The 576,716-nt window shown below is 39.3% G+C and overlaps 11 protein-coding genes, 2 long non-coding RNA genes and 1 pseudogene across 25 annotated transcripts in view; 7 read left to right on the top strand and 7 right to left on the bottom strand.

Moving 5' to 3' along the window:
- The window catches only part of LOC125227414, a gene marked incomplete at its 5' end in the record, with an annotated part of 54,502 nt that extends 6,247 nt beyond the window's left edge, over positions 1–48,255 (top strand). Inside the window, 71 exon segments of the mRNA XM_048131728.1 lie at positions 1–38; positions 138–263; positions 352–450; positions 976–1,068; positions 2,084–2,177; positions 4,342–4,487; positions 4,593–4,773; positions 4,808–5,992; positions 6,157–6,264; positions 6,426–8,840; positions 9,005–9,247; positions 9,412–9,654; positions 9,819–9,926; positions 10,091–10,323; positions 10,385–11,825; positions 11,990–12,367; positions 12,532–13,577; positions 13,639–13,861; positions 14,026–14,268; positions 14,433–14,948; positions 15,022–15,180; positions 15,319–15,530; positions 15,729–15,858; positions 15,925–16,143; positions 16,307–16,592; positions 17,441–17,575; positions 17,688–17,855; positions 18,035–18,218; positions 18,381–18,554; positions 18,648–18,794; positions 18,926–19,018; positions 24,121–24,261; positions 24,584–24,706; positions 24,987–25,127; positions 25,379–25,478; positions 26,134–26,363; positions 29,140–29,244; positions 29,490–29,597; positions 29,887–30,043; positions 30,139–30,255; positions 30,338–30,417; positions 30,575–30,798; positions 31,037–31,162; positions 31,270–31,406; positions 31,566–31,731; positions 31,895–32,053; positions 33,828–33,997; positions 34,146–34,323; positions 34,384–34,592; positions 34,741–34,918; positions 34,979–35,187; positions 35,336–35,513; positions 35,574–35,870; positions 35,931–36,108; positions 36,460–36,703; positions 36,789–36,993; positions 37,096–37,355; positions 37,496–37,631; positions 37,715–37,794; positions 37,944–38,055; positions 38,309–38,466; positions 38,689–38,881; positions 39,195–39,379; positions 39,493–39,699; positions 39,835–39,993; positions 40,077–40,262; positions 40,488–40,718; positions 43,645–43,775; positions 43,966–44,122; positions 44,208–45,756; positions 45,825–48,255. The exon segment at positions 1–38 is cut by the window's left edge and continues 124 nt beyond it. Of these exon segments, the coding sequence (XP_047987685.1) occupies positions 1–38; positions 138–263; positions 352–450; positions 976–1,068; positions 2,084–2,177; positions 4,342–4,487; positions 4,593–4,773; positions 4,808–5,992; positions 6,157–6,264; positions 6,426–8,840; positions 9,005–9,247; positions 9,412–9,654; positions 9,819–9,926; positions 10,091–10,323; positions 10,385–11,825; positions 11,990–12,367; positions 12,532–13,577; positions 13,639–13,861; positions 14,026–14,268; positions 14,433–14,948; positions 15,022–15,180; positions 15,319–15,530; positions 15,729–15,858; positions 15,925–16,143; positions 16,307–16,592; positions 17,441–17,575; positions 17,688–17,855; positions 18,035–18,218; positions 18,381–18,554; positions 18,648–18,794; positions 18,926–19,018; positions 24,121–24,261; positions 24,584–24,706; positions 24,987–25,127; positions 25,379–25,478; positions 26,134–26,363; positions 29,140–29,244; positions 29,490–29,597; positions 29,887–30,043; positions 30,139–30,255; positions 30,338–30,417; positions 30,575–30,798; positions 31,037–31,162; positions 31,270–31,406; positions 31,566–31,731; positions 31,895–32,053; positions 33,828–33,997; positions 34,146–34,323; positions 34,384–34,592; positions 34,741–34,918; positions 34,979–35,187; positions 35,336–35,513; positions 35,574–35,870; positions 35,931–36,108; positions 36,460–36,703; positions 36,789–36,993; positions 37,096–37,355; positions 37,496–37,631; positions 37,715–37,794; positions 37,944–38,055; positions 38,309–38,466; positions 38,689–38,881; positions 39,195–39,379; positions 39,493–39,699; positions 39,835–39,993; positions 40,077–40,262; positions 40,488–40,718; positions 43,645–43,775; positions 43,966–44,122; positions 44,208–45,756; positions 45,825–46,026 (19,172 nt within the window).
- Positions 48,256–48,541: 286 nt separating this feature from the next.
- LOC125227445 (ubiquitin-like-conjugating enzyme ATG3) lies at positions 48,542–53,095 on the bottom strand. The gene is made up of 7 exons (XM_048131764.1): positions 52,872–53,095; positions 52,391–52,579; positions 51,991–52,104; positions 51,539–51,691; positions 50,932–51,090; positions 50,594–50,721; positions 48,542–50,172 (listed from the first exon to the last, which is right to left on the bottom strand). The coding sequence occupies exons 1-7, from the start codon at positions 52,941–52,943 to the stop codon at positions 50,019–50,021; spliced, it is 969 nt and encodes a 322-aa protein (XP_047987721.1). The 5' UTR covers positions 52,944–53,095; the 3' UTR covers positions 48,542–50,018.
- A 2,070-nt stretch (positions 53,096–55,165) lies between these two features.
- On the top strand, positions 55,166–63,800 carry LOC125227640 (mitochondrial fission 1 protein). 6 transcript variants are annotated; one of them, XR_007177205.1, is made up of 6 exons: positions 55,168–55,348; positions 55,420–55,533; positions 57,075–57,245; positions 60,411–60,547; positions 63,364–63,443; positions 63,562–63,800. XR_007177205.1 is itself a non-coding variant. In XM_048132004.1 (5 exons), exons 1-4 carry the CDS (start codon positions 55,304–55,306, stop codon positions 63,430–63,432), a joined length of 399 nt encoding a protein of 132 aa, XP_047987961.1. In that variant the 5' UTR covers positions 55,166–55,303; the 3' UTR covers positions 63,433–63,443; positions 63,562–63,800. The 6 variants fall into 6 exon arrangements, 4 of the variants coding, with proteins under 4 accessions (XP_047987961.1, XP_047987964.1, XP_047987962.1 ...); XR_007177206.1 differs by having other exon boundaries at positions 63,554–63,800; XM_048132004.1 differs by lacking the exon at positions 60,411–60,547 and having other exon boundaries at positions 55,166–55,348.
- A 335-nt stretch (positions 63,801–64,135) lies between these two features.
- LOC125227638 (protein abrupt) lies at positions 64,136–89,401 on the bottom strand. 7 transcript variants are annotated; one of them, XM_048131996.1, is made up of 14 exons: positions 89,307–89,401; positions 87,977–88,258; positions 80,145–80,350; positions 79,487–79,602; positions 79,089–79,230; positions 75,654–75,823; positions 75,296–75,410; positions 75,030–75,189; positions 73,646–73,690; positions 70,257–70,398; positions 70,012–70,149; positions 69,016–69,209; positions 68,738–68,896; positions 64,136–68,645 (listed from the first exon to the last, which is right to left on the bottom strand). In XM_048131996.1, the coding sequence occupies exons 2-14, from the start codon at positions 87,990–87,992 to the stop codon at positions 68,284–68,286; spliced, it is 1,965 nt and encodes a 654-aa protein (XP_047987953.1). In that variant the 5' UTR covers positions 87,993–88,258; positions 89,307–89,401; the 3' UTR covers positions 64,136–68,283. The 7 variants fall into 7 exon arrangements, with proteins under 7 accessions (XP_047987953.1, XP_047987955.1, XP_047987956.1 ...); XM_048131998.1 differs by having other exon boundaries at positions 75,296–75,404; XM_048131999.1 differs by having other exon boundaries at positions 80,145–80,338.
- A 15,934-nt stretch (positions 89,402–105,335) lies between these two features.
- On the top strand, positions 105,336–115,087 carry LOC125227167. The gene is made up of 4 exons (XR_007177145.1): positions 105,336–105,896; positions 106,054–106,169; positions 112,633–113,626; positions 114,458–115,087. It is a non-coding gene; the product is annotated as an uncharacterized LOC125227167 (long non-coding RNA).
- Positions 115,088–129,076: 13,989 nt separating this feature from the next.
- LOC125226879 (voltage-dependent L-type calcium channel subunit beta-4) lies at positions 129,077–331,236 on the top strand. The gene is given in 15 exon segments (XM_048131038.1): positions 129,077–129,211; positions 135,080–135,192; positions 173,841–173,969; positions 309,814–309,930; positions 311,881–312,000; positions 318,171–318,357; positions 320,940–321,171; positions 321,675–321,798; positions 323,543–323,573; positions 323,576–323,617; positions 323,620–323,681; positions 324,548–324,715; positions 325,809–325,923; positions 327,869–327,934; positions 330,428–331,236. Coding segments are annotated over 14 exon segments (1,854 nt in total). The 5' UTR covers positions 129,077–129,211; positions 135,080–135,129; the 3' UTR covers positions 330,826–331,236.
- LOC125226882 lies at positions 261,350–264,689 on the bottom strand. The gene is made up of 7 exons (XR_007177131.1): positions 264,575–264,689; positions 264,058–264,172; positions 263,689–263,857; positions 263,037–263,180; positions 262,371–262,448; positions 262,111–262,237; positions 261,350–261,731 (listed from the first exon to the last, which is right to left on the bottom strand). It is a non-coding gene; the product is annotated as an uncharacterized LOC125226882 (long non-coding RNA).
- Positions 331,237–331,283: 47 nt separating the features above from the next.
- Positions 331,284–459,444, bottom strand: LOC125226881. Of its 2 annotated transcripts, XM_048131039.1 has the most exons (5): positions 459,261–459,444; positions 391,489–391,625; positions 335,010–335,266; positions 332,394–332,571; positions 331,284–332,107 (listed from the first exon to the last, which is right to left on the bottom strand). In XM_048131039.1, the coding sequence occupies exons 2-5, from the start codon at positions 391,621–391,623 to the stop codon at positions 331,787–331,789; spliced, it is 891 nt and encodes a 296-aa protein (XP_047986996.1). In that variant the 5' UTR covers positions 391,624–391,625; positions 459,261–459,444; the 3' UTR covers positions 331,284–331,786. The 2 variants fall into 2 exon arrangements, with proteins under 2 accessions (XP_047986996.1, XP_047986998.1); XM_048131041.1 differs by lacking the exons at positions 391,489–391,625; positions 459,261–459,444 and adding an exon at positions 336,099–336,288.
- Positions 419,038–421,220, bottom strand: LOC125226880 (annotated as a pseudogene).
- LOC125227413 lies at positions 442,106–443,245 on the top strand. Its single transcript, XM_048131727.1, has one exon. It carries the CDS (start codon positions 442,106–442,108, stop codon positions 443,243–443,245), a length of 1,140 nt encoding a protein of 379 aa, XP_047987684.1.
- Positions 459,445–518,179: 58,735 nt separating the features above from the next.
- Positions 518,180–519,191, top strand: LOC125227418 (the record flags this gene model as incomplete). The annotated part of the gene is made up of 2 exons (XM_048131732.1): positions 518,180–518,621; positions 518,805–519,191. Coding segments are annotated over exons 1-2 (672 nt in total), but the record flags the coding sequence as incomplete, so codon positions are not given.
- A 24,393-nt stretch (positions 519,192–543,584) lies between these two features.
- Positions 543,585–545,279, bottom strand: LOC125227377 (dTTP/UTP pyrophosphatase). The gene is made up of 4 exons (XM_048131682.1): positions 544,983–545,279; positions 544,667–544,908; positions 544,353–544,499; positions 543,585–544,102 (listed from the first exon to the last, which is right to left on the bottom strand). The coding sequence occupies exons 1-4, from the start codon at positions 545,070–545,072 to the stop codon at positions 543,964–543,966; spliced, it is 618 nt and encodes a 205-aa protein (XP_047987639.1). The 5' UTR covers positions 545,073–545,279; the 3' UTR covers positions 543,585–543,963.
- Positions 545,280–545,428: 149 nt separating this feature from the next.
- On the top strand, positions 545,429–553,431 carry LOC125227376 (sentrin-specific protease-like). Its single transcript, XM_048131681.1, has 7 exons — positions 545,429–545,649; positions 545,842–545,936; positions 546,005–546,249; positions 547,664–548,736; positions 549,027–549,213; positions 551,966–552,193; positions 552,767–553,431. The coding sequence occupies exons 1-7, from the start codon at positions 545,561–545,563 to the stop codon at positions 552,926–552,928; spliced, it is 2,079 nt and encodes a 692-aa protein (XP_047987638.1). The 5' UTR covers positions 545,429–545,560; the 3' UTR covers positions 552,929–553,431.
- A 4,838-nt stretch (positions 553,432–558,269) lies between these two features.
- Positions 558,270–571,801, bottom strand: LOC125227465. Its single transcript, XM_048131791.1, has 19 exons — positions 571,595–571,801; positions 570,616–570,765; positions 569,765–569,896; positions 569,216–569,351; positions 568,376–568,502; positions 567,989–568,114; positions 567,393–567,524; positions 566,777–566,911; positions 566,293–566,337; positions 565,978–566,030; positions 565,282–565,428; positions 564,921–565,054; positions 563,300–563,477; positions 561,517–561,754; positions 561,104–561,206; positions 559,950–560,089; positions 559,413–559,523; positions 559,075–559,141; positions 558,270–558,685 (listed from the first exon to the last, which is right to left on the bottom strand). Exons 1-19 carry the CDS (start codon positions 571,760–571,762, stop codon positions 558,560–558,562), a joined length of 2,448 nt encoding a protein of 815 aa, XP_047987748.1. The 5' UTR covers positions 571,763–571,801; the 3' UTR covers positions 558,270–558,559.
- Between the last annotated feature and the right edge of the window lie 4,915 nt (positions 571,802–576,716).

The following is a 576,716-nucleotide window of genomic DNA, read 5'->3' as shown; positions in this document are numbered from 1 at the left end:
CCGAGCGCCACCTGCCCAAGCTCTCCACCCTGCGCCAGGTACGAGTACCGTCTCATACAAACACATTCATGTTGCACGTGCACGTGGTCACATAACGTAAAGACGACAAAATGTTCAACTTTTGTATTATGTTTTAGGGCGTGATAGTCCTCAGCCGACAGTGGAAGAACATCTTGTACACGCCATTACTACTCGAACACAACTACAAGAGCAAAGTCATGAAGCCGCTCAACGTCACCTTCGCTCTACCGGACCTCATCGAGGTATTCTATGATCATCGATTACATACTTTAGGCTTCTGTCAAATAAGCTCCGATGAATGTTTGATGTTGTGGTCTCCCTCGTGCGCAGGACTCGGTGGAGGGTGGCAGGAGTACACGGTGGACAACGAGGTGCTGGACGAGAACTGCCTGCTGCTCAACCTCGACACCGACAAGATCGAGGTGCCCGGTGAGTTGCTACCCTTCCCACTTCTTGCATTATACTAGCCGTCTTTGAACTGCGCGGTACTACTCGTATCGTTCGGGTTGTTTATGTTTTATTTAACTAATATCACGGGGCCACTTTGCCCATTAGACAAATGTCTTAAAATTCTCCAGTTGTATTAGATTGATTAATGTAGTTTTCTTATCATGAGGTCATTAGTGACGTCGCACAGCACATGTACGTTTTGTAATGTCACAAATACCTGATTAACAGCTGTATAATTACCCCAACTAATAATTCCTTACTCATGAACATAAACGACGTAGCAGTGATAAGACAAATTTTTTTATTGATTTTTTGAGAATATATTTCACCATATAATAAAATCATAATTGTCTTTTGTTTTGTCTGCGTCTCGTATCGTAATAGAGAGCGATGTGTTTGTAAAATCCTCTACCGCTCGTCTGTTAATGTGGAGCACAGGCGGTACTAACAGGGAGACTAATGATCTGTATCGACGGTACTAATACGAGCGGTGTGTGTTGTAAGCGGGCGCGGGCGCGGGCGCGGGCGCGGGCGCGGGCGCGGGCGGCGGCGCGAGCCCGCGGCCGCACTCCTTCCCCTCGTCCACGCCGCCCTCCGGTGGGTACCGCACGCACGCGCACGACTGCACGACCACTGTGTGTGTTGTGTGCACGTCACACGCATATCGTTCGCGCTCCGTCCTCAACGAAACACAACTGGCTCTGCCGCACCAACATGGACAAGCGATAGCGAGATACGCTACGGAGCGTGACCGATTTGCGACTTGTCTACGCACCCTGGCACCACTTACCAGCTTTTACTACGTGTGGCTATTACTCTCTGTTGTTAATTTAATTAATGTACTCGATCGCTTCGGACGTGGAGAGGACCAACTTCACAAAATACTTGGACACCTTTACCAGCTGCTTACGACTAGATGATGCTTTCCGAAGGCCAATGAACAAACTACTATAATTATCTTCTTGTTCAAATAAAAAACGAATACGTTTTGTTGTCCTAAACTCTTTTTTAACTAATTCGTTTTGCTGTCGTAAACTTATTTTTTAACAAAATACGTACTAGTCAAATAGGCGAAGTTGGCGCTGCCGTAGTACTTAGTCTCTTCTGTGCGTGTATGTTTGATTGTTTTATGCATGATATAGCCATACATGTGCTTTTGTGAAATAGCAACTGTGTTTTATGTCACGTGTGTTTATGTGTGTACTCGTAGTCGTGTGTGTTCTTTTAATCACTTTCCATATCTACATCTCACTTTAGGATGTTCGTTAAAACATCAATTACTGATTGTGTAACTTTAACATTACTCAAAATTATTCTGCTAAGTTCTCAGAATAAAAAAATATTAAACTATAATGTAACTTTGCTCGCTCATATTTAATTTCAGAGTGAGTCCTTCGTTTTTAACTATATCGCACAAATGTTCATTGTCAGTGAAACCACGAATGAACGGTAAATGAGATATTGTAAGCATCCTTTTCATGGATTTGGAATTAGACGGATGTTCTAAATGACACCCCTCACCTCAATGAAGTTTAGTGCGAGTACGCCAGTAGGCGGTCAATGCTCCCTCATATCATACATATGGCATGTCACGGTGTGTGTGTGTGCGTAGCGCGCGCGGCGGGCGGGCGCGGCAGCCTGGCCTTCCCGTCGCTGCCCTTCTCCACGCGCAAGCCCGCCTTCCACGACGACGCCATCGCTAGTGAGTACACACAACTACCGCCAACACAATACACTTTAGATCGGCACCCAACAAATCTGTACTTTTTAGGGTTCCGTAGTCAACTAGGAACCCTTATAGTTTCGCCATGTCTGTCTGTCCGTCCGTCCGTCCGTCCGTCCGCGAATAATCTCAGTAACCGTTAGCACTAGAAAGCTGAAATTTGGTACCAATATGTATTTCAATCACGCCGACAAAGTGCAGAAATAAAAAATGGAAAAAAATGTTTTATTAGGGTACCCCTACATGTAAAGTGGGGGCTGATATTTTTTTCATTCCAACCCCGTGTGATATATTGTTGGATAGGTATTTAAAAATGAATAAGGGTTTACTAAAATAGTTTTTTGATAATATTAGTATTTTCGGAAATAATCGCTCCTAAAGGAAAAAAAAGTGCGTCCCCCCCCTCTAACTTTTGAACCGTATGTTTAAAAAATATGAAAAAAATCACAAAAGTAGAACTTTATAAAGACTTTCTAGGAAAATTGTTTTCAACTTGATACGTTCAGTAGTTTTTGAGAAAAATACGGAAAACTACGGAACCCTACACTGAGCGTGGCCCGACACGCTATTGGCCGGTTTTTATATTTGGAAGTTGTGGCTCCGTTGTTGGTTTGAACAGAGATGGGAATGGTGGGATTTACATGCACGTGGAAAAAAACTTTAAACTAAACCAAATTCTGAAAGACATAAAACCCTGCATCTGGCAGGCAATCATGGTCGCGCGATAAACGATAAAACAGTAGGCCGCCCCTATCGCACTTACATTATAGTGCGAAAGGGACACGGCCTGATGTTATATCATTTATCGCGCGACCATGATTGCCTGCCTAATTATAAAGTAATATGATAACATTGATAACTTATAGTGTATATGTACAGCAGCAGCACAAAACATTAACCACGAGTTACCACTTATAAATATTTGGGAATAATTAATTACTTTATTAATGACGACCGGTCTGGCTCAGTCGGTAGTGACCCTGCCTGCTGAGCCGCGGTCCCAGGTTCGGATCCCGGTAAGGGCATTTATTTGTGTGACGAGCACAGATATTTGTTCCTGAGTCATGGATGTTTTCTATGTATATAAGTATGCTATGGAAGGACATTTAAAACCTATCTCGACAGGGTTAAATCATTACAGATACGCTTTATGAAGCTATTAGTGGATAGCAAAACTAAAATGCGGTGTAAAAAAGGTGACTATGAGGAATTATTTGTGGAGTGTCGTATGCTGCCGGTTCATGAGGAGGTAGGGATGTTGCTGGCCTTAGATCACTTCAACAATGATGAATTTAAAATCTACAAAAATAATTCTATATTAACAAGAAATAGTACTAAAAACGTATTACTAATCCCGTCGTGTGGTTATAATTATTATGGAAAAAGAAGTAGGAAGTACTTAATCCCCAAATTGTATAATGAGTTGCCTAATAATATAAAGGAATGTAAGTCACTGCGTATGTTTAAAATTAAAATGAAAAACTTTCTCTTAGAAAAACTAAAGTTGAAATTACTGTAAAATGTAAATCAAAGCTGTACCTAGAATTTATCCACTTAGATAGTTATTTTCATAGATAATTTGAAGTTAAAACTTTCTGTAAGCAATACATCAAAACTGTACCTAGCGTAAACTTACTTAGATAGTTCTACCCACTTAGATTATGTAAGGGAGTCCCCTCTGCCAACAAACTGTCCTGCAGTTTGGCAGAAGATTTAATGTTGTTAAAAAAGGGTTTATTTTTAGAATAAACGATTTATTTATTTATTTATTATTTTTTTTATTTATGTATTTAACTATTTAAGTATGTATATCGTCGCTTAGCACCCATAGTACAAGCTTTGCTTAGTTTGGGGCTAAGCTAATCTGTGTAAGGTGTCCCCCAATATTTATTTATTTATTGGGGAATCTAGCAAGTCGGGTGTCGATATCATTCAGCTCATTACATTTATAGTAATTACCTACTTAATGCTGAGATTTGTGCCAGATTTAGTTTTGTTTGACTGTTTGCTAGTTGAGCTACTAACAATAAACGAAGACACACGTAACTGATCAATTGGAACATTCAGTCATTGCAATAACATTCGCGATCGATCAGGTGCGTGTGTGAGAGTCGCAGTGTTATTGTATCGTGAAGTGTACGGTTCAGATTACGGCACGCTGAAGGAGGAGTTCCCGGCGGTGGGGTCCAACCCGTCGCTGTACTCGCCGCGCGGCTCCGACGAGAACCTGCGCAGCGACCGCGCGCGCGAGGACCTCTATCAGTGGATGGCCAAACAGGAGCCCATCAAAGTGGTCAGTGGCTAGCTAAACTTAACTCATACTTGAGGTATTCGACGTTTGAAGATGTGTTATAATTTTACTGCTTCTCTTTTTCATATTGCCTCATATCTCCTGCAGGAATCCAAAACCAAGAAGCCGATGATTCCGGCGTCGAAGATGAACCCGCGCGCGATGGCGGCGGCGCTGCCCGCCTGCAGCCTGTACCCGCTGCAGGGCTCGCTCATGCTGCTGGACGCGCACCTCGTGTTCCAGCCGCTGCTGGCCGCGCTGGGCGTGTGTCCGCACCAGGTGGCGCAAGGTACGTGGGCGCTCCTCCCGCCTGCAGCCTGCAGCCTGTACCCGCTGCAGGGCTCGCTCATGCTGCTGGACGCGCACCTCGTGTTCCAGCCGCTGCTGGCCGCGCTGGGCGTGTGTCCGCACCAGGTGGCGCAAGGTACGTGGGCGCTCCCTCCCGCCTGCAGCCTGCAGCCTGTACCCGCTGCAGGGCTCGCTCATGCTGCTGGACGCGCACCTCGTGTTCCAGCCGCTGCTGGCCGCGCTGGGCGTGTGTCCGCACCAGGTGGCGCAAGGTACGTGGGCGCTCCTCCCGCCTGCAGCCTGCAGCCTGTACCCGCTGCAGGGCTCGCTCATGCTGCTGGACGCGCACCTCGTGTTCCAGCCGCTGCTGGCCGCGCTGGGCGTGTGTCCGCACCAGGTGGCGCAAGGTACGTGGGCGCTCCTCCCGCCTGCAGCCTGCAGCCTGTACCCGCTGCAGGGCTCGCTCATGCTGCTGGACGCGCACCTCGTGTTCCAGCCGCTGCTGGCCGCGCTGGGCGTGTGTCCGCACCAGGTGGCGCAAGGTACGTGGGCGCTCCCTCCCGCCTGCAGCCTGCAGCCTGTACCCGCTGCAGGGCTCGCTCATGCTGCTGGACGCGCACCTCGTGTTCCAGCCGCTGCTGGCCGCGCTGGGCGTGTCCGCACCAGGTGGCGCAAGGTACGTGGGCGCTCCCTCCCGCCTGCAGCCTGCAGCCTGTACCCGCTGCAGGGCTCGCTCATGCTGCTGGACGCGCACCTCGTGTTCCAGCCGCTGCTGGCCGCGCTGGGCGTGTGTCCGCACCAGGTGGCGCAAGGTACGTGGGCGCTCCCTCCCGCCTGCAGCCTGCAGCCTGTACCCGCTGCAGGGCTCGCTCATGCTGCTGGACGCGCACCTCGTGTTCCAGCCGCTGCTGGCCGCGCTGGGCGTGTGTCCGCACCAGGTGGCGCAAGGTACGTGGGCGCTCCCTCCCGCCTGCAGCCTGCAGCCTGTACCCGCTGCAGGGCTCGCTCATGCTGCTGGACGCGCACCTCGTGTTCCAGCCGCTGCTGGCCGCGCTGGGCGTGTGTCCGCACCAGGTGGCGCAAGGTACGTGGGCGCTCCCTCCCGCCTGCAGCCTGCAGCCTGTACCCGCTGCAGGGCTCGCTCATGCTGCTGGACGCGCACCTCGTGTTCCAGCCGCTGCTGGCCGCGCTGGGCGTGTGTCCGCACCAGGTGGCGCAAGGTACGTGGGCGCTCCCTCCCGCCTGCAGCCTGCAGCCTGTACCCGCTGCAGGGCTCGCTCATGCTGCTGGACGCGCACCTCGTGTTCCAGCCGCTGCTGGCCGCGCTGGGCGTGTGTCCGCACCAGGTGGCGCAAGGTACGTGGGCGCTCCCTCCCGCCTGCAGCCTGCAGCCTGTACCCGCTGCAGGGCTCGCTCATGCTGCTGGACGCGCACCTCGTGTTCCAGCCGCTGCTGGCCGCGCTGGGCGTGTGTCCGCACCAGGTGGCGCAAGGTACGTGGGCGCTCCCTCCCGCCTGCAGCCTGCAGCCTGTACCCGCTGCAGGGCTCGCTCATGCTGCTGGACGCGCACCTCGTGTTCCAGCCGCTGCTGGCCGCGCTGGGCGTGTGTCCGCACCAGGTGGCGCAAGGTACGTGGGCGCTCCCCGCCTGCAGCCTGCAGCCTGTACCCGCTGCAGGGCTCGCTCATGCTGCTGGACGCGCACCTCGTGTTCCAGCCGCTGCTGGCCGCGCTGGGCGTGTGTCCGCACCAGGTGGCGCAAGGTACGTGGGCGCTCCTCCCGCCTGCAGCCTGCAGCCTGTACCCGCTGCAGGGCTCGCTCATGCTGCTGGACGCGCACCTCGTGTTCCAGCCGCTGCTGGCCGCGCTGGGCGTGTGTCCGCACCAGGTGGCGCAAGGTACGTGGGCGCTCCCTCCCGCCTGCAGCCTGCAGCCTGTACCCGCTGCAGGGCTCGCTCATGCTGCTGGACGCGCACCTCGTGTTCCAGCCGCTGCTGGCCGCGCTGGGCGTGTGTCCGCACCAGGTGGCGCAAGGTACGTGGGCGCTCCCTCCCGCCTGCAGCCTGCAGCCTGTACCCGCTGCAGGGCTCGCTCATGCTGCTGGACGCGCACCTCGTGTTCCAGCCGCTGCTGGCCGCGCTGGGCGTGTGTCCGCACCAGGTGGCGCAAGGTACGTGGGCGCTCCCTCCCGCCTGCAGCCTGCAGCCTGTACCCGCTGCAGGGCTCGCTCATGCTGCTGGACGCGCACCTCGTGTTCCAGCCGCTGCTGGCCGCGCTGGGCGTGTGTCCGCACCAGGTGGCGCAAGGTACGTGGGCGCTCCTCCCGCCTGCAGCCTGCAGCCTGTACCCGCTGCAGGGCTCGCTCATGCTGCTGGACGCGCACCTCGTGTTCCAGCCGCTGCTGGCCGCGCTGGGCGTGTGTCCGCACCAGGTGGCGCAAGGTACGTGGGCGCTCCCTCCCGCCTGCAGCCTGCAGCCTGTACCCGCTGCAGGGCTCGCTCATGCTGCTGGACGCGCACCTCGTGTTCCAGCCGCTGCTGGCCGCGCTGGGCGTGTGTCCGCACCAGGTGGCGCAAGGTACGTGGGCGCTCCCTCCCGCCTGCAGCCTGCAGCCTGTACCCGCTGCAGGGCTCGCTCATGCTGCTGGACGCGCACCTCGTGTTCCAGCCGCTGCTGGCCGCGCTGGGCGTGTGTCCGCACCAGGTGGCGCAAGGTACGTGGGCGCTCCCTCCCGCCTGCAGCCTGCAGCCTGTACCCGCTGCAGGGCTCGCTCATGCTGCTGGACGCGCACCTCGTGTTCCAGCCGCTGCTGGCCGCGCTGGGCGTGTGTCCGCACCAGGTGGCGCAAGGTACGTGGGCGCTCCCTCCCGCCTGCAGCCTGCAGCCTGTACCCGCTGCAGGGCTCGCTCATGCTGCTGGACGCGCACCTCGTGTTCCAGCCGCTGCTGGCCGCGCTGGGCGTGTGTCCGCACCAGGTGGCGCAAGGTACGTGGGCGCTCCCTCCCGCCTGCAGCCTGCAGCCTGTACCCGCTGCAGGGCTCGCTCATGCTGCTGGACGCGCACCTCGTGTTCCAGCCGCTGCTGGCCGCGCTGGGCGTGTGTCCGCACCAGGTGGCGCAAGGTACGTGGGCGCTCCCTCCCGCCTGCAGCCTGCAGCCTGTACCCGCTGCAGGGCTCGCTCATGCTGCTGGACGCGCACCTCGTGTTCCAGCCGCTGCTGGCCGCGCTGGGCGTGTCCGCACCAGGTGGCGCAAGGTACGTGGGCGCTCCCTCCCGCCTGCAGCCTGCAGCCTGTACCCGCTGCAGGGCTCGCTCATGCTGCTGGACGCGCACCTCGTGTTCCAGCCGCTGCTGGCCGCGCTGGGCGTGTGTCCGCACCAGGTGGCGCAAGGTACGTGGGCGCTCCCTCCCGCCTGCAGCCTGCAGCCTGTACCCGCTGCAGGGCTCGCTCATGCTGCTGGACGCGCACCTCGTGTTCCAGCCGCTGCTGGCCGCGCTGGGCGTGTGTCCGCACCAGGTGGCGCAAGGTACGTGGGCGCTCCCTCCCGCCTGCAGCCTGCAGCCTGTACCCGCTGCAGGGCTCGCTCATGCTGCTGGACGCGCACCTCGTGTTCCAGCCGCTGCTGGCCGCGCTGGGCGTGTGTCCGCACCAGGTGGCGCAAGGTACGTGGGCGCTCCCTCCCGCCTGCAGCCTGCAGCCTGTACCCGCTGCAGGGCTCGCTCATGCTGCTGGACGCGCACCTCGTGTTCCAGCCGCTGCTGGCCGCGCTGGGCGTGTGTCCGCACCAGGTGGCGCAAGGTACGTGGGCGCTCCCTCCCGCCTGCAGCCTGCAGCCTGTACCCGCTGCAGGGCTCGCTCATGCTGCTGGACGCGCACCTCGTGTTCCAGCCGCTGCTGGCCGCGCTGGGCGTGTGTCCGCACCAGGTGGCGCAAGGTACGTGGGCGCTCCTCCCGCCTGCAGCCTGCAGCCTGTACCCGCTGCAGGGCTCGCTCATGCTGCTGGACGCGCACCTCGTGTTCCAGCCGCTGCTGGCCGCGCTGGGCGTGTGTCCGCACCAGGTGGCGCAAGGTACGTGGGCGCTCCCTCCCGCCTGCAGCCTGCAGCCTGTACCCGCTGCAGGGCTCGCTCATGCTGCTGGACGCGCACCTCGTGTTCCAGCCGCTGCTGGCCGCGCTGGGCGTGTGTCCGCACCAGGTGGCGCAAGGTACGTGGGCGCTCCCTCCCGCCTGCAGCCTGCAGCCTGTACCCGCTGCAGGGCTCGCTCATGCTGCTGGACGCGCACCTCGTGTTCCAGCCGCTGCTGGCCGCGCTGGGCGTGTGTCCGCACCAGGTGGCGCAAGGTACGTGGGCGCTCCTCCCGCCTGCAGCCTGCAGCCTGTACCCGCTGCAGGGCTCGCTCATGCTGCTGGACGCGCACCTCGTGTTCCAGCCGCTGCTGGCCGCGCTGGGCGTGTGTCCGCACCAGGTGGCGCAAGGTACGTGGGCGCTCCCTCCCGCCTGCAGCCTGCAGCCTGTACCCGCTGCAGGGCTCGCTCATGCTGCTGGACGCGCACCTCGTGTTCCAGCCGCTGCTGGCCGCGCTGGGCGTGTGTCCGCACCAGGTGGCGCAAGGTACGTGGGCGCTCCCTCCCGCCTGCAGCCTGCAGCCTGTACCCGCTGCAGGGCTCGCTCATGCTGCTGGACGCGCACCTCGTGTTCCAGCCGCTGCTGGCCGCGCTGGGCGTGTGTCCGCACCAGGTGGCGCAAGGTACGTGGGCGCTCCTCCCGCCTGCAGCCTGCAGCCTGTACCCGCTGCAGGGCTCGCTCATGCTGCTGGACGCGCACCTCGTGTTCCAGCCGCTGCTGGCCGCGCTGGGCGTGTGTCCGCACCAGGTGGCGCAAGGTACGTGGGCGCTCCCTCCCGCCTGCAGCCTGCAGCCTGTACCCGCTGCAGGGCTCGCTCATGCTGCTGGACGCGCACCTCGTGTTCCAGCCGCTGCTGGCCGCGCTGGGCGTGTGTCCGCACCAGGTGGCGCAAGGTACGTGGGCGCTCCCTCCCGCCTGCAGCCTGCAGCCTGTACCCGCTGCAGGGCTCGCTCATGCTGCTGGACGCGCACCTCGTGTTCCAGCCGCTGCTGGCCGCGCTGGGCGTGTGTCCGCACCAGGTGGCGCAAGGTACGTGGGCGCTCCCTCCCGCCTGCAGCCTGCAGCCTGTACCCGCTGCAGGGCTCGCTCATGCTGCTGGACGCGCACCTCGTGTTCCAGCCGCTGCTGGCCGCGCTGGGCGTGTGTCCGCACCAGGTGGCGCAAGGTACGTGGGCGCTCCCTCCCGCCTGCAGCCTGCAGCCTGTACCCGCTGCAGGGCTCGCTCATGCTGCTGGACGCGCACCTCGTGTTCCAGCCGCTGCTGGCCGCGCTGGGCGTGTGTCCGCACCAGGTGGCGCAAGGTACGTGGGCGCTCCTCCCGCCTGCAGCCTGCAGCCTGTACCCGCTGCAGGGCTCGCTCATGCTGCTGGACGCGCACCTCGTGTTCCAGCCGCTGCTGGCCGCGCTGGGCGTGTGTCCGCACCAGGTGGCGCAAGGTACGTGGGCGCTCCCTCCCGCCTGCAGCCTGCAGCCTGTACCCGCTGCAGGGCTCGCTCATGCTGCTGGACGCGCACCTCGTGTTCCAGCCGCTGCTGGCCGCGCTGGGCGTGTGTCCGCACCAGGTGGCGCAAGGTACGTGGGCGCTCCTCCCGCCTGCAGCCTGCAGCCTGTACCCGCTGCAGGGCTCGCTCATGCTGCTGGACGCGCACCTCGTGTTCCAGCCGCTGCTGGCCGCGCTGGGCGTGTGTCCGCACCAGGTGGCGCAAGGTACGTGGGCGCTCCTCCCGCCTGCAGCCTGCAGCCTGTACCCGCTGCAGGGCTCGCTCATGCTGCTGGACGCGCACCTCGTGTTCCAGCCGCTGCTGGCCGCGCTGGGCGTGTGTCCGCACCAGGTGGCGCAAGGTACGTGGGCGCTCCCTCCCGCCTGCAGCCTGCAGCCTGTACCCGCTGCAGGGCTCGCTCATGCTGCTGGACGCGCACCTCGTGTTCCAGCCGCTGCTGGCCGCGCTGGGCGTGTGTCCGCACCAGGTGGCGCAAGGTACGTGGGCGCTCCCTCCCGCCTGCAGCCTGCAGCCTGTACCCGCTGCAGGGCTCGCTCATGCTGCTGGACGCGCACCTCGTGTTCCAGCCGCTGCTGGCCGCGCTGGGCGTGTGTCCGCACCAGGTGGCGCAAGGTACGTGGGCGCTCCCTCCCGCCTGCAGCCTGCAGCCTGTACCCGCTGCAGGGCTCGCTCATGCTGCTGGACGCGCACCTCGTGTTCCAGCCGCTGCTGGCCGCGCTGGGCGTGTGTCCGCACCAGGTGGCGCAAGGTACGTGGGCGCTCCCTCCCGCCTGCAGCCTGCAGCCTGTACCCGCTGCAGGGCTCGCTCATGCTGCTGGACGCGCACCTCGTGTTCCAGCCGCTGCTGGCCGCGCTGGGCGTGTGTCCGCACCAGGTGGCGCAAGGTACGTGGGCGCTCCCTCCCGCCTGCAGCCTGCAGCCTGTACCCGCTGCAGGGCTCGCTCATGCTGCTGGACGCGCACCTCGTGTTCCAGCCGCTGCTGGCCGCGCTGGGCGTGTGTCCGCACCAGGTGGCGCAAGGTACGTGGGCGCTCCCTCCCGCCTGCAGCCTGCAGCCTGTACCCGCTGCAGGGCTCGCTCATGCTGCTGGACGCGCACCTCGTGTTCCAGCCGCTGCTGGCCGCGCTGGGCGTGTGTCCGCACCAGGTGGCGCAAGGTACGTGGGCGCTCCTCCCGCCTGCAGCCTGCAGCCTGTACCCGCTGCAGGGCTCGCTCATGCTGCTGGACGCGCACCTCGTGTTCCAGCCGCTGCTGGCCGCGCTGGGCGTGTGTCCGCACCAGGTGGCGCAAGGTACGTGGGCGCTCCTCCCGCCTGCAGCCTGCAGCCTGTACCCGCTGCAGGGCTCGCTCATGCTGCTGGACGCGCACCTCGTGTTCCAGCCGCTGCTGGCCGCGCTGGGCGTGTGTCCGCACCAGGTGGCGCAAGGTACGTGGGCGCTCCCTCCCGCCTGCAGCCTGCAGCCTGTACCCGCTGCAGGGCTCGCTCATGCTGCTGGACGCGCACCTCGTGTTCCAGCCGCTGCTGGCCGCGCTGGGCGTGTGTCCGCACCAGGTGGCGCAAGGTACGTGGGCGCTCCCTCCCGCCTGCAGCCTGCAGCCTGTACCCGCTGCAGGGCTCGCTCATGCTGCTGGACGCGCACCTCGTGTTCCAGCCGCTGCTGGCCGCGCTGGGCGTGTGTCCGCACCAGGTGGCGCAAGGTACGTGGGCGCTCCTCCCGCCTGCAGCCTGCAGCCTGTACCCGCTGCAGGGCTCGCTCATGCTGCTGGACGCGCACCTCGTGTTCCAGCCGCTGCTGGCCGCGCTGGGCGTGTGTCCGCACCAGGTGGCGCAAGGTACGTGGGCGCTCCTCCCGCCTGCAGCCTGCAGCCTGTACCCGCTGCAGGGCTCGCTCATGCTGCTGGACGCGCACCTCGTGTTCCAGCCGCTGCTGGCCGCGCTGGGCGTGTGTCCGCACCAGGTGGCGCAAGGTACGTGGGCGCTCCCTCCCGCCTGCAGCCTGCAGCCTGTACCCGCTGCAGGGCTCGCTCATGCTGCTGGACGCGCACCTCGTGTTCCAGCCGCTGCTGGCCGCGCTGGGCGTGTGTCCGCACCAGGTGGCGCAAGGTACGTGGGCGCTCCCTCCCGCCTGCAGCCTGCAGCCTGTACCCGCTGCAGGGCTCGCTCATGCTGCTGGACGCGCACCTCGTGTTCCAGCCGCTGCTGGCCGCGCTGGGCGTGTGTCCGCACCAGGTGGCGCAAGGTACGTGGGCGCTCCTCCCGCCTGCAGCCTGCAGCCTGTACCCGCTGCAGGGCTCGCTCATGCTGCTGGACGCGCACCTCGTGTTCCAGCCGCTGCTGGCCGCGCTGGGCGTGTGTCCGCACCAGGTGGCGCAAGGTACGTGGGCGCTCCTCCCGCCTGCAGCCTGCAGCCTGTACCCGCTGCAGGGCTCGCTCATGCTGCTGGACGCGCACCTCGTGTTCCAGCCGCTGCTGGCCGCGCTGGGCGTGTGTCCGCACCAGGTGGCGCAAGGTACGTGGGCGCTCCTCCCGCCTGCAGCCTGCAGCCTGTACCCGCTGCAGGGCTCGCTCATGCTGCTGGACGCGCACCTCGTGTTCCAGCCGCTGCTGGCCGCGCTGGGCGTGTGTCCGCACCAGGTGGCGCAAGGTACGTGGGCGCTCCCTCCCGCCTGCAGCCTGCAGCCTGTACCCGCTGCAGGGCTCGCTCATGCTGCTGGACGCGCACCTCGTGTTCCAGCCGCTGCTGGCCGCGCTGGGCGTGTGTCCGCACCAGGTGGCGCAAGGTACGTGGGCGCTCCCTCCCGCCTGCAGCCTGCAGCCTGTACCCGCTGCAGGGCTCGCTCATGCTGCTGGACGCGCACCTCGTGTTCCAGCCGCTGCTGGCCGCGCTGGGCGTGTGTCCGCACCAGGTGGCGCAAGGTACGTGGGCGCTCCCTCCCGCCTGCAGCCTGCAGCCTGTACCCGCTGCAGGGCTCGCTCATGCTGCTGGACGCGCACCTCGTGTTCCAGCCGCTGCTGGCCGCGCTGGGCGTGTGTCCGCACCAGGTGGCGCAAGGTACGTGGGCGCTCCTCCCGCCTGCAGCCTGCAGCCTGTACCCGCTGCAGGGCTCGCTCATGCTGCTGGACGCGCACCTCGTGTTCCAGCCGCTGCTGGCCGCGCTGGGCGTGTGTCCGCACCAGGTGGCGCAAGGTACGTGGGCGCTCCCTCCCGCCTGCAGCCTGCAGCCTGTACCCGCTGCAGGGCTCGCTCATGCTGCTGGACGCGCACCTCGTGTTCCAGCCGCTGCTGGCCGCGCTGGGCGTGTGTCCGCACCAGGTGGCGCAAGGTACGTGGGCGCTCCTCCTCCCGCCTGCAGCCTGCAGCCTGTACCCGCTGCAGGGCTCGCTCATGCTGCTGGACGCGCACCTCGTGTTCCAGCCGCTGCTGGCCGCGCTGGGCGTGTGTCCGCACCAGGTGGCGCAAGGTACGTGGGCGCTCCCTCCCGCCTGCAGCCTGCAGCCTGTACCCGCTGCAGGGCTCGCTCATGCTGCTGGACGCGCACCTCGTGTTCCAGCCGCTGCTGGCCGCGCTGGGCGTGTGTCCGCACCAGGTGGCGCAAGGTACGTGGGCGCTCCCTCCCGCCTGCAGCCTGCAGCCTGTACCCGCTGCAGGGCTCGCTCATGCTGCTGGACGCGCACCTCGTGTTCCAGCCGCTGCTGGCCGCGCTGGGCGTGTGTCCGCACCAGGTGGCGCAAGGTACGTGGGCGCTCCTCCCGCCTGCAGCCTGCAGCCTGTACCCGCTGCAGGGCTCGCTCATGCTGCTGGACGCGCACCTCGTGTTCCAGCCGCTGCTGGCCGCGCTGGGCGTGTGTCCGCACCAGGTGGCGCAAGGTACGTGGGCGCTCCCTCCCGCCTGCAGCCTGCAGCCTGTACCCGCTGCAGGGCTCGCTCATGCTGCTGGACGCGCACCTCGTGTTCCAGCCGCTGCTGGCCGCGCTGGGCGTGTGTCCGCACCAGGTGGCGCAAGGTACGTGGGCGCTCCCTCCCGCCTGCAGCCTGCAGCCTGTACCCGCTGCAGGGCTCGCTCATGCTGCTGGACGCGCACCTCGTGTTCCAGCCGCTGCTGGCCGCGCTGGGCGTGTGTCCGCACCAGGTGGCGCAAGGTACGTGGGCGCTCCCTCCCGCCTGCAGCCTGCAGCCTGTACCCGCTGCAGGGCTCGCTCATGCTGCTGGACGCGCACCTCGTGTTCCAGCCGCTGCTGGCCGCGCTGGGCGTGTGTCCGCACCAGGTGGCGCAAGGTACGTGGGCGCTCCCTCCCGCCTGCAGCCTGCAGCCTGTACCCGCTGCAGGGCTCGCTCATGCTGCTGGACGCGCACCTCGTGTTCCAGCCGCTGCTGGCCGCGCTGGGCGTGTGTCCGCACCAGGTGGCGCAAGGTACGTGGGCGCTCCCTCCCGCCTGCAGCCTGCAGCCTGTACCCGCTGCAGGGCTCGCTCATGCTGCTGGACGCGCACCTCGTGTTCCAGCCGCTGCTGGCCGCGCTGGGCGTGTGTCCGCACCAGGTGGCGCAAGGTTAAACTACCAACTACAATTATGACGTACAATCCACCCCCAGAAGGCAAATACTAATGTGTTCCGGTTTCAGGCGAATCAAAGAACAAGTCCGGCACAGAAGGGTCGAGCGCGTCCCCGGCGCTGGAGTCGCTGGGCTCCAAGCTGTCGCTGGGCGGCATCATCGACGTGTTCCGCATCGACATCGTCGTCAGCGACCTCAAGCCGCGCCGCCACCCGCCCAAAGGGAAAGGTCAGATTTATACCGTACCGACGGTGCATACGTCTTCTTCTCTTCATTACTCCTCGTTTGCTCTTTGAAGCGGTTTATTACTTGCCACCTTTTGGTTTCAATTTGAATTACCAACACACTTATCTTTTCATTGTACAGGCCAGCCTTCGCACATTGACATTCCCTCGGAGACACCAGCATTCCTGTGCGAAAAGGTTTCCATTGACGTGGATCTGAAGAAAGTGGCCGACATGGCGGTGGACGACCTCATACAGCGACAGAACGTGCTCTACATCTCCAGGGGGCAGCTCAAGAAACATATCAGCACGATGCTCAACTTCAACATCAGCGTTCGTTTTATATCACAGCAGGTTTGACTTATTATACTTGTGGTGTCTTGTGTCTGTTTCACATAACGTAGAGATCGGTGAAACTTTTCAAAAAGTGAGATAGCACTAAGTTTAACTAGCAAAGTATTAAATAGATAATAGGATTTTGGGTTTGGTTAGGAAGCCAATAATATATTTCTCTTTTACGTTTGTTTTAAAATGTACTATTTTGTGATTCAGGTGAACATGCCTTTGCTGCGGTTGCTGCACCAGGTCAGCAACATGTACCAGAACGTGAAGGACACGCAGACCGAGCTGCGCACGCAGACCAAGATCGGCCACCGCCAGAGCAAGCACGCCGCCGACTCGGGTACGTTCTCACCCCGAGCACGGGAGGGGCTCGTGTACCGAAGGGCAGAGTTGACACCCACCGCAGACACGTCAGTTTCAGACTTCCGCGAGAACCTGGTGAGCGTGTCGTCGCTGGACAAGGAGAGCCAGTACGCGGCGCTCGACCCCAAGTGGGAGCCGCGCACGCCCACGCCCGCGCCCCTCGCCGCCGCGCCGGGGCAGAAGGCCGCCGGCGCCAAGACCCGCCCGCAGAGCTTCGCGCAGAAGCTCAGGTCCACCGGGAAAAGCGTCAAGGGAAAACTCGGTAAGTTTCTCTCGTTCCGTCCTCCTCGGACGAGGAGTGGCAATGTTACAGGTGTTTTTTGACGAGGCAACTGAAATCACTCGAGCATACTCGAAAGTCTAAGATGCCTCGGTCGATTCCTTCGTTATGATTGATCTCTCTCGGCCTCGTTTGTGGGGAACAGGCTACAGCTCGCTGAACGAGGGCGCGCACACGCCGCACTCGGCGCGGGAGCTGGACGCCGAGGTGCGTCCGCGGCGGCCGCCCGCGCTGCCGGGCCTGGCGCCGCTGTCGGCGCTGTCCTCGCTGCCGCCGCTGGCCGCGCTGCCCCCGCTAGCCGCGCTGCCCCCGCTGCCCCCGCTGCCCCCGCTGCCGGACGACGGCTCGCTGGCGCCGCGCTGCTGGCGCACCGTCTACTCGCTGCTCAGCCTCTACGCCGACATGCCGGACGCGCACACCATTACGCACAGGTATAACTACTATAGACCGTCAACCAAATCTTGTCACTAGAAAAAGGCGGCAAATTTGAAAAATCGCGGGCTAGCAACACTAGTTTTGAAAATCGGTGGAAATTCGCGAGTCATTTGTATCTTATCTGTGGAAAATCTCCACCCTACCAAAAAGAGAAATAACTAGCACATATCCGTCCCTTTTTAATACATTATCTAATTCGTAAGGAAGGAGCGAGCCCTGTACAGTCTAGCAACTGCACATTTTTCCGTTTACGCTGCAACCTACTTAAGGCCGAGCCGTAATTTATTATTTTAAGTAAAGGTAAATTTAGTGCGTACCTAGCTCTCTTACGATAATCATCAACTAAAGGAACTGCCAATTAAGTTGCCTAGTGTAACCATTTTAAGGTGAAATAAACCAGTATAACATAACTCCATCTCTTCATCATCTCTCAACGCACTCAACCATCTCAAGCAAGTGTACGGACTAACTGGCCCGTACAAGCCCCTTGAAAAAAAAAAATCTGTGGCTGTTCGACGTACATTGCTGGTTTTTGTTCGTTTCATAGGGATACCATACTTTAGTTTGATGTACATTGCTACTGCCAAAAGTTGGTTGACAGGCTATAGTTGTCATATTTGTTTTGGCTACTCCCCCTCATGGGCCACCAAAAATTTCATACTGTCATCAAAAACGTAAATGTCAAATACGACTCGAGTTTGTTTTGAAGACAGCAAAATATCAAAATGAGTATCGTATTCGAGTTTCGCGTAGAAGAACATAAATTCTTTCGTTGTTGATTCGACATTTTTTTATTTGTAAGATAATCTCAGATCATTGTAACGTTTGTTACAATGTCATTTAGGTTCTCTGTGACGACGGAGCTGCCCGAGCAGTACCGCACCGGCCGGCCCGCGCGGCCCAGCTCGCGCGAGCAGAACACCAGCAACTCCTCCTCCAGCGGCGGCCCCATGGGCATCGTCGTCATGGGAGTCGCCAGGTAACTACTACACACACTACCGCTTTCATCGACAACAACAGTGCCATACTCTTCATAAAATCGGTGAACACTTTTGTGATTGGACTTTTGATGATATTTGTTTTTCTTTCAGGATTCATCGAACCCGACTCCTCGCTTCGCTGTCGGGCTTGAAGCTGGAAGCGGAGATCACTTCCTTGCACGCGTCGTTGCAAGCGTCCCGCGCGCGCCAGTGGTCGCTCACGGGCGTGGTGGGCCGCAGCATGATCGTGCTGCTGGAAGGCGTCGCCCCAAACCATCAGTGAGTACTGGCTCTGAACTACCACAGGGTCCATCAAACTTGCCTCTTCGCTTCGCTGTCGAGTTTGAAGTTGGAAGCGGATGGGTCATCGGCAACATCATGGGTCATGAGCCGTCTCATAAAGTGTTTTTTGGCGTGTAATGGTATCTTCGAAAGATGAGTGTCTGTTTGTGTGTCAGGACGGTGGTGCGCGTGTCGGTGGGCAAGTCGCAGGCGCTGTACTCGTGGGAGGCGGGGCGCGGCGGCGAGGGCGCGGCGGCGCTGGTGACGGTGGGCGGCGTGCGCGTGGACCTGCCGCAGCACCCCGTGGCGCTGCACGGCGTCATGACGCGCTCCAGCCGCCAGCTCTCCTCCACCTTACAGGTACGACCACCGTTTTCTTTATTTAAACCGTTAGCATATTTAAAAAAAATAAGCGGAATCTGCTGAATATTTGGTAAAATGTGATCTCCTGCGGTTCACCAAATTTTCAACAAGTTCACTAATCTCATTCTAGACATCGTTTTCATATATATCGTCTCACAGGAGCTGGGCGTGACGCGCACCGCGTCGCGCATGTCGCGAGGAGCGGAAGCGGAGGAGGAGGCGGGCGCGGGGGCGGGAGCGGGCAGCCCGGGGCCCGCGCCCGCGCCGGCGCCCCGGCCGCGCCCCGCGCCGCTGCTGCCCGCGCCGCAGGTGCAGTTCAAAGTGGGCCTGCAGGTAACCGCCGCTACACTATGCTGTCCTAATACAAGTTAAACGTCGTCTACGTTGCGACCTTAACACGCACGACACCGATCTTTGTATGTGCAGAGCCTCAGCATCACGGCGGCGCTGCTGCCGTCGCTGCAGGCGCAGTACAAGATGGAGCACGTGCAGAGCTCGGGCGTGACGGGCCGCAAGGCGCACTTCACCGTCGACCTGCCGCAGCACTCGCTCAGCTTCGTCACCAAACTGCAGGTACAAGCATCATCCCATACGCAATACGACTGATTGTTGCGGGATTCTTTAGTTCATAAATTACAGATGACTATCTGCAATAGGATTATAATCTCTAGTATTCCATCCGTATTATATTCCGGTTGTTACAGGTATCAGAGGCGAACATTCCGTCCTCAGCTATCGTGGCGCTGCCGGCCGCGCACGTGGCTGCTCGCGTATTAGAAGATGCACCAAATGGACAGGTACACTTTATTTCATTTTATTGTCTAATAGTTGTGATACTTGTTTAAAAAACCAAATGGTGTAGTTTGTAGGATGACGTTCCAATATTTAATGCAACAATAAAATTGTTTAGTATCCTTACATTATCTTACAAAAATTGAAGACTGTTTTGATTTGCAATAATAATGTGTTTTTCTCAAACATGCTATGAAATATTGTCTTTACGTTCCTTAAAATGGGCTGGGAAGTATCGCTTTTTAGGCGCAACAACTCGAGAGGACTGTAAAGGGATTTCATATTATTTTTTAGGCCTAGGTGCAGGCCTAAAAGTAACTTTTTTTTATAAAATATTGTCCTTTAGAGCATTTTTATTTTATTTCATTGTATGTTTGAGAAAAGCACTATACATGCCTCGGCGTGAAAACGGATTCCCGGCCTCGTATCCCTATCCGGCCTCGCTCGCATGCTCGCTCGGCCGTATGTACCCACTTGGCCGGAAATCCTCATTTTCCCGGCCTCTGATGTAATGTACTATTTTTTGATAGAATAGAAGTCCCTATGACATAAACATTTCATATCCAATGACATGGATTAGTAATAACAAGGACCATTTAATACTAGACTGATATAGCCCATACAAAAAAGCGTACCCCTGAAAAAAGCTTAGTTTTTGCTTTAAAACTAGATGGCGTTGTTTCGTAACCCGGGAGTGGAAAAAAACATATTTTCACCCATATTTTTACTTGTTTTTATATTATACTATGAATAACTATCAAAAAACTTTATTTTAATATCAAAATATTGGCTCAAAACACAATTTTTACAAATTATATTTTTTGGTCGGCCTCGACGTAGTTGTGATCGCTTCGCTGGCTAAGTTTGTTCGCATGTTGTCTAATTATTGCCAAATAAAATGACTAGATGACGTTGGTGGACTAGGAAAATGTCACATCCGTTTCGTTGTTCATTAATATGATATACTTAGTGATAATAAACCTATATGTTGAGCTCAAATACGTTCAACAAAACGCAATCATTGTGCCAACAGATGTGACATCCATGTCACATCACAAAAGTCATTGTATGATTTATTGAATATTCATAATATGGATATTAAATTATTTTAGAATCGCAGCAGCAATGCGAGTAGAGATACAGAATTAATAACTGTATAAATTAATAATTGTATGAGCAATGACCTCATACATAAATTTACCAGTTTAGGTGACAGAAGGCGAATCCAATTTGTAAACATTAAATGTGCTAAGTAAAAGAATCTTTCCGATTTTCAACGGGACACGGCTGAAGGGGCGAGCTGGTTTCGACTGCGCCCATGCATCTCAATTGTCCAGAAAGTTCATTCGAAGATCATTTTGCTTATAATAATCTGAGTAATCACAGTGAACGGTTTGACAGTATTTCAGCTAACATGTAGAGAGACTTGCTAGCTTCGTCGGTCAGGCTTCGTCTTGGACAGAACGCGGATAGTTCAGCGTTTCTTGTATGTCACTCCGAGCACCCTAACCATCGGCAGCGTAGGCCATGCACTGGCCGACTAGGTGTGGCACTTTGGATTACGTTTTTATAATAAATTAATGATAGATTGTATTGTTTTGGTAATATATTTTCTACTCTTATACTACTCGTTTGGTACTCGTATAAACCTAAACTGAGATAATAAATGAATAAAAAGAAATAATGAGTGAAACTCTGACATAAGTAATAATTAATGAGACTATGCGTTTTCACATTATCCGATCCGATATCGGATGTAGGACTGATACCCCATACATTACAGGCGCTATCTTGGATTTTTTCCATTTAAATCCTTCCGACATCCGATATCAGATCGGATAATGTGAAAACGGACTAAGACAATAGATACTTGGTTAGTGTTATATATGCCTATGTATATCCCACCAAAAACATTCTGTAAAAAATAGCCGTCTCGATGGAACTGCTTGTTTATCTCTAAAAAGTAATGAAATCTACATAAAAGTTCCTTACTGCGATTTCTTTATTATTATAGTTAACTAGCCTTTGCTGCGGCTTCGCTCGCGTTAAATTCGAAAATCTCTCCACAAAGTTCCATCCTCCATTCTAAGGAAGTGGGGGGATATAAAAAGAGACAAAAAGTAGCCTATGTCACTTTCCATCCCTTCAACTATCTCCACTTAAAAAATCACGTCAATACGTCGCTCCGTTTTGCCGTGAAAGATGGACAAACAAACAGACACACACACTTTCCCATTTATAATATTAGTATGGATGTTGTGTGACTTGGCCGTTGAAGTGTAGTGGTGCTGGCGACAGATTGGTGCAATGGTGTCATGGAGCACCTGGTTATAAACTTCTTTATACCCTTGTGTATAAACAAGTTTATAAGTTTCATATTCGATGGTCCGAGCTAAGGTTCGTAAAGCCATGAAGCCAAGCTGATAATTATTGACGCTAAACGCCGATCGAAACGCAGTCTGAAGTGGGTGATAGACGTACGATACGAGCAAGTATGCGTACTTATGGCTCGACGACCTTTTTCGATTGTGTGTCACCGTAAGTACGCGTAAAAACCGCCGCGCATAGTAGTCGACCATCCAACGCGTACTTGCTCGTACGCCTATCACCCACTTGACGTCGCGCCAACACTTTATGGAAAAAGCGGGTTTTCGACAACTACCAATAAGATTCAAAAATCTTCAATAATACTCAACTGTTTCGGTCGCACTCGTTCAAATATAGGGGAATATATTGGTGTGAGCGAGACGGTCAGGAGATTGATTGTCAACATGATATCTATCATAAACACCGTTCGAAATGGCCTCATTAAAATCTAAATTTTAAATATATTGAAAGTAATATTACTAATCATTGACGTCACGCTCAAAATGAAAGAGATAGAAAATTTGACAGTATGGTACTCTTTTGCATGATTGTCATAATTCAAAATAAGAACGATGGCTTGCGTTGTAAACAGGGACTGAAACATGACACGGGCCCCTAGCGTCATCTATATACTTTTCACTGTATCACTTGTAATGCCGTTGAACTACCGCGTGCGTATTTAAAAAAAAAACAACATTTTTATTCAAATGACACTCTTAGTGACATCTAGCGACATAGATTTACGGCTGCCAACGGGGTACGGTATTTAGTATGGACTCTGCTGGTCCTTTATAATCGTCCTTGGTAATAATATATTATATGCCAAATACTGGCTGATTTTTTTATATACCATGTAGGTGGCAAACAGGTATACGGTCCGCCTGATGGAAAGCGGTCACCGTAACCTATGGACGCCTGCAACTCAAGGGGTGTCACATGCGCGTTGCCGACCCATTAGAAACTTGTACACTACTTTTTTGAAGAACCCCATACTGTAGTTCATTTCATTTCATTTATTTATTCATAAACAATAATAAATTGTGTTTGAATATTACATAGGTAAGTACTTAATTAATAAAACATGCCTTTTTACAATTTCATGCAAGAAGAAAAAAAAATACACTACTATCTAAACTCACTATTTCAAACCACTTAAGTAATATCACAATTGACAATAGTTTATAAATACATATAAAGCAATACAATTAAATACATGTCAAGAGTAGCGATAATAAAAATCATAATTACCAAACATTAAATAAAACCTAAAAAGTCATCAACACTATAATATTTTTTCTCTAATAAAAATAATTTTAATTTATATTTGAATTTCTTGTGACATGTCATAGATTTTAATTCGATAGGCAACTTATTAAACAACTTAACTGATTGAATCCGGGCAGTGTGCGAGACTACCGCCAGTCGTGAGGCCGCAATTGGAGGAAAATTTTTTGTTCTAGACCTCAATCTCAATTCCATTTCAGCCTGTGACTCATAACATTCCCGATGTTTCATAAGACCCGTCAACAGAACCAAAATATAAAGAGACGGAGCTGTTAATATCTTTAACTCTTTAAAGTGCTCCTGGCATGATTCCCATTGTGGAATACGCACCATGACTCGAATGGCTTTTTTTGTGCTATGAAGGAGCGATCCATGTTATATTTGTAGCTGTTACCCCATTTCTTTATACTGTAACGAAGCTTCGACTCTATGAGAGCAAAGTATACTAATTTTAATTGTTTTGTACTAAGTTCGTTTCGAAGGCTACGCAAAGCATAACAACCCGAAGCGATTGAATCTTCAATAGACTGTAGTTCATCTTTCCAATTCAATAAATTATCTATATGGAACCTAATAGATCTGTGAACCACCTCTGTAGAACTATCATCTATTTCTTTTATTTCTACAAAATGTTTCCTATTAGATAAATAAGACTTAAATAACTTTAGGACTTGCCCCCTGATTCCGTAATATTCTAATTTTTTAATCAGAATGTTATGATCAATAGTGTCAAAGGATGCCTTCAAATCGAGAAATATACTTGCTACCTTCAGTTTTTGTTGTAACTTACTTGTTATATCCTCAACAAGAGTCTCTAAAGCTTCAGATGTTCCAACACCAACTCTGTATGCAAATTGCCTTTCATTCAGAATCTTGTTGCAGATTAGGTAGTTACAAAGTCTATCTTTTATAGCTTTCTCTAAAACTTTTGAAATTGCTGGCAACAAAGAAATTGGCCTGTAGTTGCTAGCCTCCGTTTTCAGACCCCTCTTAAATAATGGTAAAACTTGTGCTATTTTTAATTGGTCAGGAAAAATCCCTGACTCGAAGCATAGATTACAAAAATGCGATAGTGGTTTTGCTACTTAATTCAGATGTACAAGCCTTTATTACGGTAATTGGAACATTGTCATAACCAGCCGAAGACTTGTTTTCCATGCTATCTACAATTTTCTTAATTTCTGATGGTGTGGTTTTCGACAACTCAAGAGAACTATCTATTTTATTGACGTTTGACTCATCGGGAATACCTCGGCAGGGAGCTCATTCCACAGCGTGATTTTGGCTCACTCTATGTAACAGTCACCATAAGATATATGAGAACGCTCGACATGCTCAAAATTATCTGAATAAGCACTAACGCGTTGATATAGAAGCATGTTCAGATATTTGTGACACTGGCACAATAGATATGAAATGGACGGTGGAAAAAATAATCATCAAATAGTATGTGCAGGAAGCGCCGGAGGCGGCGGCTGGCGTGGTGCTGCGCGCCGGCCGCTACCTGTTCGCCACGGCCGACATCGGCCTGTTCGAGCACACGCTCTCCACCGACCTGCTCAACCACCTAGTCTTCGTGCAGAAGGTCTTCATGAAGGCGAGTACACCTCATGGCTGGCCCCAAAGCCCTGAATGCTTCAAGACATTTTCATGAGGACGAAATGCTACTCTAAAATGAAGCTTATCTGATGACGCTGTCAGAACGCAGTCAAAGTCTGAACTACAAACAAAAAATAAGCGCCAATAGCGTATATGGTATATGGCTTGATGAACGTATTTTTCATTTTCTAAGGTTACTGCGAAGGTTTACAGCTCACAGACCCACTAGTTTTCATTTCTTTGTGACAACATAGTATTTATTAGTCAAATAGCTTGTGAATGGCTGTGCGGTAGCTGTAATAATGTTTGTGAACGTGCAGGAGGTGAACGAGGTGGTGCAGAAGGTGTACGGCGGCGAGAAGCCGGTGCCGCTGTGGAACGAGGAGGAGGCCGCCACCTCCGCGCTCAACAGGATACTCTTCTCCTTGCTCATCAGGATCAAGGTGCGTCGCGTCCTATTAGGTCGCTTGAATATTCGCCTCAACCATTCGATGAACTTGAAGAGCTTTTTACACTTTGGGATTAAAATAATACTATAATTGGTGGAGGTGCTGGCATGAAATGCTTTTTGCTTACTTTTTTACCTTAGCTTTAACCTCTGACGCGTGAGTGTGACGTGTCTTCGCGGTGCACGAAGGTGACCGCGCGGTGTTATAGCGACCAAGGCGACGTACCGCATTAGTGCGTCAGTTAACTATTAAGGGGTTAAATGTTTGTTTACAGCGGATCCAGCTGACGGCGACTACCCCGAGTAACTCTGCGGTACGATTGGAGACGGGCGCTGTGGAGTTCGAGCTGTCCAACCGCGTGCAGAACGTGCAGCCCGCCGAGCCGCACTCGCTCCGGCTCTTCGCCCGCGCTCAGGTAACCTGTCTCGCAGATCTTGTCGGCGAACACGGGATAAACTACTGAGCGAGAGATCGGCCAGGTGCCATAACCGAGACGAATGGAAGAAGAGGGAGCCGGCCTTTGCCCAGCAGTGTCAACCACAGACTCAAAATGAAAGTATGAAATAATGTGACGTGTTCTACACATGTAGTTAATATTAAAATGTGGCTCTCCTGAATAACATCTACAATTCAAAACGTATTGATTGTGGAACATTAATTTACCAGGTGGACCTGAACCTGAGCCTGGGGCAGCTGATCCGCAACGCCATGTTCGAGGAGGCGGAGCCCGAGTTCCAGCAGTACGCCTTCTTCAACACCCGGATAGGTGCGTTCACACAGGTTACATGCTGGTAGAAGACACACACAAACACTTACCGCCATCAATTTTAGTTCGTTTCGTCACCAGAGATGTATTACAGTGAGTTTGATATCCACATAATGTGTTCATTGGTTCACACAGTATAGCGCATACTGAGAACGGGTGCAACAAATCTGATTGGTGGATATCAAACATGTAGCACATCTCTGGTGGAAGAGCTCTCATATTTTAAACCTGATTTGTCGACCGTATCACTTGTTGCTATTATAACACAGACGATATAAACTTGGCACTCGAAATACAACCGTCACCCAAACCAAGCTGCTTCATGAACGAGCACTAACGAGCACTGACGTACTGGCACGAATCCTGTACAAAAGGACAAAAATAAAGCCATAGTTTTTGAATTTCAGAATTTGCCGAGGCATCTCAAGACCGTCAAGGTTTAATATTTAGCTATTTATTTTCAACCTTCTTACAGAAAATACTATCATTTGATATTCGTGTAAACAATGTTCTAAGGCCATTAACTGCACGAATATTTATCTTGATAACACTGGAGGCCTGTTATCATAGCATATTTGAAAACACAGTAGTTTTATAATTAGATGATTGAATGATATTAAGTTGTAATATTTGATGCATGTGTTTGGTGTGGCAGCGATGCGCAACGCGTTCCAAGACGAGATGGTGAGCGTGGGCGCGGAGGAAGGCGAGAAGGAGGTGGTGCTGATCACGCTGGTGCGGCCGCTCGTGTACATCCAGCCCGTGGCCGTGGACCGCGCCATCCTCGTCTGGCTCAACTACAAGAACGCCTACGAGTACTGGAACGAGAAGCGCCTCAACCTCAACAAGGAGGTGCTCGCCGCCACGCAGCAGGTCTTCGAGAAGGTCAGCGAGATAATCTCACGGTACACCGACTGGTTTAGCCTGAATTAAAAATTAAACATGGATCTGTATGCCGCAGCTCACCCATACAACCATTTCAGTCGCAAAATCTTCAAATCAGTAACTAACTGTCAAATGTGACATAACGCGTGGTAACGGCGTGCAAACAATGCGACCGTATTGATACAATAACAAAATGTAGTCGTCGTGTGCACTCGTTACGGTAACAAAATGTGTACGAATTTGTGGCTGTCAATGTCACTGTCAGAATGACTTTTAACGACACTTTATTAGTCGACGTTTGCACACATAACGGTAACAACATGTGGACGAATTTGTGGCTGTCATTGTCACTGTCAGAACGGTTTCTGACAGTGACATTGACAGAATTTGTACACACATGTGTAGGTCTGATTACCGAACTGCTCCTAAACCACTGTATCCGCAAATGACAATCTGAAATACGAAGGTTTCTCAAACTGTCTTGTGAAGTTGTGGACTGGTTGCTTTGAATCATTTAAATATGAGCGAATTAAATAATAATAAACGACGACGACCATTTAAGCACTCTTCGACATTTTATAGAAATGTGGGAAAGTTAAGAAAAGTGCAGAATGATAATACAAATAGATAAGCACTTTATAGTTACTTAATGTATTAAATATATAATTTTTAATTCTTATTGATAAAAATGAAGTGTAGTGTTGCTTTACACAATAAAAGTAGGAATCAAATGAAATAGAGTATTTACTGTGATATTAATAGAATTTCTGTTGCGCAATGATAGTTTTTTTCAGTACAGATGCTGCTTTTTTTAACGCAGTAGTGCGAGCAAATCAAGCAATGATTCATTTCTTGTCTGGTCGAAACTCTTAGCTTAGATTTAGGTACTGAAAATCGTCGTACGATACACGTGCGAAAAGGACATTCACAACTCGTGTCGATTTAAAACACTCCCTTCGTTCGTGTATTAATTTATCGCTACTCGTATCGATTTTCCTCTTTTCCGCACTCGTATCTACAAGTATTTTGTTTGGGTTACAAAAAAAACACATTATTTACTCTACTACGTTTTATTTATGTCTTTTTAACATTACAAATTTGTAGACACTTATCTATACAAAAATCTTGACAAAAGAAGTACAGATCGCTGAAATTAATGTTGATAGTAATATTAATGACGACTACTTCAACAAGTGTCAATTGTGAAATGCCGCAAAATACTAGTTGCTCTATAGAAGACCAATATCTGGGCAACCGAGCTTCGCTCGGTTCTGTTTCGTATCCTTGACAGGTGTCGCCATCTAGTTCAAAAATGAATAGTACCTACATCGAGCGAAAGAATTCTCAGCCTTAACAACACAACTACTCCACACGAGATGGCGCACATTTCGCCACAAAAACTCAAATAGTGTATTTTCTATTCGTTTTAGCCTTGACCTGTGTCGCCATCTAGTGTTTGCAATAAATAGTACTTACATCGACCGAAAGAATTCTGTCTTAACAGTACAACTACTGCACACGAGATGGCGCGCGAAGAAAAACGCATGAAAACTCGAAAATTCGCGTTTTCCGGGACCTAAGGATAAGTTAGACCGATTTTTCACCCCCAAAAACCCCCACATAACAAATTTCTGCGAAATCGTTAGAGCGGTTTCCGAGATCGTCAGTGTAAATAAATATATATATAAATAAATAAATAAATAAATAAATATACAAGAATTGCTCGTTTAAAAGTATAAGATAATAATATGATCCCCGATCCTTTACAACCCAGCAGCTCGGTACGCACCTTACAATTTTTTTTTAATCTTCTTTAGTGAGGGCAACTGAGTACGACGGCATATTTAATTGTTTATAAAGTTTGAGGATACCTGGAAAAAATTAATACATGAAGCCATTTTGAAAATATAATAAATATTCACTGCTTTCGGTCACGCGTGTACGCTGCGACCATTTTGCGACCGTTTGTCGACCGTTTGGTGACCGTTTGGCGACTGTTTTTTACATGGAATATTACCGTCTTAATCCATATTTTAACAACTTTATTGGTTTTCTAGGCATTATTTTTATTATTTCAGTATAGTATATGCACCGGAGCACTAAAACTTCACCAATCAATATACATAACACGCAAACACCGAGTAGTCAATAATATTATTACTGGTTAAACTGAGGTAAATTGATGGCGCGTTGATAAATTTAGACTTATTTTATGAAATCACTCGAGCAATTTAATTGGCCATGGTAATTAGCCCACATTATATTACAAATGCAAACAATATTTATCTTTAACAAATTCTTACGCCATTATTACATTTTAATGTCAAATGATTTTATTTCTTTTTTACTTTGACGTCTCTGACAGTCGCCATTTGAAAAGAATGAAATGAACGAATGATTTTGGGAAAGTAGTCGCCAAACGGTAACAATGTGTGCACGCGTAGTGCACACTTCTGTCACTTCTGTGACCATTTGTGCCTGTTACCAATCGTCCCCATTTGGGTCGCCGCGACTAAACGTCGACCGTACTGCGACTAAGCATTGAGACCCGAAGACCTGTGTGTACACAAAATAGGAGGATTTGCGTAGGAACGGCGACCGATTATGGTTATATGGGCAATCTTATAAAACAGTTTCACATTCTGCTATTTCTGTTATACAATGAACACACTACATTTATTTGATGCCTACAACCTGACAAGGGAGTGAAAGAAGGAGAAAGTTACGGTTCAATATTTCGGTTATTTGAAAATATAATTCCGCTTATTATTCCCAGGTCCAACTAACATCTCAGATAGCATCCCCGCACGTCAGCACGCTGTTCCTGCAGCTCAACGTCGACGACATCGGGATCTGCATCCCGCTCAACCAACCCCCCGTGGTAAGTTATTGTCTGCCAGGTCTAAATAACGGTGCCGCAGTTGTTCTTGTAGCTTATCCTGGCTGGGTCGCCATGTACGGTTGGCGGAATATCAATAAACTAACTTACAGACTACTCAATACATGGAAGATACATGGCATATATATAATATCTATAGATGCACCACAATGACAGTGGACCTGCATGCTGCCTCTCCATCTCTCTCTCGATATAGATATTGTAGAGCTGTAGAGTGTGTGTTGCAGGCGACGTGGGGGCGGGGCGTGTACGAGTGCGAGTCGCGCGGCGCCGTGGTGGTGACGCTGGAGAGCACCAGCATCTCCGCCTGCTCCTCCGGCTCGCTCGTCAGCAAGGTAACCACACAACGACAAAAAAAATCTCTATTTCAAACCACCATTCGTCCAAATTTGGCTCCAACGATTTATTGCAGTAGCTGATGAATGGCCACGTTACATAGTAAATTCCGATTCCATTGTGTAGTTTTCCTCAAATAATTTTACGCTTTACTTACATCTTAACTTTTAGGATGACCGTTGGAATGGTGGATGACCATTCCAACTATTAAGAATAAAATATCTGAAAATACAACTCCATCTGACCTTATGATCTCGCTCAGTCTATTCAACAATATATTACCTTCAGGGTCGCTTCGTGGGGCTGTGCCTGCGGTTCGCGGACGACTTCGAGACGTCCCTGGACGACTGGAAGCCGGACCCCGACCAGAGCGCCATCAACGTGTGCTGTGTCTCCGAGGGCACTTATGAAGTGTGCAGCCGCACCACCGCCGCCAAACACAACGGTAAGGAAATTAACTCATTCAAGATGGAAAATGCTCAAGGAGCCAAGCATTCGAGTTCACTTAGGCTTAGTTTTAAAGTTTATCGGTTGTTGCAGAGAACGCGAAGTGGTTCCTGAACGTGTCGTGGCAGATGGAGGGCGTGGACATCCACCTGGACGTGAACGTGGGCAAGCAGCTCTCCGCGCTCGGGCACACGCTCACCATGCTCACAGGTAGCCGCCGCACAGACGTGCTGCCGTTTACGATCTTGTTATAAAAGCAGAAAAATGAACTGACTGGTCGTTTTCTTATCAGGTTTCGAAGAAGAGGATCCTCTCAAAATGGACTATGAGAGCGATTTGGACGACGAAGCAGATAATAGCAAAGATTCACAGGTAAGAACAACAAATGCGGTATAAAAGGAACGACTTAATAATTACCCGTTTTATTCTTCCCTTTACCCTGCGTGGTTCTCTCCAGAATCCTAAATAACTATTAAAAAATAACTTCAATTCAATAAAAACAAATTTCAATAATAATGTCGTCTCGCAGGAGAGCATAATCCTGCGGCGGAAGTACACGGACCACCTGCCGGCGTTCGTGTTCGACAACACGATCGACGCCAAGAAGCGCTCCAAGCTGATCGAGAAGGAGATGAACGAGCAGGCCAAGATCATCAACGACTTGCGCACCCTGGGCGCCAGCCACTCCACCATCGAGCACGAGATGAAGCGCCTGCACGACCTCGAGGCGCTCGTCTTCAAGGACTTCCGCCGGTGAGCTCACCTAGTACAGCAGGCCAAGGGCGGAGGACCCTAGGGGCAGCCGCCCCGCCACCGAGCACGAGGTAAAGGAGCTGCACGTCTTCTCAAGGACGACAGCAAGGTCTCCCGGAGAACAGCAGCCCACGCTCTGAAGACCCTGGAGAAGCCACGCCACCATCGATTATGAGATGAAGTTTCTTGACACACCCTTCTGTTAAAGAACATCCACTGACTATTTGTCTGTTCGCAGGGACATGATCCAGAAGCTGCGGCGGCAGAGCGTGCGCGCCAGCACCATCACCAAGGGCAAGCTCGGGCTCGGCTCCAACCGCTCGCGCTCCTTCGTGGCTCCAGACCCGCCCATGGACTTCCTCGAGTGAGTGTCGCCTCTACAACCTTTACAAAACCGACTATCCGAAAAATTAAGAGTCCACCATTTTGAAGTCTCCTCAAAAACAGATGTTATTCTTTGTTTTCTTCCAGGATGGATGAACCAAATCTAATAACGGGCAACGTGGGCGACTCCGGGGAGACTCTCCTGCTGGGCGACGAGGATAACCGCTTAGCCGATATCATCGAAGGGGGCAGCTGGAGCTCCATGGAAAGCGAGCCACTCACAGGTAAGCTCAAGTTTAGGAAATACCTATAGGAGACAGAGTGGAGTTGCCCAAAGCTGGTCTGGAACCAGCGTCCTCTGCTATGGGTCACAGTGGTCAAAGTAATAGGAAATGCACTTTCGGTTCCGAAGGATTGTGTTAAAAAGAGTGTTCGTTGGTCAGGTCCATCGCGCTCAGCATCGCTACGAGGTCACACGAGCAGCGGCGCGCGCTCCGTGACGTTCCAGCCGCCGCCGGTGCAGCGCCAGAGCTCGCTGCCCGCGCAGCCCGACCACTGGCCGCAGGCGGACGAGCACAGGGACCCCGTGCAGCTGCGCCGCAGGGACGGGTTAGTTCATCTACATATATGCAGGTGCTACTGTAAGATTCCGTTTGCACTTTCTGTGTGTTCAAGTTTCAGGTTTAATAATAAAATACCAGGCCGCGCATAACGAAAAGTTCCATTCCATTTGTTTTGGATTTTCCACGTTTTCATTAATATATTTTGTCAGAGTGGGGATGTCGGAGGCGGCGAGCTCGGAGGGCAAGAGCAGCAAGGCGAAGACGGCGGAGCCCAACATCGACTTCGAGCTGGACGTGAAGGTGCACATCAACAGCGGCAAGTGCGTGCTGCACACCAAGGAGCCCTCCCGCGACGACGACCTCAAGATGTGAGTACCGACATAACATCAGCTTTCTTCTCGAGATCATTTGACTGGATCTTGTGAATAATTAATTGACTGCAGCGACAGCGTAAGTCTACGTTTTAATTCGATGTGCTTGTGTATGCCCGGATGTTCACCTCAACAGGTCGCAATTCTCAACCGATTCTCATGAAAATTTTGCAACCAGATTTTATGACTAACCAAAATTTTGATGTCAATCCAGTTTCTAGAAATTTAAGGAAACGCGGAAATCGCCATAAAGGACTCGAGTGCCGATAGGGTATATGGTGCTTAAGGTGGTTCGCTTTCCATACAAAAAACATCTACCATTTATTTAGTCACCGTACACAACAACTAAATAAAAATATGCGCATACATCTACTATACATTATCCATCGTCGCGGTATTGAATGAAATACATTGTTTCATACAGAAATCATGGACAAATCCATGTGTATTTGTTATTAATTTTACGTAAATGTGCGTGCCAAATTTTGTGTACAGACACAGAGCCGTCATATTTCGCGCATTTTTAGTTGACATTGTCATCAGTGACACTTGGCTCTTGACAAGTAATTATTAAATAATAATATAATAATATAATTTCTTTCTTCAGACACAAGTCCATGATTATTGTTAGTTAAGTTCTTAAAAACTATGTTATTTTAACTAATTACAATTAATAATTCTTACCTAATTAATTTAAGTAATAAATATCCCCACTATGGGGGTTTATTAGTGCCGACATCCGGTTATTGAGATTTTAGTAAGTTTTATTTCGTCATTAAGGTTCTCTAGTATCAATATTTTCTTAATTATAACAATTATCCTGTATATATCTTACGAAAGTCGACTTATATTACTAAATGTTGGTAACAAAATAGAATCAGTTAAATTTTGCTGACGTGGCTATGTACAAAGTTGACGGGAACTGCTCAGTACCTATCGCGATAACCGAAGACAATATTAACTAAATGGTTACAAATAATAATTATCATCAAATGATCATCAATATAATCTGGTCCAGGAGTACTAGCTTTTGCCCGCGGCTTCGCTCGCGTTATAAAGAAACAAAAAGTACCCTATGTCACTCTCCATCCCTTCAACTATCTCCACTTAAAAAAACAAAACGTCAATCCGTCGCTCCGTTTGGCCGTGAAAGACGGACAAACAAACAAACACACATTATCTTTATTGAAACAACGAATTCTTCCACTTCAGATTATAGAGTAATTTGACATTATTAATAATATACTTAAATAATTATGTATGTATAGCCTAATTTCGTCGGAAACAGCGTGTTATGTAATGGCGTCGTTGGTGAACAGTCGTCTGTCACGCCGTGAAGCTGCGTTCGAATCCCATGCTTCTATCAACTTTTTGTATTTTTTTTTGGATGTAAATTTTCTATTTTTTTATTGATCGAGCAAGAAGGGCAAGCCAAAGGTATCAATTTTATCTTAGAGAACATATTGTTTTTTTTTTATTGTCATTTTGATTTTCCATCTATTAAGTTAAGATATAAAACACAACTTTTAATACCCTCGCTCAATATAACATTTTCTCGAAATTACTCGTTAGATAAAAAAGACAGAAATTCACTTGAGTTTTTAAAGCATTACGTTACTCAGTTAACTATTGCATTTTCATTTACTAAAGCGATTTGAATACCCTTGCTCAATCGAAAATAAACAATTAGAAAAAAAAAATCATTTGAATCGTAGTTTCACAAAAACAGTTACAAGTTGGCAGATCGATTTGAAGTGTTGTAATGTTGCAGCGGCGGGTCGCGCATGCGCGTGGGGCGCTCGGCGTCGGGCGGGCTGGGCTCCGCGCCCGCCTCGCCCGGCGTCTCCCGCCGCCGCCTGCCGCCCGCGCCCGACACCACCGTGTTCCGCGTGCCCGGCCTGCACCTCAAGGTACCCTCCGCTACAGCTGCAGCTGCCCTAGGTTACACCTGCACTACCCGAGTGTTACAGCTCGCCCGCCGCCCGCGCCCGACACCACCGTGTTCCGCGTGCCCGGCCTGCACCTCAAGGTACCCTCCGCTACAGCTGCAGCTGCCCTAGGTTACACCTGCACTACCCGAGTGTTACAGCTCGCCCGCCGCCCGCGCCCGACACCACCGTGTTCCGCGTGCCCGGCCTGCACCTCAAGGTACCCTCCGCTACAGCTGCAGCTGCCCTAGGTTACACCTGCACTACCCGAGTGTTACAGCTCGCCCGCCGCCCGCGCCCGACACCACCGTGTTCCGCGTGCCCGGCCTGCACCTCAAGGTACCCTCCGCTACAGCTGCAGCTGCCCTAGGTTACACCTGCACTACCCGAGTGTTACAGCTCGCCCGCCGCCCGCGCCCGACACCACCGTGTTCCGCGTGCCCGGCCTGCACCTCAAGGTACCCTCCGCTACAGCTGCAGCTGCCCTAGGTTACACCTGCACTACCCGAGTGTTACAGCTCGCCCGCCGCCCGCGCCCGACACCACCGTGTTCCGCGTGCCCGGCCTGCACCTCAAGGTACCCTCCGCTACAGCTGCAGCTGCCCTAGGTTACACCTGCACTACCCGAGTGTTACAGCTCGCCCGCCGCCCGCGCCCGACACCACCGTGTTCCGCGTGCCCGGCCTGCACCTCAAGGTACCCTCCGCTACAGCTGCAGCTGCCCTAGGTTACACCTGCACTACCCGAGTGTTACAGCTCGCCCGCCGCCCGCGCCCGACACCACCGTGTTCCGCGTGCCCGGCCTGCACCTCAAGGTACCCTCCGCTACAGCTGCAGCTGCCCTAGGTTACACCTGCACTACCCGAGTGTTACAGCTCGCCCGCCGCCCGCGCCCGACACCACCGTGTTCCGCGTGCCCGGCCTGCACCTCAAGGTACCCTCCGCTACAGCTGCAGCTGCCCTAGGTTACACCTGCACTACCCGAGTGTTACAGCTCGCCCGCCGCCCGCGCCCGACACCACCGTGTTCCGCGTGCCCGGCCTGCACCTCAAGGTACCCTCCGCTACAGCTGCAGCTGCCCTAGGTTACACCTGCACTACCCGAGTGTTACAGCTCGCCCGCCGCCCGCGCCCGACACCACCGTGTTCCGCGTGCCCGGCCTGCACCTCAAGGTACCCTCCGCTACAGCTGCAGCTGCCCTAGGTTACACCTGCACTACCCGAGTGTTACAGCTCGCCCGCCGCCCGCGCCCGACACCACCGTGTTCCGCGTGCCCGGCCTGCACCTCAAGGTACCCTCCGCTACAGCTGCAGCTGCCCTAGGTTACACCTGCACTACCCGAGTGTTACAGCTCGCCCGCCGCCCGCGCCCGACACCACCGTGTTCCGCGTGCCCGGCCTGCACCTCAAGGTACCCTCCGCTACAGCTGCAGCTGCCCTAGGTTACACCTGCACTACCCGAGTGTTACAGCTCGCCCGCCGCCCGCGCCCGACACCACCGTGTTCCGCGTGCCCGGCCTGCACCTCAAGGTACCCTCCGCTACAGCTGCAGCTGCCCTAGGTTACACCTGCACTACCCGAGTGTTACAGCTCGCCCGCCGCCCGCGCCCGACACCACCGTGTTCCGCGTGCCCGGCCTGCACCTCAAGGTACCCTCCGCTACAGCTGCAGCTGCCCTAGGTTACACCTGCACTACCCGAGTGTTACAGCTCGCCCGCCGCCCGCGCCCGACACCACCGTGTTCCGCGTGCCCGGCCTGCACCTCAAGGTACCCTCCGCTACAGCTGCAGCTGCCCTAGGTTACACCTGCACTACCCGAGTGTTACAGCTCGCCCGCCGCCCGCGCCCGACACCACCGTGTTCCGCGTGCCCGGCCTGCACCTCAAGGTACCCTCCGCTACAGCTGCAGCTGCCCTAGGTTACACCTGCACTACCCGAGTGTTACAGCTCGCCCGCCGCCCGCGCCCGACACCACCGTGTTCCGCGTGCCCGGCCTGCACCTCAAGGTACCCTCCGCTACAGCTGCAGCTGCCCTAGGTTACACCTGCACTACCCGAGTGTTACAGCTCGCCCGCCGCCCGCGCCCGACACCACCGTGTTCCGCGTGCCCGGCCTGCACCTCAAGGTACCCTCCGCTACAGCTGCAGCTGCCCTAGGTTACACCTGCACTACCCGAGTGTTACAGCTCGCCCGCCGCCCGCGCCCGACACCACCGTGTTCCGCGTGCCCGGCCTGCACCTCAAAGGTGAGAACGCCCAGACTCTTCCCGCAGACGCAACCTTACCTTACCTGACCGGTTACGGCCGTCCCCCGGCTTTACTGCCCCGCTGGACCGTTACGGTCATCCTCCGGATTAGTATTTGTTCGAGCGCCTGCCACAAAACAGTGGGCGTATATTCGCCGATGAAGAAGGAAGAAAAAGAAGAACGATTAGGTATGATTTTAATTTAGGCAAAACATCTGGTTTGTTTCCCAGGTCCACTACGAGTCGAAGACGCTCCCCGAGGACCCGGCGTCCCCGCTGGGGGGCGTCGCGCCGCCGCCGCCGAGCGCGCCCTCGACGGGGCCGCGCAAGGGCAGCAAGAAGGCGGCGCTGTTCGCCTGGATCACCGTGCAGAGCATCCCCGAGGAGACCGTCATCAGCCCGCACATCCTCGAGTTCCTGGAGCAGACGCTCGAGCCCATCCCCACCAAGGCCTCCTTCACCGCGCCCACTCCCGGTATAAGTTCTACAAATATTTTCAATGTTGAAATACTCCACCGGTCATCATCGTTATGAACATCCATTCTTCTCGTATTGTACAGAGACGGAGACGGGCGAGCGGTCGCAGTCGGCGGAGGGCGCGTCGTACGGGCAGTACGTGTACGCGTCCTTCCCCGTGGACGTGATCGTGCAGTTCCACATGCAGCCCTCCACGTTCCGCTTCTCGTGCCTGCCCGCCTCGCGCGTCGAGTGCCTGCTGCAGCTGCCCTCGCTCAGGATCGTCTTCAGCTCCAAGCGCGCCGTGGAGTGAGTGCACACTTGGCTTCCTCTACTAGACCGTTTACATCTTCAGGATCGCCTCAGAGGTACTTGTAGAGTAGAAGAGTTATAATAAGGTCATGTTTCCAGTGAGGCGGACCTGCCGGCGGTCGCGATGGGAGGGCTGAGCGTGACGGGCTGCCTGGCTGACTTCTCGGTGTACATCTTCCACCCCTACGGCGGCAAGAAGTCCAGCCTGAAGGAGCCGCAGTGGTCGCCGCTGTCCGACACCGAGCGCAAGGACTCGCTCAGCATCAACGTGGAGTTCGTCAAGTTCCACCTCTCCCGCTCCAGGAAGCTGGACTTCCAGACGGAGCAGGACCAGTCCAAGGCCACTGTCAGGTTTTCAAGTAAGTGTTTCTATACGGAGAGTTGGTTTCGTACATAGCTCATCAAAATTCTTGCAAGGATATCATCTTAGAAAATCGTTCGTATATACTTGAGAAAGGCTTTGCTCTGTTTCATATTTTTGATGTTTACTTCTGCTCAGCGATCGTGGACGTGGGGTCCGCGTGGTTCAAGTACGACATGCGGCGGCTCGGGGAGATCCTCGCCTTCCCCAAGGCGTGGTACCGCCGCACCATCGTGCGCAGGATGTTCCTCGGGGACCTCAACGTCGAGGCCAGGTGACCACGTTTTATCAACCTAAAGCATATTTCACGACGACTATGAGGTACCAATTCAATTAAAAATATGAACGTTTTTTCAGGCCGGCAAGTAACAACGTCCCGATATCTCCTGTACTACCACAAAGAGAGAAGAAGACTTTAGACATACAAAAAGCCAAAGGTACCGTGCTTACAAATGTACTCGTATCGTTCAATGTTTGCACTCTGAGTCCTAAGGTTGTAAAATGCATTTTCGGAGAACGGCGTCACATGAATTGTAATAGAATGAAGTGTTGAGGGTGTTTGTTGTAAGAGTGTGCGTTGTTGCAGACGCCGGGACGCCGGCGGGCGGCGCGGCGTGGGAGACGCTGGTGCTGTTCGCCGTCAACTTCAACAAGCTCAACGTGCACATGAACATGGGCAACGTCATGGGGAACGTCAGGTATTTACCTACGCCTGTCCTGTCTAACTTCTACTCGAAACTCTCGCGGCGATATTTTGCTTTACATGTTCTACAGTCCGACAAAAAAGAGAAGTGTCGAACCATAGGCACCTCACCTCACCGCACCTCAGCTAGTATCTCACATCTCACATCTCGCGTCTCTAGGGCGTCATATTTATCTATCCACAACGTCAAAGCTGTATTGAAATTTATGAAAAAAAATATAATAGTGAAAGTAGTGGTTTGTGTGAAGTTGGCAGAGCCGCGACTTCAACTGCACGGGGCGGCTGAGCATCGGCAGCACGGGGCACCGCAACATGCTGGTGGGCGTGGCGCTGGCCGGCTCCGCGCTCGACGCGCGCGGCGGCATCGTGGGCGGCGCCATCTCCATAGCCGACATACACACCTACGGTCAGTGCACACGTCACACGCTGGCTAGTGTTCCGCAATAGGCTGGGGCGCGGCACTAGCGACTCACAGATTGTCCTTCTGTCCACATTAGAATTAACTAATTTAAACAGTTAAAGAAGGGCTCATCGCTCATTTTCGAATCTGGCACGATGTAGTGTGTACGGTTTATTCTTTAGGTTTAGGCTTGGGTCTGCTAAATTGCCACATAATGTTGTGTTACAGTGCACATAGAGGAGGAGCCGGGCTGCAACCCGGGGCACACGTGCGGCGTGCGGCTGGCGGCGCTGGAGCTGCGGCTCGAGTACATGGGCACGTCGGTGCTGCTGGCGCGCGTGTCCGCGCTGCAGTGCCAGCTCCGCGACGAGTGGCTGTGGCGCGGCCCGCAGCCGCCCCGGCAGGCGCCGCACACGCACAGGTACGAGGACTCTGGCGGGGTCGCCATGTGAAGCGGGAGTACATGGGCACGTCGGTGCTGCTGGCGCGCGTGTCCGCGCTGCAGTGCCAGCTCCGCGACGAGTGGCTGTGGCGCGGCCCGCAGCCGCCCCGGCAGGCGCCGCACGTACACAGAGACGAGGATTCTGGCAGGGTCGTCATGTGATGCGGGAAGTACTGTACCAAGTAAACACCTTGAGTATCGCCTAAGTCATGGATTATCCTTATTTTATATTTACACTATTTAGCATTGTACAAAATATGCTCTCTATATGTGGGATGGATGTCGTTCCCAGGCCGGCGATCATCCTGACGCACGGCACGCTGTCGTGGCAGCAGCTGCAGCTGCTGATGAGCCGCAGCACCACGCCCGACCTGCTCAAGATGCAGTACAAGCTGGAGGAGTTCTTCACGCAGCAGTTCAACTCCTCGCGCCGCGTGCTGTCCGCGCTGCATCCCTACCCGGCCAGGCGGCAGCAGGGTGAGTCGCCCGGCCCATAATAACTCCCACCCTATACTCATGCCACTGAGTTGTGATTTTTTTAAGAAACTGTATTTGAATATGTATTTGAACTGGGCGTTTTTCTTGTTTAGCGGCGGCCCCCGGGGCGCCCCCCGGAGCCCGGCGGCGGCGGGGGCGGGGGCGGGGGCGGGGGCGGACGGGCAGCCCCCGCTGGAGCTGCGCCACCACCGCCACTGGCAGGACGTGCTGCGCGCCGCCGCCGGCCTGCGCGCCAAGCTGCCCGCCGACGGTAACCACTGCCAAACTCCAAACACGCCTGACCTGTCCGCTTATCAGACGTGACGTCCTTATTGAGTAGAATGAGATAAGCGGTGGAATGACAAATCATAAGTGCGACGAAAATTCCAGCTTCTTTACGTCGAGTTTCCAAACTTTTGACTAATTTATGTTTCACTATGTCGATATGTGTACAGGAACGGTCCTCGGCGGCACGATGGAGCTGCACGGCGCCAACGTCTCGCTGGCCTGTTTCCACGGCAACAGCTTCAAGGCCAAGTCCTGGGCGCTGTTCAGCCTCAAGGACCCCTGCATCAGCTTCGCGACCGAAGCCCAGCAGATTCCTAACGATGACGGTACTTTAACAGATATTTGTACTTGTCCACTTTATATATATGTTTGTGAATGAGATGAGGGACCTGTTATGTGTATGTTGCAGGCGAGCTGGAGGTGAGCGTGACGCAGTCGCTGACGGCGTCGCTGGGCGGCAGCGCGGGCGCGGGCGCGAGCGGCCACCAGTCCGTGGGCACGGTGTGCCGCATGACGCGCGCGCTGCTCTTCCCGCCGCAGTTCAAGACGCTCCGCGAGTGGTTCACCTACGCCTTCGCTAGCAGTGAGATAGACGGTATGTGCATTCTCGATTCAGGTCGTTCAGGACCGTAACCGGCGAGGGCTGAACGGCACGATACATCGTCCTTTATTATACGATATTTATCCTATCTATTCATGAATATCGACTATATCGAGTCACGCACCACCATATTTCGTGGCAGCTTCAGATATTCTGCCATGTAGTGCTGGAATATCATATCGCATATCACCTATTCTGATGATGATAATATGTTCGCAGCGATCGAGTTGTTCCCGTCGCTGGAGCTGGCCCGCGAGCGCGAGGCGGCCGCGAGCGGTGGTGGTGGCGCAGGCAACACGAACAGCGCCGAGCGCGAGCGCGAGCGCAAGCAGCCGGCGGCGGGGGCGGCGGCGGCGCAGCACCAGCGCGAGGTGATCTTCGCGCTGCCCGCGCTGCAGCTGCACCTCCGCACCAAGCACCGCCAGAGCCCCGCGCCGCCCACCGACCAGGGTGCGTATTCTGTACCGCTGTACATATACACTGGTCAAAAAGAGAAATAAAAAAACAAAGTGTGATGTAAAGCTGCATTTTTGGTATGTTATTTGGGGTCCTTGGGGGAATGTAGGACTATATTTTGCAAGCAAAAAAATGGTGTGCTAACTTCGTAATTTAAAAAAAAAAGTAAAAAAATCAGACTTTTTTTGGTATTTGCCGTTTTATTAAAAAACTATGCATTTTTGGTCAAAAGTTGCTTTGTAATGTTGAAAGCGCATTAAATTACAAACAGTTTGACATATTTTGTATCAATGTCCGTCAAATATTTTTTGAGATATGAAGCGTCAAAAAAAGAACATTTTTCCCCTTTCTATGAAAATATTCATTTTGCTAATATTTTGAGACAGATATCAGCAAAACAACTCAGGCTATTACATAAATTGTTAAATAAAAATGTAGAAAATTTCACTAGCTTTCATTTAAGCCCAAAAGTGTGCCAGTTATTTAAAAAAATAGGATTATATCGTAAGTCTAGTATAACTGGATCAGAAATAATCGGTGGATGGTAATGGCCAAATGGGATAGTTTACATATATTTACAGGTGTAGCGGAGAATGAATTATGATTATTTGGGGCTGTTCAAGTATTACTCAGACACATATTTGCGTATATCAAATCAACATTTATTTAGTTAGTTAAGTTTACGGTCAAAAAGACCTCAGGATCGACGCTTGGCGGAAAAAAATATTTACGAGTAGAAAACCCTCATTAATTGAATCAGATTGTTCCGAAATTGTTCTTGTACGGACTGGTTTTTAAAGCATATCACTGAGGGTCAATAACATCGATGCAATCTCACGAGCGTTGTCGTTTGTCGTGGACGTGCCCGAATCATAGTATTCTCCGTTTAACGAAATATCAGTACATAGACTACATAGTATGTGTTGTATTGCACGCGCAGGTCTCTCACCGCCGCGCAGGTGTAGTCGGACCATAACTCGACAGTATACACTGAGGAACAGCTGTCTTTTTGCGCTGTCACTAGTTTTGCGTTGTCACTACATTTGGCGAATCTTCTAGCCAACAGGTTTGCCCTTACTGCGGTGGCTCGCCTCTGCCTTTCTATGTCCTCCTGGTCTTTTAAACTGGACAAGATGTGACCAAGATATCTGACTTCGTGTACTCTCCGCAATTGAACTCCATCAAGCAAAAGAGGTGGTACATGTGTGGGCATATGTGCTGCCTCCATGAGCATAAATTCAGACTTGTCCGGATTGTATCTCCATGTTATTCTGGCTGGCGTATCTCTCGCATTCTGCAAGTATCTTACGCATAGCTCCCACAGATGGTGCTAGTAGGACCATATATTATCGTCTGCATATGCGATGTGATTTATCATTTGCCCATTGATGGAGCAGCCAACCTCGGTACTGGTCAAAGCCTGCGACAGCCCATCCATGTACACGCTGAAGAGAGCCGGAGACATACTGCCTCCTTGTCTCACGCCACAGTTTAGCCCGCTGGCTGTGGACAGAGTTGACTTCCATCTTACTACGTTCTTCTGCTGGGAATACCACTTCTCCAGTATCTTAATAATTGGCGTGGGCGCTTTCCGTTCCCGTAGTTTATTCCACAGCAATCGGTGGTCAAATACAACTCAAGTGGACTTTCTATCACTACAGGAGTTGTGCCATCAAGATGCAGAACCAGGACCCTCAAAAAGGAAAAAGTAAAATGTAACTAATTCTGTTTTATTTTTCTAATTTAGGCCACTAGGTGAGTGTTTTATTGTTGTATTATTGTGTCGACTTTTTGTATATGTTATACTAACAGGTAGTTTTTAAAATATCCAATAATGTATAAGTACTAACCATTATGGGCCCTTTGTTGTCTGATATAATAAATAAATTAAATTAAATTAAATTAATTTACTAAACTTCAAAATTTTACTGTATTTTATTTCTTCATTAGTAATAGTCAAATCGATGCAAAGTTAGCTTAGACAATTTTATCAGATAAACGGATATCAAAGAAAGTAAGATCGAATAGATAACACTTTCAACCTAAAACTTTTAGCGTAAACTAATACCTTAACCAATCTACCAGACTCTTGGCTTCTCTATTTATAGATTTTTTTTTTGTTTACCAAAGTAACTATTCTTCTTACTGACTTTTACTTGCACTAAAACTAAAGCAAAATAAATTTATACAATGTTGTATTGCAATATATATCATATCATGAAGTATTTTGCAGATATTTGTCCAAAAATGTTGGCAAAACGCTACATTTTATAAATGCGTCAAAAATTAACCTTTTTTGACGCTTCATATCTCGAAAACTATTTGACGGACATTAATAAAAAAGATGTCAAACTGTTTGAAATTTAATGCGCTTTCAACATTACATAGCAACTTTTGACCAAAAACGCATAGTTTTTTAATAAAAAAATAAAAACCAAAAAAAGTCCGATTTTTTTACTTTTTTTTTTAAATTACGAAGTTAGCACACTTTTTTTTTGCTTGCAAAACATAGTCTTACATTCCCCCAAGGACTCCAAATAACATACCAAAAATCCAGCTTTACATCACACTTTGTTTTTTTAGCCGATTTTCATGTAAGATTTGACCGGTGTAATACATATATGCATCATCCTTCGCCCGCCCTTATCCCAGTCGCAGCATGTCCTTCGCTTCCATACCCCTTTATCCGTCCGTCCACCTTTTCCTGTCCCGTTAGCTCCTTCGACATTCATTCGTAATTCCTTTCTCGTCGCATGACTTTCATCCCTTCGCATGATATGCTCATACCGTACTAGCCGCTACATACATATATTTATTTTAATTTATTTTTTATGTATAATAATTACTTTATAACAATCTATGAAATTTATATTTCCGGAATAAAGTGATTTTTGTGAATACATGTAATGTTTGTGGACAGACTCGAAGCCGGTGGTGGAGTGCAGCTTCATCACGGAGTTCGAGGACCACATCTTCGTGTCGGTGGACGCCGAGGCCTTCCTCTTCCTGCACGACCTCATCTCCTCCTACATCAAGGAGAAGGACCGCGTCGTCAGTATATTTTACATCAGATTTTTGTACTTTAAAAGGAAAAAAGGACTTCAGTAAAGACGTAAAATAATGTCGAATCTTTTCGATTTCACAAAAATACTTCGTGTTTTTACGAAATATACCTTTGATGAATTACCGAAATGTATTTAGTTTACTGTTGACGGGAGTAACTCGTGTGTTTCCTCGCCAGACGCCGGGCACGGGCACGCGCGCGGCGTGGGGCGAGGTGGCCGGCCCGCGTGCGCCCGCGCAGGACTACCGCGACTACCACTGTCTCACCTGGCACCTCGAGCCCACCGTGCGGTGCGTATACCTGTCTCCCTCGCACTCGCTCCGGGCACGGGCACGCGCGCGGCGTGGGGCGAGGTGGCCGGCCCGCGTGCGCCCGCGCAGGACTACCGCGACTACCACTGTCTCACCTGGCACCTCGAGCCCACCGTGCGGTGCGTATACCTGTCTCCCTCGCACTCGCTCCGGGCACGGGCACGCGCGCGGCGTGGGGCGAGGTGGCCGGCCCGCGTGCGCCCGCGCAGGACTACCGCGACTACCACTGTCTCACCTGGCACCTCGAGCCCACCGTGCGGTGCGTATACCTGTCTCCCTCGCACTCGCTCCGGGCACGGGCACGCGCGCGGCGTGGGGCGAGGTGGCCGGCCCGCGTGCGCCCGCGCAGGACTACCGCGACTACCACTGTCTCACCTGGCACCTCGAGCCCACCGTGCGGTGCGTATACCTGTCTCCCTCGCACTCGCTCCGGGCACGGGCACGCGCGCGGCGTGGGGCGAGGTGGCCGGCCCGCGTGCGCCCGCGCAGGACTACCGCGACTACCACTGTCTCACCTGGCACCTCGAGCCCACCGTGCGGTGCGTATACCTGTCTCCCTCGCACTCGCTCCGGGCACGGGCACGCGCGCGGCGTGGGGCGAGGTGGCCGGCCCGCGTGCGCCCGCGCAGGACTACCGCGACTACCACTGTCTCACCTGGCACCTCGAGCCCACCGTGCGGTGCGTATACCTGTCTCCCTCGCACTCGCTCCGGGCACGGGCACGCGCGCGGCGTGGGGCGAGGTGGCCGGCCCGCGCGCCCGCGCAGGACTACCGCGACTACCACTGTCTCACCTGGCACCTCGAGCCCACCGTGCGGTGCGTATACCTGTCTCCCTCGCACTCGCTCCGGGCACGGGCACGCGCGCGGCGTGGGGCGAGGTGGCCGGCCCGCGTGCGCCCGCGCAGGACTACCGCGACTACCACTGTCTCACCTGGCACCTCGAGCCCACCGTGCGGTGCGTATACCTGTCTCCCTCGCACTCGCTCCGGGCACGGGCACGCGCGCGGCGTGGGGCGAGGTGGCCGGCCCGCGCGCGCCCGCGCAGGACTACCGCGACTACCACTGTCTCACCTGGCACCTCGAGCCCACCGTGCGGTGCGTATACCTGTCTCCCTCGCACTCGCTCCGGGCACGGGCACGCGCGCGGCGTGGGGCGAGGTGGCCGGCCCGCGCGCGCCCGCGCAGGACTACCGCGACTACCACTGTCTCACCTGGCACCTCGAGCCCACCGTGCGGTGCGTATACCCGTCTCCCTCGCACTCGCTCCGGGCACGGGCACGCGCGCGGCGTGGGGCGAGGTGGCCGGCCCGCGCGCGCCCGCGCAGGACTACCGCGACTACCACTGTCTCACCTGGCACCTCGAGCCCACCGTGCGGTGCGTATACCTGTCTCCCTCGCACTCGCTCCGGGCACGGGCACGCGCGCGGCGTGGGGCGAGGTGGCCGGCCCGCGCGCGCCCGCGCAGGACTACCGCGACTACCACTGTCTCACCTGGCACCTCGAGCCCACCGTGCGGTGCGTATACCCGTCTCCCTCGCACTCGCTCCGGGCACGGGCACGCGCGCGGCGTGGGGCGAGGTGGCCGGCCCGCGCGCGCCCGCGCAGGACTACCGCGACTACCACTGTCTCACCTGGCACCTCGAGCCCACCGTGCGGTGCGTATACCCGTCTCCCTCGCGCTCGCTCCGGACAGACCACGAGTAACGAGCGTGCGTTGTTGCAGGCTGCTGTCGTGGGGCGGCAAGTCCATCGAGCCGTACGGCGTGGACTACATCCTGCAGAAGCTGGGGTTCTCGCACGCGCGCACCACCATCCCCAAGTGGCTGCAGCGCGGCGCGCTCGACCCGCTGGACAAGCTGCTGGCGCTCGCGCTGCTGCGCCTCGTGGCGCTCCTACCGCACAAGCCGCCTCCACCTCCACCCTAGCCCTGCCGCGACTGTCACCGCTAGTGGCCCTCCCCCTCCCCCTCCCCCGCCCCGTGCACGCGCAACTCGCCACCTAAGTGCGTTTTCACATTATCCGATCCGATATCGGATGTCGGAAGGATTTCAAAGGAAAAAATCAAAGATGGCGGCGTAAATATATGGGATATCGGTCCGTCATCCGATATCGGATCGGACAATGTGAAAACGCACTAACGACGACGTCATAATGTTCTAACCGATGGCTTCATTCAACTGCTCTAGACAAAGTGCTTGATCTCGCTTTAAAAATAAAGAGCGAATTAAGCCTACGACGCGCTCAAGGTTCGATCAAATACTTGAAACTAGGTACTTTCTTGATAGAAAATAGCATGATGCAAAATAAAAATGCAAGCAACGATCGGCATAATTTAATATATACATAACAAACCTCACGGGTTTGTATTGAAATCAGACTTGACCTTATATCTACCTACATATAAACAGACATTTCAATACGAGTATCAGTATAGCTAGAAATTAGGATAAAGAAGATCAAACTAATATGAGATCCAATTGAGATTTAGAGAATGAATATTTTTGTTTCTTTCAAGGAAGAATGTGGACATTATAGGCAGGAGTACACAATAAAAGTTTTATTATAAAACTCGATGGCATGGCGATGGCATGACAAATAATGAAAATAATCATGAGTATAAAAGGTTGCAATACCTACGTTTATATTTCTGATTGTGCAGGACTCACGGCTAGTACGAATCAATCGACAAAATATGCTTTAAATAGATAACATTCTGTGTTCACACGGTTATGAACACAACATTATAATTATACATTTAATATTATTGAATACGGCGGTGTAATCTTTCAAATATATCGATATTATCTAGAATTGATTTTAATGTTAAGTACAATTTGATCCTTGATATAATTAGTCGAAATCGTCCATGTCTAACTTAAATTTCCTTATTATTATTATTCCAAAGATATTATTATGTATAATCGTTTGAATATTTTTGTCTGTGTATTTAGTTTTTAATTTAGTGAACGGTGCAAACACTTTACTGCTTTAATCCTCAAGTTAAGATGGGTGTTGAATATGTCAGTACGGGACAACGGTGTTTACGGTGTAGGCATAGCATTATCACTCTACTGGAAACCCACCCCGTGGAGAAGTACAGACGGTTTGGCGCTACAACGCTAGCCGCGTGGTGGCTGGCTGGCTGCTGAAGCGGGTAGCAGGCGGTTCTGGAGTAGTGACGGCGCATTTTAGTTTGTTGTTAAGTAAATGAGGTTATATGGGTTATACAAAGACTGGGACAAACACTTGTAGGGGTTTCTCATACTATTGCTCTATTTCGGAAAAAAAAATAAACTACTTACTAGTAGGTATGTCACTCTTATCCCATGCGAACTTATGTGTAGTATCGTCCAGGAAGATAAATTAAAGTGTGCCGCAAAATGCAGATAATCGTTCCAACTACTGTAAAATGCTTTAATGTTCGATGAGTCGGACCGTATTATTGTTTTAACTGAAGAATTGGATTTAGTATAAAAGTGACATTAGTGTGTTCAGTGGAGTCACTGCCTCTCGGCGCGTAGGTACTCGTAGAAGGCGCCAGCAATAATAGTTAGTTGTAGATAGTGTGCACTGTGCACTGTGAGCGTCCAGCGTACGGTGCACGGCACGGGGGCTCGGCTCTGCGGGGCTCGTCGGTAACACTGGCGTCGTTGTGTCTGCAGGAGCCATGCTCGTGCCTGCCATCAGTGCTCTTCATATTGGCGAATCGAAGACGCTCATAGTCAATAATTTATAACATTCACAAAAAGTCTTTCGGTAAATCTCCCTAGAAAAAGATACAAATTCTACTTCATTGTCCGAATGACCACCCACCTCTAGTATTTTATAAGATTTATTTAAAAAAATATAAAATATTTAACCAACAAACTAAAATAATGATCAGATGATGACCAATCCCAGTGTAGTGAAAGGTGGTACAGATACAGGTGGTGTTCCAGTAGTGGTGTAATTGTCTGTACATTCGAGCATTGCTAGCCAGTGTTACCGACGACCGACGATCTGTAGGTAAATTCGCGAAAGCGGCAGCTCTGTATAAATTTGTATATTATGTTAATGTGTAAGTAGGTCGAAGTTTCTTATATGTACTGATTATATTTTTATTATGGAACTGGTAACTTTGTACATAATGTGATACGAATAAATTATTAGAAACACTACTTGTTTTACTAAACTAAAAAATCCTTAAAGGTTAGACCTTCTGTTTGAATGGACCACAACATGGATGTTACGTCTAAAATTATGCTACCACCACCTTGTTTCCTCTCGTTGGTGTCGTAGAAGTGGTCTGTGGGGAATGGGTTCAATTGTGGAGTTCTGTTTTATTTCAACTCTACCCCTTCATTATTATTGAGAGGGCCGGTGAGACTTGTGCAGATTCATGTGCTCATTTGTTACCCTTTTGAGAATACAGTTGTGGGTTTGTAGAATAAAACTAATGAATGGTAGCAAAATATTCATTTAATAAAAAATAAATTTATGTGAAAATAATGCACAATCAACATGCTCATAAATAAATGATTTGCACAACATAAAATAGTAAGTGTACCGTGGATTCAAATGTTTATGTTCGAGCTAAATAATATGATAACATTGCTTACAATTCTTACGCTATAATATCAAAACGACATCAATATGAAATAGGTCGCGTTTATAAATCTAGCCAGATACATCAGTATGGCAAGCCTGAACAATAAAACTATTTCTCATAGCTGTTGCGATCGCTAACAGATAACTCTGCGACAAGTGCATCGCACGGCCGTCTCTACCTTCTGTCGCGTGGAGATTACGCAGCGCAGGTACACGACAGACAGGCAGGCGCGAGGCGTATGGTATGGGTGTTCCCACAGTGTTGCCATTGGTGTAGTGTGTACAGTTTTTCTATTTGTACAGTCAGCATCAATAGTAGCGGATGGAACAACGCACCAAAAGTATGTGACATCCTGAATTTCTAAATGAAGATAAATTAATCTTTACAATTTTGTGGTCAGATGTAACATAGTCAAATTATTCTACCTAAGTGTAGACACTCATCTGTTTTTATTTAGCGGTTACGGAATAGTAGTTGCTTTTGAAGCGTTATTTGGTTCGCTATTTTTGATTTTGAATCTACCTAGTTATCAGTGGAGCCTGATAATCTGAAGGCAAATGCCTAGAATAACGTTCTTTATTTGAATGTCTTCGATCTGACTAAAAAATCCTAAAGTAAGTACTTTAAAACCATAATCTACTTATAGAGGTCGCAACTGCTGGTGCCGTAGCCGAATGGCATTTCTCCGACGCGAAACGAAAACGAAACGCCGCGAAAGGTAGTCTGGCTCTGTCGCGCCAATACGCAAGCATAGAGATAGATATCTACGAGCGTTTCGTTTCGTGAGCGTTTGTGCCATTCGGCTATGTGTACCCTGGAACTTAGGTAGGAATGTTTCCAACAATAGGTAATAAAATAATAACATAAAAAAATAAGATTCTGTATAAAAAGTAAGGCTTTACGTGTGCCATAGCTATAAGGTGAATTACATAATAATATCAACTATTTGTGTTAGATTTCATAACGGATTTCGATTGGTAATTTTCACAATAGTATTGTGAGAACCACATTGTAAGAACATCCAATCGTTATCGATTAGAGGAAAGTTTCTATTTAATTTTGTGGCCACAGCGACTTTTTGTACTATTATACGTAATGTCTATGTCTTTTACTCGTAGTTTATTGTATAGTGATTAGATATCTTTATTGCAATGGCATTACTTAACATGTTATCTAAATTCGTTGACTAATATCAATTAGTTTGACGTAGATGCCTTTTGCAAAATGCAGTCAATAAGGCGCGCCACCCAAGCGTGTAAGCACTCCCTTGGCACCGGTCCGTCTCGCGGCTCTGATGAGTGATGAGCCATGAGAGCGGCGTGGTGGGGTCTAGTTGATGGCGAAGTTCTGCGTGAAGTCGTACTCGACGGTGGGGATGACGGTCTGCACGAACTTGAGGAACACGATGAGGTACGAGTGCACGCCCATCTCGCCGCCGCTCTCCGTCACCGTCGAGATGATCTTCTTCATCACCTCCGCGTGCCTGTCACCATTATATCATTTAGGGCCAGTTGCATCAACCACGTTTGACAGACACATCATCGTCACGCAGCAGACGTCTATGGAACTTACCATACAATAAAATTTAACGAACGCTTTAACGGTAACAGACAGTTTGATGCAACCTTTTATCTCGGGGGATTTAGAGGGATGCTTTTTTATAGTTGAAATCAAATATCTACAAGTGCTTTAAATGATCGCATTCTGCAACCCGCTAAGCCTAAGTAGTAGTAAGTTCTTTGTTTGTAATTTCTTTACACTTTCAAGCAGAAAACCCACGTTATTGTATACGAACGTAGATTAAGCTCGTTTTAAATATAACCTATTAATTTTCAATGTTCTGACCGGCTATGATAATAAAGAGTGAGATTTGTATTGTATGATTGTGGCAGCTGTGTAGTTACCGGCAGGGGTGCACGGAGGCCATGCCGGGCCCGGCGAGGTGCGGGTGCGCCTCGATGGTGACCGTCTTCTTGGCGTGCTCGGCCGACACGTCCTCGTACATCGCCTCCACGCTGAGCAGCGCCCGGTTCTGGACAACCGGAGAACAGACATCAATCAATGAAGCTGTTGCAAACACGTACGTATCTAGACACTGAAGTAATGTTTACACAAATAATAAAACTTTGAAATAGAGCCTGCATGGTGACAAACACCCGAAAAGACTACAGATTTTTTGTTATTTGAATTCTCTAAAAACCAATGCATTTTTTAGTTTTGACATGGCGACCCTGGAGCTCACCTCGTCGTACCCGATGAGCCAGAGGCGCGGCGTCTGGTAGTACTTGTCGTAGGTGATGTGCAGGTCGTAGGTGCGCGTGCGCACGATGTCGTCGCCGTCGCCGCGCGCCGCCTTCCACTCAGACGGTTTGCTCTCCTTCCGCGGCGCGAGGTCTGTCGACTGCATATAATTTATTAGTTTCACTTACTAGTATAGCTGTTTTCACTTCTAAAAAGAAACTCAATTACAAAAGTGATTATTGAATGAGTTTTAAGCTTCCAGCGCTCTGCCAACTGAGCCACCAAGACGTCAACCAAGCCAGCGAAATTTTCCACTACTAAGGTCAATGAGACCCGTAGCGACATCTACCGTAAGAGTGTTAAACTTCTTAAACGGCAACCAGAGTTCCAAGTCATATTGGAAATTCACCAATTACGATGCGCTAACCATGCTAAATTTGCAGACGTTTCTGCTAATCAGAAGTTAAAAATGAATGAGTTTTGTTTCCACATAATCAAGACATAACAAAATAGCAAGCTACTAATTAAAGAAGACCCATTAAAAATATATATAATCTTTGAAATTCTTTTGAGGGATATGGCCATTCCACCACTGTATTGTAAGTTACCGGGTCAACTTCGTCCAGCAGCCCGGACTCCTGGAACTGCTCCATGTCCTCCGCCTCGCCGTCCTCCTCCTCATCATCATCATCATGGTCCGGGTCGCCCGCCGAGTCGTCGCTGTCGCCCGTGTCGGCCGCTTCTAGGGTCATCTCGCACACCTAACACACATTCATAATTATAGCACTAGAAGAATGTGCTTACTCGTAATACTCGTTCATTGAAGCGTGTCTAAAATTATTTGCACACAGAAAAAAATATCAAGCTTTGCCTATTTTTGATGAGACTAGAATTTTTGGTACCTGAGAAATGTTCCTGAACCTTTAACCTATATTGACTTTATAAAAACTTTGCAGTTTGCTTACAAGTTATGACCCAAATCCATCAGTTTCTGAAATGCTAAATTGCACTATCTTTTTATTGAGTTTAGATTGGCATGATCAAATACTATTTGGGCTACCTTCTCTTCAACGGTGGGCGAGCCGGCGGTGTCGTAGTGGTGCGTGTCCACCCAGCCCCCTTCGCCATCCTGGTCATCCTCTATCACCTTCTCTTTGTCTTCGCAGTACTCTATCTACAATATACCATTGGACATTACATAATCATCAGTTATGAATATATCATATGAGAACTTATTAGGAAATTAAATTCAAAATATATAAAAATTTAAACAATATACTCCATTACTCCAATTCTTTTTCTTAACACATTTTCATTCAAATCTCTGGGATTACACTTTTTGAATTGCATCAGTCTTGGTAGGTTTCAATATTTGAGTTAGCTAACAGGTATGTTTGAATGGAAGATCTCCTGGTGTTGATGAAAGTTGTATGTAGTAGCCTAAGAGCCTAAAACCTTACCTGTTTGCACCTCCTGTAGCAGGGCACGTTCCTGGTGAGCAAGAACTGCTTGTCGCTGGGCAGGTAGCTGCGCAGCTTGGACTCCTCGCCCCGGGCCCACTGCCACGTGGGGCAGTGGTGAACCAGGTGGTCGCCTGCCGCCACGAACTCCTCCGGGGTCAGCACTCCTGTCTCTTGGAACTTTGATTCCTATCACACATTTCAAGAATGTCAATATTATTCTACAGCCAATGGAGATAAAGAGTAGACGGGTACATAGAAATAGTTATGAGGATAAGGATTTAAACTTAAGTGGGCAATCAATGTTGCATTAAATATTTATAAGCGTCACATAAAGAGCGTCCAACAAAGCAAATGCGACCTTAGACGCTAGACACATGGCTGGCGCAGCGTTGTTTACATTCTAATTAATCAAGTTCATTTACATATCGATACGGTGTCGGTCACGGGAAGTCAACAGCAGGACGCGAGATAAACCCACCTTCAGCACGGGAGTGAGGTACCCCGCGACGCCCAGGGCGGTTCCCTTCACCGTGTTGATCACACTTTGCATTGTAGCCCGCTGCCTACTGGACGAGGAACAATGGGCTTTTGTGTGCCAAACAAAAGGCAATTATAAAAATTACCTTTAACCGGACAATGGAATACGAAACTGCCGTACGTAAAATCACTTTTCGTTTGACAGTTTTGACACTTAGTTAATGACAGTGCTCATCAGTTCAGAAAACTAAGTATAGCTGGAAAGTTTAGTATCACTCTTATGGCCGCTGTACACATATGGCCAACGGTTCCACCAGCCCTTTGTGAAACCCCTTGGCCAATAAAGCTAGGAACACACTACGCGGACGTCCGTCGTAAAACGACCGCGACCGCGACCTATCTGTGTGCACGGAACAAAACATCCTGAGAGCCAGATTTCGATCGGACGTCCGTGCGCTCAAGGCCACGTCCGCGTCCGTCGACCGATAGTTTGCACGGTTATGTGTATTTCCATTGTCCAGATTCCCGTCCGCGGTCGATTTACGACGGACGTCCGCGTAGTGTGTTCCTAGCTTAAGAGCCGCTGTTTACACATTGGCGAACCAATCACTTGGCATTGACTCTTCATGAAAGATGGACGTGGAATGGAAAAGTCTAGGAAATTCTACGTCATAGACGTTGTCAGAAAAATTTGATTAAAAAATAATAAAGCTAGGAACATACTACGCGGACGTCCGTCGTAAAACGACCGCGACCGCGACCGAACAGTGTGCACGGAACAAAACATCCAGCGAGCCAGATTTCGAACGGACGTCCATGCGCTCAAGGCCACGTCCACGTCCGTCGACCGATAGTTTGCACGGCTATGTGTATTTCCATTGTCCAGATTCCCGTCCGCGGTCGATTCACGACGGACGTCCGCGTAGTGTGTTCCTAGCTTAACCCCGTAGTAAAATTAAATTATTTTAAATATTAACAATTTTTTGAATATTCTGATAAGAACATTTATCTTTTTTAGGAAATACATTAAACATTTGCAAGGTTATTTTATTTCCTAAAATCTACACTATTATTGGCATAGATAAACTTATTATTTTCGTAAATATTTCACTACTGTCCTCTCTGACGGCTGACGACCAACTGAATGAAGCGCCAACGTGTAAACGCAGTTGGCCATTGGCGCCAAGATCCTTTTGGCCGCTGTACACACATGGCCAACAGTTCCACCAACCCCCTTGGCCATGTGTGTAGAGGGCTACTTGGCCGTAAGTTGGCAGTTGGCGCTTGCGCTTGCCGGCCAACCGATTCGTGTCGGTTTTTTGTCCACACATCAAAGGATCTTGGCGCCAATGGCCAACTGCGTTTACACGTTGGCGCTTCATTCAGTTGGTCGTCAGCCGTCAGAGAGGACAGTAGTGATATATTTACGAAAATAATAAGTTTATCTATGCCAATAATAGTGTAGATTTTAGGAAATAAAATAACCTTGCAAATGTTTAATGTATTTCCTAAAAAAGATAAATGTTCTTATCAGAATATTCAAAAAATTGTTAATATTGCAAATAATTTAATTTTACTACGGGGTTATTATTTTTTAATATTTTTTTTCTGACAACGTCTATGACCAAGAATTTCCTAGATTTTTTCATTCCACGTCCATCTTTCATGAAGAGCCAATGCCAAGTGATTGGTTCGCCAATGTGTAAACAGCGGCTCTTATCTTGGCCAAGGGGTTTCACAAAGGGCTGGTGGAACCGTTGGCCATGTGTGTATAGGGGCCATTTGATGTGTGGACAAAAAACCGACACCAATCGGTTGGCCGGCAAGCGCAAGCGCCAACTGCCAACTTACGACCAAGTAGCCCTCTACACGCTTGGCCAAGGGGGTTGGTGGAACCGTTGGCCATGTGTGTACAGGGGCCATTAGGGTCCCCCCACATCTAGCGTCTCGCGAGCGTAGCGTCGGGCCAACTGTATGGCAAAGCCTGACGCCGCGTCGGCGCGACGTCGACGCAACGTCGACGCGGCGTCTTTTTCCATACAGCTGGCCCGACGCTACGCTCGCGAGACGCTAGATGTGGGGGGACCCTTATAAATAGCTTTGTCAATACAATGGAATAATTACTGTAAATAGTTATATACCATATGTGAATTATTTTCAATTACTTGTATCACATTATACTTGCATTAATACTAAATCCTGTTAAATATAAATAAGCTCAAAATATTGCATGTGCTGTAGCAAAAATATATGCATTCAAACAAACTACTAAATAAAAAAACTTATCTGTCAAAAATATGTCATATACTTCGCAAATCGCAACCGACCGTCAGATTTTTCGACTGATAAACGCAAAAATAATGATATTGTTATTTTCTCCGTAGATATCCCTTAAAATCGTTTTATACTCGTAAACTACAACCCTCAGTTACAATGGAAGACGTTCTGGATGAGGTGGTTTCCTCGGAAGATCTGCAAGTAATGATTGTTTTTGTGCAACATTAGCGTGAGTCACTGTTGCATTGTGTTGAGTTGTTGTGTTTCTGCAGAAGTTCGAGAAAGTGTTCCACGAGCAGCTGCACGGCGGCCGCGTCACGCACAAGGCGCAGTTCGAGTACGCGTGGTGCCTGGTGCGGAGCCGCTACCCCACAGACATCAAGAAGGTGCGTCACCAAACTTTATACAATACTTCTCCACTAAATCGCGTCATTTGAAACCCAATAATATAGCTATGTACGACGCTATGATGGTTTTTCTCAAGGTTGATCATGAAGTTGATTAGTGAACTGAATCAAACTAGTGAAATCATCACCAATGAGTTCATCCTTAACATTGATTCTTTTTTGTTCTGTAAGTAGGGCTTGTCAGCACTTGTCTTTCATGTAACATTCTTATCTAAACTGTGGGAACTTGTGATAAGACAGCCTATTGTTTTTAATTTCAATATATTGATTGTTTCAATTAAATTGGACTTTGGATTCAACAAATATCTTTGTTCCTATTTAAATAATTACTATTACAGAATAATTACGCAGCCAAATTTTTAGAATGTGATTAAAGTTTATGTATAATCATTTTTATATTTCTGAAATAACAATCCAGTCACACTCCAATCTATGGGGTCAACTAAGAAACAAAAGTTAATTCAAAGTCTTATTTTATTTCTTTATGAACTGATGCTTACACAATTTACTGTGTTAATGATTTGTTGATTGGAACCTAAAACAGTGGTTTCAAACACAGGGCTTACACTTACAGTATATCATCTCTAATGAGGTTTCCTAGCTTGTCTAAAAGAAAATAGAATTGTTTGTGGACTATAGAAAATTCTCAAAACAAGGAACTTGCATGATAGAACTTTTCCTTTAAACTCACTTCTCCATAATATTTATTCCATGTATTCTATTGAATTGGTTATTATTTTGGCTTACCGGGGGCCGGGATAGTCAAAGCTCTTGCCAAATTAAATGGGCATAATAGTTCAGAAAAATGAGGAAATAAAAGTAAAGTAAGTATAGTAAAATTTATTTCCAAAATAAGTCATTTTGTTAGTCACACATTTAGTGGATCACACTAGGCAGAACCTGTCCCGTGACTCCACGGTTTTTACATTATTTTGAAAGACTATTATTAAGTTTATATACATTATGTTATTATTATATTATTATTCAGGAAATCTATTCATAAGGACAATTCAGTATATTTAATTCAGTAGTATATATTATAAAAATGTGAGATCTATCAGGCTATTTATCTTAAATTAAAATATATATATGATTAGAATTTACAAGATTTAGATTTAGGGTTACCATACATGTTTTACAGATAGAGCATAGAGCAACAATTCATTTTTATTATACTTATTTCTAGGGGACAAGTCATGCACTATACCTACTTACTATTATTTAATTATTACTTAATTATTACAAGTCAGTATGTGTGTGTGTGTGTGTGTGTGTGTGATAACTCCGTGAACTTGCATGTTTTCATTCTGTATGAGGATGTTGGACCAGAGACAAAGATTTCTATAGCCGTCTACTGTTCTTAAACATGTTAATGATATTAAGAAACATTCTTACAACACAATAATTTTGTTATAATATAGACCTGTCATATTCATCTCAGTTTCTTAGATTACCTATCTTTGATTCTGTCAGTACAGCAAATTATGAATTGAACAGACAGCATACCTCCAAATTTGCAGGGCATCCTACTTCTGAAGGAGTTGTTCAACTCGCACCCGGAGGGCAAGCGGGACTACCTGTTCTACCTGGCCATCGGGCACGCGCGCATCAAGGAGTACAGCAAGGCGCTGCACTTCGTCAAGGCCTTCCTGGAGATCGAGCCCGCCAACCAGCAGGTGCTGGCGTTAGAGGTTGGTTTTTACACATTTTACACCTTTTTATGACAATTTGATTAATAACTAATTAGCATAATTAGCTGTACTGTACTTGAGTGGTTTAATTGATTTATATTCAGGGAAATTAACAACCACAAAAGGTTTTTGAATATTATTTAAGCTCGTGTGTGGATGCGTCAAAAAATCGTGGGTTTCAATTCCAACCTCGGCTATGCTATGTAGAGCAAAAAAAACATACAATGGGTTAATCATTATATTAAGTTACTTCACTTTAGTAGCAAAGTGCAGTAACATGTAAGTCACCACAAATGAGAGGATGTTTCTGATGTACTGAGAGTCACAATGTACATTTACCATTGTTACACCTCATCTGTTTGACATAAGGTTCACGAATGGCTGACGTGCCTGCACGGGTACTTACCTAATTTATTCAATGTGTATGGTTATGACCTTCTCGATAAGAATGGCGAGAGACGTGTTCGCGTAGATGCACGCACGGTAAATAAGTCATTCATTACCCTCTCTACCTTCATGTATGCGTGTCTTGAATATGATTGCTGTTATTTTACTTTGGCCGTCGAAGACATCAGCTGATGAATGCTGCAGAGCAATATCATCTTTCATGCATTCCAACAAGGTTCACGAATTGACGCGCCGCGCACAATAAGAAGTGTACTGTGTATAGTATTTTGTGCTTTTCGTTACTTTTAAATTGGGCTCGTTTTCATAAAAGATAAATAGTGTCCCATTCGAGGCACCTACACACTTTTACTAAAATTTTCTAAAAAAAATAAATGAATAGGTATTAAAAACATTGATCTTTTGGCTAATGATTGACATTATGACTGTACCTGCATTAAATATAGTTATGCTCATGTGTGGTATTTGGTTTTGCAACACCAAAGCCCTAATTTTTAGCTGTACTGAAAACAGATTTTATGTAAATTTATTAGACCTATTAAGTTTAGAATAGATTGAATTAACATAATACAAACACGATATGTAACAATGGAGTGCCTAGACTGATTGTAATTTTTAGGGTTCCGTAGTCAACTAGGAACCCTTATAGTTTCGCCATGTCTGTCTGTCCGTCCGTCCGTCCGTCCGCGGATAATCTCAGTAACCGTTAGGACTAGAAAGCTGAAATTTGGTACCAAAATGTATATCAATCACGCCGACAAAGTGGTAAAATAAAAAGTGGAAAAAAATGTTTTGTTAGGGTACCCTCCCTACTAGGGTTGCCAACTTTTTTTTAGCGAAATATAGTATTTTAGAAAATTCCATCTAAAAAATATAGTACACCGAAATAAAATATAGTACGGTACACATAATCGATAACCAAGTCGTATAGATCGTTCTTTCTGTCCACTCTAAGGGGCTCCATTCGGTTTTCATCGATTTTTGACAAGTTTTGTGTTGCATTGGTTCTCTTATTTAAGTATCGTCGAAAGTTGTATGGCCGAATATCACTTCCCAACTCACGTTTCGTGGAATTTTATTCCGCCCAATGTTAATTTCCCAACTTATTGTTTAATTTGCCAAGCTCACATTTACAAACTTAACATTTGGCCTTTTTTAAAAAAGCAAACTTTCATGTTGTCGTATGTTTTACTTAGCGTAATATAATTGTAACTAGTTGTTTATTATATGTACCAAATGTTTTATTGAACACCAACAATACCTATATATGGCGTATTTCGAAAAATATGCAATATTGAGTCTTCTATCACTTTCGAAATTTATTGACAGGTATGCAATTTTTACTTACGTACCTATTAATATTCTTTTAATTTCAATAGTTACCTACTTACTTTTTTTACAAAACCCATATTTAAAAAAAAAGAATACCCATATTATAAGTTCTTATATTTTTTATGAAATTTGACATTGTTTTAAAAACATTACTTCAATGAAATCTATTAGATTTTTATAAAAATGCAAAAGCGATTTTAATTTTAAACTAATTAAGGCAAAAATTTTGACCAAAGAACCAGTTCCGGTCCTAAAATAGTTCAACTTTGATGCTAAATATCACAGAATCAATGAGCTGTGAAGTAGGTACCTACTTATGGGATGCTAATTTGTTTAAAGACGATTCTGTTAATATGATATGCTTCAGAAACTATCGTAATATTCATAATAGCAATGGATTCAAATCGAAGCTCATCGGAGTAGAGAATCCCCTTAAGAAATGTCGTTATTTAATATATCATGGAAAAAATACAAATGTTTGCAAACAACGTTGGCATTATACGTAACTGCAATTTTTGCAGGACAGAACGAAGTAATGAAATGTACAGTGAAGGTTAAATATGAATAAAAGCGAAAAAATTTTTTCATTATAAAACGCCGCTCCTGGCGGTTTGACCTTAGTGTAAATTCGCCACTGGCATGGACCCCAAAAATATAGTACTTTTGCGTACTATATATGCTTCACATAGAATATAGTACGCTGGGCCAAAATATAGTACAGTACTATATTATATAGTACGGTTGGCAACCCTACTCCCTACATATAAAATGGGGACTGATTTTTTTTTTCATTCCATCCCCAATGCGTGATATATTGTTGGATAGGTATTTAAAAATGAATAAGGGTTTACTAAAATCGTTTTTTGATAATATTAATATTTTCGGAAATAATCGCTCCTAAAGGAAAAAAAAGTGTGCCCCCCCCCTCTAACTTTTGAACCATAAGTTTAAAAAATATGAAAAAAATCACAAAAGTAGAACTGTATAAAGACTTTCTGGGAAAATTGCTTTGAACTTGATAGGTTCAGCAGTTTTTGAGAAAAATGCGGAAAACTACGGAACCCTACACTGAGCGTGGCCCGACACGCTCTTGGCCGGTTTTTTTTAGGTTCTCATTACTAAAGCAGACAATTTAAATTTTTGTTTCATTGTAGATCTCTATTTTAGATTTCACTTTAGTTTCGCGTATTGACTGTTTTATAAATCTAAAGGATATTTTTGAACGGCACAGTAACGACAAATCTATGCATTATAAATATAAACTTGTTCGCGTTATGACATCGAGTTTTTTAAAGAAATTATGAATACAAAATTGACATGCAGTCAAAATAAAGGTGGTCGCGGGAGGTAGTTTAGACACCACGGCTCTGTTGTAATGTAACCTAATGATTGTAGTTTGAAGTGGTAACGTGTCGTGTGGTGTTGCAGCGGCAGGTCAACAAGCGCATGGAGAAGGAGGGGCTGATCGGCATGGCCGTGGCGGGCGGCGCCGTCATCGCCATCGGCGGCCTCGTCGGCCTCGGCCTCGCGCTCGCCTCCTCCAAGAAATAGCACTTGGCTCTGCTGTGAGTACACACACACACACACACACACACACACACACACACACACACACACACACACACACACACACACACACACGACAACCTTAGTGTATGTTGGGAATGCAGCGGCGCGGGCCGAGCTCTAACAAGTGCCGTGAGTCGACGCCGCGCGTGCACGAGAAGGGCGGGCCCGCCCCGCTGAACCGACCGCTCCAAGCGTCCGCTCAGTCTCCGTCCTTACACTTGTAGCAGGGCCTCACCTTGCGCTCGCGTCCTATAGGAAATATGTCACACTCGTTTTGCCTCTTCTGGCGATGAAAACGTTTATGCATTGATTGGAAATCGAATGTAGTCTAACCTTCATCCCTTTCCTTGACCAGACCTTATAAGTTTGTGATTCAATATTAAGGTCAGTGTAGGGAAGACCGTCTACCCGGAAAGACCGTCTATTGACTATAACTTTTGTGTTTATATATCTACGCCTCTCACACCTCTGGAGGTACTCATATAGCAGTTTTTCATCCTTAATCCATTGGTCTTCAATACATATCCCTAGGATGAACACTAGTTAACAATAAACTTGATTCGCGTTTCGAACTCGAACATCGAGTTCAACATGGTTCCGCAAAAAATAAAATAAAATAGAAGCAGTCGGAATATTTGTATATCATATCATGTATGTAACGCAGTCATTTAATAACCGTTATTTCTGACTAGTACTATTATTCTACTCAAAACGCGCTCAATTTCTAGTTTTATGTTCTGAAATATGTAACTTAGAAATTGTGCCTAGTCAGAAAGTCCGGTATTAAAGAGAAAGGCAAGACCGGCATATGATAAACAAGGAGTTGCCAACCTTTTTTAGGCTTTATTGGAAATAAGTCGAGTGTACACAATATCAATATATAGGTACGTTTTTGGCTTATGATAGTTGTACCGTTTTTGATTTTAACTTCGAAATACAGTTTTGATAATGATTCGTATGGTGTTACTTAAATCATTCGAAAGTATTAATAATAATATATATATGACATGGTTGTGAAGAATGATAAGAGGTGAACAGAAGTAAGCCTACACTGCATTATTCATCATCATATTTAAGTTGGTAGAATTATCGTAAGCTCTACCCGTTTTTTATTATTTTTGTTTAAGTATATTTAGATTGTGCAACATGCGGCGACAAATATTTCAAAAGAGAGTAGGGTTTTAAGTTGGTCATTATTTTTATAATCAGCATTTCAACGATAGCGTGAACCTACGTAAGGTAAGCGACTCCACTACAACGCAGAGCGAAAGCGAAGCTAACTCGAAACCGCGGACCACTAAAAGTGGTAGGGTTATAAATAAACCCGTAAGGTTTTTAATCGATGAATAAGAGAACGTGACATTCGGGTCCGCTACTGTGTTTAATTTAGCATCTCCTGGATGGAGCCTGGACCCCGGGAGCAGGAAGTTTTTTCCTGTTTTCCGAAAAGTAGCATCGATAGTTTATCTCTCGAGAGGGAAGACTACGTTCAAACTCATTACACCGGTATAATCAGCTTCAAGTCGGACTCTGCAACATGATGTTCCGCACCCTAGTTAGGAAATCAGATACTTTAAGTTTTAAGTTGAACTTTACGTCAGTAACGGGACTTATATTACATACGAACGGTCAAAACAGACATTATCCGTCTTATTTATCATAGTAAGGCAATGATGTGATGTTGTTTTATAGCAAAGCATAGCGGTTACAGTACACTGCATTATTCATCATCATATTTAAGTTGGTAGAATTATCGTAAGCTCTACCCGTTTTTTATTATTTTTGTTTAAGTATATTTAGATTGTGCAACATGCGGCGACAAATATTTCAAAAGAGAGTAGGGTTTTAAGTTGGTCATTATTTTTATAATCAGCATTACCCAACAGGGACCGTATGGGTACCCTTCAAAACGGTTTTGACACTTTTGACCGACTATTTTACGGCTACCCGACCGTTAATTGACATTGCTGGCTGTCACTTTGACAAAAATTCGTCATAGGTGTCGTCAAATATGTTTTCAGGGGTGCTGATTTCTAAATTAATGACCAATTTGGAATTTGACTTTGCTGACTGTCACTTTGACACAAAATTCGCCATGGGTGTCATCAATAGGTTTTCGGGGGTGGTAGCTCAGGTAGGTGGTAACTCTGGTAGTAACTATATAGAAAAACCAAGCATTGCTAAGAAATGTTACCAAACCAATTCACATATCTTAATATCCTATTTATTACCTTTTCTTAATAAAAAAGTTTCAAAAACAGATAAGTAGTTGGATTTATATGAGCCTGTAATATCGTGACTAAATTGTATCGCAGGTGTTCGTAGGAAAAACAGTATTATGCAATATCTGGACCTGAAAAGAAAAGGTTATGAACCCCATCTACGGGACTTATGCCGGTCTTGCCTTATAAATAGAAAAATGGTTATATGTTCAAAATTTTTACTTAATTTTAATAATTATCTAGCACGTTCTGCCCCGTTATTACGTAAATTAACAATGATCATGATTTTGGAACCTAGTCTCATATGAAATTACGCGACAACAAGCACTAGACGGTCTTTCTGTAATTATCATGGGAGGACGGTCAACCCGCCGAGCCTTATAAAATGTGATTTTTATTACTTAAAAGTACATTATTTCACCAAAATATTATAAAAGCTTTGTAAAATATAATATTTGCTATCTCATAGGACCATGCGCATTACGCCAGACTACATTAATTATAGAGTTTTATCCACTCAAACTTTATTTCAAATAAACTATGCCAGTCTTGCCCGCACTGACCTTATAGTGTATGATTGTTGGTTTCAGAATGAATGTCGCGGTCGGCATTCATTACTTCCTCAGCAAGCAGAGGCGCCGCGAGTGAGGCCGCTTTAGTGACTGTACAAACACACACACACACACACACACACACACACACACACACACACACACACACACACACACACACACACACACACACACACACACACACACACACACACACACACACACACACACACACACACACACACACACACGCCGGCATACCATCAACCACATACTAGACTGACACCAATAAAATAAGGATCGCTCCAGGGATTTGTGTTTCTGTCGGACGTAGCGTAGTCTATTTATATGTATATGCGTAATTGAAATTTTAATTTTAGGTACTTTAATTGTAAGAGTATTGTTATTTATGATGATTAGAAATAGTTGTGTCGATGGATTCCATTAAATAAATATTTTTGTTTTTGATATGGTTAGTATGTTGTATAACACTTGCCTTTTCTGGTTTGTTTCGTTTACCTTGCCCATTTAAATATTAGTGAGGAAGAAAATATATTTCAAAGCGCGTCAATTTTCTAAGAGACATGCGTTGCATTACGTGCTGTTACATGAGCCGCTAGTAAACGAGTTCAGGCGGAGCAAGATTAGTAAAAGAGCAGCCACAAGAACATGAGTAGGTCATTCATTTATCCAAGGTAATTTCTATATTTATTTTATCTTAGAATTTATTCATTTTATCTTAGATCCTTTTAGAGAAAACGGTCTCGTATACGAAACGAGTCGAAACCCACGTCAAAATGAAACCACACAGTTCAAAACAATTATTTTTATTATCCATGTATATAATAATAATGAATTAAGCGGCGTACAACTAGTACACTAATGTACAATGGCGAAGGCGTGGCATCATAAATTATTCAACTCAATACTTGTAACGCGCTGCCACAATCCTGGCGGGACACGGAAGTTATTGCATTTGGGTCGCGCGCGGACTGTGCCAGCCTGGCTCGTGCGTGTGGCGTGTGGCGTGGCGTGGCGTGGCGGCTCCGCTACACGCTACACGCTACACGCCACACGCTGCACGCCACACGCCATACGCTACACGCGGCGTGCAGTGCAGCCGCCATCGGGACCACAGGCATGCCACCACCGTGGAGCAGGTTAACACTGACACTGCCACTACTACCACGTCAAACAATGACATCAAAATAATTTGAGCAGTAATTAAAGAACTCGTTTTTTGTTGAATATTTTATGGATAATTTTCCATATTCTTCTTTCTTTTCTTATTTCTTTAATTTCACAATAACAACAATAATTAGAAACAAAGCATTGTTTCAAGTGACTTCCGTTCAAAGTTGAACGCACAAGACTTTTAAGCCGTTACATCAACGAATTCTTTACTACTAATAGCGACACATTAAAAAAAACCGTTTATGTAACTTATTACTATGCAATAAGATTTATAATGGCCAGTGAACAAGGATGGTGCTTCCGCTCCACGGTCTAACGTAAATAGAAACGTAACGAGAGCTTACAGTAACCGGTGGATGACGTCAAACGACCTGCGGACTAACTATCAGACCAACTTCATTTGTGCACGCTATGAGATTCTAATGTTTGCGTTGCACAGCCAAGACATATGACAAGCATAAACCCGCGAGGTTGGTCGCAACTTGTAAAATCTTTGCTGTGCAAGATTGGAGATACATGATACCACAACTTGAATAAGAACTTGATTTTTTTTGTAACATTCGTTTTTTGTAACTAATTCTCGTGTAAACTAAAGTAAGCGTATATTATTGTGTCGTCAAAATATTGAGATATCTTGATATTTCTACCGATAGTCTTTTCAAATAAGAGTTCTTAACGTATTTAGGTAAATTTTTATTTCCATTTTAGAAAAAATGCTCACATCTTATTCGTAAAGGCTACCAATAGCTATTTATTTAGTGTAAAATGTAGTCTCGCTCGATAGACTAATGCTTCGTTTACAGCTATGGTGGTACCATGTAGCTCTGCTATTCAACTCTAGATATTTGCACTATAGAGTGTAGAGTGACCGATATAGAATTGACATCAAATTCAATCACTTTTAAAGTAACGAGCAATAAACAGCAATCAACGCGATGTGACCCTCGGACATGAATCCCAGCCCTTGTACCGGGGTAATGTCGGAGTGACGACACCCGCCGATTGGAATAATAAACAACAATACAACTAATAAATCGAGTTTTACATGAACTGTCATGCTAGTGAGGTAAGTAGGTAAATAAAGAAACTAAACGAACTTCCTAAGCTCATTAAGGTAACTAACGCGTGTACTCGGTCCGTCGAAAACCATTCTCTCCCTTTCATTAGATGCTTTCACGAGTGAAGAAGAGTGAGAGAGAACGTGTTTCGACGAGACTCTAAAGTAGACTTATAGTACTAGTTACGTTTCACTGGTTTGCTTATATATAATTATTTTACAACGCAACAGTTACTATGTCCTGATTGGGGCGAGGAAAGCATTATTTGATTTTACGAAAAATACAATTTTAATGTTTATTATATATGTTTGAACAATTTTGGTTTTTTTAACCTCCGTCTATAAGAACTCGCCATGCGGGTTCAGTTATCCTGAAAATGTTCATTTGGCAATAAAAAGGTTGATTTTGGGTTAGTGTCGCCATGGTAACTGTTGTATTGCTTTGTCATATTTTATCTGTGGCAATCGGGTGTATTGAAAAAATATATAATATCTATTCATAATCACATTCTGGTAACTGGCTATCGGCTAATATAACGTATTTGTGTCGTGTGAAAACAGTATACATTTGTTTTTATCATAAAGAAATCTAAATAAAAACATAATAATTGCAAATATTAAGTACAAGACTAAACAAAACTTATATTATATACAGTCGAGGTTATACAACTATGGCAACACTGTCAACGGTCAACAACGTATACAAACCGAAGTGATGCGTCTCACTCACACTTAAACAATAACTCAGACCTCTAACGTCATTACAACTCCCAACACGACACAAGTCAGTCGTTGTTGCACTCCATCTCCAGTGCATTCCAACTTCCATCAGGTACTGGCAGGGTTCAGAGTAACATTGGTCCGTGTTGAAAGTGAGCTAATAATCTTCCGGTCATATTTTCTCACAGTTTAAATGCAAAATAAACAGTCTAAATATAATGATTTGGCCCAATGTTACATTCCCGAGCTGAGCACTGTGGCGTGACAACAATTAATGACCCTGGCAGGAGTGGCATATTTGCGCAGTCTTTTTGTAATGACGTTCATTCGATTTAAAAAAAATCCCTAAACGCTTAATATTTTTCATATAAAAGGTTAAATGCTCCACCTATTGCTCTAAATACTTAAACAACGTGAATTCTAAGGTTTAGGGAAGTAAATATAATTTTGTGACTCGCTTACAAATATACTTATTAATATACTAAATAACTATAACATTGTACTCTAAAAAATATGTATAAGTATTGAAGGCTATTATGAGATTGTAATCACAGTAATTGTTATAAGTAACGAGCCCACATCATTACTACAAAATAAACCTTCTGCGTCTGCACGGCCGTGCGACTGGCCGGCGACTGACCGGCGACTGACCGGCGACCGGCCGGCGACCGACCGGCGACGCGCGCGGCAAGTCGGCGGCGCGCCTCTTCCGCCTCCTATATACAACACTCCGAAGGCAACATCAAGGTATACTTTATTTATTGCTTTTTGTTACTATCTGTTTATTTATTATGTACTTTACATATCACTCAAATTTATATACAATGCATTATTATGTCTTATTACGATTTGTTAAGTTTCAAATTTGAACTTTTCATTTTCAATAAATTCGCAAAACTTGATGCGACAACAACAAGGTATCCCTGGATAAAGTGTTCAGTCTCAAGGCAGTTGAAGATTTCAGCAGTGACGCACACTTTAATAGTAATAGTATGTTTTAAGCTCTGTCGTTCTGTTCGTATACAAGATATCGTAGATATAGGTTAGTCGCGAGCTCACTCGATGTCGGAGGCTAGGTGGCTACGCTACGGTGAGTGGCGTGCGCCGTGCGGCGTGCGGCGTGCGGCGAGCGGTGCGACAGCGACACTCGCAGCCGCGCCGCGCCCGCGCCCGCGCCGAACGGCGCACGCCGGCAGTCTAACGTTCTCTAGAGAGTGCGCACTACACAACGCAATGAGAATGTCGAGTATCTATGGGCAGCACTAACAATCACCTAATGACTTGCGTATATTTAACTACTATATGCTCTACGTAGTATATATAAATGCAATCTGCAAAATACATAAAACAACAGTTATTTATATCTATAAATTGTATAAAATATTAAATTAAATCTATTGAAGTGAGGTAGATGGATGGAATTTCACAATTTGTGTGGATATATTTTCTCTTTAATTTTTACACGCCGGATTGGCCCGATGCTGAGGTAGTTGGATGGAATATGATGTAAGGCCCTACGAGTGACAAGGTCCGTTACATGCACGTACAAAAACACTACCTAATACTATAGTCCGGTCGACGGCCCGCCAGCTGCCCCAGGGGTCGCCATTTATATTTTACAATATACAACAAGGCCACTCATTTAATCCAGGAGTCTAACATTTAGCACGCCTGGCTTCCAGAGCTTCTGCGGAATAGATTACATTCGGGGGTAGAAAAGGGGTGTCTTTACAAAAGATGGCCGTCGACCAGGATACTAGTAACTACTAAAACAATCTCGCGATCAAGTGGCGCCGACGGACTACGCGGGCGGGGACCTACAGTGATCTCACACAACCTAACGCTCGCCGCTTTTAACCTAATTAAAATTTACATTGAAATGGCACCAACGACATTCCACGGGTCAACAATCAAACCGATATTACGTTGCGAAACGAATCAGCTAAAACATAACACTCAAGCACCGTTTGTGATCAACAAAACGTCTTTCATGACGTCTTCCTCTCGTCGTCCTCGTAGCCGGCCTCGTCGGGCGCCTCGTCCTCGTCGCGGCGCTCGTCCTCGGCGAACTCCTTGCCGTAGTACTCCTTGTCGTCGGCGTCGGCGTCGGCGTCGGCGTGGGTGGCGCGCGCGCGCTCCTTGCCGAGGTCGAGCGGCTCGTCGGCGTCGCGCGTGATGTCCGGCTTGCCCAGCTCCGTGTACTTGCGCTGCATCTGCTTGAGGAAGCTCTGGTGCGCCAGCGTGGCGGGCGGCGGCGGCAGCGAGCCCATCTGCGGCGACGGCTCGTCGTACGTCTTGCGGTCCATGTGCATCGCGTTCAGGTTCGCGAGGTGATTTATATTTGGCATTCCTGCAATCATGACATAAGTTAACAATGTAAGATTGCGGGAATTTCACCATGACTGAGCCACACTAGCTGATGGGTCGTTTGTAGGTACTCACCGATATACTGTAGATAGGTGTCGATGAGCGTGGAGCCCGCCGTGTAGGGGTAGTCGTCCCGGCGCGGCGCCGGCGCGTGCGCGCTCTCCGCCGCGCGCGCCGCTAGCGCTCGCACCGCGGGCACCTTCGTAATCGTCGTGTTGGCTAGGCTGTTTATATCTGTGGATAAACAGACTCATGTTAAAGCCACAGTATTTGCGAGACTAATTACTTTAGGACTTGGATTACGTATGTAAAAAATTGCAGAAGAAGAAGACTGACGATAATTGTAAACTTACTTGGTGGTGAGACGGGCAGGTCGCCGTAGCGCGACTGGCTGAGGTCGTCGTGGTCGTTGTCGCCGCACAGCGAGCTGGTCTCGGAGGCGGCGGACTTGGCGTCCAGCTTGATGTCGCAGCGGCGCGGGCCCGTCGGCGACGCGCGCGCGCGCAGCTGCTCAGGGGACACTTTCACGCCAGCTTTCGCAAGGAGTCTGGAAATAAACGAATTTGTTGAGAATGCTGAGCTATTTTAAAAGAAAACTGGTTTTCGCCAGATTTCTCTCTCGCGCTCTCTTTAGCCTGATTCTACCCTTTGGGTATAGGCCTCCTTCAACATGCACCACTCATCACGGTTCCGTGCGATCTGGAGCCACCTTTCGCCAGATAAATAAATAAATAAATAAATAAATATTATAGGACATTCTTACACAAATTGACTGAGGCCCACGGTAAGCTCAAGAAGGCTTGTGTTGTGGGTACTCAGACAACGACATACATAATATATAAATACTTATATACATAGAAAACATCCATGACTCAGGAACAAATATCTGTGCTCATCACACAAATAAATGCCCTTACCGGGATTCGAACCCGGGACCGCGGCGTAGCAGGCAGGTTCACTACCGACATATAAATATATATAGATATTTAAGTAAAATAATGGCTGAGTTGAATGGTAGTTGAAACACTTGAAACGTGGCCTGAATAATGTATGATTTTGATTGACGTTCAAGATATGTTCAAATATTATTATAGTTTTATATTTTTTCACATGTTAATTCAGATCTACAACTCTAGTACTAACAGCAACACTCTTAGCTAATCATCGCTAGACGTTACGCCCTTGTAATAAGGATTACAAATGTACAGCTAACAGTGTTGCCAATGGTACGAAATACCTAAAACTACATTTGAAAATAAGTATTAATTTGGTTGTCGAGAAAGGATGGTAAGGGCCAACAGTTATTTGTTGTGTGGTTTTTAAAAATGGCACGTTTGGTAGGTACTCACTGGCTGGCAAGTTCGGGGTCGAACCTGGTGGGCATCTGCAGCACGGGCAGGTCCTTGGTGGAGATGCCGCGGTGCTGGCGCGACATGTGCGAGTGCAGCGAGTTGCGCGACTTGGCCACCGTGCCGCACAGCACGCAGCTACACACAGACACACACATGGTTATTGCTTATATCATAGAGGAAGGTTTTATTTGAGTCATGTTGGTCGTTGGAGTTGATAGATAGTGTGTGTGAGTGGCACTGACCGGTATCCGGGGCAGACGGTGTGCTTGTCCTCGAGGTGCGTGCGCAGCGTGTGTGCGGAGCGGTAGATCTTGCCGCACTTGGGGCACGGCCGCGGGTCCGTCGCGCGCACGCGCAGCAGGTCTTGCGTCCGCCGCGAACCGCCTGCAAAACATACTTCATTACTACTATACTGCTAAGGTTCAGAGTTAAATATAATACATATGTCGGCGCAGCTCTTACCTTTTTGACTTTTAAGTGTGAGTGGCAGTTAGTAGTGAAATACCGCTATTCTACTTCGTAGTTTTATTGTATGTATAATTATATAAGCAGACACTTTTTTCGGGTAAAAATTAAATTATTACGTATATATCGTATCACTAATACAATCGCAACTAGAATCGTTTACTCACATTGAACATTTGGTTATTGGGTTGACTAATTTACAATGTTGTACGCTTAAAAATAGTTATATATAATCATAGAGATATAGACGTTGCCTCTCAGGCGTCAGGAACAATTTCAACTACTCGCTAAGTTACCAATATTCATTTTCGAGATCTATCCGACGAGGGTTCCTATCGCATATATTTTGAAGGCAACCATTATTGTATTACTAATATTTTTATATACATATTGAGATTCAGACTGGACTTTATGCTAGGCCGTCTATGTGAAATGAACGCGAATACAAAAGTGTTCTGGAAGACTACGAGACTATTTCGACGTCTGGCTTACAGCTACGTACCTATGGGTAGGTATTCATGGATTACAAGCTACGAAAGGAACGACAAATCTATCGTACTCGCCCAGTCTAAGCACTTTCTCTGCTAAAACGTTATTAAAAGAATAAATTCTATAAAACTTACGCGTATCCCTTTTTCATTCATCGATAAGAAAATATATGCGAATGGAAAGTGGTTATCTATACTAAATAAATCCTCCGTACGCTCTACATTGACTAGATATGTTTTGATTGTGCTCGCCACGTACTTCAACGTTTAAAAATAAATCCTATGCTGGTAGAACGTATCTTAGGTACCTATTGCGCTAAAAGGCATTTGATTATTAATTCTATTTCGTATTGTCTTAACTATGGTCGAAAATATACATAAGTACGCACGCAACCCGCGAGACAAAATTTTAATTTTTCATCGTGTGGCCGACGCGATGGTTCGCCCAAAACGAGTACCTGATTCTATAAAGTAGGTGAGTAGTTACACGCGGTGACCTCATCGGCCATTATCGCTTTGTTGGGTCACCAATTAGCATCTTAGTTAAGAGGCGATTATTCCTTAATACAACTTCACTAATTGAGATCTTTGCGAGTGCGTAGGCGGCACGTTGGCATTTTTGGTATCTTTCGGTTGAACAACCACTGCGTCGGTTAAAATTAGTTAGTCTATTATGATGAACACATTCTTATAAACTGCTTTCTATGAAAATATAAACGCAAATGTTGTTCAACTTGAAAAAACGTTCGATTGAATTGCTTTCCGCAGTAATATCAATAAAATGCAGTTGGAGTCTTCTGGAAATAGAATCAAACGAGGTTTAAGCAAGTTGAGCAACATGAACATGTCTCTTCTTTACAGTAATTTATGACGACACCGGAACGAAAGGATCACTGTGTGAAGGACACGGAACGTCGGCAGGAGAAGTGTCGAAGCAACAATGGAAGAGTACAGGCGTCAGGAAGTCCAGGGAACGATCGTCACTCCTAGCACTCGGTTATCTATCAATGGCACCAAACATCACATTTCTTATTTACGCGCTTATTATACCTTAGGTAAACAATATCAGTCTAATCTACTACAAAAATAATTTTCAGTCGATATATCCTAGTCTCCGCGCGGGGAGAGAAATGCTTCGAGATCGATCCGGGAATAAGTCGCACTTGGTTCGTTCACAGCCGGTAGTCGCTAGGCCCAGCCGCAGCTCCAGCGCAGCGTCTTCATGCGCTCCCACTGCGGGCGGTGCTTGAGGCGCATGTGGTTGCGCACACTGTTGGGGTGCGCGAACAGGCGCGCGCAGCTCGCCACCGGGCAGTAGGGCGAGTCGCGCGGATAGTGCGCCGCCAGGTGCGCGCGCGCCGCCGCCGGCGAGCCCAGCCTGTGCGCGCACAGCGGGCACCCCCCCTCCGCCGGGTTTGCCACGGCCGCGGCATCTGCAATGCCAACAGTTAGTCAGACGTGGCAAAACCGGCGGTGCGGTACACACTACTAGTGGCGGCTAGTCGTCGGCGACGAGCGCGCTCCAGCCCGGCCGGCCGGGCGGCTGCGGGCGTCACCACCAGGCGAGCGGCGGGCGCGGCGCGTACGGCAGCACGGGCGCCGGCGGCGCGGGCGCGGGCGCGGGCGCGGACGCGGACAGCGGCTCCGCGCCGATACGCCGCCTCTAAGAGTTTTGCCGCTGGCGGATCCCGTGCGCTTGCAGCTGGTGGTTGATGAGGTAGTGCTTCGTTTTGCACTTCTTGCCGCAGTGTTGGCACGGGAACCACTGGTCGCGGTCCGTCTGCGAGTGCACATTGAGCATATGCTGGCGCAGATTGGAGGTGGAGGAGTACACGCGGCCGCACAGCGGACACTGCGGCCGGTAGCCCAGCGCCCCGCCCGCCAGGGCCGCCCCTGTAACACAGAGGCGGCGGTTAGAGACATCACCACACGTGACATTAAGCGCTACTGTATGTGTATCGGCCGAGGTCGGCGGACGGAGCGAGGGGCGGGTACGCGGGTGGCGCGGGCGTGAGCGCGGGCCCGGTAGCGTCACGGCGGCGCTGCTTGATGCCGTGGATGGAGTTCATGTGTATCTGCATGTACTGGCGCGTCTTGAAGGCGCGCCCGCAGGCGGGACAGCGGTGCGGCGTGGCGGGCGCGGCGTGCACGTTGAGCAGGTGCTGCTTGAGGTTGGAGTTGTTGGAGTAGCGCTTGCCGCAGGCGGGGCAGGTGGGCTTGTGCGGCTCACCCGTGCCCGTGCCGTTGTGCGGGAACTGCTCCCCGGCCTCGCCGCCGCCCGGCCAGGTCGCTCCTGGGGCAGACGGAGTTCGCGTTCATATTCGTCTCGAGCCCTAACACCGGACTAACCGACAGCTTCCATTGTTGCGACGACTTCCCTAACCGTTTGGGGATAAGTAACTCTGACCGTTTGAGAGATTTTCGAATGCCTGACGCTCGTTAATTGAATGTTAGTGTTAGGTATATACTGTACAAGTCGACATGCGATGAGGTACATGCATGACTCAATAATGCGTACTTAATGACGCGATCGATAATTGTCAAATTGTCATTAATTTTGAATGTTCTGGTCAGGTCTGATTGTTTTGTTACCGCGACTCGGAGTCTAGTCATTATTGAGTCACGCAGGGAGACAAGATAGTTAAATAGAAGTAGAATGCGATAGGTACATTACTCACCGAAGTTATCTGGTATCCCTGATGGTCCGGGAAGTCCAGGGAATCCTGAAAATGAGATTTTTTTCATGATTTGTCAATTAATAGTACAGTACATCAGAGGCCGGGAAAATGAGGATTTTCGGCCAAGTGGGTATATACGGCCGAGCGAGCGTGCGAGCGAGGCCGGATAGGGATACGAGGCCGGGAATCCGTTTTCACGCCGAGGCATGTATAGTGCTTTTCTCAAACATACAATGAAATAAAAAAAATGCTCTAAAAGGACAATATTTTATAAAAAAAAGTTACTTTGCAGGCCTAGGCCTGAAAAATAATATGAAATCCCTTTACAGTCCTCTCGAGTTGTTGCGCCCAAAAAGCGATACTTCCCAGCCCATTTTCAGGAACGTAAAGACAATATTTCATTGCATGTTTGAGAAAACTCAATGTGACGTGTGCTCACATGGTTCCAAATAATTTACTTAATGGACTTATTACTGAAGATTGTATAAGATTTAGCGAACTATTCAGAAACGCTTGTTTACTTGAAGGACCCAACTTATGATTGAGCCATGAGCTATTAAAGAACATTAGTTTTGACATATACCTAGAACTCTTTCTAGTTGTGATGAGGAAGGTTATGCTCTAGTTTGTTGTTTTTTGTCTTCCAATTTTTTTACGTCTTGCTGCATACCTTGCAGGTTCAGAAGTCTAGGGAGGCTGTCAGTTGTGTTCCGTTGGTGTCGGCCACGGATGGCAAAGTCTAGCGGCTCCTGAGTCCTGCTGGAGTCTCTTGCATAGCTTGCATATTCAGAAGCCTCGGGGAGCTGCGAGGTAATGCTCCGTCGGTGTCGGATACAGGTGCCCAAGTTTAGGAGCTTCTGCTGGAGTCTTCGTCCATATCTTGCAGGTTCAGCAGTCCCGGGAAGCTGTGGGGCAGGGCTCCGTTGATATCGGCAACATGAGCCCAAGTCTAGGGGCTCCTGCTGAAGTCTCGTCCATACCTTGCAGGTTCAGCAGTCCCGGGAAGCTGTGGCGCAGGGCTTCGGTGGAGTCGACCACGTGAGCCCAAGTCTAGGGGCTCCTGCTGAAGGCTCGTCCATACCTTGCAGGTTCAGCAGTCCTGGGAAGCTGTGGGGTAGGGCTCCGTTGGGGTCGGCAACGTGAGCCCAAGTCTAGGGGCTCCTGCTGAAGTCTCGTCCATACCTTGCAGGTTCAGCAGTCCCGGGAAGCTGTGGCGCAGGGCTCCGTTGGTGTCGACCACGTGAGCCCAAGTCTAGGGGCTCCTGCTGAAGTCTCGTCCATACCTTGCAGGTTCAGCAGTCCTGGGAAGCTGTGGGGCAGGGCTCTGTTCGTGTCGGCCACGGGTGGCCAAGTCTACGGGCTCCTGCTGGAGTCTCGTCCGTACCTTGCAGGTTCAGCAGGCCCGGGAAGCTGTGAGGCAATGCTCCGTTGGTGTTGGCCACGTGCGCGGGATCGTCGTAGTCCAGGGGCTCCTGCTTGGCGCGGGGCTCGCCCTCCGTATCGCTGGCTCCGGCGTCTGACGATGAATCTTCGCCGTCTCCAGACTGTAAAAAGTCGTCATTAAATATGTGTAGGAGTAAAACTTTTGTGTAAGATACTCGCAGTTGTAGCTTGAATAAAGTTGAAGTGGTAGTTGAGTGGTGAGCTCACCAAGTTGTTGGACATGGCGGAGAGGTGCGCGCTCTGGTCCAGGCCCTGGCCGAACAGCAGCTCGTGCCCGTTGCGCTCCGGGCTGCCCTGCGCCAGCAGCTGCTCCGTCCTACACCCGGAACGGTTACGGGATCATTAGTATGAATGTTACAAACACTGTTAAACGAAATAGTGCAAGGAATGATTTTAAGGCGAGTTTGAGCTTAGGTTTTGAAATTTGACAGATAATCAAAGGTAAAAATTAAATGTAAAAATAAATAATTATGATTAAGGATCTGACTTTTGATTGTAGTTAGTGCAACTGGCCCTGAGTCTACGAGTAATTATCTAAAAACAAACAAAATCCGACTATCCTCACCTAGTCTTCATCTGCGCCTGGTAGAGGTCGGAGGAGCGCGCGCGCTTGGGCGGCGGCGTGCCGGCCGCGCCCTCCTCCGGCCTGCGCGCGCGCCGGCCCTCGCGCACCTCGCGCTCCCGCCCCTCCCGAGACCCACCCGACCCCGTCTCCGTCCATGACGACGCTGATTGCTGGAAAAAATGCTCATTTGAGAGGATGGAAATAATTTGCGAAACTATCTATTAGACACGTAAATACATTTTATCAAAAGGATGGTTTTATTGGTTAGACGCGGCACTTTCAGCAGTTTCTAGCAGTATAACAGGAACTGATGTGCTTAGTAGACCGCTGGTACACCTGTCAATACTCCAGTAAGGAAATCAATGGCGATGCTTTTTGGTCGAGCGTGGGCACTGGCGACGGGACGTCGATCAGGCCCCGCACCTGCAGCAGCTGTTCGTAGCAACTCCTGCACTGTGTGGACTGGTGGTACAGCTGACATATGTTTAGAGTTTGCATTATCCGACGGGTTTTTAATATTCGAATAATTCGGATAATACAGTTTTTATTATTCGAATATTCGAATAATCGGATAATTTCGGATAATTTATTAAATGGAACAAAATTAATGTTCCAGGTGCGTATAAGCGTGGAATTGATAACGGCTGAGATAGATGAGTGCCATAATGCGAAATTTACCTACATGTTTTATTTATTTTTTGCGTAAATCAGCAAACTGTAGAAATTAAAACACACCTAGCTCTCTATCTTTAGTTCTATGACTAGAATCTTGCAATCAGATAGTGAGCTGTTGATATAAGACAATTAGTAGTAGTGATTAGTCAGGTGTTAGGTATAAGGAGAAGTTTTCTGACAACACCTTTACCTTGGAAATGGATGGTAGAGAGGATGGCTTGTGTAGAGTGGAACGTGAAACAACATCATTGGATATGATGATGGTTATAGGGCTATACAGCATTGTCATATTATCCGATCCGATATCGGATGTAGGAAGGATGTCAAAGGCAGAAATCAAAGATGGCGCCTTGAATGATTTCGAGAATGTATAGGAGTCGGTCCTTCACTCAATATCGGATCGGATACTTATCTTATCTTAAATCTGCGGGGGCCCTTCCGGATACACTTCGACCCATCGGGATCTTTTGTGCAATTACCCCCTTCGATCCTAAGATCTGAAGGCAGCTATTCAGGAGCTTCTCGACCATCTTCACGTATCGGATGATGAGGCTCATGGGTAGCTCTCTGAAGTCCTTTGGTACTAGGAAGCCTGCTCCAAAGTTCTTCATTCTTTGTCTGGCGAGGGCGTGTCATTCACACATTAGATGTCTGACGGTCTCTTCCTTTTCGCCACACATACGACAATCAGTGTTGTCAGCGTGTCGCATCTTGGCCATAATTCCTTTGATCCCGTAATGGCCTGTGAACACCCCCGTTATAATTTGGAGTTGTCTTTTGCCTAGCTTTCCTAGCTTTTTGCTCCATCCAGAGTCTACCCTCCGCATAAAGAGCTTTGAATGCTTCAGACCTACCAGGGCATCCCACTCTTTTTGGTGATTAGCCTTTGTTTGGTCTTTCATAGCCGTTTTAATGGTTCCTCGTGAAAGGCCCACAAAAGGTTCCGGACCTATGAAGTCTTCAGATCCGGCCTTGGCAAGTTCATCAGCATTTTCATTGGCCAATGAAGCCTTCGTGCCCCGGTATCCATACCAGTTGCACCTTGTTTCACCTTCCAAGCTTGTTAAGAGCTTGGATGCCGTTTAATACCAGTCTAGAGTCAACTCTGGGCGATGTGAAGGCTTTGAGTGCCGCCTGACTGTCGCCGAGTATATAGATATTCTTCCCTTGGGTTTGTCTAACTATATTCTCATGTACACAGGCAATTATTGCATATGTCTCGGCTTGGAAGACAGTGGCATAATTGCCCATGCTGATACTACCACTGTAGTCATTTGCATAAATGCCTACGCCCGTACCAGATGCCATCTTGGACCGGATCGGATACTTAATATAAAAAGTTGAAAACTCTCTTCGTAGGCTCTAACCAAAAGCGTCCTGGTGAGGGTCTTAGAACAGGAATGAGCGAAGATATAGGTACTCGTGCAAAACAGAATAACCAGAAAAGGGAAGACCGAAGACACTTCCTATCCAGGTGTGGATCATTTTAGACCTTAGTTGCACAGTGGCTGGTACCAAAGTACCAATGGAAGGGGAGAGGTGATAAATAAGTAAGTAAGTAAATTCTTTATTGTACCACCAACATAAAATATACAAGACATCAAATTTAAAAGAATGAAGAAGGAGGAGGGACAAAGGCGAACTTATTTAAATATTCAAATCCAAAACGCCTCAAATTGATCGGCAGCGATTTGATGGCTTTTAGTTTCCAAGCTGATCAGTAGATCGACTAAGATTTCAAAGTATAAGTAGTAATTAGACCGATTTTTATGTATGCATGTAACTAAGGACTTAAAAGGAAAATACCTTATATTTCTTAGTGAAGTGGAGGGAATTCTGGCACTAAATTGCTATGGAACTGATAACAGCTAAATTCGGAGTGAGGCGCTAAATTTCAATTTAAAAAAAAACAAGGGACCAGGAAATCTAGGTATAAATCTCCCTTATTAAGTACGGTTTTACAGATAACTTCACGTTAGCTATTAGCAGTAATGAAAGTAGGTTGGGGTAACGTTTTCATATAAAAAAATAATAATTGAACGTTTTTCTACTTTTCTAAATCATCCAATTAATCGAATATTCGATAAGAACTGAGGCATTCTGCTTACTTCTTGTCCACGAATACTTTCTTTGTTTTGTAAATAAAATAAACCTTTGCCTAGAAAGGCTAGAATGAAATAATATTAGTTTGATTTTGAAGATAAATTTATAGGTGTTAACTGTTAGCAATAACATTATCCGTATTAAGAATTGATCGAAATTGGTTTCAGTGACGTCAATCTATTAAATATATTACTTATAAATAAAAAATAATGTTTATAGAAATTATCCGTTTATCCGGATAATTTCACTTGGATTATTCGAATATTTTCGGATAAAAATATTGGCGGATATTCGAATAATTCGGATATTCGAATATCCGGATTGCAAACCCTATGTTCTAGCAAAGTACGGTACTCACTGGCGAGGTTTTCATGTCAAGGCTGGACACTGGCGCGGTCGGTGGGATGTCGGTGAGGCCTCGCACCTGCAGCAGCTATTCGTAGCAACTCCTGCACTGTGTGGACTGGTGGTACAGCTGAATATGTTCTAGCAAGGTACGGTATTCACTGGCGGGGCTTTCTGGTCAAGGCTGGACACTGGCGCGGTCGGTGGGATGTCGGCGAGGCCCTGCACTTGCAGCAGCTGCTCGCAGCAACTTATGCACTATGTGGACCGCTGATACAGCTGAAAAATATTCTAGTAAGGCACGGTACTCACTGGTGAGGCTTTCTGGTCAAGTGTGGGCACTGGTGCAGTCGGCGGGACGTCGGTGAGGCCGCGCACCTGCAGCAGCTGCGCCGCGCGCAGGAACTCCTTCAGCTGCTCCTGCCCTATGTGCACCTCGCCTTGGTACATAAACCTGGGGAATATTGCACTGGTAAAATAATAGTCTCGTGAGGATATCCCATAATTCAGAGCACTGTTTTGGACGAGCGAATGCTCCTGTTTAAATGACATATTTGAAATTTATTAGAAATTGTCCGAGTACTTGTTAGTCAGAGGGAGGCTGATTTCGCCGTGTTTGTGATTTGAGTGGCTTGAGAGACTACTTTTAAGATTGAGTTTTTATTGGTGATTTAACTGGATCCTTTTGAACTCTCAGTTTTAGTACATACCTGAGTAAGCTCTCCATGTCCTTGTCGTGGACGTCCCTGAGGATGACGATGGGGTGTTGGCACGGGTTCGCCTTCAACAGTTTCCTGAAGTATGGACTGCACGCTGATAATACGACCTGGACAAAAAAATGATGTTCACAGAGAAGTTCAATGATGTTGAAGAGCAAACAAAAAGCGTATATGTAATTTTTATGAATTTTTAGGTATGTTGGGTTGAGAGGTCTAATTTTATTAATAGCCTAAAATATCGCGGCAGCTCTCTGAAGCTACCTAACTATATGCTGCAGAAAAACAGAAGAATGTCTCGGTACGATCAGGGGCCCATTTCTCGAAACTGAAAGTTACAAGTTACAAGCGGAAGTCTCTTTCTAACTTGTCATATTAGACATTGACAACCACTTGTAAATTGTAACTTGTAGCTTCGAGAAATGGGCCCCTGCTATGATACTTTCGTAGAGAGATTGACACGTCGGTTTCATGTTAACCTTATTACAACTCCATTAATTCTACTACATTGGTTTCTTTACGTCGTTTCAAAAAGTCCCAAAAAAGCATCTGTACGTTGTGACAGGTTACTCATATAAAGCTACAAGGAAATTTCGTCCTAATGGTAGGCAAAAACGTGGAACCTATGACTAGACGTGGAGCCATTATGTACCTTATGTGCAGTGAATGTGGCGCCGGCACAGGCGAGCGTGACGTCGACGAAGTCCTCCTCGTCGCGCAGGCGGCGGAACGACGATACGATGGACGAGTGGAAGTCGTTCCAGCGCAGCGAGTACTGCTGCTCGCCGCCCGCGCCCGCGCCCGCGCCCGCTCCCGCGCACGCGCCCGCGCCGGCTGCGGACCCGCCTGGCGAGAACACTGCGCAACTTATTAGCATGAACTATTTTGTATGTATAAGTGCGTTTTCACATTATCCGATCCGATATCGGATGTCGGACCGATATCCCATACATTACTGGCGCCATCTTGGATTTTTTCCATTGAAATCTTTCCGACATCGATATCGGATCGGATAATGTGAAAACGGCCTAAGAGCACAAACACATGTGTAATAATATATTTTTCTACTTCCGAACTGTTATTCGTCATTTACAAGGTCGTGCATAGATTTTTAAAACCTTACATAAAAGTCTATTCCCCAAAGCCAGCGTCCCGTCCGCCGCCGTATTTCCGCGCATGCGCGCAGTATCGAAAAAACTGAAAACGCATTGTTTGGCTCTGTAACCATGGCAACGGATTATTATAACAATACTGCGCGCGTGCGCGGGAAGGCTTTGGGCAGCTGAGCTGACAGTACAAACCTTTGCGTCAAAATAAAGGAAACAGTGTGAATTTCACGAAAGTTATTCAAGAAAACTATTAAATTAAAACCGAAATAAATTACACATATGAAAGAAAAAGTGACCAAGTCCTCTGGTGCCTGAGGCTGGAAAAGTGACCAGAGGACTTGGTCACTTTTTCTTTTATATGTGTAATTTATTTCGGTTTTAATTTATGTACATAGTAGTGTGACTACTTTAAGACAGCACAAGTTGAAATATTTTCAATAGATTATAATTTAACTTGTGTTCATTAGAAAACTATTAAAAACTAAGTGTAAGTGCATTGTCGTAGAAAAATTATTGTATGCAACGGTGTTTAACTGAGTCAAAAAATACTCGTGGCGTCTTAATAACAATTTTCGGCTTCGCCTCAAATTGTTACCCACGCCACTCGTCTTTTTTGACCTCCTTTAAACGCCTGTTGCATAAAATACTATTAAAGTCACGGACCACGCGCTTCTACTTGGAACTTACCCTGCCCTCGCAAGCAATCCAAAGGCAATAAATAGGGAATGAGTACGGGCTCATTTATACGGTGCAACACTGCGCATGGGTATTATAATATAAAGGAACCAGAATTCTGGTGAACATTGCAGATAAGTGGGCTAGTCACAAGACCGTATAAGCTAACTTTGCACACACTCCAACACCGACGAAAACGGTAAATTTAACGTTAAAAGTTATGACCCCTACAACGTAATGCCTGTATATTTCTTATTTAGCTTATATTAAAACTAACTGCAAGTACATTTATACTAATAAATTATTTTTACTCATAAATATAAGCAGAAGAGATAATTTTATTCCAAGGCTTCAATGCATCGCTAAATTTAATTAAAACATGTAATTAGCATTTCAATCCTTAAATAGTTATGTATGATACATATATTTAAATTAAAAGAAAAAAATTGAAAAATTCACACCTCCGGCAGGACTCGAATCTACGACCTCTAGCCTTCCGGAGGTGTGATTTTTTCCATTTTTTCTTTAATTTAAATATATGTAATATCGCTCGCAGACGTTTCTGCATGATAAAAAACAAATTTAGTTATGATACAGTTTAGTAAAATCGTAAATGAATATCAATTAGAATTTAATATTTAAAATAATCGTGATGAGCCTCATTCGTGGAAAATACCAACGAATTCAAGATGATGACATATTAACAGTAAAACTCTAATAAATATTAATTAAACTACAAATATACACTGCAACAGCCCAAAATGAGCAATCGCTCATTATTGTAATGAAGTGGTAATGTCAAGGCGCCGACGTGGCACTGGCTCGCGCCAGTTACGGCCGCCATCTTCAGTGAATTATTGCAAATGGCCGTCTGCGTCAGGTGACGTGGGGCCCACACGCGGCACACCGACACTGACCATAACTAAATCTTACTGCAGAGATCTAGGACTACACATACACATGATCAATTAAACCTGTTACAATTAGTCACTCCAGTTAGTACTCGCGTATCACGAAAATCCCCAGTAATCGAGTCGAGTCGTAAACAAGACGTGAAACAGGAAAACTTGAGCTTTTATTATAAAGAAAATTATGTCACCTCGATTTTGAACAGATAATTTTGGTATGCCAAGCATTGAATTATTTCGTCAATTTCTTTAATTTAATGACACTCTGTAAGACAGAATAATATTGTAATTATTCATTTAAAAAGTTCCGAGAATTAAAGTACCTACTAAAATATTTATTCCAAAACCATGCCCGCAAAAAATATTAAAAATGTTCAACTCCATTTTCACTTAATTATGCTTTGATTTTTTTTTATCTGATAGGAGGCAAACGAGCAGACAGGTCGCAGGTTAGCGTTTATAATTAATCAACGGTTTTATATCAATACATATTTCCAATATCTACGCAAATATCTACATGGTGTATCCCATGTATCATCAATTGATCATAATAACTAACTAATCGGCCGGAATATAAGCAAACACGATTGTATGGAAACAGATATAAATAGTGGCAGAACAAAACGACTGGCCACTCGCACAGAGTCCCAAATTTCCATTGGGGCGTGTTTGCACACTGAATCGGTTAGTTGGAGTGATTCCGTGCTACAATCACCGCGGGTCCTTTGATCCCCGGCCCCGCGGCCGAGGCTGACCCGCACTGGAGGACCTAAGCGGATTGCTCACTGCACAGATAAAATCAGATATAGAGGACCCTACTTATTCTAAATTTGCTATTTATAAGTTATTATTGTCCGGTAGGTATTGTCGGTGGTACTGCTATTTCACATTTTTAAATTAGTATCGTATGTAGCATACTGTTATAGGTAGGTATGCATTGGAAATATGTATCGCAATAGGAAGTAGAGCATTCTAGGAACAATATTTTTACAAGATTCACTTACATGAAGAATAGGCCGGGTATGCTAATTTTAACAACATCAAAATTGCGATCTCGACACGGTACTGATTTGATATAATATAATGTATTAGCAGCTGTCAAAAATGATATTTTTTCAACCAAAAACTTTTGAGGATTTTTTAAGTAGGCACTTCAAATAATAAAAATTCAACATCGAAGTGCATTTCCAAAAGTATTATACGGCAGTAATTTCCGGATTGATATTGTATTCGAAATGCCAAAATAATAAAATACAAAGCACAGCAAGTTCAGATTTTTTTTAGTGAAATTATTTGTCCCATTTTATTACCTCATGGTTTACTAACATATTTTAAAAGATAACCGGCCCCATTCGAACATTGAGATATGACAAAAATTACCTCTATACACGATATGGATTGGATTTAGTGCTATGTTTGGACATATTAAAGTTCGAATCGGGCCGAATGTAAGTTCTACCAAACTTGATGTAAAATCGTAGCCCGATAAAACCGTTTTATTTACCCGCTAATCAAGCGGCGACAGTAACGAAGTGGCAAGTGCTCAGTTGTCGGCGACACGGGATTGTCGCGATGAGTAATTAGCGGGTGTGTGGGGTTGGAGGGGGAGGGGGTGATTGTGGAGGGGGGGGGGGGGGCACGTCCGAGGGTGAAGAGCCAGTCAGCTAGATGCGCGGACGATTTATACGTTCATCAGTTTGCCAAATTGACACGATCGATTTGATTATTTCCTATCCTAAGTAATAATTGTTGGGTTGCGTTACTTAGCTATAAATCTGTAGGTACTATCTCTACTTAAATAAATAATGAACTAGGTAATTGTTATTGTAACAACGGTGTTCCACCAATTTTTAAAACCGTCAGTGTCTGCAAGTAACATATTTTTCAGTACAGATGGTGTTTTTTTTACGCACTAGTTCGAGAAGTGGTTCATTATATGCCAGGTTGAAACTTCGGATTGCCATCTGTACTGAAAAATTCGTAACTCGTGTCGATTTAAAACACTCCCTTCGGTCGTGTTTTAATTTATCGCCACTCGTTTCGAACTTCCTTTTTTACGCACTTGAATCGTAATGTACTATATCCGTGCGCTTCCTCGCTGCGGACAGAATGGATCGTATTGTCTCATCATTTATCGGCTGCCGATCGCAGGAGCCTTCTTAAACTGTCCTATTTATGTTATGTCCTATTTAATATATTTATTTGTATTATGTACAGTCACCGGCATAAATAAGTGATGATTTCTGTACCTTGTCGCTTTAACGTCGTGTATGAAATGTCATACGAAATTGTCAAACGATTAAAAGCGACAAGGTACAGAAATCATCACTTATCTATGCTGGTGACTGTACCTACCTACTTACGGTTCTCTTATTTATCGCCAAAAATTGTATAACCGAATATCATTTCCCAACTCACGTTTCGCCGAATTTCATTCCGCATTATGCTGGCAACATAGTCCTTGAACAGAAAAGTGCTACTTTGCTCCTTCTTAACAGGGAGGAAAAGTACCCTTTCCGAATGGGTGATGTTAAAAGTTATTTGTAACTTGCCTAATGTTTCGTTGCGAATCGTTATTCGTCCAAAAGTTGTTTGACCAAGTGAAACATTTGACAAATGAGTAGTCTGCCTAACGTTTAGATGGATCATAATAATCTGCTTTTCAATAATTCTGCCAAATGAAAAGTTGCCATACAAAAAGTTGCTAAACGTTAGTTGTCAAAGGATAGGGATCCTACCAGTACGTTAACAAAAATAATTTATTTAAAAAAAACTAAAATTTGGTATAGGGTCGTGGGTGGTCAAGGCCCGGGTCTAAGGGCGTAGTTGTCAAAATGAAACTTCGGCCAAACGTTGTTTGGCAAATGCAATTCGGCCAAACATATTTCTGCGAAAAGGCAGAACACCACCTACTTACCTATATCGTGAAACTTGTTTCCATAACTTTGTTTTTTCCGGAGTCGACAGAACCCATCTATGCCGGGCGCCTATATCTGGGCTATTTCGTGCATCTGAAGCAAGCTGACGAACATCTCATGCCAGAGTGTTGGTGACATTTTTGAAGGTGATTACCGTCAAATTGTCAAATAATAGTGGTAAGTAACATTATTATCGTCAAAACATTAACTATACAAGAGAAATACGATCTGTCAGACTTACGACCGTTGCCATACACCTAGACGAGCACACACGACCTGAATAGATGCCCAGTGTCCCTACATCCCGCAGGTAACTGACCCAGCCGACCGACATGGCGGTGAAATTGAAATTCGCTCGCCGTTTTATTTTGGCGCGTATTCATTACAATGTTGCTCGCTCGACGCATTTGGTTTTCAAATTGTGAATGGATTTCTTTGTGTGGTGGAAACATATGCGCAACTATTACTAGATATGATAACTTTGCTGTGGGGACATAGGATTGCAAGAACATTGGGAATCAGCAGTAGGATAGTTTCAGTAATTTTTCGTAAATGTACTTTCAGTCAATTTCAGCGATAATAAAGACTCTCTTATTTTGTTTAAAACAGGCCAATTATAATATTTGTTTTAAAATAGCGTTCGTAGTAATTAATTGTACAATTAACTACGCCTTGACAGTTAATAGTTGTATTGTACCTCAATTAAGTAGGTATGTCTAAATATCCCTACCGATATATGAAAAACTATGAATTTTGTTATTATATTTCTTACAGCACGATCAAATCCTTTTGTATAATATTAGAATAATTATGTAGGTACACATACTCGTATTTAAAAACGTATTAAGTATTTACTTTTTCTGTTTTTCTTCGATATAATTATAAACATATAATATTAAAATAAACGTATTGTTTCTAAAACATTTCAGAGTAATAATGTGAAACTTACTCTTTAATTTTAACCGCTGTTTTTACAAAAACGATCCTTGCTCAATGATGCATAAATTAAATATCGATTAGCATACCACAGAAAAATTAATGAAAATGTCCTTATTATTTAGTTCCGGGTAGGTACACCTACACCTGTCTATGAAAACAACATCTTAATAAAGTAGGTAATCACCTCTCCACGCATACCTACTCAAGTACTCATTTTACCATTATTAAGTTGACTACACTTAATAATAAATGCCAGTTTCTAAGTAAAAAGGAATAAGTACATAACTAAATACAAAATCGCCGGCCCTCAAGTTTTGTTGACGCCACGGAAAATAAAAACAAATTTCCCGCAAAAGTGAAAATGCTCCCGAAAAACAAAATCACACCGTATAAAAGCGGAATAAAAGACAAAAACGTCATTAAACGAGAGCCGTGGCGATCTCGGGGGAGGGTGATCCTGCGCCCCCCCCCCCTCCATTGTGGGGGTGAATATCAACGAACTCATGTCGCGCCCGCCGCCGCGCCGCGTATGACGAACGTATACATTCTGTTAGTAAACAATTGCGGGGTTGTTCGCTTCGGCCGTCATTTGAATAAGCAACGTTTTTGCGCGTGTGTCGGGGACTCGGGGGCCGGGGCTGCATTAATATTGCATTTGTCTGCGAGATTGAGGGCCTCGTCGCTTCCGCTTCCGACTGTACTGAAAGCGGTACAGTTGGCGGCGGAATGCAAGACGATTCTAATTTAAAGTCAATAAGACATGTTTTCCTTGTAGGTAACTGTTTTCTGCCGACCGTATTGAAAATGTAGAATCTAATTTAGTCTAATTACAGTTTCAGTATTATAATTTATGTTACAATAGTTTCTTGTATTATAACTAGTTCAAATACATAAAAAATATATTTTATTCAATGTGTTTTCATTTCCATGTTTAAGAGATCATTGTCACCTTCCTGACGTAAGTGCTACATAATAAAAGCAATTTTTGAAATAATTCATAAATGCAAATAGTTAGCGAGTGTAACGACATTTGTTGTGTTAGGTAAATATGCGGGGCTGTTCTGGAAGAGTGTCGTAACAAGTTGGTAATATGGACTTCCTGGTAAGTTTAATTTCCTCGGTAAAGCTTGCGCGTGCTCGCTGCTCGGCCTTCGCCGGAAGCTCTCTCCCGGCGCTACGAGGTGCTCGTAGCACTTCCGGTGTCTGCACTATGGAGGATACATACCTAGTCGTAGCTATGTATTGTATACTATTCTATGTAGCGATGGGATTTCGTTTTGCAACCAATTAACATTAAGTACATGAAAGATATTGAAAATATGTTCATGTTTTTAGTTGTCGTTGACGTGATGTCTTGTTGTTAATAATAATATAAGTCAGTAGGTAATGATATTTAAAAATATTTTAAGCGGGTTACTCACGTATTAAGTCGATATAGCGTTCGACATGTTTCGGCTCAATTTCGAGAACCTTTCTCAAGAGTAGCGACACCCCGCCTTTACATGTCGAGAGCGCGACGCATACTGATATTTTTAAATATGAGCAAATATAAATACCAACTTTAAAAGACGTGTTCTGATTCGAAGAGTACTTTGAGGTAAGTGAGTCCAATAAGTAAGGGTTTAAAAATTGATATTTGTTGTGAAGAAACAGTGGTCCGTGACTATAAACGTAGATATTTTTTCACTTAAATAATTGAACTTGTGCATAAAAAATATGTTAGTCTTTTAATTATCAGGTATACCTATATTGCCTATTGCATTTTCAACAGTTAAAACTGTTTAATGACATTATAGTTAGATTACTGACATTGCGTAATAATTGACGGGTTAACGTGCATGTATCTGACAAGTGGCTTTGCAGTTGTGGTGCAGTCAGCATGCAGTGGGCCTGCACCTCGGCTCGCGGTGCGGTGTGTAGGGGGCAGTCACTCACCAGTGTCGCTGGCCATGGCCGGCAGCTCGGAGGGCGGCACGGCGGCGGCGGCGTCGGCGCGGGCTCGCGCGCTAAACTCCACTCCCGCGCATTCCGCGCGCGCCAGCAACGCCGCCACTTTCACACCTTCCGTATCCCTCTCAATCAAACAATTTCACCACTTCGGCTCTATGAGGTTTCTCCGAACGCTTCTGTAGGTACTCCGTGTGTATCGCAATTTCCAAATTCGATTTTAAAGCTTGAGTTTTCTTAAATAGCGATCCTGTTTGGTTTTGTTTGATGCTGAAAAAGTTTGAACGTTTAGCACTAGCGAAATAACTTTCATTTTCGATGATTTAGAAATGAATCATTTATAAATGAATAGTATTTATTTATAATCAGTATGCATCGAGAAGGAAAGCTGCGGGTGTCCGGGTGCAGGGGTGGTTGTCCGGCGTGTTCCGAGCGCGGGCGATGTCTGCTCGCGTGGGTGTCTGGGTGCAGGGGTGGTTGTCCGGCGTGTTCCGAGCGCGGGCGATGTCTGCTCGCGTGTCTGAGTTACGTCGCGAGCGCGGGCGATGTCTGCTCGCGTGTCTGAGTTACGTCGCGAGCGCGGGCGATGTTTGCTCGCGTGTCTGAGCTACGTCGCGAGCGCGGGCGATGTCTGCTCGCGTGTCTGAGCTACGTCGCGGAGGGTAATATTTTCATTCAGAACAAACTCTACTATGTTTTTGATTTTTTGTATGACTTTAAAATAACAGATGGATAATTTTTATCAGTATTTTTTGCCATAAAAATACATAGTTTTCTTTTTACATAAAGAAAAAAAGTATTATTTCTTAAATAAAAACTATTTTAAAATTTCAAATATAAATTGCGTATTAAGATGTTTTTAAAACTGCCTTAATTGACAAAACAAATAACATGTAACCAATTGTCCGATATTAAGTTAAATCATTTTTAATACGCAAAACTATAACACAATTAAATCCAATACGAAAAGCGATTAATAAGTAATTATATCCACAATTACGCGTAGAGAATAACTCACGGCAACTGCATCCGTGACGTAAGGCGATTAACACTGTTGTGGGGACCGCGGGGACGGTCGTGAATCAAGTCCGGTGCAGCGATCGATACGTGCAGTACAATAGGGGAGGCGCGGGCAGATAGAAATCAATACGATGTCCATCATCGCATGCACCCTCTCCCCGGCCGCGCGCCCCGCGCCCGCGCGCCGCCCCTGCGCCTTGCACCCGGAAAATGCATTTCCACGCACCCCTGCACCACTCTCACATCTAACCGAATTTCCAAAATAAAGTGATGCGTTCTAATAAAAAAGCACAATTACGTTGTTTTTTGTAATGTCCGGTATCGAATGCACTCTGTCTGTGCGTGCGTGTGACGCGCGCGTGCGGCGGTGTCGGCGTGCCACGGGCGACTGTCGCCCCGCCAGGCGGGCCGAGAATAAACAGCGTGGGGCGCGCGGGGAGCGGCGCGGGCGGCGGGCCGGGGCGTGCAGCCTGCACCGCCCACCGCCCGCCCACGGCCGCCGGACCGAGCCGGACCGTGCCGGACCAAGCCGGACCCGCCGGACCGCCGGTCACGCTAGGACGACGCACTCCTTACGAACATTACACTTTAAAATTTCACCCATGTTTAATTTATCAATCCTATTTTTGAACTTTGAGTAAATAATGCGCGATATTTTTTCTTTCCCTATTTGAATTATAAGCGAAATCGATTTCAATATTGGCGAAGTGTCTATCGGCCGTCGACGATTCGATATTAGACTGTCCATTGGACGCGGGGCGTTACACCTAAACGAAAATGAAAATAAATAAACATATATCACCTAAAATGAAGTTACAGAAACATATACGTAGCTTTAGCTTGTAAAATATTAATATTTATTTATAAATTAAGCCATTTAAATGTAAATAGGGAATGCAAATATTCGACTATTGGAAATATTCAAATTTTTTGGAAATATTTGGAAAATGTTACTAAGAGTAATTGGAATTTGTTTTCTGCACACATTTGTTTTCATAAACAGCAGGGAAATAATCAACGTAAAGTAACGTAACACAACATAAAGTGTTAAACCTGGCGTCCACTACGCTCGCCGAGTCCAATCTCATTAATTCGCCTTCTGCATTATTACAGTGACGGAATTATTATGTTTTTCTCTCGTGATATATTTTTAAATCGACCTTGTTTACACGGGGCACAAAATTCACCGAAAGGTAAATTTTTTCTGCAATTGACCCTGATCATAATTGTCGTATTTAAGTTCGCGTACAGTACAAAGCACAGCAGTGATTTTCTGTGACAACACACTGACAGGCTAGTGACACAATATCTAAGTATGCAATTGATACGAAAACGAAACGTGGTGACTTACACCCGCGCTGTGGGAGTACGACGGACGTAGCCGATGTTTAACGAAGTCTGGCTCGGAAACGGAGCACCGCGTAACATCGCATCGCGACATATAGCTTGCATTGGATATTAATATTTGACATTTTAACACATATAAAGCTAACAATATGGGTCAAATTGTCAAAACTGAGGTTCAAAAGTTTCAAGCCTGTGGCGAGAGATGGCAGTCTATGCACTTTGATGCACATTTTACTTTGCCAGTAACTCTCTATAATACTCGATCCTCTTTGATATTATTATTTACAATTTGACGACAGCCGCCCGATGTCCAACATTTGATATTAAATCTCTTCATCCAAGTGTCAGAACAAGCTGCCTGCTGCCGCCGGACACCACACTAGAACCAGAACGTCTTGAGTACCAATAAATCTCATACAAACCTACTGCCTTTCAACCCGGGTAGGTACAGGTAGCTGTCAGTCTCAGGGATTTCATTAACTATGCGATTTTTCATCTAACGGATTAATTTATTCTACGCTTTACATTTTTATTGGCTGATAAGGGAATAACATTGATCTTAATATGGAACTAAAATATCGTTTTGAGTTTTATAGTATGTTACACGATTTTTGAGTGATATTAATTGTCATATGCATTACGCGTATAATTATTGTCATTTATGCATTTGAGTAAGTATTTTATGCATAAGGTACAGCGGGGCAAATTTTGACGGGGGCAATTGTAAGTAATCCATTTTTCCATTATTACACTATAATGTTGAGATCTACATGTATCCACTGAACACACCTACCATGTACATATACGCCTACCATGTATAACCAAAAGTTAATATCGATTTATTCGATTAGAGGAAAAAGGGCGATCGCTACTCCACTCATAGTAAGTACGCATTTTATTCTCTGGGTATTGATATCATGGAAATAATTGAAACATCATTTGGTGTAGGTTGTAGAGGTTAACAATAATATAATATAATAACAAACCATAAATATTGTGCCAAAATAGTTTCAATACTTAATGTTAATTCAGCGAGGAAAAACAAGACTACTAAAATGGCGATGATACGCGCATCCTTCACTTTCCACCTTCACACTTTTCTAGCAATTTTGTAGTTTGGTGCAGCTTCGAAATGAGTTAACTTTAGTGCAACCCATGAATAGCATACTTAACTCACGGAGAAGAATGTGTGGGTTCTCTCCGCCTGCGTGTGGCGTCCACCGCGGCCCTCGCAACACCTTCATAAAGGAGCCCGTAAACTGATAAACCTCCCGCGAAACGTGCTCCGATCTAACGTGTCAAGGTCTTCACATGGCGATGGGGAAACCTTCTACAATCAAATATTTAAAAGAAAAAAATATTACTATGTACATAAAATATCACTATGTATGTAGTGAATAGTGTCACAATTTATTGGGTTGGTAAGAAAGTAATGAGCGATCGATTGAATTCCACATAAAATTTTTGAGAGAGTTCTAGAATCTTCTATGGTCGAAAGTATATAAAGGGCGAGTCGCACAGTTTCTCGTCAGTTATTCACTAGCTGTCGCCGAGCTAATATAAGGAAGAAAATGGACGCATTAAAAGTGCATGTAAGGCATTGCTTACTATATGAATTTCAGTCTGGCCATTCAGCCGCCGAAGCAGTGCGTAATATATGTCAGCGTGTTGCTCCTGAAGTTGTGTCTGAGGCCACGGCGAAATGATGGTTCCAGCGGTTTCGTAGTGGCGACTTTTCATTATCAGATCAACCTAAGTCTGGTCGACGTCGGTCTGGAAGATTGATGTAGACAAATTAAAAACCTTAATTGAAGGAGAACCGAGGCTAACGAGTCGTACTCTTGCTACCGAGTTAGGCTGCTCTCATGTCACCATAGAAACACATTTACACGAGTTGGGAAAAAACTACAAATACAGTGTTTGGATACCGCACGAACTTGATAGAGATCAACTAAACCGCCGTGCCGATATCTGCATACAACTTCTGTCTTTTCGCCGCACATTCAACTGGTTGGACCATCTTATCACTGGAGATGAAAAATGGGTCTTATATATAAATCACACACGCAAACGTCAGTGGCTAGCTCCAAACGAAAAAGGAATAGAGGCACCAAAAACAGAGCCTCACCCGAAAAAAGTTATGCTGTCCGTTTGGTGGGATATTCATGGTATTATTCACTGGGAACTCCTACCAAGTGGAATGACTGTTACCGCATCAGTATACTGTAATCAGTTTGAAAATTTAAACCAAAAAATCTGTCAGAATCGTCCACAGCATGCTAAAGTTTTTTTCTTACACGACAATGCTCGCCCACACATTGCAAAAGTGACTCGGCTAAAGCTATTGGAGCTAGGTTGGAAAGTGATACCTCATCCACCGTACTCTCCAGACTTGGCACCTACGGATTACGCATTGTTCAGATCGCTAAGCAATGCCTTGAATGAAAAAAAGTTCGATGATCAAGCCCATCTACGACAGTACATAGCTGAGTTTTTTGAATCTAAACCTAAGAACTTCTTCGCCGATGCTATTCATTCTTTACCAGAACGATGGAGACAAGTAGTACTAGATAACGAAGGCCATTATATTTTTTATAAATGATTAAAATAATAAATTAAATAAAAATTACAATATTGGTTATGATTCGCTCATTACTTTCTTACCAACCCAATAATTACCAAAGTTTGTCCAAAGAATGTCTAAGAAATAGCGCTAGAATAGTTATTTGTTATACAAGGGGGCAAAGTTGTATTTTAACGCCGAGTGTGGAATTGAAAAACGAACAAGTGAAAGGATTCTATAGTTGAACCACGAGCGAAGCGAGTGGTTCGAGAATAGAATCCTGAACTTGCGAGTTTTTTAACACACGAGAAGTAAAACACATTTGCACCCGAGTGTAACACAATACTTTTCCCCTCACTACAGCGAGGAAAATACAACGCAAAAAATGCGTTTATCACTGCTACCAGTAGTTCCACAGGTGGTAAATCATCCCTATTACTAGATTCACCTACATTTATCAATTTTATAGCAGTTAATTTGACGTTATTCAAGGTCAAATTACTTTACCCACTAGTGGATAAAATGCGTTTTTACCCGCTGGTATTAAAGGACAAAACACGTGTTTCCGAGCTAGTGAGGGGAAAAATATGTAAACTACTTGCAAAATACCGCGAACACTGTTTTCACAGATAGCTCATAGTCGGATTGTTTACATAGGTTTTTTTTACTAATTTTGTTTTGATGATTTATGAAAATGTTATGACTTATCGTTATATTTTTTACACCTATGTAACAATGAAAACAACAGAGGATATATAAGATTTTATGAACTGTCTAAATACTATTATCAGATAAACCTTCTTAGGAAACCCTCCACAGCAGTCACCCCCGCCCGACAAATAAAAGCCAAGACATCGCAAAACAAAGGCCGGCAATCCGTCAGCCGGCCCGGAAGCGCGGATTAGGAATCAATAGTGCCGTAATGATAGTTGTACAGTAATCGTGCGCTGTGCGCGGCGCGCATTACCCTGCAATCGTTACTCGCCTCGCCGGCCCGGAATGACTTATGTCCCGGCTGCCTTTGATGCTTTACCGCTTTTTGGATTAGACGCAGTAGTTAGAAGCTGCGATTGGTTGTAATGTAATGATGCTATAAGGTTAGGTGGCACGGGGAATTAAACTTAGTAGGTGTTGTGTACAATAATGTTAAAGAAAATATAACTAGCGGAGGTTGGTATTGTTTTTTTTTTAATAATATTATCATCGGAAAGTAACTGCAATCGTTATGTAAAACACAAAAATTTATGTCACTTATGTTTACAACTTTAATGCTTTTCAGTTTTAAGAGTTGCCATTCATTACATGAAATGTTATGATGACAAGAAGTGGAAAGTTTTTCATGCTCGAGAAATAAACTTTGAGTTTCGTTGATATTTGAGAAATGAATCATCCTACTTATTTATTTAAAACAAAATAGTTTTGAATTTGTTACTCTCGTATGTAATTCCATAACCACGTGTAAAACAAACAAGAGAAAGTATTTCAATTTATTTTCATTAGTAGCACTAACAAGAATGAGTAAAGTCTTCAAAAAAAAAGCGCAATAATTATTATTTAAAACGAATTCGCTTTTGGTTTTTTTCTCTCATACGCCTACTGAGTGAAAAGTACTAACGTGCGAAGCCCGATTCAGATATAAAAAAATGTTACACTTTTAATCTAGTTTTGATACGACCTGGAACATCGTTGACGCTGATGGATACATATGAAATAAACAAGACTCGGCTAAGATGCCTAATTACTAAGACGACCGTTAAACTCGTATCTTAACCAGTTCAAAGACACATCCAATTGTTAAGTTAGAATCGAGTTGGCGCACATTTCCCACAGCATCGCCTATCGGAATATATCCTTCAACAATGTGGCTCATTTCCCTCAATTAAAGCTATCACATGGTCATAAAATTCCTCGTGCTCTAGGCTCCCTAATCCTCGCATTACGCCGCTGGCCCCGCGTTAGCGCTACGGCGCAATAATCTGGGGTCGCGAATAGCTCGCCCAGCACCGCACCGCACCGCACCGCACCGCACCGCACCGCACCGTACCGCCGCCGTCCGTCAACTCTGCCGCTGGTGACAAATATCAGTTGCCACTTTATTACGAATATTAATATTAGCGGAATGTGGGATTCGGTTTTGCGATTCAATTTTGACATTGCTATTTCATACTAATTAAGAGATTAGACAGTATTAACCTGCAATAATATGTTCCTCAACGAAGGTGACCAATATATCTGACACGATCTTACATGTAAAGCTATATCTTATTATTGTGAGTTTTGAAAGGTGGCATACCTATTAAATAGAAAACGAGGAAATTTAATTAAAATAAATTGTTTGCTATACACATTTCTTATGATCACACACAATTATTTTATAGGTTGATTTTGAATCACGCCTGTATCCCATAAAGGGGTAGGCAGAGCACATGAACTACTCAAGTTTCAGTGCCACTCTTGGCAAAAAGGGATTGAAAGAAAACGAAATTGTGACATTGCAGTGACAGGTTGCCAGCCTCTCGCCTACGCCACAATTTAACCCATATCCCACAGTCGACTTCTACGACACCCACGGGAAGAAAGGGGGTGGTGAAATTCTTAACCCGTCACCACACGGAACACGGGATATTAAGAAAACTATAAATTTTGTCACGGTAAAAAAAAAGAAATGGATGTGATTTTGATTTACTACATTTAAAATGAACATAATTATATTCGCACCACCCGCATGGTGTATATACATTACATTACATTATATACATTACATTCAATTCAATATTAATGACGTCCATTTCCAACACGTTTATATGTAAGTCAAAGATATATCCCTCTATTTCCGGCTGCGGTATAAATAGTTTTGTAGGAAATAGAACTTCACTTAGTTCACGCCCCCCCTGTACGTGACGAGGGTGGAGGGGGGCGAGGGGGGGAGTAATGAAGCTGGCTTGTTCTCCCTGACTTAGGAGGTGTGTTGGAAAAATACGATAGTGTACACTTGTACCGATCGGGGGGAAATCGGAGATCATCGGCAGGTTCGGTGGAAGGTTTTTCATTTTGTGCTGTAAAGTGTAGATTTGTTTTGCGCTTTTGGTTTTTCATGTCTGCGCTTGTAGTTAACACAATTAGAATCGACTTTAGGGGGAAGATTTTAGGGTTCCACTTGTGGCGTTTTTGATTCTGAAAATTTAGACACTGAGAGATCGGTATCGTATCTCTGTGATATCTTGTAAGCAGTGTTCCAATTGGGTAGCTATAGCTAAGTAGCTAAGTTTTCCAGACAATTATTAGTCTAAAAGTCCTCAAGTATGGTTTCAAAATAACTGCAATTGATGTGATTAAGAGGTAAGAAGTAGGTAGGTATCTTAATTTCGAATCTAGTTACCAAAATATTTTGATTAATAAAAAAACGGTCAACAGATAAAAGCAACTAGAATATTGGCAATAGGTATTTAACTATTTGAACTTGTAGTACTTGGTTTACTTGTATGGGTTTAGGGTAGTTATTTAGTTAATTTGTGCGTGAATCAGCGGCCGGCCGCGGCTGTGAGTCACTCGGTACCATTCGGCACCACGCCACCGTGCTCGCTCCCGACGCGATCACAGGGGTGAACCTTCACGTACTCTTGGTTTACTATTTCATTAGGACAAATCCTATTGAAATGGTTGCAGTAAAAAACGTTGTGATTTGCAAGACATAGGCAGCAAAATCTTTTCCTTAAACGTTAATTTCTGATGATTATTCGTATCATACCTCACTCACAACACAAACCTACGGGCACTACAGTACGGGACATGTAATATTTAAAGTACGTCGTACTATATGTTTCTTCCACTAATATTGACGAAATAAATACGTTAAATTACACGCAAACTTAACTACTTCTCAGAGGCCAATTTTACTTTAAGAATTTAGTATGAGTTCGAATTGGTTTTGATAGTACTTTGACGATCTTTCTGAGAGGTTACATTTCACGTACAGTCAACCAATTGGAACCCTAGGCCACTGTAGAACTATGTCATAGTGACGTTATAAATCAGATTGTAAGAAATCTTTTACTGCTTGTCATTTTGACATGGTTGTAGAGTGGCCTAGGGTTCCAAGTGGTTGACTGTACGATTTACATTTTATTACGCGCGCATCAATCAGCGTACAGATGTAATGCGAAAGGTTTTACTTCGAATTTTCACCGAAACTCACGAACGTGTCATGCTGTTCCAGTCAGTTTCAGTACAAACAGTATTAACTTTAATGACAAATACGAATGTTCCCGAGAAAATACGAAAAAAACATTATGCATTACATCAGAATCGTAGAAGGTCGTATCAAAACCGTAGCAACTGGTTTAGTCTTAATCTAGCTCCGGACTATTCTTTTACTTTTATCATGGTTTTGCCTTATAAATAATTTGTGAATGCGTAGAAAAGTGGTGGTAATCGTGAACTCGGAGTGATAGCGTTAATAAAGCCATTGCTTCACGGCTGTTTGTCTTCGGCGCGTAAACACGACTATTTGTATCAATAGTCGTAAATAAGCCTTCAAAATTATATCTCCTGCCCTGCCTCCTGACTTCAGTCAAAAGGACGTCAGCGCCTTAGTTATAATAAGGCAGATAAGATATTCTTTATTATTGCGATTGTGGTCAGAAAAATAATGTTTATTGCGTAGATATTAACTGCGCGGTAGAATAATAGGGTTGAAGCGCAATTTTCTGGTCAATAAAGTATTAATTTACTATGTTTAACCCCTCGAATGCCTTGCCCCGTACCCGTCACAGACAATTTGGACTTTAATTAACAAATCAAAGGTAAATTCAGTAGCAATTTTTTAACATCGGCGTTCGAGGGGTTAATAAAATAATTTCAAGTTTATGTCCTCAATACCTACCTATTTAGCGAGATCAAAGTTAGCTCAAGATTGGTAAAATTTTCAGCCATGAGCAGAAGGGTTAGCACATGATTGGCGCGAGAGTGTGTCGCCGCGAGATAGACTACCCATCCTTGTGTTATTAATACAATTAGATGAAGACGTGTGATCTCTCTTGCGGCGACATAATCTCGCGGCAATCACATGCTCTCGTTTCCAGAAAACTAGTCCGTTAATGAAATGGGCATATTGTAAAGGTCCCGGCCAATTTCGCCGATACGTTATCGGCAGCACCGTGCATAGATCACGGTACGGGAGGGCTGGGCGGCTGTGACGTCACCGCACCAACTAACTAACCTTTACTGAGATGGATTCGCTATTTCTAAACTATACGAATTAAGAGTTACTTATTAAAATAACCTAGAATTTGCAGTGTCCACGTCTTTTTTTGGAGACGCATAAACGGATCGTCTGACGGTAACTTGTTACCGTCGTCCATGGACACAAGACCAAAGGGGGAGTCTGTGCCTTGCCGGTGCTTAAGATGAATGGACGCTCTTTTCTTGGAAGCTTTTTTAAAGGTCATAATTATAAATAAATATTATAGGATATTCTTACACAGATCGACTGAGTCTCACGATTAGCTCAAGAAGGCTTGTGTTGCGGGTAGGTACTCAGGCAACGATATAATAAATATAATATACAAATACTTGAAAACATCCATGACTCAGTAACAAATATCTGTGCTTATCACACAAATATATGCCCTTACCGGGATTCGAACCCAGGACCGCGACTTAGCAGGCAGGGTCACTACAAGAGATGCACGGAATATTCGGTTACTATTAGGTATCCGGCCTATTCGGTCCTTATTTTAATATTCGGCCGGATACCGGATAGTCACGTACTATCCGGCCTGATACCGGATGTGCAATTTTTTATTGAATGATTTTGGGGTAATCAAATTAAATGTAAAAAAAAACAGTTACGGCTATAATACTTATAATCATAGGCCTTTATTATTAAAAAAATAACATTTACTTAAACAAAAACGGACTCCGCCCGAAGTTCACTACGAAACAAGTCAAAACCTTCACGACGCGCCCGCTCCCTGCTTAAATTGTAGGTATTGTAGGTAAAATTCTGCTGCCGAATATTCGGCGGCCGGATACCGAATATTCGGCCGATGGTTGGGCCGAATATTCGGTATCCGGTATCTGGCCAAATAACTATTCGTTGCATCTCTAGTCACTACTGACTACGCCAGACCGGTCATATCGGTCTAACGCTGCTAGAATTTCTTTACTAAAAGGTGAAAATGTTGGTAAGTAGTTAATTTTAGGCGCACTTTAGTTTTAATTGTTCAATGAAGTCCATTTAAAAATAAGTACCCTAAAAATAGTATGTATAAGGAGCCCATACCCAAGTAAAATAATACTGAAATGTTATGCTCAGAATAAGGTATATTATAACAAACAGCTACACCAATCGGTAGATTGGCTGTTTCTGCTAATAAGCAATCCGGCCTCACACCTGGCCTGATTTATACAACATCAGATATGCCCCGAACTTACTAAACTAGAAACTAAAGCCAACGAAACTTATACGTTCTTTTTCCTCAGTATTGTAAAGCTCATATGTATATTTTCAGGGCTGGTCTGGTTGTGATGTTAGTCTAATTCCATTAAATTTGGGTTGATGTTTCTAGTATAGTGTAGAGTTAGTTTGCGATTGTTCAGTTCAATAAAATGAAAACTTTATTTTATCATTGAGTTTGAGTACAATATCTTTGGGGTTAGGCTTCCACGCGCACGATAATAAGAAGTTTACTAGATTACCGACCAAATTGAAAACTTTATAGTGATTTCGATAGGACTATACTTGGTGGGACCTAAATTGTATAAGAATTAGACTCTGGCAAACTTCTGTTTGTTTTTCTCCAATAGCTAAATATTGTCATCCAAGCTATATACGGCCTTATAATAAATATTGATATTACAATATCGCTATTACCCATTTCCTTCCCTTTAAGCACAACCCCACGTCGCGGGGTACTCGCGTGACGGGCGCAACTATCAACAACTCGCGTACTTTCGTTGAACCTTACCCCTATGTGTTAAAGTTAAGAAAACGTAACAGAAGAAAACTAGCGATGGAAGTAACAGCAACATTTTCTGCTCACCTTTAGGTGGACCTTTTTCCTTAAAAATAAGATACAGGATCAGGCAGTGTCCAATGCGAGCGCTACATGCCCTCAAGTTCCGCGGAAATTACCCGAATTGCCCGCGTGTACGGCGAAACGTAAGCCACGCGTGGGGCGTGGGTAACGGTGAACGTAGTTAGATATTGGGATGCCCCGCTCCTCCATAACTAACAGTCCTAATAATCTAATTTTTCAAAGAAATTTTACATAGGTATATCTATTTTTTTTTTTATTATTAATAATAATAAGCTAATAAATAAGCTAATTAATTTACTTTATATAAACTAAATGCTTATAATACTTTTAATTATTATTTATTGTATTAACCAATATATTTTAGCTGCTATATTAATACTAGTACTAACACGGGTGTGTGTGTGTGTGTGTGTGTGTGTGTGTGTGTGTGTGTGTGTGTGTGTGTTTGTGAGTGCGTGTATAATCAATAATTTACGCGGTATAGAAGTGATTCGGTGTCATCATAGCTAAGTTGTTTCAGCCATTTATTAAGTTCTATCTTACACTTATATAGTAGTAATGGATGGATATTTATAATTTTATTTATATTGTTGTATATGTATGACGATTGCGCTTTATATTGCCTCTTGGCGAACATTGACATATAGCTTGTTAAGGGAGCAACATTATTTTTACGTCGACGGGTCTCATTTATAGGCTTATAATAAAGTGTTTTATGAAGCCTGAGTGTTGTACTCAAAATATACAGTTTCCTGATGGTTAATAAGTCACTTATTTCATACAGTTCTTTTGTAGGAAACCTGTATGGTTTTGAGTACATCACCTTAAGAAGGCAGCGTTGCCCTCTCTCCACTTCTAAGAATTTGGTCTTGGCGGCACCGCCCCAGGCAGTAATACAATAGCTCATGACTGGTTGTGCTAAGGTAATATAAAGTTGATTCAATAATTCTTTACTAGTAATATATCTAAAAATGTTGAAAATCCAATTTAGTTTCCTTATCCTAGCGTTTACATTTTCAAGTTGCATATGCCATGAGAGGCGTTGATCAAGTAGCACTCCAAGATATTTAGTTGATTTAACTTTTTCCAGTTCAGTACAATTACAAAGAGAAAGATCATCTGGACTACACATGTGTAGTTTAAGTTTTAAATTGTCATTAGGTTGTGAGCTATCATATTTACTAAAGCATATATAATTAGTTTTACTGGCATTTAGCGTTAGAAGATTATTTCTAAGCCATATAGCTACTCTGTTTAAGCCAGATTCTGCGCTTCTGAACACTGACTCCCAGGACTCACCGTCGAACACAATAGCTGTATCATCAGCATAGGATCCGATGTGCCCACGTTGCAGTTTAAGATTCGTCAAATCATTGATATAAATAAGGAACAACGTGGGCCCCAGTACACTTCCTTGAGGGACTCCGTAAGTTATATCCACTCTGTCACTTATATAGTCTCCAATTTTTACTCTTTGAGTACGTCCCTGTAAGTAGTCACTCAGTAATTGGAGAGGTAAACCCCTAATACCAATGCGTTCCAGTTTTTGTATAAGAGTGGAGAGAGAGACCGTATCAAACGCCTTTTTAGGGTTCCGTAGCCAAAATGGCAAAAACGGAACCCTTATAGTTTCGTCATGTCCGTCTGTCCGTCTGTCCGTCTGTCCGTCTGTCCGTCTGTCACAGCCGATTTACTCGGAAACTATAAGTACTACAGTGATGAAATTTGATGGGAATATGTGTTGTATGAACCGCTACAAAATTATGACACTAAATAGTAAAAAAAAAGAATTGGGGGTGGGGCCCCCATACATGTAACTGAGGGATGAAAATTTTTTTTTTCGATGTACATACCCGTGTGGGGTATCAATGGAAAGGTCTTTTAAAATGATATAAAGTTTTCTAAAAACATTTTTCTTAAAGTGAACGGTTTTTGAGATATCAGCTCTCAAAGTCGTAAAAAGTATGTCCCCCCCCCCTCTATTTTTATAACTACGGGGTATAAAATTCTAAAAAAAATAGAGGTGATGCATGCTAATTAACTCTTTCAACGATTTTTGGTTTGATCAAAGTATCTCTTATAGTTTTTGAGATAGGTTGATTTAACTGTAATTTTTTTGCTGCTACGGAACCCTTTGTGCGCGAGCCCGACTCGCACTTGGCCGGTTTTTTTTAAATCTAAGAATAACGCTAGGCATTTCTTGCCTTTATCAACCTTATCAGTGACTAAAGATGTAAGTGATAATATGGCATCTTCTGTTGATCTGGACTGCCTAAAACCAAATTGGTTATCTGAGAGAATATTGAATTTATTTAAATACGACATAAGGCGGTTATTTATTGCTTTTTCCATAACTTTAGAGACAGCAGTCAAGACGGAGATAGGCCGATAATTGCTTACGTCATCTCTCTCTCCACTCTTATGTACCGGAGTCACAATAGATTGTTTTAATGGGGCAGGGAATACCCCTTTTGCAAAACAGAGGTTTACTAGGTGACTAATTACAGGGGCCACAATAATGCAGGCGTGCTTCAGAAATTTGGTTGGTATGGTATCCCACCCAGGTGCGCTATCAGATTTGAGGCCCATTATGATGCTGTGTATTTCCTGGGGATACTGATCCTGAACACTGGTTCAGGAGAACAAATGATGTGGTGGTAAAATTAGGCAAGTTGTTTGCAACTTGATCATGTACATAGATATTATCTGAGTTAATTAAGACTTCTTCTGCTAGAGTTTTTCCAATGCCAGCAAAATAATTATTAACGTGGTTAACTGATGAAGTCGGTGATGTATTAATGTTTAGTAGTTCAGTATTTGTAGTCTTATCAGATTTGTAATTAGTTATTCTTTTTATAGTTTGCCAGAGTTTTTTTGAATTTTTAGATGCGTTAGCCAGCTGTTCTTTTTCATATTTTCGTCTTACTTTTTTTATTAAGTCATTGCAAAAATTACGGTAGCGTTTATAGGTTATTTTAAGTACGTCATTATGTGGTTCCCGTCGTGATTTGAGTTGTAGGCTGTTGCGATTTCTAATGCAACGCAACATGCCCAGGGTCATCCAGGGCTTTATAATTCGTTGGCTACTGGGTATGGGTCTAGTACTTTTACTCTCGTCAATAGATTGTTTTATCTTATTTATTAGTTGATTAGTGACAAGGTATGGATCATTGGATAAGAGAAGAATATCTATGTTTTTATCTTTAAGTTTTTTTAATGCATTATCATAATTAACGGTTATTGTTGTTCGAGGAGTTTGTTCGTGATATTTATTACAAGTTAACGTTAGGTGAAGAGTTAAGTGGTCTGTGACAGATGTGTTAAGAATAGTGGCATATGCGGTGATTTTTTGTAATTATATTTTTAACATTAAGTGGTCCAGACAGCTAGCTTGTCTAGTGGGTATGGTGTGCCCAGGCAGAATTCCATGGGATGACAACATGTTTAGGTATTTAGATCTGTTAGCTATCTCATAACTTGATTCATGTTGTCTGGGAATGAGGTTAATATTTATGTCGCCTGTGATGATAATGTTTTTAAATGTGGTCAATTTCTCAAGGTGAGTATTCAATGAGTTGATAAAGTCTATTGCGTTACAATTTGAAGGACTGCGATATATACCTAATATAACAATATCTTTAAGTTTTACCTGAATGCAAGTAGCCTGTTCCATTTTTATTTCTATTGTTTGAGCATTAAGTTGAGTTTTCACATAAGCCACTACTCCATCACATTGGTTAGAATTATGAATTGTTGATATAGAAGAGTAGGACTCGATTTGGGGAGTTGGTTTAGATTTATTTAAGTGACACTCGGAGAGAATAATAATATCAATCGTATGATTAAGTTCAGATAAGTTTAACATGAGGTCATCAAGGTTACTATAAATACTCCTAATATTTTGTGAGCAAATTGTTAAGTTGGAAATTGTATTTGGTACGTGTGCATCTAAGTCCTGGATATCACATTGCATTGAAATCGCAACTTCCACTTCGTCAATTTCATTTAAAATATTTGTGTTACAAATCATGATTTAATAGAATTAGAGATATAGGTCACCATAATAAGTGTAACGAGTCGTACTACATGACTTTTATAGCTTGAATTAGTTGGTTGAGAGAACAGCATGGCTTTATAGAGGAGTATATATGTATATGTTATTTTTATGTGTGTATATATGTATATGTGTATATATGTATATGTCATTTTTAGGTACTTAAGATGTGTGTGAGTGTTTTGTATATAAGTGTTGGTGTGTGATATTATATGTGAGTCGGAACGGATAGTTATTAATGTATAGCAGTGAAAGATAACAATACTTAATCTACTTCTTATAACTATAACACAGCAAAAGAAAAACAGTATTTTTCCTGTAATTAAATAATCAAGTGGTAGTCATTTTTGTTTAGATAAATGGGTGATTTGAGCCTCACTTGTTACATGTACGATGTTCGAGTTGTCGTCCTTTTTAAGGTAAATGTTGCCATACGCCGTCCAGCAGTACTTGTACTGTTGTTGCCGCTTGAGCTCGCGGGCCAAGAAGTACAGCCGGGCCGCCTTAGGCGTCAGCTGCTCTGCCACGAACACTGGGGTCTCCTCCGAGTTGCGCAGGCCAAGGTGTTTGGCACGAAGTTTGTCTTTATTTTTGGCGTTGAATAATTTGCAGGCTTTCAGGACATCGTTTTTCAAAATAGTAGACGAGGTTTCCACTATTATGGCGGTTGCTTGAGGGCCTCCTGGTTTCGCGCGCACCCTGAAGACATCTTTTATGTCTGATTTAGTTAAAGGGCAGTCTATTGTTTGAGATAAATGTATGACAATATTGGTGAGTTCATGTTTGGTCTCGTTGCCCAGTTTTGGTACGTTTTTTATCTCAAAGCTCGTCCGCCGGCTGTGCTTTAATATCTCCTCGACTTTATTCTCCAATAATGCTATTTGCTTTTTATCCTCAGCAGATTGTTTTTCGAGGCACTCAACCTTTTTTTTTGTGATTTCACTCTCCGCGGTTAAAAACTCAATTTTATTTTCGATATTTTTATTTGATTCTTTAATTTCCGAAAGTATTTGTGTATTTTTCTGTATTTCTAGAGTTTGTGGCTGTATTAAACCCGTCATTAGAGCCATCATCTCTTTTTTAAACTGCTCCAGGTCGCCTAAAAAGTCTTCATTATGTTTACGTTTAAAGCGCGTAGTGACATAGTTCAACGGATCATTGCTGTTGTCATGCATTCCTGGTCTCAAATCGGACTCCGATTGTGACTTGTTCAACGCTCCAGAGTCAGACATTGTACTAGGCGATAATAAGCTTGCAGAGGTTTCCGTCTGTTTCTCCATTACTATTGTACCGCGTTATCTTATGTGGTCGGAACCAGGGGCAGGAAACTTAGAAGAGGCCCCTTTTTGCATAGAAAGTGGCTACATCGTGTAAGTTTTGGTACCAAAATTTCTTAAGTTGGTACTTTCAACTATAGCTACTAGATGGCGGGGTCACTAAAATACGTTTCTAAAAGTTTCTATATGAAATATTCCATTTCAAGCACAGAACATTTAATGTTATTTTGTAACAAAGATTTTTATTGAAAAATTATTTTTTTACTGAGAAGTTAAATATCAGTATTTTAGAATTATCATTATTAACATTTATTACTTATTACAAACAATGTCCGAATATGCCCACCGTAAAACGAAACGTTTGGAAAAATGGCGTTACAAAAGTCATATTTTTTTTAGGTTAATTTACTTGGTTTATTATTTTATTATTTATTTATTAGTTTATTATTTTTGATGTCTTTTTTATCACTTTATTAAATAAAAATTAAATGTTCCATTTTTTTTTTTTCAATTCAAATTCGAAATTGTGATTTTGTTAATTTCTTGTTAAAAATGAGTGAACCCGGCAGAAATAAACGGTATTGCATTTTCAGCTGTGCGGATTTGGGTAAGTAAAGTAGTTTTTGATACATTTTCCATTTGCGTGGTAATTATTTCTTCATATTTATTGCGTTGTGGTGCATACACTTGGCCTATGCGTTTTGGATATTTATAATTTTTCTTATAAGATTAAACAAGACGGTTTACCACCACATATGTTGCAGGTGCACCCATGCACGGTATTCCTCATCCGGAAAGAAAAGTCGAGTTATTTGCTATTTGGCTGTCAATTGCTGGATAGAAACTGAAGGAGACTGACCCTTGGAAGATATATAAAAAGGTTTGTGACCATCACTTTACATTACACCAGAGCAAAAAGTAGCATGCCCGGTGGCATGTGTGAATTTTGAAGGTGGGTAAATAATTATACACCATATTTTTATTGAATTCCGTTAACTTCGGCATATAGTTAGGTCCACAGAACTTAATTTAGATAGAAGAAACAAATTCATATATTTGTATAGGGGCCGAGCGTGTCAAATTTTGTACTGAAGTTGATTCTTGCCTGTAATTTTGAATATGTCTCAGGCTCTTGATTGTTCATAATTTTTGTGTTGTTGCAATTGAATATCACGTAACAAGGCATTTTTTATGTTTTGGTTGACTTCAACTTACAAAAATTGACGCCCGAAAGCTGCAAGCTGCGAGTAAAGACGGACAACTCAGTGGATTTCACTGAGTTCATTTGACACGCTAAGTAGATACGTTTGCTTGATCTATGGTTTATATCTGTGGTTAGGTCCATTATAGGAAACAGAATAGCATGGTTAGTTTTTTTTATTTCGTAACTTTTTTTTGAAAAATCCCATACACCTGCAATAGATGTTACATCAATTGCGGTTAAGAAACGGGCTCTGTGTGTTTGATATGCGATTTAGTACGAGTTCTTAACCAGTCCCGTCTGGCAGAAAGCATGAAATTTATGTAGCTTATAGGGCATGTATGTAGCTTATAGGGTTATAAGAAAAAATAGAAGTAGAAACACGCCGAGCTGTCAATGTTTCCCCTCTTTCCCCCCACTTTTGTATCCCTGTTTTCAGTTTTTTTATATTTCCATGAAAACCGTAAAAGCTACAATAATAACGTCTAAAAGAAGTATATTCTCTATAAAATTCCCTACAATATTGTCTTTGTTAGCTAGAACTTATAATTTTCAAACTATGCTCATTTTCCCTTTGCCATATTTGTGTTTGGTGACCAGTAGGATAAGTAAGGCCAGCGACTTTGCACTTTTGCCTGTGGCGACGCTGCTTGGCAAAATTGTTCCTTGGGTCAAACTGATCCGATTTACCCCAATAGTCATGAAATCGCACGTGACTACTCCCCACAAAGAGCGCGATCGCGCGCGCACACGTACCTTGTATCGCCGCTCAAATAAAATCAAAATATACGAAATTAGTTGTGCCCTAAGTGATATTTGCATTAAAGTGGAATCTAGATACGTGAAGTATGTGACCTGCTAAATATTATTCGTGAACTATCTTTGAAAAGTGCAATTTTGGTGAAATAACTAAGATGAAATAAAATCCAATTAAACGCCATAGCGCACAGCTGACCGGCCGTTATCGCGGCCGTTAGTTGTCCTTGTCGCGCATACTCAAACTAAAGTGCAGCGGTCCTGCTTACACACGGCGAAATAAAAAAGCATACCCTCAAGATGGAAAAATGTGCACTATGTTCTGAAATAATCGAACAAAGTGAAATACTAAAATGCACAGTTTGCAAAAAATGTTACCATTACAGATGCCTGCTTATAACTACGGCGAAATATATGGCTCAAAATTATGAAATCAAACGCTCATGGCGCTGCTCAGAGTGTTCTAACATAACATATAGGAAAAATAACAACAGTACACCACCAGGTCAAAAACTATCAGCATCATTAAGCGAACTGGACATGTCCGTGGACCACCTACTAGACGAAAACGACCTGCAAGGTGATACTCTTTATGTAAGCCCTAACAAAACCCTAAGGGAAACTAGTTTACGCGTCAACGCAACCCCAAGCACCTACGGGCCAAACCCTATTTCTTTACAAGCAAAACCTGTCACGCTGGAGAGCATTTCGAACCTTTTGGACATGAAATTCGAGGCTAACAACAATTATATGCTTACAGACCTAAAAAAGACAATTAAATCTGAAGTTATTAACGCAATTAATGAACTAAGGGCGGAAGTTGAAGTAAAATTAACGGATATGAACCAGGAACATGAACGACTAAAAAACCTAATTAATCAAGCAAACACAAGGATTCAGTCACTTGAATCTGAAAAACGAAATTTAAAATCTGAATTAAGTGACTTAGAAAATCGTCTGCTTACGAAATTGTCCACCAACAACGAGCCCGTCGATAGTAACGCCAAAAAAATTATTATTTACGGATTAACCGAATACCACTATGAAACGTCACATGACCTATATGAGCGAATTACGAATATTTTCTATGACAGATTAGAAGTGAACGTAAACAGCTATATCGAAGACATAAAACGATTAGGTAAACAGGGGCGTCGGCGTCCAGTACTCGTCGAATTTATCAGCAAGAGGGTAACGACCTATATACTTCAAAATAAACAATATTTCAAGAACACTGGAATTGCAATCTCGACTGTTTTGGACAAGAAAGCGCTACTGGAAAGAAAAACATTGAGAAAAGGCTTGATACAAGCGCGAGCCAGCGGCAGACATGCCATTATAAGAAATGAAAAACTGATAATCGACGGTCAAGAATATACCGTGGACTCTATGGCAAATCACTACCTATTCAATGATAGTTATAAAATAAAAGCAAGCAACTCTAATCACGAGCAGCAAAGTACAAATTTATCTATTGAACTTACGCAACATAAAACCCTGAATGGATCACAGACCGCCCAACAGAACAACAATAATATAGATCTGCAAAATGGTCCTTTTTTTCGTAAGTAATTCGGAAGAAATTAATCTATTATTCCAAAACATGCAAAGTTTGAAAAATAAATCTCATCTTCTTGAAGAATTCGTGCATGATAACGACTTTCTAGCTATATGCCTAACGGAGACGTGGATTTCTGAAGCGCAAAAAAATCTAATCCACATAAACGGATACGAAGTTGCTGCAGCATACCACCGACGAGAGCGCCCAGGTGGCGGGGTGGCGATACTCGTAAGGGATAATATTAACTACATCGATAGACAGGACATAGCGGACTTATCAATTGAAGGTAACATAGAATGCTGTGCGATAGAAATACCTCAATATAGCCTCATGATCGTTAACATATATAGGCCAGATAGAAATATGACTACTTTTTTCGACACGTTGAATACAATGTTATGTAAAATTAAATGTAAAGAAACAAAAATGCGTATAGTTATAGGAGGAGATTTTAACATAAATATGCTCAAAAATAATACTGTTTCTCAAGATTTACTAACTGAAATGTCCTCCTATAATTATAAATTACTTGTTAAGCAGCCAACTAGGATAAATAACAATTCTGAATCATGTATTGACTTAATATTTTCAAACTGCTCTGATTGTACAATAAAGGTAGAAGAAAACGGTTTATCTGACCACCGAAGTGTGTTATACTCATATAATTACCGGTGTACAGTGCGCAAAGCGGTTGAAAAATTTACTTACAAAAGAATATTTTGCGACACAAATATACAATTGTTTAAAGAAGCGCTGAAGAAAGTAAATTGGTATGAGTTAATGTCAATAAATTTTGATACTAATGTGAATTATAATATATTTCATGATAAGCTACAAGAAATTCTCCACAATGTCATTCCAATAAAATATATAAAGGTAAAATCGAAATTTAATAAAAAAACGTGGCTAACCGCCGGCATAAAAACTGCATGTAGAAATAAAAGACTTTTAAGAACACTTAATAATCAAATAAAAGATAAAACACTTAGTAATTACTGCAAAAAATACGGGAAAATTCTAAAAAATGCATTAAAATGTCAAAAAAACAGGTCTACATTAACCAAATGAATAAAGCGCCGAACAAAACTAAAGCCATGTGGGACATAATAAAAGATACTACCAAAAGACAAAACTCAAACTTGCGTTTCGAAAATCTAAAAATAAATATCAACGGATCTATAATAAATTCGCCCAACCTTATAGCTGATGCGTTCAATGAGTACTTTGCGAGCGTAGGTATATCACCTGCTCTCGGCAACAATGCCAACATACCGACGGAACCGGGCCGGCCGGTACCTACGCCCGTTATCAATTCAATGTACCTGCGCCCGGTCACAGAGCGTGAAGTTATAAAAACTATAAACAGTCTTCAAAATAAACGAAGTTTTGGTTACGACAATATACCTACCTGCTTATTAAAAGTTTGCGCAACTGAACTGGTAGGCCCTCTAACTTTATTAATTAACAAATCATTTAGTGAGGGGATATTTCCCGACAAACTCAAGGTATCAAAAATAAAACCTATATACAAAAAAAGTGGGCAAAAGGATGACATAAGCCAATACAGACCAATATCTCTCTTACCTACAATTTCAAAAATCTTTGAGAAAATAATGTCAAATAGATTATATTCTTTTTTAGATAAATATCAAATACTAGATGAGAACCAGCACGGTTTTAGACAAAACCACTCCACAACCCTTGCTGTCTATAGTTACATACAAAGCGTACTTAACATTATAAACAACAAAAAATACGCCGTAGGCCTATTATTGGATTTAACAAAAGCGTATGAAAAAGTTTCACATAAAATACTTTTAGATAAATTGTACCAGTGTGGGGTACGGGGTATAGCCCATAAATGGTTCTCCTCATACCTAAATAACCGCAAACAATTCGTGGAGATAGAACACACAAATACCGACACAGGCGAGATCCTTTCCGTACCATCTAATATCCGTGATATAAAGACATCAATTCCTCAAGGAAGCGTTTTAGGATGTGTACTATTTTTATTATACGTGAACGACCTACCAAGGGCCCTTAATACTACATGTGTCATGTTCGCGGACGATATCTCAATACTTCTAGAATGCTCTTCTAGCCTTGAATGTAATAACCAACTAGAAAAGTCTATAAACGCGATTTCAGAATGGCTCACAGATCATAGCCTAGATATTAACTTAAAGAAAACAAAAGTTATACAATTTAAACCGCGGCAAAAGCAAGATCTAGAAATTAATCTTTTTAAAGACTGCAAGAAAATAGAAGAAGTTAGCACATTTACCTTGTTAGGACTGACGATCGACTCTAACGTCGACTGGAAAGTTCACATCCAAAACACAAAGTCGAAGCTATCAAGTTTTATCTATGCGTTAAGTATACTAAAAGTAAATACTGACTACGAGGCTGCCCTCACAGCATACTTTGCTTACGCCTATGCATGGTTAAGATACGGGGTGATCCTATGGGGCCACAGTACCGATGCCCACAGCCTATTCTTAATGCAAAAAAAGTGCTTGCGTATTCTTGCTAACGCCCGCCCCCGACAAAGCTGTAAACCCTTATTTATTCAAAAAAAACTGCTTACATTGTCATCTATATACATTTTGGAGGTAGCAATATTCGTTCGAAACCATACACACCTTTTTAGACAAATAAAGGACGCACCAAACCGTACCATGAAAACGCGGCATGAGAACCGACTAGCAATACCACAGTCGCGCTTGCAAATGCATAGAAACAGCCCTCATTCCCGTTTTATAGATATTTTTAACAAAATTCCCGGAAAAATTAAACTAGAAACAAATCCAACCGCCTTTAAAAATAATCTTAAGAAGCTGCTAATTGATAAGTGCTACTACACTGTGAACGAATTTCTTAACGACGCTAATCTATGATGTTACCTAAACTTATTGTACCTGCCTATACTTAAATAATTTATATTAATAATGCTGATTAAAACTTAAGTTTGACATAAATTTTACTACGACTGAATATTTAACTGTTAGAATAATATGTTGTGCAGGCAAAATTTATTTGTGCGAGTAGATAGTGTTAGTTATAAGTTATAAGTATGTACTAAATTGCTTTACCCTACCCGGGTCCATGTAACATAGTCATAAGTCCTAGACGTAATGCATGTACATGACTGCAATAAACGAATATGAATATGAAGAGAAGGGGAAGTGGCCGGTTTCCTCGATGAAATCTATGCAATACTTCTTCTTGCTCCTAGCGACTAGGGCAAATCGTATATCATTTCCGTGTTAATCGTTTCTGCAAAAATCGTTGCTCCTTTTCATACAAAAAATAACGATTTTATAACAAAATAATGTTTTTAGGGTTCCGTAGTCAACTAGGAACCCTTATAGTTTCGCCGTGTCTGTCTGTCCGTCCGTCCGTCCGTCCGTCCGTCCGTCCGCGGATAATCTCAGTAACCGTTAGCACTAGAAAGCTGAAATTTGGTACCAATATGTATATCAATCACCAGAACCCCAAAGGCGGCGGTTTTTTTTTTCTTAAAAATTATTACATTATCCGATCCGATATTGAATGTCGGACCGATATCCTATACATTAATTACAGGCGCCATATTGGGTTTTTTCTACTGAAATCCATCCGACATCCGATATCGGGTCGGATACTGTGATAACGGCCTTAGGGTCATTACGCACCAGATCGGTCGTCATATATTATGGGTTCGTAGCAAAAATGTACAAAACGGAACCCATATAGTTTCATCATGTCTGCCTGTCCATATGTCATTGAATTATTAATTTTGATAATAAGTAATTTTTTCCTAATTCTTATTTATAACTGCAGGTTCATCACAGTTCCTGCACAAGGAAAGTAAATCTGCACAAAAGGACATCAGAAGTTTAAAGAACAAGTTGAGGAAGTCAGTGAAACAGGCAGGACATAAAAAAGCAAGACTCGCCACGGTTTCTAACCTGTTACATAGATCTGACGATATGGCAAGATTTACAAAAAATATGAGCCGATCATGCCGCATTTTTACGGGCATGCAATAACGCCAAGCATCAAAAAAACCAAAAGGAAGAAGATATAACATGGAAGAAAAAGTATTGGCGCTATCCATTTTCAAGAAAAGCCCTAAATGCTATAATTTATTGTATAAATATTTTAAATTATCATCAGCAAAATCATTGAAAAACTTGTGCGACATAAAAATATTGCCAGGTATTAACAATTGCATTTTTGAAAAATTAAAAGAAACTGTTGATGAGCTCATTGAAGAAGACCGATTGTGCACTTTAATGTTCGATGAAATGTCACTGACACCTCATGTTCAATATAACCCTGGAACAGATGAACTGAAAGGTTTTGTAAGCCACGATGATAAATTAAAAATCGCCAACCATGCCATGGTTTTCATGGTAAAAGGTATAAAAAAGAATTTCAAACAACCTCTGGCATACTATTTCACACAAAGTCTGAAAACGATTGAATTAAAGTAAAGGCGATTATAAAAGAAGGCTATACACAAAACTGGCCTTAAAGTGATATGCACGGTGTGTGATCAAGGGGCAACGAACGTGAGCGCTATAAACAGTCTCGTTAAAGACACTAGAGAAATGTATATAAAGGCAGGAAAACAATGGCGGGAGGAATGTTTCGAAGTCGAAGGAGCCAAAATTATTCCACTTTACGATGTCCCCCATCTTATCAAAGGATTACGAAATAATCTGTTAAACAAAGATATACAGTATAAAGATTCAAGCCAAAATGATAAAATTATAAAATGAGAGTTCTTCGAACAGCTTTATGAAGCCGATAAAACACGCGGAGAGCTTAGGTAAGTCAGCATTCATAATTACCAGGGTTCGAAAATATTCGATATTTATAATAAATATCAAAGTATCGGATATTTATGATATAGTATATCGGATATATATCAGCATTGATATATCCATTTTGTATGGAAGGCATATTATTTTGTTGCACTATTTATGAATATAACTTCAAGTTCAAATAAGGAAAAATCTTCAAAAAACATAACATTCAGTAGAAAAACAGAATCAAACACAAAAAAAAAATATCTTTAACAATGTAAAAATTTTTTTAAACCATTTTTGTATTGCAAAATTTATAAAAAAATTGTGTGTTTTTATTGAATTCCGTTAACTTCGGCATATATTTAGGTCCATTATAGGAAACAGAATGGCAAAGTTAGATTTGTTAAATTCGTATTTTTTCTAAAAAAACCATACACCTGCGATATATGTTAACTTCGATTGCTGTTGAGAAACGGGCTTTACAATTAACTCACACTAAGTAAGTGTCAAAACTATGTCATGTCAATCGCGTATCAAACACACAGAGCCCGTTTCTTAACAGCAATTGATGTAAAATCTATCGCAGGTGTATGGGATTTTTAGAAATTAGCGCGACCTGTATTGTATGTCGGTTTTTCAGGGATAATTATTTATATTGTTAATGCAATTCAACAGTTGTTATTTAATTCGAAACAAAATATTTTACACTAGGTTTTTTACATTTTCCTGAGAGGGTTCCTTTTCTATGACCTCACTTACCTCACTAGTAGTGTACATATCAGAGTGTTCTTGCTGAAATGTAATATTATTTTAGCACTAATGTATTAATTTTGTTCCTTGTCTATTTTCAGGAGCCTTCACAAACTAAGCCTTCAAAAAGATGAGAGTGAAGATGGCTGCCCAGATTTTTAGTCATAGCGTGGCTACAACAACAGACCATTTCGTTGCCAGAGGACTCTTGCCCGAGGAATGTCGACAGTTAATAAATCCTGTTCTCTTGATTGATAAGCTATTCGTTAGCTTGAATGCTGGTACATTTCATGTGCCAAATGGCAAATTATATAGAGGAGCTGTGCGCAAAACATCAGAGCACCATGAACTGTGGCGAAAGGCAATAACTTTTTTTAAAATGCTAAATTTTTATCAAAAAAGAAGATAGGAAACAAAATTAGACTCGTCGAAACAAATATTCCTAGTACAAAAAATTTAATTAAAACTATCGAGGGAATGCAAGCCATCTGGAAAATTCTTAGCCAAAAATATTCTCTAGATAGCATGTTAACAAGAAATTTTAATCAGGACCCGGTTGAAAACTTTTTTGGAAATATTAGAAGCTTGGGAGTACGAAACAATTCGCCAACATGCACTACTTTTGAAGGTTCATTTAAATCTCTGCTCTTAACCCTTAATTTGGCAGAGACTCTGGTGACATAAATTTTCCGATTTTACTTAATATATTGAATTACAGGTGTTTTTAAAGCGTCCGAAAAATATTTAAAAAAATCTAGATTTATTAGTTTTGGAAAAAAAATATGTCCGCCACAGCGGACTCTGCCAAATATTGGGATAAATTAATATGTCCGCTGAGGCGGACACTGCCAAACATACGGTCATTTAAAATAAACAAGTATTTCTTAACATATATTTATTTTAAAAATTAACAAATATAATAATTTTGTATGAAAATCAAACTGACACATATTTATAGTCAAATATCATAATTTTAACTTTTTTCCGACTTTTTGGCCAGATTACACAGGCCGTGATTACGACAGACTGATGTGACAGTGATGTCCCAGCAAAATGTCGTCGAAGATGTAAACAACACAAAACTACCCGAAATTAATTATATCAATGTTCGGGGCAGACAAAGAAATTATAAATTTTGATCTACCCGGTTTTCATTAATGTTTATTGCCCCTCGCGCGACATGTAACATTCACAATATCCGCGCACTACGTATACCTAAAAGTGCCAAAATTTTAACTGCTTGGTCCAGCACCACACGCTGTTGGATTAAATAAAAAATCTAAGCATAAAAGCAGGCCACCAAAACAAGAAAATCAAAATAATAAACAAAACAATATAATAATTTGTTACAATACGTGTCACCGTAACATTGGCATAGTCCGCCACGGCGGACAAATCGTATTTACATTAGTATATATTTGGCACTGTCCGGTGCGGCGGACAACTTGTTTAGATGATGATTATGAGTATTAGATATTGAGAAATAAATTGAAAACATAACCACTTGCAACTATTATGTAATATATTTTATTATTTATACAACAGAAATACCCTGTTCTTACAAAAACCAAAAGAAAAACGCATAAATATTTTGCTAAAAACAGTTGACTTCTGATGCGGTGCCATCTTGACGAGTAACTGTCAAACGAGTGTAGACAGTGGTCAAATAGTATTTTTATACAAAGCATGTATCATAAAAGAGTCTCTTTCCATATGTTAAATTAAATAAAATTCTACCTAAAAAGCGAAATATTTTTTATTATCACCTGTCCGTCCCACCGGACTTTGCCAAATTAAGGGTTAAATAACTTTAGTTCCCAACAGGCAATCAACGCGAATTGCGAAGAAGATTTCAATTCATACTTGCAAACTTTAGATTTTTTTTAGACGAAAATAAAAAAAAGAAAGTTTAAAAAAACAGAACGATATGCAAATAAACGAAAAACTTATGGAATCATTAACATCAGAGTCGACAAACAATGCCAATTCGTCTACGCAGGCGCAATATGTTTGTGGCTGGGTCCTAACTAAATGTTTAAAAAAAAAACACAATGTTCTCTATGTCGAAACTCTTTGCTCGCAAACAAAAATGGAAAAGGTACTCTCATGCAGGCTAGAGAATATACCAACAAGACAAATTTTGTCAAAGCTTTGCTATCCATCGGATGCATTATACAATAGTTTTAGAGAAATACAGGACATAACAGTCACATACAGTGCTGGACAAAATGCATCATACACCGACATATAAAATAAACTTTCTATCATAATTTTTTTACCCTTAAGCCCCATTTAGATGGTACGAGTTTCTCGCCCGTTTTGGTCGAGAAACTCGTATGACATTATCGTATGCGATAATCGCCTGGCGATTATCGTACGAAAACGTTTACATTGGTGCGAGAAATAAAAACTCGCATACGAGTATCGTATGCGATACTCGCCAGGCGATTATCGCCAGGCGAAATAGTTTAGACGGAGAGTTGAATTTTCGGGAAATATTTCCATAACATTTCTCGACTCGTCTAAACCGGTTCTCGTATGACATTTCTTCTCGAACGTGCGATTATCGCACGAATCGGAGCGAACCGATTTTCATGCGAGTTTTGCCTGTCAACTTGCGTGCTTAGTTGCTAATTAATTAATTATAAACACATATATTACATGCTTTTTTATAATGTTGGATATAATTTACTTTGGATTTATTTGAATTTAAGAGGAATAGTACCCAATAATATTAAAAACACTATAAAATATTTATGACGGTCTAAATAATAATTATATAATAGGGAAAATAATGAATTCGACCGTAGCGTTACCTAGTTAATAAAATCTTGGTTGCGATACTTGCTATTAGGTTTAGGATATTATTGAACATAAAATATAGATAAGATTTATTTTAAATGATAGCATTCACTATATAATATTGATAATGATAACCCTAATTTATTTTTGGCTTTAGCTGTTACTGAGAGTTAGCTGTAAATATAAAAATACCATGGTTTCTGTTTCTAGATAAAGAGAATTAATTTCGACTGTAGCGCATAAACTCGTATACGATTCTCGCATACGTGTTTTGTTTACACGGAGACATACAAACATCAAAGGTGAGGCGATTATCGCCTCCTCCCGAGCGATATCGTACGCATAGTTTACATGATACGATATTTTTCTCGTACTTCGATAATCGTACGTTCGAGGCGAGAAACTCGTACCATCTAAATGGGGCTTTAAACTTAACATCACAGTTGTGTTGGAAAACTTTTAGCTAATTTCATGGCGTACAACATACAGACAATATCATATCAATGATTGTACAATTATTGTTTAACATGGGTATAAATATTAGTACTTTTGGCTCTGAACAAATTTGATCATACAATAAAATAGTAATAGTAATTAAAATACGAATGAAATGCAATGTACAAGTGTGTATGGCTTTCATCTGCTTTAGATATTGCTGCTTGTCTCATAGGAACATTTTCAGTTACAAACTGAAGGTATTTATCCAACCCAAGCTTTTTCCTGTGTGCCTACTAAAGTAGGCAAAGTGGGTATAATTCAGAATAAATAACATTGGATATTTTCTTTGTTTTTCCAAAAACTTCCTTAAATTTTGGCTAGGATTGATAACATGACACTATGTTAGCCATTGAAGCTTCTTAATCCTATGAATCACAACGAACGCATGAAATAGACATTCTAGTATTTTCTTTCAGTCATCTTTATTAAACACATCATATATATTCAGACGGGCGATGGCTGAAAAATAATACCAGTATGTATATCTCATGCGTTTGTTATGATTAATAGGAATGAATAGCTTGAATGGCTAACATAATCTCATGTAATCAATCCATGCCAAAATTTAAGGAAGTTTTTGGAAAAATAAAGAAAATATCAAATGTCATTCTGAATTATACCCACTTTGCCTACTTTAGTAGGCACACAGGAAAAAGCTTGGGTTAGATAAATACCTTCAGTTTCTAACAGAAAATGTTCCTCCGAGACAATCAGCGATATCTAAAGCAGATGAAAGCCATACACACTACTACATTGCATTTCATTCGTATTTTAATTACTGTATGATCAAATTTGTCCAGAGCCTAAAGTACTGATATTTATATTAATTATACTCATGTAAAAAATTAATTGTACGATCATTGATATGTTATTATCTGTATATTATACGCCATGAAATTAGCTAAAAGTTTTCCAATACAACTGTGATATTAAGTTTAAGGGTAAAGAAATTACAATAGAAAGTTTATTTTATATTATCAGTGTATGATGCATTTTGTCCAGCACTTACTGTATTTAAAAACAATTTTGAGTAAAAATAATATAAAAGAAAATATAATGAATTTAACAGATTCTTTTGTCGCCTTTCCTTCGAATTGTGGAGAGCATCATGATTCATTTAAACATTTTTTCACTAAAACTACTAATAATGTATTAATACATAGTTGGTGTCGCTCTGTAAATAGAATTTTGTCGAGGAAGCAAACATATACAGAGAACGACGATCCTATTTAAAAAAGTGCTCAAATTTATTACAATATTCATAAAAATAAGAAATAATTATTTATATTAATATTAATACTTAAAATTGCAAACGGGACTCGCGAGTAAATATGTTTTTAAACTAATTTCCGTTGTTTGAAGGACGGCTTTGTCCCCGTGGCCTCGGAAAAGACAAGTCAAGAAGTCTTCTCCCAGACTACATGAACAACGCCGTTCTTCAAACGTCGTCGATTGGTTTAATCATCAATCATTCTATTTATCAATGATAACATTGAAATAATTGTGAAGGCTCGTTAAGTTTTAATGAAAATAAGTATATTTAAATTTCTGTACCTCAAAAACTATGTTTTTAACAATATTTGGTTATGCAAAATGTCATTTACTTTTGTCCTCCTAAGGCCTTATTTTGTTACTCAATAAAAGTTCAAAATTAATTTTGAATTTGTACAAAAATTTGTACACATAACACGAGGACTGAGATGACTATAAAAAGAAGTTAATGTGCTTGCATTATTTGCCATTTTTATTTCGGTTTTGGCGTAGAGCTCCTCTTGTAAAGACTGTACACGATAAAATCCGGCCATGCATAATATGGAATATTTTTTCACCGAATCCACATTTTGAAGTAATGTTTGTACTTTTATTAACCAGTATATCTTAAACTATGTAATAATAGTAGCTTTTCGTCGTGATGCATGAGTATGTGTGAGTTTCGCCGAATATAGTGCAAAGTACATTTCAATTTTTTTGTCCAGCGTTTTTTGACAATCTTCACAGGCTTCCTATCCCACTTTTCACAATTGTAGTTATATTTTTAAAAGCTGTTTTACACGCATTAGAATGTCATCATACCAAAAAAATAGTTATTGTAACTCATTTCGACATTTAGGAGTCAGGAAGACTTTCTACTCCAAGCACTGAAAGTTGTTTTTATATGGGAAAGCCAAAAAGTGTCAAAAAGTCGAACTCAGCAAAGTTAGAAAACCTCAGAACTTACTTAATCTTATTACAATCAGAAAAATGTTTACTATTGTGGAATCAGTAGGTATGTCATCAGTTATATTTTGGCTAATATTATTGAACATTAAAAAATCTTTGAAAGTTTTGTAAAGACTGCCAGAAGACAGTGGACAAAAAATACTGGTACCATGAGATATACACTGCTAAAATTCATAGACCAACTAACGTTATGGTATGTTTATATCTTTAATTTACATACATACATACATACAATCACGCCTGTATGTATCCCATAAAGGGGTAGGCAGAGCACATGAAACTACTAAAGCTTCAGTGCCACTCTTGGCAAATAAGGGGTTGAAAGAAAACGAAACTGCGACATTGCAGTGACAGGTTGCCAGCCTCTCGCCTACGCCACAATTTAACCCGTATCCCATAGTCGCCTTCTACGACACCCACGGGAAGAAAGGGGGTGGTGAAATTCTTAACCCGTCACCACACAGGCAATTAATTTGTAGGTTGATATCCACAAATTATATGGAAACGGTCCTGCTTGAAAATTCACTTTCTATTAAAAGATTTGCCATATTATGTTTGGCCAGATTTTATCGTGTACAGTCTTTATTATAGACGTTAAAATTTGGTGAGACTGCTGCGACAGGTTTCGGGCCAATTTCCTCTTGTATTAGTGATTTATTTACTATTAGCACACTTATTGTTAATTATTTTACCCTGTCATGTAATACAATAATAATTTAAATCCTGACCAGAAATGACTATGACCGACGCTGTTATTGTGATGCATGCGGTGACAATTCAGCATAATACCTATGAAGAAAATAGTTTTTATGAAATTCCGCAACAAGGTGCCTAGTCATGTATTTCTGGTCAGGCTTGCTTGTGTAAACATTATAATATGTGATCAAACAATAAATTGAACATCAATCGGCACATATTGATTTTTTTTTACTTTTTCATGACTGCCCCTTGACTGTGTAGTCACCTATAATGAGATGTTTTGTTTTTACATTTTATTGTCTGCAACAATATTATACGAAATAAAAACGCGATGATATTATTGTAGTCAATAAAATAAAAAATAAATACATCTCATTGTTGGTGACTACGAGAGCCCGGAATGTAATAATTATAGGTAAACATGTGTGCGTGCACACATACATAAGATTTAGTATAGCAAAAACACGCTTGGGGCGCTTGCATCAACGTGCGTCCACGTTTGGTCGAGAGATGGCTCTCTTTTTATAATACTATTATTATACTCTTTGGTCGGAACTAGTCTTATCGCGCGCCGGTAAGAGTGGTCAGCCGGGCCAATAGGGATCGTGCGCGGGCGCTGATTGGACGGCGCTTACGCGCAGCCAAAGTAACAATACAAAAACGTTGTAACTCACGGTCCGGGGTACCAGGCGCGCAGAGAACGCAGGCGGTGTATATTTGACTTATCTTCTAAGCTCCTTTATATTTATGCACTCCTATTTTTGTAGCGGATTTATAACTTCTTAATTTGATTTATTTATTTTAAATACCAAACGACACGGATTATATTAGATGCGTGCGCCAACGGGGGCGGTCCGAGGGGAAGAGGAAGAAGGGTTAGATACGTACGTAGTTCACGTACATCGATCACGGACGCGCTTTCAGTGTGGTCTACGTGGTGGGTCTGAAATGTCTGAATGAACTGACAAACGTTAACCGTTGAGTCTCCTCACTATTTTTCAGTTTGTGACAAACATAGCTGATTTTTAACAGCCTAATTTAGTATCACACTGCTGGACAATGGCTTCCCCTCGTTTCTTTTACTCAACACTGTCATTTGTAATGAGGTACATATAAACAACAACAAGCGGTGAGGAGGGCAATGGGGGGTCGAGACCAATCTTAATGGCGACAAATCACAGGACCAGCACGGGAAGCATGGTCGTGCGATAGACGATAAAATATCAGGCCGTCCCTATCGCACTTACAAATAGTGCGATAGGGACGGCCTGCTATTTTATCGTCTATCGCGCGACCATGCTTCCCGTGCAGGAGTAAAACCAAGTGGTTAGGACTCTCAACAAAGAGGGACTGATGAATAAGGAGGGGATCAAATTTGACTTGAATACTACGGTAGCTGCCAAGAGTGCCAAGTAAACATACACAAACAGCGGCAGGAACTATTAAAATAATAATTTGATGTCTTTCCCATCACGGAACAATGGTGTTCCGGACCTTTGGGAGGCGTGCGCGGGGCCGAAGCCAACGCGTAGAGGCCCTTTTGACACTTTCATGAAATGTAAGGGGTACACCGAGCGGGTGTTGCCCTTACCCGTATCATGGGACACACGCAGAGGCAACACCCGCCAGGGTGTAAGGACTATTTGAGAGTTAATGGAACCTAAAATGAACTGGGCTATTGGATGAAAGTTATGGATTAAATACTGGGCTATGAGATAAAAAACCGGACGTCTGCCTAATAAAACGGTATCCAATTTTATTTCTGGCAGATGGTGACTCGCACAGAACTTAATTTAGATAGAAGAAACAAATTCATATATTTGTATAGGGGCCGAGCGTGTCAAATTTTGTACTGAAGTTGATTCTTGCCTGTAATTTTAAATATGTCTCAGGCTCTTGATTGTTCATAATTTTTGTGTTGTTGCAATTGAATATCACGTAACGAGGCATTTTTTATGTTTTGGTTGACTTCAACTTACAAAAACTGACGCCCGAAAGCTGCAAGCTGCGAGTAAAGACGGACAACTCAGTGGATTTCACTGAGTTCATTTGACACGCTAAGTAGATACGTTTGCTTGATCTATGGTATATATGACATCTGTGGTGACTCGTCCCCACAAGATGGGCCCCTACAAAAAGCGACATCCAAGATGGCTCAAGGGCAACACCGGTGTGAGAACTCAAGGGTGTCGAGAGGTGTGTACCTACACCGCTTTCTGCCCAGTGGCCGTGACGCCACTGTACCAATTCTCGTCTTACACAAATTTGCACTTCCACCCCTGGGGCATGTATCCCTAACGAGTCCACTCTGGACGGCCAGCCAAGGCAAGCTAGAGGTAGAGAGTCCTGTTCCACCCACCCGCCTTACGGGTACAGAACTCCCCAGGAGCACTCCGGTACGTGGGGTCGCTGTTCCCCAACAGCTCGCCACAAGCTGCCCTGCGTTGACTGATTGCACTGGTAAAACCAGTGGGCGATGGGGTCGTCACATCTCTACGCCATAATATTTTTTATTATTAACTAAATTGTGTTTTTACAAATTTTCGATGATTACCAAAATGAAACAAAACGCCTAAACAGTCAAATCGTCAAAGTGACAGACAGGGGTAACCAACCAAATTATATATTTTGGAGTCGCACAATTACGCCAGCACGCCACCACCGCGTACAGTGTGCTCGTAAGGTCGTAAATGCCGTGTACTTGTACGGAAATAAGACCTTTTGTGGGAGGAAATATGCCGTGATTGCGCTATGGTAATTGCCGACCTATTGCAATTATTATACGTAATCGAGAAACGAAATTAATTTCACGTTTTCAGGGTACCGTTGGACATGTTACGAATATGTACCTGTTTAGTTGGTAGATGTTGGAATTGAATAATATTAAATTTTTACTTGATTTACGCGAAAGCTTACATTGCAGAAGTAAATCATCTTTGTTTTGAGTGTCTGCATTTTGTGCCTTCTTAGGCAATATAGGCACGATGTTTTTTAGTTCGCGGAGCGAGGTGAGGTTTTAGAGTCCAATAGGTTATAGTGCAGTTTTATACGTACTTAGTAAGGCTTTGTTTCATTTGTTAGATGACAATTTTAGTAGACTTTAACATAAATTCAATAAATTTTCTAGGATTGTAGACCATGACAATTACGTTTTAATAAGTAGGTAGGAGGATGATCCGTACTAGAGGTTAGTCTTGCAAGCATTTTAAATAAAAAGACATCCATAGTTCTACCCTTCTCTAAAAGTGGGGGACGTCTCGAACCTCGCGCCGGACATAAATTCACACCCTCTGTGTTGTACTCTCCCTGTTACAACACTCGATCAAGGCCTTCCAAACTAGGTCGGCCATATTTATGCAATTGCCATTTGTATTTATATACACCAATCGTTAGTATTAGAAGAAGTAGAAAGATTATTGACAGTTGCAAAACGATTTTAAGTGACAATTTAGTACTTCTGTAAAAAATGTTCCAAGAAGTTATAAGAAGGGGCTTAAAACAGTGGCACAGAGACAACGAAAATAAGTTTTAACTTTACTCTAGCGACAGTAGCTACTGTACTGTAAATTATGATGATCATTAATTTGGTAGGTATTTGAATATCCGAATACTTAAAATAGCTCTTGTTAATACAGGGTTGTCTTTGAAAAGTCGGACAAAATTAGTGATTGCAAAAAAAGATAAAAAATATGAAGAATCGGTCGCGGAGGGAGTGCCGGAGATGGTATAACAATAAGTCGGGCGTAATCTCGAGGCGAAACTAGGCCGCCAGCGCCATCGCCGTCGCCGGGGGCATTACGTCAAAAACAATGCAGTAATCGCTGCTATTTCTATCACATGTTATTAATATACTTGAGTATTTAATTTTTGAACCAAAGGTTTTGCCCTGATACGTTTTAAGTAAGGATAGTTCATAATAATCGCACTTAAAACCAGAAGTAATAATATTTCTATGACATTCTGACCATCTAATACGTACCTAATTTAAATATACACACCAGAAAAGTAAATACGCAATTGGTTTCGATTACGAGCGAACATTATGCCATTTATAATCTAGAGCTCCTTAGCTAGAACATAAAAGCTTGGAGTGGTTCCAAATAGCGTGAGTAGCGTGACGGTGACAAACACTAAAGTAACCTAACGTTAAAGTGAAATGTATAAAAGAAATAACTATTCCACGAAAAACATTCAAAACAAATTACTTTTTAGCAAACGCAACGGTACTTTGGAAACAATTCTCATAAAAGCGACCAACACAACATTCCGCATAAATCTATCAGCGAAGTTCACTCGCAACCTCAAAGCGGACGAGCCACTACCGATCAAACGTCGCAATAAAGCACGTACAATTACAGAGGTGTCGGTGGGATGAGCTGATTAGTAATGGTCAGGTGGGCCCCCCTCCCTGCCCCCCACAACTAACCCCCTGCAATAAACAGGGAGACGATCGCCTGAACTTAAGTATTGATTCGCGCGAAACGTGATTTGTACGCACTCATCTGGAGGTTAGCTTGCGGCTTGCTAACTTGAAACGGACTCTTTACGTATCGCTAGCGGATCTAACCATTGCTGGTTTTGGTGGAGTACTGCTCAAATCACTCTCCATTTTTGGGGCAGTGTATGTAGGAGCTTGCGTGGTGTGCTTGTTTGGTGTGTTCCCGAGCTCGCCGCGGTAGGGAGCGGTGTTTACGCGTAAACCCGCGGTCAATAGGCCCGAGCCGCACCTACCGTTGTCTTCAGTAATGCCCTCCCGTCACGGCATCTAGCGAGTTATTGCAAGGGTCTTGCTGTCCTTCTCTTAAAAACGTCCTAACTGACCGCCTTCAAGAAGCGTTTGGTGACGTTTTGTGGAGGGTTGCGATGATGTTTTATTTGCTAAGTGGTCGTAGTTTCTGGGCGGAGCTAGAAAGCCTAATTGACGTCGTGATATTATTTTAATGGGCGTTATTGGAGTTTGCGTTTAATTTGGATGATCCGCTTGTTGTTATGGGGAGAATTTGAAATTGTAATCAGGGACGTCATTGTTCGTTTTAGCGAACTGTTTTTAATATCCATTAAGACAAATAAAGCTTTGTTCATTAACAGAAGAAAATATTGAACATAGAATATCCCAAACATTCCGCGTGAAAAATATGTTACAATTAGAAAATATCCTTCATATTCAACGATATATTCTTCAACGATACGATATATTCTACAACGATAGTGAACAATACTCATGACCGGCCTATACAGATTAGCCATGACACTAACTATAACGTCGGCGAGCAGATTTCACACAGTTTCGTTTAAGTCCGTCCGTTTGTATTTAATTTTTAGGTATAAACATACAGTATAACCGACCCCACTTAATGTGGGATAAGGGTAGGAAGAAGAAGTAGAAGCATACAGTATAAATGCCGCAGAGCAGTTTTATTGACATTGAATTTAATTCACAAGACCCCTGTTCAGAATATCTCATAGAAATGTTGTATTCACGTAATACTATAAATAATTTCCAAACTGCCACAGTCTGATTAAATTCATCGATCGATGAAAGCGAATAAGATACGATCATACTGCTAATGAAACTCGAGTGTGGGAACACTAGCTGCAGCACCGATATCGGCAATTATAGTTGTATCAAAACAGCCGGAGCTACAGGTCTTATAGCTATTCATTAGCTACTGCGCGCGCGCACCGGATACATAGCTCAACTTTATGAATGATTGGATTGATATGTGAAAAACAATATTTATACCGTACAGTATCTTAACTGTCTGTGCCATGGGTTGCAAGAGTTTATTTTTAGAGTTGTATCTGTTCCCTTAGTTCAGACTTCACATATTTTATTCATATGCTTGCATTGACTTTTCTTAATTTTAGAACATTTTTCTTTTGTGTTCCATGTTTTGATTCAGGAATCTGATTTAAAAACTGATTTATACATTATTTAATACATGATATGTAGTATTATATTACTTTAATAAGAACGTCTTGAGTTTGATTTCCACAATAATGGTGTGAATACATCTACTTTAGGATCTACCCTGATATAATTTACGGGGCCCAAATAATACCACTCGGGCCCCAAGTCAACCTCTCCTGCTCGTGGTATACCTTGCTGAATAACGAACGAGGCTCTGACGACCCACCAACCCGCACTGGACCAGCGTGGTGGGCTTACGGTCCAATCCAAACCCCCTCATGCCTAAGCGTTTTATAACAAAATTAAAATACTGTAAATATTTAAACTGTGGCACATAAACGAATGGAAATCACAGGAGCTGTTTCATGACATGTTTCGTTAGATGATGATTGTCTCTCGTCTCGCCGCCAAACATGTTTATGTAGTTGGGTTTATCACGATTACTCTTTGTGGGGCGGCCGGGCGTCGACTCACCTCTTATTAATTAGATATCAAAACTGCTTCCGAGCGTAAAGAAATACCACCCAGCTATATCCCAGTATTTCGGCTAGGGTCCACAATTTGAAGAAGTATAAGTGCCAATATGGTCTAAACTAAATAGTTTACTCTAAGCCTCTGGTATATATTTGGGAGCTTTTGGATTAAGTGTAGTTGGGTGATTTTTAAGTTGTAAATAATATGAAATGATGTTTTTGGAATATCTGACGGTACTACCTCAGATTAATAGTTCTTGTGAAAATGAGTACACTGATACGTTTTGCTGATAGTTATATGTCGTTATTGGTACAGAGTTTTCATGAAGCTTTGCAGGAGATATGTGTATTTGTATACTTTAAGATGTTCCGAATTATTTATCGTTTCTTTTGCTTTTTGGTTCCCGATATAAGGCACTTAAGGACTTGAGTAAACCAGCTGCTGTAGGCTTCAACTACTTATAAGTTTAACAGCATTTACAAAAACACACTGAACTTAGCAGTAGTTATACGTACTGCAGCTACGCCCGCGCTCGCGCCCGCGCCGGCCCCCGCTCTCGAAGGAAACGCTTCGTAAAACAAAACACTAAGTACCGCGTTAATATTTATGCGTGAAGAGCCCTATTCTATCAAATCGCTTTCTTACTCTATGAATCTCCTATTTCACTCACATAAAACACCCAAAAATAAACCTTATATTTTTTAAAACAGCGTTTGATTTTGAGTAGTGGCGTTGGACGATGTTTCGAAAGTAAGTAGTTGAAATGGCCAAATGGGGGGGTCCAACGTAGTGGAAAGGGCAGCGTTGGGAGGGGTAGAAAGAGGGGGGAAGGGCCGCGAATGAAAAATTGCGCAATTAGCCCCTCAGACAGTGAAAAACAAGTGCACTCGATCTGGCCGCCGATCGCCGATACATCCCTTTGTGTCCGAGACAGTGCGTTGACTAGTTGGTTTTGTTGCCCGTCATTTTAACCGACTACGGAATAGCTACGTAGGTTATGAAGATGTATTTTGTCGTATGTTCTAAGTACAATATAAAGTCAAAACTGGGACGAATTTTTGATTAAGATTTAAAAGAATTTCTTAAAACTTATTAACTTTTTCTAGACACCATGACATTTTAATAAACTCAGTATAAAACTACTTTTTAATGTAGGTATTAGAAGTAGATTAAACATGTATTGAAATGGATTAAATAATTTCAAATAGGTCCGATGAAATTGAAATTGAATGAAATTGGTATTGCAGTGATTGTCTGATTGATGCTGAGTACGGAGCATATTCTAGAAGATGGATGATCAAACAGTCGATATTAGCTTAGAATTTCCTAAATATAAAGCTATGCTTCCTAAAAGTATTGTTAGATCCTACTTTATAAATGTTTACAGATTAGTGATAGATATGGCAATGTAAAAATTCCTCATATTAGCGACAGGAAAAGTTTGTCGTATTAAATTACAACATGGATAATGCACAACAGCGCCATCTGAACTACGTCACTTCGTCACCTATAAATTAAACTGAAAACTACCTCTCATGTTTGCAACGTGACACTGCGCTCGTGATGCTAATATGTATAACCAACCCTGAAAATATTGCCCAACACAAATTGACTCATTGAATAAATAAATCAAAAATAATGACGGTAAAAATCGCAAAAAGTTTCAAAAACAGTTTGACACTGACAGAAACAGTGAGTTTTAAAAGTTCAGTTACGAATGCGACAGTTACACCTGCGATACGCTACCTGTATAACATACATGTATAACCGTACGCCGCCACATGTGGGCCACCACGTGGAGCCACAACGAGGCCGCATGCCGCAGGCTCCTCGAGGAACTCCAATCAATCTTTAATTTCGCCGCAATAAATCAATAAAATCGCCATTAATTTGCACCGCACTCTTGGACGGAGGCTGCTAAATAATGGACAGCCATCAGCTCTCATTAGCGGGCGAGGGCGCCACCGGCGACCGGCGGCCGGGCGCCGACCGCGCCCGATCAATACCCGAACCTACCCCACGAGCCGCGCCGAAGCGCGGCGGCGGCGCCCGAGCGCGGCCGAGCGCGCCCGAGCGCCGCCGCACATGACACATGTCAGCGCGCGACGGCCCTGCACCAGCCGAGCCGAGCTGAAGCCGTGGAAATCCGTGGAAAAGTGCATCGGTGGTGTGATGAGACGATCAGTGCGGTGATATTTGCTATTGCTATTGTACGTGACAACTGTTTTTAACGTGGATATTTGTGTGTAGTGTAAGTATTCTAGAGGGTTGTTTAGAATAGAGTATATTTAGTTTTTGAATGAATTTCGCATGTTTTCTTGCACGTAAGGGCACAGTTGGGTACCCTGGCACCTCCATTTGAAACGTGAAAGTCATTTTCTTTCTTTTATTTACTTCGTTAGCCTGAAACATCGATAACTTTCAGTGTTTAGCATCTGTCAGATTTGTTACATAGACTATACTCGTATGTCTGCATTTTTATTTCAAATTACTGCATGTAACACCTTAGTCATTCGAGTTTCTACTGGTTTACGAGGTAATACCCGTGGTAATTGTATAAAATGTAGAAAATGTTTTAATAGAATTACAGGGAGGTTCCTCGCGCAGGCGCGCTGCGCCGGCGGGCTGCGCTGCGTCATGTGTTTTCTTACATTTAATGGGTCGTGTGGCAGATTAACAGGTGTTAATTAACTACCCACTCAAATAGGAATTAGCTTAAAGTATAATAGTAGCTTGTGTTCGTGCTAGATTTATGTTATGTAAATTATAAAAACTTTTAGAAGTTTGGAATGCTTATGAATCTTTTTTTATAAGTATTTATTTAAACAAAACTGGTGTTGTACCAAAGTAAATCGGTTCAAGATTAAAATATAGGCCCTTAAACCTTCAGTACATGTAGATACTAATTATTATAGTCTGTCCGACGGTTTAAGAGCTAAAAGCCATAAAACTTGTTACAATGGCATACAATGGTTAACAATAGATGAATAATTAGCTTATCTTTATGGCTTTTGGCTCTTACACCGCCGGACCACAGTATAAACCAGTAATAACTCTTCTTACAAACTTCACGCCGCGCGGTGTGTCCCCCTCCCTCCCCTCGCATGCAGCGAAAACATGCGAAACTGGTAATTATTGGGCTGGACAGTCGGGGCCGCGTTTGCGCGCTGTTTTGATGTGTGTGAAAATGACGTCAGTGCCGAGGTCATTTCGTTACTGTAGTGTTTATGGATGTATTAACAGTTCTAAAATCCGGATATAACATTCTTCACAATTCCTAGACTTCCAGAAAAGTAAGTGGTTTTTATACTTATATTTTTGCAGCGTTAGGTAAAAGTGAGATATAGTGATGCATTAAAATCAATAAGGATTTACCTGTAACGACATTAATTACTTTGCAACCAAATACTTGTTTTTTATTTAGGTAGATGATGCGATCTATCTTATCTCGAAAGTTTGGTACCTACTTAAATATTGTGGAACCATCTATTCAGACATTTAATGTAAATACTATTTCGTCAGTATTTAAGAAAAAACACGTATCTACTTGAATGGTACGTAGTAGAAAGTGCGTTTTTGTTTTAAATAATATCTAAGTATAACATATAAATTACCACATACGTGATGTGAAAAGCCGTCCCCGTGACTATCTCATTTTGCTCGGGATCGTTACACAATCTAATATTGCGCTTATGAGACTAATATATGAATAATATTTTTTTGTGTATTCAATATTGACTGGTGTGGTATTGTTATACTAATACTTACAGTTACCTAATAGTACCTATTAGATAACAACAACTTACTTTTTACGAAGTTGATTGATTAACTTTATAGTAATTTTGTTCAACCCTGCGTGACCTTGCGCAGTAGAGACCGCCCGCATCTACCTGCCGGAGATTAACTACTGAATATTCCTTATACTGTGGCCGGACGAACTATACTTGTTACTATGTGGTTAAATAAGATGCATATTTACCAGCTTGAGAACATTAAGAACCAAACTAAGTGAAGTGCTACAAAATAGTTCATATAAGATAAAAGTTACACAGAAAAGAGCTTTGGAAGTGTGAAAAGCCATTTGAATGGCAAACTGCAGCGATTTTCGCTAGAGCGGCGTGACCTTGACCAAGTTTCCCGCCGGCTGCGCGCGGCGCTGCAGTCGCACCGCCCGCCGGCACAACCCGACCCGCTCTCGACAGACTCGACCCTAATCCCATACGCGTAAGGCTTAAACACCATCGTCGACAGCTCAGCCTACTCTGGCGGGGGTGCGAGATGGCCTATCAATGTGACAGTTTCGAGGTCACCCGTGTGAGGGGGACGGCATGATGGAAATCGAACTATCAAGTTTGAAAATGGAAGGAAATTTGAAATTTGAGTTCGTGAATTAGAGAAGGACGGTGATAGATGACATCTCTCGGCGGGTTGAATGCACTTTCGTAGACATGAGACCAATATCACATCTGAGGGTTTTGCGATTGGAAAAACTTAAATTATCGTTCGATGTCTGCTAGAATGCTATTCAAAAATAATAAATACCGACTATATTTTTTTATAGTTAAGAACCTTGGCTTACCTCGTATAGTCCTGCAGTATGCACTCTCACCTTATGCACGGATAACATTTTTAATAAAAGTTTGATAAACGTTCACGGGACAAGGAGTGCAGCCAAAAGCAACAGAAATATGAATAAACTACGCGGGTTAATATATGCCTACCCGTATATTAGATAGCTACAAAAATGTAAATTCATTATTAATTTAAAATGTAAACAATAACACGGTTGACAAATTGTTTTGACAAAGATGTTTATGTAAATTAAAAAGGATGGTCACATTAAATCCTTATCAACACCAGAACCAAAGACCTATATAACTTCGTATACTTATACTTGATCCTCTTTGACCAGAACCTATCAGACCTTTTTTTTTTATTAGACCTATTAGACCTCTAGTATAGATTAAGGATTTTGAAGGATATGCTCTTTGACGTTCACGTCACAGGTCGGAATTTGTTCGCTATCCTCAAGTTATCCTGGAAATTGAGGCGAGAGGAATAACATTTTTACGAGATGTCAGTTCAAGATGTGCGAAGAAAGAGAGTTCAATGATAAAGTGGAACTGCCACACTTTGGTTACGCGCTCAACATTTTACAAGACACTGGATTATTTGAACATTGGATTGATTGTTGGAATGATAAGTCCTTCTCTTCTATACGTGAGTTCCTCCCAGATTTTAATAGCGTAAACCTTGCAATAGCGATGTACTCGTAAATCCCCTTCGCAATTGTATAAAATTTAAGGGCTCTGCGGGAAGAAACGTAGGTAAGACATATTCATTTATATACAAACTATTTTAGAGAACAGTTGTGCATGGTACTTTATAAGTAGAATTGGTGTACAGGTAATAAATGTAATAATTGAGCATGTAGTTACTTCTGCATATAATTATTATGCATGTAATAGTAAACTATTTATAACAACAAGGGCACTAAAATGCAAGACCATAAGTTAAATTGAATAAAAATAAAGCAGTTCATTTAATACACGAAGGCTAGCCTGTGGCATGGTTCTATTGCTTTCGTCGAAATATATTGCTGGTTAGATTAGCTAATATATTTTGCGCATTTCTTATGTGACAAGTAAACAATTCAACCTCATTAGTACAACTTAGCCTCAAAATGAAGACATTACAGTAATCCAGCACTCTAAGTTATCTAAAATTGAACTTTCACACTACATAGAAGGCTAGCATTAGCGGATACTTCCAACAAATACTTGTGACATATGATAAGATGAGCACACTACAGGCGACGAATTTACACTCTTACGTATCATCACAACACCAGCGTACCCTGACCTCCGATCGTGGTCAATGTGTGCGATCCTATAGACCAAGGAACGCCAGAAATATGACTTTGTAGTGTGAAGAACACACGAGGCCATAGGTTACTAGCGGTGCGTTTTGACCATTCGAAAGTTGTCTTTCCGCTCTGCGATATTATCAAAAATAATAGACTTAATACAAATGAACTCTATTGCATTCAAATAAGGCCTATTTGTATTTATGTAAAGTAAGTCTTAGTGTCACCGGTCTCTGATTACCGGGTCAACTGTCTCCGAATAAAAATGAAGCTATCTGTTGGATAAATCACGCATATAAGTATATTTTAACGAACCTATTTAGACTTTAGTGGCTTGAGTTAATACTCAATTTCGCAGTCCATCTAAAATCATACGACTCTGCGAAAGTTGCTAATTTAATTTTCACGAGCGTCTTCATTCTCTTATCCTATTAGGAATAAAACTAGGAATTTAAACTTTGGGCAGCTTTAGCTAAAGTTACTTTTCAATTAAACATTGATATGTTATACGACAATGCGTTAAGTAGGAAAGTGCTGTCCGCACCGGGGCCCTCGCGGACATAACAGCGTCATTTGTATGTGTTTGATTATTTCCCGATTGTTTAGCGCTTTGTCGACGATTTGTATGTAAATCGAGGTGTCTGTGGACATGTGGTTGGTTTTATAGAAATTAATGATCCTGGGTCACAGGTGGAGGTACTTAGTACGGTACCTAGATAAAAATAGAAACATTCAAACTTATAAGTTTTTTGATATTGAAAAATGATTCTGTTGTACTTTAATTCTGTCTGTTTTCATAACACGTAATCTCTCACACTTTTTAACTTGAAAATTAAACAAAATTACAGTTTTATTACAACACATCAAGGCCTATGGACCTATTTAAAAATATGTAATAAGTTTCTTAAAAAAGTTGTGTAAAAATTAGGTCCAATTAATTAAACAATTTAATTGAGGTACTTAATACCTACATTCTTGACGAATAATTAAACATGTATGTAAATACTTACATATCGTCACTACTTTGAAAAAATCTCGTATCTCACGCTGCTCCTCAAGTTAAAACGCAGTAAGTCTATACGCATTCAATACCTTACTTACTACAATTTTCTTTTCATTGACAGACGAAGATACAAGTTTTTTTAAAAGTAGTGACGATATTTAATATTGTTATTAATGAAGTTTAACAGGTCACCCAATTATCTAAAATGGACCAATAATCGATAGCTGGTCCTAGCTACAGTTATTTTCAGGGGTCTAAAGTTGAGGCAGAGCGGTCTCATCATATTTAGGTCATATTTATTTAGGTTAAATTATGTTTCATGTATATTAAGTTTCATATTATAGTAAGAAACCATTAACTTTTAAGTTTGTGGTTTAAAAGAGGATACTTTATTATCATAAACACAAAATTAAATTTTAGTTACATACTCACTGTACAGTCAAGTGCAAAAATACGTATCGAAATAATCGTCTCATAAATATGGTACTACGCTCTTATTACACCGGACTAAGATACTATAGGACATATTTTTGAGTAAGATGTGTACACCCATATTTTTACACTTGACTGTACATATAATTCATTGACCAGAAGCCTAAAACATTCATGTGCTGAAATGAAGTTTTTGTCTATTTCCTACCACCACCCAAGAACAGTTTCCAAAATGTTATGACCATCATCAGAATCCAACATTATCAGGCTACAGTACGAGTAGGTTAGGGATCAGCAACCTTTTCTGTGCTAGATATCAGATATTTGAAGTTATTAAAAACATAATTAATTTTTGTGCTTTCAGGGCCCACCTAAGAAGAAAATAGTTCTTGACCTAACCTAACCTAACATTCCACCAGGGCGGAGATGGAAGGAGACATAGTTCATTCAACAGAGCGGAGAAGACGATTGATGCTTCACGCACTCTCCTTCTATCTTTGCCTTAGTGGAAACGCAGAAGTACGTATCAGACTCTTGGGGTCTATATCTTATCTAGAAATTAATATCGATTGGGAAGTGGCTGTAAGATCCTTTTTAAATGAGTGGGTCCACATAGAGCGAGGCTAATGTAGACGTGCCTCGGTCGCCCTGCCGAAGGATGCTCATCACGCGTTGCCTCAGCTGAGACGCGTCTACGTTGGTCTTTTGGCCTGTGAGGTTAATAAAATATTTTCTTGTTAACTTGATTACCCTGTCCACAGCCCGTGAGTCGTTTTGCAATGAATGCAGTAATGAGTGTAGTTGTGGTCTGCCCACAGCGCGGCGCCCGGGCCGCGGCGGGCATGCGGGGCGGCGCCGGCGCTGCGGCATGAGCGTGGCGCGCCCGGCCGAGCCCCGCGACCCGCGCCACCACCGCTCTAACCGGCACCAGGTACGCACCACACCAGGGGCTCCATACCACGAGGCCCTGTACAGTGTACAAGTACTAAGTGGATGTTCGAGCATGCCGGGAGCCCTCGGTCGTTCTAACCATGCAGTATCGCGACAGGCATGCGACGGCCCATTGCCCGCGGCGCGGCGTCTGTATGCTACGAGTATGTTAGAAAATGTTCTTGAGTGACCATTTCCATTCGCGGCGGAATCACATCGGTCTACAACGACCGAGGCTCTAGGGTGCTCGTGTCGCTGGTTGTTTAACACGCAGGCCATACTTTAAGAGCCTTGTTTCCATAAACGATGCATATCCTGAACGACTTCGGCTTTCTTACGCAATACATCACAGCCGTATGCTCTTCTGAATGAATTGTTTGTTTACGCTGGCAATATGCAATAACTTGATAAAGAGGAAAACTCTATCTATTATATTTGAAGTCATCGCGCCCGAATTCGTCATTCACAGAAGAAAACATAAGTTTATATGTCTCGTTTGCTAATTTATAGAAAACTTTTCATTAAGAGTATAACTAAATAATATTTATTAAATTTATCTACATTTACAGTGCCCTTATTGGGTTTCATGCCTCAAATACAATTTATATTTTTGTGTAAACGTATGAAATTTAAGTATTCAAATAGAAACAAACACGCGCCAAACAAAAAAATTGTGTACAAAATACCTATATGAGTAATTGTGCTATGAATTTGAATTGCAGACACTCAAATAAAACTACAAAAAATTAAGATAAAATAAGCCGTAGAATATTGGAATAAGGCACACAAGATCAGAAATACTGGGTGTTATTCCACACACATAATATATGCGAGACGATTCCTCACCAGCGACCACTTTATAATGTGTCATGGTGAATAGCTACTTATGATGACAATAGTCGAACAATAAAACGTCAGTCAAAAGTAAAAAGATGCAGGTATGGAAAGCCACGTAACATTAAAACTTTAACTGGAATTTTACAGACGTACAGTCAGCTGCCGAGAAAAGGAGACCTCCTGCCATACAAATTTGTATGCAAGGGGATCTACTTTTCTTTGCAGCTGACTGTACCAAAGACGTAGGTCTTACAACGATCTCAATGACATACCTATATTTTGAGAAGAAGACATAAAAACATAAGGAGTCGAAGTTTAAATGGTTTATTGGAGTCCGCGACGTGCCTGTGCTCGGTGCTCGCTGGACAATTTTGACAAAAACCAAGAGTTGTCCGACAGTACAGAATAATTGGCTTGCGCACGCGCCGCCCAGCGAGTTGAGTCCAAATTGCGGGCGACACGCGATCGCAATCACTGCTTAATGTATTGTTCTGCAAATCAAGCGGATTTGAGCTACAATAGTTTTTATTGCAACTGCAAATGTTGCATAAAAACGTTCGTTGTTATTTTGTCAAGGCGAAATTGTCTGTGGCAGATTTGTGCCCCCACCAACAGGGCTGTGTAGTTAATGTTGTAGTTGGGTCTTCGGAGCACGACTTGTATAAAATATTGAAACACTGTACGAAGTAGATTTTTCCAATATAAGTAATATAAAAGTATTTTTTACAGACAACTGAATAAATAATTGCGAATAATTCAAAAAATAAAATACCTACCATTCAATCTTGCTTATTTTTGAATCTACCGTAGGTAGCGTAGGTAAAGTAAAACTTCTCCTTAACAATTAATGAATGATGAAGTAGAAACTTTACGAATTTCGCGATCTGCCACCCACGCGCACCGCGGACGCGTTAACGGCGTCGATAACTTTTACTGACCGAAGTGGACGCGGCGGTGCACGGCGGTCGGGTTAACTGTCATAGTCGTAGAAGCACAGCTTGACGTGCTTATTAATTTATTGACATTTTTCGTGAACAAACAAGTGTCTCAAAAACTTGTGATCTGAAAGTACAGGTTGTTCGTACTAGCTTTTGAGTCTTCGAGGAATAATGATGAAATTAAACTACGTCCTTCTGCGGACCTTATAAATTATAAAATATAACATTTCGTTATAAAATAAAGTTCAACGTTCAAAAAAGGAAAAGACAATCGATAGATAGAATTATTTAACGTTTTTTTAATTCAACGAAATCGTATTGTATAATTTATTTATTTATTTATTAGTAAAAACATGTTTACATGACATACAGTAAAAGCAATGCGTCACGAAACTTAGATAGACGAAACAAAAAAGAGAGAAAATAAAGAGAACAATTATAATAGAGAGAACAATAAAAATTTAATTAAACAACTGATTTGGGCGATGACGTCACAGCGTGGCTCCGTTACGTCATAATCATAATAAACTAACGCACACATCACACACCTAGATTAAGGTAAATAAATAGTAGCTGCATTAAGAAGGATAAGTGTCGAGAAAGTGAGGATGAACTTTGTTTCTTTGGCGGGAGCGGGAGGTGCGGTGATAAAAAGCCCGACGGTGGCACCAGGTTATCGGATTTAATAAAATAGAACAATAATTTATAAATTATATAATTTATTTCTGTTCCCATGTACACTTATAACATGGAAATGCCAAAAAGAGCTTAGCCTTAAGCGAGAATCACCTTTCCGGGTTAAAACTATTAAAATTCCAATACGCAAATTTGCAATTACCCAACAACACAAAAACAAACAACTTCAAAACGTATTAAACACCTTACAGATCAATATATCTTATTACATTTCAATACACAGTAGAATAGTCGATATACGGCTATGCCCAAACGTGTGTTCTTAGAAATAACCACAATTAATTGGTTTTAGGTACGAGTTAGTCATGATCCAAATGATCTTGGAGGTCAATGGTTTACCTTGATTCACAATTACTTCATACCATCGGCACGGAGTAAGAATGTAACAGGTAACTTGAAAATGAGGCTGTTAATGAACAAAAACAGGGTATTTTAGTCGATACGAGTACATAACATATCGTCTCTACTTTGAAAAATGCTTGTATGTTCCTCTGTCAAGAAAGAAAAAAATGTAGTAAGTATAGGTATGGAATACATACAGACTTACTACGTTTTAATTTTGAGGAGCAGTATGAGACACGGGAATTTTTCAAAGTAGTGATAACCTAATACTTCATAATTATGATAAAACTAGCTTTTACCCGCGGCTTCGCCCGCGTAATAAAAGTATTCTTATTGAAACGTTTACAAAAAATAAGATTTTCATTTGGATCCGTAGGTTTCTTTGTAGGTACATCTGTCCGCGATTGTTTCGATTAAGGTAAAGCGGGGCAATTCTCGACTGGAGGGCCATTGTAACTGATCTATTTGCTGTACGGTCAGCCAAGAACCTTACACTGTTTTTTGGCTGACTGTACCTTAAAATTATTACTATTGTTTTAAAAGAAATTCTTGCAATGATTGTAGAATTGTTACACAGCGACCACAGCATAGGTAGTAGGTACGAATATGTATGTATTTTACCTATATAAATATTTATACTGGGGAAACTTCATACAACCCACATAGTCAGTATCTCGACGCTATGGTCGGTAGGGTAAAAAGTACTTCCTTGCGTTATCGCTTACAATTTTTTCCATTTTGCTTATACTTATTGCAAACGTAAACATATAAAAGGAAAGCAAACAACCATCTTCTTACAGCACATTGAATATAATAGTTATCACGGATGCAGGATACTCGCCGATGCCTACTTACTAATAATCCCTTCCCACTGAGCCACCTGCATTTTATACTGCCTAGATTGCCGACCGATTATTCCGACCCCAATCCCTATTCTTATCCCCGTCCCTATCTCTATCCTTGTCCTCGTCCCCGTCCCCGTCCCGTCCCTATCCCCGTCCCCGTCCCCGTCCCCGTCCCCGTCCCCGTCCCCGTCCCCGTCCCCGTCCCCGTCCCCGTCCCCGTCCCTATCCCTATCCCTATCCCTATCCCTATCCCTATCCCTATCCCTATCCCTATCCCTATCCCTATCCCTATCCCTATCCCTATCCCTATCCCTATCCCTATCCCTATCCCTATCCCTATCCCTATCCCTATCCCTATCCCTATCCCTATCCCTATCCCTATCCCTATCCCTATCCCTATCCCTATCCCTATCCCTATCCCTATCCCTATCCCTATCCTATCCCTATCCCGTCCCCGTCCCCGTCCCCGTCCCTATCCCTGTCCCCGTCCCTGTCCCCGTCCTTGCCCCTGTCAAATTATCATGCTAGGAGGTGAACTTTGAAAAATCCTTTCTTAGTGCTCCTCTTATGGCTATTTTGGATATTTTAACCCTAATAACACTACAACAGGGGAGAAAATTACTTTTCCACCTCATTAGATTTTAAAATCGTTCTATTTATCGTGATCAGCCACCCGATAAACCTTAAAAACGATACCCATATTGTGTTTTTGACTTTACCCCCTTTGCACCCCTTTAGAGGTCAAATTTTCAAAAAACCTGAAACATGTATTTAGTCATATGTCTTTAGGAATCCTCCTATGAAGTTTCGTATAAAATAGTAAAACTAATCTTGTTTCCCCATACAAACTTTGAACCCCTATTTGAGCCCCTTAGGATGCGATTTTTGAAAAATCCTTTCTTAGTGCTCCTCTACACTATATAAGGAACCTACGTACCAAATTTGACATCTCTAGGACCAGCGGTTTCGGCTGTGCGTTGATATGTCAGTCAGTCAGTCAATATCTTCTTTTACATATATTTTTGATATTTAAACCCCGTTGCACCACAACAGGGGAGAAGGTATTTCACTTCCGCCTCGTTAGATTTTAAAAACGTTGTATTTATCGTGATCAGCGACCCGATAAACCATAAAAACGATACCCATATTGATTTTTTGACTTTATCACCCCCTTTTCACTCTTATAGGGGTTAAATTTTCAAAAAACCTGAAACACGTATTCAGTCATATATCTTAAGGAATCTTCCTGTGAAGTTTCGAATAAAATAGTCAAACTAATCTTGTTTCCCCATACAAACTTTGAACCCCCATTTGACCCCCTTAGGAGGTGAATTTTGGAAAATCCTTTCTTAGTGCTCCTCTACACTACATAAGGAACCTACGTGCCAAATTTGAAATCTCTAGGACCAGCGGTTTCGGCTGTGCGTTGATATGTCAGTCAGTCAGCTTCTTCTTTTATATATTTAGACAACATGAGGTACCTAATTGGTACCAAGTATTTATAATGTTTACCTAATGTTACTCTTCGATGGCCGCAAAAATAGGTAGTTAACATATTTTGTTCACACAGACATTCATAATCTAGCAGAGAACACTGGGAAGATATTTTTGTAGCTGTTATTTCAAGTAACTAAATATTTAATTAGGAGATAATTAATAATTATGTTATCTTAATTCCAAGAATTATTTATTATTTCCATGCTTTGATGTACAGACATGTATGGACTTAGTTTTCTTACGTACTTGAAAGACCCATACGTCGCAATGAAAGAAATACACAGACAGACCAACCAGACTCTTAAGAGAAATTACGAGTTGGAGTTTCCTGCTGTATTTTGTACCTATTTTCATACACAATAATATATGAGTAATATTTAATATCTCCTTACGGGGAGGGGCGGCGGGAGGGCGTGGCTGCGTGGGCGCTGCTCTGACCCACTGATACCGTTCCTCCTCTCCTCCACAACGACTCAACTGTCCTCACACCCAGTACACACATACGCCCTTTTATAATAATGCTGATATTCCCATCGGTTATTGAAAGAAGTAACCATGTTTACATTTACAAGGACCATACGACCTTTTGGGTGGAAGTGTTCACTCATTGCGCATACGCCGATCCATTCATTGAGATGAGTGAATGGGTTGTGAGTGGTGAATGGCGTTTGGTGAATATTAATGTGTGTTGTGTATATGGGCTTTATTTAAATCAGGCCTTATGTGTTAGGGATGCCAATGAACTCTGGTGTTCTAAACTTGATTTGTATAAAAATAGATATTATTCCATCTAAAATTATGCTCAAAATATCTAATATTGTTTATATATTCATATACTTATTTGTTTTTCCACAAAAAAGCAATTTACTTCAAGTTGGACCAAAATAACTTGCATAATATCATTCTCAAAGACAAAGAATTCAAGTTTGTGCATGAAAAAATAGTTCTACTTTTAATACCCTATTGTCAATAAACAAGTAACACTTATTGTGTAGTTATCCGAAGCACTTACCGATCCGATCGCAATTAAAAGTGTTTCGATACCAGTGCTTATTTATCCGGTCTGGTCCGGCGGCGGGCGGCGGGCGCGGGCCGGCGGCCGGCGGCCGGCAGCGGCAGATAACGATCCTATAAAACCCTCGCTTATCTCTAGGGATGTACCGACTATTGATTTGGCCGACTGGGCCGACTACCGACTAGTCGGCGCTTGGGTGGCCGATTAGTCGGCTAGTCGGCCAGAACATAATTTTCGAATAATTTATCAACATTTTTGAATAACATTGGTCGTTTGTTGGAGTTTTTCATTATTTTTTAAAGGTTCAAAGGTCAATGAGAATATTGATATACGATTTCCATTTTTAACAAACGGTTTGGCTTAAGTGGGTAGGAATCCTGCCTCTGAAACCGATTGTCCTTGGTAGGACATTTCTTTCTGTGATTACCGCAGTTGTTCTTTTGACTGATAACATAACAAATAGGTTCATAATACAACAATATCAGCTGTTAATTTATGTTTGTACTGTTTTTCTATCACTTATAATGTGCCGACTAATCGGCCTATTTTGCCGACTAATCGCCGACTACAAATGTGGCCGGATAGTCGGCTTTCCCGACTAGTCGGCGACTAGTCGGTACATCCCTACTTATCTCCCGTCGCCTTCTTACGTAACAATAGCTATACGGCCCGCAAGGTCGACTACAGGGTGGATTTTATTCTATCAGAGATGAAGCTCTAGCAACTGATTAAATTCATTGACATCTTTAAAGAAACATTTACGGGCGTTCGAGGCGTTCCTGTTTAATCGATAAAATAGATTTTCCATTGGCTTTTATGTTTTGGCAAACGTTAATTGCTTGTCAGTCTAGGAATGCTAAAATCATTCTACTACTACATGCAGAATTACACTCACATCATATACAGAACAAAATTAATAAACGAAAAATCAAATTTTATACAATCAAATAATTTGAATCCGCTGTGAAGATAACTGTACATAAAGCTTACATTACTATATGGAATAGTTGTAACCCCAAAGAGGATTCCCACTGTAACTTTTATTTTCCATCCATTGTCACCCTGTAGATGAAAGACAGACCTTTTGTATTCTTTCCCTCACAGTTACACGGGAGCCGACAACAATCCTATTTCATCAACATACTTTCCCCGTCCCTCTCCCTCTTTTATTCCACGCCCGAGCGCGAGTGAGATAGTGCAGAGGTATGTGTTTAGATTGCGCGGGCGCACGGCATCCGCGCGGATTATTCCGCCGTTCTCGGAAAGGTAAAGGCTATGTAATAAATTTGGCGGATTCATTATGCGGTACTCCCTCTACATTCCGGCCAGTTAGTCTGATAAAAAGTCAGCTATTGTTCTCGTTAGGGAGTCACAGTTTTATTTTGTGCCGGACTGGACTTAGAACATTATCCTGTAAATGTTTTTCCAGAAATGTGGCCGCTTAGGCGATTTTCGAAGGTTGAGCTAACTGTCCTTATGCAAATTTACCGGCTAGGGATATTTTTTACATAAATATGTTTATTTGTCCTTTACTTTTGTTTTGCTAGGAGCTCGCTCGTAGTCGTTTTCTCTTATTACGTATTTGCCCTTATAGGTTTAATCGGAAGTACATGAGTTACCGTTTCAATGAAGTCTTGTATTTTAGACATTTTGTTTTAATTTCAATACACAAAAAAAATTGTAAGTCCTATATACACATAACAAACCACATTATTGTCTAATTATTTGTTTCTTAAGGTGTCGTTAATTAATCGTACAATTTTTTCACTAAAACGCAGTCAACTTCTAAACGTATCATATATATTATATATTATAAGGTTGTCTGGTAGAGATCGCTCTTTAGCGATAAGACCGCCTGTTGTCTGCCTCTATTTATAATCATTTGTTTTGTCTCCGCTGTATCTTTTTTCTGTATCTCTTGCTGAGGTGTGCCAATAAAGAGTATTCTATCTATCTATCTATCTATTATGTATTATGTCCAAACATATTTCTCGAAACAATCCAACGCGGAAACAAGACAGGGTGACACTCGCCCAAAGAAACTAAACACAATGTAGAGAACACTCAGCAGTCCTGACCTCACTCCAAACCTGACCTTAAATAGTTGGGCTCAGCGTCCAACGACGCTCTACAAAGCTAGCCAAATATTCTCCCATAGCCATTATTCCGAACATTTTTCTAAGTCAATTAAATCCGAAAATGGCGGTCGAACCGCGGATTGTTTTTAGCGGCTTGAAATGTTTTACTGTTATTAGTAATGCTATGCGACTAGCTTTGTTCGTTTTTTGATTTACTGCAATTTTGGCGAGGAATGCTCGCTTGCTCGCCCGCTTTCCTGGGAATAGAACGGCATAGTTTAATAAGGATCGCTTAAATATTTTAATGACAAAGATTTACTTACGACACTGTTGATTATAATTGAATATTATCATATCGTCTAAATGAAGGTACATTCAATCAATCAATCAATCAAAAATATTTATTTGTATAAATAAGGGTACATAATAGATGGGCAATACATTTTCATTTCAATCCTTATTTTACCACAGTTTGGCGTTCAAATATTTAATTCTTATAACTAACTTAGCTTTTATACATTATATGTACAAGCATGCGCTCTTAGGTGTAATTTAAATGGCACAAATTAATTAAATGTCTAGCACTAATAACTAAAAATTATCAAAATAAATTAAATATAATATAAATGATTTTGCAATTATATTCAAATTAATTAATTTAATAAATACACTATAAATACTATAATCAATGGCCAATTCGCTACTTATAAAGCACACTTTTCTAAAAACTCATTAACAGAATAATAGGTACATTCCATTAAATGTCTATACAATTTTCTTTTAAATAAATTAAATAATTCAATTGTTTTTATCAGGATGGTAATTGATAAGATTTCGGACGATATATTTAACAGTCAATAATTAGGCTCCAAATCTCAAAAAATCTGAGTAAAATATAAGTTAAAGTTTAAAAAAAAAAAAACATAGCCTTGTATTTCAATCTATACCGCTTTTTGAATATGCAGCTAGACGCACAACGGCAGGAGTTGTTCCATATTATTAATTAATTAAGCATCATTAAGAGGCGATCTGTTTATAAATCAGTGACTCACCAATTCTGGTTGGAGTCTAATCAGATCAGGTTTTAAATTTACAATGACGCATTTGAATATTTTGTACAACTCTAACAACCGATGAAGTAGGTTTTTATCAAGAAATATATTTTTATGTTCATCATCAGATACTACTAGCGGGCTGGCTAAGATGTAAATAATTATGCAAGGAATAGTACTCACTTAAACTTTCCTAGCATCTGTCATCTGTTTTGATACTATGTTTTCTTTACAATATGAAATTAAAAAAAACATTTGCGATTTACGATTGTCTTCTTGGCTAAGCCCCTAGTCCTAAGCAATACGAAATCAGTAATTTTCGGCTAATTCACCACACAAAGCACTGAACGGGTCCATTGTCACAATCTAGCGCGCGGTAAAGAGTGTTCGCCTTTTACGTCCCGCCATAAAGGTGCCCACACACGCGCGGCTAATGAGCCCGCGAGGTTTACGGGCCATAAATAATGTTAGTTACGTGTAATGTCCAAATGCGTACGCGCACTACATCATGTATGTACCTACACGCGTGATGCAGGGCGACGCTCGAACACGGTCAGTCGATTATTGATGAATGGAATAAATAGTATAGATATTTACTAGGGTGCCACTAAAAACGTTTGTAATTTTTTTTGCAATTTTCTGTTGCATTTTAGGGGTATTGGTATTGCATGTAGAGTGCGACATCCTATATTCTGTTATTTCATATATGTTTAAAATAATTAGGTTTAATCACACTTACGATGTAAATCTAAACATTCACGACAAAATTTTGAGCACATGATCTGGGTGAACTAATGAGTAGTATGAGTTTCAGTAAAATTATGGTCATGTGTCATGTAGGCCTTGAATATAAACATGCTATATACGTAGAGTCCACTTAATATTTGGGCTATTTGAATTCGGCACGAGTCGTGTTGTCGGCGAGGAGGTTTGAAGTTAGTTTTGATAAGACACGTTACAAGTTAAAGGTCCATTTTATTGGTGTACCTACTTAATTAAACTAACAATGATACTGACCTGAAATATGTTACAGAATTTATTACAAAAAAAAACGAACATAGTTCACGTTGTATAACACTTGCAATGAAAATGGCTAATAATACTAATATGGTAAGGTTTTTTATCCATAGCCCAGTATTTAGTCCATCACTTTCATCAAAATAGCCCAGTTCATTTTAGATTCCATTAACTCTCAAATAGTCCTTACACCCTGGCGGGTGTTGCCGCTGCGTGTGTCCCATGATACGGGCAAGGGCAACATCCGCTCGGTGTACCCCTTACATTTCATTAAAGTGTCAAAAGGGCCTCTACGCGTTGGTTTCGGCTCCGCGCACGCCTCCCAAAGGTCCGGAACACCATTGTTCCGTGATGGGAAAGACATTATGGTAATACTAATATATAAGTAATAATTTGCAGACATACATTCTTGATTAAATGTAAACATTAGTCAGGTACTTTTTTCCCACAATCGTGGGTGAGACATGTTTTATGACATTTGGAAAGTTCCAAGAACATTGTCGTTTAGTAATTATCATAAGCCGTTGCTGGCGCAACAGTTGACATTGCATATGACGATATTTTATGTCTTTTGGTTTCATTATTTATAATTATTTGTTTGTATTTTTACCCTATAAACATACGTAAGTAGCTTAACGTTACAAAACGTGAGTAAGCCGCATGTACGTTACCTGCGGTTCAGTGTATTATAAATATGTGATTAGACCCGATGTGTAGTGTATATTCTGTGGAACAACGCCCACGACAAATGTCATACTCTGATTCTTTTCCGATTTCTAACTCTGGCATTTCTGCAGCTCGACTCGAATTTTTTGTCGAACCCCGCTATAGCCTCACAGCAGTTTCCAAACTAGTCTTTAATGAGTGCTGACGACTAATTGTCGCGATAAGACGCGCGAACTACGAGTCTACTGGCACCGGCGGTGGCAGCGGACACTGACCCGCCGTTAACTTTATGACAGATTGCTGCCCACATATCTAGGAATCTAAGTGTCCATGTAACTCCGAGTTCAGAATACAGCTTGTCTGACTATACATTAGTGATGGGTCGTTATCGGTAATATTACTAAAACGAGTATTTTACCAGTAATGTTACTAGTAATATTACCACTTAGCGGTAATTTAGAGAAATATAGACATAAAAATAGATAAAAAATATTTCTTTTGTGTTTATTACTACAAAGGAGACATGTTGAACTGTATTATAACAAAAAATAATACCTACCTAACGTCATTTAGTAAACTACCAATATTACTAGTAATATTCCCAATACTACCGAGTATTTTACTCGTACCAATCTTACTGGTAATATTTCTATAGTAGTATGATATGAAAGTTACAATGAATCATAATTTTAAGGAATAATATGGCGAAAATATAACAAAAAATTGTTAAATCGGTTTTAATTTGTTGTATTAGGGTTCCGTACCTCAAAATGGAAAAACAGAACCCTTATAGGATCACCGTCCGTCTGTCACAGACACAGCCAATTTTCTCCGAAACTACGGATTCGAATAACTTGAAATTTGATAGACGTATGTAACTTTATGACCCAAAGACGGACATGTAACTTAAATTAATACATTTCTATCATAGGGGTCACTTTAGGTAATGTAAAAATTAAAAATTAAAGATTTTTAAATGAAAGTTTGTTTTAAGAGCGTTATAACATTTCGGCGTCGGGCGAAATTAGGTATTTTACCCGCCGCGCGAGCCCAATATGCCGACCCTTTCTAGCACGTCTTATCACTCGCTCGCACTACAATAATGGACAAAACAATCTTGATCCTTTCTATGGAATTTTGATAACAACCACAATCTACTATCTCGATATAAACTTTTGGTTTCTAATAAACATTATTTTGTACGAAAATACGAGAATATAGCGCGAAATAATATCAATTATGTTAAAATTTATTTAAAAAATTAAAGTAATAATTATAAAAGTAGATCCCATCCCAAATATTTGCTTTTGTTATATGATAAGTATTAGAGTAAAGTATATATTAATATGATGATAAAATAAGACAAATACAATTCTAATTACTTCAAGGTGGTGCTCAGGGTCTGATGATGGAGCCAGATGGTGGTCACCAATATGACTATACAACTTCGTGGTTTACATGTCATTCTAGCATTTTCACTTTCACATTTCAAGTGCATATACCACGAGTATAGGTTTTCGGGTGTGCTGATTTAAAAATTAATGACCGATTTGGAATCTGACATTGCTGACTGTCACTTTGACACAAAAGTCATCATGGGTGTCGTAAAATAGGTTTTAGGGGGTGCTGATTCCAAAATTAATGACCAATGTGGAATCTGACATTGCTGACTGTCACTTTGACACAAAAGTCGTCATGGGTGTCGTCAAATAGGTTTGCGGGGGTGCTGATTCCAAAATTAATGAACAATGTGGAATCTGACATTGCTGACTGTCACTTTGACACAAAAGTCGTCATGGGTGTCGTAAAATTGGTTTTAGGGGGTGCTGATTCCAAAATTAATGACCAATGTGGAATCTGACATTGATGACTGTCACTTTGACACAAAAGTCGTCATGGGTGTCGTCAAATAGGTTTGCGGGGGTGCTGATTCCAAAATTAATGAACAATGTGGAATCTGACATTGCTGACTGTCACTTTGACACAAAAGTCGTCATGGGTGTCGTCAAATAGGTTTGCGGGGGTGCTGATTCCAAAATTAATGAACAATGTGGAATCTGACATTGCTGACTGTCACTTTGACACAAAAGTCGTCATGGGTGTCGTAAAATAGGTTTTAGGGGTGCTGATTCCAAAATTAATGAACAATGTGGAATCTGACATTGCTGACTGTCACTTTGACACAAAAGTCGTCATGGGTGTCGTAAAATTGGTTTTAGGGGGTGCTGATTCCAAAATTAATGACCAATGTGGAATCTGACATTGCTGACTGTCACTTTGACACAAAAGTCGTCATGGGTGTCGTCAAATAGGTTTGCGGGGGTGCTGATTCCAAAATTAATGAACAATGTGGAATCTGACATTGCTGACTGTCACTTTGACACAAAAGTCGTCATGGGTGTCGTAAAATTGGTTTTAGGGGTGCTGATTCCAAAAATAATGTCCAATGTGGAATCTAACATTGCTGACTGCCACTTTGACACAAAAGTCATCATGGGTGTCGTAAAATAGGTTTTAGGGGGTGCTGATTCCAAAAATAATGACCAATGTGGAATCTGACATTGCTGACTGTCACTTTGACACAAAAGTCGTCATGGGTGTCGTCAAATAGGTTTGCGGGGGTGCTGATTCCAAAATTAATGAACAATGTGGAATCTGACATTGCTGACTGTCACTTTGACACAAAAGTCGTCATGGGTGTCGTAAAATTGGTTTTAGGGGGTGCTGATTCCAAAAATAATGTCCAATGTGGAATCTAACATTGCTGACTGTCACTTTGACACAAAAGTCATCATGGGTGTCGTCAAATAGGTTTCCGGAGGTGCTGATTTGAAAATTAATGACCGATTTGAAATCTTGACATTGCTGACTGTCACTTTGACACAAAAGTCGTCATGGGTGTCGTCAAAAAGGTTTCCGGGGGTGCTGATTCCAAAATTAACGACTATTTTGGAATCTGACAGTGCTAATTGTCATTTTGACACAAAAGGAATCATGGGTGTAGTCAAATAGTTTTTAGGGGGTACTGATTCCAAAATTAATGAAATGATTTAAAAAGTTATGACCGATTTGGAACCTGACATTGCACAGTACCCCTGGAAACCTATTTGACGACACGCATAACGACTTTTATGTCAAAGTGACAGTCAGCAATGTCAGATTCCAAATTGATCATTAATATTGAGATCAGTACCCATGAAAACCTATTTGAAGACACCCATGATCACTTTTGTGTCAAAGTTACAGTCAACAGTGTCAGATTCCAAATTGGTCATTAGTTTTCAAACACCTCCGGATACCTATTTGACGACACCCATGACGACTTTTGTGTCAAAGTGACAGTCAGCAATGTCAGATTCCAAATTGGTCACTAATTTTGGAATCAGCACCCCTAAAACCTATTTTACGACACCCATGACGACTTTTGTGTCAAAGTGACAGTCAGAAATGTCAGATTGAACATTGGTCATTAATTTTGGAATCAGCACCCCCTAAAACCTATTTTACGACACCCATGACGACTTTTGTGTCAAAGTGACAGTCAGCAATGTCAGATTCCACATTGGTCATTAATTTTGGAATCAGCACCCCCTAAAACCTATTTTACGACACCCATGACGACTTTTGTGTCAAAGTGACAGTCAGCAATGTCAGATTCCAAATTGGTCATTAATTTTGGAATCAGCACCCCTAAAACCTATTTTACGACACCCATGACGACTTTTGTGTCAGAGTGACAGTCAGCAATGTCAGATTGAACATTGGTCATTAATTTTGGAATCAGCACCCCCTAAAACCTATTTTACGACACCCATGACGACTTTTGTGTCAAAGTGACAGTCAGCACTGTCAGATTCCAAATTGCTCATTCATTTTGTAATCAGCACCCCCTAAAACCTATTTTACGACACCCATGACGACTTTTGTGTCAAAGTGACAGTCAGCACTGTCAGATTCCAAATTGGTCATTCATTTTGTAATCAGCACCCCCTAAAACCTATTTTACGACACCCATGACGACTTTTGTGTCAGAGTGACAGTCAGCAATGTCAGATTGAACATTGGTCATTAATTTTGGAATCAGCACCCCTAAAACCTATTTTACGACACCCATGACGACTTTTGTGTCAAAGTGACAGTCAGCAATGTCAGATTCCACATTGGTCATTAATTTTGGAATCAGCACCCCTAAAACCTATTTTACGACACCCATGATGACTTTTGTGTCAAAGTGACAGTCGGCAATCTGAGGTACTACATATTCGTAATCTGAAAGTAATCAAGTCAATAATTTCAGTTATTTTGAATCGACTATGATTCCGAGTTATTGGTAATAGTAATGATTGTATAGATGATTAGTGATTCCTTTACATGTAATGGTAATTTACCGTTTCACTTGATTACATTACAAGTAATCTGACACCCAGTAGTGTCAGATTACAAAGTAAAATCAAGTAATCGTGTAATCCGGAATCGATTACGATTTCCCCATCTCTGGGTTTAGTTATATGGTTCATTGGTACTGGTGACCACCATCTGGCTCCATCATCAGACCCTGAGTACCACCTCTTGTCAAAGGTCTTGTTGAGACGAACCCAACGAGCCTAAACACGAAGTCGTTTACTTACATGGTTCACTGGTACTGGTGACCACCTTCTGGCTCCATCATCAGATCCCGAGTACCATCTTGATGTGTCTTATCATCTTGACCGTATTGTAATTTTCACATTTTTATCATCACAACGTTGTAATACTTTAACATTCAAACATAACAAAGTATTACAAAAGCAAATATTTACGGATCTAGGATCAAATTCGTTGGTCGCTGTTTACACACACACAATGCGAGGATAGCCCGTGTAGAAACAAGGCGTCCGACCCACACAACAATAAATATTCTCGACGTTTGCGATGAAAACTCGGAGACCAAAGCGACATACGTCTTACCTGCTCGAGCTCCGGCGCGGCACTGAAATCGCAGGCGTCCGTCGCCGGTAAAATAGCGACAGGAAGGCTAGTTTTCAAAAAATTGGCAAAAAATCATGATAAAATATTATAACGACAAATGGATAACAGCAGTTTAAGCACATTGTGCAGATTATTTATATACTAAAATAACTTCGATAACATGTAGATTTTCGGAGAAATGATCACTTGTTTCGATGTATTTTCAAGACAAAATTGAGTTCGTTTTACTTTCAATTTCTCAATTTCAAAGGATTAAATGATAAATATTGTTTAATGGGCCTTAAGTACAAGATATTTGGAACTTAAATTTACCTCATTTATGAGAGTGATCTTATCAAATTGTACATAATAAGAGCTCCGAATTCTGTGCTTCACGCGGTTTTTCCTAAACGAGCATCAGAAAAACAATCATTACTAATTGAAAAAGCTTTTTTTTTTCATATGTTTTTTATTTAACCGACAGTTAATAAGATGTTCTAACTGAAACAAGTACTTTCACTGTCTTTTAGTATGAGTAAAGTGTACAATTTTGTCGATAAATATTGTGCATTTTACAATATATCGCCTTTTTTTGTCATAGCGCTCTTAACATATCACATCAAAGAGCTTCTTATACTAGAATTATAGGCATCTTAAAATTGTTTTTTTTAATTAATTAAGAAATGAGGCTACTCTTTTTTTTTATATAAATGGGCTTACTCTTGACCACAGACTAGCCAAAGGCAAAGACGTGTGATGCTATTTCAGCCAGTCTCAGTATAAGACGTACTGACAATGTCTGAACTAGCATGGCAAATACGAACGTTTCCGTAAAAATACGAAGTAAAAGCCTTTCGGCTTTCGCACTACATATGTAGCAACGTGTCTGTCTGTATAAACATTTTCATTTATAATTTTTCCCAGCTACACCACTACACCACTACACCACTACACCACTGATCACCTGTAGTACCAGGGACGCAGAACCGGAAGGCGAAATAATAGAATTTTTCCTGCAAATATCCATATTTCCTATCACCTGTAGTACCAGGACCATAGAACCGAAAGGTGGTAAGGCAGGGTTACACAGCCGTCGTAGGCACACGGATTAGTTTATGTACTTATTGTAAATATAGAAAATTAATAGGGTAGTATTTTATTTTTGTTTAAATCTCATCTAACAAATTTTCGTTAAACTGTAAATAGTAGAAAACATACATACATACAATCACGCCTGTATCCCATGAAGGGGTAGGCAGAGCACATGAAACTACTAAAGCTTTAGGGCCACTCTTGGCAAATAAGGGGTTAAAAGAAAACGAAATTGGAAATAGTAGAAAAATAGTCCGATAATGGAGTTTCACTTCTTACTGATCCTCAGAGTAAAAAAGAGAGAAAAAAATCGGCCGTCCTACTCGGACTTTGCTGGTTTTGTTTCACATTACCTATTCAGTACACACACATAGTTAACACAAAGTTATTAGGTATCTAATGCAGACTTGCAATTGTATTACAACAGATAGGTACCGTAAACTGGGGTTACATTGATCAGTTTCAAAGTTTAAACTTCTCTAACATCAATTTTTTTTAGTCTTTTGCTGCTAAAAATCTAGAAATGCTAATAAAATAATGTACCTACGGAGAAAAAAAACTTACAGAAGTATTTTATCTCAAGGAAACATAAAATTCGGTTCGCAGGTACAAAAGTTACAACATAACCATCTTCGAAAAATCAACTTTGTATAAGATTGTCTCAATACTTATCACAAAAATATATTAAATTATCAGCCTCAATAAGTATCTACCTTGACATAATACACAATAATCAACTTTGTGTAAGTATGGTCAACGTTACCCCATGCAGGGTGATCAAAGACACCCCACAAATTAAATAATTAGTAATAGAATGCCTAGTTTGAATTTTAACACGAAACTCAATACAATGACTCATATCATACCTAAAATATTTCTAGCAAGCTAATATTCACTGTGAACCTTTTACTTTAATACCCACTAAGTTACTTTAGAAGTTATTTGAACATGATAAATAGCGATAAACTATACTTATATTTTGACACGTGATTTGCACTGCCCACGACCACACTTTTTCGCTGCGTTAGAGCAACTAATGGAAGTATCTATCGATAGTGCCAACGCCGTTAAAAAAATGGACAGATGCGTTGGGACATGTAGAATTTTGCGTTAAAAAACGAAGTTTTTATCAATGTAACCCCAAAGTATCAAAGTAACCCCAGTTTACGGTAATTAGCTGATTACATTTATATCGTTGACTACATTTTTTGTCAAAATAAATAAATTTGGGTAGGTTCCACTCTAACCAAAGCTGTCAATTTCCTACTATTTAGCCTGATGTGTGTAAAGTTATAAGTTTAATATAGTTTTTATATTTTATGGAACAGGGACAAAATATTCAAATATTAGATATAACTGCCACATGATATCACAAAATTATACGAAGTATATTTGTGTCGCTTAACTTCAAAACTGGGTAAATCCATTCTGCCATAAGGTTGATTATCTTTCAGATCATATTATATTTTTTATATTTTCAACCTTAAAGCAGAATGGATTTACCCAGGTTTGAAGTTAAGCGACACATTTACAGTTGGTGACAATGTAGGAAAGGAATGTTTCCAGTAAGACTGGTAAATTACTCGGTATTTTTGGGAATATTACTAGTAAGATTGGTAATTTACTCCCCGAGGCACTCTACGGGTTTTTTAAAGTTTTATGATGGCGACTTAGTAATACATAATTAAAAAAATAACCATCGCGTCTCATAAAAATCGCAAATTTTGTATATTACCCGGTTTTGGTAATATTACCGGTAAGATTGGTATTTTACTGGTAATATTCCCAAATGGAAAAATACTGGTAACGAGTATTTTACCGACGACCCATCACTACTATACATACATACATACATAAGAACAGACATATATATATATATATATATATATATATATATATATATATATATATATATATATATATATATATATATATATATATATATATATATATATATATATTGATCCTAATCTGGATTTGATGAACATAATATAATGTTATTATCGGGACACTTGTATAATTCTTAAAAATAATTACTTATGATAGAGTTACTTTCAAAACACTGAATATAAATTATACGAGAGGAAGTTTTATATATATACTTTTTTTAATACATGTTAAATCAACACATACATTTTCACAATTCACAATTGATAATTCTAGTATGATAGTTTGATAATAACAAAGGTGATTTTACGGTCATAATTATGTATTGATAATTTAACAATTGATAAACCGATATCAGATGCCTTAGTATTAATATTTTAATAGCATTTAGGTACTTTTTGAATACTTCCCTTTATTTTGATTGAGAACCCTAATTTATGAACATAAAATAAATAGTAAGTAAGAAACAGAAACATCACATTTGTTGGAAGTAAAGCGAATCCAGATTGAAGCCCTCAGATCCGACGGCCAGCAAACTGAAATTAAATCCCGTCCAAAATAAATACAAGACTGTATCCTTTCGTCCTTACACTTTACTTGAATAAATAACGCTTGATTCGGCGCCCGCACTCGAAATAACATCGCCTGTCTCTCCGCCACCACTACACAACAAAGATTAAAAGATTTCTATACATTTTACTCATACATTGCTACCTTACTTAAGAACAATCCACTCGGCTACAGAGCTTAGCACGCAGTGGGTGTAAAACCAAACGATAACGACGCAGATCGATTTCAAAGCGTCAAAGTAATTTAATTTTGCTTATACAATTTTTGTTCGTTTTGCACTAATGAATAATGTAAGCTTGCAATTCGGTCCCTCTCTACAATAGTAAGCCGGAGCGGGACGGCGCGTGTCATTAGTGCAAGTGGTTTATTATTTTTACTGAGTTATTTCGGTCCGACGGGCGCATCCCTTCGCTAATAATTACAGCACGATACATTTAACTTGAACCTTTGATGTTAATTAAACTTGAGACCGATGCGACGGCCCTTAGTGAGTGCTGCTTATAAAATAGAATTATGTTCCAAGTTCAAATAAACTACGCGGGTATACTTAGAGATGTAAATAACATTTTGATTTTTTTTACCGTTACGCGCATAGATTTCAACGCCATCTATTATTTAAAACATGAACTTACAAAAATCAACGTCTACCGTACTTACATGCATTATTGAAAGTATTTTGTTCAACAAAAAATAAGATATGTGCTACGACGTAGCCTTCGTAGCAGGGCGTAGCGCTGGCGAAATGCTTTCACCGTACGCTTACGCACCGCGTCCCGCTACGCAACGGGACCGTGCGTGAGCCGGTTTCGGATTTGAGCCGACGACGCACTTTGTTTGGGTTTTTTATGAGGTGCGTGTGCGTGGAGAGAAGATTTTTTATAGTAGCAACGGAGGTGGTTTCGCGTTTTAGCGCGAAACACGTTTAAAATAGATACAGCGATGAAAACTATGAAAATTAATAGCAGAAAAATATTTTAACTGATTTAAAATTCGGATCTACGTCATTACTCAAATTAGGTAAAGATATAATGTCAGACATGTGTTATATTTAACCGTACCTACGGGTTCACTATCACTGGCGTCTGATTTGAATAAAATATCTTTGGGCAAAGTGAAAAACATTACATGTGACCCTAAATCGCAGGGTAAATAAAACACGATCACCCTCGATCGGAAATGCAAGAGGTATGTCGGTAATAACGAGGATAGACGCGGTCCGCCATCTTTTATTCAAATTGCGATGCGTCGGTCGCTCGCACCACCACCAAATATACTAACACGGCCAGGGTGCTCACATATACTCGTATGTACTCACATGCACTCTAGTTCGGCCGAAATGGGGGTTAGTTTGTGTTGAGGTATTTGTGAATACTTCGGTTGTTTCGGTATATCCGATGAGGACAAGTGTTTGTTACAGACAAGTTGAGGTGAAGGTCTTCAAGTGGTCCTCTACAAGGACTGTAAGGAGGGTCCGCTTTTGTACTTTGTGTCATCCATTTTTAACGTGTTTTTTACGGAAGGGATGTATAAAAGTGAAACGTAAATGAAAACTAAGCTTACTAAGCTTTTTTTCCTTGTTTCTATAAACGAGCATTGAATTATTATATCATTTTGAATACGTATGCAAAACAAGACTAAAAATAGCACTTACCTATGTCATACATTTATTTGTCAGTTGAAATACCTTCTACATCTCTAATTAATTGTAGTAGAGTTATACTTTAGTTAGAACTTAGCATTAGTATAGTATCAATTGTAATTGCAATTCAATTTTAAATATTGTCTAAATATGTACATGTGACGTGTAAAAGTGCCCCTGTGGCCTATTTGCTGAATAAATTATTTTTTAATTTTTAATATTTTTTATTTTAGTAGTAGTAGTAGTAAACACTTTATTGCACAGAACAAATTACAAGTATAGTGAATAATTATAATGGTTATGTACAAAGGCGAGCTTATCCCTTTAATTATTTATATCGATTTTCTGCTTCAATAAGTGACGTAAGTAGCTACTAAATTTCCGTCATAGCATGTCAAACACATTTCGCATGCAAGTTTAATCTTCAGCCATTACTCGTTATTAATACTGCACTTAAATAGTGCGCGCGCGGCGGATGCATTAGTGCAGCGGTATCGCTCCGCTAACGTACTGTAGTATGACGCCGAGCGGGTGTTGTATAGGTAGTTGCAGTAAGGGATAGGTGGGAGGGCGTCTGTTCGAAACTAATACTAAATTTTACAACCAACTTATCTTACGCTTAGCTGTAAAGCTATAGACTTATATAATTATTTAACTACGACGATAATAGATAGAGCTTTAGGTATTAACGAGAAGAAATCCCTTTTATAGTAATAATATCCGTCTGACTGTTCCTCTTCTGCTTCTTCTACCGCTGCACTTGGCTGAAATTGGTGTGGAGACTGTGGAAGTCGTTTGTATCTCAGAAGCAAAGATGGCAGAAGCTGGTATTTAATACATTGCTACATATGAAAAAAAAAAAACATGGAATAAATAAAGAATGACTATAACATAAAAAAGTGAAAATTCAATTACCTATGTATATATTTTACATAAGTATAGCTTCTAACGACTATGTTGTGTATCGTGTCAGAATAACATTTTGAACAAACAATCGAAACAACAAATTATGTCATAAATCCAACATTTGGCGCAAGGTGCCGCTGCCCCATTTATTACATACATCAAACACTATTCTACCCCCTCACATAAATTGCCATCAAATTCAAATACACCGGTCAAATCTTACATGAAAATCGGCTAAAAAAACAAAGTGTGATGTAAAGCTGGATTTTTGGTACGTTATTTGAAGTCCTTGGGGGAATGTAAGACTATATTTTGCAAGCAAAAAAAAAGTGTGCTAACTTCGTAATTTAAAAAAAAAAGTAAAAAAATCGGACTTTTTTTGGTTTTTATTTTTTTATTAAAAAACTATGCGTTTTTGGTCAAAAGTTGTTTTGTAATGTTGAAAGCGCATTAAATTTTAAACAGTTCGACATCTTTTTTATCAATGTCCGTCAAATAGTTTTCGAGATATGAAGCGTCAAAGAAGGTTAATTTTTGACGCATTTATAAAATGTAGCGTTTTGCCAATATTTTTGGACAAATATCTGCAAAATACTTCATGATATGTTATAACATTGCAATATAACATTGTATAAAATTTATTTTGCTTTAGTTTTAGTGCAAATAAAGGTCAGTAAGACGAATGGTTACTTTGGTAAACAAAAAAAAATTATAAATAGAGAAGCCTGGTAGATTGGTTAAGGTATAAAATAGTTTACGCTAAAAGTTTTAGGTTGAAAGTAATGAAAGTGCTATCTATTCGATCTTACTTTCTTTGATATCCGTTTATCTGAAAAAATTGTCTAAGCTAACTTTGCATCGATTTGACTATTACTAATGAAGAAATAAAATACAGTAAAATTTTGAAGTTTAGGAAATTAGAAAAATAAAACAGAATTAGTTACATTTTACTTTTTCCTTTTTGAGGGTCCTGGTTCTGCATCTTGATGGCACAACTCCTGTAGTGATAGAAAGTCCACTTGAGTTGCATTTGACCACCAATTGCTGTGGAATAAACTACGGGAACGGAAAGCGCCCACGCCAATTATTAAGATACTGGAGAAGTGGTATTCCCAGCAGAAGAACGTAGTAAGATGGAAGTCAACTCTGTCCACAGCCAGCGGGCTAAACTGTGGCGTGAGACAAGGAGGCAGTATGTCTCCGGCTCTCTTCAGCGTGTACATGGATGGGCTTTCGCAGGCTTTGACCAGTACCGAGGTTGGCTGCTCCATAAATGGGCAAATGATAAATCACATCGTATATGCAGACGATATGGTCCTACTAGCACCATCTGTGGGAGCTATGCGTAATAAGATACTTGCAGAATGCGAGAGATACGCCAGCCAGCATAACATGAGATACAATCCGGACAAGTCTGAATTTATGCTCATGGAGGCAGCACATATGCCCACACATATGTACCACCTCTTTTGCTTGATGGAGTTCAATTGCGGAGAGTACACGAAGTCAAATATCTTGGTCACATCTTGTCCAGTTTAAAAGACCAGGAGGACATAGAAAGGCAGAGGCGAGCCACCGCAGTAAGGGCAAACATGTTGGCTACAAGATTCGCCAAATGTAGTGAACTAGTGACAGCGTAAAAAGACAGCTGTTCCTCAGTTTTTGTACAAGCGTGTATACTGTCGAGTTATGGTCCGACTACACCTGCGCGGCGGTGAAAGACCTGCGCGTGCAATACAACACATACTACGTACTGATATTTCGTGAAATGGAGAATACTATCTCCAGACATGGAGAATACTCCATTGGTTTCAAAGAGCAGCAAACTAAAATAATCCTCTACAATACACTGGTACGCAGCCATCTCGAATCTGCCTCAATTGTTTGGAATCCATTCTATCATGTGCATTCGCAACGCATAGAGAGTATACAGAGAGCTTTTACCAGGTATCTGGCTTATGGTACTCCAGGATTCTCGCATAGAAACACCTACGACTGTCGCCTCGCCAAATATAACATGGTCAGCCTACGCGATCGGCGACGAATGCTGGATTTCTGTTTTTTGCACAAGGTCGTAAACGGACAAGTAAATTGCAGTAACTTGCTCGAGAGACTCTGTCTAACTGCACCATATAATTATCCTCGGCAACCCATAACGAAAGTTTTCTCGCTACCAGCAACTAGGACTAATCTTGGACTGCAGTCGCCCATGGTACGAATTTGCGCTGCATACAATGCCTTTGTAAGGGACGGGACTTGCATCGACATTTTCCACGACACTTTATCCGAATTTAAAAATAAAATAATAAGGGGGATGATAAAAGGGTAAATAAATGATTAATAAAAATAAAAATAAAAAACAACAAAAATTGTAAAAACAAGTTAATAATTATAGTTGAACTTAATTCGTGTAGTTATGTTATATATTTTTAAACTAAGTAATTTAAATTTAGTTCTTGTGTAATTCTAGGTTAGATAATAGTATTAGTTGGAGCTCGCTGCATTATATGAGAGAATGTTATGTACTCCGTAATTGTCATATATATCAGTACTTAATGCCTGTTTGAATGCTTGTTAATGTAATCTACAATATATATGATGTGGACGTACTTTTATAATAAAAAAAAAAAAAAAAAAATACTATGATTCGGGCACGTCCACGACAACGCTCGTGAGATTGCATCGATGTTATTGACCCTCAGTGATATGCTTTAAAAACCAGTCCGTACAAGAACAATTTCGGAACAATCTGATTCAATTAATGAGGGTTTTCTACTCGTAAATATTTTTTTCCGCCAAGGAGGTCTTTTTGACCGTAAACTTACTAAATAAATGTTGATTTGATATACGCAAATATGTGTCTGAGTAATACTTGAACAGCCCCCAAATAATAATAATTCATTCTCCGCTACACCTCCTGTAAATATATGTAAACTATCCCATTTGGCCATTACCATCCACCGATTATTTCTGATCCAGTTATACTAGACTTACGATATAATCCTATTTTTTTAAATAACTGGCACACTTTTGGTCTTACATGAAAGCTAGTGAAATTTTCTACATTTTTATTTTACAATTTATGTAATAGCCTGAGCTGTTTTGCTGATATCTGTCTCAAAATATTAGCAAAACGAATATTTTCATAGAAAGGGGAAAAATGCTCTTTTTTGACGCTTCATATCTCAAAAAATATTTGACGGACAGTGATAAAAAAGATGTCAATCTGTTTGGAATTTAATGCGCTTTCAACATTACAAAGCAACTTTTGACCAAAAATGCATAGTTTTTTAATAGAACGGCAAATACCAAAAAAAGTCAGATTTTTTTACTTTTTTTTTTAAATTACGAAGTTAGCACACCATTTTTTTGCTTGCAAAATATAGTCCTACATTCCTCCAAGGACCCCAAATAACATACCAAAAATGCAGCTTTACATCACACTTTGTTTTTTTATTTCTCTTTTTGACCAGTGTAAAATGCAAACACTCCATATTAAGATATTATGTTGCATCAAAAAATTCTAAAACAGCAGATGCCGCACTCAACTGATTTAAGTCACTGCGAAACGGGTAAGTACTCCTGTACATACGGGCGGCGCAAGACAAAAGACTAGATATTACTGACGCTTCATACCTGACCAACTTAGCAGATCCATCATAAGTTTGACCACAAGACATAATATTATCAATAATGGGCCATTTATTGCCTATGCGAGAAAAGTAGGAGAGAAATATGCATGTACATAGTTTCACAGTCGAGATTGTTAGCGTTTTACTGAGCCATACATTTTTAGAAAAATCTAGTGCCTAGTTAACTAAAGGCATTGAATTGTAGGTATGGTATATTTTAAATTTCGCTAAGTGCTAACACCGTCGTAGCTGCAAAATCCTTAATACGAATTTGTCTTAGATTTTATTCTGCTTCAGTAAATTCAAGTAATCTTAGTATTTCCCCTTGGAATGGTTGCCCTGAACTGGTACGCAAGTTAGCCGCGTGAACACAGGGCCAGATGCGCCTGCGACGCGGACCGTGCCCTTGCGGCGTCCGCGTGGCCTTGGCCGCACGGCGCATGTGCGGACGCCATCTTGCCGGGATGCGCCCAAATTGCGCCCGCGCCGAATCTTGTTGTCCAGGTCAGTTATTTGCAATATTGCAGAATTTTTGAGGGCATATGTTAGGTCCGTTATTTTGAAATAATGGTAATTTGGATGGATGAAGCCTACTGTGCTAAAGTAGGGTAGAAATTGGTATGAAAATTGGATGGATACTTGACTAAAACAATGGCTCAACGCAGTAGATTACGTAGAGAGAAAGATTCTTTCTTTGTTGAGAGCTTTCGTATGATTGTATGATTTGTAGATACTCTACGGCATTTTTCAGTCAGGGATTTTGTTCCCGTGTGATGACGGGCTAAGAATTTCACCTCCCCATCCTTTCCTCCCGTGGGTGTTCTAGCAGCTAACTCTGGGATTTGGGTTCAGTTCACAGTCACAATTATCTACGGTTATTTCAGCCCGTTAATTGCTAAGAATTTTGAGCAGTTTTAAATGCTCTCTCAGTATAAGTATTATCTGTTTTGGGAATACAGGCGTAAATCTATGCATGTATTTGTCATAAAATGTAGGCACTATTTAATTATAAATGTGAGTGCCGTCCTGCTTAACCCTTTCCCTGGGGCACGCGCCCGTCCCTTGAGCCGGGTCACCTCTGCGGCGATAATTGTTGCGGCAGGTGGACGCGGATTGTTTGCCGCGCCTGCCGCATGCCGCGCCGGTGCAACGTGCCATTTAGCTCCTAATCCAAATGAATATTATACTTACATAAATGGAAAAGTGTGTGTGCCTGTTCGTTTGTCCGTCTTTCACGGCAAAACGGAGCGACGGGTTCACTTATACTTTTTGTTTATTTCTAACCCCCTACTTCCCTTAAATGGAGGGTAGACTAAAGACCGTCCGGCTATTTTTGGCGCAGCAGGTGCAGCGCACGCGCAGATTTGCACTCGGCGCAGCCGGCGCCGTGTCATAACACCTGACGCAGAGAAACAATGCTCCAGTTTCTTACAAATAAAGGAAAAGAGTTATTTATTACTATAAAGAGGTCAGGTCTGACCCCTGATAGCTGAAATAAATTGGTGCTGCATGTCAACTGAATTTTCAAATTTCAATTTTGGATAGGTTACCACATAACGTAAGGATATGCGTAGCTGATGATACTAAATTCGGAAATCTTTATTGTCTGACTGGGTATATTTTAACTACTATCCTGTGCATCCTTAAAACACTTTAAAGGTAAAGTAATGCCAAATCTTACTGCCAATTTTTGGCAAAGTTACAATAAACAAAATATACGATCAGAAAAATCACTCAAACTTCTAAAACCATATCAAATCACCTGTTATTTCAATTTGATCGGTCCGCCGGCGCCGCCAAAGATGCAAAAAAAACACCCGAATAAGTTAATCTCGAAGCTCTAATGAAACGTCACGCGGGCCTGACAACCCTGAAACCAACTTCATTATACACTTCACGCGCACCGTATGTGACTTGTGTGAAGGGCTGTTTTTGAACGGCAGATGTGGGGTAAGTTGGGGAAACATAATACAGAGTGGAAAGATGGCGCGATAAGAGTACCTGCAAGTACCTGTAGGGTTGGCTCTTTAGATTAATTATACGAGTTTATTTTATTAGAAAATGTTTTTTTGTTTTGTTCTTGAAAGACAAAAGACGGTTTCTCTGACAAAAGGCCGGGTTATCTTTAACTATGTATTATTAAGAAATGGTACATGGATAAGGGCCTTGAATAATAACATTATAATATAGAAATGTTAAATAAATATGTATACAATTTGGCTTTATGTCATGTAATAAGTAGAAGCGTGGCAGTCGCAGCCCTGCGCCGGCGCAAATAAATCGAGTGCATTAACATTCCTCCGTCACCCGCCATACTGCTCATGCACCCACTCATATCGGTGGTTCGATCTTCAGTAAGCCTCATATCAGACATTTTAATGTGTGTATTGTTGATAAGTTAAATTTGCCACAACTAAGAATAGAGACGCAAAATTATTATTTTATTTGGACTGTTTTTTTTTTACCTTTTCAAGTCTTACAATATTTACTACTTTCCTTAATACAGACCAGAACCTGTAGTAATGCCTGTTAAACTCACTTGGCACTCAGTTTGCCAGTTAACTTACTTAGACACTTTTTTCTAAAGTGTACATTACGTTATATTAGTCGAATAAATAGAATATTATTCTATTTCATAAGCGGTCTAGTAAAAACTTCCCAACTTTTCTTTTATTTGCCAAAACGATTTACACATATAAATAGTTAAAAGATCGAATCCTAAGGAAACATTTCACCACCTCACTAAAACCTGGCGCGATTTCTCACGTACCCTCGCAACACATAAATTATCGATATGCTACACCGTGACACCCGCACAAAAGATAAAACCTTTAGTAAAGTTGCAAGACTCATAGGCCCTTTTTACGAAGGATGGCAAAGGACGAAAGGTAAAATCCACCTGACGCGGCACGCACACATGTGTGCCACAAATAATAAGACACACGCCGAACAAGTGTTAGAATGTTGTGCGCTCGCATGTAATACGTGATGCAGGTATACGGGGTAGCGTGTGAGATGTAGTTTATACATTTTAGTTGGAGTTGACTTAAATTGCATAATAAGAACGTTTCAAACTTAGTTATATTAAAAAATAAAATATTGCCCGGTGTATAATTAGGATTACGACCAAATCTTATTTATCCTGAACCAAGGTACCTATGAATTAACAATTTTTGACCAGCGCATATTGGTCTCGGAAGGTTAAATCTCATCAAATAGGTAACATTTATAAGACTCGAAATAATTTAAAGACATAATATTTGCACCAATTGCCGTGCATGCGTGCGTGTGATTGTTGCAATAACACAGCAATCCGTAATGAAAATATGTTTCACATATTACATACCTATGTACCTACTCGTAAATCCTTTCCGCTTATAAATAAGCGTGTCTAATATAAATACAACACTTAAGTCAACCTGTAGTTCACAGATTAAAGTTAGTTCCCGAATTATTCCATGCACACACACAGAGAGAGTTACATGTGTGCGTCGCCACCCCCGCGCGGCACCGTACAAAAAATAATATCATATCTCCTTACCGAATCTGCCCCGTACGGAGGAGCGGGTAATCCGTGGAGCTGGCAATATGTTACACGTACAAGTGGACAAATAAGACGCTACAGGAGCGAAAATGCTAAAATAGAAACTAGCCCCCCTTTCGATTTGGGAATTTTAGTTAAATAAACTAGTGTTATTAACTAGATTTATCGAAAAAAAGTTGTCCATTCAGTTAAAAGATATTGCGAAGAAATCTTTAGAATCGAGGTTCCGCTCTCGACTGTTTCCTCCTTCAAAACTTAATCAATCGTAATTAAATTTAAGAATCTGAATAACAATGAAATAATCTGTGTCGGACCGTTTAGTTTTTTTGGCTAATTGATACCACATGCACCTTTTTTTGCGCCATAATCAATAAGGCCATTTTTCGAATTTTGTTATTATTTTTATTATTTATTTATTCTATATTAAAAATCTTACATTTGTTCATACTCCAGAGTGCCATGAAACCCTATCAGGTTTGTGTTTTATGATGGGCTCTAGCGTCTTTAAAAATAAGAATATCAAAAAAATCAAAACGGTCCGACACGGATAAAAATAGTAATAATCTGTGTTGAAAAAATCATTGCTCTATCTTCAAAAATCAGGGAGGAAATAGTCGAGAGCGTTTGTATGGAGAATTGACCTACCTACCTGTATCATCTTAAAATGTATGTACTCTTTAATTATTAATAATGTAAATGCGATAGTCACTTTGGCTGTTCATGCTTCAAACCTGGTTAGGTGGAATAAGGTTATAGGATCTATATCTTTATCAATCATCATCATTCCAAGTAGACGAAGTCACGGCCAGAAAACTAGATTTAGTATCTAGTTCATGCTTAGGCGCGGGCACAGGGAACTAGACGCCCGATAACTAAAGGTCAGTAACACGATTCCTATATCATTCTTATGTTAACAACAACAGTACATTTGTGTTTAGGTTTTGTATGACAAGGATTATGCATTTGAGTTTAGGTTTGGTACGACAAAGATTATGCACAGATTTTGATAGCAACTTTAATTTTATTTTTATCAACCATTTTATTAAATGTCATTAATTAAAGTTGCACAAGGTTCAATTCAATTAAATGCCGCATCCAAATCGTCTTGTCTCGTGCAACAATGGATGCACTTTCGTTTTTATGCAGCCCCGGCCGGTCCTCAAATCGACGTCGCGTTTTTTCTACAAACGTTTATTTCATTTATCTCCGGAGTCATGATCGTTGCATTGTGTCGGGCGTAAATAATTATAAAAAACTCACGAGCGATACTGGCCGAAAAACCTTTTTTTACTTTCAAATAAAGAACGTTTCTATGTTTGCGTAGGCGAAGTTGCATGAGAACGATTTCGTTTTTCGTTAATTTTTATAGTCGTAAAATGCCTTGTCGTTTAGATTTATATCTAAAAGCGTCATATTTTAATAAGTTTATTATATTGGACATTACCGGTTATTTCAACTATTTATTGGCATTATTAAGCGCTGCTTCATAATTAGGCAGGTAACGTATCTTATTAAAATACAATAATTAGTGAGACGAGATTATGATAATTGACTATCGATGTTATTTTACTCAGAGGGGTCTACTTATTGGTGTTTGATAAGTTAACTGTTTGATAGTAATCCATGATATTGCGTTATTGTATAGATACACCAAAATCAATAAAAGCTAAGTCACCCGAGCATTTTTACTTTGATTTTTTTGCTAAGTAAATAATAAATAAATAAATAAATATTATAGGACATTCTTACACAGATTGACTGAGGCCCACGGTAAGCTCAAGAAGGCTTGTGTTGTGGGTACTCAGACAACGATATAATATAATATATAAATACTTATATACATAGAAAACATCCATGACTCAGTACTCTAAGTACTCTGAAGGATAGCAAATCACTTCAAGTTATTCAAATAGTCCTATTTCATTGGTCATCCAAACACTCTACGAAATTTCTTTGGATTAGATTACTTTAACACCTTTTCTAGTATTACAGGGAGAGTACCTTAATATCATCACCAATCAAACTGTAAGTACTCTTTAAAAGACGCCTTGCTTTAATTAGTTCTCTTTTATGACCTAAGAACATTATCGGTCCAGCGAAACGCGATCTATTTTACGACACGCGTTCTCGAAACCATTGTAACCGGCTTAACTGTACGCCACTGCACCATTCTAAAATGGCACATGTCCTGTTGATTTTACATTATATCTGATCTTTTAGAATGCGAGGGTAGGTAGTGAGAAGTTGCTCGAAGAGACCATAAACGTCAAGAGAATTAAGTGCAGCCATACTGGCCGTAGACGCGGGCGCCTACGACCGGTATGGTTCGATCGGGTCGCTCACACATGTTAATGGCCACCGGACTTTAGAGCGGCATGTGAAATCGGCATTTCCTGATCAGTTACCTACATGGGCATTTTTATTCATTTATGAATTACTTAGCTCTTTCTTCTTCTTTGTACAATCGACAACACTGTTAGCTGTACATTTGTAATCCGTATTACAAGAGCATAAAGTCTACCGATGGTTAGTTAAGGGTGTTGCTGTTACTGTGTAGTGTGTGTGTACTGGATATGTCTTGGTGTTATCCTGACTTCCTGCCCCGGCTCATGGGACCCACACGCCAATTCATCTCAAGTTGATGATCCTTATTCAAAATATTTTACTTTGTTGTTTCTTTTCTAGCAAAGGCAAAAATTATAGTACTTAAATAAAATTGATCTAAATGTTACGTTAATTAATCCAATCGGACATTTTAAATTAAAATGACATTTGAAAATGTCTCTTGTTTTTCGGCACTTGCAGTGTTTTAAGTAAATTAACTACTTAACTGTTTGTCAACTCACTGATACTGAAATATTATGCAATATTTTTTAAGACCGTTTAAATAGCTCTTAATGTATCTCGATATATTTGTAGCTGTCCTTTTCCTTAATTTACGATCACTTGACCGCTCTTTATGTTCTAAGATTAATCTATTTTGAGAAAAAGATTTGGTTACGAAATTATATTAGTTTGTCTAGTCGTTAGATTGTTGATCCAGTCATTATTTTTACTGTACTGAATGTACAATTTGAGGAATGTTTCCAAAGAGTTCTAAAGTCAAGACATTTCATTTATCAGAATCAGCTATACAATATAATTTCCTTATCGTAATCTCTTGGTGCTCAGAAGAAAGGCAACTTCACCAACAAGAAGAATATAAGAATAATTCTCGTCAAAAAAACATTGTAGTCCATTGTTTTTCGATCTTAAAAATAACTTAATTTGCTTAATAATTACAAAAATACCATAATAAGTGTAATCATTGCAGTTGTAATCATTTAATGATTACAACTGAAATTTTTTTTGCAAAATAAATATTTTAATTCATCATCCTCCTTGCGTTATCCCGGCATTTGCCACGGCTCATGGGATCCTGGGGTCCGCTTTGACAACTAATCCCAATATTTGGCATAGGCACTAGTTTTTACGAAAGCGACTGCCATTTGACCTTCCAAGTCTTCCAACCCGAAGGGTAAACTAGACCTTATTGGAATTAGTCCGGTTTCCTCACGATGTTTTCCTTCACCGAAAAGCGATTGGCAAATATCAAATGACATTTCGCACATAAATTCCGAAAAACTCATTGGTGCGAGCCGGGGTTCGGTTCAAACCCGCGACCTCCGGAACGAAAGTCGCACGTACTTACCGCTAGGCTACTAACGCTTAAAATAAATTTTTTAATTGTTCGTTAAATATTTTGTAGTCTATGGTCACAAAGGTCAAAAAACATCTAATTGTAATACCGCCTCATCTCAGCAACGACAACCAGTTTCCGACACGAAACATTATTCGTCTTTACGCAATTAGGTAAAACCCCACCACTACACCAGTACCACCACAAGTGACCACGCACGTACACCGAACCAACTTAAAACCAAACGAATACGACAATAATATCAACCTTATTAATAATCACTTAGAAGTTACATAAAGCGCACTTGATAGTTTGGTATAAGTATGCGCGCATACATTAGCAGGATTACCACAAGTAGAGATGTACTCAGCGATGTCGCGACCATAAATAACCGATATTCAAATGGCCCGATACCGATTCGGTACCGCAATTAACACGCGAACCGGTTCCACTAGTGAAGGGATCTGTCGATAAACTTCCCGAGTTATATAATCTTTTTAGTGCTCAGGTATGCATGTAACGTCATACTACTAAAGTAATATATGTACACATGATCTTGTGTCTATGTATGTTAGGTCTAAATAATCGAATGTAGTAGACTGACAGAATTAAAGAACATGATTCAAATCTCATTAAAATTCCAGTATTTATTCAAATTGTTTGGTTATTTACCTAAATATACAATCTAAAAATTAGATAAGTAGGCCTAATTTAGACATTTTACACGGGTCAATAGCTTGTTGGAATTCCAATAAATTTGCAATGCTTGCGAATTTTATTACAAGAATTTGTATACTTAAACAGTTTTAGTAAGTTTTGCGTGACTATCAGAACAAAGAATCTGAATATTTATTATAATCAAGTTGCAAACTTGACTTCATTAAAACACAGCGTCTTTATAAGTTAATAAACTTTAAAGATAAATGGTGAATTGCTTTTAATTATCTTAGATGAATTATAAATTTTGTACAAACTCTAAACTTTGTTGAACCATGACTATTAATAGATCATTTAATTTACTGACTTTGCAAATGAAAGGAATAAATTTCAAATATTTAGGTAAAATGTGCTTTTGTACACATAGTACGCTATCAGATTAAATAAAGTAATTATCGTTCTTAAAGGAAACAAAATAAAATTTACACGTATTGTGTATACAAATATTACACATATTTACACAATATTATACATAATGTATTCGATATATGTAGTTTCCAAAGTATCGATACATCTAGTTCTCAGCTCATTTCCATCCCTATTAGCGAGCCACGAAAATGGTAATATTCGCTCTGTCCAATAAGTGTAATGAATCTTGCGTATGGAACGATAATCGCGGCCGACGTGGGCATGGCCCGTTCTTTATCGTTTGGACACAGTCACATTTGATAATTTAATACCTACTATTACCATTAAAATGTTCGTAAAACTAAGTAACGTAGAGAGTTACGTTCTAATATTTAAATTAAATCTACACACGTGTAAGCTATATGTACTTATTTATATCTATAGAGTGGTAAATGTATATTGTCTATGAGAGGTTTTGGGTAAATTGTTTTAGCCGCGGTCCTATAGGTTCGAATCCCGGTAAGGGCATTTATTTGTGTGATGAGCACAGATATTTGTTCCTGAGTCATGGTTGTTTTCTATGTATATAAGTATGTATTTATCTATTTAAGTATGTATATCGTCGCTTTGCACCCATAGTACAAGCTTTGTTTAGCTTGGGGCTGAGTTGATCTGTGTAAGGTGTCCTCAATATTTATTTATTTTATTTATTTATAAAAGATCTTGTCAGTTGTATGTTTTATCGAAATATAATTAACGAATTGTTTTCGTGCACATTTCGTCAAATAAATTCTATATGGTTATTATTCGTAGTTGACTGTACTTATGTGCATTATGAATAGAAGTTTGAGTGTAGCGATGATGAGTCGCTTCCGCCGCAGCGCAGTTTCTCCTTAATATATTCGTCGTCTAGCCGTCATGTATACTTACTTATTTAAATCATATCTGGTTTCGCCAAATGCAAGGATTCTGCGAAACGCTGGGTACGGACTGTATACTTTACCGCTAATGCCAACTATGTTGTTTTTAGTGAGATATATTAACATAATAATTATAAACTGAAATAGATAGCGTAGTTTACGGGACGTAGTTGATCGTAATCATTTGAAGATGGTTTATCACGCACTGGTTGAATCGAAGCTCCGCTATAGTATACAATTTTGGGGCAATAGATTTGACTATAATATACATAAAGCCTTTGTAATACAAAAGCGAGTGATAAGAACCATAGTGCGAATTTCGCAACCACAATCAAGTAAGGAACACTTTATAAACATGAGAATACTGACCGCCCCGTGTTTGTACATCCTTTTGCTCCTTACAGGTCAGTCTTTAAAAATCTAGGCGAATACGAGACTTCTGAAGAAAGAGAAATACGGCTAAATACCCGAAGGAAATATCTACGTTGTAAGTTGCAGCCAAACTTAAAAGTAGTGAGCCATTGCGCAGACTACCAGGGGGTACAGCTCTACAACAAACTTCCTAGTGAGTGGAGGAACATTACTAGCCTAAATATTGTTAAAGATAGTTTAAAAGCCCTGTTGTTGAGAGAGTGCTTTTACTCAATTGAAGAATTTATTAATGATTTCAACGAAAATTGACTGACATAAATAATTTTAGTAATACCTAATAATAATATTCTAATTGTGATTTTTTGGCATTTGGCTTTTACTATATGTTGTAAAATGTATGTATGTTAGATTAATATTTAGATGTAGTACATTCAGACACAATTGTTATTGTTCATGAATAAACAAATAAATAATAATAATAATATCATACACGAAAAAAAAAACGAAAAGGCCCACTGGTGACCGAGCCGGGAATCGAACTCGGGTCTTCAGCTTACGCGGCTAACGTCTTTATCATTAGACCACCCGCCCGCCGTAGTACCCGACGACATTTATCTAGTGTATGATATCTCTGATAAGGCTAGGCGCCTTCAAAAAATATTTAGGTAATAAATTAATTTGATTTGTTCCCTTGTTGTAACATAATAATTGTTGTACAGAATAAAAATGCCTGTTTGGCAAACATATTATTAATTAAAATCTATTTTAATAATATAATTATAGTGTCATAGACTAATAGGCATTACGAAAACTTAAACAAAGGTGTTTGAGCACGCCAGTCCACAGGCGCACTACGAGATAGGTTGAGGAATATCTTCAGTGAAATTGATTTGGGGTGGCATATATGTATATTAAGTTACATTTTCTATGTAGGTTATTCTCTTTTGAGATTATTATCTAAAAATCTAACGAAGCATCTCTTTGCCTATAATATAAAGTTTAATGGATTTATTTAGCATTTACGACTGTGCTCCTAATTCAAAGTTGGTTTACTGGTTTAGATCCATTCGGCCGTAGCTGCACATGTCGAAAACCATGTCGACCATATAGTTCCACATTACGGAATTTATAACAGTTTTTGAAGTGAACCGATGAATGTCGCGTGGGCGAGCTCTATGACCATAAATATGTGTTCCTGTCACTTTTGCGCGACCTGCCGACAACAATATGTGAAAATGTTACACGTGGCTAAAATTTGAACAGAGGATTATGGGCGTTTGAGATTAACGATTCCCTTAACGGATTAATTATGTAAAAAAAGACATAAATACTGTGCTATGTCCGCTAAATAACAACGCGACAGTGATTTAAAAATTGTACAAAGCATGACTCACTTTGCTATGATCTCTTAAAGGAGACCGCTTTGCTATAAATCTCAAGATTTGATACAATATCTTAGAAGCGTTATCTATAGATAGCTTATAAATATGTTAAGCCAAGCTAAAATAAAATAATCTAAAAATAAATATTTAAAGTTCTAAGAAATACGATGTTTTAGTAACTTTATAATTTAAAGGCAATTCAAAATATAATTATTGATTGTTCACTCTATTTCTCCAATTTTTATTATTTCTGATATTCACGCCATTTACAGATTCGCCAAAATGTTGTATATCTACTCGTATTTTTCATGACAAATAGTCTACCTACATATGTCTATTTCAGGTATGTAATTTGTGTACATTTTCAGCATTCAAAATCTTTTGGATTTGAATAATGGAAGATAAATGCCACGATGTGCAAGTGTTTGTTTTATATGTATCGAAGAAGTAAATGTTATCCTGTCTCTTGAATATTTTTCTCACTTATCTGTTTTTGGCTTAACGTTTACTTTCTTCACAATATTTCTTACCTGTGGTAGCAAAGCGTACACATATTTTAATTTGTGTGCATAACGATCATCATACAAAGCATGTATGTAAAGTACTTTTTACTACCACAAGTAACTATGCAAACGCTAAAGAATGTTTAGAATATGACTAGTTACTAATAGACATAGTTGCTTTTATAGACGCCACATGATCACACATCTCGAAGCTTACCGTAGGCACTACACACGGGGTGGAGATATAACACTACTTTATATGATGGCACTACTTTTGCAATCATTAAGGAAGCACTGCACCGAATATAATAATTTATTGAATGAAAGTATGAAAACCGCCACATTTTGCAAGGATTTTGCATTGTGCTTTTCATGATTTCAATCACCCCATACAAGCATACAGTGCTCACACTGACTTTAAGTACTTTTGTCCATCATATGCCGTACTGTTGTTGGATATACTAAAGTTACGTGGAAATATAGAATGCGGTTTAAGCCAACATACTTGCTAATTAAAGAAGCAACAACATTTTAAAACTTATAAACGCTTTCTAGCTTCCATGTAACCTAATGCTAATATTTTTGTTAACGTTTAGAACGTTAGAGTTTACGACAGAAATATTAGCTATTTCTTCAGTAATATGAAGTGTACATACGATAGACACTAAGTAGCAACCACCTTTAGATCTGCATTCTTGACATAGTTCTTCCGTCCTTCATTTACTCGTCCTGTCCTCATCTTGTGTCTCACCTCTGACGCCACCATCAAAGCCCTTGTAGTTTTTCCACAGGATACGCCGGGAACCTTCGTTGTAGTCTTGTAAAAGTTCCTATTTTTTAAAGTCGAGAAAACCCAAAAACGAATATTATTTTATGGTTGGTTAAATCATATTATATTTATGTGTACCCCACCAGTACCCCAGATATGCTTATGCAATTATTAATTATCATGAATGTTGACAAACCTCAACCCGTAGCCTCAATCCGAGATTGCTTGAAAATGACCCGATTCTTTAAAGTTTAGAACCACCACCTAACAAACCAACCCCTGAACAAAGTATGTATACTTTATATCTCAATCAGGTATATATCTCAAACTAAGTATGTATACTCTATATCTCAAACAACTTCGAAAGTCCAGAAACCAAGGTTTTATAGTCGTGTGCAAGATTTAAAATTGAAGAAGAATTTAATAACATAACAGAACAATTATCAAATTAGTTTTAGTTAGGGATCAATAGTAAAATAAATAATAATTATTTTCAAGACAGGATGGCAAATTAGTCCGATATTCTACGTAACTCAAGCTTAGTACTGAGCTAAGACTGACAAAAGAGATAAAAAGTAGCAACAGGGTACAAGCAGTCATAGCAGTATAGCTACCAAAGTTGAAGCTTATAATATAAGCAATGAGCAGGAGAAGGCAACGTCGAGCTGAGTAGGTTAGGGGTGTTGTTTAGGGCGTAAGCAGCGTGGATGTGTGATCATGGCGGCTCGGCGCTGACGCGGGGCGGTGCGTGGTCCGCAGGGCGCGGGCCTGGCCGGCGGGCGCGCGCGCGCCTCGGGCTCCAGCACCTCGGGCTCGCTGGCCCGCAGCGGCGCGCACTCCGACCCCGACCTCAACTGCCGCCTGCAGCCCGCGTTCCACCAAGGCTGGGTGAGCGAACTTACCTCCATGCTTCATGCGACGCCTGCGCCTGTCCAACCCTGTCAAACAAAACCTTGTTGAATTTATATAAGTACAATACATGAGTAACCTTTTTGAAATTAAATTATGTCCTGAATGTTATTTGCTTGCTTAATGAAACTGTATAAGTACCTATTTAATATTCACTAGGCCATCTACTTAGTAAAAAAGTATATTCCCAGTATACATGTATGTATCTACGTATATATCCCAATCGAAGTATTATTTACCATTATTATGAAGAAAGTAAGTCTCAAATAAAATATACTAAGAGGCAAACTAGTAGGTATTGCACTCTATTATCCTGAATACTTAGTATCTCGTATTAGCAATCATATTTTAGTGAGAAATAGGAACTTTTACTTATGTGTCTATAAATAATATTTAATACTCTTACAGCATTACTTTAGTAATTTTAGTATTGAGATGAAATGGTACTAGTATATTATATATTAAGATAAGATCTAGATTTTCCAATTGAAATGCATAACATAAGTATTGTATCTATGGAAAGATATGTAAAACCCTTTTGCCTCAACACTATTGTATTTTCGCTTATACACTGCACTAAGTAGATGTAGTGTCTTGCATGTCTGTTATGTATTAATGTAAATAAGTGTTAATATATCTTGTAACTAATAACATTTTACGTAGGGTATTGTATAAATGTATGTAACAAGCATGTGCGCGGTAAAATGCATGATATATTTGGTCACCATACCTGATTCATATGGATTTGTATTACACATTCTCCCGTTTGTAAAGAATTCGTTCATGTTTACTGTGTTGTGATGCTGAAAGTGTTAATAATATGCCTTTTCTCAACAATAAAGATATATGTAGTACAGCGCTGCGGGGCAAATCTCAACTGGGGAGCAAATATATCGTAACTGGCCCTTTTTTCCCATGTTTTACAATGTTTGCATTATTGAATAGAGTGTCCACCGGTTATACAGAGTGGGGCCTGTAACAAAGGCGAAGAATTGAACTGTAGGCTATTCTCCTTATACTGATCAACATTTGTTCAGTGACTTTTAAAAATTATGAAGTCTTAAAATTTTTAATTTTTCATACAAAATAAATATTAGCTTCAATGTACGCCATTATTGTTGTCATTGACGTTGTCTGTCACACTTTAGACTTAACAGAATTCGCAATACATTACCTCTTAGAAAAAACTTTCAAGGGTGATAAAAATCAAAATACAAGTTATTTTTAAAAGTCGCCGAACAAATGTTGATCAGTATGAGGAGAATAGCCTAGAGTTCAATTCTTCGCCTTTGTTACAGGCCCCACTCTGTATATGGTAGGTGTGTTCAGTGGATAAAAGTAGAACTCAACATCATAGTGTAATAATGGAAAAAATGGATCAGTTACAATTGCCCCCTCGTTGAGATTTGCCCCGCAGTACCATACAGGTAAAGTAGCACCATAAAAAAAGCTGTCAAAAATATTCTACATATATGAATCATCTAGTTCATTTACAAAATAATTCGTCATCTTGGCTTGAGAGGACAAGTTGTAGCATCAACATAAACCAAACTCGCAGACAAAGAAAATTTCACCGCAAGAACCACGAGTGACACCAAAAAAGTAGGCAGCTAGCGGAACCACACCACGCCGTGACACCGCACCCACTTACATATAGTTTAAATAAATAAACCATCATAAACTAGATTGTATGAGACATACCGCGATGATGCACGCCGCTTACCAAATCCTAACTATTTTTATTACCGATAGTTACCAAATAGAATTACAACAACCATTCAAATATATTCTTTATCTAAAACGGAATACTGTAGTGTTTGGGCTGCGCACGCGCCTGTCCGCTCGGGTTATTTATTGCGCATTGCGCAGATAGCCGTTCCCAGACGTTATTCTAATATAATTCGTAAATGCCGAATGGTTTTAATAGAAATCACTAACATTGTTTATGTTGAAGTACCATCTTCTAGTGGTTCTCAAACTTTTTTATTTATTGTGCTTTATGTATTAGTACTAAATACATTTCGTTTTACATTTAATGAACAATAACCTGTGAAATATACTGTTCAGTGATAAACTATTCTTAATGGTAAGAGAGAAGATGGTGCCAAATGAAAAATTGTTAAACAGAAAAACATTTCTAGAATGTTATTTTGAATTTATTTTCACGTTTCATCATCATCAATTTGATATTTAAAGCTAAAGTTATAAAAATTGGCACTAATTTAACATTAACATTTAATTGACTTTTTCTGCCTATTTAGTTTTATTTGCCATGTGAGTAAATTTGTAAATTAGTAAAAAAATTTAGCATTCAGATAAGTCAGTAGGTATATAATTTTGTTAAAAAAATAGTCAGTGACCGTGGTTCGTAGCGCTATGTCGTGCTACGCGGCGCTACGAGCGCTTGCTACGCGCTACGGCGGCGAGCAGTTTGAGAGGCGCGGCGCGGGCGCCGACCGCCGTGTTTTATGGCGCATTATGCCATAATAATATTTTTTACTTAGCACATTTGTTTATACCTGCGACCCGCGCCCGCGCACCCACAGCGAACGTATCGGCAGTACTTTAACTTCGGGCGAGTGTGGGCGGCAAGACATTATAGTATGATACGTACCAAGTGTTATCTGTAGGTAACTAAATCGTCATTAATTACATTAAATCAGAGTTAAAGCCGAAGTCGACAATGACGTTATCTGAAAATCTCTTATTTGTTAGTTGAAATGTGTTATAACTTTTCTACTTGAGCCGGAAAGCGGTCTTTTAAACGCATCTATTTCGAAATGGCTTAATCCATCCGTGCTTACTTGGTTTTCAGTTCAGACTGATACATTTCTATACGTCTCTTTGTCTTAAATCGTAAGTATTGCGATTGTAATTGTCAGGAGAGAATTGATAGAATGTCGAATCTATGATAAAATATTAATTTTAAAAATAACATAGTCAAGGTACTGCATTAACTTACCTCCGCGAACTGTGCATATGTGTCGCTTTCAAAATAAAAATGTCGTACGCCATTGCCGCGGAATCTAATAGCCAAACGATTTTTATATTCTTTCGCGGTAAGAGATTGTGTTTCCGACCGTTAGTTTTTTCTGCTCTTTGTCGAGAACTGACTTGAATCCAAGATGGCGGCGGTATACGGTGACGCCCAATTAGCGAGATCTTTTGTTACCATGATTTATGTCTATGAGTTTTCGTTGGTAATTGCAATTTGTTTTTTTTTCGAGTTAATTTGGAATTTTCGCTTGTAATTATAAATGTCGTAAATCTTTGGTTTATGGTCGACTAGGAAGCGGATAATGTTTATGTTTTATAAACAAATTATAATAAAACGTAAGTTTGTAACTTATACAATAATATGATTCTGACTGTAGGCGATCGTAAGTACTTACAAAAACACGTTTCTATTTGCAGTTTATAATTTAAGTTCAAATAAAATGTATCTTAAGGATTTAAGGTTTTTTAAAAATTATAAGTCCGTAAATGTATCAAGTGATTATTTCATCGTAAAACTTAGTAATTAAAATACGAGAACACAAAATGCTAAAACACTTTTTAAATGACTGATAAATTATTTGCCCACTGAACTTTATGACTGTGTTAGTAATGTATCTCGCGCTGTGATTGGTTGACCTGGCTCACGGACAAGGAGTAGGTACTTGAGGACACATAAATTACCGGAGACCATTTTAATTGGACCACACACGGCACGGTAAATAATTTCCCTACGTCGGCACTTACATTCGGTAGATTTTTGGAATACACCGCTCTGTGGTTGTTACTCTGTGGCATTCGATAAGTTATTCACATTCAAATTTGAAATACTTGAGTTATTTTTATCCTCCGTCTTATATGTATAGTTTTTCCGAACTAATGTTGTAATTAATGCCCTATTCTGAACACTAAACATAAACCTATGGTTGATTCCTATTACTAGAGGATGAAGTAACAAAAAGGCAAAAAATAAAGCTAAAGCTCAGAAAGCTGAGAATAAAAAATATAGTTGTATGTGCCTTTGACGCGTTATCTGATTCAATATCCAATTTATAATTTATTATTTTAATATTGTGGAGAGACGATCTTTTTAACACGAATCCGAAAAAATTACAAGTAAAATTAAATGTACATTTTCAATGAGAAATAAATTAATCTAATCAATATTTTCCGCGTATACATATAGCCTTGTTATTCTTCCTATAAGTATGTTTAGTTGTTATATTTTATCTCCCTTGTCTATCAAAAACTAAAACTTTTACTAACCGTCACATTTTACGGCTCATCGTGACAAACATCCATCCCTTCTTTAAACGCGCAAACTTTTTAACATCAACTATAAAAACTTACACTAACCAGACATTAGTATTTTGTTTTCCGTATTAATACGGTATTTATGGCCGCTTTAGTGCCCGGTTTATTGTGGGTTTAACGAGTTCCAATTTTTATGAACAATGTTTTATTCGAGTACGGCAGGTTAATTAGGTGGACCATTAAACTATGAGGAACATTTTTGATATTCCACTAATAAACAGAGCTGGTTCCGTATAGAGGTACATTTTAAATACGACGAGGGTCATTCGCACTGCAGGCGAAATGTTGATTAAAGTTGTTTTATTACATTATGCAGCCCCGTATTCCACATTATCATTGTTGTCACATTTTGAGGCTTCATCTATCACTTATTTAGGTACTTTACGGCAAACAAAGTATTACCAACTTAAAAACGTTTATAGTAATCTTTTCGTACGTATATTATAACTGGAATGTGTAATACATACATACATACATACTATCACGCCTGTATCCCATGAAGGGGTAAGCAGAGCACATGAAACTACTCAAGTTTCAGTGCCACTCTTGGCAAAAAGGGGTTGAAAGAAAACGAAAATGTGACATTGCAGTGACAGGTTGCCAGCCTCTCGCCTACGTCACTATTTAACCCATATCCCTCAGTCGCCTTCTACGACACCCACGGGAAGAAAGGGAGTGGTGAAATTCTTAACCCGTCACCACACGGAATGTGTAATATTGATTCTTATTGAAAATCAACTTCTTATTTCATACATTTGATAGTTTTGGACACAAATTTTACTTATTAAACAGAACACAGACACAGGTGTAACGCCTAATACGATAGATACTTTTCTAGAGTCTTAAACTAACCTAACCACAAAATTCAAATTTTGAAAAAACCCCCGACCGCGACATAGAGGACCGATTTTCATGAAACATGGCTAAGAACACTCCCGACTAACTCAGCTTTCAAACAAAAAGAAACTAAATCTAAATCGGTTCATCCCTTCGGAGCTACGATGCCACAGACAGGCAGACAGACAGACACACAAACAGACAAACAGACAGACTGACACGTCAAACTTATAACACCCCGTCATTTTTACGTCGGGGGTTAGCAAAGTATACCCAAAATATAATAAATGTATGCAACCCAAATACCTCGGCCTATCCCTAAAACAACATAAAATGAAACACTTACCCGGTGGCTCTCTCACGGTAAACAGTTTCATCCCACCTATTATCAGATGCCACGTATGCGGCGTGTCGTAAACTCTTTATTGGTACTAACCGCGATACGATCTGTTTATCGGGCCCTGATTAGTCGATACTGGAATATATGCTTCTATTAATGTTGGATTATAATTACAATCGGGACTCTTAAGGGCCGTGATTTAAGTTAGATCTTCATCTACTATATCTCCATAGGTACCCAAATACATACGTCCTTTAATAGTATTTTATGCAACAGGCGTTTAAAGGAGGTCAAAAAAGACGAGTGGCGTGGGTAACAATTTGAGGCGAAGCCGAAAATTGTTATTGAGACGCCACGAGTATTTTTTTGACTCAGTTAAACACCGTTGCATACAATACTTTTTCTACGACCATGCACTTAGTTTTTAATAGTTTTCTTGAATAACTTTCGTGAAATTCACACTGCTTCCTGTATTTTGACGCAAAGGTTTGCACTGTCAGCTCGGCTGCCCAGCCTTTCCGCGCACTCGCGCAGTGTCGTTATAAGGCGTTGCCATGGTTACAGAGCCAAACAATGCGTTTTCAATTTTTTCGATACTGCGCGCATGCGCGGAAAGCCGGCGGACGCTGGCTTTGGGGAATAGACCTTTATGTAGGGTTTTATAGATCTATGCACGGCCCTGTAAATGACGAATAACAGTTCGGGAGTAGAAAAAATTATATACGAATCAATAATTTACTTACTAAAAATATCACAAATTTAAGAAAATGGGATATATTAATAGTATTTTTTGCTCAGAGGAAAATATGCATATAACATGATTCGAATTAATCAACGTGGTATTTATTTTGTGCAATCATTGGCTAATTGGGTTCTATATTTACAGAAAACTTGATAAAAAAGGAGAAACGTTAATATGTATTCTTATTTTAATCTGAAAATATTCACAATTACGTTTTGAGTTATTGTATGACTCCGTAGATAAGTACTTGACATTCATTTTACTATAAGTGAAATCTACAAAATAGGTTGATAAAATAAATGACACGTTAAATAATGCCTCGATTAAGTTCTATGGCATCAAAACTCATTAAAACAAATGAGGACCGGATTGTACCATGATTGTATGTGATACATGACTTGAAAACCTGGTCGAATGTGCATCCGACATGAAAACCATATTTAAATCATATTAGTCACGTCATTCGCGCGGGTGTTTTGCCCTCACAAGCACTATTAATGTCTGAGAAAAAACCAACTTGCGAATATGATTCAAATATTTCAAATATCCTTTTGATAGATGGATTCTCCTGTTCGCTGTACGTCAACGTCATAAATAAGTGATGATTTCTGTACCTTGTCGCTTTAACGTCGTGTATGAAATGTCATACGAAATTGTCAAACGTTTAAAAGCGACAAGGTACAGAAATCATCACTTATTTATGCCGGTGACTATACTACAAATTCGAGTGCCCTCTTTCGCTCACATAAATTAGTTTTAGGATTAAATTTAATTAAACGTCACTAAGTAATTTTTCGCCGGCTAGTAAATAGGTATTAATTATTCATGAACAAACAGCAACATAGTTGAGTGTTGGTGAACCTTATGGCCTTACCACAAGGTTCACGGACAGTCAGTTGACTGGGTCCACTATGGAACATAGTGGTCTGAATAAAATTGTGTGGATGCTGGCGTTACCGATTGGGTATCGCTATTGCTATCATCTTCTGTAATATATGTGATACTTATTTAATAGTTCATCATTTTATAGAGACACCTTATTTTATTTAAGAATATGATTAACATATTTTTTTATAAATAATAATTTTTAGTCTTTAGATAGCAATTTTGTTAGGTATCACAATGTGCTTTAAAAAACCTTTCGTTCAAATTTTGAAAACATGTGTAATTCGTAATTAGACAAGTTTATGGTGTAGGCGCATTACATATTATATTTTAAATTTGTTGATCATTAAAAAAATTGTACTTGTACTCCAGTAACATATATTATTTCGTTGTATAAATAATTGTAAAAATAATCAGCATATCCAAAGGTATGTGTAACAAACTCATAGCATTCAATAGTAAAGCTAAAGCAATCCTCGACACCGAACTACGCCGACAGTACGACCCCCAATACATATTCAATTTGGCGATACCGTCGTACAAATAGACAAGAATTTGTCGTAATATGGCTACAAGTTCCACCTCACTATAAAACGACACAACCAGGTATAAGGGCAATAGGCACTTAGGACCTTCTATATTCTAAGAGCAGCGAGTGTCTTATGGGAAACTTTCTTCGGTAGAATGCGGGTTTAAGAGGCGATATAGTGAACTTGTTGATCAGAAATTAGAGTTTATTTTATAGTTGTCCAATTAGAGGCAGTGAACAAGTTTCTAGTAGTGCCGTTTTAGAATGTGAAATACTTATTAAAAATGGTTTAAGTGGTGTTTTGAATATGTATGAATCTATGCATTAAGCTTTTCTCACAAAAAATTCGAAAACACAAGTAGGTTTCAATACTTTCAATATTGTGTACAATTTGAAATCCAAAATGCCTGGCACAAAAGTCGTCAATGGCGGTCGTTGTATAGGTTTTCATGGGTTTGGTTTCAAAATTACTTTTTTAAAAATACAATTTTAAATAAAAAATGGTGGACATATACTTTGTCATAAAATACAATGCCTATATAAAAAAATGATAATCTCTCAAATGACGATTTTTGTGACAAAGAGCATGTCCACCGTTTTGGATTTCAATTTGGTCATCAATTTTCGTATCAGCACCCCTGAAAACATATTACAAATTACAACAACCACGCCCATGATGACATTTATGACGAAGTGTATATCGGCCGTTATGAATTTCAAATTAGCATGCAATTTCGAAATTGGGTGAATCAACTTTTTCTTGTTTGTTATTGCCATGGTTACGGTCCCCTTGGTCACCCTGGTTTTATGCAAAATAATGCTATTTAAACTATGCAAACATGCAGTTTTCTGGTGCCACCAACCCCTTTATTTAATTTGCTACTACACTACATGCAGGGTTTCAGGTTTGCATAGTTTAAGTACCATAATTTTGCATAAAACCAGGGTGACCCAGGGGACCGTAACCATGGCAATAACAAACAAGAAAAAGTTGATTCACCTAATTAACAATATTGTGGAGATGTTTAGAGAAGGTAATTAAGAAAATCCTTCTAATATTCCAAGTGTTTTTAATATTCTTGTTTGTTAAGATGTTTTTAATATGTATTATATTTATCCGCTAGTGTTTCGTTGCAAATATTACAGTACAACTTGTATATATTACAGTACAACTTGTATATATTACAGTACAACTTGTATATTTTTGCTAAAAAAATGTTCTATATCAAAATATTTGCATAAAGAAGAACATAATTTTTCACACGTTTAAAATTCAAAACAGAGCAGTTTTTTGCATAAATATGTATGAAACGTGACATTATGGCGGCCATTAGGAGATTTTATACGATTTTAATGAATCAATAAACAAAGCGATTAATCCACATCTATCACAGTCACACACTTTTACCCACCGAGATATATGCTGGTATCGCTCGGGTTTGGTGGGCGATTCTAAAGGAAGTTCTTAACTTAATTACTTAGTTAGACCTTTTGAGTTATTCTCAAACTTAATGTCCTTTTTCGGAAACTTATTTGCGTAAGTGAAATGAAATAAAAATGTGTGGGATAGGTACACGTATTGCGCGTCAATCACCAACATTGTCGGGAAAGTAATATCAAAATTCGTTAAGAAAAATGATAAATGTTAAGTTTGAATCGGTCACGGGTTAATTTTGGCTAAATTATGGAAAAGGGCAGGGCTCTTCTGTTACTCATCATTGTTATAGTTATTCATCTTCAAGTCACCTTATCCCACCACTGGTGGAGAAATGCGAGTGATAGGGTCGAGTGGAGGAAGAAGGTTGGTTACTTGAATCGCCTACGCTGGAGAAATTAATGGGAATATATGGCCGTGTAGATTTACGAGCGCGATCCGGTTGGAAGTGGTTCAAACCGGCTATGACCGCTACAATTACAACCAATATCGCCCTGGGTTTACCTGGACTTGCTTAACGCGCGTTGTTATTTATTGTTAAAGCAATCGTTTTAGGGGCCCGTAGCGTCGGTCCAGCCAAAACTATTAACGATCAATTTCTGTATACCTATAAAAGTCTGTTAATATAAAAACTAGATTTCTTTTACATCTACTCGTACTTGTCTGTGATATTTGGTACTGCCGGTACGACACGCTTGACAAACAACAGCAAACAGTGAACATCAAACAACAAACACAGATGTGTTGATAGGTGTTTGACTGTTTGGTGTTTGCCAGTGATCGGCATCAGTTTCAGTTTTTGAACACGTCTCAGGGGTGCTCGTCAAACTCACACGTTCGCCTAGCGGTGCATGGGGACACAGTGTGATCACGGAAAACTGACGAAGGCGGGTGGATGTCAAAGTTTGTCCCGCCTTCGTCAGTTTTTCGTGATCATAATGCATGCAACTGCGTCGAAATATCGGGAGCTCGACAAGAATCAAAAAGGTAATCACGGTCTATATCCCGGTCAATATAAGTCTAAGGAAAATGTGACCGTGAATCATTCAAAACTCTCACTATATTAATTTCAAAATTCCAAAACTCATTTACTTATAGACCTTATTCGTAAAAATATACAATATAACAAAAGATATTACCTTTAGCTGCAGATGAATAAACACAAAGATAACAAGCTCACACTTTACGTAAGACCTCACATGACAAGACTAATTGCGCGCCCCGGCACCACCTTCATTAATAGAACCTCCGACTTTCACATTTATTGTCTTGGATAACCACTAAATAAAATTTAGAAAACCTCATTACTTATGCTACACAATTTTCCACCTTACGACAAGTGACACAACAACGGAACTTGCAAACTCGTATCTGATTATTCTTATCATCAATGACTAGTCTTTACCTGATCGGGATAAAGTTTAAAGTTATTTTTTTTTTTTTTTGATAGGATGTTGTGAAGGTTATAATGTCATATGTTACGTTAGTTTATAAGACGCTGATATGTTTAACGCGGGCCATAAATAAATCTCTCACGTGATTTATGGATGGGAGATGAATGCGCGCCGGCGCAGCTCCGCGGTCCGCGCACTTTGGGAAATGGACACCGTTGCGTGGAAATTGGTACCATAGCGACATCTGATATGCAAGGTCATTTTCATACGCATCGGAGCAATCAATTTGAAGTTGAAAAGAAGTTATCGAAGGCCTCGGTATAGACTCGCGAGGTTCACAATAATAAAACTACCTGTATTTAAAATTGAAAACATACGATAAGTACTTAAACGCTTTTGAAAAGGTTTTCGCGTCAGCGATTTGGGCGCAAAGTTTATCGACTGCTCGATGTGAAATGTACAAGTTTCATGTAAGAAAGGTCGCAACAAAGGCAATATCGCCTGCACTATGCACACTGCACACGGGCGCAAGTTGCGAACAAAACCAATTTAAATTTGCACAAGGAAGCGTTTAATATGCACTAAAAGTTTTGTCATTCCCAACTTTATCGGAGCTTACTTTCGTTCAATGGAATAATTAGTGAATTGGCGAATCAAATGTAATAGGTGCATAACTCTTAACAGGAGAATGTTAGTACTCTTATTTAATCTATCTAGAGTCTTATACAGGACTACACAATCCTCCAACGCCCCCGTTTGTATGTACCTTACTATTTACCTATGCAACATATTCAAATAATTCATTAATAAAATTTATTCAACAAACATATCCTTCCTCTTCGAGTTCTATTAAAGAAAAACCGCGCGGCTCTCGGTCGCTTAAAAACAAATGTATAACAAATATTGAAAAATGGCAACGTATTTTAGTAGTAGACGCCGCTATTAGTGCACTTTCGAATTTCATCGCGGACGTTACCGGGTAGGTAATGCGCTTGTTTATAATATGGTAATTCCTCCTACCGGTCGCAGCATGGACCCGTTCCAGCGGAAACACTTGGCCATTACGAGCGAATTAGCGAGTAGCGTCGTCGCAAGCACTGGAATGCATACGGAGAGAACTAGCGGGAGGAATCGCCGAGAACCCAAAAACTCGGCGATTCCTCTTGGGTGTACGTTCTTTACTTACATTTATGATATTAGAAGTTAAAGAGATTTTTTCCTCTTCGCGATATTTCACTTTGCTACTCATAGAGTGATCTCGCAATTAATACATATAATCGAACATTTTAAGAGGTAGTACATATAACCTTTTGTCAAAATGATGAATTAATATTATAATTATATTATATTTATTTAAGGTTTTTAAGTATGAAAATCGATACGTCACATGAAAATATTTTTATACAGGTTTAAATGTCTGTTTTCGTCCAACTCCCACTTTTACCAGTACCGTATTTTCTTCACATGATATATTCCGTATACGCGTCGTTTGTTGCCGAGATCTCCGCGCGTATGTCCCCGCAGTAACCGTGCTTTATTGGCGACGATTTGGTTTAATTTATTCGGATTGCATATAAAATGATTTTAATGAAGGCTCGCGACGGATTTATTCAATTTGCTTCTATTTTTCGTGTATTTTTCTAAACGTTCTCGTTCGCGGTAACGGTACCGGCGCGGGCGCGGGTCACCCGTGACATACCGAATATGTTTCATGTTTGCTCGAAGATTTCTTGCTCATGCTGACGACATTTCATTTGATTTTAATTTGCATACTTTTAATATTTTTTTAGTATTTTTCCATTAAATGATCACACGGGAAAGAGAAATAATTTTAAAGTGGAATAGTCAATTTGTTTAGGCATAAATTAACATATTATTATTTATTTTCTTTACAATTCACCCGTTTCTGAATTTATGTATGCTGACCCTTTGTAGCATAACATATATTTTCTACAATTCAAGTAAATATTTAATTATGTATGTATGCCAGGAGAATAAGAGTACCTAAATGAAGTAAATATCCAAACACAAACCATCTGATCATTATTCGGTGTTGTTTTGTTAATAATATTGACGGAGTAAGTGTGAGCGTTGGCCATGCCGATGCCGCCTGTTGCAGAAACAACAGTGCAGCGAGTTCATTAGATGCAGTGTTTTTGTTCGGCAGATGTGCGACATTGCGAGTACAGATGTGCCAAATGTTCCTCAAGTGCCGCTTTTAGAGACCCCCGGGAACATGGTTCTTGTAAAATATAGGTAGCTGTTTGTTACTGTATGTATACTTACTGCAATCATTGATATTTTTATATACACGGTGTTTCCGGTATCACTCAAAAGCTCAGACACCCCAACTGATTTTTATTTTTTTAAACGTATCTAGAATGTTCATTTTTTAATCTGATGATTATTATTTTTTTAAATTGAGTTTTAAATTTTCTGTGCAGCTCTACTCGGCTTTTAACTCTACACTCAATAAAATAATTGCTAGCTACCATCATAAACCTTCAAACTGGTTAATTGTGTACGTTACTGCAACGACATAAGGTTTACCAATAGACAGCTATGTCAATGTAAAGCACTTTAACCTGTGTCACAGTAAACTTCAAATTGGACAGGTGACTCAGTAAGCAAATTTAAACCTAAAATTCAAAATGACAAGGTTGTAATTAGGTACGAGTTCAATTTGTTATGACTTATGATTAACTTTAAAATTAATCTGACGCACAACGTCTATCTCGTAGCGGAAAAAATAATCGTCCAAGTAACCAGCCAGTATTAATACCCTTAAATACTGAAAAAGGTATACAACCTCTACCAATATCATATGCACAATGTTGTATTACAAATTTGTAGAATGGGCACATAAACAATAACTAATAATACAAATTAAAACAAAAAATATTACCCCCATCAAGATATAGCTCAATCGATTCTACTCTCGATTCTGAACAAACAGTTTTCAGGTTTTTAGTGTTAAGTGAAACACGGTGTATATTATAGTATAAGTACGAGCACGGGCACATAGTTATATCTACTTGGTACTGTTAATACTCATACTCACGGCCTATAATTTTATGAATTCCTTATTCCTTTAAAATACCTCTAAATATTTCTCATCATATCAATTTACCGGGGCGTTATCTATATTTGACGTCGTTTTGCTTCCTAATACCGATTAACTTCATCATGCATTGTGTGGAAGGATAACTACAATAATTTATTGATTTAAATATTCTAGATAGTTATATTATAAAGTGATTGCATAGATGTTGAATGTGTATCGCGCATTAGTCACGTCAAGCAGGTTTTACCAACAATCAAGTATATTTACCTCAATATTTGTGGCGAGAGCTCCGCGGTGACTCACCCCTGCAATGTGTAATGTATCTCAGTACCGGGAAATCAGAGATACACTTAATTTTTGCACCTCTTAACTAAAAGGAAATCTCAAGTATTTAATTCTGAACTTATAAGTTAAAATGTAAACTCAAATTAATATTGTTACGAGTAACAGCACCACTATTTTTCAGTAATGTGAATATCACTCGCACATGCATTTCGTTTTTAGATTTTGATATGATTTGTACAGTCAGCTTGAGAGATAGATGGCTCCTTACAAAAAAGTCTACTTTCTTTGCAAGTAGGTACAGGAATATTGAACCCTGCACATCTTCTAACTTGCTCCATACTTTTTGCCTCAACCTCGGCCGTAAGAAGCTTTTTGCCGAGTTTTCGGAAGTGCAAGGAGCGTGCCATCTGCCGGCTCGGGTTACGTCCTCCTTGCCCCTTGCCCCCGGCCCCTCGCCGCCCTGCCCCTTGCCCCCTGACCCGAGAGTATCGGTGACGATGCCTGTTTGCCACTCACGGAGTTGGGGCACTTATTGGTTCGCGTGGCGGCGACGTAAGCTGCAGATAAGCGGCTTTTGTTTCTTCAGTAGTGTTTAGTTTACGTATGTGTCATTTTTATAATGAAATTCACAGTTATAAAACTTTATTTAACGTCAAAATCTGCATGTGTTTTGCTGAATATGTTTGGATCAAAATAGGCATTTCCATTAGTAATTGACGAATGTACCGTAAATTTGAATATTATACAACTATTTAAACATTCCTTCGCAACGTTTATAAAAATAAAAATACTGACTTGCGTAGGTACTACTTAGCAAGTTAAATAAACATTTTATAGTTTTATTATCCTATTCATGTGCGATTTATCTTTACTTTCAATATTTTCAATGACTAGTCGAATATCTAGGTGTCAAAACAACGCGTTAACTGCTTACAAAAGGCTTTACAAAAACAATCAGTACTTGTAGACTGTATTTTTAATAGGACAGAGTATTTTTTTATATAAACGTATTCCTCAGTTGAGACCTTATTTATTTTTTCTTGATAGTAATAGCGGTCGCCAATTATGTTGAGTTTGAATGTACTGCATTGAGAAGAATGTGTTAACTATACGATTTATTTGGGAGTCGTAAATTTTATTTCTTTTATTAGTCACCAAACAATCTACTTGGTGAAACTTGCTCGACAACATCGCTGTTCGTCAAATGAACCTGTACTTATAAGTTTAAATATTATGGTGATATTTTTATTTCCTCAAGTTGATAATTAAGTACGATATTAAGTTTTACTGTCCCTGTCAACTGGTTAGTCTAGGTATGGCAATTCATACAAAAACATTTTGTGTAGTTTTTAACCCATTTCAGTAGGTATCCTATATTCTGATATTGCTTTAAGACTATCATATCATCAGACCTGAGAACATTAGTATACATATAGCAAGGTACTAGACTACTTAATAAATATATAAGATCGAATAATGTCTATCCTCAATCTTTTTCTCACGCTGAACTACGTCATACCGTGACGTATAAGTAAAGTAATGTCCGTGCACCTCGAAGCTCAAAAGTACGCAAGTGACACAATAGCATATCATGATCGTGATTCCAGCGTGTGAATCACGCAGGTATTAAACGGCCGATTTATAATTACGCCATGCGTCGTCACAATCACAATGCCTCGACGGTATAAAATCGCCACTTTACCTGCTCCCAGATTATTTAATGTTGACCTTCATTAATCATATTTTTTGCGGCCGAGTCAGGTACTGCGAGTAATGCTTTTAACCTTTTTTTTTCATTAAAAAAACGTTTTTGTCTATGGCATATTATTAGATATGAAGCAGGCGAAATCCTTTTAGATAAAAACATGGTGTATTGTTTGAGATGGCGTTGCGTTTGTAACAACGTATGAGTGAGGTTTGGGATGGGATATGTGACGTTTTGAACGTGTCGGGCGAGTCGTGTGCACAATATCACGTTACGATCTCGGGACGGCGACGGCCGCGTCAAGTATTATGTTGCTAGATTAATTTCTACTTTAGGATAGTAAATAGTTTTTATGACACCGTTTTGTGGTCGTATTTATGGTGGTCCGGTATGCAGTTTATAGAATGATTATGGTCACCCCAGTGTTTTTTTTACCTGCCAGATCATAGCTGAAAACTTGTGGCAGAAATTACATTTCAATGGAGACTTTGTCACAATTATTGTTTTTAGATTATGTTCAAAATATCTAGTCTGAGTCGTTGTCTGAGTACCCACAACACAAGCCTTCTTGAGCTTACCGTGGGCCTCAGTCAATCTGAGTAAGAATGTCCTATAATATTTATTTATTATTTATTTATTATTATTTATTTAGTGTTATGTTAGTAGTAGTAGTAATGTTATGGAGAGGTCCATTAAAAATAAAACAGTAAATGCCTAAAGTACCCGGGACACTAAAAGAGGTAGTAGCAACTTGAGAACTCTTCTAGGATTCGTGGTGAATCTGGGCGGTGAGTAACACTGCCTAGTTTTTTTACGCAGACTAGACACAATGGTCTGCTGAGATGAAATATGTAGGTAAGATGCTAAGATAAAGAGGAAGAATAAAATACGTGTCTCGTCTCAATAAGCCAAAGGCCAGATGTTTTGGTCTCTGCGCTCAAATTACGGAGCGCTCGCCGGCCGCTCGCTCGCCGGTACTGACGCAGATATCGAATTGATTTTATGTAAATGGCTTACTCGGTGATTTACCCAGAGACATCAACAATCCTACACCTGCCGCTGCCTAATATAAAATGTTGTGTATCGACTCGTATTTAAATAACAATAAGGTTTAGATTAAATTCGTGATTTATGCTACATGTGTCGCGAAATGTATGTGTATGTTTGTGTAAAAGTTCAAGTGTGTATGTGCGTATTAGCATAGCTTTCTAGGTGTTTGCGTAACGACAACATGTGACAGTTTGATTGTAATTTATAACTATCATTTCTTTAATTTCAAATATACGGCGGCTTTACGGAGTTTACGTAGAAAGTGTCATAAATTAATACTTGCGTTAAGTATTTCGTGAGGTTGTATCGAGAACCGTTAACTTTGGCACCTATCCGAGAGGCTTATTTTCTAATAATTAGGCTCTAACTGTGCCAAGACGTTATTTCTATAATTTTATCCGGTAATATTCATGAATTGCAAACTAATATTAGCATGCACACCGGGTAACCAGGAAATACTTGAAGTTAGGTGCACGCTTTAGTTATCGCATTAATTGTTTTTTGTTTATCATAATATCATTTGTTTATTTTTGCGCCAATTTCGAATAATCGCGGAGGTGGGTCGCGCTCGCGGTTATGTGAATGCATTTAACGCTTTCGATGTTCCGGAAACTGGTGTGACTTTTTTGTGCAGTTCAAATGTTTTACATATTTACATATCTTACTTAGGTAAGTATTTTATGATGGTTCATAAAGACAGTGTCTTCGTCAATAGGAAGAAACTAAATTAATATTTAATATTAAACGTGCAATATGTTTCGTGACAAGTAAATAAGCCAAAATGAAACGTCAATCCAATCAATGTTTGGGTGAACTTCCGGATTGACACTAGTCAACACCAATCATGCCATAATATGATCCCGGAGAGGACATGTATTAAATAGACGCCTTGCTGCTTTAAATTGCAGGAGAAACAGTTGCGTTTCTATTCTATGTAGCACCTGTTTCAAAAGACAGTTAAACCTGGTTGGCCAGTTAAGCATCTAAAATTGAAACAATACGTTAATTTTCGACCTCAAGTTCTTATAAATTTCACACATCATCATCCTCCTTGCGTTGTCCCGGCATTTGCGACGGCTCATGGGAGCCTGGGGTCCGCTTTACAACTAATCCCAAAATTTGGCGTAGGCACTAGTTTTACGAAAGCGTCTGCCATCTGACCTTCCAACCCGAAGGGTAAATAGGCCTTATTGTAATTAGTCCGGTTTCCTCACGATGTTTTCCTTCACCGAAAAGCGACTGGCAAATATCAAATGACATTTCGCACATAAGTTTCGAAAAACTCATTGGTACGAGCCGGGGTTCGAACCCGCGACCTCCGGATTGAAAGTCGCACGCTCTTACCGCCTATAAATTTCACACATACCATACAATAAAAACTTTTTTTGGAAACAAGATGTTTTGATCCCCCCACAAAAATATCAAAAGATTTTTTTTAATATGACACTTTGGGAACACATCAGCCTCTTGGTAAATCAGGAAACGGGTTACTTATGAAATTATCATTTTCAGTCGCGTATAGGCTAGTGTCCAAAGCATGCACCTTGCACGCAATGCTGTGTCGAAGGGCGGGGGCGCCGTGTCGCGAGTCGCGATAAATCACGAACTATTGTGCGAGTGTCGCCCGACGTGAGAATACGCTCCTCGCCGAGATCGCATGCACGTGTACACATACCCTTCGACATGTGGACTTACAATTTTTTGCGCGACTTTTCAGTCGCAGAATGTCGAATGCTGCGGGCGTTATGAATAGACATATGGCCTTTTTTCCTCCGCTTAATTTACAGTCATAGTTCTAAACTGGACTAAAGCGTAGGAGTTTTGAATGAAGTTACAATCTTTTGGTTTCGGGTTGTTAAGTCGACCTGTTGTTGCGCTGTACGGGTCATTAGGTGCAAGAATCATAAACGATTTTGTAGAATACGATTTTTTGTATGTCGAAAATATTGAAGGTCTTATCGAGTATGAGAAATCGCTATTTATACTAAACGTATTCGGAGATACATCTCACATGTGATATTGAATACTATTTGACCAATGAAGGTTTTTTTTGAAATGTTTTTTCGCCAAGCGTCGCTACTTAGGCTTTCTGACAGCAAACTTCAACAATTTCGCGGCAGTTTATTTTAACTAAAATTTTACCCGTACCTAATACTGAATAATATGATTAAATGCTTAAGTGCTGCAGTCTGCATAATGTACGAGTAGGTACTTCATTAATTTACTACTTACCTTCAGAAAACAGGAGGACAGATAGAAGAATAATAAACAAAAACACGACAAAATTGCAACGCAAACTGCAATAACAAGTAGCGTTACAAGCGGGTCAACACAACGCTAACAAGAGCTAAAATAAAAATGGAGACGCAGAAACGCCCTCGTGCTCAAGTGCGCCACTGAGCGCGCGACCCAGTTCCGTACAAAGCACCGAGGAGCTTACTTAGCTGCGAGTGACCCTATTTGCTTGCTGACGGTGGAAGATGCATGGTTGCATGCAGGCTTCGGGAAGTCTACATTGTTGGTTACAGTGATTACAGGTGTACGATTTCTCAACTGACCAGCTCACAAAACCTGCTTTGATTTTGCAAAATTACAATAAACAATAAACTATGAATTTTGAAACTGCATGTGGACTGGGATTATATATCCCAGTTACCTAAGTTCCTACCTAGTACGTAATGTACCTACCTGCATTATTTAATCAAGATTCATATTTATGCAACAGAATTTTAAAATGTTACATTTTTACACTAATAAAATATCTTTATACCATTTAAATATGTTCTCATGTAGATTTAAACAACACAAATGTTACCTTCTTAACATAAGAGTATGATAATAAAAACAATATTAGAAATTCAAACCTTATCTGGGTATACAAAAGTATCATTTGCTTGCTATTTCTTTGCGTTGAGATATCGTAAGAATATTTTTTTCCGTCACCGTACAATAATATTACGTGTCTTATTATAACATGGAAATCGCTATCGCTATTGCATCATGTAGAGATACAATCGCCATCAGTTCTATCGAAGTTTCGAATGAAACAATAATATATGACAGTTTTATATTAAGAGTGTTTCATTTAATTTGAAAGTAAAGAGTATTTCAGTTATCCAACTTGACTTAAATGCATAATAATTCACTAAAAATGTTATTTTGAAGTATTGTTACATACTTACGTAACTTGTAATAGGCTATGTCACTCTAAACGTCATATTTTCATAGAAATTTGACTTTAATTACGATAACGCTACATGCGGCTCTGATAGCGATTGGCATAACGTAATAGGTCCCTCTGCGAGTATAATAGCAAGTAATACAAGGGATATAATTAGAGTAAATAAATCCCGACTATCGAGTCCTAAACAAACAGCATTACGTTCCTGTCACGTTACCCGTACACGTACAGGTAAGGTTCGGGCGATGTTTTCATGCACAAGTTGGAGAGTGCGTGTTCTTGGAAATATTCGGATGTGTGATGACATACATTGATGTTTTTTTTGTGAATTTAGATGCATACAATATTTATATGCAATACTAAAAATATAGTCGCTACTCGCCATGAAAGATCAACAGGCAACAGGCAGCATACCGTATGGATCGGATCCATCCGCGTCCATTTTTCACAACAACGTCACTTTTGTCATTAAAAGATTGAGTAGAATAGGTACGCAGCTTATTTAAACTGTTTTCAAGGACCTATTTCCAATATTATTTACCACTGTATGGGTACTGAATGACTACAACTTAACAGGGTAAAAGTAATAATATCTAATTACAACTACAATAAAAGAATGAGACTTCACATATGTCAGTCAAAGTAAGGTTTTTAATTAAAGAAGTGTATATAATACTTATGCCACGATTTAAATTTAGATCAATGCATTCTGTAATAACAAATGGAACAAGTTTCTACGTAAGCATGTAATAATGACATTGCTATTTGCTGGATCCAATGAACCGTTGAACTCGCGAAATGGTTTAGACTCCCAAATGTGTCGGTACGGCGGTTAACGCACTCGGATTTAAAAGTACAAACTGGCAGCGGCCACCAAGATAAGCATTTCAAATGAAAATGTGTGAATTTCAATGGCAACATTCGCGAGGTGAATGTATGAATGTGTAGCTAGCAACACGGGGCACCGAATGTCATTCAACTGCGAATAACATGGATTGAAAACGAAAGAAATTTAAAAGTTGGTCAAAATGGTCGTAAGAGGCAAAAAACGTTTATTTACTCACATATATTATCAAAAGATATGATAGATGATCAAAACCTTTGTAACACGATTGTGTTTTTCAGAAATTTAACTAAAGTGGTACATTTTTAATTACAACATTTACAACTAGTGTAGTAATAGGTATGAACATACACTAGATATGACTTTATAATACAGCTTTCTAAATTAGAAAGATTGCAATTTTCAAGTTGTTAGAAGGATGACACACAGACAACACCCGCCGGCCGAGAGGAAGAGCATCGCTAAATCTAAACTTACAGTCACAAACAGAAGTGTGTCGCTTAACTTCAAACCTGGGTAAACCCATTCTGCTTTAAGGTTGAATATATAAAAATATAATATGATCTGAAAGATAATCAACCTTATAGCAGAATAGATTTTACCCAGTTTTGAAGTTAAGCGACACAAGTTGAAATAACTGACTAGTCAATTAATCAATCGATAGTAACAACATAATTTAATAGAATTAGAATTACAGTACAATACGTGACTCATAGAAAATCAAGATTTAATTGACTAGGATTCTTTATTCTTTATTCTTTATTTATAAATTCCTTAAAATGAACACTAACAGACAGGCTATACATGTTAATAGGAGGGTAGTTTAGGGTATAGTAGGGAGGGTAATTAACAAGCTTCGATCAATCGAATAATCAAAAGACAACATGAAAGCGTTACTTTCATGTTTTCTTTTCATCATGTGCGTAGTGAATTTGCTAGCTATCTAAACAATACTCTGACAATACTTATATTGTCAGAATCGCATTGCATTTTACAGCCCGTTTCTCTCCATTGCATCGGCAGCAGTAGTGAGACTAGTGAGCTTAACTATGTATCAATAGCAGATTAATCCGCACAAATGAATGTGCATGGATGTTGCATGAGCGGCTGCAGAGGCTGCAGTGCAGTGCACATTAGTCGCTTCACGAGCTCACACTCGGCTGGCGGCTAAAGCGTTTACACTGCGAGTACAAAACAGACACAATTATAGTATTGGCAGTTTTATAACTTCTATGTTCAAATAAACAAACATAGCTCTCAGTCAACCGTCTTTAGATATACTTAATTACTCTTGTCAAAAAATGTTATTTACGTAGTAACTGATAAAGGGAAAACAATGTTTACCTAAGTTACCTATATGGAATAGGGTATTCTCCTAAACATACCAAAAGCAATAAAATTGACTTCGCAAAACAAAATAAACACAAAGATGGTGTCTACAGAAATGTAATTTGTGTAATTTACGGTGTTATCAGCTCAAAATAATTAGAATTTTTTGTGATATAAGATAGGTATTTTGTACTTTTTGAAATTTTGAACACATTATAAAAAGTCTCGTAAATAAATCCGAGATATATCAGAAAAAAGCTACATACTCCGCACCAACATGCAATATCTTGTCGTTATGGTACTGTGTTCACCGCGTATACTGTGCGTCCGCGACTTCTCGTTCAGTAAAAAAGTCCGGATTATGCCAACCGGCGTAATAGCATTATAGTTATTGTATTGCTTCACGTGACAACTCAATTGAGACCACATCGTCTGTAACATAGTATTTTATACAAACGTATTGCGTTGTAATGTAAGTACAAAGAGTGCAGTAGAGAGTACAGGTCGGAAATCCATACTACGAGTAATATTATAAATAGGTGAACGTGAAAAACGGACAAACAGACACACCGTTTGTCCGTCTTTTACGGCAAAACGGAGCGACGAATTGATGTGATTTTTAAGTGGAGATAGTTGAAAGGATGGAGAGTGACATAGGCTACTTTTTGTCTCGTTCTAACGCGAGCGAAGCCGCGGGGAAAAGCTAGTAGTAGCGCGCGGGCAAAAGCATAGTCAGGAAGTTTTTATATAACAAAGAAGGCAAACCAGCGGAGGATTCTCTCTTTTTTACGTGCACACTGTGCAATACAGTAGCAACATCAGAGGGGTTTAAAGTGCGTGGTCGTAATGCGTTAAGTAATTAAATATTTAGAATGTTAAAGCGATCCTTACGCCAGTTAGCTCGTTTACTATAAGTAGATTAAGTAGTTAGGTGTACCAACTGCGATATGAAATGGCTATTTATGTAACATGTTATAAATTTCAGTAGCACTTTTCGAAATAAACTAACTCACTGTTTAGTAGATATTTTAATACAATTCCAAAGTTAGATATACACCGTGTTTTTTTTGTTTTCCGCTAAATTCGACACGTAGCTATGTTCATTATCAGGAACCAACCTGCATATCATAACATATAATCACGCCTGTATCCCATGAAGGGGTAGGCAGAGCATATGAAACTACTCAAGTTTCAATGCCACTCTTGGCAAATAAGGGGTTGACAGAAAACAAAACTGTGACATTGCAGTGACAGGTTTCCAGCCTCTCGCCTACGCCACAATTTACCCCATATCACTTTTAGTTAAATTCGCAAAAAAATATTTTTCATCATTTTCATACATAATAAATGAACTTATTAATGTGAGAGACCCTTAAGAATAACATTCAAGTTAGTGTCAAGTGATTGACGACACATATCAAAACAAATATCATTAGGAATTGGTGAAGGCTGTCACACACGTGTTCAGTCATTATCTTTATTTTTTTAATAACTCGATAACCGTAAGAGTTAAGACGCTAGTTTCGTAGAGAAATTAATTGTATTTGATCTAAAGAACCTTCCCTTAAAGTTAACGGAATTCAATAAAAACAGGGTGTATAGGTAACTAACCGTGTATATCGCCATGGATGTCGACATGCAAGGGTCCACCATTTCCACTCGATTGGTTTCTACTCTTCAGTCTCAAGACTACCCCAAGTAACATTTTAGTGCTATAATTTTGGTTTTCGACGCCAAAAGCTACTATAGATGTCGTATAAAGGTTTTCGGCGTGACCGCTTGTCGTATAAAAGCCTCCAGTAACACCTTTTAGCTCTATAAGCTTATACCGCTAAAAGGTGTTATTAGGAAGTGATGTAAACGTTTATATCACCATTTTATAGAGCCGCTATAGGCCTGGTCTATAACAGGATCAAATATGACTACTATAGATCTATATTATTGTATAATAGTGTTAGGAATCACTGCTATGCAATCAATTTGCGCTATTAAGGTTCCCGACAAGCCGCTATAGTTGTTGCGTTATACAGCTAAAAGGTGTTATTAGGAAGTGATGTAAACGTTTATATCACCATTTTATAGAGCCGCTATAGGCCTGGTCTATAACAGGATCAAATATGACTACTATAGAACAATATTATTATATAATGGTGTTAGAAATCACTGTTATGCAATCAATTTGCGCTATTAAGGTTCCCGACAAACCGCTATAGTTGTTGCGTTATACAGCTAAAAGGTGTTATTAGGAAGTGAAGTAAACGTTTATATCACCATTTTATAGAGCCACTATAGGCCTGGTGTATAACAGGATCAAATATGACTACTATAGAACAATATTATTATATAATGGTGTTAGAAATCACTGTTATGCAATCAATTTACGCTTTTAAGGTTCCCGACAAGCCGCTATAGTTGTTGTGTTATACAGCTAAAAGGTGTTATTAGGAAGTGATGTAAACGTTTATATCACCAATTTATAGAGCCGCTATAGGCCTGGTCTATAACAGGATCAAATAACCTACTAAAGAACAATATTATTGTATAATAGTGTTAGGAATCACTGTTATGCTATCAATTTGCGCTATTAAGGTTCCCAGCAAGCCGCTTATAGTATTTTTAGTAGTCGTATTTTAACAGAAATTAAAACCTAAGTATACCACTATTTTGGGATATAGTGGCTTTGGAAAACACTGCTACAGTATTTAACACTGTAGTAGAGATATGAATACCATTATAGAGCTATTTTGCTGTATAATGAAGTTCTCAGGATACGTTTATATAGCTTTGAAAAGCGTTAATAGTCGTTTTCTAATGCCTTTTATATCTCATCGCCGTATACGTCACACTGACTCTTTTATATCACAGAACTCTGGAATAATGGTTTCGGTATCTCTTTTAAAACACAATAGCGTTATAGCTGAGTTTACTATATGTTTTATAAAAAAAAAATTGTTTAGAAGATCTTTCTATAGTAAAACATTGAAAACAAGTATTGTTTTCTATATAAAGAACTTATAAGTTAAACTGGATCATAGTTAAAGTCTCATGCAACCCTAATTGAATCCACAATGGCGGGCTTATGGCAGTGAATGCGTATGATAAGTGACATAGTCGAACTATAAAAGCGTATGTTTTACTTCTTGGATCCATAGTAAAAACTATGGTGCCAATAATTTTATTGTATTAAATTACATTTATTTATTTTATTCAAAACAGGTATAAATCGAGGGCGCACTTAAAATACTCCATTAAACTAATATTCTTTTAACGGTAAAATTTCCATCGCATACCTTTTTGCAGTAATGATGGAATTATACGAAATCCAAATTATTTTGATTGACACTAAACTTCACAAGTTCACATGCCACTTCTAATAAAGTTCCTCGCTTAGAACAGTTTTTGTTAAATATTACACACATTAAATTATTTTAGAAATTTCATTCAATCGCATTAAAAGGGACGGCAACTGCTATTACAGAACAAAAAACCTGTATAACGGAATCTCAAATGCTACTATAGCATAAATTGATACTATAATAGCGTTACTGTGTCCTCTATGTCAACAAATTAGCACAATAGTCATCATCGCATCACCATTATAGACCTTAGACGTCACGGATGATACTGCTATAGCCCTATTATATCACTAAATGGCTGCAAAATTGCGCCAAATCGGCTCTACAGTACTAATATAGACTATTTATAGGACCATTTAATGTGATTTAATTTGGTGCTCTCGACCACTATAGGACCAGAAATTGTTACTTGGGACACGATCATCAAGGCATAAAATAAATGTCGGCCACATCCAACCATCGGCGAATCCTTCACCCTTGGCTACACTCGTGCAGTGGCGGCACAATTATAGCGTGCAGCTGCACACAGGACCAGGCTAGACTACACCAAAGACCTAGACGTCTTTCATGTGCAAGCTCGTGTACGAATCGATGGATAAACACATGAACGGGCTTTGATCGTGGTGCAACAAATGGCATTGTTTTGTTCTTGTCGGTGGAGCGAGACTCTTTTGTTTTGTGTGGACTGGACTGCATAGTTTCAAGATGTAGCTGCTTCTGAAAAAAAAATATCGATGTTGTCTTCGGTTACCGCGATAGTTACTCATGAAATAAAACTATGGAAACGGATTAAATCTGTAAAGTGTTAGGAGTAAACGCTGTAAAGTGTTCGAAACGTCGGGATGAATTGTAAATTCATTATACGGGATTTAATCCGTTTCCATAGTTTAATTTCAAAAATATCGATGGTTTATAATGATGAATAACGTCGTTCCGATCATCAACAATTTGATTCGGTAGTGTTCTTATTTTGACACGACCTATTTAGAAGATGACTTATTCAGTCATGCTAATTGATACATGCGAAAAGAAGGTATGATCCTTTATGAGATCATTGTCGTATCAAAACCGCTTTAGGCTAGTAACAGATTTGTGCTTTAGAATCAAAGTTCAGGAGACACGAAATTTGATAGTTAGTGTGATTATTGCGTACTTGCTTCGATTGGAAAGTTACTCGGTCGTAATATGTAACTAAATAGGACAAACTATTCAGCTTCATTTGTATTGTGCGATACTTATAAATGCTTGTTTACAAATGTTTGGTAAAGCTAGTTACCTACAAATATTCCTGCTCGGTTGTTGTACATCATGAAAGGAGATACAAATAATGTGTCATAGTAAAAGCTTAAAGCGTAATGACTCACTTTACTGAAGTGCGTAATATTTTATAAACTGCGCGTTAATTCCCACGTTTTGATATACTTTCACGCAATCCAATTTGCAGCCGCAGCGTCATTATTTTACCAGGAAATTTACTACGTTTTATCCGCAAAAAAAGGTCTTAATATTCCCACAAGTTTTATAAAAGTGCATTTTATAATTAACGTGTCTGGGTTTGAATTTGCACTTCGGTAAAAGGAATATACGGCGTTTGGGCATGGAAGGGTGGAAGAGGAAAATTCAGCGCATATAAAGACCGTGAATGAACCGACCAGTTTGAAATTGCAGAATGCAGCGCCGACCTACTGCCCGACTGACGCGCGGACTAAAAGAAATGGCCCATTTCGCCCGCGGCGCGGAAAAGGGCTCAACCACCAGGAAAGTTTGTAGAACCTTACTACAGTTTCAATGCGAACGATGCACCATTATGTCACTCAAAAGAAGGCTAAAACTAAAAGGATGCGTTTAAAAAGGGGCTTTTGGTTGCGTAGCTTTTCAGAAAGCCGTCATATCGCGATGTTCTTGTATTTACCTAATGTTTCAATCGTATTTAAAGAACTTCATTAGATTTTATAGCATAATGACTACAAACTCGTTTGAGTACAGAACAAAAATAAATAAAAACTTTAGAGCCCCAAATAACTCGAAATTAATACTGGCCGTTTACCCTTTTCAATCACTAGTGCCCCTAATCGCGCTCAGTATCCTTAGAGCGTATGTAAATGTACGGATCCTTCCGAGAAGCCGCCATCTTGCTGCCTAATTATTTTTAATTGCCGCAAGCCGCGGCCGCGCCGCGTATGGCCTTCGTCAATAACTCTCAATTTTTTTCGCGTCTAGTCGTGTGTATTACTCTATAAATGAATCATGACTGCACGCGATTAAAACAAGTAAGTTTTTTACCTGAGTTTTTCTAAGAATGCGCCGTAAATCAGCGCCGGCGCCCTGTTATTTGGATTCGCATACGTTTGTGTAAGGGCGGTAATTGCAGCCGCGGCCGAGCGCCGCTGCGGGTGGTGCCGATTACGGTCATGGACATTACTTTTTAATTAGAAAAAGTTGATATTTGTGATGGTTTCAAGGGCAAAAAGTTTGCAAGTAATCTGATGTTTGTAGTATATCCCTAATTAACACTTTAACAGTAACTTAACGTTACTGTCTGCAACATACATGTGACACACGTATGTGAATAAAATAGCATGTAAGCAATAATTTACTATATAAAGTATGTTTAGTTTTACTTGCCTCTCTCTTCTGTATTGATTATTGACAATACAACACACATCATCCACAATGACCAGTTTTACTTAACCTCCATTCAACCCTCCAACTTCATCATATCTCATGGCGACCCATACCAGTAGAACCAAGGAAACGGATTTCACCACGGAGCGCAATAATGAAGACAGAAAACCAATTCAAGCTTGAAGATTCAAGATTACCCTAACGAAGATATCACCATTATGAAGATCGGCACTGAAGATACAAGATTACTTTTATGAAGATCAGCATTGAAGAAATCATTTTTAAGAAGAAAGAAGCCTCTCAGCAAACTAAAGAAGAAAAGAAGAAAGAAAATATGTTCTATATATAAATAAGCCTACGAAGAAAGAAGAGCGTTGTCCAGGGTTTCCCGGCTCGCGAATCAAGAGGTGTCCAGGGTTATCCCGGCCCATCATCAAGAGGTGTCCAGGGTTATCCCGGCCCAGCTCGAGGGAGTCCAGGGTTATCCCGGCCCGCATCATCTTCAGAGCATCGGTCACGTGCACATGGAAGACTCACGTTGCCAGCCAGCGTCACGCGACAGCCCGACCGCCCGCCCGTGCCAGCGCGGAATGCAGCGTCAACAATTCAACATGACCTACTAAGCGAAGTACGTTCCCGCTATCTATGTAAGTTAGTTATATTATTTTGTCATGTTATTTAGCAATTTATAGGGATCCTTTTTGCAGCATTTTTTTTTTTATATATATTGATTAATTGAGGTGACAAATTTATTATGTTATTAGAATTACAGTCTTTACGCGATAAACTAAATAAGTTGAAAGAGGATATTTCTAAGTTAGGTCCAGAGAGGCGACGGAAAGAAATAGGTAGAAGGAAATTAGAGGAATCAAATGAATTATATAACCATTTTGCGGATATTGTGTCTCAGTTAAAGAAAAGGCAGGATGAATTTAGTTCTTCAGAAATAGAATTAGGTAATAGACTTATAGGCGAAGTCAAAGACACTTACGAGAGGATTAAGTTATCGTTACTATTCTTTGATACGGATTCCCAAACAGACGGAAAAATGGCTAAACCTAGTTTTGATGTTAAAACGGCCATCGCCTTGTTGCCCGTCATGACAGGGCAAGAGGATACAACTAAACAGTTAATAGATGGTATTCTTATGTACAGTACGATTATTAATACCGAATCTCAGCGGACATTGATAGAATTTGTTTTAAAAACAAGACTTTCGTCTAGCGCTAAGCTCAGGTTAAAGACGTCATACGTTAGCGTAGAATCTCTCGTTTCGGATATGCGTACATTTTTGCTTCCTAAAAAATCGTCCGAATCAATCAGGCTCAGCTGTACAGAGCAAGACAAGGTAGGAGAACAATAGAAGCTTTCGGAGCTGAAATTGAGGATCTTTTTGTCAATTTGACTATTTCTCAGGCCGACGGTAACGACAGTAGGTACGACGTACTGCGGCCACTGAACGAAAAGTCAGCTATTAAGCGCTTTGCAGATGGTCTTTCAGACCCAAAATTAAGCACAATAATATCTTCTAGGCAATTTACATCTTTGCCTGAAGCTATTAGGACAGCCATTGATGAGTATAGCTCGTCACCACGCGACGATCGGATCCTACATTACGGACGCGGACGTTCTCGTAATAATTATCATAACAACGGGAACCGGAATAATTATTATAATCGTTACGATAGGAGTAAAAGTTATAATACAGACAGAAATACATTTAGAACACGGTATTATTCTAATAATAGCCGTAATGCAAGTATTTCGCAACACTTCCCGACAAATAGAGCTACGCGGCCACAGCCTTTTGCTGACCGCGCATCCAGCGTTCGCCGACCTGCGCGCGCGACCCCGCCGCGGCCCGCGCCCGCGCATTCACGTGCACAACACATACGATCGGCAAATGAAAACGTAAAGCCAAATAAGCAGTTTTTTCGTGACTAACATGAATAGTGCGATATTTAACTATAACAAAAATAATTATAGTACGGTAAATTGTATTGTAGGTAATGGACATAAATTAAAACTTTTGGCCGACAGTGGAGCAGGCCTATGTGCTATTAGGTATGAATATTTGGAAAACAAACCCGATCTCCTTAAACGAGTACAAGGAGATAGCATTACTATTACTGGAGTTTGTGGAGATTTAATTTCAGACGGATACATTTATTTAGATTTAGACTTTAACGGTTTTATTTGCAAAGGAAAGTTTCATGTTTTTAAGAATTTGCAATGCTCAGCTGAAGCTATTTTAGGTGAAAAATTTTTCTTACGTTACAATGCAGACATAAGTTATAAACATAATGCATTATTTTTAGAGGACAAAGGTCAAACTGTCTCAATACCTATGAACGTGTATTCTAAAAGTAGTTTTATTCAAAACATACCACCTCGCTGCGAAATTATGACTCACATCGCGTCACAGCTGACCGATGATTGTGTAGTACTATCGGAAGAAATGCAAGAAGGCGTTTTTGTAGCAGGTGTCATTTCAAGACCAGAGAAAGGTAAAATACCAGTACGAATATTAAATACGACAGATAAGCCAGTCAGTTTAGATTTATCAAGTTTGAATGTACACAGATTATGTCATTTTGATATTTGCAATTTTGATTCAAGGAAAATTAGTGTTGATAGAGTAAAAACATTATTAGATCTTTTAAATTTAGAGACTTATTTAAATAAAGAGGAACAATTAAGCATAGAACAAATTTGCGCAAAATACGCAGATGTTTTTCATCTGCCCGGCGACAAGCTAACTACAACTAACTTGCTACAGCACAAAATTAAGTTAAAAGATAATGCAAGCAGTATACGTAAAGCCATACAGAATACCACATGCTTTACGTAATGAACTTCAAACTCAGATTAAAAATATGCTAGATAACGATATAATAGAGGAGACCACCTCTGAGTGGTCCAGCCCAGTTTTGCTAGTTCCAAAAAAATGTGATAAGTTAGGAGAAAAGAAGTGGAGGTTAGTTGTTGATTATAGGCAGCTTAACAATAAGATACAGGATGATAAGTTCCCACTACCCAATATAACAGAAATTTTAGATTCCCTTGCAGGTAGTATATATTTTTCAAAACTTGATCTTTCTCAAGGTTATTACCAACTAGCTTTAGACAAAGAATCCAGAAAGTATACAGCGTTTACGACCGATAAGATGTATCAAATGAAGCGATGTCCCATGGGACTGCGAACAAGCCCTAGTGTTTTCTCTAGACTTATGACTATAGCCATGTCCGGATTAAATTACAAACAATGTTTCATATATTTAGACGATTGCATTGTCATAGGAAACTCCATGACGTCACACAACCATAATCTTATTCGAGTGTTAGAACGATTGAGAAGCACAAATCTTAAGCTAAATCCATTAAAGTGTGAATTTTTGCGAAAAGACATTAAGTATTTAGGCCATAAAATTACTTCAAATGGAGTAGAACCCGATCCAGCAAAAGTAGAAGCATTAAATAAATATCCAAGACCAACGAATACAGATGAGGTAAAAAGATTCGTAGCATTTGCCAATTATTACAGACGGTTTATTCAAAATTTCGCGAATATCGCTTATCCATTAAATCAACTTTCTAAGAAAAATGCAGTTTTCAATTGGACCCCAGAGTGTGAAACAGCCTTTATAAAATTGAAAGAAATACTTACAGGTCCACAAGTTCTAGATTACCCTGATTTTTCTGAAAGTAATGTGTTTACCTTACATACAGATGCTTCAAAGATAGGCTTAGGAGCAGTTTTGTCTAATTCCAATGGCAAAGTAGTCGCGTATGCAAGTCGAAACCTTAAGCCAGCTGAAACGCGATACCCAATAATAGATTTGGAATTGCTAGCTATAGTTTGGGCGACAAGACATTTTAGACCATATCTCTATGGGAAAAAGTTTAAAATTGTCACAGACCATAAACCTTTAATTTATCTTTTCGGAATGACTGATCCTTCGAGCAGATTAACCAAATATAGATTATATTTGGAGGAATTTAATTTTGACATTGAATACATTCCGGGACGAAACAATGCAGCTGCAGACGCATTGAGTCGTTTACCGATGAATAGCGATGATTTAAAAAATATTAGGACAAACGTTGTATCAGTCATAACGAGAGCTCAATCACGGAAGTTACGCGCGCAGCAAGAACAACAACAAACGTGTGATCAAGGTAGCTTAGTGACAGATGATCCCGCACACGATTTATTTATTTATTATTTATTTATTTATTTATTTGAAAACATATTTCAATGACATTACAGATTTAAATCCAATGCGTCATGAAATTAAATAATAAAAAAAAAACATTACAAAGAATAAAAGTATTATAACTAAACAATTTATTTGGGCGATGACGAAACAGCGTGGCTCCGTTGCGTCGTTTGCCCCGGTGTAGGATTCGGCAAGTTGCCCCGGAACCGCCGAAAAAGCACACCTTTCGGCCAGAAGTCTGCGCTCGCGATGGTGTCCTGCAGCGGCCGCGGCACGCGCACCACGAACGAACTGAAGTGCACGTAATGACGCGACTGTAGCTGGTGTACCCTCAGCGTGTAGCCAGTCTTCCGGCGAACGTACTCCACCACATCGTCAGCCACGGCGGAGTAATGAAGACGGGACACGTAGAGCGCCTTACTCGGTGTTGCAACCCGTAGACCAGAATTAACCGGCTCTGCGGTGCCACACAGAGTCTTACGAGGTGCCCTGCGCGCCTTCTTCTTCCGTTCCACCAGTGTGAATCCCTCCTTATCGACTTTAGCGCGGGAGGAATTCTCTTCCACTGGTTCTTCACACCCCTTATTAGGTGCATTGACCCGGCTGGCTGCGACAAGCTGACCGGCTGCGACGCCAGCATAATCACGCTGACGTGGTTTCGAGGTCACGGGGGCAGTCGCGCGCGCAGGGGGCGCGCGCGGAGCGGCGGCACGTGCTGGACTTTTCAGCGTGTCAGCATCGCGCATACTGACCGACTTAACACTAGTGTCAGTCCGAATATCATTATTAATAATATTTGAAACCGCCGACCGAATTGGAGCATTACGCAAAGTAGAGACTTCATTACGTAATTCGGCTATTGTGATTAGGCTGGCTTCAAACTTAACTTTAACTTCGGCTAGACTTGATTTAAGGGCCACGATTTCCTTAACCAAGCAGCGAATATCAACAAGATCCGGATCACATGACGGCAGGATGGTATCCGTCGCTACAAACTCCGGAATCCGGTCTTCATACTCCTTCAGGATCTTCTTAATGTCTTGAAGGGTCTTCTCCCCGGTTTCATCACCTCTCCGGTGAGGTACATATGTGCCGACGATCCCCAGGGACTGGCACAGCACTTGCTTCGCTTGGCAGATGTCCTCGATAGTAAAACTCGACGCACGAGAACTCATCTGCATAGCAGCAGCCGCATCCATCTTTCCTTCCAGCAACAGCTTGTTCTTCAGTTGTAGAAAGGCGAGGAATTCATTCACGATGGGTTGACTCGATTTTGAGTGATCCATCGCGTCAAATCGTCAGCGCGGCTGTAGCCGCGCTAATTCGCAATTTATTTTAATTACTCATCAACGCGTCTACGTCGCTGCGCGCATTGAACACGACTGACACGATAGACTTGATCAACCTAGAGTGGTGGAAATCATCAAAGCACCAAAAAATTATATTGAATTAATACTAAACTCTAACTATAAGACATGTCGAAATGGAATAATGAGTAGTAAAGGAAATTTTTGGTACGTACCAAGCAAATCGTGCATGTATCTAACATCCCGATCGTTATCTACCGTAGGCGTGTTAGCGAGGGAATTAGAACAATTTTGCAAGGAGCAAAACATAAGTGAAGTTATAATTATAAAGAATTATCGAAATGCACATAAAGTAAATGAATTTTTAGCTAGCTATAAATGTGATATTCCTAGGATCTTAGTAACAAGAGGTGTTACAAAAGTATACGATAAAGACGAAATACGAGTTATTTTAAACGATTTTCATCTATTACCCACCAGTGGACACGCGGGGGTTAATAGAATGCTTAATAATATAAAGCAACACTACTTCTGGCCAAGAATGAGCCACGATGTATACGAGTACGTTAAGAAATGTGCACATTGTCAATACAACAAGCACACTAATAAGTACATTAAGGAACCAATGGTGATCACTTCGACACCAAGCTCATCTTTTGAAAGAATTTCTTTAGATATACTTGGACCTTTAGAAATAGATAATTATAACTATAAGTACGTATTAACAATTCAGTGTGAACTGACTAAGTTCGTAGAAGCATACCCGTTAGAAAGAAAAGACACTGAATCTGTAAGTAAAGCTTTTGTAAATAATTTCGTTTTAAGATATGGCATTCCAAGCGACATTATAACGGATCAAGGTACCGAATTTATGTCTAGTGTATTTAGCGATATTTGTAAATTATTAGGTGTTAATAAGCTACACTCCACTGCTTATCACCACGAAACCATAGGAGCGCTTGAAAACACACACAAAAATCTAGGTGCATATCTTAGGATTCAATGTAGTAACAACCGCACCGATTGGAGCACTTGGTTAAGTTATTGGTGTTTCTCATATAACACCACCGTGCATACCGAGACACAATATACGCCATTCGAATTAGTTTTCGGCAAAAACTGCCGTTTGCCCAATAATTTAATTTCTTCTGTCGACCCTCTCTATAATTATGATAGTTATCCTAAAGAATTTAAGTATAGGTTACAAAGAGCTCAATCAGAAGCTAGAAATAATTTAATGTCTAGTAAATTTAGTAGAAAATTAATGTATGATAAGAAAATGAATTATGTTAAATATAAACCAGGAGACTTAGTACTTTTGAAAAATCAAGTAGGCAATAAATTAGATTCTATTTATAATGGACCTTATGAGGTTATAGAAGATATGTCACCTAATGTTAAGATTTCAAAAAATGATCAGATATATATAACTCATAAGAATAACACTAAGATGTATTTGATATAAAAATAAGTTTATGTTATTTGAAAATAAATAAGTTAAAAAAAAAATGTAAATTCATACACGTATGTCACATTTTTTTTTCTTCCTTTGTGGGGGTGAAGAGTAACTTTACGGGGAGATGTAGTATATCCCTAATTAACACTTTAACAGTAACTTAACGTTACTGTCTGCAACATACATGTGACGCACGTATGTGAATAAAATAGCATGTAAGCAATAATTTACTATATAAAGTATGTTTAGTTTTACTTGTCTCTCTCTTCTGTATTGATTATTGACAATACAACACACATCATCCACAATGACCAGTTTTACTTAACCTCCATTCAACCCTCCAACTTCATCATATCTCAGCGGCGAGGAGAATGGAAGAGGAAGACGTGTTGTACTGACCCCACATAACATGGGATAAGGGTAGGAGGAAGAAGGAGGAGATTTTACTACTATAGCGGGAGATTTGATCATGAATATCAAAAAAATGATTTTACTAACTAAAATACTAACCATGAACTCGCGGAATCAATCTGATATCAGGATGTCACCCTTGAATATTTTATATTGTAACTTCGTATTATATCCCATACACATTGATTACAGATTCACATGTGTAAGAAACTAAATTAGAAACGGAAACTTATTTCTTCTTAACTGAGAAGGATAAAAGTTTGTCTCATGACTCTCATGAGCTTAGTGTCTTCGTGAAAGAACGCAATGTTGTCCAAACGGTTATTAAAGTTCGGTACTTATGTGTCCTTAAGCCGCGGCGGTCAAAAAATTGTTCAGACATTTTAATTGCCCATTACGACTGGCCATATGTCCCGTCTGTACGAAATCTATCAAGGGACCACTAAAAGATCGTATACCTTTGAAATAAGGTATATCTATGATTGGAGTGTATTCTATGGTACGGCGGCGGCAAAGCTTCCGTTTTTCTTTTTTGCATCGCCTTTTTTTGCGCACAATGCTCACGCTGCGAGCACTTTCCTTTTGGTCAATTTGACAGGATTTACTGAGCATTTGTTGTGTTATAAGTTAACGTTTGAATAGCATTGTATGGAGGTGGTGATTTGAAAGATATTGATGCAAAGCTTTTAAGCGCAAATCCCTCTAGAGGTCAGTGTCGCAAGTAACAAAGCATTTTGACGTAAATCAGTTTGCTATGTAGATACATATTTAATTTAGACTTACAATTTTGTCTAAGTACCCTACCCAATTTATTGAAGGTACTAAGTTACTCTCTAATGCTCAAGCTGTATTAAATTTACTTTTACGTACAATAAAAAATCCAAGTAAGGTAATTTAATGTATCGAATAACGCTGTAACTCCATTCCATTAGAGGATTTATCAGTAGGTGTGTGTTTGCGCAAGTGGCGCGCGCACGCACACACACGCACGCGCACGCACACGCGCGCGCGCGCAGGTACCGCCGCTAATTGCCTTCGTATGCAGGTACCCGCGGGAGACGTATGACTTTGGGAGCGTGGCGGGATGACGCGGTTTTCAATTAGAGATATTTTTGGGAATGAAGTTAAATCATTTTTAAAATTTCTTTTTTTAAATGCAGAATCAATTTAAAAGTGGATTAAGTTCCACAATTACTTATACAATATCTGGGCGACCGAGCTTCGCTCGGTTCTATTTGAATATATCACGTCTTTAGATAAAAAAAAAACTCTTATAAACACAAAAACAAAAAAAAAGACAAAAAACAAAAACTTAATTTCTGGCCGGGATTCGAAACCCTGACACCTACGATCTATCTGCGTACATTAGACCGACCTCGTACGACTGAGCTAAGCGGAATCGATGCAATGCGGATATTTTTTAATTTCTACAATCTTATTAACGCGTTATATCTAGATTATAGATATATGTAGGTATAATATCATAATAAGCTATCCAAAACTTTCCACAATAACATCACCATACCGGCCTCCAACACCACACCAAAACGATTGTTTCTATAATCGAACAAGTTCCAAATGCAACTAGACAGAGACAACACTCATCCTGTCCAAACTGAAAAAGTTGGAACTGTCTGTGGTCATCAAACAGATTTAAGACCTTGTTTCATTGGCGTTCGCGCGGACCAGCATTGTCGAGTACCTGCCAGTCGGTAATTTTTAATTGACACCAAAAAAACACGACCCGACCGAATTTATATATGGAATTTATCTTATTACACTGCATGTGTGTGTGTGTGTGTGGGGATTTAATGCGGCATTATTTTTTAACGCGACGTATTATAATGGTTGTAAATGCTTTAGGGTTATCTCGGGTGCTGGGCTATTGTTGTTTTTGTATCGGCTTTAAGTACCTTAGGTATTTTTTGTTCAAATAAATGTATTTTTGGACATCTTGGCTGTAAGAATCTGATCAATTGACTTTTGATCTTACTCTAATCTCTTCTTCAAACCTTCTCAATTTACACGCCATAATATCTACGAATTAACTAGGTAGCTTAACTTCAAAGATAAAAGCTTCGGCTGAATTTAAAACAATACAATATTACTGTAAATATGATACGTGAATATTTATTTACACACACATTGCATTTTAACGGTCGATATAATTTTAAACGATTATTTTCACAGGCGCAGGTAGACGCCGAACAATGCGCGTTCCAAATCCAAACGCAAAAAGCCGGTAATGAGCGCACTGTCCGCCATAATGGCGGCCATTGTCTATGCGGCCAGCATTGCTCCCGGCTTAAAAAAAAACTTAACTTACAATGCTTTTTGTTACAATTTTAGGTTAGAATCGTTTTGAGGGATGCGTTTTTATGACTTTAGGAGTTTGGGTTGAGATTTCCGATGCTGGAGGTAAGTACTTGCTGTACTTGTCTACATAGTTTGATTTATTCTGGCCAGATTTTAAATAATACTTAAATATTTTGATAAAAGAAAGGTCTAGGAAACGAAGAGCACCGTGTCAATATTTGACCTGTATCTCTAGCCTAACCCATAGACCACATACATATACTAAGCTGATTTATAAAAGCAAGTTTAATAGGCAGTAAAGAAAGCGTACGAAGAATCTAGGATAAAACAATAAAACACAAACTGGTCTAATTGACTGGAAACTAGTCTGCTTACGTAAAAGTGCCGGTAAACTCAATATTGCACGGCGCGGCCGGTCACCGCTCAGTATGCTAATCCGGCCGATCAAGATACTTTTTAAATTAAATCCAAATTAATGAGGCACCGGAAGCGAGCACAGATTTATATGAAAACATAAAACGTTTCGCATTTAACAACCAATTATTTTGTTCTTAGAATTTTCTAATTATGTAAAGAAGCGACATGGCTAATGTTGTAACTGTACTTTTCTTTTTAATAGTGCGTGGCCGTTGACATTAGTTCATGCCGCAGTTTAGATACTTATTTAAATTTGTTTTTCTAATGTGAGATTAAATCAAGTTTCAAGAGCATCGCATAGTGTCAGGTGTCGTAAGAAGCATATGGTTCATCAACGTAACTGCCATGTTATAACAGCTCCAGGGTCTGTGTGTTGTACACACTGTATACTTCCTTACATACATCACATCACCCTATAACTATTTCCTTCGTTTTCTTGCTATAAGTTGTTAAGCTGCTGAATACCTACGTGATTGTTATAAAGGCATCGCATGTTATTAATAGCAATACGTTGTGTTGTGTATTAATATAGATCTATAAACCCTCTTTTCGTTTGCGAACCTTGAAGCAATTCCTACTGAAACAGTTGCTACATCTTAGAACTATAATAAGCATAATCTGCATTTAGCGTTGTATCTTTCACGATAACTTTGCTGGCACTTACACTATTACTTAAATAAAACTATTTTTTATTTCCTCAATGATTCCACCTACTATTGTTAGTACCTACTCCTTGTGAACGTTATTGTCTTACTGTTATTTCTCTAGTGTTCGTCACATCCCTGAATAGAAGATGTGTAAACTTGAGTCATTTCCGTGTTAAGCTTCTCTGTGTCACACAACGTACTCACTTTACTCACTTAACGGTTAAAGTTACTTATAACACATGACTTATTCACATTTTAGTAGAATCTTCACAATTATCGTTATGTTAGAGCGTGCGTTGCTCAATGTGGCCGCGCACGGAAATACCGGCGGGACGTGAATCAGTACCTAATGTAATTGGAAACATTAAACATTGAATATTTTACTCGCTTATCTCAAACGGATAATCGACATGGCGTCATCTAAGCATACTTAGAGCCATTTTTTACAATTGACCTACCATATGGAAGACAGTGTAAGTATCTTATACATTTCGTCATTACTTGTACACTTAAGAAAATCTTATAGGCATCTTACACTGCTACTCAAGAAGACACAGTCTTATACAATAGGTAAGTAGTTGATAAAAAAAGTTGGATTGACTAAAAAAGATACAGAATGGTTTCTGTTGTAACGATACTTATACAGAATAGATGTATTTTATAAAAGTTTGAATTATTTACAATCTATTTATGCGTGATAAAAGTACATTTGCAACACCAAAGTATTTGCATATAAATTGATATCCATATATTATAAATAAAGATTCGTACATCTCATAAAAAAGACAGGTATGGTACGTAATAAACGTTTGAAAAACCAGTAATGTTGTATTTTAATAATGAGCTAAGCGTTCACAATGAATCTTACTGTAAAACGTTAAGGTGAATACGCTAGAGATGTTTGTCGTGTATATTTCCATGCGACGCGCCGGCAATTGTAGATATTATTGCGTTTTTATGTAAATAGCGACCATTAGCGCAGAGTTCAAGTAGTTATGGATATGTGCGGCTGCGCCCGCGCAAATCTGTCGCTTCTTCTAGTGCTGCGCCACCGTTGTCCCACCCAGGTGGTCGATGTTTGTAGACATCGAAGTGACTAGTTCTTGTTTCAACTGTTAGTGATAATTTTATTTCATTATTTGTTTCGATTCCTTGCTCATACAACGTATTAGATATCTCGTACCTGCCTTTTTATTAAATATCTAAAACTTTCCTTTTTATGAATTTTACATATATGTAAGTCACTTTGTTTAACCATAAACAATGTCATACTTAAAATTGCCAATAGGATTAAATCACGTCTAACTAAGTTTTAGTCTAACTCACACTGAAATAAATTTGCATTGTGAATTTAACAAGTTCGACTTGTTGCGGTTTATCCGTTTGAATCAGCCAAACGTATGTTTAAAACAATATGTGTCAGGTTGTTTTTATAAAATCGACTTGTTGATTCAAATATATTGCCGATTCAAATGACAAGTAGCTTGTTGTTTGAACCAAAGAGCACGTAATAGGCGCTATTTTAACCAAAAAACTTGTTAAACGAACATGAAAACTGGTTGTATTTTCTCTCAGTGCAGTATGTGTGAAAATTATGAAGTTTAGACAATTATAAGTCTAACCAGTCAGCATAGACATTGTTTCATATTTAAATTCAAGAAAAGAAATATGAATGACACTGTGAGCGTATGGAGACTATCGAGTGGTACGACCGCATGCCTAGCACATCCCTAACTTCTACATTTCTACATTTTTATCTGTTAACGGTACAGTGAAGATCTCGTTTGAAATTGTCGAAACAAGGTAAGATCGGTTTATGTTGACATTATTTTTGTTCAAGTAAATAAATTGCCTAATTATCGTAATGGATTTCTGTCTCCAAAAATGTTCGATCAAAGATTACCATTCTCATAAGGTTTACTATCCAATCATTAAACATAAGTCACGATTTAATTAAATAACGTCAATTAATTTGTTTTCTTGGTGATGCTCATTTTGCTACTTGAATAAAGTTTTGATTACAAATGCTTATCTTTTATCTGATTAGATTGAACAGATTACTAAATAGGCTGACCGCTCACCTGTCAACACCTGAAAAAGAAAACCGCATTCTAATTTTAAAATTCAAAAGCGTTCTAAATCGTGTGTCATACATAATCGCCATGCGTTCGAAATCCGAATCCGACCCGACTTGTTATTGTTATTTACGGGTATCAGGGCTGGCCGAATTGCCCAGACCCTTCGCACTTGCCAAGAAAAAAAAAATAAGCCGCTTTACTTGTGCGTCTCATTTGATTCTTACTGCATTCGGATAGAGCCACCTTTTACAAGATAAAGGTGGTTTTTAAAGTTGTTTAATGCTGGGTATGGAATGCAACGGATTGCGCGTCTCGCGTAGGTACTAGTTTTTTGTCGGGGTGCAAGCGAGACAGAGTAAATAGGGGTCGTTCGCGAAGTGCATTAATGGGGATTATATTTATTCTTAGGGATTGTTTGTGACGTTTTATTTCTTGAGACGGCTTTGATTTTTGACTCTTAGCAGGTAGAGGCGGGGTGTGGAATTATTATTGAACCATTGTAGCGGAAATCATATTTTATTTTTTATTTTTTTGGTATGATTGCGTTGAGAATTTATATTGGGCATTATAACTATAAGGTATGGTTTGATGTGCTATGAATTTGTTTTTACGTTGCTTTAGCTGCAATATCCATTGAGTTGCCTGTACCTTAGTTATAAAATTTTTTTGCGAACTTAAATTAGGTACTTACTTACTTAAATTTAGAATCTTTGGATCCATTTGAAAATTAGGAAACTACGCAATAAAATGTATTCTTGGATCAAATAAAACCAAAGTTGTAAATATTCAGATGTTACAGTTTATACAAAGCAAAACTGTATTACATTTACACTCTTTAAACCTTTTCTATAACAAATACAAAAATGTAGTAGAAACCACAACAATAGCAAGTTTTACAGCCAGCCCCGCAAAACAATGGGGACCTCTAAACTTAAAATGCACGTAACAAATGTAGCGCAATGGGTCACATTGGCGACCGGGCGGCCTTGGTTCCCGGCCGCCGCCGCCGCCGGCTCCGAAACGGCCTATAACAACCTAACTGTTCAATAAATTGCTACCTTTTTCATTGTAATTTAATCACTTTGAAATAAAGAGTTAGAAGGATTAAATTCTTTTACAACTTATAACCTTATTCATCTAAAATCATAAACTTAAGTTTCAGAATCACAATGGCGAATAAATGACATGAAAACACCCTTCACACTTCTGACTTTTGTCTTTTAAGAATGTTTGCGGCCAGTTATAACACCAATCCCATATTTTTAGGGTACCGCTAATAAAAATAAACGTCTAGCTTAGATAAGTGCGTCGGTATGAGGATTTCGGTATCATTTAATGAGTGTTATTTACGGGTTGTCTATTGTTTGCCCGACAGTCATTTAACATAATATTCATTTGCCCGAATCTAACTTGCCTGAATTTCATTTGCCCGAATGATTTGTTTACCATAAAAATCATATGACATACTCGTTGTTTATCCGAATATTACCTTCCATAATCATACAATGCCATACTATTTGTTAGCCATATTATTAAGTGCAATAATATGGTTTCATAGAATATTCAAACGCCATAAGCAATTATTGCCATATTAATTGTTGCCCATATTATTACCTAACCTAACCTACTTTCTGATAGCAGTTTCATTTTCCAGGGGTCACAGTTCTAACCTAACCTACTTTTCCAGCAGTTTCATTCTCCAGGGGTCACAGTTCTAACCTAACCTAACCTACTTTCTGATAGCAGTTTCATTTTCCAGGGGTCGCAGTTCTAACCTAACCTACTGTCTGATAGTATTTTCATTTTCCGGGGGGTCACAGTTCTAACCTAACCTAACCTACTTTTCAAGCAGTTTCCTTTTCCAGAGGTTCACAGTTCTAACCGAACCTAACCTACTTTCTGATAGCAGTTTCATTTTCCAGGGGTCACAGTTCTAACTTAACCTAACCTACTTTCTGATAGCAGTTTCATTCTCTAGTCCTTCTAGTACCTATTATAGTAGTTTTCGATTCTGCCAAAGCACATTATGGAAATTGACTTTTCTGGACGCTAATTTGTATGACAAATGATGGTATGGAATGTGGTAATTACGGATTTCGATGATTCTGACAAATGACATTATGGAAACTGACTTTATGGGAAACAAAGTTTCTGGCACTAGATTAATATAGTAAACAATGATTATGGCATAAGATGTTATGAGAAACAATATTATGATTGTTGAATAGGATGGCAAATAAAATTATGGCAAATGAAATTCTGACAAATGGGGGTATCCCGTTATTTACGTGATTTTAATGGCTACAGCTCGGCGGGTAATTTGGGCTAGTACCTGTTTTATCGAGATTACTTCAATTTATGACTGATTCTGACCGGAGGCTGTTGATTTGATTGAATTCGCCATCGATTGGTGTGGTTTAATTTTGAATATTAATTTTATATAAAATATTAGTGCCTGCTTATTGTCCCCTTTTGTATCAAGTATGGCTTTGGGTACGCGACTCACCGGCTATATTTTTATTTACTTATTGAACAGTTTCATAAAAACAACCGTCCAATTTTTCTGTGTTTGGGTATGGGTAGGCAACATTGTATCGTATACCTACAATAGTTTCTACTATCTGTGACCTAATAAAATGTGTATAATGTATATTTGTAGTATAGCATATAAATATGTTGCCACGCCCTAATAGGGTCCATGAGCACGTATACCTACTTTGTAACATCTTGTAACACCATGGATGCAATAAATAAATATGAATATGAATATGAACATTTTTAACACTAAGTCATTACAGAAAATAGAAACCGGCCTTAAAGGTAACCGATTCGTTATAACCGAAATTGCCTACAGTCATCAATAAACCTATAATATGTATACGTTCAATGCCGACTCATATTACCTGGCCTCGGTTCAAACGATTTTCAAATTCAAAACGACTCTTCTCAGTAACCCACTGCCACTAAAACAATAATTCAGCCCACATATTATTATCCCGAGCGGTAACTCCCAAATATTCGGCGGCCGTAAGCTTTATACCACGTTTTTTACCGCTATTATACTTGTAACTCGAAAGGGGTACTTTGATACTCGAAATAGTATACTTACGTCTTTCTGGTTCTGTGTCGGGGCAGCACTAACACTGCGTAAAGTTTTAGAAGGCTGTAAACGTTTAATAGGGTAACTTTTACGATTAACTGCCACTCGCAGGGGGGGGGGGGTAAGGGAAGGGTGCACGAATGTTTTGTAGGCTTTTAAACACCGCCGGGTAATTTTAGCGTGCGTCGTACGTTTTATGATCGGAACTATACTATAGTGTATATATACTATAGCTGATACGTGTTATGTATATATATGTAAGTACAATATACGGTGTTATGTAAGGAACGTGCATTGCTTACACACCAAAAATAAGTCCTAAATGACCGTATCCAACATGTTTCCAATATCATTAAGATAAAATGAAAAATCGAAGATGAAAGAAAACATGTTCATGTTATGGTAGAAATTGATTTAAAATTATTATGGAAACTATCTGCATCTTTAGGCAACATGAGTATTACTCTATATTTAGCTCAGACGTATTTTATGATGACTAAAGTGGAGCAACTTATTACTTTTAGAAAGATCGCATCTGACTTTCTAAGCTAAGGAACTCAGCGAAAATACAATACAAATTGATCAGAATTGAATCAGTTGTCGGTAAAAAATGATTTATCCGTGGCATGCGCGTACGCACCTGCCGTTCGTTGGTGCAGTTTCGGCTCCGCACGGTTAAATGAAGATCGACAATCGACCAGTTGGTTTTAGAATTCTGAAGCCATTGTTTTATGGCAAAGCCTTCATATTTCTAATGTTTCTAGACCTGCGATATCATTTATATTTTCCTCCATCAATGACCTACATATAAGCTTCTCTTAAACTTCAATATTCATATAACATTACGAAACGTTTTTAACAGTAATGTCCAATCTGTTCGGCGTAATCTAGTGAACAATAGCTTTGAGTGAGCTTGCCCTACTCGATGATTGTAGTTTTTTAAAGCGAGTGTGTCATTTAAGACATTTTTTATTTTGTTTATAATCCAGTTAGATTGAGTAGTTAGTGTTGCAATGTGATAGTGTGAACCACCTAATAACTCGTCCCAGTATGTTACTATTGGTGGGAACCTGTAATTGGCTTTTTGTAACCTAGTTAAGTTAACCTTGCTGTATTAATAGCTGTTGGTTCTCCCAATAGTAATAAATAAATTAATTAATTAAATACAACTGCCAGTACCTGGGTAAACAATATATTATATTTATAATGTTTTATACTATGTAGTGAAGATTCAAGAGGTAAACATTTTACTTTGTAATGTACCAAGTACTCGCCTTTAATTGAGCAGTATTCTAGGTATTTATATTACAAGGAGCAAAATAGTCACAAGTCAATACATGTAAATATTTACTATAAACCCGATTGTAATTTAACAATTTGTTCGGATTTTTATTGTGTTTTGACACAACTTTGCATATCGCTCGAAAATGTTGACCAAGCGAAATAAAAAAAAAACCGCGAGGCATGACCACCAAAACACAATTGAAACATTAATCAAAACCATGGAAAATTGTTGAATTAATCAGGCTCCAGTGCCATGAAAAGAACATGATAAACTATAAACATTAGGATATAGGCCATCCAAGTATCAAATAAACATTACATATAAAGTATAATGTCATTATCTGTTGTATTGTCATTGCAAAGCCTTCAGTTGCAGCTCGTGGCGTCATGAATCGCTCTCAACTCTTTCAGCGTGATTGAAAGGCGGAGGCAGAACTGGGTCGTTTCCGGCCGCGCCCGCCGCCGCCGCCGCCGTGCGGGGCCGGTTTGTTTTGCAGTGCCACTGTGACGCGTAATAAGTTTACTGTAACCGATAGATGCTATTTGAAAAGATACGGGATGTGCCATACATTTACCTGCTGTTTATGCTCACCTGGGACACTCGCATCACGCCTGTAACGCAAAAGAAAGGAAGGTTGACAGAACGCATGAAATAGTTCAAATTTCAGTGTCATTTGATTAGCAATTACGGGGTTAGAAGAAAACTAAAATTCTGATTCGAAATGTTAATTACGCATCTGTTTGTTCTTGCTCCTTATGTTAGCTTCATACATCATAACCATCATTGTCTCATCGTGAGTAGCGATGTCTCTGAGTTGTGAAACATTTACATCAAAAAGAAACTGGAACTTTGTGAAAATTTTCTTTTTTGCTTTTGACTTTTTGTGACTCACTCCTAACTCTTCCTAACTCTTATAGATATTTAGTAGAATAACCGAACCACAAAATTAACATTTTCAAATAAACCCCGACATAGTGGACCGATTCTCATGAAACATGGCTAAGAACACTCCCGACTAATTCAGCTTTCAAACAAAAAAAAACTAAATCTAAATCGGTTTATCCGTTCGGGAGCTACGATGCCACAGATAGGCACACACACAGATGGACAGACGGACAAACAGACACGTCAAACTTATAAAACCCCGTCGTTTATGCGTCGGGGGTTAAAAATCAAGTGAGAAAGCGGTCGTGTTGACGATATCGGCTTAATCAGTGATCTCTTCTTGACCACAAGTCGGCGGCGAAAAGACAAAATGAAGACTATGTCCTACTAGTAGGTAAAAAAGGCTGGAATTATCCTCTCGCGCTTCTTGTCTTCCCGAGAAATGCTCAAGACTCGTGAGTCACGGGCATTTCCGCCGAAACTGCTCGAATTATGCCCGACCACCTCACTTGCCGTTTTATTTTCATTCGATTTCGCATTAATCTTTAATCGTAGAGGCAGGTATGGCAAACTAGAATGTCCCTTTAATAAATCAGAAAAAAAAACAGTCATAAATGTATGCGAGAATGCTCCCTCTTCGAGCTTAAATCGCTAAACCGATTTCCATCAAACCTAAATAAGTAGTATGATATGGGGATATTTTGAGTCCGAGGGAAGTATATAGGAAAGTTTTATCATGGAATATGTCATACCTACTCCTCAAACTCAATCTTATACAAATAAGTTAGTTCAATACAATTGTAAAAATCAAATTATAAGAAAGAAAGTTGAATCTGTACTCTAATATCATCACGTTCTTTCACAACATACCTACTAAGATTATTTGTTTTGTTGAGGTACGAATCGTTAAGCAAATTGCAGCATTTACTCATCCAGCGTATCGATGTTGTCAGTACCGCGGCCAATAATTAGGTTTTTGCCGTCCTAATTCGGTATGATTCGTGTTAGGTCGGCGCAGCACCTGTCGCTTCGAGCCCCGCTGTCAGACTCGCGAATTTTGACAGCACGAGGGATGGGGTGCTATTGAAACTGTTGATATCGATAAATAGGACTTGCTCCATACATATATGTACGTACAGTCAGTTGCAGAGAAAGTTAGACCCCCTTGCATACAAATTTGTATACAGGGGGTCTACTTTTCTCTGCAGCTGACTGTACATAATTATATAGAATATATTCTAAGTACTTACATGCTAAAATTGGTAATTGAAGTGTATACCTACAACTATACTATATGAAACGCTATATGCAGATTGTGTTGCATTATGGCACCGTTTAATGTTGACAGCAAATTCTTTTCCACTTAAGTACTCAAATGTCGACTAACATTTACCTACAAACATCTTTAAAATTTATCACTTGTCACATTAAGGAGCACTTTATTCGCAAATTGTGGTATAAATATCGAAAATATAAAATAGTTATTATGCTATTAGACGACATGCGTAATCACCTGTTAATTTACTTTCCTATTTAAAAGTGTCGAGAATTGAAAACGTGAGAATGGCAATAAGCAGACGTTCAAATGCCATTATCATACATTTGTAATACGCATTAACATGATTTTTTTTATCGCCACTTCAATGATTTCGTAACAGATTTCAATTTTATGTAATCAGAGTTAATGTCATTCAGTTATTGCTAGTTTTATGACTTATTAATACAACGCTCATCACTAATTAACAGTTACGATGTATTTCAAGGTTTCATTTATTGTAACTATGTGCTCATTGGGTTCATTTATTGTATGTTGTAAACCATTAACAAATGCGTAATTGTTTCCTAATTTCCATTTTACATTTTCCTCTAAATATTTTTGTCGTTCTATAGTTATATGTACTGGACAAAATAAAAAAGTGACAATATCCGTCTATTTAGATTAGTTGACTTTATTCAAATTTTTTGTAGTAAAAATTAAGAGTTTCAATAGACAGTCGCAATTATGAGCAGAGAGTTCCTTATCTGATCCACTTTATTAAAGATCTAACTGACTTGACGACTGGTCTGGCGCAGTCAGTAGTGACCCTACCTGCTACGCTGCGGTCCCGGGTTCGAATCCCGGTAAGGGCATATTTGTTCCAGAGTCATGGATGTTTTCTATGTATATAAGTATTTATATATTATATGTATCGTTGTCTGTGTACCCCCAACACGAGCCTTCTTGAGCTTACCGTGGGCCTCAGTCAATCTGTGTAAGAATATCCTATAATATTTATTTATTTATGTTTAACTCGCAATTACATTTAATCGATAATACTAAAATAAACACAGCTTACCCCTCCCTCCGACTGGTCATTTCAGTAATGGCGTGTCGGGCAGCATGCGAGCGCGATGGCCGGCGCGGGGGCGGGGGGTGCGCGCGCGCAAGGGCAGTCTCGTGCCCTTCGCGCGGTCACCTTGCGCAGGTACAGGCTCTATTGTCCGCAACCTGACACCCGCCAACCCACCAAAACCTTCACCCTCCTGCATCCGTTATACACTGTATAATATTCGCAATAAGGTCTCATATTCATCAGCTGCAGTCTTTCGATTTACGATACGTTATTCTAACGAGTTCCAATTTCGAGTTTGAATTTTTAAAACCAATTGCATTTTATAGGTGAGCGTGACAGGATAATTTAAGAAAGGAAGAGTGGTTTTTTGCTCGTCTCGAGAGCATGCGAAAGTTTTTGCTAGCATTGAGATTTTTTGCAGCGCTTTGTTTAGAGTAATTATTTTGATACGTTTAGAGTACTGTAATAAACACTTTGGTTTTAATACCTGTTTCTGGTATAATTACGTCAATAGGGTCGTTAGTCAAATTACGTTTTTGTTTATCGATATAATTGAGCGGTTAGTATTTTTCTGAGGAATTGTTCGAGACTTAATAAATATGGATGCAAGATCGTGGGATAGCGCCATTTTCCTGTCGGATCCTTTCGCTTTTCTTCGGCGAAACGGCGTTTTGCTAGAGTTTGTGTCGTGAGTCATAAAGCTGAGTAATGGCGGGACGTTTTACCACCGTGTCGCTTTAACTACATGGATGTGCTCTTATGAGAAAGTGACCATCGAAGTAATGTGTAATGGAGTAACAACCATATCGTTACAAAAAAAACCCGATGACTGATACTTACAAAGACTTTTGTTGTTTGGAGGTTAGAGTTCGTTAGAACAAAAATACATGTAGGTACCTATTTACATTATATTACCTCTGAACTATAAGAAGCACTTACAGTCATTCGATTCCATGTGTCATCTACATTAATAATTTATCATCATATCTTAACTATGTAGTTATGTGTAACTGTAGTGGAAATATGAAATAAAACTATGGAAACGGATTAAATCGCATATAATGAATTTACAATTCATCCCGACGTTTCGAACACTTTACAGTATTCGTGGTCAACGGGTGACGGAGGAATTGACATTGTAATTTAACCGTAGACAACATTATGTAGTGGAAGTCATTTGTAATGCTTTTTAGTTTACGCGTACTGGCTGTTACATGCATTCTTTACCAAAATCTGCATCGCTTTGGGTAGGTATAATACCTATTCGCATCTGGCTGTGGAGACCGCAGTAGATTGAATTGGAGGTAGTGAGCTTGATGCACAAAAGCACATTGCACTAACTAGCCAATTTCAAAATAAATACCTATCAATAAGACATTCAATATGTTTTAAACTTATAAATATTTACTCATTAAATATACCTAAATGTCCCTTGCGTGTTAAAATTAAATAAATTAATATTATTGTCTTCGGTTACCGCGATAGTTACTCATGAAATAAAACTATGGAAACGGATTAAATCGCGTATAATGAATTTAAAAATACTGAGGAAAAATTAAAATGTGCAAAAGCTACCCACTTACAAGAAATATTAACGAACCATGACCACAAATAATCTAGATTTCTAAGGCAGGTTCACACACTATTAATATAGCTAGTTATACAATATTCAAAAAATTTTTACCATTACTCTGTTAAAAAATAATTAACCAAAATAAATCTAAATTATTTGTGGTCATGGTTCGTTAATATTTCTTGTAAGTGGGTAGCTTTTGCACATTTTAATTTTTCCTCAGTCACCCGTTGACCACGAACGCTGTAAAGAGTTCGAAACGTCGGGATGTATTTTTAAATTCATTATACGCGATTTAATCCGTTTCCATAGTTTTATTTCATAAATTAATATTATCTACGATATAATGACACGCTCTTTTGTTTTTTATTTTGTATTCTTAGTTTTCAATTCATCGATAAAGAAATCCATTTGCTTATTTTCCGTTATTTTAGTGATACTTACTTACATACTACACGTACTCAATAGTATAATATACGGCATTCAATTATTGTAACGAGCATTATTTTCTTTCCGGTTACGATTTGTACATATCTTTTGAATTAAGATATACAGAGTCAGTATAAGTACAGACGATATAGAGGTAATTGTTGTAGAAAAGAGACAGTTAAAGCAGGAGAGTCGTTTGTTTGACAGGAATCCTCGCCCACACTGGCGCTTATATCGTCGAAGGTAAGTGGCATAGTGTCGCGTGTCGCCGGCGCAGATTCAGATGAAATACTCATACACTAAATATTTTTGTAAATCCTCTTTTGACTGTACAGGACAATTGTATATTTGAGATGAATAAAACTGAACTAAACTAAAAATACAAAATATTGATTATAAAGATTCTGAATTCAATAGCTTCATAGACAGCGTTTTAGTTTTTCTGTTCTCGATTTAGCGGAATACAAAATATGTAATAAATTAATGTATTACAAATTCGAAAATGCTGACTTGCTAGGGTACCCGGGAAAATTAATGTATATTATACACGTTTTAATGGACAAAGATGAATAAAAATTGTTTTATCAGTTCTAGTTGTAGATGTGGAAGTTTAGATTAAAAAGAATAAGAGTATTTGCTCTAACTCTGTGGTCACCATCGCTTCTTTCCTGTGAAACAAAAATCCTGCGCAATGGTTTCTTTTTGACATTTGCACGAAATATCAATAACTATAGTTGTAAGCATTTTATTTATTTATAAGTATGTTGTATGAATATGACCTATTTAAACTATTGAAATATTTTTGTCCGATGTCTCTCTTAATGATTGACCTTATTTGTTGTCATAAATTGTCATGTGAATAAAATGTCTTCAAAATGGTTGTCTATTGTTTGCCCGACAGTCATTTAACATAATATTCATTTGCCCGAATCTAACTTGCCTGAATTTCATTTGCCCGAATGATTTGTTTACCATAAAAATCATATGACATACTCGTTGTTTATCCGAATATTACCTTCCATAATCATACAATGCCATACTATTTGTTAGCTATATTATTAAGTGCAATAATATGGTTTCATAGAATATTCAAACGCCATAAGCAATTATTGCCATATTAATACCTAACCTAACCTACTTTCTGATAGCAGTTTCATTTTCCAGGGGTCACAGTTCTAACCTAACCTAACCTACTTTTCCAGCAGTTTCATTCTCCAGGGGGTCACAGTTCTAACCTAACCTAACCTACTTTCTGATAGCAGTTTCATTTTCCAGGGGGTCGTAGTTCTAACCTAACCTAACCTACTGTCTGATAGTATTTTCATTTTCCGGGGGGTCACAGTTCTAACCTAACCTAACCTACTTTTCAAGCAGTTTCCTTTTCCAGAGGTTCACAGTTCTAACCTAACCTAACCTACTTTCTGATAGCAGTTTCATTTTCCAGGGGTCACAGTTCTAACCTAACCTAACCTACTTTCTGATAGCAGTTTCATTTTCCAGGGGTCACAGTTCTAACCTAACCTAACCTACTTTCTGATAGCAGTTTCATTCTCTAGTCCTTCTAGTACCTATTATAGTAGTTTTCGATTCTGCCAAAGCACATTATGGAAATTGACTTTTCTGGACGCTAATTTGTATGACAAATGATGGTATGGAATGTGGTAATTACGGATTTCGATGATTCTGACAAATGACATTATGGAAACTGACTTTATGGGAAACAAAGTTTCTGGCACTAGATTAATATAGTAAACAATGATTATGGCATAAGATGTTATGAGAAACAATATTATGATTGTTGAATAGGATGGCAAATAAAATTATGGCAAATGAAATTCTGGCAAATGGGGGTATCCCCTTCAAAATAATTGCAATTGTAAAATTTCCGACAAAAACACATCGGAAAAAAGTTTCTTATGTAGATGGAATATTGAGCTTAAAGCTAATGCTTTGAAGCATTTAGTATTAGGCATAGTTCATTTAAATCCTTAATGCTAAGCAAAGCGTCGTTTTAAGAAATTCGTTGCAATTCCCAAGACGTATTAGAAGAGTAATTTAGACTTCACTTGAAATGTACTGAGGGATACACAGAGGGACATTTTGTCCCCCAGTGTGTCCCTAGCTTTAGTTGTAGAAGTATTTTCCCATTCTATTTGCCTATAAGTGTGCGTATTATTTATGTTAGAATGTGAATTGTTTATGCATGCGCCTGCCATTCATTTGCGCTATATCGGGAGCGATAGAAGTTAGGACGGGCGTGACACGTCCAAATGACACGTTACACGAACTATTTCCAGCCCCGCGCCACTTACTCGCGCGGCCATCCCTTCATTTGGAAATGTTTATCAAGTAGGAATAGAACGCAGACTTCGGATCTTAGTGGTTTGTGCACATCTCACGTGTGGTGTGCTTGTAAGTTCGGTATAGTATACCTAGGTGACAAATGCGAGCGAAAGAGAATCCATTCACTGGCGCACAGTTTTCAGGAGCTGAAAATTACGGTGTCTTAGGAGGTAGATACTTAGTTCGTTTTAAACCTTTAACGTTACTTTAGAAAGAAAATTGGGGTGTTCGGTGCAGCTTGATGAAGTTGTCTCCACTTTGGTCGATCCAGCCAGCCTTTTAGTGCGTGAAAACGCAATCCGATTTCGGGTGTAGGACCGATACCCCATACATTACAGACGCCATCTTGGATTTTTTCCATTAAAATCCTTCCGACATCCGATATCGGATCGGATAATGTGAAAACGGACTTAGTGTCCTGGTACGACACGGCCCTTACATGTTCCTTTACTTGACTAACGTTACTTTGTGTGGTAACATTTATAACCTAGGTAATAAATATTATATTTACATTTGACAAAGTTAGGTGCATCATTTGTTTATTATGTATCTATCAGTTATCATGCTTTAAGAGATAGTAATCAAACTAGTTTCCGAACTTTACCGTTATTTGTCTACACATACGTCCTCATATGCCTTTATTGGCCACTTTACATACATTATGTATCGTCTAATTTAACTTAATGGTCGAGAATGCCAATGTAATTAAACTTTGCCTCGGATTGATATGAATTTAGATTAATGCTAGGATTTGCACGCAATCCCACGATGAATACGCGATTATGTATGCATTTTTATGATTGCCTAATAAAGGCCACTCCCACTCTGATACAATTTTGATTATTATTAAGTATCTGTTTAACATAATGAAATCTGTGATGAATTGGAAAATACCAAAACACTTACTGTTGAAGTAGCCAGCTTGTCAAAATCTATCGAAAAACGTTATTTATATTTCCTGTCAACCGTTACAGACATTTATATTGATTTCTAATGGCTACTGCTTCTGACACTCACTGAAGATTATTATATCTCTGTAACCCCAAGAGTAGTCGTACTCTTAAGCGATTTCTTTCTAAAATAAAAGTTTTAGAGAAAATGCGCTTTCCATAATTAAATTTGTAATTTACATGTTTTAACCATAACATAGCATTACAATCACTTATCTAAATATGTATACCAGTAATCTAATTTGTAGAATGGTGATGTCATCGGTAATCTTTATTAGAATAGGTAAAACCAAATTATAATATCAAAAAAGTAACATAAAGTTAGCCAATTGTCTTGACCGGCTCTTGGTAGAAGAGAGATGGCCAGGGGATGTCACATTCCAAAAGTGTGTGTTTCCAAGATGTGTAGGTATCTTCTATTTCAAGTTACGGTAAAAAATAATGTACAGAGACAAACATCGTTAGAGTTCCGCGGTTCTTGGTCGGTGGGAACCTTAAAGACGCAGACATTTGATATTGTATATTGCATGTTAGATCCTAAGAAATACAAAACTAATTAGCACGTAAGGTTTAACTGTAAGTGTTAATTTGATGCAATAAATTGAAATTCAAATTGAATTGAAACATTTTTTTTATCGGTGTCTGTATCGTTTCAATTTGCAATAGGTAGTTAAACTTAGGCTTTTATTTCTTAGCTTATACATGTAATATTTACTAACACGTGTTATTGTTTTCTTGTTGGATCCTTTGTAATGAAAATAATGAAATGAAAAATATTTATTTCTAAACAAAAACATTTTCATTGCAATCGACCGTTACTTAATTCGCAGCCGTGCCATCACGACAGCCAATAAAATATCAGTTTTTTAGTAGGATCTTTTATAATTATAACAAAAAAGGAAACCGAACACTTAAATAACCAACTTGGAAATTAATTCGGTTAGTATTTCTCTTGAAGTTAAAGCTTAGTTACGATGGTTTTCCTAATCGGTCGAGACGTATATCCTTTTATCGTACATTATTTGCTCGTTTAAACCTGAAAAAAAAAGTCTCAGCGCCATTTTCTTCTGAAGACAATCTAAACCTCTACCTGCGGAACCACCTCCCCAAAAGCGGTTGCCCATCCACCTGACCGTGGCAGACGTCTCCGGTCCGATAATTTATTGTAATTAAACTGGTTGTTGCGGTGTCGCGGCGCGTGGGCGGTGCCCGGTGCCTTATGGGTACTTACATCATTAGCCAGCTCATTAAGCAATTGCTTCATTCCTTAATTCATGCGGAATTTGGTAAAAATAGAGGATTTTACTCAAAACTAACGTCGTTTAAACTAATGGCTCGTTTTAGTTCAGTTTGAATAACGCAATTAACGCATAGTAAGCAATTATTTTATCAGGAAGATTTTGGATTAAAAGAAATAGGCACTTATTAAAAAATATATGTTTAGGAAAATCCTGTATCATATACATAATTATGTGTTATTGATTATTGAATAAATATTCTTGTACCTCCTTATAGCAATTTACCAACATTAAGTACTTAGGAAAGCTATGGAAAACTTAGCAATGTAGGTAGGAGGTACAGATGTAGTGCGAAAAGGGTTTCCTTTGGAAACGTTCGTATTTGTCACGCTAGTTCAGTCAATGTCAGTACATCTTGTACTGAGACTGACTGAAATAGCATGACACGTTCGTACGTTTCCGTAACTATACGAAGGCAATTCTTTTGGCACTACATCTGTATCAAAACTATCAATTACTAAATATATTATTTAAATAACAGTTCTTCTAAAGTTCATTTTAGGTTTGTGTTTGTACCCACAATATTAGCACAACAATCTTCTAAGAAATGTGCTAAACTATCTGAGTAGTTATTCAGGCCAGTCGGTAAGAGCCTTGAGCTGCAACTAGAAATACACAATGTAATAAAACATATCATATAAATTAAGAACTTTAATTAATGACATTTTAGCAGTCGCATGAACACGTGAATCATTAACATTTAAATAATGTACTATAAATAAGAGTTTAGGCCACACACAGACACACGCACACACGCACACACACGGAACAAGAACAATAAAAAGAAGAGCACGAAGCCGGTGCCTCGATGACTCGTGCACTTACAATGTTAATAAGAAACTTCTGTTCTATTCGTATAATTTGATTATTTTTAACACTTATTTGTTTACCATTTGTTACCATAACGAAATAATGAGTATAAACTATAGCTACTTATTCGTTGTCGAATCGTAAAATCGAGAAACTTCAAAATAGAAGTTACTTGTTAATTTGACGTTTTTCGATTTACATAACGATTAACGACATAATGTGTAATTGAAGATGCTTAAGTAATTAAATTATTTTTATCTTCACGTGGAGCGTGACCCGCGATGAAGGTTTAGCCTGTAGGTACAGCTTTTGGCCGGGAATTTAATAAAATACCAAACGAATTACTCACTCGATGAGTAACCAACTTGAGATTAACATGTGCTTGTGCAAGTACGCCGCAAGTTACAACCAGCATATTTAATATAAACGACTTAAGTTACTAGAAAGATGTTGCTTATAAGATATTTTTGAAATTTTATAAAATCTGCGGTTCAACTTTATACTTACTTACTCGTATTCTTTGTAAAATAATGTCTCATACAAGTTTTGAAGACGGCCAATTCAGTGAAATCAGTGATGTTTTTTGTACAACATACACAGAAAATAATGTATAATATAATGTAATTAAATTTTCGTTAAATTGTAAATCAGTTTGTTGGCGATGCGCTCCATCTCTATAATAGCAATATTACTAGGCACCCCAAGATTACAACACAGCTGCTGGCAATAATAAGACCCATTTCAACGTCACTTAGGGACTGTCGTTTGGTACTAGGTACATTTCAAGTAGACACATGTTATGTATAGAAACACGTAGGTAATGAAAAATTGTATAGTAGCTATAATTTAGTCTGAGCACTTTCAGCAGTAGTTATTGGAGTAGTAGTGTTTATATATAAAGCGCGTGCGCGTGCGAGTTGTTTTCGTGCGCGCGCGCCGGATACACCGCGAGCCACTCCGGCGCATGCCTCTGCCTGCGCCCTGCTAACTTCTAGAAATGGCTTATTTCACCTCGAATCAAATTTAAAGTGGTACATAACAGTTTTAGGTGAGATTGAACTTGTGGAATGGACTACCGACCTAGTTATGCAAAGTTAACGACTGTTTCCACCATATGGTGATACATCGTTTACCGACGTTTCTGCTTGTAAACAAATAATTTGACTTAGACAATTTGCTGGAGCTCTCAGTCATTTTATATGTTATAAAATAAGCTTGGTGCGTTGTGATACTTACGTTTGAGATATATAAACAGACATGGTAATTTCACTAGCGATTACAGTGCAGTATTATACTTTTTCCGAATCTTAAGTTCAATTTTTTTTTACTTCAGTAACTGTCTTATTGGATTGAGCGTGGTTGCAAAAAGAATTCGTGTGATCTAGCAACCATGGAAGTTAAATTAATAAAGAAGTAAGTCATAATAAGAGTTAAAATAAGAATGATGACTTACTTCGTTAACGGAAAAACCAGAGTAAATATTTTATGAACTTAATTTTGCCGCTTCTGTCCTTTTCCTAACTCTTCGCAGGAGTCACACATCCAGTAAGTGTACTCACGAAGTGTCTCTGCAATAGAAATAGCCATAGACAAGAGGGGGAGCGGGGGGTACGCTTCCGCCGCGACGCACGTGGCATCCACATCGCGGTTTTTTTTCTAAAACCACTTGTTTCCAAAATGTCGTAACTTTCATACATTTGTAGAGTTTCTTGAGATGTTTTGGATGTGTAGTGGTGATCGTGTGTGAGTGAATTTTGGATGCGACACGTGTTTATGGGGATGTCGAGGAAGTGTAGGGATTGGAGCGTTTTATTGCGGAGAAAGATGATTTGATTAGATAACAGGTTGTGAAAAGGTGTTGTTGATGATTTCTACTTCCTCGTTCTTAGTTTTTGTGAGGTTTCGTTATTAAGAAAATATGTAGGTAAGGTTTGTTAACTGTACCTATCATAACATTTTCGCGGTATCAAATATATCAGTATCCACTTTACCCAGACAAATAGATAATTATGTTTTACCATGGCTGTGCACAAAATAGGTGCCTAGGAAAAAATAGCTATTTTCACCATGCTAACCTTGCACAAAATATACCTACATACTTGTCTTAGCGGTTACCTATCAAAAAGTCGAAAATTGTAATGTCGATTATTAGTAGCCCGAAAACGCTTCCCATTTTATTAATTGGCCTAAGTTTTGTTTGCCCGAAAGTACTTTTCCCCTATTATTATTTTCCCGATTCTTATTTTGCTGTAATTTTGTTTCGCTTATGATTCAAATCAACACTTATTAAAATTCCTAAGAATCATTTGACAACTACTTTTTGTCGCGTAAAGTTTTTATTCCGAAATATTATTTAACCGCTATATCAAAAGTTCGAAATTCGAATTAACACTTATTAAAATTCCTAAGTATCATTTGACAGCAATTTTGTATGGCGTATAGTTTTATAATTCGAAATATTATTAAGCCGCTTTATCAAAAGTTCAATAAATCCTTAATTTTTTAACAAAAGTTTGTTCCCGACGAACGAAAAGTTTGTTCTTACTTGACCTATGAGTCCTTGCCATAAGAGTTTATGGCAAAGGTTTGTTTCTGTAGGGTCGCAGTTCTAACCTAACCTAACCCACTTTCTTACAAATGTTTGTTTCTGTGAGGGTCGCAGTTCTAACCTAAACTAACCCACTTTTCTAGCACAAGTTTGTTTCTGTAAGGTCGCAGTTCTAATCTAACCTAACCCACTTTTCTTGCAAATGTTTGTTTCCGTGAGGATCGCAGTTCTAACCAAACCTAACCCACTTTTCTAGCACAAGTTTGTTCCTATATGGTCGCAGTTCTAACCTAACCTAACCCACTTTTGTAGCACAAGTTTGTGTCCGAATGGTCGCAGTTCTAACCTAACCTAACCCACTTTTCTTGCTAATGTTTGTTTTTGTGTGGGTCGCAGTTCTAACCTTACCTAACCCACTCTTATAGTAAGGGTTTGTTTCTGTATGGTTGCAGTTCTAACCTTTTTTTTTTTTTTGCGTTGGAAAAATACTTTATGTATACCCACACACCTGGGGGAGGTTGTGCGGGTTATGTGGGACTCGGCAAGAGGCGCCGCTACCCACTAAAAAACCAACGGTATGCCTGCGCGCCGCCAATGGAGCGTGGCCACGGGAACTCTTGAGTACGCAACCGTGACCACGCCGGCGCCGCCCGCCCCTACCACTTGCAGCGGGCCCTTCTCTGTGAGGGCTAGAGAGGAACCTCTACCCCTGCCTCCTCAAACGGCGGCTACACGCGCGCCTCCTCTGTGCGGCCTTTGTAATGGACAGTGACGCCCCCGCGCCACTGCCCAGACTTCACTAGGTGGGGGGGAGGAGGTGGGCATAAGCTCTTCTCCGGGCCCCTGTGCGCTTACGGCGGATAGGGTGCGAAGCTGGGTCTGCCTCCCTTTCCCTTTCCGCCGCCTCCTTCTGCGACATTACATCCTCGCAGAAGAAGAGGACCGCTTTCCACGACCTCTCGTTGGCGACCATAGCCTTAACCACGGCCGGCAGGGAGAGGTCGTCTCCCACCACTGCCACGAGGTCCCGGCGCTGCCCCGCCCAGGCAGGGCATTCCTCCAGAGTATGCTGCGCTGTGTCCTCGTCGCATCTGCACTGATGGCACTCGGCTGTCACCTCCCGTCTTGCGAACCGGTGTAGGTAGCTACCGAAGCAGCCATGACCCGTAAGCACCTGCACCAGCCGGAAGGTTAATGAGCCCCATTCTCTCTCCAGCCAGTCTTGTAAGACCGGCCGGATTGCCTCGACAGTCCTGTGTCCTTCCTCTCGTTCAGCCAGTTGTTCCTCCCATTGGAGGACTATGGACTGCTGGACGAGGAGCTTCTGTGCCTCTACTTCTCTGGGCGCAGGATGGTACTCCTGGAGCCGGAGGTCCCTACGCCACTCATACAGAGACGCTTGGGCCTCCGCCTTCAGGTTCCAAGGAGGCGTTCCCGCTAGTAAGCACGCCGCATCGTATGAGGTGGTGCGATACCCGCGTACGACGCTGATCGCCATCGCCCTCTGAGCCCTCTTCAGCAGGGCGACATTTCGGGCCGCCAGGTTCTCCGCCCAGATCGGTGCCCCGTACAAGGCCATCGATCGCACCACCCCCATATAAAGACGGCGGCTCGCAACCTCCGGCCCACCAATGTTGGGCATCAGTCGCTTCAGTGCGGCCGATGCTGCCATGAGTCGGGGGGACCCACTTTTCTTAGCAAGTTTGTTTCCGTGGGGGTTGCATTTCTAACCTAACCTATTTGTTTTGTAATGTTTCTATAAAATTATATTAGGGAAAATGACATTTTGATGTCGCGTAGCATCGGATTTATGAAAAGGTGGTTAACGAAACGGTTGTCAAATGATAAGATTGGCAACCGTTCTTCTGGTTATTGAGTTTCTATAAAATGATATTAGGGAAAATGACATTTCGATGTCACGTAGCATCGGATTTATGAAAAGGTGGTTAACAAATTGGTTGTCACATGATAAAGTTGGCAACCGTTCTTCTGGTTATAGAGTTTCGGGAAAACGATAATGTGGCATAGCAAACTAGCGACATTTTAAAAATATGGTAAACAATGTATTTGGATTATAAAAATTCTGTCAACCGTTTTCGGACAAGTGATAATCGGACAAAGGATTTTCGAAACATCGATAGGTTACCGTCTTAGCGCTTGGCATGAAAACTTAGCTTAACTCGACTTTACAAGATTAATTTTATATCCTAAGACAATCTGTCGTTCTAAAATCACTATTTGTTTAGGCAAAAACATACTAAGAATGGCTACCTAATGATTCTCCGATAATTTTTTAGCCGATTATTGATTCGCCGACAACGATTCGCCGAATGCCATTTAGCCGAATAATCAAACTATCGCTGTCACTTTTGGTCGAATAACGTTACGTAGAATCTTGATTCGCATACAGTTCAGTTCGCTTCTGTGCAAATTATCCGAACTATTATTGGACATTTTACATTTAGCAAAGTAATATTTTCGTTTAGGCCACGTTTAGTCGAATAACGTTTCATTTTTATACATTGTTAAAATATTTTCGAATGATTGACTTATCGCTGTTGTAAAAAAATTACGCACTTATAGACGATTTTTTTTCTTACATACATACAGGCCCATAAAGGGGTAGGTAGAGCACATGAACTACTAAGTTTCAGTGCCACTCTTGGCAAAAAAGGGTTAAAAGAAATCCAGATTGTGACATTGCAGTGACAGTGCCACAATTTAACCCATACCCCACAGTCCTACGACACCCACGGGAAAAAAGTTGGGGGGGGGGGGTCTTGAACAATGTATAATGTGAAATTCTTTTCGTTGCGGTAATAATTTACATGCACTGGCAACATTATGTTCTTTAAAAAAATTGGTGAGTTGAAAACGACAATACATAATTTACTAAAATTAATCCTTAGAATCATTAGAACATGATGATTAATATAAATAAATAAATTAAATAAATGTGAATTACTCTTACAAACGATCTAACAACTAGATTTTTGAATCCGCAGAACACTTTTTACCCAAGTTCCAGGCTCCAGCCAACTCACCAAAAAAAAATACCAAATGATCACTCGACCTATTGTGTTTCGACCAATTTTGTGTCGGCCAATTTTTACAATTACTAAATGATTGTTCGTCGAAAAGTAAATCGGCGTATCAAATTTCTGCCTACTGACTCCGTTTACGAACGAATATTATGCGAAATGAGAATCTTCCAATCGTTATTCGGCCAAAACATACGTCGGCGAATCGTTGTCGGCGTACCGAAAATCGGCGTATTTTATTTCGGAATATCAATCGGGCACCACTAAGAATATATAAAAACTCATTAAATAAACATTGGTTATTTTTTCTCACGTGAGTTTTATACAGAGTATGTGCGTGATAGTTTGAAATCGGAACGCCATACATTCCCGGGCTGTAATCTTTATAAATTGTGCGCATTGCTCGAGCATTCACTAGTATGTGGAAAGCGACAACCGAAATAATACGGAGCGCGTGGGTGGATGCACTCGTGCGCGCCGGGGTGTGCGAGCGTAAGGATGCGGCATATATGTCACCAAATATATGTTTTTTGTGTCTCGAAATCACAAAAACAAAAAAAATTAAATTAAAAAAAGAACGGAAACTTCTGAAAAATAATACAAACAACGAAAAGAAACATTAATTTTGAAATGGGTTGTCGAATTTTATATAAGTTCAGAAACATTTCAAGTAGAATATGTATTTTATGTACATATTTTGGTAAACTTAAGTACGTCCTGATACTGCATGCATGCCTTCTTAAGTTAAAAGAGTTGTCAATATAGTGTTGTATTTTTGTTTCAGGTAAGTTGAGTTCCTTATATGTTACGCAATCATGGAACTTGAGAAGAAACAGCGTTGGAACACAGCGAATCGTATTTGTGTGGCTTTTCTTGCCAAATCGAGAATGAGCATAAAAGGTATTTATTGCACGTGTTTTTGATCCTATATTAATGAGATATATACCTATGATAGCAAATTGCAATGAAACTGGTTGAGCAGCTAGAACCTAGGTAGGTATTTATAAATTTAGTCATTCAGTATTTTGTGTGTTTTTCTTTAAAATGTGCTAAGTTCTCACATCATTCTTAGCAGTGTTGGCATGCCGCATCCAATAACTCGTGGCCCTACATCTTCGCACGTCCCGTGTCTCGGTAAACTTTTATCTTCTCTAAGATTATTCACGCCCGTTGAACGATATATTTACTTTTTACTTGTCTCGTGGAACCGAAATGTCGCATGTCCTTATATTTTAAATGGATCTACGACATTTTGGTAAGAGATTGATGTTTTTGTCTACGCTAATAAACGGCCCTAGTGTGTTTTATTATATTTAATATAATAGCCATGCTGGATTATTACAAGCGCGTATTTGATTTTTCGTGGTTGTTTGGACCAATATTAATACCTAGTTGTTTAGTATTTATACGCCGATGGGATGGAAACTTCAGGGCTTTTTGTTATACAAATGATGTACATACTAATAAGGCCTTTATAAATCCTGCTTTTACGGACACATACGGAAAGATTTGTTTTTTTTTTTAAGTAACTATACACTAGGTAAGGTTCAAATCTGAACGAAAAATAAAAACACACCGGGTTTTCTTTAAACATATGAACCACATTCTTTGTCATTAAGAAAGTATGCTGACAAAAATGTCGGTGGCAGGGTGCATTGGGATAATTTCGAAAGTCACATAAGTGCGTTTCACACTATCCGATCCGATATCGGATGTCGGAAGGATTTCAAAGGCAAAAATCAAAGATAGCGGCTTAAATGTACGGGATATCGGTCCAACATCAGATATCCGATCGGATAATGTTAAAAGGTACTAAAAATCGCCATTATTTCCATGACATCAAGATTCCCCTTTCGAAATTACTCGAGCATACCATTTATATGCAGAACACAATAGAATAGAATAGAATATTTCTCATTTAACATCAGTTTGGACAAATGTATTTAACAGAGATAAATACAACACAATCTAGATGTTAAATTGGGAGCCCACTCAGCATATTGCCACGACATGCCGAAGCGCTGCAGTAGTATGTGTTCATTTACACGTTTCCGGAAAAACTGTGCCAATATGCCATTTTTTCCAGAAAAACGTTAGTAATGAGAGTGAAATGTGACGCCGTGTGCAATGCTTCTTGGCAGATACCTCTTATTTGAATTACCGCCCGAATGCCTCGAGTAAGTGCTCTCGAATTAGAAAAGTAGTAATTTCAGTGTTAGTAGTTAGTAGTCTGCAAATGATGTCATTCCAGTCGTTATTGCGCCATTTATTAGGCACAAGCGTATCATGGAAAGTATTCCAAATTATTTTCAGTGCATTTCAAACTGCAGGATGGAGGGCTGTATATAGTTTGTCACCATGTCTGTCACGTTCTAACAAGTAGGAATGTACCTAAGTGCGAAAGTGACACATTATATTACCATTGACAAAAACACGACCATGATACGGCCACTGCAGGACAGAAAATTTTTCATCGCGTTTGCAACTTGCAAGCCTTCTGGTGTTGTAGGTGTCCGACTGTCCATGATGGTCACACTTATTACACTGGCATCGAGCAGGCAATTTAAGTATTATATCTGCTAAAACACTCTCGTATAAAGTAAGCCAACCTTGGGAGCTTTTTATAAAAATACTGTAAGAATCCCTTCGTTTTCTGTTTCAATTAGTGTAACAGCGCAGAGTATGTGTTAATCCAGTGGCTACGTGCCGAACCGCGAGTTGGCCAGCTTACTCGCCACATTCGCTTCTGTCACCTAAATGTTCTCTGAAAAATACTTCATTTTACTGGTAAGTTTACAAGTCCGACTGTACGAGTTTTCTAGTGTACTAAGAAATAAATTCGGGATCTGTTTCAGATAATTAATTTATGACATGATTAGCAGAGAACATAGTTTTAAAGCCTAGTTCTTGTTGATTTATAGGTATACCTACTTGGAAAAGGAATATACAAAATATGGATATTATGACATTTAATACTTAAAGTAGAAATCGTTTTAGGAAAGGTTTTTTTTTGGTTGTATCAGAGTACACCGAACGTTCTGTTGTCACCATCATCGATCTGTCATAACCACCATTTACGGAACTTCACCTAATGACATCTATTATACAAATATACTACATATTGCCTCATTATAATTCGTATTAACGGGCCCTTAAGACGTGAAAGTAATAAAGAGAAAAGATGCATAAATCTAACGTTTCAAAGTGCTATGTTAATAAGATCTCAATTTTTGTATCTAATGCCAATATGGCCGCTTTCCGACATACTAAAACATACCCGCACCTATAAGTTTTTTAGTAAGTTATGAGTAAATTTCATATTAATGGTAATTGAGAATGTTGGTGCCTTTTCCTTGAGAATGTAACATGTTTATTACGATCTTAAAAAGTTGAATAACATTTTTCTAAATTGTAAGAAGTGTGTGATGGAGAATGATAGCAGTGTAAAGCAATCTCGCGACTCCCTGGAGGTTGCTTGTAATTAGACAACTGATTTACTGCTTCTATATTTATTGAGGCGTTTTTATTAACAGTATTACTTAAAATAAGTTGACAATATGTGTCGTAACTGATTGAAATTCGTATTGTACACAGGTTTAAATATTTTTTTTGAAGCTGGTTACTCACGCACGTGCCTAGAGGTATTCTTAACTCGAATAAAAGCTGCAGACAGAACCGCAACGGAATCGTGAAAAGCAGGCCCAGAAGCGACACTTCGATTTCTTTAACACTTTCGCTACCAAGAACCCGACTGTCGGGCACACCGCTCGTAGAAGCGTAGCCGATTACATGGGTTTCCCCGTATGTAGCGAAAATGTCGTAGCGCCGCGTAGAGCCCGGTTTCGAAAGTGTTAATCGCGCATAAAAGCGGGCATCAACGAAACGTAGGGATAACATTTAATCTAAATCCGTGTGCGTATGACACTCGCGATTAAACGTACGTGTGAATAACACACTTAAAATAACAAGTGAGCATAGATCAAAGATGGCGGTAGGTATGTCCGGCGCCGGCGCGACAAACCAATTTTACGAAAAGTATTAATAGTGCGTGCGCAATGCGGATTACATTACTGGGAATTATTTTGAAGATGACTATTTGTACGCAGACGTAGGTAATTTTTCTGTCTGCCCGAAGTTCTTAAATGCGCGCCGCCTCCGGTGGCAATAAGTATATGACTAATATTAAATTCATTACTGAACAAAAATAACTAAAGGTCCTCTACAGATCTACCTATACATATAAATACCTATACAGTAACTAAAAATTTGATATAAGGTTAATAAAATTACCCACTGATTACAGCTTGAAACCTACATAGTTTTGGTTTAATTCGCGATTCAGGATACTTATTTATGCACTATAAATTGAAATAGATATCATACACGATATCTATTTCAATTTATAATTATTGAATAAAATAATTTGATTTGTTCCCTAGTTGTACTTATGCACTGTTGACTTTTTTTAATTATAGGCAGAGGACAAGGAGCTTGATATTTGTATTATGGTATTATGTGCAAATTTTCCTAAAATGACACCTTAACAACTATCAATAAAACCTCGTTGTTTTTCATAAACACGCGAATTAGGCAAGCTGCCAAGGTTTCGCCTTCATGACTGTTTTCTCAAAGCAGTTCATTTGGCTTTATCATAATGTACATACTTACTAATAACAGTAGGTAGTTATTTCGTGAGTTTTGTGTTCTATAATGTTCCGTGCCAACGATAATATTAAGGACTGTAAAAGATTGTAACCCTGAATCTCCGTTACGGATTTTTGACATTTGCTTGTATTTTTTTATTTGAAACGATCTTGTTAGTGTTTCGTGACAGCTACATTATAACTAGTTATGCATCATACGCTCATTTGCTTCATTTTACAAACGTCTGTTTGTATTGAATTTAAAATTTATCTCAATCTGAAGGATTCGTGAACCAACGGTCAATAGGCAACGTGATGTCACACCTCGGATACTGGCGATCAAATAAAAAATTGGGATTTTTCTATCAACGACAACTCTCGTTCGATCTCAGAACCCACTTGTCAACAGTGGCGTCCGTATTTCCTGCTGTGCCAAATAAAAATCAAAATGCAAATATAATTTATTGCTTCTATTCCTTACCAATTATCACCGATTTTACAACATGTTTTTTTGCAATATTCAGTCTATCTATGACAAGTAATCAATCGTATTGTAAAACGGTGATTGCAGCCTCGATCCATGCGAATAAGGAGTAATTAAAAAGTGAACGGTACTATAAAATACCTACTCTACTCATACATAAATGGATATTATGGAATATACCCAGACACAGCGTACCTATGGGTTGAGAGCTAGATGGTATTTATTATATGTAGATGCGAGAGACGCAGAGAGGATACCTTTTTTATTTCTTGGAATCTCCTGTATATCTCCTTGTAGCTGTCTTTCTCTTCTGTCATTAAGCAATATAATGGGAAAGTGATTAAAATATTATATAGTTTGCAAGCCCACAATCTCACGCCAGATTTCTAATCAGGCCAAGTAAAAAATGCCTACAAAATATGGACAGCAAACAGTTCAAATGTAACCGTAGAATACTCTCAGGAGAATGTAATTAATTACCCAATATTTAATTTACTAGTAGAAGCATATATGTTAATTTGCGTAACCGTCCTTTCGCATGAAACTCGCATCTATTTTCAATTGTATCATTTGATTTTGAATACACGTGTACACGAATTTACCACGTCTACGTCTTCGTGCAGTATTCTGTCGTTCTGTCGATTCGCCGCGGCCGTCACCGCCTCCGCCAACAATCGCAATATTCGCAATCCGCCAAATAAAAACCAATCACACTCGTATTAAAACACTAATTGATAGCACATACACTATAATTTCCTATCTGCCGATTCTAAAGTTTATCACATCCAAACTTAGTCGCGATCGCAACAAGATCTCGTAGGTATCTATCTCATCATAAAAATTTTGACAAAAATATACCCAATATCTTTGTCATTTAAGATCTGTAGACCCTAATATTTTAAGAGCGAAGTTGCATTGCCTAGAAACATAAACTATAATTTAAGTACGTACCTACACGCTTGTATATCACACTGGGGCGGTAATCGTACAGCTGATCCAACGTTTTGGCTATAGTTTTCATGCAGTTTAATGTCGCGAATCTGACTATCGAATTGTAACTGCGCGAATAAATAATTCGATTTCTATAATCATGAATGCTGCAACGAGTATTAGCTTTAGTTTTATGATCCCCGAACGATGACCTTTTTTAACCTGTGACTTGCTAGTACCGAAACGTCGTATCTTCATACAAATCTCAGTAACTTGTGTAATTTTGTTCTTACTGAGGTCGTGTGGGTGGATTATTATTTTAATTGTTTCCTATAACGTTGTACGTTGATTGAATCTTCGTTATCGCGTATGTAATACGAGTTTATAATTATGGAACGTCTAGTTTTTTGGTCGGTCAGGTTTTTTAGGTTAATCTTTAAAGTTATTAATAGTGTGTATCATTGCTTAATTATTATTCTGTTTTAGATATCTGAGAGTTTACATGTTGGTAGGTACATGCATCCATGTAACTTCATCAGAAAATATTCAACGCTCAAAGATATTAGGTACTGCTCATAGTTTTCATGATAATAGTATTCATAACGACAGCAGCTGAAACGTATTACAAATATTGACAGTGTTCATAAATTATCATAGTTACTATTCGCAAAACTGTAGGATAAATTGGGATGAAAATATATACATACGAGTATTAGGTACCTACATAAAAAGGCGTGAAACACTTACGTTTCGAATGTCCACGCGTATTCCGTCCCGCTGCATTCCCATACCACATCCCATCGCTATTTCCATCTTCAATAGCACGCACACACATACACATACGCGGTATTTTTATTACACACCCGTTTTATTTCAATTTGACAAAATGGAAGGGCCATCGCCGCGTAACATGACACTACTCAGCTTAAATATAACTTTTACGTACACTGCTGGCTACACCACTAAGGGATGGTTCCAAAGTTGAAGTAAAGAAGCAATGGTCCGAAAAGTCGGTGAAAATGAGTGTCCCTTTAATGAGAGTTCATTGACTTTTCGAGTGCATTTTCGGAGCGACGAAGTGAGCTTCCGTATTCGTTAGGTTTTAGTTTTATGCGTGGCTTTCGTTTTATGTACGGGTTTAGGGAGATGTGTCGGAGATTACGGTCATTATACAAGTGTTAGAGCGGCTTAAGGTCTGGGCTATTAAAAATATTAAAGTATATTATTAATTGTTTGTAAATTTATAGTTTTTTTGGGACTTTATGTAATTAATCCGTATATTGATTATATATCGCTGAAAACGATAGACTTTAAAACGAAAACTATCAAAGATACCAAAGTTTTCGAATAAGAGCATTATGTAGGTAATTATCGATTTCTTATTTATTTATTTAGCCTTTCAATAGTACGTATGGTTTTAATCCTCCAGCTTGAAGTCCACAAACAATGGGAATTGGCTGATTTGGCTGTTTTCAAGCAAATACCTCATGTTAAGAGTGAGTACTTAAATCCTTCTGAGAGTGCTGAATAGTTTTTTTATGAACAGCCTTATCTGCCTTTCCGTAGATTTGATATTGGTATATACTTACAAAGTACAAATTGATGACATTTATTACGCCTATCTTACATTTTGATGCAAAAAACCCGTGTACTGCACTGAATAATTCATGCCCTTATCGGGTCACATAATAATTCTTTCAACCCTCTTATTGTTCGGTGCGATACGATGTCGTGTACAGATAGGAAATACATAAAATATTAGATTATCTACTGTTGCATCACACCTATAATTCAAATTTATACGTAATACGAGGAAATCAAAATTGTATATCTTTTTTTTTACTTTTATCGAGTAAGCTGTAGAAAAACTGTACTTATTATTTAAAAAATGCTGTATTGTTTTTCAGTGGCCATATGAATTCTTCACTAGGCACTGATAACCTTTACTTTTCTCATATCTAATTAACCCTTCATGCAACTCATCGCCAATTTAGCGACATCGATCTATGAGATCGTTGGCTGAAACCACTATTGGGACATCAATGATCCTCTAACTAAACATCTTCATTGGCGTGAGAGGGTTTTACTCGTATATGTACCATCTTACATTTTATGTACGAATAAACGCATTATCAAACATTTTCCATCATCAAAACTAACCACATAGCTATAACGCACCTGAGCGCAGCAGTAATATTCAATAACAAAATAAACAATATACGCAGTTACGCACCCCCCTCATAAACGAGCGTTTTCAGCACTTCCACGCCGTGTACTTTACCGTCGGCACTCGCGTTCGGAGCGAGTGGCCGCCGAGCCATTTTATCGTGATCCATGACGTTACACAAAACAAATATGCTCCAAAGTTAGCTCAACATAGTCTTTGATATACTTACGATCATATTATACTATAGTAAGTACTATGCTTGTCTTCTACCAGGACTCTTGAAATTGGTTTTAATACGGCGGTTTCAGACTGTTCTTGATAATTGGCGCGCATTTCACGTATGTCTTTCACTTTATTTTGCTTGCAATAATGAGTGATTTTACGATCTTATTAAAACAATATCAGGATCATAACAAATCGTTGAACCGAATCAGGTTGCAGCACATCCGTTATAAAAGCCACCACACTCCTCGCATAAAAGGCAATTGGAATGGCATCCGACAACCGTAAAACCCTAGGTGTTCGCCATCGATGTAATCGCCGACGCATAAATCCAACACCTGTCTTTCCGCCCGACACGTAAACATAGCACGCATCCATTGAACGGTGAATTACGATCCCTCAAACTTTCACAAACCCAAAACCGGCAGTGGAACTGGCGTGCTGCGTGGAAACAGTTGAAAACCGCAAACGTTCACGCTTCTGATACCGGATAAGGGGAGTTTGAAGCTAAATGTCTTACTTTAGGTTAAAAAACACGCCGTTTAGGTTGTTTTGTACGAGCAGGATAGTTGTGTGAATAATTGCGAGCCATCACTGGCAAGTTCTGGACGGGAATCGATAGGGCACTTGCGCCGGAACATTTGGGGTAGTTTTGCGTGCGTGCTGCCAGTATTGCAGTGGAGCTAGTAATGTAATCGCTGTTTTACTGCCTCTAATGTATGTTCTGAGTATGTGAATTAGTTTGGGAGTGGTTTTACATAGACGACTTAACAATTTGAAATTGTTTTTGTATTTTATTGCGAAAGACTTGGAGATGTTACATATTAACTAGGATATCGATATCAACATCAAGCCTACATAATGTACATATAAGAATTTATTGGTCAGGTTAAAGATACATCCGTAGGCTTTCAGGTTTCTAACGCATGTTTTTATCTAAGTAACTGCAAAATTCTCTTATACGAATTGCGGTTCGATATTGATAGACGTGCGTTTCCACCCTTTTCGCGTTACGATGACCCTTGCTATTACAGCGCGCATCGAAACTAACGCTAAAAACATACTACAGAATGTAAATCATACTTTTCACGGGAAGTAAGCCAATAGATATTTAAAAGGCGATTTGAGGACACTAATATTTTCATTTACAACCCCAAGAAAGCACTAAAATCATAGCTTGTCAAGTAACTCGCTTTTCCCTTATGCATTCTTACGAAACTCCAGATTGGGAAGAGGGAAATTCTAGTAGACTATCATATCCATTAATGATATTGTTATAATATAACTCCGAAAAGTACCTAACTACTGAAAATACAACATGTCATGTAACCCTCTCTTTCCCTGGGCATTAAGTCGCACCACAGATTGGGAAGTGGGTAATCGCGTCAAGACACTCGCTATTAGGGCGCGGGGACGTCGGCGCCTCGCGTGCGCCCTTAATTGCTTGCTAGTGCCATGTTTTACGCATTATATGGCTTAAGAAGGCACTTTGAGCAAGCAAGTTGACTTGCCCTGTAACTGAACTGTCTACTTACCCCAGTTGCTGGACGTAAACGTCTTGGGTGCGCCCTTAGTTGCTTGCTAGTGTCATGTTTTACGCATTATGTGGCTTAAGAAGGCACTTTGAACGAGCGATATGACTTGCATACTAACTAGACTGTCTACTTACCCCAGTTGCTGGACGTAAACATCTTGGGTGCAGCTTGCTGATACCATGTGTTGCGCATTCAATATTGTGGCAATGTATTTTGGTTTGTATTACCTATACGAATTTACTCATCTGTTAACATGACTTGCAGTAACCGTGCATGTATGACGTTAACATCACTGTATTCCTACCCTAAGCCATCTGAAAACCTAGAGCTGTAATGTCCCCGTTTCAATGGCGCAATGGCATGGCGTCTACCCTGTGCTACGTACATACTGTTTGAAATTCCTTATGTGTTATGTGCGAACTGCGAAGTGTTCCAGTAACAGTATGCCAGTAACTATCCAGTCTAAAGACAGCAGGCAACTGCGTGAGCCGCGGGGCAAGTTTGGCACGCAGGATTGTGTGAAGCAGACACTGCGACTGCCCGATTGAATGATAGGGCAATTAACTTCCCGGCGTACTAGTTTCGTGGCTCGCGGGGGTGCGTGGGGGCTGGAAATTTTGAAAATAACGCGGCTCAACTGTTTAGGGTAGTTTGCAGGTAATTTCTCGCGTTTCAACCTTTTTGGGGTGATATGTTGATGTTGTTTCTTTTTTCAGTACTTACCTAGCGTCTGATTGTAGATGTAGGTAGGTAGGTACTTTACCTTCACAGTCCTTTTCATTATCACATTTGATACTCGTACATATAAATCGTCAGGATCACTTTGATTCTTTTCCATAATAAATGTGACATTCTTTTTTCGTGTGCAATAAAAACCAAATCCTCCAAACTTAGGGGACTTGTTCAAATTATAGATGTAATTGTGTTACCATTTTACATTATAAATACATTAAAATATTAAAGAAATGTTTATACACACCAACATATCTAATGTATGTACATATTGTGAATAGCGACAACAACTGTCACATCATCATAATAGTGCGAGGGTGCGGTAACGTGTTGTGGCCGTATCTTTGACAGTTAGTGGCTGAAGAATGCCACTCATTTTACTGCTGAATGGCATATTATTATCATGTTTATTGTTCTCTGTTTCACAGTTATGGTATTACAGAGTAAAATACTTAGAAAAAAACTACTTAGTTGCGAACACTAACGCTGGCGCTTCTCATTAGGTACTAGTGTAGATAGAATTCATAAACACTGTTTTATTTTTTGTATTTAAGATGTCTTTCTTCCTGCTATTAATTGGTGCATTTAACTACCATCACCACCAGACTAAGTAATAAATACAGCAGACTTCTAAGACACGGCGCTAAAATATTCAAAAATCTTCCCATGTCGTCTGAAATAAGACTCAATCACACTCAAATATTACAAACAAATCTGACACGATCCTATCATCTGATCAATGAATTCACCATAAACATTACATCTTACTCGTCGCAGTTCTGGCAGAGGTCCAACTGGAGTTTTCGCGTGTTTGTAAAAACAACAACTAGCCTAGGAACCATCCGGTCTTGCTACTACTGGGAAAATAACTTAATTCTATAACAGTACTTTTTATGTCACCAAAAATTAAGTTTGGTAATTTGAAATAGTTTTTTTAGTTAAGCCACCAAAATTTGTGACAAAAAACGTATAATAGAATAAAAAAAAATTATTTTAATTCACTAAAAATCAGGCGAAAATGGTATCAGGACTTTTGTTTTAAATTCGATTACTTTAATTTATGACCTTTATAACACATTAAGAAACCACCTATTTTTGTGAATGATACTTCGTAGTAGCAAAAAGCGGACTAATTAAATCAGTTATGACACAAGCAATAAAAGGACAAGTGAAGTTATGGTTGTTTTGTATATACATTATGTGTTGAAACACTATGAAAACTGAAACCACCCCAAAAACAAGACGGATGTTCAATATTTTACTAGCTCGGAATAACATTCACGGCAAAAATTACATAAGCAAAAAAATTGGAACAGACTTTTCGTTAGGATCATAATAAAGAAGAATAAAAATTAATCCACCTTTAAATGCTCGCCAAGAAGCGCTAAAACCACATACGTACGTACTGAAATAAGTATTTTCATATTCTTCTTGCCTACAAACTCTCTACCATTGACGATGTAATTTCCTGCATTATTTCAAAAGTGACTCATGTGTTCAACCGCATTTTCATTACATCATGGTATAATAATATATTTCGTCGCCACTACTATCGCTTAAATAGCTCAGGTTGAACTAGCGTAACGTAAAATGACGGACGGTCCTGATGTCGTGGGTTCGATCCCCGGCAGTCGAAATGAACTTTTTTTGGTTTTTATTTTTATTTTATTTTTCTTTTACCGCCTTTTTACCCCCTTTATTTAAAATATTTCTTTTTTTTTTGTTGTATATAACATTTTATTTAATGCTGTGAGTAATTTAGGTACAGTCAAGATATTTAATTCCCTAGCCATTTTAAAATGTTATTAGACACATGTAATGCAATAAGGTCGAAAACTGTATTTCAGTATTAGTATTGATTGAAGGTAACCTAAGGTTCAACATCGTTCCTCCCCGCAACCGCAATACTCTGTCTTAGCTAACCATCGCTAGACGTTATGCCCTTGTAATAAGGATTACAAATGTACAGTGACAGTTGTCCGGTATGACTCATAGATTTATATATTATTAAGCTAGATTGAGTTGTTAGGCCAAAAAGTGTGTCCACATGAGAGGGTAAAGTTGGGGCTGGTGTCCCTCTCGCACTTAATTATTGCCACTGTCAAAATTATTTGAATGACGTCATCACTGTCATTATTTGGGGATACCAGTCAATATTCAAAGTTACTACCAAATCTACTAATACCGAAATTAAAGGTTTTTTTAATTGCGCAAATCTTTGGTTTTATGGCTTCATAATAATGACTTACCAATTCGCTACAAGGTATTAATATCCTTGCCTCGATATAATACAAAAATAATTTAAGTAGTTTATTAACTTAGTTATCATACAGGTAAAAACACTACTACTATAGTAATCTCTTTAACACTGGTCACACGTGCGAGAGGGACACCAGCCCCAACTTTGACCCTCTCATGTGGATACACTTTTACTATCCTAATAAGAACGTTTTTCTGCACCGGTGATAAAGTTCAATTTATTATGGCAAAAAAAGTGTGAGCTCAGTCCCTATTGAAAGTCCATGGTATGACTCAATGAAAAATTGGCTAAATAGTAATCGGAAAACAAGCAAAAAGGGTAGAATATATTTCTATAAGTTATTTCGTTGGATTACATTACAAAATGAATGTATAATACTCGTTGTAATTGTATAGATTTAAATAAATAATTTTATTAGTTCAAATTAATGACCGTCAAGGAACAAAAACTAATTGAGTCGCTATTAGACCGTTTTCACATTATCCGATCCGATAACGGATGTCGGAAGGATATCAATAGATGAATCCAAGATTCCGCCTGTAATGTATGGGATATCGGTCCGACATCCGATATCGGTTCGGATAATGCGAAAACGCACTTAGGTCTACATTTTACACTTTTGAAAACCAAAATTAATTAGAGTCAGTTGTATTGTATGGTCGGTATGTAGTGTAAATAAAAAGTCGAAAAGTAGTAGGTTCTTTCTATACTTTTTGCTATGTATTTTATATTTCAATAGGCAGGCTTCTGTACCCATATTACAGTACTTTCAATATGTGCTATCCTATAATTAAATTCGGACACTCGCGTAGACACTTCTAATATTATTTGAATGGCATTACCAACATTAAATCTCCTTTTGAAAATAAATTTTAAAGAATATCCCACTATCAGATCAGAGCCACTGGTATTTAATTTAAAACAAATGCCTATAATAAATAAATCTGATTAACCTTTGGGTTGTCTGCTGTCGAATTTAATTATTTTCATAGAAAATATTTTAATTTGTATCCTTCCAGCTCGAGATTCTTGGAAGCCCTGTAAATTTTTCTTTGTGACAACTAGATATGACATGTCAGGAAATTTACACATACATACATTACATACATTTATTGTAATAAACGTAGTACAAGTGACCAAGATAAAGATGATACAGTAGGGTATTTTTAAAGTTTATGTAATGAAGAAGTAAAATTGCGGCCTTTTTTAGGTATTTCTATACTTATTATCTATTGGTAGCGGCTCCATTCGTTCAATATTCGTTCGCAATTCATTTTGACATTTAAGTCATTTGAGCATATTATGACAAAAGGTATTTTGATAAAGAGTTTTTAGTGTGTCACAGTTCTATTTGCAATTTTGATACTTAGGTCTCTATACACTAAGTTGGTTATGGCATGAACGATTTTTTTCCTAAGCAGATAAGAAGTTAACGTTATTAGCATCAACAAGAATGGTATAAATGCTATTTAGACCCAGATTTTTAAAACATTTTTGTTATGAATTGTGCGTCCTTGTATTTAATGTCATTGCAGTAGCTTGTACTTATCAACTTATAATATAAATAAAACATAAAAAAAATGAATTAAAAAAGCTGTAATATCCGCACCTACGTATGCGACGACTGAGATTTGAACCCGTGACCTGTGGCTTGTAAGTCTAACGATAATCGCCGGGGCTATACCTGGTCGTGACATATGGGTCGAAATTAGACTTTGCATAGCTTTCGCGTGTTTGTAACAAGCGTTGCTTCAACGATTCTGAAGAATGGAAGAATACATTTCACAAGATGACGGAGATCTGTCAAATGGTAGAAGAGAAAAACGTGAGATAGATGTATGTACTGACAAGTATATACTCTTTTCGACGACTGTCAAATCGCATGCCTAAAATAAATATGTAATTTTTTAAATTACTTTGGAATTTATTATCGGTGGGAAACGTCTGTTTTTAATCTACCTAAAATATTACTTATGTAGAAATAGGCATGTAATGAGGAGGAACACTCAAAAGGATACGACAGATGGCGCCACCCTATTAGTCCGTGAGACGTGAGAGCGAGAAGCTGATAATTATGTTTTTTTCTCTCTCTCTCACATATGAATGACAGTGACATGCCTAGACTCTTGCATAGGCGCCGCCTGGCGGGGTAAAATGTCAGTGTGCCTCCTCATTTACGTTAATGTGTAATAGAGGAACAGAATAAAAAGCATGCGACACGGCTCATCACCTACTCTCGGCCCAGTTCCACTGGCGTGGTGGTTTACCATATGAATTCCTAAATGTAAGACACTAAGGTCCAAACCAAACCACGCAAAAAATGTAAATATATTATTAAATTAAAGTATTAAATAAAGGTCAAACTTATTGGGTGGATTATCATGCTGTTAATATTGTTAAATAGGGACAGTAAAAGTCAACCTCGTACTATTATCTGTTCCTAATTTGCCCGGTCAAATATTTAGATTTTTTTATTTCCATATAAATATATTGGTGGTTTTTATATGCTAAATATCTGAAATATTATGTGCTATTCATTTCTGCTTAAAAATATCTGTTGTTATATTTGCTCTAGAGCACGTTAGAAACAATTCAAAAATTCTATATCATTAAAAAAAGACTTATTTCCCGTCATATATTTAGGTGGCTTCGGGTTGTAAACCTTAAAACTGATTTTTTTTTACATGTGTCCACCATTAAATTACTGTGAGGTATTTTGCCGAAAGAAAACGCTTATTTTTTGGGCGTAGTTTTTTTTAATATCTTTCATTCCAAACTATTGGTGGATTCGAAAATATAGGTTTTTTAAATTGCGATTAAACGCTGTATATGAAAAAAAACTACTGTTGTAGAATTATTTTCAAAAATATCGCACCGTTCTTAGGCTAAACACGCTTTAACTGACTTTATGTAGACTTCCAGTCGTTGGGATAAGGTTTGAGATTGGTCAGGTCGCTGTTGGTACTGAGGTTCGTGAGTGTGTCGCTTGCGCAATGGCAACTATTCCGAGCTAATATAAAAGTTACATTAAAATAGACCGACTACAATAAACTGTAATAGTGCCGCGTGGCAATCGTAGGATTTTTCCAGACATACGTAGGTGAGAGAGACGTACGGGATTCGTCCAATAGCGTTGTCATCTACGTCGTTCTCTCCTGCGTTGAATACAATTCATTACAACCAATCCTAATGGTATCCCACAGTTATATTAGCCAAAATTTGCTTGACCGTGTATATCTATTTTCTAGGCTTCGCCTGCGCGCCTTAGTTTAGAGGACCTAAGGATTAGCAAAATATCAGCCTGTCAATTATTTGCCACTTTACTTTTTCGATTATTGTTATATGTGTTTTATGCCAATTCTTTTTTGCATTTACGATTTTCCATTATTTATTCATTTTTACCATTAGATAGGTACCTAAAAATTTAATCATCAAGGGAAATGAGGAAAAAAGTTGATTGCCTTTGATAGTATTAAACGATAATTATTAGTTAACTGATAAAAATGCGAAAGTCGTCTTTTTTTAAACCTAATATTTTGGAGCCCAACGTGGGGCCAAAACGAGACGTATCTAAAGCCAACGTACAATGCAAGTAAGTAATCTTTTATTTTCGGCTTGCAGCTTTATACTTTAGTATCCAAAAATTAACACACATAATTATGTGTGTTAACCTAGGGAAGAGCGGGGCCCCCCAACACAGGCAACTCCTTGCTTACCGGGCGGCTCCATCCCCTAAATTATGACCATGTGTTTAAAGAAATAAAGCATTTTTGTATTTTTTGTATTTGTATTTGTATGTGTATCGATGTTCATCATTCTCTTGCCCTTATCCCAGTCACTTGGGACGATAGTTAATATTTAGGTAGAATATAAAAAATGGACTGCATATCGATTAGTAGAATTTTCACTTAACTTAAAAATTAAAATGGTTAAAATGGATTCAGACGCCAAAGTTATAGTGATTGGTGAGGAGCTGTGATTGAACTCTTTGAACTTAAATAAGCAGCTTTGTGAGTGTCGCAAGGGCGAATGAACCGTCTATTTCAGACGCTCTTTATATCAGAACAGATTTTGTCTCAGACGCGTATGGTATATAAAATTATTATGTACTTACTATCGTTGATGGACATGTTTTCAACAAAAAATATCGTCTGTTTTATTAAAAAAAATGGTTTATACAATGTGTATACACAAGGAAACTCTTTCGAATAATTCTGAGTACTAGAACATAGGCTCTGTTACTATTTTCATAATGGTGATTCTTAAAAATATGGAATTGCTTATTTGCTTGTTACTTAATCACAGATAGGTACCTGTTAAAACCGGTATACAATGATATTTTTGTTTAAAAATGTACTTGTAGTTGTAATAAACTACTACTAGTACTATGTATGTTACTTTTTACAAGTTGCTTTAGATACTTTGAAATAATTTTCATACCAGTAGCGCCATCTATGATAAATTTGACGAACGATTTGTCTTTCATGGTTCTACTTTCAGCGCTGTCTAGCGGTATTCATTAAAAGCATTTCGCTACGGAGTTGGATCATGCAGCAGACAGTTCAGTGGGCGTCGTTACAACTTAGTACAATCTATATCTAACAGATGGCGTCGGTGGTGTCATGCAAACTGGCGCGTTACTGCGTTGTTAACTTGTTACACTTGTTACCTTGCGGATTTTTGATGCGGAAGTTTTTACTTTCATTGCAGCAAGTACGATTTTAGAAAAAAAAAAACAGAAACTAGTTAGGTACATAACTTTTTGTTAAAATAACACACCTCGTACGTCGTTCCGTACCAAGTGTATACTAACAGCTGTGACTATTTTTTTGGTTGATGTAGAACTTTGATTTATTTAAAGCTTTTGTGGCCTGTCACAGGGATTAACAAACTTAGTAAATTCATGGTTTTAATTTCATCTCGACACGCGTTCCTTAGATAATGGGTCTTGATAGACAAACGGGCGGACTGTGTGAATGTCGGACGGAATATTCCTCTTCTTGATATACGACACTCTAAAAACGTTAATCACCGTCAGTGACAAGTTTAAAGTATGATCGTTCATGGGAATCAACTCTTTATTTTACTTCACAAATAATTAAAAATTAATACCTATCGCTTTAAGTTGGTAACTTGAAGACCATAACCAAATTTTCGCAAAACTGAGAGATTAACCCTTATTTTATCAAGTAACGGTCATTTGGTACTGTAAGAGAGTCGGCCTATCAGTGGAGAGCATCCAAACATTTAAACAACGCTTTGAATCAATATTTTTTTATATTTTAGGAGCTAAGTACAACCGTTCACTCTCAATCGCTGCTTCTATATGAATGCCCCATTGAAGTGTCTGTTTTCCTTGACGTTCTTATACTGTTCCAATTTTAAATCAGGGACTGCCAGTCAGCGACCATGACTGCTGTAAAAGGTTTCATTCTGAATGCGAAACCTCTTACATATCCCTCCCCCTTATGTTAGAAGCAGCCATTGTTCACAATACTACACCCTATCCTATCCTATTCTACCCTAACTACCGGTTGGCCCTACCTAAGCCAGGCCCCCCTACACACAAAAAAAAAATCTAACACCCAATAGTGACAGCCTCATTCAAGGTAGCCAACATCTAACGCTCTTTGCGTGGTTGCCTAGTCCACGGTTGAGACCGCCATAATTTGGATAGTTGGACTATAGCCAAGGTCCTCGCAAATTAGTCAGATATGGACTATGGTTAGGAAAACCAATGGCAAAAACCTAACCCCTGCCCATCGACTAAACCCTTTTATTTTGAACTTTCTGACAGCTAATTGTCTGTGGCCATGACTAGATGACATTGACATGACAGCTGTTAGCAAATTCACCTAACTTCAAGTAAAAAAACAAGGCAAAACGTTTATTTCACATGAAAAAACATAATAAATTTTGAAGATGCCGATTCTTGTTGGCGGTGGCGTTGAAGTGGGGGCTTCTCATGGCCGCCAATCTTCCCGCCGCGCCGGTTGCGAAGTGAAGTGGAGCCCGAACGGCTCATGAAGATTGCTACAGCTGTAGTGTGCTGCACGTTGGTGATGACGACGAAGTGGGGTTGCATATGACCGCCAGCCATCCCGCCACACCGTGAGCAGCTGGATCATCTGGTCATCTAGTCGGCCTTGTCTTGATACATGTAAAAGAAATGTGTATGAACGTTGTTCTTTGTAGTCAGGAAATTATATGGGTGTTGTGACATTACTCTATAACTTTAAACGATTGTATCTATTTATTAAATATTTACAGTTTGGGGTGTGTTTTATTCCACAGTTTACATATTTTCATATAACTTAACCTTATTGGTAGCTATAGGAAAACATTATGGAATAAATAAGCCTATCAAATAGTTTTTATTCTAATATAAACATTGCATAAATAATATGTATAGTATTCTACATGTTATATATTGCGCCAAAATAATTAGTTCTATGTGGTTATTTACAAATAATTATCCTTTTTAACATTAGGGATAGGCAAATGACATTTTCTGTCACAAGTCGTTTTTCCTTTGAAATAATGTACATTTTAGTTCACTAATCACAATTATTCCCTAAGTTCTACAATATAATGTATAATTAAAAGATTGAAACTAAATTTACATTGCCTATCTAATGTAACCTACATATCTAGGAAGATTTACTGCATATGTGTATGATTAAGTATATAGGTATGATGGAGCTGATGTTCACGCAATTTGCGTCGACGCCCATGGTCACCGAAGAGGAGTCGTAGAGTTTCTTGAACAACACAATCTTGAGCGCCCGTTGCTCTGTTGAATGTCTCGCATTCCATTTTTACGTCAATTCTGCACAGCTATATTTTAACTACGGAATGGGTGATAATGAGTATTAAATAATAAGAAGTATATCACCCGGGATAGCTCTTCGTATTGGCGACGATGGTCACTTTGTTTTCCTTCTTCTTAAAGCGCGTTTGGCTTATCGCTTGGCATGCGCTTCCTCGCGCTATAAGGTCGGGGTTCGTTGTCTGAAAACTCTGAAACCGAAACTAGGGGAAACTTTCAGACGTTAGCGCCTCCACCATGTAAGAGAGTCGGCCTATCAGTGGAGAGCATCCAAACATTTAAACAACGCTTTGAATCAATATTTTTTTATATTTTAGGAGCTAAGTACAACCGTTCACTCTCAATCGCTGCTTCTATATGAATGCCCCATTGAAGTGTCTGTTTTCCTTGACGTTCTTATACTGTTCCAATTTTAAATCAGGGACTGCCAGTCAGCGACCATGACTGCTGTAAAAGGTTTCATTCTGAATGCGAAACCTCTTACAGTACACTGTTTTCTAAAAACCGATTCCAGGACAACTTGCTTTAAATTATGCCATTTTCAGACATCATTTTTGATGAAAATTAGAACATGCTCTTTGGCTAGAAACAAATACCTGCTATCGTGAGAACCAAAGTAACCAACGCATCTCCTTCAGCAAGAAATTCACAAATGCCACCGGCTTGCTGCATGCAATCCCCCAACAATCTCGCTGCATTCACCCTGTGTCTTACTCCTACGAGTTCAAGTCGAAATTCGATTGACTACTCATTCCACATAACTTTGCCCTACTGCAAATGTTTTGCATCTGCTTTAGCTCTTCACATGTGAGCTTATCGTACATATTCGCGTGATTGAATGTTTACTGCTCGTGTGTGCAGCGATTAGTGTCGCCAACAGTTCCGGATAGTGTGACATTGATCTGTCGTTTCGTCGTTCACAAAGTTTACATCCGCTCCGTCAAAAACCAGTATAAGCTCGTCCTTAAACTTACTGGAAATGTTGGGGTCAGAACATACTGGAATAATAGTTGATGTTTTATTAATAGTCGTGGTCTGGATAGTGTCCTATTAGCTAGGCGTATGGACATATGTATTAGCGAGATTTAGATGTTTTTGAGGAATTCAGTGTCAAGAGTCAAGTCCACGGGCAATGTGGAAGTCTGTGCCTATTTTAATTTTGTGACGTAATAGGTAATAATCGTACCTCATTTTTTTAGCGTCACCTATTAAATACTATCATAGCTACACTGATGATGCCTACAATTTTTTTTTTTTTCAAAATGTGTATTGACGTGTTATCATGATATTAAAATAAAAAAACATGTAATTTGTTCTTACAAAAAATAAAAACACGCAAGAATATTTCGGGAAAATATGATTTTGACCACTTCCAGGCTGCGAAATAGCGCCGTCTAGTTTTAAGCCTAAAATGCCCATTTCAGGGGTACGCTTTTTTGTCTCCCGTATTATATGGTCCTTCGTAATACCTAATAGACCTGAGTAAGTACCTACCCTACCTACTTCTTCAAAGTTATCTACTTAGTTTTCCTATCTTTAAAGTCTTTAAACATCTTTCTATATGAAATTAGTGTATTTCGAAACTTCATACCATATCATCCCATAGAACTAATACAATAATCATTTTGTACGATTATGATATCAGACTATTGAAATTCGCGTCTGAAAAAATATTAGGTAGGTACCTACTTATTGACTGATCCCTGGTTACCTATTTAAAGGTGTTCGGTATGTAAACTACATGCAAATGAACGCTTTATGCTCAATTGAACAGATGCACATTGGAATCCATAGGTGAAGAAGTAAAGAAATCCGACCATATTCCCGTTTCTTAGACAGTGTTCGCCTCTTTAAACCAAGTAAAGTATAGACGAGACTTCGTAAAACCGTTCCTGATCGTCGTTAATACATATCTTGGTTACACTTTAATAAACACTCATGTGCTTGAGAATTGGGAATACGCCAAAGGTCATTCCAATGGCCAGATTTTGCGGAATACCAGACATAACCAGTATAAGAACGAACCTTGATTACGCACACTTGCCACGGCCCTCAAGGCCGCAAATAAATTGGTTTTTGGACAGTAGCACGGGAATGTCAGGAAGCAATACGAGTGTCAAAACTCTAAGATCATCCTATCTATATCTTTATCTTATAATGCAGGAGTGATAGAGACGAAGATAGTCGAGAGTCGAATGTTTGTGGGTAGTAGTCCCCCCGATGGTACGGGAAGCCGCGACGGGTGCGCGTGAGTCAGTATTTTTAGCGCGCAGCTCCGCGCCGTCGCCCCAAAACACTAATATAATGCATAATTAGTGATCTAAAGTGTAACATGTGCTTATGACAATGGACAGAATAAGGCGGCAGCGCCTTTACAAGCTGGGGAGGAGGAGGGTGAGTGTACTTTTATGTCAATTCTTCATTAAGTTTGAGAGTTTTGGCTAAAACACCGTCTCGTGACAGATTTCGTCAGTTGACAGCCAAAACTCAATCGCAAGATTGTCACTTATTTTAGCAACTTTAAAGGTATTCAGTAATAGGTGTGTAGAATATAGATGCAGTAGTGGTACCTGAGTATTGTTTTTACTACCTATTTCATATTAACGTTTGAATATGATAAAGGTTATTGAACTCTCATGTTGGTCCTATTTTGTAAGTGATTGGAACCATCGGGGACTAGGTATCTGTCAAATTTTAAGCTAGAGATCTATTTGTGGGATAGGTTTTCTTTGATCAGATGTTCGTGTTGACATTGACATTTGTCCTGCGCGGGTATTTTGTGACATCACAGACATCAAAGATCTTGTTATGATTTAAGCTTTACAATTTTACAATGAAACTATTTAGCGAAAAACGGCTTGCTGTGTAAAGGTTGTTTTGTATAGATATTGTACCTATCCTGTTTACATTAATCCAACATGTTTTGTTTTTAAAATACTTACGTATGTATGATGTGTTATTCTTATTGCCTAAATTTGAACGAAAGTAGGGCAGATTAACAGATTTACGTCGTAGTTGTCAAATAAATGTGTATACTTGATATTAATGCTATGAGATACTATTTTTAACAATGTTAACCCTTAGAGTCGCAACATTTTTTTTTAATGTAAAGCAGTTTTTAAATGTTTTTTTAGATTTATTATAGTGACAAAGTAAGTGTAAAAAATACAAAAAAAAATCTATAACTTGTAAATACCTAAATAATCTACGTATAGAATAATATACGTTGTCAACAACTCAACAAAAAACGATCCTGGGTATATGTATACTATTCTAAGCAATACTATACTTCCTATGCAATGCGATGGTAAGTAACAAAGCAGTTTCTTGTCTTCACGTAGCACAAATGCACATCACATTTCGTGCATTTTCTACTTGCCTGACCGTTCATAACGGATTTTTTCAGGCGGTCATTTTGTTTTTTTATATTAGCCAGTTTATAAGTGACGTCGTCTCAGAAGCCATGCGTTATTGATACACGTAACTATATCAATAATTTGAGAAAAAATATTTAAGGTTGTACTTAAATATTTTTTCTCAAATTATTGATAACGCATGGAAATTAATTTCGGTACTATACAATGCTATCAGCTTAGCTGTGAGATCCACCCCTCCCGTGGCGATTGTAATGAATGACGAACAGTTTGTCCTTTAGTACCGTTTCGTGACTAAAACTTGGTAACCGGGAAACGAGGAAAAAATCCCACTTCGTAACTGGCTTCAAATTAGGACTTTCCCGTTACCGATTTGTAACCACGTTTGGTAACCAGCTTCGAAACGGGAAAAAGCATCCCGTGTTGAAACTGGTTACAAAATGAGACTAAATCATTACCGATTCTTATAGCCATGGTTGGTAACCAGCTTCCAAACGGGAAAAAAATGGTTACAAAATGAGACTTTATTACCGTCATGAATACCTACATGATTTATTCAAATAATGCTGACATTGAGTAATTTTTTAGGGTTTCTTAGTCAACTAGGTTGACTATAGGAACCCTTATAGTTCGCTCTGTTCGTCTGTCCGTATCTACACCGTCTTAGCTTTTATTTGGTAGAAATTCCGATCAGTACCTAACTCGGGCCCAATACGTAACCAGCTACAAATAGGGAATTCTATATTCCCGTTCTGTAGCCAGTTAGAAAACTTAGTAACCAAACGGTACCACGCTGGCCCAGTTCGTAACCGGCTACAAACCGGGAATCTTGATTTCCATTTTGTAGCCTACGCGAATAGGCAAATTCCCATAAAATGATGGGCTCTTTGTATTGAGGACATTAATATGCAGTTTTGCCTAGATTTGCAATTAAACATAGGTATTAATAAGTCTAATAACACTATAAACAGTTTTAAAGTTATTTAGAGTGGTAGTCGCAACGTATAGTATGCCATACGGAACAAATCAGACTTCATTCACAGGAGTGTTGGCAACGTATAGTCACATCTCGGACACTGGCGATCAAATATATGAAAGAGGCGCGTTCCTAGCACACAGTCTAAGCTCGTGTACACTCTAAAAAAAATTTGTTTGCTCCTATCAATATTTTGATCGTCGTAGTCAAGCATCTTGATTCCATACGAGCCTGATAAGATCTTAGACAAATGGAATAAGGTAATTTTGATTGCTCTTACTTTTGCAACGTAACTGAGACAATTAAGATCTTGTTCAATAATTACATGAAAAATAATTAGGCGAACTAAATTACCTTAGTAAGTTCAACTAAGCACTTGATAATTATTATCATGATACGTAACTGTATCAACTAACGCAAACCAGTTAGTTCAACTATGACGTTGCTCAATATTAACATGGAGAATGATTGTATTAATTATTTGACCTAAATAAATTCAACTAAGAACATGATTACATCTACTTACGAACCTTGTGAGTCTGAACTAAGATATTGGTCAATTTGAATATTAATTGTTTAATCAATTCAACTAAGACATCTGTCAATATTAACATGAAGCATTACTGTATTAACTATTTAATCCGAATAAGTTCAACTAAGAACATGATTACATCTACTTACGCACCTTGTGAGACTGAACTAAGATATTTTTCTATTTGAACATGAATTGTTTAATCGATTCAACCAAGATGTAGGTCAATATTAACATGAGGCATTACTGTAGTAACCATTAAAACCAAATAAGTTCAATTAAGGACATGATTACATCGATATACACACTTTGTGAGAGTGAACTATGATATTGTTCAATTTGAATCTTTGTTTTGTTATACATTTCAACTGAGAAGCTTGTTCAGTACTATCATTCATGTTCAATTGTACTATGACTTACTTTGTCTCATTTACTAAGACAACAACCCCTTATTGATAATTGTCATAAAACACCACGGGACTGAATTAGACAAATTATGTTTTATACCTATTTACAAATACATACGTTAACTTGACAGATAACATAAAACGATTCATATCTAATTCAGGCTGGTGATGCGTTTATGAATAACGCCATAAATAAAACAAAAGTTATAAAAAAATGACATTTATTCATAATATACTTGGCACCTACTACTACTACCTACTTAGAATAAATAGTTTTTTTCTTGCGGCGGTTATCACATCACAGCTAACCTAACAACTTACAAGTTCAATGGAGGAAGAAATCGAAATTTTAAAAACATGGGAGTTGGAGAACTTAAGACGCTACAGGAGCGAAAATGCTAAAATGGAAAGGAGCCCCCCTTTCAATTTGGGAATTCAAATTTAATATACAAGTGTTATTAACTAGATTTATCGAAAAAAAAATGTCCATTAAGAACTCAGTTAAAAAATATTGCGAAAAAAATCTTTAAAATCGAGGTTCCGCTCTCGACTGTTTCCCCCTTCAAAATTAAGTCAATCGTAACTAAATTTGAGAATCTGAATAACAATGAAATAATCAGTGTCGGACCGTTCAGTTTTTGTGGCTAATTGTTACCAATTTTGAATACCACACCTTTTTTACGCCATAATCAATAACACCGTTTTTGAAAATTTTCGATGGGCTCTAGCGTCTTTAAAAATAAGAATCTCAAAAAATCAAAACGGTCCGACACAGATAAAAATTATTATAATCTGTCTTGAAAAAATCATTGCTGTATCTTGAAAAACCAGGGAGGAAATAGTCGAGAGCGTTTGTATGGAGAATAGATCACTCCTGTATCGTCTTAATACCAGAGTTCACCAGTAAGTACAATGTATTATATTTTCATTGTATTATATATTTTGTAGCACGTATCTACTGCGTTTATAATGGACTGTCTTTCATAGATTATCGATCTGCTGACAACAACTAGAAATGATTCGATTTTTTCAAGAGACTCACCCACAACAATTATGTATGGCTGGCATGACAATCCTATTTTTTGAAGTGTGGCTATGCGAAGTTCGATGGTCTGGCTAATTTCTACACTAGAGCGGATATGCTTTATGAAACCTTCCCTTACTTCCATTTTACTGGGCTTCCAATTTTGACTTGCACCGCAACCTCGCTTCTTCTTTTGGCGGACTGCCGCAGTGTTCAGCAAAAATGGAATGGTGAGAAATCCGGCTATATTCGTTGTTTCCTCATAGGGCGCTATAAAAATGGGACTAGTTAGTAAAATATTATTACAAACGATATAATATAAGGAAAGATCAATGCGGGTAAGTGAACAGTGGGGCAACTGAAACGAGCCACGAAGGTTAAACAAACTTTGCCACCGAGTGAAATACAAAATTTTACACTACACCGACACAAACAAAATATTAACTGTAAAACATCTAACTAAATCAAATCTATCAAGCTTGAGACATCCAGTTAAAATTTGTATGAAATTTCTTTGCACTCTTGTGGACAAAATGCAGTTTTGCTATCTGTTTTTGAAGACTAAAGAGAGCCTTTGCCAGTCGGTGTGGTGAAACTAACTATTTTAACATAGACAACATCTGCTTTATCAATTTTATCATATACTTACAATTGGTAAGTGCAGTAAGTTCGACTTTTTGTATTTCAGCTGTTCCTGAAGATTTATTTTCATTGATGGAAAATTTATAAACAAATTGTCCTAGTAAATTTCATGTGCTTTTGAAGTCGTTAAGCCGCTGGAATGATAAAACAAACAATTAAAAACAAAAAGTAAAAAGAAACGAATGCAGTATTCAGTTATACATATAATAATTATTTTAAAGTTACATAGTAAAAAGTGACTTAGCTAGTTAATGTTATTATATTTACCAAAGAATATCCTTGTGGTTTTTTGAGAGCAGAATATTTTCAAAATAGTGATGCAGAGTCCAATGACTTTTCCACAATCTGAAAAATATTTAGAAACTTTACTTTTCATTTGCCTCTTTAATTAATATAATTATAATACAATTAATTACAGTCATAACCTATACACTCACAGTATAATGTATCATAATAATAAATAAATTAATTAATGTAATAGGACATTCTTACACAGATTGACTGGGTCCCACAGTAAGCTCAAGAAGGCTTGTGATGTGGGTACTCAGACAACGATATAATTAATAAACAAATAATTATATAAATAAAAAACATCCATGACTCAGGATTCTCAGGAACATACCTGTGCTCATCACACAAATAAATGTCCTTACCGGGATTCGAACCCAGAACTGCGGCTTAGTAGGGACGGTCACTTAGTCACTACTCGCTAGGCCAGCCCGGTATCTTGCCTAACAATGCAGTTATATTAAAAATATTATTGTGATAAGATGAGTATGTTACTTCAAAAATGGTTGGAATAAAATCTCTCTCTGGTATGTTGGTCTGCCTATGCAGTATTCATTTATTGAATTGTAATTCTTATAATGTTTTTTATAATAAAATACAGAACCTCCTCCTTCTAGGTAAAGAAGTCTGTTAGAAACTGCTTACCCTGGAATTATAACTGGGCTCTGCTTTCTTCTCAGCAATTGCAGATGGCACATTTTCCTTTTCCGAGGACAAGTTTTCCTTTTCTGAAGTTTCTATAACTATTAGGTCTGTGCTTATGTTAAACTCAGAAAAATCCATCAGGGTCTGGAAATGAATGATACAATTAATATCACATACCATACTACAAAATTATGAACAGCGTGGAAAAATATTTGGCCCTAGAGGAACCGTATTACATCTTTTTTTAACTCAAAGTTAATATTTTTCAATATTGCTACAATATCTATAATTGGGGGCCATTATGCTAGCAGACAAGATTTAAAATTGAAACAACTCTTAAGGGCAAAAGGTAATTATTTCTCTGTTAATTAATCTATTACAAAGGACTCCACTGAGCCTTGCCTTATATTATGAAATTACTCTCTAATTTACTAAGTTTACAGAGCCGAGGGCTAGCTACACTTGAACATGAGACTAAGGTTTTAAATTATTTAAGGGAACAAACGTGGATCAGCGAACTCTTGAGTTAAAACTACGGGTAGAAACGGTGTACGGCGGATATTAAAATAAAAGGTATAGTAACACGGAGGGTGCCAGAACCATAATTATGCCGGTTCGATGATGTAGATAAGAGTGATTGGAAAGGTCTAACCTCAAACGTGCTACGTCAGCCGCCTCAGACCACCACGACTGCCACGTCAGCCGCCTCAGAGATGGTGTCGTGTGGATGACGGCAGCGTCAGCTTGCCGCCTGTAGGTTACCGGAACACAGCGGGGAATGCTGGCGACCGGCGAGAGGATTAGGCGACGCGGCGTGAACCCTGAAATGTGTATACCAGTCTTTAAGTAAAATTCCAAAGACGGCGTCCGTGAGACTTGGATCGCCCGTAGGACAGGGGAATTGCCCCGGAATTCGAATTCCGAACGTCAACGCGTTCTGTGAAACGACCTACTGCTAATTTGGAATTACACATAACCTAAGTGACAATTTGACAAGGTTTTTAAAGAATGTACAATTTACCGTTGGTGGACAAAAGGCGAGCGGAGAGCAGTTTTGCACTTATTTCAACACCCGGGCACGCTGGGCGTCGCCTATTACCATCGGAACATGGTTTTATTAGCGTCCGATTCCGGGGCTGGAAAATATGCAACGCTTTGTTAGAAACTATCCAACTATAAGAAAATATACAACAGAATCACTATCAAAACTCACTCAAACGGGCGATTGCGCCCGATTTTGACTCGGGCTAAAGATCCCCTCGCAATTCTCTCCCTGGCAAAAATAATTCCGGTCTCTCTCATTTTGACGGAACTATAGTTACCATACCAAGTCTAAATCGGCTCGCGCCGCGAACAGCACATACCGGACGTTCAACGAAAATTGAGCCAACTTAAATGTGTATTTTATAGACAAGAAATTTAAATGTGTATTATTACGAGATTGCATCCATTATCGGCCGGGGCCGCAGCCCAGCAAGCTATTGGCCTCGTGTCATTAGCAACTTGACTAAATAATGAAAAAAATACATTGTACTTACTGGTGAATTTTCGTATTAAGTTCTCCAACTCCCATGTTTTTAAAGATTCGATCACTTACTCCATTGAACTTGTAAGTTGTTAGATCTGTGATGTGATAGATAACCGCAAAAAGATTACCTAACACAAGACGCGTTGACAAATCACTTCGGCGTCAGTGTTGCCAACTCCGATTTTGAAAAACGCTAGGCTAATGTATAGAAGATGTCTAAAATACGTTAACATTTTTTTTTAAATGAGTCTACCTCGAATTAAAGGCATAAAGGTACTTAAAATAAATGATTAAAAATAATTCATAAATGATTAAAAATAATTCAGTACCTATCTAAAATTGAAATGCCGTCAAATGATACCTAATGTGCAGTAAAATTCACCTTTGTTATTTGGTTACGAGTCTGTTGTTTTTTAGCAATATATTTGATGGAATTTTTATTTTAACTAATAGATAGTAATCAATAGTAAAGTAATCAATAGTAAATTACGATACAAGTGCGAAAAATGGGAAATTTGAAACGAGTTGTGATTAAAACACGAACGAAGAGAGTTTTTTAAATCGACAGGAGTAGTGAATTACCTATAATACTTATTCTATTCGTACATGTATCGTACAACGTTTTACAATACATACCATAATTATGTAATAGTACATTACGATACAAGTGCGAAAAGGTGGAAGTTCGAAACGAGTGGCAATAAATTAAAACACAACAGAAGGGAGTGTTCTAAATCAACACGAGTTACGAATTTCCTTTTCGCACGTGTATGGTACGACGTTTTTCAGTACAGATGGTCCTCCGAAGTTTCGACCTGACAAGAAATGAATCACTTTTCACACTAGTGCGTAAAAAACGCAACATCTGTACTGAAAACTATATTATAAGTCAATAAATAGTACATTACATCAGAGGCCGGGAAAATGAGGATTTCCGGCCAAGTGGGTATATACGGCCGAGCGAGCGTGCGAGCGAGGCCGGATAGGGATACGAGGCCGGGAATCCGTTTTCACGCCGAGGCATGTATAGTGCTTTTCTCAAACATACAATGAAATAAAAAAAAATGCTCTAAAGGACAATATTTTATAAAAAAAAGTTACTTTGCAGGCCTAGGCCTAAAAAATAATATGAAATCCCTTTACAGTCCTCTCGAGTTGTTGCGCCCAAAAAGCGATACTTCCCAGCCCATTTTAAGAAACGTAAAGACAATATTTCATTGCATGTTTGAGAAAAATATATATTAGCCCCAGTGTCAATATATTGTAAGTAATATTATATGTTGCCCGTGTGGTGACGGGTTAAGAATTTCACAACCCCCTTTCTTCCCGTGGGTGTCGTAGAAGGCGACTGTGGGATACCTATGGGTTAAATTGTGGCGTAGGCGAGAGGCTGGCAACCTGTCACTGCATGTCACAGTTTCGTTTTCTTGCAACCCCTTATTTGCCAAGAGTGGCACTGAAACGAGTAGATTCATGTGCTACCCCTTCATGGGATACAGGCGTGATTGTATGTATGTATGTATGTATATTATAAGTCATAATTTATTGATTATTTCTCCTCATTTCCTCGCAAATTAGGACAAATTAAATAAATATACTAAAGCAATCTAAGCCTTGGAATGCTTGAATTTTCTGCCTTAACATGTACCTATATAATTATATGCTTAAAATCCTTGCACTTTAAGATGAAGCCTCACGCGCCACGCCGAGTCACGTGATCACGCGTATATATATAGCGTAACCGAAATTGCTCTAGTGTGGCTTCACCCTTTAGGGCTTCTAGATAGAACTTGCTACAGGCTCTGCGCTGCTTTATCCGGCACTGCGTCTGAGCTGAGCCAATTATAGCATTTTTTCTGGGAAGGGGTGGATCCGTTCCTGACTTGGATACTCATGAAGAATACAAAACTGAACCCATATCGAGTCCGGCTATGCTAACGCTGCAGCGTTTTTGATAACAGTGTGCAAGCGTTATTGCGATTATTAAATAACTTTAACGATTCTGACAACACTTTCATAGTGGGCTATCAAATATGAAAAGCATGGTTAGCTTAATAGGATCAGCATGGCAATCCGTAAATAACTCACCCTTCCATTTATTTTGAAAATTGTTATATTACATCGACGTCCGCCACACACGAAAATTCATAATAAAATTGAATACCATATGGCGATGACAAATATGGTTGCTTTCAAGTTGATGCCTTAGACCAAATATGTAAAAATATGTGCCCAATGCTAAATAAAAATTTTCGATGAAAGAGCCGTGAAAATATCCCAGATCTGGTATATTTTATTCCGAGTTGGCAACACTCGCACGCGCTGCGGGAGGGGCGCGGGCGGAAGGCGGATGTACAAACGCTTACCCCTACTATTCACTTGATTGATCAGATTACCAATTATTTAATTTGTTTATTATGATAATAGATTTAACAATTCATTCTTAGTAGAACTCAATTCATTTCGTAATTGATACAACAATTTGATCATAATGGGATTGAGAAATGTATCTTCGTTGTTTCAAAATTTTATATGTCTAGAACTATTGACATACTTATCTGTCTTAAAGAATTAGTTGAGGATTGAAGCAACCTAGATTTAGTTTATGTCAAATACCAAGTCTTATTTGAATCAACAAAGACAAAATAATCAAATTAAGCATGAAAATGCTTAAAACCATTAACATACTTATTTGTTTTAATGAATTAGTTCAGGATTGAATGTACCTACACGTTTAGTTGTTTCAAATACCTAATCTTATTTGAACCAACAGACAAAATAATCAAATCAACTATGAAAATGTTTAAAACCATTAACATACTTATCTGTTTTAATGAATTCGATCAGGATTGAATCTACCTATGTTTAGTTGTTTCAAATACCTAATCTTATTTGAATCAACAAAGATAAAATAATCAAATTTACTATAAAAATGTTCAGAACTATTAACATACTTATCTGTTTTAATGAACTAGTTCAGGATTGAATCAACCTATGTTACATAGTTTTGCCTAACAAGTTAATAATTGATTCAAGGTGTTCATTGGTTAGGAATAACAAAACACCTAAGTTATTAGTTCAATCATACATTCCTTTATTGTTTTAGTAATCAGCTTTATTTGAATTGTATAAGATCGTAATTGTAGTGATTAACTTAACGTCAACTAAGAGAAAACTGCTCTTAGTTGGCCTTCATTTTTTAGAGTGTAGGTGAACGCGTACCATGCTTGTGTGAGTGAGATATGACAGGTCGACTGTTCGCGTTTTTGACAGGCGGTAACTGTGAGGTAACCGAGAGGGGGTGGGCGGCACTTTCAGCGGGGAGCGGGAGTGGCCATACTGTACGATAGTACTCTTTATTATACTGTGGTATAGTATACTAAACCGTGTTGGAAATATGACAATAAAACGTAACTACAATATATCCGACACAAAAATATTGCATTGAAAGATAGGTTATTATCATTCCCATAAAGGGCACTGCTTTCTTTGGTTGAATTCTAAGAAATTTTATTAAATTATGTTAATTTACCTTATGACTCCGCAAAGATTTTCTCATGGTCGCACAATTCGTCCAATTTTGTTATTATCGAGCACTAATACACGTCAAGGTATTTTAATGCAAATTCTATCCACCTTTATAAATTGTACTACAAAAGTCATTCCTCTTTAAACATTGGCGCAGTACCCTATTTATTTTTTTATTTGTTTTGTATAGCATGATATACAAAGTGACTCTAAGGGTTAATTACTGCTTTTAAAGTGTGTTTAATCTTTTATCAAATGCTGAAAATACAAGATACAATAAATTAATTTCCCTCTATGTAAGTATACACACAGTTGTTCCTAGCCTACTTTGTATGTTGTATGTTCCTATGTGGGTGTTTAATTTTGATATAAAAACTTTTTGATCATTTTTTCTGAGTACCGGGGTGTAGAAAGAAGCCATGAAAATGTATTTATATACATCGCTATGTCTATTTAAAGGTTATTAAAAATTATTTACCGTTACTTATTTTTCATTCAATTATATATCTGTCAGTAATCGGATATCGGTCAGTAAAATTGCTGTACTTACTTTGTAAATTGATGTTCTCAAAATCGTAAAGGCACTCAGAATCCTAGATATCACATACATATTAAAAGATCCGGCAGTTTTCGACCTTGCCCGTGCGTGTGATCATGTTCAAATGGATAATGATACTACTCCACGTCTAAATAACTCAATTGAAAGCCGCCTAAAGATACTATGCCAACACCTACTCATAACAAGGCAATAATAAATTTGATAAAAATGGGAATAAATTGTCAGTAAAGTATCCATAGATTTTTTAAAATTCGTTTGAAAAAATATGGATAACTTAAACAGGTAACAAAAATTAAGAACACACACATAGGTACACAACCAAGCCTTGGCGAATTCTCCGGAATTTTTAATTTTGAAGTCTGTCAAAAATATCGAAATATAAAGTGTGCTGACCCAAAAAACACCCCAAACACGTTTCCGTGACTGCGTCGTGTTGTACTTACGTTGTAGCTACACTTGCACGTTGATGTCAAAGATAATATGTTTAGGGGCTGTGTTTTCCACGTTACGCTTTTCTAAATACGGAGCATTTCATCGCTATTGACTGTACTGGTCGCTTTGACACTTTAAATCATTTACATATATGTACATACATTGGAAAACTAACTATCGCTGTCAATAAACAGACGCGTTGAAATTAATAATACATTATTTTTAATTTCCCGCCAGCATTTGATTAGTCGAATTGTCGTCACCATGGCTTGCGTCATTATCATAAGCCTAGGAGGTTGTCTCCACGTGTAACACGAAACCGGAAGCAGATCAGCCAGTAACCAGGAGTTGTAGCATTCTGAGGCGTTGGCGAGGCCGCTCTGTGGTCTATATCACCACAGCGACATTGACAATTCTGTGCCTATTTCTGGGTTGATAAGAACATTGTTACTCAGCGCCAATATATCCTTGTTGAACAGGCAATGAACGCCGAAGTGGCAGTCGGGCGACAATTTTATTGTAACTGTTGTGAAATAGGCCACTGGTGGATCATGAGCCGAAGTATCGATGTAGCGGTGACAGTAATGTAGCATCGCTACGAAGATCGCTCACGTTGGTGGTTGAAAATTAAATTAAGTGAAAGTCGTGCTTCAGATGCCCAAAAAAACTACCAAGATGATCGGCAAAATCGCATCAAAACCAGTTCAAAACCTTACCAAATTGTCAAATTTTAGGTATTAAGAAAATCGTAAACAAATAATTTGTACATTTTCTGTTAGTTACAAAATTTGCCGGTTAATCAAACAAAAACAAAAACTGCGCTGATCTGTCCCTGAGCGACCTGTGTTTAATCTTCTTGTTTAGTCGTGTAATGTTTTAATGTAGGTATCCTCAACAGACTTAAGAAGAACTTTGTGTAGGTACATTTATTTAAATATGTAAAGATACGGACTATAGAAACAAGTTTTGAATGAAGATCCATGAATCGCTGGACAGTGTTCATGAATCGCTTGCATCGCCAGCGCGCGGAACAGCGCCCGTACCCGGAGTGACGCGGCAGCGGCACGCAACGTCACGCAACGTCGCCTGAAACAGCACAAATTCCGTAGAAACCATTAAAAATTCCCGCCTACACCATGTTTGGGAATTAGTGGTGGCGTGATGTGTTTGACCATTGTATGTTTAAGTTTGTGTAAACTTACCTTTGATCAGAAATAAAATAACTTCGATATAAATATTATTTAAGAAAATCGTCCCTCCGTCGAAACCTCAAAAAATAATATTCTTGTTTAGATGGCGCCACACCTTTAGTTGATAGTCCTTTAGATGACAATATTGATTATAATAATAATCTAACAATGATGACACACAATATTGACTACTAAAATCCAAAACTTAGTAAGCAGTAGTTATCTTACATTTTAAGACCAATTGAGTTGATGCTGTACTCATAAAAAGATAGATAATATATGTTATTCTTATCATATGTAAAAATGACACTAATCATGCATGTAATAGAGTGGCATCATAAATGTCAGACGGGCGTTTATCGACCAATCGCCCGCGATGTCGGCCGCACTCATTGCCAAGCTATTTACATCTTATTCTCTTATTTGTTTATTATTTATGTTACATTAGAACACTTTAAGTGATGTAATAATACATACAAACTCCCTTCAAAGTATATAAGTGATATATCTAATATGCGACAAAAAGCAATAAAATATCAAAACTGAGTCAACGATGAGATAAATATAAAATAGGGAAGGGCGAATTTTATAGGCGTATGAGTTTTTGATATGAGTTTTTACTAGGGATGTACCGACTAGTCGGGAAAGCCGACTATCCGGCCACTTTTGTAGTCGGCGATTAATCGGCAAGAAAGGCCGATTAGTTGGCACTTCATAAGTGATAGAAAAACAGTACAAAAATAATAATGCTGTGGTTGAATTATGTACCTATTTGTTATGCCTTTCTTAGTCAAAACAGTCAGTCAACAAATATCAGTCATCACAGAAATAAATGTCCTACTGAAGACTATTAATTTCATAGGCAGGATAACTAATTTACTACCTAACCGATTGTTACAAATGGAAAATGTATATAAATATTGTCATAGACCTTTGAACCTGTAAAAAATCATGAAAAGCGCGATCGAAGGACCAAAAATGACATTCAAAATGTGAATATAAGTAGTCGAAAAAACTGTTTTGGCCGACTAGCCGACTAGTCGGCCAACTAATCAGCCACCCCAGCGCCGACTAGTCGGTAGTCGGCCTAGTCAACCGAATCAATAGTCGATACATTCCTAGTTTTTACTCAATATACTTAGTATAAACATAAAATAAGTTGTGGTTAGGTTCTGTAACCTCATCTGTATCGATCCTTGGATCCATTTGGCTGAAATTACCTCAATGTATTAGGATTTCATGCATCCATGGATTTTGCGTATATTTATCGTTCATCTCGTTTCAAAGAAAGTGACTTTGTCAAGGTTAAGTCGCGTAATTTCTCGGAAAATTGCTAGCACGAGTAAGTGATTTACACGTTAAGGAACACGTGGAATCGCCCTGTTCCGAGAAAGGCTTGCCTGTAGCACGAATCGATTCTTACTCGGTTTTAGTAATATCCGATATTTTAATTTTGCTTCGTTTACTACATTACAGTATACAATCAATTAGGGGGTGTTGCCTTGCATCAAATGAGGAGGTACCTAGGTCTTATTTATTGTTATATATCGTTAGAGATTGAATAATAATGTCAAATCTAAGTTTTCCACCACGAAAGCCCATGGGGTTATACCTAAATTTCTTAAAATTCATAAAATTTTAGGACTATTAACTTTTGTTAAATTTTACGACCAAGAACTTTTTAAACTGCAAAAGTCGCTATGAATAATTAGATGTAGCATACATAATTGTTATAATTAATATAGTAATTTCTTGTCTTGGTAGAGGCTAAATATAGACCCAGAGCCCAGGCCCGCCAGACCTTCCTCAAATTCTCAAGGATGAAACTTTGGGACAATGTAGAGTTCATATCGGCGGTTAATGTGTGCATATTTTCTAGTTCGGCCCATCGGCCAATTTTTTGCTATCAAGTGATGAAGGTGAAAAAAAAAGGTGCTTACTTTCCTTAAATTCTCAAGGCTGATTTTTATATATGTGTTAGAGCACGTTGTTAGAAATTGGTTATCATCAATGCCAGACCGTTTCCGCCGGCCATAACTTTTACCAGACGCGACAAAGTTGGCAAAAAACGACTCTAACTTACCTCATTTTCTCAAGCCTGATTTTGATATATGATACGCAGGGACCTGTAACTAGACCGTTTGTAAGCAGCCAGACCAATCGGATGGACCCAACCATCCGCCAGACCGACTTAAAGTTTCGATATGAGCATTAGTAGAATTGAAATATTCCGGGTCTATAAAAGCTAAAAACTTGAATTTTCTACATTAAGCTACGTGTATATTGTATACTTGACGTAATAAGCGACTTTCAAAAATTTTACTTCTAAGGAAATAAAAAAATGAAAGTTTATATGTGGTGCAAGATTAATTTTAAGCTATGAATTTTATTTACACTGCGTAAGTACATGTGTATTTTATTATAAATATAACTTTTACCAGACGCGACAAAGTTGGCAAAAAACGACTCTAACTTACCTCATTTTCTCAAGCCTGATTTTGGTATATGATACGCAGGGACCTGTAACCAGACCGTTTGTAAGCAGCCAGACCAATCGGATGGACCCAACCATCCGCCAGACCGACTTAAAGTTTCGATATGAGCATTAGTAGAATTGAAATATTCTGGGTCTATAAAAGCTAAAAATTTGAATTTTCTACATTAAGCTACGTGTATATTGTATACTTGACGTAATAAGCGACTTTCAAAAATTTTACTTCTAAGGAAATAAAAAAATGAAAGTTTATAATATGTGGTGCAAGATTAATTTTAAGCTATGAATTTTATTTACACTGCGTAAGTACAAGTGTATTTTATTATAAATATAACTTTTACCAGACGCGACAAAGTTGGCAAAAAACGACTCTAACTTACCTCATTTTCTCAAGCCTGATTTTGATATATGATACGCAGGGACCTATAACTAGACTGTTTGTAAGCAGCCAGACCAATCGGATGGACCCAACCATCCGCCAGACCGACTTAAAGTTTCGATATGAGCATTAGTAGAATTGAAATATTCCGGGTCTATAAAAGCTAAAAACTTGAATTTTCTACATTAAGCTACGTGTATATTGTATACTTGACGTAATAAGCGACTTTCAAAAATTTTACTTCTAAGGAAATAAAAAAATGAAAGTTTATATGTGGTGCAAGATTAATTTCAAGCTATGAATTTTATTTACACTGCGTAAGTACATGTGTATTTTATTATTTCACCTTCATCACTTGATAGCAAAAAATTGGCCGATGGGCCGAACTAGAAAATATGCACACATTAAACGCCGATGTGAACTCTACATTGTCCCAAAGTTTCATCCTTGAGAATTTGAGGAAGGTCTGGCGGGCCTGGGCTCTTGATCTAATAGTAAAGTTACTAAGATTTCTGTGGCACTGCTGGGAGGGTAGTTTTAGGGTTCTCAGTTCAAGAGTAGTAGTGTGGGTGTGGGTATTTTATATTTTATTTTATTCGCAATTTTATTTAAAATAGGTCACGGACTTTAATTGTTGATCCACTTCTAGCTCATTTTATACTGGAAATTCATAGTTAACCATTTACCTATGTTTAACTATGAATTTCCAGCTATGACGTGTCCAGTGTAACATGAACAAGAAGTGGATAAACAGGTGTACCCTTGTTTCGCCGACAAACTTTTCATCGAATATCATTTCATCGACAACAAATCATCGAAAGTTTAGTTCAAGTAAAATTGTTTCGAGTAATTTTGTTTCAACTACTATTTATTTGAAATTTTCTTAGTTATTATAAATACTAGAGATGGGCCGAATATGGACTTTGCCGAATACGAATATTCGGCCGAACATTCGGTTCAGCTCTTACCGAACCGAACATTCAGCCGAATATTCGGTTACGCCATATTTAGAAAGCGGATGTTAGGAAAAAACTATTAAATGATTGATAATGGTTACATATGTTACTAGAACTACATATGTTATTACGATTTAGTGAATTTAACTAAAAGTTAGTTAAAACAACTCTAAACTCTTCTCAACTCTTAAACTACGGTTTTCCCAACTTTGTATTTGTATTTTGACGCATAGGCAATTATCTCTTTCTAGTACTTCCTTAGAAAGCTACTAAAATAGGAGCTTATTATCCAAAGGAATACGTAAGATCTTCATTATTTTTTTACTTTGTTTATTCGGTAAATATTCGGCAAAGCAACCGAATTATTCGGCCGAATACGAACATTGAAAAACTTGCCGAATATGCCGAATACCGAATATTTACCGAATATTCGGCCCATCTCTAATAAATTCTATTGAACTAATATTTCTTCATAGCTGATTCGTTTCAAAGTTCTTCAAATAGCAGAACTACAAAACATCGCAATTCATTTATTTGACGTATTATTACAAAACTTTCTCATTTGTCGTACTACTATATTTATTTTTTATTTTCTTGCTTTTAGTTTATATTGAGTTAGGTATTTACATTTTTTTTTTTATTATATTTGCACTGCCCTTAACTCTTTTCTATCCACTATCTCGCTGTCTGAAGGTTGTCTGGTAGAGATCGCTCTTTAGCGATAAGACCGCCTGTTGTTACCTACTATTTAATTTCTTTATTTGTTTGTTTAGCTGTTGTCGTTGTAGTAGTGCAATAAAGTATTTTATTATTCCTCTTTATTTCTTTCAAATCTTATTATTATTATTATTTGTATGTCTTTCCCATCACGGAACAATGGTGTTCCGGACCTTTGGGAGGCGTGCGCGGGGCCGAAGCCAACGCGTAGAGGCCCTTTCGACACTTTAATGAAATGTAAGGGGTACACCGAGCGGATGTTGCCCTTGCCCGTATCATGGGACACACGCAGTCGCAGAGGCAGCACCCGCCAGGGTGTAAGGACTATTTGAGAGTTAATGGAATCTAAAATGAACTGGGCTATTTTGATGAAAGTGATGGACTAAATACTGGGCTATGGATAAAAAACCGGACGCCTGCCTAATAAAACGGTATCCAATTTTATTTCCGGCAGACGGTGACTCGTCCCCACAAGATGGGCCCCCACAAAAAGCGACATCCAAGATGGCTCAAGGGCAACACCGGTGTGAAAACTCAAGGGTGTCGAGAGGTGTACACCGCTTTCTGCCCAGTGGCTGTTAAGCCACTGTACCAACTCGCGTCTTATGCAAATTTTCACTTCCACCCCTGGGGCATGTAGCCCTAACGACTCCACTCTGGACGGCCAGCCAAGGCAAGCCAGAGGTAGAGAGTACTGTCCCACCCACCCGCCTTACGGGTAACAGAACTCCCCAGGAGCACTCGGGTACGTGGGGTCGCTGTTCCCCAACAGCTCGCCACAAGCTGCCCTGCGTTGACTGATTGCACTGGTAAAACCAGTGGGCGATGGGGTCGTCACATCCCTACGCCAATTTATTATTATTATTATTACTACACATTTATAGATGTTTCTATTCTAGGAAACTTCAAATTGTCGATTTTATCGTGGCACATCACATAAGTCCATAATTAAACTATGACCATTGGCCCTCTAGCGACCTACCATACAAAAAATTTGCCAATCAAATTTGAATCAATGGTACTATAAAACAGGGTTGAATTTATTTTTTTTGAAAATCGAACGAATAAAAAAAAAGCAACTCAATTATATTCAACGTAGATTCAAATTCCATCGTAGGTATTTTGTCCTAGTATTAGGACATTGAACCCCAGGAGGTTAAATCCTATATTAGAGTAGGTTTAGGTTAGAAGTGTGATCACACAGAAACAAACGGCTTACCAAGTAGGTTTAGGTTAGGTTAGAACTGCGACCTTCACAACAACGAATGGCTTTAAATTAGGTTTAGGTTAGGTTAGAACTGTGACCACACAAAAAAACAAATAGTTTACAGAGTAGGTTTAGGTTAGGTTCGACCTGTGATTTACACAGAAGCAAACGTATTGCAGAGTAGGTTTAGGTTAGAACTGTGACCACACACAAAAACGAACCTTTTTTATTTAAAGTAGGTTTAGGTTAGGTTAGAACTGTGGCCAATCAAACAGTTACAAATTGTAAAATTTTAGAAAAAATCATAATTGAAATAATATTATGCGTAATGAATTGTATTTAATGTAAAACAAAATGAAATGAAAAAACACGAAACGAAATACCACGATATAAAGTATACTCGGAATAACTTATCTACGAAATAAAAGTCTACGGTTTGATTTTACTTGTATCGATTGTTCTACGATATAAACTGTCGATGAAATGAAATTATTTGAAACGTTGTCTTTGAAATAATATTCGAACAAGTGTCTGTCGGCGATTCAAGGGTAAACCGGATAAACAATTAAAGTCCTTAACTGTACTTTGGAATAAACGGAGCAATTTTGAAACTCACAAATATCACTAAACTATTAACACGTATGCTTATGCTTACGCTTACCGCGACATCTTGCTTGCTTAATAAATGTAGTAAATATGCCTTGTTGTCATATTCACCCCATTTTCCTAGTTATCCCAGAATGAGTATCATAAGAACGATTTTCCATCATTGGTGTGTTGCCACAGATGCTGTTAGCTGTTGACGTTAAATTATGGTCGCGTTCACACTTAAAAATGTTTGTCATTGTATTGTTCCCTTTATTTTAATGTATAATTTATAAACTCTGGAAATATTGTCTTATTTTAAATTGTGTACTTTTTTGCAACTTTTTATCCTGTTTGTGATGTGTGTGTGCTTTCCGTGTTTTCACTCGCAATGGCCCCGACGGAAGATCAGCGTTGGCCCTCCCAGGCTAACACCATGCTGAGTCGGGACCATTTCGTGGCAATTATTATGTATGTACCTATATTTTTGTGTTGTGTAAATAATTTCTGTTTTCACTTGTCACGAATAAATGATTTCTATTCTATTCTATTCTATAACACCCTAATGAGCCCGCGAACCGCTGAAAAACAAACTTTGATACTGAAGCATCTGAACAGCTCTCAAGATGTTTTGGACCTTGGTTCGAGTGCATAGAGTGCACACTTGAGATGATGTTCTGAAGGTCTTGCCAGTCAGTATATTTTGTGGCGGGGTGCTACTGGTAGCGTGGGTTACAAGGTTTTCTCTGGACTTGGGTACTTTTGGCCTATAGTCAATAGTCAATAATAGTTTATTGCAAGAACAGTGAAATTACACAAGATGATAACATTGAAAAGCAGTTCTTATGTTCTACCAAGCAAGGCATGCAATAATTAACAATTATTTGCAAAGGCTTCAAGAAGAATATTTAGGTTCCTAATAAAAAAAGAAAATTGATTCCTGTATTAAACCGTTATCAAAGACGTCCATTTGACATTTGGAGTTCATTAAACATACCTACCTAACTAAAATATCATATATTCTATGGTGTGCTAAGTTTTGGCTTTGGCAATGCCTACCAAATATCATTATCACTTACACGATATTTTATCTTCAATAATTACGATAAGAAATCCGCTATCTCTCCCACCCCGCCAGCACTTGATTGCGGCCGCTGCCCACGAGACAAGTTGCCATCCTTCTCACACCCTATTAAGGTTGTGAGACACCCACATAACAACCACGTTTATCTATATAATAATGATCGTGCCCACTAGTGCCCACACTATGAGCTTATCGAGTTTCTTGGCGTAAGATGTTACCCCCAGTTTATATCACATTATGATTCTAACAATCTCTTTGGCTTTCATTGTTGTAACTTGAATAAGACTGACGTAAATGGTCATCATCGTCTACATACAAATACATACATTAATTCACACCTGCATTTCCAAAAGAGGGTAGTCAGTGCACATGAAACTGGTCAATTTTCAGTGCCGATGTAAATGCCTCACCACCAATACATCTTTTCAACTAGAACCTTCTTCTTTTGAACCTTTAAGTAGTAAGAGTCTGGTAGGCAATCTCTGTTTTTCCACTGAATAAATAGTAGTAGTATTTCAAGGCAAAAATGTTTTAAGCGTATTAGTTTAGGTACCTATGTATACGATGTTTGTGTTTTGTAATCTATGTTTAAGCCAATATTTCTTTTTTCTACTCCCGAACTGTTATTCGTCATTTACAGGGTCGTGCATAGATCTTTAAAACCCTACATAAAAGTCTATTCCCCAAAGCCAGCGTCCGCCGGCTTTCCGCGCCTGCGCGCAGTATCGAAAAAACTGAAAACGCATTGTTTGGCTCTGTAACTATGGCAACGCATTGTTATAACGATACTGCGCGCGTGCGCGGGAAGGCTTTGGACAGCTTACCTGACAGTGCAAACCTTTGCGTCAAAATACAGAAACAGTGTGAATGTCACGAAAGTTATTCAAGAAAAGTATTAAAAACTAAGTGCATGGTCGTAGAAAAAGTCTTGTATGCAACGGTGTTTAACTGAGTCAAAAAATACTCGCGGTGTCTTAATAACAATTTATGGCTTCGCCTCAAATTGTTACCCACGCCACTCGTCTTTTTTGACCTTCTTTAAAACGCCTGTTGCATAAAATACTATTAAAACCGCTTTGAAAACATGCCTAATTTAAAACCAACCATTTTTCGCGCAAAACTATCCCTGTAATATTACTCTCCACTACAGGATCTCAAAAATTACCCCATCCAAAACGACATAACTCCATTTCACATCCCCTTCCAAAGTACACCTTAACGTCAAACCGTTTATGGTTGATTTTCGGTTCTACTTTGTGAGGTAACAAAACAGGGTTAATAATGCAGTTGTTGTGGATCGTAGTGCGTTGTGTTAAGGGTGGTTTTGGTTTGGCGGCGGGGTCGCCGTGACCGTAGTGAGGTCACGCGGGTATTTGTGTCGTCGACACTAGCCGGGCGTTGTTGCGATCGCTTGCATAGTGGGGGTGAGGGAAAGGGAAAGAAAGTTTGTTAAATCATTTTGGATTCTGGATCCTTGATTAAATAAAAAAACGATATTTTTTTGTATCACAATATTCACAATGACAAATACCTCTTGAAAAGTAGACCAGTGGTCTATTTCACAACAGTGACAATTTGTCGCCCGCCAGTGACACTTGGCCGTCCATTGCCTGTTCAACAAGGAAATATTGACGCACAGTAATAATGTTACATATCAATGTATCAACCCAGAAATAGGCAGCGAATTGTCAGTGTCAAGTGACAACGTCACTGATCACTGCCTTTATTTACTAGTACCATCAGTGATAAATAACATGCTACATTAAATTATTTATTTCCCAGTTTAAAAAAAAATCTTCATTTTATTTTATAACATACAAAAACATTCGCTAGCGCGTTGAAAATACTCGCTCATCGCTTCTCGCTAATCGCCAACCTCGCTGACAATTTAGACCGATCGTGTCTAAGTCACCCTGACTCTCCAAGCCTCAACAACATTCGGCCTGGCGCTTTCACCCGGAGCCGTCTGCCGCATGTAGGTCAGCATCGATCCGGCTCCGCGCATGCGCACCGCACACACCACCACACAACGTAAACACAACCCTAACACCACACACACAAACTCCCAATCACAACGGCGGCGACAAGAGCGCTCCCGCACACCGCATGGCCATTACAAATTTACAACGGCGACTGTTATGAGTTTTATTGTTTACGTGTTACAGTTGCTTTTCTATCGGCACAGGTTTAATTTTAAATATGTCTACTGTTGCGGATCTCCGTGCAGTCGGGTTATGTCTTATTTTATGATTATAAAGTTGTTTTTTCCTTAGATGGTGGTGTTACAGGTTGTGCAGAGTTTGGGAGAATTTATTATTAAAAAAACAGTGTTCGGAGTGCGGGTAGGAGTCGGGTGGTCGGCTCAGTCGGGTGGTCGGCTCAGTCGGGTGGTCGGCTCAGTCGGGTGGTCGGCTCAGTCGGGTGGTCGGCTCAGTCGGGTGGTCGGCTCAGTCGGGTGGTCGGGGCTGGATGCGCCGGAGGATGTTTCCTTCTATGAGCATGTGTACGATATTGGGAATGTTAGCGTAGAATGAGTGCTTTAGTTTTGGACGGGAGATGTTTTATGTTAACATTTTTGGATGGGTAACTTAAAAATTGCTGTTAAAATGTTGGACGGATTCTTGCAATAATACTTTGCACAATAATTAAGTGCACAAAAATACAATATTATGATTAGCTTTAGATCTTCTTCGAAATTTAGAGTTTTCACGCTATTTTTGGGATAATACTAACTAACTATACTAGGGGAAATCCCTTAGACATTACATTTTACTCTGTATTTTTTTTTTATACAGAATGAACGAAAAACCTAGCCTCAAAATTTTATAGAAATTAAAAGTCATAAATTTTAAAACTACACACCCTCTCCACTCTCTCCACGGCATGAGTAAAAAAAGTATGTTTAATGTACTTTGCATCTATAGGATTACTGTGAAAAGTCCATTGGTTACGGTGATGTTCAGTGTGCTCTTTTGTTTAAAAAATGCTAAATTTTTAAAATTCAGTTTATACTCTTTTAATTATTCTTTAACGAATGGGTCTGACAACACTAGAATATTTGAAGACACTTTCGCTACCAAGAACCCGACTGTCGGGTACACCGCTCGTAGAAGCGTAGCCGATTACATGGGTTTCCCCGTATGTAGCGAAAATGTCGTAGCGCCGCGTAGAGCCCGGTTTCGAAAGTGTTAAACAGATCGCAAAACCTCCTGAATTAGTAACCCCTGGGCAGCGTAGCGACGCCTCGTGCGTACTCGTAGCTTGCAGCTACGAGGGCATTGCCACTGCGGCGTTGCTACGCGCCGTCGCTACGCGCTACGCCACGCTGGTACTGTATACCAGTTCATCGATTGTCAACTTTGTTGTAAGGGAATGAGGTGTATTGATGGTAAATGTAGGTGTTGTACATCTTACTATTAATTGATTTTAAGTAGGGATCATAGGCAAGGGCTCTTTGTAAAGAACAATTTTTGAATGAATAATTATTGAATTGTATCCACACCACTCACAACCAGGAGCTTTTCCATTTTCATTAAAAAAAACATGATAATGACGTCCGTTCATAATAAAAAACATACACTTTATATAAAGAAATAAATAATATTACAGGACATTCTTACACAGGTTGACTGAGTCGAACGGTAAGCTCAAGAAGGCTTGTGTTGTAGGTAGTGCTCATCACACAAATAAATGCTCTTACCGGGATTCGAACCCGGTACCGCGGCGTAGCAGGCAGGGTCACTACGCGCTAGGCCAGACCGGCCGTCAACATTATATGAAGTTACATTTTTGTGCTCAAATCAAAGTTACTTTGTATTTAAGTATGAGTATGCGGCCCGTTGTACTTTGATAAACAATAAGTGGTTCTTCAGAAAAGGAAAGTACGGGGCCTATTTCTTAAAGCTAAAAGTCACAAGTTACAAGCGGGAGTCCCTTTTCAACTTGTCATATTCGACAGCGACTACCACTTGTAATTTGTAACTTGTAACTTCGAGAAATGGGCCCCAGCAGATATTTGAAGGGTAGGAAACGCCCATCAAACGTTAACAGTTTCAGAGTCTGTTCTGTATGTTTGCATTATAAAAAGTCCTGTTATCGCCATCTCTGCGAGATTTGTCTCCCGCCGGCCTTGAGAGGCTGACTCACCAGACTACAGCCGGCCCTGACGTAAGGCATTAAGAGCACGCGAAACGTAGAGGCGCTTACGACGCTAGTGGCGGCGCGTCACGGTGGCGCCGCAAACGCCTATAAAGAAGCCTTAATGGGCATTTCTACATGATGCTCGTATGATGAAAATGAAGAAATTAATAGCAAATATGTGTCAAAGTGTATTTATGAATTCTTAATCACTTTCTTAAAGCACATAAATAATAATATTAATACATAAATTGTTGTGTAAGTGGTTTTGTATTTTACTTTTATAATCCATACTAATATTAAAAATGGGAAACTGTGTGTGTATGTTTGTTTGTTCGTCTTTCACGGCAAAACGGAGCGACGAATTGACCTAATATTTAAGTGGAGGTAGTTGAATTGATGGAAAGTGACATAGGCTACTTTTTGTCTCTTTCTACCCCCCCCCCCCCCCACTTCCCTAGAATTTAACGCGAGCGAAGTCGCGGGCAAAACAGCTAGTCATTTATAAAACCTGCTGCAATGAAGTTTCAATTTGCAGTAGCCATTTTTAATCAATACAATAGTTTAAAAACCATGTTTCAAAAGGTCGTTATCACTGTTGCGGTAAATATCGAATGTGGGGCAGCCCACCAATATTTTGGCAAATGGAAACACAATAGGATCCACCCCCGTGCGGCCACGGACCCCGAGCCGTCAATGTAAATGTCAGGAGTCAGGTCTCATTCACTGCGCTGCAGGTACTTTATTAAAGTTCAGTAAACTTACATTGACTTACAAATTTACTTGACGCCCGGTCTGGCCTAGCGCGTAGTGACCCTGCCTGTTACGCCGCGTTCCCGGGTTCGAATCACAGCCATGAGCACAGATATAACACCGTTTACGAGCCAGTGTGATGAAAAAACTTTATCGCATCGGTGCGTCCCTATCACACTTACAAATAGTGCGAAACGCTTGCCTGTCTGAACGTAATTTGCAATTCTACATATAACCGTTACAAAAACATATACTTACCTATATTGAACGCGTTAGCTTGCACTGCATTACAGTTTACTGGTATCAATAAGAATAATATTTTTGACGCGTATTTCCAAATTTGCTTAAAAAAACAAAATATATCGACAACCTAATCATGCATCTACCTACTCCTATACTTCATCTAGATGCATATCCATACAATTTAACTGTTTTATTAAATAGATCTAAATTATATTTTCAGGGATATAAAAATAGACCTTATTTTAAGAGCTAGCTATAAAAGATTCTTCAACATTAGGCTAGTTTTCTACTAGTCAAATCAGCTTCTTTTTACGAACTGTCAAAACGATTTGCTAATATGAAATTACTATGAAATACTGAAGAGTGACGTCACGGTCAATTCATTTACTTTATATCTTTCTTTTTGACTTATTAAATAGAAATTATGTCTGAAAATAACCACTGTCCATATTTAAATATAAATAAATATTATAGGACATTCTTACACAGATTGACTGAGGCCCACGGTAAGCTCAAGAAGGCTTGTGCTGTGGGTACTCAGACAACGATATATATAATATATAAATACTTATATACATAGAAAACATCCATGACTCAGGAACAAATATCTGTGCTCATCACACTAATAAATGCCCTTACCGGGATTCGGGATTATTTTTTTTCTAATAATGTGGTGTGTAATTTTAAGTATAAGAAACTATTAGCCTAACGGACTCAACAGGCAGATTACCTTATCCCACCCTTAACAGCCGACTATAAGCAACCCTTATTATTTAACAATAAGGTCAACGTTCAACCATTTAGCATATCCAACGATGTCTAATCAGGCTGCCCCAGTTCCGAGCTATAACCGAAGGCAGCCTTAATGCGGACAGCTATTTCGGAAGGTCTGACCCGCCATCGCCACCCGCCCGTCTGCAGGTTCTATTTCTGTGCCCATTTTAAATGTCCATAATAAATGATGCTCGTGATCTAGTTAGGTTGCAGTATTTTGGGTGTGTAATTATGTTGGAAACAAAAATAGCAAATAGGTCTCAGCGATTAAGGATGGTGACGTCCGATGGGGTAATAATATAAAAGTAGGGACCAGATCCAGAAGCTCGCCCACGCTACATTTTCATGCCGGTGATACATCAAGTGTCGGCGCTGCGGTGCTTATTGGGAAATGTAAGTGCGGAGGGTTAAATTAAACTGAAATGGGAGACAAACAATGTGACAATTTTAAGATCTGCAGCGAATCCTCATAGATACATAACGTTACTCTGTACCTGTGTGACAATTATGTCGATATTGGCGTACGCGAATTATGGACGAAATGCAATAAAAGAAAGTGACATGAGTGTTATGATCATTCAACTTCATATTTCTAATATCGCCTGTACATAGAAGTAGTATTTCCTCCACCATCTTGACCCACAGCCTAGCCAATAAACCTTTGCCACAGGGCTAAGTCCCGTTCACCCTTATCGTCGCGCGCCTAAATCGGCCGCCGCCCGATATCCGAGGCCGGAATCGGGTCACAAGTGCATTGATATTATTGACGCTGCCCTACCTATCTAGAGGCTGACCTACACATGAGTCTAGGGTATGTACCTGGATATAGCTCTTAGTTGAAATGCTTGTCATCGCGTTTCCAAATCGGCCGCCGCCCGATATCCGAGGCCGGAATCGGGTCACAAGTGCATTGATATTATTGGCGCTGCCCTACTATCTACAGGCTGACCTAGACACATGAATCTAGGCTACCTGGAAATAAGTCTTGGTTTAAATGCTCGCTACAGGGTTAAGTCCCGTTCACCCTTATCGTCGCGTCTCCAAATCGGCCGCCGCCCGATATCCGCCGACCGAATCGGGTCACAAATGCATTGGTATTATTGGCGCTAATCTACAGGCTGACCTCTAACAGGCCTTTGCATCTATAACAGATGATTCAAGCAGCATCCTTGCGACACTTGCCTAGACACCTCTAGACACACGAGTCTAGGCTGACTGGAAACAAGTCTTGGTTTAAATGCTCGTCACAGGGCTAAGTCTTCTCCACCCCCTTATCGTCGCGTGCCCAAATTGGCTGCCACCCGATATCCGGGTCACAAGTCGAATGATTTTATTGGCGCTGCCCAAGCGTCTATGTAAGTCACTACAACTCACCCAAGTTATAATTATTTAATTTCACCTTCCGGGAAGAAAGTTACAGATAAATTTCACATTATCATCATTCGTTTCACCATGAAGACTTTTTCTGTCAAACATGGAAATAAGAGGATATTCTGTGAGGAAATAAGACCACCTATATCTTCTCTGTTTTGTGCTGTCAAAGCACCCATATTATTCAATTGTCTTCAATATTACGACAATCGCCGCCCTCAAACATGCCGCGCCTATACCCATATATCCGGGCAATGATGCGCCTCAATAACTGTAGGTAGGTACAGTGGAATTAAATTTATCTGGCCTTCCAACGTACTCACAAATATCTGTACACGCTTTTATCCTACAGGCGCTCAGATGTTTTTAGGCACCACGACCGCTCCGATATCTCTGATGTATTTACGATATAAATCAAGTGAGCGCGCAAGGATACGCTTCAATGAACCTGATTTGTTTGACCTATTTTCTTCGACACGGAAGGAAGGATGGATCGGAGTTCATTTTTGTCATTGTCTATAGGCAGAGTGAAAGAAATTCTCTAATTGATGTTTATTAATGTGTAAAAAAATACGATGTAGGTAAAACAAAATCAGTAAAGTGATAAAAAATGGTCCGTAGTAGCCGTACAACTATTTCTATGGTTATTTCTATGGTTGTTTCTGATCTCCGTCATCTGATTTCTTTCCATCTTTCTTCAGACCTAGTGCGTAAATGAGCATAATAAATAGTTCTACGGTTTCTAAGGACCTTATTTTCACCGGTTAGGATCGAATTTGGATTGAAAGTAATGCGAAACCGCTTTAAAAGTTACATGTAATTAAGAAAATTAAGTGTTCCTGAAGGTGAGAGGAAGTAGATTAGCATGGTATGGGTTTTAATGCGGAGGAATGAAAGCAATGTTATAAAACGAGTGGTAAATATAAAGGTGGATAGCGACAATGGTAGTGGAAGGCCTAAGAAAAGATGGATGGAATGTGTGAACAATGATATGAGAGAGAAAGGTATTAGTATGGAAATGACGGCTGATAGAGAGGAATGGAGGAAGATGATCTGCTGCGCCGACCCCAAATAATGGGAAAAGGGCAAGGGAATGATTATGAATTGTTCCATCAAATGTAAAAGTAATTTAACCTGCGTGTGTAGGGTAATTTAACCGGCATTGATAAATAATACCTACTAAGAAATGGTTACTCAAAATTATGAAATAAAATAAAACAATACTGACTCTGAAACCGGTGCGGTTAACAAAGTTTAACTTGGATAAGGTTGTCGTTTGTAATATTTCTACATACTTGCCAATTGATATCACATCCAATGACGTAATTTTCGCCCACAAAACTGAAGCATACTTAAGGATAATGGAGTAGCAAAGGCTTTTAGGCTGACGTCACACCGGGGCCTCCAGGTTTCGTGTTTCGACCGGGGACGTCGCCGCCGCTTTAAGGAGCCCCGAACGTGTGGGCTTTATGTTTATAGATATAGACGCGGGTTTTCCGCGGTACTTGCGACCTGATTTTTTGGAGTAACGTGAGCTTTTTAAGTCGGAAAATGTTTCTGAAGTACAGATTTTTCTAAAGTATACTTATTTTTACGATTTCTACATAATATTACCGTCGTCTAATGGTAACCAAAACTTCACAGCCATTTCGAACCATACTGTGTTGCCCTCGCTCATAGAATAATTGGCAGAAGGTGCATTCGTCATCCCGAATTCCACTTTCTATTTTTCAAAAGTGCCCAAAAAGTGTATATCCTTTGTTACAGAAACTTTTACGTATCGGACTGAATAAAACTTGGCTGTCGATTCAATATTATGAAATTTTAGCAAAAAATCATCAAATTTGATAGAAGAATTAATTTCTTAACATAAAACTTTTGTACTCCAATGGAGTATCTTTTATCCGTACGTTCATATCAAGCTAGCAAGTAATGAGGCTACGCGCATCTTTTGGAATAAGTGCATATTTTAAATAAAACAGCAGTTTAGTATATTTTTTCAAAAATATGCGTACATTGTTAATGCCATTTTGCGTAGGTACAGGAACCGCTATCTAAGGTGACCTAGTTGTCACTCCAGTAATCGTTTAATCTTGGCGTACGGTTGATGAACCGTGTGCGCGCGCACCCATTCATCGGCGGCGGCGGGGTGGCGGCGGCGGCGGCGGCGCTCGGCTGTTCGCCCGCGGCCCCGTGCGCCGCCGCGCGTGTCGCGACCACGGCCGACCCCGACGCCATCCCGCTGGTGGTCCGCAGCGGCCACCAACCGCCATGTCGGATGATCTATAACCAAGGCCACGGATACAACAAGTTGTTCACGCAGGTGCGTGCGCATCCATACTGATGCCTTTGTTGTGTTGTGATCTTTAAAGTGTATTCATTACATAGTTGTTTACGTAGTACTTATCAATACGATATTGATAATCGCGTGTAAAGCTGAAGGGTGGCGCCCTTGGACGGAGAAGCCTAAGTGGAGGCGTGTGCAGGTTGACATGCGTCGTTTTGTAAAGGGAGTGGAGCATATGCTTGGTTGTGATGCGGATTCCCATGCAATTTACATTACTACAGAAGGTTACACGAGTAACTGGTGATTGTTTAGGGGCGGAGACATGCGTGTACAATTATACATCTTTATTTTTGTATTGAACAGACATAAACCTTACTGGTGTGGTCTTGTGAAAGCTTACTAGTAGACTTTCGATCCTTATTTTGCGTCTTGAGATTTACATATGTAGAAGCACCCACCCGTATATTTATTTATATTAAACACCAGTGACGACTACGCTTAAATTTTTTCTAGCAATTCGTGTAGGTTTCGGCATTTCTTATTGACTATATGGATTTTATGTTAAGGTACTCTAAAGAACTCTATATAGGTATTATGTTTTATGTAGTATAATGACAAGGTTTTAGGTAGTTTCCCTTTTCCCAGTATCAGAGACATAGTTATTCCGTTGAAATAAGAAGCCACGCCTTAGCGTTAAACACACGGACGCTTATAGTAATAAACAAGCGAACTCGCATGTAGCGTACATACAACTATTTGCATGGTTTTATTGGCCAATCACAATGAGTGTTTGTCCGAATCTATTACAATTACATCATGCTGCTAGTATGAAGCTCGAGTGCGCGGAAACAAGTGCACACATTCTTATTAGTTCCTACCTACTTAGGTACTCTTTCCTAAGAAACTAGCTTCAGCTATGTTTTTTTCCTGACATAATTAATAATATCTACACAAGAATAATAAATTATATACACCCTGTTTTTATTGAATTCCGTTAACTTTAAGGGAAGGTTCTTTAGATCAAATACAATTAATTTATCTAAGAAACTAGCGTCTTAACTCTTACGGTTATCGAGTTATTAAAAAAATAAAGATAATTACTGAACACGTGTGTGACAGCCTTTACCAATTCCTAATGTTATTTGTTTTGACATGTGCCGTCATATACTTGACACTAACTTCAATGTTATTTTTAAGGGTCTCTCACACTAATAAATTCATTTATTATGTATGAAAATGATGAAATTTTTTTTTGTGAATTTAACTAAAAGTGATATACAGGATGGTTCCAGATAATGAACCTAGCTACTCGTACGTGTCGAATTTAACGGAAAACAAAAAACACGTTGTATTACGCGGCGAAAACAGAACTTTCAGCAAACGCTTTTTCAACTTTCAGATTTCCAAATCCACAGTACATATATTTACTCATACATACATACAATCACGCCTGTTTCCCAGGGGGGTATGCAGAGATCACGGATTTCCATATTTACTCAATGAGCATAAAAACGGACAGCTTTATGAGGTGTTTCTTACAAAAAATAAATAAAAACTGAAAATATTTTATGAATGTTAACAACAAAGCTTAAATAAGGAATATCCCTTTTGCGAAAAATGACGTGAGCATCATTGACGTGGAATGTCAGTTAGCACTTATACAACCAAAACCCTGGGTAGGTACAAGGTATACTTAATCTTGGTCTTGGTGGTCGAATAATTATTATTGCACTACTAGTGACATGAAGTACCTACTTGGTTTTGTATCATAAGATTGGACACTGTTACAAGGCGTTCGACTGCGTGAGTCACGAAATACTCGTCAGGATACTTTATTTTTATGGAGTTAGAGGGAAAGCGCTGGATCTGTTAAAATCTTATTTGTATGGGAGAATCCAAAGAGTAGATGTCAATGGAGAACGGTCTTCTGGGTCACTAGTTACAATGGGAGTACCCCAGGGTTCTATATTGGGACCCTTCCTGTTCCTCATTTATATAAATGACTTACCTCACTTAGTTAAGGATCACCATGACATAATACTGTTTGCTGACGATACCTCTCTCATCTTTAAAGTCAAACGTCACGTAGATGCCAATGATCATGTAAACAGCGCTTTATCTAATATAGTGAAATGGTTCAACGTCAATAACCTATTGTTAAATGAAAGGAAAACTAAATATGTAAGGTTCGTGACTACTAATGTCAAAACTACACCAACAACTGTCACCATCAATGATGAGGAACTGGAGTTAACCAGCAGTACAGTATTCCTAGGCCTAACTTTGGATGCCAAGCTGCAATGGGGTTTGCACATAAATATTCTTGCAAACAAACTCAGTTCTGCAGCGTTTGCAGTATCTAAAATTCGCCACCTAACAGATGAAAAGACAGCAAGATTGGTATACTTTGCCTACTTTCACAGTATCATGTCATATGGCATCTTGCTCTGGGGTAGCGCTGCTGACGTCAATACTGTTTTTGTACTCCAGAAACGCGCCATACGTTCTATTTATAAAATGAGTGCTAGAGCTTCGCTAAGAAATAAATTCAAGGAAATTAATATACTGACTGTGTACTCTCAATACATTTATGAAAATATTATTTACCTCCATAAACATAAAGATAACTTCAAAAGAAATTGCGACATTCATAACATCAATACCAGAAACAAGGACAAACTAGCAATGCCAACCACACGGTTACAAAAAATCAGGAACTCTTTCGTGGCTAACTGCGTACGGTTCTATAATAAACTGCCTAGTACTATAACTGAACTTCCATTACATAGACTGAAGAAATACGTAAAGTATAGATTAATGTGTAAGGCTTACTATAGCACTAAGGATTATATTAATGACAAAACCGCCTGGGACTGAGTTGACTTGCGCACTCTAAATACTAGCTAATACCGTTTATATAATATTTAATTGCCATATTATACTGTTGTATTGTATTATTTACTAATATAATTTCGTATAACTGTAATATAATTATTATTGTAATACTTATCTGTAATTCTTAAGCTGTAATTGTTAATATTTTGTATGACATGTCAAAAGTGCTTATTTAATTAAGCCTACTTGAATAAATATTTGAAATTGAAATTGAAAAAATTACCTAAATATATTTGATATATGTATGAACTCATAAGACTAGAGGCATTTTCTTAGATACCCACCAATATCATAAGCTGATGGTACGCATTGCATGGTTCCGTCTCACGCATAAACGACGAACAAGCAGCACACATGTTCGTTATACGACAGCATAAACGTGCGTTTATTAACAACCTTGACTTGCAAAATTAATGTTTATTCGTCCAATGTTTTTTAATGTCTTTGCTTCCTAAACCTAGGTATAGAAAAGCTTTGTCTGTTCCTAATGAATCAAGAATTCATCATAACTACATAAGGCATTCGGCCTTTTAAATACCTACTTTGGAAACTTGTTTGAGTTCCCGTTTCGGGCAATATGCCTATTATGAGTCCTTTTAGAGTTGCTGGGCATGCAAATTATAATATAAACTATATATTTTTATTTAGTTCAATTTTTGTCATAGATTGATTAGTAAAAGCTTGATAGAGCCTAAATCCATGTAATCTCAATGAAAATGGTCCACCTTTGCTCCGAAGATACCTTACTACCTACTTAATAATTCCTTGTTATCAAATACAAAACTTAGCTGTTGAAAGCAACATTTCATGAAGTATAAATTATTTATGGCTATTTACTGGAGGATTTCCACACCCTATTGGTTTTTCAGAAACAAGAAACATGCTTCTGTTCTTGCCTAGAAGGAAAACAAAAGGTCATATAAAGAGGAAACTATACATCTACATAGTTTAATATATCATGCAATAGTGTTGTCCATTTAAATATATAGCTAAATTCTATGGCATCATAACATTTTTCCACACGACTGTCAATAAGCTTGATCATCTCCGAATCGTCTCTTGGAAAACTCCGAGCTCCGTCAGATCGAGTTTAATAAAACAATAATAACACGAGGATAAATGAAGGCAAGGTCGCAAATCATGCGCAGGAATTTACGACTTACATTCCGATTATGTTTACTGTTCATCTGGCGGTTCGAAATAGTCTTGTTCGGTATTTAGCGAGGCGTCGCATAGTACCACCAGGAAATTACTAACATGCACTAGGTTACTAACAAATGCAGTAGGTAAACAATTTATTACATATTTCCCAATTCTCATTGAATGAAAGGACCTGATTAACGTTTGCTATATCATGACTTGGCAGTAATAACATCTACCATTATCATGTCATGACCTACATCCCTACTGATATCAATATGGATAGAGTAGCAAGTGATACGTACATACGTACATATAAATAGAGGTATTTGTATGTATTAGGTTATTTAAATAAGTCCATTCTGACCATGGTAGTTTTTGCAATTTCTGGAGATTTTGTCAGGATTGTCATCCCTTGTGGCTTTTACCAATATCATTCTGACTTCTGCTGAAATCTTTCTCATTCTTTAATTTGAATCAGTCATTACAAATTTAGCATTGAAACACCTCACTGGTAAAATTACAACTTTTCATGATGACTCATCCATTCGCATAGCTGATTCACGCGAGCATATTGCAGTGAACTATTTCACTCCGACCGGTGTGAAATAGGGCAGTAAAACCCACTGCGGCTTCCGTACGCACGATGCAGGCCAAGCTTTTACTGTGTACTTGCTCCTTTCCTAAACCTTGTAACAAGAGAATAAGAACTACTAGTACTCAGACGTGCGTTGCTGTTAGTACATTGTACTCGTAGCAATCATGAGTTATGCCTTTCTAACTACAAACTTGAACGGTAGGAATAACGTCTAAAATGGTTGTAGCTTGTCGTTGCATTCGATGTTGTTTTGTTTTTAGACGCGTTTTGATCGCAACGCAATGCAATTTGTTGGTGTGGAATTTTCATGGCTAGGGTTATTACGAGCAACTTGCGCGGTGGCTCATTTCCGAGTGGAGGGGAATCTATTTAGAAAGATAAATATATAAATCTGGCATCTTCTGGGCGAGCTCACTCCATCGTAGGCCACGTCTTTGCCTTTGGCTAGTCTGTGGTCAAGAGTAAGCCCATTTATAATTAAAAAAAAATATATATAAATATAAATGTTATAGGACATTCTCACACAGATTGACTGAGGCTCACTGTAAGCTCAAGACGGCTTGTGTTGTGGGTACTCAGACAACGATATATATAATATATAAATACTTATATACATAGAAAACATCCATGACTCAGGAACAAATATCTGTGCTCATCACACAAAGAAATGCCCTTACCGGGATTCGAACCCGGGACCGCGGCATAGCAGGCAGGGTCACTACCGACTGCGCCAGACCGGTCGTCAAATACACTCTTCATACACTGATGTTCACGACGAGTTAGGAACTTACCCCCGAGATAAACTTCAGGGTCTACGAGGGTCTACATTGTCTAAGAAGGTATTAAGGTACTATTATTTTTTAACCCTCGTTGTTCTGTACTTGCCTGTTCATGAGCCCAAAAAAATGCAAAAAGGTGATCAAAAACGGTCAGTTTTTGTTCCGTATCCGGTTGAAATTTTAACTGTACTTTTTTCTTATTTCCACATCATCATATCAGTCCTTTATCGCCCACAGCTCAGCATAGATCTCTCTTGCAGTACGCCACTTGTCTCGGCTATTTCCTCGTGACCAGGTTTACCAAGAGACACAATAATCTTCATCAGTAAGGGTATATTATGTATTAGTGTGTCTTATTGTCTGCGCGTGCGCTCTTGTTTACGTCTCAATGAACTTGGATCGACGGAACTATGCGGCCAAGTGCGAGCACTGTTTAGTTTAGATTTCCGTTTTTAAAAGTGATAGCACCAGGAATAACTTTTACAGTGACTGGGAGAAGAAACTGACGTTGACGTCAAATGTGTGTGTGTTTTGCTTCCCAGTTAATCACTTTGGGTATTTTTTTATTTCTCTGTCGATTGTCATCTTATCAGTGTTATCACTTATCTCGTCTCTTACAGAATCCACTTTTCCCTCTGTTTGCTTTTCCCCTAACTAAGTACTTACCTGGTTCCTTGGTTACTATTTTTTCTTGGTTTGGTTTCAACGTCCATAATTTAAAATTATTATACTTTGTGCGCATGTCCGTGATAAGTTTAATCTAGAGCCTTAATGGTGAAATATGGTTTAGGAATGAGAGCAATGGGGTTGTACCTTACTGAATTAGGCATACATAACATAACTGTTATAGACTGCTTTTACGCCTTATGTCCTGTTAATCGTTGTATCCATGATTACTGATGTGCCGACAGAAAGTTTCTAAAATTCTAACTTTCCATACTTTGTATGGACAATTGTATGGACCGAAACTTTCCATTTCATAAATTTATATTCCCATAATTTTTCGTGAAAGTTTCGTGAATTTTTCAAGAAATTTGAGACTTTTTTTTAAAGTTTCCGCAACTTGCACATCACTATCCAGGCGTGATCAATTTTTACAAGAAATTATTGTAAATTTTATTTATCAACGACATTGAAAGTTAAACAATAATATGTTCAATACCTTTTATTATATATCATTCTTATGTAGATTACATTTTTGATTGAAGATAATTCAATAAACTTGTACATATACATCTAACATTTTTGGCTTAACGATACAGAACTAAAAAGAAAACCTAAAACAAATTTGAAATGTTGACCTATTAGTGCATGGCTTCTTTAGCAAATAGGCCGCAAATAGGTCACAAAGTCAGGGTGTAAATTAATGAAGGCTCTTTTTTGCGTCACCCCGATGACGTCAATTATGCAGTCCTCTTGCACTGTCAATAACGTTTGCCATAATGCGTTTGGTAACTTTCCAGAAGTCATTATTGTGCAGATATGTAGAGTTCTGTAGAAAAAATAACTACATTTGGTAGGTATCTGAATGGTTATTTATTGGTATTTTAGGTTTTCTTGAAACTTACTGCACTTCTCAAAACTCTCTATTTTTTTGTTACTGATTCAACAATCTACTTTGCACTTTTACAGATTCATTTTTAGAATTCTAAAAAACCCAATAAAAAACCAATGCTTCTGGGGGTGGTTACAATTTACAATTTAACATTCTTATTTGGGATAATAAGTAATATAAATATGTATGTGTATAATAAATAAATTATTTATTAAGAAGAAACAAAATGTAATTGCGAGACAATATTTAACAAATATCCTAAATTTCAGAAAACATGTGGGTGTGGGTAATAAAAATATATCAAAAGGGAAAAAATAACATAAATATTCTGTAATAAAAACGAAGTACGAAAACAGCCCTACGAAAAAATTTGTAAAATCGGTGTCAATATCGATAATGTCACACAAACGAAAATCTTCGAACAAATCCTATAAACATTGAAATGCTACGCGTCTGATAGCCCTAATTACGTAGCATTTTAGGCAAACGTTTTCAAAACCTTAACGATCTATATATAGAATCGAAGCCAAAGGTTTTCCAAGCCGCGTAAAAACATCCGCAAAGCGGCAAAAACTTGCATTCACAACAAAATACAACGGAATAGCCGCACAAATGTCACCGAAAAATAGCGCTGGGCCGTTTTGGGCGTAAAATATTCAGGGGGTGGGGGGCGGTGACGTCAGCCTTCGACCCGCCGTCGGCCCGCCGCGCTGCCGCCGCGCTGAGCCTCCAGTCCAACCTGCGAGCTCGGGCCTGACTGCCCGGATATACAGACTAATTCGAAAAGTTGATTTGGATCATTCGTAGATACACGTTTGTTTTTTATTTATTTTTTATTTCGTGTTGAGCTGTAGCTGAGGTAAGCGCGGTGGTTTGAGTTTAGTTTCATTTGTGTAGTTACATAGTTTTTATTTTTTTGGGATTTTTCGATACACTTTTGTATGTTAAATGTATTTTATCCTTAAGTTGTTACGTAGTTTTTATATGGCACAGTGTTTAATTTAATGATCTATAATTACTATTTCGTAGGTAACGTTCTGTTTGATTAGTAATTCTAGTTTTTTTTTTCTAATTAGCTTTCTCCTGCATTACTTTTCACATTAAGGTGATTCTCCTTTGAGGTCATACCCGAATATAGTTTTAACGGTATTCTAAAACTAAACCTTTTTTACTAAATATTTGCCATTAATAATTAAAATTGGAAGTACTTATAACAATTCTGTAATATCAAGTCTGAAATCGTTTAAATTTGTTTTCAACGCCTGAATACCTAACTTTGTCCTTGACTTTTCGCAACTTCAATATATTAGAGAGTGGTAATGGTGTTACATACATGTCTAGGTGCATAACTATCTACACATCTTACAGTCCTATATTAACAACGGCAACTGCAAACTTGTATAAATATGTCTAAAAAAATTAGTGGATAATTTTTTTCTACATTGTGTGTTTTTAGCTAGAAGAAACTACTCTGTTTGTTTGATATACGATCCATTATGTAAAGGTTTATGATACTTCTTACAGTTAAAAAGAAACAGCGTTTAATGATAGACCCAGGCGTACGTAACCAATGTAACTATGGCAACTAACAAGAAAATGTTCATACACCCTTTACTAATTTATAAACCACACAGTTACTTCCCACTGTCTGTTTCTACACAAACTTATCGGCATGTTCGTCTGACTGTCTGTCCGTTGCATGCAGCCCGCCCCCGCACCCGCATCCAATGACCAACTACAAAATATTGGTAAGCACCTCACGCTTTTCGCGAGTACTGCTGTAGGCTACACAAAACACACTCATGTAGGGACACCAACACCCATCTTACCTTTGAAAGGCCTCTAAAGGTCTCCTATTCCGTTTCACATTGAATTCCTACCCTGACAAATCAAAATTGCAAGTCTCGGCAAGTTTTGGTCTATCCAGGCCCAAGTCATTAGGCTAACTTAATGATAAACAATCAGTCAGAATTTTGAATTTAGAATGCCAGCTTTCTTACTGTTTTAATCTGCGTGTGATTCATTCATTCTACTCTTTCTTACTTGTGATCAACTACATATATATATGCAAATTTGTAAAAAAATTAAATAAATAAATGCTTAAGTTTTAAATGTTTTTGTCGCATTATACTCATTTTAAATTTCGCTATTATGTTTTCACTCTATTAGTTGCACGTCTCAGTTTGCTATGTATGAAATTTTGACTAAGTTCTGAAATAATACTTTGAAGTGGAAAGTAACCTTCTATCTCGGCTTTTATTACCATCCTAACTATTTACGACACCAACGGCTCCAGAATGACTTTTATTTGGATTTGGGTTCCAAGGGATGGCTCCAGAGATTTTTCCCGTAGGTATTGGTGCCATACATTGGTGTCATATAAGGCTTTGCGGTGGTTAACCTTATTTCAAAGGATTATTTTGTGATTTGGTTGGTTATTGCTACTGGGACTCAAAGTTCTAGTAGAAGATGTATTTTATTTAGGAATAATGAGTGCCCACACATCCAATCGTTTTGCTCGCTACGACACATTTTCCAAACTACACTATAAATAAGTCAATAAAATATAAACAATATCATCATGGAGAGAAAATAAATTAGAAACATAGTTAAATCACCATTCATTTCAACCATATAAACTTAAGCTACAATCTTGTATGATTTCCACTTAGAGTCTGATCAGAAATATTTGACTGTTGTCGAGAGAGAGAACGCTGTCATTCTCATGTATGCGTGACAATATAAAGTAGATAAATAGTTGTTAAATAAAAATTCCGCAACGTGCCGCGTACTTTTATTGAATTCCATTAACTTAAAGGGAAGATTCTTTACATCAAATACAATTAATTTCTATAAGAAACTAGTGTCTTAACTCTTGCGGTTATCGAGTTATTAAAAAAATAAAGATAATTTCTGAGCACGTGTGTGACATCTTCGTCTTTACCAAAGAGGATCGAGTATAATAGAGAGTTACTGTCAAAGTAAAATATGTAATCACAGTGCATAGACTGGCATCTCTCGACACAAGCTTAAAGCTTTTGAACCTCAGTTTTGACAATTTGGTCGATATTGTTAGCTTGATATGTGTTAAAATGTCAAATATTAATATTAGCGCCATCTAGCCGAGCGTTCCCCAAAGGTGTAACGCCATCTAGGCCACCGTAACTTTTTCTCTAGGGCTTTGAGGTACGTTTTTTTCTTAGACATCCGTCTATACGGAGTTACATATGTCTTTGGTCTTTACCGATTCCTAATGTTATTTGAATGTTATTCTTAAGGGTCTCTCATACTAATAAATTCATTTATTATGTATGAATATGATGAATTTTTTTTGCGAATTTAACTAAAAGTGATATACAGGATGGTTCCTGATAATGAACCTAACGACGTGTCGAATTTAACGGAAAACAAAAAAAAACATGTATATTGTATGTATATTAAGTAGGTCGAAACATCTATATTTCTAGGTATTTATTAGAATTAAAAGTTTCATAATTAGAGAGCTTATTCATTCACGTTTCACTTGTTAGTGCTGCGCCGTAGATCGTAGCCAGTGGCGTTGTGTGAGAACTGACTTTGGACTATTCTCAAATATGTTTTAAACACCCGACGCTAAAACGACGGGGTGTTATAAGTTTGACTTGTCTGTCTTTGTGTGTGTCTGTCTGTGACATCGTAGCTCCCAAACGGACGAACTTATTTAGATTTCGTTTTGTTTTGTTTAAAAGCTGAATTAGTTGGGAGTTTTCTAAGCCACGATTGATAGAAATCGTTCCACTGTCTTTCGGTATTCAATTTTTTTATTTTTAATAATTAATGCATGTTAAGCTCGGCAGGTGTATCGAATGAAGCCTTCAAACTCTAAGTAAATCTAGTGCACATCCGTGGGAGTAACAGCGTTACTTGAAAATTGAATTAGTCCCAGACTAATATAATAAGCTAGTTTAGATCCCTGAATCTAGACTTAGATTCAGTTCATAAAGCGCCAGCACGTCCGCGCGTGGGCGGTCTGCGCTTGAAATTGTCTTCAGCTTACTTATGAACAAAGGCCACAGAGGGTCTCCTTTTTAAAATGATGCTTTTATACACTTTAGTACAGTAATTTATGGAGTAAGAGCCCAGAGCCGCTAGACCTTCCTCATTTTCTCAAAGATTTTCTCAAACTTCGGGATAATGTGGAGTTCGTATCGAAGTTTAATGTCTGTATATTATTTACCTAGTTCGGCCCATCGGCCATTTTCTTGCTACGAGGTTTTTTGGAAGACGCTAAGTTTCCTTAAAATTTAATCGTGCTAAATGATCCTACCGACTGCGCCATGTAATATATAATATTTAATATCATTTGATTTTGTAATATATGATATTTGATATGATATGATATTTGCTATAATAAAAACTTCAGTTATATTCAGATTCAGATTCAGATGATTTATTTGCCATTACAAGTATAAATACATGCAAATATAGTAACAAACCATTAAGTACTTACATGCTAGGATTACTTATTCTATTCTGATGTACAAGATCATGAAGTTGTCCATTAAAATAATGAAATTATTACATATAATATCATGTTACAAGTTACAACTAAATAATTACAAAAAAAAGTCAATAAAGATTCATTAAGAGCATTAGCAAAATATTCATTAATTGAGTAGTACGGCCTATTAGTAAAATAATCCTTTAATTTTCTATTAAATATTCTGAAATTTGTGCAATCTTTGATGTCATTACTTAGTTTATTAAAAATTTTGATTGTCATGTTATTCAAGTAGACATCTTTATTTTATAAGTGCCATAGATAAAACAATACCACAGATATTCTTAATCTATTACAACAACTTAACAATGGGAGCTTTCACATATTAGGGACTTCATAAACAGTAATTATGATTGCACAGACAACCACGATATTTATAATCAACCCAATAGTAAAATACAGGAGCAAACTACCAGACGGAATATATGTGAACGAGGACTACCCAAAAGAGGTTATGGAAATTAGGAAACAGCTACTCCCACAAATGAGAGCAGAAAGGGAAAAAGGAAACATTGCATATATAAAGAATAACAAATTAGTGGTGAAACCTCCAGAACCCTCCAGAACCCGCAGCAGACAAGAACCGTGAGAGAAAAAAGAGAAATTTTTCACAATCACCGAACACCCCAAGCCATAAAAAAGTCAACTTAGACATGGAACAGACTCAGTCACTGGATAAAAACACCAAAGGCACAATCAAACCCAGTATACTCACTTATATTGAGCGGAGTAAAGCAGGTTCACCAATAGAGGCTCCAAAAAACTAATAACAAATAAATGCACCCGGAACCACAACAACGACAAGGCATGGAATTTGAAAAAGAATGAAACAACACTTAATACCCCAAGCCGGTTGGTCACCGTGGGGTATCATGACCACAACCCTCCAAAGCGAAAAGAATCTTGGCCCTGTTCTCCTAAAGAGAAGAAAGACTCTTTGACAGAAATACCGGGAAATAAAATATATATATGCACCTACAACGTCAGAACTATATCATCCTATGAGCGGCTAATTGAACTAAATGAGGCACTGAAAAACGTAAAATACGACATAATTGGATTAACTGAAACTAGACGCATGGGAAATAACATCGAAGAATATGAAAACTTTATACTTTGTTACACAGGAAGTACGCCTGGGAAGTATGGAGTTGGTTTCCTAATAAATAAAAGGCTTAAAAAGAGTATCGAGAGCTTTTCGGGTATTAACGAAAGAGTCGCTTTATTAAACTTAAACATACAGGGAAATTTACTCTCAGTTATTGTGACATATGCCCCTACTGAAGCTTCAAGCGACGAGGAAATTGAACACTTTTACAGCAATATACACAAAGCCATCGGTATGGCACACCAGAACTACATTATTGCAGGGGATTTTAATGCAAAAATAGGCCAGCCCCTAGATAATGAAGGCTTAATAATGAAGAAAAATGGCTACGGCTCACGAAACCAACGAGGTCAAAGACTAATCAACTTTGCCCTCGAAAATAAACTCACCATATTAAACACATGCTTTAAGAAAAAAGACAATAGAAGATGGACCTGGCGAGCACCAGGAGGTAAATATAAAAACGAAATCGACTATATTCTTTCAAACCAGCCGGACAGGTGCCAAAACATCGAAGTTCTGTCCGTCAACTTCCCATCTGATCATAGACCGGTCAGAGCCACAATGAGTCTGAAAATACAAAAGAAAAGTAGGATTACTTTCAGAAACTATCAAAACGCCAGATTAAAAGACATGCAAGAAAAAGAAAAATACATTGAACTATTAACACCATGTATACAAGACATCAGCGAGCAAGAAAGCTTCGAACCACAAACTTACTACGACAAAATAATTAATGCTATAACTTCCAGCCTGAAACACAGTCAGGAAAATAAAAACAAAAAAACACACAAAATCTTAACAGATAATACATTAGCACTCTTGAATCGAAGGCAGGAACTACAACACAAACCAAATAAATCAAGATCGGACAAAAATGAGCTATCAGCGCTTTACAAGCTAACTAGCAAGTACATCAAAAAAGACTATGCTAACTATAGATCAAAAACAATAGAGAAACACCTACGAGAAGCAGGCAGCTCAAAGAAGGCCTTTAAGGATCTACGGAATAACAAGACATGGATAGATGGACTTCAAAGCTCAAGTGGAGAAACCCATAATAAACGTAAAGAAATCGTGAAAATAGCAACTGACTTCTACAAAGAACTTTACAAAGCCCAGACAAAGGATTACATTCCGGCCTTTAACAACTCAAACAACATAGCCGAAACAATGGACAATATGCAAGATAGTATACCATCACCTTTCAGCGAACATGAAATCGAGCTAGCCATCAAGCGCCTAAAGAACGATAAAAGCCCTGGAACGGACAACATAACGAATGAAGCCCTAAAAACAGCTCACTCCCTATTGACCCCACCATTAACAAACCTATTCAATAGTATTCTGGCAACTGGTAACACTCCATCTCAGTGGTCAAAATCAGATATAATCTTGATATATAAAAAAGGAGACCCCAATAACATTGCAAACTACAGACCAATAAGTTTACTTCCGTGCATATATAAGCTGTTTGCCTCCATACTAAACCAAAGGATCGGTAACACCTTAGAAGTCAGACAACCCATAGAGCAGGCGGGCTTCCGGAAAGGTTTCTCAACAGTAGACCATATTCACACACTGGAACTTATTATAGAAAAATACAACGAGAGACAAAGAAACCTTTACATCGCCTTTATTGACTATAAAAAGGCTTTTGACACTGTGTCCCATACAAGCATTTGGAAATCCTTAGAAGAACAACAGGTGGAAGGAACATACATAAAAATTTTAAAAAATATATATCACAATAATATGGGCCGAATAAAGCTAGAAGAAATTGGACCTGCTTTTTCCATCCAACGGGGAGTAAGACAGGGCGACCCGCTGTCTCCCAAGCTCTTCATTGCAATTTTAGAGTCTATAATACAAAAATTAAATTGGGGAAGAAAAGGACTTTATATAGATGGAAATTACCTCAGCCATCTGCGTTTCGCAGACGATTTAGTTCTTCTATCAGAAACCAGTTTGGAACTGCAACATATGATTAATTCGCTTAATGCAATCAGCAAACAAACGGGACTGGAAATGAACTTCACTAAAACAATGGTTATGACAAACAGTGAAAAAGAAGACATCATGGTGGACAATGAATCACTCACCTACACGGAACACTACATTTATCTTGGCAAACAGATAGGCTTTGCAAGAGACTTCAATGACTTGGAAATAGATAGAAGAATACAAAACACCTGGAAGAAATACTGGAGCCTAAAGGAAATATTTAAGAGCACTTTGCCAATAAATGTTAAAACAAGAGTCTTCACGTCGTGCCTACTGCCTTGTTTAACATACGCTTGCCAAACATGGAAAATGACCACAAATGTAAAGAGGAAACTAACATCTTGTCAAAGGGGTATAGAACGTAGCATGCTAAACATAAGAAAAATCCAAAAAATACGTCATACAAAAATACGGGAAATCACAAAAGCGATGGATGTAATACCCTATGCGCGAAAGCTGAAATGGAAGTGGGCGGGACACGTGGCACGCCTACAAGATAACAGATGGACTAGAAAAGTATCTTCCTGGAGGGGTCCTATAGGAAAACGTCGCAGGGCACGACCTCACACAAGGTGGGTAGACGACATCATCAAAATCGCTGGCCCTTCGTGGATGCAAGTGGCCCAAGACAGAGAGAGATGGAACCGTTTGGAGGAGGCCTATACCCAAACTGGGGTTCTTGCAACAGAACCGAACCATTAAAGAAGTATCACTTGATGTATTTATTTACTTTTGCAAGAAATAAAAGGCTTTTTTATTTTATTTTTTATTAATATAATAAGCTAGTTTAGATCCCTGAATCTAGACTTAGATTCAGTTCATAAAGCGCCAGCACGTCCGCGCGTGGGCGGTCTGCGCTTGAAATTGTCTTCAGCTTACTTATGAACAAAGGCCACAGAGGGTCTCCTTTTTAAAATGATGCTTTTATACACTTTAGTACAGTAATTTATGGAGTAAGAGCCCAGAGCCGCTAGACCTTCCTCATTTTCTCAAAGATTTTCTCAAACTTCGGGATAATGTGGAGTTCGTATCGAAGTTTAATGTCTGTATATTATTTACCTAGTTCGGCCCATCGGCCATTTTCTTGCTACGAGGTTTTTTGGAAGACGCTAAGTTTCCTTAAAATTTAATCGTGCTAAATGATCCTACCGACTGCGCCATGTAATATATAATATTTAATATCATTTGATTTTGTAATATATGATATTTGATATGATATGATATTTGCTATAATAAAAACTTCAGTTATATTCAGATTCAGATTCAGATGATTTATTTGCCATTACAAGTATAAATACATGCAAATATAGTAACAAACCATTAAGTACTTACATGCTAGGATTACTTATTCTATTCTGATGTACAAGATCATGAAGTTGTCCATTAAAATAATGAAATTATTACATATAATATCATGTTACAAGTTACAACTAAATAATTACAAAAAAAAGTCAATAAAGATTCATTAAGAGCATTAGCAAAATATTCATTAATTGAGTAGTACGGCCTATTAGTAAAATAATCCTTTAATTTTCTATTAAATATTCTGAAATTTGTGCAATCTTTGATGTCATTACTTAGTTTATTAAAAATTTTGATTGTCATGTTATTCAAGTAGACATCTTTATTTTATAAGTGCCATAGATAAAACAATACCACAGATATTCTTAATCTATTACAACAACTTAACAATGGGAGCTTTCACATATTAGGGACTTCATAAACAGTAATTATGATTGCACAGACAACCACGATATTTATAATCAACCCAATAGTAAAATACAGGAGCAAACTACCAGACGGAATATATGTGAACGAGGACTACCCAAAAGAGGTTATGGAAATTAGGAAACAGCTACTCCCACAAATGAGAGCAGAAAGGGAAAAAGGAAACATTGCATATATAAAGAATAACAAATTAGTGGTGAAACCTCCAGAACCCTCCAGAACCCGCAGCAGACAAGAACCGTGAGAGAAAAAAGAGAAATTTTTCACAATCACCGAACACCCCAAGCCATAAAAAAGTCAACTTAGACATGGAACAGACTCAGTCACTGGATAAAAACACCAAAGGCACAATCAAACCCAGTATACTCACTTATATTGAGCGGAGTAAAGCAGGTTCACCAATAGAGGCTCCAAAAAACTAATAACAAATAAATGCACCCGGAACCACAACAACGACAAGGCATGGAATTTGAAAAAGAATGAAACAACACTTAATACCCCAAGCCGGTTGGTCACCGTGGGGTATCATGACCACAACCCTCCAAAGCGAAAAGAATCTTGGCCCTGTTCTCCTAAAGAGAAGAAAGACTCTTTGACAGAAATACCGGGAAATAAAATATATATATGCACCTACAACGTCAGAACTATATCATCCTATGAGCGGCTAATTGAACTAAATGAGGCACTGAAAAACGTAAAATACGACATAATTGGATTAACTGAAACTAGACGCATGGGAAATAACATCGAAGAATATGAAAACTTTATACTTTGTTACACAGGAAGTACGCCTGGGAAGTATGGAGTTGGTTTCCTAATAAATAAAAGGCTTAAAAAGAGTATCGAGAGCTTTTCGGGTATTAACGAAAGAGTCGCTTTATTAAACTTAAACATACAGGGAAATTTACTCTCAGTTATTGTGACATATGCCCCTACTGAAGCTTCAAGCGACGAGGAAATTGAACACTTTTACAGCAATATACACAAAGCCATCGGTATGGCACACCAGAACTACATTATTGCAGGGGATTTTAATGCAAAAATAGGCCAGCCCCTAGATAATGAAGGCTTAATAATGAAGAAAAATGGCTACGGCTCACGAAACCAACGAGGTCAAAGACTAATCAACTTTGCCCTCGAAAATAAACTCACCATATTAAACACATGCTTTAAGAAAAAAGACAATAGAAGATGGACCTGGCGAGCACCAGGAGGTAAATATAAAAACGAAATCGACTATATTCTTTCAAACCAGCCGGACAGGTGCCAAAACATCGAAGTTCTGTCCGTCAACTTCCCATCTGATCATAGACCGGTCAGAGCCACAATGAGTCTGAAAATACAAAAGAAAAGTAGGATTACTTTCAGAAACTATCAAAACGCCAGATTAAAAGACATGCAAGAAAAAGAAAAATACATTGAACTATTAACACCATGTATACAAGACATCAGCGAGCAAGAAAGCTTCGAACCACAAACTTACTACGACAAAATAATTAATGCTATAACTTCCAGCCTGAAACACAGTCAGGAAAATAAAAACAAAAAAACACACAAAATCTTAACAGATAATACATTAGCACTCTTGAATCGAAGGCAGGAACTACAACACAAACCAAATAAATCAAGATCGGACAAAAATGAGCTATCAGCGCTTTACAAGCTAACTAGCAAGTACATCAAAAAAGACTATGCTAACTATAGATCAAAAACAATAGAGAAACACCTACGAGAAGCAGGCAGCTCAAAGAAGGCCTTTAAGGATCTACGGAATAACAAGACATGGATAGATGGACTTCAAAGCTCAAGTGGAGAAACCCATAATAAACGTAAAGAAATCGTGAAAATAGCAACTGACTTCTACAAAGAACTTTACAAAGCCCAGACAAAGGATTACATTCCGGCCTTTAACAACTCAAACAACATAGCCGAAACAATGGACAATATGCAAGATAGTATACCATCACCTTTCAGCGAACATGAAATCGAGCTAGCCATCAAGCGCCTAAAGAACGATAAAAGCCCTGGAACGGACAACATAACGAATGAAGCCCTAAAAACAGCTCACTCCCTATTGACCCCACCATTAACAAACCTATTCAATAGTATTCTGGCAACTGGTAACACTCCATCTCAGTGGTCAAAATCAGATATAATCTTGATATATAAAAAAGGAGACCCCAATAACATTGCAAACTACAGACCAATAAGTTTACTTCCGTGCATATATAAGCTGTTTGCCTCCATACTAAACCAAAGGATCGGTAACACCTTAGAAGTCAGACAACCCATAGAGCAGGCGGGCTTCCGGAAAGGTTTCTCAACAGTAGACCATATTCACACACTGGAACTTATTATAGAAAAATACAACGAGAGACAAAGAAACCTTTACATCGCCTTTATTGACTATAAAAAGGCTTTTGACACTGTGTCCCATACAAGCATTTGGAAATCCTTAGAAGAACAACAGGTGGAAGGAACATACATAAAAATTTTAAAAAATATATATCACAATAATATGGGCCGAATAAAGCTAGAAGAAATTGGACCTGCTTTTTCCATCCAACGGGGAGTAAGACAGGGCGACCCGCTGTCTCCCAAGCTCTTCATTGCAATTTTAGAGTCTATAATACAAAAATTAAATTGGGGAAGAAAAGGACTTTATATAGATGGAAATTACCTCAGCCATCTGCGTTTCGCAGACGATTTAGTTCTTCTATCAGAAACCAGTTTGGAACTGCAACATATGATTAATTCGCTTAATGCAATCAGCAAACAAACGGGACTGGAAATGAACTTCACTAAAACAATGGTTATGACAAACAGTGAAAAAGAAGACATCATGGTGGACAATGAATCACTCACCTACACGGAACACTACATTTATCTTGGCAAACAGATAGGCTTTGCAAGAGACTTCAATGACTTGGAAATAGATAGAAGAATACAAAACACCTGGAAGAAATACTGGAGCCTAAAGGAAATATTTAAGAGCACTTTGCCAATAAATGTTAAAACAAGAGTCTTCACGTCGTGCCTACTGCCTTGTTTAACATACGCTTGCCAAACATGGAAAATGACCACAAATGTAAAGAGGAAACTAACATCTTGTCAAAGGGGTATAGAACGTAGCATGCTAAACATAAGAAAAATCCAAAAAATACGTCATACAAAAATACGGGAAATCACAAAAGCGATGGATGTAATACCCTATGCGCGAAAGCTGAAATGGAAGTGGGCGGGACACGTGGCACGCCTACAAGATAACAGATGGACTAGAAAAGTATCTTCCTGGAGGGGTCCTATAGGAAAACGTCGCAGGGCACGACCTCACACAAGGTGGGTAGACGACATCATCAAAATCGCTGGCCCTTCGTGGATGCAAGTGGCCCAAGACAGAGAGAGATGGAACCGTTTGGAGGAGGCCTATACCCAAACTGGGGTTCTTGCAACAGAACCGAACCATTAAAGAAGTATCACTTGATGTATTTATTTACTTTTGCAAGAAATAAAAGGCTTTTTTATTTTATTTTTTATTAATATAATAAGCTAGTTTAGATCCCTGAATCTAGACTTAGATTCAGTTCATAAAGCGCCAGCACGTCCGCGCGTGGGCGGTCTGCGCTTGAAATTGTCTTCAGCTTACTTATGAACAAAGGCCACAGAGGGTCTCCTTTTTAAAATGATGCTTTTATACACTTTAGTACAGTACTTTATGGAGTAAGAGCCCAGAGCCGCTAGACCTTCCTCATTTTCTCAAAGATTTTCTCAAACTTCGGGATAATGTGGAGTTCGTATCGAAGTTTAATGTCTGTATATTATTTACCTAGTTCGGCCCATCGGCCATTTTCTTGCTACGAGGTTTTTTGGAAGACGCTAAGTTTCCTTAAAATTTAATCGTGCTAAATGATCCTACCGACTGCGCCATGTAATATATAATATTTAATATCATTTGATTTTGTAATATATGATATTTGATATGATATGATATTTGCTATAATAAAAACTTCAGTTATATTCAGATTCAGATTCAGATGATTTATTTGCCATTACAAGTATAAATACATGCAAATATAGTAACAAACCATTAAGTACTTACATGCTAGGATTACTTATTCTATTCTGATGTACAAGATCATGAAGTTGTCCATTAAAATAATGAAATTATTACATATAATATCATGTTACAAGTTACAACTAAATAATTACAAAAAAGTCAATAAAGATTCATTAAGAGCATTAGCAAAATATTCATTAATTGAGTAGTACGGCCTATTAGTAAAATAATCCTTTAATTTTCTATTAAATATTCTGAAATTTGTGCAATCTTTGATGTCATTACTTAGTTTATTAAAAATTTTGATTGTCATGTTATTCAAGTAGACATCTTTATTTTATAAGTGCCATAGATAAAACAATACCACAGATATTCTTAATCTATTACAACAACTTAACAATGGGAGCTTTCACATATTAGGGACTTCATAAACAGTAATTATGATTGCACAGACAACCACGATATTTATAATCAACCCAATAGTATCTTATCACGGGACTTAATCGCGTGACACTTACGTTTATATTTTTGGCTCTTCGGACGTGACATTACGTCCGTGGTGACAAGCAGACTTCAACCAACAGTATTTTGTTAGTAAACCCTTTTTTTAACAAATAAATATTATAGGACATTCTTACACAGATTAACTGAGTCCCACGGTAAGCTCAAGAAGGGTTGTGTTGTGGGTACTCAGACAACGATATACATAACAAATACTTATATATACAGAAAACATCCATGACTCAGGAACTAATATCTGTGCTCAAATAAATGCCCTTACCGAGATTAGAACCCGCGCCCGCGGCTTAGCAGGCAGGGTCACTACGCGCGAGGCCAGACCGGTCGTTCAAACACAACACTTGTACTGCAGCTGCATTGCTGCAGCGAGCGGCGCTGCACTGAATTATTAAATACGTCTCCTTAGCTTAGCGTCCACTCATTTCTAACAAATCTCGCCTCTGTGTGCTGTGGAATATAGTTTATAATTACATTAACTTGGGTTTGGGTTATGACTGTGCAATTTTAACGAGTTTAAGCTGTACTTACGAGTAAAGTGCTTTGTTGGTTCAGGTTAGGAATAAATTGCAGCCAAGTGACGAATGCTTTTGTGTTTGTGTAATTTGTTAATGAGCCTATGGTCCACATAACGTGGGATAAGGGTAGGAGGAAGAGAAGAGTCTATGATCCAAGTACTTACATAAACGATTTCAAACCTACTTTTAAATGTTGCTTCGCTTATTCTACATGAGACCTATTCGTCTTTAATTACTAATTAGAGCGTTTTCACACTATCCAAAGATGTAAACGCTCTTCTCAGTTGTCATTTTATCTTAAGTATGTTGACATGATCTTGATCGTCGCTATATTGCGCTGATTTTTGCATTTGAAATGAAGTGAAAATCGAGCGTCAGATGCGCCAATTACTAAGTTATTCGTCAAGGCTCTATGAAAAATATTCAAAACTATGGTTATTAGTTATAAAGGCACTGGCCCCGTAGCCGAATAGCATTTCTCCGAAAACGAAAACGAAACGCCGCGAAAGATAGTCTGGCTATGTCGCGCCAATATGCAAGAACGATAGAGATAGACATATACTAGCGTTTCATTTCGTGAGCGTTTGTGCCATTCGTCTACGCACCCTGGTCCCACCAAAAGTGAGTCAGAGAATTGATTTTTTTTATACCACGTCGGTGGCAAACAGGTATACGGCCCGCCTGATGGAAAGCGGTCACCGTAACCTATGGACGCCTGCAACTCAAGGGGTGTCACGTGCGCGTTGCCGACCCATTAGAAACTTGTACACTCCTTTTTTGAAGAACCCCATACTGTAGTTCATCGGGCATACCTCGACAGGGAGCTCATTCCACAGCCGGAGCGTTCGTGGGAGGAAATTCCTCTGAAACCGCACGGTGCGCGACCATTTAGGTTGTAAGGTGTTATAAATCGCTTATTCTCTCTTTTATTTACACGACTGTCTTTTGTTTCTTACTATTGTACTCGCTTTTAGTGGGACCACTGCCTAACTTGCCTAAGTAACTAAAGTTTTGTTACTTGAACTTGACACGCTACCGAGTACCCCAAAGACTTAACCCCCTACATGGGATAACTATTTTAATAATTTTCTAAATACAATTTTTCTCAATTCCAGGGCTCAGCGGATTCAAACTATTCGCAACCTTCCTCGGAGCTGTCGCTGGACGAAGACAAGGAGGCTCTGCGCCGAGAGAAGGAAGCGCAGGCTCTCTCCCAGCTCGACAAGGCTCGGGTACGTCCTAAATACTACTAAAGTCTGTTCGAAATGAGAAAAGTCGTGGAATATATTGGATCTCATACATTTCACGACTCTTCTCTTTTCGAACAAACTCTACTACTACTCCTTCCTTGTCGTACCGGGCAAAGGAGTCATCCATCAACAATTATTGTCCGGATGATAGAATGCTCTGATGTGGCTCGCAAACCCAAACCTGGCAGGCAAGTATAGTCGCACGATAAATGATAAAACATCTGGCCGTCCCTATCGCACTTATAAATAGTCCATATCGCACTTACGATAGGGACGGCCAGATGTTTTATCATTTATCGTGCGACCATGCTTGCCTGCCTGGACGGTCTTGAAGATGCGGTCACACGTCGCACAGTGGAGCTGTCCAGACGAGTTGCTGATGTACGTGTAGGAAGGCTTAGGTCGCATCTTTCGAATATTTATAAATACTTGGATATTTTTCACGTCATGCTTTCAGTTTGGCTTGGTGAAAAGCGCGACGAAAACACAAATTCATGTACAGCCACCTAGGGGTTGTCGCATTGAATACTCCAATATCTATCTGGATAGTAAAGCTCCTTCTTATAATGACGACCACGGCGACAGCTTGACAAACTAACTTAAAAAGGTAAAGTCTGACAGCCGAGATATATGCCAGAAGCGTTGTAAATACCGTGTAGTCTGCTAATGGGTAGATTTTTTTGGAATTGGTTTTTGGCATACAGATCTTCGAGTTCGTTGTCTCAAATAACCGTATTTCAGCCGCCTGTCAGTCCGAACTTTTTTTCTCTTTTTGCAATCGCATAAAGTTAAACCTAGTTTACCGCATCTCAAATATAGCAAGCTTAATCTTTATCAGGACCGTCATAGATCCACCACTGCAATCAACTTTTGTGCGAAAAACGAGGAGTACCCAAACAGCAGATCTCACTCCATTAGGGTCAAATTGGCCGCCCACAAACACGCCGCTGGACCGGTATTGATTCAAGTAATTGGCTCCAAGCCAACACCATTCTCCGCCTGAAACAGCCTATAACGATACCATTGAAATAGTCAAATTACTTCGGAAACCTTATTGTCAGGAGATAAAGTCTATCTGTGGTGTGTTCAGCCTGTTAATACTTAGGTAATTCATTGTGGCCCACTGGGCTTTTAAAGCATTGCTGGACAGAGCGATAAAAAAAACGAATGGCCTTTGTTCATAGTTTGGCTCTTTTTGGACTATTGATTAGTGTTGTGTGCCAACAGTGTCTGTTGATATAAACTATGAAGGTTTGTAAATAAATGGGATCCGGCGTTTCTGGGTAATAAATTTACTAACTTGGCTAGACTTATTCTGTCTAGACAGACATCTCTTGATACGCTTTAATAAATCGCTTTAGTCCACCTTCTGGTATTAATTATACTTTACGGAAAATAACATCAGAAATTCTTAAATTTAACTTGTTATGTTTTGAAGTGAATTAAATGGTATCTTGTAGATAATGTGACAATATATATTTATTCTTTGTTAAAGCATTCTTAGAAAATAAATACGTTGGTTCCAGAAGAAGCTATACCACAAACCGTTCTCATAGTAATAGTAACAAAATCACCCGTCTATTCCTCACTATAATGTTTATCAAATTTTCATTGCGTTTTACATGTGACATTACGTCACCAGCAATTTTTACTTAAACCATCGTAGGCCACGTCTTTGCCTTTGGCTAGTCTGTGGCCAAGAGTAACCCCATTAATAAAAAAAAAAAGTAGATCTTACGGAATGAGTTCGGCGCTGCGTCCAACGGGGCAGGTAGCGGGGCGTCCAGCGAGGCGGGCGAGCGTGCGTCCACCCTATGCAGCGTTGACTCAGCACACTTGTATGAGATTCTATTATTTGACATGCACGCCACACGCCGCCCCGCTGTACGCCCAATATGAACGTTACACTTATGATAATCTGTCTGATTCCAGTCGAAGCCGGTCGCGTTCGCCGTGCGCACCAACGTGTCTTACGATGCCGCGGTGGACGACGACTCCCCCGTCCACGGCAGCGCCATCTCCTTCGAGGTGCGGGACTTTCTGCACATCAAGGTACGTACACCCATCTTATCTTATCTTACTTAAATCGTCGGGGTTCCTTACGGATACACTTCGACTTATCGGGATCTTGTGTGCAATTACCCCCTATGATCCTTCAGCTATTCAAGAGCTTCTCGGCCATCTCCATGTGTCTGTACATCTCGTTCTAACTTCAAGGATTTAGAAAAGCCAGCAGAGCTACATAAATTACGTTATTTTGCTTGCGAATGGGCAACAGGCAACAGGAGATTCAAATTATGACTGCATCTTGCATGACAATTGTTATCTAGCCGCTCCACCGTTCGGGAAGTGAGAATTATTTTCAAAGTAAAATCATAAATAATCATCCGTTTAATGCAAAAGCAATGAAACATTAAAAGTGGAAAAGAAAGAGAAGCTCGTGGATGATATCATAAAGTTTTCAATTAGTTCGACTATACATTTTGTTTTATATCACTCGTACAAGTCAAATTCAATAATAGATTCGCCAAAATAAAGACTCAAAAAATGTTTAAACGAGAGACCAATTTACAGACCTCTATACGATTAAAGATTTCATATAATGTAGTGCAAGTAGAAAATGATTTTCCCCTCACTAGCTCGGAAACACGTGTTTTGTCCTTTAATACCAGCGGGTAAAAACGTATTTTATCCACTAGTGGATAAAGTAATTTGACCTGAAATATAGTAAAATTTTCTGCTTTAAAACTGATAAAAGTGGATGTATTTTGTGATGAAGATGATTTACCACCTGTGGAATTACTGGAAGCAGTGATAAACGCGTTTTTTTGCGTTGTAATTTTTGCCTGTGTGGTGACGGGTTAAGAATTTCACCACCCCTTTCTTCCCGTGGGTGTCGTAGAAGGCGACTATGGGATATGGGTTAAATTGTGGTGTAGGCGAGAGGCTGGCAACCTGTCACTGCAATGCCACAGTTTCGTTTTCTTTTAACCCCTTATTTGCCAAGAGTGGCTCTGAAGCTTTAGTAGTTTCATGTGCTCTGCCTACCCCTTTATGGGATACAGGCGTGATTGTATGTATGTATGTATGTAATTTCTATAGTGAGGGGAAAAGTTTTGTGTTACACACGGGTGCAAATGTATTTTACTTCTCGTGTGTTGAAAAACTCGCCAAGATCAGGATTCTATTCTCGAACCACTCGCTTCGATCGTGGTTCAACTATACAATCCTTTCACTTGCTCGTTTTTCAATTCCACACTCGGCGTTAAACTTCAACTCTGCCCCCTTGTATAACAAATAACTATTGATTGCACATAACATATCATGCCTTTGTCTATCGTTCCTGAAAGCTTGTTAGACGATCGATTGACCCGCGTCCATTGTTATGGCAGAGGGCCGTGGCCGGTGATAATAGCAGACCACGAAATGCTGGGCAATTAGGGGACGTTTCACTTCACTTGTATTTCCCGTGTTCATATTGTGGTTACCTTTACAGAATACTTGTAATGAAATGAAATGAAATGAAATAAATGAAATGAAATGAAATATTTATTTTCCAAGTAGGCATATTACAATGCGCTTATGAACGTCAAATAAAACTACGCCGGCTCTAACCCTACGCCTCAGCCTCGAGAAGATTTCAGTCCCCCCTCAGTTGGAGGAGGGTATCCACTATGGGACCGGCAAGAAACTCGGCGGGCCACTTCTTTTCAAAACATTACATCTTATATTTAACATGCATTAAAAAAAAAACAAGATACAATTTAATAAGCAAAAGTATTCATAAAAAAAAATATTAACACAAGAAACTATACAAAGTACAAAGCTATTATGATTATTAATAAGAGATGTTAGAGATGTATAGAGTCTCTAAGTGTCAAAGTACATCTAAAAAAATTATACATGAAGAAAAAAACCGAATAACTAAAATAACTTTAGAGTTGTACAAGACTCTTGCTGTCTTAAGCAAAGGAAAAAAAAAATATATGTATACTTAATCTACTTTTTTCCTTGGAGATGTATATGGTCTCCAAGAGTCAGAAAGAAAAATAAACAAACAAGGACCGAACAGAGTGCCTCAACGTAATCTCATTCAAAATTAATGTTACATAGAATAGCATAGCCCCTATTAGCTGAAACAGACCGGTCTTCACAAACAGCACCCGTTCACGAATATGGCGCGCATGCCATCGCCTCCCTCAACCTTTATTCGGGAAGGTGGCGACCCGATCAACGACGTCACCGTAAGCAAAGACTTTTTAGCGAGCATGACATGTTCAAGCTGTCCGGGCTGTATTAAATATTCCAATAATAAGTGAATACGGTATACCTAGATGTAAGACACAACATTCCGTGCTTGTATGTTACATAGTTTAAATTGACTTAATTGAAAACAAGATCTTGGGAGATGTAAAAGGTCCCCACAGTCAATTATAATTAATGGGATATAATAAAAAATAAAAATTTGGAGGTGTAAAGGTTCTCCAAGTGTCAAAAAAACTAGAAATAGAAAAAAAAATGCGTATGAAATACAAATTTCACGTCAAGAGACTGTTAAGCTAGCAATCTCCAACTAATTCTACAGAATACATAACTAGTATGTACTCAACAAGTCAATATATATATATACCAAATTATAATTATACAATAATAAGGATCAATAATTTAAACAGCCAGTAGCAACAGCGCCTTAAGCATGACACAATGTCTCCCCGGGACACTGCTAGCAAAACTATGACAGATTTTGAGCCTGGATAGTCGGCCATGGTGTAGTATCTCCCAGGTAATCATCAATTTTGTAGTACCCCTTTTTGAGAAGTGCACTTTTTATGTACTTCTTGAATGAAGTAAAGGGCAGATCCCATGCCTCTAAGGGTACCTTATTATAAAATGTTACACAGTTTCCCAGGAACGATTTCTTCACTTTCTGTAGACGAAACTTGGAAACCGCTAGCTTATGTTTGTTCCGTGTATTATAACTATGAATATCTGACAGTTTCTTAAAGGACTCTATATTCTTATGAGTATACATTATCACATCTAGTATGTATTGTGAAGCTACTGTAAGGATGTCTATCTCCTTAAAGCGTTCCTTCAGTGAGTCACGTGACGCCATGTTGTAGATAGATCGTATTGCCCGTTTCTGGAGAACGAAGATGGTTTGAATATCTGCTGCTTTTCCCCAGGCCAATATGCCGTAAGACATAACACTATGAAAGTAACTGAAATAAACTAGGCGAGCTGTCTCCACATCAGTTAATTGCCTAATTCTCCTTACGGCATACGCGGCAGAGCTCAACCTTTTTGCTAGGGCAGATATATGAGGACCCCATTGCAGATTGCAATCTAAAGTAAGACCAAGAAAGAGCGTATTCTCGACAAGGTCCAGGTTTTCGCCATTCAGCGTGATGGTAGTATCTGTCTTCCTTACATTGGGTAAAGAGAATTTAACACATTTCGTCTTCTTGGCATTAAGGAGCAAGTTATTTGCTGTAAACCATTCTAGTACCTCCTTCAAAGTTTCATTCACATGGCTATAGTCACTCAGTTGCCTATCAACTTTGAAGATTAGTGAAGTATCATCAGCAAATAAGACTATCTCACATTTGTTCTTTACAAGACATGGCAAATCATTTATATACACAAGGAAAAGAAAAGGTCCCAGAATAGAACCCTGTGGTACTCCAAGCTTTACAGTTGTACCGTTAGATTCAGTACCATTTACAACCACTTTCTGGGTTCTTTCGTTTAAGTAAGATTCAACAAGCTGTAAAGCTTTAGAGGATAGACCGTAGTGCTTCAGCTTGTGTAGTAGTGTGTCGTGCTCCACACAATCGAAAGCTTTGGAGAGATCGCAGAAAATACCGATAGCATCTAACGAGAGTTCCCAGGCATCGTATATGTGCTTGATTAGCACAGAGGCAGCATCTGTCGTCGAACGACCTCGTGTAAAACCAAATTGCTGATGCTGAAGTAATCCATTCGTGTTAAAATGTCGAAGCAACTGGTTCAATATAATTTTCTCAAACACTTTGCTGAGAACGGGAAGTATGGAAATTGGTCTAAAATTTCCAAGGTCATCCTTGCTGCCTGATTTAAACAGAGGAATAACCTTACTATACTTCATCAGATTGGGAAACACACATTCCCTAACACAAGCGTTAAACACATCGGCTAGATAAGGTGCCACGACGTCAATAATTGAATACACGACTTTCACAGATATCCCCCAAATGTCCTCACTGTTTTTAACTTTTAAGGACTTGAAAGTTTTAATAATCTCTTCGGGGTCAGTAAATTGGAAATATAATTCCATGCTGCATTTCTTAACATTGTAATTGTCCAAGTAGAGACCTGCCTTAACTACAGAGGAGTTTAAATTCCGTGTAGTATCAGTGGCTATGTTGGTGAAAAAGTGTTGAAAGGCGCCAGCAACATCGTCGTCTGCAGACAATACTTGGTCTTGAACTTTTAGTGTGTAATGGCCATCACGGGGTTTCGTCTTCCCGGTTTCAGCGTTTATCATATTCCAGGTAGCTTTTATTTTATTGTCTGCCGACCTGACCTTCTTGCTCACTCACTTTTGAATACCTCCTTACATATTCAGTAAAATTTTCATCATGGTTAAAATTCCTCATTTCATACAGGTCATACAATCTCTTCCTGCTTCTGTGGATACCGACGGTGGCCCAGTCACTAAACTTTGACTTCAATTGGCCTTGCTGTACAGTCTTCGTCTTAAAAATATTCTTGTGGACGTCGTGGATGACACTCGACAGTTCCCCGTATAATGTATCAGGATCTTGCTTGCTTATACCTGTCAAAGTAGGTACCTGCGATATAATAGATTCTCTAAACTTATCCATTCGGCTAGCAGTGATAGGCCTATACGTAATCGCTTGCTGTTGTTTTACAATGTTGACTTGGAAATAAGCTTTCTGACCACAGTGATCAGAGCTGAAACAACTAAAGACATCTTTCTTTTCAACTTCACAATTACAGAATATATTATCCAAACAAGTCGCCGTACTGGCTGTAATTCTTGTGGGCTCGTGGAAAAGCGGAAACAAGTCAAAAGACTGAAAAAGATTTAAGAATCTAACTGTGTGTCCATGCGTGGGATCTAGTATATTAACATTAAAGTCCCCACAAATTATTATCTTCTTACTGCTAACAAACACTCGTCTCAACGCATCTTCCATCACAGACTCAAAAACGCTAAAATCCGCCGAAGGTGGTCTGTAGACGCACATTATAATGTGATCCTCCAATTCTATACATGATATTTCTATAGTTCGCTCAGTAGAAAGTTTAACTATGTCATTTCTTTCTTTACATTTAAATTTATTTTTTACTATAATCAATGATCCCCCATGAATGGCGGACTTTCTACTGAACGAGCTAATTATGTCATAATTACAGATATTAAATACTAATAATTCATATTCTTTGAGCCAGTGCTCCGTAACGCACATGACATCAATATCTTGTGATTCTAAGAAAAGAACCACCTCTAACTCTTTGCTGGAGAAGCCCTGTAGGTTTTGGTGAACTAACCTAAGCTCACGGGGCCTCTCCGCTGTCTCAGCCGTCAGTTTAAATGCTGTGGGCGGCCCGCGGGGGAGGCTGCGCACGCGCCGGCGCTCGCCGCGCGGCCGGCACCGTTGCCACTGGCCGAAATGTCAAAAAACCCCGGTTCTACGTTGTAAGCTAGTAATTTTGCTGTCGTCACTTTACAATTCCGTGGTACATTCAAATAATTATCTCTTAGTCTAAAACGGTAATTATTTTATGTTACACAGGGCTGAAAATGACGATAATTTGTCCTTTGTTTTAAATGACATTTCTTAAGACCAACTCAACAACTTAAGATCAACTGAACCTTAACCAAATTTAATAGTTTCGGCCTTGATAAAGAAGATTTGATTTAATCTTACTACCTACGTTGTCTTACATCCATGAAACAGCCGTTCTGAAAATCTTTAATCTGTGCCATGGTCCTGCATATACATATAATCCATTTTTGATTATTAATTTTTCGGTTTCAAATGATAAACATTTGTTATTTCCGTAGCGTAGCGCATACGATATCTAATAATTATCACTATCGTTTGTGAATTCGCCTACGGCACAAAGAAGCATGACTGCGTTTTGCGTTTGTCGTCAACGATCGCCATTCGGCTTTAGATATTTTCTAACATTTCACTTTTTTCTTATTCCAGGAGAAGTACGATAACAACTGGTGGATCGGGCGTCTCGTGAAAGAGGGCTGCGACATCGGCTTCATCCCGTCGCCGGTGAAGCTGGAGACGGTGCGCGCCGGGCTGCCGCGCGGCCGCTACCCGCGCCCCGCCTCGGCCGCCAACCTCGCGCCCGACGCCAGCAGAGGTAGCACCCCTCCCACGCCCGGTACGTTCACTGGTGCTGGATGGTCTGGGCTGCCGGCTCCCCGGAATGTTTGCTCAAGTTTTACCTAAGCCCCGTTTGGATGAAGCAAGAATTTGCATGCGATTTTCGTTCCGTTTCGGTTTTAGTCCATGAACCATGCGAATTCTTGAGATGTCTAAATGGGGCTTAAAATTTTTCGAAATCGGGTTGAATTTTTCCTCCAAAGATCAGTTCGATCTTTTCGTTTTGAAGCTACTGCGCTAAATATTTTAAAAACATGACAAATCTTATTTCCTGTTATTGTATCTAAAATAATTTGTCAAGAAGACATGTCAGAAATTTTAAACTAGGGGCATGAAATTGAGGATTGAAAGAGACTTGAGCAAATTACTGATAGTTGTGTTACTATCGATGGGGTTCCGGCAGGAGGTTCGACCGTCCACGGACCGCTTTTATCATGCGCCGGACAAAATGAGACTACGATCTAGTCCTGTGTAGCTAATGTTGCAAGCAAGCATGCACTAATTTAAATTGAACATGGTGAATTTGCTTCCAAACAATCCAGACTAGTAATTGTTTAAAGGTACAAATGATCAAATGGACATTCGAATAGCACTTCCACACACAGTGATGCGAAGTAAGCTTAAGTGGCATATACCTATAATATATTATGTTTTACTGGGTCCTCTCATTTAAGTCATTTATTTTAAGATATGAATTGAGAAGCAAATTAACTGTATGATCTGAATAATCTTGTATATAATATAGTTACAAAAGCTCACTTTTGTCTGGTGCGTTACGTACAACGCAGTTGTTTGTATCTTCTTAACTGATCGTCTGGCTCTTTCTAATATCTATTCTAATGATGATTATTAATATATTTCCTTTAACAAAACTAGCAGTAACCTTACTAATAGAAAAGCTAGGCGATCGTGTATGTGTAGTCGTGATTCGGTGTAATTGGCTGTCATGTGAATATTGACTAAAGAAAATTCTTTAACCTAAATTGCAAGTGGCATTCCTTCTTCTAAAATGTTGGGTTCTGTTACATCTTCTTCTGTATTCTTTAGATTTATATTTGTATTGTATTATTAACTTTTCTGATATAGATTATCCCTGTACCTATTAGTTCTCTATCTAGACATCCAATGTCACTTGTGGTTCAGTAGCGAATCAAAATTCTCCTCTATGTATAGACCTGTAATTATATAAATATTAATAATTATGTATGGAATGTATAACTGCTTTGTACTACCATTTCATCTCACAACCCATAACGACTCGGGTGGGAATTGAGAGGATTTCCTGAGTGTGCCACTTTACACGACACCCATAGTGACTCGACGGAAGGCAATTAACCAACCCTTAATAATTTACCCTGATTTGTAAATAATACGGTATCTAAGCAACCTAAACTGCATGATTCTGCTATAGAAACAAATATTGTTAGTGATAAAACGTTTTTTGACAACGCGTTTGTCCCTAAAGTGGGTAAGAGTTAACATTAGAAATACCCTGTTACAATCTATGTAAAGTAATTAATATAAAAATCTTACGATTTACATATTTTTTTTTCTGAAATGTAAACAATCCTTGGTGCTTTTCATTTTTTGCCAAAGTGGTAAAATGATTTAGTATTAATTATATTTTCTTTTTTTTTTTGGTTCATGATGAGTTTTGTTGGGTTTGTCTTTTCGCTCGCGTCGGGTGTCTTGTGAGGCGGCGAGCGCAGCACTCACTCTTACCATGTTTTCAGATGCCACTTCCTTCGACCGAGGTAAGCTCACTCCACCCATTACCTGAACACCAGGAAATGTTGCCAATTCTCCACCAGCCCTCTTGATTTCGCCTTCTTATTTATTATCTTTATTTGTATTCATGTTTTCTTTATTAATTATGTTTATATTATTAATAATTATTTTATCTTGCGTGCCATCCTCATTCCATTTTCCTGTGTATCTACTGATATAAATATGATAATATTTTACCCTTACTTTCTTACAGTATGTTGGACTTCGAATAATTATATGTTGATGATTTTTTTTCAGTATCTTTGTTATAATCATTACCATTATTTTCTAAGTAGATGTTTGTTCTAAGTAGGTAGGTGTTATGTTTATGTATGTACTTACATATAATGATGATTTATTTTAAAATAGTATCTAACTAAGATTGTATTAAAAACAAGTAAGCCTTTCTCTTTCTTAAGTCTGTAACAAATCATAATGTACTCGTATTGTTTATTATATGAAACAGAACGTGTATAGAAATGGAAAATATCCTTCCATATCTTACAAACTTTAAGCATAGGTATATTTTTATGACTATTTACAATTCGCACGTGCCTATCAACGGCAGCAGAATCTTTTTACATGACCAACTCTTTAGAAAGTGGTATATTGTGAACTTTTAGATAGTTTTCAAATCAACTTACCCGAAAATTTAAATTGTAGCTGCAACACTATAAATACAAAATGTTGTTCATACCAGATTACAGACAAACAGAAACTATCAAGCCACTGGTTTATGAACACTGCCTCTAGCATTTATAATATAGACAAGGGTCAGCACACACACACACGCTAACAAGCAGGCGTCCACAGGCGAGGACTCGGACTCGGCGGGCCGCGGGCGCGGCGGCGGCGCCGGCGCGCTCCCCGCCAACAAGGAGAAGCGGAAACCCTTCTTCAAGAAGCAGGAGGCGTGCACGCCGTACGACGTGGTGCCCTCCATGCGGCCCGTCGTGCTCGTCGGGCCCTCGCTCAAGGGCTACGAGGTCACGGACATGATGCAGAAAGCGCTCTTTGACTTCTTGAAGAGGAGGTTCGAGGGCAGGTGAGCTCGATGATGATTTTAATGATGAGCTAGATCTGGCACTGGCACTTTTTGAAATATCCGTCGAAGACGTAGCTACTGTGTATTAAACGGATTATTCTTTGTACAATTTCTAAAGGTGAATTTAGTTAAATTTAACCCCAGAAACTTTCAACCTTCAAAAGGCATTGCTCCATGCTCGAATGGGAGTTGAAATTCTTACATATGATGCGTCCAATCTATTAAACTTTTCCCAAAATATTCCTGAAATTGAACATGATTCCTATTTTACTTTCAGGTTGTTGTGTGGTTTTAGATGTGATTTTGAAAATGATTAGACTGTTCTAATAGTTCTGTTAGCCATAGATAGTTTTAGTAGAATTAAAAATTTAGATACTTCAAAACCAGCTTTTAGATTTAAACATAGTGTTTCGCTAGCTCCTTCCGTAGTGAAACCTAGCCGATTGGTAAAGTAGACAAAACTAGTCAAATCGGCCAAAACGTAAGCGAAATTAACGTTGCAGGATAATAATAACTCGAGTGATGGCCGACATATCCCTAGCGAAGCGGTCGCTCCTCAACAACCCGTCGAAACGCGCGATCATGGAGCGCTCCAACTCGCGCTCCTCGTGCCTTGCCGAAGTCCAGGTAATCATTGTCTTGATGTTCCAGGATCATCATCACGCGGGTGTCAGCGGACATTTCGCTGGCAAAACGCTCCTTATTGAATAACCCGCCAAAGAAACCGATCATGGACAGGTCAAATTCGAGATCGAATTGTTTAGCCGAGGTTCAGGTGCGCCTGATTGTGCTATGTACTCATCGTAGACGCTAGTATGATGCGAGCGACCTGTACTCTGCGGTGGATGCCTTTTTACCCGTGCTTACACACTTATATTACGCACTTCCGCGAAACACATTTCACGATCCCTACAATCAAAAATCTGCAGGCGAACTCGTTCTTTTACCCATCAATACATCAAACAAACGCTATTCATGGGTAAAATAGATAAAAAGGAGATAAAACAGATCAAATCTTGCTCAAAACAATTAACAGAAAACCATTAAGTAACCGATTGGAACTTTAAAAAGCGCGAGTAAAGAGGCCACCTAAAAGTACAGACGCGGTAATGCTTGGGTTGAAAATGCATTGACTCACAACACATTCCTAACAATACTGCCTGATTGTTTACTTTCCGCATGTCACTCGTTCATCGCGGTAACCACACTGATGCGAATCCGCACATCACATTGATGTGTGAGAGGGACATCGTTGTGCACGCATATAGCGGTATCCCCCTCGCTCTCCAGAGCGGCATGCGGATCTGTATCCAATGGAAATACCACATATGTCGTAGATAGGGTTCATGGTCCAAATGATCATTTCGCTAACACATTTAACAGGATCTTTTAAATGCTTTTCATTTAAATAATAACTAAACACAGCATCATTATAAAATAATTCATAAAAAACGTAAATGAAGTTTATTTAAATAACACACTCTCGTCATCAAGCTTGCAGTTGCCGAGAAAATTTTGTTTTGCAGCAGTTGAAACTTTTACATTTGCTACTTTGATCACTAACATTTAAACTAACCACTAACTTCAATATTTACAATCCTAAGTTGAGGTTTAATTTAACAACTTCATTCTGAAAGTCCAAAGGGAGTAGAATTGGCATGGAGAATAGGAATACTTGATCAAATAAAAAAAATATATATATATCCATGGGTTCAAATGTAAAATAATATCATAAATGACTGTTATATCCTATCACGATTGTTATTTATTTATCGTATGGCTTACAAGTTGTTCTCTACTTAAATTTTTAAAAAACTAGACAAGATATTCAACGGCATTTATCGAAAGTGTCTTAAGATCAGCCCTTTTCCGCTAAACTTGATTGTGGGGCACTCGAAGACTATATGGTGCACCGTCTGATCTGGTCCGATTGTGAGACCACATAAGGCATCCCTGACTAAGTATAACCACCCTGTTCCATTGAAATGTCTCCTTGTAAAGGTGGTGAAATGGTGCCCTTGGCCAGAATATGTAGCAGTACTACGTGCACCTCAGTGGACTGTTCTGTTCCCCAAAGAATAATGATATGAATGTTCTATTCTCCTTTAGTATTTTTTTCCTCTTAGCACAAAGGGCCTGCGAAGTCAGACTGCAAATTACCTATCAGCTGCCTAGGTGATAAAAATACAACCACTCAGAAATGGGATTTAAATAGAGTTCCGAGCGAATGTCTCCCCGGCCCAAGATTCCACTTTAAAATAAGAATTTCGAGCGAATGCTTTACCCGGCCCAAGATTCCATTGTCCAACCCAAGACAAGACTATAGGCATGACCTTGGTCCGTGTAGAGCTGCTAACTGCTGGTGTTCCAGGCGGAGATCGAGAGGATATTCGACCTGGCCCGGGGCTGCAGCTGGTGGTGCTGGACTGCGACACCATCAACCACCCTCGCAGCTCGCCAAGACCTCACTCGCGCCCACCATAGTGTACCTGAAGATCTCTAGCCCTAAGGTAATTAATAGTTGCTGTTGTTAGATTAAACGACTAAACGTTGTAGCGTTCTAGCATTGCTGCCTCGGAGATTGCTGCTTTATGTTTACCAATAGGTACAACCGAAGAAAAAAATGAGAGGAAATTCAGTCATGAGTCAACGGGGTCGAGGGTGGCTCTGATTGTCAGGAATGTCAGGTGATGTTGAATGTTGCGCTACGCTGCATGATACTCGTAGTGTTAAATAGGGCCAAATCCCAAGTAACCAACATTATACTTAGTATCATAAGACCCGATATCGATATGGACTTTTAATAAAAAGAACCATTAAAACATTCAAGGATTATACTGACGAAACTAACTTGCCTTCAACGATGCAGGATTTTAATTTCCATACATTCGCACCGTAATTAATGAATCCCAAAATTACATGCTCAAAAAAAAATCCTTCGATAGCTTCAAGTGGACATTATTTTCATAGTACTACAACCACAGAACTAGATTTAGAAGAAACAAGTTCGTCTATTTGTATAGCGCCCGAGCGTGTCAGATTTTGTATTGAAGTTGTTCAAGTAACAACCTGTGATTTTAAATATGTCTCAGGCCCTAGAGTGTTCATAATTTTTGTGTTGTTGCAATTAAACATCACGTAACGAGGCATTTTTCATGTTTTAGTTGACTTAAACAACAGAAATTGACGCCCGAAAGCGGCAAGCTGCGATTAAAGACGGACAACTCAGTGGATTTTACTGAGTTCATTTGACACGCTAAATTGATACGTTTGCTTGATCTGTGGTATATATGACATCAGTGGCTACAGCCGTAACAAAGCCGCTACAATATTTATCTAATAACCATATTAAAACCTAGTCTCAACCTACTTCCAGGTGTTACAACGGTTAATCAAGTCCCGAGGGAAAGGCCAAAGCAAGAGTCTCTCCGTGCAAATGGTGGCCGCGGAGAAGCTGTCGCAGTGCCCTCCGGACATGTTCGACGTCATTCTAGACGAGAACCAGCTGGAGGACGCGTGCGAACACATAGCGGACTATTTAGAGGTAACACCTAACACTACAATGAAGGGAAATCTGTGAGGGATAGAGCAAGTGAATAACTTTTTTACTGGCGTCCAAATATGTTTGACGTTATTCTGGTTGAAGAGGGTGGAGAACGCGTGTGAAAAGTGAACATACAGCGGATTATTTGGAGCTAAAATCCTATTCCAATTTAACGATGACGGAAGCATCGACCGTGACGTGAAAAATAGAATAAATGCGGGATGGATGAAATGGCGACAGGTCTCAGGGACAACATGCGATCGACGGATGCCCCTTAAACTTAAGGGGAAAATCTACAAGACGATTGTGAGGCCTGTTGTATTGTATGGATCTGAATGCTGGGCGACAAAGGTGGAGGATGAAAGGAGAGTGCACGTAGCGGAAATGAGAATGTTGAGATGGATGTGTGGAGTGACCAGAATGGATCGGATCAGGAATGAGTATATTAGGGGAAGTTTGAAAGTTGCGCCTATAACGGAAAAGATGAGGAGTGGCAGGTTGGCGTGGTTCGGTCATGTAATGAGGAGGGATGAATGTCATATAGGCAAAAGAATGTTGGAGATGAAGGTTGATGGATGGAGAGGGAGGGGTAAACCCAAACAACGCTGGATGGATTGTGTGAAAGAGGATATGAGGAAGAAAGATGTGAGTGTTGAGATGACGAAAGATAGAGGAGAATGGAAGAGGAAGACGTGTTGTACCGACCCCACATAACGTGGGATAAGGGTAGGAGGAAGAAGAAGTTTATGTCAGACGTGTGTGATTGTAACGCTCCAGAGCGTTGATATGTGGTTGATATTTTCTGTGTGCGTAGCCGAATGCACAAACGCTCACGAAACGCTCAAGATAATATCTCTTTCGTAGCTATGTTAGTACTCTATCGCTCTTGCGTATTTACGCGACAGAGCCAGACTATCTTTCGTGGCGTTTCGCGTCTCAGAAATTCCATTCGGATAAGGGGTCTGCTCTTCTTGTTTTCATTTTACACGATATACCTAATCACATATTTTTAATTTTACGGATTTTGATAAGTTTGTACTAGGTAATTCAAGTGATTGCTCTCTATTAACACCTATGACATATAATTTTCCAGGCGTACTGGCGCGCGACGCACCCCACGGAGTCCCCGCAGTCGGGAGTGCCGCGGCCGCTGCCGCACGCCATCCACCCCTCGCACCCCTCGCACACCTCCTCTCACGCGCAACCTGGTGAGTGCCACACCCTGGCCAGCACTGGCGGGGGGCCACAAACATTAAGGCCCGACATTAACTTCAGACCTAGAGGGATAAACTACCAACAAAATCCAAGACACAATTGCGAAAAATTTCGATTGCTTATTTCTTATTAGAGTATGTGCGGAGAGAGAATCACGAGTCTAAAAGCTTTTGAAACTGACACCATGATGCTGCTTTAACCTTCGCATTTCTGCGACGCGAAACGAAAACGAAACGTCGCGAAAGGTAGTCTGGCTCTGTCGCGCCAATATGCAAGAGCGATAGAGATAGATATCTATTACGAGCGTTTCGTTTCGTGAGCGTTTGTGCCATTCGGCTACGGGGCCAGATGTGAATTGATCTATGCATTTTTCGCGATGAAATAGTAATTGATATATTTTTAGTAATTGATTTGTCTTGTATCTTGTTGTTTCTTGACATAACCAGGTATCCCTCCTTCGACTTGCAGTCGACTTGGTTTTAGACACAGTATTTGTTCTAATATTGATGTTGTTCGTCGAGCTTTAATAATTCTCATGCACTTATTACTTAAGCATTACATTTATTAGAAGACAAACGTGCTGACAAAGATGCAAAACCTGAATATTATATGTCTAACTTTACTGCATCGGTCTAAACTACTTCATAGTTGAATTTGTCGGTGACAGTATTTTGAATCGATACTTTACTGGTTAATAAAGTGATCGGTATACATATTATGAGTAGGTACACGTAAATTACTAATGATATTTACTTTCTGTCAATATGCACAGGTTAATATGTAAATAGTACAACATGATCAACCTGCTTAATAACTAAGGTCATTTTATACTATTCCTCAACATTCGATTTTACTTCTTTTTTTATTCCATGTTGGAAATACTAATGTATAAATTTCATTTTTTTTACAAAAACTAACACTAACCATGCATATTTTCTACCTCACGGTTTTAGCCTTAGAGCATTCAGACGAAAGTCGCCTTTGAGAGCTGTTCTATCAAAAAATTCGGCCGATGGGCATTATACTATACAGCGTCTGTATTCATTACGGGCAAATATTTTAATAACGATTAGTATCGGACCTAAGGAGCCTAACTACATGTTTTTTTTTTTAATAAATGTTTTTTTTTTTCATACATAATAATTCAGCACGCAATGTATTATGTCCACATCAATTAGGGTTAAATTGTGGCGTAGGCGAGAGGCTGGCAACCTGTCACTGCAATGTCACAGTTTCGTTTTCTTTCAACCCCTTATTTGCCAAGAGTGGCACTGAAGCTTTAGTAGTTTCATGTGTTCTGCCTACCCCTTTATGGGATACAGGCGTGATTGTATGTATGTATCAATTAGCGTACCTAGCTAAACGCCATTATGACATAACATTTATGTCATGTTAAATTAAGTTGGACGGCGCACATAGCTGCTTGGTCAGATTGAAAAAAATAATTACTCTTAATTAATAACACTTTTAAACAAAATGGTTATCCTATACCAAAGACATATGTAACTCCGTATAGACGAATAAAGTCTAAGAAAAAAACGTACCTCAAAGGCCTAGAAAAAAGGTACGGTGGTCCAGATGGTGCTATTTGACATATGGGTATTTGACATTTTAACACATATCAAGCTAACAATATGGGCCAAATTGTCAAAACTGACGTTCAAAAGTTTTAAGCTTGTGTCGAGAGATGGCAATCTATGCACTGTGATTACACATTTTACTTTGACAGTAACTCTCTATAAAACTCGATACTCTTTGCCTATACAATTCGTATAATGAGATACTACTTATAACTTGATACATTATTCGCCCGTATGGAATCCACACGCTGTATAATGTATGGAATGGTCTGACATGTATGGCTTCATGCTAACGTTTCTTAACCTCTAACAACGTGTGCGTGTGTGTGTGTGTGTGTAACCGTGTGTTCCTCTGTTGATCCCCCCGCGCACCCCGGCGGACACCGCGAGCGGGCCGACTCCTACAGCTATGACCGGGACCGAGGTAACTACTAGCCGCACGTAGCTCTTAGTAGATCTGTTGGCTTGGAGACTAACTGGTAGAAGTAACAATGTAGGTCATTTGACAAGTTGTCAGTACTTAGCCTCTGAAAGTACCGTAAAACCTCGTCTCTGCACCTAAAAGACCTAACGTTGCCTGACTTTGATAAATGCTGAAATTATTTCCTAGTTTATAGTAGGCAAAAACTACTAGTTTAATTTCGTTAATTTTGTTTACCCTCCACTAAAATTAAGCTGTAATTTCAGCTTTTACAAAGCCAGGCAAAATTAGGTACACTAAAAGGTGACAAGATAGGGTTTTACGGCAAGTAATGTAGCACCGCACTTTATTAGACCCAATTATCAACATGATGTATTCAACAATACATTATTTGGTGGGTACTGCGCATTCTAAATATACTTAATTATAGCGCACGATTCAATGTTAGGTGCATGAGGTACCTTGTAGTTAGATATGTAGTTTAACTCTATTTATCAAGTATAAATATGATTATCAATAGCTCCACCTTAAAATTATATATAACTATATATAAGATATCATTGAGACAATGCACTAGGCGAATGTACGACGATTTTTGAACTATCTCGACTGTCTGAAATAGTATGCCTTTGTATGATTTGCATCAAAATTTAAATTTTCAAATGTTGAAAATATTCGTGCATAGGTTCGCCTTGTGATATTGCTCATGATATTCATAAAGGCGTCGGATGTCACTGTATTTGTCCTCAGGCCTCATGTAATTGGATTGATTTATTAAAATCGTCTTATAACATGGATGGAAATATTATAACAATTAACTGATCGACTAAGCCAGGTTGATATTTCCAAATACGGTGATACCCTAATGGTTGTATCTATCAATTATTACGTGATACTATGTCTAAATTAAACTGAATATATTACGGCAGTAGAATGTACATCTTGGAAGCGATGTTGTACCCCTAAGTGTTCTAATTTGTATGCGTCCTATTTCCGTGTCAATTATAGCTAATCCCACAGCCCTAGCACCGCCCCTCACCCACTGACCTGTTCATTTCAGTACAAGCGTCAGGCCAGGCGCACTAACGAGCTGAAGACATTATTCCAGTATATTATATAGCAGCAGCCACACAGGTTCCGAACTCTTTCTAGCGGCATAACCCGCTTCACTAGCATTGAGGGTGCCGCTTACTAACTGTGCTTAGGTTTTATCTAATAGATGTATGGTCAGCTTCACGCAAAGGTGTTTGTGCCCCACCATGGTAAGGAAGGTAAGGCCGCACTTACGACATGGTCGAGGGTGATCTTTGATGCAGCTTACTGTACCTCGACTTGTATTCAGAGATCGATATCGATAGACAATCACAACATGAACATGGTTTCCGCAATAAATTACGTACAAAGATCAGTCAGGTGATTCACTTTGTGTGATCTTACAAATATCCAAGTTTAACAATCCTTTGTTATACCCACCCCTAAAACATACTGATTTGTTTGATGTTATGGCATTCTGTGCCTTTGATATACATACTAAACTGCTAGCCTTTCTTGCTATTTTTCCTGGTTGCAACGTAGGTTACTTCCAAATTAGCGTCCTCTCTTACGACTTTCTAGAACCGCTATGAAAACTTATACATATCACATCCAATAAGCCACCATCATAACGCATCACCTGAGTGATCTTACGAAACCATTGAGTATACTTACTGCGTGAAATTCAATTAGAGTTGATGTCGATCTCTGCAGTTTATTGTCGTGATCTATTAGCGACACCAGATGGACCGACGTATAACACTGGTCATCGTTAGGGCTTGCTTGACGCTTGCTTGTCCACAGCCGCGCCGACGCCGCCGCCGTGCGCGGAGTACGTGCTGCCGTGCCCCGGCAAGGTGCGCACCTCGGGCGCCATCGTGCAGATGTCCCTCAGTCTAGTGTCGTAGCGCCGTAAGTGCGCGTGCCCCGTGCCCCGTGCCCCCGCGTGACAAGCCCGTGTGTTTGCAGTGTGCTGAATTTCATTGTGGGCTGAGACGTTTTCTTATCTTATTGTTTGGAATTTGTCACTTGAATCTACATCCTAAGCAAATTCCTTTTGACACCTATATAATAAATATTCACCCGTGCGATCAAGTTTATGGAATGTTGACATCGTGGTAACGAGTGAAATTAAAATGTCCTACAAAAACAACTTTTTTCATTATCTTTACTCATTTGGCATGGATAAGCCAAGATTGTCACGTATTATGTGTTCATTTCTAAGGGAGAGGTTGAAGCATGCGTCCTGTTAAAAAAGTTTTTCCCGTTTGGATTGGAGAACTGTATGCCACGAAGAAAGTTCCTTTATGTGTTTAATACATATGTATCTATTCACGTTGCCTTGTTTGATGACATAGTAGCCAAAGACTTTCAGGTGATGAAAAATAAGAAAACGTCTCCGCTGGCGGGCTCCTCGCATCAACATCGGCTCCCGTCACTCCTTAATGCCAGCTCTTTTTCCAGGTGGAAGGTCTCGACAGCCGCGGCCGGAGCGGCTCGAGGAGGAGTACTACCCGCGAGACCCCCGCGACCCGCGGGACGTGCGGGACCTGCGGGACCCGAGGGACATGCGGGACCTGAGGGACCCGAGAGACGCTCGGGACCCCAGAGACCCGCGCGAGCGGTACGCGCGCTACGGGCGCGGGGAGGGCAGGGAGGCCCGCGACCCGCGGGACTACGAGGGCTACGCCGCGGAGGGCTACGGGCGGGAGGCGTACGGGCACGACTACACGCGCGACGCGTACGCGCGCGAGGAGTACGAGCGCGGCTACGGGCGGGAGTACGCGCGCGAGGAGCGCGGACGGCGGGAGCGGGAGGGCGAGGAGTACGGGCCGTCGCGGCGCGCGCTGAACGCCGTGTAGCGCGCGCGCGGCGGCCCGGCCGCGCCGCCGCCGCCGCCGCTGGAGTGTCCGTCGCCGCTGTCGCCGCCGCTGTCGCCGGAGTGAGTGGTGCTTGTGAACGGTTGTTTTGCAGACCCGCCGCCCGCCGCCGGTCCGCGGCCGGGTCTAGTTTCCGCGTTGTTCTGATTCGCTGAGCTTTAGGCACGCTTGCGCGGAGGCCGAGGACTGTGCGCGCGGCAGTAGGCCGGTGACGCTGTCGCACTCGAAGTACGGAGCTCGCGTGGAATGTATAAATTTTACATAAAACATAATTTTAGTACCGATTAGATATTATCCATTTCCCATTTTTTGAACATACATACTCTGTAATTATATTGCATCGTCTGTACTTCATTGTTGCAATCATTTGTAAATAAAATACTTTATATCGAACGGACGTTTTCTTTGATTCGGGGATTCGGGGTAAAATAAAAGCAAAATTTTATGAAAAACTTGCGTTTTATTACAGGCGTTGAAATTCGACAGGCGGCAGCCGTTCTCATAAATAAATTAAACATTACAATACATAACAGGAAAATAACTCTAATTTCATATATTCTCGCTTGCCTCTTTGGTGTCTACTAGCTAATAATTATATTAGTTAATATTTACAAGATAATTTACACTAAGCCCGATTCAAATATTGTCCGAATTTTGGTAACGATAGAAGATATATTCGCTTTACCGAGGTGAAATACTACAAGACTAGAAAATAAATTGTTACACACTATTTTTACATAATCCAATACATTTAAGTGAAGACGGGAAAGATACGTATTTCACCTCACCGATTAACAGTTTCTATTGCATTGTCAACACAGTTTAGTATTCCATTAATCAAAGCCATACGTCTTTGGTTTCACTCCTAGAAACGTCCTGAGGTAAATTTATTTACACTTCACACGAAAAGTCTTATGTACACTCGCACAGTTCACTCGGGGAGTCATATGTAGAGATAGTCGTTTTTCGTTTCTTTACAGTAGCTGATGCTAGGGAACTTGTAGACGGGGCTGTACCTCCTGTTGTCGCTGTCTGACTCTAAGGAGAGCGCGGAGAGGGCGCGTGAGGGCTCGTCGTCGGGCTGCTCGGGCGGGGCGAGGGGGACGGGGAGGGGGAGGGCCAGCGCGCGCGGCGGGAGCGGCGGCGCGCGCGGGTTGCGCCGCACGCGGAAGTGGCAGTCGCTGTCCGCGGGCCACGCTCGCTGCACCAGCAGGGGTAGGTCGTCGGGGTGTAGTTTGCGCTCATACTCTTGTGAGGGACATACCTGGAAATTCAAAAATAAACATGCTTTAATGGTGTCTCAAAATTATTAGTAGCTTCTAGTTTTGAAACGCCTGCAGATATTTAATAGCAATGAGTATTTTATTAGCAAGCGCGCAGCATTTAGCTTTAGGCATTTATTTCAAATGATATGTCAAGAGATACATAATCTGCGCTATTTTGGAATTGCAACGTGAAAAATAATAAAAACCATCATCCGCTCGCTGGTCGCGGCGCAGGCACTTGTACAGCGAGGAGAACATCTCAAACATGTTGGTTCATGAACGCACCTCATACAGAGAGAACCGCTCCACGCCCTCGGCGGAGTTGTAGCACTGGAGGAGGATGGTGAGCAGCTCGTCGGCCGTCGTGCGCTCGCTGGTCAGCAGGCACTTGTACTGCGAGGACGACATCAGCGCCGAGTCGTAGATCTTCACCAGCCCGCCGGGACGCATCTCCAGAGAGAACCTGGAATTAGAGAAAGAAGGTTATAGAAATTGTTTTGCTGAAAAAAGTCGAAAAAATATCTAAAATGCATCCTGTTTTATGAAAAATGCGCAAAGAACGAACTGATTGCACTCTAGTCTGGCTTTGATGCCTTCAAGAATGCTACTCTAGCATTTGATATAAAAGATAAAGATCTGTACGAACTTTAATATTAAGATACAAAATTATTAATGCAAATAAATACACATGTACATGCCATTAAAAGCAGGACAATAAAACACAGTGTCTACTTTGTCTACCTACTTAAGTACAACAACATCCATTTACTAAATCATGTTGTCATTGTTTGAAGACTCATTTCGTAATTAGACAAATTATCCTCCCTTCTCCTAAAATACATTAAAAGTAAGACCCTCTTCTTACAAATTACCGACATACCATTAAAGTTAAACTTATTAGTTTTTTGTTATCTTAATAGCACACTTCAACAAAAGGGTGGCCCATTTTAATTATCTCATTAAAATGAAGTACTTTCTAATCCAAAGTGTAAGAAACCAACCCCTCTAGATCTATTACTGGATCAAAAACTCCTTTTTATCGCCACAGAGCAATAATTAGAAGTATTATGTTTACAGAACGTATGCCAACCTAAATACATTACAATAAGTCAAGCAATTATAACCACTGCTGCTTTAGAATACGAATTCTAATCACTGTTTAAGTTTGGTCTGTAATTTGAAATGTCAACACAACACGGTCCATATGGTCCGAGTAAAGAACTTAAACTTTCTTTCTACTAAACCAAGCAGAAATATCTTTTATACCAATGGAGTAAAAGCTATCGTTTGAAGAGTTGACAGGGGTTCTTTATTTTTAGTGAGCAGGAATAGCAGCGGAAGACAAAAGTCTTTTTTAAGAGGCTAGCCGGTGGTCCGGAGAAAATCCGGGGTTATTTATATGGCAGTGTTTGGAATAGCTAAAGTGGGAATCATTAACTTTCGCCCGTCAGTTTTTCTGCGGGAAAAATAGCGTCCTGACTTGTTTTTCTAGTGCCTAAAGCATAGTATACTATACTATACTCTACCTATAGTGCCATGATCAATTTATCCATCTTTAATAAAAAAAAAAAAAAAAAAAAAAAAAATCTTTATTTCAGACCAAAATCCATACATAGAATAAAATCATTAATAGATGTTGTTCTTGTTGTTTGTTCACCTTTGATAGACGTTGGACATATTTTGAATACTACAATACAATGAATACAATACAAATACTCTTTATTGTACACCTTGATAAAATACAACAATACAAAGCAAGGAAGCACTACATTATGTCATTAACGATTATGCCCTATTTTAGTGCACTGACTACAGTGGACACTGATGAAAAAGTACAGAAAAAATGCTCATGAAAAATTAATATTGATATTGGTGCAAAGTGCAAATGAATATAAATATTGTTCCCTGGTGCGCAGGGTGCGCAGGGTTGACTGTCCCTATTTGGCGCACTGCGAGGGATTTCAGGGATTACACGAAGTGGTTATGGTTACACGAAAATAAAAATATTCATTCATTCATTCATTCAAATTTCCGGAAATTCTGTATAACATCCTACCTTGATTAATTCATTAATCATGTATGTTTTTGTAATCCGTGCGCTACAACATTTCCTGAATGTAAACAAATGTCGTAAACGTCCCCATACATTTAACCGAATCTCGAAGAGATTGGTGTGGAAATGTGGGAGGTGGGACAGCATACAATGGTGCTGATTTTAGAAAACATCTCATATTTACTAAACCATAAACATAGGAATAGTGGCAAATGGAGACATGGCTTCGGAAGTCACCAATCAAATTGCAATCTATTTCTGCCTTCAGATAATTAGCTTTTAATATGTTGTACGCTTAAGTGATTACTTGAGTAGGTACTCGAAAATACCTAACAGGAAAAATACCTAAATACCTAACAGGAAAAATACCCTAATGTACCTACATTAGGTACGATAAAAATAATTTCTTAAATCAATTAACAATGCGGAAAATATATGCTTGAATGGGAAAATGTGAAATGATAATGTAGTATCTTCGGGAAACCCAGCACAATGTTGACATTCAATAATGTTATCAACACTCATTATTCATTAACCTTGTGAACTGATCACTAATGAGAACTTAACATGCAAATACAACATCAAGCACGAATACATAACTTTCACACCTCATTTCTTAGAACACGTTAGATATAAAATCTGAATAAACAAACCATACCTAAGTTTGGTAACGCGGATGATGTACCTAAATGTTAAAGATTGACATCATTTTGGAACTCTTGTCTTTAGATATGTAGTAGTGCCTAGTCATCATGGAATCTGCTCACAAAGTTTTGTGCGCTCACAAAAAGTGAAAAATCATTTTTTGCACGATTTTGATTGCAATTAAAAATAGATGGTGTACTCACTTAGAATATCCTTTCGGGTGGCAAGCCTGCAGCGCGGCCGGCCGGGCGTCATCATCCAGCACCAACGTTGTCCTCAGACCCGCAGCGCGCACCCTCACTTCCATGCTCAGGTAGAACAGGCGAGGGTCTCTGTGCCGCATGCGGAACTTGCCCAGGAGCGTGGCGACCACCTCCTGGGCGCGCGTGCCCCACGTCACGGAGAGGGTCTTGTATTCGATGTCCGGCCGGAGGCGGCGGGCGTACACTTTGATTGTGGTCTGTGGACAATGGAGAGGATATGGTTAGAGCGGTACCGGTAAAACGAGATCGACTTATGCGGTTCAATGGTTTTGTTTTCTGTAGGGGTTCAGACTTTACAATCCAAAGAAAAATCAAGCATTTATCTCGGGATAAAAAGAACATTAAATAAGTAGTGGTAGCGGAAAGTTTTAGTGTAAACGGATGTCAAGTTAATTTGGCGGATATTAGCTTTTACAGTAGTAGATGGAGTTTCATGAAAATTATTGGAGACTGTTTTAACATGTAACAGCAACGGGTATGAGTATACAGTCAACACTCAATAAATTTTACTAATATTTGTACGTGGGATTTACATAAGTTATAATCGCATATTTCATCTTCAATTTTCGGAGCTTTTTAATCGTTCTGCTTTTTAATTGTTCTTGAAACAATCTGCCAACCATAAAGAAAGTCTTTTAATACACAAGTAATTCGCGAAGAGCACAGGAAGGTGATAGTGGTTGGTCGACGCGGTAGAATGCCAGGATTGCGGCGCGGCAGGTTGGAGCGCCCGCGCAGATCCGGCGTCTAAATCGCAAGTTCTCACGCTCGACCAAATTGCCCAATCAAATTCCCTTTTGATAACACTAATGGATATTGAATTTTTTTTTGTTGGTAGTACCTAAGTATACACAATTAGTTTTTTCAGTCAGTAATACTTTAGTACTAATGAAAAGGGATTTCGCACCAGTTACAAATTCACTAAAATTTTGCCTTGAAATTTTTAACAATTTCACCAAGTACACCCAAATGACCCAAAATTCACAACGACAAATCCAAGATATTGAGAACATCACCAAATCCACTCACATGAATATTATGCGGATGGAACGCGAGGCGCAGGCGCGGCGCCGGCACCGGCTTGTACTCCTTGTACTCGATCATCGCTGTCACTCGCTCCGCGGCGCGCGCGCAACTGAGCCCTGCGCCCGAGCCCGTGGTCCTTCGAGCCGGATATGCAGCCCTTCAACCCCTCACTCACCAAAGAGCTTAAGTGCTGAACATCTCGCTAGTATTTACGACTTTTAGGACACGGAGCGTGGATTTAATTAATATTAAAAGGTTGTAAGCGCGGCGCTTTTCATAGTATCATAAGTCCATTTTGATATAACAAGTAGTTTCTAACTATTTACAACCAAAGGACGTTAGTACAGTATTTTGACGGTAGAGATGCGTCGATTAGTATTGAACAGGTAAGCTGATATGACCACCTGTCACAGGAAAGCTTTCCTGGGGGTGGGAGTGGTGGCAGATGGTTGTCGAATGGTTCAGATGGTTAATGATGGAAGATGGAAGTCAGGTGGCTGTGGGAAACGGAACTGAGATTTATAAGTTTTTGGATTCTAGACACTTTAAGTGGAACCATTTTTTGTATTTAGATATACGCTATAATTTAATTAAATATGTACCTAATAAAAAATACCTTCACTTAAAAAGCTTCCAGTTCATTTTGTTCAACCAACGTCATTTAATTGTCGTTGTTTTTTTGTTAAATATAAAAAAAAATATGTTAGCCTTAAAACATTTTTCGTTGAGAATTCTTAAATTTCAATTTCGAAACGATAAACGTTGATTCGGAGACACATTTTATTTAGATTAAGTAAATACCAAAAAATTGTTTTATTAAATTTCTTCCTAACTATACCTTGTACTTTTAGCTGTTGAAAAAAGTGTAAACAAACCGGGGCCGTCAAATTTGACAGATCCAGGGGTTGTGAACCTTTTAAGCTCAGATTGAAGAACAAAATTGTAGGTGGTTACTTACTTGGTACTTTTTATTCATGGTGAGCCAATTTTAATGATTATAAACGCATAAATGGTAAGTAAGGTGAGGTGAGTAACAATGCGATTCCTTGTATTTTTAGGTATGTAAAAAACTGTGAAAAAACCGTCAAATAGTTGTTTATCAGGTAACGTTTGGTTCCTGTTAAAATTTTCGTATTTAAAAATAATTGAGCTCACTACTATAGTCCGTTCCAAAACATATTATACCTACTTTCGCTTAATTTTACCAAATACACATGTACAATTAGACAAGACGAGTGTAAGTACAAGTTTATAATGGGTCGGCAAACGCACATTGCTAATGTGAAACCAGAAAACTGGAGAAGATGCGAAGAACATGTCATCAAGGAAGAGAAGAAAATGAAAGAGTTAGACAACAAGATTGACGATTTGGCCGACAGAATAATAATAAATGTGACAGAATCATCTTCGTCTTCATCCTCATCGTCGTCATCGTCCTCACCAGAATAAAATAACGTATATATAGTATTGCGTTTTACTTAAAAATAATAAATGTTTTCAACATTAAACACATAGAATAGAACGACATATTTAATTTTTCATATTTTTTTATTATTTATGCACAGATAATCTTAATTTTCTTTCTATTGCTTTTTTATATTTCTCTGTCTTTCATCAAAATTTAGTGTGGTACCTATAAATATTACTGAATCAACTAAACTACCATCTAGTATAAAAAAATATATAAATATAACAATCATCATCTCATACGGAGAAACGGAAGCTCGAAAACACAAATATCAAATTTGGAATAGATGATGATGATGATGATTGATAACAATGGAAAATGTCAGATATAAAAGAAAGCATTTTGTTTGCAAAGTTGAATTATCCAAAATGTATCGTATTCCAATCATTAGTAAGGTTTAAATTAGTTTGTTAACACTCGTAGTAATTTGCATAATGGGTAAGTATGTTCTTTGTACCTATTATGCAAATGATTACAATTTAAGCATCTATCTTGTACAACTGAATATGTATATATGTAGTTAATAAAATTAAGCACTTATATTCTTTAAGGAAACTATAGGTCTATTGTAAATGCAATAACAACTTATATGTACCTCATACTGTATGTGACCGTTTGTTTTTTTCTCAATAAAATAAACTAAAATTAAAATTAAAAATCGCGTAAGGGTTAGTACCTTTATATTTTAGTAGTGTTAATACACCCAGATTAAAATGCAACCATGAGTTTTAAACCTCTGCAAAATTGGGTACTTTTTGGTTGATGATTCCCTGAAGAAAATAATAATATTACTTAAATGTAATGACGATATGCTTGTATTCATGAAGGTGTATTATGTTTCGTCAAATTAATCGAAATTACATGTTAGTGGAATGAAATGGAAAATAGTAGTGAGTAGTGAACTCAATTTATTTTTAAATAGAGAAAAAAAATCAGGAACCAAATGTTACCTAATAAACAACCCTCAAATTTGACAGCTCCGGTTTGTTTACACTTTTTTCAAGAGCCAAAAGTACAAGGTATAGCTACATGTAAGCGTCCTCCCGCTGGGCAAATTGGACAACACAACACTCGTATCAAACTTTTTTCAATAAAAGTTAGGCAATAAACAGCGATTTACACTTCCTGATTTTGCAATAAATAATTCGATTTGTAACACGTTTCTCGTGTATAGTAAAATGTCGTATGTAATTATGCAACTTATAGAAAGATACGACATTTTCTTATCGATTGCAGGAATCGATGGACACTCGATACAATACACAGGAAGCGGGCCGTTCGCACAATCACATATCGACAGGTATAGAATAAACCCAATAAGACACTAAGACTATTATTACAATTTCAATTTTATAGCTTCATGATTTAAGGTCGTTATTTGAGCTAAATATTTTGTAAAAACTCGGCAAACTCGAATCATTTCATGTAACGCGATCGAAGCTTCCTATTCTACCATTTCATTTGAAAGCTACAAAGTGCAGTTGCCCACGAAACTAACCTTTATTGGATGTCTTTAAGGTTGTTTTTTAAAGATAAATGTCAGTGTTAAAGGGGTGCTTATGTCCTTTTGTACAAGTGCAGTGTTGGGGTAGTTTTGTATATCGATTGATGTATTAGTAATTAGTAAGGTTTAAATTAGTTTGTTAACACTCGTAGTAATTTGCATAATGGGTAAGTATGTTCTTTGTACCTATTATGCAAATGATTACAATTTAAGCATCTATCTTGTACAACTGAATATGTATATATGTAGTTAATAAAATTAAGCACTTATATTCTTTAAGGAAACTATAGGTCTATTGTAAATGCAATAACAACTTATATGTACCTCATACTGTATGTGACCGTTTGTTTTTTTCTCAATAAAATAAACTAAAATTAAAATTAAAAATCGCGTAAGGGTTAGTACCTTTATATTTTAGTAGTGTTAATACACCCAGATTAAAATGCAACCATGAGTTTTAAACCTCTGCAAAATTGGGTACTTTTTGGTTGATGATTCCCTGAAGAAAATAATAATATTACTTAAATGTAATGACGATATGCTTGTATTCATGAAGGTGTATTATGTTTCGTCAAATTAATCGAAATTACATGTTAGTGGAATGAAATGGAAAATAGTAGTGAGTAGTGAACTCAATTTATTTTTAAATAGAGAAAAAAAATCAGGAACCAAATGTTACCTAATAAACAACCCTCAAATTTGACAGCTCCGGTTTGTTTACACTTTTTTCAAGAGCCAAAAGTACAAGGTATAGCTACATGTAAGCGTCCTCCCGCTGGGCAAATTGGACAACACAACACTCGTATCAAACTTTTTTCAATAAAAGTTAGGCAATAAACAGCGATTTACACTTCCTGATTTTGCAATAAATAATTCGATTTGTAACACGTTTCTCGTGTATAGTAAAATGTCGTATGTAATTATGCAACTTATAGAAAGATACGACATTTTCTTATCGATTGCAGGAATCGATGGACACTCGATACAATACACAGGAAGCGGGCCGTTCGCACAATCACATATCGACAGGTATAGAATAAACCCAATAAGACACTAAGACTATTATTACAATTTCAATTTTATAGCTTCATGATTTAAGGTCGTTATTTGAGCTAAATATTTTGTAAAAACTCGGCAAACTCGAATCATTTCATGTAACGCGATCGAAGCTTCCTATTCTACCATTTCATTTGAAAGCTACAAAGTGCAGTTGCCCACGAAACTAACCTTTATTGGATGTCTTTAAGGTTGTTTTTTAAAGATAAATGTCAGTGTTAAAGGGGTGCTTATGTCCTTTTGTACAAGTGCAGTGTTGGGGTAGTTTTGTATATCGATTGATGTATTACAGGATGCGAGTCGATTATTCGGACACGGTTATTGAGCGAGAGGAAGTTCAATGAAATATCGTGCTTTTTATTAGGTTGGCTTTTATAATGTCTATTCGAATAGGTGATTTTTATTCATGGATAATTGGCCTACCCACTTTGTGTGAAATCGATTAAATGGCCTCCTTTATTTATGGGCCGGGAGAAGTGTTACAGATGTTAGCCTTTGTGTACAAGTCCGACTGAGAAAAATTATATACATATACTTAGTAAGAAGTTTCGTTTCGACAGTGAAAATTATCGTATGGATTTTCAAGCTTTGGCAGTAAGCGTACCTACCGTAAATAATTGATTGATTGATTGATTGTAAGTAACGTAATGTAATGAACTAATGAAATACGAAGTCTCCTATCGTTTTTAATTATGATTTTGACTCAAAGGTTTAAAAAACGTTTCAACGTAAATAAACTCCAATTAAAATTGTAACCTTCCGGTCAAAGGCCTCCCCTCACAACTCTTTCATCCCTTTTACGTGAATGAAGTGCTTCCTGTTCTGTCAAAACAGTGTCCCCCTCATGAGTAGCGACAATTTAAACACGCGTGTTTAACATATTTGAATGCGCGCTGCGCGCTGGTAAAGAAGATCGTGGATTCCTGACTAGTGTCAGTGAGTTATCGAGGTAAACAATTGCGTTACCAAAGCACATGGTAAACTAAGCTCAACATGAAAATTTTTGGATTATGGAAGACTAATGGCACCCACTACATCTCTCCAACCAAAATAATAACAAGACAGAATCCCCCACAGAAGTGTGATTTCTTCATGACTGCGTGGTCTTATCTGAGAAAATGGAAAAATACTTAGGTACATAAGAAATTGGAATAGGGAGGCAAAAGACCGGAGCAAATGGAAAATCACTGTAGGTATAGGAGACCAAGATCCACAAAGGTTTGTAGCGCCACAAAGCGGCGTCAAGTGCCTTTAAGACTGATGAAGATCTTGAAGCCTTTCAATACAATGTTGAAATGAAGATGGTCCAGGTACTACAGGATGGAGTAGGTATAATACGGACTGAATCATGATTGCTACCTCGGTTGTCAAAAAGTAAATATAAAGTTTTAAAGTCAACGTTGCTCACAAACATATTAACTGCATTAACATGTTTCAATGTAACGTCATGTTTAAAATGCACTTATCCATAACCGCGCACTCGTATCGTATCATAAAGCCCGCATACATGATTGCAGATTGTATCGCACCGACGTAATGTGGTCGGAAGCGAAAATGTCGGCGACAAATCACCGTGACCGACTACAAGCGCTGTTGCCGTCGCTTCACGAGTTTGCGCTGCAGAGAACCAAATGCAACAAACAAAAACATTATTAATTGAAAAAAGCAGGGATCTAAATAGGAAGCAAATATCAACTGTATGAGCTTCCAAGTTTAATTTGATTTCAGTGACAGGCCTATTTATCTAAATTATATTTACCGAATTCTCCATTTCCATTGAGTGCTTTATTGAAGCGTGCAAAAAAATCGTATTTTGTTCAAAATGTGCTCAAGGTGGTATTTTCTTCTCCTTTTTATATGATCCCTTAAACTTCGAAACCACACAGGAAAATTGAATCCTAGCCTAAATCTAGATTAAACCGATAATTTTCAGTTGATCTCGCGCATTCCAAAAGTTACTCAACATTTCTTTCATATTCTTTAAATTTGATAAAGTCTCGCCACGCTTGAGCTCTTTTAGTCAATGAAACACTGCAAGAAACAGCATCCATCTTCCATAATGACGTGATTTTTTTCCCGCCTTTTCTAACGCGCACCAAAATAACTGTGCGGTCGATTCGCTCGCTGGTCAAGGAATCCGGCTCCGAGGTATCTTGGCGTCCGGTTCCACTTTTTACATTTCCTTCGAGTCAAGTTCACGAAAGTCTTGTACTTTCTTCCAGTTAATTCAATCTTTGATCATCCAGTTTAAAAAGAGCGTATGTGCATAGACTTTGTTAGTGAGATAGGATGTTTGTAGATTGAGTAGTAGTGCGGAAGGCGACATGGGTTTTTGCGAGAGTTTATTAGTGCTTTCCTGCTTTAAGCAGATTAAGGAGAACAATAAAGATTGTCCCGTGTGGTGACGGGTTAAGAATTTCACCATCCCCTTTCTTCCCGTGGGTGTTCGTCGGTTTCTTCACCTGTCACTGCAATGTCACAATTTGGATTTCTTTCAACCCCTTTTTGCTAAGCGTGGCACTGAAACTTAGTACTTCATGTGCTCTGCCTACCCCTTTATGGGATACTACATGCGTGATTATATGTATGTATGTAATAACGTTTGTTATTATCTAAATCACAATGTTGTTGGTGCTGGTAGTCTGGTACATACCACTGGTACCAGTTCAATGATAAAGTTGTCTATGCGTATTTTTATACAATAATACTTATAAGTAGGCTTCAGAAAATACGAAATTTAAGATAGATTACAATATTGGTAAACATGTATTGTACCTTTTGTTTGTGTTATTATTATAATTACTTGTTTCATAAAAGCAGATAAATTTAATAAATGGGTAAATTAACTCGATGTCAGTTTTGTGACGACAATTGAGCATAAAATCTGTATAAAAATTTACTTTTTTCACATTCTGAATGTAGAATATCGGTTAAAGTTTATGTAATTAACATAAAAACAATATTTTTATTGAAATGTCATGCTTATCGTCACAAAACTGACAGTGAGTTAATTTTTGTTAACAACTTACGCTAATTTGGGTGTACCAAATTCTGAAAATGCCCATTTACCTATTTGGCAAAAACTTTAGGCCAGTTCAAATTATGTAGTTTTAATTTAATTTCACTTTTTTGCTAAAACATCTTTTGTCAAACTAAAAAACCTCTACCCATTTGAGATTAGGTTTTTTTTTAATTCGGTGCTTGGTGAGGGTCAATCGGCCCTCGCTAGGAGTACGGGCGGCCGATCGCCAAGATAGGTACGAAGTGTGTACGTCAACATCTCCAGTGGTAAACCAAAAACCATTAGTGAAATCACTCCAGCACTGCCTAGATGAGCCATTCATCAGTAGCTTAATTTGATAAGTATAGAATGTCATGTGGGCTAACTTTCATAGCATTACTTAATAGAGGAAGCTGAGGAAGGATTATCTTCGGGTCATAGGGCGCGACGAATCGACCACTGTGTCACCAGCCCTACCATCTTACTCTGCGTCTGTTTTAACCTCTATCCCCTTCATATTAAGGTCGTTCTTACTTTAACCTGAGGACTCTAGAATGAATATTACAAACAAGTTTTACTTTGCCGGTTTTTTAGTTCTTAATATGAAGGCGGCAAGGTTTCTTTAACATAAAAGAAGTGGTAGTAAAAGGGTTGTGTCACTTGTGTCAGATGACAATTTAGTTAGCGTGTAATTTAGTTTTAATTTTAAAATTGTGCGGCTGTCATGAGGTGACGAATGGACGGCTCCGAATCTAATGGGACAGTTTTGGAGAGATGGCCCTTCAATTGTACGGTTGCTTTATTTATTTGTCAACGCCAAATAATAATATTATCAAAGATATAAGGCAGTAAAAAAGGGTAAATTTTAGATTCAGATCACTAACTATTGTCAACTACCTACCTCGTAACCAATCGTCGATTACAGAGATTACATTACAGGTTAGTCTGATAGAACGTTATTCCGATTGATCACGACCCCAAAAGAGTCTTTATCATTTATGGAAATAACTCTGTAACTTATCTTTTATTGATATTTGCTGACTAACTATATAAATATTTATGCGTAAAATATATTATCTAGGTATTTTATATAGACTCTGACACAGGACGTGAACCAGTTAAATTGAGCGAATGAGGTGCGACGGCAGGAAATTAGGAAATGGGAAGCACGAGCCATTAATTAACTGAAAAGGACTTAAGTTCCCTTAACCTTTAAGGCGCTTGCGCCCTTTTAAACTAGGAAGTTAGTTGTCGCCTTATAATAGGCCAAGAGTCGTAATTTGGATTTCCGCCGCACACCGATTAAAGGCGTTAAGATGATTTGTAACGCTTTTTCAAAGAAAACTACAGATTTTATATTTATTTTGGGGCAGGTAAAGTCGGAAGTTTAATTTTATGTCATTATTTATATAAATGATTGCTTTGCTTGTTTTTGTGCGATTAGTCAGAGTTTACGTAAATTGGTCTAAATGAGTGAAATTAAAGAGGATGCAATTTAGTCGTTTTAATGCTATTTCAGTTTTAATTTTCAAGGATGCACTCAGAATTTATGTTCAATGTTGTGAGAATGCAGTAATAAAACATATTAATGTAGGTATTTTATTCGAAAACGCGTTCAACATCAATAGGTAGGTAAGTAAAGGAAGTAATCGATTTAATAGTTAGTAATGCTATTCAATTGTATTTTTGAATGCTGGATTTACCGTAAAAATCTAAGCTACCTACATGCCTACACCATAAAATGTAATGTTCAACAGTGGATATCTCCCACCCCACCCAATCTAAATATATGTTTTTATCTTTGTCGTACGATTATCAACCAACGCCTCTAAAAAACCAACCAAAACGATCAAGGTTACTAAATTTGCATCAAGTAGTACAACCAACTACCAAATTTACAGCTACCATAAAAGGCATAATTTTCAGGCCGGAAAGCTGCGCATGATTCGCAGTTACCAAAATTGCGCAACAAACAGAGCGGCTCGCTCATTCTCCTTATTACCAGCTCCGTAATGACACTAATGACAGACGCCGTCGCACGCGACGGTGGAACCAATGGAACCCTGTTAAAACAAAAGTCGATCCCACCGAAGAAGTCACTTATTTCAAAAAGAGACCACAAGACACAGAACTCTTGGTTCAAAGTGGAATAAACGAGTAGGTTCACTTAGGTAATTCTATCTTTGTTTGTGGTTATTTGACCAGTCAGGGAGCTGTTGACCCTGGGTTTATTTGACCAGTCCGGAAGTCTTGTGTCAACATGCACGAATATTGGGGTATTACAAGCATTACTCGATGTTACTGTTAAGTAAACAGATATTCGTGTGTTGCAATACTGTGATAACCAGAGTAGGTATAGTGGCTTTAAGAAAAACTTATTACGTTCGATGAATAAGTCGAGAAAAACTACGACATGCACTCCGCACTAGCTGACTTGTGCTGTAGGTTTAGGCTATACAACTAAGTCCGCTGTATTCTAAGTCACTTTCTTGTTTGAGTTATAAATATCGTTTTAAGCAAAAAAACTGCAACTGTCAGGATTTCAGCCTTTGGTCACATACTTTAAATCGTTCTTCTTTCAATGTCTAATTATATTGTAATAAAATAAATGAAATGTATGGTATAAGGGGCTATTACTAACTATTTAATAGCTTCATAAATAGTTTAGTTCAAAAAAACTTTACAATACATATTATCACCACTAAATAGATAAGAAGACAGTTGTGCTTATAAATAGCTTTTCGAAGAAATTAAGAGCTTACTGAAAAGTCACTCAAGTTCAATCTACGTAAAAAGCCACCCCATACTCTTTTTTACAGTCAAACAAACAAACAGAAGACACCTCACTGTTGTTCCAGTTGTGCAAGGAGTCCGAAATAGACGCAGATGCTAGTTACGACTTCAAGTGGCAACCGATTTAGATACGGCTCAAGTGGAGCGGACAAGTAGAAGATTGTTGCGCGAGGGGCTACCCTGAACGACTCCGTAAAATGTTTGTCTTCATTGCAAGAACAAGAGAAACTGATATTTTATTCGAATTAGATATTCACAGCAACCACCACCGCGGTAAAAAGTGACAACATGCAGGTATCTAATTTCAATGACCACTTTCTCTAAGGTTGTAAAGTAGTTAACTAAAAGCTGCATACTGAAGCAAAAATCTGATAATTCTAAATAATAGTTATTTTTACGTGTACAAAAATCTAAAATCTCTTCCAGGTATCCTCAATAGTAGTTAAAACAATGTAATAAATAAGACAGGTTTTGTAATACGTCTAGCTTATTCAACACCTGTATAACTAACCCGGCTCTGACACCGTTTCAGCAACACAAATTGCCAAACAAAACACAAGCCGGCTGGTAGATCACCTGTGACTGTGACCATCCATATCATTACACTACGAGTACATAGTCATTACCCTAAACGCAGGAACCATGTGCCCCGCTAAACAAGTAAAAACCAAAACCGGATCCAGACACTGCTGAAGTTTTTTACAAGGCCAGCTGACGCCGACTTGGTAATCATTTTCTTAAAGACACAGAAAGGATTAAACATAAACTTATAAAACGTCCTAACACCCATAAATGTGTTGTTATAAATACGTCGTTTGGAATTTAAAGAGCGAAAGACCACGAGTAAAGGGTTAAATATGGGGTTTCAGAAACATCGTAAGTGATATAAAGATTGTTCGGGAGATACGATGTTTGGAAAGTAGTGGAGTTTTGAGCGAAAGAACAAGAACTCCTGCGCACGTGCGGAGCCAGGTGCAGGAAGCGGAATCACGGCGCGACATCTGTTGGGAGTTTTTTGTAACTCGAGCATATTCGCTTTTTATAGCCATTGTTTTCCGTTTATAGGCTGTGTATATTATACTCGTATGTTTGAATGGGACAGATAAGAGAAATTGTAAGGGAACAGGTATGTTGTTTTGTATTTTTCCTAATTTAATGTATAAGCACGTGCGCTTCTATTCATTTTCATATTATTATGTTCTTCAAACAGGTGTGCAGGCATTAATTTCAAACTAGGTATATGGATATGGACTTTCTTTAAATACAATTTTTGTTCATTTTGTATTACAAGAAAATGTATTATTCTTGAGGATCCCAAAACACTATTTATTATCAAAATGTCCAGCTGGTTACGTTCTCTTCGTGTAGTTACATTTTCTAAGCTCAGTCCCCTTGTTAACGTAAAACACAATAACTTAATTAGAAAACAATAGAAGCCTATAATTATTTGAATATAAACTCCCTTAAGTATTTCTTAATTCCTGGACCTAAAGTGACACAAGCTCTTGAAATTCCAAATGAACTATTCTGGTCTTAAATTCAAGTTTACAGGTTCGTATTGTATCATTTCTGCCACTGGTTAATATATTTTAACGGTTAATAATCCTTTAATATCACGGAACTGGGGATAATTTATCGACATTTATTACGATTTATAGAATGCGCTGGCGCAACTCCTTGGTAACAATAATATTATCTGAGTAATGAGGTTATGTAAATGTACTGATATGGAAACGTGCCAGTTGTCGGTAGCTTTATGATTTGGGGCTCTCTTGGTTTTGCAACTTGATTGCTAATATGCATTTAAACTCTATTTATGGTTGTGGTGGTACTATAATATTTATCTAAGCAATTCTCTGCAGCTATCCTGCAAGCTCATCAAGGTTTTAATTTATCCACTTTAAAAATATTTATAAATAAAAGTAAGGTACTGTCATGCTTACTCCCAAAATACTCAATATTGACGGGTGACAGGGTTTCATAGTAATATTTTTTTAAGTTGAAGAGCACCACTTATTTTTACTTTTAACGGGCTATTAAAAGACGTATGAGTATCCATCAGACAACTTTTTTTGCTAAGAAAAAGATATTCCTAGCCGGCGTTTCTATCACTAGAAATTGTTTAATTAGTTGTTGGCATGACTTCTCTTTCCTATCTTTCCAAAGCCGGTAAAATTTAAAGTAATTTTACACACGTGTTCACACTTGATTCAATAATCCTTTTATGACTCGATTGTTCGAATAATCGATTATTGGCCGAAGCGTGAGTAAATATCGATTACACGCCATTGGACTAAGATAACGGGGCTTTACATACAAACATAGTTTCTAATGAATTCGATGCAGTGCATTATGCTGGTCATCAAGTAAATTGCTATATAGTGTTCAATATATGACCAAGGGTCTTAAAAACAGATAGTAGCACGAATCGTTATTAACGTATCTCTTCTTCAGTTCTAAATAGCCCTACATCAACGAATGGAGGAACAGAATCTTTCAATAGTCCAGCATCACGTAAAATCTACCGCGATCTTTGGATTTCTTGTTAGAAATGTCTGTGTCAACATTGGGGTGCTAAGCAGCGCATCACGCTCTTGCAAGAATTCCAAACTACCACGGCAATTTAGTTCGGTAGACCAAAGAACGAGTGGTAAAATATTTTACTCACCAAAATTTGGCAATAAGCTTGAACTAAGCTTAATGATAACAATGGTCATTTGTCAACACCCCTATCACAAATTCTGAAAATTTATCTGAATACATATTAGAAAACTACACTACCCGCCTAAAATTATAGTCCTTCGGTACAGCTATAGAGAATTTTAAATGGATGTGACGTTCAAAATCATAATGAAATTAGAAGTTCTAAAAGGTAATTGTGAATATCAGAAGCTCGACAAAAATCTAAATGGTAATCACGGTCTATATCCCGGTAAATATAAGTCTAACTGTGATTTCTAATAGTATACTGACTGTCAAGGATTCCTAATAAGTTACATTGTTAAAGGACGTGTTGACTGTTGCACGTTCGCCGCACTCGTTGACGAGTCCCCAATTATGAGCAGCTGCTCAATATTGAGCATAATTTTCATAATTAATTCTGGAACCAAGACGAAGCGAGGGACGCTAATAGCGACAAAGTGGCGGGTAATGGCGTATATGGTCATTTGTTACGGGCAAGGTGTTTGAAAATTGTTTCTATTACAAATAAACGTCATCTGTATCATCCTGTTGTATTATTTATATGAAAAATGTATCCATACAATGTTTCAAAACTAAATTTAAATTGTTTTATATCCTTTTATTGATCACTTGAAATTAAAAGCAAACAATTTAAAGGCGTACCCCAAGGTAGTATCTTAGGGTCTTTAGTTTACTTACCAGCTCAACTTTGAAATCTTGTTTTACAACTTTCCAACACCCAATTATCCCAATTAAGCTAAAAAATGTTTAGGTCAATGTTGGCAACTAACCGTAAAATGATCGTTGCGGGTTTAAATCGATTTAGGTAAACAATGGCAAATTAAATACTTTCTTAATAGCGTGTGCCGTGTCGAGGCCGGGTATTGTTCTTGTTTGGGATTGGCGCCGCTTTCGCTGCTTTTACAGCATTATTTTAAATACATACAGGTTTCCTAGACAACTCAATGAGTCTACCTGAGAATGCTTGAGAAAAGTATAAGAATACGTGCTTGATTAAAAAGCTATTTAATTTACAATATGTTTTGCAAGATATTGCCTGGAGTAGCCAAATCGTTTTCGTAATATCAGGAAACGATATTATATTATGCTCATGAAAGTTATTTTCTTCTGACTAAGTTGGCGGGCTAGGGCTACTAGAGGTTTTTGTTATACTCGTAAGTTGCTGTCGCAATAGATATCATTTCATTACTCTTGTGTGTACTCGTAAGATAGCGAATTCCCTGAACTCCCGCGCAGACCGGACAGTCCGCGCGTCGGCCCTAGCGTCGCGTCGTTTCGGCCGCGTATGTATGTATGTATGTATGTATGTATGTATAAGCTTTATTGTACATAAAGGAAACAAAAGAGACACAGTTACAGAGTCAGTAATATACAATGTAGGCGGACTTATCCCTTAATGGGATCTCTTCCAGTCAACCTTTGAGGAAATGCGTTTGATGTATCAGCTAAAATTAGCTCTGATAACATGTTGTTCGGTAAGTCTAAGCCACGAGCGAACAGCGTTTTTATCACATGATAATATGATTTTTGATCGTAGCAGAGGCGGCTCACTCCGCGATTCTGTCGCCGCGCTACAAATACATGCTGGCGGCCGCGAATTCGAAGCCTAATCAGGGGTGTCGCGCGTTGCCACGGAACTCACGTTCGTCGTGAGTTTTTTTTAAGGTTCATATGCGTGTGGAATGGCTAATATACTTAGTTAAATATAAATCATGAATAAAATAGGCACCATAGGACATTCTTACACAGATCTACTATTGATCAAGTCCCACGGAAAAGTTCAATAAGGCTTGTGATGTTGGAACTTAAACAAAAATACTGTATATATACCTACATAGAAAGTACACAAGACATAAATATAATAGTATAATATTTTATCACATTGTATTGTTTTAATCCATAGGCAACCCTATCGCCCGACGCCGAGCACGTGCGGCTGATTTCTTTGTAAAAAAATTGTAGGCATTTAAAAGGGCGGCATTTCGTGAACATCAAAGCAGTGGGCCTTCTGTACTTGTACTATTATGTATTCTGTGATCGTAGTGTGTTTCTCTCGAACCAATGATTATAAGCGAGATGGCGGCAAGTCATTTTAAAATGAGACTAAATAAATGCAACATTCATTAAATGTTACTAACTGAATTCTTCATCTATTCTGTTCAACAGTTTTTGATGATAAAAGAAAAAGTGATCTTCATATCTAAAAAAATAACCTATCCATATTATTTTGCTGAAATTCACACTGAAAACGGTCCTATTTATTAATTCCAAAACTTTATAAACATAAAGCTCTTGTATTGTGCCAAACGAAAAAAAACAGCATTTGTAAACTTAAACAATTACTCCATCTTGAAACTTTTCTTTCCTTACCGAAACTACAAGTTAACCGTACCATAAAATGTATATAACCCGTATCAAAATGTGCATAAAAAATAATAAGTCACACGCCGCTACCTCTCATGACTTGCACCACCAAGACACCGGATGTACAGCGTCCTATCCACGACCTTAACAAGCGTAACCGCATTCTACACAATCGTCTATTGATGCCTTAAAATGTAAAAAATGGATAGTGGTCCATTGTGCCGTTTTCATAAACTGTTTCCTACGATAAAGGCAGATATTAACATAACAAATCTATTGTCAAGTGGGCAGCGGCGTTTGGTTCTCAAAACTGTTTTGAGAAAAATCTAATGCTACCCCGCTCTATATGTCATAAATATGTCTTTTAGTCTAGTCTAGATTAAGTCAGGTCGTCTCAGAAAACTATAGCCTGTCAACCAAATTTTGGCAGTAGCAATGTATATCAAACTAAAGTATGGTATCCCTGAAACGAACAAAAACCAGCAATGTACGTCGAACAGCCACAGATATTTTTTTTTTCAAGGGTCTCGCTCCTTCCTTACGAATTAGATAATGTATTAAAAAGGGACGGATATGTGCTAGTTATTTCTCTTTTTGGTAGGTTGGAGATTTCCACAGATAAGATACAAATGACACGCGAATTTCCACCGATTTTCAAAACTAGTGTTGCTAGCCCGCGATTTTTCAAATTTGCCGCCTTTTTCTAGTGACAAGATTTGGTTGACGGTCTATAGTGCCAGAATTGTTGCGACGTTATGCTAAGGGTGGATTTTTCTTTAATGTCCATTTTTTTTATGTCTGCATCTTATTGTGTAGATATACATATACGTACAATCAAGAAGAGTAGAAACAGAAATTTAAAAGTGGCAACTTTGTAGTGTCGTCTGTTTTCATACATAACTACATATATTGATTTGAAAGAGCTATTTTTTGCCAGACTATATGTTATGGCGAGATTCTCTTTCAATCGATGCAAACTGATATTATTAATATGAATCTTCAGATAAAGATCGTGCAAAAAATCACTTTCATAATCATCGGCAAAACGGCAGTCAAGGCGGTGTAACGTGACACCAAATAAATATACAATACAATACTGATTAAGGACCCACAAGGGCGCGTTGTCATGGCAACCCGAGCCGCTCATTATGACCTGAAGCCTCCTTGTTGTGTGAGATAAGTGTTAAGTGAGTTGTAAACCGGGTTTTAAGTTTGTTTTTTAGAGATCCACTAAAGATGAAAATAACCATAAGAGAAAAATTTCAGCGCCAATTATGGTTCGTGTTCATATTTCAATCAAGTAAGCCAAACAAAAAGGAGGTATGGAAGGAATTGTATACTTAAATAATACATTCGTTTCCGCAAACCAGAAAAATAGGACCTTTAAACCGTCCATCCCCTCTTTTGATAATGTTTATTTCTTAAATACCCAAACAAGCGAACAAAGTTACGAAGGGGAGTAAAAGTTATTTTTAAGAGCTGTAAAATGATTTTGATCGTTAAGTTCTATAAGGACAACTTCACAGACTGAAACTTTAGATTATCTCTCTCCCGAAACATGCAAAATATGCTGCGACGGCATTTTTTACGGTTAATTTCCAACAGCAGCCGCTTGGGTAACTGTTCTAATTTTAACTTCCATCGTTTTAATTTGCTGCACATTTTTTGCCAAATATAATTTAAAAGCAAAAGGCAGTAATTCCGTGTAATTTTTATTGGAATACATGTTTTACGTGTATAGAAATAAGCAGGACAGTCGCGTGTGAAACACAAAAAGCTTGGCTACTTAGGTTGAAAGATGCAGAAGTTATGGTGACAGCTAAAATTGTCTTTACAATTTATCGTAATAAGCAAAAGTTGTTAATATTATGAAGTTAAATTACACGTCAACTAACATAATTGATCTAATGAGTCTCTACATGTGAGTTACTGCTTATATTTAAAAAAAAAATACAAAAATTAACTTACTATTTAAAGGATAGAAAAAAAAATTGTTGATATATCTATAGATAGTGAACTTTTATTATTAATTTATTATATAAGGACAGTCCACTAAAAAAATACAAATGTACCTTGAAAAAAGTCATAAAATTATTAAATTATGTACTCCTACAATGAAATAAGATCTTCTTCATATTTAGGGGCATTAAATTAACTGAATTTGTTTAAAGCCCATTTATTCTTGTTCCAAAAGTAGGCCAACCCCGAGTGTTACCGTACAAAGGCGCGCCCACGCAGGGAACACAACACCCGCTTAACTTATTTAATACTGACATTAATAAGTCCTGACGTTAAGTATTGTGAGATCTTTACTGCTTAGTATGGGCTTAACGAGTATTTAGGTCCATTCAAGTTTGTTTTAAACCAATAACTTTACAAATAGATATCAAGCATTACCTAAAGTACCTACTGCATTCGTAGCTAGTAAGATAAGTAATACCAAAGAGGATCGAGTACGGAATTACACATGTCTTTGCTAATACTTATACTGCAAAGAGGTTTTTGTCTTGTACATTGATGAATATAATTTTCTGGAGCTACAGTGACCTGATACCTATTAAAATGTGGGCTTATTTTAATGATTTTCGCATCATAGATGTTCCGAATGATTAATTTTAAATGCCTCGACGTGTGCAATCAACATAAAGACTTTAAAACCTGTATCTACCGCATCGTCCTACGCTACGCCTACTATTGCACAATCGCAACACTTTAGCAAGGATCTCAGGTTGATCCAAGCCACGCTTTTATACATCATTTCAAAATTTATAGTTGAAAAAAACTACAGGTAAAAACACGCTTTTGAGAACGCAAAAAATTTATAGTTTAAAAAAACTAGAAAAACACGCTTTTATAAACGCACGTAAAAGCCAAAAATAAATTATGGATCGTTCAAGTTGTCTCTATTTCTGAGATGAAGAGTAAACTATGTGCTTTTAATTATAATATTTGATTGTAAAAGCGTGGGGCGCTGCAGTCGTGCTGTAAGTCCAGTTAGCGCGCCAATCTGTGTAAACTGCTTCTCGTAACCACAACATAGCTTAACTTGATTTCTCAGCAAGTTATACAAAAGTTTTTCCTGTTACAGCGCCCCACGCTTTTACAATCAAATATTATAATTAAAAGCACATAGTTTACTCTTCATCTCAGAAATAGAGACAACTTGAACGATCCATAATTTATTTTTGGCTTTTACGTGCGTTTATAAAAGCGTGTTTTTCTAGTTTTTTTAAACTATAAATTTATTTTATACTTTTTAGTCGTTAATAATGAAATATCTTTAAAATTTAAACACAAATTTATTTCAAGTAGGCGAATTTCGCAAGCCATTTGTGGCTTAACACGTATTGCTACTTAATAACAATTAATACCAACTGATGTATAGGTACTAAGTTTATCGCAATAAAGTCGTTCATTGATTCATTGAATTCTTACTTTTATTTCAATTTATATTTTATTCAGCCCACATTCTCTCCATCTCCGCCAGTGTGTCTGTATTGCATAGTGTTTTACCTGTCAGCTTAGAACAATCTAGGTCTTCTATCTGAAGAGCACTAAGTGATTTTACTCTACTCAGGGCCACATGCGCCTGTCCAACCGCAAAAGTACGGGACCCTAAGTACACCACTGCGTAGTGCCTTGCATCTTGTGCACGGTAGATGCCCAACTTGAAATCACTAGGAGCCAGTGCCGGCCTGTGCAATTGATTAGGGTTGTGTGGGTTGGTTGAGCGAATTTGAGTTTCGGCAGGTTTGGGAAGAAATTCTAGCATGTAGGGAAAAAACCGCGAGCGTAGCGAGCGCGAAATTTTTTTTATAGTGGTGCGCTAATTTGACGATGAATACAATAGAGAACTTAAGGATTTCATCTTACAGAGTGGGAAAGAGACAAAGGGTTGAATTTTCTCAGTCACACATCTGTCTTTTATGCGGGCCCCCTTTATTTGCTCTTAAGGGTCAAAAGAAAACCCTAACCCAAATTTAAATACTACTACGTTGATCTTTCTTTTATGCGCGGGGCTTTGCCCCCGAGCCCCTTTATTTGCTCTTCAGGGTCACAAGAAAACCATAACCCAACTTATTTTAAATATTACGATGATCTTTCTTTTATGCGGGGGGCTTTGCCCCCCGAGCCCCTCTTACTTTTGCTCTGGGTCACAAGAAAACCCTAACCCAACATATTTTAAATACTACGTTGATCTTTCTTTCATGCGGGGGGCTTCGCCCCCCGAGCCCCCCTTACTTTTGCTGTGGGTCACAAGAAAACCCTAACCCAACTTATTATAAATATTACGTTGATCTCTCTTTTATGCGGGGGCTTCGCCCCCGAGCCCCCCCTTACTTTTGCTCTGGGTCACAAGAAAACCCTAACCCAACTTATTTTAAATACTACGTTGATCTTTCTTTCATGCGGGGGCTTCGCCCCCGGGCCCCCCTTTGCTTGCTCTTAAAGGTCACAAGAAAACGCTAACCCAACATATTTTAAATACTACGTTGATCTTTCTTTTATGCGGGGGGGCTTTGCCCCCCGAATCCCCCTTTTCGTTACTCTTTAAGGTCACAAGAAAACCCTAACCCAACTTATTTTAAATACTACGTTGATCTTTCTTTTATGCGGGGGGCTTCACCCCCCGAGCCCCCCTTTGTTTGCTCTTAAAGGTTACAAGAAAACGCTAACCCAACTTATTTTAAATACTACGTTAATCTTTCTTTTATGCGGGGGCTTCGCCCCCGAGCCCCTTCTCGTTACTCTTAAGGGTAAGAAAACCCTAACCCAACTTATTTTAAATACAACGTTTATCTTTCTATTATGCGGGGGCTTCGCCCCCGAGCCCCCTTTGTTTGCTCTTAAAGGTCACAAGAAAACGCTAACCCAACTTATCTTAAATACTACGTTGATCTTTCTTTCATGCGGGGGCTTCGCCCCGAGCCCCCCTTTGTTTGCTCTTAAAGGTCACAAGAAAACGCTAACCCAACTTATTTTAAATACTACGTTGATCTTTATTTTATGCGGGAGGGCTTCGCCCCCGAGCCCCCTTTTCGTTACTCTTAAGGGTCACAAGAAAACCCTAACCCAACTTATTTTAAATACTACGTTGATCTTTCTTTTATGCGGGGGGCTTCGCCCCCGAGCCCCCCTTTTCTTTACTCTTAAGGGTCACAAGAAAACCCTAAACCGCGAGCCACCCCTTTGTTTGCTCTTAAAGGTCACAAGAAAACGCTAACCCAACTTATTTTAACAGAAACATTGCCCTAGAAACATGAAGAAGGATTTGTTAATGTTACTAGGGCAATGTTTAAAGGAATTTATTTATTTTATTATTTTAAATACAACGTTGATTTTTCTTTTATGCGGGGGGCTTCGCCCCCCGAGCCCCCCTTTGTTTGCTCTTAAAGGTCACAAGAAAACGCTAACCCAACTTATTTTAAATACAACGTTGATCTTTCTTTTATGCGGGGGGCTTCGCCCCCGAGCCCCCCTTTGTTTGCTCTTAAAGGTCACAAGAAAACGCTAACCCAACTTATTCTAAATACTACGTTGATCTTTCTTTCATGCGGGGGCTTCGCCCCCGAGCCCCCTTTTCTTGACTCTTAAGGATCACAAGAAAACCTTAACCCAACTTATTTTAAATACAACGTTGATCTTTCTTTTATGCGGGGGCTTCGCCCCCGAGCCCCCTTTGTATGCTCTGAAAGGTCACAAGAAAACGCTAACCCAACTTATTTTAAATACTACGTTGATCTTTCTTTCATGCTTCCCCGCTCGAGCCCCCCCCCCCCCCCCCCTTTTTCTGTTCTTATCTTCCGGCACCATCATCAGGCCTTGAAACCTAATCGTAGTCATAGTTCATTACAAGACTTTTCTAAGAAGACCTTGAAAAAACAGTTCATTACAAGACTTTTCTAAGAAGCCCAAAAACAGCTATGATACGATGTTCCATCATGTAGTTCCAGCTCATATCTTCCGGCTCCATCATCAGACCTTGAAACCTAATCGTAGTCAAAGTTCATTACAAGACTTTCCTAAGAAGCCCAAAAACAGCTATGATACGATGTTCCATCATGTAGTTCCAGTTCATATCTTCCGGCTCCATCATCAGACCTTGAAACCTAATCGTAGTCAAAGTTCATTACAAGACTTTCCTAAGAAGCCCAAAAACAGCTATGATACGATGTTCCATCATGTAGTTCCAGTTCATATCTTCCGGCTCCATCATCAGACCTTGAAACCTAATCGTAGTCAAAGTTCATTACAAGACTTTTCTAAGAAACCCAAAAACAGCTATGATACGATGTTCCATCATGTAGTTCCAGTTCATATCTTCCGACTCCATCATCAGATCAGCTCAACAGTACCATATTATTGTATTGTCATCGGAACTACATATAGCTGCCAATTTTCATTACGCTACGACTCCTGGAAGATGGTTAAATTAGCTTCCTTAGATTCCATTACATACATAGTTACATACACGACGACCTAATAAAAGCGTGTTAAAAACGATCTGTATGTATATCAATAAACAATTAAATTAATATTAAAGCGATATTCACATTTGAGTGGCTCAGAGCGTCTACCGTACAACACGAATATAGAAATAGGGGTGTTAATTAATATAATAAATAAATCATTTCTAAACTGAAATAGATACCATACACTAAAGAATAAATTTATAGTTTAAAAAAACTAGAAAAACACGCTTTTATAAACGCACGTAAAAGCCAAAAATAAATTATGGATCGTTCAAGTTGTCTCTATTTCTGAGATGAAGAGTAAACTATGTGCTTTTAATTATAATATTTGATTGTAAAAGCGTGGGGCGCTGCAGTCGTGCTGTAAGTCCAGTTAGCGCGCCAATCTGTGTAAACTGCTTCTCGTAACCACAACATAGCTTAACTTGATTTCTCAGCAAGTTATACAAAAAGTTTTTCCTGTTACAGCGCCCCACGCTTTTACAATCAAATATTATAATTAAAAGCACATAGTTTACTCTTCATCTCAGAAATAGAGACAACTTGAACGATCCATAATTTATTTTTGGCTTTTACGTGCGTTTATAAAAGCGTGTTTTTCTAGTTTTTTTAAACTATAAATTTATTTTATACTTTTTAGTCGTTAATAATGAAATATCTTTAAAATTTAAACACAAATTTATTTCAAGTAGGCGAATTTCGCAAGCCATTTGTGGCTTAACACGTATTGCTACTTAATAACAATTAATACCAACTGATGTATAGGTACTAAGTTTATCGCAATAAAGTCGTTCATTGATTCATTGAATTCTTACTTTTATTTCAATTTATATTTTATTCAGCCCACATTCTCTCCATCTCCGCCAGTGTGTCTGTATTGCATAGTGTTTTACCTGTCAGCTTAGAACAATCTAGGTCTTCTATCTGAAGAGCACTAAGTGATTTTACTCTACTCAGGGCCACATGCGCCTGTCCAACCGCAAAAGTACGGGACCCTAAGTACACCACTGCGTAGTGCCTTGCATCTTGTGCACGGTAGATGCCCAACTTGAAATCACTAGGAGCCAGTGCCGGCCTGTGCAATTGATTAGGGTTGTGTGGGTTGGTTGAGCGAATTTGAGTTTCGGCAGGTTTGGGAAGAAATTCTAGCATGTAGGGAAAAAACCGCGAGCGTAGCGAGCGCGAAATTTTTTTTATAGTGGTGCGCTAATTTGACGATGAATACAATAGAGAACTTAAGGATTTCATCTTACAGAGTGGGAAAGAGACAAAGGGTTGAATTTTCTCAGTCACACATCTGTCTTTTATGCGGGCCCCCTTTATTTGCTCTTAAGGGTCAAAAGAAAACCCTAACCCAAATTTAAATACTACTACGTTGATCTTTCTTTTATGCGCGGGGCTTTGCCCCCGAGCCCCCTTTATTTGCTCTTCAGGGTCACAAGAAAACCATAACCCAACTTATTTTAAATATTACGATGATCTTTCTTTTATGCGGGGGGCTTTGCCCCCCGAGCCCCTCTTACTTTTGCTCTGGGTCACAAGAAAACCCTAACCCAACATATTTTAAATACTACGTTGATCTTTCTTTCATGCGGGGGGCTTCGCCCCCCGAGCCCCCCTTACTTTTGCTGTGGGTCACAAGAAAACCCTAACCCAACTTATTATAAATATTACGTTGATCTCTCTTTTATGCGGGGGGCTTCGCCCCCCGAGCCCCCCTTACTTTTGCTCTGGGTCACAAGAAAACCCTAACCCAACTTATTTTAAATACTACGTTGATCTTTCTTTCATGCGGGGGGCTTCGCCCCCCGAGCCCCCCTTTGCTTGCTCTTAAAGGTCACAAGAAAACGCTAACCCAACTTATTTTAAATACTACGTTGATCTTTCTTTTATGCGGGGGGGCTTTGCCCCCCGAATCCCCCTTTTCGTTACTCTTTAAGGTCACAAGAAAACCCTAACCCAACTTATTTTAAATACTACGTTGATCTTTCTTTTATGCGGGGGGCTTCACCCCCCGAGCCCCCCTTTGTTTGCTCTTAAAGGTTACAAGAAAACGCTAACCCAACTTATTTTAAATACTACGTTAATCTTTCTTTTATGCGGGGGCTTCGCCCCCCGAGCCCCCCTTCTCGTTACTCTTAAGGGTAAGAAAACCCTAACCCAACTTATTTTAAATACAACGTTTATCTTTCTATTATGCGGGGGCTTCGCCCCCCGAGCCCCCCTTTGTTTGCTCTTAAAGGTCACAAGAAAACGCTAACCCAACTTATCTTAAATACTACGTTGATCTTTCTTTCATGCGGGGGGCTTCGCCCCCGAGCCCCCTTTTGTTTGCTCTTAAAGGTCACAAGAAAACGCTAACCCAACTTATTTTAAATACTACGTTGATCTTTATTTTATGCGGGAGGGCTTCGCCCCCCGAGCCCCCCTTTTCGTTACTCTTAAGGGTCACAAGAAAACCCTAACCCAACTTATTTTAAATACTACGTTGATCTTTCTTTTATGCGGGGGGCTTCGCCCCCGAGCCCCCCTTTTCTTTACTCTTAAGGGTCACAAGAAAACCCTAAACCGCGAGCCACCCCTTTGTTTGCTCTTAAAGGTCACAAGAAAACGCTAACCCAACTTATTTTAACAGAAACATTGCCCTAGAAACATGAAGAAGGATTTGTTAATGTTACTAGGGCAATGTTTAAAGGAATTTATTTATTTTATTATTTTAAATACAACGTTGATTTTTCTTTTATGCGGGGGGCTTCGCCCCCCGAGCCCCCCTTTGTTTGCTCTTAAAGGTCACAAGAAAACGCTAACCCAACTTATTTTAAATACAACGTTGATCTTTCTTTTATGCGGGGGCTTCGCCCCCGAGCCCCCTTTGTTTGCTCTTAAAGGTCACAAGAAAACGCTAACCCAACTTATTCTAAATACTACGTTGATCTTTCTTTCATGCGGGGGGCTTTGCCCCCCGAGCCCCCCTTTTCTTGACTCTTAAGGATCACAAGAAAACCTTAACCCAACTTATTTTAAATACAACGTTGATCTTTCTTTTATGCGGGGGGCTTCGCCCCCCGAGCCCCCCTTTGTATGCTCTGAAAGGTCACAAGAAAACGCTAACCCAACTTATTTTAAATACTACGTTGATCTTTCTTTCATGCTTCCCCGCTCGAGCCCCCCCCCCTTTTTCTGTTCTTATCTTCCGGCACCATCATCAGGCCTTGAAACCTAATCGTAGTCATAGTTCATTACAAGACTTTTCTAAGAAGCCCAAAAACAGCTATGATACGATGTTCCATCATGTAGTTCCAGCTCATATCTTCCGGCTCCATCATCAGACCTTGAAACCTAATCGTAGTCAAAGTTCATTACAAGACTTTCCTAAGAAGCCCAAAAACAGCTATGATACGATGTTCCATCATGTAGTTCCAGTTCATATCTTCCGGCTCCATCATCAGACCTTGAAACCTAATCGTAGTCAAAGTTCATTACAAGACTTTCCTAAGAAGCCCAAAAACAGCTATGATACGATGTTCCATCATGTAGTTCCAGTTCATATCTTCCGGCTCCATCATCAGACCTTGAAACCTAATCGTAGTCAAAGTTCATTACAAGACTTTTCTAAGAAACCCAAAAACAGCTATGATACGATGTTCCATCATGTAGTTCCAGTTCATATCTTCCGACTCCATCATCAGATCAGCTCAACAGTACCATATTATTGTATTGTCATCGGAACTACATATAGCTGCCAATTTTCATTACGCTACGACTCCTGGAAGATGGTTAAATTAGCTTCCTTAGATTCCATTACATACATAGTTACATACACGACGACCTAATAAAAGCGTGTTAAAAAGCGATCAAGCCCACTGGTGGCGAAGCCGCGAATCGAACCCGGGTCTCCAGCTAACGCGGCTGACGTGATAAACCATTTCTAATTTAAAAATCATTAAATCATTTCTAATTTGCTTACTAAACCGAGCCTTTAAAATCAATGATTTTTTTCATAAGGTGTTCTATGTATTCCATGCTATGCAAAAATTTAATATGCGTTTCAGCTCCTTTACGCATTATCATTTTCTACCCTCGTTAGCGTTGTCACGCCCCATAATATTTTGAGATAGGTATAATTCGGAAGGGCTCCATCATCTGAGTAGGTTCGTCCCGACAAACCTCTGCTCTCCACGGCTGATCGCGCGCGCTACAGTCAAGTCACCTCTATAGTTACATATCGCAACTTATGACTATGGAAGAAGGTTCAAAATGGAACACAGGTGTATAGATATTTATGTAGCTGACGGTACACGTGCCCAGGACGCGCTCGGCCGACCGCCAGGAATGGCGGGATGTGCCATTGGACCGTGATCTCGTTAAGATGGAGGCAGCGCCCGATTGGCAACCTTAGAGGGCCTCTTTGTAAACTTTTACGGGAAAACGAGATGGAATCATGATGATGTTGCCACACTGTACTTTGCCAACACCAAGCAGAACTAGCTTGATCCGACTGTATTTGAAATTTACTTTGGTTTATTCTTTACATGTTGGTTTTTGAGTGAAAGTGCCACTACGAATGTCAAATTTTCATCGACTTCATGAACTTTACTGTGCAATTTTTAAGGTTAGGTTTGCTTGAAGCTGTGCATTGAGAAAATTTTATTAAACGTTTACTAAATACACCTACAAAAACAAAGTTTCGTTTTCAATGTCACCCAAAATGCACTACGCTCTGTGACCTTTTATGACAAATGTGTTAATGTGTTCCTAATCACTTGTTGACAACTCTACAAAAGTATTTTCCTTGGACTTGGACCACACACTAACTGTATGTGGGAGTATTACCTTAGCATTCGGTGCAGAGTTGCCGAGCTTTTTAGTGCTGGCAGACTAACTAGACCTTCGGAAACTGCGTGGGACCAGCTTTAGTAAATCAACGATTATTCTTCTCAAGGGTGTTATGGTATTTAAGTATTTAGTGACTTATTTTATTTCCGTGTTCACTTTTTTGGAAATAAATATTTATCTGCAAGTTTTTCTGTTTAGGAAGTTAATTTTTTTATTAAGAAATCAAATGTTTATATAGAAATTTCATTGCATTGTTCTACTGACGACAGTGATGACCGAACAATTTCATCCTAATAACATAAAAATATTACGCAATTTTTCCAATTTCCAGATAGACAGATTGTCACTTATTGTTTAGCCTGTTTGTTTCCCAAAGGTTTAAAAAAATAAATAAATATGGAAACATATATCTGACATTTATTATATACATAGGTCATTCCGTTAGATTGTTTTGTGCTCTACCACACTACATAGTAAACATATACAGTTTTAAACGTGTAATGATCTCCCTTTCACAGCTTTAGCGCCTAAATAAGGCAGCACGGGAAGCATGGTCGCGCGGTAGACGATAAAATATCAGGCCGTCCCTATCGCACTATAAGTAAGTGCGATAGGGACGGCCAGATGTTTTATCATTTATCGCGCGACCATGCTTCCCGTGCTGGACGCACGTATTAAGCAACAAAATATGGTAAGACGTAACTGTTCGTAAAGACTTATACGAGGGAGATAAATTAAGTCTAGTTAGATAGATCTTAAGATTTATCTCTCTGGTTAATAACCAGTGACTCTGCAAGCTGCTGCACACATCACATAACATCACATAATTGAGACCTCAAAACTTCATTATGATTAAACCTGGACACGCATTCTCATGACAATAAGAATTTGTTTAATAAATGTCAATTGTAGAGAATAGCAACTAGAGGCGACCAATCATACTAAATAATTTTAAGATTTTTGGCCATTTTCAGCTTAGACATAGCTAACAAAAGCCTTTTTTCAGACATCAGATTACGCAGACAAGTTGAAGAACATTATAAATGACTATTTAATTAGTATCTAACTCTATGATATGTATCTACTATACATCTTCCGGATCTTCCCCATTGTACACCTTCATAAGATAAATATCTTGACTGCAGCAGACAAAACACGGAAGAATAAATGATGAGGTTACATTACTTACAAAGAATTAATGTAATATTTATCAACATCTGCCACTAAAACGATCTAAGTCGAAGAAAAACTGCACACCATTCGAGATCCAGTTGTCAATAACAAAGTAGTATAATAGATTGTAGCACCAGACGGACATGTACTTTTCTCGCTCTGAGATGCACTAAAGTTCTAGCAAACAAAGATAAGCCGCGATGCTGACGCGGAGGCGCCTGCGCAAATCCACCTAGGTCTACTCTGTCATATTCTAAAGAAGTTGTGAGAACTAGCAAAACCGTTGCTATAGTAACCATGGGATTAGTCACACTAACATACAAAGGTGTATTAGGCGTTAGTGATTCAGTAAATGGGTGCACACTATAAAGAGAACAGCATACCTACATACTTAAATTTGCGAAATACTTAGGCTCTTAACGATTACTTTTTAAATATAGTTTACTTGAATTGTTTATTGAATAAGCATTTCAAAAGAACATAAAGAATAATTGACTGTGGGATCCACGAGGCTATACACATCACTTGTTGCAATTTTACACATAGTCACAGTTCGCTGTAATATTTAGGTACATCTACCCTCTACGTAATGTGAATTTAGAATGAACAAAGCTAATGTGAATGCTGCACGGGAAGCATGGTCGCGCGATAGACGATAAAATATCAGGCCGTCCCTATCGCACTTACAAATAGTGCGATAGGGACGGCCTGCTATTTTATCACTTATCGCGCGACTATTACTTTACTGGAATTAGAATGTCGAAACAGTTCCTCATTCAGTCAGAAGTAGAAGTAGTTGCAGTTCAGCTATGTTTTGTTTAACCAAAGTTCAAACAGTTGTTTTGTGCACTTATGTTGTGTACAAGTAGGTATGACGTAAATATGTGTATCTAACGCAGTTTGCGTCATTCGCTGCAGAACCATTTCGGAAACGATGTAAATCCGTTAATGTATAATCGGATTTATTGTTCCCTATAACAGAATAAATAGCTTGGTTTTCCTATTATTGTAGTTTTAATGACGTTATAATAAATAAATATATTGTTTTAATTGTAGCTCATTATTAAACAATATCGCAATGTTGAGTTACAAATAATAGATTCTTAGTTTTTCGTGCATAATCATGATAGGTCAATTTTTTCTCGAATTCTTTATTTAAATTATGTACATAGTAAGTTTTTGCGTAATGTTAATTCATATATCGTTGTTTTTATATGCAAAAACATTTCGAAATATACGCTACATAGATTTATTATGTTCTTATAAGATTTTAGAAACAGATATGCAATATTTAACATACCAAAATCTGTACTTATGACATTCCCTTGAACCAAAATAACTGAAATCAAGTCAACCATTAAAAACAAGATCTTGAAGATGATCATTGATCACTTTCCCAATACCATATTAAAAGGTATTACAAGTTTCAAGGGAAGCACTTACCCATTGACATACTTCTAGGCTCATTATAATCAACATACCACCTTTAGTACAGTCGACTTCACAAATATTTATACATTTCTTCACCTTAACTCGTTGCAATAAAGTGAAAAAATGTCCACATATTTATGAATTAGACTGTAATACACTTCAAGCGCTCAAAAATAGATGTTAATGCTTTGGAATAAGTATCATCAAAGAAGTATATAATTTGTGTTCCAATTAAGTGTCGCTTTCGTTTGTTAGAAATAAGATGAGCGTAAGAACTGGTGACCTTGTAGTAAACTAGTTATTAATGACGGTGATGAGTGAAAACTTAAAGTTTAATGTTCGGATGTTTTACCTTTATTAACCTGAGCGGGTTTTATAGGCGATTCGCGGCAACTGGTTGTAAATAAGTATTTGTATTGGACATCGGTATAAGTTTTGATGTAGCTGGTAAATTCTATACTTGTCTTACATTGTGAATAAGATGTCGACTAATTTAGCATCAGCCATAAAAAAAATTTTTAGCAACTAAAGCATTTGGCGCCGCCATAAAAAAAATTTAATAGGTGGCCGAAAAACGTCAAACTGCACGTTCTTCGGATTATCCGGCTCGAAGGACCATTGGTGACTTTCAATTCGTTCCCATTCCATTCATTCCGGTCATTCATCTAACGAGAGCCTTTAATCACGGCGAACTAAGTGACATCTTAGTCACCGGCGCCAACCAGATTAAGCAAAAAAAGTAATAAATCTTAAATGCGGTAATGATTCCTAAGAATCTGGCTTTTTACGTGACACCTGTGCTGTGTACCTCAATGTCGTATCAAAACCACTCATTATCCATACTAATATTACAAACGGGAAAGTGTGTGTCTGTTAGTTCGAAGCGACCAATTGACGAGATTTTTAAAGTGGAAATATTTGAAGCGATAGAGAGTGACATAGGCTACTTTTTGTCTCTTTCTAAACCTCCTTTTCCCTTAAATGGGGGGTAGAAGTTTGTATGGAGCATTCCGCAATTTTAGAATTTAGCGCGAGCGAAGCTGCGGGCAAAAGGTAATATATTTTTTAATTAAAATAATGTCATGGTTGATACTTCGTTTTAAAATTAGATGACAATGTTAAAATACCTAGTGCTTATTGAATAATGTTGCAGTTCTTAGAATCAATAGGTCGCGTTAAGGTCAACGTTACCGGTGGGTGCAAACGATCATAATTGTTGAATAACTCGACGCCACACGCTGTCATCATTGCGATGGAGTTAAAATACCAAAACAATGATTAAAGAAATAAAAGCATTAACTATTTTGACCTTAACCATAGATATTAAAATATAAAATATTAATCATTAGTAGTTATAAAGCGCATTCAATTGCACAATCAAAATAACATCGAGGACAATTCAAACTAGAAAATTCTTCCTCGAACTTCGAAACTTGATTTAAAATATTAGTATGCAAACAACACTTTCCTAGAATATGGTCCAGTATGTAGCTTGGTAAAATGTCAACTTCCTCGTACGATATGGACATTACGAGCACTCAAATCGCAAGGTTGGGTTTACCGATACCCGGATCTGTGTTTACCACCAATGAATTATTAATTAAGCCAATGGTACAAGGAATTTAACATTGTTTATTGCGGCTAATTACTCTTGCGTTTAAATAATAGCTGTGTTGAGGATTAAGTTGTAGCTGGCTACCGACTAAATATGTCCGGAAACTATACTTACAAGATACCTTCTGACTGATGTAGGTACATATAACTAAAAACACCTATCAGCTTTTCTGTTGATGAACTTACCTGTAACAAACAATAAAAACATTAGACACAATAACTTTAATATTTAAACGGAACATACAGAATCATCATCCTCCTTGCGTTATCCCGGCATTTGCCACGGCTCATGGGAGCCTGGGGTCCGCTTTATCAACTTATCCAAAGAGTCACGAACATACAGAAAACGAAACGGTTTTACTTGAAATGTAAATCCAGTTCTGAAGTAAGCATTTTAAACACACAGAATCCCCCAATTTAAAGATTTCAATATAGGTAAATAAGTAGTATAATTCGTCAATGAACCTCGCTCGTAGCTCGTAGGTATGTAATTATTATACTGATCGGTGCAAGCGAAATGTATTGCAAGATAATGACAAAAACAGAGTCAAAGTTTGAAAAGCCCAAGTCCCTCAGACAAATCTCAAGTAGCCAAAGTCCAGCAATGGTAGTAAGCACGCTGCAGAATGACTCATGCGCACGTCAATTAGATCATTGCTCGTTTGACGTCACGAGCACTTACTCAAGCAAGGAGGGCTCATTAAGGGCATGCATTCAACGTTTAGTCATATGAACAATCAAGATAAATATCTTCTTTGTCTTATGTTTAGGCTTTTTAAGTAAGTAAGTACCTAAATGTAGCTTGAATTGCTACTTATTTCTGAATATCAGTCACACTTATTTATTTAATTACATTCTTACAAAAGATGCAGTAATAACTTAGGATGTGTTAGTGTAAATCAGGTTTATTTAATCTTCCACCACAAAAATAGTAATACACTTTATTGCAACAAATCTTTTTATACATTCTTATTTTACCTATGTTTCTATACATAGGTACTACTAACACAAACTGTTAATAGCCATACATCTGTAGTTAGAAGTTAATAGCTATGACTAGTCTAGAACCAGGACTTATCTCATAGCCCACTTAACACGTTTCGTTTCGAGCATGTGCAGTGATTGTATGATGAGTCACGGAACGCATAATACTGCATAACACTGCGGTTAACACACAAATGCTTATTGTTGCCACTGATTAAACACTTACCCTTGTTTAGTAGCAAACCATGAAATGTACCTAATACTCAGATTTAATGAACTAGGTACCTAAGGTAAACAACGGTAATGCGACATTTGATATTTAGGTACCTATGTACATACTATAAACTATAGTTATCTAAGGCAGACACATTATTTTTATGTACCCATTATTTATTATAAACATATTGTAACAGTTGTTTATTTAATCACCATAAATGTATGTATACTTATTTCGGCAATTGTGAGTGTTCAAGATTATTATATTTCAAATGAATATCCAAAGTAATTTCCTTTTAACACATTATATACATACGTGCCTACAAAGGCACACATAATATAGAATCCTACACCGACTCAGACGACGCAACGGAGCCACCACAGATGTCATATATACCATAGATCAAGCAAACGTATCTACTTAGCGTGTCAAATGAACTCAGTGAAATCCACTGAGTTGTCCGTCTTTACTCGCAGCTTGCAGCTTTCGGGCGTCAATTTTTGTAAATTGAAGTCAACCAAAACATAAAAAAATGCCTCGTTACGTGATATTCAATTGCAACAACACAAAAATTATGAACAATCAAGAGCCTGAGACATATTTAAAATTACAGGCAAGAATCAACTTCAGTACAAAATTTGACACGCTCGGCCCCTATACAAATATATGAATTTGTTTCTTCTATCTAAATTAAGTTCTGTGGGAGCCACGCTCTTACGTCGTCGCCCAAATCTAATGTTTAATTTGTATTCTTTTTTGTAATATTTATCGTTTATGTCTTGTTTTGTATTTTGTAGTTTCACAGTGCCTTAGTGTAAACTGTAATGCTGTGTTACTTTTTGATTAAATAAAATAAATAAATAAATATATGCATAGGTACCTATGAGCCTGCTATTAGCATGTTACTTTTTAAGTATTGATAAATCGATCCAATTTAAAATGTAGTCTTGCTCTGAATGGTAACTAACTAAACTAGGATACACAAGCTTACACAAGATACAGAACAGGGTCAAATAAATTTCGCTCAACTGCATATAAGTATAGAATTCAAATGTTTTGTGTTCTAAATGGCAGATTTACACCTTCAGACTGAGGCTGTGTTGTATGAAGCAGAAGAAATTGTTCTTGAAACTTATTCAACAACATTACAAAGAGGCTAGGATCACAGATAAATAGAGGTTACCTAATAAACTTCTCGCTTGTCACGGTTTTCATATTCGGGCTACTTTTTTAACTTATCGATGTCTTTGACAGCATTTGTAGTAGGTACTCGAGACAAAAGCCAGGAATGTTCGTTCGTAGTAAAACGACAGCCACTACTAAATTAGCATCAGCAATGCGGACTCCGGCCTAGCGCAAGGTCACCGCTGCGAAATACAAACTTTGTTCTGCAATTGAGAAACACAACGCTGTCAAAAAGTGGCTCTTATTAGTTGTAGAGATAAATCGGAGATGCACATACAATAGTGAAGTAATTGTTGTAATTTGTGTACCTACTTACGTTATAAGTATAGTAGAGAAAGCACTTTCTAGGGTGAGATTACGATACCACTAGCATTATTTTTGGAGTAGTTAATGGTATTTCTTATAAAACCTCTTTATTTACATGAACATATCTACATAATTATATAAGAAACTAAGACTAAACTTAAAAGCTAGCTAATGTCTAAAATAGGCCCTTGAAGCATTGTGCCAAGGATACTGGCGACATTTCCTCGCTGATTAGTATGCAATAATACTAAAATTTACTCGTAATAAATAACACGGCTATTTTGGTCTACATTGTTAGGTATGTCTAATTGAAATACCGCTTAGTATTGAATACAGTATATAGTAGTAAACCGGACTCGACTGTTTGACGTAGTTGATTTATTGTCGATCCGCTTGATACAATAATTTAGTCACGACAAATACGGTACGTTCAAGGCACTCATTAATTAACATTAATAACTCATAGAAAAATCTAATCGCAAAAGTTTAATCATAACGAAAAATACATGCTTCAAACAAAACATTTTCTTTTTCGTAGATATAACAAAATTTTTCATAGGTCACGGAATTCTGTTTAGCTGCATTGGTACTTATATATGCAAGTCAGACTGGTTTTTATTATCATCAGCATCACGGAACAGCCTTTCAAAACATTCACACATTCCAAAAGCCTACGATTCATTTGACCTTAAGGATTTCCCGACCTTTCCAAGTGTCAAGATTTAGCAACTGAGAGCACGCGTCAATGTTACTACTGAGTGATGCAAGCAACCAAAATATTAGGCATCGATCAAATTGTATAGGAAGACAACAAGAACAATAAACATAGCGTAAGGTGCTCACCAAGAGCCTGTGCTTTCTGATCTAATCTTAGTAGAGCTTTTATTATGTTTTTATTAAGTTCCTTCCGGAAGTTACATATGGCTCCTCCCATCTCTTTCTTCTTTACTGCCTTTGATGGGCAACTGAAAGAAACGTAAAAGGGGTCAATATCACTTCATGTACTTAACCAAATTATTATTTATACTTGTATTTTTCTTTACTATTGTCCTCACGAGACTAGATCCTAGAGATTGGGCAAGTTGCGCACGCGTCACTAGTGCAGTGCCACCGGCGCGGGCGCTGCGGCGGCGGCGGCGTGGCGCAAGCGAACCTAAACGTTTCCTAGAACGGCGAGGTCGTGCGCTGCATACATTACCAGAGGAATTCGCACTGGTTACTAAATGGAAATGGAGCCTATAGAAAGATGTGTAACACCTCCGAAGTCCTCCGAAGTATGTGCACCTCGGAACTTCCTGCCTCGCACAGCTAAACTGTGGAATGAATTGTCGCCAGTGGTATTTCCGGACCGATACGACCTTCAAATCTTCAAGAAAAGAGCGTACATGCACCATCAAGGCCGGCAAGGCACCTCCAACACTTCTGGTGTTTCGGGTGTCCATGGGTGGCAGTGATCGTTAACCATCAGGCGACCTGTCTGCTCGTTTGCCTCCTATCCCATAAAAAAAATGCTACCACCACTACCAGGAAGGTCCACCTCTGGTACCCACGCTGTGGTATCAAGAAAGCATTCTCGATCATTTCTACACATTAGCAAAAAAGGTATGGAATTTAACACAGAATAAAACAATTTCGTTACATTATACCATGTCAAACGTAAATTCTAGGTTATGTAGATGTTTACGGTTATTAACATCCTTAACTTAACTAGGTAACTAAAGTAACCTTGAACTTTCTGCACAAATCTGACCTTTAAAGGCTTTTAATACTGAAATTCCGACATTCATGAATAGAACATTTTTTTATTTCTTAATACAAAACGAATAAAAACAAAGGATAAATTATTTAGATCCGATCATACACCTATTATACAAATAGATTTAAAAACTGTCATAAAAATACCACAATTTATTCTGTAATACAATGGAGTAGGAAGTGGTAGTGGTAGGAGTAAGAAGGTAGGTAAGTGGACCTTAACCATTCCAAAAGGACTCTAACACCCATTTACATTTATTCCCTGTTGAATGTCACGGGGATTCCCCAACACAAAGCAAGTCAAACAAGCATAACTTGAAAACGGAACTGTATTAATACGCGATTACCCCCCACACCGGGTGACAAGCCCCTGCGTCACGCGCCGCCGCGGCAAGTGCATATCCGGCCGGCGCTTCCGGACAATTGAGAGCCCTTCGCCATCCGGGCTGGGGAAGGGATCAGATCAAATCATCGATAGTTTCACGATAGTTGACCTATTTACACGTTCCACTGTTAAGAGTGCTAATCTCATCACTATTATTCAAATTTATTGCATCCATTATAGACGCATTACAAAACACAAGTAAATTATAATTTAAATCAAATCAATGACATATATGTTCTTTGTTTAACGATTATTTTTATATGAAACTGTATATTATAGAATCGATATTATTATGAACAATAATTACAACAATAATATGCAATGATAATTAGGTTAGATTGAGATAATAATATATATGTAATGAACGATTCATAAGAGCTTGTAATTAGGCCTACATGAATAAAGATATTTTTGAGTTCGAGTTTTGAGTTTTAAATGAAAGTTGCGTCAAGATATGAAATCGAAATGTTTTACCTGTATCATGAATTTGCATAGGTACGATTTTTGTTGTTCTACATTTTAATTAGCAATTAACGGTATCTATTGAAAATAACGATAGTACCTATATACGAGTAAACACCTGGTGCACTTTCCACAATATATTGTTTAAAAACCGAGTTTACAATACGAATTTCCATTGCGCCGTACGAAACATAAACTACGTGTAATTCAACACATGAATGGCATTGACTTTCATACAAACAATATTTAAGTGCCCTTTTGAAAATCCATTGTTCCCTCACCGTTTATTTACAAACAGGCGGGATGTTTTATTCAACACGAGTTATTTGCCATTGTCACCGTGTTATCGATAATCGGTTATATCTACGGAGTACTACAATAGCTAAGTGTAACAAAGGTTATCGCCCTATCTGCTTCTGTCAAACCCATACGATAAGTATTTAAGTACGTTTCTTTTATTTTTTATTTTAATGTCATTGACAATTAGGTGTTCGGCATAGAGGGTTGTTAGCATTTATGTCAAGGTGGAGACAACAATTTGAAGTTCTACACAAGATATTTTAACTTTGTAAGTTAGGGCTTATGTTATAGAATTGTTATTACAATATTTAAACAAATGAAGCTATAAAATAGATTAATTTGAGGCTTATACTGTGTGAACGATATAAATCAAACGTTTAAACGAAATGATAAAACTAGGCTTCAATATCTGATGTTTATCGATATGTTGTACATCTCTATCTCTAATAGACACTATGTGGAACTAACGCGCCGCGAGTGCAGAGGTTATCGGTCTACAAATTGTGCCCTCGACATTATTGTACGTTGGAAACTTTGATTTCATTCATCGTAAGTAATAACAATTCGGAATTTGAAGACGTCATTTCAAAATCCTTACTTATTATCCACGCTTAAACCATTCAACCAATTTTAGTGGTTCTGTGTGAATTTTGTGATAAAAATAAAAACCCCGACATAGTGGACCGATTTCCATCAAACATGGCTAAGAACACGCCCGATTAATTTAATTCAGCTCTCAAACAATAAAAAAACTAAATTAAGTAAATCGGTTCATCAGTTCGAATGTTACGATGCCACTGACAGACACATACAGACAGACAGACACGTCAAACTTATAACACCCCGTTGTTTTTACGTCGGGGCACAGAATACAAATATTAGTACAAGTCGGGAGTTAAAAAGATACAGGCTGATTATTATATACAAAATAGATAAGAGTTTAAAAAGGTTTAAGTATACACTATGGACGAAGTCGCAGGTGTAAAATATTGAGCAACGCACGTACAGAGAATTACAAGAAGAGTTAAATAACAACAATCATCTTACAGATATCGAATTGAAGAGCACGATTAAAGGACAGGGGATCAATTTTAGAATTTCGAACGCACGCGCTCGCCGTTCGAAAGTCTGTGGAAAACGACGTAATGCTATTTTTGAAAAATGACTGTAATTTTGGTAATTTTAAAACTAGTGAAAATGACCACTCGTTTTCGATTCTGTTAGTAGAATTTAAATCGCTAGTAGTGGAGATATTATTGAACGAATTTCACGAAATCGAATGGCCGAGATTCAAAAATCGGGCTCCAGGGGACCGATTTTTGAGTCTCACGCGTTCGAATTCAGAAAATTGACACTGAAAATAATAGGCAATTCACCGTTTTCAACCGGTATTTTAGTGACAGTGAGATTCAAAAATCGGCCCCCCGGCGGTTACAATTGTCACAATCATTTTTTCCTTGACGACGGACATGACTAATCATCGGTGCATTAGGTACTAGAAAGGTCAACGCACTGAAAAATTATACTTTTTCCGTCGTATTCACTAACTTTAAAGTGGTTTATAATGTTCATATTGTATACATAAAGCGTATTTTAAACTAATCAACTTAACACATATATTATGTATTTACGACTACGTACATAATTAGCGATTTTAGAGATTTTTATTTTTCAATTGCAATACGTTTTTAGATTTTTAGTGGTCAACACGGACCCCAGGGTACCTACGTAGCCGAATGGCACAAACGCTCACGAAACGCTCACAAAACGAAACGCTCATAGATATCTATCTCTATCGCTCTTGCGTATTGGCGCGACAGAGCCAGACTACCTTTCGCGGAGTTTCGTTTTCGTTTCGCGTCGCAGAAATGCCATTCGGCTACGGGGCCAGGCTCCTCTGAGCCGTGGCTAAAGCTGAGATAACGGAAGGAGGATGACGACGCTTGTATATTTTTTTTACTACTTAAATTTCCGAATAATTTTATTGAGGTTGCAATGGAATATATAAGAAATAAATTTTAATGAATTGAATGATACACAGCAGCCTGGTCATCAAAATAATTGATTCAATAGCTACAATTTCCTATTTCACAGAAAAAAATACTTTAGTTATCAAGAAAGATAACAATTTTCCTACTAATCTTCTTTTATGTTTGTGCATTTATCGACTGACCCAAATTCGGCTCCTATTGACTGCACCGCGCTGAATGCAGTTATTTTTCTCCTGATAGACTATCTGTTCTAAGAACATGTTGCAACTGGGTTACCACTGTTACCAGTGTTACCATTGTAACTATTGTGCGGTTCTTTTGATCTGGGAGCCGTTAACATGTATTAAGTATGTTTCTACTTTATATTCAGCGATAACAGGAGCCCGATTTTAAGGTTACGATTTTGAACCGGTTTGGATACGATCTTGACCATCGTCTTGATTGATGCGCATTCTATTTGATTCACGAATTTAACTTTATTATGCATGCACCAATCACAGAGAGATCTTTAAGGCAAAATCAAGATCAAAACCGTTACCAGTTCTTAAATCTAAGTCGGGTTCTGGTACGGGAATCGGTAACGTGTCTAATGTTTATAGTCAATGATAACAGATATATTGCGCTTTACTATTGAGCTATTGCATAAATAATGCGTAATTTGTAGTCATTATTACCAAACTTTCTGAGAATGTTTATCAAATGTGTTAGTATTTTTTAATTAATGAAAATGTTTACAATTTTATAGCACGGTACATATGTAAACCTGTAGCCGAATGAATTCTATGAATCCCAGAATGGAGTTCTGTGCTCTTACAACAGTTTGTCTTTAGAAGAAGTGATTGTTTCTCCCGAGATTGCGTGAAATTTCTATACGTCATTGAATTGACTTTTTTGCGCAATATCCAAAAAAATCTAAGAAAAGACAACGATAATAGTATGATGAGTCGACGAGGTCACCTTTAGATCGGATGCTAATATTTTTTTCTTGTACTTCCGTCTGTTTCTCATGTAAACAGGTGGTTTATAATGATTTATGAACTAATTCACACAATGTTACGCAGGTATGACACACACAACCCACGCAGAAAATTATTTTCTTATGGATATGAGCTTCTTTATGCATGAAGTAAGGCAGGTTAGATTTCTCATAAAACGTATAGATTTTACAACTGACCAAAGTTCTTGGCACAATCATAGGAACGTGATCAGTTAGTCACCGTAACACGTGTATTTCTATTAGAGATGAGCCGAATATTCGGTATTCGGCATATTCGGCAAGTTTCTCAATATTCGTATTCGGCCGAATAGTTCGGTTATATTGCCGAATATTTACCGAATACACAAGTAAACAAATAGCGTAAGTTGTTTCGTAATTCATCGGATAATGACATCCTATTTCAGCATTCTTAGGTCCCTTTGGTAGTTAAAAAGAGTAAAAAATGCGTGAAAATATAAATATAATAATTTTGTGAAAAAGTAAAAATAGCGTAGCATGTAAACGTAACGTAGTAACAAAATCCATTTTTTTTTGCACTAAATTATAGGAATATTAAGAGCCTTAATAAGATAAATGTACCCATTACCAATTATTGAAAAGTTTTTAACTTAGAGTTTTAAAATATGGCGCAACCGAATATTCGACCGAATGTTCGGTTCTGTAACAGCTGAACCGAATGTTCGGCCGAATATTCGTATTCGGCAAAGTCCGTATTCGGCCCATCTCTAATTTCTATACAATCTAGCGGTTTGTAGATTTCTTGTAATATTTGTAATTATTAGCAATCATAAAATACCTATACTTACTTACAATTTTGCATTATAAACAGCTTACTGTTTATTCTGAGAAAAGCAGATTTAGCGAGCAATTTTATTATAATGAGTTGTAGTCATCTAATTAATTATGTACTTACCACCTGTTTATAATAGGCATAGGAGGTGAATCGACACTTTTGTACTGCCTTCGAAAAAAAGCTCTTATTGCTAACACTCGAATAGTTGCCAAATGAGATAACAGACTGTTTATAATTTTAGTCAACAAGTGTGACTAGGACAAATGACGTCAAAGTACATGTGGCCCGCGAATCGATTGACTCCAGGATCCTTACGGCCCTCGCCACACTAACACATTCTGAATTCTGATGTGTCATGCACGCAGCATTACGTGATGTCATGTCACTTGTCTGCGCACGCGCACTATTAGAAACAAAACGGAATAATTACATGTAAACTATTACAAACGACATCAGATATGTATATCGGAACGACATCAGATATGTATTTCCACAAATATAATACTTTAAGTTCTCGCGCTTTGTATACATATTTAAAGTCACATACAGCTCGAACGCGATTAATTAACATTAAGCCCCATTTAGATGGTACGAGTTTCTCGCCCGTCTTGGTCGAGAAACTCGTATGACATTATCGTATGCGATAATCGCCTGGCGAGTATCGTACGAAAACGTTTACATTAGTGCGAGAAATAAAAACTCGCATACGAGTATCGTATGCGAGACTCGCCAGGCGATTATCGCCAGGCGAAATAGTTTAGACGGAGAGTAGAATTTTCGGGAGATATTTCCATAACATTTCTCGACTCGTCTAAACCGGTTCTCGTATGACATTTTTTCTCGAACGTGCGATTATCGCACGAATCGGAGCGAACCGATTTTCATACGAGTTTTGCCTGTCAACTTGCGTGCCTAGTTGCTAATTAATTAATTATAAACACATATATTATATGCTTTTTTATAATATTGGGTATAATTTACCTTGGATTTATTTGAATTTAAGATGAATAGTACCCAATAATATTAAAAACACTATAAATTATTTATGAAGGTCTCAATAATATACAATAGGGAAAATAATGATTTCGACCGTAGCGTTACCTAGCTAATAAAATCTTGGTTGCGATACTTGCGATTAGGTTTAGGATATTATTAAACATAGAATATAAATAACATTTTTTTTAAATTATAGTAGGCTTTTTGCCCCATAGATATATGGGGTAAAATGTCAGTAGGTAAACATTAACTGTATAATATTAATAAGCCGAATTTATTTTTGGTTTTAGCAGTTACTGAGAGGTAGCTATAAATATAAAAACACCATGTTTTACATGATTTCTACTGAATTCATTTCGACTGAGTAGCGTATAAACTCGTATACGATTCTCGCATATGTGTTTTGTTTACACGGAGACATACAAATATCAAAGGCGAGGCGATTATCGCCCCCTCTCGTGGGATATCGTACGCATAGTTTACATGATACGATATTTTTTCTCGTACTTCGATAATCGTACGTTTGAGGCGAAAAACTCGTACCATCTAAATGGGGCTTTATTTTACTTTTTTTCCCAACGTTTCGGCCAGGTTGCACTGGCCGTGGTCGCGGAAGACTGACGTTCCAGCAAAGTGTCACCGGAGATGTAAACACCACAAAACTACCCGATATTAATTTATATAAATGTTCGGGGTAGACAAATAAATATAATCTACCCGCTTTTAGTTAATACCTGACCACAAATATCTGAGTAAAACCCCAAAATAAAAGTTGATCGCTCTGAAACATATGGGACGACGATAATACTAGTGCGAACAAGGTCTGACGACTCTAACATTCAGTTGACTCAATTGCAAAAATTAATATTTTTTAAGTAGTGTACTTCTGTCAAGGATCTCAAGTTCACCTAAGTCGATGCTCGGTAGTAGGTACAACATTTTGATTGATGTTATGTTTAGAATTGCATGCACTTATGGACCTCAATATCACTAGCATGGCATGAGTGCATATAAATTGGATGCCACCGTAATAATATTCAATTTTGCGCGCAAAGATTTCATGTCATATAACGGTTTAATGGATATAATTCAAATAATTGACCAGACCAAGGCTAATAACTTTAAACTATCACTAAAAAACAAAGCGAGAATGAATGAAAATCGCTTTGACATTTGAAACGTTCAGTAGAAAGTGCTTTCCAAGTGGATTATAATAAAGTTGTATAACGGCTAACATTATATAAAGACAAATATCGGATTGCCCAGATCATTACATTTCGTTATCTTCGGTCGGAGTTCCCACAGGTAATAAATACAAGCAGTACTCCATCTTACAGTATTCAAAACTTTCACAAGAAAATTTATGGAGCATATTTTAAATTGTTCACAGCCCTATGCCGTGGGCTAATGCCCATAGCATGGTCATGTATACCCTTTTTATTTAGTTAATATCAAAAAGTTCATTGTTGAAACTGATAAAATAGATTTAAAACTTACTGTTTTTTTAGTAGGTAGGTAACCAGCAGCGGCTGATCTATACAAGCCGATTCCCACCGACTCGGCTTGCCTAAAATTGATTACTAGTAAAAGTACCTAATGTAAAAGTAGGTTTCTTTTTGCACAGTGTTGCCTAGCAAAAATTTTCACCAGCCACCACTGGTAGGTACTGATTTATTTATAAGCGATCGTTCGAAAAACCTTGATATTTATTATGGGATAGGAGGCAAACGAGCAGACAGGTCGCCTGATGGTAAGCGATCACAGCCGCCCATGGACACCCGAAACATACAACACTTAACCATAACCTTGTAATTTGTGTGTTTGTGAGTTGTTTACAAATTTCGTGGTATCTAACCTCGGTTGTGCTGCACAGACATAAATCGATTCGGAAAAAAGCTCTTTAGCATCTTTATGCAGAAATCCGTACTAAACAACAGTGGCGGCTGGTGAAAATTTCTGCTAGGCAACACTAAAAGAAACCTACCTAAACATTAGGTACTTTATTGCAGCTATATACTTATATTATTAATATATATATTTTAAACTTTATTATAGTAATAAATTTTATTATAGTAATAAATTTTAGGCAAGCCGGTGGGAATCGGCTTGTATGGTCCAGCCGCTGCTGCTAAACAGAGAAATTGAGAGTCAGACGAGAGGTTAATCTACTGCGTAGGTATGCGTTAACTGCGGCATGCGCACGGGCATCCTCTGATGACACCGTGCGTGAGTGAGTGGCTCATTTGATACGCTAGCTCTTGTTGCTCGTTGCACGTACTTACTACGTATTTACGTACATGTCCGTACGGCGTGGGTGGCGTGGTGCCGTTACAATTGTTTGTATGAGGGTAATTTGTAAGCTCCCGCTCGTCATGGAGAATATGAACGCAATTTCCATAATTAGCAGAGCGATTGAAACTGATAGAATTCCTCAGTCTTTTAAAGCTTGGCAAGATTTAAGAGAATGCCTCTTTTTTTACTTATTTTGGCAGATTAAGGTACAGAGTAAGTACCATTTTGGTTATTTTAACATAACAAATCTTCAGATAGATTCTACAATGAGAGTCAATATTATAATACATATCTAGGAAGGTATCACAAATAATTTCCCCTAGGCAACAGATCAGGAACCATACGACTTCCTCCATCGTTCTATTATCCATATGCAGATTAGCGCCATGTCGCCTTAATGTTGACAACAGAGAAAGGTCACCGCACAATGGCCGCTTGACACCGGAAGCAGTAATGGCTTAATTGCACGACCAATGGGCGCAGGACTCACTTCCGGTCGACTTTCTATGTGACATCGGGGAAAAGTTGACAACTCTAGGGCATAGATGTATGCTCTAAGTGATTATAGCTAAAACTTTGCCTACCAGTGAGTAATTACTGAAAAATTCGAGGTTAGCCACAGAAATGTGTAACAAAACTTAGAGTATATGTAACTACTCCAGATCGTAACAATATTTATGGGCATACTATTTCTTGAATAGGTAGTGATTGAATAAGTATTAAATCATTTAGTTTTATGAAATTAACTTATTGACTAAGTGGAGAACCATTTGGGACGCCGTGGTGGACGGTCGTGTCCGGAGCAAGTCTCATAAACGCGTAAAAACCCATCGAAACAATAGACACCCATCGCGCCAGATCCCAAGTGCAGCAACCGCTGCACGTGCATCTAAATACCGCCGACGCACCCCGACCCGACCAAAGCTCCCGCGACGCGTTGTACCTAACTTCAGACTTTTGTGACAGTAGTGTTAAAATGTATAGAGCTTATAGTTTTCGCGTTACGAGTGTGCCGTGTGTTTTCTTATTTACTCAATTTATAGAGACAGTGCGAGACCAAAAACACCCAGTAGCATCCAAATAGACAATCTGCAGTACGAGTTACGAGCTTCTTCCCGCACCACAAGCGTGTGCAGTGTGTTTACATACTTACAGTGACAGTTGCTCAATTTTTAGTGACAGTGTTAGATTAAATACCTATACTTAGGAGTACTTAGTAGCGAATCAAGCCAAGTGCCGGTGGCTCTCGTCGTCGCGCCGCCCATACCCAACCATACTACAACCTAACTACACCTTCATTGCGACCAAATTGGTGAGCTCGTTCCATCTCTGTTAAGTCTTACTTAGCGCTAACACCGGTGCTCCTAGGTTTAGGTGCCTATTTAACTAGATTTAGCTTGACCGAGTTGTTAAGCCTCAACGAAAGGGATATCAGCTGATTACAATTATACGCCCAGTTTTAGCTAATTATACACATTGTGCCTAATTTATATAACGCGACTATTTATTGACTATTTAATAAGCACAACACAATATATTATGCTTGTATTCCACATAGTTCAATCTAATGGTAATTATTTATTTGTTTCTAGGCGAGGTAACAAAATGTAAATCGGATACAAATATCATGTAACTGTACTAAACTTATGTCCTTAATACTAAATTTACATTTTAAGAATAACCAAGCAAAACATTCAATAATGTATACCTATCATTTGTACACGCTATCATTTTAAGTAACTTATTATTATTACCTACCTAACTTTGATTTCAAATCTATAATCTAGCATCGACTTAAGATAAGATTATTTGTCACTAGCCTGAAAGAGCCAGTCACGGCTAATCTTATAGTCCTATTGAATCTAATCTTAAGTAACGCCTTATTTGATCAGTTTTAAATTAATGAATCGAGAACAAAAGTTAACATAGTCAATGTTAACGCAGAATCGTTGAGCGATAGCCGTGACGTTACCATGATTATACCTGAGTATTTTAGTAACTAGGTAGGTAAGACAGGTCACATAGTCCAGGTACCTCAATTAAACTGTATTAGCTAAAATTTCCACTACGCAATTTCCATGGCCCGGGTATTAGAAGCGGGCCGCATAGTTCATATTAGTTAATTAAGTTATGTGTCTAGAACTAGCGCTACGGTTCTGCACTAGACAGGAAAGTTGATTTAAAATGGCCTGTTGGTCTCAATAAAACCGATAGCGATGTCTATTTGACCAGGTTGTCAGCATTAAAATTACCATTGCTTTTGCGCTGTATAACACTTTATATCATATCTTTGGTACCGTTTTAACTAAGAACTGTAACGAAATATCTTAGTTTGGAAAACATACCTATAATATTGTGGATACTAATTTCACTTTACTTAGCTTTACATAAATAGCACCTTAGGTACTTACTCAACCCCCAATGATACATAGCTAGCTGGAAATACCAAACAAGTATCTGAGACTCAAAAAAGGAAAAAAAAACACGGGCTGTTTTCTTGAACTATCTGGGCAACTTTTACAACATAACACATTGCACTTCCAAACCATAAACCAAGCCAATAACTGCCCATTAAAGAAAAGGATAAATTACTTTCTTAAAAAAAACCAAGACAATTTCCTTGTAAAGACGCACACATCTGGCCTCCAGTCACCGCTATTCTGCCAAACACGGTCAAAAAGGATATAAATTATGCAATACTCTATTGATATAGGGTTGTTTAACGGCCGGCCGCCCGACCATAGGATAGTATAACTGCAAACCCCATTAAACCTTTTCATCCAAATGTCTTTCCAAATTCCTGACGCAAATTTATAACTAAGACAATAGGCCCCATTTGGCATTCGAACCCACGCTACCCACTAGAGAAAAATATAACAATCGCTTTTATTACCAGACCAGGCTAAACCGGCCAACTATATTAAACTATATTTTTATTCTCTCAGTTTTAGGTACCTACATGAATACATACGGGCGCGATCTAGTGTTGTGGTACTTGTGGTAGTCAAAATAGTAGGTACTAACAGAAGTATAGTACTTATTAAGTGATTTCGAGTGTAGATGAAGTGACTATTACTAACATAATTTGTCGTTGTTATTATCTGTGTTATCCTTAAGTGAACTTGTGTATCTAATGCTATATGTGTTGTGGTGAATGGATGCACCGTGAAAGTATAGGCCTAAAATTGTGAGGGTCTTTTATGAGCTTGAAGAATTAGATGTCACAAGAAGATACCAAAGAAATACATAAACCCTTATTTGCCTAAATGGTAATACATAGTTGCATCAGCGCTTTAAAACGTTATTCATTCTTAATTATCCCATCAGCGGACGTGTTATCAAACATATCGCCGTAGACGTCTACAACCAGCAACACTATTACATTACTCTGCACTTACCCACAACAGGACAACGTTACTGGAGCCCTTATTACTTCGCCAAGTCTGCTCATATTATGGACACTCAAACTGTTTGTACTAAACCTCACGTGTTTGTGTCGTCTGTCAAGAAATAAGAAATACATCGAGTTCACAAAGAATGACATGAAATGAAACTATCAACGAGAATAAGCAACAGAAAAAATAACTCATTATCTGAACAGTGCTCAACTCAACCCTCTTCGTAGTTATTACATAGGTAACTACTCTGTCTCTTCTCATCATCAAGAATGGCTTAAGGCTGCGCAGCCGGTTGAACAAAACTGAGAACTATGCTACAATGTCTTCAGAATGCTGGCCTCAGTTTTATCTTACAGTGAAAGCAGTTACAGTGTGAAATATTTACGAAATTTAACAATTACTTACATTTTGATTTTTAGTGTCATTTGTTTAGTTAACGTATAGTAAAGTGTTGTGGGTGATCCTAACAGTGGCAATGTAGCAATCAACCAATATTTACACACTTCACGCGTAGAGACTACTTATGGAAGAATTAAGACAAAGAAGAATAATATACATGGGATCCGTGGAGTTATAGAAAACTACCGATATACTCCACTATCGCTGAAATAACACAACTACAACGTGCAACGACATCAAGCTGGCTCTGAAACCGTAAAAGAAGACGGGAGAAGCCCCTCCGGAAGCTAGCCAGCTTCCGTCTGATACATCCGAGACGAAGAAATGACAAGTGAGACAAAGGGGAAGGTGTATTTTAAATGCAGTCACATATCCTCACACCTAATATTTATTACACACCAAGTATAGTATTTATCTACCCAACGCTGACTTTACGATGCCTTGTATTCGGGTCGGCTCCAAATTTCCCGTCTCTCCTACTATCCTGACTGCAAACCCTACACTCCCAACCCTATCTACTGGGTGCTCTGGTGTCTTGGACAGGCTGCGGGGGCCTACGGCGGGGCAGCAGGGGTTGCTGCGCAATGAGCCGGTTTGCAAACGTACTCTGTCTGATTCTGCGTTCGAGTCTTAGTCGGTGAGATGTGACGCAGACATATCCAACGACTCGCTGCCTCTTAGGCTCAATCATCAGAGTCACGTGAGCCTACAGCGCTATTGCGTATCAAAATCTCCTCCCCCTGTAGTCTCCCCTTCCTAGTCCTTGCAGCAGGATCTGCTGGCTGGAGTTACCCCCTGAATCTGAATCTGAATCTGAATGAAATTAACTTATTGACTAAGTTCATGACATGTACGAAGAAGTAGACATGAAATAAATAGGCAGTTGTTGATTTTGCAAAAATCTCAGCAAGGATTTATTCCGGATTTCCGTTGGGACATCCTAAAAACACATGCACTCAAAAAAGTACTTACTCACAAAAACGCTCTAAATTTGTATATTCCACAGATGCATTTCGCGTGAACAATGGGCGAAGTAGAAAAACAAACCGAACAATGCGTGCGCGCAGGATGCACATGTAGCCGTGTGAACCGGCGCGCGCGGCACTCACATCTCTCGTCGCTAGTGTTGGGACGGGGAAAGGTACCGGGAATATTAGAAATATTCGGGGGAATACCTGAACTCGCTACAGAATAATAAACCGAACAATACGTCCACTATGATGATGAGACTTGGGACGAGGAATATTACCGGGAATATTGGGGATAGTTTAGCGCAGCGGTTCTCAAACTTCTTTTCCCATGGAACCCTTTTGGAAAGCAAAATATCTGACGGAACCCTTAAATAAATAAAAAAAATAGTTTACAGCAATCTTTATTTTTAATAAGTCTTAATCATAATAGTAAAATCTAATCACTAGATTCTAATGTGAGGTATTACATGGAACTGTTTTTATTTTTACAATTGGTGAATCTTTGGTTTTATGGAATAGAGTTGAAGTCGCATATCAGTCAACCAAAGTTCACACGGAGCCCCCAGAGATGTTTTGCGGAGCCCTAGGGCTCCGCGGAGCACACTTTGAATGGCTGGTTTAGCGAAAGGATCTATGCTCAAGATATTACCGCTCATAAGAACGAAAAACGTTCATAGAAAACAGACAGAGGACTAACCTAACTTGAGCTCCAGGCTGAGGCCTGATCGACTAGTTGGATAGAAGTATAACTGATTTGGTGCCTAAACCAAATCAAGACAGGCGTCGGTATAGTAAATATGGGGATGTGAGTCAGCGGAATACCAATATGGCAAGCCAAACCAGAGGTTTTACCGCACCACTAAAAAATCTTGAAGAACTTATGAAACCTTTATTTTCATGACAATTATCGTTTTTTTTTGTTGTCTGGAAGAGATCGCTTCTTGAACGATAAGACCGCCTATTGTTACCTCTGTTTATTTGGGTTATGTTTCTTGTGCATTACTTGTAAACTATGTGAGGTGTGCAATAAAGAGTATTGTATTGTACCTACATCCGGAAACTATGCACTGAGAAAACTCTAAACCTATTCCAGAATATTCCCTGGAACCAAATAAAAACGTCACATCACTAGACATTACGAAGTACCTAGCCAAACTAAACCTTGCTCAACAGTCTTAAATATCATATCGGCATTTTCTCGTCTCCAAGATTTTAATGCTACTAAGTGTTACTAAAATGGCATTTAGAGCATCTCTTGGAATGTAAGACGTGCGTTTATGTGAACCAAATGAGGCGAACTTTGATGATTTGTATGGTTAACGCAAGTGGCACTTTTGTGAGCTTGTTAACCTTTTTAAAAATCAATATAAAAAAGTGACATAAACATATTATGAGAGTAGCAAAGTGTTGTACCTATATTTTAATTTTGAAAGTAATGAAGGATTGTAATTATTGTATTTACATTAATATTGTTCAATCTACGAGTACATTCTCCTAATTAATAATGCATCTTCATACATATCAATCAAAATCCGTAATTATTAGGCCGGTATGCAATGCAAACACCTACATATAATATACTATAATTTTATTAGATATTTAATTTAATTAATTCACAATAATAATGAGAAAGTCTCAGCACAATTGTTATTTCACATTCATCTACAACATATTTCGCGGAAAACATATCTGGAGCCCACATTAACACGCAAAAACATGAAATTTAACACTTCATTCCAAGACCACTGTACACTAAGTCTCAGAAGAACCAAGATAAGAGAGCTCCATAGCAATTAAAAGTTATTAGAGATTAAAAGCAGGTTTTAGAATGGTTTTCTCGCTAGTTGGGATCGCTTGCGTTTGCGCAGCGACTAGAACGGCCGTCCGGGATAATTCACATGATTGTCGATACCGCAGCGATCGCGTGGTGTGCTAATCATCTAAGAAACCATGGGAAACTCGAATCGGGGGCGTGGGCGCCATTGTCAGGTGTAAAAAGCGACATCTAACGCCGGGAAAATGAACTCGCGTGTCATGGAGCGAATATTTTATCTGGAGTGATATTTATTAAAATTATATGGTATCTTGCACGCTTCATTAACATTATATGGGAATATTTCATTGATAATACGGATAGATGTTGTGATCCGGAAGTGTAGAAAGAGCCATAATATAGATTATTGTCTATATCAGGCAAATAATACCCGCGTTGTGAACCTGACTGTCAATTCTAACAAGTTAGTGTGTGAAAATATGTGTATAACTTATAATATAAAGTAATTATCACAAGCGATTTTAATGATTATATTTAGCTCGACATTCTATCCATTTTTTAAAGATTTCATATGATTAAAAAATATTTTTCTAGGTACATCACGGTCAAATTCATGAACTTGCCCGTTTCGTACCTTATCACAGTAAGAATCAATATGAAAGCCGTCCGACCCCGTAGCCGAATGGCATTTCTCCGACGCCAAACGAAAACGAAACGTAGTCCGACTCTGTCGCGCCAATACGCAAGAGCGATAGGGATAGATATCTACTAGCGTTTCGTTTCGTGAGCGTTTGTGCCATTCGGCTACGCACCCAGGGTGGCTAGCCGAATGGCACAAACGCTCACGAGCCAGGCCCCGTAGCCGAATGGCATTTCTCCGACGCCAAACGAAAGTGATACGCCGCTGGCTCTGTCGCGCCAATACGCAAGCGCGATAGAGATAGATATCTACTAGCGCTTCGTTTCGTGAGCGTTTCGTGAGCGATTGTGCCATTCGGCTAGCCACCCTGGTCTCGTAATATAAGTAAAAAGGGGTACAGAAATGAAAACCTTGACCGTAGTGATTGAGTACTTACTGCTTAGGTACCTGGATAGTGTGTCATGTTTTGGATGCAGTCATGCAATAGTGCATGCCGCACGATTACGCCATGAGGATGTACGATTAATTATAGTCACTATTACCTAGCGATTTGTGGTTTTCCGTGTCATATGGATAATGGGTATGTAATTGGTTATTTTTCAGGAAATTATCGATAATAATTATAAGATTACAGGTGACAGGTTACGGAATTTATACAATAGGTTTCATTCTACTTTTAAGGAAGTAAATCATTTATGTACAACAATAATTTTATCACAGTCACAGTTTCGTTTTCTTTCAACCCCTTATATGCCAAGAGTGGCACTGAAGCTTTAGTAGTTTCATGTGTTCTGCCTACCCCTTTCTGGGATACAGGCGTGATTGTATGTATGTATGTATGTATGTAATAATTTTATTCTAGAAAATAAAATGTTTTGAGCATGGCAAAGGCGTCCAAACCCAAAATTATTTTCTAGTTGGTTACAGCATCGTAAGCTAAGGGCCACTTGCACTAACGAAAATAGAGGGTTAACCCGAGGGTTAACCCACGTGTCCAAAATTAAACATACGAATTTGGTACAAATGCGTCATCTCAATTCTCATGGTAATATCGCCGGGCAACTTGGCATATTTAAATATAAACCATATTTAGAATATTACGAGTAACTAAATCAGTCCTTTAAATAATTTGTGAGTAAGAAAGCTCTAAATTATTAAATTAAGCAACAGTGCTGACAGTGGTTAGCACAGATTGGCCATGTGTTTGTGTGGGTTGTATATTTCTTGAAGATGTAGACAAAAAGGTCAGACGCCTGAAGCGGTGCCATGTGCGCGTTGTGCGCTTACTATGACTTCAATTTAATATTATAATAATGTAATAGGTATACAAACTGAGATATGATCATCTAAGCACAAACAAATTTTGATTGTAAGTAAACCACTTTAGTCAAGTCAAAAAAATTGTTTCGTGGGCTTACCTAAGTATTCAAAAGTGTGGACAGTAAAGACAAACTAAAACCAACATGTAAAGTAAACTAGCACACAGCTCCCATTGTGGTTATATTCGAAAAACAAATGGCCGAGTACACTTGCTCGGACCATCTGTCCAAATCCACCGTTTTGTAATGCTCCCACGCCTGCACGTGTGCTCAACAATTCACTTTTCTACACATCATGCTCTGTAACATACAACTTTTCTAGTGCAGCGGTTTGGAGCTACTTTTCTTAATACCACGACAAGCATACAGCCCGCCTTTTGGTAAACAGTCACCGTGTAGCCTTCGACATCCGAAGTTGCCAACCTTCTAAAAGCGCTTTTGAAGAACCCCGTTCAAAACTTTAGGAAACCTCGGCAGGGAGTCACAGCCGCACTTTAAATAACCTAACCACAAAATTAAAATTTTGAAAAAACCCCCGACCGCGGCATAGTAGACCGATTTACATGAAATATGGCTAAGAACACTTCCGATTAACTCAGTTTTCGGACAAAAAAAACTAAATCTAAATCGGTTCATCCGTGCGGGAGCTACGATGCCACAGACAGACACACACACAGACAGACAGACAAACTGACAGACAGGCAGGCAGACAGACAGACAGACAGACACGTCAAACTTATAACACCCCTTCGTTTTTGCGTCGGGGGTTAAAAAAGAGCGATAGGAACTGTGTATAAAATCATTGGTTCTTAGGCCGTTTTCACATTATCCGATCCGATATCGGATGTCGGAAGGATTTCAATAGAAAAAATCCAAGATGGCGCCTGTAATGTATGGGATATCGGTCCGACATCCGATATCGGATCGGATAATGTGAAAACGCACTTAGGACGTTGTTTATCTGAACAGATCGTTGAAAACCATACCGAGCTGAACAATCGAGAAATCTTCCCTATCTCACTTGGTCATCACTCATTGCAAACAATAAAGCATCTAATGAACAAACATTTCATTATAAACTTAATGAATACTGTATAAAGGTTGAAATTGCAATTTAATTGTTTACATACTTATATCCTTTAAAATTGAGATAAATGTAAAATGTCAGTGTCGCTTAGTTAATTAGTACGCTTTAGTTTAATTTAATGGTGCAATGTCAAAACTTGTACTTATGAAAGAAAAAAATCGATGTTTTATGAATAGGTACCTGTTATGAAGCAATAGTTACTAGTCATATAGCACTACATGAATCCTATTAATAAAATAAATTTGGGGCTATAACATACATAATGAATATTCATATCTGACAATATCTGTGGGCCATACCTTCGGCGAAATGTCTTTCTTTATGTGTTTGTTTTGGTTTTTTATTTTTCTACATTAGCCGTAGGTGCTCTGACCATGTAGAGATTGTATAATTATGTATAAAGTAAATACTAAATTTGATATTATAGCCACAGCCATCTGATGATGAGATCAAGATAACGGATAAACTCAGCGGAAGTTCCTATTATGTCAATACAGATGAAGACAAAAGACAGTCGCAGCAGACTAAACGAATAGTCCATTATCCATTATTAGCAAATTTAGATAAGTGGCCACGAAAGTGGTGATGACATTGCCAAGATGTCTATGTACCGGAATTAGGAATTTTAACTACCTGTTCACCGGTGGTTTTAAGTAAGGTTGAAATCTAGGAGTATTTTACTTCAATTGAATTATAAAATCATGGACTTAATCATAACCTAATCATATTTCGTCAAGCCATAGAGCATTTATGTGACTGAGTACTTGAGTAGACTAATAATGCAACCATAGGAACCACATACTTTACCCATATGTAAGTCCCATAACTCACGAAATTGTATTTCTCTTCTGCGTTGTTCACTCGAAAATTTCCAAACACAATTGAAAATTGAAGATACCCAGATATAAAATTAGAGGGCGGGCGACAGACACACAATCGTTTCAACACAGACCGCGAGGTATTTCTCCATAACTCCCCAATTGTTCTCATTCTTTGTGAATTATTGCCCACACAATGGAATATAACTATTGTGGAGTTCCATGCAAATTCACATAACTCTTCCCAGGATTTCTTAATATGTGTTTATATTAATATAGAAAACTAATTAGTGATTAACCGCACGCGAGGCGAGTTAATGTTGCCTTGACTTGATTGAAAAACATAAGTAAGTACTTATGAATTATGAAATACTGCAATACCTAAGGTTAAGGTAAAAGAATATTAAACATCATCAATAAGATGCCAAGTCAAATGAGATTCTAAAGAACTAATTCATTCGGTATTAATAATAAAGAGAAATATAGAGTTATCAGATATCGAGGCCAAAAGGGAGGAAACTAATATTTACTCCGAAAATGTTCAATTAAACAAACGCCGATAACGCACTATCAAAAATATTGGCCTTTAAAGTCAACAATGCTTCCTGCGACAAAGTTTACTCGTGGTCAAGGCCTCGTGACTCTCGTGAGGCAAGCAGGGGATAGACTAGGCGACAAATGTCCCACGAGGCGATATGTGTCGTCAGCGACTTCAGGCCCCGTCGCCTATCTCTCTCGCTCTTGCATATTGGCGCAACATGACAGAGCCAGACTGCATTTCTGTGGCGTTCGGCGTCGCAGAAATTCCATTCGGCTACGGGGCCAGTTAGGTTAGAGCAACGTCGCTGGACGTCGCATGATATAATTTCATTTAGTATTGACGTCACTTGATATGTCACTGTCACTTTCCTAGGCGCGTCATGGTGTCACCAGACATGTCGAACGAAATCGCAGCATTTCATCCGACGTTGCTTGTGAATGACGTATCGTAGAACAGTTGTCGCCTAGTCTATATCTGACTTTACATGCTCATTAGTTACATGGAAAGAAAGTAGCAACGACAAAGTCTCATACATACGTAAACAATTACAGCATCATTTGAGCAATCGTAATGCTAACTGTTAAAGGAAATGAGGGTTTTTCTTTTTACATAATTTGCTGGAGTCAAAGGTCTTATTCCAAGTAACGTTTAGCTTTCTAATGCTGATGGAAGATAGAACATGTCGTAGTCAATTACTTGGCGTTTTTGTTCAATCTGCAATTGCGTCATGATATAAGAGCTCTGATAGAGATGTCATAAAGACTAATGAAAGTATTACGCATAAGTGCGTTTTCATAAAGTAAACTGATCATAAAGTGACTAGACAATACCGTACATTAGTTACACTTTCCTTGCATGTTTTTGCTCATACATTGATTTAATCGAACTTATCAACATAGTATGCTGTGCAAGTATTTAACCTCTCGTGTGCGGATGCCTGAAATAACCTCGGCTATGCCATGTCATTTTACGCACGTATCGAAGATTTAAATGATCCCTTAAATATTTTTAGTTTCTCATATTTGGTATCTTTATTATTATTTTGGTCAAAAGCAGACAAATATGATATGTGCCTGTCTTCAACTACCCTATTTTCCCTGGTTCTTACTAAGCCTAGTGAAGAGTTGGTTGATCCGCAATCGTTTCCATCTAAGCAGCCAGTGTGCGCCAGCCAGATTTTTCTTTCTTCCATACCACAAGGCGGCCTAGCCGAAGTAAAAATCTTTGACGTTACGTGGCGATTGAAGAGAAATCTGGTCCGGAGTCCCACTACAGAGGTGCGATAGGAAGAGACAGCTACGATACGATCATGAAGCGTTGGTTAAGGTGGGGAAGAAACTGAAAAAAGGGAAGTAATAGTAACTCACCGTCCTCTGCGACAGATCTCCGACGGAGTCGTGCCGGTGGTCGAGCGAGCCGAGACTGCAGCACGAGGCCGAGGAGGCCAGGCTCACCGAGTCCGCGCGCGCGCGGTGCGGGGACACCGCCACGTGCTTCAGCATGTCTGCAAACAAACATGGCCGTTTTAGCGATCAGAGAAAAACGGTTTATTGCTAAACTTAGCACGCATAGATCATATCAGCCACAAAGATACGTTATCTGATTCGTATTATCATGCCGACAAACCTATCGACGCGAAACGGCTCTGAGCTGACCAAAAATAGCCACCAAATCAAATCAAATCAAGGGTGAACGGGCATCTTCTGGGCGAGCTCACTCCATCGTAGGATTCGTAGGCCACGTCTTTGCCTTTGGCTAGTCTCTGGTCAAGAGTAAGCCCATTTATCATAAAAAAAAGCTTGTTAATACGAAGAGTTTAAGACGCTTCCGCGTCGTCGTCGCTGAACGCATCCGTACGCATTTTAATACTAACGAGCCAATTTTTTAGGGGAAAACCGATTCTGCGTCTTTATGTTTGGGGAGACTGTTAGATTTGTCAAATTTGCGCATCATCATAAATCACACAATCTGTAACGAGTATACGTTTAATTCATAAGAACAGTCTTCTCTATGTTCCCTCAAAAAGATAGTATTTAGCCTAGAGTGTTGACTAGATCGAGTACCTACTCTTCATAATCATGTTTTATTGGTACTATAGAATGCGCTTTCCCAGAAACTAGACTTTGCAGAACATGAGGAAAGCGTGCCAGAATTAAAAGCACTTAGTAACAACTTAACAGGATATAGCGGCGATGCCGTGGGCTTCACGCATATCGTATCACTACTACAGCTAATTCACTTATGGAAAACTTTGTTGGTTTCTAAAGTTATTTAGAGCATGTGACTGACATTTGAATAGACTTCCGCTTATTGCATGCCTGATGCTGCAGAGCAGAGTATGTATGTAATATCTACAAATTGCAGTCGAAATGCAGTCCATGTATCGATTCGAAGTTTAAAATACATCGAAAGCTACATAGCTCTAGATACGATGAGACTCAGACACTGAGGAGTTTATAATGTATACGTAAGTGTCAAAAAAGACATTTTTTATCCTGACGAAGCGTATGTGTATCTAGAATTAATATTTGACATGCATGGGTATTTTAAAGTTTACATTTATGTGGTAGGGTATACGGTAAAGTGAACTATCTTACGGCTACAGAGCCTGCGGTGGCGACCACCTTGAACTACTCTCGCCGGTCACCCACATCATTACATTACGCGATCGAAAGCGATCACCACATACAACCGAAATGACGTAAGCGCCTATGTTTACATGCACTTTACTCCTTTTTGGGTTGGAAGGAGTTGTTGCGATAATCGACCTATTGTAACTGCACTTATTTGGCACAGATTAGCGGATTTGTGGTTTTAGGTTCGTTTCAAAATTGCAAGTAAGTATAGGAAAGATATTGGCAATTTTTAGGTAGAGGTAAGACTGCTTTATTTTTAAACTTTGTTATGTTTAGGTACTTTTGATGTCACTACATGACGTCACTGTAAATAAGCTCTTGAGGTCTACTTACAGAGAAAAAAATATTTCGAATCCTTTCGATGTTTCTTAAATTTATGACAAAATAACGTAAGTACACAGGTGTCGCCTTGTTTCGACAATTGCGGTAAATGACTAGACCTAACGACTGTCGTTACTTACCCAGAAATATAGACAATACGCCAAATTGGCTGTCTGCAGTGACAATTGACAAATTGCTGTAGAATGAGGACGCTAAAGTAATCTTTAGATCTAACGAATTACAGTTATTCGAGATTCTTTTAAAATGTAGGGGAAAATCATATATTTGAATGAAACTAATATATTTTCCAGACTTCCCAATTTGTGCCAATTGACTTTTAGTAACAGCTACAACGTGGGTGTGCTCTGTTTATCTGTAATATTTTATAACAATTTTTAAATTCTCCGAACATCACCTTGGCTCTATTTTAATTGTCATAAAAATGACGATGACTGTAATAAAGCATTTTACTGCCCTGCCCCGAATGTTGATGATATGATCCGTTCTGGTTTTGGCGAGAATTCGCACATGTTTGGGATCGGGTGACCTTGCATCCGGCGCCGGCACACACACGGTTTAAATATCGTCGACAGTATTTTAACTTTTAAGTTGGATTGTCACTGAATGAAAATAATACGCGCATAATGTATCGAAAAAAAAATGATTCGATAAACTAAACTCTTTCCAGTCTTGAGGTATTTGAGGAAATAGTCACTTTTTGAGTACCTATTTATTAGGCATATAGCATTTATTTCTGATGATTAGAAATCGCGATACCAAGTAAATATTTTACTCTTAATTCTAACGGAACTGTGACGTGGCAAGTCGGTAATTTCGATTAGCGTTGATTAGGTATCATAGGTACCTGATATTCCGAACAAAGAACATAAAAAACAATTTTTCGATAATAGGATTACCTAGTCATTCAGGATTACGCTGCCTGGTTTAATAAAATGACAGAGCCCGACTAAAGTCCAAGTACTGGCACAGTGTATGATCATGATTCTGACTTGAACTAAAGGAAATAGGTAGTTGCTTGGGACAATACTATACAATCATTACTTCTTTGTTCCATTCATTCTGCAAGGTATTTAGACTATGGAAGTAGTTCAACGAATGTCTGTCTGCTTCGCTTAGGTATATCAGGACAATAGAAGTATGTATGCCAGTTGTTACAAGGTAAGCAGTGATTAATTAGAATTTTATGTAATAATAACTACCTGACTAGAATTGTATAAATATATGTGTTTATGCCCTGTAATATGTGTCACATACTTGTTTCATTTATTTATATTATATGTATGAGTAATCTTGCATGGAAATACAACAAAGAGTTATATTTATATGTACGTAAGTACTTATTGTTGGTTTATAGTTATTATTTTGTATTCATTATTGGCTCGTTTTAAAAATCTTTTTTTTTTTTTTCATTTTACTCTTAAAATTTCAAAATGTTGATTCGACCGAACTTTCTTTATCTGCCACTCTATCGCTCAAACGCAAAAGCTAAAGAGGCAGATAACGATATCAAAATGCCTTTTTCGCGGTAAACCCTCAGAACTTAACAAGACAAGTGTTACCATGTGACACTTGTTACAATCCACTTCGCGCATACTCCACCACATAGTAGCATAAGGGATGGACACCCTCCATCCCTTCTAAGAACAGAGTACCTGCTCCCCGCGGAGCGCTATTCATCTATAATTAATGCCAAACATCTTGACGCTTACAGCCTTTTTGTATCCTCACGTATACAGAAACTTACTTAAAAGACCGTACGTAGTTAGAATAAGGTTTAAGAAAGGGCAGTCGAGTGTGTGACGGTATGTCACGCTTCTATCTATTGTGAGATTTGGTTCGCTGATAATGAGTTTAGGGCTGAATAGTAGTATGGTCAGAAAGTCGTCGGTGGCACTGTCATTTTGCACGTAACTTTTATAAGTCATATATTTTAACCCCGTAACATGTCATATGTTTCAAATTTACAGATTTAGTTGCGAATCACGTAGGAATAGGAATACGTGATATTAAATAAAAGAACACCTTACCTAGTAATTTAATTTAATAGTTTGATATTTCAGACTACCGACAGGTGTCAGTTTCTTTCATACTCGGTTATACTTTAGGTTATAGTATCTATACTGGAACGCTCATTTTGAAATTAGAACACTATGGTTTGTCTATAAATGCCCTAAACTTTATGTCTTCTTACCTTAGCAATAGAACACAAACAGTAGTTGTTAACACAACTCGCTCTAGCGGGACTGTTGTCCAATTAGGAGTGCCACAAGGCTCAATTTTAGGTCCATTCCTGTTTTTGGTTTATATAAATGATTTGCCATGTATAGTAAAAAACTTTTGTGAAATAGTACTTTTTGCTGATGATACATCACTGCTTTTTAATGTTGACCGAAAATCTACGGATTACAATGTAATTAATAGCACGTTAGCTGATGTACTGCAGTGGTTTACTGTCAACAATTTACTTCTTAATTCTAAGAAAACCAGATGTATTCGATTCTCTCTGCCGAATGTTAAACCAATCGATACAAAAATACTTTTGAATGATGAATGCTTAGAGATGGTAGATACAACACTGTTCCTTGGCTTAACATTGGACAAAAATCTACAATGGAGTCCTCATATAAGGAAACTAGCAAGCAAATTAAGTTCAGCCGCATACGCCGTTAGGAGAATCAGGCAACTGACTAATGTTGAGACAGCTCGCCTAGTGTATCATAGTTATTTTCACAGTGTAATGTCATACGGTATTCTGGTTTGGGGCAAAGCAGTTGACATACAGACTATCTTTGTATTACAAAAGAGAGCCATTCGTTCTATTTACAACTTAGGAACACGTGAATCAGTAAGAGAACTCTTCAAAGAAATTAATATCTTAACTGTAGCTTCCCAATACATTTATGATAGTATAATTTATGTTGTTAAGAATTTAGACTGTTTCACTAAGAATTCTGATATCCATAATTATAACACTAGAAACAAAAATAAGCTTGCCATAAAGAAGTTTCGTGTCCGTAAAGTACAGAAGTCATTTGTTGGGCAATGCATTCATTTTTATAATAAGTTACCTGACACTGCTTTGAGATTACCCCTCCCAGCTCTTAAGAACTACTTAAAAAAATCATTGATGTTAAAGGCTTATTACAGAGTCGAGGACTATTTGACAGACAAACATGCATGGCCCGAACCAGAAACTACAAAAAACGAATAGCAATTAAAATAATTGTATTATGTATAGAGGACACAGTTCAGATAAGAAAGCACATCAAATATTTTATATTTTATGTTGTGTAGGTAAATTACATATTTAATGATATTGAGATTCATATTATCTTTTTCTTCTGTGACAATTTGATATGTTTTCTCTGAAGAAGAACGACGTATTATTAAGCAATAATATAATTTATTGAAATTAATTTCCATAGAGTACCTAGTCTGTTCATATTCTTTGATGAATACTTTTGCATGTTAAATTGTATCTTGTTATTTAATGCATGTTAGTTATAAGATGTAATGTTTTGAAAAGAAGTTGCCCGCCGAGTTTCTTGCCGGTCCCATAGTGGATACCCCCCTCCCAACTGAGGGGGGACTGAAATCTTCTCGAGGCTGAGGCGTAGGGTTAGAGCCGGCGTAGCTTTATTTGACGTTCATATGCGCATTGTAATATGCCTACTTGAAAAATAAATATTTCATTTTCATTTTTCATTCATTAAATATTTCATTTAATTTTCATTTTCATATACAAACAGCAATTATTCTTAAAACATTGATAGAGTTCATCACATTGCAAAAAATCTAAGATTATTCAGGTAACAACTGCGGTGGTACAGTCAGATCAATAGCCGATGAAACAATGCACTACAAATATCTACCACCTTCGAACTCTTCTTTCTTTATTCTATCTTTATCTATCAATGTATTTTGATCCGCTACGTATGATGCTGACTGTCCACCATGAGGGCGTGTCTAACCGCCCGCGCATCCGCAACATCTGCGCAAGCGCCCTTTACCGACTCGTTATATTAACTGTTGCCAAAGGGCATTCCTAATACATGTACCATTGTAAACTTTATCACAGGGAAAGAAAGATTATTGTGACTTGAGGCGGGTACTAAAGTTACGTTTAAGTACGATGTAAGTGACGGGACTGTTTGAACTTGAAAGTGGACTTCTTAGTTTGAAGTTCAGGCGATCGTTAAACGCAAATTACTACTGTAAATAATGTGATTTCTTCACTTTCTTCTTCAAAAGGATTAGCTTTAAGGACAATAAGTATGTTTTGATCTGATAGTTTAACAACAATTCATCCTCATACCCCTTTAGTAGTGCCGCATGTATCATTCGGTTACCCTTATCCCATTTATTCGGGGTCTTGTCTTGTGTCTTTCTCTTCCATACCTTTCATTCCATATCGCCCGTCATCTCATCATCCACTTGCTTTCATTTCATATCATCTCTCAGTCCATCCATCTTTTCTTTGGTTTTCCTCTCCAGTTTATTGCCTCCACATTCATACTTAAACACTTACAATAAATGATAAAATTAGTTATCATAAATTCTCTTCGTATTAGCATACCACAGTCGACATGATTTCATTTAACCGTTGCCCAAACGGCAAATTACAGAGTAATTGAATACGAATTAAACATATCGTAATCAATCACAACACGAGCGGAACTGTCAAACGAAGTAGCACAACAATATAGGCATGTACTTACAGCCGCCAAGTCGGAGCTGCCAAAGCTCTGACAAACATTGGAACAATTAAAAAACTGACGACTATAGAGGCGTGTTACGATGTTTATGAGAGCTTTGGCAGTTAAAATATATTTCACGGCTACTGTTGGTACTCGTGGTTTATAATGTCTTATATATACACAAGCATATGCACGCAAGTTTATAACGTAAAGAGTACACACACAGCCACACGTCTTTACCGTCATAATCGAATATATTGTGACAGCCGAAGCTTGAAATTCGTAAACAGTTTTGTTGTGGGTGTAAACTCATCTAACTCATGTAGTCTAAAATCACCATTTTTATCTTGCGTGTTAGCATGGATCCGCTTTTCAGCAATTTCTTTGGTTACTGGATTTTTTTGAATGCAGTAACAAGCTTTATGGACCAAATCGAACCACACATCGGATTGAGCAGAGGTGCAGACAAAACATACCAACATACACATTACACTTGGCTTTTTAAGACGACCCTGAGCGCCGACCAAGGCCTTCAAAATATGGCAATACAGCTTTATTATAGATCGCGGACCTCCTCAGGCGAAAATGTTGTAACAGAGTATATTTAGCAGGAACATCTGATTGCACAGATACCCACTTCCGTTCACAAATGATTTAATTGTAGACCCATGCACGCATGCATCACTAGTTTGGTTAGGTGAAGGTTACAGTTATGTAAGATTTGTGTATGATTATTGTGTAAATAAAATTATTGTTTGCAGGATTTTACACATTCTTTTGTTATACTTAACGACTTTAAGTCACGCTGAAAAGTGCCTACAAGTGTTGAAGCTTCAGGTATTATTCATTTCTTATTAGAAACTACAAACATATGATAACAAAGTTTTATAGTCATATCTTGTGGAGTGAAAGTAAATAAAAGCAAGATTTTTATATAAATAACTGCTAGATTACATGACAAAAACCATTTTTTTATTTCCTACTTCAACAAGCATGTTGATATCTCCGCCACCCGCTTGTTTTGCAAAAGTACCCTCCCTGTCTTCCGATATGAGTCCTAATAGTATGTATAATTCATTCTTTCACACTTTTCTGCAACATTATAATGCAATATTTACTTCAAAATCGGTCGTAGTTAGTGGTGCATCAGTTTTTAGTGAGTGGGCTACTGCAGAGTTACATCAACGAAGACGTGCATTGTATGCCTTGTATGAAGAACGGCGGTTTAATACGAGTGATGAATTTAAAGAACATGTTAAGCAATATTCGAAGAAGTTCAAGATAGATTGTCATATCGCTAAGCGAAATTATCTTAGTAATAAAATAAAAAATAGCTCTGACATTATTAAAGCAACGTGGAAAGTAATTAATGTGGAAACTGGTCGCTCGAAACACGCAGTAAAAGATATTAAACTGAATATTGATAACAAAATTATAGATTCCAATTTTGAAGTAGCAACAGAGTTCGAAAAATTTTTCACCGAGATACCAGCATTCACAACTAAGGATTTAAATTCATCACCCTTATCTGCCGTCACATTATTAGAGGAAAACGTTCCTGAGTGTTGTAGAGACCTTTATTTTGAACATGTTTGTACCTCAGATATAGTAAAGGCATTTAAATCAATTAATGTCAAAAAAACTAGTGACCTCTGGGGGTCTCCGTCCATGCCGTAAAATCCTTAGTTGAGGTTGCAGCGCCTGACTTAGCAGTTATATTCAACAACAGTGTTGACTGCGGCGAGTTTCCTGATCTAATGAAACATAGCAAAATAACTCCTTTATTTAAATCCGGCAGCCACTCTGACCCCACTAACTTTAGACCAATATCTGTGCTGCCAACTTTCAGTAAAATATTTGAAAAATTAGTTCTTTCTCAATTAGTACGACATTTTAACGTTAATAATTTAATGCATAATAAGCAATTTGGCTTCACACGGGGTCGCTCGACAACCGATGCTGGTGTTGAGCTAATTAAGCATATTTTCGATGCCTGGGAGGAGTCACAAGATGCTTTAGGTATCTTTTGTGATTTATCTAAGGCCTTCGACTGTGTTTGTCATGAAACATTGATCAGGAAACTACATTATTATGGAGTCAGAGGATCAGCACTAGATTTACTCAAGTCCTACTTAAATGGTAGAATACAAAGGGTAGATGTCAATGGACAGAGATCAACTGGGTCATTGGTCTCTATGGGTGTACCACAGGGATCAATATTGGGGCCTTTCCTGTTCCTTATCTACATAAATGACTTGCCATTCCTTGTAAAGACCCACCATGATATAGTATTGTTTGCAGACGACACCTCACTTATTTTCAAACTCAAACGACAGCAACAAGCTCACAGTGATGTAAACAATGCTATCTCTAAAGTAGTGAACTGGTTCAATGCTAATAATTTATTATTAAATGAAAAAAAGACTAAATGTATTAAGTTTGTCACTAATAGTAACGTAAGGAATGAGCAAACAAGTGTCGTTGTGAAGGATGAGGAATTAGAACTGGTAGATAGTACAGTTTTTCTTGGTATAACTTTAGATTCTAAACTTCAGTGGGGTCCCCATATTGTTAACCTCTCGAATAGACTTAGTTCTGCAGCTTTTGCAGTGAGCAAGATCCGTCAGTTAACAGACGTGAAAACAGCTCGATTAGTTTATTTTAGTTACTTTCACAGCATTATGTCATATGGTATTTTACTTTGGGGCAGTGCTTCAGAGATAAATACCATATTTATTCTGCAGAAGAGGGCTATTCGAGCAATATATAAAATGAACCATAGAGACTCACTTAGAGATAAATTTAAGGACATTAATATAATGACAGTGCATTGTCAATATATTTATGAGAATATTATGTATGTACATAAAACATTTGTAATTTTAAGAAAAACTGTGATGTACATAATATAAATACTAGAAATAAACATAAACTCGCGGTGCCCTTCACACGGCTCTGTAAAATTAAAAAATCATTCATGGGTAATTGTGTTCGATTTTATAATAAACTTCCGAATCATATTACTGACTTGTCAATTAATAAATTTAAGAATCATGTAAAGCGTGTACTCATTTCCAAAGCTTATTATACAACACAAGACTACATGAATGATAAAACAACGTGGGATTAATTGTTATTCGAAATGGTTTCTTATTTTTACGTCTATTATTATTCTCTTTATTTATTTTCTTTCTTAGGCTAGGCTGTTTATAATATGAATATAAAAGTAAAATACAAAAACACATACAAAACAATATAAAACACATATAAACACATTATAAAAAACCTAACCTAGGGTGCCGCCAGCAGCAGGGCAGGGCCCAAGCTGCCGGTGGTTAGGGCTGCAGAGAGAGGAACCGTCGAACTATCCGTGCTGTGTCCAAGATCACCGCCTTCTGCATCTGGCCCTTGATCCAGCCACCTAGCGAGAGTCTCTTAAGATGTTGGTCGAGACTCTTCGCTATGAGACCGTTCGCTGAAACGACTATCGGAACAATGATCGTTGATTCAACATCCCACATGGCGGTTATCTCGTGAGCCAAGTCTAGGTACTTACTGGACTTGTCCTTCTCGGCTTTCACGAGATTCTCATCATGGGGGATGGTGATGTCAACGAGCACTGCCCGGCGTTGCAGTCGATCTATTATCACAATGTCAGGTTTATTGGCTACAATAGTCCTGTCAGTGATAATAGATCGATCCCAATAGAGCGTGGCACGACCATTTTCGAGAACTGGCGCAGGTAAGTACTTGTAGTACGGTACTTCGCGTTCCACAAGGCCGTATTGAAGAGCAAGTTGCTGGTGAATAATCCTGGCTACGAGATTATGTCTGTGCAAGTACTCGCCGTTAGCAAGATGAGAACAACCGGAAATAATATGCCTGAGTGACTCTCCGGGACGGCGGCATGCCCGACAAATGTCGACCGTACCGTCCTTCAGGATATATTTCCGGTAGTTGTTCGTCATCATAACTTCGTCCGCAATTGCACAGGCAAAACCCTCGGTTTCTCCGAAGAGGTCCCCGAATCGTAACCAGTTCACCGATGCGAGCAGATCTACATCGGGTCCCGTGAGGGCCTTGTAGAACCGCCCGTGTAGCTGCTTGCTCTCCCATACCGCCTTGCGGTCCGCAGTACTTAGTACCACAGGTTTGCGCCAGTTCTGTTTCGCCAAGGAGAGCGGCGTGAGGTTTCCGTCCACTGCCACCACATCACGATGCATCCCGCACTCGTTGTTAAGGAAGTAATTCCTGAGATTGTACACCTCACGGTTGTGGAGATCTTTGGCGTTTAGGAAGCCTCGACCTCCGCACTTCCGTGGGATGTACAATCTCATAACAGACGAGCGCGGGTGTAACATACGGTGTGTGGTAAGCAGTGAGCGGACCCTCCGATCCAGGGCGTCCAGCTCAGTCTGGGTCCACCGTAGTATGCCAAAGGAGTATATGAGTAGAGGCATTACCCAGGCGTTAAAGGCGCGCACTTTGTTGCCTCCTGACAAAAGACTGTTAAGGACTTTTGTCAGCCGACTGAAAAAGCGCTCCTTCACCGACCGTCTAATGCCAACATCCTCAATACCCAACGACTGTGACATACCAAGGTACTTATAGGTTTCTGATTCAGAGATAGATCTGAACGACATCGTCTCAGAAAGTTGTAAATTTTCTGAATTTACAACCTCCCCCCGCTGCACATGCATGACCGCACACTTATCGACACCAAACTCCATTCTGATGGCGGTACTGAAAACTTCTGTGGTTTTCAATAGCACCATCAGGTCTTGGGTGTTCGGTGCAAATAGTTTGAGATCGTCCATGTACAGAAGGTGAGAGATGACTTCACCCTCTCTCCGAAGCCGGCAACCTAGCCCAGAATCCTTCAGCAGCGTGCTGAGGGGATTCAGAGCTAGGCAGAACCATAATGGACTCAAACTGTCACCCTGGAATATTCCTCGCTCAATCCTTATGAAGTCCTGCGGGCCAGGGGGGCCATCCCTGCCTCCTGGTTGACGAAGGACTGTGGTCCACTGCCTCATACATGCAGCCAGGAAGGATATTAAAGCTGCATCAAGTTTATACAGCTCCAATACCCTTCTCAGCCATGAATGAGGCACCGAATCATAGGCCTTCTTATAGTCAATCCAAGCGGCCGAAATGGCCCCCTTGTTCCGCCGAACTTGTTGGCAGATGGTCATGTCTATGAGGAGGAGCTCTTTAGTACCACGGGACCCAACCCTACATCCATTTTGAGCGGGAGCCAGAATGTTGTTAGCGACAATATGCGCGTTAATTTTTGCTCTCAAAATGGATGTAAGGAGCTTGTAAAGTGTAGGCAAGCACGTGATGGGTCTGTAGTTTTTTGCTTCCGTGGTACTACCGGACTTATAGAGCAGGAAAGTAACACCAGTTGTTAGGGAAGGTGGGAGAGAACCAAGATCGAGGGCTTGTTGAAATTGCGTTGCCAAATGCGAGTGCGAGCATCGAAACCATTTTAGCCAGAAGTTGTGCAATCCGTCCGGTCCAGGACTTTTCCAGTTCTGGGCCGTACGGGTAGCACAACTTACGTCGTCGGGGCTGATGGTGATAGCCCCCATAGGCTCGATGCTCTCGCACTCGCGTTCGACAACGGTCATCCACTCACCCTCCGTGTGTTCGACGGGCACCGACCAGATGCTACGCCAGAAATCAGACATGGCAGTAGCATCCGGCAGCCGCACGTCAGACACACGAGGGTCGGTTTCCTCCCACCTTCGGTATACTTTCCTTTGGTCGCTTTGAAAAAGACGATTCTGCTGGAATCGGTCCACACGCTTTCTGTAGCGGCGAATACGGCTTGCCCATGCATAGACTTTCTGCTTCAGGAAGTCGATGCGCTCTGTGACATTGGCCAAATAGTCGCGGGGCCTGATGTCCGTCCCCGCGAACGCCTGGTTCACAAAGCGCATTACTCGGGGGCGATTATTACCCCCTCTGAAGCAGATCAGCTTTGCAATGAGAGTCCTAAACGAGTTGATACGACGCTCGATCCGTACTTGCCATGCAGGGACACCTTCGGCGGTCCTAGTTGCACGGTCAGCGTCCGGAAACTTGACTCGAGCAACACGGCACGCCGCGATGGCCCCGCAGTACATGATCGAGTGTGTATCATCTAGATCTTTACTAGTCCGCATATATGGATCTAGTAAAGCATTTAAGGCTCCTATTAGCGCTAGATTGCGTCTATTCATGGGCAGACGTGGTAATCGTGGCCTAGGATTGCTTGTGGAGCGATACTGCGTAATCGCCTCTTCCAAAGACCTCCTCAGTTGCTCATTGGCAGGCTCACTCTCGCTCTGACTCGCGAAGTCCCCGCCGTCGTTACCGGAATCAACCCGCGGCGCCTCCGGTGCCAGGTCGGGTTCGGGCACCGGGTCCGGCGACATGGCGGGCAAATCCCGCCCCGAGGCAGGGTCCGCGCGAGTAGCGAGAGCCTCCTGGCGGAGCCGATCAAGTGTGGCGTCATCCAACCGCTTTGACCGCTGAATGACGCGCACCTGATCCGATAGCCGCTGCCCCGATACGGTGGTGGATGGCTCGAGTGCCTGAAACAGAGGCAGCATTCTCGAACGGTACGCGGATAGCCGGGTTCCCCCCTCTGTGGCCCCGTAATAGGCGCGCATGACATTCTCGTTTATTTCTCGAGTCCATGTCATGCGACGCACTACACCACCGGCAGCGGGAGCCGTGGGCGGGGCAGGATGTCCCGCAGGCCCCAAGCGTGCCGGCAGCGGTGGCCGCCCTCGTCGCGCAGGTGGTGGCGGCGGCGGCGGCGGCGGTCCGCTCTCGTCGCTGGACCCGTCGGTGTCGGGCGCCGTGGCGAACTCGTCGCCCGACGACGATGCGGACGGGGAGCTGGACGAGGCGGGCGGGGATGGTGGGCGTGCGTTTCTTTGTGCCGCTTTGGTGCGTGACCTCGTTAACATTTTCACAAATTTCACAATGCACTTATCGCCGTTTGACAGTTCATGCTGATATCCGTGTATTTAGATAGTATAGTAATTCCTTGGATGTTCTTCATTGTAGATGATTTTAATGTAGCGTAAGAAATACACAAAAACTGAACCACAAAAACCAAGAACGGCGATAAAAATACTATAAAAATAAATAAAATTGTGAAAATTTATCCAAAGACACGTCCGTCAGTGTCAGCGGTTTTTATTATTATTGTTATTATTATTTGTATGTCTTACCATATCTCGGGACCATGGGGTCCCGGACTTTTGGGAGGCATGTGTGGGGCCGAAGCCAACAGCACAGAGGCCCTTTTAGACACTTTAATCTAAAGGCAAGGGATACACCTGGCGGATACCATCCCCGAGCGCACAATATGATACATCCGGAGATGGTCCCCGCCAGGTGTAAAGACTATTTCAGTGCAGCACTTTTGTGTTGCGATGGGAACTAAGGTCATAGGCTATTGTTGTGCAAGTTGGATGGACTGGATAATGGTCTATGGGGGAGACTATCGGACACCTGCCATGACAACTAGTCTCAAGATTGTAAAAGACAGGCGGTGACTCGCCAACTCATTGAGTGGGCCCTGCAAAACGGCCGCACGCATGGTGCGACAACAGAGCAACACTTGAAGAGTGGCTGAAAGGTTGTCGAGAGGTGAGACTGCGGTAGCCAGATCCCGGTGATCCGTTCAGCAGGCCGCCGGCGTTATGACATTTTACACTTCCAACCTGGAGCATAGGTCCCGCTCTTGCGAATCCACTCTGGCCGGCCGGTTAAGGCAAGCGCAGAGGCGAGGGCTAGATGGAAGTGCCCTCTGGAATAGGGGTCCGCGGTGTCGCCACTCACCGTCAGCTCGCCACAAGCTGCCCCCGCGGGCTTATTATTATTATTATTATTGTTGATGAAATTAATATTGTATTTTTTTGGACATTGGATTTTTCCTAGAAATATTCTAGACATGTATTTTTATATATACATATACCTAATTATATATTTTTTGTTTAACGATTATTTTTATATGAAATTGTATATTATAGACTCAATATTATTATGAACAATAATTTACAACAATAAATTGCTCTGATAATTAGGTTAGATTAAGATCATAATATATATGTAATGAACTATTCATAAGAGCTTGTAACTAGGCCTACATGAATAAAGATATTTTGAATTGAATTGAAATTGAAAAAGACCAGCTGTCAAAATGTCAACTTGCCAATTTTACAACTCGCTAAATACGCGTGTGACTTCTATATTAGGTCCCCTCCTAAAAGTGTTCCCACGTAATATCTCGTAAGGCTTGTCACGAATTTACATACGACACGCATAATGTCCACGGCTCTAAATTATAACTTCCTACTCATATTAATTAGGTAATATTATCATTCTATCAAAGGAATTTTAATAGAAATAGATCCATAATTAGAATAATAAGGAATATTTAAAATCACGCTAATCAACACAAAGAAAAGTGAAAGAATCACGAATGTTGTGCAAATATAGTTGTTCAATCTTTTTATGGGGCTCCGTCCAAATTAAGAATACTCGTACATAAACCATTTTGGTTTTACGACAGTGTCATTGGTTCATATTAGGATGGCAATAAAAACAACAATCGAAAGTGCTCATGCATATATTACATATGTAAAACCAACATTATAGGTACATATATGCGTTCTTGAGGCCTACCACAAACATAAAAATGCATAAATGTTGTCTGCCTCTCCGTTCGCCTTGATAAGAATGGCAAATAATAATGAAATGCCACGAAAATCTGTGTGTAAATAAAAAAGTACTCACAAATCTCTTCTTCCTAAGTTGAAGTTTTTAAAAATCAGATTTAATTTATAATTTACGTAGTTAATAGTTGTCGACAGAACGGCACGGAACTAAAAAAACAAAATTGTCAGAAGATGCAAGTATAATCTTCTGTGAAATGTAGGTAAGTTGGTACTAATTTAAATAGAAATGTAACTTAAATTGCAAATCTTTTTATTATATAATAATGAAAAGATAGCTCTCTTAATTTACTTTTCTTTCAACTATTAAGTACCAATAGTTTTCTCTCATTGAAACCGAGAGTGCGTGAGATTCCGTAAGTGTATCGATCGATCGACATACCGACACATTACGTGCATTTTATTGATCCGGCGCGATCCGGCCCGGCACGATCGTTAGCCCCCGGATATGAAGATTCCCATGCCGGTAAAGATAAACAAACTTTTAACTTTGATCAACATAAAGATACTTTAATTGAAAGAGATAACTGACGCTGACAATGATTTTATGACTTTGAATTTCCTTCATGTATGCTTCAAACCTATCTAAATACCTTCGTGTCCTATGTAGGTGATCGTGCGAGGATACATTATTTTTAGAGGACTATTGATTACGACTATTTTCTGAGTAATACAAGAAATTCAGTTCATCTAAGAATGCAAAATCATAACAGTCGTGAAATACTAATAACAATAAGGTTTAGTCAGATCAGACCAGAGTGCAGAGGTATGCCTTTCTTGCATCTAAATGGTAAACATTTTAGTGCTAATGTTTAGAGTAACCTTCAAAACAGTGCTAAAAATACACACTGTTTCCTTCCATTTCTCATTATTTACTGCATCTATTCACAAAACACGATTATTAAAAGCAAAACACAAGTTGGAAACACAAATCAAACGCCAATCGCAAACACGACAAATAGACGCGTGCGGCGGCAAAACACTAGTGCATTACTGAACATTTATGTCCAATACGTCCAATCTCCATACCAGGCTCATATTAGTACGCCTAGTTGGTTTTCGTGATGTTTTGACCACTGGAATGCAAGCTAAATGTAATAACAAACAGACTGCGCGTTAACTCTTTCATTGTGACTGACTTCATTCAAATTCCAACCATATTCAAAAGCTATAACATGAGAAATCGCAAAGCATGATCAATTTTGTCAAGTTTATTCGGCTGCTGTAAAAAAGAGCCTTACTGACAAGAAGTTAAATGTAAAATTGGAATGGTAAATAGAAATGCAAACTCATAGCACGCGTCCGTCAGAGTCGCACGCGCATGCGGGCGAATGCTCCGTCGATCTCGTAATGGATAGCGCGAGGGAACTAACTAAATGAAGATGCATTACGGAAAGAATGCAAATCGAAGACAGGACGATTGATGACCAAGTTTTGTTGAAATGAAAGCTGAAAATGTGATGACTTGGGTGTAATGTAAGTAGTCTTTAATACAGAACTAACATGCTAGACTATTAGAGAAGTTAATTGCTAATGATTATTTTGTATTTGTAAGCGACATGTACAAAATAATTATGTCAAGGCAAGTTACAAAAATAGCTGCAAACTCATAAAATGTTTCCAAACATTCACGAAATGTCGTCCTCAGTAATTAAAATATTTAAAAACCTGTAACGAAACGGTATTCGTCGTTCCCAGCTCAAAACCCTAGAATCCAGTTGAGCAACGTTTAAAAACATTTGAAACCCGAACGCCACATCCGTGTATTTATGGTCTGCATTTGCGCCGTCAGGTTGGCAGTGACGCGATATCTAAATTCGTGCTAATTAATCGGCTGAAGGAAGTAATAAACGATCGTGTGATGTGAACTTTATGTTACACAACATCCAAATACGTGCAGCAACGGTTAATTTTTATGAGCTGGTTACAGGTTTTATGCACTTGAATTTCTTCACGTGAACGAGTTTGTAAACAAGACATATCGACCAGTTCAGATCGGTGAACAAAAATAGTGATAAATTATTTTTAATTTATTAAATTTTTCACGTAAACATTGCACAATACAATTTTGATTAAAATTTGAGTTAGTAGGTAAAATAGTTTAATATGTAAATGACAATTAGAGAACATTTATAATATTTTTTACTCAAGATATGTTAACGGATACTTCGTGAACATCCATGGCAGGTACTATACTCTTCACACCTGTGACCAACACAATAGAACATAAAGCTAGATAAGCAACAGGCGTCAAACCTGACACCTCTAATCTCTGTCGCTACAAACGTGACGTTACGGCTAAACTTCTCTTACACTCATTATAAAGGACGTTATTTTATCGTAACACTTAGATAAAGGCTCTAACAACATTACAGTTTACTAAGCCGATTTAGTTTACAGATAGGAAACTGACCTAGTGACAAAAAGCCCTTTGGAAAGGCTTACAAGATAATTAAGTTTATCGGTAAGTAGGCAGTCAATCTGTCGTTTTACTGTTATTGCTCTTTTAGTTGTATTGGGATCGACTTATCTAATTTAGTTGATAAAAAAGTCGTTAAAACCGAGGTTAATTTCTTCTGCCTCTAAATTAGACAAGTTTTGTCTAGACATAGCGGTTAATCTAGTAATGTGTCTAATCTTAGTATGTTATTTTAAACAGGTACGTTTACTAATATTGAATCTTTTAGATCTGAGGTATGTCTAAATTCTAAAACTTCAACACTTTTTAAAAGTTAAACACTGGCAAAAAACCTAGCATCTATTTTTACACCTCCACGTGTCTATGGAGAGCGCATATCCTTGAGTGTCGCCAGGCGGATAGCACGCGGGATGATTTGTATGCGGCCGGCGTCCGACGCATCCGCGCTGGAAAGTGTGAAGCCGATATCCGGACTCCCGAACACTGGCTGACGACAATTTGAAATAAAAGTTCGAATTTGGCATTTTGTTTTTGTGTTTTTCATTCTAATCGTGCTACGCAGCACTGGCTACAAGCTGTTGCGAAAATATACAGTTAAGTCTAAGAAGAGGCCAACTGTGTGAAAAATAAAATTGTGGAAATAATATAAAACATGTGACTTTGTAAATATAGTAATAACTAATAACAAATCTTGTTACTAAAAAAAGGCGCAAAATTCAAATTATCTATGGTATCTTTAACATTTTTATATTTCGATGGTTCCACTCTTCGTAAATGTCATTTTATTTAACAAATTGAGTAGACTCTTCAGACTAATTTCATTTTATTTTACTTATTCATTTGATATTCAATTAATCGGCAGAAATACAATCGTATTTGCAAATTGTTAACGCAACTTAAAGTGGATAGATTATAGAAACACGAAATTGATAAATTTAACAATAGGCAAGTTAGCCACGCATTATTTCAGTGCTGGCTTGAAATATTTGCATTACTTTACATTACAAATTATTGACTCATGCCGTAACTGAGGATTTATTTTGGCAACAATGTTTTTCGTACCCTACCAGAACAAAATAGTGAAAATATAATTATAAAAATATAGTTAAGTACATTACATTTTAAAAAATCAGATTATTACTCTAAATTAAAATTAAGAAAGCTGTGTTTGAAATGATCTTCATAACATTTTACATATAATTTTTATCTATACATATGTTAATAAAGCGTAGGATGTTATTAGATTACCCTTACAAGAGCCATTAATCGAATTTGGTAATTATATGATAGATCGATTGTTTAATACTCTTGTCTGAAATATTCCTCATGGAAGTGATCTTTTCTTATTTTCAGTCATTGATCTCATTATCAGACCAACATAGCAACATTAGCAATCTAATATTTCTTGCCTAGTCTACACAATACATGCAACAGCTTGACTGACAATATAAATCAGCAGTCAGTATAAATTAACTCAATAATTACACAATTAACTTAAAATTAAACCTTCCCCTTAAATACTACAACTAACACAATATAAGTAAATATAGAAAACCTCCCTCAGATCCCCAGGACTGACAAATTGACAATGTATGTATGTTGTATAAAAACCCATCATTTTGTTTAGAGAGCTTTCAAAATGTAAACAGACACGGATGGGCGTGACGCTATCGCTTGTCCTTATCTGTACTAGGAAGGCAAGAGACTAACCAGCTCTACCTGACCTAGCCAACGACACAATCGCTTACGGTTCGTAAGCAACCTCTCCCTATCGCTCTCTGCCAGCCTAGACGAAATGGAAATCGTTGAGGCTAGACATCGCCTGAAACACAGGGTATCCTAGTTCGGGCAAATATAAACCATCATTATTTTAAGTATTTGTTGGATGTAATGTAAATATGCTGTACAAAACTTATTGTTCCAAACTCTTTGCAGAATTGAAATATGTAGTATAGATTTTTCCTGTCAATTTGGCATATATGTTTTTTGTTTAGTTATAAATTGTCATTGATTGTGTTTGGTTTTGTAATCTCATAATATTTATTAAATATACATTTAAAAGGTAAACAGCAGTTATCATTCGTAATTAGTTCCATACAGTCCATCTCCGTCTTTTTCATTGGTCCTTCGTTCCAGGCGGGAGCGCGAGCGCGAGGAGGCGCTCGCCGCGCGGGAGCGCGAACGAGAACTTCAACTTGCTGAGCTGCAACGGCAGGTCGAAGAGTGTGAGCTGCAAGCTGAACTCCAAGCTATTGATGCCGAGGCAGGGAGTAGCTGCGCAGGTCGTAGCCATTCAGATCAGGTGAGCGTGAATAGAACAAAAAAATGGGTTGAAAACCATCCATTCAATGACAATTGTGGTGATAGGGACATGGACATTCCGTTCAATGACAATTGTGGTGATAGGGACATCCCTGCAGTAGGATGCGAACCTCTCTCAGGTCCATCTCCCGGCCATACGGTACCACCACCGATGGCCACTCGGGTACCTGCATTCCCTATGAACCTCCTTAATCGTCAATCGGAACCGGCAGTAGGATGCGAACCTCTTTTAGGTCCATCTCCCGGCCATACGGTACCATCACCGATGGCCACTCGGGTATCTGCATTCCCTATTAACCCCCTTCATCGTCAATCAGAACCGGTAAATGCCACCAAAGCGTCCGAGGCGGCCGGCTATATGCCCCCGCTCTTCCCCACGGAGCTTGGCCAACCTGTTCTCCTGCAAGCGGTAGCCGACACCGCGGCCGCAGCGAAGGCTCTCGCTTCAGCTTCCAGTGTAAAGAAACTGGAATTACCTCAATTTTTTGGTAACACGCTGCAATGGTTACAATTCAAACGTATATATAACGTAACTAAAAATAACTTTTCTCCTCTAGACAACATAAATCGGCTCCACAATGCGCTCCGCGGCCCCGCCCGGGACGCCGTCGCGGCGCTGCTGATGTCCACGGAGGACCCGGAGGAGGTGATGCGCGCTCTCGAGGACAACTTCGCCCGCCCCGAGCTCATCGTCTACAAAGAGGTCAATTCTTTAAAAACCTTCCTCGCCTGGGAAACGACTTGAAAGAACTAGGAGTACTGTCGAATAAGGTACGCAATTCTATTTCTACAATCAAGTTATTAAACCATTTAGAGTACTTGTACTCTCCTGAGCTATATCACGCCGTTTTAGGGAAACTAAACCCTACAATGAAAATTCGGTGGACAGACTTTGCCACGCTTGATGCCACAGGGCGTCCTAAGCTCGAAATATTGTCTGATTTTTTAAAACGCGAGTTCGATCAACATATTCGTTTCGGCTTGTCACCAGAGTTTATTGCTACACAACCGCAATATGTCGCTGAAAAAACACATAAGCGCGAAATCATTCACAATATTTTTACGCAATCAAAGTCGTCATCGAAAGTCAAACATATTAAAAAAGAAATATGCGCATTTTGTGATAATGATCACGATATAAAAGATTGTTCAAAATTCAATTCTTTATCTGTTGATGAACGATGGCAGTGGTTACGTGAAGCCAAAGTTTGCTATAGGTGTTTAAAGGCTAGTCCACACCAGTGGAATACGTGTCGGGTGAGGCCGTGCGGCGTTGACGGCTGCCCACTTCGTCACAACGCGCTTCTTCATAAACAATTGTCAGCGGCTCCACTAGTCAACGTTATTCACGCCCAGGAAACCAACAATAACCCCACGTCATCTCACCAACCTACCGACGAAAAGGTAATAGTGTCTACTACCTCTACCGGCACACAAAAGTCAAATGCAAAAGTAGCTCCCTGTTCCCGAGCTCACTTAAAGATCTTACCTGTCACTGTCACGGGGCCTGCCGGGTCCTGTAACGTCTACGCGTTCCTTGATGACGGTAGTACTGCTAGTCTCATAGATTCCAGCATTGCCACGCGTATAGGAGCGACTGGGCCAAAACAGACCATAACGGTAAACGGTGTGTGCCAACTCCAATGTGAGGCTACTATATCATACGTAGATTTTCAAATTAAAGGTAGGTACACAAATGAGACCTTTTCAGTGAGAAATGCTCGATGCGTGGATTCTTTAGGTTTGCGGACGCAGTCACTCAAACGTGAAGCGCTTGAATCCTTTTCACATTTGACTGACTTAGTCGACGTTCTAACATACGAAAGCGCTACACCGACTGTTTTAATAGGCGCCGAACATTGGTACTTATCAATCGCTCGTGCTGTTTGTGTCGGCGGTATTAACGAGCCAGCCGCCTGTTTAACAGCACTAGGATGGACTTTGTACGGCGTTGTCTCTAGTAAGACCAAGTTAGTTGAATTTATTAATTACACACACACAGAAATAAATAATGATGAAAACTTGGAGTCTCTAATCAAAGAACAATACAAACTAGACTCTATAGGAATCACAAAAACGGAAACATTGCATAGCAAACTAGACCAGCGCGCAGTCGACATTTTGGAAGCAACTGCCATACGACTGCCCACTGGTCGATTTGAAGTAGGCATGCCTTGGCGTGACGGTATACAGCGTGTTCCTGATAGTTACCCACAGGCGATGTCACGTTTTTTAAGTTTGGAGCGGCGCATGTGCAAAGAGCTCGATTTTGCTAAGTCATATAATACATTTATTAACAATATGATAACAAAAGGTTACGCCGAGGAATGTACACCAGAGACCTACTACGCGCAGTACAATAACAAATCTGACAACATTCGCCTCTACCTTCCTCATTTCGGTGTTTACCACCCTCAAAAACAAAAGGTTCGTGTAGTCCATGACGCAGCAGCCAAGAATGAAGGAGTCAGCCTGAACTCCTTATTGCTATCAGGTCCTGATCTTCTTCAACCTCTGCTGAAAGTCCTGTTTCGCTTTAGGGAATGTCGTGTGGGAATAACCGCAGATATTAAAGAGATGTTTCCCCAAGTGCGAGTAAGAGAGCAAGATAGGGACGCTCTTCGATTTCTGTGGAGACCCGATAAAACGATCGCTATTAAGGAGTACAGAATGACGTCTGTCATCTTCGGCGCCTGCTGTAGCCCCTTTATCGCGCAATTTATAAAAAACAAAAACGCTCTTGAACATGCCGATTTATACCCGCTAGCTGTGGACGCCATTTTGTTCAACCACTACATGGATGACTATATTGACTCTCAAGATGGCGTCGACGAAGCGGCTCAGTTAGCGGCAGACATTGTTACCGTGCACAATGCTGCTTGTTTCGAGATGCGAGGATGGATTTCTAACGCGCCAGAGGCCCTAAAACTTGTCCCCGAGGACCTTAGAGCCACTCAGCCGTTAGAAATCGATCTTGGGGAATCCGCCAACAGCATCCGAGCCCTAGGCATAGCATGGAACCCTACTTTAGACATGTTAGGTTTTCGCACAGGTTTACTTGAAACCGTTCCTAGTTCACTAACAAAACGAAAAGTTCTGTCACATGTCATGCGCCTGTACGACCCATTGGGTCTTTTAGGTCCTATAGTTATAAAGGGACGAATTTTGTTCCAACAGACTTGGAGATCTAACATTGATTGGGACACCGAACTCCCACAGACCGAATCATCTAAGTGGTTTGAATGGTTCCAAGAACTTTTAAAAGTTTCTTCGTTGAAGATCCCGCGTTGGTATTCAAAAATAAAAGGCTCGGAACCTTCATATCGAGAACTGCATGTTTTTGCGGATGCGAGTGAGCTTGCCTACGCCTGTGTCGCATATTGGCGCTTAGTGTACCCTGACGGCAGCATCGAGCTCATTCTCATCGCAAGTAAAACGAGGGTCTCCCCACTTAAACCTATATCTATCCCGCGATTGGAGTTACAAGCCGCTTTGATAGCTTCTCGATTAGCACTCGTTATCAAGGACAGCCATCGTAAAAAACCTACACGTACATATTTTTGGACCGATTCGATGACTGTCCTCCAATGGTTGCGTAGTGATGCACGAGCGTTTAAGCCTTTTGTTGCCCACCGCCTAGGTGAAATATTAGAAAATTCTGCTGTCAAAGACTGGCACTGGGTACCGACAGACTTAAATGTGGCTGATGACGCAACTAGACTTCGTCCAATTGATCTAACCCTTTCACATCGGTGGTTTTTTGGCCCATCATTTCTTTTAAAGTCCCCCGAGGACTGGCCCACAGAGCCACTTAATGTCACATCAAACCTCGAAGAACTTAAATGCCAACCAATTGAGTCGGTGGCGGTAACTTCAGTTAATGGCGTTTTGCCAAATCCGGTCACAGCAAATCTAGAATATTTTAATGACTGGCTCCGGTTATTACGTGCCACAGCCCGGGTACATCAAGCTGTGGCAATTTTCGGCAACATTTTGGCCTCAATTAGAAATTCTAAAGTAAAAAATGGAGCGGTTCCTTCTCGCTCGCGTTGTTCATCAACGTCCACCACTCACACACCTTTGAACGCAGACCTAATAAAAGCCGCTGAAAGGCATATTTTGCAACGGATTCAACTGGATAGCTTTTCCGAAGAGTTCCACTGTATTATCAACTCAAAACCGATTCCTTCAAATAGCCGTCTCACCAAACTATCACCCTCTCTGGGAGAAGATAATTTAATTCACTTGGCTGGAAGGATAAAAGCGGTAGAAGATATTGACCCAGAAACACGATCTCCTATATTACTAGATGGTCGTCACCCGATCGCACGGTTGTTAGTACAATTATATCACAGACGAGCAGGGCACGCCAACAATGAATACGTCATTAATGACATAAGACAAAGATTCTGGCTTCTGAGGCTTCGAGATACAGTCAGATCAGTCGCTCATAAATGCTTGTTTTGCAAGATTCGCAAATCGAAGCCTATGAACCCCGCCACTGGAGACCTGCCACCTCAAAGGCTCGCACACCACCAGAGGGCATTCACCTTTACCGGCTTAGATTATTTCGGCCCTGTCAATGTCACAGTGGGTCGCCGCCATGAAAAACGTTATGTAGCCCTTTATACATGTCTCACAACACGGGCATTACACCTGGAATTGGTACACAGCCTTTCATCTGACTCTGCCATAATGAGCTTGAGGCGTTTTATTGCCCGAAGAGGTATCCCTAATACAATTTACTCAGACAACGGGACCGCCTTCGTTGGAGCAGACCGCATCCTACGCCAATTCTACTCAGATGGTATGAAAGAAGAAGCAGCGACTAGAGGAATCAGGTGGAGTTTTATCCCCGCAGCTGCACCTTCGTTTGGAGGATGCTGGGAGCGTTTGGTAAGAACAGTAAAAGTGGCGCTGAAAGCAACGCTTAACGAAAGGTTCCCTAAAGAGGAGACATTGATGACGTTACTAATGGAAGCCGAAGCGATTGCAAATTCTCGCCCACTAACACATGTGTCTACAGACCCAGAGGATCCTACGGCCCTTACGCCTTTCCACTTCCTGATTGGAAGCCCTTCTAATCAAACACTGCCATCTGCCTTAGAAGACCGTGACCTTTTCGGACGCTTGGAGTGGAAAAAGGCAATCAGGTTATCAGACCACTTTTGGAAGCGCTGGGTGCGTCCCAGGTAGCAAACTGACGTCAGCGACGCACAGGCGACGTCACTTATAGGTCATAATAAGGTCGGTCATTTATTCGTCGAGAGAGGACGTTTTAATGACGTCTATTTGGGGTCAATATCAGGACGTACCTTTTAGTCACAAAATTGACGTTTCAATGACGTCTATTTACGGTCACTATTAGGACGTACCTTTTTGGTCACAAATACGACGTTTTACTGACGTCTGTTTGGGGTCATTATCAGGACGTACCTTTTTGGTCACAAAAACGACGTTCTACTGACGTCTAATTAAGGTCACTATTAGGACGTTCCATTTTAGTCACAAAGTTGACGTCCTACTGACGTCTAATTGGGGTCACTATCAGTACGTACCTTTTTGGTCACAAATACGACGTTTTACTGACGTCTCATTGGGGTCACTATCAGGACGTACCTTTTTGGTCACTAATACGACGTTCTACTGACGTCTAATTGGGGTCACTATCAGGACGTACCTTTTTGGTCACAAATATGACGTTTTACTGACGTCTCTTTGGGGTCACTATCAGGACGTGCCTTTTTGGTCACAAATACGACGTTCTACTGACGTGTAATTGGGGTAACTATCAGGACGTACCTTTTTGGTCACAAATACGACGTTCTACTGACGTCTAATTGGGGTCACTATCAGGACGTACCTTTTTGGTCACAAATACGACGTTCTACTGACGTCTAATTGGGGTCACTATCAGGACGTACCTTTTTGGTCACAAATACGACGTTTTACTGACGTCTCTTTGGGGTCACTATTAGGACGTACCTTTTTTGGTCCCAAATACGACGTTTTACTGACGTCTCTTTGGGGTCACTATTAGGACGTACCTTTTTGGTCACAAATACGACGTTTTACTGACGTCTATATGGGGTAACTATCAGGACGTAACTTTTTGGTCACAAATACGACGTTCTACTGACGTCTAATTGGGGTCACTATCAGGACGTACCTTTTTGGTCACAAATACTACGTTTTACTGACGTCTCATTGGGGTCACTATCAGGACGTACCTTTTTGGTCACTAATACGACGTTCTACTGACGTCTCATTGGGGTCACTATCAGGACGTACCTTTTTGGTCACAAATATGACGTTTTACTGACGTCTCTTTGAGGTCACTATCAGGACGTGCCTTTTTGGTCACAAATACGACGTTCTACTGACGTGTAATTGGGGTCACTATCAGGACGTACCTTTTTGGTCACAAATACGACGTTTCACTGACGTCTCTTTGGGGTCACTCTCAGGGCGTACCTTTTTGGTCACAAATATGACGTTTTACTAACGTCTTTGAGGTCACTATCAGGACGTGCCTTTTTGGTCACAAATACGACGTTTCACTGACGTCTATTTGCGGTCACTATCAGGACGTACCATTTTAGTCACAAAGTTGACGTTTCACTAACGTCTAATTGGGGTCACTATCAGGACGTACCTGTTTGGTTAGAAACATGGCGTTTCGCTAACGTCTATTTTGGGTCACTACCAGGACGTACCTTTTTGGTCACAAAAACGACGTTTTACTGTCGTCTTTTTGGGGTCACTATCAGGATGTACCGTTTTAGTCACAGAACCGAGAGAAAAGAGAAGAGAGATTTGGGGCGGCGGTTAAAAATGGACGTTTCACTGACGTCTATTTGGGGTTGCAAATCGACACTATTAACGGTTGCAAACCAGCAATTGAGTGGATAAGCATCCTTTAATATTTTAGGGTGTTAGTACTAGTGTAAGTCAAACATAGTATTATTAGTCCAAGGATATAAAAATTTCATCCCTTAGAAAACCGAGCGTAGCGAGGTCTGTTACAAAAAACAAAATATTTTTTTTTTATTGGATCATCTGATTTTGACAAAAAGTATGTCAGTTGAAAGAGATTCATTGATGTAACGCATCGATCTAAACTACCGGAAGTTTAAATCGATGATGTAACGTAAAAAAATAGAAGAAAAAATCTCACAAAAAAAGAAAAAAATTAAAAAAAATATATAAACAAAATAAGCCAAATTTGGCAACTTGTATCTTAAAAACTACTGATCCGATTTCGATTCGGTTTTTTGTTTATAATCATGAATTTATTTGTCTTTAATATTAAAAACTTACTTCTCGACATTGTACATTATTTCTACCGTTATTTGCAGTTATTCAGTGTGATACGAAAATATAAAATAAAACTATGGAAACGCATTAAATCGCGTATAATGAATTTAGAATACATCCCGACGTTTCGAACTCTTTACAGCGTTCGTGGTCAACGGGTGACTGAAGAAAAATTACAATGTGCAAAAGATCAAATATTACAATGTGCAAAAGAAGAAATATTAACGAACCATGACCACAAATAATATAGATTTCTAAGGCAGGTTCACACACTATTAATATTTTAGTTATACAATAATCAAAAAATTACTATTACTATGTTAAAAAATAATTAACCAATTAATCTACACAAAATTGACAAAGAACAAACTGCAAATGTCCAACACCATACAACACAAACGCCTCACAGCCTTCGTCGTTGTTCCATTATCAGATGTACTACTGGATCCCAAGCCGGTGGTAAAGTAAAGCCATCTTCTCTATTAAAGTTTGGATATTTCTGGGTATATATCGCTTCTCCTTAGCAAGAACCAGAGGCTTGTCAAACTTTATAGCATGATTTACTTTATCCATGACATGTTCAGAGACTGCAGACCTTTGCCGACGGTGCTTGACATCCGCTATGTATTCCTTCACCCGTGTGGAAATACTTCGTTTCGTTTGTCCCACATATGACAGGCCGCACTCACAGTCTAGCCTGTACACTCCCGCATTTTATAGAGGAGTTTGACATTTCACAGGCCTCAGGAATTGGGACATCTTCTTCATAGGCTTGAAATAAATTTTAATAGAAGCCCGTTTCAATCTTGAAACGGGCTTCTATTAAAATTTATCACACACATCACACATGTTCACATCTGTGGCTGATCCTATCCATGACCCCTCTAACAAAAGGCAGAATAGCAGGCCGGCGCTCGTCTGCAGGGATCTTCAAGCGGGCCTTCTGCTTGACACGCTGTATCTTGAGCTCGTTCGCCAACAGCGCCTGCCTGGCATGTCGAAGCTCCGCGGCCAAATGCTGGTCGTCACATATCCTTTGGGCTCTCTGAAACAAAGATTTGCCCACAGTAGCTAGTTGACTGGGATGGTGGTGGGATTTGCCATTTAAGTACCTAACAGTATGAGTAGGTTTTCTATACACAGTGCGACCTAAGCTATTATCAGGATTCCTCAAAATGAGAACATCCAAGAAGGGAAGAGAACAGTCTTTTTCCAACTCCATAGTAAATTGTATTTTACTATGGATAGAATTTAAATGGTCTTAAAAAGTTGAAACATTACTTTTAGGAAGTATAATAAAAGTGTCATCTACGTATCTTTTAAATATCTTCGGCTGGACGGCAGCCAATGAGAGCGCTCTCTCCTTGAAATCCTCCATGAAGATGTCGGCGACTACTGGAGACACCGGAGACCCCATTGCCACGCCGTCCACTTGAAGGTAGAATTCACCGTTCCATAGCAAGTAGCCCGATGTGAGGCAATGTTCCAACAACTTGGCGTAGTTCTCAGACATGTTCTGCTCTCTCAACCTCTTCTTGACAATTTCAATGCAGTCTTTTACCGGTAGATTCGTAAATAGCGACTGAACATCAAAACTGACCATAATTTCATCTTCAGTTAATGTGAGATCTCTAATTTCACTGATGAAATGGTAAGAATCCTTTGTATGAGTGCTGGTGCCACCTCGCAATGGTGAAAGGACTCCCGCTAGGTGCTGAGCTAATTTATACGTGGGAGCATCGATCTGAATCACTATTGGACGTAGCGGAGCATTCGGATTGTGTATTTTTGGCAACCCATACAACTTCGGAGGCACCGGGCAATCAGGAACTAAACTTGCAACATTCAGATTGAGGCTGTCCGAGTACTCACTAATTAGATCCTTATTGTCCCGGATCTGTAAGTTCACATTTTTGACACATTTGTTTTAAATATGTCGCGATGTGGCTAAGATGTATCGTTTATCTCACGGAAGTATAACTAAGTTTATCTGATAAATTGACAACGGATCGATTTGACACTGACAGCTACGTTCCGTTTACGCTCTGAGGCAATCCGTCATCGCTGCGTTTCGTTCTCGATTTTAACTTGTCAAACTTGGTAACTTGTCTCTGCTTGCATTGTTCGAATCACAGGTGCAGATTTGAGGAGTTATTCCGTTCTAATCATCATCAGATTAAGTTCCAGTGCACCAAATGTCACTGTTCTGAAAGTAAACGCATTTGAGGAGTTCCGTTGTTGCAAATCAGCAATTGAGTGAATGCATCCTTTATTTTAGGGTGCTAGTACTATAGTGTAAGTCAAACATAGTATTATTCTCTCTGTCTAAATTTGAAATGAGACACACCTTTGACAAACTATAATAGTTATCCTATACTAATAATTCACTACCATAGTGAATGCTAATGGCAAATGCTATACTAAAACTCTATAAAAATAGATGGTCAAGCAAAAATCTTGTCGCGAAGGGATAATTATTATCCTCTGGCACAGACAGACATCAGCTGAGCCACTTACCTTTTCAATGTTCTTTTATAATGTACCTGTGTTCAAACATTTGAATAAACGTCTTTATTATTATTTGTTTCTCCGTTTTATAGTCAGGGGCCAAACGACCTCTTTTCCAAAAAGTCGTCGACATCTCTTCTTAATACCTAAAACAGGTATATATTATATGGATGTGTTCCTCGTGCTCTCCAGATTACGAATTGACCTGTTTTAGTTTAAGGAGGGGGGGACGGGTCGAGAAAAAGGGGAGAGAAAGATCGCCATCTTAGATCGATCGCCGACCATCATAGATAATATATGTATTCACATCTCGATTCCTATGGCACCAATCTGTTCGTGCGAGGTGTCATTTGAAAGCATATTAAATCTCCTTTAATTGTTTTTAAATCACCATACTCATAAAAGTAACGGTTTACGAAATATTTGAAAATAGGTGTTTGTCGTGTTTTTTTATCGAGCTGAATTGCACAAGTACTGGTAAAAAATGCTTCTAACTCAATATAGAATAACTTTACGGCAATTGATGTTATAATAAAATTTACGTGACTATTAATTCGCTTTCTATAAATATAAGTTTTATTGGTATATAATAATATATAAATAAATAATAATAAATAAATAAATATTATAGGACATTCTTACACAGATTGACTGAGGCCCACGGTAAGCTCAAGAAGGCTTGTGTTGTGGGTACTCAGACAACGATATATATAATATATAAATACTTATATACATAGAAAACATCCATGACTCAGGAACAAATATCTGTGCTCATCACACAAATAAATGCCCTTACCGGGATTCGAACCCGGGACCGCGGCGCAGCAGGCAGGGTCACTACCGACTGCGCCAGACCGTATATAACCATGTAATTACGAATTTGGTTTAGCAGGAGTCACTCCGCCCGGTCTCATGAATGGGCGCTGACCGTAGTAAAGTATTCAATATTTTTGAGGTCCTATTTTACGGATCCGTATGTGAGAGGTATCATTTGAAAGCAAATTTAACCTACTATAATTGTTTTTACACAACTATAGTCATAAAGGTAGCTGTTTACAAAATATTTGAAAATATGTGTTTTTTATCGAGCATGAATCGCAGAAGTACTGGTAAAAATGCTTCTAAGTCAATAAACAACAAAGTTACCACAATTGATGTTATTATAAAATATACGCGACTATTCATGCGCTTTCTATAAATATAAGTTTTATTGGTGTATGTAATTATATGACCAAGTAATTAAGAATTTGGTTTAGCAGGGGTCACTGCACCCTGTCACGATAATGGGTGCTGACTGACCGTCGCCAAATTTGCTACATTTCTCAGATCCTATTTTATTGATCAATTTGTGAGAGGTATCATTTGAAAGCATATTATGCGTACTATCACTATTTCTTAATATTGAGTTGGCACAAAAGTAATGACACACTCTACAAAACTCTATACATTTCCTTTCTTAAGTTAATTGTTTTCGATGATATTCTAGTATGTTGTAGAACATTCTAGATACTTCTAATGTGAGGGTACATAAAGCCGCCCTCGTGATTGGTTTAGTTAGATTGAAATAAAATGGACGAGCGACAAGTTCGAACACTTTACTTATACGAGTACTTGTTAGGCCACAGTGCGCGGGCTGCGGCTGACAATATCAACACTGCATTGGGCGCTGGAAGTACAAGCCATGCCACGGTGTCCAGATGGTCTGACCGTTTTGATTCAGGAGACAGGAGCCTTGAAAGTCAGTCACGCTCAGGGCTACCACCTGCATTCAATGATGACGATTTACGCCGCGAACTACAGTCGAATCCTGATGCTACTACTCGTGAATTAGCGGAAGCACTTAACTGCAGTCACCACGCTGTGGAATACCATCTGCATGAGCTTGGGTATCGAAAAGTTTTGGCTCGATGGGTACCGCACATCCTTACCGACGCCAGTCGTGCAGTCCGTGTCGCCATCTGTCAATCACCTTTGCTGCGACCCCGACGTAAAGAGTTTTTGACTGATCTGGTTACGCCGTTGCGGGAGATGAATCATGGATTTATTATGAGAACGATACACGTCGTGCTGTTTGGCTGCCTCGAGAAGAAACGCCACCAACTCAACTGAAGCTGAGTCAAAAGAACCGCTTAAAAGTTTTGCTTTGTTGTTTCTGGAACTCGCTAGGCATGCTGTTTCATGAATAGTTCATGAAACAGCATAATGCAAACAACACAAAGAAACTGTAAACGCTAACAAATATTCAACACAGCTCACCGAACTATCTTCTGCTATCAAGAAAAAACGACGAAGACGAGCCACTGTAATTTTACTACATGATAACGCTCGACCTCATGTCGCATCTACCGTTCGCCAACAGCTGCAGAACTTGGGCTGGGAGACGATACCCCACCCACCTTATTCTCCAGACCTCGCACCATCAGACTTTCATTTGTTTAGAGCCCTGAAACGACATTTGCGGGGTAAACAATTCAATTATTTCCATGATGTACAGGTGGAGTTGAACAACTTTTTCGAGGCACAGCCATCAGAGTTCTGGGCGAAAGGCATCCAAACTTTGCCGGATCGTTGGCAAGAAGTCACAGATGCTAATGGTGATTACATCATCGACTACGCTTTTTGTATTGTAATAATAATAAAAAATATACAACGTAAACCAAGTGTCTCATTACTTTTGTGCCAACCCAATACTTCATATCGAAACTGTAGAAGTTTGCTAAATATTTGATTAGTAATATGTGTATTTTACTGTGCATGAATATCATTGGCACTGATAAGACATGCTTCTAGCTCAATAAATTATACATACATACAATCACGCCTGTATCCCATGAAGGGGTAGGCAGAGCACATGAAACTACTCAAGTTTCAGTGCCACTCTTGGCAAATAAGGGGTTGAAAGAAAACGAAACTGTGACATTGCAGTGACAGGTTGCCAGCCTCTCGCCTACGCCACAATTTAACCCATATCCGACAGTCGAAATATAATATATAGTTGTATAAATTATAATTTTCCAATATTGATATAATAACAAAATAAACGGAAAAATGTATGATTTACACAGAAAATAAGTTCAGTTTGTATTGTATAAACAATTAATTTTAATTTTATTTTATACTGCGCACCATCATATAAATGGATGTCCACCGTTGCCGTCGTTGTCTTTTTCATCATTTTTCAGATTTTATGTCACTGATTATTTATTCACAATAAATATAATTTATCACATATCGATTTATCTTACGATTTATATTTATCGACATTTACTTATATACTTAATTGATCAGTAAAATAGAATCTGAAAAAAAAATTATGAAAAAATAAGGCAACGGCGGTGAACATCCATTTATAATATAACGATTGACCGTGCGCAGTGGGTATGGTGGACAAATTAACATTAATTGTTTATGTAATGCTAACAAAACTCATTATTTGCAAAGGCCATACATTTTGCGGTTTATTTCGTTATTATATCAATTGCGGAAAAATAAATTTTAGTGGGCTAGAAGCATGTTTTAATCGTATCAGTGCAAGTGCAAAATGCTATTCATGCACAGTAAAAATACACATAGTTATTGTCAAATATTTTGTAATCTTCTACAATTACGACTAAAATTATTAATGAGAACCTCCTCCTTTTTTGAAGTCGGTTAAAAAGTAATGATACTACGCATAATATTCTTTCAAATGATACCTCTTACAAATTGATGGTAAAATAGGATCTGAGAAATATATAAAATAAGGCGACGGTCAGCACCTATTTACATCACTGCGGTGCAGTGACACCTGCTAAACCAAATTCGTAATTACTTGGTTGTATAATATCATACACATGAAATTGCCTGTAAAACTTATAATGACATTATTTGCGGTAAAGTTATTGTTTATTGGTCATGCAGCAAGATACAATCTTAAAAAATATGAAAAAGACAACGAAGATGGTCCATGCATACATGGATTCATGTATGATGGTGCGCTGTGAGTATGTTGGATAAATTAACATTCATTGTTTATGCAATATACTGACAAAACTTATTTTTTGAAAAGGTCATAACATTTCGCCGTTCATTTTGTTATTATATCAATTGCGGAAAAATATAATAAATTGAGTTAGAAGCATATTCTACTCACATCGGTTCCAATGCATATTTTCAAATATTTTGTTAGCTTCTACAGTTGATTATTGAGAACTAATGACAGTACGCATAATATGCTTTCAAAAGATACCTCTCACAAATTGATCGTTAAATAATACAGGATCTAAAAAATATAGTAAATTTGGCGACGGCCATCAGCATCCATGCGTGGCCGGGCGCAGTGGCCCCTACTTAACCAAATTTGTAATTATGTACTTGGTGATATAATATGATACACCAATAAAATTTATATTTTTAGGAAGCGCATAAAATTTCGCGTAAATCTTATACTAACATCAATTCCGGAAAAGTTGTTGTTTATTGATTTAGAAGCATTTTTTACCAGTAATTTCATGCTCTATAACACACATATTTTCAAATATTTTGTAAACGGCTACCTTTATGACTATAGTTATTTACAAATAATTATAGTAGGTTTAATTTGTTTTCAAATGATACCTGTTACAAATGGATACGTAAATTAATCAAACCTCAAAAATATTGAATACTTTACTACGACTATGCGACCGGGGGAGTGAATCGTGTTAAACCAAATTCGTAACTACATTACTATATATTATCATATACCAATAACATATTTTTAGAAAGCGCATGAATAGTCGCGTAAATTTTATAATAACATCAATCGCGGTAAAGTTATTGTTTATTGAGTTAGACGCATTTTTACCAGTAAAACGCATAAAAGAACACATATTTTCAAATATTTCGTAAACGGTTACTTTTATGAGTATAATTATTTGAAAACAATTAAAGTAGGTTTAATAAGCTTTCAAATGACACCTCTCACGAACAGATTGGTGCCATAGGACTCGAGATGTGAATAAATATCTATGATGGTCGGCCGCCATCTTTCTCCCCATTTTTCTCGACCCGTCCCTCCTCCTTAAACTAAAACAGGTCAATTCGTAATCTGGAGAGAACGAGGAACACATCCATACCTGTTTTAGGTATTTAGAAGAGATGTCGACGACTTTTTGGAAAAGAGGTCGTTTGGCCCCTGACTATATTCTATCAATGGATGCAACACGATGCGACTTAAAAAATAACGAATTTCGTTTCTTGATATCAATTTGTTGTAAATCATTAATAAAGTTAAAAAAAAAAACATTTTCGTCTTTTTAGGTAACTTGGAAGTTGATATATAAAGTAAATCATTACAGGTTTTTTATTTTAATCAATAACATCGAAATAAACTTAAAAAAGTTTTTTTTTAAAGAAGCTAAGAAAACGGAACGCATTTCTGTCAGTTTGATTGATGTAACGAAGTGACGCCGTTTTCCCTCCTTTTCGGTTTGTCGTACCTGTTGTGTCGTACGCGTCCGTGATTGTGCTCTATGTGATTAATAATAATACCTTTTCGTGACACAATTTACTGAAAAAGACGGCGGAACCGTATCATTACTATGATTAGTGAACAACCAGTGGTTTACGACAAGGCGGTGCGAAGAGTCCTGACCACCCGTTAAGGGAACCAAAGCATTTGATAAGGTTTTAGCTGATGCCCAGACACCAGACGAAAAGTGGAAACTTTACAACGTCCAATTGATTAGAGAGAAATTCTTCAAGGGGTTTTAATCGCATAATCGTAAGTATTTACATTCCATCTTCGAATTAAATTTGTTATGATACGTTCAGTGCTAATTCTTTTGTACATTATTTTCAGACGATTTTACATACATACATACTATCACGCCTGTATTCCATGAAGGGGTAAGCAGAGCACATGAAACTTCTCAAGTTTCAGTGCCACTCATGGCAAATAAGGGGCTGAAAGAAAACGAAACTGTGACACGATTTTATTTTCATAAAATGACTGAGGACCCCTTCCATTGATATGAATGCACGGAACCACAAGCCGGCTTCTTTTCTGCGTTGGGTATGTTTCACATTTGTACGCGCAAGATTTTAACCCTTGCCAAGGGTTGTTAAAAGCCTCAGGGTCATTGTTTTTTGTTAAATCCTATTTCAGGGTCCTCAGATTTGGAGGTTACGTTCTGATGCTTTCCGAGCTTGGACTAGTGGACAGGAGGCTGTAGCGACCGGTATGGAAGAGCTCCCATTCCCGTAGCTGCAGCTTCCACCTCCCCTAAATTCGGTTACTCATGGTAAGGCAAGATAATATAGATGAGTTCATTACTGTTTTCTTTAGGTGTATCGGAAGTTGTTGTGAACTGCTTTATGCGGTATGTCTATGGGGGTGTAACTGTTTGTAGACTCACCATACACGGGCAGCTTGTAGCAGATGAACTGCTTCAAGTGGTCCATCTATGGCGGGCTTGAAACTTAATACATACTGAGGGAAGGCAAAAATTACAATAAAATACAAAACACAGTCATAACAAACTCTGTGTCTTTATATACATACATACAACATACGCCATACCACATCACGCCTGTATCCCATAAAGGGGTAGGCAGAGCACATGAACTACTCAAGTTTCAGTGCCACTCTTGGCAAAAAGAGGTTGAAAGAAAACTAAAATTGTGACATTGCAGTGACAGGTTGCCAGCTTCTCGCCTACGCCACAATTTTAACCCATATCCCACAGTCGGCTTCATATGTACAACATATAAAGACACAGAGTTTGTTATGACAGTGTTGACAAGTAGTTGCAGCACCTGTACAGTCAACTATTAATTTAGTAGGCAACTACTTTGATTACACTATAAATTTTACAATTACAAACTAAATTAATTAAAATATGTTTTAGTGAGAACTTTTAAGGGGGTAGACCTATACCCACTCGAATGTTATGTTTTATGTACATTTATTCCTGTTTGTTTCTCCTATAAAGAAAATAAATAAATAAATAAATTAATTACTTTTAGTAGACATGCTGGCATCAAAGAATCCTGCAAAGATTCAAAGTGACCTACTAATTAAATTGGTTGACTGTACAATTTCAGGTTATTCCTACTAATGCAAGTCCATCCTATATGTTTACTTAATAACCTTGTTTACTGGGGGATGCATTATGTTGTGTTAATTTATTATTTTTTCATGTTGTGTGGGTTGGGTATAGCAAAAGGGGCCCGCTTTTAGGACTTAGAAAATTTTTAACAAAAATTTTTTTGAGTGTTTGTATTTTAAAAACATGAAAGATTATATTAAAATAAGCATCTTTTATAGAATGAAGTTGTTTGAAAAACCTACTTATTTAGGAGTTAGAGTGGTGCGAACTTGCGAATTTTCCCATAGTATTACTAAGGCGCCAGAGACTTAGAAAATTTACGATGAATTTTTTTACCACTCTATGTTATATTGATAAATCATATAGAACACGTTTAAATAAGGATGTTTTGTTACATAAACCGTTTCTCTTCCATTAATATTTACTGAGATATTAGGGTTCTAAGATAAGTAATTTTAAATTTCAAAAATTATAATTATGTTATGTTTTGTGCAGATAGTCGTCAATCTCAGCCAAACATTGCCCAAGAAACCGCTTCAATAGCAGAAAGTAAGTAAATTATAATTAATAATTAATAGATAAACACATATTACTCTTACCTGATAAAGTTAAGATTTGGGTATGGCTTCATAAAATGCATAACATTTAAAAAGGTAATCAGGCAAGGTAACCTTTGACATAAATAATAAAATAGATTCTTCAGGCACGCAAAATACCTGATTAACGGCTTACAAGTGAATAGTCATTTTAGTTGAACCATGTAATTATACTAATTATAAATTATAATGTATTACATACTAAGGCCAACTTTATAGAGTTTAAATAAATTGCTAACTTGGGGGTTTAGCCTGTCCCAGCCTTTGCTACTACATATGCCGCAGCACTATAAATGTTGTGTGGTATATTACGGTACTTGGAATATGTTCTTTGTCTGATGTTGCTTCGAAACTAATATTATATCCACTTAAGCTCCAATTAACTCCCTTGCGTGCATTGTGTTATCAATAGTATTAATACTTGTACTGAAACTTGAGTATAGTTTCATGTGCTCTGCCTACCCCTTCATGGGATACAGGCGTGATTGTATGTATGTATGTATGTTAATACTTGTAGTAAATATAATTCATATTAAATTAAATGTTTTTTGCCAACAGGGACCCTCTCATTACTGACTGTAGCAGATGAGCTTCCCATCTTGACAAACAGTGACAACAGACTGCAAGGTAAGATATCCATGTTTATATATTTTAACCCATGCGGCGCTTTAACTTTCATCATCATGTATGTATCATCATCATCATCAGCCTATCGCAGTCCACTGCTGGACATAGGCCTCCCCAATTTCACGCCACCGTTTCCGATCTTCGGCTGCTCGCATCCAGCTGCTGCTACGTAGGGTTTGTAAAAACCGGTTAACTTAAAAAACCGGTTAATAACCGAGACTTTTCTTTCAAAACCGGTTAACCGGTTATTAACCGGTTTTGAGGATTTTTAGTAAATGGCCGTACTACGCAATAATTACCATTACCTTTAAGAATTCTGATGTTGATGATATCGTAGCAGGTATTACTTGCACGATGAAGATCATTTTTATCCAGTTTTTGGAAATTTTGTAAAATGAGGAAATTGCAAAAAAAGGCTTGTGTGGTTTGAATGTGACGTCAGTTTTGCGTTTTCTAGGCATGTGGCGAAGGTCTACAGCTCCCAGAGCCCCTAGTAATACAAGCAATTGATGTAAGAAAACCAAGATCTCCATTTTACCTTTCTTTTAAAAAATATAGTTTGAAATATACGGTAGAATCCGGTTACAACGACGCTCAAGGAACAGCTGATATTACGTCGTACTAACCGGATGTCGGATGTCGTACAAAACGAATTTCATTTCTTTTAATTAAAAATAATATCTACATCTCTATTACTAAATCATTTCAATCAATAGGTTTATTTACAGGGTATTATTATCATATTATTAATACCTTATTTTATTGTGACTAGTTTAGTTAGAAAAAGTCATTTTTAGTATGCATGCTTGCTCATCATTTGTAAGTAAAGCTAGTTCATACGCAATCGAAAAATACAAATTGGGTTCTATTTAGCTTATAAGATTAGACCCGAGGCGAACAAATTGTTAAAATTTTAAAAGCAATACTCAAAAGTTACATGGCCACAATGAAATCTTGCTACTTGTTGTAGGCAAGACAGGGGGCCGTGCTCGGGTGGAAGTAGCTTTGTTTCCTCAATTTACTAGTAAAACATGAGTAAAACTAAAAACGTTGTCGCTCGTCGTTGCAACCGGACTTGACGGACGGATTCTGTGTAAAATGTGTCGTAAAAAGCGGCTGGTCGTTAAAATCGGAGTCGTAATAAACGGATGTACTTTCATACTATAACATACGAAAACCAAATAAATACCTGTGCTTATGTCGTTGTAAGAGGTTGGACGTTAGGTCTATGCGAGTCGTCGTAATAAACTAACCGGACTCTACTGTATTGTATAAAATGTATAAATGAGTAGACTCGGGACTAATTTTCAAATAAAATCATTACAGATAATAATGTTGTCAATGAAAAGTAATTAATAAATCTTTATTAATACAAAACATTAAATAATTACGTATTTTTGAGCCTTTTTATAGCTAATTTTCCAAATTTTGAGAAATAAATACAGTTTCGGTTATTAACCGGTTAGAGGCTATAAAAACCGGTTTTTAACAGAGGCCAAAAAGTCTCGGTTAACCGGTTTTTCGGTTAACCGGTTTGCACACCCTAGCTGCTAGCCATCCTGCGCAAATCGTCGCTCCACCTTGCCTGAGGCCGTCCTACACTACGCTTGGCGAGACGCGGTCTCCACTCAAGAACTCGATTACCCCAACGGTTGTCGGTTCTACGGCTAATATGGCCAGCCCACTGCTACTTCAGCTTGCTAATACGGTGGGCTATGTCGATCACTTTGGTTCTCTGCCGGATAACCTCATTTCTGATTGGATCTCGCAGAGAGACGCCGAGCATAGCCCTTTCCATAGCCCGCTGAGCGACTTTGAACTTGTGGACCAGCCGTACCGTCAGTGTCCACGTTTCGGCCCCATGTATGTATATGTGGTGTTCATTACTGTATTCCCTGCTAGGCTGCTACAGTTTAAACAGCAAGGATGATTTTTGATTGGATTCATCTTTATTTATTAAAAAGTAGGTACTAAAAAATTTCCGCTTTTATTGTTTTAGTAACAAGCTTTTATATTAGGTCGACCTGTATGTAAATTCCTTCTACTTCCAAGGATCATAGCGTCATGAAAATGACTTTTTTAGAATTGTCTCGATGAGTATTAGTTGTCTGTCGTAAGAAAAGTGCAGTCAGCGATAAAAGCTTGTACCAAAAATATTTTTTTTGCCAAAAACTTATTATATTTGTATGTTGTCAGATTTGGCAGAAGACGGCGACGGACGGTTAACTCCCTTTGCACGCCAAGTTAGTCCCCGGTGCCGATATGAACAACCGTCGAATCTCGGCAGCGACGAGCCAGCAACGCCATCGAGAATTCAGGGATTATTAACAGGTATTAGGTAATATACTATATATTATGACTATGATGTATGTAGTACTTTTTAGGGTTCCGTAGTAAACTATTATTTCGCCATTTATTATTAGTACTTCTCATCTGATTATTGGAAATGTTAGTACTTACCTACTCTCTCCATATTTTTGTTAGAAATCTAATTCTAAAGTAATCAGTCACTAAGGCACTGGTCCCACCGCCGACGATGAGCGAGAAGCGAGTGTTTAGTTCCGATAGTTTTGTCTCGCGACTGTAAATGTTCGAGAGCGACGGGCGAATACTTTAACCACTCGCCACACACAAATGTTATCATAAAATACATCATTATCGTCGTCTGTGCACGTAAGTCTGTCGCAAAATGTGCGCTCAGATACACTTGTTGGTCTCTCAGCGTGAATTCCAAACGCCAACAATAAACATATCTGTCTCTTTAACCGACAAGAGATCTATATCTTTTGTTCGTTTCTTGAACGAGAAAATTCAGAAAATAATCGATTGCTAATCAATCCCTCGCTCTTGGTGGGACTAGTTCCTAATGCCGGCCATATACACACCGCCGGGACAGTATGAGACCGGGTTAACCTTCTCTAACTGTAAGTTATTAACAGTGATCGGACAACTCATCGCAAAAGTAAATATAGTATGGAACATGATACAATTTTTTAAAGAGCCCATCAATGTGCACACTAGCGCCACAGCTAAATAATCGTGATTATTTAAATTTATCGAAAAATAAAAAAGGGGGCCGCTACGTACTGTAAGTATTGTGTATTTAAGTACCTTTTGAATACATCAAACTAGTTTTTCATGTCGCTGGTTTCGTCGATCTATGAATTCAAACTTTGGACGCATATATTCTGTCAAACAAGTCTGTCAGTAAATAAGAACTAAGAAAACTCCTCCTCCTCTAGCACCCTAAAGAAAAGGATGCATATAGTTTTGTTTGTTCTTATTTACTGACAGACTTGGTTGACAGAGTATAGATTGACGAATCGAGCGACATAAAAAACTAGTCTGATGTATTCAAAAGGTACTAAAAAATACACAATACAGTACTTAGTGGCCCCTTTTTAGGGTTCCGTAGTCAACTCGGAACCCTTATAGATTCTTCATGTCTGTCTGTCTGTCCAAATCTGTTGAAATGGATAGGGGTTTTCTAAAACCATTTTTGGATTAAGTAAATATTTTCAGAAATAATCTCTTCTAAAAATAGAAAATGGAAATTGATATTTATATCAGATGGTTGTCTATTGTTTGCCCGACAGTCATTTAACATAATATTCATATGCCCGAATTTAACTTGCCTGAATTTCATTTGCCCGAATGATTTGTTTACCATAAAAATTGTATGACATACTGGTTGTTTATCCGAACATTACCTTCCATAATCATACAATGCCATACTATTTGTTAGCCATATTATTAAGTGCAATAATATGGTTTAATATAATATTCAAACGCCATAAGCAATTATTGCCATATTAATTATTGCCCATATTATTACCTAACCTACTTTCTGATAGCAGTTTCATTTTCCAGGGGGTCACAGTTCTAACCTAACCTAACCTACTTTTCAAGCAGTTTCATTTTCCAGGGGTCACAGTTCTAACCTAACCTAACCTACTTTCTGATAGCAGTTTTATTTTTCAGGTGGTCACAGTTCTAACCTAACCTAACCTACTCTCTGATAGCAGATTCATTCTTATCCCATTCTTTTTAGTACTTCTAGTAGTGTCGTCTCTGTGATAATTACGCATTTCGATGATTCTGCCAAATCACATTATGGAAATTGACTTTTCGGGTCGCTAATTTGGATGACAAATGATGGTATGGAATGTGGTAATTACTGATTTCGATGATTCTGACAAATGACATTATGGAAACTGACTTCATGGGAAACAAAGTTTCTGGCACTTGATTAATATAGTAAACAATGATTATGGCATAAGATGTTATGAGAAACAATATTATGATTGTTGAATAGGGTGGCAAATAAAATTATGGCAAATGAAATTCTGGCAAATGGGGGTATCCCATATCGGATGCAGGAAAATTTCAATTAAGTATAATAAGCTCATTATAGTTGACTTTAGTTAACTGTAATAATTTCAAAAATAGAACTTCGTACAATTTCTATACTAATTTGCGATACCTGGAGTTCTATTTTTGAAATTATTACAGTTAACTAAAGTCAACTATAATGAGCTTATTATAATTGAGTCGGAACTGCCATAGAGTATCCAACACTGAAAAGTTAGCACTTATAGTTTAGTCTGTGGTGTCCTAATTGACAGATTACAGTCGACAAGTAGAAAAATGATTTTTAATAGTTTTGCGCTGAGTTGTCCGATTACTGCTTATTAACAACTATAGCATTTGACCTCAACTTCGTTTGTAGATGTGTAAAAGATATTTTTTAAATATTTTTATATTATTTTATATTTGGGGACTTCATACTATTGTTACTAGGCGACGATTTAATTACCTACCTATAGATATAATACACTGATAGTACTGATACACGGTGTCCTTATCCATTAAACAAAGCCGAATCGTACATTACGTTACGGTATTTACCTAGAACCAGTACAGTCGTACAAAGTACTTACAATTGGTGCAGTGGTTACGAATAAATTATCAAATTTCGATTTCTTAGTTTGTAGCAGGCCCATATACATATATGTAGTTAAAAGCAAGTGAGGAAATACTTCCTCATTAAATAGTATGGAACATCTCACATTCGATTTAATTATCTTTTTGTGCTTGACACTAATAACATTTTCACATGAAAAATATCTTATGGCAGTTATGGCACAAACGTGCGTGATGGTAGGTGCCAACACCGACACATACATACAAACACATTACGTTGATCTGACGTAACGTGTTACTAATATTGTTTAATACAGTATGATTATTGTTATTGTGTCGGTTATTGGAAAAATCTTTTGTTACAAAATTGTTTTTCTTTTTTATCTTTTGTTCTAATTAAAAATTATGGCGTTAGAGCACTTCTGACAAGTAACCCTATGTGGATTTAAGATTTAAGGCTTTGTCCAATGGCTAAGGACACTGTATACATAGAAACATCTATTACTCAGGAACAAATATCTGTGATAAACGCACAAATATATGCCCTTACCGGGGTTCGAACCAGAATCTCCTGCTATGTAAGCAGTTGCACTACCAACTAGGCGTAGGCGAGGAGGCCGTCAAATGGTAACAGATAGACTGAGTTCCTTTCGCATTTATAATATTAGAATGAATGACTGAAATGGCGTGCCCATCTCGCGTTGTCTCGGCGAGTGTGTTCAGTCGGCATAACATGTATTTTTACAGCGTCCAATGTACACGCTCTTAAGTCTTGTTCCGATATATTTGACCACTTTGCACTTACACTGTTTTTATTTCATATTTATTTTTTAGGATACCAAACAAAAGTGCTGTCATTGTTGACATGTAACGAAACTCAAAATGATCAAATAATAAGTCTGTTAAAATATACAAGCACATCGAAAGGTAGCCTACAACCGGAATTAAAATTCCCAATTCAAAATGCCGATGAATTAACTACAACTGAATTATTAATAGAGAAAAAAGAAAATTATGATAATTTGGTAAGTTACAATACCTACAATAACTCTTTATTGAACACCATATAATAAGATTTACAGAAAAAGGATAAATGGAGAATATTTGCACCAATAGGCGGCCTTGTAGCTTCAAAGCGATCTCATTCAGGCAGCTTATATTAATAGGAAGAAGGAAGGAACAGCTTGAAGCAGGTGGTGCAATTTATACTTATTTAGTAGTAATAAAAATACATAAACTTGCATACAATACCTACAGATACAACATTTGTAAAGCTGAGTTTAGGCCAGCAAGTTATTTCTGCAAGTTTTGTATTTCACATATTTCTAATCTTCACTCAATTAGTCTGACCAACAATAATTTATTTGCTATTTTTCAATTATACATTATTTTGTTTGTTGCAGGTTTCATACATGAGAACTGTTGGAGGCAGGGATATTGTGAGCAAAGGGTCTCGGCTAATGAAATTTTGTTTCACTGACCAGCTGGCTCAACAGTACAACTTTTATGGAACCTCCTGCGAACTGCGCCTGCGAGATTGTATCGTGGGTAAGTTGGCTGTTTCATAAATTTTGGTCGATCAGCTGTCGACATTCTTTTAGGATTTTGGGGTTGGTCCCATAGAAAAAGTTGTTCAAAATGACCTACCTATGGTTAGTTGTTGAAAAAGCAACCTGTATGCTGGAGAATCTGGAGATGAGTCTCTGGCCATACTTTTAGAAAGGAGTCGAGCTCGTCTCGCCAACGTCGGCGGGGTCTGCCGGATCCTCGATTTTAATTATTAGGTTGCCCTTCAGTAGTAATGTTATAACATTAACAAATGTATTATATCTTTATAGAAGGAGTTGTCACCACTACATCTGGGTCTACAGCCAAAGACGAAGAAGATTCCATTAAAATTTGATGAAGAAAATGACTAAACAACAATAAACATGGCAGAGAAAATAAAATATTCGAGAAAAGCGATAGTTGGCCAACGTCAATTATTGAGGAGAGCCAAAGAAGCAGAGTTAAATGTAATTTCAAATTTACTAAAGAGTACTACAACTGTAAGTGCGTCCTCCTTCTTAGTTAATTTGCCATGTACTTCATATAATAATTCTCAATCTGAAATTGTATTCCAAGGTTCTAGAAATAATTCCGGTTTATTGATAGAACATGACATTTCTCACGATAATCATATCATTAATAGTGATAATGAGCATTCACTATCTGATTCAGATTCTGCGAAGTCTATAAAAGAAGATGATTTCAAAACAGAGTTGGGGGCCACTCAATATCAAATACCACAATGTTTTAAATAGTCTTCTTAAAATTGTATCTTCTTTATGCCCTGGATTACCAAAAGATAGTAGAACACTATTGACAACCCCTTTACAACTAGAAATTACTAAGTTAGATACTGGAGAATTAGTACATTTAGGTCTTCTTTCCCAAATTCAAAAGCAAATAAAACTATTTGACCATAATAATAGTAATGTCGGTAATAGAGAAATTAATGTTTCTTTTAACATTGATGGACTTGACTAATAAAGCTTGTTTAGTAAAGCTTAATTTAGTTATTGTAAAATTTATAGTGTAATCAAAGTAGTTGCCTACTAAATTAATAGTTGACTGTACAGGTGCTGCAACTACTTGTCAACACTGTCATAACAAACTCTGTGTCTTTATAATTCAATTCAATTCAAAATATCTTTATTAATGTAGGCCTAATTAAAAGTTCTTATGAATAGTTCATTACGTATATATTATGATCTTTGTTGTAATTATTGTTCATAATAATATTGAGTCTATAATATACAATTTCATATAAAAATAATCGTTAGATAAAAAATATATAATTAGGTATATGTATATATAAAAATACATGTCTAGAATATTTCTAGGAAAAATCAAACTCTAGGAAAATGTTTGAAAAGTTGTAAATTTGAAGTCAATTATGAAATATTGATACCTGACGTACATGCACGACTGAGGGTCCACCTTTAACCGAATGTAACTTTTGAGTGCCTACTTTTACAAATTATTGGTGCAATTCCCGTTAAGTTTGTACTTGTACATTTGGATCACGTCTCCGATTTGGATAAAAATTGGTAGGCTGATAGAGTCCATGATGCTGAGCAAGATCCACTAGGTATCCCAAATTGTCCTAGGTTGATTGTATGAAACTTTCATTTTTTGTTACCGAAAATGTATAGAAATCTGGTAACAAAACCGGCCAAGAGCGTGTCGGGCCACGCTCAGTGTAGGGTTCCGTAGTTTTCCGTATTTTTCTCAAAAACTACTGAACCTATAAAGTTCAAAATAATTTTCCTAGAAAGTCCTTATAAAGTTCTACTTTTGTGATTTTTTTCATATTTTTTAAACATATGGTTCAAAAGTTAGAGGGGGGGGACGCACTTTTTTTCCTTTAGGAGCGATTATTTCCGAAAATATTAATATTATCAAAAAACGATCTTAGTAAACCCTTATTCATTTTTAAATACCTATCCAACAATATATCACACGTTGGGGTTAGAATGAAAAAAATATCAGCCCCCACTTTACATGTAGGGGAGTACCCTAATAAAACATTTTTTTCCATTTTTTATTTTTGCACTTTGTTGGCGTGATTGATATACATATTGGTACCAAATTTCAGCTTTCTAGTGCTTACGGTTACTGAGATTATCCGCGGACGGACGGACGGACGGACGGACGGACGGACGGACGGACGGACGGACGGACAGACAGACATGGCGAAACTATAAGGGTTCCTAGTTGACTACGGAACCCTAAAAAAGGAAGGTTTCATAGAAACTACATAGGACATTTTAGGAAACCTAGTGGATCTTGCTCAGCATCATGGACTCTATCAGCCTACCAATTTTTATTCAAATCGGAGACGTGATCCAAATGTACAAACTATTCAGGAATGCACATTGGTTGAATTTAAAATCGTTTGAGAACTTTTACTGAAGATTGACACATTCAAAAGCTCGAAATTCCAACGTGGACCCTCAATGGGAACGCACATTGGGTGGGGCGGGGTGGGAGTCGCAACTGTTTTATAAAATGTGTAAACTTGTTTGTGCCTCGTTTGTATCTGTTGAGCTGAATGTTTCAAAGAAACTTAAAGATTTTAAACATGTAATAAAAAGAAATTTAAAAAGTCATTGGTTTTATTTAGTATCCAAAACAAATGACATTTTTCCTCTTAACATAACTTACTTAACCTTTTGAGCGCCAAAGACGGTTGTGACTTACATCGGAAAATCGTGCTGTGGACGCCAACGATGGCTAAGGACGTCAGCTTTGTTAATGTAATAGACACCTACGGGGATTCCGCAAAGTTCAATTGCGCTCAACAAAAAATGCGATAGCGTGACATCAGGGCAACGGCATATTTCTTCATCGTCTGGTGTTCAAAAGGTTAAAAAGCGGCCGCCCTAATATTTTCGGCCCAGTAACGTCCCTATGAATTCAGTATATGACGTCACTCCGACGTCAGTGGCTGCCCTAATCTGTACGATCCAGTAACGTCCCCATGAACTTAGTATATGACGTCACTCCAACGTCAGTGGCTGCCCTAATATGTACGGCCTAGTAACGTCCCTATGAAGTCAGTATATGACGTCACTCCAACGTCTTGGCTGCCTTAATATGTACGTCCGTGTAACGTCCTCATGAACTTAGTATATGACGTCTCTCCAACGTCAGTGGCTGCCCTAATATGTACGGCCTAGTAACGTCCCTATGAAGTCAGTATATGACGTCACTCCAACGTCTTGGCTGCCTTAATATGTACGTCCGTGTAACGTCCTCATGAACTTAGTATATGACGTCTCTCCAACGTCAGTGGCTGCCCTAATATGTACGGCCCAGTAACGTCCCTATGAAGTCAGTATATGACGTCACTCCAACGTCTTGGCTGCCTTAATATGTACGTACATACGGGACGTCCCAGTAACGTCCCTATTAATTCAGTATATGACGTCACTCCAACGTCAGTGACTGCCCTAATATGTACGGCCCAGTGACGTCCCCATGAACTCTGTATATGACGTCTCTCTTAGGTCTGTAAACTGACGTCTTGAGGCTGTGACAAATTGACGTCATCTGCTGGGACCCCCCGACGTCAAGAAATGACGTCTCTTACGTCGAGCAGTACCGTAAACGGACGTCATAAAGACGTATAAATGCTACCTGGGGTGAGGTATTGCCAACAATGCAAACGCGAGTAAACGTAAAGGGAGATCGTGGGCAAGAACTACAAATAGGAGATGTGGTGATAATAGTGGACGAATCACTACCTCGCGGAACATGGCCAAAAGGAAGGATAACGAATATGTTTCCCGGAAAAGATGGCGTAAACAGGGTGGTGGACGTTGCAACCGCTGGGGGTACGTTACGCCGTCCCCTCAAAAAGTTGATTAGAATAACCTAAGACTAAGACTGACATTAGTAAGTAGGTTATTTAAGATTTAGGTTAGTTGGTGCATAGCTGCACGAGGGGCAGGATGTTCCAAACTCTTTGCAGAATTGAAATATGTAGTATAGATTTTTCCTGTCAATTTGGCATATATGTTTTTTGTTTAGTTATAAATTGTCATTGATTGTGTTTGGTTTTGTAATCTCATAATATTTATTAAATATACATTTAAAAGGTAAACAGCAGTTATCATTCGTAATTAGTTCCATACAGTCCATCTCCGTCTTTTTCACTTATGTTTATGTTTGTTTATGTTTATCGAATCGAAGTCTGGCTCTGTCGCGCCAATACGCAAGAGCGATAGAGATAGCTTAGCTACGATAACGATATTATCGTATCTGTCTGTTCATGTGGCGGCGTAAGCGACAGAGTCAGGCTGCGCTTCGGTGGCCACGCAGCGGCACCGATTGTCACTTTGCCTAGGCTGGCTGCTCTGTTATAGATATCTCACTTTTGTTTACAATATACTATTATGCTTCGTATCGGTTTCTATGGCGAGTGTTCAATTTCAACCTAATTGATTTTAGTAGTGAGATTGTTTAGAATCTAAAGATGATACGTTACTTCCTATACACATTTGTGTGAACATTTTCATGTCATTTCTCCTTGTACAAGTAAGATTGTCATTTGAGTATGGTCATAATAGACCCAGAGCCCAGGCCCGCCAGACCTTCCTCAAATTCTCAAGGATGAAACTTTGGGACAATGTAGAGTTCATATCGGCGGTTAATGTGTGCATATTTTCTAGTTCGGCCCATCGGCCAATTTTTTGCTATCAAGTGATGAAGGTGAAAAAAAAAAGTGCTTACTTTCCTTAAATTCTCAAGGCTGATTTTTATAATTATAAAGTTAGCAACAGAAAGATATTGCGAAGTTTCTGCGATTGATCTAGTTGACTTTAATATTACAATAATCTGCATATATAGGACTAACTTAGTAAGCGTAGGTGACTTTCTTGATTGTTTTGGCCGGCTACTCGATAAAGTGACTGACTTAAACGTAAGCTGCATGATTGTGGGTGATATTAATATAAATTGTTTAGGTGATAAGAACGCGGATCAGAAAGGATGGTTAGATATGTTGGCTACCCATGGCATGGTGAATGAAGTTGACTTTCCTACTCGTGTTACTAAAACTACGTCAACTTGTCTAGACCACCTATATTCTAATTTAGGTACGGGGTCCGTGAGTGTTTCTCCAGTCGTCACAAACTTGAGTGACCACTTTGCCGTCCTAGCCAAGGTGCGAGTGAGAAACAAAAGCGAATCGCAAAGTAACCCTACCTTCGCTAGGAGCTTCTCATTGAATAATCAAGCTAATTTTACCGCGGCCATCGACAGTGTTGATTGGGACAATATACTTCAAAAAAACTCAAATGCAACCAGTCTGTCAAATTCTATAATAAACATAATAATTAATAAATACGATATCTGTTTTCCGCTTAAAAAAGTCAATTTACGTAAGACGCAGGATTGTTCTTGGATTACTGAGGACGTCAAAATGTACAAATCGCTGTTATTTGACATCTTAAAATTAAGTGATAGATATTCAAATGATAATATGATTATGGAATTAATACTTGACATGAAAATTCATTACGATAGGTTAATACTGCGTGCAAAATCGACTTACTATAATAATTTTATTGCTATGAATAAAAACAAATCCAAGGCCTTGTGGAATGTAGTAAACAAAGAACGGGGTAAGTATAATAGCTCGACACTTGACGTTACCGACGTGATATTGAATAAGGATGGAACAAAATTTTCGACAAAGAAAGACGCGGTGAATGCCCTTAACATAGGGTTCCTAGGTGCTGCAGCAGCGTGCGGCGCGCCCCGCGCTGACGTCGCGCGCGCCCTGGGCAAGCTCCGCGCTGCGCGCCCGGCCGCGGACCGTTCTCTGTTACTAACTGCGTTTACCTATGACGAGGTGCTTCAAATAATAACGTCACGGATTCCGCCTAAACCATCCAAGGATGTGTATGGCGTCAACATGTTGCTATTGAGAATGGCCCCAGGATCTCTTGCGGTGTGCTTGATGAAGCTATTTAACATGTGCATTTACGAAGGTCAGTATCCCTCTCCGCTTAAAATCAGCAAGGTCGCGCCACTTTTTAAAGGTAAAGGGAAAAGGGCGGACATGGACTCCTATAGACCCGTCTCAATAATCCCAGCAATAGCGAAGGTTCTGGAGAGGGGTCTCAGCAGTCGCCTCTCGACCTTTTTAGCCGTTACAGGTGCCCTGTCAGATAAGCAGTTCGCATATAGAGAGGGCCAGTCAACGACATCTTTGACTCGTGAGCTGTTAAAACGTGTCATGGACGCGAAGGAGAGAAAGCAGCAGGTCGCGGTCTTGTGCTGCGACCTCTCGAAGGCTTTTGATGTCGCAGATCATGGCGTGATTACTGAGAAACTGCGCTATTATGGGATAAATGGCTCGCCGCTATCACTGTTCGAGAGTATGCTGCGCGACAGAAGTCAGATAGTCGTAGGTGATGGAGGCAGAGTGAAGTCGGACCCTCTTGAAGCTTCGATGGGCGTAGCACAGGGCTCGTCGGTCTCCAACCTGCTGTTTTCTCTCCTCTTGAATGATCTGCCTGAGTCCATAGATACGGCCGAGGTGCTGATGTATGCTGACGACGTCGCCGCAATTGTCACGGCGCCGACAGTTGAAAGCATCGAGCAAAAACTGAACCAGACTACAGCACAGCTGGCTGAGTGGTTTGATGTGAACGGGCTATCTTTGAACCTTAAGAAAACTCATTACCTTGTCTTCAATCTTGCTGGTCGTACCACAAGACCGCTCACTGTCAAGGTAGGTAATGAGGTACTTGAACAGACCACCAGTACAAACTTTTTAGGGTTCGAGATGGACACATGCCTGGCTTGGAATCAGCACGTGGATAAGCTGTGTGGAAAACTGGGGAGCGCGTGCTATGCACTGGGCCGCGTCGCGAGGACGGTGTCTGCAGAGGCAACGCGCACCTGCTACTTCGCCACGGTGCACTCACTGCTGCAGTATGGGGCCGAGTTCTGGGGTCGTTGTGCGGACTGGGAGCGGGCGTTCCGCCTACAGAAGCGCGCAGTGAGAATAATTGCTGGAGTGCCCCATGATACCCACGCGAAGCCGCTTTTTATCAAGCTAGGTATATTGACACTGCCAGCAGTAGTCATTCTGCGCGTGGCTTTATACATGAGAGCAAACCTGGCGTCATTCAAAACATTTGGAATGTTAAACTCATATGAAACGAGAAACGCTGATAAGATTATAGGTGTAGGCCGAAAGTTGACCAAGTCGTCTAAACTCACTCATGTCATGGGTCCCACCGTCTACAATAAGTTGCCTAAAAATATTATCGATGCTCCAAGCTTGAGCAGTTTTAAATTCCGCCTAAAGCAATGGCTTATTGAGCAATCATTTTATAGCTATAACGAGTTTATAGCGTATAAGGCATAACACATGTAAAAATACCTCTAACATTGTAATTTGGAATGAACGACTTAAAGCAATTGTTGTAATAATTATTCATATATTATATTGTAGTTAATTACTACGAATTATTTATTGTTGACGTGTAAATTGGTTTTATAAATAAAATATTATGATTATGATTATGATTATATATGTGTTAGAGCACGTTGTTAGAAATTGGTTATCATCAATGCCAGACCGTTTCCGCCGGCCATAACTTTTACCAGACGCGACAAAGTTGGCAAAAAACGACTCTAACTTACCTCATTTTCTCAAGCCTGATTTTGATATAAGATACGCAGGGACCTGTAACTAGACCGTTTGTAAGCAGCCAGACCAATCGGATGGACCCAACCATCCGCCAGACCGACTTAAAGTTTCGATATGAGCATTAGTAGATTGAAATATTCCGGGTCTATAAAAGCTAAAAACTTGAATTTTCTACATTAAGCTACGTGTATATTGTATACTTGACTTAATAAGCGTGTATATTGTATACTTGACGTAATAAATATGAATATACAAGTTTACAAGTATTATTATTATGGTACAGATAACAGTGTGAACAAACGACAGTCGATTTAAGTGATATTGCTCTACAAAATCTGTATAAATCTACACGGCCATATAAAAAGGACTAGCCATAATTTTGCACAGTGAGTTTGATGTCAATAATGAACAACTTTTATAATGAGACCAATAAACTTTTATTATGTACTTACGCAGTGTAAATAAAATTCATAGTTAAAATTAATCTTGCACCACATATAAACTTTCATTTTTTTATTTCCTTAGAAGTAAAATTTTTGAAAGTCGCTTATTACGTCAAGTATACAATATACACGTAGCTTAATGTAGAAAATTCAAGTTTTTAGCTTTTATAGACCCGGAATATTTCAATTCTACTAATGCTCATATCGAAACTTTAAGTCGGTCTGGCGGATGGTTGGGTCCATCCGATTGGTCTGGCTGCTTACAAACGGTCTAGTTATAGGTCCCTGCGTATCATATATCAAAATCAGGCTTGAGAAAATGAGGTAAGTTAGAGTCGTTTTTTGCCAACTTTGTCGCGTCTGGTAAAAGTTATGGCCGGCGGAAACGGTCTGGCATTGATGATAACCAATTTCTAACAACGTGCTCTAACACATATATAAAAATCAGCCTTGAGAATTTAAGGAAAGTAAGCACTTTTTTTTTTCACCTTCATCACTTGATAGCAAAAAATTGGCCGATGGGCCGAACTAGAAAATATGCACACATTAAACGCCGATGTGAACTCTACATTGTCCCAAAGTTTCATCCTTGAGAATTTGAGGAAGGTCTGGCGGGCCTGGGATCTTGATCTATAAATTAAATATAACAAGATCATACCATCTTCTTCTTTCTTCTTCTTTCTCCTGGCTATATTCCCATATCACTTGGGGTCAGCCCTCCTCGTACGTCAAGACAAGACCGACCGATTATTTGTAGATTGGCATTAAGTGTCAATTCCGAGCCGTAAATCTATGTCAAAAGTGACACTTAACGCCATCTACAAGTATAATCGAAAGCTACAAGACATTTTTTTGTGGCGCCATCTATGTGTGGTGGAGTGTAAGCGCGGTCTTAGGCGGTCGCATTTTAATGTATGGGATGGTATGATCTTGTTATACATATTTAATTTGGACGTATTTATGCAGAAGGGGACCAACCCACACATCTGTCAAAATTGAGTTATGTATGCAGAAGATGTTAAAAATGCATCTTACACCCCCTACACAAAGATCAAAGCCATAAAATCATTTTTACGTATAAAATAATTTCGTTAACAAAGTTACCAACCCACATTTTCACTGTTACATTATATTTAAAAAGATCCAAGCTGTTTAGTACCTTACTCAATATTCTTTGTATTTATTTCAAAAAGATCCAAAGCACATGGTTCGTCTATATAGTATTGTTTTATTTATTTCATAAGAGACCAAGCGGGTTGGTTCCTTTTTAAAAAATAAAATCTGCACCGTCGAAAAGATCCAAGTCGCATGGTTCCTTATTAATTTTTATTTTTTAATATTAAGTAATTAACTAAGTTCATTGGTTCTTGTTTGCATAATTAAAATTAGCTCAGTTTATGTGTTCATAAAGATCCACATTACATGGTTCTTTATTAAATGAATTATATTTTGATAGTTAAGGGAACTATGTGCCTTGAATCTTTTTTGTTTATAAACTTTGTATACTTTTATTTATCACATCGTATAATATATATTTTTTTATTATGATTTGTTATGAATAGTATATATGTTAATAGTATATATGTAGTAGTTATGAATAATATATATTTTTTTATTATGATTTGTTATGAATAGAGTATGAAATGATAAAAAAAAACATAAGTGTCTGAACAAATCGGCGTAAAGCGTAAAGAACTGTTGCATATATTTACAACTAGCAACACTGTGCTTCATGTCAAAAATAAATGGACGTATTTATTTGGAAGGGAACCAACCTACACAACTATAGTTTTGAGATAAAGCACTTTTTGTTCATAAGTTGTATACAAAAAATATTAACGGCTTATTTTTTTAAGTTAGATTGTCAAGTGCTGTAGTATGGCATTGTTTTACTTAAACAAGCCTTGTAAATGGAGTTTTAAGTATAGTTTTCTCTTAAAAAGGCAATGGTTCCATTTAGCAAAATTGGTTAAGTGAAGGTTGGTCCTTTATTGATTTATAGGTAATCTAAAAGGGTATACAAAAATAATGCACAATAATGGCAAATTTACTTTATTCGTAAACAAAAACAATCTCTAAACTTATATTATATCGCTTTCGTAAACTATTTTCTTAGAATTATTTGGAGCCGGAGTCAACGGAGAGTACGGAGGAGGCTCTACACTTTTGTCAAATCCAGTTTCGGTGAGTAACTTAGAAGCATTTGAAGCAGGAGTCAACACAGAGTATCAAGGGAGCTCTATACATTCTTTAGATTGAACAGGAGTTAAGTTTTTTTGTTAAAACTTATTTTCAAGTAACTTCCAATTAATTTTGTGCGATCTGTAAGTGTATTAAGAACATTTTGAGCATTTCCGATATACTTCATTTCAGATTTTCTCGACAACCGATTCAGATATCTGCAGGTACGTATTATATTTTTTTCTGTAGCTTATAATTTGCATGCCAGTGTTTTTAATTTTATTTCACTGCAGCAAAACCCTTCCGACTGAAGAATTAAATGTTTTCATTTACGTTTACGCTAATAATGATTATAATAACCATTCCTCTCTGCAACATTATTTGTAGGACTAACGTTTCGTAATAATATTAACATTTATTTATTAACGTCCTTAAATGAATAAAAAGCGATCTCTATTCTATGTAAGCATGTATATGTAAGTATGCAAATGCTGGGAAAAACGCTAAGAAGATGATGATGAGCTTGGGATGGGGTTACGGTGGAATTAACACTTTCGAAACCGGGCTCTACGCGGCGCTACGACATTTTCGCTACATACGGGGAAACCCATGTAATCGGCTACGCTTCTACGAGCGGTGTACCCGACAGTCGGGTTCTTGGTAGCGAAAGTGTTAATATGTGTTAGGTTTAATGTAAGGCTTATTTTTCTTCTAGATGGCCTGGGTTTGCGAAAAAACGTTAATTCTGAAAATGTGGCTTCTCAGTTGCATAAAAAAACCTTGAAAACTGAAACAACTAATGGTGCTGTGAGCCTATTAACTCCTGTCCAATTTAAAGAATGTGTACAGCTCCCTTCATACTCTGTGTTGACTCCTGCTTCAAATACTTCTAAGTTACTCACCGAAACTGGATTTGACAAAAGTGTAGAGCCTCCTCCGTACTCTCCATTGACTCCGGCTCCAAATAATTCTAAGAAAATAGTTTACGAAAGCGATATAATATAAGTTTAGAGATTGTTTTTGTTTACAAATAAAGTAAATCTGCCCTTATTGTGCATTATGTTTGTATAACCTTTTAGATTACCTATAAATCAATAAGGGACCAACCCTCACTTAACTAATTTTGCTAAAAGGAACCATTGCCTTTTTAAGAGAAAACTATACTTAAAACTCCATTTTCAAGGCTTGTTTAAGTAAAACAATATAAACAATGCCATACTCTAGCACTTGACAATCCAACTTTAAAAAAAAAGCCATTAATATTTTTTGTATGCAACTTATGAACAAAAAGTGCTTTATCTCAAAACTATAGTTGTGTGGGTTGGTCCCATTCTGCATAAATACGTCCATTTATGTTATGGTGCAGTAGGTAAGCGAAAGCGCGTTGAAGTCTTTAGTATTTCGCAAATCATTGGGTACGTGATATCTAAGTATAATAATTATTCCTTTTATATTGGTATTTTTTTATGATGCAGGTATTGAAAAGATTTTTCTGCAACAATTTTGATGTTTGCAAGAGATATAATTTATATTTTTCAACATTAACGTAACGTTGCTGTAACACTGGCACTAACCATCTTATCGGCAACAAATCGAATACCTCAAATTCGAATAGAGCAGAGAAGCAGCATATAATCTATTAGATATTCCGTTTGCGTGCGAATCTTCGATCTGGCTGATTGTCAGCGCCTGACCTTCTGTATAAACCAATATGCCCTGTAACGATATGCTATGAGGTATTAAAATTGCTTGGCTAACTGTTTGCAGATAGGTTAGAATGTAAATGTTTGAAGGAACTGTCAAACGTCCAAGTAGGGCGCGATAAAATATTAATAAGGCGATTGTTCGGTTCTTAGGAATTATGATAAACTTTACTCTACCGAGGATAAGGACAATTGCCTACATAGAATAACGTTTTAATACACGAGATAGAGCGCAACGTTCGATAATTTACTCCGTAAAAAATATTTGAACTCTACACAATAGCTTCAGCTTATTTTGACAAATCAATTGACATACTAGTTTTACCTATACTTACCTTTTCTACGCTACATATTAATTATCAAAAACAAATATTGTCACTGGAATCAGTCCTCACTTCCATTTTATGAGTTAATTTTGATTTTTTGAATTATTCAATAAAATGATAACCTTTGTTAATATCTGTGAATACCTGTTATTTAAACTATACTGAAATATTCACATAGTTACTGTTCTATTACGTTGCGACAAAACACTAAAAACTCCCGTTAATTTAATACACATGAGAAAGACGAACAATACAAGCAAAACCGTCTAGAGTGGGAAGCGAATCCCACACTCATCCAAAAAAGGTCTTAGTATACTATAAAACATACAAGCATATACGTCCTTTTCAAATTACATTTACTCTATAGAAAGAGTCCCACGGCTCAAATGAGTCGATACATTGTGTGGATGTCACAAATACACATAAAAGATGGTATGAAATCGAGGCGTTTTATGATATGGGAAGGAATAATGGCAGCAGAAATACTAGACCGTGTGCAAGGAAGACAGCACGTTCGTAATACTGTTTATGTTCGTAAAGAATCGAAGGCATGTGACATCGATAAAAGTGGTACGATCAGATATGCAAAATGCGGATAATAATATGAGAAAAAAATAGCGATATACTCAGAATTTCCTTAAAGTCAGAAAAATGTAAATTATTTTCCTTCCCTGAGTGACCAAGGGTACATGGTTTATTTTTAAACAATTTAAAATTAATTGTTGAAATTTTGTTATTGTGAAATCACACATGTTTTTATCGAAATAAGGATGTCAAAGAGGAAAACTTTTGTTATTATTTTCCGGCTATCACTTTATAATTATGGAAATTGGAATAAAATTAATTGCCTAACAAATTAAAAAATACTCAATTCGTTTTGTGTAGTAGGTAATGCTATTACTTAAGCGACATAATAGCATGATTATAGCAGGTTCTTATTTATATGGTGTTTAATAACATAGACGTATTATAAGAATGTTAACAAACAGTGAGTCAGATTATTATGCTTATTTATCTATAAAATAATCGTTCATTATCGCATACTTTTCTACTAGTTTTTATGGAGCACCGAGTGTCAGAGCCCATACAAATGGCTGCTTCACACCATAACACTGCTGGCGCAGTAGCAATATCGATTTATCGATAAGTTTCCTTCCTGATACTCAGTCATCACTTCGGCGTGTAAGCGAGATAGCGCTATGTACAGATATAGCTATATCCCGCTCGCACGCCGGAGCGGCGTGCGGATAACGTGAGAAGGTAATAAAACATGAGCTTATGAATTTTTATCGACCCTTGAGCCGACGTCGGAGGTAAAAGTTGTTCCTGAAGGACAGCTTTTATAACAAAGTATGTGACCATTTCCTATTTTGTAAATATATATCTATGATCTGTTTTCATCTTGAACCGCACTATATCACACAACTATCGGGTACTTAGGAACGTTTATGAACAAAAACTGTATGATAAGTGTTTAGTCCTACTCTAACTAGATAACTTTGACTGCATCGTATAGGTATAAAGACAAAAAAATCTGAAGCTGCCTGTGCTCTAAATGTTGAAGAACCTTTCAACTTTACTGACCTTCGTCTTTTGACACCCATGAGAACAAAACCGCATGAAATAACTCAACAATGCCATATTACACTAAATTTTACTTAATACTGTTATGACTGTAGCAACACTGCTCGACTCTCATAAAAGCCTTTTAAAATTTTATTTTCAACCATATTCTCTCTTCGTAAATTCCAAAATTAGACTATAAATTCTCCATAGTTGTTTTGCCACGAGCACAATTTTTGACGCTTTGTGGCGAACGATACGCAACAGACTCTGTCGCACCAATATATGTAACGATAGAGAGATATAAGTACGATGTGACATCGATCATAACGACTGTACTCTTGCTTATATAGGCCCAGTGACAATTAGCGTTGAAAACGTGCGCTTACGCTTAGAAAGTTAATCGCTCAAATTTCGGGACCAAGTCTGGTAATTGCAGTGGTTTGGCCGTATTGTTCTATTCGGTAAGGTGCCATGGATTACGTCGACGCACGCCACGCAGCTTTTCTAAATGGAAATATGGTTTTCAACAGTTTGTGAATCACTCACAGCCGTTATTATTATTTCGTTTTGAAGGTTGCCGGTCGTCCTTCCATAAATGACCCAAGTATTTGATGTTCAGGTCCAATTAAAAGTAAACATTAGAATGAGCCTAATATTTCTCTTTTTCTTGATAATAGCCGTGTTTTTTTCTACTAATTGTCTTCATCTTTAACTCAAAATACTCAAATGAAAAGCTTAAGCAATTAAGATCTTTGTCACTGCGGCGCCGACGAGCCAGATCCAAAGATCGCCAATCGCTTGTTAAATCAATCAACTAACTATCAGTTAATTGACTAATTACCCCAATTGTCTCTCAATTACTCCGTCCTTGTCTATCGTCTCGGTTCCAACAAACAGTTAGTGCAAAAAGTTCGGTGCGACGAAATTGATGACATTATTTTGAATCATCCTCGTTCGTTCTTTGATGTTATTTTTCATGAGTTCTTGTGTAAAATAAAAGCTTTTTTTATAGCTGGACTAATTGCTAGTCTTCCATTTCTGCGAAAATAAACAGCGGCTTGTGAAAAAATAGGCTAATAAACCTGAAACTTTGAAAATATGTCGTACCTAAAATAAAATAATATGCTTCTGCAAGTAGGCCTCAAGGGGCTCTTTTACAAGTCAATACAAGTAGATTCATCATTTACATTACATAAAACCAGTTTATGCTACTTGTCTCTTCCTACATATAATAAGAATTACCCTACCGTACATTATTTCATTGCTCAGTCACCTAAATTTTATTAATTCTTCTAATACCTAGTTATAATTTCTATCTAACTTTTAAAATTTGGTAATAATTTTGTATTGTTATGTTTGATCTGGAAACATTGCCAAGTTTTTTAATTACATGCTTGTAAAACTTGCGCTAGATCAACACAATATCAATCAAAGGTAATTAATAGACACAGTTGTACGAGTAGAATGCTCCGAGGAACGGTTTCGTAAGAAAGTAACAAATACTTGATAAGACGATAAAGCCCACGCCCCACGCCACGCTCGACAGTTTGGAAAGAGAGACAGTCGGTGAGATAAGAACGACATTATTAAATATGGAGATAAAGTGATACATATTCTATACGACACTTGGTTTAATTAATTATTGAGAAAACAAAATAGACAAAAGAAATATGAAAGCTCTTTTTAAGTGTTACTTTTTGAAAGGTACTTAGTAGGTTTAAGGATTGAGGAAATAAAATGTTAAACATAATACTTATTGAAGTAAAGCGTCATGAGATGTAATCACGTCTTACCACTTAATTAAATACAAGAATGGTCGCAACTTCCTTAATGTTATTACTTAGTAAATATTTACATTTACTTATGGGAATTAAGTGGATAAGCCACCTATTAAGCTTAGGCATATATTCGTCAAAAACGATTGGAATTGTTACTTATCTAATTACTTCCCATGAATAAAATATAAAGATTAATACGTGGATAATTTAAAAAATTACATCATCGCTCTGAAATCTGAATAAATAAGAAGAAATGTGTTATTATGCAATACGACACCATCAAGCATACTGTAACTGAAATATCGTGTCCGACTCTCTAACTTTCATATCACTTCAGTTCTACGTATACATATAACGTTATCAGTCGTTATCACCACGTAGTAATTTATGTCGTACAGCCAGTACAGGCTATTCAGGTTCAACAAATAATCGTATCAATGTTTCCTTGCATAACATTTGTTTAATAAATGTTACACAGATAACTGTCTTTAACAGTAGAATTAATAGAAAGAGCGAGTACTTTGCTAAAGTTGTTAAATAGGTAAATAAGCTGAAACATTTCAACCAGTTGAATGCCATTCGATCAGACATCTCACTATTCATCTTAGTCAACATTTTCCAATGTTGTGCAGAGAGTAAGGGTCCCCCCACATCTAGCGTCTTGCGAGCGTCGCGTCGGGCCAACTGTATGGAAAAAGACGTCGCGTCGACGCGACGTCAACGCGGCGTCAGGCTTTGCCCATACAGTAGGCCCGACGCGACGCTCGCGAGACGCTAGATGTGGGGGGACCCTTACTCTCTGCAAAACATTGGAAAATGTTGACTAAGATAAATAGTGAGATGTCTGATCGAATGGCATTCAACTGGTTGAAATGTTTTTCAGTATACAGCAGCAAGAATATTAGTAGCCAAAACGTACATCCATCAAACAATAATAGTACTCTCGTCAAATTCTTAAGACCTCCGACTTCTACCATATTTCATTGGTCCTTCCTACGCCAAAACTTCCCTATTTTAAATATACCAAGTATACTTCTATGGTAGTACGAGAAAGGTCTTTATAAAGTGGTTGAGATGGTATCAGGGCACCGGACCGTGGCGCCGTGCTCATTTGTTTCAATTGTCGACAGCTGCGTACTCCAAGACACAGCCTAACCCTTTCTGAACCCTATTGTATAAAGACAGGGTACACTATTGATCTGATAGATGATCTTCAATGACACGTACAGACAGACCCTCCGGATTTGTCCAGTGTCCGGCGTCAGTAAAGGATGGACTTTAATTTGAAATGTAAGTGGTAATGACATTGTTATTTGGAGAAGCTTCGAGATACCTATCTCTTAATAAAAAGAATGGCAAATCCCACAGATACTTTGAATTCTTTAGCCACAACTGAAATATTTTTATACGTTTTTGAATTAAATTTGGACAAACGTTATTAAGCTATTAATAAATTAAACCGTAAATAGATTTTAAATATTCTCAAATTTGATAGCCCCGTAAAATTGGGTAAAATCTTTTCGATGTATATTTTCCGACATCATAAACTTACTTACTTACTTACTTACTTCACTGGCTCAGCGACCCAAAAAGGATCTTGGCCTCCGACACAAGAGATCGCCACTCTGCCCTATCCTGCGCCACTTCACGCCAGTTGGGTACACCAAGTGCGGACAGGTCTTTCAGGGCTTCCTCGCACCAGCGATATCATAAAATTAGATTCCGACATCATAAAAGCATCCAAAAATACAAGCTACGCTCAATATGCTCCCATCCCGGTTCTTTGTAACTGCATAAAATTAATCTAAAACCCAACAGTCTAACACACCGTTTTGTAAACATCGGAGATTTAAGCCCGCCATTAAACGATGACAAGTAACTAATTAAAACAAATGTACCGGCGAGACCGAATGACGATGATTAATGTCTATGTGTGTGGCATCCAAGACTGTCTCCAAACACACCAAAATTGACAAATAGATTATATGCATTCATTCACCCAAACATGCTAAACATTTTAAAAATAAAGAACAAAATGTAGGTGTTAATTTTGGAACCGTTATCGTATATCCCGTATCAACAGTCCAGAGGGTTTAACCCATTTGCTATGTTTGCAAGCCAAACCCGTTATCTGCTTTGGGCAAACTGTAGTTAAATTCTTATCATCCAGCCTTGACTGCCAGCATCCGTTAGTCCAAAAAACTAACCTTATCAAGGACATCAAAAAGAGATTTCTACGAAATTGCTCAAAACAATCAACAATACAACGAAAGAATTTCTCAAGGTTTCTTCAACCTCTGCACACTCGTTCATACCGGTTTGCAACCTCGCATTTCATTTTAATTAGAATAAATTCTCATAGCAATTAATTGTTGAATTAGTGCTTTCTGATCCAAACAATACGGTATTACTTAGCAAATTCGGATCCTTTACCGTTAAAACAATGAGGGTGAATTTTGTTTACTTTCACAAATTGCGATCATGAAAGCTAGTCTCTAGTTTATTTATCTTTAATTTCACCACTTTCTTGCAACTTAGTCTTAAGATAGTTCATTAGTGATAAACAACTGAATATTGAAGACGTTCGTGACAATTCGCTTGAACGCGTCTCAAGAATCGTGCAGGAAAAAAACAATTGAAAAACGTGTTAATGCTCTCACGGTCTTGAGATTAGACGATTGGAAAGTTCGTTTTTCCTTTTTTCCGAATCAGGGGGCATCGTCCAGGAATGGAATGCCTAAGAGAGGATCTGCTCCGAATAAAGCCACCGGGTGTAACAAAAAATGTCGCGAGTCATTGTGTACTTAATATACGGCGTTACTTCTTCAATTACCGCTTTACGCCGAGGAATGCGTCTCCAATATTAACAATGATAAACAGTTTTCATCGAAAATATGCCGTCCGATCTATGTAATTTCACAGTGTTTAGATAAGAATTCCGGTGTTCAATTGTTCAGGCAGGTTTATTTATGGCATCGACAACTGTTACAATGCTCACGAAACGGGAGCTATATGCATGTACAGCGTAAACAGTTTCACAAAACAACGCATACCAAACATTTCAATAACTCGTTTTACTGAGACAGTAATAAATAACATGAAACAAGTTTTAAAAATAAAACGTCAAATTTAGAACAGTAACTAACTCAAGGAGATGTCAATCATTGTCGTGAAACACTTTAAAACAGGTGCTGTTAATTATTTAGAAAACATCTATTTTCCAGCTCTGAAACATCTTATTCTCGTAGTTTGTTTAATTCAATGCTTTCCTTTCCACAGTTTCTGCCGATGCAATATGGTATAAATGATTGGTCCATACGTCTGTGGACACACGCAGTTTCGCATTCCTCCGGCGCTCACGCTAGATCGCGTGAGGCGTGAACGTGGTGTTTAGCGCAGGATTACCAACAAACTTTCGCTTGTCAATCCGAGTTTAGGAATGGAATGGTACCACAATCTCCTAAAAGTTCTCTCTTCTTGCCCACAATTTAACTCGAACACGATCCATCGTAGCCATCACCGTCGATGTTCCAACTAAGCAGGAATCTTTTCCTAATCGTGTTTGGAGATCGTGGACATCTCTCATTCGATCGATTATAAAAGGTCAAGGTTCGACATTCAGCCACAGATCATGAGCATGGAACTAATGAATTAAAGTAATGACGACCATAAGTAGGTTTTGTCAAAAAGACACGACATTTGTGACTCATCGGTCAATAGCTATTGACCGTCATCGGCGCACTCAAGTTCTCGGAAAATCTTAAGTGACCGGACGACACTGATTGGTAAAAAAATTTGCATAACCTTTAAAGGAATTTCAATTTCGCAGATTTTGATCTGTTCACCAAATTTTGGCGAGAGAAACCATGCATCTTTGTAAACAGGGATGACATCGTATGTCTTAAGATTGTCGACCTCGTCGTGCATGCTTGGAAAAGAGATCTATTAAATTCACCAGCCGCTGACAATGTTCTGAATGTCGCAAGAACCACCCACAGGCGTGGGAGCCGCGATCATTGTGCACTGTTCACACGAGCAAGTCTGCGTCTCTGCTGAATATCGAGCATTGTCCATCCTTGCGCAACCAGAGATTATCGAGAACTGAACCACTTTAATCATAAATTTGGACATATTAATTGCATGTAATTGTGCGAAACAGAACCAAATCATTATATTTCCCAGCAGTTCTCGAAAAGTTTGTACAAAAATTAAGGAAAAAGTTAAATTTGTTTTTATTATTTCTTTTTGTTACCAAGATTTATTTCATGAATTGAGATTTTAGTAAGTTTTGGTCATTAAGGTTCTCTAGTATTTACATTTCCTTTATTATAATTATAACAATTATCCTGTATATATCTTACGAAAGTCGACTTATATCACTAAATGATGGTAACAAAATAGAATCAATTAAAATTTGCTGACGTGGCTATGTACAAATTATTCGGGAACTGCTCTTCCAGTATCCATGAGAACTTAAACGCTACAAGAAACCTTTAAGGTGACATTACCATTAGGAGTAGGTACTTATCCAAAGTCCTTCCTTATTCGCTCAAAATAAAGATGTTTATTATTATGACTTATGAAGTACGATTGCGTCACTTATAAAATAATAGATTGTAAAAAGAAAGCCCGTTATGAAAATAGACGACAGACGACTCTTATCGTGTTCTTCAAAATTAGTCGTAATCTGTGACCGGGTGTGAGAAATAATAAATTGAGTCATTATCACGTTAGCGTCAACGCTTGATTACAAACAGTTAAGTAATTTAAATATTTGAGGTTGCAGCACGCAGCAGAAATGCAAGAATCCGAAGCTGGGCAAACAATCTCGGAGACTTCGTCGAAATCCTATGCAAGCGGCCAAGTCCTAAACAAACACGCATTACGGCCTAGCCACGACAATGGTCTAAGGCGTCTTGCGGCAGCGGCAAGCGTTAAGTCACAAAAACAAAAACGCAGCGCGCGCGAGGCATGCCACGACCTTGCCGCTGTTCGAAATCGCGCGCGGGTTTTTACGGGCCTACCCGCGGGAGCGGCGCGCGGGGCGGCGCGCGACTCAAACAACTGTAGCGCCCCGCGCGGGCACCGCCACGACATTACAGCGGCGCGACCGGCCTAGGCGGCTAGATGGGGCTAGCGATTCTGCGCGAAACAAAATATTTTGTTTTTATTATGAGCGTCTTGAACCCAAAACCTTTATTTAATGAAAATTGAATTGTACTTTCGCGTATGTAGTATGTAATAATGTTTTAAAACATATTTTTGTATAGTATTTATTCGTATTTACTGTTAATTTTTTTCTAAGTGTTTATTTATATTAAGTATCATTTAACTAGCCATAAAATAAATTCCATGTACTTAGTCATCACACATATTCTCTTGTACAAGACGTAATTGACTAATTAAAGCATTCTATGCACGTTAGAGTCATATTCGACAGTAAAAAACATGTTTTTAAATATGAAAACGTTCTGGCCGCTCCTAGGCCCTGCCGCCGCTTCTAAAAGTACGTGGCATGGCTAGCGCCCGCGCGCGTTTCCCGCGCAGCCCAGCCGCCCCGCTCGCCGCCTTAGACCATTGTCGTGGCTAGGCCGTTAGCCTCTGATCCAAATTTGAGCGACCACTGTTGTGATAACACTGAAACCGAGACTCACTAACTAATATTTGAAGACGCAAGATATCATAAACCGTAAAAAAACGTGATCTTAACTCATTTTTATTAACTATTACCTGATGTGTGTTCATAGCTCTAATGTGCATCGTAAAGTTTTTGCGCTAGAGTAATTGTTTAGAAAATGGATCAACGAACTGATTACTGTCATTGTTTGAACAAGATGCGATTTTTACTGATGTTACAAAGATGGCAATTATAAACGCTCACTCTCTGAGTAATTTACATTTAATAGACGCTGTTATAATTACATGAACACCATTGAAACATCAGGTACAACTAACAGTATTTGCGTGTTTATAAATCGATAATAGGATTTGGATAATTTCGAATTACTGAATGATCCATCGTCCTGTTAAATAATCACCGGCGAGAGGCGTAATAACTCAATCGTGTCAAATTAGCTGCATGGAGAATTCCCGCAGCAGTCGGAGGTATGCACCTACATAATCCAATCAAGTGGGTGGAGCAACGACCTCGGTAATTAACTCCATGAGCTGAGTGCAATCAGTTGGTATATCTTATTATGTTTGTAAAAGTGTTAATGAAGAGAAGATGCTAAAAGACAATATACGGTAGTTAAATTTGTTTTAAGTGTAGATACATAAAACAATGCTGCTTATTGTGGTTAGAAGTTAGAACTAATCGATATAATATAATTATTACAATAAAGATTCTATCGAAAATTTCTTTGGCAGTTCATAATTATTAATTTTCCAGCAAAATCGTTATTAAACTTTTGTGTTCGTGCACTCACTTGGAAGATACAAATCTCAGTGAATGGTTAATAGAATGGGTGGGCGATCTTTGACAATAAGATGTGGCATCGCCTTTTGTAGTTTTTGCAGTGTTTATATCAAGTGAAGGCTTACCGGATTTATACTCACTATGTTTCATTTTAGAAGCACCGCAAAGCCTTTGTGGTGTTTTTCTTCGTTACCGCTATGGAATTTAATGTTGGAAGTGTTAATATTTTTAAAATAAAAAATGGCATCGCTGGAGTGGTTTTTAATAAAGAAACGTAACAGTATAACATAGAGGAAGAAGCAGTTTTCTTTATGAATCACAGAAAAAGGTGTTTCGTATTTTGTTCGCGGCGGGAGCTTTTTACAAATTTTACGGTGACTCATTATCCGCGACCTCCTTAACTGTTGAATCGCTGTTCATCTAAATATTAGTAAAACTGTACTATTTGACAATATAATTAATTCATATCGTCACTACTTTTAAAAAATCTCGTAGCTCACGCTGCTCCTCAAAGTTAAAACGCAGAAGTCTCTATACATATGCATTCCATACATACTTACTACAATTTTCTTTTCACTGACAGATGAAGGTACAAGTTTTTTTTAAAGTAGTGACGATATACTTAATAACAACGGTGATCTTAAGTTCAAATTTTTAAAACAATTATTAATATCATCATTAAGTACTACAACTACTCAGAACTATTTTTATTGTTACATTAGCGACTTCTTAATCATTTGTTTATATCTTACAACAAGGCAAGATCTTTATCGAATACAGAAACAGGATAGATGAATAATAACTCGCAATTTGCAGCAAGAATAATAATTATAACGACCGCCAAGAATCTAGACGTTCGTAATCATTATTTATTTTCCCGTCCCAAGATGGTCGAGATCTAATTGTCTCGACTTCTTGAGCGTCAACAACTGGGCGAGACGACGTTTTTGCAATTTCAGCGATGGCAAAGACGTCAGTTCCCAGGCAGTACGAGTATGACCTATTTATAGTAAGGACTTGTACTAAACCAAAGTTGTTTAATAAGATGTCATTGAATCCACTTGAGGAAAGAGTTTACAATTTTAAAGACCCCATAAAAAAATACGCAAGGCTTTAAAGATCTCATAAAAATAAAGATGAACCATATCGACTACAGTGATATGGAACGTGAATTAAATAACGGTAAAGGACTATAAAGATGCGTGTGGTCTGTCAATCAAAAAGTTTCGAAAACAATAGACGATAAAAACAATGCACCATAAAAAGATGAAGTCTTAAATTTAAACAAACCAAGTAAGAGCAAAGAAGTTTTTACCTTACTGAAAATCCAGAAAGTACACAATTATCCAAAGCCCTACAGGGCAGTCACAGAACACATCACAGAATCCTAGCACTTCACTGGTCGATCGTTCGGTGCGCGCGAGTTTGCGGCGCGGCGCGACAGTCGCGAGACGGGCAGCGCGCGTGAAGGTTCGGCGCGGAGTGGCGGGAAACTTGCGCGAGTTGCGCGCACGCAGGACGCGTTTGTTTTGGTTCGCCGGGTCATGGATACAAACAAACATTTGAGATCAGTATCAGTATCATTTTGATTAGAAAAGTTAAACATTTTCGTCAAGTAATTGTATTTCTTGCGGGTTCTTAAGAGCAAATCCAGATTTATCTGGAAATGTCATACTTTCAATATTTCCACATAGCTTACTCTGCCTCATCTACATAGTATACAAAAATTACTTATTTTATGAACTTCTATAAAAAGGAAATTATTATAATAACCTATAGTTTTTGGAAATGCCTCTGTTTTAGTAGATACATTAGTTTACACATTACACGATTTACGTTAATTAGGTACCAATTTTGCTAGTTTCATTACCAATTTTAATTACGTACTCCTATTGTTTATTTATAAGAATTGGGGCAAACAGTAGTCCCTCAATTAAAAATCGTTAAATCGGTCAGACGTCAATCTGCCATTAATTATAGACTCATCATTATCAGACATCTTTAATTGATTACCAGTTAATCCGTCGACGACAGGTTCTCTATCTATCGACTTAATTATGAGCCGAATTCTCATTCGCAACGCAAGTAGTAGTGCGGTTGAATAAAACCATCGTAACATGACACTTATTAAACTTTTAAGATTGTTTGAACACCTTCACCAAAAGGAACTGTTTCGCGAAAATGAATTTAAAATTACATCCCACGTTGTTTTTGATCCTAAATAGCTGGTTTAAGCTATCGTGTTCTCTAGCACTTGCTCTTGTTAACCAACTTTAGGATTGATATTGACACTCGTTAAGAGTTATTTATTTCTTCATCACTCTACTCTGTACTATCCCTATGCCCGTGATTATAATGACTGGAAATTTTACTACCCATCATTTTGAGATTATTAAAATGTTGGGAAGTAGTTTTGAATGTAGAAGCGTCCTCCACAATTTACCCGTGCTTGGCGGTCTCCTTGTGATTAACACTAACACCATCGCGTTCGTGGAATTCGTCGATTATCGAGTGGGTAAGATTAAGACATTTGTATTTCGGATTTCGGGTCTCAAGGCTGTAATAACGGTGCAGGTTACGTCAAGATGTGGGCAGCGCTAAATAAACATTTCCTTCTGAATATTCAACGTTCATGTGGGATTATTAGTGCCTTTTAACCTTTTCACACCCACTTGATACACAAATGTAACAAGTTTCTTGCATTTACCTGCCCATTTTCTAGTTTGATAATTTTACATTAGAATATCCACATCAATAGTAAAATGGTTGAACATTTCTAAAATAATTTCTTCCTTAGTCAAATAAATTGTGACCAGTAGGAAAACAAAAAACACGCAGCATGTTCTACTTAGTTTTCCTAATAGTCAAAATATCAATCTCGATCCAAAACCTCTTTAAGTATTATCCCTTATTCAAACGTTAATAATGATGACACTTGACCATTTACAGGATGACGGGCAATATTGAGCAGTAGCTCAGCTAACACAAAATAACATAAAACAGCCTGAAGAGTGAAGACTTTTATCATTGATCCGCTGTAAGAAAACTTTTTAGCCTAATGGCAAAATAACGCCCTACACCCACTTCAACGAACATGGTTCCATTTTAATCGCTAAGTAGCATGCTGTAACAAAACCCGCAGTTCTTGCGCTAAAGTAGCTTCCGACTCTTCACTTTCCTCGGCCACGGAGCATGACTCCAACCTTGCAAAAAGCACGTGCTACAGCCATTTCCTTTTCCTCGCCGAAGGTGTAAATTATTGCAACCGGCTCACGTGCCCGATAACACGCCATGCTTGTTTATATAACTGCGGTCAAACAAAGTCAAGTTTACTTTATTCACGGGAAACAAATCTTTCTCAATGAACATTTGTTTCGTCATAAATATGTGTATGATTATTAACTAAAATGAAAATGTTACCTGAAAGAGAATTCCTTAAAGTTTTAATACACTAATTGAATTTTGGACTAAGTTATTTACCCTCATTACACCATCATTTACAAATAGAAGTTGTGCGTTTGTAAAACATTTTGTTATTTGGTTAAATGTAATAAGATTTAACAGTAAAAACGAAAGTATCAACGTAACACTTGGTTTAAACAAGTTATCGTAAGGTTTCAACAGTTTCAGTGTCTTCTTCGATGAAATGCCTGTGGCTTACCGCAGGGTTCTCCCCTGGGACCACCGCTATACATGTTACGTTTAAAATTATTTTATTTTCCAGTCACCGAGCAAACCACTTTCCCACTACAATATTGGGTATCAATATTTATTCAAGGTGTTATTTAACTTACAATGTTTAGTACCAACTAATACATGTTGACATAAGCTTTTTCAAAAAGTTACCATTCTGCGATGAAATTAACGAATTCAAACAAATAATGAAATATTTAGTTGACATTGATTTGGTATCAATAATATAAACCTATCTTTAAGATTGAAGATTTGCCTAGAAGATTTAAGTAGAAGCTTTTTAACATAAGAAATTTATAATATAATAATAGTATTTTATGCAACTGGTGGTTAAAAGAGGTCAAAAAAGGTGAGTGGCGTGGGTAACAATTTGAGGCGAAGCCGAAAATTGTTAATAAAGACGCCACGAGCATTTTTTGACTCAGTTAAACACCGTTGCATACAATACTTTTTCTACGACCAAGCACTTATTTTGAAAGAAAATTATAAATCAACAAATACCTACTTTCAGTCATCTTAGTTATCTAGTGGACCGCCTACCATTTTGAATATGCAGTTTGAGTGCAAACATGAAAATAAAACTGTCTATGGTATGGTTCTTTGAAGCCTGGCCACTAAGACGAATCGAGCCATTTGAATGCGATTCGACGCGTCACCAATGAACGCAGCAGAAAACGAAGGAGTCTCGACTCTGCGAATTGGTTTGTTAAGTTGGTAGCAATGTATTTACTGAACTGTAACAGCTATATCGTGCTACTTCTACTAAATGTTTTCAGGGTATAGACTAGATAGACTTGTCCTGACATCTTTTATGTAGGGTTTTTAAGTTCTATGCACGACCTTGTAACTCACGAATAACAGTACGGGAGTAGAAAAAAAGAATTAAACGTTCGCGGTAATTTTGTTAACAAAATTACCGCGAACGTTTAATTCTTTTTTAATTTGATAAAAATAATATTTGTGGTCCTTGGCAAGGCCAACGGCCTTAGTCAGCCAATGCACTAAAATTGAGCTTCTTGAAGGAATCCAGCCGTGACCGCATAATCAGCACACGTGTGTTCAAGGCGCGGTCATATGCCACTGGCTCCGTACAAAAGCGCCGCGGTCCGACGCGTGCGCAATTAACTTTGTTTCGTCTTAAACGAGTCGGAACTATGTGCCTACGGCGAAAATATAAGTATCGTTATCTGCTAATCTGCTTCATCACTCTTGTCGAGCCGATGAATAGGAGTCAATACAAGAAAACACAGAAATGGAACGCGATAGGTTCTCAAGATTTTTGACGATTTTTTGATTAAAAATCGTTAGGTAACTACCTAACTACATATTTTATGGATGTCAGCAATAATTTTATTAAATCATGCAACTTACAGTAAGTTTTCCAATGTATACTTTTTTCAGCATATGTTTCTTGTCTATTAACCCCTTATTTTCAGCATCTTTGTCTTGCGGTCATAAATGATATCACTACCTGTATGTAATCGATATATCTATTACACATCTTGTAGCGACTAATCTGAAAAGTTTGGAATGTACTTTAATTGGTCCTTCGAACCGGATTAATGTTGACATGAATGTAAATGTCAATGATTAATCTTTTGGCAAAACCGGATCGCCATATACAGAAATATGTGCACCTAGTAAGCCTTTTGATAGCCTTCATATTTTTTCCTTTTTTGACCTAAATACCGAGTAGGAACTAAATAGGTTAACATGATTTCAGCATAAAAGCGTTCAAATAGATAATAGTTTTATTCGCGCGGGGAAGATCCATCTACACACATTGTACTGAACGCCACTGTACGGACGTCACGGACTTTATTAATTGTTGATACACTTCCAGCCCATTTTATAGTGGACACGTCATAATTATTGACAAAATGATTGTGGCCTCTAAATGGCTTAACAAAGTCCGTAAGAGCACCTCAAAAATAAGATCGGAATTAAAGTTTTGATTTCTGAATGCCGGTCTAGGTCTCCGGCCAACGGCTCATTGTTTTCAATCAGGCCGGTATCGGCCCCAGCCCTGCGCCGGCGCCGGCGCCGGAGCGTGTAATGCATCCCGGAAGAACGCTGTCCATTGTTACCGGCACAGCGATGAGATAACATTGATTTCATTACAGAATATGTATACATTAATACACGGTGCATAGTCGGCAATAGTAGCGATACATGGTCCAAATTACTTCTAACGGGTTACTGAAGTCTGATTGCCTGAGATGTCTCGAACCATTTTGTTTACCACATCACACCTCGTTTACGCCGCGCAGGGTCGCTAGAGAGATGCTGTTATTGAGGAACCTCAAAAAGTAAAAAAGAAACTACTTATTTATTAAGTAGCAAGATTATAAAAATGATAGCGGCAGATAATTTTGAATGCAAAAAGATGACTTCTGTAACCTGGTTGTAAATATTTAGAGATCGAATTTCGACACTTTGATGTATAAGCTATACTATGAATTTTCTGAGATGCACTTTTCGGTTTTGCCCTAATCTGTTCAACAAAGGCCTTTGTTTCTATTATTCGCCGCGGTTAGCTCCCGTTTCCACAGCACGTGCTAAAGTCTCAGTGTAGTTAAAAAGCAACTATCATGATAGCAATAAGGTTCAAATCCATAAAAAGCCCTTTCGGAGATAACACATTTTGTCATCTTCAAAAAAAGTTACCTGCACACTGCAAACTGTTTAATAAATTTGAACCTTATTGCTATCATGATAGTTGCTTTTTAACTACACTGAGACTTTAGCACGTGCTGTGGAAACGGGAGCTAACCGCGGCGAATAATAGAAACAAAGGCCTTTGTTTAACAGATTAGGGCGAAACCGAAAAGTTCATCTCGGAAAATTCATACTATACTAATGTTGCAGTCTTGACCAACACATATTTAAGCATATCTAGAGCTAATCATATTCCCATAAAATACATAAACTGACAAATACTAATGTGTTAAAAATAAAATTACGAGCAATGGTAGTTATTTATAGCGAGGAAGGATGCGATTCCGCTTTTTGTTGATAATGATGAACATAATGATTATGTTGTTTCTATTACGTATTGTTGCTGTTTTATTATACAGTCAAGTCAGATTGTTTACAACGTGACGTAAAATACAAAAACACGCAGCTACCAAAAGTATTTATTTATTGATTATATATAGCAACAAGTAATTTAACAACAAATTTGGTAACTCTAATTTAAATTCTACGTTACGATATAAATATTTTTCATTTTCATTTTCTCTGATGAATTCAAGTCAAACACTTTGGTAAAGTAGAACAGTAAAGAGGTAAACTAACTCCATAGTTCGTCTGATATCAGATGACGTGAAGTTAAGAGTGACAATGAGGAAAGTGCGGATCTGCAAGACTGCCAGCGGCCTGGTTCGCACGTGACTCGTTATTTTACTTTAATTGCTATTGCGATAAGCCACCGCACCCGCACCGCACTGGTAGCGCAATACTGATTTCAGTCAGCCTAAATTATATCAGGTTTTGATGAAGTAGTAAGAAAGCCGATGAGAAGCTACTGGCGAAGTTAATTTTTTAATTTTGATACCTGCGGGCCGATTTTTGAGTCTCACGCATTCGAATTCAGAAAATTGTCACTGAAAATAATAAGAAAGTCACCGTTTTCAACCGGTATTTTAGTGACAAAATTCCGTATGCGAGATTCAAAAATCGCCCTCCTGATGATAATGACAGATTCAGCCAAGAGACCTGTTTGAGATTTTAGACATTATTTGTAGGTTATAATGACTTTTTGTAAACCATTATCTTTAAATTGTTTAGCTACTTATTTTACCCAGATTAGTTACATATGTAATGTGAGTCTCATCTTTACTCAAGCACTACAAAAACATTATTTGCAACAGCGTCTTCCTTATTTACACAAACGCCCATAAATTTAGTGTTATTACAATTAATGGCAAAATGGCATGTTTGTGTAGCGTGTGATTACAGTAGGTACGAGTACAACTACACCTTACACAATAACCACTACAACGAAGTGACATAACGCGCCTGCCACCGCCTAGCACCGATCTAGGTACTCTGTCTGTACCGAGTAACTCTCAAATCTAGGTATAACCTAGTTACAATCCTACGGAGCTCTCAGAATAATATAACTGCACAACTATTCGACCTACCCTTTTAAAACACAATACTAGGAAACACACCCAAACATGATTCGATTTGATTTGGCACAGTTCTTACATCCTTTCGATATGATAGCTTGGTACTTGGATGATGTAGGTACTAAATATTTCAACTGACAGTAGCACTAGGTTCCTACTGGAAGTAATGGTGCTGTATTAAGATGTTTAATTAAATATACTACTTACGAAATTTGTTTTTAATCATGCAGAAACGTCTGCAAGCGATATGTACGGATGGCATTAGAGAAACAACAGCTTCGATGAATATATGATTTATTCAGACTGATATTAGGCAAGGTACACGATTATATAGGCAGTGCTTACGTACTACTGACATAGGTAAATACATACTACATCACACGCCCCACCAAAAAAGGAAAAAAAAGAAAATTATTATTTTTCTTTTTTTTTTTTTTTCTCAACATTACATAAATAAAGAAACAAAAAAAAGAAAGGTAGGTACTTAAACATAATTTGCTAAGGTGAGTACAACTTTGTACGGTTTTTATGAACCGACACCTCTTTATCCTTAACTATGATTACAACGTTAGGGTCAATTTGTCTTACAACTAGGAAAGGCCCTTTATACAGCGGGTCTAACTTATTACTAAGCGCTTCATTTTTAATCAAAATCATATCGCCGGATTTATAAGTTACAGGGTTAGCCTTGTGGTCGTACTGCGCTTTTCTTAACGTTTTCCCTTGAATTAAATTACATTTTGCGTCATATTGGGATTTTTGTAATCGGTATTTTAATTCAAAGGAATAGTCGTTGAAGTTATACATAGGATCTAATGAATCACAAAGATTACTCGGTATATTGCATCGTCGGCCAAAGACAAGTTCATATGGAGTGTATCGGGTTTCTGAATGAACAGTCGTATTGTAAGCAAAACACCAGTAGGGTAGCCATGAACTCCAATTGTTAGTTTCATTATTAGTTTGAATGCGTAAGTAAGAAATTAAATGTTTGTGATTATTTTCTAAGGAACCTATGGTTTGATGATGGTAAGACGTTGACTTTAAATGACTTATGTTTAAAAGTTTGCATACTTCCTGCATTGTGGATGACAAAAATTCAGTACCCCGGTCAGTTATTATTTCTCGAGGAATACCATATCTCAAAATGAAACTGTTAACAAAAGCGGTTGCCACTGAGACTGTGTCCTTAGATGTAAGCGGATACGCCTCGACGTATTTGGTCAAGTCGCATTGAAGCGTTAATATATAAGTGTAATTATTGCTATCCTTAACTAAGGGGCCCACTAAATCTAAAAATAACCTATCAAAGGCAAAGTTACCTGTAGTCGTTATGACCATTGGTTCCTTTGTATTTCTAAAGTATTTTTGACGTTGGCATTTGTCACATCTTTTGACAAATTCTGCAACGTCTTTTTCTAATCCTGGCCAAAAATAACGTTGCCGAATATTATTTAGCATACGTCTGATTCCAGCATGTCCGCTAGTAGGGAGCATGTGGTAGTCATTTAATATCACGCGCTGTGTATCGTGGTTGTCAATCCGGGTAGTGCTCTTCAATATGCGCAAGAAGGGTCCGGACCACTGCGTCATATCGTTAATGGTTTGAGCTAGTTCTTTAATTAAAGTTATGTTCTCAATATTCCTAAAAATGTATAAACAGTCGACTGATATTTTATTACAAAATTCGCTCAGTTCCCTCGCAAAGGCAACTCGTGCGCGATGCGATCGGGTTACCGGCCTAACATAAATAATAGACTTTGCTTTGTTATATGCGTAATCGGCATGTATTTCGTGACACTTGCTACTTAAAACTTCCCACTCGTTTTCATTTAAAAATCGTAGCTCCGTATAACTTCTCGGGGTTTAAGTACTTCTACGACTCTAGGGTGATCAATCCTATCATCGGAAGCCCTATCAACATGAGTATTATTTTGCTGCTCCATTTGTTTTCTTCGCGCGCGAGTTAATACCGATATGTAATTTTCGCTCATCTTTTTCAAGTCGTCACTTGTTAAAGTTATACGCGACAATGCGTCTGCAGAAACATTGTCGGTCCCTTTTACATATCGTACCACAAAGTTATATTCCTCAAGGAGCAGCCTGAATTTAATTAATCTGGTAGTGGGATTAGTCATATTAAATAAATACACTAGCGGTTTGTGGTCAGTTTCTACTATGAAGTGCCGCCCATAGAGATAAGGTCGAAAATACTTAATGGACCACGTAATCGCGAGAAGCTCTTTTTCCACGGTTGGATAATTAATTTCTGATTTATTTAAGCTACGGCTTGCGTACGCTACGGGGTGTCCGTTTCCGTTGCAAAGTAGAGAACCTATTGCTATTCCGGACGCGTCAGTTTTTAAAATAAATTTGTTCTCTTCTCGAAAATCCGGGTATTGAAGTACGGGTGGCGTGGCTAATGACTGCTTAAGGGATAAAAATGCTTGTTTGCAATCGTCGTCCCATTTGAATGTCACGTTTTTACGTGTTAAATTATTTAAAGGTATACATGTAGCGGCAAAATTTGGAATAAATTTTCTATAATAATTAGCAAAGGCGACGAATCTTTTTACATCCTCTGTGTTTTGTGGCTCCGGATACCCCTGTTAAACTTTAACTTTATCCGGGTCCGGTTTAATACCATCCGCCGACACTACGTGTCCTAGATAAAGAAGTTCTTTCTTCAAAAATTCACACTTGTTCGGATTTAATTTTAAATTGAATTTACGTAAGCGACTGAAAATAGCCATCAGGGGCCTTACCATGATCTCTTAACGCGATTCAGTTTAGGACCTAAACTGAACTGCGTCGCTATTTCCTACCATGACATTGTTATTGCGATCAAATTTCGACCGAGCGAGCGATAAGCGTCCCAGCCGTTTCATTCACTCATCTCAAGTGTATTTCGTACCATGACATGCCACTTGAGCCTAAACTGAATCGCAGGAATGTCAAATTTAGCGATTCATAAAAAGTTACTCACTTACCGCATTATTCTGAATCGCTTTGTTGTAACACTAGCGATACTAAATAGTTTTGTGTTTTTTATAAGGAGTAGGAGATGGAAAATATAAATAAAGCTAGTTTCATCACCTGATTAATTTATTATTTTGGTTTTTCGATCCTTACCGATTCGATAATAAAATATAAAGTTTTATGATTTTGTTTAGTAATATTTACGGACCAACTATTCCAACTAACTGCACGTTTTTACATTTTTAGAGTGCCCTATGATCTCGCAACTTTCGCAAAAACGCAAATCAAAAGGAGCGAGAAAAAGTCTGATCCTTTTTTAGTCGATATGCAAGGAGTCATGTTAACACTTGCGAAAAACTATGCCTAGAACTAGGATGGCTAAGGAACCAACTAGGTCTAGCAAAACTTAGCGATATACTTTAAATTTAGACACGAGTGAGCTACCTACAAATGGTCACTACTTTTAAAAAATCTCGTATCTCGTAAAACGCAGTAAGTCTATATGCATTTCATACATACTTACTACAATTTTCTTTTCATTGACAGATGAAGATACAAGTTTTTTTTTAAAGTAGTGACGAAATAATAATGACTTACTCGTACGTAATTGTTAAAATATTATCCAAATACTACAAGTTCTATAGCCGAGCACAGCACTTCAAATACATAAACAAAAACTTTATTATTAATTACCTACTAGTCAAGGGCGCGACGTTCTAAACATACGCTTTAACGAACTGTCAATATATTGTTTTTCATTTATATATATTTTTGCTCAAAATAAGAAATCTTACAAAAAACATTGCAATTATTATGATTTTTACATTTAACTGTAAAATTCATAATAATTGCAATTATAAGGACAAAATTGAATTAAAAATTAGTAGGTAAGTTAACTACAAATCGTTCCTGGTTTTCGAACGATCAAGCGTCACAAGGGGAAAACGAGATAGATTTATACGATTACTATAGCGTTGTCCTTTTCTTGTCAAAACGATTCAGTTGCGGACCAGAGACAATTTCGGTCTTTCATTCACTTGTACGCGGTTCAGTTTCGACTCTGAACATTGGAGCTCATGGTAGCAAATTGAGACGCTCAGTTTAGGCACCTAAACTGAACTGCTCTGCGTTTGAATCGTTTTTAAAAAGATCGTAGTAAGGCTGCAGATTTTTGTTGTGCATATCCAAATTTCTTCCAAAGCAAACAAGGTCGTCCATGTATATTAAGAGGTGGACTGCCGTTTTGAGATCGAATTTTTCCATGGCGGTTGACTTTACAATATGACTGCTCGTACAAAATTGGTATATTTTGTTATATAGATGTTCGATATTATTACGTAATTCGTCAATATATACTACTGTATCGCTGGTAACTTCTCCTTTTAAGATTTTATTATCTATCACTTTTGAATACTCCAAAAACGTATCATATAACTCTTTTGCTGTTATCAACTTTTCATTTAATTTCTTTTCTGTTCTTTTTTCAAGACTTAACTTAGAAATATTTTGCTTAAGTTTGCTTAATTCATTGTATAAATCTGTAAGCTCTTGAAACATCGCCTTAAAGGCATTTACTTGACGAACATATATGATACGTTTTAGATAAATTTATATTAAAATTAATCTATGTTATAGGTAATTAATTCTACTAACTCACATTTGAACCACATAACACTTCACTTTCGTCGCATTGCGTCACCGTGCCGTCAAAAGTCCGAGGAAGGCGTCGTAAAAAAAAAACTGTTACACCGCATCTGCTGCTCCGGTCCTCTTCCCGAGTCCAAAGGATCGCCTGAAGGCCACTTGACCGTTAATTTCCCTACGGATCATCTTCTTATGGCATCTCAAATATATCTTGTATAGCCCGTACACGAAGATCAGAGCAATAATGACAAGTACGGTCATCAGGACTATGTTGGTGTTGCTGACGTGGTATGCCAAATCCTTCACCGAGGCATTTGCTTCATTGTTTCCTCCTGAAGCCGTCTGCGCGATGATTACCTCTTGTGGTTTAGATGTGCCGGACCCCATTTTAACAGTAGGTAACGTCGTACTGCATTATTGATGTGACATTAGCTTATAACGAATACACTGCCACTTCGCCCAAATGGGGTATAGTCCCACAGACATTGTTCAGTCTTTAACAAAACACTGCTTGTTCTGCCACTTTAGTCCACAAATTGTTTAATTTTTATTTAATTTAGTTCCTTCATTTTTAATTAATTACAACCTTGCACTCGCGAACACGAGGCCGCTGCCTTAAAAGGCAGGGTCGCCATGTACGGATGGCATTAGAGAAACAACAGCTTCGATGAATATATGATTTATTCAGACTGATATTAGGCAAGGTACACGATTATATAGGCAGTGCTTACGTACTACTGACATAGGTAAATACATACTACATCACAGATATTACATATTTTTAAATTAAAGGAAAAATGGAAAAATTCACACCTCCGGCAGGACTCGAACCTGCGACCTTTGGCCTTGCCGGAGCCATCGCGCTCCCAACTGCGCAAGCAACCGGCAAGGCCAAAGGTCACAGGTTCGAGTCCTGCCGGAGGTGTGAATTTTTCCATTTTTCCTTTAATTTAAAAATATACTACTTACGATTTTGTCAGTTGTCCAAAGATAATAAATATAGTACCATCTATAACCATTTCTTAACACGAAATTTCAGGACAATAGGATCTAATTCACTGTTTACGTATTTGTCACTACACTATCCCAATTCCCTACCATTTTACTTTGTACATAGAGCCGGCCTAGCTAAATGACAATCGTTGACGCTAGACGCCGATCGGAACGCAGTCTGGCTCTGTCGCACCAATACGGAAGAGCGATAGAGATAGCTAGCTACGATACGATAACTATATCTTCGTAAACATTTGGGTGCGTAATACCCTGAAACCAACAGCACTGAAGACACATGCGCCCGCGCAGGAAGCGCCGGAAGCCATCTTGAAACCTGAACGCGTCGGAAATCAGAATCGAACGTAATGAAATATGAAGTGAAACGTAATAAGCTGGAATGGCGGGTGACGGTTCTATTCGAAATGGGCGCGGATGGAAGTTGACGTTACGTGAAATTAAGTTATTAATGAATGAGTTATGTTTTAATTTGTTTTGCTTTGCATGATGAATCAAGTTAAGACAGATAATTATTAGTTTAAATATGTAATCCAGATGTGCTGCTCTTATCTCAGAGAAAACGAACATTTTTAAGTATTTAGCTAAGCATTACATATAGCCTGCTACGACCCAATTCTGGGCAAAAGCCTGCTTCCTCTTTAACCATCAGATCAGTCTTTGGCCCTTCTTTTAAAAAGAAGTTCAACTCATCTTGCTATCGCCGAAGTGACCGTTTTGAACTGGGCTACTCAATGTTTTGTATTCGTATACACGACAGTAGCTATACAGATACAATTACACATAATCATGAACCATGGTAGGTATATGGGATGGAACCAACTCGATGTTGTGGATGAGCTATTACTCTCGGCCTTGCGCGTGCGCGGTGACTCACGAGCGACTCGGTCCGCTGCGCACGGGCATACGACATTGTTTTGTCGCCTAATGCTGTAATGCTTACTAAATAAATATTCTGGCACTAATCTTCAAATGTATTTTTATCAAATCAAAAATAACTACCTAAATATTCAGTAGTCCGTGCAAAATTAGAAACTATGACTAAAGACTGGTCACACGAACTTACTTATATTTTAATCTACCATTTGAAAATGGACCTAAGGAAACACAGTCAGTTTTTTTGATATCTCAATCAGAAAAACTCAGTAACATTCCGTATTAGAAATATTTAATCACAGACAAAACAAATTATAAATGTTTTCCGCAGTCACCATACATCACATTCTGAATCATGTTTCTCACACCCTTTACGACCTCGCTAACACTTATAAACCTTATCGATAACAAACTGCCAAACGAATTCATGAATCATGGTGGAAAATATCACAAAGGTATTAAATCTAGCCATGTGACGTGACTCAAGCTACGTAAACAAAGAAATACGTATGGATTTAGTCATTAAACAACATAAGAAAATTTAACAGAACAAGAAAAAAGTTCGTAGGAGAAATCTCAGCCAAAAACCACTACACCCTCTCGTAGTAACACAAGTTACTGCCGGTAATAAGGTGTTATGAACGACCACGCTGATGTTTGAGCCATCTATAGGCTACGGTGACTACATACATTTACCATGCATCTACTGTCCGTATGCTTGATTGCCTCAGATGTAGTAACAAAAAGGTATATTCTGCTATAAATAATTTTGGTTCTAAACCGATTTTCCTAAGACACATGAGCTATGTTGACTGGTCCACATGAGAGATCTCAAAGTTCGGGTCAAAACCATTTGTAGACCATATCAAAATTATTACTCATGAAACGGCCCCAGATTGTACAAAAAAAGTCTATTAATTAAAAGAAAATAATGGTTTTAATTTATTATTACTGAACACAATCAAATGTATACAGAACCACTTATACTAATTAATGTACAGGAAAATCGGCGGGTCTTAGATGCAACGAAATTGCAATTGCAAAAACGAAGTCACGATAAAAATATTTTCTTTCCCAGAAATGAGTCAGCATCATCACATTAAACGTCATTAAGCTATATTATAAGTATAATTGCAGAACGTTGTAACAGTTCAGGAAGCCAGGGAAGACAGGATCCAGTAGCAATTGAGGTTATAATATATCTCGGGATGTGGTAGTTTGTTCTGCGCCTGCGACGCAGGAATGTCGGCGCGACGCGGATATCTTCACTTAAGTGTTTAGACTGACGTGTCTGTGAAGATGTGTCATGTACAACTAATACATGTAGTTGCGATTCAAATTGAACCAGATTTGGAAATGGTTTTGATAAATATGGACTTGACGATCGTCTTACGTGTATCTCTGAAACTATTTTAATTTATATTGCATCTTCGAGTACCAATCAGCGGAAGCAATTAACATCTTATCAAAATAAAATCAGAAAATGAAACGAATTCCTTAAAAGTAAAAAACCCTTTATGGTTTTTACGTATATGCACTGATATTACGTTATTATCTAGTAAACAGCGTAAACATACGCCCATTGTCAGGAACTAATATCCAATACACACTGCACGCAACACTACCAACTTATAATTGTATTAGCTATTTTAGCTACTTAAGTAGATACTTACATTGGGTAGGTATACCCACTCGTTTTAACTCCCGACTAATTTGTTCACCCATTTTCTACATGTTAACATTATTTTTGACAATTCCTACCTAATACAGCGCATTACCACCACACAGCACATCCATTACCTGCTTTTATCGACTAAATTTAACTAATTCACGTTCAAAGACTGCCGTAAAGTCATGCTACTCATGCTAATACTCTAAAATAGCTTTAAATTTCGGTTTTAGGAGTGTATTGACTTTAACTCCTTTTTAGGGTTCCGTAGTCAACTAGGAACCCTTATAGTTTCGCCATGTCTGTCTGTCCGTCCGTCCGTCCGTCCGTCCGTCCGTCCGTCCGTCCGTCCGTCCGTCCGTCCGTCCGCGGATAATCTCAGTAACCGTTAGCACTAGAAAGCTGAAATTTGGTACCAATATGTATTTCAATCACGCCGACAAAGTGCAAAAATAAAAAATGAAAAAAAATATTTTATTAGGGTACCCCCCCTACATGTAAAGTGGGGGCTGATATTTTTTTTTATTCCAACCCCAACGTGTGATATATTGTTGGATAGGTATTTAGAAATGAATAAGAGTTTTCTAAGATGGTTTTTTGATAATATTAGTATTTTCGGAAATAATCGCTCCTAAAGGAAAAAAAACTGCGTCCCCCCCCCTCTAACTTTTGAACCGTAAGTTTAAAAAATATGAAAAAAATCACAAAAGTAGAACTTTATAAAGACTTTCTAGGAAAATTGTTTTGAACTTGATAGGTTCAGTAGTTTTTGAGAAAAATACGGAAAACTACGGAACCCTACACTGAGCGTGGCCCGACACGCTCTTGGCCGGTTTTTTTCTTTTAAGAAGACGTATGTACGATAATTAGTATGTGAAATAAATTCGTTTTTCCCGGCTTCCTTGGATCTCAAGCGCCCTTCTCTCTAAGATCTTAATCGGTGACAAGTAAGTACAAGAATCCTAGCGATCAATTCATGACAACTAGCAGTAGTTACTCTCCGGCAGCGGCGACGCGAAAGGTACTACATACCTACTGCGTTCGAAAGCACGTGGTTGAACAAAATTACAATAATTGTTACTTTACATCGTCCAAAGTAAGATGTTGTTATTTAATGCTATTAACTATAAGTATTAGTATAATAATACCACATTATATTAGTCAGTAAACACAAAAAATATCATTATGCATATGATTCTTATCCACGTTTATCCAAATCTGCATCTGCATGCATCTGCACGACGCGCTCGTGTGCACCCCGCGCGTTGCACGTTTGTTAGAAGAATTATTACTGTTATACTGTGACTAATCCCACTTAAATACTTTCAGCATAGGTACTCCGGAATATTCCAAAGCAGCTCCAAATCATGTAATAGTGTAGCAGCGGCTCGTGCCGGAATCGGGAGTCAATCAGCAGGTTATAATTACACGGAACGTCCGGGGTCCGCGCGGGCGCAGTCATTACCAACTCGGGCATTATTGCGGCGAACCATACTTAGCGGACTACTACTCTATTACACTGTAGGAGTTTGAGCCAGTTTGAATTGAACTTACATTGACATCAGAATGATTTTTGAGTGTAAGTATTACACGTAGATACGGACAAAACGAAAGAAATAAATACCGTATTTCAATTCGTAAAGTTATCATAATCTTATAATTAAAAAAATAAGATCATAGCAAGTAATCATAGATTATGTAATCGATATTGTACATGAAATAAATCATGTAATAACATTTTCAATATCCTGGGAGGAAAATGGGAACCACGTGTGTATTGAGGAGCGGCCGTATGCTATTCTTTCGATATACTAATATCAATGTCAATCTCAACTGACCATATCTATATACCTTATTATCTTGACCATAAGGTTTGTGAATAGTCAATTCACATTACGATGATAGGTTAATAAACTCGAGCTATTAAAAAAGTAAATATGTATGTCTATAATTTGAGTAGCGTAGCGGTACATTCAGTGTCCCGTATATTTTTTTTTTTTTTTTTTTTTTTTTTTTTTTTTTTTTTTTTTTTTTTTTTTTTTTTTTTTTTTTTTTTTTTGAACGGACAGATGGATTGTAATTACTGTGTGATGATTATTTTGTGATTCCGGGGTGAATTCGTGCTGCATTTTAAGCAGCCGGTGCTTGTGCAACCGAGCCAAACGAGCAAGTTCTTGGCGCGGCGAAATAGGCTGCTACTAGCCGGGCGAAGTGACGTCATCGTGCCCTGCTACAGCGTACGTGCGGGATCGACTACGCGGCGCTACGTGCTACGCGGCTACGACAACTGGTTGACTGTTACGCGCACCTACATCTACTACGACATAGCGATGGCAACACACTGCAGTGGATGTGGTGAGGAAATTCGATCGCTCGATTACATGGAATGCGCTACGTGTTCGTCGTTGTACGACCTTGCGTGCCTACAGATACCCAAGGACACTTTTTCAAATTTCTCCCAGAAAACGAAAGACGAATGGGTATGCCCGACATGCAAGAGCTCGATTCCCAGGGGCGATAATACAAACACGCCGATCCGTAGCGCTGGAATTGCGCTAAACAATACCTACACAACGAGTGATCACGACAGCAATAATATCACACTTTTCCGAGGACCCCGCAAAGTCTCAGCCAAAGGGAGCAGCGCTACTAGTCATCCTGTACCGGCAGACTTAACGGTGGACTCACACTTGACTGTGATGTTGTCAGAAATTTGGGAACTGAGAAGAGAAGTAGGTGAAATGAGGATCCTACGACAAGAGTTGCAGGAACTAAAAGAATACATTTCATCGCATTCCTCGTCGTTAAATCACAAACTGGATGAGAGTAGAAGGGTGATTGATGCTCAGGTCCTGGAAATCAGCGAGTTAAAGAACATCATCTCGTCGTCAAAGCTGCTCGCGGTTGTACAGCCTGTGAAACCTGTGTCAGAAACCAGTAACAAATCGAAAAAGCAGAAGAAGAAAACAAAGACTTTGACCGAAAATCCGGTTACCTACTCGGGTGTGTTGTCGAGTACTGTGGAAGATAATGAGCAGGGGGGGTCTACAGAGCCTCTATCCTTAGGAGACATTGAACAGGAGAATCCAACCATTGAGAATTCGGAATCCCTGTCTGCAGGACCCTCGGGCCGACTGACCGATTCTTCCACAGTTCATGTCCAGGATGGAGATCCTTCCTACCAAAAACAGGATAATCAGGGTTGGTCAAAAGTTGAATACAACAGAAAATCCAGAAGACACTCGTCTGTACGTGGTACTGCCGGCCCAGACATAACATCCCTCAAAGCAGTGGAAGAGCGCAGGTACTTGCACCTGTGGAATATGCTGTCTGGCCCAGACGAAATACGGGACTACTTGAAAGTTCTCTGTACAGATGACATATGCACGGTGGAAGAATTAAAGCCGAGAGGAGATTACAAGTCTTTCAAGATTGGAGTTCCGGTGAAACATTTTGATAAGTGTTTGTCAGCTGACGTGTGGCCACATAATGCAAGAATAAAAGAATGGTCATTTCGTCGACCCTCGGAGCGCAGAATGCAGTAAGCAGGAATACAGGGAAGCGCGACTTCATCACTCAATAAATAATCCTACTGTTCATATTATATATCAGAATGTGAGAGGACTAAATACCAAACTGAATCACTTCCGGCATAATATCATTACAACTAATGCTGACATCGTGGCAGTGTCTGAAACTTTTTAACGGATTCCGTTGATGATCCAGAAATAGTTGGTGCTGGCTGGAGTTTGCTCCGGCGCGACCGTGCCACCGGTGCTCGAGGCGGAGGAGTTCTACTAGCTTGCCGTCCGGGCATTAAAGCAACAAGACGCCAGGACCTAGAAACTCCTACTGGTGAAGACCTATGGGCAACGCTGAAGATCGGTGACTGTCGCATCCATGTCTGTGTTGTTTATATACATCCAAGAGCTACAGAAGAAGTATATATGGCTTGGTTTCTCAAAGTCGAATCTGTGATCGATTCATTTAATGACTGTGGTCCTGTCATAATATTAGGAGATCTTAATCTTAATCCTTTGTACATGTCTCAGAATATATTAAATTATTATTGTTATTTTCTAGCTGTATGTGGCCTGTCAGAGAAGAATGAAATCGAGAATGCGTTTGGAGGTAAGCTTGATGTGGTGCTCATGACAGAACGAATTCAATTTTACGGTATTAGGGAAATAACAGGGGTGGGCTTGTACCGAAGCGTGATGCTTACCACCCACCACTGGATATTGTCCTTTGTTCTGACAGTAATCATGATAGATCTGTCTTAAACTCGGTTGACCCAAGCAATGTCGATCCTCAGCTGGACTGGAATTTTGCTAAGGGTGACTACAGTTTACTTTATGAACTCCTATCGCAAGTATCTTGGCAAACAGTACTAACCTCACACGATATAAACGAAGCTGTCGACATTTTTTATAGTATTGTTTATGATGTATTTAGCAAAGTGTTTTTAAGGAAAAAGAGGTCTAAAGTTCGTTCTAGATGTTACCCTGTCTGGTTTAGTAAAGACATTATTGACGACATAACTCGCAAGGCCAGAATACACAAAAAATGGAAATGCACTAATGATGCGGCTATATATGATGAGTTTTCTAAATTACGTTCCGACATAAAGCAAAGAATAGATAAAGCTTATGACCACTACGTTAGCGGATTAGAAGCTAATCTGTGTCGTGATCCTCGTGCTTTCTGGAGGCATATAGGTAGCCTTAAGTCCAAAGGCGGCTTTGAGCCATGTGTTAAATTTGGGGATCAGGAATTCAGTGGTAAAGAGGCAGCTGATGCGTTCGCGGAATTTTTCTCTAGCGTATTTTTGCCCAATACTCCATCGCTTGATCATAACACTGTGATGCTAAATGATAGCTTCAGATCAGCAAACTATGTTCATGTTAATCTTATAACACCTCACGATGTTGAAGTTGCATTAAAAAACTTAAAGCACAAAGCTCAGTTGGACCGGATAATATTCCGCCGTATATTCTGAAGGGATGTAAAAATATATTTTTGCAACCAGTATTGTATATTTTCAATCTGTCTATTGCAACCGGTGTGTATCCCGAACGGTGGAAGCTCTCTCGAGTAACTCCGATCCCTAAAACTGGTGACACATCGAATGTAGAAAACTACCGGCCTATAGCCATTCTTTCTTCGTTAGCGAAGCTTTTTGAATCCGTCTTGAAGGCATTAATTTCTCCTCAGCTAAAACCTTTCCTGTGTGACGCACAACACGGCTTCAGGTCGAAAAGATCAGTAGACACCAACCTGTTGACGGCTACCAATATAATTTCAGAGCACTTGGATAAAGGTACACAGGTTGATGTCCTCTATTTGGACTTCAGGAAAGCTTTTGATCAAGTTGATAACGATGTTTTACTTAGAAAGTTGTGTGGCATCGGTTTTTCTCCGCGGTTGTTAAAATTGTTCGCCAGTTACATGCGCGGCAGGCAACAATTCGTAAAGCATGGTTGCTTTATTTCATCCACTTACTCTACTCAATCTGGAGTTAGTCAGGGATCTATTCTTGGCCCTCTTCTATTTGGCATCATGATTAATGATCTCGAGTCGGTCTTGAAGGAAAATACTAAGTGCCTGTTATATGCAGACGACTTGAAGCTCATGCGTGGTGTCAAACAAATGGCAGATTGTGAAGCGATGCAGAGAGACATCAATGCAGTTTTGCAGTGGAGCTGTGCTAATAGACTGCATTTCAACGTCTCCAAATGTTGCGTTATGTCATACACTCGCTCGCCAAAACCTTTAACTGCACAGTATGTACTCGGATCTGAATTAATTGCTCGCGTAACAACTATCAAGGATCTGGGTGTAACATTCGACGCCTCTCTTACTTTTCACGACCACATTAAAGGATTAGCTGCCAATAGTTATAAGCGACTTGGTTTCGTCATCAGGAATGCGCGTGAATTTAATGATCCCAGAGCCATCAAACTGCTCTATATGGCTCTTGTGAGAAGTAAGCTGGAGGCGGCAAGTATTGTTTGGAACCCGTCCGAATGCACATACGCCCTTCTCATAGAAAAAGTGCAAAAAACTTTTCTCAGATTTTTGTATAAGAAGTTGCACATTTACTTTCCATTTTTATATCCGACCCAGTTTTTGTTAGGATCATTAGGTTTTAATTCCCTTGCAGTTAGGCGCAATTACAATGTCTTAGTTACAGCGTGTGGAATTTTACGCGGCGATACAGACTGTCCCGAACTCATAGAAAGAATTGTCAAACTTAGTGTTCCATTTGTGCCCAAAAATCTATTAAGACCGCGAAAGCACAACCTTTTAGCAGCCCCAATTACACGAACTGTAGCGCATAGAAATTCACCAGCTGTGCGGGCTCTAAATCAGTTGAACTCGTTTCTGTCATGGGCTCCAGAATGTGATGTGTTTGCAAGCAGATGGATGATTGTGTATCAAATGTGTCTGCGGTATTGTGAGGTGATGGACGAAAGGTGATCGTATTTTATATATGTTTGTTTCTTTTGTTAATCACCTAATAATATCTAAACTGAATTGTACAGTGCTTTGGTTTCGACTGTAATGCTGTAAATTATGTTTACAATAAATAAATAAATAAATAAATAAATATTTGATTGAGCACTTCTGCGATACGGCTCGTGGCTCGGGTGGCCTGAATTTTGATTAGTTTCAAGGAAAAAGCTGCCGAATTTTAGGTCAGTACTCAGCGTGGACACTAAATAATCATTATACTAATATTTTTGACACAGTACTTAACTTTTGCCAGTAGGTAGTATCTTATATCACAATAAGGGCTTGCGGGCGTAGCACACTAGTTGGATAAAGTTTATCGCATCGGTGCGTCCCTATCGCACTTACAAAGTGCGAAAAGGACGGCCTGACGTTATATCGTTTATAATGCGACCGTGCTTGTCTGCCTGGTAATGTTCGAATTGTTGTTATCGCCGTTGCACTACGACAGCAAAACGCTTTACCTATTATCTTTCTGTATTATTACAATAGAGATAATTGTGTTTCGATCACTATGAATCTCAAGCGATTGCCTCGCTGCGACGGCTTGTTGGCTACACAGCCAGCTAGGTATTGAGGTAGCAAGACACCGACACTCGGGGGCGATAGTGTGGGGTGACTACGACGTGCAAATATAGGTAGCCCCAACCATTTTCACAGCCTCGCCAGTGCAGATGTTGTTTGAAACTCAAACTTTGATGAAATTATGACGTTTACTTAACCCTTGCAGAGGCGGGGCTACTAAAAATTAAAATCATTGCAGACTTGTCGTGGCCGGACTCTACAACGCGCGCCGAAATAGTAGTAATACAAATTCGCATTCGAATCACTAAAACAGTAGATAATAACTTATACCTAAACAAGCACCAGTAAAAACAGCGTTCTTTAGCTTTAAAATCGCTTACATAATTAGCGAGCAGAAACAGCAAATTACCCCCGATTAGATAACAAACAAAGCTCCTAGTGGAGTAAAAGTAAGGTACCCTGGACATAATTCAATAACTCGTCCTTTTTGATATTTTATTGGGTATTATTATTAAGCATCAAATAGTAATTATGTACATAGATAAAAAAAAAGACGATCGTATTCATATCTTATAAAAATCATGAGATAAAGTACATTATCCCACTTTTCGCTAACAGCAAAATAGTTAACCGAAAACTTTGTTAGATTAACTTTGTGGTGCACTCAGATGCGATCAGTTATTAGCGATATTACACAGAAAATAAATCTGATTGTGTACTTTTTTTTACCGTTTTCATTTAATGTGAATATCTAGGTAGGTAAAAATGGTGACCATGATATATATATCAATTTGCATTGTATTAAGTATATATAGACATTTAACACCGATCTTAAACATATATTTTTAACGCTTAAATAAACATGAATTTCTCAGTAGGTATAAATTGTAACTGAGATTTTTTTGCTTAAGACCAGGTTTTTGTGTACTATAATCATGATTTTATCAAAATTAATACTGTGAAGGTCGCGCTTAAGAAACTGTAAATGTCAGTAATTTAAAAGGGTGCAAAGTTGTCGTAGAGCGGCTGTCGCGGGGCGGGGGAGCGCGCGGGGCGCGGGCCTGGGAGAGCGCGCCGCGCACCGGCCGCGTCACCGCGGCGGATCGGTTAATAGGTTAGGGACGTAAGGTACCGGCCACACCAGAGCGTCGCGTGTCTCGGGGCGCGCAACGGACGTCCGCGCCACGCCACCTGAGTGTAATTCAAAAATCGTCTCCTCAGTACATTTTGTATAGGAAGGACGTAAGACGCGCCCCAGGCGGCGTGGCGGCGGCGTGGCGCGCGCCGCGCCGCCTGGGACTTGGTGCCAATAGGACCATCTCGGGGTTATACCCGTTCGATTAAAAAAAATAATTTGAAAATCGGTCCACGATTCTCGGAGATATCGAGTAACAAAAAAACCGGCCAAGAGCGTGTCGGTCCACGCTCAGTGTAGGGTTCCGTAGTTTATCGTATTTTTCTCAAAACAATTTTCCTAGAAAGTCTTTATAAAGTTCTACTTTTTTGATCTTTTTTCATATTTTTTTAAACATAAGGTTCAAAATATAGAGGGGGGGGGGACGCACTTTTTTTCCTTTAGGAGCGATTATTTCCGAAAATATTAATATGATCAAAAACCGGCCAAGAGCGTGTCGGGCCACGCTCAGTGTAGGGTTCCGTAGTTTTCAGTATTTTTCTCAAAAACTACTGAACCTATCAAGTTCAAAACAATTTTCCTAGAAAGTCTTTATAAAGTTCTACTTTTGTGATTTTTTTCATATTTTTTAAACATATGGTTCAAAAGTTAGAGGGGGGGGACGCACTTTTTTTTTTCTTTAGGAGCGATTATTTCCGAAAATATTAATATTATCAAAAAACGATCTTAGTAAACCCTTATTCATTTTTAAATACCTATCCAACAATATATCACATGTTGGGGTTAGAATGAAAAAAAATATCAGCCCCCACTTTACATGTAGGGGGGGTACCCTAATAAAACATTTTTTCCATTTTTTATTTTTGCACTTTGTGGGCGTGATTGATATACATATTGGTACTAAATTTCAGCTTTCTAGTGCTAACGGTTACTGAGATTATCCGCGGACGGACGGACGGACGGACGGACGGACGGACGGACAGACAGACATGGCGAAACTATAAGGGTTCCTAGTTGACTACGGAACCCTAAAAACGATCTTAGTAAAAGTAAACCCTTATTCATTTTTAAATACCTATCCAACAATATATCATACGTTGGGGTTGGAATGAAAAAAAAAATCAGCCCCCACTTTACATGTAGGGGGGGGTACCCTAATAAAACATTTTTTTCCATTTTTTATTTTTGCACTTTGTTGGCGTGATTGATACATTGGTACCAAATTTCAGCTTTCTAGTGCTTACGGTTACTGAGATTATCCGCGGACGGACGGACAGACAGACAGACAGGGGGAAACTATAAGGATTCCTAGTTGACTACGGAACCCTAAAAAACATTCAGTCGAATTGAGAACCTCCTACTTTTTTTGAAGTCGGTTAAAAAAACAACCTTTATTGCCGGCCGGCAAACGGCTAACCGATTGAAACAGAAACATAAATGAAAAGAGAGGGCGAACGGCGACACCTGTGTGTCGGCGATTTCAAAGGTAAGCGCACGTGCACCCGATCTCGCTACCTACGCCCAGGTGCGGGCGCGGCTTTCGACCTTCGCGCCGTGCAATATAATTTAATGTCGGCTGCTCGTGTGCGGTCTGTTTGTTTTATAGAGTGGCGGCATTTTCAACATCAAAGGGTGAGCCTATTTTGTGCAAAATTCTGTTATATCAATAACTTCTCACGTCACTAGATTATCGACTTTGAATGTCGAGTATATTTATAGTATCATCACTTTATTTCAGTGTACGAATTTCGTATGTGTTAAAAATCATTGTTCTAGCTTCATAAACCAGGGAGGAAATAATGGAGAGCGTTTATATGTCTTGTTTTGCCTTAATTCAATATCATCACATATTTTTGTTGCTGATAAAATAATACATCCTATATATCAAGGCCTTGTAGCTCGGCGAAAGAATCGTGATCGCGGAGTGCGCCGGCACTGATTATAATTATTTTGTCCAGTTATTATAATAACCTATACAAAAAGTACCGATAGAATAGGTATTCTAATCTATATCTGCATAGAACTATTTAAAACAAACCACAAAAGTTCATAGTTGATCGTTATTGGTACAGTCAGCAACTCAGCTGTGAATACAGATAAAGTGCCAAATATATGTATACACACACCTTAATGTACCAAGTACCAACACTTGTACAGGAAATAAAATACTCTATACATATTTTTGGCACTTTGTCTTGCCAGCTGTGTTGTTGACTGTACACGATCTAAAAAGGAGCCGAACGGTTATTATAATTACGCGGTGACTTGCGTAGTCGGCGGCCGCGCGATACATAGTGCTGTCTCTGTTCAGGCCCCGTAGCCGAATGCCATTTCTCCGACGCGAAACGAAAACGAAACGCAGTCTGGCTCTGTCGCGCCAATACGCAAGAGCGATAGAGATAGATATCTACTAGCGTTTCGTTTCGTGAGCGTTTGTGCCATTCGGCTACGCACCCTGTTCTCACTACCACGAATTTGAAGAACAATATTGCTGTCTCTCTCAATCTTTAGGCGTCATTCATATATTACGTCATACTAAATGTGACAATCCATGTTAAAGGATTAAAAAAGCGTGACATTGGGGGGTCCAAATAGTAGTCCATAAACCACGTCTTTGACCAATGTGAGTGATATCTCTGTCACTCTTTACGTCTTTACTAACAGAAATTTAAATAACAATAGTGCTATCTCTGTCACTCTTTACTAACAGAAATTTAAATAACAAAAATGCTATCTCTGTCACTCTTTACTACCAGGAACTTAAATTATTATAGTGCTATCTCTATTCTCTGTCACTCTTTACTATCAGGAACTTAAATTGTTATAGTGCTATCTCTGTCACTCTTTACTACCAGGACCTTAAATTATTATAGTGCTATCTCTGTCACTCTTTACTGTGTGCGGGAAGTGCACATACCACGAGTTTGACTAACATGAGTGCTATCTCTATCACTCTTTACTACCAGGAACTTTAATTATGATAGTGCTATCTCTGTCACTCTTTACTACCAGGAACATAAATTTTATTATTACAGTGCTATCTCTGTCACTCTTTACTACCAGGAACTTAAATGATTATAGTGCTATCTCTGTCACTCTTTACTGTGTGCGGGAAGTGCACATACCACGAGTTTGACTAACCTGAGTGCTATCTCTGTCACTCTTTACTACCAGGAACTTAAATGATTATAGTGCTATCTCTGTCACTCTTTACTTCTAGGAACTTAAATATTTTTTTCGGTTTCGGTTTTGGTCTTGGTTTCGGTGTCGGTTTTGGTGTAGGTTTCGGTGTCGGTTTCGGTTTCGATTTCGGTTTTCGTTTCCATTCCCGTTTCGGTTTCCGTTTTCGTTTTCAGTTTTGTTTTTGTTTAAACTAACAGAACTAAAACTAAAACCAAAACCAAAACCAAACCAGAAACGGGAAACCGAACACGGGAAACCGGATATCGGATACCGTATATCGGATGCTGGTTACCGGTTACTGTCTACCGTTTACCGGATACCGGTTACCGTCTACCGGTTACCGGTCACCGTTTACCGGATACCGGTTAACGGTCATTGGTTACTGGTTACCGGTTACCGGTCACCGAATACCGGAGACCCGTCACCGGTTACCGGTTACCGGATACCGGTTACCGAATACCGGTTACCGGATACCGGTTACCGGATACCGGTTACCGGATACCGGTTACCGGATACCGGATACCGGTTACCGGATACCGGTTACCGGTTACCGGATACCGGTTACCGGATACCGGTTACCGGATACCGGTTACCGGATACAGGATACAGGATACATGATACCGGATACCGGTTACCGGTTACCGGTTACCGGTTACCGGTTACCGGGTACCAGATACCAGAAACCAGGTTTTGATTTCTGGTTTCTCATGTTACAACGTGTATAGATTAGTCGATACCAAGTCGGACACTTCCGATTAGGCGATTTCGGCTCGCATTGTTACGCAGCATTCGAGTGTTGAGTTTCTCACACATGAGGCCCCCTAATAAAATTTGTACCACTCATATTATTGATTTGACTCTCGCAACACAAACACCTCATGCCCACACAAATACACACAAAATAAAATCATTCACAAACTTCAAATCATTCAAAAACTCAACAGTCACACGCGCTCCTCGCGGTCCTCTAAGAACTCCCTCGCGAGAGTCGACACTTCAAAATGAAGCGACATCGCATCGGCTCATCATCCACAAATCCGAAAAGATCCACCGATAAATTTGTACCGGAAAGACCTCACCGCGACAATGTCATATTACCCAAATTACTTCAAAAATCCTCTGAAAGTGAAACAGTTCATTAGGTTTACCGTAAGAGTGAGTGAGACAGACACGCACTGTGCTTCAAATTTGCCTCGCCAAAATACGTTACACACGACTCGAAAGAATACAGTCTTAAGCGCCGCAAGCTTTCATACATATTACGTTGTTGTGATCCAAGCATCTCGTCAAGCTCGATAGGTACTATTATTGAGCGAACGACTTGACCAGTTTAACGTGACCTATCGGACTAATTGATTTGTATGACTTTTGTCACTTGTAATAAGGGAGCTCTCTTATACTGGACGGTGAAATATTTGTTATCGAAGCGTTTAGAAAACGCGGCGCCCTTGATATCGCCGAGCGAAACACGTGTTGACGACTCGCCGCCCGTTCCCGCTACTACTATACTAGCTATACCTACTCTGTGCACGACCTTATTCTGCAGGTAATAACGTTCATATTAAAGCGCAAGTAAGAAAAATATCAATTAAGTAATGAATCTTACATATTTGTTGTTTAATTGATTTCGTATAGTACTAAGAATATATTAACGGCAAAATTTACCATCTTTCAATTTAGTTAGGTATTTTTCCTTTCCTAAAATTATCAATATTTAAGATTTTGAACAAGCGCCAAAAGTATTGGTATAAGTTTTAATAATTTATCAACACACGTAATATTATATTCATAATAAATTGCAGGATTACGGTTAACAATATTTTCTAGTGAAATACGCCTGAAAATGTGTAACTTACTAAACCTTCTTTATAAATGATAGTTCTGTATGAATTATTTATAAAAATTAGATGTTTTTATATGAAATGCAGGTGTCACAACATAATACAAGCACTTTTTCCGGATTACATTTAATACTTTAGTTATAAAATCAAAAAATATTCAAAGTTCGTTTTTATTTTTTTTTAATTGAATCAGAACCCTAATTTGATTAATAATTTGTATTTTAACTATCACTAATGATACTTTATACGACAGAAAAAGAAAATTACGGTTATCGAATTATGTCCAGGTCAAGCTATTTTTCCTGGTCTATCCAGGCGAGCCTTGAACCTGCGCGAGCGCCGAATCGTGCGCGCGGCGTGACGTCGTCAGCGCACGCGCCGCCCGTGACGGGCGCGGGCGCGGCGCTAGTCTTCTGGAACGAGGTACGAGGAGAAAAACTTCTCGAACTTTATGCCTTCGTCATCGTTATCCGTTTGTATGTCTACCGCTGGAAATAGGCCTCTCTCATTTTGGGACGATTTTTAAGTCTCCTCAAATCTCGAAATTACGAATGTCATCGATCCACCTACATAAGTACCTACCTACAAGTTTACATGGCACAAACTCTTCTGCATGTTGAAGGACAAAAATCTGTGATTTCTGTGTAGTACAGTCAAAATCCTGAAGTTAATATGTTTTCTTATCACTAAAAGAATGCACAGAAAAGGAAGATTAGAGACAAATTCAGATGTCAATAAAAGTGGTTTCATGCACCTAACCCAACAATATGTAGGTATAAACTAAATGGACCGTATACAGTAAAGCCTGACTAGTAATATATGACTATTGTTAGAGGGCGCTATTTTTCTGCCTATGCGGTGACAGTTCAGTTTTGTATGAAAAAAATAGTTCTCATGAAATTCCGCAACATGGCGCGTAGTTATATATTTTTGGTCAGGGGTCAGGGGGCCGATTTTTGAGTCTCACTGTCACTAAAATACCGGTTGAAAACGGTGACTTGCCTATTATTTTCAGTGACAATTTACTGAATTCGAACGCGTGAGACTCAAAAATCGGCCCGCAGGTCAGGCTTTAATGTAATTTCCTACAGTATATTTATTTAATTTGACAAGTTTTTGTAACACTGGCGCTTTTGTAACCTTGTTAGCAAAATATACCTAAAGCTTACAACATCTTGCGCGTAGTACCCAATAGATTACTCGTTATCTTTCAGGAAAAACACAAAATGGTAATTTACGATTTAATACATCAAGTTAGCATTGTCCGTCATCTTGCTCACGATGCTATCAATACTGCAGCAATCAACTTCGCCGTTCGTTCCAACTTTAATCCATTTGATTTTGAACCCAGCTACTTGAATAAAAAGTTGATTTTTGTGCCTTCTAGTTTGCAAAATATGGGCACATCATGTTAATGCGTAGACGCAGATTTGATGCGTCTTGTATAATGAATGGGAATCCTATTGTGTGTAAACAGTTCCTTATTGCGTTTTTTAGTTTTGAGTGGTTTTGCCTGGCTTCAGGTAGGTGTTGCTGAGATAATGATTTAATGATACCGTCAGATAATGATAATGATTTTATAAGGTTCCGTAAGTAGTTAATGAAATGGCATGTGCCAAAAATTAAGGCGAAGTAGGTTAATTGTTAGATGCAGGAACGTTAGGTAGGTAGTCAGCCAAAAAAGTGGTTGACCACTTTTTGACCTTTATATGTTTGAAATAAAGTCGAAAAGAGGTTTACCACTTTCTTGGCTGACTGTACCTGCCTCGGATCAATTTGGTCTACTTAAATTACATTGTTTTGTTTGTTTTTTTTTTCAAATTAGTTTTATTTGCTTATCAATTACCTTTATCTTATTTAGATACGTATCATTTACTGATCTAACATAACCTGCGTCAACTAACAAAAAAGGCAATATAATAAAAAAACACACCGTTTGACGCAAAACTCACCAATTAAAACAAGACCCATGACGTCAATCATTGCATCATTGTTACAGTCTTTTGTTTTACAACCAAATCTCCCGCTGACATTATCCGGTCTTTAACTGACTGTATATTGTATAGGTACATACCTATTTATCAGTTTTTTTAAGTAGACCAAAAAGTCTTATCTGCTTGGATTTCACCAGGGAATTATGACTTTTCCAATGGTATTTTTAAAGAGCTTTCCAACGCCTACAGAGTCGACGTGGTGAAGACATGCATCAAACATTACCTGCTCTTCATTGCGTTCTTTTATGCATTGATGTAGCAAAGCGTCGATGGAATGCCCATTAAGGGCTACACCCACACACCAAAATTAATCAATAAGGAAAAAGCTGTATACGATCACGTTGTCGAATAAAATTTGACTTTTTGTAAGTATTACAGTCTAAGTGTGACGGCGCCATCGCCTACGAGAAATTAACAATTGCATAAGCGCATCGGTTTTTGCTTCAATTAATTATTTTTCTTTCATTACCTTTTAGCCTACACCAATTGGATAACTGTTCTTTCTCTTTATCTTTTTGCGTCATTTTTATTTAAGTATCTGTCTTGTGAAAGTGAAAAAGATTTAGTATTTTATTTTTAGTTACTTACTAATAATAGTCATGTACTTGTATGATTTTAGGGTTAACATCAAAATATAATTATGGATTCAAATCACCCCATCTGTTCTATAAAAATAAACTGGAATGCGACGGATGGATGGATGGAACGATTAAAATGTACCTAGCTCCAAAAGTCGGGAGAACAACTGTTTTGAGATTGTTTCTAAAACATATACCTAACATTCAATTTACGTTCCGGAAATATATGATTTCAAATAGTTCCTTCCTTCTGCAATAGTTACATTTCCTTCCATACCAAAACAATACGCCCTTCTATTTCAATTCGTTAAAGGATGCAATCCCAAGTAGAACAAAACATCCTGCGATACTAATATAGAGCCGGGTACCTAGCCACAGTCACAATCACTTACACTTCGTAAGCACGTAGCCAGCTCTCCCTATCGCTCTTCTGGCTACGTAGCCAAATGCACAAACGCTTACGATCCTCATCCTCCTTGCATTATCCCGGCATTCGCCACGGCTCATGGGAGTCTGGGATCCGGGTTGACAAATAATCCCAAGATTTGGCGTAGACACTAGTTTTACGGAAGCGAATGCCATCTGACCTTCCAACCCGAAGGGTTACTGGGCCTTATTGGGATTAGTCTTATTTTCCTAATGTTTTCCTTCACCAAATAACGACTGGCAAATATCAAATGACGGATAAGTTTCGCAGATATGTATGTACTTAGTTCCGAAAACTCATAGCACACACGCTTACGATAATTTGGTTATTGTAGATAACTATCGCTGTTTCGATCGCCACACAGCAACTCGTCAACGTTTGCCACTGCGGCTAGGCGATCTGTTTCTGAAATCCTTTAGCAATGCAAAGTCGGGTTCTTGCGTCAACTGATGTTTATTCCACCGGCCGGCAACTGGCAAAAACAAGCCTTCATAAACATGGAGAATGCGCTGAAGTGGCTATCAGAACACGTCAAGCTGTCACGAATGTGATTTACTAGCTTTTCCCGCATGTTTCTGCGTATTATCAAGAACGATTTAATACTGGACTAACAAAGCCCATACAAAAAAGCGTACCCCTGAAATATATGGGCCTTTAATGCTTAAACTAGATGGCTAGATGGCTTCTAATCAAGAGTGAACAGGCATCTTCTGGGCGAGCTCACTCCATCGTAGGCCACGTCTTTGCCTTTGGCTAGTCTGTGGCCAAGAGTAAGCCCATTTGTAAAAAAAATAGCGCTGTTCGCAATCTGGAAGTGACCAAAATCATATTTTATATTGTCCCAAAATATTTTTGCGTATTTTTATTTTTTATAAGAACAAATTACATATTTCTTTATTTTAAAATCATGATATCCCGTCAATACACATTTTGAAAAAAAAAATTGTGTAAACGGGGACGATTCTTAGTATGAAGTATGTAAATCCTATATAAGTAACCATTGGTATTATGATCCGTTTCGTGATTAAACCTAATTTCAGGTAAGACGTAATCTCCTCAGGATTAAAAATATCTCCATGCTGAATTTCATTAAATATGTTTAGATGGAAAGTATGAATTTGACGGTTACCTATCAAAAAGTCGAAAATTGTAATGTCGAATATTAGTAGCCCGAAAACGCTTCCCATTTTATTAATTGCCCTAAGTTTTGTTTGCCCGAAAGTACTTTTCCCCTATTATTATTTTCCCCATTCTTATTTCGCTGTAATTTTGTTTCGCTTATGATTCGAATCAACACTTATTAAAATGCCTAAGAATCATTTGACAACTACTTTTTGTCGCGTAAAGTTTCTAATCCGAAATATTATTTAGCCGCTATATCAAAAGTTCGAAATTCGAATTAACACTTATTAAAATTCCTAAGTATCCTTTGACAGCTATTTCGTATGGCGTATAGTTTTATAATTCGAAATATTATCAAGCCGCTATATCAAAAGTTCAGTAAATCCTTAATTTTCTAACAAAAGTTTGTTGCCGGTCGCAGTTCTTATTTGACTTAAGAATCCTTGCCATAAGGGTTTATGGCAAAGGTTTGTTTCTGTATGATCGCAGTTCTAACCTAACCTAACCCACTTTTCTAGCACAAGTTTGTTTCTGTATGGTCGCAGTTCTAACCTAACCTAACCCACTTTTCTAGCACAAGTTTGTTTCTGTATGGTCGCAGTTCTAACCTAACCTAACCCACTTTTCTAGCACAAGTTTGTTTCTGTATGGTCGCAGTTCTAACCTAACCTAACCCACTTTTATAGCAAATGTTTGTTTCCGTGACGTAACCTAACCAATTTTTTTTGTATTTTTTTTAGAATGATATTAGGAAAAATGACATTTCGATGTCGCGTTAGCATCGGATTTATGAAAAGGTGGTTAACGAAACGGTTGTCAAATGATAAGATTGGCAACCGTTCTTCTGGTTATTGAGTTTCTATAAAATGATATTAGGGAAAATGACATTTCGATGTTACGTAGCATGGGATTTATGAAAAGGTGGTTAACATATCGGTTGTCAAATGACAAAGTTGGCAACCGTTCTTCTGGATATTGAATTTCGGGAAAACGATAATGTGGGATAGCAAACTAGCGGCATAATAAAAGTATGGTAAACAATGTATTTGGATTATAAAAATTCTGTCAACCGTTTTCTGACAAGTGATAATCGGACAAAGGATTTTCGAAACATCGATAGGTTACCGAATTTGACATCAAAAACAGGAGTAGTATCTATGTTACGGGTTACGTTAGTAACTTAGTACCAAAAAGTTGAAAAACAAAAATAAGTGATTCTTTTAATCGTAGGTAACTATAATAATAATATGATGGTGAACAATACATTCACTGAGTGTATGCTTTAGTGCTGAATGACACCTAATTTACTTGATTTTTTCGTATGTTAAAAGCTTAGTAAATACATCAATAAATAAGTTCAGTTTGTATACAATTTGAAACCAAGTGAAACCCCAATACCGTTCAGGTATAATTGCGATGTTTACACGAGGTGTGGAGTGAGAATCGCCAAAAACTGTTCTATACCAACTTCAAAGCGAACTAAACCGGGACAACCTCTGTAAACTGCCCTAGATTGTAATAATACTCGAATTTATGCTACGTTTTGCACCTGGGATTCTTCGACCTGAAAACTAAACAAATACATAAGTAAATTAAAAGCTGTCGCGTAAATCTAATCATAGATATTTAGTATGTTAATCTTTGGGAGATAAATATACAACTTCCAAGAATAGGATATACAATTATCCAGAAATACAGTGAAGTGCACTCACTCCCAACTTTGTCATCCACTCTAAATATTTGATGTTTTATATATAGGTACCTATATAAGTGTTAAATAAAAACTATACCAACCCCTCAACCCCTTCATTGCCAAGAGTGGCACTTGAGTAGTTTCATGTTCTCTGGCTGCCCCTTTACGGGATCTAGGCGTGATGTACGCGCATACGTGTGTATACGTATTAAAACGATTGTATACATATTAAAACGATTTCTACAATCTTCAATAACGAAAATCCTTCTTCAATCCAGAGGCGAGACAAATTGTTGAAAAAAGAAATTATAAGGTCACATTAAAATCCCGCAGGATGTTTCAAGAAGCACATAAGTTGTAATTAGCGATGGCACTGCTACTAGAACACTTTGAAATGTCGTCATACAAACATGACACGGTCTGCGGAGCGGAACTAGGGTTTGCAATCCGGATATTCGAATATCCGAATTATTCGAATATCCGCCAATATTTTTATCCGAAAATATTCGAATAATCCAAGTGAAATTATCCGGATAAACGGATAATTTCTATAAATGTTATTTTTTATTTATAAGTAATATATTTAATAGATAGACGTCACTGAAACCAATTTCGATCAATTCTTAATACGGATAATGTTTATTGCTAACAAGTTAATACCTATTTATCTTCAAAATCAAACTAATATTTACAAAACAAAGAAAGCATGCGTGGACAAGAAGTAAGCAGAATGCCTCACCCCACGCACTCCGTTATTATCGAATATTCTATTAATTGGATGATTTAAAAACAGAAAAAGGTTCAATTATTATTTTTTAATATGAAAACGTTACCCCAACCTACTATTACTGCTAATAGATAAAGTGAAGTTATCTGTAAAACCGAACTTAATAAGGGAGATTTATACCTAGATTTCCTGGTCCCTTGTTTTTTTGAAATTGAAAAGCGCCTCATTCCGAATTTAGCTGCTATCAGTTCCATAGCAATTTACGCCAGAATTCCCTCCACTTCACTAAGAAATATAAGGTATTTTTCTTTTAAGTCCTTAGTTACACGCATACACAAAAATCGGTCTAATTACTACTTATACTTTGAAATCTTAGTCGATCTACTGATTACCTTGGAAAGTAAAACCCATCAAATCGCTGCCGAGCAATTTGCGGCGTTTTGGATTTGAATATTTAAATAAGTTCGCCTTTGTACCTCCTTTCTTCATTCTTTTAAATTTGATGTCTTGTATATTTTATGTTGGTGGTACAATCAAAAATTTACTTACTTACTTATTTATCACCTCTCCCCTTCCATTGGTACTTTGGTACCAGCCACTCTGAAACTAAGGTCTAAAATGATCCACACCTGGATAGGAAGTGTCTAATTGGTCTTCTCTTTTTTTGGTTATTCTGTTTTGAACGAGTACCTATATCTTTGCTCATTCCTGTTCGAAGACCCTAACCAGGACGTTTTTCTTTAGAGCCTACGAAAAGAGTTTTCAACTTTTTATACTAAATATCTGATCCGGTCCAAGATGGCATCTGGCACGGGCGTAGGCATTTAATGCAAATGACTAGTGACTACAGTGGTAGTATCAGCATGGGCAATTATGCCACTGTCTTCCAAGGCGAGAGCCCGAGAAATGCGCAATAATTACCTGTGTACATAAGAATATAGTTAGACAAACCCAAGGAAAGAATATCTATATACTCAGCGACAGTCAGACGGCACTCAAAGCCTTCACATCGCCCAGAGTTTACTCTAGACTGATATTAAAATAAAATAAATAAAATAAAATGCGTTTATTTCAGACTAACATGTGTCCATAGTTTGTTAGTAACAATAACAAGAACATCTTAAATAACTATATTAGTACCTAATCCTAAATGAAGTGAGGACCAATGCCTGATTAGGCCACTGTCCCACCTCTCAGCCACTACGCTCAGGAGGCTGTGGCGGCTGTCGCGGACTCTGCGGAGCACTGCGGCGCAGCGCTTGCGCAGCGTCGCGTGAAAACCATCTACGTGCGCGTCCGCGAACATGCCGGATGCGCTGCAGTGCCGCGGCAGCCGCAACAGCACCCTGAACGCATCATTATATTGAACCCGCAATGTATTTAGCGAGCGTTGCGTAAAATTTGTCCACAAGCTGCAGGTATACAGCGATGTACAGTACGCACGGAACAGGGTAATCTTAACTTGAGCTGTGCACCGACTGAACCTGCGAGCTATCATATTGGCTCTAACAGCAAGAGCCCTTCGCTCCCTCTCGATATCAGAGTCATCACGCAAATCATCGGTAACCAAGTGCCCAAGGTATTTAAATGAATTTACTCTCCTCAGCTGCTCACCGTTCAAGAGAATCGGCGGGACATGAGACGGGCACTTGGTTCCCGCCTTGAAAACCATATACTCACTTTTCGATACATTATATTTTAAGCTATGTCTTAAAGCATATGACTCACACTTTTCGATAAGGGTTCGAAGTCCTCCAACCGATGGGCTCAACAACACCATATCATCTGCATAGCTTATGTTGTTAAATGCTACCCTGTTAACATGGCATCCGACATGCATGCTGCTGAGCTCATCGATGAGATCGTTAACATACAGATTAAATAATTTTGGTGAGCTCAATCCGCCTTGCCTGACTCCACAATTTAATCCATACTCATCTGACAAAACATTTCCCCATCGGACACTATTTCTCTGGCTGGCGTACCAGTATCTAAATATGCGTGTTAATTCTTTAGGAAAACTGGTCTCTCCCAGCTTCTGCCATAGCAAATCGTAATTTACCAGGTCAAAGGCCTTGGAAAGGTCTAGAAAACACGCATAAATAGGTGTCCTACGCCGGGTATAGTACTCAACAGTGTTCTTAAGACAAATGATCGCACTTTCCGTCGACAGGCCGGCTCGGAAGCCGAACTGTGCGTCATGTAGCTGCAAGCACTTGTCCAATTGCATGTTAAGTAAACTATCAAGTACTCTGGCTACGATTGTTGCCAGAGAAATAGGTCTGTAATTCGTCACATCAGATATATCGCCAGTTTTGTTTTTAACAATAGGTACCACTATAGTTTTTGTCATATGATTGGGTAAATAAGAGTGACCGATACATAGGTTAAAAAACATTGCTAGGATTCTAGGCAAGTGAGGGCCAGCAAACTGCAGGTGCTCAACGCTCAGGCAATCATGACCGGGAGACTTTCCCCTTTTCATATCCTTCAGTGCCTTAGTTATATCTCTTGCACTATAACGAATCTGCAAGTCACTCCCTACCTCATCGTCAGGCACCACCAGTTGAACTGACCCTGCAGGTACAGACTTGTCATTAAAATGACTTTTAAAATGGTCCTTAAACGTGTCAGCGATACCCTTGGCGTCAGAGACGCCATTGACACTAACAGAAAGCCCAGTCTTCACTTCCACTTTCTTTGTAAGTTTCCAGAAGTTACGAAAGTCACACTTTTTATGATGGGCCGCCAGCATATCCATCTTGATCTGGTCTTGGTGGTTTTGTACCCAACGCAGCCTAGATTTAAATATCTTTCGACTAATTCGCATTGAATTAAAAACATGACCCGTATTTGGCTTACCGCACATATTAAACGGCATCCAAGCTCTTAATAAGCTTGGAAGGCAAAACAAGGTGCAACAGATATGGGTACCGGGGCACGAAGGCTTCATTGGCAATGAAAATGCTGATGAACTTGCCAAGGCCAGATCTAAAGACAACTGCTTAGGTCCGGAACCTTTTGTGGGCCTTTTACAAGGAACCATTAAAACGGCTATGAAAGACCAAACAAAGGCTAATCACCAAAAAGAGTGGGATGCCCTGGTAGGTCTGAAGCATTCAAAGCTCTTTATGCGGAGGGCAGACTCTGGATGGAGCAAAAAGCTAGGAAAGCCAGGCAAAAGACAACTCCAAATTATAACAGGGGTGTTCACAGGCCATTACGGGATCAAAGGATTTTTGGCCAAGATGGGACACGCTGACTACACTGATTGTCGCATGTGCAGCGAAGAGAAAGAGACCGTCAGACATCTAATGTGTGAATGTCACGCCATCGCCAGACAAAGAATTAAGAACTCTGGAGCATGCTACCTAGTACCAAAGGACATCAGAAAGCTACCCATGAGCCCCATCATCCGTTACGTGGAGATGGTCGAGAAGCTTCTGAATAGCTGAAGGATCTTAGGATCGAAGGGGGTAATTGCACAAAAGATCCCGATGGGTTGATGTGTATCCGGAAGCGGCCCCCGCAGATTTAAGATGAGTATCCGATCCGATCGAGCGAAGGACCGACTCCTATAAATTCTCGAAATCATTCGAGGCGCCATCTTTGATTTTTGCCTTTGACCTCTTTCCTACATCCGATATCGGATCGGATAATATGACAACGCTGTATAGCCCTATAACCATCATCATATCCAATGATGTTGTCTCACGTTCCACTCTACACAAGCCATCCTCTCTACCATCCATTTCCAAGGTAAAGGTGTTGTCAGAAAAACTTCTTATACCTATAACACCTAACTAATCACTACTACTGTCTTATATCAACAGCTCACTATCTGATTGCAAGATTCTAGTCATAGAGAGCTAGGTGTGTTTTAATTTCTACAGTTTGCTGATTTACACTAAAAATAAATAAAATATGTAGGTAAATTTCGCATTATGGCGCTCATCTATCTCAGCCGTTATTAATTCCACGCTTATACACACCTGGAACATTAATTTTGTTCCATTTAATAAATTATCCGAAATTATCCGAATTATTCGAATATTCGAATAATAAAAATTGTATTATCCGAATTATTCGAATATTAAAAACCCGTCGGATAATGCAAACTCTAAGCGGAACATTGCTTTACCAATAAACATGTACTTAGCCTCTAGCTAGTGAGTATGAATATGAGTATTGCAGAAATGGCATTCACTTGTAAATAATTAGTAAGTAGAATCAGGCGTCACATTGCGGAAATCCTTGTGCCGTAAAACGAAGGCAATGTAATAATTTTGTTATATTAATAGTTTGCACGTTTTAAAGGGAGCTGTGGAAATCACGAGGGCCTTTGCCCAGCAGTGGGACACATAACCGGGCTATTAAAAAAAAACAGTTTCAAAAAATATTTGAAACCGCATCGTTGGCAAACAAGTATACGGCCCGCCTGGTGGAAAGCGGTCACCGTAACCTAATATGGACGCGTGCAACTCAAGGGGTGTCACATGCGCTTGAGGACCCATTAGAAACTTGTACACATCTTTCTTGAAGATTGAATATATATTATAGTGTACAATTTGAAAGTTTTTTTTAAATTAGAGCCGTTCAGTCAAGTCTTAAAGTAACATTTTAAGGGTTAAACAACTCATTTCTAAGTTGATGTATTAGTTATTAGGCATTGTTCAAAACCTTCCACTCTGCCGCTTTGTAAAGCTGTTTCCATAAGTGACGTGACTCTTTTATTTATTACCCAATGCTTTTTGTAAGTCAACCTCGGGGTTTTCTGACCATTTTAAGGGTTGAACGACCTACTCATAATCCGCCACGGCGCATATACAAGTCGCCAACCTTGACACGCGCGCGGGTGGCATGCATGAACGCCGGCGAAGTGTTATGTGAATGACAATTTTGGATAATTTGCCTGCTTGCTTATTGTAGCCACGTGGCACTGACGATCTGTGCACAAACTTTTAATAATGATGTAATAATAGGATGATCTGACTTATAAATATCGCCTGAAGTGTTATGTGCCTACTTATTAGTCAGATGCAGATAAAGATGACCCGGGTGAGATCCCTGAAAGCCAATTTCAATGCAAGGAGGCCACCGCTCTGCATCTGACTGTACATCTATAACAGATTGTGACGTGTCAAAGGACAGTGCTAAGATGTTGCACCTCCCGATTCACGTTAGCTAGACAATATTAGGTTTTATTGTATATCGTCTCCGTAAGTCCGTTTTCACATTATCCGATTCGATATCGGATGTCGGAAGGATTTCTATGGAAAAAAACCAAGATGGCGCCTGTAATGTATGGGATATCAGTAATCAGTCCTACATCCAATATCGGATCGGATAATGTGCAAACGCACTAAGACCCATTAAATTTTTCCGATTATAAATTTGGAATTTTCTAATACTTAAACCCTTTCAAAAAGTTCAAAACTCGATTTATTTGTACAACAGAACTTACGAGATTCTCTGTAGACAGTTTATTATTGTTCATTTCGATCACATTACATTAAATACATAATGTAGTAAAGTTATACTGATCACTTCTGCCCAAAAATGATTTGCAGTAATGCAGCGTGCAACTGCAACAATCATATCCCGCGTAAATCAGTGGCCAGACGACTTTTACAGCGATCGCCCTTTACGAATACGAGATTTATCACTAATGAAATATGAGATAAGCCGCGTTTTGGGTGTTCCAAGGTTTTTGCTGGCATATTTTATACCAGCTTTTTATGACTCAACAATTTAAGCGCAACACCTTTAAAGACAATGTTTATTTTATTAATGGTCTCAACTCTCAAGATTCTTGAGGCGATCAAGTTTGAATGTTTATTGATGCTTCAATCGTGCCTAAATAATGGTAGGAAAACAGGAACTAAACTACAAAAAAACTTTTACTCCAATATTACGGTGGGTAGCTGTACCAGAATATTTGTAGTTATTATTAGTGACCGGCCGAATCTTGTGTTTCCATGTAGAAATGACGATGAAGGTGTGGGCCCAAAACTGCCGATCTCATCCGGAAAATTGTATTCTGGTAGTTTTTCTCCAACGTTTCGGAAAATTTAGATACAAAAACCGTTAGCCCGATTTGAAGAATGGACTTGGAAAGCGCAAGTTGTGCTAAACCGTTTGGGTCGAATAGAGGAAAGAATTCGCACTGCAGCTGCAAGCTACAATGCAACCCACCAAACTATTTAACCAAACATGCAGGATCAAAAATAATCTACGTTCGCAATATCCAGAAATTCCAGTACAAAACTCTAAAACCGCACTAAACTTTTATGCGTGTGTCGTATAAACTTTTATATCCTAGAAAATATACGACAAAAAAGTCGTAAATTCAAAATTAAAGTTGTATTTTTATTAGAATTAAAGTTAACAATATATAACTGCAGTTTTGCGAAGATAAGATTCTAAAATAGTAGGGATTAGTCTTACTTAACTACTACGCAGAAAGTTGTGTAGGTATAAACGAAGCTACTAAGAAAGGATGGAAACAATAGGTAACCTAGAGAATGCAACCGGCAAATCAATATGAAATACGGATAACTAGCAAATATTTTACCAACTGACCGGTAATTTCTCTAAACGATTACCGATTGCATTACCTAAGCCTGACGCATCGCACGGCGCGTTTGAAATCGGAACCGCTTTCCTAATAGCGCCTGAAATAGCTGCGCGCGCGCCGCTAAACGCCACCTGGCCGCGGTGACCATGCTGACGGATGATGAACATCTTATATTTTTTAAACGGAAATGGAAAGTGTAGAAGCTTCTAATGGGTTGGCAACGCGCATGTGACACTGTGATCGATGGGGCAGGCAAGTATTGCTGTGGAGACCAAGACTGGGAAGCCGAGGTGACGGGAAACCACGAGCCAGATGGTCGGACGATATCAAAAAGACGGCAGGGCCGACCTGGCACAGAACCGCCGCATATTGAACGGAATGGAAATCCATGAAAGAGGCATATGTTCAGCAGTGGACGCAAATATGCTGAGAAGAAGAAAAAGATGTGACACTCCTTGAGTTGCAGGCGTTCATAGGTGACGGTGACCGCTTTCCATCAGGCGGACCGTATGCTTGTTTGCCACCGACGTAGTATAAAATTCACACCTCCGGCTGGACTCGAACCTGCGACCTACTGATTTGTCGTAGCTTTGTAGTATCGCTCGAATTAAGTAGTTGTAAGATTGCTGCGCCCTTGCAGGGTCATATTACTCCCACATGTTATATGTTTGTAATATGTTTGCAATAAATGTATTGTTTGTTTGTTTGTTTGTTCGAAGACGCTTTAGCACGATAAAAAATAAGAGTAGAATATCATGTTGAAATGACACTCATTAATAAAGAATTTGTACTATTGTTTAAGTGAACATACGAAAACAAGCGCTCTTTAAATAACCTATCTAACCATGCACAAAATTAAAATTTTGAAAAACCCCCGACCGCGACATAGTGGACCAATTTTCATGAAACATGGCTAAGAACACTCCCGACTAACTCAGCTTTCAAACAAAAAAAAACTAAATCGAAATCGGTTCATCCGTTCGGGAGCTATACGATGCACTTATAACACCCCGTCGTTTTTGCGTCGGAGGTTAATAAATAAGTAGTAGGTAATTATGAATAAATACCTACTAGTCCTGCGGCGCTGGCTATATTTTGGGCCCTAAGTTAAAAAAATATTAAAGTCGATTTTGTTTTCGTTTATAAATACATTGATAACATATAAATTTAACATTTCGTTTTGGGTCACATTCCTAGGGTGCTTTTTTAGTAATTTGGTAATTTGTGGTTATAATTTTTAATTTGACCTAATGTGGTAAAAAAAATATTCGAGAGAAAAAATGTAACTGTATTGCATTTAGAATGATATTTTTAGCGTGTATACGTAGTTTGGGTCAATTTACTCGAGTGCTATATGACAATTTGTCATACCTAGCGAAACAGACACAAAAAAATATTCATGTTAAAAAAAATAAGAAACGTCGCATTGCCTCCTTTAAATATATAAATAAACTGAAATTGTGTTTTCCTACTCCAGTGCTTGATAAAATTTGCGATAATTTAGCAAAAATAGGTTTTTACCATTCCAAAAAAATATTAAAGTTACTAGAGTTCTTATCTTATTAACTAAAAAGACAAGATAAATAAGATACGTGAATTTGGGTAAGTTTAATAGAATGCTTCGAAAAATAATACGGTATTAATATTTGCGTTCGATCAAGTCAAGCGAGCGCAGTGACGCGGGTAGTGTAGGTATTATGATACCGACCGCGCGGCCGTGGCGCGGCAGCGGGGAAGGGCAATGACCTCTCTCGACATTCGACAAACCGCACGTTGTGTACAAAACGCCAAAATTTATTTCAACTGTGCGCATCACGCTATTTAATGCTAAGCCTGAAAGGGTTGTATTTGATAAGACTACTAGAGTAACAATTTTAACTTAATATACCTATTTTCCACATGCGTCAGTAAATAATTTAATTTATAAATAATAAATTTAGTATACATCGTGGAATCTACTACTACTACTGCCAAATAAAATAATGCGATTTATCATCTAAGTACTTTAGACTTATATTTAAGCGTGTCACTCACTATGCAGGTAGCTGAGCGCTTATCTTTCAATATGAATCCACATACATAAAATATATATAATTCAATGAGCTAACACACGCGCCGCCGATTATTCATATTTTATTTTGAAGTACATGTGGGGATCGACGTTGGTACGAGATCATATTATATCGTAAAATGGTGAGGAATTTATATGTAGAAAATACAGGATTATAAAGCAAAATACAGGATGTACTTTTTATAACCGGCAATATTTAACGTGGTGAAGTCATATAACTGATATCGAATACAAAACACTAAACGCCCAATGGACTTGCCTCGCGTGACGTCACGTAGTGTTTTTAGGGTTCCGTAGTCAACTAGGAACCCTTATAGTTTCGCCATGTCTGTCTGTCCGTCCGTCCGTCCGTCCGTCCGTCCGTCCGCGGATAATCTCAGTAACCGTAAGCACTAGAAAGCTGAAATTTGGTACCAATATGTATATCAATCACGCCAACAAAGTGCAAAAATAAAAAATGGAAAAAAATGTTTTGTTAGGGTACCCCCCCCCCCCCTACATGTAAAGTGGGGGCTGATATTTTTTTTCATTCCAACCCCAACGTGTGATATATTGTTGGATAGGTATTTAAAAATGAATAAGGGTTTACTAAGATCGTTTTTTGATAATATTAATATTTTCGGAAATAATCGCTCCTAAAGGAAAAAAAGTGCGTCCCCCCCCTCTAACTTTTGAACCATATGTTTAAAAAATATGAAAAAAAATTTTTATAAAGACTTTCTAGGAAAATTGTTTTGAACTTGATAGGTTCAGTAGTTTTTGAGAAAAATACGAAAAACTACGGAACCCTACACTGAGCGTGGCCCGACACGCTCTTGGCCGGTTTTTTAGATAAAAATTAAACGAAATCTTTCCTCAAATTACTATTAAGCCAATCTTATCCTATCCCACCTGTCGTTTAAACAAAGATGAAATAAAATAACTTAATTCTTTGCATGTTAATTTAGTTAAATATAACTTATATATTTTCTTTAAGAATATCATATACTTTTAAATGAGCAATTCTTGTATATTCATCTATTTATCAATTCTATATTCTATTCTATTTTTCTATATAATATAAAGCTGCAACCCGACTGACATTTTTCCAAAAATAGCCAGGAGATTTTGCAGGTGGCAGTATTTGGTGTGGCTGTGGTAGTATAGAGGTTGATCTTGCGACCCCGGAAAAATCCGACCGTCGGTCTACCGGTTCCGGGTAAAAAAATGTTAAACGGTCTGGCCAAACGGCAGGAGATAGCCGGGGGGTGCTCGACCAAAATGTCATAGAGGACCCTGGGCAGTGTTTGACGCCGCCATTTTTTTTTTTCAAAATGGCCGACTTTTTTTTGAAGATTTTTCAAGTTTGTCGTAGAGTGCTCAAATTTTTGTTGTAGAATCTCCAAGAGGCCTTGATTGGAATGAAATAAAAGAAATTGAAAAATACTACAAATGTGAGAAAACTGGCCACTTTTGTTTTGTATGGCAACTTTTAAACGGTAAGAGATAGCCGGGGCTGCTCGACCAAATGTCATACAGGGTTTTAAGTAGAAAAAAGTTACATTAAAAAAATCAATATGGCTGACTTTTTTTTTTTTTAATTTCAAAATGGTCCTAGCGCGCTGAGATTTGTCACACGGGTGGACGGCCACCCGAAGATTAGCTTAGCTGAAATTTGTTATGTAGGGGTTCTCGGGGTTGGAAAATCGATCTAGCGTAGCCTTAGGTCCCGGAAAACGGCGAATTATGGAGTTTTAATGAGTTTTTCTTTCGCGTTAGTAAACGTTAAATATGGTCGTTAATTTCGCCCCGCGCACATCGGCTGCGCTTAGCTCAGTCGTACGAGGTCGGTCTAATGTTCGCAGACAGATTGCAGGTGTCAGGGTTTCGAATCCCGGCCAGAAATTAAGTTTTAATTTTTTGTTTTGTTTTTTTTTGTTCTTGTATTTATAAGTTTTTTTTTCTAAAGACGTGATATAATAAAATAGAACCGAGCGAAGCTCGGTCGTCCAGATGTTTTAGGATATTATTTATTGATTGGCTGCAAGAAATGCCTAGGAGTATTGGCCGAACGGTAATTAACAAAAATTACACAGTCAAAAGGTTAATTGTCATTAACCATTAAAAATTAATGAACGCCAATTGTCATTAAAGTTAATGTATTTCGAAAAATAACAAACAAATTATCATCGTAATTAAAGAAATCGTCACGGTGAGTTCGTGGGTGAGCAGGATCCAAGATAGAGCTGACACTGAGCTGACACTGGCTCGGCTGTACCTAGTAGAACTCAGGTTTGGTACAATATAGAGATTATATAAAGACACGCTGTTTTGGTACGACTCATCATGATAAGCGCTTGGGAAAGTAGTACCTAAGCTTTAGCTCATGCTGAACCCTGAGTCCTGTTAGCGTAGCCAGCGTTTTTGGGTATCTCTTTATGATATCACTGCATGATTTGTTTTGTTGATTTTTACGCTGGGTGACGTTTGCTCTTAACGCGGTTGTACAAAATGGCCGAGGCGATGCCAGTCACGGACGTCTGAAAACTGTCACGACTTCGAAACTAGTCTCCAAAGTACTATATAAAAAGTTTTCACAACACAACAGTTAAAGCTTTTGAAATGGTTGATACTGTAGGTATCTCGAAAATAATAGATACATCATTTCCTTATTGAGGAATTATACTATGAAATAATAAAATCATCCCCTATCAAAAATAAACACGCCAGTGTTAAAGCCTGTTAAAGGTATGGCAAAAACCATCGTTTTGAACTATGATTTTAATATATATCCATAATTTTAAACAGGCCTATCACAGCTCTCGTTAAATATTACTTAGATACGAGAGACTAATACGATTGGTCGGCCGAAGGCAAGACAACTCATTGTGATTCGCTGAGACGCTGCTGCAAAAGAATACAAATAGATAAACCTTTTCATTAAACTTAACTATCTTATAATTTAATCTGGGGGCACGGCAGTACCCCCGCCAAGTCGAGAACGAAGCCAACACTGCCGTACCATCCTTTACTGAAACCATTTCGCCGCATTTTCAGGCCCCTATTTGAGAACCTCTGGATAAGACCGGAACGCAGAAATTTTCGTCGTCTAGTAAGCTATAATAACATACTTAAAACTCAAAATTGCAAGTCTGTACGTCGCAACACGGATGGATAGCCGCCCCAAGATTAGTATACAAAAAGAAAATTTCTAAAAATTCAAAATGGCTGCCTTTGAACGCCAATTGAAATTTGCATGGAGGTTTTTTTTAATCGCCATAGCTCCGTAACGGTAGGAAAAAGGTTAAAGTGCTTGAACTAATGTTGTACAGTTATCTTAGGTCCATCGAATGGCATTTACAAAATTTCAAAATGGCCGACTTTGAATTATTTTTTTTATCTTCGGTCCGAGCGCGGTAAAATTTGGCACGTGGTAAAAACGGGGGCCAAAAATAGGAATGAGATTTTTTTTTTTTGGAAAAGTCAAAAACGGCGGCGAGAGGGGACAAAGTCAAATTTCCCAAAATCAAAGTCGGTCATTTTGAAATTGTGTAGTTCAAGCTTTTTTGACCTTTTTCCTACCGTTACGGAGATATGGTTATTAAAAAAAATCTTCCATACAAATTTCAATTTGCCCACAAAGGCCGCCATTTGAAATTTTTCAATAATATTCTTTTTGAATACTAATCCGTCGGCCGTCCACTCGTGTGCCAAATCTCAGCGCGCTAGGACCATTTTGAAATTTAAAAAAAAAGTCGGCCATTTTGAATTTTTTTAATACAACTTTTTTCTACTCCGAGATCTGTATGACATTTGGTCGAGCACCCCCGGCTATCTCTTACGATTTAAAAGTTGCCATACAAAACAAAAGTAGCCAGTTTTCTCACATTTGTCGCATTTTTCAATTTTTTTTTTATTTCATTCTAATCAAGGCTGCTTGGAGATTCTACGACCAAAATTAGAGTGCTCTACGACAAATTTGAAAAATCGTCTAAAAAAGACGGTCATTTTGAAAAAACAAATGGCAGCGTCAAAAACAACCCAGGGTCCTCTATGACATTTGGTCGAATACCCCTTGGCTATTTCCCGCCGTTTGGTCAGGCCGTCCAACATTTTTTTACCTGGAACAGGTAGACCGACGGTCGGATTTTTACAGGGTTGCAGGACAAACCTCTATACGGCCACACCAAACACTGCCACCGGCGGAACCTCCTTTTGGCTGTTTTTTGAAAAATGTCAGTCGTGTTGCAGCTTTATATTACACTAGCTTTTGCACGCGGCGTCGCTCGCGTTAGAAAGAGACAAAAAGTAGCCTATGTCACTCTCCATCCTTTCAACTATCTCCACTTTAAAAAATCACGTCAATTCGTCGCTCCGTTTTTCCGTGAAAGACGGAGAAACAAACAGACATACTTTCGCATTTATAATATTAGTATGGATAGATAAATGTAAGTAAAAAAAATACATACGTATTTTGATTACCATTTTTCTAAGGTAGGGTTAAATTCGAAACCAATTGAGGTAATGTCGAAAATCTGTAAAAAGGATACTAATGCCATATAATGAGAATAATTACAATAATGGCTACCGCAGTCTCACCACCTGTGTTTGCACACACGCGCGCGCACAGAGACACACGCGGCGGGGGACTTTGTTTTATAAGGTGTACAGATATATTATGCCGCCGTGCGCTTCGTGTCCATTATAAATGAAAATTAAGGAAAATATAGGAAATAATATTCAAGTTACAATTTATTGTTTTTGGGTTTTGTATCCATTTGCATCCATAAATATTTCCCGTCATAAAAATTACACCCTGTATTGTGGAACTAAAAACTGAAATCAATAGTTACAATAATATAATCACGGTGTATGAATAGGAGCGCCGGATCGAATTAGGTACTTCAATATCGGGACAAATGGTTCTGGAGTTTCGAGGATTTCGTAGGGAAATGTAAAATAATAGTGCATTAGGGTAATTCCGAAAGTCGTCTAATTACGAAAGTCACATAAAAATCACCATTATTTCCATCATATCAAGATTCCCTCTTCGGAATTACCAGAGCATTTTTGTCATTCGGAATTACCCTAATGCACCATAATAAAAATTTACGATAGTTTAGCTAGTTTACTTCGTTTATTTTAGATAGTAGACCTTTACGTGTTTTCGACATTTATAATTGGTCTGTTTTCGTTACTAATGTAATAAAGTTCTTAAGGTTACCTACTATGTATAAGTTTTAATTGGGAAGACTTACAAAAAAATCGGGAGAATCCCGCCAAAGCCCGACCCTCTGGCAATCTTAAATTATGTATGACTGCGCACGAGAAGTAGGTACCTACGCCTCGTGTCACAGCGCGGCGTCGCGCCAGCGGCATGCGCCAACCTGATTGGCTATCGGTTGCGCGCCACACAGCGCAAAAATTTAAAATTGCGTTGCGTTTTATTCTGCCAAATATTGAAAACCCATGGATGAAAGTGACCCAAATTAAAAATGATGACTTGATATCATTTTATAATAATATAGACGTCAACTTATTAACATGAAATTTTTTTTCAGGCTTTGACAGGGTTTTTATTAAAAAAAAATTTTTTTTATATATAAGCAATGGATAAAATGTGACACACTTTAAGAAAATATATATATAATAATGTCCTGAATGGTATAAGACTTCACTTACCAACTCTAATATTTTGTTAGGTGTTTTAGGGCCAATATTAGACATTTTTAAAATATCATTAAACCCATGGATGAAAATGACCCAAAATGCATATGTACATCGGCAACCACGTTGTTTTTATATAGATACAAATAATTTCTTCTCGAATATTTCTTTGACTGAACACTGCTTAAAAATAGAAATACCTAAATTTCGAGCTAAGCAGGTACCTAGGACGACCCAAAATATTATTTTTATATTTGATCAATAGTCTAAAAACTATATGCAAAAAAGAAGCAACGTGAATATTATCGAAACCTCAAAAGCTATCGCTACCCGACTATACGTTTTCTAAAATATACGGACACCATTCCCAGGTTCCAAAAATATCTTTTAAATAATTCGTCAATCATAGTCACCCCCTATCGGAAGTATAGGAAACCAATAACCATAATACGTCTCCCTTCTAGAACAGTCACGTTTCACAAATACGTCTTCATTTAGCGCCCTTGTGCACAAACCGATTTATTTCTACCACTTTCTACCCTACATATCCACACAGTCACACATAAAAAGGTTCCTTGTCTTGTACAAAATAAAGTTGATTCTTTATTGAGAGGTGATTTTAGATGATTAAAGAGACCATATAGGTATTTTTCAGGGGTTTTCTTAAATTTGCTATTTAACTTTAGACCTTGCCTAAAAATAAATAAAGATGTTCTTCTATATGTAAATAAAATAGCTATAGGGTGCTATTTACGCCTGAGTTCAGGTGACACCCTATAATTAACGGTAATTGACATTTACTGCTGTATTTATCATAGAAATATTGGAAATTTAAAGCCGTTAGTCGAAAAGGGTATGTGGAACTAACTAGCTTCGAATTGACTTCGTTTAAATTTAGAGTACATACCTATAATTCCACTGGATGATGACTACGATGGTAACTTAATTCATTGTGTGCAATTGTGTATACGTCCTATCTTATAATTAAAATTTCTTTTGTGTATGGATAGGTATATCATGAGGGAAACTGTTAAACCCTTTGATTGAACATCCCCTGACAATATTTTACGATGCAGGAGTTGAAACATTTCCCTAAGACCATTGAGCTCATCTCGTGTAGGATCTGAGTATTCTCAATCTTGAAACCTGGATAAAGAAGCTTGCGCTTATACATAATGTATAATACCTTCAGATTCTTTAAGATCCTATACCAAGCAGTGGGATATGGAGTACTCAATCGATACTTAAAATTATACGTACGTGATGCTACGCGCGGCAATCCTTCACCGATCATCGACAAAAATATCATTAACTACCTTAACCCTTACTCCAAACAACATAAAGTATTCCAATGGTCACTGGTCCACATTGTAGCAAGTATCAAATACTTTCACACGCCGGGACGATAGCTGTAATTAATTATAATGTATGGACATTAGGCGTGCGCCGACATTTGTTCCGACGAGGAACAAATACTTCCTAAATGGGACGTTGTGGGAGTTTAAATAGGCGAATTAAAACCTAATAAGTGTAGTGAGGATGTAACGGGTCATTTCAATCAATCATTACGTTTCCTGTGTTTCCTGGGTGTTCCTGTGAAGGAAATGAACCCATAGAATCCCAAAATGTATGTATGTTGCTACTTAAAAGACTTAAAAGTACTGTAAAATAGGAAATGCTATACTACATTTTTTCTAAAACCATTTACCTAATGTAAATGAGAACAGATACCAGTGTTACCTGATAAAGCTCCTTTAAAATGCAACCAAACATAATTACGTCTTAATAAAAAGGTTTGCCATTTCTCAGTCACCGTTCCACCAAAACAGTTTTTAATCAAAATTAAAATAATATTTAACAGTCAACAATTTTTACAATAAATATCACAATCATCCAAAGAACCCATACTAATGATGAGCAGCCGGGGTCAGTCACCGACTTCGATTGAAACAGACACTGCCACTTAATATCTTCGAAAGCACTGAAACTTGAAACCGCAATCAATGGACAGTTCGCACTCAGGCTTCCTCAGTGATACTAATACTCTAAACCATAGGTGAATCTTATGTCTTTTAATTAAGGTTCAGGGACAGTTAGTTGCGGGTGAGGGCGATGATGCCAAGCTTAAACTGCAATGGGTATCAATAACCACACAAAAGGAACAACGTAGCAAGAGTCACTCGAGTCCTTTAGACGCTACGTGTACTCTGTGCGCGATGATAGTAGGTGTGATAGTAGTAAGTGTAGAAACCCTGAAACCATTAATAAAACGTTATCTCGTTGCAACAATGTACTATCAGCTGCAAAAGTGGATGGCGAATTTATCAATGAATTCATTCATAACTTCTCCATGCACTTTTGAAGTTTATAGTACCTTGCATCTGTGAGTGCACAAACGGTCAATTCTCCTAACAGTTCGTAAGCCCATTAAGTAACTCTATTTCAAAGGCTTAATAGTCTTAAGTGCGAGTTCATAAATACGCATACATTTCTTCACCTTATTCTGTAGAAACAGGGTAAAAATTGTATAGATATTTATAAGCTGTACCTTCTGAATGCGAAGCGAGAGCTTCAGGAGAAGCGAACCTGAGGCGGCACCTGTTCGTAAACAATGCGTGGGAGCGGCTGACCGCAGCCCGGGTGGCTCGGGTTACGATGCATTCTCCGTACGGCAGTGGTCAAGTGGTTGGCAGAATTAACGTGATAGTAAGTGCTGTAGTGACAAACAATACATTTGTTTAAACAAAAGCCAATCGTTTCTCTAGACTGTAGTACGTACATAGACTGTAGTAGTGGCGACTGCGCCGTCATTTTATCTAGTATGAAAATCGATCACACGACAGCACGTTGTGTTAGTAGGTTAGTCTTATGCCATTCTTGACATCGACCGCAGGTTCGAATCTTGCTCTGAGCCACAAATACCCCCGTCTGTATTTCTTAGTACTTACATATTTTTGAAACTATTCTATTTGGTAGCTTCGCTAAATAGTCCCACGTATTAACTACAAATATGTTAGATGACTCTTTGGAATGGAAAATTGAATGAATGAGAAATCGGTTAATTATAACTAAGCTTGATTTGCTATTGCCCCCAGTTGCCAAGGTATTCTTCTAGCAAAGTATTTAGATCACAGTCTGTTACATAACGGATAGGAATGGCAGGCAGGTGCAGTAAGGAGTAGGTATGTAATTATTATATTATAAACGTCGATGACCACACCGGTGGTTTCGACGTGACGTCCGGTGGTTTCGACGCCTAGAACGTTGCGCGGGAGTTTCTATACAATAAAAGTTCATACACTAAAGGAATGGGAATCATCTTTACCAACATTAAATTATGTATTGGTAGTTTTGGCCAAAACAAACATTTAATTATTCATCGAAGTTTTCAAATTATGGAAACATGGCATATAGTGTATAATGAATAAACGATTACCTATATAATACATTTACATTTTTTCATACTTTTCGAAATATAGGGGTAATTCTATAAGATCCTTTGTGAATTATTTTAATTGCTAAATACCTTGCGAAATGTTTCCATTCATGATGTCAAATTGATGTGATATTAAAGTTTTCATTCATTTATCTCGCCATTCACACGAATGTATTTTCAGAATGTTTACGAGCAAATGTAGTCTCAAGCTCAAATGTGATAACTACCTTCTGACACCTATGATAATCTTCAAATGACATACAAATGGGTGTGAATTCAAATTGTCCCCCAATTACACGGACATCAATCCACAGGAACCCCGTGAGACCGCCACGGGCAACCGCAGCACACAACCATCTCACTCACACTATAGGTATAATATACAAGAGTAACAAGGACGGAATTTATTTATCGTATGGCATTTTATATCTACATGTCACTGCATAACACATTTAAAAATTAAACCTAGAAGTCTTAAAATAGTCCACGGCTTTCCCATTTAAAGTTTTGAGCTCTTCAAAGCTGCCATTGAATTTGGTGTTAGGGCATTCCAGCACCATATGGCGGATTGTCTGCTTTGGTATGCCACATTCGCATGCTGCCGACTCGCACCATCCCCATTTGTTCCTATGGTATGCGGAGTTGCCTACGTCAGTTCTAAAACGGTTCAGCAGGCACCAGACACGTCGTTGGGTAGTGAAGCCTGGTGGTTTTGTGCGGGGGCTTAGTTCGAAAAAGTCTCTCGGCACCTGATTGGAATGCCACTCGTTAAGCCAGGCATTATTTATCTTCCACAGGGGATCCATGGTATTGAGGCTGGCTAGTGGTGGATTGCGAGACTTTAGCCTGCGGTCAGTCTTAGCAAGCACATCTCCGTGAATGGGTAGGGTCGGGTCTCTCCGTATCTTATCAAGCTCTCGATAGAGACAGTGTTCCCGGCGAAGATGGGGTGGGGCGATGTTGCTGAGAGCAGGTAGCCAGTAGGTAGGTGTAGGGCGTATACAGCCTGTGATGAGGCGCATGGTTTGGTTAAGTTGCGTGTCCACAGCTGAAACATGGTTGCTGTTGATCCACACAGGCGAGCAGTACTCTGCCGAAGCGTAGACCAGCGCTAGAGCAGTTGTTCGGAGGCAAGCAGCATTGGCTCCCCAGGTTGTTCCGGTCAGTTTCTGAACTATATTGTTACGAGTCCTCAGTTTTCCCGCAGTTTTGTTGAGGTGGGTCTTGTAGGTGAGGCTCCGGTCAAGAGTGACACCAAGGTATTTGGGATTTGGGTTATGTTTCAGTGTCTTTCCCATAAACTCCACATTGAGCTCGGTATTTGCTAGCTTGTTGTTCAGGTGAAAGCAGCATACCTCGGTTTTATTTGCATTAGGGCATAGTCGCCATCGGGAGAAGTAATCGTTCATAGTTCGTAAATCTCGTTCTAACGTTACTTCAGTTATCTTAATGTCCCGGTTTTGTGCTCCTAAGGCAATGTCGTCAGCATATGCAAATTTCCGAGAGTCGGTTGCAGGGAGGTCATGGGTGTACACATTAAATAGAAGTGGAGCAAGTACCGACCCTTGTGGGAGACCATTATTTAAGGTTTTGGTGCTACTGACACTATTGCCGAGGTGGACTTGAAAGACTCTGTTCGTGAGTGAGTTTTCCACAAGTTTGTAGATTTTTAAGCACGGAACCAGTTTGATGAGCTTATATAGAAGTCCTTGTCGCCAAACAGTGTCATACGCAGCCGACAGATCGATGAACGCTACCGATGTTTTCTGGTTCTCTTCGTAGCCTTTTTCTATGAATGATGTGAGTGCCAAGACCTGATCACAGCAGTTACGATTCGACCGGAAGCCAGCTTGCTCTTTTGGTATAGCCCTGTCGATTGTGTCAGCTATGCGGTTGTAGATAATCCTTTCCAGTAGCTTGTAGATGACACTTAGCAGAGCTATAGGCCTATAGCTGTCCGCACTGTCTCCCGACTTTCCCGGTTTGAGTATCGCTATAATTTTAGCTCGTTTCAGGGTTCTTGGTATTTTGCCAGTGTTGATGATATGGCTGTAGAAATTGGCAAGCCAGTTTTGGGTTTTGCTCCCGCAGTATTTGAGGAATTCCGGAAATATGTCGTCAGCACCACAGGCTTTGTTTGTGTTAACTTGTTTAATACCGGCGATGACCTCGCTTACTGTGACCGGCCCGCTGAACGTCTTGTTTGGTGCTACCTTTGCCTTCAGATCCTTAAGCTCTTTGCGGATTTTCTTCGTGTGTAGTTTGTGACTTGGTGCTTTGGATAGGTTGACAATCCTCGTAGCTATCGCATTAGCGCTAGCCTTCGGCAGGCTGGGTTGGTTGGTATACCCTGTAGTTAGCCTTCTCAGAACGTGCCAAGCTTTTCTACTGGAGTGCGTGAAGTTCATCCGTTCGACTGTATCCTCCCATTTCTGGAGTCGGGCTTCATTTAGGGATTTAATGAGATTGTGTCCGCAGGTCCGGTCTCCGGTTTCATTATACTCCTGCCATGCAGATTCACACTCGTTGTTCCAGCCCGGTATGTAGTTTTTTCTGAAGCCACGGGGGATACATTTCTTGGCTGTTGCTAAGATGAGCCTCTGGAAACGCTCGCAGTTTTCCGGCAGAGGAGGGATCCAGCGGATACTGTCATCAAGCCTATTAGCAAAAGCTTTCCAATCTGCCTTTTTAAAGTTCCATCGGGGGACTGGGTACGATTCGATGACTGGAATTTTCAGTCCTACCTCGATGAGCACTGGCCTGTGTTGGCTATTTGGGAAGTTTCCAAGCACAGTACGCTTTACGGGCAGAGGCTCGCCTTCCTCGTCCATGGAGCTAAATACCAGATCGGGGTTATATTCTTTACCCCAGCGAGCTGACTTGAACGTGCCTTTGCTCTTTAAGTCAAGTATTAGCAAGGCGTTTATGGAATCAGCCCACTGGCAGAGTTTTTCACCATTGTTATCAGATGTTGTGTAGCCCCAGGAAGTATGGTGGCTGTTGTAGTCGCCTGCGTAGAGTGTTGGGTGTCCGAGGTCAGGAAGGACCGGGTCAGGCCAGGGGCTATTCGGAGGTTTGTACACGTTGCACACTTTCGTTTCGCCGAGTTGTATGACTGTGGTCTCTATGTTATCAGGGTTGCTTGAAGAGCTTATTAGTTGAGACGTTGACAATAGTGGCGATCTGACATAAGTGGCAGTTCCATATTTTCCGTGGTAAGTAGCCCCAACTATATGGTATCCCGGAATTGTCCCGCGTCGTGAGAGCTGTGTAGGGTCCGCCGCGTGGGTTTCTTGCAAAAGGATTATGTCTACTTTGTTGTCGTTGACTATTCTAATTAAGCATTCTGATTTAGCTTGGCTTATGCCTTCTATATTAAATGAACAGACATGGACAGAAGGCCCGATGTCTTTAGTCTGGAGGACCTGGTGAGGGCCCATTTGAGATTGCTTTCTGAGCATATTATTCGCAGTGACGATCAGCCGTGAGATTCAGAGAGAACAAGTACAGCTGCCAAGTTTTATTGCACTTTTAGCACCACCCAGGGGTCACGTGTAGGGTAGCGGTGGGTAACTTCCTACGGACGTGGTGCAATATCGACCCCCGGTAGCGGTGGGTAACTTCCTACGGACGATTAAAATAATCTTCCAGGAAATCTCAGAATTTTTAGGGCGTCCAGGCACTAATATTTACATGGCATTGGCAACCCTATTCTGTAATTCATCCACCTCTTTGGTCGTTTTACATTGGCCTTCCAGGGATCTTTTGTGTTTGCCATAACATTGGCTATTTGTCATTTGTTGCAGACGAAATACAATCAGTCGTCGTTTCATCTTTTAATCATTAGCAGTAGAAATCATGACCATCATGACAGTATTAGAAACTTGATGCGATGGCTTCAGTTGCGCCTTCTGACTGTGAGCTGAATAATGGGGGCAGTTTGACACGATATCAATGCCAATATCAGTGTCAGGTTATATGTAACCAGTGTCATCTCCGGAATTGGAGTACATTTATCATCCATCTAGTAAATCTAGTAATATGATATAATATATGCATGCGGATAAATGACGGTCTGAAGATTGGACTCCAGCGGATTTTTTTATATATCTTCTTATCTGTTATTTGGTTTTACTTAAACTACTTATTATTCATTTACTGTTAAAATGATTTCAAATAGATCAGCGGCAAAGCAAGCCGTGCCAATGGTTATTGGCGTTTTTCTATGGAGATATTTACTTAGTACTACAATACATATAAACTACACTAGCCATTTTCTATGGAGATATTTACTTAGTACTACAATACATATAAAAGTCCATTTAGGGCCACACACAAACGAAGGGTTAACCCTCCATTTTATATGGAATTTGACAGATGACAGCCCACTAACCCTGAGAAAAGTGATTGGTGCAAGTACACAGCTGGGTTTCATTTTACGTGTGGGGAAACCTTTTAAAAATCCATTAACCTATAAAATTTTGTACAACGGTTTCGTCCGAAGTCACCTAGAGTTTGCATGTTCTGTCTGGAAACCATCTCACGCCATTCATATTAATAGACTCGAAAGGGTTCAAAAGAAATTTATTAGGTCACTTGCATTTCGGACTGGGCACGATTATACTAATTATACGGATGTATGTACACATTTCAAAATGCAAACGCTAAGTGACCGTCGTGATGCAGTGGACTCGGTTTTGCTTTACAAAACCGTTCATTCAGTGCTAGACGCCCCTACTTTGCTTCACTAAATAGGTATCAGGGTTCCGCGCAGACGAGAGCGCCAATGTCGCAAAAAAGAACTTTTCTCAATTCCCCGCAGTCGGACTTGTTATGCTCGTAATAGTTTATTAAGCGTGCATGTAAATTGTTTAACACTAACGATAGGCTAAAGAGCATGGATATATTTAACTGTACAACAATTTCACTGAAGCAAGCATTTAGATAATGTACATATATTATATTATTATTGTTGTATTTTATCAAGGTGTGCAATAAAGAGTATTGTATTGTATTGTATTATATTATACACCTGTATATATTATTTGAATAGTTCAAAGCATGCTTTTCTTAATGTTGTATAGGCGCCCACATTTTTACATCTTTATTTTTTTTTCTTTTCGTTTTTCTTTACATATCAATATAGTATTGATACTCTGTTGGACAAAATTACTTAATGCATTTGATTGAGTACAAAATAATAATAATACTTAATAAAAAAAAACACACTGTTATCTTTAAAAAACAATTTCTTTTGTATATAAAGTATTAGCTTCGTAATTCTTATGTGCAATTAAGGAAACTATAGGTCTGGTTTTTTGTTGCTTATTTTCTGTTATTTCTTGTATATGACTGTTTGTTTCTAAATAAAGAGAAAAAAAAAAGTAGGCCTTAGAGTGTTTACGGGCTGGGTGACTAATTGACTATGGCATTTTTTACAGAAGTTAAAGAAAGTTTTTAGACATTTCTGAATTCATTTTTTGTAAAAAGCACCTAGTCCATAAATTGGAAACATGTCTATTGACACCTTAGTAGATTCCACGTCACATGAAGTCAAACACATAGTTGTTAGTAACGGGAGCGACAAATAAAGAAAACACAGGTGTAGTAAAGAGACACCGGTGGGAATCGAACCGGCGACCGCGCGGCACCCGGCCGTGACGGACGTGAGAATGAGAACCACGACCTTAATCATACTCTTAACACCCAAATACCCTGGCAAATAGATCACAACAAATCCGCACTAGGGGTTAACTTTTAATTTGACAATGCTCGCCCTGACAAATATGACCATTATACCTTATTTTGGTACTTTTTGGGGGTCAAGCTGCACTGCGTCACCATGTCTGTAGGACAAAGCCACTATTACCCCACACGGGACCCCTCTGCCAGAGTCCATCAAAATTATGATGATTTGGCTAATGTTAAAACTGTGCTGACACTGACAGAACATGTTTGTTAGTTAATAAAGTGACGGGGGCTGATGGTCCCGATGATTTAGTTATTTCCCTTTTTGAGAGCTTATTTATCCTGACTTAAGCATGAAACTTTCGAACTTCAATCTTAATTTTACTTATGTATAGAAGTACTTATTATGTGTATATTGTTCATAACAAACACTATGATGCTTGTTGTATTTTTTCTGTCAACTCTACATTACAACGTTTACATCGTTATCTCCAGTTCACAATGTCTTGAACTAACCATTCTTGTTGACCATAATACGGAAGCTAGTAAATTTATAGTTTTTCCACAAAAACACCGTTTTAACTAAATGTATTTAATTAATCTCCCGTAGCCAACGGCCCGTAAAAATCCCAATTAAATTTTATATCAACAAAATTTAAAATAATTGTGTTTCGTTAATTTTCTCAGTAAACAATGGTCCGGATCTCTTCTCTTCGTTTACAAAAGGTTATAAAGACTTGTAGGAAGATTTAGAGTTGAGTCTTTTTGGAAAAGAATAGTTTTGAAGCTGGGTAACGAGGCAAGGTCGCGGCACAATGGTGTGACTGCCTGCTGACCCTTAATGTCGTTAACATTCGCGCTAGCTAATCAAGTGGATTTGGTTAATGCTTGTGGGAAGGACGTTGCTACTGGGTTACTGTTTTAGATGGAACAGCTTTTTGTAATATAGCCCACTGCTGCTACTTCGAATAGGTAGGTTGCCGAAGTTCAGAGATTTAATAAATCCCCAGATCTTAAAAGCATACATGCAATAAAAGTGAATCTCTTTACAATTTCAAGCTTTCCAACTTGCTACGTCCAATAGTGAGTCAGATCGATGCTCCTACGTATAAATTGGCTCAGCACCTAGCGGGAGTCCTTTCACCATTGCGAGGTGGCACCAGCTCTCATACAAAGGATTCTTACCATTTCATCAGTGAAATTAGAGATCTCACATTAACTGATGATGAAATCATGGTCAGTTTTGATGTTCAGTCGCTATTTACGAATCTACCGGTGAAAGACTGCATTGAAATTGTCAAGAAGAGGTTGAGAGAGCAGAACATGTCTGAGAACTACGCCAAGTTGTTGGAACATTGCCTCACATCGGGCTACTTGCTATGGAATGGTGAATTCTACCTTCAAGTGGACGGCGTGGCAATGGGGTCTCCGGTGTCTCCAGTAGTCGCCGACATCTTCATGGAGGACTTTGAGGAGAGAGCGCTCTCATTGGCTGCCGTCCAGCCGAAGATATTTAAAAGATACGTAGATGACACTTTTACTATACTTCCTAAAAGTAATGTTTCAACTTTCTTAGACCATTTAAATTCTATCCATAGTAAAATACAATTTACTATGGAATTGGAGAAAGACTGTTCCCTTCCCTTCTTGGATGTTCTCATTTTGAGGAATCCTGATAATAGCTTAGGTCGCACTGTGTATAGAAAACCTACTCATACTGATAGGTACTTAAATGGCAAATCCCACCACCATCCCAGTCAACTAGCTACTGTAGGCAAATCTTTGTTTCAGAGAGCCCAAAGAATATGTGACGACCAACATTTGACCGCGGAGCTTCGACATGCCAGGCAGGCGCTGTTGGCGAACGAGCTCAAGATACCGCGTGTCAAGCAGAAGGCCCGTTTGAAGATCCCTACAGTCGAGCGCCGGCCTGCAATTCTCCCTTTTGTTAGAGGGGTCACAGATAGGATCAGCCACATCTTGAAACGGGCTTCTATTAAAACTTATTTCAAGCCTATGAAGAAGATGTCCCAATTCCTGAGGCCTGTGAAATGTCAAACTCCTCTACAAAGCGCGGGAGTGTACAGGCTAGACTGTGAGTGCGGCCTGTCATATGTGGGATAGACGAAACGAAGCATTTCCACACGGGTGAAGGAACACATAGCGGATGTCAAGCACCGTCGGCAAAGGTCTGCAGTCTCTGAACATGTCATGGATAAAGTCAATCATGCTATAAAGTTTGACAAGCCTCTGGTTCTCGCTAAGGAGAAGCGATATATACCCAGAATGTTGCGAGAGGCCATTGAGATCAAGAAATATCCAAACTTTAATAGAGAGGATGGCTTTACTTTACCACCGGCTTGGGATCCAGTAGTACATCTGATAATGGAACAAGCACGACGAAGGCTGTGAGGCATTTGTGTTGTATGGTGTTGGACATTTGCAGTTTGTTTCTTTGTCAATTTTGTGTAGATTAATTGGTTAATTATTTTTTAATAGAGTAATGGTAAATTTTTTGAATATTGTATAACTAGCTTTATTAATAGTGTGTGAACCTGCCTTAGAAATCTATATTATTTGTGGTCATGGTTCGTTAATATTTCTTGTAAGTGGGTAGCTTTTGCACATTTTAATTTTTCCTCAGTCACCCGTTGACCACGAACGCTGTAAAGAGTTCGAAACGTCGGGATGTATTTTAAATTCATTATACGCGATTTAATCTATTGTAATTTGTGTTTTTAAATACTCACAGGATTAAATATCTGGCCATTCGAGGCATTCAAGTAATCGGATAGTAAAATTGTTCGGCATGTAAGAAAAACTTTATGATATTATGTCACGCCCCCGTCCAGAAAATATACAGTTACCAATGTAACCATATTACCATTTCGACATGACATGGGAGTATGTGTTGATACTGTTGATTGGTAAATTATGGGCCAGGGCTGTCAATCGGGTTATCTGATTGTCGTAGGTGGATTAAAAACGAGTAAATATCCCACGCAATCGTTTAGTTTGTTCTTGAGCAAACGGTATGTGGTATATTCTATGGCTACATCAATGCAACATCTCAGCACCGTTAAATTGTAAAGTTTAGCGGTGCATCTTGAATGGGAAAAGCTAACAATTTCATCAAATTCACCGCTCATGGACCTTGACTATGGTTTTAAATATTAAACGAATTGCAAGTTGATGAAACAGAAAATAAATTTCTGCCCTGATTAAAACTTTGGCTTCGTCTTGGATCTTTTTGTGAAGTTCTTTAATTCGTCCGATTCTACTTTCATCACCCATTGTTCATTCATCAGTTTCATCTTCATCACTTTCATCAGTAGTATTTATCTTTGATCATAAGGTGTTTATCTTTTTCTTATTTCGGCTCATTCGTAGACACAATACCAAAATTATATGACTTGACATATTCACCGCTTATTCATAGGTATTCACAAAAACGTGCCCGACACGGGGCGGAAACACTAAAGACTTCGTCAAACTGCAGAAAATCGTTAAACGCCTCATTATATCTCTGCAGACAGATCAGAGATGGCGTGGACCGCTACTCGGCGGAATGCGGGGTGTAAACGTGTAGCGCGGGAGCCTTATTCGGCACCGGACACGGCCTTGCGAGGTCGGGTGACAGACCACTTACACCGTACCGTAATATAGATACGCGTTTGCGAAGAATCCTCATCTAATTTTAATTCTTAATTGCGCAGGATATACTTAGGTATAAAATACATATTATGGACTTAAATTATGGCATTATTTTATACTTGGCTCGATCAAGTGGTTAGATACAAGGCTTATTTGGTAGGTCCTACTTTTCTACTCATATTTTTGGTAGAAAGTGCTTTAATTTCCAGTTTGGGGTGTACTACTACTACTTAGTTACATTACATGTTTTATGTTGTAATTTAGCGTTTCCGTATTAAGTATCCAATAAATACAACGGAATTATTAATATTCAGAATTCAAGTGTCTATTGACTGCAATAGGTATTTGTTTATTGCTATTAAAAATCCTTAAGACGATACGGTAGGGGTCAATTCTCCATACAAACGCTCTCGACTATTTCCTCCCTGGTTTTTGAAGATAGAGCAATGATTTTTTCAACACAGATTGTTATTATTTTTATCTGTGTCGGACCGTTTTGATTTTTTTGATATTCTGCTTTTTAAAGACTCTAGAGCCAATCAAAAAATTCCAAAAACGGCCTTTTTCATTGTGGCGCAAAAAAAGGTGTGATACTTAAGATTGGTAACAATTAATCAAAAAAGCTAAACGGTCCGACATAGATTATTTCATTGTTATTCAGATTCTCAAATTTCGTTCCGATTGATTAAGTTTTGAAGGAGGAAAGAGTCGAGAGCGGAACCGCGATTTTAAAGATTTTTTTGAAATATCTTTTGACTGAGTTGTTCTTAATGGACAATTTTTTTTCGATAAATCTAGTTAACAACACTTGTACATTTAACTAAAATTCCCAAGTTGAAAGGGGGGCTCCTTTCCATTCATTTCATTTTCGCTACCGTATCCTCTTAATTAAAAATGAACTTGCTTTATCGCGCCAACATGGAAGAGCTATGAGATAAATAACTCAAAAAATCTACGCAGCGTGAAATATTGTGAATTTGGCTAGGCCGGTAGGAGTTTAGTTCGCGTCGCCGTCGGTGTGATTGCAGCCGACCGGACAGTAACTGTTCGTGCACTCCGTTGCGTAACCTAACCACTTACCACTTCAGTGGCCCAATGCTACCGGGAATATTTGCAGAATCAAGAAAGCCAACATGGGTGCCTCCCCTGAGTTATTTGGTTATACATATGTATATCACTCAGAAGAGGAAAATTAATGTTTAACTGCCAAACAGTGTGCTCGCTTAGTTAATTTCGTAAAACGTATAGGTAGTAATTTAAACGATTTTTTAAAACAAGTGTAGGTGCAATACAATAAAATAAAATCTTATTAAACGGTAAGAAACAAGAACGCATTGCTACCTGTCCTATTATATCTCGCGACAGATCTCGATCGAATCCGCAGCCGAGAAATCGATGCATCGAATGCATTCTTATGTAAATCGGTACTATCGATGCAACATCGGATGCGGATCATTCGGAGGCCCGATTTATTGCTAGGGCTCAATATTTAATTGGTCATAGACTCGCTGATCTATTGAACAATTTTATCTGTACAAGACCAATTTAAATATTGATTAACGTGAAATTTATTTCAAGCTTCCTGTGTACCGTACCGTACCGAAGTGGTACCTAATAATTTTATCTGGGACAGGTTAAAATATAGCAAATCGCTTGCGTTGACGCGGTTCAAATAATTATGTCTAATATTTTCAGAGTTAAATCCTTTTACAGCTATTTACGCTGTAGATTAACTGTACTTTTTATTATATACCGGAAAATATATAATTTATCAACCACGGGCACGCAGTATTATTATTTATTAAACTATTTAATCACTTATAAAACTAACGGTGTTGCCCAATAAGTTACACCAGTTCCGGTTCAGCAAAAAGTGAGCAACGCGGTGTAATTTCCGTCCTACATGTGCATCATCAAGAAGATCTTCGATCCTTCAGATTATGATCGAATCAGTAATTTTATTGGACGCTGTTGTTTTTTGCCGCACGTATAATATAATATTAATAAAAGTGTCCGCACTATATCGAAACACACTGATTTAAACTTTCACGATTATTACACATAATTATTTTTAAAATCGGGACTTAATCGCGTATAACTACATATTAAACTGACCTCCAACGTTTCAAGGACGGCGTTATCCCCGTGGTCTCGGAGAAGACTGGCTTGAAATGACATCAACACCTTCTGACAGCCGCGCGAGTTTTTCGAACTACCCGCACTTGGTTTTGATTATCAACTTGAACTGTTTGCGCACTAGGGATGTTACTCTGTCGACATACAACACTGACGATATTCGATTTAACGACTGTCGATATTATTTTCCGCTTACACTTATTAATGACAGGATTCCATGTGGATGAGATCCTAAAACCTTCGTCCCGATTGAAATTGCGATGTTTTTTGATTTCAATGGCTTCACGCACTTTTCTACTGTAGAAATGGCGTTCCGTGGAAAGGACTTTAGGGTCATGTAGTTCGATCCAGTGGTTTGGTCCTGACTCTAACAAATGTTCAGCCACGGCAGACTTGTTGACCTGACGATTTTTCACAGCCGCGATGTGCTCCTTTACCCTTTCTTCTATGGTGCGCTTAGTTTCTCCAATGTATGTATGTACGCCGTCCTTGAAACATTGGAGGTCAGTTTAATATGTAGTTATACGCGATTAAGTCCCGATTTTAAAAATAATTATATATCGAAACAATTACAAAAATCGATATTAAAGTTTTGAATAAAAACTTCTCTATAAGCTAAGCACATTTCCAGGCATCCTTTGTTGAGTTCGCGCATAGATAATCACGAAATCATTGTCCTAGTATACCTACAGCTTACCATAAATTACCATTGATTCACTTTCAACTCTGAATAGGTAGGTACCTACTTTATACCTCAGGCCTTAAAAATAACAGAATTTTGTGCCAAATTCAACTATCGCAGCATCCCAAAGTCGCGATCGAATCAAAGTGTTCCATCCATCCTCATCAGCGCATCAAGCGTGGGAACCACCTAGCTTTACTACAAGTTTACCAGTACAACCAGCCAAAAGTTGACCCCTAATCACACATAATGCTACTGATCTTGAGTTTCTTCCTTTATAACGGATGGTCTGAGATTACTGCTAAAAACAATAGTAATATCAGTCCCAGTAAGTTTCTATACATATAAGTGGGCTAATGCAGAGAAGAATACCACCGTTTCAAGAAGACTTATAAACGTATCCAATTCCTAAGCTTAAAAGATCTTTTTGAATTGAAAAGAATAACTCTCACTTGTTTATTGTCGGGTAAAAAGTGTTTATTGCGGTGGCGATTGCGGTACCGTATTGTTTTCGTGATGAATTGGACTTTTTTCGACACGGCATGGGATCCGCGGAAGCGAGATGCGTTAGTTTCTACACGGCAGATGCTTAATTATATAGAGGCTCTCATTCAAAATATACCTAACACGGTTTTTTGATGGATCAGACCGAAAACCTTTTTTATGCGATATGCACGTTGACGTTGAAGTTAAGGAATAGAACCGTCTAGTATATCGGCCCTAACTAACAAATAACCTATAATGAAAATTAACATTTTAAAAGGCATTTAAAAATTTAAGAAAAAGGAATAGAATTTGTAGGTTATAAAACTTATAATACGAAACACTGCCTCTGATTCATGACATGGTAGGTACTACATATTTGTAAACAATGCAGCTAAATGCTACTTTTTCTCATGGACTGTAAACTACGTAGACCAGCAGTGAAGGCACAGTAACACCAGTTACTGTGACATTTTTACCTAATTAATTCAATCAATAGCTTAATGCAAAAATGAATTGTGCAAATAATCGATGGAATCAGGCGTTACTTTGCGGAAATCCATGTTAATCGTAAACTAGAACTTTCCTTTGCTAATCCGCGAATAGATAACGTGCAAGTCAATCAGTGTTAACCTGTTATAATTACTTGCGTATTTTTTACATGCAATTAATTTTCCCACCCTCCCACCGCAAAAATAAAAATAAATACGCAAATAAATATAACAACCCACCACCAAAAATACAAAACAGATTTGTATTTTTGGTGGTGGGTTGTTATATTTATTTGCGTATTTATTTTTATTTTTGCGGTGGGAGGGTGGGAAAATTAATTGCATGTAAAAAATACGAAATACACAACAGATTTGTATTTTTGGTGGTGGGTTGTTATATTTATTTGCGTATTTATTTTTATTTTTGCGGTGGGAGGGTGGGAAAATTAATTGCATGTAAAAAATACGCAAGTAATTATAACAGGTTAGCACTGATTGACTTGCACGTTATCTATTCGCGGATTAGCAAAGGAAAGTTCTAGTTTACGATTGAATTGTGCAAGTCAAATGTTTATTTTAAGGTATTTGTCACCGGACATGACAATCTCAATCGCACGTGTTTTGTCATGGGCTACTGTTAATGATTGTGCCACAAATTGGTCACTTCCCTTGTTGTAACACATTATGTCACCTCAGGGAATGTGGTACGAGTGTTATTATTTCGTTAGTGACCGGTTAGCCCACTGGGCACCCGCTATAATGTGTGTCTACTGTATAGTCAGTTACAAATATAACTGGAGGGCATCCAGCTAAGATAACATCGGCGATAGGAAATGCCAATTGAAACAAAACATATGAAAACAACAAAACATTATGATAACATATGAGGCGATGACTGCTTCTCATCAGGCGGCTCGTCTGCTCGTTTGCTGCCTATTTCATAAAAAAAACTTATACTGAAGTATTAATTAATATATTAGGTACCAAATGACCGGTCGAAAAACCGATTCGCGATTTCTGTCCTAAGTATGCTTGATTAGTAAATAATGCCCAAGCTACTGCGAAATACTGTTTGAAAAAAGGAAATGTGGTTTAATACAGAGTTACAGGTCAGTAATTAAGTTGCATCTTACTCTTTAAGTATAGTATAGTATGAAGTTAAATTCGACTGACTAATAAATGTTGACGAGGCCGACTGTATGGTAATAGGCAGGTACTTTTCTAGTTAATTTATTCATAGACTAAATTGAATTGATGAATAATAGCCATCTAATAACATGGGTGAAGGAAGAGATGCTTAACAACATCGATAAGTAGGAATTATGCCTATGGGTATATTTTATTTCTTATCGGAATTGGTATGTTTGGCGTGATTAAGTTTAATTTTGATAAAGACTTATAACTTACGGACGTATTGTAGAGTTGAGATTTTATTAAAAAAAACAAATAGTAGTTCTCGAGATATTTAATAAGGTGACAGACAGACAGATAGACAGACAGACGGACAGAGTCGCTCCATAAGGGTTCTTTTTGTACCTTTTCGGTACGGAACCCTAACAACGGTTTATTAAACACATGCCTATTAAATTAGCACATTACGTTACATAAATCAGACAAAACAAAACAATCAAATTTTTGTATGAGTGACACTCAATAACAGGCCTTATTTAAACCGTGATAAAAACTCCCAACGTTTAGATCAAAAGCTCAGGTCAAAATCATAAAATACAACTAAACAGCAGTTTGGCAATATTCTCATACATTAGCGACAATAATGTATAATTAAAATTGTTTTATAGGCAATTATGACTAGATGCATCTAGATTACTAATTATTTAGCACTGTTCTAAAAACTCATTTTGACAACTATTGTTTTGAAAAGCCTTGCAAATTCATATTATTTTAGTTAAGGATTATTCACCGATGATGTATATATTTATATAATGATGTAAACAGCAGGTCAAATATCGACTGGGGGCAATTATAACTGATCCATTTTATTTTCCATTATTACACTATTAAGTTGAGTTCCACATGTATCCACTGAACACGCGTGGCATATATAACCAGTGGACACTCAATTGAATAATGTACCTCAACATTGTAAAACATGGAAAAATAATTTTTAAGAAAAAAAACCGTCACCTTTCGGGTTCTGGTGAAAGCTATTTGCGAATGTTGGATTATGTAGAAATGTGTGGGTATTTTTTAAAACTGCTTTTAATGCTTTAATTATTAGATGGCAACACAAATGAATATACATATAACGTTAAGGTTTGAGGAGTTTCCTCAATTCCTCATGAATCCGATTATATTATAAGAAATCGAACTTTGACAAACTTTGACTTGAAAACTCAATATGCTTAACAAACATAACTAAATAAATGTCACTGTTCTGAACTTAAATGCATGCTTTTCTTACAAAAATACCAAAGGCACTATAAGCGTGCCGTTCAGATTTGAGGAGTTTGGTTCTGGCCATCATCAGCAGTTCCACTGCACCAAATGTCACTGTTCTGGACGAAAGTACATGCTGTTCTTATAAAAATACCAAAGTCACTATAAGCGTGCCGTTCAGATTTGAGGAGTTCGGTTCTGACCATCATCAGCAATTCCACTGCACCAAATGTCACTGTTCTGGACGAAAGTGCATGCTGTTCTTATAAAAATACCAAAGTCACTATAAGCGTGCCGTTCAGATTTGAAGAGTTCCGTTCTGGCCATCATCAGCAGTTCCACTGCACCAAATGTCACTGTTCCGTACCTAAATTCATGCTGTTCCTTTAAAAACACAAAAATCACCATATGTATGCCTTTCAGATTCGAGGAGTTCCCTCGATTTCTCCAGGATCCCATCATCAGAACTGGGTTCTGAGAAAAATGGGACCAATCAATTTGATTGAATGTATATGCATACATGCATATACATTCAATCAAAAAAAATTTTTTCAAAATCGGTCCAGTAACCACGGAGATATCGAGGAACAAACATAAAAAATAAAAATAAAAAAAAACATACAGACGACTTGATAACCGTCCTTCTTGAGAGATATGAGGCGACGGTTAAAAATGGATCAGTTGCATTTGACCCCCAGTCGTAATTATCCCGCTGTACCTTACCTAGTAGTCATATAGTACCCATTACAGTCAAGGTATTAAATTGAGAAAATGCATTGAAAATAGTTTGGTACGAAACACTTTCTCTTATCTCATTGAAGAAAACGCGGTACAGTGATTGAAACAAAATTCAAAACCATGTGCATCGATATGCAATGCATGTTTCACTTTTATACTAGGTATTTATGTAGGTATTTTGATCTAGGTTAGCCCTAGCTAATTATACGCTAGCATTTGTTTTTATTGTATGTATCTATGACATTGTTTTATTTATTGATTTGATTTGTATTTTTTTGGTTAATTTTTGTATAATTTTAAGTTGATTGATCTTACTTGTATTCTTTGTTATCATTTTGTAAAATTTGGAACTGACGATCTTTAAGTGAAAGCCTTTGTTTTACAATTGTGTGAAATACTGTGTCTTTTTCTTTAAGAAATAAAGATATCTACTTATATCTATCTATCTATCTACCTTTAATGAGTTTCATTAGGTAGGGTACCTAATAAGTAATGTCTCACACTTAATGATATCTCAACTAAGCAGTAAAACCATAGGCCACGTCACCGACGGTAGCAAAACAGGATTAAGATCGCCTAACTCCCATAAGCGTCCAATATCGACCACCCCGTTGACGCTTTATGCTCAAGTTACGCTCAGTTTACGCTCAAGTTACGCTCGTGTTACGCTCAGCCGTGGGAGCGGTTCCTAAATCTGACCTTTATAGTGCAATCTGAGATATGTGATAACAATTCAAATCTATTGTGGGATAGGCAACTCCTGTTATGACACTGTAAAGCGTTATTTTTTTATGAATGATTGTATTCATGCAAACACCAAACGAATTGTTTGATGGCAAGCAATTAACTTCGCGCATGGACACCTGCAACACCAGGGAACCAGTTTAGTGTACATTAGTTGCCAGCCTCTCAAGTGGGACTTAGTTTGGTAGAACCTCTCTTTTCTTTTTAGTCAGTTGTCACAGTCAGGTGTTAGAGCTTATTACATTTTAATTTAACTAGGTACTTAATAATTTCAAAAACTACTCACTATTTATTCATTGTTCCTCGTTATTCAGTTCTTCAGAGTTTTATAGTATAAAAGTTACCGGCCGGCACTGGAAGAAACCCAAAGCTTTATTATCAACTGCATACATCGGTACATTCGGTACTCAAACAGAGTTGTGTCACACACATTGTCCATTCCACTCTGAATACATTTAATGAACTTGCGAAATAAGAAGCTAAATATATGCGTAAATTTATCACACAGCACATTCAGTCAAAGTATTCAGTGTTTTGTTTAACTACACCTCTAAACATAGCTGGGCACCGTTAATCAAATATTTAACTTCGATAATCGTTAATTCGTTACTAAAAAAGTTAACTTCGTTAATCGTTAATGCGATACATTCCAACAAATTTAACGTAAGTTAAAGTTAATTTCAGTTCTTCAGAGTTTTATAGTATAAAAGTTACCGGCCGGCACTGGAAGAAACCCAAAGCTTTATTATCAACTGCATACATCGGTACATTCGGTACTCAAACAGCTGAATACATTTAATGAACTTGCGAAATAAGAAGCTAAATATATGCGTAAATTTATCACACAGCACATTCAGTCAAAGTATTCAGTGTTTTGTTTAACTACACCTCTAAACATAGCTGGGCACCGTTAATCAAATATTTAACTTCGATAATCGTTAATTCGTTACTAAAAAAGTTAACTTCGTTAATCGTTAATGCGATACATTCCAACAAATTTAACGTAAGTTAAAGTTAATCGATAATCCGTTAACGCGTGACAAAAAAATATTTTTACTGTAGGTTTATATTTAGTTGTATCAGTAATCCACTCTAATGTATTATATTACTGTAAAAGCCCGAATTACAGCACGCCTATTGAACTCTAGGCTACATGTGGAAGGCAGTGATTGCCTGAGCTGCTGCCAAGAACTGTGTCAGGAGAGCTGCAAGATCACAGCAAGCGGAAGCCGGGTATAGAAGCTAGGGAAGAGAATGTGGTCTTAAATTGGGCTTGAATTTGCTGCCCTGTCAATAGAACCACAGTATAATCTAGAACAGTTGCCATGGTAAAACTTAGGATTCATCGAATCAACGTTGGTAAAAGGGAACCCATGTGAACAACAATTCTTTAGGTAATATTTGGGCTTTTGGCGATCAAAATCGGTAAAAGCTGGGATTTACTGGTTAATTCCTAGGATTTTCCGTACTTCGGACTTTTATAGTAGCGTGTTTTTCACGGCGCTGCCCTGCTAAATTAACGATTAACGGACTCGGAGAAATTTAACGGAAGTTAACGAGTCCGTTAACATTTTTTAGAGTTAACTTAAAAGTTAATCCGTTAATCGAAATGTTAACTTCGTTAATTAACGATTAACGGATTAACGAGTTAATGCCCAGCTATGCCTCTAAACTACCAACAAACAAACAACGAACTTAGATAATTTGATTTTGCCAACTTGAAATGGGTAATATGGTTTAAAATCTTGTTAGATATGTGGGTAGACTGGGTAGTAAGCAATTCTTTTAGGCTAGTTTTAGTTAACTTAAACTTAAAGTTTGTAACTTTAGGAATATTGGTGGAGGGATGTTAGATATGTGGGTAGTCTTAGAAAGACGGCGGGCTGCGCACCCACCGGAATCAGTCGAATACAGCTATCAATGTAAATGGCCGGTGTTTAATTTGTCTCCGCTTTCGGCTCCCTTATTCGAGATCTAACAAATCTCTAATCCGCATCAGGTTCTCGTGGTTGCCCACGGGCACGTGCAGTGAGTCCTAAGACTCGTAAGTATTCAAATATATATTTGTAATGATTATACAATAGTTGTTTACTTGATATAAAAGTCTAATTTTAAGAATTGAAAAAAAAGTTTAAAGAAGTACTTCAACTTAAAGAAATACAAGTCTTATCTATTTAATATACATACAGATTGTGTTATTACCAAATTGATCTAAACAGAGCATGCAATTGAAACAAAATACAACTAAGCACAAATGTGGTATTAAAGAGGTTCTTATAATTTGTCAAAAGGGATATGAAAACTTAACAAGTCTTGCAACTCACCCACGCCCCACACTCCCTTGATATTAATTTATGCATACGTGATTTAACATTTGATATACGATACGTCGATCCTAATCCCTCACTACCCACCACATTTGGCAAAATCGTGTTGCTGTTGGTAAACAAACCGAATATGGCTTCACCCGCCCCCAATACGGCCTTGGAGCCCTTACTTCTTGCGCAAGCGCTTTTTTGTTTAAATAACAAGTGCATCTGTGGATAACTATGATTATAAACTTTATCAAAAGTTACTGAAGTCGAAATCGGAAGGAGCATGAAAGGGGACTTAATGCTTTTTGTTGACAACTGTGATTTATTAAAGGTCGCTCGTAACTTGACAATCAATTATTGAAAGTGTTTCGCGTAATTTCACCTGTCAATTAAAATATGTAATTATGGGCCTTTTTTAGTACTTAAAGGTTTATAATGGCATTAATGATTTTTGTTTATTGGTCATGATAAAAAAATATTGTTGTACCTCTATATGGCTGATATAAACTTCGTATACTTTTAATTTATGATACATATAAGATTGGAGATTAAGTAGGTACCTGATATACGTACCTACCTTATTTGCAAAATTAATGGAGTATTATCTGCTGCAAAAACAATTTATCTCTTTTTCTCTTTTCTTTTTTTAAACTTTTAAAACGTACTAGCATCAAGAAATCCATTGTTTAACGTCATGTCCTCATGCCTAATTTAAGCAATTAATATAGCCAATTTCGAGCACAGGAAGCAAAACCTATTTAATATTAAATTCAAAACCAATTTTACAACCACATGCCCAAACTCGTCCGTAATGCAATAAAATAAGTCTTTATTGGAATATAATGCAGTGAGGTTGTCTATTTGACCATATTCGGGGCAACCGTGGGCGCACCCACGGCGGGTCAAAGGGAGAGGCTTCATCGCACTACGCACTTACATCACGTGTTCACTGAGATTCATTATGATTCTGAGAAAGTCAGCACTATCTACTATAAGTAGATCATTTTGATGATGACGCGCGATTTGTCAAATGTAACCTTTGGTGGCATGATAGTACGGACTACGGACCAAGGCATGCGTGTGTGTCTCACGTATGACATCATCTATACTTTTTTTGTGTGTATAGATAATTTATGCTCTAGATTATGATTACTATGAGTGTAACGTAAGACAATGTTTGTAAAAGTCGTAAGTAGTGCATGCTAATAACGTGTAGTTGGTAAGTCAAGTAATTAGCTTAGGAGCATACTTTAAGAGTCACTAAAGGCAATGGAAAACGCAGCAGGGAGCGTTTCTTTAGGTAATTATATGTAGTTAGTAGACTTACTTAAACCTACTCATATATATTATAAGTATAGCAAAATATTGAAGTGTTTTTGACCTTACACTTAAATAAACACAATTACAAATAAAAATTGAATTACACTTAAATATTGAAGTGTTTTTGACCTTACTTATTTACAAAAACAAATAGTTTTGAATCAATCGTTCACTAAATTAAATGGAACCTCTTAGAAGCCAACAATAAAATTACAATTGAACCCTATTACTCAGTCTATTACCTTGTTCATTAGCCTTACAACACGTGTCCGTAGGCGTATATCGACACGTTACACACCGCGAGGCCCTTCAAATGCCCGGTTATGGGCCATATGGCCCGATAAGGCCTTAGCGGCCGCCCACGGGCCGTGGGCGGGCGGTCGATCACTCTGAATGTAAACAAGTATGTTGCCATTTGATGAATTGCGTACAGAATACAAAAGGGCATAATAAACTAGTTTGTAATACAATATGGGAGGAACTTTACCTATTCGCTTTGTAGGATTAGGAAGTAAATTTCATACGTTTATTTCAATAGAGAACTTGTTTAAGGAAAAGAAAGTTTGTAAAGGAGACTTTACTATTTATTGTTGCTTTACGAAATAAAAGGGCCACAGTTTCACCACACGGGCCAATGGGGGCTATTAAAAATTGATATTTTTATTTGTTTCAGAGGCATCGATGAGTAATTAAACTGCAAATTATGGCACTAAGCAGATCCATAATTTAAAGGTAGGTTTACTACCTACTTATACATTTTAAATGTAAAACATGGAGCAGGACATGTGAAAGTTCGTTTGATCACAACAACCGAGATGAAAGTGTAGAAACACTAAAGATTTGATTCTTTCCCAAATCGATTCCCCGAAGAACGCAGCTATTCTGAATGCGTAGCTTATTTACAATGGGAAAGTGTTTGAGGGTTCCACAGCGGATTTATTTTACAAGTAGTAAAGTACAGTCGACTACCGTTTCACTTTTTATAAGTCTATATAAGAATATGACTAGTTCTCATCAAAAAAACTGAAAATATAGCGTATATTTACAGATTTTTTACATTCATTTTTTTTCAGACGGATTGCGGAGTTTAAGCGATCGAATTGAATACAACAGAAAGTAGAGCATCAAAAACCGCAAGGAATGGAAGGATGATCAAATCACTCACTCACTCACTTACTCTAGCGAAAACTGGATGCTTGTACAGTCAACCAATTGGAACCCTAGGCCACTCTACAACCATGTCAAAATGACAAGCAGTCAGAGATTTCTTACAATCTGATTTATAACGTCACTGTGACATAGTTCTAATTGGTTGACTGTACATAATAATAAATGTAAAAATGGCAAGAATATGTAGAAAAATGGCAAGCAGACGAGGTGCCGTAGCCGAATGGCATTTCTGCGACGCGAAACGAAAACGAAACGCCGCGAAAGGTAGTCTGGCTTTGTAGCGCCAATACGCAAGAGCGATAGAGATAGATAGCTACGAAAGAGATATTATCGTGAGCGTTTGTGCATTCGCGGCTACGCACACTGTTGACATGCACGCCGCGCGCCACGCCCCGTACAGTATGGCCACTTCCGCTCCCCGCTGAAAGCGCCGCCCATCCCCTCTCGGTTACCTCACAGTTACCGCCTATCAAAAACGCGAACAGTCGACCTGTCATATTTCACTCATACAAGCATAGTACGCGTTCACCTACACGAGCTTAGTGTGCTAGGAACGCGCCTCTTTCATATGTTTGATCGCAAGTGTCCAATGTGTGACTCAAGCCTGTACGTTTTCACATTATCCGATCCGATGATGTAGGACCGATATCCCATACAAGCCGCCATCTTTGATTTTTGCCTTTGAAATCCTTCCGACATCCGATATCGGATGAGATAATGTGAAAAAGCACTTACACTAGACAATTAATAATTCATCAATTCAGGATCATCTGAAATGTACAAGTGAATGTATGTATGATAATTGATAGTCTGACTGTACCGTTGATAAGACCACCCAACAACAGCCGCGCCTTGTTCGGTAAGGTCGAGGATGGCCGGACATGGTTTACTGCCGGCTTTACGAGCTCCTGACCAGATACAATAAGTGCGCTTTGCTCGAGCCCTCAACTATGAAAACATGTAAAAACGAGCTTTACAAAGATCATACAAGACGCTTTTTCAGTACATAATACCATAATGGGCGAGGAAAACTGAATTACATAGAAAGTTTAAAAAAAGAAATTACTTCATCATTCTATTCGGTTTCAAGAAAAGATCATACTCCCATCCAAAATGGCGGCACCGCACTTCCATCTCGTCTGGTGTTGAGGGTGACGACAATCGCTTGCTATAATAGCGTACCATCAATCTGCTCATTTGTCATTTTAGAAAATCAGCACGGCTTGCAACGATTTAGTCTTGTAATTTTATTATGTTCTGACATTGTTTTACGAAATTATTTTTTTTCCAACTTTATATTTAGACGTTCTCATTTTACTTTCACCTTGTTTTCAATAAACTAAAACAGTGAAACCATATTTATTTTCACTTCTCCCATGCAAGGGTTAATAGCAACCGTGCGCGTGCGCATCCGGTGCGTGTTTACGCGCGCCGCCGGCGCAGGCGCACCCCTTCCGCGCGAACTTGACATTGTCTCTGCTCTATTCCCGCGCCGGAAACAGGTCATAAACACAAGTACAACGGGCAGTACCTTGACCCGTTGACCGCTAAAATATCATTCGATAGATAAAAAAGACAGAACAACTAATATTACCGAAATTTCGGTCTCCATCGTGATCACCCTAAGATTATACCCAATTCACCGTAAGAATCATCAGCATAATAGTTACGTTAAACGGTCATCGATAGCTATATACCTATTTATTTCAAATACATATGTTTAGCAGAAGCTACAAGCTTGCAGGAGCTAAGAAAAGCTAAAAGTAGGTTCCTTATTATTGTTAATTAAATAAAAACCTGGCGAATATAAATTAGGTATTTACATTTATTTGTTATTGTTTGAAGAAAATAAATGTAATAGTGTAGTAATGTCATATTATTTATATGTATTAACAAAGACCGCAAAAGTATTACGACTTTATTCATAGAGTCATAAGAACGGCTCACATATTTATACGGACTTCGAAGGGTGACAAATTCAAGAAGTGATTATACTGTCAATAATTAAACTGCGCCGGAAATGCAAGGGTAACAATGTTTCAGGGAACTACTCTACTGTGTAGACGTACTGTAAAGTGAACGCACATTCACTTTTAAGCTCTGTATTTATGGAAGCAAAATAACAAAACATTTGTGACGGTAAGTTTTTGCTTATTTCGAATTTAAGCTAATTTTTAACGTGACAGCATTTTAATTCAGCAGTTTCAGCACAATCATAATAATTGTTTTTTTTTTGTTTTCCCCGTCGCTATAAAAATAGGCTAAATGCCGAATCACAAACCTTACATCGCTTTGGAACTTTGATTATAATAACAAACAATAATAACAAATCTAATTAGACTTCTTTTTCAACATACTTTCTTAGGAGAAGAACAAGGGAAAGTATTAGGTAAACATAGTATTACGATACTTATCTATCTATATTGACATAATATGTGAGTGTGTTTAGTAAAAAGTCCCACTTTGTCGGTTACCATTAAGGCGAGATTTACTTGTATCTTTATATAAATAAACTGACAAAGCGGCTTTATAGCAATCGACAAAGTGGGACGTTTTCCCGTGCACACTCACATATTATCTCCTCCCACCTTCGAGAGCGATACAGCAGAAAGCATTCTGAAAGGATACTCGTAAATAATATGAAAACCCCTTTTGAACTTAGTAGTTCCAAAACCGTGAGAAATCACCATCTTACACAGCTGATTATCGTTACCGTAAGTAGATCTCATGACTCTCATGAGCGTCTTCGATTCAAATACATTCTGTTCCTTCGGGATAATAAACGTCAGATCCGGCGGAGAGCATCTGTCCGTTATTCCCACACCCGCATTTTTTCTTTTCGAATTTCGAACGCATGTCTTTTTTTTTTAATTTATTGTTTAGGCGCAGATTCGGAAGAGGTTTTTGCTCGGTTTTTGTGATGGATTTGAACCCAATTAAATTCATATACATAGTAGAAATTGTATCTAAACATTTGATCTTATTCAGTGATTAAGATGCAATAAAAATATCCTGATTGTAGATCAAGTATGAACCTAACTGATAAACAAATTGCATGATTCCTACCTATGCTAAATTCTAAATAAGTACATACATACTTGTACAAAATACGCTTAGTCAACTATTAAGCCACAATTTTTGTTTCAAGGAAGAATAGGTCCCCATCCTTTCATTTATTTAAAAATGTGCCACGTTTTTCTACAGACTCAGTTGTTTTTTTAAATAATAATTAAGTACAAATTGAAGCTAAAATTACTTCAAATAGGTAGGTAAAGTGTTTTACGTTTTCTTTTAGCAGCCGTTGCTACCTACAAGTTGACCGCCATTTTACCATAATAAATCTTAAATTCTTTGCCCTGTTATGATCGAATCAATAGGCAACAATTTTCCAAACCGCAATTTAGAGGGCGTGTCGTAGCGTAGCGCACAGACGCCGCATGGGGCGAGAGACAGGTGTTAAATCTGTGCTTCCCACAGCACAATGCCGTTTTTGCCGATCCGAACAAGTGCCATCATATCACTAGCTCTCGTAGACATGGCGAAAAAAATGACAATAGAGATGGGATGATGAATTTGAAAAGGTATCGGAGAAATGCAAAAAGGTTCTTTAATGCTTATTGAGTCTTGACCTGACCTAATTTAGGTACCTACCTAAGAAATACAAAACTAATTAGCACGTAAGTTTAACTGTAAGTGTTAATTTGATGTAATAAATTGAAAATTAAAAAAAAAAGTTTGCGTTTTCATACGCGTCAAGCGACAAACGAGCATACTTACGAGCCGGCTGAAGGGAAACGGTCAACGTCACCTATGGACAATTGGACATAAATAACGTCATAGGAGCCACCTAAGCCTAGCCGACTTTTGAGAACCCCAACTTGACCGGCATTCTTAACTAAATAAATCTACTTATTCCTACGTGAGCTAACGGCCTAATGATTTTTGAAAATGATTTAATGAAAATGGTGAAAAGAACGAGCAAAAGAAATCAGGTGTCTGCTTTAAAATCCATTTTCACATTACATCAGAAACTATCGACCATGTAATGATGTGACCGTCTCACATCACTAGCGTTAGGCAACATTTCATTGAACGTCTTCCGTACTCCCATGCATTATGGCCGCTACTATATTTCAGCATAACTAGCGGGAACTAGGAACGGAATGAATATACAGATAACATGCTTCCTAGCTTGCAAATCAGCGGGTAATTGGATAGGTAAGTATTTGCAGTGCACTGTCACCTCTGCTGATATGTAACAACTGGTAAAACTACTGATGTAATGACAAAGACACGCGGTCTGTATTTGCCTTTGTTATACATATACACCAAATGAGTAGGTAAATTAGGTACGTCGATTAGGTAGATTGCTAAAAATAAGTGGAACATTATTTTCACTTATCATCCAATCGTACCCAAAACGGTCCCATTATTGTAACGTCGAGCATCAGGACGGTACCAAATTATGTTGCTTATAACAACTAACTAAACTATGTATGTAGGTAGGTAGTAGGTACCTACTTACTGTTAAAATTTCGTTGTCGATTAGTAGAGGTACATAGGTCTTACGTTCGTTTTTTTATACTTCGTCAGTGGAAACAGGTATACGGCCCACCTGATGGAAAGCGGTCACCGTGACCTACGGACGCCTACAACTCAAGGGGTGTCACATGCGGGGTATTATAAGTCAAATAACTCATCCTTTCTGAACTCTGTTGATTAGATTGCCGAACGAAACCCAGGCAATGTCCGCAACCCGTGGCAAGAAACCAGGACAAACGATCGGAATACGGGTGACGGAGCTGACTTATGTTGATGCAAGCAGGTAAATGAAACTTAGAGCTAAGTATGCTCGTTCTTGACCATTGATCCGTTCACCGCCATAACTGCATGATAGTCCCATAAAATTACAATATTTCAATTAAGATGTGGTACGATGATATACCCACTTTAGCTTCTTACAATTGAATTACTAAAGTATATTTTCAGAGCTTAGGTATAATAAAATAATTAATCTAATCGTATTTTAATAAACAATATTAAGGCGTGTGAGCTGGTGGTCGTGTGTTCAAATCCAATCTTTAAATCCACACCAATGTAAAATACGATTATTTGATAGCTATTTTCCTATTAGTGTAAGGTATTTTCAATGGAAAATACTTGATGAAGGCATTTGTCCTTATTCCTACCTCGAGAGACGAATGAACCCAAACTGAAAGATGTGCAATTGTGCATGAATATGGCGAATCCATGTAATCCATGTTGGTTTAACGAAAGTTTATAGATAAGTGTATCCTAAAAATCTTAAAATTACCGAGGCTTATCTACTAGCTTTTGCCCGCGGCTTCGGTCGCGTTAGAAAGAGACAAAAAGTAGCCAATGTCACTTTCCATCCCTTCAACTAACTACACCCATGATCTCCACCTAAAAAATCATGTCAACTCGTCGCTCCCTTTTGCCGTGAAAGGGATCATCCATAAATTACGTCACACGTTAAGGGGGAGGGAGGGGGTCGACGAAGTGTGACAATGTGTGATAAGGGGGGAGGGTCCTAAATTTCGTGACGTCACATTTCAAAATCTATCATAATATAAGGGTTAAAACACGAACTATAAACTTTCTTTAAGAAAACCTCATAAACATATATATTTATATATACAAATACAGAATGTTCGGTAACCGGATGAAAAGCCAAAAGTAGGCGATAGTCTAGGCCATTTAGAACATTCTTATGTCTTGGACAAAATTTAATGCGTCGTTTTTAGGTTTTTTTAAAGTTCTCGGTGAAAACTCCAAAATTTCAGACTAAATCGATAAGCTTACTCTTGTTACTGTAGATAGTTGTTTTGGTTTTATTTTATATACATACATACATACAATCACGCCTGTATCCCATAAAGGGGTAGGCAGAGCACATGAAACTACTAAAGCTTCAGTGCCACTCTTGGCAAGTAAGGGGTTGAAAGAAAATGAAACTGTGACATTGCAGTGACAGGTTGCCAGCCTCTCGCCTACGCCACAATTTAACCCAATAATTAATTAATAATAATTAATAATAATAATTAATAATTAATTATTATTTTAATTTTATTTTGTATTGTAAAATGTATATCGTATACCATTAAATAAATTTAACATATCTGTGTCTAAAGAAAATTAAACTACAGCAATTTGAAAATTGAATAACATAAAAAAAAATATTTGAGCGATTACTTAGGTCGAAAAAAAAAACTAAAATTTGTCTAAGCCATGTGTAGCTAAAAATGTTGTAAATGGCCTAGAATATCACCTATTCTCGACTTTGCATCTGGTTATAAATATAAGATACCAATTGTTTTGTCGACCGATTCAGAATGTGGAATCTTGAGGTTTCAAGGCATGTAGGTTAAATAAATTTGTCACTCACACACCAACACGTGGAAAATATTAACTGCAAAACATCAAACAATGTAGTTTGATTCATATTTTTTTTAACATTTAAGAGTCAAAATCATTTAGGTACATAAATGGAAATAAGATTGATTTCTACCCGCTGTTTTCATTCAATAATTTCTACGTGTAAATTTGCAAAATATGTGACGTCACATAGGGAGGGGGGAGTCTAACAAATGTGACCAGCTGTGACAAGGAGGGGGGGAGGGGTCAAAAATCACCATTTTTAGTGTGACGTAATTTATGGATGATCCCAAAGACAGACAAACAAACAGACACACACACTTTCGCATTTATAATATTATAGTAGGTATGGATTTTTTAAAGTCTCAAAATCATAAAGAACTTACCGTTTATTGCATTTATTGTTTATTTATCGCACAAGATGGCCCGGCTCCTGGAACCTTGTCCTTACACAGAAACACGGTAGTCGCAGATGCACTCGCGGCGTACCTTCTTAATGAATTTATAAATAGGTATATATGTAATGAAGAGCAGTCCTCAATTTTATATATTTCAGTTATTGACACTGGTATGACACATCACTGATAGATACATGAATGATGGATGAATGAATGGTAAGATGAGGTATATAAATTATCTATTTATCTATGTGCTCAACATAATCATGCACCATAAAGGTTTGTTACTATTCCGATAACGGTTTTATATTAAGGTGCATTGGGTAATTCCGAATGACAGAAATGCTCAGATAATTCCGAAAGGGGAATCTTATCTTGATATGATGGAAATAATGGAGATTTTTATGCGACTTTCGTAATTAGACGACTTTCGGAATTAGCCTAATGCACCTTATTACCTATTATCGTAAGCGTTTATGCATTTGGCTACGTAGCCTGATGATATCTTCCCTAGCTATTTAGACACAATACGTTATATGGAAAGAGATATTCAATTTCTCTCGTCTTATTCTACACAAAAACTTCACTTCATATTGATAAATGCGTTAAGTTCCACTATTTTAATGAAGCCAGTGAATTGTTTCCCAAGCAAGCATCACTGATTCACCTGATTCCTCGTAGGAATGTCATACGAGAGCTGCATTGTGGTTGCCATTGATTGAATGTTGTCAATGAACAATGTTCTCACAATTCAGTTGGTAATACTTGACGTAAGTATTTAAACTTATTTTAATTCGATTCGCATCATTGCTCGGAGCAATTAGGTACTTGTTCAGTTTTCTTGCAAGTAATGTAGATCGTAAAATGAAATCCTTAGACATATCAGTTCCAGCAGCTTGCCTTTTTAAGCTATTTGGGCACCTTATGTGAAAAAGAGACGGTGTTAATATAGCGTATGTTCTGTTCTACTAACGTAGGGACATGTTGCAAGCAATGCGTAAAAATTTAACGCGTAAACTGCCTGCATCGGTTCATAGTCCACAGTGTCCACACTAACTAACAGCGTCGTTCTCAAATTCGTAGCCTGATTTCAACGATGTACGTCTACTAGTCACTTACGTTCTGAATGCGGGTACTAACAGTAACACATTATCCCATATCAAATGATGGTGTCAGACCTTACCTAGTCCAAATAAGGTCTACGAATAGCCAATGGACCGTGAGGACGGTACCTTAGGGCCGTAATTGCGAATGTGAGCGCAGGAAGCTGGAAACAAGGCATCGTCCAATTCTATTGTAAGTCGGCTGCAGGGTTGCCACCACTTACTGTTTTGATATACTTTGACTTTTAGAATTCTTTGCTAAAGTAGATAAGCCGCAAAAGGAAAATCTGAGAGCGTATACAAGTGGCTCACTCGGGAAGAGCTGTTTCGCGTTCGCCGCGGAGCGTGAGCGGTTGGGGACTCATTTATATTTACAGGCCGTACGTAGCCGAATGACTAACGCTCGCGATAATATCTCTTTCGTAGCTATCTATCTCTATCGCTCTTGTGTATTGGTCCGACGAGCCAGACTACCTTCGCGGCGATTCGTTTTCGTTTCGCGTCGCAGAAATGTCATTCGGCTACGGGGTCAGGGGCGAAACAGATACAGATGTAGTACGAAAAGAGTTACCTTCGTATTGTCATTGTCAGAGGCGGCTCACTCCGCGATTCTATCGCCGCGCTACAAGTACAATGTAAGCGGGCGCGAGTTCGCGGCCCATTCATTGGCGACGACCTTCGCCCAGCGCAATAAAATTCAATGTTGGCTGCTCGCGTGCGGTCCGTTTGTTAATGTAGGTAATAATTTAGAATGGCGGCATTTTGTAAACATCAAAGGAGTGAGCCTTCTGTACTTGTACTATTATATATTCAGTGGTATTGTTACGGAAACGTGTCATGCTATTTCAGTCAGTCTCAGTACAAGATGTACTGACATTGACTGAGCTAGCATGACAAATACGAACGTTTCCGAAGGAAACCCTTTTCGTACTACATCTGTACCTGGGTACTCCACGGCTTCACAGTTTTGGACATTCAGAAATTGAGAATTTTTTGGGTCCCCATCAGATAGATACCCTCGTTAGGTAGATGTCCTAGGTACTCTTTCTTGTAGTTCCAGAATTTTTACTCAAATAGAGTAGGTACCGCAGAACATAGAAATAGCGTATTCTAATATTAGATATATTCCACAAATAACGTCACTACTTTGAAAAAAACTTGTATCTTCTTCTGTCAATGAAAAGAAAAATGTAGTAAGTATGTATGGAATCGTGAACGGGTGCCGTCTGTGAAGACCGGTCTGTTTAAGCTTACTGGGGCTGTTATAACTTAGTAACTTTAATTCTAATTTTTATTAAATTAGGACACTTTGTTCGGTTGTCGTTTGTTTCCTTTCTTTTAGTGAATATTTTAAATATATGATTTTGACTCATGGAGACCATATACATCTCTAAGGAGAATTAGATTAAGTAGATATACATTTTATTTTTAGTTGTGACATTTAGAGTCATTTGCACCTCTAAAGTAATTTTAGACTTTTTTTTTTTGTATTTGTACTTTTTATATTAAAATTTAGTGTAGTTCTTGGTTGTAATTCGACATTTAGAGACCTTCTACATCTCTAATTAATTGTATAGAGTTAACTTTAGTTAGAACTTAGAATTAGTATATAATAGTATCAATTGTAATTTCAACTCAATTTTAAATATTTTTTTAAATACCTATGTACATGTGACGTGTAAAAGTGCCCCTGTGGCCTATTTGCTGAATAAATTATTTTGATTTTTTTTGATTTTTGAATGCATATAGACTTATTGCGTTTTAACTTTGAGGAGCAGTGTGAGATACGAGATTTTTTCAAAGTAGTGACGATAAGTATCGTTACAATGCTGAGTCAACAAGGTAAAAATGGGTACCTAAAATATCTTTTTCTTCGGCAGGTACGAAGGAAGTTAAAAGTGGTTAAAGTCAACTATCAACCCTAGTGCAGAAACATTGTACCTAAGAGCCGAGAATGTTCACAATGAGGATGTGAGTAACTGCGACTAGGTACAGTAGGTACTCAGGTATGTTTGTCTCTACGACATCGACTCAGCGTGGGAGTCACATAAATTTACCCTTCGTAGTTTTCATGTTTAAATGTTTATTCTCTTATGGAATTTAATCCTTTTACCGCCGTAGTCCGATATATAAGACAAACAAAATCCAGTCGAAGTTTGATAAATAAGACAAATCCATACTAATATCATAAATGGGAAAGTGTGTGTGTCTGTTTGTTTGTCCGTCTTTCACGGCAAAACGGAGCGACGAATTATCGTGATTTTTTTAAGTGGAGATAGTTGAAGGGATGGAGAGTGACAAGCTACTTTTTGTCTCTTTCTAACGCGAGCGAAGCCGCGGGCAAAAGCTAGTCTTTCTATAACTTCGTACTATCGGGGCGAGAAGAGCACGGCTCAGGGAAAAATTCAACGCGGTTAAAAGGCTACATAAATTAAAGGAATACAAAACAACAGGAGTCATACTAATTGTCTATTAAGTTTACGATTTCTTCACTTATAAAATAAAAACAAATAAATGTACATGACTTGTACCACAACAAATTCGTTAAAAATGTTATCAGTTATCACAGCAGCACTACTTTGTTATCAACAATACAAAATATAATCAAGGAAATAATCTATTCACTGTTTAATGTATATTATATTACATAAAATCATATTAGTAAAAACTTCAAACGATTTTCCGCTACTCGACGACCGGCGCCCATTTTGCGTGAAACAGAGGTCAAATTGAAACACATTGTTTTCTTAGACTTTAGATCTCTACTACAATATTTTTTGCTAAATTAATCCTTATGTTGAAGCCTCAAAAATTTCAACAGCGTCTAAGATAGCTATAAATCTTTATGCATGTCATAGAGTACAGCACAGAGCCTGTAGAGAGGTAAGCCCACTACGGTGAAGTAGTCCCCCTCGACGCGTTCTACGAACGTGCCGCCCACGCCCTGGATCCCGTAGCCGCCCGCCTTGTCCCTGGTCAGATAAGATAAAGGTAACATTTGATAAGACTGAAGGAAGATGGAGAATTTATTTATTACACACATATGTATTACATACATGGACCCATAGTAAAATAGTTAGTTGATTACTCCGCTGGAAAACATGTTCATGAGGGATGAAATTTAGAACCAAATGCTAATTTAAAATCACTTAAAGGTCAAAGTTTTCTTTTGTAGATGAAATGATGATATTCAATTGTTTTTGACTTGTAGTCACTACTCACATAGGTTCACCAGTAGCAATGTATCCGTTGATCTGATCCTTATTCAGTTTGCCAAATATAACATCAGTCTTCTCTGTGAACTTCACTGTCTCATTTTTGGCTTTCACCACCACTCCGGTGTACACAGTGTGTGCTCTCCCTGACAATCTGATGGGACAAAATCAAACCTAATTACTTTTGTCATTAACTCATTCATGATGCAACCTGACCATGTATATTTATTTTTATATAATATGTGTATTCTGAATTAAAACATATCAAATTGTGTTGCAAAAAGGTGATAATGCAATTATATAACCAACAAACCTAACAACCTTGACAACATCTGAAAAGCGTCTGCTTCGGAGGTAGGCTTCCCAAACATCTCTCCATCCAGCGTCACCATAGTATCCGCTCCTATCACTATGTCTGGAGCCTTGCCCTGTCCGGTCAGACGGTTCTCAACTTCTAGAACCTTCTGCAGCGCTGTCTCCTCCACGAACTCCGAGAAACTCTTAAAACTTTTAGGATCAAGGTCCTCTTCAAATAGAGATGGGCATAATCCTACTTTTAACCCCTAAAACAGATATAATTTTAAAATAACTGTGTAACTTTTATACAAAATTATACCTGTGCATAAGATATACTTACTATATTTTCTATCAACTCTTTCCGCCTAGGCGAGCCAGAAGCTAGAATAATATTTTTCTGCTTCAAAACATGCATAACTGGTTGCAACATTTTGATAACCTTCGAACTTTGAATCGCAATAACAGAAAGGTCAATAGAATATACAGAATGCTTTGTATTTTCAATTTGCTAAACAAAATAAAGACGTCCTTCACTATTTTTTATTTTCAAATTCAATTTTGTTTATTTTAATTGTAGCCCGCTCACAACTCCAAAATCCACATGAGGTTGACATTGACAGTTCAAGGGCGTCTTTTATACAATGCCAACTTCAAACGTGCTTGAATGTAGTACTAAAAACTCCTTTGCGTACAGACTGTTCAAGCCATAGGTATTACCGCGGTATTAACCTTTGAAAAAAATTGGAAACCGGTTATTTTTATCGGAAATAATCGGTTTTCAACAAAATGTAATTAGCGTCAACGAAACGAATCGGTGGATATCGGTGTCGCTGTGCTTTTCTTTTTGTCGAACGTCGTTTTAGCATTTTAAACAGAAATACAACCTACAAATGGTGATGGAAACATAATTTTAATAAGATGAAGTCCGTTGTGGCTTATGTGCGCAATCTTCTAGGTTGGTGTAATGAAGATGATCCGGCCATTAGAACAAGCTTCAAACGAGACAGGTATGACACTTGTTTACAACGTTTTAGTTATGGCGGCAAAGACCGTGAAAATTCATTATTATTAGCTAAAATACAGAGGAAAATATGTACAAAATACCCTTAAAAGTAGCCTCGAGGTTTTGGAAGTAAGTTTACTTCATATGCACGCGAATTACGCACTGGAAACTGTGTTAACGGCAAGTTCTCTTTCAGGACTGATGACGATGTTTTGTGCGACGAGGCACCGGCACTTAAACGGCTCAAGCAGCTGAGAAGCACCAATTTCCCTGACATTATGTCTTCTAATGGTGAGGTTAAGTTCAGAATACTGTATTCGCCTTGTACGAATAGTTTCATAACCTTGCTGTTGTTTTAGATGCCTGGGAAAAGAAGGAAAAGAATGTTCGGTATGTTCCTATACAAGTGGAGAGTGGACACCCCAGTACATCGACCCCATTGGAGGTGAATCGTTCAGGTGGTCGAGTCCGAACTGTGCCACTGAAGTTAGTAGATGTGAGTGGACCAGAGCCGGCCACTCCATTGCGGAAGCCTAGAATGCACACGCCAGTGCGACCAGTGATGCACGCTGTGGTTGATGATGATGACGATGATGAGGAGGAGGTAGGAGAAATATGTTAAGATATTTGAAACAAATTGTATGATTTAGTAAAACTCAGCTGGCCAAATGATGAACATGGAATATATTATATTCATGAGAACAACTGTTTTGCAAACATATTTTGAATGATTATTAATGATAAAACTTTTTAACAAAAAATAAAACCGCCTTCAAAAATAAGCGCGTTACAAAACACGGAGAAACTAAAAAGCAAAAAATAATAAACCTTTGAATTCAGATTTCTTATCGTATTGCAATAATCTAAACATCCAAATTATAAACAAATCAATTATTTTTGCAGTCGGTACCAGACCTGTTCGTCGCCTTGCTATTGCCTGTTTGCCCCACCCAACCATACGCAGGCTGGCACCGACTCCAAAAATAATTGATTTGTTTATAATTTGGATGTTTAGATTATTGCAATACGATAAGAAATCTGAATTCAAAGGTTTATTATTTTTTGCTTTTTAGTTTCTCCGTGTTTTGTAACGCGCTTATTTTTGAAGGCGGTTTTATTTTTTGTTAAAAAGTTTATTTATTTGTTGATTTTTAGTGGTTCCTAGTGATATTATATGTATCAGTCCGAATACATGTACAGTAGTGAAAGAATTATCCTTTAACTCCTAACCATTGAGGAGTTGACCTTCCATCATCAGCTCAGCCACATAAAATTATTACCATCAGGCGTAAATACTGGTTTACCTTTGAAAAATACACTAAAAACATTACATGTGCCTATAACATTTGAAGAATTCCCTCGATTTCTCCAGGATCCCATCATCAGACCCTGACTTGGTGCCAATGGGACCATCTCGGGGTTATACCCGTTCGATCAAAAAAAAAAATTTGAAAATCGGTCCACAATTCTCGGAGATATCGAGGAACATACATACAAAAAAAAAAAAAAAAACATTCAGTCGAATTGAGAACCTCCTCCTTTTTTGAAGTCGGTTAAAAAGGATAGAGAAAATAAGATCCATGCCAATATTCATATGAAAATTGCTAATCATTATGCATTTAATATGAACATTAAATTTTTTCATGACTTCAAAAAAAAGGAGGAGGTTCTCAATTTGTCAGGATCTCTTTGTGATGTTCCCTGGGTGGGTCCACCCATTCGGTAGTAAAGAATAGTATTTAAAAAACAATGTTTTAATTTTCTTTTTCAAAGACTGGTGTCTGCCAACCCAATCATTTAGTAACATCAATAAACTGGTTATTGATTTTAAAGTTACACATCTACTTTATGCATTTATATTTGTACATAATTAACTTATGATTTTTTTATTTTGCACGCTGCACACTGCTTGAGTTATTTATTGACTCCCATTTTAAGAACACACTACATTTCATTGAGGTGAATTTATTAGATCATACTGAGTTTACATGTCTATTCCACAAATATTATCATTTTAGGTCACATGGGTGGAGAGCAAACACGGAAAATCTAAAAAATCATCAGAAGTATACATAGATCTGGAAGATGATGACCATGACCAGGAGGAAACTGAGAATGACGTCATATTCGTCAAGAAAGTCTCCGACCCCCAGGCCAAACCTTTCAAATTCTTTGTTACTAAAAATGATAGAGATCAACCTACAAAAGATGGACCATACTACAGGATAAGTAGAAAGTTAAATGACAGGCACTCTCTGTCACCTAGAAGTTACACCAAGTTTAAAGCTCCAGCTGGCATCATGAAAACTTACAAAAAAACTGCCATTCCTAAATGGATGCAACCACAAAAACCTTCCGCTTTTCCACGGAGTAGACTGTTAGACGCCAATGGATCAAACATTAGATCAACACTATCAGAAGTATTCAATTTAGACGAGAAGAGAAATTACCAAGAGTTGATTAGAAGAGTAGCGGGAACTACAAAACCGGTTTCATTCTCAAAACCAATAGATATAGTAAATATAGCTGACGATTCTGCGTCATTCCGGAACACGCAAAGAGCGCAGAGAAAGTCTTTAAATGAAATAAGATTAGTAGAAAAAGGTCTCATAGCAGAAAGAGAAGGTGAGGCGTCTAAAGAATATGACCCCATTACAGTCGCTTCCATCAACTCGTCTGATTCTGAGGTAGAAGTAGTACCTTCAGAGTCATCCACTTCGTCTTCAATTAGAATCGATCCAATTAACTCATTAAAAGATTCATACAGAGATAAGGATGTGACTTCGACGGATTGGCTCGCAAAATTAGATTCTAAGTATAGAAAGAAAAGGCAGGAAACTCAAGAAAAGTTAAAAGATGCGCGGCGCGAGTCTGACATTATTTCTAAGGTTAACTATGAGCAGAAGTTAGCTCATTTAGAGCATAAGTTAAAATATGAGTTGAGCATACCGGAGAGCCTCATTGAGGAGCCCCAGCCTACTGTAGAGCTTCCGGAACTGACTCCGGAGCAAGAGAAACTGATCAATAGGGCATTAGGCCCTGGTCCATCGGGACAATTGATTATAGAGAAATTCAATTTAAGAATACACAGGTTGGTATTCCTACATGTATTTTTTTAATACAGAAAAAAATTCAAACCTACTTACTTCTTTATTAGGGATTTCGTAGCACCTAATCACAAACCCTGATCCTATTGTGATCAAACTTTTATTCTATGTTTTCTGCGAATCAAGAGGATTGGCAGAGAAAGTCAAAAATTTAACGCTACATTTAAAATTCAAAAGTCATTCTGGCTGGCAAACTTTGTTCTCGTAATGCATTCTTAGATGCCTTATCTCATTGTACTTTGGAAGTGTGACAAAAAAAAACTTTGCTTTCCAGGCGCGACCTGCAAACATTGAGCGGTCTAAACTGGCTAAACGACGAGGTGATCAATTTCTACATGAACCTGATCATGCAGCGCTGTGAGGAGCGCAAGGACCTGCCCAAGACTTACGCGGCCAACACCTTCTTCTACCCCAAGCTCATGCAGAGCGGCCAGGCCGGCCTCCGCCGGTGGACCAGGAAGGTGAGATAGCTTCTTTTTTAAAGAGAAACTAGGGTGAACTCACGAATATCTTAAGCCGCTGCCACTGCCTATTGAATATTCGTGGCATAGGCAACTTACTCGCGCGGCAAACACCCAATATACAGGTGTCCCACGGCTATGAAATGGAGGTAAAGTTAAATTGAATCTCTTAGAGAGGGGAGAGGGGCTGCGATCCTCGTTCTGGGTCGTATCTGGTCCAACAGGTCTCCATTGCAGTTCAGCGGGGAAATGCGGCGGGAATAATGGGGACTTTTGAGCCAGGTACGATCCAGGGAGGGTTATTTTAGATTTAGTTGTATGTTGTGTTCCTTTTTCTTTATATATGTTAATAACCTACTTGATCTCTTAGATAGAATATTTTGTTGTAAGAAAATTTACTATTACACTATCCACTATTCCATACAACGAATGTCATGATATTCATTGGAAAGAGACTTGTAACCAGAATTAACTTTTACGATTACCCATTGTTTGAAGTACAAATACAAAACATATATAGCGTAGTTATATAAAATTTATTTAAAGTATGATAGTACACTGACCCTTAGAGACCTTTACATCTCTAAGTCACGTTGAGCATGTAATTAGTTATGTATAGCTATACTAGGCATTGTTGCCCTCTTTAATGTCACCTACAAGCTTAATGTCGTGTTTCACTGTGTCGATTTTTCTTTTGTCAATTTGCTGTTAGCTTGAACATGTCATGCTCGCTTAAAAGTCTTTGCTTACGGTGGCGTGTTGATCGGGTCGCCACCTTCCCGAATGGAGGTTGAGGGAGGCGATGGCTGAGATACGCGTCATACTCGTGAACGGGTGCTGTTTGTGGAGACTGGTCTGTTCAAGCTTACCTGGGCCACATGTTTTGTTAGATTATTTAACTTTACTTTTGAGCGGATTGCGAGACACTACATTCGGTTCTTGTAAGAATTAAACTTAAGTAAGTAATGTCTTAAGGATGACACTAGAGACCATCACGTTGTCGTTTAATTTAGTTAATTTTAGCTTTTGGACACTTAGAGACTTTATACATCTCTGAGATTTTGATTATATTTTATTTTAAAATAGATTCCTTACTTTAATGACCTTGTTGTCGTTTGATTAAGTTAATGTTAGTTTTTTGGACACTTAGAGACCTTATACATCTCTGAGATTTTGATTATATTTTTAAACTTAATTTGTAACCTTGATTGGCCCTTATTTGTAAACTTGATTTGTTCTTTAATGATTGACAACTAGAGACTTGTACATCTCTTGAAATGTGTAATTTAGCTGTTCATTTTCTGTATTTTTTTTTTGTATTATTTGACAAAGGTTTTTACTTTTAAATATTTTAATTTTATAAAATTTGACTCTTGGAGACGCTATACATCTCCATGGATTATTTGATTAAGTATAATATTTTTACTTGTAATATTCAGTCTTTTACAACTATTGAAGTATTATAGATTTCTTTTATCTTTGTATCTGTTTGCACTTTCTTTATGTATTGATTATAGTTAGTAATAATATGACATTTAGAGACTTTATACATCTCTAATTCTATATCAGTGTATAGCTACTTTGCTTATGATTAATATTTTTAGTTAATATTTCTATTAATTTCATTTGTTTAACTATAATGAATACTCTGTAATGTTGACATGTAAAAGTGCCCCCGTGGCCTATTTGCTGAATAAATGATTTTGTATTTTGTATTTTTTTGTAACATTTTCGAGTCGAGTCATGTCATGTGGGAGTGGGACCGATCGGTACGTTCGTTCTGCTGCGTTCCGTCTGCTCGTTGGAACCGGTTTGGTGAACTGTCAAACCGAGTCGGGCCGAGTTGAGCCTAACTCGGTTTGAACCGGGTTGGCAAACCGGGTTGACACATCTCTAGTCGATTCTATAACGACGGATGGACATTAACCCATGCATAATGATATCTTACATGCAATCATGTATTTTTAACTCAATTGACATGTCAAAATTCAAATTTGAACAAATTCTTGTCAAAGTCATGCATTTAAGGGTTAAAACACAGACACAACACATCACTTGATCTTAGATCATTTTATTATAGCATATTCTGTCTCATTGTTGGGCCAATCAATGAAGATTTTCTAAGAAGCGTACCATATACTTTTTTTCCAGGTACTAAAATAAAACACATAATTATCTGACTAATGTCTTACGGATGTTTTGGAATCAGCCACACCCGTCTTTGCAAAAGAATGCACGACAAAATCGCATGTTACGTCACTTCGTGCAAGTATATACCTACGCTGCGTCCTCTGGCTTTAGTTTTAGTTTTTCGCATTATAAAAGACTGACCGTAGTAACAATCTTCACATGACTGTTTTGAGAAAAATATTAAAATTTTGTAATTTACTTATAGAGCCGCTTGCTAATTTAATTTCATTTATTCAGTATTGCATTGTCATGTACATAATAGGCGTTACATTACTTATGATAGTGAGTCATGACACCCTGTAAGGGTAATTTATAGCGCCTTCTCATTTTTCGCACGTTAGCTGCGTCTACCTACCTGCCTATGAAACCAAAATAATCACCTGTAAACTGTAATACAGTTTCAAATATATAAATTTTGTATCAAACAGTAACCTCTGCGAATAATACTATTAAGCATATCCAGTGGTTGTTAGATAAAGACAAGTCTCACCCACAACACAGTACATTTCTCCACTTCCAATTTATTTCTAACCTACCATTAAATTCTTATTTATTACTTCAGGTGGACATATTCGCGCACGACCTCATGGTAGTCCCCGTTCACCTGGGCGTCCACTGGTGCATGAGTATGGTCGACTTCCGAAGCAAGAAGATCCAATACCTGGACAGCATGGGCGGCAAGAACCAGCCGTGCCTAGACGCCCTACTGCAGTACCTGAGGGATGAACATCAGGACAAGAAGGGCCAGCCGTTTGATGATAAGGGGTGGAAACTGGAGTGTTTAAGTAAGGTGAGTCTCTGAAGCTGTCAGGTAGTTTCTCTACGAAGGACAGCATGGGCAGCAAGAAGCAAAGGCCAGCCCTGCCTAGTCTGCAGTAGGGCTGCAGTACCTGAAGGATGAACATCAGGACAAGAAGGGCCAGCCGTTTGATGATAAGGGGTGGAAACTGGAGTGTTTAAGTAAGGTGAGTCTCTGAAGCTGTCAGGTAGTTTCTCTACGAAGGACAGCATGGGCAGCAAGAACCAGCCCTGCCTAGTCTGCAGTAGGGCTGCAGTACCTGAAGGATGAACATCAGGACAAGAAGGGCCAGCCATTTGACGATAAGATGGAAACTGGAGTGTTTAAGTAAGGTAAGTAAATAGTAGTGACTTAATACTTGGAGTACATGGAAGGACGACCACAACTACCACGAAGGCAAATAAGAATACCGACCGTGACATGATATGTTGGTCTGAAGGTACTCCGACTACTATACTGATGGTTACTCCTTTTTAGAAGTAGTTTGTATTTTACAGATTACCATTTCTTAAACCTCAAGATTCATCGAACTACCAAACTAATAAAACACTCTTATAATTGCAGGACATCCCGCAGCAGATGAACGGCAGCGACTGCGGCATGTTCTCGTGCACGTTTGCAGAGTTCTCCGCGCGCAACGCACCCTACAGCTTCTCGCAGCAACACATGCCCTATCTGCGCCGAAAGGCGGCCCTCGAGATCATCACCGGACGGTTACTGCTGTAAACACTTCGTAAAACACTAGGCTTTTCCATAAAGAAGTGAATAATCCCGGATATCAACAACAACACATGCCGTATCTGCGCCGAAAGGCAGCTCTGGATATCATTACTGGACTGATACTACTGTAAACTACAAGATAAAATGCAAATATATCCAAACACAAGACTAGTGAACTGAACACAATCCCTGGAAATTACAAAATAGTAGCTTGTTCGCGAAGCTCAGAGCCAACTCGCAACACATGCCTTATTTCGGCCCAAAAGTCACCATTAAGTAGTCAACTCTAGTACAGACTTATGCATACAAAAGATTAGTGGAGTGGATATTGAGGACGAGATAATAACATACCCTAAACTTTAAAGATCACAGAAGGCTGCATTCATGGCTGATCCAGACTGTCAACTATCAATCCTTACAAAGTGCCAATAAAGTGCATGTGTGACAGTGCTATTTATAATCATAATTGGAATTAAAATGTTACGAATAAAAACCAGTGCACTAGTGAAGTGAATTTTCATTGACTGGCTTTTGTGGCCTTTATCTCTAAAAGTGATTTTAAACATTTAAAACATCAGTCAAAGTTTTATTTGTCAAGGCATTTTCTGTAGTTATTTTCTCCATACTATAATTAAAATAAAATACCAACAAATAATTCGCCTACACTTTTCTCTAACCTGTTTGACTCACCAAATTCCCAAGCTTCAGAAAGTGCTTTTACAAAAAAATATTTTGACTTTTGTCAAAAACACGTGTGGTTCCTCCAGTGAACCTGTGAAGTGATTTGACTATGTGTGTGAAAACAGTTCCTAAGGTAATCTAGGAGCTCAGAAATATTGAACTAAAAGTGTAACATGAGCATTTAATTTAAAGACTCATTTAACCTGTTTTTAAAATGCAAACCACTTTATAATGTATTTCACCTCATGTAAACATTTTTTTTAATAACTCAAAAGCACCTTGTAACTATTTATTGGCACACATTAAGGTTCAAAATGAACAATAGTTATTTGTTTTACATGGGGGCAAAGTTGTTGTTTTACCGCACGTGCCAATATTGATACCCAAGTAAGCGAAAGATTCCAATATTGAACCGCAAAGGTAGTGAGTGCTTCAAAAAGTGGAATCTTGAGCGTTGCGAGGGTATCAAGGCACGAAGGTTAAACAAACTTTGCCACCGAGTGAAACACAAAATTTTTCACCACACCAACACGAACAAAATACTGACTATAAAATACAAAATATCAAATCCATCAATTTATTCAATATTTATGATTCAAAATCATCATTTATAGGTAAAATCTAGCAGCCAGATTAAGACATTGAGTTAAAATTTGTATGAAGTTACTTTGTCCCCTTGTGGATAAAATGCAATTTTGCTATCTGTTTTCGAATAGCAAAGAAAGCCTTTACCAGTTGGTGTGGTGAAAAAATAATTTGTAATGGGAAATAATGGTAAACCATCATTGTATTGACATCTTGAATAATTGTTATTAATATTAACACCAGAAATTGTTATATGGGCCCTGTCCATCATAGGATATAATGCTAAATGCTTAATAATGAGTGTATGAACGAGTGTTTTATTTAATTGAGGCGTCTTGAATGATTTTGACAAATAGCAACTAATTTAAATATGTATATCACTTTTTTAGATTTGTTATTCACTTGAAAGCTGTAAAATTATAGTTATTTAGATTGTAATCTTTTGTAATGTGTAATTAATTAATATTATGTAAACTCCAATGGACAGAGGCCTCATCACTTTTTTTACAACATGGATAAGTATTTAATTAGTCTTGGATTTGGGATTTAAAAAAAACTTACTTGTTGCATACCTCCATCTGTTTATTTTTATGCACTTAAAACAGTTTATGAAATACTTTTATGTTATGATTGGTAAATACCGGATTCAGACTACAGCATGTGAATATTACGCGCAGCGTTGCGTTGTAAACTTGTGTATACTACAAAGTGTAATATAATATACACTCACCTTAATGCCAGGAGAGTTCTTACGAACTCAGTGTATCGCGGCTTTTATTTAATTTGTATAATTTAAAAGACTGAGGCAATGCCACCCCAGTTGTAATAATCTTCTCAAATTCATCTCTGTACATGTTTAAAATATATAACTAAATCACAAGATAGTGTTGTTAAATCGTTTTTAAAACCTTATCACTAACATGAACTTAAATATGAGATATTAAAAGATAATAAGCGAAAAGTCACCATCATTATCATAAAAAAACTGTTCTGTTAAAACGAATTACTATTTGTAAATGATTTTTCGAGAGGAGCATAGTTGTGCTTTAAATATCTGTATATTGCGAATGCGCCACGTAAGCCGTCGACTTACGTTTAACGAAGACGATGTTTGATAATAATAATCAATCGGATAATAATTTATTATCAACCAGAAAACTCGCGGGATTGCGATCAAACTGAGTATTTGATGTTTATGAGGGATTCGCAATGAGATAATTATTTTTTTCTCGATAACGCTATGTTTATACCACGGAATAGATATGAGAGTATGCTTAACAAGGGTTATATGTGAACCAAGAAAAATACCATATATCTAACCTAACTAATTATATAATTTCACGCATATATCACTGTGCCCGTGTGGTGACGGGTTAAGAATTTCACCACCCCCTTTCTTCCCGTGGGTGTCGTAGAAGTCGACTGTGGGATATGGGTTAAATTGTGGCGTAGGCGAGAGGCTGGCAACCTGTCACTGCAATGTCACAATTGGATTTCTTTCAACCCCTTTTTGCCAAGAGTGGCACTGAAACTTAGTAGTTCATGTGCTCTGCCTACCCCTCTATGGGATACAGGCGTGATTATATGTATGTATGTATGTATGTATATATCACTGTCCAGTGATACTTTTATGTAAGATATTACTGTAAATTCCTACCAGGCAGGGAATTATGGTCCCGCGATAAATGATAAAACATCAGGCCGTCCCTATCGCACTATTTGTAAGTGCGATAGGGACGGCCCGATGTTTTATCATTTATCGTGCGACCATAATTGCCCTGCAGGTTATTAAAGATAACTATCAATAATTATCTTATTCGAATCCTGTTGAATGTTGACAAAGACATGGGGTGACGGTGTGTTGCGTGATTTAGGGATGGGTTTGATATTGGTGTGTGTATGTATTCAAAATATAATTTATTCACACTTATTGCTCTAAGCGCTTGATAGCTAGGTAAGGTTCCATGTGAAAAGAAATATGTACTAAATTAGAATAAAAGACAATGAAGCTGATCATAGAAACACTTATAAGAAGATAATGCTTGCTAATGTTCTGCCATAGAATCCAGTTTTGTACTATTTATAAGTAAAATGATAAAAAATTGACTAGTAACTGTAAATAAATCAGATTTGTACACATAAGCTGTTTCTTTTGAAAGAAATTTGTATGATCGAAATGCCAAAGGTAGAAAGTGTATAGATTTCTCCCCATTTCTTTGTCAAAGTCTAGCTTAAAGTTATTCCTATTGTAAATTACCGTATTTTGTAATAATAATGTGTAAGTTACACTAAGTTATAATCATTCACGTTGTTTTCGTTTCCATTAGTTATAGTCCCGAGAATTTTCTAATAAATAAATCTAGAAATAAATGAGGAGAATATGAAATTAGGCATTGTTTTTATTTATATTCCTTTTGTACAATGAGAAACAATATTAGGTAGGTACCTAGAAAGTATTCAAATATTGGGAACCAAAGGAACTCTCGACAAACTACACAAAGCACACAAGTTTCACAACATTTCATTATCACAGATTTAGCTTTGACGTTACTCACTCCAACAATAAATAAACAGCAAACAATGCTATGCTAGGTACTCTTACTAAATTAATGAGTGCTTAACCCTTTGAACGTTACAGACAGCGATGGACGTTATCGAATAATGGTACGAAGTAGACGGCCACCGACCGACGTCAACTTTGCCAATATAATACGGACTTATGCGAGACCCGATAAATAATTCTCGGCATATTATTCCTTCTGGCGTTCGAAGGGTGATAAGTGAACAGGGATGTAACGGAGCTCTGTGCTTCTGCTTCCGTTTCTGCGGAACTTCCGTTTTGCTTTACACATCCGCTTCTGTTCCGGTTCTGTTATTTTTCAAACGGAAGTTATAGCGGATGTCGGAACCTAGCGCGACGGTGGGACATGAGCGGCGCACATGAAAGACCAACAGGTTTATACCACAGAGAACCTCCTATAGAGTGGCAGTCTTGTATATTTGGTTCGCGATACGAGTCACCAGTGTTTGGGGTGCGAGGAGCGGGCGGGGAATGTGTTAAGCGCGCTGTGATTGGCCGTTTCAAGGACGGCGGGCAGTCGCGCCAGATGAAAAGGGACAGAAGTATGACTGTCCCTCTACTGACGCGTAAGTGACCAATGTAAGTTGACCTATGCCGGCTCTGAATAAATTATAAATATGACTTATTTGTGGAATGTAATGCCGTCTGTTTTTAAATTTGAGCTTCTTGTTACCTTTCCACACCATTTCACACTACAGGTGGACATCTTTAAGGCATCAAAATACCCTTTTCCAATTTTTTTGTGCGAAAAACACGCGCTGCTTTCGGGTCTGTTACTTGGTCGATACTGATCGGGCACGGCGAGCGCCCGCGCTTATATCAGTGCAAATACTAGGAAGGCTGGCCACCGCGAGTCGTCTTGTAATAGATGTCTATAGGGGTTGGTCTGTGGTTTATACCTACCTGTCATTCGCTCATCTCTCCGCTGCCACGTGCTGCGATACTAAACATCAATCGCTTCATTCCATTGCGCGCCAATATTTGTCCTGTCCACCTAGTTAGTAGCGAGTGAACAACTAATTCAGTGGTGCCAGGCTTATCTACGATCCCCTTAGAAGCAAACTGCCGGGAGATAAAGCTGCTAAGCTTTTGTTTATTAAATACAGTTTACTTCTTTTACAATCACTCCATTTAATTTAAAAATTTAATTGTGTGCTAACAATTACACATATCACGTTTACTGAGGTAATTAGTTTTGGATTGTATTATACTACCTAACGAGTAAGTTTTCTTTTCGTTTCTAAAACCTTTTACGGCATAATAAAGGTTTAAAAGGATTCTTATGTGATTTTTAGTGAGTAAACAACTAAACATCTTAAAGTTCAAGGTGATTTAAATATTTGGATTGTAATTAATGATATACCTACTTAAGATGATATACTTACTAATATAATCAGGTAACTTTTCTTTTCGTTTTTAAAACCTAAGTGGGCCTAAAGGCTGATTACAAACTGCTGATTACAGGCTGAACAGTAAACACCTAAAAGTTCTAGGTAATTTAATTAGTTTTGGTTTAAGTTATACCTATGTGGTATTTTTTCTTTTCGTTTTTAACATTATAAGTTCCGCTTCTGGTTCCGGTTCCGCTTCTGCTTCCGTTAAACTAAATTCAAAACTTCTTCTTCCGGTCCGGAACGGAACCGGAAGCCGTTAAAAACACATCCGTTATATCCCTGTAAGTGAATAAACAGGTCGTGGCATAAGAATGTGATAAATCCACCCGGTAAATCTCGCAAAATTGCATTACAAAGTAGCGTTGTGCAATGTGTATATGGGAGTAAAATGAACTCCTAGTCTGCGTTGATCCTCAACAGTCTCATCTTGCCGTCGTCCAGTAAGGCCACGCCTGAGTCGTTGGTGCCGCCACAGTATCGCGACGATGAAAATACGGAGATCAGTTTTCCCCGCAGCTGGCACTGTGGAATAGATAATACTAGCGTTTTCCCGCGGCTTCGCTCACGTTAGAAAAAGACAAAAAGTAGCCTATGTCACTCTCCACTTTAAAAATCACGTCAATTCGTCGCTCCGTTTTGCCGTGAAAGACGGACAAATAAACAGACACACACACTCGTTTCTTTTTTATAATATTAGTATGGATTCACGAATTGATTAGCAGCGCGACAGAGCCAGACTATTTATAAATTTTGTGTGTCTTAATTATTCCAGTCATATCCATATTAATATTTAAATTGCTCCCTGAAATCCGCTCTCTAGTAATCACTAGAGATTACTAGAGAGCGGATTTCATCACGTTACTTTGACAGTAACTCTCTATAATACTCAATACTCTTTGCTTATAACTTACCATAAATCCAGCCTGATGCACCTCGTGCGCTCGCAACACATGTGACAGCTGGTTTGCAAGCAGGAACCTAATAACAATTAAGATTAAAATTGATTAAGTAGTATTAACATTTTAACCGCTTGTATAATAATAATTGAGCCTATACACGTCCCATTCCTGGACACATACAGTCTCTCGAGTCAGAGGGCTCGGGCTATAGTCAGCTCACTTTTAAATTGCTTCGCAGATGTACGCAGGTTTCCTCTCGAATTCTCGATGTTTTCCTTCACCACTTACATAAGCATTTTTCGAGCGTGCGATACACGCAAAAGAAACTAGGTATATGATAAACAAGTAACCGGTCAAGCGCGCTCTGGTCAAAGACGTGTCCAGTGCCGCGCTTGGAGTTTGCCGCGAACCCCTCGTTGGCGGCCAGCTCAAGCGCCTGCGTTGCCGTGATCTTGTGCGGTCTGCAGGACAAACAAAAAAATTGTAACAATCTCTTGGCAATATAGAAAGCTTTACATACATTGAATTACTTATAAGAACACACACACACACACACACACACAGTTATAAGGCCACAGCTGCAAGATAGCGACTTGAGCAGTTCAGACGCAAATTGTCCGCGTCGGACGAATTCTCTCGTCCAGCATCTCGTGTCTCTGCTCTAAGATACAGAGAGTGTTTTAAACCAAATGTTTTGGTGCCGCTATTAGTTATTTGTTCACACAGTCTGAAATCCTTGACATTAGAAGAAGAATGAAGTACCTAGAAGATAACAATTTAGCATGAATGCGGCGGGCATAGTACGTTTGCAACATCCGCTGTAGTTTGAAACAGAATTGCCTCTTTAATCCCTCGTCATCAAGAGAGAACAAATAAGTTTTACGTACTTGACAGGGTCGTTCCACAGTAGCTCCCAGGCTATCGAGCTCTGTTCGGAAGGCTTCGGTAATGGCACGGGGACCTTGTCGATGGCCGATATTAGCGGACACACCCACGGCGGGGGGATTCCGCCATGGCAGCAGAATACCTGCAACGAACACAACGCGTCACATGATGATTGGTGGTGTTACAATTTTGACAGTGCCACCCCTAAATAGATCACGTGCGTAAAATAACAATGAGTCGCCATTATTAAAATTAAACGGCAGTCCCCAATAATTATGTACCTATCCTTCTCTGAATCCCGCATACATCAGTGACTGACAATTAAAGAACAGTAGCTTGTAACAAACAGTAAATAAACCCAATTAGTGCAGAACTGCAAGCTAATTACTTACTGTGTTACTTATTCTTAATTTATAATACTTTAAACACAAATTGGTATGGGCGTGTGAGTTCCCATCCTACCGACTGCGCCATGTTTTACTAATTTTAACGCTCTATTATATATTCTGTCAAACAAGTCTGTCATTAAATAAGAACTAAGAAAACTATAGGTAACCTTTTCTCTAGCACCCTAAAGAAAAGGATGCATATAGTTTTCTTTGTTCTTATTAACTGACAGACTTGGTTGACAGAGTATAGTAGATTTTTTTTAATCAAGATTTCCACTTGAGAACTTATCTGCGATGAATAGCATTGTTCTCTTTTGCTAACCCTAAACCGCTAACACCTGTGCGAAATAAATACCATAAACAACAAAAGATGTTTTATGAATAACAACAGTATTCCTTTAGTAATAAGGGTCAAAAATTAACGCAAGTTACAATAATCGAAGCATCCTTTTAACTAAAATACACGGACACCTGGGTGACCACGGTTCTTAATTCCAAAAGGTTGTACGTTGAGTGTATGATATGACAATTTGAACCTTATTACTAAATGAATACTGTTGTCTTTTATAAAACATCTTTTGTTGTTTATGGTATTTATTTCACACAGGTAATTAGCGGTTTAGGGTTAACAAAAGAGAACAATGCTAATTCATCGCAGATATAAGTTCTCAAGTGGAAATCTTGATTAAAAAAAAACTTACTATACCTAAAGATAATACGATAAATAGAACCAAATATACTCAGAGTAATAATTTGTAACAACTCACTTTGTCGTCCACCACAGCAGCAAGCGGCAACGCGTCGAATACATGGTTAATGGCCGACCACACTCGCCCTCCCTCCACCTCTCCGTACTTGGTTATGCATTCACTGCAACAAAGTTCTCACCTGTATTACCAGTACAGTCACCGGCATAAATATGTGATGATTTCTATACCTTGTCACATTAACATCTTATTTGAAATGCCATACGATATTGTCAAGCGATTTAAAGCGACAAGGTACAGAAATGACTGTACTATACCTATAAGGTCTACCTACATCTTATAGCATGGACAATTTAAATTAGTTCTCTCTCTCTTTAGCTCTGATCACCGGTAACTGGGGTCCTGCCCTGCTGCTGGCGGCACCCTAGGATAGGTTTTTTATAATGTGTTGATTCTTAAAATGGACAACTTACGTGTAAAACGTGAACATCTTCTGTATATCCCTCGTCTCATGGTTCCCTCTAATCAACAGCACGGACTGCGGCCGCTGCAGCTTGGCGGCCAGCAAATACGCTATCAGCTCAGACCCATGCGGTCCTCGGTCCACGTAGTCCCCTAGGAAGAGGAAGTGGGTTGGGGCCAACGCTGGACCCATAGGCCAGAAGGCGGTTTCCATTGCGAGCAGCGCGGCTAAGTTGCCATGCAGGTCACCTGTGGACAAGGAAAGAGTTAAAATATCGCTTATTGCTCAAGTGGAAAGTTCCAAGTTCCGCGACCCTCACTCCACGTAGTCCCATAGGAAGAGGAAGTGGGTCGGGGCTAATGCTGGACCCATCGACCAGAACGCGGTCTCCATTGCGAGGAAGTGAAGGTCACCTGTTGACGAGGGAAGACTTAAAATATCGCTTAAATGCTCAAGTAGATGGAAAGCTCAAAGCTCTGCAGCCCTCGGTCTACATAGAATGTTTGATGAAATAATTGAATGAAATATTGTATGATTTTAGTAACTTATATTATATTGAATTTGACATTGAATTTTGTGATAATGATAAGTAATGAATAATAATGTATTTTTAGTGTTAAGGTGGCTAGTATGCAGGGTGTTTGGAAACCGGATGCAAAGCCGAAAGTAGGAGATAGTCTAGGCCATGTACTTAGAACATTTTTAGCCATACTTGTCTTAGACAAATGTTATTTTATTAGTTTTTTTTTAATTTAAATTTTAAGATTTGTCGGAGAAAACTGCAAAACTTCAGACTAAATCGATAATTAGTACTTTTTTTACTGCAGGTAGATTTTTTTTTGTTTTATTTCGTATTGTGCAATGTCTATCAAACACTAGAAAAGTGATTTCAAACATCTTTGTCTAAAGAAAACAAGTTGACAGCGATTTAAAATTTTAGTTACATGAAAATGTAAATGATTTAAGTGATTTCAAAGTACGATAAAAAAAAATTAAAAATAACATTTGTCTAAGACAAGTATGGCTAAAAATGTTCTACATGACCTAGACTATCTCCTACTTTCGGCTTTGCATCCGGTTACCAAACATCCTGTATAAGCGCTTTGGTTAACACTGTAATGCTTATACTGTATGCTAAAATAAATGAAATGAAATGAAAATAAATTTTTTGGCTACCTACTGAAGAGCCTTTTCAGGACAAATCATTTAAAATCGCGCACAATTTACAATCTACAACGTGTATAGGCGACCGGATCCGCAGCACCCTCGGTTCAGTGCCGCAGTTGTGAGAGCCACTACGAATGCTGCCAACTGAATATCAGGTCTGTTAACCTTGGTCTACTACCAGCAACATTTTTGACTAATTAAGTAGTAGTAGTAAACTCTTCTTTATTGTACAATTAATAACAAAAAACACAGTAATTACAGTAAAGAACAGTACAAAGGCGAACTTATCCCTTTGAGGGATTTCTTCCAGTTAACCTTTGAGTGAATGAGAGGATAAAAAGAGATGAGGGTGACAAATGCAGCAACATGTACAACAAGGTACCAGAAAGACAAATAATTAAATAAATAAATACACACATAATTTATGGGAATGAACAAATATTACATAAAAAAAGGAATGGAGATATTACACTAAAAATGGGGAAAGAACAATTGAGAATTTAAATAATACAGACATGTGAGACAACACAACTCATAACCGATCGCTTAGATTAGCTAACCACAATCAGATAGCCACAGATTTTGCAATTAAAAGCGTATTTGGAGAAAACATTTTAAAACCTCACCTACAGCGTATATAGGCGACCGGATCCTTAACATCCTCGGCTCGTTGACGCAGATGTTAGCCACTGCGTCCGCCAGCTTGATGATCAGGTTCCCCAGGTCAGCCTCCTCGGCCTTGGTGGCCCAGCTCCATGCCAGCTTGGCGGGGACGGCTATGTTGCCGGCTACTGACGGCCGTTTCTGCAGAGTTTCGATAACATCTGACCCTCTAGCACAACTTGCCTTGTCGCGCGCGAGTCCATACTTGAAGTCGCGCTTGATGTATGGACTCGCGCTTGACAAGGCAAGTTGTGCTAATGAGTCAGTTTTAAGTTACGAGAGGTAAGTTACTTCCAAAACGAGTAAGTAGTACACACACAATGAAAATCCTATTTTTATTGTTTGTGGAATATTGTTGCCTTATAGATACTGGAATATTGTTAACTTTCCTTGTACGTACCTTTTCTCCACGTGGCTCTTATAGACCAATTGTGTAGATACCCTTTGGGTCTTTAGCCACAAATTAAAAACAATAAGAGTAGAGTCACGCCACTAGTAATCAATCAATCAATCAATCAAAATATTCTTTATTCAAATAGGCTTACAATAAGCACTTTTAAATTGTCAACAGTGTACAATATTCATCTTATTCTAAATATCAGAGCAATTTATTGGTGCAATAAACAATATTGTTTTAAAACTACATTGATTTAATAAAATGATATCAATCTAAATTGTATAAAAAAATACTAGTATAAAAACTTCTAGAATAAATTCTAAATGTCAAAAAAATTGTATAAAAATACATTGAATTATCAATAATTATCATCATTAATAAGCTATATAATTAATGGTTTTCAACAATACTTGTATCCCACGGTGTTTCATCATTCATGTAGTCTTGTGTGCTGTAGTAGGCTTTAGAGATCAGTATACGCTTTACATAATGTTTAAATCGATTAAAAGACAGTTCAGTGATGGCATTAGGAAGTTTGTTATAAAATCTTACACAATTACCCATGAATGATTTTTTAATTTTATGGAGCCGAGTGAAGGGCACTGCAAGCTTATGCTTATTTCTAGTGTTTATATTATGTACATCACAGTTTTTCTTAAATTTACAAATGTTTTTATGTACATACATAATATTCTCATAAATATATTGACAATGCACTGTCATTATATTAATGTCCTTAAACTTATCTCTAAGTGAGTCTCTATGGTTCATTTTGTATATTGCTCGAATAGCCCTCTTCTGCAGAACAAATATGGTATTTATCTCTGAAGCACTGCCCCATAGTAAAATACCATATGACATAATGCTGTGAAAGTAACTAAAATAAACTAATCGAGCTGTTTCCACGTCTGTTAACTGACGGATTTTGCTCACTGCAAATGCTGCAGAGCTCAGTCTATTCGAGAGGGTAGCAATATGGGGACCCCACTGAAGTTTAGAATCTAAAGTTATGCCAAGAAAAACTGTACTAACGCTACAGATGGGTGGTATTTGACGGTGGCCAACGTGGCCACTGACACTGTGGGTGGCCCCAGGACCTCAAGGGATAGACCTAGCACATTCGTTGTAGAAAATGTAGAACGAATCACTTCTTATACCATACGACAGAGGCAACAGTAGTCACTCACGGTGGTAACGCCACTTATAGACGAAGCGAAGTATTTGACGGCGGCCAGCGCGGCCACTGGCGCGGTGGTCGGGCCCAGGACCTCAAGTGATAGAGAACCCAGCACGTTCAGAGCAGAGGGGGACACCGCTTCTTCTGCCATAAAAAGAAGGCGAGTATTGATCAGTAAGTACGTAGGTACAGGTTAGTTTAGTGTATTTTTTTTTTATCTACACAGGATAAGCCGCGGAATATGAAGGTAGTAGGCGCGGCCGAAAGAAATCTCGCGCGCTGGCTTTAGCACGACGAAAGACACCGCTTTCTGCCTGCTTTCCTAAGATTGTCGTCGGAATATATTTCTAGTTAAAGATCAATGAAGATACCGTCTATAGCAGTAAGTTCTAGCATCTCTTTAGCTTGGCGTCTCACTCGCACTGAGTAAGAAGCCACGGCGTAGTCAGCGCGGCGGATAGAACTCGCGCTGACTTTACCTCGTCGGGAGACGGCGCTTTCCGTCTGCTGGCCTAATGCTGTTGAGATAAATAAGAAGAATGGTTTTCCATTGGTCTTTATTAGTCACAGCGATGCCCATGAAAGCGTTTTCACATTACCTATCCGATCCGATATCGGATGTAGGAAGGATGTTAAATAAAAGCGGTGTGATGGTGGGGATAGGGATGCAACAAGGATGGCGACTTTAATTTAATATGAAAGATATCGGTCCGGTACTTATCGGGTCGGTTCTATGTGAAAGAAAACGCTCTCAGTTTGTGAATGTTTTCAAATTTACTTGCAGGGATCTATACAACCAAGATATAGGTATATTGATAGGGAACGCAAATCGAATCTTCTCCTAATTAAAGGGTCTTTAAGGCCCTTCAGGACTCATCTTGGTTAGTCATATAACTATTAGAAACTGATGGGATCACCGATAAAGAAAACTTAGGTATAATTAGAGCGTCTTTATATATAGATAGTGTATTTCATTTGGGCCCAATTCTATGTCATTTATATTTATTTCTGATGACAGATTGTATGTACCTGGCTTACGTACTTCAATTTACAGACTGAATACTCACAACGAGTCTGGGGAACTTTTGCTAAGTGCGGCGGTACAGGGGCTTGTGGAGGTCTAAAATCAAAGTTGGTGTATAAATAAAGTACCTAGTACCTACCTACTTAAAATATAATATTTTTAGGTAAAGTTTTCTTTCATTGCCTTTATTACAAAAAGAAATGCAAATGCTGCGGGACCGAAATCAGTATTTAAAACAAACCCGCTCCGATTAACGAAAGCAATATTTAGAAATCTCGTATGCAATTCAAGAAGAGGTAGGTACTTATTAGGTATGTTAAAATAAGCAAATTTAGTATTTAAAGCAGCATAAACTTACTTTTGGTCTTGAGGTCCAGCCTGCGGACGAGACAGCTTCATTTGCCTGTCTCAAACAAAGAAATGATTATAGAAACATTAATAACGTATAACTATCTGCAGTTCGATTTTTTAAAGTGTAATATTCTTTTTAAACTGATTTCCGTAAAATAATAGTTTGCCTGTGTGGTGACGGGTTAAGAATTTCACCACCCCCTTTCTTCCCGTGGGTGTCGTAGAAGGCGACTATGGGATATGGGTTAAATTGTGGCGTAGGCGAGAGGCTGGCAACCTGTCACTGCAATGTCACAGTTTCGTTTTCTTTCAACCCCTTATTTGCCAAGAGTGGCACTGAAACTTTAGTAGTTTCATGTGTTCTGCCCACCCCTTTATGGGATACAGGCGTGATTGTATGTATGTATGTAATAGTTTGCTTGCTTTGTTGACAGCCTTACCCAGGAGCCCAGACAACAGGGACTTCGGCAAGTTCTGCCTGTTCTACTCACTGGAGGTCGACGAGGTAGTTGGCGACTCCTCGTTTGGCTCGGAGCATGGCGCTGGTGCCTCGGAGACGAGCTTCGCTGACACCGCGCAAGTAGTCCGTCATGGACATTTGGGAGTTCGGCTGTAAGTTCAGCTGCCTGTTTCAACAAGAGAGAAGATATGAGACTAAAAGTCTTTCTTTTTTCTTTTTCTTGACGAGGTGGATTCTAAGATCGCAGTGCAGTGCAGTGGTCGGACTCAGACGTATTTGACCTATTGACAGAAGATTGACAGCATTAATACGGTGGGCCAAGGTTTAAGGTGTGTGATAAATACTCAAGCATAATTGAGTAGACTATCACCATATCTGGAGTCTAGCCTAACCATAACCTATGGAAAGAAGTCACCTGTAGACATTATCTGAGCTACGCCCAGCGCATCGATGGGGAGTTAACGGGCCGAGCGTGATGATGCAACTAGTTCCTTGAACTCCGCTTAATCTAACATAATGATTGTACTCGTGGCTAATAGAGACCCTGGCCAGATTCCTATCATCAGCACACTGGGCTACTGTGTTTTAACGCAACCACAGTGAGTAGTGGTCTATTGAGGATTGAGACCTATAGAAATAATAGGCACCTGTAGACATTATCGGCATCGCGAGCGACGCTCAGCGCATCTATGGGCAGCTGCCGCGCCAACCGCGCTGCCGCAACCAGTTCCTTGAACTCCGCATAGTCTAACTTCTGATCGCGGTCGCTGTCAAAGTATCTGTGAAGCATATATTTTCGTCGTCGACTTTTTTCTTAGATTTTGAAAAAAGTTGGTAACTTTAACGAGCATCCTAATTCTAGTGAGATGGTTTGCTGGACTTCGCTCGATACATCTGGCAACAGTGGTAACAGTGCACTACAGAATCATTTTGTCGAGGTGTATTAATAAAGTCCTGTGATGTTCCTAGAAATCTCAAACGAAATCGCTGAACTTCTCTTGACTTGTTGCCGACTCAAGTTATGGGACATTTGTCCTCTAGTAGGTACACTCAAGGACTTTAATTGTTGAGTCATTTAGATGCCACAATAAATTTGTTATTTCATAGTTAAGCTATGAGAGTTATGACGTGTCCAGTAGAGAATGAGCTAGAAGTGGGTAAACAATAAAGTCTGTGACCGTACATCTTGGGGCAACATAAACTCTGTCGTCGGCTAAAGGAGTGCAGTCGCAGGGGAGCGTACCTGAAGATGTACTTGCACCGGATTTCCGCGGTAGAGCCACTATGCTGTGTGACGGGCTCCAGGGCGGCTATCCACATCAGCAAGTCGTGAAACGAGAGCCCACCGCGGTTTGTCATGTCTGCAGCTCTGAAACAAACCAGAAACAACAGTAATCCTACATATAACAATAATTTGAAAACCAAAGCAACCTCCACGTAGCTTAAGTCGATTAACACCTTTATCGTTTTTCATTCCTTTTGAGGATACAACGAAGCTACTAAAGCTGCTCAAGCGACACTCACAGCTAATGTATATATTAAAGCGAGCACATATAGAAGAGATTTCTCTGAGGATGTTTTTTTGTTAAATTTGGCAGGTTAAAGAGGGATTACGAAATAAAAAAAATACCTGAACAGCGCCGGGCACTGCTGGTACTGCCAGCCCACCTCCACCATGAGCTGCTTGAACAGGTGCGGGCTCATGTACTGCGCCGGATAAACCATCTCTGTGAACTCGCGGTACACGCGGATCTGATCTGAAAATTGAGATCATGAGTTAAGCTTGAACGACATATTATAACGATGCGGGAACCCGCAAACCACAAGAAACATCTACAACATGCTGTGAGGCTAACCTTGGTGAAGAAATCTTTGTGGCAGAGGAAGAGTGATAAGGCTAGCTTTCAGCGAGCCGCTGGCTTCAAAGAGGGTACGTACTTAGTATGCTGTGGTCGGACCAACATGCAGATGAACTTGAGAAAATGGGGTGTCCGAAGCTACACTATCATTTGACCAAAGGAAGATGATTTACTTAGCACGAAGTCGGCGTTATTGTGTGTAGAATTTTATCATGTCAGGATAAATGGACCTTACCTTACCGGGACACTTGGAGGCCTTGGTCACTTTTGTATATAATATAACATTTATTTAATGTTTAAATGAACCGTCCTTCTTGTAGTTAGCACCGGCCAGCCCGCGCAGTCCGGCCCAATCAGCGTGTTTTCTTCACACACCTCCAGCATACTGCTCGTCAGCTCTTACTAGAAGTACAACTTATGTTACAATGATATTAACCTTCTTTCTTGTAGTTAGTTGGCAGCGGCCATCAGCTGGCACTGCAGCAGGGCGGGGGCGACGAGGCTGCCCGCGCAGTCCGGCCCAATCAGCGTGTTTTCTTCACACACCTCCAGCATACTGCTCGTCAGCTCTTGCTAGAAGTACAACTTATGTTACAATGATAATTATTAACCTTCCTTCTTGTAGTTGGCAGCAGAGAGCAGCTGGCACTGCTGCAGGGCGGGCGCGACGAGGCTGCCCGCGCAGTCCGGCCCAATCAGCGTGTTTTCTTCACACACCTCCACCAGCATACTGCTCTTTAACTCTTGCTAAGAAGTAAAATTACATTAATCATAGAGTTCATAGTTTTGATATGCTGAAGCAGCCTTTCTTGAACTCAATGGACTTCTCGACCTATCTGTCCTAGAACTGCCGCAAGACAATATTATCCTAGAGCTAGTAAGTATTAGGGTTCACTAGAAATGCTTACTCTTTAGCATAAAACTGACCAGCATGGGGATCTCCAGGCTACGTAATCAATAGTCCTACTTAATTTTTTGGCAACGTACGTGAAGGACTGTGGTTATGAACTTGACAAACATTATAATGGTAGCGGCATCGTCGGAAGATCGGAAGTGTCGCAAATGTATGAACTCATTGACTCCATGATGTTAGAAAAACCTACAATGTGAGGGCAGCACCAGTCGCGCATAGCGAATAAAGAAAACATTTCATTGCTTACATATTCCTGGTCCTTGCACTGGTCACCCGTGGCTAACGCAGCCAGCATGGCGATCTCCGGGCTGCGAAGACTGCAATGTGCACGTAACCGGTCCAACTCGACAGAATTCACCCATTGACGGTTTTTGGCGGCCTAGGATAAAACTGATGTGAAAATAACATCTAAATACAATATTATCGTCTTATGAATCATAAGCGACTCATTTTGAACATTGTGTGTAATTAATAGTTGATATATGTAGATGGTGCTTGTACAGCCCGTAGGATTTCAAAAGGGCCTTCAATTTTCGGGTGAAATGGCAGCAATCGTAAAATGAACACTGACGATAGTCTTATAAATACTATATTATATTGTTGGATCGATGACATCCGGAACATTGCGGGTTAGAACTGGAATGAGACTAGGTCAGGACTGGGAGAAGTGGCGTACTAGAAGAGAGGCCTTGCTCAGCAGGGGCGATAAAGGACTGATATGATGATGATTATTATTGTCTTATACCCGTATTCCGTATTCCTACTGGTGGCCGCCCGGTGGGTCGACCCAGATACCACTGGGGAGACAGCGTGATGGCGGATCTGTGTCAGCTACAAGCCGATAATTGGCAGAACGCTGCGCAGGATCGGGATAATTAAGTGGCGTGCTCGCGTTTTGGAGGCCAAGATCCTCTTTGGATCACAGTGCCATCCTAGTTAGTTAGTTATACCCGTATTCGGTCTCAAATCTGTACGGCATTTGTATATTATGTTGTAGCTGGTTGGACTGGTTATCATTGAAGATTCTGGCCAATCATCAGGGAAATTATTATAGGTGGCTATTAGAATCGACGTGTAAATCCATTTCGCAACACTTACGTTGGTATTCTTATTCTTCATTCTCTTCTTAACGTCGGACTTTACTGAGGTCTTGTAGACGGCGTGGTACACGCAAGGCGTCTCGTGGTCCGGCAACCAGGTCTTCAGGACCTGGAGCGGCTGACAAGAGCTGGCTTCGCTTCCGAATATCTAAACACCAACGTTTTGCTAACATTACATCAATTAAGCGTATAACTTTATAAATGGGAAAAAATACAACCTTGTTATGGTTTTATGGTAGATCTGGGTAGAGCCCTCTCTGACCTAATAGCTATTTATGGACTGTCGTACTCGGCGGCAAAGTTTGTTTAACCTTCGTGCCTTGAAACCCTCGCAACGCTCAAGATTCCACTTTTTGAACCACTCGCTACGCTCGCGGTTCAATATTGGAATCTTTCGCTTGCTCGGGCTTCAATATTGGCACATGCGGTTAAACAACAACGTTGCCCCTTGTAAAACAAATAACTAAGTATTAACAAGCAGATTATCCGGACAGGGTTACTTTCTTATTACATTTCTTCGTTTTGCTCTAGGTATCCTTCAAAGAAGGACCTAGCGACATCTATCGTAACAGTTAGTAAACTATCTTAGCAGCGGACTTTACTCAAGTGGGGTGCAGGAGAGTTAAACTGGCTCAAGAGTTTTTAAAGAATCAGCGATGCACACGTGATTAAAAGCATCCATAAAATACAGTAGTATAGGTACAGATACTTGCTATACCTAACCATCCTCTCCGAGCATAGTACGCTGATAATCACTAACAGGTAGGTATTACAGTCAACAACACAGCTGTGAATACAAAGTGCCAAAAATATGTATATGCACCTTATTGTACAGGCAATGAGGCACTTTGGCTGTATTCACAGCTGTGATGTTCACTGTAAGTACCATTGAAATTGAACCATTGCAGAAACTAAACGCTTACACATATTTCGAAATTATACCGTTCTATTTATTTAGAAGAATTTGGTGCAGATACCTCTACATTAATTTTCTGAGCCGTAATATTCCAACAGTTCTTCTCGGTTTTGCAAGACGGTAACCAGTATTCGCCGTTGGCTTCTCGGTTGAGCAAGTACGATCTTTCTGAAGAGCAATAAGCCAGTAACGAAACAACATCGCATAAATCTTTGTAGTGTTTGAACATTTTGTTAAATTGTATCTATTATGTATCGAAGTTCATGTATGATCCCTGTTATACTTTTAGATTTAGGTAAATTAGAAAGATATTATTTATGTTTGTCTGTCATTCATCATTCATAGATGCCATTTCTGTCACATTGATGACACGATCATACGATACGATCTCATTTTATCGTTTCATAAAAAAAAATAGTGAGGCGGACAATACAATTTATAATCGATTTTTATAGGTCTTTTTGGAAATATCGAATAAGACGAATATTGTAACTGAAATTGTATTTACTTGCACTAACTAAACGGTTACTGCGAGGTATTTGTAAGCAAATACAACAGATGGCGTTAAAGCGTTATAACATATGAGCTCGAGTACAGTTGATTTTTTTACGTAAATAACACACAGTCATTTACAGAAAATAGTACAAATATATCCGTTTAACCAAGCCATAACTATGTCTGAGGATGATTAATTACCAAAGTTCCCAAAATTACGATTTCGAGAGTATTGATTTCTAGGTGTATTATAAGAAGTTTCTTTATGTATATCGTGATGACGTCGAGATCACGCCACCTTTCTAGGATCAGTTGCTGCAACGTGATTGGCTGAAGCTACTACTCGCCCCCACTACTAATCAAAATACGGGACATTCAACATGTCTAGTGACGAACCAAACGATTCGATATTTTATTTCAACGTCAAAGACAAATCGATTATAAACTCGATTACTAATAAAGGATGTTGCTGTAAGAAACTGATAGGTATGACAAATTAAAATTTTATTTCAAGAAATTAAATTTATTTTCAACTGTTTTTTTTTTTTTTTTTTTTTCCAATTTATTTTTAAGGACCTTTATAAAAATTACATATCGGCCCTGTCAGTCTGCTTTGCATGGTCTCAAACCTCAAATTACATTGTTAAGAATAGCGTCCGCCAACCCATACACCATATTCGCTGTGTCTGAAGTTGGTTTGCTCAAAATGTCTATATGGGTTTAGGTTGGCGGAGGCTAAGAGCGCCTGCCTGAGAGCTCGATTTTTATTGCACTCTATCAGAACATGATAAACATCTTCTACTGACCCACAGATGTCGCAATTAGGGGAATTGACTTTTTTCATTAAAAACTTAAATTTGTTAAGGGGTACATGGCCACATCTTAATCTATGTGCAGTGACTATCTTCTTACGGCCAAAATCAGCGTTTAAGAACCATGGAACCCTCGGAGGCTCATTCACAATGGTCTTATACCATATGCCTTTTTCTTTCGATCGTTCGTTAAAGTATTCTTTCCATAACAAATGGATTTTACTTCTGTACTGACAAAAAATTTCCGAATAACATGGTTCAACTATTGTTTCAATACCGCTTAGTGAAGCCTGTTTGGCAAGATGGTCCGCCTTCTCATTGCCCTTTAGTCCTATATGGGAAGGCACCCATTGAAGACGCAGTTCACTATTATTTTGCCACAAATAAAGGATTTTTTTTAGAATTTTGTAGACAGTCGGTACACCTATATGACCACGAGTTGGTGAAATGTGTTGTAATGCACTCTTACTATCAGTGCAAATCACTGCTTTTCTAATTCCACTATTAATGATATAAGATATAGCTTTTGAAATAGCAACTAATTCCACAGTCATGATACAAACATTTCCTACAACTTTGAACATATTATGGTTACAGGCATGGTTTCGTGAATCAAAAAACGCGGCTCCTTTTCCAAGTGTACTTTTCGATCCATCCGTGTATAAAAAGTGCCAATCTTTGTAATTTTGCCGTAACTCTTCCAAAATATTATTTTTAAGGTGATTATATTCATAAGTCTTTTTAGAATTTTGTATACAGTCTAAATTAGTGGCAATTATATTGCCCACATTTATATTTGATATCCATGTATTAAGAGAAAACATTTGCAATCGGTCAGATGAGAATATAGTCTCGTCTACAACATCCCTGCCAGCTGTGACTAGAAGAGGAGCTTTTTTATTTATCCAGTATCTATTGTGATTAAGTTCATTTAAATTGTGGAGTAGAGTATTGGTTTCATTATTCGTAATGGAGAGGGTCTTTAGACGGTATTTAATGGCAAGGGAGCGTCTCCTGAGGAATAAGGGTGGGATGGCAACTTCACTTTCCATACAATGAATTGGTGTGGTTCGTATGAAACCGCCTACAATCCTTAGTGCCTTGTTTTGAATTTTGTCCAATTTGTATGTATTGCAATTAGAACTGTTATCGTACAAAAAACTAGCATAATCTATTCTACTTCTAATTATCGCGATATATATGTGTGGTGACTCAGGCGGCCTGGTCTACTATATCCAAAGTGTGTGTTTTGTATAATGTTTACTGGTCAGACCACTATCCTCTAGTGATAGAATGCAACTTGGATGTGACCCACTATAAAACATATAATTGTAATTTTGACAGGTCTAAAGTATTCTGGGGTGACAAACAACCAAATGATATTATTAATTATAAAAATAAATGTAATGAATTGTTAAAAGCTATTGACTTCCCTACACAGCTTAGAGAGTGTGCTGACAGCTGTTGTTATGAAAGTAATAATAATTCTCATAAGGATGTAATTTCTAAGATGTATAATGATATAATTTGTGCCCTTAGTTCTGCTTCTGTTTCATGTAGTAACAAACCATGTAATAGGAAGAATAAACAAATTATGGGATGGAATAAACATGTGAGTGAGGCTCACAGAGAGGCCAGGCATAGATTTCAAATATGGGTAGCTAGCGGGAAACCCCGTTCGGGTCAGTTGTATGATTCCATGTCTGTAAGTCGCAAAGTTTTTAAAGCCAGATTAAAATGGTGCCAGCAACATCAGGACCAAATTAAAATGGACCGGCTGGCCTCTTTTCATGGTAAAAATGATTTTCGCAACTTTTGGAAAGGTACAAACAGATTAAATCACAGGCCTGGGCTCTCTGTGAGTATTGATAATGAGACCAATCCTGTTAATATAGCTAATTTGTTTAAGAATCATTTTTCTGTCAAGTCTGCCCTTAGTACTGAGATCAGCAGTGAGGTGGTTAGGGCACATGGGTTTGTGTGTACGACTAAAATTACTGCAAATCAAATAACTAAAATAATTCAGAATATGAAGGGCGGCAAGTCCCCTGGGCATGATGGGCTTAGCATTGAGCACCTGCAACATGCCGGGCCCCATCTGCCCAGGGTCCTTGCAATGCTCTTTTCACTATGTATCAGCCATGCTTACCTACCACCTGATATGATTCGCACTGTGGTTATTCCCATTGTAAAAAATAAAACAGGCGATATAGCTAAGTTGGCCAACTATAGGCCCATTTCTCTAGCAACGGCCGTGGCTAAGGTGTTTGATGCGGTGCTCGATGCTGAGTTAGATAGATACATACAGATCAGTGATGCGCAGTTTGGTTTTCGACCCAAACTATCTACTGAAAGCGCAATACTTAGCCTCAAGCACACCGTTGAATAATAATATTCAACGGTGTGCTTGAGGCTAAGTATTGCGCTTTCAGTAGATAGTTTGGGTCGAGAGGTCCAAGAAACATGCATATACAGGCGTCTTCCTATTGGTATAAACCAATAGGAAGACGCCTGTATATGCATGTTTCCTGGACCTCTCCAAAGCGTTTGATCTTGTTAATTACAATCTACTGTGGGCCAAGTTAGAAACGTCCGGGGTCCCGAAGGACATCCTGCATATACTTAGGAGTTGGTACTTGTCTCAAGTTAATGTTGTCCGATGGGGCAAGGAAGTGTCGGAGGAGTACAGGTTGGAGTGCGGAGTGAGACAGGGCGGGAGATCATCTCCGAAGCTCTTCAACCTGTACGTCAACGCGCTCATCGAGGAACTGAGCAGCATGCATGTCGGCTGTCATATAAGTGGTGTCTGTATGAATAATATTAGTTATGCGGACGACATGGTGTTGCTCAGTCCCTCGCCTTGTGGACTTGAAATGTTGCTTAAAGTATGTGAGAGATATGCTTGTAATCATGGCCTCAAATATAATGCTCTCAAGAGTGAACTTATGGTTTTTAAATCAGGGTCAAAATGTCCATCTTTTGTACCACCATTGTATCTGAATGGGACACCCCTTAAAAGAGTGACTTGTGTCAAGTATCTTGGCCATATTGTAAATGAAAATCTGCGTGATGACGCAGACATAGATAGGGAGCGTAGGGCGCTGGCGATAAGGGCGAATATGATAGCACATAGGTTCAGAGGATGCACAGCGCAGGTGAAAATAACGCTTTTTAGAGCCTATTGTACTTCTCTGTATACTTGCAGCCTATGGGCTAACTATTCGCAAAGCTCGATCAGTGCTCTACGGGTCCAGTATAACAACGCCTTCAGGGTGCTGTTGCGGCTGCCACGCTTCTGTAGCGCGTCTGGTATGTTTGCGGACGCTCAAGTAGACGGTTTCTATGCCACATTAAGAAAGCGTGCCGCAGCAACGCGTAGCAGAGTGTTTGGCAGCAGCAACGGTATCCTGGGTGCGATAGCGGGCCGGCTTGATAGTCGCTATATGCAACACTGGTCGAACCTGCACCTCTCCCTAGCCAATTTTGAAAAATAGTATATGTATAGTAATTAGGCACTAAGGAAATTAACATAGTGGTAGTATTAGGTTTAAGTATTAACCTTGTATGGATTTTGTGGTCCGAAATAAATGATTTTTTTTTTTTTTTTTAATATTCTACGTAAGTGTTTAGGATGTAGGCCCCATGATTTACCAGCTAAAACTTGTAAGATACTAAGGTTCTTTTGTACTTTTTCTGCAATTTCATTAATATGCTTGCCCCAGCGAAGTGACCGGTCAAGCCAAAGACCTAGGTATTTATAAGACTCGACTGGTGCTAAGGGCAAGTTATTAATTGTCAAGTCCACTTGTTGTTTTTTATGCCCTCTACTGAAAACGCAAAATTTTGATTTTTGTTCTGACAACTGTAACCCCAATG

The sequence above is a fragment of the Leguminivora glycinivorella genome, chromosome 6, assembly GCF_023078275.1.
Source record: "Leguminivora glycinivorella isolate SPB_JAAS2020 chromosome 6, LegGlyc_1.1, whole genome shotgun sequence".
In the NCBI taxonomy this organism is placed as follows: domain Eukaryota; kingdom Metazoa; phylum Arthropoda; class Insecta; order Lepidoptera; family Tortricidae; genus Leguminivora; species Leguminivora glycinivorella.
The sequence above is the reverse complement of the archived record's forward strand: the minus strand, read 5'-3'. Positions and strand labels throughout refer to the sequence as shown.

Bases quoted from the DNA above. Each gene is read 5' to 3' on its own strand.
- LOC125227445 (XM_048131764.1), bottom strand. From the start codon at position 52,943: ATGCAAAGTGTGATCAACACGGTGAAGGGAACCGCCCTGGGCGTCGCG. The intron at 52,580-52,871 runs GTGGGTTTATCT...AATGTGTGATAG, and splicing joins ACCTCACTCCCGTGCTGAAG to GAATCAAAGTTCCAAGAGAC. The intron at 50,722-50,931 runs GTGAGCTCCAGG...CCGGTTGTCCAG, and splicing joins GGCTCATCGGGTACGACGAG to AACCGGGCGCTGCTCAGCGT.
- LOC125227640 (XM_048132003.1), top strand. From the start codon at position 55,304: ATGGAAGACGTTCTGGATGAGGTGGTTTCCTCGGAAGATCTGCAA. The intron at 55,349-55,419 runs GTAATGATTGTT...GTGTTTCTGCAG, and splicing joins TTTCCTCGGAAGATCTGCAA to AAGTTCGAGAAAGTGTTCCA. The intron at 55,534-57,074 runs GTGCGTCACCAA...CCAAATTTGCAG, and splicing joins ACCCCACAGACATCAAGAAG to GGCATCCTACTTCTGAAGGA.
- LOC125227638 (XM_048131996.1), bottom strand. The intron at 70,399-73,645 runs GTGAGTAATGTA...TATGTTTTGCAG, and splicing joins AGGGATACCAGATAACTTCG to GCGGTTCGCGGCGGACGCAA. The intron at 68,646-68,737 runs GTGAGTACCTAC...TCATGATTGCAG, and splicing joins CACCTATCTACAGTATATCG to GAATGCCAAATATAAATCAC.
- LOC125226881 (XM_048131039.1), bottom strand. From the start codon at position 391,623: ATGCTGAAGCACGTGGCGGTGTCCCCGCACCGCGCGCGCGCGGACTCG. The intron at 335,267-391,488 runs GTGAGTTACTAT...CATTGTCCACAG, and splicing joins GAGATCTGTCGCAGAGGACG to ACCACAATCAAAGTGTACGC. The intron at 332,572-335,009 runs GTGAGTACACCA...CTCTAATTCCAG, and splicing joins CACCCGAAAGGATATTCTAA to GTTCTCTCTGGAGATGCGTC.
- LOC125227413 (XM_048131727.1), top strand. From the start codon at position 442,106: ATGGACGCGAAGGAGAGAAAGCAGCAGGTCGCGGTCTTGTGCTGCGAC.
- LOC125227377 (XM_048131682.1), bottom strand. From the start codon at position 545,072: ATGTTGCAACCAGTTATGCATGTTTTGAAGCAGAAAAATATTATTCTA. The intron at 544,909-544,982 runs GTAAGTATATCT...TATCTGTTTTAG, and splicing joins AAGAGTTGATAGAAAATATA to GGGTTAAAAGTAGGATTATG. The intron at 544,103-544,352 runs GTGAGTAGTGAC...TTATCTGACCAG, and splicing joins ATTGCTACTGGTGAACCTAT to GGACAAGGCGGGCGGCTACG.
- LOC125227376 (XM_048131681.1), top strand. From the start codon at position 545,561: ATGAAGTCCGTTGTGGCTTATGTGCGCAATCTTCTAGGTTGGTGTAAT. The intron at 546,250-547,663 runs GTAGGAGAAATA...TTATCATTTTAG, and splicing joins ATGACGATGATGAGGAGGAG to GTCACATGGGTGGAGAGCAA. The intron at 548,737-549,026 runs GTTGGTATTCCT...TTTGCTTTCCAG, and splicing joins TTCAATTTAAGAATACACAG to GCGCGACCTGCAAACATTGA.
- LOC125227465 (XM_048131791.1), bottom strand. From the start codon at position 571,762: ATGTTCAAACACTACAAAGATTTATGCGATGTTGTTTCGTTACTGGCT. The intron at 568,115-568,375 runs GTATTTTTTTTA...GGTTTGTTTCAG, and splicing joins CAGTGCCCGGCGCTGTTCAG to AGCTGCAGACATGACAAACC. The intron at 565,055-565,281 runs GTATCTTCATTG...TTTTTATGGCAG, and splicing joins AGAACTTACTGCTATAGACG to AAGAAGCGGTGTCCCCCTCT.